Here is a 576,716-nt window from a genome sequence, read left to right as displayed (position 1 = left end):
AATACAGTAAGTCCCTGAGTTAAGAACATCTGACTTATGGGCAAATCATACTTAAGAATGGTCTGCCATAAAGCCTATTAATAATTTGAGTTAAATACAATGTTTCATAATAACTCTACTTTGTGATGCTCATGAGGTGTTTCTTAAGTGTTTTATGTGCATAGAAAGATAAAATATATGCTGTATACTAAGACAAACATTTGGCTAACTGATGCTAAATATGAACTATGTGTACCTGTCCCAACTAACCTACAAAGTTGTCTTAAAGGCGGACTTAGGAATGGATCTTGTTTATACTTAACCTAGGGACTACCTGTAATTCAGACCTGAAATCTGCTGAGAGTTGTTTTGAGTTATCTATATTTTCACCTGTGGAGAACTGGCTGCAAAAGGATCTCTTTACACAGTTACAAAATAATGCTACTCTGGGATAATATAAATCTCATGAAGCATAGAAATGAAGAAAACTCAAGGTGGACAAATTTTCAACATTGATTTATAAAGGCACTTGGGCAAAAACATTTGAAGGTTGAAAAAGGGAAGCCAAGATGTCAGATTAGTCAGACACACTGTACCATCCCTCTACAGCAAAGACCAGAAAAGCCAGTGAAACAGATGCAGACAACAATCCTGGAACCCTGAACATCCAAAAGAAATTATAAAGAATTGAGTCAAACACTGACTGGAAGAAAAAATTGAAATGCACTCAGCAAACAAAGAATAACACAGGGCAGAAGGGCTCTGCCAGCCATCCCAGCTTAACATGGCCATCTTGAGACAAATCTAGTAATGACCCCTGGTGAGAAGCACAGGAAAGCAACTTCATGACATTCCCATAAGAGACAGAGAAACTGTATAGACACACGTGGAGAGAAGAAAGACGAGCAACTCATAGTCCAGATCTAAGAAAGGAAAATACAGAAAGGAGGGCAAAAATTCCAGGGATCCTGCTGTCCACAAAGCAGGGAGAGAGCCAGGACCCAGAGTCAGATATATCCACAAGCAATGGTTCTGCACCTCTGGGATGAGTGGCATGCACAAAGTGGTGGAATTGTGGAGTAACGGAGGGATGTTCCCCATATGACCCACTCTTGGCTGCACCCTCTCCTTGTACTTGATCACACTGCTGGCTGTAGTGGACAGGAATTGCCAGGGCACTCCAGTCTGCTAGCTGAAGCAGCAATTACCTTTCCTCCCACCCTCATGATCAGAAGCAGTGGAGGGTCCCATACTCTGACCACGCACCCCATCAGAGACCATAATAGCAGCCCCTCTATCCCCCTTCACCAAGCCCCATCCACTACCCCCTTCTGCCCACTTGAAAAGCAGCAGTAAGTGCGCTCATCTGCCCATCACCCACCTCCCCTCACCTAGCAGGGGCAGCAACTCTGTGACCATATACATGCCTGCCTGCCACCTACCTACTGTCCCAGTCCCAAAGAGGGGTGGCGACTGTGTAACTGCACCCACCTGCCACCCACTCCCTGCCCCCGACTTGGCAAGTGGTGGTAACATGACCGCACACACCCCTGCCCACCACCCACTCTCATTTACTCATATCCCTGACCCAGTGAGTGGCAATGACTGCATGCCCTGGTGCTCACCCATTCATCATTCACCCCTCACCACCACCTCCCACTTGATGAATGGTGGTGACCGAGCTGCCTGCTCCCCCACCACACCACCACTCCTGCTACCCCACTCACCTGACAAATGCTACTGTCCACCTGGCACCACTGTATCAAGGACAGATGGCAGCCAAAGCCCACCCAACTAAAAACCAAAGGATGGAAAAAAAAATACATCGAGGAAACAGTAACCAAAAAAGAGCAGCAGTGGCAATATTAATCTCTGATAAAATAGACTTTAAGGCAAAATCCACCAAAAACAACAAGGAAGAAGGGCATTTTATAATGCTTAAAGGCTCAATTCACCAAAATAATGTAGCCATAATAATTATTTCTGGACCCAATGACAGAGCTCCAAAATATATAAAACAATCTCTAATAGCATTGAAAATAGAAACAGACAGTTCCACAATAATAGTAGGAGACTTTAACACCCCACTTTCAACCAAAGACAGAACAACTAGAAAGAAACTCAACACAGACACAGAAGATCTAAACATCTCAATCAACCAGTTGGACCTCATAGACATATACAGAACACTCCACCTAGCAGTAGCACAGTACACATTCTTATCCAACGTGCACAAATCATTCTCCTGAAGAGACTATACTTTAGGCCACAAAACAAGCATTGATAAATTCAAAGATATCAAAATAGTACAAAGCATCTCCTCTGATCACAACGCTATAAAATAAGAAAACAACAACGGGAAGAACAAAGAAAAAAATCAAACACATGGAAACTGAATAACACTTGGATGTAAAACCACTGGTGATAGATGAAATTAAAAAATTCCTAAATTTTTTTTTTTTTCCAAGAACAAAAGCACAACACACCAAAACCTTTGGGACACAGAAAAGCTGTACTCAGAGGTCAATTTATAGCAATAAATGCACACATCAAAAAAAAAAAAAAAAAAGAGCAAGCCAAAACCAAGACCATAACCATATGACTCCATCACATAAAAAAAAGAGCAGCAAAACAAGCCCACAGCTGCCGGAAGGAAACAATAAAGATTACGGCATTTTCGATCGCCTCATATGCATGTGAAAGTTGGTCAAAGAATAAGGGAGATCGTAGAGGAACTTCTGCCTTTGAATTATGGTGTTGGTGAAGAATACTGAATACACCATGGACTGCTGGAAGAGTGAACGAATCTGACTTAAAAGAACTATACCCAGAATGCTCCTTAGAAGCAAGGATGGCAAGACTTCATCCCATGTACTTTGGACATGTTATTAGAAGAGTCCAGTCCCTAGAGAAGGACATCATGCTTGGTAAAGTAGAGGGAAGTGAAAAAGAGGAAGACCCTCAACAAGATGAATTGACACAGTGGCTGCAACAATGGGCTCAAGCATAACAACGATTATGAGGATGACACATGACTGGGCAGTGTTTCGTTCTGTTGTACATAGGGTCACTGTGAGTCAGAATCAACTCGACAACACCTAACAACAACAACAACAGAGCAGAAACAAATGAATCAGAAAACAAAACAAAAAAATTTGAAAGAAACAGTAAGACTAGAAGTTGGTTCTTTGAAAAGATCAATAAAATTGACAAATCACTGGCCAAATTGACAAAAGAAAAGAAGAACATGCAAATAACCAAGTAAGAAATGAGATGTGTGACATTACAATAGAAACAACTGAAATGAAAAGGATCATAACAGATGATTATGAAAAATTATACTTCAACAAATTTGAAAACCTAGAAGAAATGGACAAATTTCTAGAAATACATTATGTACCCAAAATAACAGAACTAGGTAGAAAGTCTGAACAGATTCATAACAAAAGAAGAAACTGAAGAGGTCATAAACAAGCTCCCCTCCCACACATCAAAAAAAAAATAAAGCCCCAGCCTAGTTGGCTTCACTGGAGAATTCTACCAAACATTCAGAGAAGATATGACACCAATACTACTCAAACTATTCCAGAACATAGAAAAAAGAAGAAATACTCTTGAAGTCATTCTATACAGCCAGTATAATCTTGATACCAAAGCCAGGAAAAGGCCCCTAAAAAAGAAAATTACGGACCAATATCCCTCATGAATACAGACACAAAAATTCTAACAAAATTCTAGCCACTAGAATTCAGCAGCATATCAAAAAAAATAATACATGACTACTGTTTTTTTACTGTCTTAGTTACCTAGTGCTGCTATAACAGAAATACCACAAGTGGATGGCTTTAACAAAGAGAAATTCATTCTCTCACAGTCTAGGAGGCTAGAAGTCTGAACTCAGGGTGCCAGCTCGAGTGGAAGGCTTTCTCTCTCAGCTCTGGGGGAAGGTCCTTGTCATCAATCTTCCCCAGTGGAGAAGTTTCTCAGCACAGGGACTCTGGGTCCAAAGGATGCACTATTCTCCTGGCTCTTGTTTCTTGGTGGTATGAAGTCCCCCTGTCTCTCTGCTTGCTTCTCTCTTTTATATCTCAAAAGAGATTGACTTAAGACACAACCTAATCTTGTAGATTAAGTCCTGCCTCATTAACATAACTGCCTGTAATCCTGCCTCATTAACATCATAACCTACCCACTGCCGTCAAGTCAATTCTGACTCATAGCGACCCTACAGGACAGAGTAGAACTGCCCGGTAGAGTTCCCAAGGAGCACCTGGTGGATTTGAACTGCCGACCTCTTGGTTAGCATTAACATCATAGAGGTAAGATTTACAACACATAGAAAAATCACATCAGGTGACAAAATTGTGGACAATCACACAATACTGGGAATCTTGACCTCACCAAGTTGACACACATTTTGGGGGGATACAATTCAATCCATGACAACTACCAAGTGGGGTTCATACCAGGTATGCAAAAGTGATTTGACATTAGAAAAGCAAAGTAATTCACCGTATAAAGGACAAGAATCACGTGATTATCTCAATCAATGCAGAAAAGACAGTTGATAAAATCCAGCACCATTCCTGATCAAAACTCTCAGAAAAACAGGGATAGAAGGGAAATACTTCAACATAATTAAGGGCATACATACATAAAACCAACAGCCAACATTATTCTCTATAGAGAGACACTGAAAACATTGGAACTAGACAAGTATGCCCTCTAACACCACTCTTATTCAATACTGTACTGAAAGTCCTAGCTAAAGCAATAAAGCAAGAAAGGGAAATAAAGAGCATACGAATTGGTAAGGAAGAGGTAAAACTATCCCTATTTGCAGATGACATGACCATATACCTAAAAATCCCAGACACTCCACAGGAAAGCTACTAGGACTAATAGAAGGATTCAGCAAAGTGCCAGGGTATAAGATTATCATACAAAAATCAGTTGAATTCCTCTATACTAACAAAGAGAGCATCAAAAAGGAAAAAGGAAAAATAATACTGTTTACAAAGCCCCGTGTAGGGTAAAATACTTAGGAATAAATCTAACTAGGGACATAAAAGACTTACACAAAGAAAACTACAAAACGCTACTGCAATAAACCAAAAGAGACTTTCATGAATGGGAAAACATATCATGCTCATGGATGAGAAGACTTAACATTGTAAAAACGTCAATACTACCCAAAGCAATCTACAAATATAATGCAATCCCTAATCCAAATTCCAACAACATTCTTTAATGAGATAGAAAACCCAATTGCCAGCTTTATATGGAAAGGAACAAGGCCCTGGATATGCAAAGCATTATCGAAGGAGAAAAAAGTAGGAGGCCTCATGCTCCCTGATCTCAGAACCTACTATATAGCCACATTAGTGAAACAGCCTGGTACTGACACAATGACAGATAAAATACTTACAAATAAATCTAACAGAATTCTGTACCAATGGTTCAGAATTAAGAACCCAGAAGTAAATCTGTCTACCTATGGGCAGTTGATCTTCAACAAAGAGTCAAAGTCCATTAAATGGGGAAGAGAAAGTCCCTTTAACAAATGGTGCTGGCAAAACTGGATATCCATCTGCAGAAAAATGAAACAGGATCCATGCTTTACACCATAAGTAACTCAAAATGGATCAAAGACTTAAATTCAAAACCTAAAAGTATAAAGATCATGGGAGAAAAAATAGGGACAATGCTAGGGGCCCTAAAATATGGCATAATAAAATACCAAATATAACTAAAAATGCATAGATCCCAGTTATCTATAAGTTAGATAACTGGGATCTCCTAAAAGTTAAATACTTATGCTCACCAAAAGAGTAAAAAGAGAGCCTACAGACTGGGAATAAATTTTTGGCTACAACATACTCAACAAGGATCTAATCTCTGAAATTTATAGAAAACTTAAACACCTCAACGAAAAAAGACAAACAATCCAATTAAAAAATGGGCAAAGGACACAAACAGACACTTTACCAAAAAAGATATTCAGACGACTAATAAAAACATGAAGAGATACTTGTGATCATTAGCCATTACCAAAGGCCCGTTACCGTGGAGTCTATTCCGACTCGTAGCAACCCTATAGCCATTACCCAAAACCCAGTGCCATAGCCATTACAGAGGGATGAAAATCAAAACTACAATGAGATACAATCTCATCCTGGCAATAATGGCACTGATCAGAAACACAGAAAACAACAAATGCTGGTGAGGCTATGGGAGATTGGAACTCTTATACGCTTGGGAGCCCTGGTGGTGCAGTGGTTAAGAGCTATGGCTGTTAACAAAAAGGTCAGCAGTTTGAATTCACCAGTCACTCCTTGGAAACTCTATGTGGCAGGTCTACCCCGTCCCGTAGGATTGCTATGAGTCAGAATCAACTCGACAGCCATGGGTTTGGCTTTTTGGTATACATCGCTGGTGGGAATGTAAAATGGTAAACCACTATGGAAAACGGTACTGCATTTCCTTAAAAAGCTAGAAATAGAAATACTGTATGATCCAGCTATTCTACTCCTAGGTATATATCCTAGAGAAATATGAGCCATAACACAAATAAACATATGCATATCCATGTTCATTGCAGCATTATTCACAATAGCAAAAAGATGGAAACCACCTAAACGTCCATCAATGGATGAGTGAATAAAAAGACTGTGGTACATACACACAATGGAATACTACACAACAATAAAGAATAACAAAGAATCTGTGGAACACTTTACAACATGGATGAATCTGCATATTTCATTATGCTGAATGAAATAATTCAATCACAGAAGGGCAAATATTACATGATACCATTATAATAAAAAGTCAAGAACAGGTTTACACACAGAGACATTCTTTTACGGTTACCAGGGATGGAAGGGAGAATCACTAACTAGATAGTAAAAACAAGTATTAATTCTGGTGAAGGGAAAGGCAATACACCATACGGGGGAAGTAACCACAAGGAGACCAAGGCAAAGGCAGACTCTAAGAGGTACACAAGAATAAAGGGCAACCACAGTAAATGCTACAACATATATAATCCTGCAACAGCAGCAATAGCAAAAAATAATTGGTGAGTAGATACACAGGTAAATAGATACACTAAGTAGGTGAGAGAGGTCGTATAGGAGAGCACCTGTGTACATATATAGTTATGGTTGTGGCTATTTCTATATACGTGCTTATAAATGCTGCAAGTTTATGCTTATATATAATACAGCACATAGAGGCACAGTTAGAGAAACTACTTAGACATCAAGACTGAACCACTGAACTCGAAGGCTAAGGACCATAGTCCTGGGGGTCATCTAGGTCAACTGGCAAAACACAGTTCATAATGTTCTACATCCTAGTCTGGTGAGTAGTGTCTGGGGTCTTAAAACGTCGTGAGCAGCCATCTAAGAAGCAACTATTGGTCCATCACCGTCTGGAGCAAAAAATGAAAAAAGCCAAAGAGTTCAATGAAGCAATTAGTCCAAAGGACTAATGGCCCACATGAACCACAGCCTCGTCCAGTCTGAGACCAGAAGAACTAGATGGTGCCCAGCTACCAGTACCGACCACTCTAACCAGGCCCACAATAGAAGGCCCCAGTTAGAATGGGCAAAAAAATGTGGAACAAAATTCAAATTAAAAAAAAAAAAAAGATGAGATTTACTGTGCTGAAAGAGGCTGGAGGAACCCCTGAAAATATTGCCCTAAGACAACCTTCTGTCTTGAAATTGAAGACACTCCCGGAAGTCGCCTTTCAGCCAAATAATAGACTATAAAATAAACAATAACATCAATGAAAAATGTGGTCCTTAGAACAATCAACTATATGAGACCAAAAGGGCAACATTTGCCCAAAACCAAAGATGAGAAGGCAGGGAGGAACAGGGAAATAGGGTAAATGGAAACAGGGAACCCAGGGAGGTAAAGGGGAGAGTCTAACACCTTGTGGGGATTCCAATCAATGTCACAGAACAACTTGTGTATGAATTATTGACTGAAGAACTAATTTGCTACGGAAACCTTCATCTAAAGCACAATAAAATGTTTTAAAAAATAGTCAGAGGTTACATTTATTGTCATTATTGCTAGTGATAGGAGTAAGTCCACGTATCTGAAACAAGAGATTAAATAGGATGTTAAAAGAGATTAAATTAGATGTTAAATAGGATTTACCCAAATATGCTCTCAGTCACAAACATTTCATTGACTTTCGTTTGTTTATATTGGCTGGATTGTCAATATACTTTCCCAGTGATATGTATAACAATGCCGATAACATTCGGCTCATTTATGGAACATTTTTTCCCCTGGAAACATAAATGCTTTGTACATCTGAGAAGCCATGGTGGCGCAATGGTTAAGCACTTGGCTGCTAACTGAAAGGTAGGTGGTTCGAATCCACTCACAGGAGACAAGACCTGGTGATCTTTTCCCTAAAAGATTACAGTCTAGGAAATCCTGTAGGGCAGTTCTACTCTGTCACACTGGGTCACTGCGTCAAAATCCACTTGACAGCACTCAACAACAACATATTATTACTATGTGCCATTTACACATAACTCAGAAATCTTTTAGATAAATACACTTTTGATTGTTTGGAACCCAGTTCATTAATATGGATTTCTGGGTCCATAAAGAATGCTTGAAGTTTTAAAGTACTATTTTGGGAGATCATATTTCGGTGCCTCTGACTTATTTTCTCCTCATTTCTAAAAATTGTTTGTATCTATACATCTAAAAGGAAACCCTGGTGGTGTAGTAGCTAAGAGCTATGGCTACTAACCAAAAGGTTGGCAGTTTGAACCCACCAGGTGCTCCTTGGAAACCCTAAAGGGCAGTTCTACTCTGACCTATATAGGGTTGCTGTGAGTCAGAATTTACTCAATGGCAATGGGTTTTTTTTTTTTTTTTAATACAAGACCAACAAAACCAAACCCATGCCACCAAGTCGATTCTGACTCATAGCAACCCTACAGGACAGAGTAGAGCTGCCCTATAGAGTTTCCAAGGAGTGCCTGGCAAATTTGAACTGCCGACCCTTTCGTTAGCAGCCGTAGCACTTAACCACTATACTACCAGGGTTTTGTTTTTTAATACATCTAAAATAAATTCCCCTTTTTATGAAATACGAACATATCGAAAATAAAAGCAGATTTTTTTTTATTATGCTTTAAGTGAAAGTTTGCGGTTCAAATCAGTTTCTCATATAAAAGCTTATACACACATTGTTATGTGACCCTAGTTTCTGTCCCTACAATGTGACAGAGAGCACACTCCTTCTGTATTTCCCATGTCCATTCAACTAGCTCCTGTCCCCATCTGCCTTCTCATCTCACCTCCAGACAGGAGCTGCCCACGCAGTCTCATGAGTCTACTTGAGCTAAGAAGCACACTCCTCGCCAGTATCATTTTATGTCTTATAGTCCAGTCTAATCCTCGTCTGAAGAGTTGGCTTCGAGAAAGGTTTCAGTTTTGTGCTAACAGGGAGTCCAGGGGCCATGATCTCTGGAGTCCCTCCAGCCTCAGTCAGACCATTAAGTTTGGTCTTTTTATTAGAATTTGAGGTCTCAATCCCACTTTTCTCCTGCTCCATCAGGGATTCTCTGTTGTGTTCCCTGTCAGGGCAGTCATTGGTGGTAGTCAGACACCATCTAGTTCTTCTGGTCTCAGGTTGATGGAGTCTCTGGTTTATGCGGCCCTTTCTTTCTCTTGGGCTCATATTTTCCTTGTGTCTTTGGTGTTCTTCATTTTCCTTTGCCCCAAGTGGGTTGAGACCAACTGATGCATCTTAGATGGCCACTTGCTAGCTTTTAAGACCCCAGACACCACTCATCAAGGTGGGATGAAGAATGTTTTCTTAATACACTTTTTTATGGCAATTGACCTAGATGTCCCCTGAAACCATGGTCCCCAAACCCTCACCCCTAAAGGCAGATTTTTAAAAATACATATCTGAACTACTTAAAGTGTAATAATCTCTAAATCCTGATGACCATATTTACTATCAATAATATCCTTTAATTAATTTATAAAAATATCCAGGAAGACTGTTAAATTCACAAGGTAGTAAATGCTTTTGTTTTCAGTTTTCCAGACAAAGCAATATTTGTTTGCATAATTGAGTATTAAATTATATTCCCTGGCATTTACATCATATCTGAAAAGTAAGAAATGATTTAGAGTCAATATTTTTGTATATTTATTAAATCCAGTTTAGTGGGTATTGTTCCACTTACACAAAGTTATATTAATTTTGTTGTTGTTGTTGTATGCCATTGAGTGGTTTCCTACTCATAGCGATCCTATACAACAAAGTAGAACTTCTCCATAGGGTTTCCTAGGCTGTAATCTTTTCAGGAACAGATCACCAGGTCTTTTCTCCTGTGGAGCTGCTGAGTGTGTTTAAACCACAAACTTTTGGTTAGCAGCTGAGGGGTTAGCCATTGTGCCACCAGGGCTCATTATATTAATTTCACTGTTAATCAGTTAATATTTATAATGTAGCTACTAGGTGCCAAGCATTTTTCTAGGTGCTAGGGATACAGTGATAATCAAGACCCAATTATTTTCTCCCTTGAATTTTTGGTTGAAACTATGGGTTTTCACTAATGAGGGCATGCTGATTAAAGGACCAATTCAGAATTTTTATGTTATAGATTTTGATACCCATTATTTAGGATCACATGTGTCCCAGTGGACCCTGGATGATGTAAACCCTGTCAGTATAAGTCAATGATAAAATAAATCTTCTGTTGTTGTTGTTAATTTTTTTGAAAATTTGCAAAATGTGAGGTAAAACATGAAGGCACCTGACGGTGACTACACATACATCTCATTTTAGTCTCCTTCTTAGCCTTTTTATTATTTTTCATGAAACTTTTCAAAACTTGGTACAATGCATTCTTCCTTGCTGCCAAAGCAGTACTTACAGCCCAAATAAATAAAGCTGAGGGATTTTTTGTCTCAGAAAAATTACCATTGCAATGCATTTTTCATTACTGCAAAAGCAGTACTTAGGGGCAAAATGTAAAAAGTAAAGGAATTTGACTCTCAGGAAAATTACCACTCCTATGTATTCTTCATTATAACAAAAACAGTCTTAACAGCTAAGAAGCAGAAACAGCTGCCCTGGAATACTGCAGCACTGCTCACAGTGGTGCTACACATGGCAGCAGTGATTGGGCCCTAAGATTGAATGCAGTCTCTTGAAACGTACCACTGCAATGTATTATTCCTTATTGGAGCTCCAGTCTTTTGAAAAGGACCAGTCTCTTGAAAAGTACCACTGCAATGTATTATTTCTTATTGGAAAGGCATTATTTACCTTTCAGAAGCTAGAAAAGATGGAACCCAGTAACACCTGGAAACAATGAATGGCATAAGGGAAAAATGGCCACTATGACTGAATGAAGACTGGCAATAGGTCATTCTTGCAATAAGTACATTATCACAAGAACATAGTAACTGGGAAACATAGTGAGGAGGCTTATCTCACAGAAATAAAGGCAAGCCTGTCAAAAATTTAGAAAACTCCCACATATCTGGGAAGTATCACCTAAGACAATGCTCAGTCTACACAAAAATGGGGCTCCCACTCAGGATTTTTGAGTTTCACATATTTCAAAGGGCTCCCACCTAGAGGCTAAATGTGTTAATATTGGGCTACCTCCTTTCCAAAGAACTCCAGAGGCAGAAAAAGTGGGGGGGATGCCATATGTTCCATGGGTCTTAAAATAGTTGGAGTCTTATCAAATGCCTTTGAGAGGAAGAGGCAGTTGAGGTAAGAGAACAGAGTTTATACTAGTAGACTCGGTGAAACATTTTATTTCCATATATCTGCTTCAGCTGAGCCCTACAGCTTGATTAAAAACTATTTGTTTACTTAGGGTTAATTTGTTGGAGTTTAATCAGGACCCCTGGTCTACTTGAGAAAAGAGAAGAAAAACAATTGTACATAGGCTAGAGATAGGAAGAGAAATTTTCTTCAATTGGCTCCTTTTTTTTTGCTCCCTGTAACAGCTAATGCCATTCAAGTAACTCAATACACTACTTCTACTGATTTCAGTATAAACATTTTGGAGGGTTGGGAGCCAAGAACAAGCTATGCGTTTTTATAACTGCAAGAAGGACAGAGAAGAACACAATCTTTGAGAAAAGTCAGGGCCAGAGTTTTTTTAGTGAAGGTTTTCCCAAGTGAAAGGCAGAGCTGAGATAGAACTCCTTCTGTTAAACCAATAGATCAAGTAAGATTCTTAAAGTCTTTCAAATTCAGCTCTCTTAAGATCTCTTTTAAGAAAATCTTGAGTAGAGGCTCTGTAAAGCATATAACCTACAGGGCATACAAAAAGTTTCCTTGGAGTCACTATGAACATTTGTGACATCTTCCTAGAAATCTCCCACTAAAATGTTATCAAACAGTCAATTTCTATTGCTCCTAGGAAGGGTTGTTTTCATGCCTTAGTTTTGTTTTTGCTTTCCTACCCACCTGCTACTGGTGTACCCAACAAGTCTACCACCTATCCCTGCCTACAGCATGTCAGCTACTTTTATTTAACTTGCGTAACAGCAAATATATCAAATATATAACTTTAATCCACCTATGTCTTTCATCTTTCGGAACCAGATCAGAGTTAAAAATTTGAAAGAGGAATGTTTTGTGATGAAACACTTAAGTAGCCTCGAGGTATATATTGTACTTAAGGTAGCTTTCATTTATAATTACCTTCAATGATCAAGGAGCCCTGGTGGTGCAGTGGTTAAGAGTTCGGCTGCTAACCAAAAGATCAGCAGTTCAAACCCACCAGCCGCTCCTTGGAAACCCTATGGAACTGTTCTACCCTGTCCTGTAGGGTCCCTATGAGACGAAATCGGCTCAACAGCAATGAGTTTTTTTGTTTGTTATAATGATTAAATTGATAGTTCATTGAAAGTGAAAGCGGTCCTCTCTCTTTTATATATCTAGTAAGTTAAATAGTTTCATGTTTGTTAACTCTAGAAAGCTTCTAATGAGTCCCAGGAGAAAGTCTTCATTAGACAAGAAGTAATTCCCAAAGCTTTTATGAGGAATGAGCCTATTGCATGTGCAAATTTAAAATGAGATTTAGAGCTCACTGTAATTTGTTTCAGCCACTATTACAATTGGGGACGATGCTGGCTGGAAGGAGTGGTCAGCCATGTAGTCCAAGGGAAAAATCACAATAGAGAACGCTTCCTGAGAGGAGCTGATAAACCCAGCATTCTGGCAAGCTTTCCTCACAGCCAAACATGTAGAGTCCTATTTTCACTCCATTTTTGAAGTCTGAGGCAAATGAGTAACTATTTAAATCTGCCCTACCATAAGTAGCCTCTTCAGCTGATCTTCTTTCTCTAAGTGATCTCTAAGTATTGGGAGTCATCAGGGCTTAAGTTTCGACTCTCTTCTCTTTAATGTCTACTCCTAGTCTCCAGGTGATCTCATCCATCTCAATGGCTCTATCTGCTAATGACTCCTAAATTCATCTCTCTACTCTATCCCAGACTTCTACTGTAAGTTCTAGGCCCATATAACCAACTGCCTACTAATGTCTCTACTTGGATATCTCATAGGCTTCTCAAACATAGTATGTCCAAAACGGAACTCTTGAATTTCGTCACAAACCTATTGCCCCAGTTTTCCTTATTTCACTTAATGGCCAGCATCCACTTAGTTGCTCGAGACAGAAAGAAGTTATCTTTAATAAGGCTTTTTCTTACCCCCTTATGTTCAACTTATCCATATGCCCTATTAATTCTGTCACCTGAATCTACTTTTAATCTATCTTTGCTTGCCAAATTTGCTGCCCCACTCTTTCTTATCTGGATACCTCTAACCTTCCTAGAAGCCCTGCTGGTATGAAAGTTAAGCCACTACTGCCTGTTGGAACCCACCCAGCTGTTTTGTGGAAGAAAGACCTGGTAATCTGCTTCTATAAAGATTACTGCCAAGAAAACCCTATCAGGCAGTTCTACTCTGTCACATGGGGTTGCTATGAGTTGAAGTTGATTGATGGCACCCACAACAACAATAATCTTCTAACTTGTCTCCAGACTTTTCTATGGTCTCTCCTAGTCCATTTTCCATCCTAAGACAAGTTTACTTTTTGGTAAATAAAAATTTCAAACTTACAGGAAAGTTTCAAAAATAGTTCAAAGAAACCTTATTTTTCTGAACCAAGCTCCTTACATGATAACCCATTATCCCTGAATTCTTCAGTATTTTTTCTCCTACCATCAAAACCAGGAAATAAATATTAGCACATTATCATCTAATATAAAGATCCATTTCAAATTTTCTAATTATCTCAATATTGTCCTTTTGAACAAAGATTCAATCCAGGATCATGCACTGCATTTAGTTATTATGTCTCTTTGGGTTCCTTCAGTCTTGAACTGTTCCTCAATCTTTCTTGTATTATCATAGTCTTGACACATTTGGTGGAAACCCTGGTGGCATAGTGGTTAAGCGCTAGGGCTGCTAACCAAAAGGTTGGCAGTTCGAATCCACCAGATGCTCCTTGGAAACTCTATGGGGAAGTTCTACTCTGTCCTATAGGGTTGCTATGAGTCGGAATCGACTCGATGGCACTGGCTTTTTTTTTTTTTGACACATTTGAAGAATGCAGGCCAGTTATGTTACACAATGTTCCTCATATTGGTTTGTCTGGTATTTCCTAATGCATAAGTTCAGCTTATGTGTTTTTGGCATAAATACCACAGAAGTGATGCTATTTCGTTACATCGTATCAGGTTGTGTCAGCTCAAGTCTTTGAATAAGGCAGATGCCTAGAAGAATTAGGCATGAAAGAGATTTATTGGGGGAAATGGCTGTGCAGGACAAAGGGGAAGAAGAAGGAGTAGGCAGGAAGAGCCCTAGACCAAGATACAGGTCTGGCATCTGTGAAAGGAGAGAGAGAAGGAAAGGGAATTGAGTAGGAAGAACTTCAGACTGCAGTGCAATTCTGAGAAAACTTCAGCCAGAGTCATGGGGCATCCCCAAGCAAAAGTTGCCTGTTACAGAAACCCCACATTAGGGAGGAATGGACCAGCACTAGTACCCCCAGCACGCCCAGGGATTAGCTAGGAGCAGTCTAGGGGAAGCACGACCTCAGCATTCATGGGACAGCAGCTGGAAATGTCAGTCATCCATGCTCTCCACAGCACGTTCTCTTGAAGGAGCTCTCAGCAGGCCACTTCCATAGCTGCCACACAGGTGGTACACAAGTTTGAGTATACCATTTCTGGTGATGTTCCCTTCATTAAGGTGGTGTCAGCCCAGTTTCTCCACTGTAACTATGGTAGTTGTTGAGTGTTGGTTTTCTATTTCCATTATTCCTTCTGGGTTTATTAGCTGGCATTCTGCTATGAAGTGGAGCTTTCTCTTTTCCCTATTTATTATCAGTATGGGCTCATGTATTCCTATTAGCGAGTTTCAGTACCAGTTGCTGTTGAGTTGATTCCAACTCATGGCAGCTCCATGTGTGTCAGAGTAGAACTGTACTCTATAGGGTTTCCAATGGCTGAATTTTCAGACAAATTGCCAGGCCTTTCTTCTGGGGTGCTTCTGCATAGACTTGAACCAACCAACCTTTTGGTTATTATCATTATTTGTTTTGGTGTTCAAATTACCCAACAGTTGACCAGTAAGAGTCCCTTCAAGGTAACTCCTGTATTTTTTATGTGTCCTAACATTCTTTGAGCACTTTCTTACTTTTGGCACAAAAAAATAGTTCCAGGATCAGCTTGTACTTTCCCTGCTCAAGCCCTAGGGTTAGCCATTTCCCTAGGAGTAGTAGTTCCTTTTAGTAGAGAATGACATTTTGAAACCAAGATCTGAGCACTAGGTGTTATTATTGGTGTGTCATTGCTCAAAGATTCTCTCAGTGAACAAAGCAAGAAAAAAAACATGAATATTCTATCTACCTATATTTCTCTAGCTAGGTAAATAAGTAGCCATAGCAAATCATGAGATCAAAATTAAAATTCCAACCCAACACAAAGTTCATTCCAAATTTTCTGCTTTCCACATTTGCAACTCTTTTCTCTCACGGTGAGAAACATGGCTTCCATTAGTCTGCATATATTCATTTACTTCTCAATCCCCATGTATAAAACCAATCTCCTGACTTCATCAAGTCACCATCCCAATTTGTTCTCCTTGTTTGGGTGGCCCCTGGTCTTCCTCTGGGACACCGTTGCATCCCAATCCAAAATATTTTAGAAACACCAAGGTCTTTGAAACAATGCATATTGTTGTTGGAATACATAGTCCAACTAATACTACCAAAATTGGATTTAGTATAATAGGAGATAAACTTAAGGAATAAACACAAAATACAGGAAAAAACAAAAGAGAAGAAAAATGCCAGATAAGTTGAAAGACATGAAAGATATTCATTTATGTATTCATTTAGCTAATAATTATATGGCACCTACCATATGCCAAGTGCTGTTCTATGAACATAATATACAGCAATGAAAAAAAACAGATATATACCAATCTGTGAATAATAGAAGTGCTAAATAATTAGGAAAAAAATGAATCGATAATGAGGGGTACAACTAAAGATGTGTTTCAATTTGTATTTTAAATAAGATTAGAATTGAAAGACCTCATCCTGTCAAAAAGGAATAAACAAGCAGAAATCAAGATCAAAACATATCTTAGGAAAGTATTAAATGTCAAGGGAAAAAGAAACCTCAAAGCTTACAAACATCAGAGACAAGTTTCTTTTAAAGGGGTCATCATCAGGATTGTGACAGACATCAAAATTGTAACAATCAGTGTTATAAATGATACAAAAACAAACAAAAAAACGCCATGTATCACTCCTGCTTCTGGGAAGAGGGAGTAGATGCTCTTCTTCCTATTCATTCTTCTAAGTGCAAGTAAAAATCCTGGACATTATATATGAAACAAATACGGAAGTCTCTGCAAGGTGAAGAGAAGAAGGCAGACTGGCTAGGGTCCTCAGTATCTTTGGAATGACAATAGTGGTGAGTTTCCTGGGTGTTCTTGTTGCCACATATCCCAGACTTGATGCTAAAGATGCCAGCAACCCAGAAACACCAGTAAAAACAAAACAAAACATTGCTGTCAAGTCAAAACCCCAGTAGGCACTGACAAAGTCACAGCAAATACCTGCTTTCTTTAGCCAAACAACTGGGGCAGCGTACCAAGACAGAAAACTTTTAGACAATAACCACTCTTCTCCAGCCAAACACCACAGAAAAACTATGGTCCCATGTCCACCCTCTCAGCAAAGGCCGAGTGTAGATCCTGGACTCCCCACTTATCCAATATTCCTCATGAATATAGACATAAAAACTCCTTAGTAAAATATTAGCAAATAGAATTCAGCAATATATTAAAAAAAACTATACACTGTGATGAAGTGAAGTTTATTCCAGGGATATGAGGCAGTTCCAGTATTTGAAAATCAATCAGTGTAATATACCATATTAACAGGCTAAAGGAGAGAAATCACATGATCGACTGATGCAGAAAAAGCATTTGACAAAATTCAGTACCCATTCATGATAAAATATGCTCAGAAAAATAGGAATAGAAGGAAATTCCCTCAGTTGGAGAAAGAACATTCACACACACAAAAAAGCCCACAGTTAACTTTATACTAAGTGGTGAAAGACTGAATGCTTAACCCCTACAAGTAGGAACAAAGCAAGTATGTTCACTCTTACTACCATTATTCAACATAGTGCTGAAAGTTCTAGCCAGTGCAATAAGTCAAGAAAAGGAAATAAAACTCACACAGACTGGAAAGCAAGAAATAACCCTGTTCTTATTTACAGATGACAAGATAGAAATTCCCAAGGAATCTATAAATCTAGAATTAGTGAATTCAGCAAGGCTATTTTTTTTTATAGGATACAAGAAAAATGTACATGAATCAATTGTGTTTCTAAAAAGTTACATATTGTATGACTCCATTTTTATAACATTCTTGAAATGACAAAAATATATAAATGGAGAATAGATTAGTGGTTGCCAGGAATTAGGGGGAGGGAAGGAAGAGAGCAGGTGGGAAACGACTGGGCTATAAAAGGGAAACATGAGGGATCTTTGTGGTGAAAGAAATATTCTGTATCTTGACTGTACCAACATCAATATCCCATTTGTGATATTTTATTTTAGTTTTGCAAGGTGTTACTATTGGGGGAAACTGAGTAAAGAACACATGGGAATTCTATATTATTTGTTACAACTGCCTGTGAATTTATTATAATCATCTCAAAATAAAAAGTTGAATTAGAAAATAAAATGTGTAGCCCAGGATTATTATATTTAATCTAGCTATCCTATGTATGTAGAAGTACAGGAAAATATTTTTAGACCTGGAATATTTAGCACTCAAGTGTATGTTTTCTGTAAAAATCTCTGGAAGACTCAAGAGGACTCAGTGAACAAATATAAAAAGCATCCAAATAGAGGTAGTTAAGTATTTATGGTATTAAGAAGTTGAGAGATGAATAAACAACCTCACAACAAATATAAATTTATGTAATTACTGATATAACATAGTAACTATGGACTTTCTAGAAAGGCAAGGATTAGTGCTAATTATTATGAGTACTGAAATATTAGAATAAAACAAAACCAATAATGACAACAAAAAACACTGTCTTATTTAGCTAATGACGAAGAATGAAGGAATGGAAAAAATTACTAAAGAACATGAAAATAATCTTCTCCCATTAAAATAAAAGATGTAGGATGTTTGATTAACCCAAGAACCCACTGCCGTCGAGTCGATTCTGACTCATAGCGACCCTATAGGACAGAGTAGAACTGCCCAATAGAGTTTCCAAGGAGCATTAGAAAGCTATAAATTGATCATTGCAGTATTATATGAATTGCCTTAACTCTTTTATAAGTAACGTTAAAAACAGGTTGTTTACCTCCAAACACTCTTAAAATATTAACATAAACAGAATGCACATCGTATAAGTAACACCATAATAGAAAAGGAAAAAGAGAGAAATACAAGTTTTTTAATTCTGAACTAAAAATATAACAATATAAGCAAATGGCCGTAATTAATGCATCAAAATAAGTAGTCTCAGGTAAAAATAAAAATAATATATAACAACATATTCTTTAAAAGAAGTAAAGCAGCAAGGTTTTTTTTAAGCATGCAGCCTACAAATTAAGAAAAATTTCTTTTATTACAAATTGATTTCCAATGAAAATCATTGCAGAATTTTTTGTTTTGAATTTGAAAAAAGAGACTACATTATTCTAAAGGTTATCTTATTTCTAAAATATATTGTGTAGTGGAAAGAAATGAAAGACCACATAGTACATATAGTATGTTTCCATTTTTGTCAATGAGACAAAAGCATATGAATATACACATACTTGTATATAAAGAGAAAAAATCCCTAATGGTCTTACACTAAACTGCTAGCTCTAAATTATATACATTTGGGGAAAAAAGGTAAGGTTGTTAAAATAACCACTAAAATGAAAACTAAAAATATTATATAGACCTAATGAATAAGATTGTAATAATATAAATAAACTGGAATACAAAATAGGATAAATGTGCATTTCCCCATTAAACAATATGTATAAGATAATGATGAGAAAAAAATTTAAGTTTTTTAAAAAGGTGAAATTAAAGCTTGGATTGTTTTTCAAGTTAAAAATCTTAAATTTAGCTATACTCCATTCTGTTTGTCGTTGTTGTTAGGTGCTGTTGAGTTTGTTCTGACTCCTAGGGACCCCATGTACAACAGAACAGAACACTGTGCCATCCTCACAGTCGTTGCTATGTTTGAGCCCATTGTTGCAGCCACTGTGTCAATCCATCTCGTTAAAGGTCTTCCTCTTTTTCACTGAAACTCTACTTCGCAAAGGATAATGTCCTTCTCCAGGGACTGGTCCCTCCTGATAACATGTGCAAAGTACGTGAGATGAAGTCTCACCATCCTCACTTCTAAGGAGCATTCTGGCTGTACTTCTTCCAAGACAGACTTGTTCGTTCTTTTTGCAGCTCGTGGTATATATGTTCAATATTCTTCCCCAACACCATGATTCAAAGGCATCAATTCTTCAGTCTTCCTTAATCACTGTCCAGCTTTCGCATGTCTATGAGGTGATTGAAAATAGCATGGATTGGGTCACCTTAGTCCTCAAGGTGTCATCTTTGCTTTTGAACACTTTAAAGAGGTCTCTTTTAGCAGATTTGCCCAATGCAATACTTCGTTTGATTTCTTGACTGCTGTTTCCATGGGCATTGATTGTGGATCCAAGTAAAATGAAATCCTTGACAACTTCAATCTTTTCTCTGTTTGTTATCATGATGTTGCTTATTGGTCCAGTTGTGAGAATTTTTGTTTTCTTTATGTTGAGGTGTAATCCATGCTGAAGGCTGTAGTCTTTGATCTTCATTAGTAAGTGCTTCAAGTTCTCTTCAATTTCAGCAAGCAAGGTTTTTTCATCTGCATAACACAGGTTGTTAATGAGTCTTCCTCCAATCCTGATGCCACATTCTTCATATAGTCCAGTTCCTTGGATTATTTACTCAGCAGACAGACTGAATAAGTATGGTGAAAGGATACAACCCAGATGCCCATCTTTCCTGATTTTAAACCATGCAGAATCCCTTTGTTTTTTTCGAACAACCACCTGTTGGTTTATGGTCAGGTTCCACATGAGCACAATTAAGTGTTCTGGAGTTCCCACTCTTCCCAATGTTATCCATAACACTCTGTGTTCAATATTTCCATTTAAAATATTTAATCCACCTTTATTTTTTCCCAAAAGGTAACTTGTTTCACCAATGCTACTTTCTGATGTTACCTTTTTTACATAATATATTCTTATGTATGCATGGGTATGATCCTATACTTTTTCTTGTGTTCCATTAATCTATTTCTTCTGATATCAGCGACCTTATTAAATTTGGTACAGGCAATCTTCCTTTATCACTTTTATTTTTTAAGAATTTTCCTGGGTATTTTCATACATTTATTATTACAGATTATCTTTGTACCATTTTGTAAAATTTAAAAAAAAGAACAATGCTTTGGAGTATTTATTTTAAGGAGACTTTTTTCAGTTAATAGTACAGTTCGAAAGAACTTGACATGTGGTTCAAGAATGGGATAAAACTGGCCTCCTTCATCTTACAATAGCAGGCACAGTCCTGTTCACTCATTCCCAGCGAAAAGAACCAACATTTAAATATATAACAATCCCTATAAGAAAAACTAGATTATTTATTTCTTTTCATTCTGTGAGGTAATATAAAAGAGAATTTGTCATAATGAGAAAGGTAGTTCTAACTTGTATGTAGTTTTTAAATGCTTTATCAGTGCTGAGATTAAACTTTGCCTCAAATTAAATCACAATAAACAGTTTTCAGCTCATCTGTCAGAAGTATCAAGCCAAGAAATTTAATGTACCCATGAGATCCTAAATGGCAACAGCTGCACCTAAATGGGCTAATTCTTCATTTATGAGCCAAGAGTAACTGATACCCAACAGAGACATAATTTTAAATTACAATTTAAAGTATAATAATTTTAAATTATTTGGTCTAATTCGTAACTTCTGAGCCAAGAGAAACTTTGACACTCAACAGAGACATAATTTGAAATTGTAATTTAAATTATAATAATTTGAAATTATTTGGCCATATGTAGCTTAGCGAAAACATTTGGGCCTCCCTTTTTCGACTGGATCTTCCAGACAGTGCACCCTGCATTGTAAATAAATAAACGCTCCTAAAGTTTAAAGTAGGGGGTGTTGCTTTACATATGCCATCATGTCACAGAGCTTTTGGGGAGATCACAACACAAAAATTGGATCAGAATCCACTCTAAGGTTCATTTACACACCTTCAGAGTTAACCCATTTAACATCCCTTAAACCCAATTCAGAATTTTGGTTAAATGATTTGTAAAAAATAGTTTCTATAAAGATTTCAATTTTTCTGCAGTATCACAACTATAATTTTCCCTTTTGATCTGTTTGAACAAATCCTAATTTGGTTCTCATTTTGTCTATCAAATACTTAAGCACAAAAAGTTTAAAAGCTAAGTGTGAAAAGTTGAGTTGACAGTTTCTGCTTCAGGGTACTTGACGCACATTTTTAACCTTGAAAGCAGTTGATGATCATAAGCAATGCTAGTAACTTTCATTATCATTTCTTAAGATTGAGAACAAAGCTGGAGCAGAAATTATCTTAAAACTGACCTAATGCTCTATTTATACACCTAGGAGATATGACAATGTTTGTTCTGCTACTTAGGAATAATTTTCCTTTGCTTTTAAATTATTTCCTATAAATATCTCTGATTTCTAAGGACGACTTTGCTTCTTTTCCTGTGAGAAAATTATATCTAGTTTGACATATAACAAACTATTTTTCTGAGTGTAACTATCTAAACTAAGTGCCCTAAAATTTATTTTTCTTTGTATCGATGACAAAGATTTAAAACTAAGGGATTAGAATACACACACACGCACAAAAAAACAAAACCAAATCCGTTGCCCTTGAGTCAGTTCCAGGTTACAGTGACCTTACTGGCCAGAGTAGAACTGCCCCAAAGCGTTTCCAAGGAGCTGCCAGTGGATTCAAACTGCTGACCTTTTGCTTAGCAGCTGAACTTTTAACCACTGCATCACCAGGGCTCCACACACACACGTACATACACATATATATCTATTTTATAAGTCTTAAGCTTTATTTGTGGTTATTATAAATGCAATTGTGTAGGACTTGATATTTTCAAAGTGAGTTTAAAATTCAGCCTTAATCAAATTTCTATAAAGTTTAAGTGGATGTGAAATAAAACTTCCATTAAACCAGGGCACTGGTTCCTGGGCCTTGTGCTCTGAACCTTCTATACTGCCAAGGCAACAGGGCTTACGTAGGCCTCCCATCTACGATCGAGTTGACTAGTCTAGAAAGCACAGAATGAGGGATAAGGTACTCTACCACTAACTTTCTCTTTGATCCTAAGGAAATGTTCTCCTTTTTCAAAATGAGAAGTTTGACCTAGATGATTTTTGTCATTCTTTTTACCTTAAAGTATCTTTTTCAAAAATTGAAAAACTAATTTTAAAACAAATCTAACTGCAGAATAAGCATTGACGGTATAGGAGAACACAGAATAAGTTTTCTCTGAGCCCTGTAGTTCTCTAAGGATAGTATTGGATGTGTTTCATCCCATTAACCTTACCCGTTAAAACCCATTAACCTTAGATATTTCTATTTCAGAGGTGAAAGAAAAAGTTAAGGAATCATCCTAAGATTAGAGTTGGAATTATATTTAACTGCAGTTACAGATTAGATGTTTATTCTAGACAGCCGTGACTCTCTTCAAAAAGTAGATGACTTCTTTAAAAAAAAATTCGAAACAGACCTTCAGTGAAGGATCAGCCTCCATATTGTACCCATGTGGAAATTTTTTGACTTGCACAAAATTATATAACTAACTGGTAATAGAAATAAAATGCATTATGTCTCTTAATTCTAAGGCCAATGCTCTGTTTAGTTCTATAATATCAGTCTCTTTGGATATAAGTTAACGGTAATTCATATCAATACACTACTTGTGGTCCCTGGGTTACAGAGATCCGGTCCTGAGTCTTTTAAGTCAAATTTGTAGTTAAATCAGAACAGGTGCATACAGTTCTTATTTAGTGTGACATTAGTGCAGAAAGAGAGACTTGGCGGTACAGTGGTTAAGCGTTTCGCTGCTAAGCAAAAGCCTGGCAGTTTGAATCCACTAGTCACTACTTGGAAACCCTGTGAGGCAGTTCTACTCTGTCCTATAGGGTCCCTAGGAGTCGGAATTGAATCGACTACAATGGGGTTGGTTAGTGCAAGAAAAGACTTGAAGTCTTCTCAGTGATTTAAAAGCTGCTTGTGCAAGTGAACGTGATTGCGATGAAGAATTTGTTGTGAGTAAAAAAAAAAAAAAAATTTTTTTTTTTTTTTTAGGGATTGCTTTAATTCCTTCAAAGTGAGGGCAAATTTACCTAACGTTAAAGGGCAAGTATTAGTTGTCCATAATTCACATGTTCCTAACCCTGGGACTTACTGTAATATAAACTATAGCGGGCTCATTTCCCCCACTATTTAAACAGACTTCAGTCGCTCCCTTTTTAACAGAAAAATCCCTCAGTAGTTTTTCACCCTCACTATGCATCAGAATTACGTGGAGCTCTTAAAAAACATGTCAACACCCAGGCCCTACCTGTACAGATTCTGATTAATTGATGCTCATCTGGGCATCAGTATTTGGGGAAAGTTCCCTAGGTGACTGTAATATAAGAGACCCATAGCCCTACCTCCTATGTCTTCCCCCACTCCCCAGCTACTGCCTGTTCTCTTAAATTCACAGCCAAACTCAAACCAAAACCCATGGCTGTAGAGTCAATTCTGACTCATAGTGATCCTATAGGACAGGGTAGAACTGCCTCATAGAGTTTCCAAGGCTGTAAATCTTTATGGAAGCAGACTACCACATCTTTCTCCCACAGAGCAGCTGGTGGGTTTGAACAGCCAAACTTTCAGTTAGCAGCTGAGCGCTTTAACCACTGTGCCACCAGGGGTCAAATTCACAGCCCAACTTTTAAAAATTTTAAATGACAAAACATAACACTTAATGTACAATAGCTATAAAAGAGATGCAAAATTTAAAGAAAAGGGTAAAGAAATGCAAATCCCTTCGCTAAGCAAGTCCCTTCTTAACTAACCCTCCATGTTTATTGCAATCACTGCACTATTCCATGCTGCCACTTCCATGCTTATTGAGAACAGTTTACACTTAAGGTCTTATTTCCTCATCTCCCATCGCGACATCCTCTGGCATGGCTCTATGATTGCTCATGATTACTGCCACTAAGCCACCAACGACATGCTACTTGTCAAACTCAATAAACACTTTTAAGTCCTTCACTTACTTGGCCTCTCTAATATAAACAGCATCCTATTTCTCTAAACTTCCTCCTTCCACTGCTTATAATACCCTCTCTTAGTTGCTCTTCTCTGGTTTCTCCTTCTTAGTCTCCTTTGAAGGACTCTCTTTCCATGCCTGGTCCCATCTTAGTCACCATCTCTTCTCACTTCGTAAACAAATCCACTCCAAATAATAATATATAATATATATATTAATATAATTTCCAAACCTCAATCTCCATCCCAGGTCTCTTCTTGACTTTCACAAAATTTATCCGCTTGCTTACAGTGACTCTTGATCTCTATACCCCATCATCCACACCAGTAACTAAGGAACCATCACAGATTCTTCCTTTGGCACCTCACACTTAATTACTTACCAAATTTATTTTCTATGCCTCTCAAACATGCCTTTTCCTATATTTATTATTATGTCTTATTTCTGTTCCTCATCACTTTTCCCATGATTAATCTTTAGACTGGTAGTCCGGACCTTCAATTTCTCAAAACTGCTACAACTGTGATTTAAAATGCAGACCCAATTGTCACTTCAATGTCTTCCCATTCATAAATATAAAATCCAAACTTATTAGTATTTATAAACCCATGTTTTTTTTTCACATTATACATACATACATACATTCTCCAAGCTTAGTTCAATAGCACCCCCACACCCTGCAGTACAATGGGTTTCTCTTTAAATATAGCCTTTCTGGCACTGGGTTTATAATTCTGCCAAAAATGATTGGTTGGACCACAGTCTGCCCTGTGATTGGTTTATTTTATGAACCTTGCAGGGATTGGTCAATTTGCTATGCAAATAGTGGTGCATAAAATCACCCAATAGGATTGACTGACTTGTGGTTCACCTTGGGCATTGGTCAGTTTTGTCACCTTGCTAGGCTTACATAAGGGACAATCCCACAGAGGCCGGGAGGTGCGGCGGGACCTCAGTACCATCAAGAATAGTCTGGAGCAGAGTGCATCCTTTGGAGACAGAGTCGCTGAGCTGAGAACCTCCTTGACCCAGGAGAGCTGTAACATTGAGGACGGAGAGACAGTGGGCTGGTCAGCCCCTGGAGGGGTGGTGGCTGTGGTGGGCTTGCCAATCCAGAGAGAGAGCTGAGCACCTTCAGGCACTTGTTGGCAGAGCTAAAAGGAGCTGTAACACTTGACATAGTGAAGGCAGAGACCTAGAGGTACCCAGCAGCGTAACGGTCTGGAAGAGGGGCCTGGCAGTAGCACTGGCAGTTAACAGCGGAAGGCTGCTACTAAAAGGGCAGCAGCCAATAGGGCTGCTACACTGGCCATAAGTCGGGCCAGTCAGGAGTGGAGAGGCCGACAGCAGGGAGGCTAAAGGCAGAGAAGCTGAGAGCTGTCCTGGTTGGAAGCTTCCTGATTGTCAAAGCTGATCCTGTCTCCTGAGTTATATCCTGTTACTTCTAAATTGATCCTGATCCCAAGGTGTAGTCTGTTACTTCCTTAATCAACCACATAACTGTAAGGTCTGTGAGTTTTGTGTGGTCAGTGCAACAAATTATCCAACGCAGCAGAGAAGTAGAGAGAGCTGTTGAGGAGGGTGGGGGGAGGCAGCTATCAGAAACGGTGAAAAAGTTGGAGAGTAGAGGTATGTGTTTTTGTGTTGATCCTGATTCTCGTCCCTTCTTGTGAATCTACACCGGATCTGATGCTAGCTTACACCCCCATTTGTCCTCTATGCTCTAGCTGCCCTTTCATGCTTTTGCCTTTGGAAAGTCTTTCCTCTTCCTCTTCCCTTGGGCAATTGCATTTATCCTTCCAAACTCAACTCAGTTATGACTAATTGTGGGACACTTTCCAACCTGTTCTTTCCTTCCTTCTCCCCAGTCCCCCTCTGTCCCGGACACAACTCCTGTTTATACCTCACCCTCTATTTCTACAGGTTACCCTCATTCTGATCACACTTCGTTGCAACTGTTCCTTTACTTCTTACCTTCACCATTACAGAAGAGTTCCTCTAGTATTGTTCTTCCTCTGTAACCTCAAAGCCTGGAGTGTCTGCATGGTGCAAACGGTGAAGCCAATTGGCTGCTAACTGCAAGGATGGAGGCTCTAGTCCACCTAGAGACACCTCAAAAGAAAGGCCTGGCAATCCTATGGAGCATAGTTCTACTCTGATACACATGGGGTCATCATAAGTCAGAATCAACTCAACAGCAATTGGTTTTAACCCCAAAGCTTACCATAAGACCTAATATTTAGCTGGTTTTCTACTCAATAAATGTCTGACTGAATGGCAATTTAGAAAATACAAATCTTATTTTCTCACTAACTCATAATGTTAGCAGAGAACTATATTGATAAAAGAAAATTGGCATCATAAACTACAAGAATGAAATAATCATAAAATCAAAACTTTATGGGGGAAATAACTTGGATAATTCAGAGAATGCAAATTCAAATAACAGGTCTATTTTTTATGTTAGCTTAAAAAATTAAGAGACCCAGTAGTGGAAGTTGTAGTGAACTAATGGGGCGGGAGCTGGGGAGAAATTTACTAGACTGAAAAATTCATTTCCCCCAAATCCCCTCAGAGGCTAAAGTAGGATACATTCTACAGCTTTCCTTGGCCAAATTTGTTCTCCTAGCTTTTAGAAAGCCACTGGTCCAAAGACACGAACAGATTAAATGAGATTTAGAAATAGTGGAGTCCCAAACATAGCAATGCATCAACACATACTACATAAGGAAAGGAATAAAGTTCCTGTCTACACAACTTTCATCTATTACCTCAATGTTTGTTCATCCTTTTTTGGTCAGAGGTACAGACCTTACCTACAAAAACCACCACCACAAGAAGTTCCAAAACGAGTCTTCTTTAGAAAACTTTCCCTAAATCCCTCCAAATTCAATGATTTCTCTAAGTGCTCTTTTCAGCAGTTACTCAGTTTGTGCTATTGTAATTGATGCATCCTATTTTACCCTGTAAATAGTGTGCAGTTTTTATTTGTGTATATGTTGTCTCTCCAACTTCATTGTGTGCTCTGTAAAGCAAGGAGTTGGGTAAGTCTTTTAATATCCTCCCCCAGCTCTCCTACTACAACCCATAAATGATGTTCCCTAAGTAGTCTGCCAAATACACACTCAAATATTGAAAGTACTTCTCAAATCCTAAAAAAAGGTTGGCTCCCTGTAATAGTAGCTAATGCTTATTGAGAACTTATTCCCTACCAGGTATTACTCTACAACTTTAATTTGCAAAAACCTAATTCTTGCGATTACCCCATAAGATAGGCTAATATCATCCTTATTTTGCAGATGAGGAAACTAAAACACAGAGAGAAATTAAGTAACTGGTCTAAGAACATATACCCAGGATGGGGGAATGGAGGGGAGGTGAGGAGGCGCTGGGATTTGAAATTGGGAAGTTGGCCTCAAGGAGTCCCTGGGTGGTGCAAGCAGTTGAGCAGTTGGCTATTAATCAAAAAGTTGGTAGTTTGAACCCACCCAGAAGTGCCTCAGAAGACCTGGCTCTTTCCAAGAGGTCACAGCCTTGAAAATCCTATGGAGCACAGTTCTACTCTGTAACACATGGGGTTGCCACAAGTTGGACTCAGCGGCAACTGGTTTGGTTTTTTTTAATTGGCCTCAAGAAAGGATAGGCAATATACTGCATTGCATTGCCTCAGGCACTTGAGCTGAATGCCTATCAACTGGGATGTTTTAGTAAGAGGACCAATTCTACCACCTCAATGCAAGAAATGTTAAGTTCATTTTGTTTTTTCAATTTTAGTGTAATTTTCCTCCCTCTTTGGCTTTATTACCGTCACGTCACTCCCTCTCCTCCTCATTCTACCCACATCAGCCCCCACCCAGCTCTCTAGTACCACTAAGGTAAACCATCTAAAACGATTTAATCCTGTAGAGGGAGATACACATATTCACCGGCACACAAACTCATATACATACATGCATGTAAAAAGGAGATAGGGCATTTTCTCGAAAATGGACTGTTATATACTTTTCTGCATCTTCTTTTACAAAACAATAGTTCCTGGAAACCCCTCTAACTCACTGATAAATATCTAATTCATCATTCCTAATAGCTGCTGTCTTCCATGGTGTAGATGTATAATTTATTCAACCACCCCTCTCTAAACTGTGCTCACTTTGTTTCCAGTTGTTTGACACTAAGAACAATGCTGCAATGAATTCCTGGCATCAGAAAATGCCAGTGGGGGAATGAGAAACAGGCACTCTGAGTTTCTTGAAGTTTGCAGGAAGGTTCCTTGTATCTGGTCTTTCAGAATTGTCTCTTCCTCAGGCAGCAGTGAAAACTCAGGCCATTCAGCTCCTTCTCAGCCCCTTGGGGATCAGGGAAAACTGACATATTGTAGTGGGGCCAATACCAAACTTCCCATCAGAAGCCCACAGATTTAAGTCAAGTCTCCCCTAGATCTGCTGCTCTTGTCCTTCCCCCCAGGCTTCAATAGGAGTTTGAGATCATTTGCCAGGTTATGTACTGAAGCCCCTGCCTTGACTTTCTCTGCCAAGTCCCCCACCATAAAGCAACACCTCATCTGTGTGTCCAATAGCATGTAGATCCCAGTAGCCAAGTGGAGAAAGGTGATCTAACGTTCTCAGAATCTATTCCAAGTCCATGTAATAGACAGTTTAATGCACTGCTACGAAGCTTTTTTTTTTATGAAGCTTATCTAGAACACTGATTTCAAGCAAAGCCTGTTATACTGTATATTTAAAATAGAAAGGTGATGATGCAAAACCAGTTAATTAACTTAAAATCAGAGGAATGAACTGAAAAACTTAGTGGAAAACTACGCAGTTCCTGACTTCCCCTCCAAGGTCAACTTAGGACAGGATTCTAAGAGATAATCAGTATTAAATAGGCTCTCCAAAACATTTCTATTGAAAATGACTTCATAACTAACAAAAATTAAAGAATTTCCTCCTGGCTTCTATTACCGTCAGTTTCTAAGATTCCTTTTGGTGGCATGATTTCTACACATTCTAGGATAAATCTACCATTGATTCTAACTATGTAATTGTAAGAAATATTTTGTAATTTTCATTCTTGTTTAAATTCAATACATATTCTTCTCACTCTTTTCTATTCAACATCTCTGCATATTTTGTGAATTTAAAGTCTTTCATACAGCAGGCTACCTATAGAATACTGTCACTTTTAAGACAGTAAACCCCATTGCTGTTGAGTCGATTCCAACTCATAGCAACCCTATAGGATAGAGTAGAGCTGCCCCATCGGGTTTCTAAGGAGTGGCTGGTGGATTTGAGCTGCCGATCTTTTGGTTAGCAGCCGAGCTCTTAACCACTGCACCACCAGGTCTCCTTTAAGACAGTATCAGTAATTATTCAATTTGGATACTCAACTTTGTTGAAACTTGGCAGCATGATTAAATGTTAAATTTACCATATACACATGCCACTAGCATGCATATGATGCCATCCCTAAAAACGTTCAACTACACTTAGCTCACTGTAATACAATATACTATTAATGTATATATTCCCCATGCCGTGAGTGCCCTCAAGCACCCTCAGCCAAGGACAGGGAGCATGGCAGACATTACTGTACAATCCTGGGTAGTAACAAGCACACCATATTGTGATCTCGCTTACTGAAAGCAGTCTGCAGCATGAGGTTACTCCCTTGTGACCTATTTTGTGTTCTAGCAGGCAGTTTTGACCCAAACTGGCTAACAAAATGTGCACAAGCAAAAGTATTGGATCTGCTACAAATAAACAAGTAATATCCTGGGTGCTAAGATGAAAGTTTTATGGCAGCTGGAATGTGCCCTCAAGGAAACAGGGTACAGATCTGTAGGAAATTAGATTGGCCAAAGTCCCCTGACATTATCAAAGGCATCAAAAACATTAATGCAGCCTGAGAAAAATGACTAACCATTACTTGACTAGCAGGTGTATTTCATGTTTAGGATTATTAGGGGAAAAACAAAAACCACTGAAGAACTACTGCCAACATAAGACATCAGAATCATTTCTCCGTAAGGCCTCTGCTATAACCATAAAGCAGCCCACAAGGTTCTATGATCAGCCTTGCGATTTTTTAGGAGCACATCCCTCCTCCCCCAGAATCACTCCCTCCCATGGGACATGTCTATACATCCATTAAATTACAGAGGGAAAGAAAGAGAAATGGAAAATGAAACACTACCTTTTATTTTCTCAGGCACACAAGTGATCTGGGATACCAATTAAGAGATTTTACGAATTCACTTTTAGAATTATATATTTTAAATCTTCAGCCACCTTAGGAAATAGGTTACAGCAATCAGTTCACAATTCAGAAGTATCAGGTTATAATTTAATTTTGGAATAAGTTAAGAGTTTATGTTCAATATGTAAGGGTTATTGGAACTCCTGAGTTTTAAATATCTTGTGAAACAGGTGATTCCTCTCCCTTCTTTAATGGCTTTTAAGAGTGAAGCAGTCGCCTTAAAAAAAAAAAAAAAATCTATTCTAAGGAACATAACAGAAATTGGTAATGTCCAATATAAAAACCAGGCAGTGTTATGCTGACCATCTTTCTGGTACAGTGAGTGGCCTCTGCCTGGAACAAAACTCTTGGGCCAGTGCCATTATTCCTGAGGTCCACATAAACTTCACTGCAAATGCTGTTTGGTAGCAAATGGCATCATTTATCAAGCATCTAAGGATTTACCTGCACCAACGTGGCACATACCTAGTTGACTTTCTCAAGCATTGTAAAGACAGCCCCACGGCTAACAAATACGGACGTATGTGAGCTGTAGCACCTTTCAGAAGAACAGCCCAAATCAGCATTGCACAAACCCGGAAATGCTGGGGCTACGCCTGTAGTTACACCACTTAGTTCAGTTACAGCAAAGGTTAATGAGAGTACCTACCGAACATAACAGCTTCGTAAGGAGAAAAATGTTTTATAAGTCACATACTTGACCTGAAAAAGGGAAAGCCATCTTAGAAAAGTTTGAAGCTGGTTACAAAATGTATCAGAGGAGAGTATGGTTGGCTTCGAACAAACCCACACAGTCACTTCTGAACATAAACTCAACATACACATTCTAATGACAGCATCTTGGTTATATTATTTTCACAAACCAAAGAATACAGATTGCAAACTATTTCACAAAGCAGATGATCTAATGAAAATGAGCATGAAAGCATTTAGTAAATTATATACGTTTTTAGAAAGATGTGTTTTTAAATAATTCACATGATGAAATTTGGCAAAGAATAAACAAAATCATTAACGATAAACCAGAAAATGTGGAAAACGTGGAGAAAAGCCCAAAGCATAAAAATAGAACAGATCTTTCTTCAGATTTGAAAATTAGATGTATTTTACGCTTTTTTAAATGTGTATAAAGCAACTTTAGACTGCATTTAAACAGTTTGAGAAATCCAAAACATTTTATTTTATAAATATACACTGTATATATTTCCGTGGAGAAGGGCATCACGCTCAATAAAGTAGAAGGTCAGTGAAAAAGAGGAAAATCCTCAAGGAGATGGATTGACACAGTGGCTGCAACAATGGGCTTATGCATAACAATGATTGTGAGGGTGGCACAGGACCACGCAGCATAGAGTTTCATTCTGTTGTGCATAGGGTCGCTGTGAGTCGGAACCGACTCGATGGCACCTCACACCATCACCACACTATGTGGTTGGAGGGTAGCACAGAGGGATCTTGTAGAAAGTTGTTGCTACCCTAAAATCTGTGATGGATGGCTAATGATGGAGTGAATATGGCATGATAACACTTTGCACAACTTACAGTGAGCACAACGTAAGAACCGAGCAACCAAAGTCAGCTATCAAATAACATGAGTACAATGGATTGTTGTTTACTTGAGGCTGGAAGTGTTGAAGAAAAGGAAAGCTGCAGCTATAGATTAAGTATTTTAGAAACAGTCAATCCATACTATTTTTCTTTAAGAAAAAATGGATGATTTTATTATACAAAATTGCAGTTGGCAGAATACAGAAAAAATTATTTCATGTTTACCTTTAGGTATTTATTACAAGAACCAAGCAAAGTGTAACAAATGGAAGAACTTATTACAAACTACTAAAAATTATTCATTTGGTGAAATTATTTAAGTTATAAAATGCTAATAAATGCATGTCAAAATACATGAAGTATAAAGCAATATGAGAAAACTAATTATCTTAATGATTCCTTTAATAAAAACTAACCGACAAACAAAAAGCACAAAAAATGTAAAACCAGAAAAGAATAAATCAAATATATTGTTCGATTGGGGTTTTTAAACTAAAATCATTTTTTAAAAAGTACTTAGGACTCAAAAAAAAAAAAATTTCAATACTGTATTTTTTCTACCAATAATACAAGGAAGGGTTTGGAGGCCAATTATGTGCTGCAGACCCAGGTATCTCTCAAAGCGATTACACTGAGGTCTTCCTGATTAAAAAAAAAAAAAAATGCAAACTTCACTGTTACTCCAAGCTAGGAAAACTCACTCATTATGAAGGAAAGAAAACAACGAACAATTACACCTATAATAAGGCAAAGAAACTATACATTAAAATGATCAAATGCATCCCTAGTATAAGATGAGAAATAATCTGCTGCCAAAGAATTATTTTGTACTTTAGTAAATCAGGGCAGAAGTTTTACTCTAACGAAAAAGCAAATTGGGAAGTCTCTGATAAGTTGGAATATTCATAGGGGGAAAAAAACAACTAATCATTAAGTTCACAATTAAACAATTTTAAAAATATAAGGTGATAGGCAAATAAGATATATATGAATCAAATGCCAAATTATTGTATTCTGTACTTATGTACTTATAAGTGCTAGTAATAAATACACTCAATTCATGCTGTAAGAGCTAAAGAATTGAGACACTTAATTTCACATTTCAGAATTCCTGAGTCTTATCAGAGAAAAATAATACCGAAAGAACAAAATAAACCTACTTGATAGTAGGGCGAATAACACAAAGTTGGGCATTAATTAATATTACATTTAAAAAGCTGAAGGCTATGGGGACAAAAATATATGTACTTCAATAGAATTATAAATATGATTTTAAAGCTTGGTTTTTTAAAAAGGCGTTTTGATCAAACAAGGCCACCTGAGTGACATCTTCAAGGACAGTAAATCCACCATTTTAAAGGACTAACATCTTTATTCCAAAGCCTAATTATGAATATAAAAAGGAAGAAAAGCCCATTTTAATAAAAATGTTTTGTAAGATTGCAATGCGACAGCCCTTTGATGAAAGACCTAACGAGGGTAAAGCCAATGTAAAGATTAGAACATGAGTTCTAATTCGAGCTACCACCCATTAAATAATTTCCCTTTTGCTTTGCATATTACACAGTGAAAATAAAAAAGCATCTTAAGAGCACTTCAGTCCCACAATGTAGGATATAAGCCTATGTGAGTATGTGTAAATGGCCCTGCAACAACGTGATGACTTGCGAAAACACATTCAACCAAAAGTTAATGTGTTTTCTAACTAGAAAGGAAAAGGGAAGCAAAGTGGCCCCATGTAAAACAAAAAAACCACTGTTTACCCATCCCGAAAGACTACAAAGCAAAGAACATCCAATAATATTATATGCTTAAAACTGCATACTTTTACTCATATCAAGAAGTAGGAAAGATGCATACAACTATCCATGGATTTTATAAATAAAGATGCTAAGCAGAAAAATATTTGGGTTATTTCTCTGTTCATAAGTGCCCAGAAATAAAACAATTAAAAAACGCTAAAGTGCAGACCTATAGGCCATTACGGGCACAATAAATGATAAAGAGGTGCAGCCAAAATTGCATCGACATATACATTTACATATCCAGAAAATGACTCTTGCTTTACAAAAATTGTGCAATTTAAAAACTCGTCAGTTTTGTTTGTGCCGTAATACAATTAGAACTTTTCTCTCCGCCCACTTGTCAAGTGTCTGCTAGACCTGGGACAAGACACTAGGCTCTGGACAACCATACATTTCATTAGAATCATACAATATCGATGCCACCTCCAGAAAATGTTAGGGTCCTCTTGTTGTAGAATGAAGAGCCACTGGTATTTGGTTGACTGCCTTTAACCAGAGAGGTTTTCAGTTCCATTTCACAAGCTACAATAGCTGCATTCAATTCCACTTGAGCTCGATGAACTACATAAAACATGAGGCCTATGCTTATAATAATCTGTGAACAAAAACAAAACATTACAGTTACCGATATTTTATACAGAGAAAGGGAAGAAATAAACGTAATCAATACTTGACTTAGAAATGTTTTATACAAAAGATGTTTCTCAAACACCGCCAAGTAAATAGTCTATACGCAGTTACCACTTATCCTTTCCTTGGCTGTTTCTCCTGGAAGTGGAGGGCAAGATTCAATAGATGACCATTATCTGGTATCTGGTAACTTAAGGCAAACACATATCCCTTTTGGTCCATATAAATTATGCTTGCTTAAAACAAGTTGCCTCCTTATACCAAAAACTCTCCTTCAAGGAATAAGAAATGTCTACCACAAAAGTAACAGCTGGCGAAACTATTAGTATAATGAATGTAGTATTATATCTGTGCACATATAAACGTCTACAGGCATTTCTAAGCCCGCTCAGAGAAAAGAAAAGTGCTACCATTTGCAAATGAACTACCTGGAGTAGATCAATTGAAGATCGTAAGGACGGCTTAAAGAAATGAAGTGTCAATAAACTTCAAAAGGAAAATGAGTGAGTATGAACAGGAAATTGTACTTAGGAAAAACAAAAACAAATAAAAACATAATCATAAGAAAAGCCTCAAACTGAAACTCAGGCTCTAGTTCTGGTTTAGCCATTGATCAGTGATGTGATTTCCGGAGAATCTCTCAAACCGCTCGGGCCTCAGTTTCTGATCGTCCAGCAGGAAGCTGTGGTTCCTTTGTGCTTTAACATTCTGCAGAGAACTCATCAGAACAAGCAAGCAGTCCACATCTTATAAATGACTTTTACTCAAAGTTCATTTGTAAATCAGTTCTTCAGAGTTTTGAGCAAATACCCTCAGGGAAACAAGGTTGCAGCAAGTATTGGAAAGCTCAGAATAAAATCTTGGGGAACACCGGTTTAAAGGGATGAAAGAGGAGGAGGTGTTGGTAAATCAGACAGAAGCATAAGCCAGGCAAGTAGGAGAAATAAATCAAGACAGTGGTGTCAAAGAAGGTGAGGGAAGAATATGTTTTAATAATAAATGGTCAACAGTCTTTTGTTGCTAAGAGGTCAAGCTAGATGAGAACTGGAAAGTGCATCTGATTATGACAAAGTTAGTGAGGATCTTAAAAAGCATAGCTTGAAGGAAGGACAGGGCAGGGACAGAGAGAAGTTTAGCTCCAGTGAAAAACTTCTTTAGGCTTCCAAGCAAGTCTCTATTAGCTAAACATCTTTACGTGGATTTCACCCAAGCTGAAATCCTGGAGGCTAGTGGTTAAAAGCTACAGGTGCCAACTAAAAGGTCAGCAGTTCAAATCTACCAGGCGCTCCTTGGAAACCCTATGGAGCAGTTCTACTCTGTCCTATAGGGTAGCAATGGGTCGGAATTGACTTAGGTATTTTTTGTTTGTTGGTTTTATCCAAGCGGAACTTCTGGGCCCCAGGGCCTGGCAATTTATATTAGCCATCCCCCGCATATAGGAGGCCTGGAGGTGCAGCAGTCAGGTGCTCCGCTTCTAACTGAAAGGTCAATGGTTGGAACCCATCAGCCACTCTGCAGGAGAAAGACATGGCAATCTGCTTCTATAAAGATTTACAGCCTTAGAAACCCTATGGGGCAGTTCTACTGTGTCCGATAGTGTCGCTATGAGTCTGAATTGACTCGACGGCAATGGGTCCGGTTTTTTATCCCTCTCCTACATGCCTCTCCTTAGCCTAGTGAAGAACAAAAAAGAAAAGAAAATGAAAGAGAGAGGGGTGTTAAAAAAGTTGGAACAATGGAGCACAGGCGTAAGTCACTGTTGGGGCAGTGAAACTATTCTGTATGATACTCTAATGGTGGACACATGACATTATGCATTTGTAAAAACCAGCAGGACTGTAACAACACAAGGAGTGAACCCTGATGTAAACTAGGGGCTTCAGTCAATAACAATGTATCAGTATTGGCTCATCAACTGTAACAAATGTCCAAAAGAATGCAAAATGTTAATAATGGGAGAAACAGCGAGTAGGGGGCAGACAGGGTACATGGGAACTCTCTGTACTTTCTGCACAATTTTTCTGTAAACCTCCAACTGCTCTTAAAAAACAGTCTATTAAAAAAAAGAGGGAATAGTGAGTGTAGACATAGAGTTTTTAAAAATTTCCCTGTTAAAATGAAAATGAAAGAATTGAACACAGGCAGAAGAACATGCCTAAGCAGGCATCTCTTTCACTGTTAACTGGAAAGCAGGCCCAGAGCGAACAGTAGATCTTAGATGGAAACTGAGGGACTTCCATTTGAAGGCTTCTAATTTGTTAAGCAAGACGAGAAGAAATCTGTTAAGAACGAAGACAGAAGCAGAAGAAGGAATCTGAATTGTGAGAGAATGAAGACAGTTTGAGAAGGCAAGGGAAAAGATGGATCGGGGTCAATGTTCAGAAACCAGCTGAAGGTTTATAACCATCGGTGAAATAACATCAACAGGTTGGGTTGTAGGGCTTCCTCAAGAGAACACGCCCAAAGCAAACCAAAGCCTGGATTCACCCAGAAGTGGGGTTTTGGCTGGTGGTTACGTAAGAAAATATAGGGCATGGAAAAGAGTAACTGAATTAACAGATCATGGAACCTAAGTTGGATATCAGTACAAGAAATAATTGGGCTTCCTCTGAACATTTCGTATTGCTTTAATTTTATGGGCATTGTGGGTTCTCCTTGTGACAATTCTCTAACAAATCTAAGGAACCTTATGTATACATGCACTTTAACCTAAGCTTCATCCTTTTTCCCTATGCTGACTTTCCCCTTCACGATGACTTCTCTTCCCCCTCTTCTTCTTCTTCCATATACATTTGTAAGCTGCATTAAATCTTTCTGGAAACAAATGAATCTGGTATGTTGTTGGTGGTGCTGTGTGTCATCCAATCGATTCTAACATCAAACCTAGGCATAAATATCCCTTCATCTTTTTGTTTTTTGTAAATACCTAGGTTAAGAAATATTTGCCCTTTTCCATCTTGTCTTGTATCCTAAACTTAAGTTTGCCAACTCAAAGAAAGGGGTAAGAAATCACTGAAAAAAAAAGGTCCTATATTTTAAGAGGCACCACTGACAAAGGCATGCACTATTTCATTCTAACTCCATTAATTATAGTTGAATAACTTATTAAGACACATCAAAATATAAGGTTTGAAAGAGTAAAAAATCCTCTGAAAGCTACTAATAATGAGGAATGCTAATTACACAAACATAACGTCAAGGAAGAAAAAAGGAGGTTTCAAATGGATTACCTATTTTTAGAAAACTAGAAAAATATAAAACACGCTTATATTTAAACTAAAAAAAAATCTCAGAATGCAGAGGGTATGTCAGAATCTTACAGTACCTCAGGATTATATGTCATGCTGTAGATGTAATTCATAGAAAGCTTACTACTATGTCATTAGCATGCTACATTAAGTGAAAATAAATTAACTGCAACAGTAACTCTAAACCCAGATTCAAGTTTTCCTCTAAAGAAAATATAGCTCCGAAAAAGGCAGTAAAATAAAAAGCTAACTCCCCAAATGTCAAAAATATTAAAAAGTTTTCTTAATGTAAGCCCTTTAATTGACAAGCTTTATTTAAGTAATACCTCAATGTAAATACTCCTGGACTTTATTAAGCTCGTACAGCCTTAAAAAAAAAAAAAAAAATTTTTTTCTGGTTCTATTTTATCATTGTATCATTGAAACAGAGTAACTTCTGAACAATAATGCCTCAAAAACTTGCGAATAAAAGCCACTGACAATTAAAATTTTAATTACAGTACCACATATTCAATAACAAAAATTAAAACTAACAAGGTAAGCGACCAATAGGTAAATTCTGTATGGCTATCTCATTAGTATTATCTGCTCAGCACATTGTAGTATATTGGTTATGAGCATGGTTTCTAGAGCCAACCGCCTTGGTTCAAATACCAGCTCTACCACTTTGGATAAGTTACTGTCCAGTGGTGTCCTGGTAAACCAGCTTGTGAGAGCAGGGGTAGAGGAGCTTGATTTGTAGCACCTGCCAACTTCCATGGTGTAAATATTCCTGCCGTAGCCAATTTCAAGCTACCAGCATGATGTTGCCGAACAGAGTTGGGAAGAGAGGCATATCACTGTCTACCTTTTAGGTTTCCAGTAAGAATTAAATGAGCTTATGTATGTGGCGCATAAAGCACTCAATAAAGGTTAGCTATAAAAAAAAAAAATTTTTTTTTTTTTAATCATCATCATCGCCTTACTAATGCCTCAAAAATTATGGTGATTTGGGGTAAAACTCGGAAATAAGATGTAACACTATTAAACAATTTTTATTTAACTTTTCCTGTATGCAATTTAAAGGCAATGAGTAAATTTGTTCACATAGACGTATACTGCCCTTTTATCAATCTGTTATATGGAACTGTGTGCATCCCACACTATGTTACAATTATAGTAATAATCATCCTTTACATAATCTTACTTGAATTTGCAATGGGATGCTTTAGACATTTTTCATACTCTAAAACAAATTTTTGTACTACATCAAATTACACTAATACTCTAAAAATACTGTTAAAGAAACAAAGCTAAAAAAAAAGTTTTAATAATTTGAAGACAAATTCTCATGCTAAGATAAAAACCCAGTCCCATCAAATCTCACTAAAAATTATCTCAAGAAACTGTATACAACACATCACATAAAGTCGAAATAGGGTATTTAATTCAGCAATGACCTTAAAATGATCACTGGAAAAAGGACTCCGTTTTTGTCATTCCCTTTTTTGGGTTTCTTTGTTTTTGTTTAAGAAAATTTTCAATAAGAATTAGTTCAGCTCTGGACACTTTCATATATCCACACAATCATCTGTCAGGTTTAAAACAGCAATGCAATACCCTCCCCCCCCCCCAAAAAAAGACAACCCTTGGCCTTAAACTTACCTGTAAACAAAAAACAAAATATCCACTAACACTCTGTTCTGCAATGACATCTTCCATTGTCCGCAGGGTGGTACCCAAGTAAGAATTCAGAAGCTGGGTAGGAAGCAGTCCAGCTGAAGACGCCATCAGATAGTTGGGTAATGAGAGATCAGTAATCTAGGAGAGTAGATTAAAGGGAATGGTTCACTACACCAAGTACAATTTCAACTTAATGTAAAACTGTGTATAAGTCTTGCCTGTGGCTTTCCCTTGGGAGTGAAGGGAGCTGAAATACTTTACAAAACATTCTCATTTGTCAAAACAATTATAAATGATTCTACATGCAGAATGTACAATAGTTAGAAAAAAATAAAGAAAAATTCCAATACGGTCACTCTACAATTGAAAGATAATCTTTATGACCATCTTTTATTTTTCTTACATGTAAATAAACCACAGACACAACATAGAGTACAGTGCAAAAACAGTTTTGTAAGTTGTTCTCATGTCATTAAATATTCTTCACAAGCATACTTAAATGGCAAAGTGGTCACTGGGCTCTGAAGCCAGATAACCGTGGGATGACATGGTGAGAGCTCAATGAGCGTGAAAAAGCTACTCTATATCTCTGAGCATCAGGTTTGCCATCTGTAAAATGAGGATATATCCATCACCTTACAAGGTTGTTGTTAAAAACAAAAAACCAAACCCGTTGCCACTGAGTCGATTCTGACTCATAGTGACACTACCAGACGAGTACAACTGACCCATAGGGTTTAAAGGAGCGGCTGGTGGATTTGAACTGCTGACTTTTTGGTCAGCAGCCACAGCTCTTAACCACTGAAAACCAAAGGTTGTTGTTAGGATCAGAAATATTTGTAAAATAGCTAGCAAATGCCTAGATGACAAAAACTCAAAAAAAAGGTAGAAATTATCATTACTACACAAATATACCATGCTTTGGATGTAGCACAATTAAACTACTCCTCAGCTGTGGAATAGTTAAATTCCTTCCTCGTTTATTTCTTTGTGTATTTGTAATTATGTATTTATTTTTTGCTTTTATATTAAAAAAAGATGAAAATCTCTGTATCTTAATCTATAAGTAGGCAGCATCAAAAATATTCCTGATGACCCCACCGCCTGGTATTCATGGCCTTGTATAATCTTTTAGCCTTGAGTGTCGGCTGGACCTAGTGTTTGCCTCTAGCAAATAGAATACAGCAGAACTGAAAGAATGATTAGGTTACAAAAAGACTGAGTCTTCCATTTTACTCACCCCCTCTCAAGCACGCAAGCAAGCTGCCATGTTGTAACTGTGGAGAGGCCCATGTGGCAAGGAACTAAAATCTTTAGCCAACAGCCACACAAGTGAGCTTGGAAGTGGATTTTCCCCAACTCAAGCCTTAAGATGTAGAAGTAGGGGTCAAGGGGCAACTTTGTGGGAGAAAGAGACATTTAAAATGGACATGGAAAGCTAAACATGGGTTTGGCAGGCAAAGGTCTGTGGCAAGACGAAGGCAGGGTGTTCTAAGAAGGCAATGAACAAGGACAATGTGGTAGGGAAAATACAGGGTGTGTTAATGAAGTTGGCAGTCTGGTCTGTATTGTTTATAGGGCCCATGCAAGGGAGTCCTGTAAAACAAAGACAGGATGCAAAGCTTCAGTCCACAGCCTTTAAATGTAATCAAGGTTCCCTGGACAGAACATACATTTGATCTTCACAGATGACATCAGTAATATTCAAATGCTTTAAGAACACATTTCACAAATCTGAAATTACTCTGCTATGTAACTCTTCAAAAAGACAGTTACTGAAGTTTAGCAAACTTTTCACGACCAAATCTCTTCCTTGGTGAAACACCAAGTGTTATTATTTCTACGTTTCTTTTCTGAAAAACCGTGTATCTGAAGAAAGCAAATAATGAATTTCAACTAGTCATTGTAAATAGTTTTGCTGAAGTGTTGAATAATTTAATTAATGAAGCAACACAAGTTTTATAAAAGTATTAATAAACAGGTTCTGAATTATTCTAAAATGGCACTTCCTATAAACAAAGATCTCACTCAAAATTCCATTTAGCTTCTTTTGGTAGGCCTTGACTGGGTTACAGTAAAAGCTTTCTATTCAGACTCCCCCTGTACAGTCTCGTCACCTACACCTAGCCTTTACTCGCCACCTATAATAAATCCTTTTTTAATATTTTTAAAAATGCAAATCTAAACCTGCTGCAACTTCTTCCTACTGCCATGAGAATGGGGTTCAGCTTCTTCAACATGCAAAGGGCTACATAATCTGGCCTCTGTCTCATGCTTCACCTCACACTATGTTCCAGGCACATCAAAATTCCCTCAGTTTCCTGAGCCAAGAAGAACTAGATGGTGCCTGACTTCTACCACCAACAACTCTGACAGGGATCACAATAGAGGATGCCAGACTTGGCGGGAGAAAAACGCAGAACAAAATTCAAATTCACAAAAAAAGACCAGACCTACTGGTCTGACAGAAACTGGAGGAACCCACAAGACTACAGCCCCCAACATCCTGCTAATTTCTAATATGAAGCCACTTCTGAAGTCTACCTTTCAGCCAAAGATTAAAAAACCGTTCCCATCGAGCCGATTCCGACTCACAGCAACCCTATAAGACAGAGTAGAACTGCCCCATAGGGTTTCCAAGGAGCACCTGATGGTTAGACAGGCCTATAAAACAAACAATAACATATGTGAGGAACGCACTTCTTATTCTCAGTGCAATCAAGTACACAAGGCCAAATTGGCAACACCTGTCCATAACCAAAGACAAGAAGGCAGGAAGGGACAGGAAGACTGGACAAATGGACATGGGGAACCTGGGGTAGAAAGGGAGAGGGGGAAAGTGACGATGCATTGAAGGGACTGCAACCTATGTCACAATTCCTGTATAAATTTTTGAATGAGAAACTAATTTGCACTGTAAACATTTATCTAAAGCACGATAAAATTTTAAAAAGTTCAGAATCCAAAACTCCTGAATAATTTGTCATGCTAAATGAAAAAAAAAAAAAAAAATTCCCACCTGTCAGTCAGTTTGTCGTACTGTGGTGGCTTGTGTGTTGTTGTAATGCTGGAAGCTATGCCACCGGTATTCAGATATCAGCAGGGTCACTGATGACAGATTTCAGCTGAGCTTCCAGACTAAGAAAGATAAGGAAGAAGGACCCGGCAGTCTACTTCTGAAAAGCATTAGCCAGTGAAAACCTTACAAATAGCAGCAGAACATTGTCTGATAAAGTGCCAGAAGATGAGCCCCCCAGGTTGGAAGGCACTCAAAAGATGACTGGGGAAGAGCTGCCTTCTCAAAGTAGAGTTGACCTTAATGACGTGGATGGAGTCAAGTTTTGGGGACCTTCATTTGCTGACGTGGCATGACTCAAAATGAGAAGAAACAGCTGCAAACATCCATTAATAATTAGAGCCTAGAATGTAAGAAACATGAACCCAGGAAAATTGGAAGTTGTCAAAAATAAAATGGAATGCATAAAGATTGATACCCTAGGCATTAGTGAGCTGAAATGGATCAGTATTGGCCATTTTGAATCGGACAATCATATGGTCAACTATGCTGGGAACAACAACTTCAAGAGGAATGGCATTGCATTCATCGTCAAAAAGAACATTTCAAGATCTATCTTTAAGTACAACACTGTCAGTGATAGGATAATATCCATCCACCTCTCAAGGAAGACCAGTTAATATGACTATTATTCAAATTTACACACCAACCACTAAGGCCAAAGATGAAGAAACTGAAGATTATTACCAGCTTCTGTAGCCTGAAATTGACTGAACATGCAATCAGGATGCATTGATAATTACTGGTGACTGGAATGCGGAAGGAGCGCCTGGCGGATTCAAACTGCTGACCTTTGGTTAGCAGCCGTAGCACTTAACTATAGGGTCGCTATGAGTTGGAACTGACTCAACAGCACTGGGTTTGGTTTTTGGGTTTGGTTAGAATGTGGAAGTTGGAAACAAAGAAGGATCGGTAGTTGGAAAATATGGCCTTGGTGATAGAAACCAAGCCAGAGATCACATGATTGAATTTTGCAAGACCAATGACTTCTTCATTGCAAATACCTTTTTTCACCAACACAAATGGCGACTCTACACATGGACCTTGCCAGATGAAATACACAGGAATCAAATCGACTACATCTGAGGAAAGAGACAATGGAAAAGCTCAATATCATATCAATGAGAACAAGGCCAGGGGCCAACTGTAGAACTGACCATCAATTGCTCATATGCAAGTTCAGGCTGAAACTGGGGAAAATCAGAAAAAGTTCATGAGAGCCAAAGTATGACCCTGAATATATCCCACCTGAATTTAGAGACCACCTCAAGAACGGATTTGACGCATTGAACACAAATGACCGAAGATCAGACAAGTTGTGGAATGACATCTAGGATTTCATATGTGAAGAAAGCAAGACGTCATTAAAAAGACATGAAAGAAAGAAAAGACCAAAATGGATGTTAGAAGAGACTCTGAAATTGGCTCTTGAATGGCAAGTGGCTAAAGCAAAAGGAAGAAACGATGAAGTAAAAGAAATGAACAGAAGATTTCAAAGGGTGGCTTGAGAGGACAAAGCAAAGTATTATAATGACATGTGCAGGGAGCCGGAGATAGAAAACCAAAAGGGAAGAACACGCTCTGCATTTCTCAGGCTGAAAGAACTGAAAAAATTCAAGCCTCGAGTTGCAATAGTGAAGGATTCTGTAGGGAAAATATTGAACAACGCAGGAAGTATCAAAACAAGGTGGAAGGAATACACAGAGTCATTATACCAAAAATAATCGATTGACGTTCAACTGTTTCAGGAGGTAATACATGATCTGTAACAGATGGTAATGAAGGAAAAAGTCCAAGCCACACTGAAAGCACTGCCAAAAAACAAGGCTCCAGGAACTGACGGAATACCAGCTGAGATGTGTCAACAAAGAGACGCAGTGCTGGAAGTGCTCTCTCGTCTATGCCAAGAAACTTGGAGGACAGCTACCTAGCCTATCAACTGGGAAGATCCATATTTATGCCTACTCCCAAGAAAGGTGATCCAACCAAAGGCAGAAATTATCCAACAATATCATTAATATCACATGCAAGTAAAATTTTGCTGATCATTCAAAAGCAGCTGCAGCAGTATATCAACAGAAAACTGCCAGAAATTCCGGGCAGATTCAGAAGAGGACATGGAACTAGGGATATCATTGCTGATGTCAGATGGATCTTGGCTAAAAACAGAGAATACCAGAAAGATGTTTACCTGTGTTTTACTGACATGCAAAGGTATTTGACTTTGTGGATCATAACTAATTATGGATAACATTGCCAAAAAATGGGAATTCCAGAATACTTAACTGTGGTCATGAGGAACCTATACATAGATCAAGAGGCAGTTGTTTGGACAGAGGTTTAAAGTCAGGAAAGGTGTGTGTCAGAGTTGTATTCTTTCACCATACCTATTTAATCTGTATGCTGAGCAAATAGTCCAACAAGCTGGACTATATGAAGAAGAATGGGGCATCAGGATTGGAGGAAGACTCATTAACAACCTGCATTACACAGATGACACGACCTTGCTTGCCGAAAGTGAAGAGGGCTTGAGGCACCTACTGATGAAGATCAAAGACCACAGCCTTCGGTATGGATTATACCTCAACATAAAACAAACAAAAATCCTCACAACTGGACCAATAAGCAACATCATGATAAATTGAAAAAGACTGAAGCTGTCAGGGGTTTCATTTTACTTGGATCCACACTCAACACCCATGGTAGCAGCAGGTCAAGAAATCAAAAGATAAATTGCACTGGGCAAATGTGCAGGAAAAGACCTCTTTCAAGTGTTGAAAAGCAAAGATATCACCTGGAAGACTAAGGTGCACCTGAACCAAGCCAAGGTATTTTCAATCACCTCATTTCATATGCATGTGAATGCTGGACAGTGAATAAAGAAAGACACAAGAAGAACTGACGCCTTTAATTGTGGTGTTGACAAAGAACATTGAATATACCATGGACGGCCAAAAGAACGAACAAATTTGTCTTCGATACAGTACAACTGGAATGCTCCTTAGAACCAAGGATGGCGAGACTACGTCTTATATACTGTGGACATGCTGTCAGGAGAGATCGGTCTCTGGAGAAGGACATCATGCTTGGCAAAGTACAGGGTCACAGAAAAAGAGGAAGACCCTCAACGAGATACACTGACACAGTGGCTGCAACAATGGGCTCAAGCATAATGACGATTGTGGGCATGGCACAAGACTGCTCTGTGTTTCATTCTGTTTTACAGAGGGTTGCAATGAGTTGGGACCAACTCGACAGCAACCAACAACACAACAAATCAAAATAAAATTTCTGCTGAACTTAAAAGAAAATTCTCTCAGTTCCTAAAACACTTCTTGTTCTCATTTCCTCCTTGGCCTTTGTACATTGTTCCCTCTGGCAAGGACACACACTCCCTTCCTCCCACTCAGGACTCAGCCATCCATACCTCTAAGAAATCTTCCCTGACCCCTCAAGCCTGCATAAAAACACTATCTGCCCTGTCCTCTTTCACACTAGAGAGTAAATCAAGTTTTCATCATCTGCTGCGCCTCACTTCTTCCCCAGGCTTTAAGTCCTGTGAAGGAAAAGACCCTATCTGTCTTATTCTTCAGCACCTCTTGTTCTTACCATGATGACTACTATATATGAGGTGTGAAACACACGTTGGTTGGATTCTGAATGCATCAACATCAAAACTGAAGTTTTGTTTATAAATCTGAAGGCTAAAAATAGTTGTCAGTTTATAATTACAATTTGTAAGTGGTTGTTCAGAAATTGAACCTTTTCTTTCCCCACAGAAATGTTATAAATGGAAATAACTTTAATATCAGCAAAATTTAAACTGTGACATAGCTAGAATACTATTAGAATGTATTTCTCCAACAGACTGCAAATGCCTTGAGGTATCTCAACATCTAGAACAGCAGCAGGCACATAAAAGGCACACACCAGTTATCTCTAAGTGAATAGTGAATGAATACTAAAAGCATCCCTAGTAAGCTCTGACCTCAACCTCAGAGAAGTGATGCCAACTAAGGCTAGGACCCCCTGGTTAGGCAGCAGCCCTGAGAGTGCTGGGAAGCTCTGCTGTTTGGAGGTAGAAAAAGAGCAAGGCAGGCTCTGAGTGATCCCCTCTAACAATGTGTAAGGGCTTCAGTACAGGGAAGCTTCTACTGATAGAAATGGTACAGTCAGTAAGTCTGTCTTCAATGTAGAGGGGCAGCAGCAATTTTCATATACAGATTTTTTCATTAGTTCAGTGTTCCTAAGTTAGGAACTGCCACTAATGGCTCCTAAATAAATATTTGGGATCACAGGGCAATTTGCAAATTTGATTAAAACACACATATGCACAGAGTGAATATTCTTCCCAGATAAATATACATACTTTATTTTGCATAATTTCTGAAATAACAGTTGAAAAGAGCTCCCTTATACAGTTATGACAAACTATAGGTTTATGGTTTTCACTCAATAAACAAGGATTTATCAGATGCCTATTTTTTACTATATACATAAGGCTCAGCTCTAAGCAGGATCACTGTGTGGTTGGTAAAAATCATGTTGCAGAATAATTAATAACAAAAATTTTCATTATATCAAGTAAAAGAAGGTTACAAAGATCATTTGTAACATTTGCTCACAATGCTATAAAAGAAAAAGCATAAATCAACAAATGCAAACACTGGAAAAATAAATACTAAAGTGTTAACAATTGTTTTCTTCTTTGTATTTACTATACTTTTCAAAATGTTTACAATGAACACTTATTTTGTAGGCAGAAAAAAATATCGGTAAAAATTAGCTTTAATAATACCGTGTCTTGGTCATCTAGTGCTGTTATAACAGAAATACCGCAACTGGGTGGCTTTAACAAAAAGAAATTTATTTTCTCACAGTCTAGTAGGCTAGAAGTCCAAATTTAGGGAGTCAGCTCCGGGGGGAAGGCTTTCTCTCTTTGTTGGCTCTGGAGGAAGGTCCTTTTCATCAATCTTCCCCTGGACTAGAAGCTTCTCCGCACAAGCACACTGGTCCACAGGATGTGCTCTGCTCCCTGTGCTTCTTTCTTGGTGGTATGAGGTCCCCACTCTCTGCTTGCTTCCTTTCATCTCTTGTAAGATAAAAGGAGGTGCAGGCTAAACCCCAGGGAAATTCCCTTTACATTGGATCAGGAATGTGACCTGAGCCAAGGGTGTTACATCCCACCCTAATCCTCTTTCACCACAGGCATAAATTATGATTTATAATACACGGGAAAATCACAAAATGGAGGACAACCACACAATACAGGGAATCTTGGCCTAACCAAGCTGACATATTTTTGGGTGACACAATTCAATCCATGACATACCACTCAGCCTTTAAAGAAATGTTTTGTCTAGGAAGAGGGAACAGGACATTCTGTATATATGTTACTGTGATATAATGAGCTATAGATACAGCTTTCTGAATCATATGCCTGTACATGGCATATGAAAACTACAGAAGCTGATGAGATAAAAGGGCATGAGAAAGTAATGGTCAACTGTACTGGATGGTATTGTGAGGTCGTAGGATGTGGGCTGAGATCACATTCAACATGTCAACTTGGTCATGCTATTTGACCCTCCAGAGTTAGACTCCAAGCTCCTCCAAAGGACACATTGTGTCCCCATCTCTCTATTATGCCTGGGCTGCACTACTAGCAGTGAATCATCGTTAGAAAAAACGCTGGCAAAGTGACAAGTATTATGGCTCATCATCTATACCTAAATCTGTGGCTATATCCACAGCACAGAATAAGAACTTAAGAAGCAAACAATTATTTTTATAAAACACAGTATTGCTGAACTGTTAAAAATAAAAAGTAATGTTAAACTGTTAAGAACATTTGCCTTTTTAAAAGCAAACTCTGAGACCTTGTCCAACTCCCTCATTTTACAGATGAGAAAACCAGAGACAAGACACATTAAATAACATCACCTAGGTCATAAGGAGCTGAGACCCAACTATAAGTCCCCACAGATTCCCTGAGGCTGAGGCTATATAGTATTTGTGGCCCTACAGTCACTAGCCAGTCAAAACTTTTTACTTAGTTGTAACAGATTTCAATTCAATTGTGACCTAAATTTCTGAAAATAATTTCTCTTTCTCACAGTTTTATCTGCTTCAGATTTGTCATTCATCAGCCTTCACTGTCACTATTTCAGTCATGACACTTGTTTCACACCCCCTGCCTTTCCCCCAAACAAACAAAACATCTTTTTGTTGCTGCTTCTAACCTACTATGGGCTTAAAGATATAACCAAAGCAATGAAGAGTTTGGTAACATAATTTTTCAAAGTGGTTCCACTGAGACGTTATCCAGGGTGAGGGGTAAGGACCTGCGATTTTACATTTACTCATTTCTATTTTGATTCCTTTTACTCATGGTACCCATATATTGCTTTTGTTTAAGAAAAAGGAACTTTGTTAATTAACAAGATAAATACGATACACATGACAGCTTAAGGGTCTCAGGCTTTGTGCCTGCCACTCAGCTGCAGTGGCTGCTGGAGTTCTGAAGTAGTCGTCCGCAAACTTCTTCTGTGAAGAGCCAGGCAGTAAACATTTTAGGCTTTACAGGCCTTAGGGTCTCTGTCACAACTACTCAATTCTGCCAACGTTGCTTAAAAGCAGCCACAGACAATGCAAAAACAAATGAGCACTGCTGTGTTCCGATAACACTTTAATTATAGATGCTGGCGTTTGAATTTCATATAATTTTCACATCACAAAACACTTTTCTTCTTTTGATTCTTTTTCCAACTCTTTAAAAATGGAAAAGCAATTCTTTCCTCGTAGGCTATACAATATGAGGTGAGCCAGATCTGGTCCGGGAACCACAGTTTGCTGATTCCTCTTCTGATGTCCTGGGATGTTATCTAATGCAACTGTGTACTCCCAGAAACTCACACAGTGCCTCCACCCCATCTAATACGTGATATGTTCTCGGGCAAGGAGCTTATAACCAAAACCAGATCACTGTGAAATCCAGCTCTTCTTGGACCAACACTAGTACTGCGGGTAGGTTAATGACTCTAACATTCACTAACTGTGACTGTGATGTTGGGCAAGTTACTTCACTTCTCTGCAGCCCAATTGCCTCAGCTGTACAATGAGGATTAGGGTTGAGATGAGCATAAAATAAGTAACGTGTACATGTCAGGAGAACAGTACCTGGCCTGACACTTAGTAAATACCATGTGAGTATTTGTTGTTGTTGCTGGTAGGTGCTGTCAAGTCAATTTTGACTGACAGCAGCCCCATGTAACAAAGCAGAACTGCCCCTGTAGTTTTCTAGGCTGTAATCTTTATGGGAGCAGATCTCCAGGTCTTTCTCCCGTGGTGCTGCAGGATGTGTCTGAATTGCCAGCCTTCTGGTTAGCAGTTGAACACTTAACCATTGTGCCACTGAGTCTTTGTTAAATTAAAACAAAACAAAAAAACTCCTGAGCTTCAATATCCTCATCTTGAAACACAGAGGGTAGAGAGAACGAAAATAGTAAACAATGAGCAAACTATGTATTTTGTCATGCTTTGTGGAAGAAATTATTAAACACATTTTACACCAGAAAGTGTGGCTCCAAAGGCTAACTAACTCAAGATGACACAGTAAATGTCAGAGCCAAGTCTGACTTCAAGTCTGTGATTTTTGGCCTTTACGTAACTCTGCCCCTCAGTCACTGATACCTACTCAAAGGACTGCTGTGAGGATTAAGAGCTATCATGAATACGACAGTGTGCTTTGCAAACTATAAAGTGCCTTACTGCATATGAATGCCATGCTTTTTGCTTTTATTTTAGATTTCCAAGACTTAAGGATAATTGAAACAAAAATCTCCCATGTGGATTAATAAAAAGAAGAAATGCTACCAGTCATTTACTTTGTAACAGAGATTTTTAGGATCTTCTGTAAAACAGTAACAATAACAACAAAATCAGAGCCCTTTAGAAGTATCAAGCACCAATTTGAATACCGTTACTCATAACTACCAATGGTCATGTAAAAATTCTGGATTAAATGTTGCATTTCACAGGAGGTAACTAAACTCTGGAAACCCTGGTGGCGTAGAGGTTAAGAGCTACGGCTGCTAAGCTAACCAAACGGTCGGCAGTTCGAATCCGCCAGGTGCTCCTTGGAAACTCTATGGGGCAGTTCTACTCTGTCCTGTAGGGTCGCTGTAAGTCGGAATTGACTTGACGGCACTGGGTTTGGTTTTTGGTTTTGTTAACTAAACTCTAGAAATTAAGATGTCTCCAAGGGGGCATCTCAGAGCCCACCTTACAAGAATACTTTAATGCTCACTAAATACCGAATGTCATTCTTGTGAATGTTTTCAGTTTTCGACTCTATCAACAAGTTTTTTCTAGATTTCTTTAGAATTCCATCTCCTCCTGCACCTGCATCAACAGCCCTTTTTGATCCATCCTGACTTTCGTTTCCCAGCCGCTGCTGAAAAGGAGTATCTGAAGTTTCAAGATAAACAGACAAGATTTCTTTTGTTACGTCTGAGTTAGAAATATCACATCTACCTTGTAGAGTGCTGAGGATTAAATAAACTAACTCATCAAAGAACATAGTAACTGTGGAATGGCAAGAAAGAGGTTGTAGAGGTAAGCAGTAAAGATCTGAAATTTATCCCAAGGGAAAAGAAAACCCACTTAGAGGGTTTCATTCAGGAGACTATCAAGATTAGATCTGCGCATTAGAAAGATCTTTCTGGATAGAGAAAAGATCACAAGGTCAGAAATTCTAGGCCCAGAAGCAGGGAGACCAGGATGCCCAAACCAGCATAGTGGCAGTAGGTTGGAATGAAGCCCTTAGGGGACAGAATCCACAGGATGTGAGCAATGACTAGGTGAGAGAGAAAGGACAGTTCAGCACTGGAGTCCTTGCCTACCTGGCACACCAATCACTCCTTTGAAGTGAGCCGTGGTCATGTAAGTCATCTGGGCCAGAGAAAAGTGAAATTACTTCCATAAGTAAGATTACATAAAGTAAGAATACTGGATTACTGGCTTTAAAAGGCAGTGTGCAATTCACCAATGCCACAGTAAACAAAACCAAGAAGGTGGCTCTGTTAGCCTGGATCCCAGAATGAAAATGGCATAAGGCAGAGAAGTCCCTCACCCCAAACCAAGCTGGACCTGGACCTGTATCAAGCAGGACAAATAAACCTTTGCTTTCTAACCTGCTGAGATTTGAAGGTTGTTACTGCAGCGTAATTTCCCTATCTTAACTGATAGAGTGAGAAGGCATCTAGTGGTCATCCTAGATACGTGTCTGGATAATAACAGTGCTTAGAAACACATGAACTACAAGTTTAGAGATCTATCTTACTGAGCCACAATACCTATAGATACAAGATTACATAAAGGAAGAACACTGGAAAAGAAAAAAAATTTAAAGTCCTAGCTATTTCTCAACAGAAATGATAAGCACAGTTTTAAAAGAGGGAACCATTTAAATATGTACTTGAAAAATTATATTTCTAATGGCCTAAGAACTATATAAAGTGTTAAGTACATATTTTCAATTTCAGTAGTTTTAAAAGTGGAATATCAGGTTGCTGATCTTTTCTTGGCACACATGGGAGAAGAATTCTGGTTAAGGATAAGAAGCCGTGGAAAGCCCCTTTCTTCCTTCAATATATTCATCTTTTACAATCAGCTCCCGCCTCTAAAAATGCAAATACCACTACCTCCACCACTAATAATAATCATAAGAACAATTATTGAGAACTGACTATGTGCCAGGCAGAATACTTAATTATGCTTTCACAGCACTAGGTCATTTACCATAATCTTCATAAACTCTCTTCCATTTTAAAGAGGAGGGAACATGGAGAAGGCCACACAGCAGACTATTCAAGGACTGTCTGAAGCCAAGCCTGAGCCTCTCATGACCACTATACCTCACTTTCTCTTTGAAGTAAGCCCAGAAAAATGTTTTTAAACATGGGCATCAAGAAAATGATTTTTACCTGGAATGGAAAAAAAAAAAGGAAGTGAGGGGGATAATCTCAAAGATATGAAGGAAAGAAGAAAACACAAAAATATGCCTGGAAAAGGGAGGGCTTTGGACAATCAGAGGAGTGTCAGAATGAAGCTCTAGAAGGGAAAGCTCCTAAAACCAAGATCAGCCGAAACTAAACTTTTTCTCATTCCCTGCGTGAATTCAGAAAATTATTTTAGTTGAAATGGCTATTTATGTGAGCAGACAGATCAGAGTTACAGAAATAAACAAGAGAATAGACCACATCCAATGGCTTCGCAACCCACCCTGCTGATAGCTATTATTAACAATTTTATGGTAAGATGCACCATATCAGCTGAACCTGGGTTCAAGCCTCAGCTCTACCACTTGGTATTTGTATGACCCTAAACAAGTTCCTGAACCACTGAGCCTCTGTTTCTTCTTCGGTAAAATGGGGCCTATAACACCAATTTCAAGAAACCGTTTTTCTTTTTTTCCTTTTTGCTTGACTTTATGTCAGAGTTGCCCCTTGTCAAACTCATTTAACTACCCAAACTCACCCACTGCCATCCAGTCGATCCCACTCATAGTGGCCCTACCTTAAATTATTTCCAAGTACAAAGCACAACTTCTAGTCACGTATTTAACACGTAAAAGAGACATTATCAAAAGAAAGACCTATTTAAAAAAAAAAAATTGCTATACTAGGCACTAAACATACAATGCATAGAGAGCCATGTACTGTTGAGACCCTACCATCAGGCCACAGTTCAAAGTTTAGCATTACCATTTATTTACCACCTATGTGACCTTGGATAACAACAGTAAGGAAGATGAAAGCCAGCATCTGAGTGTTTATTAAACCAGACTCTGTTGCCTGTATTTATCTTACTTAATCCTCTTAATAACTCTATGAAGTAGGAACCACTACTTTCCCCATTTTACAAGTAAGAAACCAAAGCACAGATAAGCAACCTGCCCAAGGTCAGGCATATTCTAAGGCAGAGACAGCAGGACTGCAGAGCACTAGTCCTAGGTTCCTAACCATTTGACAAGGCTGGTTTAAGGATTAGGAAAAAATATGCATAGTAGCTGGCATGTAACAGGTGGAGAAAGGCACAAGGACACAACTATACAGGAGGGCAAAACAAACTAACAGGATCAAACTATGCAGGTTCTTTAGTCCCAAGCCTCTTCCAAAGTCTTGGGACACTTGATTTATTATTACCCAAGGCTGAGTCAAAGATCATGTTTATATTTCTTATGATGAGAGGCTGGGAAAAGGGAAAAACTTAAAGCTGAGACCATGCCAAATCACAGTAAACACCAAGCTTAATCTTTACAGAACATCCCTTATCTTACCTCACTCCTCTACCACCTCCACCAAACATCATTCTATAGTCACAGTTGCTGTTGAATAGAATCAATGGGAGATTTGCAAAAGGTTCTTTAAAAAGAAAAGAAGACACACAAAAAATCTTAATGTCATCACAAAGAGGGAGGCCAGTTAGAATTATTCTTAATGAAGAACAAAGTGAATTTCAAAAGACTAACAATAGTTTCCTGTTGACACACAATGTATCAGCATTGCCAATCATAACAAAACCTATGGTTTTAAACGCTGCATCTTTTCACTATACGGTTTTCTCGAAAGACTGAGTTCCTGGGAATCGTTGCTGATCTCTCTGTAGTTTACAATCACTTAATTCCGGAAACTCAGTAATCTAGTTCAACCCATTCATCTGTGCAAAGAGGAACGTTAAGGCCTAGGCCAGACAGGGTTCGTAATTTGATCCAAAGTCACGAAGACTAGACTTCTTCTAATTGGATGGTCTCCTCACTAGCAGCATTTTTATTCCTAAATCAGTTGCATGAAGATGCACACTAGCTATAGAAACCCAAGTGAAATAAACAGAACGTATCGATACAAGGATGGAAAAGATTCTAAAAAGTGTATATGAACAAGAAAAGTAAACGCTTATTGGGCAAAGAGTTGTATGTCCGATTTTGTTTTATTCACTACCCAATTATTCACTACCAGTAATGTCAAAATGAAATTCTTCCAAAGAAAGACAAACAGGAGTATTTTCTCTTTTGGATCACATTAAAGCAAATAATTGAAGAAGAAAAAGCCTATAACAAATTCCAGGAAACTAAAATCTGGAGTCTACAGATACCCTCTCCACTGATGACCCAAACGCTGCCTTCAGCACCATATAGCTAAAAACTTGGGTTAAAACGCTGTATGCATTTATGCAGGCAAGTGAGAAAACTAGGAATGCAAAGCTGTTATTCCCTGACTTTTGCCAGTAACAACAACTGCAAACCCACAGCCGTCCAGTCGACTCCGACCCTACAGGACAGAGAACTGTCTCAACGGGTTTCCCAGGAGCGGCTGGTGGATTCGAAGTGCCGACCTTTTGGTTAACAGCTGAGCTCTTAACCACTAAAACTCGTTGCCGTCGAGTCGAGGACTTAAACGACAAATGTTAAGAATGGCCATTTCCATTCACCCCCCAACCCCGTCTTTCTGATGAGTTAAAAGACTTCATTTTTAATCAAATTCACATCATCTCAAAAAGGAGGCGTTCTCCTCCGTATCTCCCCTATTGAGGCCCCGATTTAGATTTAGTAATATTTGTGTAATATTTCTCCGAAAGAGATGAAAAGGAATTTTAACTACTATTGTAGATGTCACTTGGGGGCTGGCAGTTATTTAATGGCGCGCCCTCCTAAGGCCGTCACAAGATCGCTCAAAAACAGACTTGTAGAGAGATGAGCCAGCTGGACACCACTTACCGAAAACACTGCATTCTGGAGCCCAAAAGGTATGGGAGTCAGTCTGGCCAGCGCTACCACTTTCAGGCCGCTTCCTCCCTCCACGACGCGAATAACGGCGCTCAGCTTCTCGCTGCTCTGGATCCTGGTGGCCACCCAGGCGGTGAGCAGCCGCTTGCAGACCACATGGGCGATGAAGGTGCCGATGAGGACGCCCACCACCATCAGTCCCATGCCCAGGACGAAGCCGTACAGGTAGCCGGCGGCCACGTTGAGCACGATGTAGCCCCAGCCGCAGGGGAAGGAGACCACGATGAAGCCCACGACGAAGAGCAGCACCCCCAGCAGCGAGTCGAGGGTCTCCACCCAGAGCAGCAGCTGCTGCAGGTAACGGCGGACCAGGGCCAGCGAAGCGAAGCACAGGGCGGCCAGCACGCAGACCAGCACGAGGCTCCGGCACCAACAGGTGCTGCCGAGGCAGCAGCAGCGCCAGCTTCTCACCTCGGCCACGCCGACCACCACGCCGCCGCCGCTCGCGGGGCCGCCAGCCAAGGCCCCGCCCGGCGCAGACAGCTCCGAGGCGGCGGGCGGACTGTGGCGCTCCAGATAGGCGCCGAGCAGGGCGCCCGAGGCAGCGGCCGCCGCCGCCGCCGCGCTCGCCCCGCCCCCGCGGGGGAGGCGGTCCGCCGGCGCGTCCCCGCCCGCCGCCCGTGGCAGGGCCCAGCGGGCCGGCAGCTCGGCGCGGCCCGGGAGGGAGGCGTGCTGCAGGAACCGGGGCAGCGCCTGGAGCAGGCTCCGGCCGGGGCTCCGCATACCTCGGCCCGGCGCAGCCCTCAGCCGGCCAGCCCCTCCACAGCGGCGCCCGAGAGGCGGCAGCCCTTCATGGCGCCCCGCACGCCTGCCTTAGTCCCAGCGTTCGCGCCGGCGGCAGGAGAGAGCCCCACAGAAGAGCCAGGACGCGGCGGCGGAGCGACGGTCCGGGGCGAGAGAGAAAACTCCGGACTCTGCACCGGCCGGGCCCACCCCTTTTCGGCTGGAGGGGGCGGGGCCGGGCGCGCGCGGCGTTCTGGCCCCGCCCCCACGACGCACGGCCTGGCTGGCGGCGGGCGGGGCTGCTGGCCGGGAGCTGGGGCTGGGGGCGGGGCTGAGGGAAGATGCTGTGAGCAGGGCCGGCAAGAGCGGGGAATACCGGCGCCAGGAGCGGGGAATACCGGCGCCGGGGTGGCAGGGGCCCGCAGTGTGGCGGCCACTCGGGCAACGGACGGGGCCCTGGCGCGCTCCCGGGCCCCCCTGGCGGGCGCGCGAGTACCGACACGTCAGTGCGCAAGCTCGCCCGCGCACCGAGGGGACCCTGTTCGCGAACTCCTTGGAGCCTCGCCGGATGCTCTTTGGTCGTTTTCACAGTTACCTCTGGTTGGAGCGGGCCCCTCTCGGTGGCGCTCGCATCCACAGCTTCCCTCACTTGGAGAAACTGGGAGAAGAGTTCTTGGTCTAACTGCTGTTTGTTCTCCACCCCACCTTCCGTTCCTTAGATTTCCCTCCCCGCTTGGTGAGGTCTTCTTGTGGGTTTCAGGAGATTGTTTGATCCATAAGGAGCTGGAGAAATTAAGTATAAAGAGAGGCCCACCCTTGACAAAATGCCCCTTCTAACCCCAGGCAGTGAGCTAGTAGGCTTCTCAAAAAGATTCCCTGAAGGCTGTTTCTTAAGGGTTCACACCACCAAATGGATCTTTCTTAATCTCTTTTGCAGTTTCTTTTCCTGTTTTTGCCTCTTTAAGGTTCGTACTCTCCAGGTCCACTATCCTCCTTCGTCTTGGAGTTCTCTGAGTCATTTCACCCAGGCTCACAGCTTTGATCCCCAGGTCTGTGTGTCTTTGTCCATACTTCTCTTGAGCCCCAGCCTATGGTCACAGCCAATTGGAGTTCTTGTAGACACTTCAAACTCAGCATCCCTTGATGTTAATCAACTTGGGCTCTGGAACAAATTAGTAGCTGTATAACTAGTCAAGTCATTTAATACCTGGATTTAAATAATCTGGTTTTTTTGTTTAACTGCAAGATGAAGATGATACAACTTTACCTCACAAAATTGTTTAGGATTAAATGAAATAATAAAGGTGCTTAGCACAATGCCTAGAATCAGTAAATGTTAACTTTGCAATTGTATCCATAATTAAAATTATCTTCTCCCATAAACCTGCTCTTATAAGTATCTTATCCCAATAGATAACCTTCCACTCAGTTGCCTGCCGAATAACTGACCAGGACTCTTCTGGACCTTACTATTGAGGCTGCTGCTTGCTCCTTCAAGCCGTTTCCCTCAATCCACCTTGAATTGCTGAGTCATGTAGTCACTCAAAGGTGATAGGTACATGCTGCTTCCTTTAACCCTTTCTCACGGCTTTCAGTTTCCTGGGGTTCACAAAGGAGCAGTGCCTACTGCTCCCTCAGAATTTAGCTGATGTTTCACTTCCTTTCTAGAACTTTCCTACGCTACCTTCCCATCACCACCACACCGAATTTCATACTTCCTTTCCATTACCACTCCACCATCTACATAGCTATTGTCACATTTGTTCCGTTGTGTTGTACTTTTTTGTTTACATCACTGTCCCTCCCTTTATACTTTGAATTTATTCAAGTTGTGCCCATTATTTATTTAATCTAAGAAGCAGTAAGCACTCTTCAAATGTTTAGTGAATGAACAAATGGTTGCAGTTTATGAGGAAAGAGATGAAGGCAGGAACACCAGACGGGGCTAATACAATTGTCTGCGTAAGAATCCATGAGGAGCTGAAGTAGAGCTATGGTGGTGGAGTTACTAAGATGGAGATAAATGACAGAGAAGCAACAACAGGCTTGGTAACTGATTAGGTGTTGGAAGAAAGATAGAAAGAGTCAAGGATAACACCAAGGTTTTTCACTTGAGGTAGTGAATAGATAATGGAGCCACTGACCAAAAGAGAGAATACAGGGTGTTCGTGGGAAAAATAATGGGTACAGTATTGGTACCTAAGGCTTGAAATGTCCATGATATGTCCAGGTATAACATTCCAGTTGTTAGTTGCCTTTGAGTTGATTCTGACCATGGTAACCCCATGTGTACAGTGTAGAACTGCTCCATAGGGTTTTTAAGGCTGTCACCTCTTGGAAGCAGATCACCAAGCTTGTCTTCTGAGGTGCTTCTGGGTGGGTTTGAACTGCCAGCCTTTTGGCTAGTAGTTGAGTGTTTAACCATTTGTGCCACTGAGGGACTCCTGGGCATTCCAGTAGGTGGTTAAAAATAGAAATTTTGATTTGAAAGGCATTTGTATATAAACAGAAGCCCTGCTGGCACAATAGTGAAGAACTTCAGCTGCTAACCAAAAGGTCAGCAGTTTGAATCCACCAGCTGCTCCTTGGAAACCCTATGGGGCAGAGCTGCTGTCGTATAGGGTCACTATAAGTTGGAATCAACTCAATGGCAACAGGTTTAGTTTGGTTTTGGTATACAGGCAATAGTTAAAGCCATTGTTATGGATAAGTGAATGGTAGTGGGTGTGACAAATATTTCCTATTTTTCAGATACGTAACAGGATTGTACTAGCCCCCTTGTGGGTGGGTTGGTCCACATGACACGTTTTGTCAATGAATTGTGAGCATAGCATTTAACTGCTGATGCAAGACCTTCCAAAACTCTTCTTCCCTTTGTCATGGCAGTCAACAATGTTCCAGAGAGTAGATGCTCTGTCAGTCTGGGTCTTAGAGAGAAGGTGATGCAGAATGGAGTTCTTAGCCACCTCATGATGGACATGTACTGTGAGTGAGAAGTACTGTGAGTTTTAAGTCACTGAGATTGAAGGGTTTTGTTACCAGAGCGTATCTTTGTCACTCCTGACTGATGTAAATGAGAAGAGAAAATGTCTAAGAATGAAAACTTGGGGACACCAGTGTGCTCATTAAACTCTTTTACTTAAAAAAAAAAAAAAAAAAAGACAGAAACTCAGACCATCTTAATTAAAAGAGCAAGGAGGGAGGAGTATTTATATGGATAAATGAATAGTTATTAAGGAACCTAGACACCTATAAGATTAAGTTAGTCTCATTTTTTTGTCATTGTGTCTTTTCTTCTCTACCTCTTTGATCTAGTCTCATACTACCAACTGGCTAATCTTCTTATCCTCTAGTCTGAATTTCAGAGGAATACAATCCAGTTGCAGAGCTCTTAGCTTTAAGCCACTTCCAGGGCTGCCAACCAGCCAACTATGGGCCATTCTTGGGTCAGGTGCCCATTCTGACCCAAACAGTGCTGTATTTACGCAGAACACCACCTGGCTCCCCTGAACATGGGAGCTGTGGTCAGGGCAATGCAACTTCAAATGGAATGTTACCACTCTTGTCCCTCTGCAATGTGTTTTCCACAGAATTAATGGAAGTTATATTTCACAAATGCAAATCAGATTGTTTCCTAACCCACAAACACACCAATCCCCCAACCCCAGCCTAAGACCTTTATATGGCAATAGGAAAAAACCCAACTCCTTGCCTGACTCACAAAGGCTTTTATGATCTAGCCTTTACCCACCATTCCTACATCATCTCCCCGCATCCTCCCTTTCACACTGCTCCAGCCACACTGGCCTCATGTCTCTCCCTTGGATGAACCAAACTGGTTGCCACTCGGGGTGTTTACACTCTGTCCCTTCTGATCACTCTTGTTTATCACTCTTACCCGGTTTCTTCTTATTCATTTTAATCTCTATCACCATCTTCTCAGAGGTGACTTCTCTGATTACCCTCGTCTAATGTACTGATCTGTCTGAGTTAGGGTTACCATCCTCCTATTTTCTTCATAGCACATGTCATCATCTGAAATAGCCTTGCATGTTTACTCCTTTACTGTCTGCCTTCCCCAGTTAGAATGAAAGCACCATGAATGTGAACATCTTTTCCATCTTGTGAACCCTTCTGCTGTAATTCCCTTGAATAGTCCCTAGCACAATAAATACTTTTTTAATGGATAAAGGAGATGGTGGGTAGTGTGCTCATGTACTGGCTATTTTCTGTTAGTCCTCCATCCAGGTAATTCTTGACCCTTCCCTGCCTTGCTGTGCATCTCAGGAGGTCGGCATCTGTAGACTGCATCACTGAGGTGCCATTGTGCTCTGGTTTGACCAATGAGAGGCACTGGCAGAAGATTAGAGGGTAGTAGGAATGAGAGATGGTCAGGGTAGTTGTCTCTTCTCAAGCTAGCTTTGCTGTGGTTTTGGCAGTGGCTGAATACTTCCATGGCAAAAGTTCCTGTTTAATGTCTCCTTTACTAAATTTCTAGCACTATCCAGGATCTAGTAATGGTTTCTTGATGCTTTGCCATCCCTTGATTAAACTTTCTTTAAAATGGCTTCCATTTCATGGGGTAGGTGAGAGGCTGACATGTTCAGCATAACTAGCAGTTAAGATTGTGTAACTTATCCAAGGCCACACAGAAAAGTGGAGGAATCAGGTTTCAAATTCAAAGTGAATTCAGGGATTAAGAGGAAACCAGGAGAAACTGTCAGGCTAGAAGGCCAAGGAAGAGAGAGCAACGACAAGGGAGGAAGAGTCAGCAGAGCCCAGCCTCAATGTAGCACAACTAAGAGAAGGGCCCACAAATGTCTCTTGGATTAAAGAAAAACCAAACCAGTTGCTGTTAAGTCAATTCCAATGCATAGTGACCTTAAAGGACAGAGTAAAACTGCCCCATAAGTGTTTCCAAGGAGCAGCTGGTAGATTCAAACTGCCAACCTTTTGGTTAACAGCCAAGCTCTTAACCACTGTGCCACCAGGGCTATCTCTTTCAAAATTAGCCAACAGGGCCTTATGGAAACCTAGTTCAGTAGAAGGCAAATTGCAGAAGATTGAGAGGTAATGAAAGGTGAGTATAAAAAATGTGAATTTATATACTCCTCTTGAGAATCTTGAACGTGAGGGATAGAGAGATGACAGCTAGAATGTAATACAGGATGAGGGAGAAGGGGTTATTGTGAGATATTCCAATGTGCTTATAAATTGAGGTCAAGAAGCTTGGGGAAAGGAAAGGGTTAAGGAACAGACGGGAAGGAAATAAGTGACAAAGCAAGGTTTTGAAGGAGATAAGGGAGAATTGGATTAAGACCTGGGGAGAGGATTAGACGCAGGGGAGGCAATGCTTCCTATGAGCTTCAAAGCAAAGATGTAGCTGTGAATGCAAATTTGCCAGTACTTCGGACATAGTTGTAACTGGAGTCTGTCCTTGAGAATTTATTGGAACACAGTTGAGGAGATGCAGATAGTTTTTCTCTGCTCTTTAATAACCTGGGATATGATTTCCATGAATTTCTATGATCAGAAATAAGGGCTGATCTCTCGTCTCAGTTCTTCAGGTGTCAATGACACAATGGGTAGAATTTGTCAGGCTCCTTGTTACAGACTTTCCACTATGCCTCTGCTTTGGTTACCTTACTTTGTTTATACCTCTGAGGACTGGGAATGAAGTACGAGGGGAAACTCAATCATATATTGTTAACTAATTGCATCTTAAATGCAAAATGGAACCAAAAAACCAAACAAACCCACTGTAGCTGAGTTGATTCTGACTCAGAGCAACCCTAAAGTAGAACTGCCCCATAGGCTTTCCAAGGCGAAAATCTTTATGGAAGCAGACTGCCACATCTTTCTCCCTTGGAGTAGCTGGTGGGTTCAAACCACTGACCTTCTGGTTAGCAGTCAAGTGCTTTAACCACTGCGCCACCAGGGCTCCTGCAAAATGGAAAGACACAATTAAATAATTCAGTGGTGAATTACTCTGTAATCTCCAAGTTATCTATTTTATAATTGCATATCCTCATGTACTGTAAAACATTAATATCACTTAAATTTAAGTACATCTGCAATGATAAATAAGTTTTGATATGTGGATATTGAAGCTAATGGTTAAAATTAGTTTGCTGTAATTTATTGTTATTCATCCAATTGTTCTCCACACAAAATTGTTGTTGTTGGTTGCTATTGAGTCAATTCCAACTCATGGCAACCCCATGTGGAATATCTTTTTCTTCTAGGTTTGGTGATCTGTAATTGTCTTTCCCTTTCTGGACTCCCACCTAAGCCTTTGACTGGTGTGTTTTGGGGGAGATTTTAGGGTTCTGAGATCAAAATTAGGAATCTAGCTTAATTTACTAATGGGGTTCCAAACCCAAAACCAAACTCATTGCTCTGGAGTCAATTCCAACTCATATTGATTCTATGTGACAAAGTAGAACTGTTCCATAGGGCTTCCAAGCCTGTAATCTTTATGGAAGAAAACTGCCACATCTTCATCCCATGGAGTGGCTGGTAGGTTTGGACTGCCTACATTTCGGTTAGCAGCTGAGTGCTTTAACCACTGTGCCACCAGGAATCCAATGTGGTTCCAGAAGCCTTGAATTTGTTGTGAAACTCTGTGCCAAATAAACATATATCTGGGCATGCTTCAAAGACTACTCCTGCAGTCAGAGGAAACCGAAGTGGAAGTATACTGCATCAAACGGTGGTATCAAGAGAATAATGCCATTCCTCAGAAGGCGCTCCAGCTGGCAAGGCAAAGAGTTTGGGCACCCTTTTTGAAACACTTTACAGATGAGAAAATGCCTTTTCTTTTCATACTTGCTTAAAATTTCTTTTTCAAATGAGGATATCTGGAGTCAGTATGAAATTTCTATCTCAGTGTTAAGCATCTAGTTCTTTCTAAATGATGTGTATTCATCTTATTTGTTCAACAAGAGTGTATTGATGGTATACACTTTGCTAGACTTCCCTGAGACTATAAAGCTGAATTAAAGTCACTCGTATCATCAAGGAGTACTGTCTAATTATGAAGAAAAGAACAATAACTCCGCTATGAAACATACATGATGTGTTCATCAGAGTAGTGCTAAGAGGTTTAAGATGGCAGAGGCACTGGGAGTGATTCCTGATGGGGTGGGCACATCCAGATAGTAGTTTTAGTTCGGTTTCTTGGCTGTATTTAACTTGACACTTCAAACTGCAGGCTTTCTTGCCACCTTGAGCAAACTGTGGAAGTAACCAGACTTCTTCCACAATTATCCCTATCACATTACAGTTGGGGTAGGGGGTGTTCTAATCTTATCCAGCCCTGATCTGCCATCATTATGCTTACCCACCTGCCCATACTTTACCAAGTACACATCTTCCTGAGGAATATTTCCCAATTCCCTCTCCTCATGCATTACTCTTTGCTACATATTTGACCCAGAAGAAGTGGGTCTTGACCAAAATGACAAGTAAGAATTAGTGGAGAAAGAAGAAGAACCCACTTACACCAGCTAAAGAATTGTTTAGCTAGGCCAGGAACCAATTTCTACTCACGTAAGAAAATAAAAATTAAAAGCTGTTGTTTAGACATATCTTCCTTTCCAGAACAGTCAGAATATTTGGTGTTTCCAGTTTTCATTCATCTTAATTCTGTGGAAAATGGAATTTCAATGTACTAACTATAAAACTGTTATCATCACAAAAAAACCAGTGTATGGCCACATATGTAGGTATATAGGCATATATATGTGTATATATATATATATACAGGTAGGTACAGGTGAGTACATACATGTGCACAGACAGAAGAGTCTACACGTGTACATATAGACGTATGTGTATGCATAGGTATTAGTGGAGGATACAGTATACTTCTCAGACATAATAAAACCCCTTGTGAAAATGGTTTTCTGGGTTTGAGGACTTAGGACCTTAGTCTTGTGGGACAAATCAGTCAACTGGCACCACAAAATTCATGTTTTACATACTAGTGAGGTGAGAAGCATCTGGGGTCTTAAAAGCTTGCAAGCAGCCATCTAAGATATAACTATTGGTCTCGACTTGTCCAGAGCAAAAGAGAAAGAAGAAAACCAAAAACTCAAAGAAGAATCTAGTCTATAGAGCTAATAGCCTACACGAGCCAGGGCCTCATCTACCTTGAGACCAGAAGAACTAGATGATGCCTGGCTACCACTACCAACTGTTCTGATCAGGGCCATAATAGATGGACCTTGATAGAATGGGAGAAAAACACAGAACAAAACTCAAATTCTTAGAAAGTCCAGACTTACTGGACCAGTCGAGACCAGAGAACTCCCTGAGATTATTGCCCTGAGATCCCATTTGAATCCTGAACTGAAACTATCCTCTGAGGTCACCTTTTAGTGAAATAACAGGTTGGCACACAAAGTAAAGGATATTACCTGTGAATACAGTGCTCCATTACAAAAACCACCTACATGAGACCAAAAGGTCAATAAGTACTCTAAGCAAAGATGAGAAGATAAGGGGACAGGGAAACTAGAGTACTGAAAACAGAACAACCATAATGCAATTAAAGAGAATGTTGACACATTGTGAAAAATGTGACTAATACTGCTGAAAATTTTGTGTAGAAATTGACAAAGGGGAAATGAATTTGCTGTGTAAACTTTCACTGAAAGAACACACAATCAAATGTTATTAACAAAACAAAACAAAAGCTGTTGTTCATTCATGACCAAAACCAAACCTATTGCTGCCGAGTCAATTCTGACTCATAGCAGAAGACAGAGTAGAACTGCCCCATAGGGTTTCCGAAGAGTGGCTAGTGGATTTGAATTGCTGACCTTTTTGGTTAACAGCCTGAGCTCTTGACCATTGCGCCTCATTCATAACAGTAGGTTAAAACGCCAAGCCTTGAAGTTATAATTGTTACTACCCATTAATGTACACTCATAGTGCTGCTCAGTGGAGTCACTACATTAATCTTAATATGTAGGATATTAGGGAGAAAAATGAGTATAAAATATTCCCTCTAAATTTTTAAAAAGTGAAAAAAAGAAAAATTCAGAATATTCTATTGCTGCCAGTGAACCCTGCTTTCTGGTAAAGAAAATATGATCAGGGACTGGTATTGATTATTTTCACAGAACAAATCTATTACTTTTTAGCCTCACAGATGTATACAGAATTATGTCTTCTAATATTTATTAAGTACTTATGGTTCTTAAACTCTTCTCACAAATCAAAAATCCATGATTAGAGAAATTTTTGAGAATCTGAATTTGAGTTTACATCAAAAATTATTGGTTTCATTTATTACATATGAGTTAGGGAGAAGAAATTCATTTTGCTGATCTCCAGGCTTAATGATACCAACCTGGTTGGCATTCTTTTCCTCAGCTCTGAATGATATTCCTCCTAAATCCCGTGCGCTCTGTCAAAGAGGAAGAAGAGGGAAACCCTCCCAGAAACAGGAGGATTTGTCCTCAGTTAAAAGAAGGACAAAAAGCACAGGAGTAGATTCGCTTGCCTGCTAAACCACCGAATAAGATCTTATTCAATCATTACCTATTTGGAACAACTACCATTTTCCCAGAAGCCCTGGTGGTACAATGTTTAAGCACTCTGCTGCTAACTGAACTGTTGGCGGTTCTAACCCACTCAGCTGCTCTGCAGGAGAAAGACCTGGGCACGTACTTCCGTAAATATTATAGCCTAGAAAACCCATATGGAGTAGTTCTACTGGGTCACTTGGGGTCTGTATTAGTTGTAATTGACTATACAGCACCCAACAATGATAACAGTATTATAAGGGATGTTCCCAGTATTATAAGGGATACACAGAGGCTGAGACTGCTCTCAAGGATCTGTCTTCCAGTGTGAGAAGGCATAAACAACTACAGCGTGGAGTGTTAAGTACAAGGACAGCACTAAAGAAGGAAACACTAAATCTGTCTGGGAGTTAGAGAAAGTTTTGCAGCAGAGATGATATTTGAGCCGGATCTCGAAGGATGAGTATACACTTATATATATCCCGCTCTTTCCAAAAGGCTTTAAGGTGCCTTGGAGGAGAATTAGGGTTTGATAAGACAGAGGAGGAGTAGAATAGCATTTCAGGAACAGGAAGCACCAAAGCACCCAAGTGTGATAGGGCATGATACGCTTGATACAATGTTCTGAGGGCAGGTGCATAGAGTACCTGCTGGAGCCTAGGGGAAGCAAGCCCAATAGTATCAACCATGTGCCTTGTCCTCTAACAGTGGTTTTCAAGCTAGAGGTGCATGAGGACTAAAAAGCCTTGGAGGGCTTTTCAAAGTACAGGTCACTGGGCCCCAAGAATTTCAGAAGATATTGAAAGAAACACATGAATCAGGCATAGGAAAATAAAAACTTTACCTCTATTACTGATAGAAGGAGAAATGTGGCACAATGGTTAAAGCACTCAGCTGCTAACTGAATGGTGTGTGGTTCGAACCCACAATCTGCCTTGCTCTGCAGGAGAAAAGCTCTCGTGATCTGCTCCCATAAAGATTACAGCCTAGGAAACCCTATGGCAGTTTTACTCTTATAGGGCTGCTGTGAGTCAGAATCCACTCAATGACACACAACACAACATTGCTAATGGAGTTCATAAAGAATGCATTTTATCTTAGTGTAAGACTGAATCAATAACCCTCTGCCTCCAGTCTAGTCCTTTGGACAGAGCCGATGGCCTAGGTTAGTGCAATTGCATTGCAGACTCAAACTTTCCTTCATTGGCTCTTACCCACCACCAGGTAGTTCATTCCACCATTGTGTGGAGGAGTAAGGGGTGGAAAGCACGAAGCCAAGACAAATACTTCCTCATGGAAACCACAGGATGAATTACTTGGGACAGATATGTTTTTATAATAGAGTTTTAAGGGGTTATAATAAAATAACAATGACTAACAATAACAGTCCCTAGGCATCTGTCAGTTTGTTGTACTGTTGGGGCTTGCATGTTGCTGTGATGCTGGAAGTTATGCCACCAGTATTCAAATACCAGCAGGGTCACCCAGGGCAGACAGGTTTCAGCTGAACTTCCAGCCTAAGACAGACCAGGAAGAAGGACCCAGAAGTCTACTTCTGAAAAGAATTAGCCAGTGAAAACCTTATGAATAGCAATGGGACACTATCTTATGCTGGAAGATGAGCCCCTCAGGTTGGAAGGCACTCAAAAGATGACTGGGGAAGAGCTGCCTCCTCAAAGTAGAGTTGACCTTAATGACATGGATGGAGTCAAACTTTTGGGACCTTCATTTGCTGATGTGGCATGACTCAAAATGAATAACAACAACAAAAAAAAAGCTGCAAATATCCATTAATAATCAAAATGTGGAATGTACAAAGTATGAATCTAGGAAAATTGGAAAGCATCAAAAATGAAATGGAACACATAAAGATTGATATCCTAGGCATTAATGAGCTGAAATGGACTGGTAGTAGCCATTTTGAATCGGACAATCATATGGTCTACTATGCAGGGAATAACAACTTGAAGAGGAATGCTGTTGCATTCACCATCAAAAAGAACATTTCAAGATCTATCCTGAAGGATAACACTGTCAGTGATCACACAATATCCATACACCTACAAGGAAGACCAGTTAATACAATTATTATTCAAATTTACAAACCAACCACTAAGGTCAAAGATGAAGAAAATGAAGATTTTTACCAACTTCTGCAGTCTGAAATTGATTGAACATGCAGTCAGGATGGTGACTACTGGTGATTAGAATGCAAAAGCTGGAAACAAGTTGGAAAATATGGCCTTGGTGATGGAAACGATGCTGGAGATCGCACGACAGAATTTAGCAAGAACAATGACTTCTTCATTGCAAATAACTTTTCTCACTAACACAAATGGTGACTATACCTGTGGACCTTGTGAGATGGAATACACAGGAATCAAACTGACTACATCTGTAGAAAGAGACGATGGAAACGTGTGATATCATCAGTCAGAACAAGACCAAGGGTCAACTGTGGAACAGACCATCTATTGCTTATTTGCAAGCTCAAAGTGAAACTGAAGAAAATTAGAACAAGTCTATGAGAGCCAAAGTATGAACTTGAGTATATCCCACCTGAATTTAGAGACCATTTCAAGGATAGATGTAATGCATTGAACACTAGTGACCGAAGACCAGACGAGTTGTGGAGTGACATCAAGGACAACATACATGAACAGTGCAAGAGATCATTAAAAAAGACAGAAAAGAAAGAAAAGACCAAAATAGAAGAGACTCTGAAACTTGCTTTTGAACTTAGAGTAGCTAAAGCAAAAGGAAGAAATGATGAGGTAAAAGAGCTGAAGAGAGGATTTCAAAGGGTGGCTCAAGAAGACAAAGTATTATAATGACATGTGCAAAGACCTGAAAGAACTGAAGAAAAAATTCAAGCCTCGAGTTGCAATAGTGAAGGATTCTATGGGCAAAATATTAAATGATGTAGGAAGCATCAAAAGAAGGTGGAAGGAATACACTGAGTCACTGTACCAAAAAGAATTGGTCGCCATTCAACCATTTCAGGAGGCAGCATATGATCAGGAACCTATGATACTGAAGGAAGAGGTCCAAGCTGGACTGAAGGCATTGACAAAAAACAAGGCTCCAGGAGTTTACGGAATACCAATTGAGATGTTTCAACAAATGGATGCAGTGCTGGAAGTGCTCACTCACCTATGTCAAGAAATTTGGGAAAAAGCTACCTGTCCAACCAACTGGAAGAGATCCATATTTATGCCTATTCCCCAGAAAGGGGATCCAATCGAAAGTGGAAATTATCCAACAATATCATTAGTATCATTTAAAAGCAGCGGCAGCAGTATATCAACAGGGAACTACCAGAAATTCAAGCCAGATTCAGAAGAGGACACGGAACCAAGGATTTCATAGCTGTTATCAGTTCGATCCTGGCTGAAAGCAGAGAATTCCCGAAGGATGTTTACCTGTGTTTTACTGACTATGCAAAGGCATTCAGCTGCGTGGATCATAGCAAATTATGGATACATTGCAAAGACTGGGAATTCCAGAATACTTAATTGTGCTCATGAGGAACCTGTACATCAAGAAGCAGTAGTTCGAACAAAATAAGGGGATACTGAGTGGTTTAAAGTCAGGAAAGCTGGGTGTCAGAGTTATATTCTTTTGCCATACCTATTCAATCTGTATGCTGAGCAAATAATCTGAGAAGCTGGACTATATGAAGAAGAATGGGGCATCAGGTTTGGAGGAAGACTCATTAACAACCTGCGTTATGCAGATGACACAACCTTGCTTGCTGAAAGTGAAGAGGACTTGAAGCACTTACTAATGAAGATCAAAGATCACAGCCTTCAGTATGGATTACACCTCAACATAAAGAAAACAAAAGTCCTCACAATTGGACGAATAAGCAACATAATGTATGATAAATGGAGAACAGACTGAACTTGTCAAGGATTTTATTTTACTTAGATTCACAATTAACACCCATGGGAGCAAGCCAAAAAAAAAAAAAAACCATCCCGTTGCTGTCGATTCTGGCTCATAGTGACCCTACAGGGCAAAGTAGAACTGCCCCATGGGGTTTCCAAGGAGCACTTGGTGAATTCAAAGTGCCGGCCTTTTGGTTAGCAGCCTTAGCTCTTTACCACTGTTCCACCAGGGTTTCCCATGTTGTACCAGAGACCCTTAAGGACCTAATGGAACAGAGCTGAAGTGCCAACCTGGCCTGGCCAGATTGTTAACTGAAAAATTAACTTTATTTAGGCTTCTGTAATTTTGAGGCCTATATCCATTTAACATTTATACTGATGAGTACACTTATTTATGTCTGTTACTAAAGATATTTGTTAAAATATTCAATACAATGTGTACGATGAACTACCTAATTAAAAAAAAAAAAGATTTGATAATGAAGACGAAGAAGCTGGACATGGAGAAATAAAAAGAACAATTTCTTGTTTTGTTATGAAATACTGATAGAAGCATAGATCACTGTTATAAAACTGGCCCTTTCATTCATTCCTCAGATATTTTTTGATCAAATCTGTCAGCCACTGGAAGGTACAGTGAATATAAAAATGAAAAAGACACTGTCCCAGCCCTCAATAGGTTCATAGTTTTCTTGCAGAGGAAAGATATACATAGATAACATTGTTTGATTCATTTTAAAAAGTAAACTAAAAGGAAAGAACCTTCATTTCAGAGTTATAGGTTATTCGGCAATGAGAACACCAGCCATTGAGGTTTGGCACAAATAAGTTTGAGCATCTAAGAAAATTAAATATACTACTTTCACCCATGGTGATAATTCTGTCTGGTGAATACGATAAAAAATTTTTTTCCCTTTTAATGATCACTTGTATTTCTATGGGAATTCACTTTATAAAGAATTTCTTTAAATAAAATATCCACTTGTTTAGTCAAATGCTTGTTAAGTCAGCTGATGAGAGAGATGCTAAAAAGAAAAAGGAATTTAAAGCTTAATTCTCAGGAAACTGCAACTTAATGATCACTCAAAATCGGGCTAGATTTTAATATGAGAATAGAAGACAATGACTTAGAAGGGCAAATACTTTGTTTATTCTAGTAACATCTATTCTATGGTTAAGTACCAAAAAAAAATCATACATTTTTAATATTATATTTATTAATTCATCTACAAATAAAAAAAATTTTTTTGCCCTATGAAAATTGGTAAAAAAGGATATGGCTTGAGTTAATTAATAAATAAGCATCAATAAATATAGGAAATATTACTGCTTTGTATAATGAAACTACTTTAATATTGGAAAAGAAATACTCGGTTTAAATATTTTTCCTTGGTTTAAAAAACAACAAAAAAACTGACCAGACTCCTTTTCAGATTTAACACCTGTGAATAAAAGTTAAGATTATTATGGATCTGAATTTCTGTTTTTATATCATTATTGCTTTCAAAGTAGGTTGATAAACTAACATTTACTTTCAACCAGTGAAAATCTCTGAATTTAGAGTAAGTTTTAAAAATCTATTTAATAAAGAGAATTATTCTAGGTGGACATTTTTGCATAATTCCTCCTCATATCCCCAGTTTATAAAATATACATTTTTAATAGTCTACACATTTTCAATAAACAAGGGATTTATTTCAAAATTACATTTGTACTAGAGCCATACCTCAGGTTAAACAAAAAAGAATTGGTTCAGTGAGGCACAGATAGGCTGCTTTGAGCATTATTCCTTGGGCTGCTTTTAGACTTCAGTATGAGTAATCAAAGATTCTCTCCTATATTAGTTTCATACTGGGGCTACAGTGGAAAGAGTACTCTAAAGAATGATTTCCTTCCTGGTATTACAGGCAGACTTTTAAGCAATGTGGTTTCTATTGTCTAAGTTGCCTCTAAACTTTATTTTGGAAACTGAGCTCCGTACCAGGTTTTCTCATAGAGAGGGGCATCTTCCCTAATTACTCCCACTGTCTCAGGATGATACAGATAATATGAAGACCTTACTGCATAAGAAATATATACTGAAAACACATGCATAAAAGTATTAGAAGGAAATACAGCAACATTCTTTCCTTTTGGTGTTAGATTTATGAGTGATTTTTTTTTTCAAAATCTTCTCAGTGTTTTCTATCCTTTCCAATTCTCTACCATAAAACTTTAATAGATTTTGATGTGTGTTTATTTGCAATTCTAAGAATCAGCTTTATTCTACAAAGGTAAATGGGTGAAAAAGAAATTGCAGTGGGGTTTCTATCTCCCCAGTGAAGACAGTTGGGCCCACAGGTGTCTTGCCCAGGATCAGGTAGAGAGGCTAGAGAATACCATCAATCCTTTCTAAGAAAGCCCTACCTTGGTGTGCTTACGAGGCTAAGTACTGGTGAAGAGCCCTCATGCTTCTTAGCAACCCATGATAAACACAGGTAAGGATGAGCCAATGCTCTAAATATTTTAGACAACCCAAATTCAATTTAAGTAAAAAATGTTTACAGTGATGTTGAAAAACTTTTCCCAATGGGAAAAAAATCAAATGGTGTATTGCTGACTTACTCAAAAAGAAATTGCATTTTTGTTTAAGAATGCCATATGGTGGTTACTAATTTATTAGATAGAGGCTTGGAATGCATTTATGTAAATTTGTAGATGCATGGCATTTTAATGAATTGTCTTTTTTTTTTTTTTGCCGTAGAATTCCAAGTATAGCTTATCTCAGTAGCATTGGTTTTTGGTAATGTTTGACAAATTTTTGGAATGGTTAACATGAGATCCATTGTTGTTCTACGACATCAAAGTAGCAAGGAAGCACTTTTTTATTTTAAATATTATTTGGTTAGTGAAAAAAGTAAAATCTGTTTTGTGTTGGTGTTGCTGTTTTTTTCCACTCTGAATCAGATTTTTGTTGGGCTAAAAGCCATTTTTCTTCTTTTCTTGGAGTAAAACTTTTGTATTTTTTCAGCCAAGTTTTTATTTGAGTACTTTCAGACAAAATATAAAGGTGGAGAAATATTAAACTGGTAAGACTGCTTTCTAGGTGTTCAGTTTTAACTTCAAAGCACACAGACACACACACACATACACACAATAAAATGAGGGAAAGAATAACGTTGCACTGAGTTGTTAAGACCTACAGCATTTGTTTTTAATAACACTCATATTCTCAGAACAAATAAAAAATGTTTCCCCTGGTGAAATAATGTTTGCTATTTATTATATGATACATAGTTCAATGAAACGAGAAATAAGGGCAAGAGTAGACAAATCCTAAAGAAAACCTTCATTATGCAAATTTTCTCAGTAATAACCTCAGAAAACATACCTCACCCAGTGTAACTATTTCAGCTGAGTTTACACAAAGATGGTGTTCTATCGAACTCTGCTGGAGTTGGGCATTCACACATTTCTGGCTAGAATAACGTTTCTAAAGATTGCTAAAGCCTCATCTAAAATTTTACATAATTTCTTATCTTAATTATCTTAAGCAGGATTTTCCCCTTTTCATATTCAGTGCTTCTGTTGATCAATGTTTTGAAACACCAATTTCCCCCAAAATAAGAAGATGATCATGGTTTCAATTGTCAGCTATCAGCAGTCATTTTTGCTTTTGCAAGCTGCTTTGAAATTGTTGTTAGCATAACAACAAGTAACCTCATGCCGAGTTTTGGTAATGTCCATATAGGCATTTCATCTGTGGGATGGACATTACATCACGGATGAACACAACAGTAAATTGTAATTATTTGAAGTCTTCTGGTTTTAGCATTTAACTGACTTTGGTGGGGTGGGGGTGAAGAGGGGACTCTTAAAGAACAAAAACAATTTGAAATTAAATACAATCTACATTACTTTTCACAAATTGGGAAAAGACTCCGTAGGGAGTAAACTAAAGCAGTTTTAACACATCAGGTTTGATGAATGTCATCTGTTACTGCCGCCTGCATAATTTGCCTTCTTTGGTTTACTATCTGCAGATCCTGGTGAAGGGCTCTGCCTCCAATACCAGTACAATATGGATCAAGGCGTTTTTTCCAAGGAGTTGCGCAACAAGCAAACGACTATACCATTCAGGACATGGGAGAGAGATTCAGCCTGGAGATATGCATTTAGAAAGCAGCAGCGTTTTAGCCAGTGACTAGCCACTGTTGAGTCAACTCCAACTCATGGTGACTCCATGTGTGTCAGAGTAGAACTGTGCTCAATAGGGCTTTCAGTGCCTGGCTTTTCTGAAGTAGATCACCTGGCCTTTCCTCCATGACAAGTCTGGGTAGACTGCAACCTCCAACCTTCAGTTACTAGCCAAGCCCATTAACCATTTGTACCACCCATTTCAGTAGTGGGTAAAGCCATAATAGGAAACCCTGGTGGTGTAGTGGTTAAGAGCTACAGCTGCTAACCAAAAGGTTGGCAGTTCGAATCCACCAAGTGCTCCTTGGAAACCCTATGGGGAAGTTCTACTCTGTCCTATAGCGTCACTATGAGTCAGAATCAACACGATGGCAACAGGTAACATGTAAAGCCATAACAAGGGATGGAGTCATGTAGGAATAATAAAAGATCAGTCCGTATCAACCCTCTAAAACCCATGTCTTTTTTTTTTTTGGATAAACACAATACCTTTTCACCCTACCCTCACTGAGAATCATAGCTTCAATGCTTAAATCGTTCCAGCTTCAGTTTTTGCAATCTGTATTACAAAACCAAGCTTAGTTTTCAAACTACTATAAAATTTAATATGCATTTTCAGACTCAACATGCAAAACCCCCAATGAATGAGAAGAGCAATGGGCTGAGCTTGGTAACTCTACTAAGAGAATAGCCACGGCTGCCCGGCCCACCTCACAGGGTGGCTGAGAGCAGCAAATGAAGCTAGATAGGGGCTGTTCTTTGAGACTCAGTATACAAAAGTTAGAATTTACACAGCACTCTTGATAGAAACAGATACTATCTATTTCTAAATATATGTGCATTGGGAAATCTTTGTTTTCATACTTGCTTCGGGAGCTCCAGCATGGTATATTACAGCGATTAATAGTTCTATTCATTGCACAATTTCAACCACATGGCTGCAATGTGACTCAGTAGATATATTTTATTACATGCTTTCACATCATTTGCTCCTGTCTTGACGTTTAATAGTTCTCTAAATCCAAACCTAGCAAGGCAAATGGAGTGGCTCATGAATAGGTGTGGGCAGTAGCATAGGTATCTTTTGTTCAACTTGGACAAGCTTGGGCTTACGGTCAAGATTTCGTGGAACTCCATGGATTGGTTTGTCAATACCTTATTGTTCTGTACACTATCCTGCTTACAGTGGTCAGAGTCTTTATTGGCACTAATATCAGTAAAATATATCCTGCAAACAAAAACAGCATTTTTACATTTAAAGAGATTTTTCATATTGATAACAGTTAGAAATTTGAGTGAGCTTGGGGTGTTACTTAATGGTGTTTTGTCAAAGAGAACCAGGAATATGCCTAATGTTGCCTCAACTAATCATTTTCTCCCCCGATTTCTCTGTGAGGCATCTTCTTATAAACCAGATGATTCCAGGAAGAAAATAACCAAACAAAAACAGTAAGAAACATTTTTATTATGGGAATTTGGCTCCAGGCCACAGTGCAAAGTTCTAGTAAACTTGGCTGCCTCTTGAAAGGCTCATTTTTCTTGAGCTAGTTAGGCCTAACTAGCCTCAGGCTAAAGCAGGCTGTTAGCACTGCTCTCCTTTAATGTTCCAAAGGCAGCAGTCCTAAGACTGCGGTGGCCACTAGTGGAAATGGAGTCTCAGAACCAAACAAGAAGACCCCGTTAGCTTTCCTGAGTGTTGCTAAAGTGACCTAGGCTGTGCTCCAGACGTTGGGAAGGGAGAAGGGGAAGAGGACAACACTTCCATTCCCCTATCCCCTTTCCATCTCATCAGCCAGGTGGCTGGGAGCAAGAGAGAGGAGAGAGGCCTGCGGAGACCTGCTATTAAGTGAACTCTGATTCATGGCATCCCCGTGTGTGTCAGGATAGAACTGTGCTCAATAGGGTTTTCAATGGATGATTTTTTCAGAAGTAGATCACCAGGCTTTTCTTCTGAGGTGTCTCTGGGCAGACTTGAATCCCCAGCATTTTGGTCAGCAGCCGGTGCTTTAACTATTTGAACCACCAAGAGTGGTTCACCCGTGGTGACCTGTAACCCTTTGGAAAACTTTGACCCTAGAAAACAGCATCTTAATCAATACGCTGTGATCTTACCAGTGCAATCAACCCTCCTCCCTAAAGTGGTACACAGCATGTGAATGTGAAGTAGAATTGTCCACCAAGGAGCAACACAAATATTTCAAGTATTTGAGTATATTTCCTAAATAAAGTAACATTTTGTAGTCTTCTTGTTTTCTGTGAGGTGGGTCTCTGATAGAAAGAGATTTTATTGGGACCCCAAGTCCCTGAAAAACACATCAGCTATCTTCTGATTCCACAGGGACCACTGAAAAAGTCTAAGCATGCACACATTCTTTATAGTAAGACTCTGGCATGGAACCAAAGCCCTAGTGAGCAAGACTGAGTCATGCAGTCTATAAGGCCTCCTTTTGTGCCATTGGCCTAAAGCCTAGATTAAAAGAAATCAAAGAGGGCTCTTTGGCTTCTTTGCCTGAGACCAGTTGTTGCTGTTGTTGTTATTGTGTGCCATGGAGTTAATTCTAACTCATAAAAAAAAATAATAATTCTAATTTTTGCTTTCAGAGTCTCACCACTTCAATAGTAAGGCAGGAGAGACAAGCTCAAGAAAAACAGCACCTACAGTAAAAGTGTGTTTCTCCTTCATGCTTAGAACTGACTTTACCTAAATAACCAAGTCCTAGCCCACTTGTGTTTTTTTAGCCCACTTGATGAGGCGATGAGACAGTGGTGCTTCAGTGATAGAAGTCTTGCCTTTCATGCAGGAGACCCGGGTTTGACTCCTGCCCAGTGCACCTCAAGCACAGCCACCACCTGTCTCTCAGTGGAGGCTTGAATGTTGCTATGACGAACAAATTTCAGTGGAACTTCCAGATAAAGATGGGCTATGAAGGAAGGCCTGGCAATCTACCTCGAAATTTCAGCCAATGAAAACCCTGTGGAACACAGTGGTCTTATCCACAACCCATCATGGGGATGGCATAGAACTGGGCTGCATTTTGTTCCATTGTGCATGAGGTCACCATAGGTCAGGGGCCCACAAGACAACTCAAGGCTGGTATTTGTGAGTGTGTGTGTGTGTTGGGAGTAAAGAGAATGTTAATACAAAAGGCACATGAAAAAACATACTATATATGATACAAAGAACAAGGAAATTGAGATTCACAATGAACCCTAAAGGTACCAAAGTCACAGCTGTTTACATATCTGTGAAAACCTTCACCCACTGGCTGACTGAATTAGCGCCTTCATTGTATCTACCCCTAGCTCCCTGGGCTTCTCCTGAGACACATCCGTTATTCTTCTATAGCCATTTTCTCCTTAGACTGGAAGCTCCTTGAGGGGCAAGATGTTTCTGTATGTTCTCTAGCATTTAGCAGGCACTCAGTACATTTTTTTCTCATTGAATGGCATTTAATCTTGTCCTTGGCTATAACTTCAATTCAGGGTAGCTATAACCTTGGGTATGGTATTTAAGATGAGGGCTTCTTCACCTTCCCACAAATACAGAGTGTTTAGCCAACATTAATCTTAGGTGTATTGACACTTCAATAACCAATTGTGATGGTTAAGGTTGTGTGTCAATTTAGCTGGGCCATGATTCTCATTGGTTTGGCAGTTATGATGTAGTTTGGCAGTTATGTAATGATGTAGTCATCCTCTATTTTGTGACCTGATGTAACTATCCTCCATTTGGTGATCTGATATAATTATTCTCCATTGTGCGATAGCTCATAATGTAATCACCTCCATGATGTGATCTGATGGGATTAGCCATTCAGTTGCAAGGCAAGTTTCCTCAGGAGTGTGGACTGCACTATATATATATATATATATATATATATATGGATGTTCTTGCAAAAGTTGCTTGCTTACTCTGGATCCTGCATCTGGCTCATCATCATCTGACCTCTGGTTCTTTTTCGTTTTTATTCTTTCACTAAATTTTGAAACCATGGTCCCCAAACCTCTGCCCCCCTACACTGGCCTTTGAAGGAGGGAGGGGTTTTTCACTAATTAGATAGTAGATAAGGACTATTTTAACCAAAGGGAAAGACAATATGCAATACAGGAGAGGTTAGCACAACTGGACTAAACCAAAAGCAAAGAAGTTTCCTGACCTTTGATTCTTGGGCCTTGTGTCAGCAATTTGTCATCTGACCTGCCAACATTGGAATTCGCCAGCTCCACAGCCCTGTGAGCCAGTGGCCTGCCATCTGACCTGCTGATCTTAAGTTTGTCAGCCCCAGCAGCTATGTGAGTCAGGAGCTGCCTCCAGACTGATAGCTCACCCATGGACTTGGGACTTGCCAGCCCCTACAACTGTATGAGCCATTTCCTTGGGATAAATCTCTCATCTCTCTCTCTCTTTCTATATATATATATATATATATATGTAGATGTATTTTTTTATATGCTTCTCTAGACAATGTTTTGCTTCTCCCATAAAGATTTACATCCTAGGAAACCCTGTGGGGCAGTTCTACTCTGTACTATAGGGTCGCTATGAGTCAGAATCAACTTGACAGCACCCAACAAATATATTAAATATGTTTTTAGTTGTTAATCACTCAGACTAGGTTATGGTCCCCTTGTTTAATGTGTTGGTAACCCAGGGGACATCTACCTTTTAAACCTTCCCTTGTAATGCTCTCATAAAACTCTGTATTCCAGTTTGATGATAAACTCCAGTGAGATAGGAGACTAGTTTGTTCACTGCTGGGTTCCCAGGACCCAACGCCCTGTTTAGTATATAAGAGGTGCTTAGTAAGCATTTGCTGAATATGGGAACAAAACACTCAGCAAATTTTTATGTAGACGCTAATAATTAAGTGTAAAGTCACTTTGCTTTACACCTCCAAGTTTTCCTTCAAAGAGTCATTAGAGGACCAATGTGTATGCTGCCTATTGTGATTACTCAGTCATTCATGTTGAAGACAGTTTGTTTCAGCAATTCTTACATTTCATTAGAAAGACAAAAGAAAATGTTACAACATTATAAGTGAAATCAATTTTAGAAGCTATCTGAAATTCAACTCCAAAACATATATCTCTAATCCCTGACATTCCAAAATGGTGCAAAGATCTATATAAATCTTGGCAATATAATACAGTTTTCACTGCACAAAATTTATATATATATGTTTATGTATAAATAACTTTTTAAGTATAAACCAAATTCATTTTTGTAGTTACACACGGCCACAAGTAACTTTTGATTCATGATGGTATTTCTACTCTAGATATTTTCCACAGTTTTGTTTATGTAAGACTCCTTACATAACGCACTTTTTAGTATTTAAATTTGATCTTAGCCAAAAGGCTGGGAAGAGATTTCAGTATTTAACCTAGACATAAAAAAAAACAAAAATTACTCTTAAATTTTTTATTACTGCATTTCCAACTGATTTTACCTAAGATAGCTAAGACTTGTAAAGTAATTATAAAAGCTAGTTGCTGCCTGACACTCTCATACAAAAGTCTCCATTTTTTTAAGGTGAAAGATTAGAGAGAGGGAAACATGGTAGTAAAATCTTCAGTATAGCCTATGTGATTTTTGTTTTTAACTTTTATACATCTTACTTAACATATTTCATGGTAAACACCTTTTAAATTAGCATTGTCAAATTAAGGTCCTCAGAAGTCAAAGCAATCAGAAAGTTTTTCGTTTTGAGAAAAAACTTGTTAATTTAAATACACTATTAATATTTAGGAAACCCTGGTGGCGTAGTGGTTAAGTGCTCTGGCTGCTAACCAAAAGGTCAGCAGTTCGAATCTGCCAGGGACTCCTTGGAAACTCTATGGGGCAGTTCTACTCTGTCCTATAGGGTCGCTATGAGTCGGAATCGACTCGACGGCAGTGGGTTTGGGTTTTTTTTTTTTTTTTTGGTTATTAATATTTAAAAAAAAAAATAGCTCAGGAAAACTCAACTTTATTCAATAAAAAATTTTTTTTAATATAATTTATTTCTATGATAGGAACAGCTGTTGGAGGAGGAATGACAAACAGAGGAGGAGAAAAGGGATAATATACACCAAAAAAAGGGTAAATTTTACACAGAAGTAGAGAAACAGAAGGTGAAAAGCTGAGATATGAGTACTCTTGTCACCTAGTTAGTGATTTGGGCTGTAAGATTTAGCATGTGACACAATTTCCCATGGTTTTGAAGTGGTAATTAAATGAGTAAGTAATCTTAACCTTGACCCTGGAAGCTCCTTGTGCCTCATTATTCACTACTCATTATTTGTACATGGGGCTAAGACTGTTCTACTCCGGAGATACAGAGATGACATGTTGCCTTCAAGAGGTACACAGCCAATTAGGGGAGACAGAGAAGTAGTCAGGAAATGCCAATATAGTTTGAAAAGTACTATGATACTGGAAATGGTATTGTGTGTGTGTGTGTGTGTGTGTGTGTGTGTGTGTGTGGGACAGAGAGAGTACATGCTAGGACAATGTTCCAAAAACTTACTCAGAATGTTATGTCAGGTGCTAGAGTGGTGTTTCAGAGCTTCACCCCCTCCCCCTATTTTTTTTTAAACTGAAGCACATTCTAGTTATAGTAAAATATGCATTCTACCAAACCCATCGTCCTCAAGTCATTAATGACTCATAGCAACCCTATAGGACCAAGTAGAACTGTCTCAGTGGTTTTCTTTATGTTGAGTTGTAATCCTAACAGAAGGCTATGGTCTTTGATATTCATCAGTAAGGGCTTCAAGTCCAGCAATAGTATGACTGAAAATTTATGAGGCTTAGGCCTATAAGGAATGGCAGCAAGATAAAGAATAAGAGGTTGATTTGAGTGTAATTTTTTATAAAGAATTTGATGAGAGGTTTGAAGAAGTGGGAAAAATGAGAAATATTCCCAGGTTCTTGCCTGGGGTGATTGGGAGATGTTAACATCCAAGTTTGCGGTAGAAGATGATGAAGTTAGCTTTGGACATGCCGAATTTGAGGTGCCTCCATAAGAAGCTATCTAGTTGTTGTTGTTGTTAGGTGCCCTCGAGTCAGTTCCGACTCATAGCGACCCTATGCACAACAGAACGAAACACCGCTGGGTCCTGCGCCATCCTTACAATCGTGGTTATGCTTGAGCTCATTGTTGCAGCCACTGTGTCAATCCACCTCGTTGAGGGTCTTCCTCTTTTCTGCTGACCCTGTACTCTGCCAAGCATGATGCGCTCCTCCAGGGACAAATCCCTCCTGACAACATGTCCAAAGTATGTAAGATGCAGTCTCGCCATCCTTGCCTCTAAGGAGCATTCTGGCCGCACTTCTTCCAAGACAGATTTGTTCGTTCTTTTGGCAGTCCACAGTATATTCAATATTCTTCGCCAACACCACAATTCAAAGGTGTCAACGCTTCTTCGGTCTTCTTTATTCATTGTCCAGCTTTCACATGCATATGATGCGATTGAAAATACCATGGCTTGGGTCAGGCGCACCTTAGTCTTCAGGGTGACATCTCTGCTCTTCAACACTTTGCAGAGGGCATTTGCAGCAGATTAACCCAATGCAACACGTCTTTTGATTTCTTGACTGTTGCTTCCATGGCTGTTGACTGTGGATCCAAGTAAAATGAAATCCTTGACCAATTCAATCTTTTCTCCATTTATCATGATGTTCCTCATTGGTCCAGTTGTGAGGATTTTTGTTTTCTTTATGTTGAGGTGTAAACCATACTGAAGGCTGTGGTCTTTGATTTTCATTAGTAAGTGCTTCAAGTCCTCTTCACTTTCAGCAAGCAAGGTTGTGTCATCTGCATAACGCAGGTTGTTAATGAGTCTTCCTCCTATCCTGATGCCCCATTCTTCTTCATATAGTCCAGCTTCCCGTATTATTTGTTCAGCATACAGATTAAATAGGCATGGTGAAAGAATACAACCCTGAAGCACACCTTTCCTGACTTTGAACAAATTAGTATCCCCTTGTTCTGTCTGAACAACTGCCTCTTGATCCATGTAAAGGTTCCTCATGAGCACAATTAAGTGTTCTGGAATTCCCATTCTTCACAGTGTTATCCATGGTTTGCTATGATCCACACAGTCGAATGCCTTTGCATAGTCAATAAAACACAGGTAAACATCCTTCTGGTGTTCTCTGTTTTCCGCCAGGATCCATCTGACATCAGCAATGATATCCCTGGTTCCACGTCCTCTTCTGAAACCAGCCTGAATTTCTGGTAGTTCCCTGTCAATATACTGCTGCAGCCATTTTTGAATGAGAAGAAACAGCTGCAAACATCCGTTAATAATTGGAACCAGGAATGTATGAAGTATGAATTTAGGAAAATTGGAAATTATCAAAAATGAAATGGAACGCATAAACATCAATATCCTAGGCATTAGTGAGCTGAAATGGACTGGTATTGGCCATTTTGAATCAGACAATCATATAGTCTACTATGCTGGGAATGATAACTTGAAGAGGAATGGTGTTGCACTTGTCAAAAAGAATGTTTCAAAATCTATCCTGAAGTACAACTCTGTCAGTGATAGGATAATATCCATATGCCTCCAAGGAAGACCAGTTAATAAAACTATTATTCAAATTTATGCACCAACCACTAGGGCCAAAAATGAGGAAATAGAAGATTTTTATCAGCTGCTATAGTCTGAAATTGATCGAACATGCAATCAAGATGCATTGATAATTGCTGGCGATTGGAATGCAAAAGTTGGAAACAAAGAAGGATCAGTAGTTGGAAAATGTGGCCTTGGTGATAGAAACAATGCCAGCGATCAAATGATAGAATTTTGCAAGACCAACGACTTCTTCATTGCAAATACCTTCTTTCACCAACATAAACGGCGACTATACACATGGACCTCGCCAGATGGAACACACAGAAATAAAATTGACTACATCTGTGGAAAGAGACGATGGAAAAGCTCAATATCATCGGTCAGAACAAGGCCAGGGGCCGACTGTGGAACAGACCATCAATTGCTTCACATGCAAGTTCAAGCCGAAACTGAAGAAAACCAGAGCAAGTCCACGAGAGCCAAAATATGACCTTGAGTATATCCCACCTGAATTTAGAGACCATCTGGAGAATAGATTTGACTCATTGAACACTAATGAACGCAGATCAGACGAGTTGTGGAATGACATCAAGGACATCATACATGAAGAAAGCAAGAGGCCATTGAAAAGACAGGAAAGAAAGAAAAGACCAAGATGGATGTCAGAGAAGACTCTGGAACTTGCTCTTGAGCATTGAGCAGCTAAAGCAAAAGGAAGAATTGCTGAAGTAAAAGAACTGAGCAGAAGATTTCAAAGGGCCTCTCAAAAAGACAAAGTAAAGTATTATAATGACACGTGCAAAGAGCTGGAGATGGACAACTAAAAGGGAAGAACATGCTCGGCGTTTCTCAAGCTGAAAGAACTGAAGAAAAAATTCAAGCCTCGAGTTGCAATAGTGAAGGATTCCATGGAGAAAATATTAAATGACGCAGGAAGCAACAAAAGAAGATGGAAGGAATGCACAGAGTCATTATACCAAAAAGAATTAGTCGATATTCAACCATTTCCAGAGGTGGCATATGACCAGGAACCGATGGTACTGAAGGAAGAAGTCCAAGCTGCTCTGAAGGCATTGGCAAAAAACAAGGCTCCAGGAATTGATGGACTATCAATTCAGATGTTTCAACAAACAGATGCAGTGCTGGAGGTGCTCACTCATCCCTGCCAAGAAATAGGGAAGACAGCTTCCTGGCCAGCTGACTGGAAGAGATCCATATTTATGCCTATTCCAAAGAAAGGTGATCCAACTGAATGTGGAAATTATAGAACAATATCATTAATATCACACGCAAGCAAAATTTTGCTGAAGATCATTTAAGCTATCTAGTAGGTAATTGAATATATAGATAAAGCTAGAATTATAAATCAGGAATCATCAGTATATTAATTTAAATGTTTATCCAAGGAAAATGTGTGTAATGCGGAAAGAGAAGGTTGAGGAGGAACTCCAGGGGAATACCAGTATTTATGGAATAAAACAACAACAACAAAAAAACTCTAATTTTCACGTAACGATCTAGTCTTTGGAACCTAACCATGTCGATAAGTGAGGAGTGACGAAGTGAATCTAGATTGTTCTTAGAAGAGGCTTGGTTATGAAGATAAGAGCAGAGATTACACTGTAACTAGAAGAGAGTTCAGGGTCAAAGAGAGGTTTTCTTTAAGGTGGGAATGATAAGAGCATGTTTATTCGTGGAGAGAAAATCAATGGAGAGGAAAAATTAAAGATCTGAGAGAGGACAAAATTTGCACCACAGAAATGAGTATGAGCAGAGACCCAACAGGGACGAGTGTTGAAGGAATTGCCTTTAGACTGAAGGAGAGGGGCAGTGAAGAATACAAGAGCTTTAGAAATGCATTGAGGGGAAGTGGTGGTACAGGGGTAGAATTCTCACCTCCCATGCAGGAGACCTGGGTTCCATTCCCGGCCAATGCACCTCATGTGCAGCCGCACCCGTCTGTCAGTGGAGGCTTGCGTGTTTCTATGATGCTGAGCTCCCAGACTAAGATGGACTAGGAAAAAAGAACTCCCAATCTATTCAATCTATTTCTGAAAATCAGCCAGTGGAAATCTTATGGCTCACAATGGCAGTGTTTCACTCCAATTTGCATGGGGTCACCACGAGCCTGGGCCAACTCAGCAACAGAATGCACTGATATCCAGTTAGGTTTGATTTCAGTCAGGTGATTGATTGCCTCCCTCTTACTTTTAGGAGAGAATGCACTCGGGCTGTCTACACCCCTTCACTCACACCACCTCAGGTCAGGTAGAGCTAATTTTATATTTAATAAATTTGAGAGGAATAAACTGAGCATGTTTGGCTGAGCTCTAGCCATCCTTCCTTTCGGGAGCAATCTGCCTGCAGAGAACATGTGTTCTCCTGCTCCTCCAAGGACAACCTATACTCCTCACCACAAAGGATGAGTCCCTTAGTCCAATGCTGTCTTGAATGTGGTCAAGTCTGCTTAATTCTGAGATTCAGCATTATCAGGCTCTCATGGCTGGCAGACCTAAAGCCATATCCTCCAAACTGGCCTCTATTAGTAAAGACGATGACATTTTTATATCTGTCTGCTATTCATTTTTTTCTTAATTAGATGAATATTGGGAGGTTATTATCCCAGGTGGCAATTAATCTTTTTCTTATCAAGGGTGCTTTGACTATATGACGTTGCAGACTATTAGTGGTCCCCCAAAATATATGCTCTTTTCTTTTTACTTGGAACATGGCTACCCAGCTAGAGAATATACTTCTCAGCCCCCTTGCAGCTAAGGATGGTCACAGGATTTAGTACTACCATGGAAAGTGATCAGAAATGATGAGAGCAACTTCCACCTTATTTGCTTAAGAGGAAGCTACTTTTCCTCTTTTTAGTTCCTGTGGACTAGACTTTAGATATGCTACAACCTAGTTTGACTAGGCAGAAAAGAACTGAGACTGGTGGGAAGCAGAGCAGCCAGATGGAGGGAATCTGGATCACTGAATAAGCTTGAGGAGTAGACTTGGTCTGCTGGACTAGGCTACACTGTACTATTTATTATGTGACAGAGAAATAAACATTTATCTCAGTTAAGCCATTGTATATTTGGAACTTTTCTTAAAAAAACGTAGTCCACATTTCAGGCAGAAAGGAAGGCAAGTAAAAAAGTCCTAAGCCAGGCATGGACTTGGCATGTTTGAGGGTACAGAAGAGCAGTGTGCTTGGCACAGTGGGTGAGGAAGAAAGCCATAGAAAATGAGCTTGGGCAGATAGACAGGGTCAGATCAGGATAAGGAATTTGGATTTTATTCTAGATGTGTTGGGAAGCCATTATAGACTGTTAAGCAGGTGAATGGCCTGAATAGAACTGCTTTTTGAACAACCGCTCTGTTGAGAATGTATGCAAGGAAAGACGCAGGGAAACTAAAACCAAAAACCAAACCCATTGCCATCAAATAGATTCCAACTCATAGCGACCTTGTAGGAGATAGTACAGTAGTCAAGGCAAGAGATGATTGTGACTGGGACAATGGTTCAAAACTTTCAGACAGTTTTGGGAATTTTGCAAACAAATACAACCATTGCAGCCCTCTTTATCAGTGGCAAAGGAATAAATTTATTATTTGGAACTAAAGAACTCAATAAAATATTGAAGGTTTTGTTTTGTCTGACACTCATGTGGCCAAGCATTCCTTCACTCTCAAGCTTCCATATGCTGCTGGCTGCTCCTGAGGTGCCTTTGCTGGTCAGGGAGTGAATGTCTTGGCTCAGCTCAGCCACCCCAAACAAGAGCCCTTGACTACAGCTGTTTGTTTATGGGAACAGTTCAGCAAAGTGGATGTCTAGATTTCTGTTAATCCAATCAAACACCAGCTAGTACTTTTGGTTTGGTGCTTCCAAAGTAAGCCACTGCCAAGCCCAGTAAGTATTCATTCTAAGCTGTTTTTTAAAGAGGCTTCTGCAGCTGCTTGTCCCTGGTGAGGCTTCTAATGGTAAGGCTATAGACAACTCACAGATGGGAGAGTGTTTGTGTTAGTTGATCCAATGTGCTGGAAGAAACAAAATAGCAAAATTGTCGAGAGATGGGTGCCTTCTGATTGGATACTACTGGCACAGAGATGAGGTGCCAGGAAATTGGAGCAGATGAAGCAGACCTAAAAGAGCATCCTAAAATGGATAGCAGATTGTTCCTTTTTCCCTGAAGAGCTAGTCCCTTCTCTAATCTTTATGTCTGTTGCAAGCTGGACTGATTCCTTTGGATACAGGAGGCTTTCTACTGAGTGGGTGCTCCTGCAGTGCCAGAGGCAGAGCAAGGAGGGAACTGGAGACCCTTCCCCCATGATTCCAAAAACAGATCCTTCCCAAACACAACCAGAAAACTTCAATCTAATGAAAAATAGTTTGTTTTATTTCTATTTTAATGCAGACATTCTTCCAAATGACAAATTGTGTTGGGTGTGTGTGTACAAGGAATTTTAATTTGGTGGTCCCTGTGTGTGTATAGGAAACCCTGGTGGCATAGTGGTTAAGCACTACAGCTGCTAACCAAAAGTTTGCCGGTTCAAATCCACCAGGCACTCCTTGGAAACTCTGTGGGGCAACTGTACTCTGTTCTATAGGGTCACCATGAGTTGGAAATGACTAGATGGCAACAGGTTTGGGGTTTTTTTGGTGTGTGTATGTGTGTGTGTATGACTGAGTGAAATTGGAAGCACAGTCAGCTGTTGAGCATGAGAATGGTAGAAAGGAGGCAAGGATCTGAAAAAAAAACAGTAGACGACTGGAATAGCTACCATAGGCATTCAGAGAGAGAGCTGGCCCAAACATGTGGAAGAATTGCTGAGAGGCCCTGAGGACCCAGGTGGAATGGAAAAAACTTAAGATGTGAGGACACTCCAAGGGCTAAATTCCTCTGGAAAAGTTAAAAACTGCTTGCTTTTATGGAGGATGGAGTTTCAATTTCTCAACTTGTTTTCTTGAAGAAAAATTTCCTTTCTTAATTTTGTTATAGACTGTACTTTCTCAGAGAAAAAAAAATATTTGTTCTTAGGAAAAGAGTTTTCATGTTCTTATTTAAGCACTCTCATCCTAGAGATGAAGAAAAGAGACATGAGAAGTACTGAGGGCAGTGCTTTGAGATATTATTTAATGTATTTTTTCCTTTTTATAATATCTTTTTAATCTGAAACCTCTTGCCCTTAAAACTGGACAGAATATTCACAACTTGTAACCCAAAGAAAGGAGACAAAGGGACATAGAGAAGCAAAAGTATTAGTTGAGTTTATAAATGGATTTTGAAATAGCTTATTGTGAACAGTAGTTTTGAAAGCCTGATTTTCAACTGCAAGATCCAATCCCTTAAATTTTTGGAATTGAAAACTTTTTTTTTTTTTTCACATACCAGGAATTTAGAGCATAGATCTGATGGCCTATGATAAATGCTGTATACTACTTTTTCTTTTTTAAATGAAGAATAGATTGAATGTAAGATGTTGTTGTTAAGAGCTGTTTTCTCACCATACAGAAAGGAGATAAAAACTCTGTATGTCAGCAATAAGCTTAGAGGAGATTCCTAAGAGATATGACCAGGGGAATGATGTTGACTGTGTCCCTGAAAAGAAGTCTAGGGCCCCTGCTCCTGGGTTGTTGCTGGGCAGGAGGTGGGAGGTGTGGTAGGATGACATATGTTGAGGAAATCTAAAAATAGATGTCCAGATTTCAGAAAGTAGTCCTGGAGACTTCAAGTTCAGGAGACAGGAAGCCTGAGTAAAAGGGAAGCAATGGAAAAGGGAATGTGTCTAGGTGAATGGGCCTGGGAATAGCGTCCCTGGGATGGGAGAGGAAAGGGCCTCCAGAATGGTTGAGGATACTGAGTATATAATTAAGATGCCCGGAAGTCATGGCAGAGACCACAGATGTCAGTGATGCTTACCCAGGCATGAAACCCAGAGAAGCAAACTACTCTCCCTTACAATCAGTCAGAGGGCAGAGGATAGTGCGTGAATCAGTCGCCCTTCCCTGTGCCAGGAAAACTCGTAAACCATCTAGGAATGTAAGTCACCTCTAGGGACAAGGCGAGAAGGAGAAAGAGAGGGGGAAGAAGCCTGGATGTGATGGAATATTCAGTCCGAAGACGCCGAGTTCTAATGTGGAAGTGACTAAGTTGCCTTGAATTGGCAAGTTCATTTTTTTTTTTTTTTTTCATAACTGCATAGTATGGGGAGCTCTTGAGTCAAGCTGAATTCATTTACAGGCAAAAAAAAAAAAAAAAGAAAGAAAGAAAATGTACATTTCTGCACGATGATGTTGGTGACTAAGTTTTAAACCTAATACAGTGATTTTCTACCTCAGCCAATCAGAGAATCAGCGGGCCAGACAAGATCTGCCGTCGGGCCCCGCGTATTAGAGTTCCTATATGTAATGACGTTCCAGATGGAATGACTGACTCAGCCTTTGGAAAATCTCTCTCTCAGGTGGTAGAAAGCAGAGAAGCGAATGAGAAGTGAGCACAATAGCAATTTGTCGGGGGACCCTGTGGAAGACATGGGGCTGTGGGTTCTGAGAACACCCATAGCTGGTACCCAATTTGAGTTTCTTTATTGTAATTCCCTCCTCAAACCTTCATTAAATTCTTGTTGCATATGAGGCCCAAATGCAGTGCAGTAATGAAAGAAGAGACCTGTGGTTATGTACAGATCAAAATGATAAAGGAAAAAGCAGTGCCATTCTTCCCCCTCCACTTGAGATCAGCTTTGGTTTAATGGAGGACAGTGGTCCTAACACTAACAAACAGCAAAATAAATGGGGTGGAAAGCAAATGGAATTCTGGCACTAAATGACACAGGAGATGTATGCTGAGGCATGGACGACTCCCTTCCTCTCTTCCCTAAACACTCCTTTCCAAGTCACATGCACTAGGGGAGCAGGAACCTTGAAAACGCAGAGGACTGAGGACCTGTGACAGGATTTGGGGCTGTTAAGTCAACACAATTGGATTTAAAAGATATGGTAAAGAATGACATGCTTATTTATTTCTTTTTTTTAACTTAACAAATTCATTAAGAGATTTTTTAACACACAAAAATGTATTTCTTTATGGTAATGTCATTTATTTTAATTAAACACAATGTCCATCTATCAATGAACACGTAAAGAACATATCTTACCCTTTCAAAATACCTACAACACATATTTTTTTACATCTTTGTATTTATCGAGTATAAACTTTCTTATGTTTTGCTAGTTTTATCTACCACTACATAACTAACAACTCTCAATATTCCTGCAGTCATCTTTTATTTCAGAAGGGTACGTGCTGTTCTGTTATGTTTATGTACCATAATTTATTAAACCACTACCTAATGGCAGACATTGTTTGTTTTTGACAGGGGGGAAAGGGGAGATGCTGCAGTGTAGGGATAGTGTATATAACCTTTTGTTTCTATTTAATGATTTCCCTTATGTTTATTTTACTTTGAACTTGAACTTACTCTGAAGTTGCAGGTGGTTGGCTTGCTTCCATTCCCCACATTCAGCTGACTATTAGAACAGCTGATATTTTAAATGAAAACAAAATATTGAGTCTCAATTTGGACAACAAAATTCTCTATACTCAACAATTTAAAAAATAAAAGAGAACAGAATTTAAGAATAGGACTGCAGCAATGCAAGTTTTGATGTTATTTTAAATGAACTTTCTATTTTAAAATACTTTTAGATTTGCAGAAAACATGTCAAAATAGTACAGAGAGCTCTCATTTACTCCACATCTTCTTTCCTCTATTGTTAACATCTGATGTTAGTATGGCAATCACAAGTAATGAACCAATAATGATGGTGGCACAATGGTTTAAGCACTCAGCTGCTAACAGAAAGGTTGGTTGTTCAAACCCACCAATGGCTTATTGGGAGAAAAGACCCGGCAATCTGCTCCCTTAAAGATTACAGCGTAGAAAAACCAATGAGGGGAGTTCTACTCTGTCACATAGGGTTGCTATGAGTCTGAATCGATACGACAATGACAACAACATACTTTATTCAGATTTCCTACATTTCAAAGTATTTGTTTTAACCATATTACAGCTTGCTTTATACAATAGGTATTTTAAGTGCGTGAAAAATTGATTTTTAAAAATCAATTCAGGCTGGTGCAAATGGACTCTCTGAATTACTCTGGAAGACGTAGAGGGAAAATCCATTCTAACCCATGGCACGGATATGTCTTGTGGATAAAAAAGAAAAGAGAAAACGCCATAACTTTCTCCAATTCCCTACTCCCTTCCTCTTCTACTGGTCCCAGGGCAGGACATTCCAACAGATGGGCATTCTCTGCAGGAATGCAGTGAAAGGCAATTGTTATAATAATAACGACCCTTTCTCAATGCTGCTGTGTTGTTGTTAGTCACCAATTTGACTCTGACTCATAGCTCAAGGCGAGCCCATGTACAACAGAATGAAATATGGCCCGGTTTTATGCCATCATCAAGGTCATTGGTGTGTTCGAGTCCACTGTTGTGGTCACTGTGTATTTTGAAAGCCTTCCAAACTAGGAAGCTAGTCTTCGAGCACTGTATTGGACAATATTCTGTTGTGATCCATGAGGTTTTCATTCGCTTATTTTCAGAAGTTGATTACCAGGCCCTTCTTCCCAATCTAAGTCTGGAAGCTCCACTCAAACTTATCCACCATGGGCATCCCTGCTGGTATTTGAAATACCAGTGACATGGCTTCCAGCATTATAGCAACACTCAATCCACCACAGTACAGCAAATGCTCCTTGGTCCCTTAAATTTCCACTGCATGCCCAAGAGTTTGAGTTAGATCTTAACATATCACTGGTAGAAACAAGCTATGCACACATGAGTGCCGTATGCCAACTGTGGCCAGATCTTCTCAAGTATTATAGCGTATCTCAAGTATTATTGTATTTTTACACAAATAACGTGCACCTTCTACATTTATTTGTCAACGGTGCCCTCCCCCCATGAGGTATTTTCACAAGCATCACAAAGCCATTTTTCTTTTACATGTTGCTAAAAAAAACTAGCATAGCAAGCATATGACAATGCCTTATAGGGGAAGGGCACCGTTGGCAAACAAACATAGAAGACACACGTCATTTGTGTAAAAACAAAGTATATAGTTTATCCTTATAGTTACCTCGCTAGGTTATTCAGGATAGACTTCCTGTAGAAATACAATTACATTATTGTGCAGTTTTGAGTTTTGAATAGGAATGGGAAAACTGACAAAATATATACAAGAGAAAATGATTATACAAAGAACAGTGTGAAAGAAGTCATAATAGAAATAAAAAAGGGGGAAAAAGAACTAAACATTTTGATTAACTTAAATATGCCACGTGAGAGTGGAAGAGGATTGAGTGCTTATTGTCTGGGTAGGTTTTTTGAATGTTGTAGAAAAGGCAATAAGGAATCAATTAAATTCAGTGAGAGGAGATAGAGTAGCCATTGTTGAATGTTTTTATTATTTGGCTACAACTTTTGCACTGATTAGGATGTAGAGAAAAACCAAAAGTAGGAAGCAGAAGATCCAAAGACTGAATAAATGATTTGCCATAGAAACAACGTGGAAAGAAGCCTTTGAGGGGGTATCCAGGGAGAGAAGGCATCATTCTCATTAGAAAACCATTTGGAATACGTAAAGAATAACATAATTAGTTTCTCTTCCTGACTTCTAAGATTTTTTTATATTTTTATTTTTTCCTTTTTGTTGTAAGTTAGAATTACATACTAATTCTTTCCAAATAAGTATGAGAGCTAAGAAATTTTAAATGTAAATATCAATAGCAGGGATAATAAAAAAATCGTGGTCTTTAAATGCATTCAGTGTATTAGGGTACAAGAGGGCAGATAATTCCTTCTATTTTGCTGAAGATAATAAAGAAGTAAGTTTACATTCTCACAAAACACAAAACAGGTAATCAATGATCTGAGAGGAGTTTCAGAAATCTTTGTGTGTCAGGGGGAGGCCAAGCAGAGATTTAAAAATTTCCCCGAAATATAGGAATATGAATTGAATGGCCAATTCTAATGTGGAAGTAAATTAATTTTTTAAAAATGTAGGAAACCTATTCCATTAATAATTACTACTCAAATACAAATTCTACTGGGTAACTTTGACTCCGGAAAATAAATTAAGCTCAAAATGGCTTAAAATGGCAAAAGTTAAAACTGTACAATATTAAAGATTGTAAAGCAAGAATGGATGTAGCAATGACTAAAAAGATTGAGTAAATACTTAACTTAGAAAAAACCTATGTGACTTAATACCAAATTTCTAACTCATGGTGACCCCCTGTGTGTCAGAATAGAACTGTGCTCCATAGCTTTTTTAATGGCTGCTCCCCAGGCCTTTCTTCCTAGGTGTCTCTGGGTGGACTCGAACCACTAACATTTGGGTTAGCAGCGAGTGCATTAACCATTTGCATTGCTGGATAATAGAAGTCTTAAATTAAGCTGCTTTATCTGAGCTGTGTAAATTTTTAATAACTATTGACAAAACTGGGTCACGGACCACAAAGTACTCCATGATTTTTTGTTTGTTTCTTTTATTGTACTTTAGATGAAGGTTTACAGAACAAGCTCGGTTCTCATTAAACAGTACACATATTGCTTTATGACACTGGTTAACAACCCCACGACATACCAACAATCTCCATTCTTGACCTTGGATTTCCTTTTACAGCTTTCCTGTCCCTTCTTGTCCTTGCCCTGGGCTGGCATGTCCTTTTAGTCTTGTTTTGTTGTATGGGCCTGTGTAATCTTTGGATGAAGGGTGAATCTCAGGAGTAACTTCATTACTGAGCTGAAATGATGTCTGAGGGCCATACTCTCATGTTTCTCCAGTTCTGTCAGGCCAGTAAGTCTGGTCTTTTTTTGTGAGTTAGAATTTTGTTCCACATTTTTCTCCAGCTCAGTCTGTGACCCTCTATTGTGATCCCTGTCAGAGCCGTCAGTGGTGGTAGCCAGGCTGGTTGTACTGGACCCAGTCTGGTGGAGGCCATGGTACTTGTGTTCCATTAGTCCTTTGAACTAATCTTTCCCTTGTGTCTTTAGTTTTCTTCCTTCTCCCTTGCACCCGAAGGGGTGAGACCAGTGAAGTATCTTAGATTGCCACTCACAGGCTTTTAAAACACCAATCACTACTCACCAAAGGAGGATGTAGAACATTTTCTTTATAAAATATGCTATGCCAATTGAGCTGGATGTTCCCCGAGTCCATGGTCCCCACAGTCCTCAGCCCAGTAATTTGGTTCCTCAGGGAGTTTGGATGTGTCTATGGAACACACAGAAATCAAATTGACTACATCTGTAGAAAGAGACGATGGAAAAGCTCAAGATCATCAGTCAGAACAAGGCCAGGGGCCGACCGTGGAACATACTATACCATCAATTGCTCATATGCAAGTTCAAGCTGAAACTGAAGAAAATCAGAGCAAGTCCATGAGAGCCAAAATATGACCTTGAGTATATCCCACCTGAATTTAGAGACCATCTGAAGAACAGATTTGACACATTGAACACTAGTGACCACAGACCAGACGAGTTGTGGAATGACATCAAGGACATCATACATGAAGAAAGCAAGAAGCCATTGAAAAGACAGGAAAGAAAGAAAAGACCAAGATGGATGTCAGAGAAGACTCTGGAACTTGCTCTTGAGCGTTGAGCAGCTAAAGCAAAAGGAAGAATTGATGAAGTAAAAGAACTGAACAGAAGATTTCAAAGGGCCTCTCGAGAAGGCAAAGTAAAGTATTGTAATGACATGTGCAAAGACCTGGAGATGGAAAACCAAAAGGGAAGAACATGCTCGGCATTTCTCAAACTGAAAGAACTGAAGAAAAAATTCAAGCCTCGAGTTGCAATAGTGAAGGATTCCATGGGGAAAATATTAAATGATGTAGGAAGCATCAAAAGAAGACGGAAGGAATGCACAGAGTCATTATACCAAAAAGAATTAGTCGATATTCAACCATTTCAAGAGGTGGCATATGATCAGTAACCCATGGTACTGAAGGAGTCCAAGCTTCTCCGAAGGCATTGGCAAAAAACAAGGCTGCAGGGACTGATGGAATATCAATTCAGATGTTTCAACAAACAGATGCAGCACTGGAGGTGCTCACTGGTCTATGCCAAGAAATATGGACGACAGCTTCCTGGCCAGCTGACTGGAAGAGATCCATATTTATGCCTATTCCCAAGAAAGGTGATCCAGCCGAATGTAGAAATTATAGAACAATATCATTAATATCACACGCAAGCAAAATTTTGCTGAAGATCACTCAAAAATGGCTGTAGCAGTATACCGACAGGGAACTGCCAGAAATTCAGGCTGGTTTCAGAAGAGGACATGGAACCAGGGATATCATTGCTGATGTCAGATGGATCCTGGCTGAAAGGGAATACCAGAAAGATGTTTACCTGTGTTTTACTGACTATGCAAAGGCATTCGACTGTGTGGATCATAACAAACTATGGCTAACATTGTGAAGAATGGGAATTCCAGAACACTTAGTTGTACTCATGAGGAACCTTTACATAGATCAAGAGGCAGTTGTTCGGACAGAACAAGGAGATACTTATTGGTTTAAAGTCAGGAAAGGTGTGCGTCTGGGTTGTATTCTTTCACCATACCTATTTAATCTGTATGTTGAGCAAATAATACGAGAAGCTGGACTATATAAAGAAGAACGGGGCATCAGGATTGGAGGAAGACTCGTTAACAACCTGCGTTATGCAGATGACACAACCTTGCTTGCTGAAAGTGAAGGGGACTTGAAGCACTTACTACTGAAGGTCAAAGATCACAGCCTTCAGTATAGATTGCACCTCAACATAAAGGAAACAAAAGTCCTCATAACTGAACCAATGAGCATGATCATGATAAACGGAGAAAAGATTGGAGTTATCAAGGATTTCATTTTACTTGGATTCACAGTCAACAGCCATGGAAGCAGCAGTCAAGAAATCAAAAGACGCATTGCATTGGGTAAATCTGCTGCAAAGGCCCTCTTCAAAGTGTTGAAGAGCAAAGATGTCACCCTGAAGACTAAGGTGCGCCTGGCCCAAGCCATGGCATTTTGCTTGCCTTATTATTCAGGCTAAGACTATCAGAACAATGTTAAATAGGAGTGGTGATAAAGGGCATTCTTATCTTGTTCCTGTTCTCAAGGGGAATGCTTTCAGCCTCTCTCCATTACGAATGATGTTGGCTGTTGCTTTTGCATAAAAAAAAAAAACCCAAAAGCAAACCCGCTGCCATCAAGTCTATTCCGACTCATAGCAACCCTATAGGACAGAGTAGAACTGCCTGATAGAGTTTCCATGGAGCGCCTGGCGGATTCGAACTGCCGACTTCTTGGTTAGTAGCTGTAGCACTTAACCACTAAGCCACTTTTGCGTAGACACCCTTTATTATGTTGGGGAATTTCCCTTTTATACCTACTTTACGGAGAGGTTTATTAAGAATGGGTGTTGGACTTTGTCAAATGCCTTTTTTACATTGATTGAGATGATGGCGTGATTTTTTTCTTTTATTTATGTGGTAGATTACTTTGATTGATTTTCTGATGTTGAACCCTCCTTGCATACTTGGTATGAATCCTACTTGGTCCTGGAGTGTTATTTTTTTGGTATGATGCTGAATTCTGTTGAGAATTTTTGCATCTATATTCATGAGAGATATTGGTCTGTAATTTCCTTTTTTTGTGGTATCTTTTTTCTTTTTTTTTTTTGCCTGGTTTTGGTATCAGGATTATGTTGGCTTCATTGAATGAATTCAGAAGTACGCCTTTCTTTTCTATGTTCTGGAATAGCTCGGATAGTGCTGGTGTAAGCTCTTCTATGAATGTTTGGTAGAATTCTCCACTGAAGCCATCTAGGCCAGGGCTTTTTTTTGTTGGAAGTTTGTTTTTTGTTTTTTACATTTTCAATCTCTTCTCTTGTTATGGGTCAATGAAGAATCCAGAAAACATTTCATAACATGGAGGAATCTGGAAGGCATTATGCTGAGTGAAATTGTCAGTTGCAAAAGGACAAATATTGTATAAGACCACTATTATAAGAAGTGGAGAAATAGTTTAAACAGAGAAGAAAATATTCTTTGATCATTATGAAAGGGGGTGGGAGGGCGGGAGGGAGAGGGGGATTCACCAATTAGATAGTAGACAAGAACTCATTTAGGTGAAGGGAAGGACAACGCACAATACAGGAGAGGTCAGCACAACTGGACTAAACCAAAAGCAAAGAACTTTCGTGAATAAACTGAATGCTTTGAAGGCCAGCGTAGCAGGGGCAGTGGTTTGGGGACCATGGTTTCAGGGGACATCTAAGTCAATTGGCATAATAAAAACTATTAAGAAAACATTCTGCATCCCATTTTGGAGAGTGGTGTCTGGGGTCTTAAACGCTAGCAAGGAGCCATCTAAGATGCAAGAACTGGTCTCAACCCACATGGAGCAAAGGAGAATGAAGAACCCCAAAGACACAAGGTAAGTATGAGCCCAAGAGACTGAATGGGCCACATAAATCAAAGACTACATCAGCATAAGACCAGAAAAATTAGATGGCTATGCCATGACAGGGAGCACAACAGAGAACCCCTGAGGCAGCAGGAGAGCAGTGGGATGCAGACCCCAAATTCTAGTAAAAAGACCAGACTTAATGGTCTCACTGAGACTAGGGGGACCCCCAAGGCCGTGATCCCCAGACCCTCTGTCACCCCAAGACAGGAACCATTCCTGAAGCCAACTCTTCAGACAGGGATTGGACTGGACTATAAGACAGAAAATAATGCTGGTGAGGAGTGGGTTTCTTGCATTAAGTAGACACACGAGACTTTGTGGGCAGCTCCTGTCTGGAGGGGAGATGTGAAAGCTGAGGAGGACAGAAGCGTGCTGAATAGACTTGGAAAAACAGTGTGGAGAGAAGGAGTGTGCTGTCTCATTAGAGGGAGAGCAAATAGGAGTACATAGCAAGGTGCATATAAGGTTTTGTATGAGAGACCAACTTGATTTGTAAACTTCCACTTAAAGCACAATTAAAAAAAAAAAAACCTATTATCACTTTAGCCATGTATTTGAGAGGGCTCAATTTATCACATCACATATTATATAAAAAATAAACTAGCCAAAAGTAAGGTTCATTTTCAAATGCAAGGGACAAGGTGAAGGATTCTCCTTCTTGGTCCTAGTCCTGTGCTGTAATTGCTATTCCTTTCCTAGTGATACTAGTTTCATTTTCAGGGTTTAGCCTTCATGGATATGCACAAGGTCACATACCAGTCCATCTGCAACATTTCTTGCATGGGAAAATATTACACCACCAGCTGAGTCATCTACACAAGAAACATTTTAACAGGTGTTAAGGAAAAACGAGACCCTAAATTTATAGGTCAGAGTTCTAAGTGCTAGTTTAACGAGAAGTCGATGTGTGTACATGCCAGCCTTTTTTATTATTATTTTAAATATTTTCTCAGCTGATACTGAGGAGATACCTCAGCAACACCTCTTAGCAAAGAGTTGAGGATGTTTTGGAAAACTTTGCAATGAGCGGAGTTGTTAGAAATGAAGGTTAGCAGTTCAAGTCCACCAGGCGCTCATTGGAAACTCTATGGGGCAGTTCTACTCTGTCCTATAGGGTCGCTATGAGTTGGAATCGACTCGACGGCAATGGGCTTTTTTTCTTTTTTAGAGGAGTAAAACCAGTGAAGCATACATAGATACATAAAGAGAGAATTTTACTTTAAGGAAATGACTCATGCAATTATGAAGAAGTGGCTGACACAATTGTGGGGGCTGGCAAGCCCCAAATCCATGGGCCAGGCTACAGGCTGAAGACCTCTGCTGACTCAGGTGGTTGCAGAGTCTGAGGAACCCAAAATCTGCAGGTCAGGCAGCAGGTCAGAGACTTCCGTAGGCTCAAGGCCCAAGAGGTGCCTAACATTAACCATTACTCAGGGCCAGCCAATCTGGTACCCATACACCATTATAAATATTGTACACGGTCCCCAAACCCAGGAGTGTGTGTTGGGGGTGGGGAGGACTTAGGCACTATATCTATCTTCCTCTCTGCTCTTCTTGCAGAGCGTTTTCACCTTTAGGTGATGTACATCAGAGGCAGGGGTGGGTTATCCAATAAGCAAGGTGAGCTACAGATTTCAGTACAGATTGGTGATTGTTTATCAAACAATTTCACTACAGATTAGTAAGTAAGCAAAGTAAGCCCAGGCTTACCTTGCTTATTGGGTCATTTGCCCTTGTCAGAGATTATAAATTGAAAAAGAGGCTTTGATTCTGCAGGAAGGTGCTGTGGGTTTGGAGGAGAGACAGATGCCAGCAATGCCTAGAAGCAGAATATTTGATGTGGTGAAAAATTGTGGACTTGTTCACTACAGGTGATCTAGTAATCAGGGAAAGCATTGTGCTTACCTTGTCTGTTGGATAATTCATCCCTGATCACAGGTATAAAAATATCGTTGCATCATATCGAATGCAAAATAAAGAGTTCAACTACAGTTATTATGTTAAGATGGGAAGTAGGATTTTTTTTATGACACTATCGGATGCACTTTACTTAAAAGATATTGTGGATGCTTTATTTTTCACAACAGAAACTTATGAATTTTAGTTAACACCAGTATGTCTGGGAAAATCCTTTCTTGCTCTGATGGTTTAAGATTTGGTCCTATGATAAGCCAACTTGTGCTAGATCTGTAAAGACAATGAAAACAGGAGCTTATTCGCCACATTTTCCACAGTGTCTGAAGAGTCTGGCATGCAACAGTCACAAAAATAAATTAAAAAAAAAAATGATTACATGAGGGTACATCAGAGTTCTAGATCATCCCTGGCCTGAAGGATCTTGTAATGATGTAATGATAACGATGATGATGATAAATTCTAGCTATGATTTATTGAATTCCTCTTTTGTTGTAGGATATGTACTATAAATTTACGTACATTATTTCGTATTTCATTGAATCCTAGGAAGTATGTATTATTATCACCATTTTACCAAAGGAAACACTGAGTTACAGAGTTGGGACTAAACCCCACCCACATCAGTCTCACATCAAAGCCCAATCTTTTTACTGCATTTCTTTGGACAAATACATTCTATCCACACATTTTGAACATAATATCAACTTAAGGACAATGGTTTGAAAGTAATATATCCTCTTGGCTCCTAAGGAGCCAGTAAAATGTATAGAAAAATACTGGAGATGTTGCAGGGCCAATTTACCAGATAATGGCTACAGGAAGTCAGCGCTACAATTTCAAAGAGGAAGAATTTACTATGTCCTGAAGAGCTCAGAAAATACTTCATGGGGAAAGAAAGGTCAGACCGGACTTAGAAAAAATTTCAATAGGGAGAAATGAGGGCCAGGGTTCCAGAGAATGGACACATGTGAACCAGGCTGAGAAGCAGGAATGCACTTCATGCGTGTTGCAGGCAATGAGGAGACTAAGGTAGCTGGAACAGGCTCAGGGGACCGTGTCCATTTAGAGAACAGTTGGTACATACAGTGTTGGACACTGGTGGTAGGTAACTCTAATGCCTACCTAAGAAGTTTGGATATTATCCCATGACAACCAAAATTATTTTGAGATAGTATCCTACTGAGAAACAATTCTTACTTTTTCACTTAAAAGTATTCTATCTCTGTTAATATTTTGATTATCATCCTTGCATCTTATGTGCATGAATATATCCTAGAAATGGAAATCATTTTCTATAAACAGTTTTCAATGGAATGCCTCAGTTAAAATCGAGTCCACAAACCTGGCTACAGAAGCGTCTTTTGTTGTCACACCAAAATGTGGGGGCTGGACACTGGAGCTGGGAGTCCTTGGGTTCACAAGAAAACTCAACATGTGACTCCATGAATTCACTGTCATCTTGGTTTTGGTGAACCTGTTCTCAGAACCCTGGGCCCCTCAGGCCTGGCTCATGGACAGTTGTAGGGTAAGAGGTGGGGCCAGTCAGGAAGGCTCAGAGCCTGCTGTGCTTCTTCCACTACTTCAGCAGCTCCTCTAAATGTTTACTAAACTGGAGTTATGCCTACACTTTCTTTTTTTAATTATGCTTTAAGTGAAAGTTTACAAATCAAGTCAGTCTGTCATACAAAAAGTTATACACATCTTGCTATGTACTCCTAGCTGCTCTCCCCCTAATGAGATGGCACATTCCTCCTCTCCACCCTGTATTCCCCATGTCCGTTCAACCAGCTAATGTCTCCCTCTTCCTTTTCATCTCACCTCCAGACAGGAGTTGCCCACATAGTCTCTTGTGTCTACTTGAGCCAAGAAGCTCACTCCTCACCAGTATCATTATCTATCTTATAGTTCAGTCCAATCCTTGTCTGAAGAGTTGGCTTTGGGAATGGTTCCAGTCTTGGGCTAACAATGGGTCCAGGCACCATGACCTCCAGGTTCCTCTTGTCTCAGTCAGACTATTAAGCCTGGTCTTTTTACAAGAATTTGAGATCTGCTTCCACTGTTCTCCTGTTCCTTCAGGGATTCTCTGTTGCGTTCCCCATCAGGGCAGTGATCGGTATTAGCTGGGCACCAACTAGTTCTTCCGGTCTCAGTCTGACGTAGTCTCTGGTTTATGTGGCCCTTTCCGTCTCTTGACCTCATCTTTACTATACGTCTTTGGTGTTCCCATGCTCCTTTGCTCCAGGTGGGTTGACACCAATTGATTATGCCTACACTTTTATTTGAAAAATAATTTCTGCTAGTAAAATGCATTTGCAATACTTCTGCTCCTTGACAAGCATAGACCCAGGTCATTCATTGTAGCATCTGTGGTGGGAGCATCATGTTTCGGATCACAAATAGAAAATACAGATTTTTTTTTTAATCTTTATTGGTGCATACACTGTATAGAGATTTTTTAAATGCTGTATTTATGCTACATGCTTTCAGTTTGTCATTTGATTTATAACTTCCTTATGATTTTTGCTATCTTGAAGTTTTTTAAATGTTATACAGTCAAATCCAATTCTTCCTTTGTGATTTTTTTTCCATAATTCTTATTTGGAGGAATCTCTCTCATCATCCAGGAGAAAAGCTGCCTGTATTTTTCCTAAGTTTTATATGGTTTCTTTATTTCAAATTTTAACTTTTTAATCCATCTGGAAAATTTTTAGTACATGAAGTAAGGATTTATTAGTTATTTAACAAACAACCATTTTATCAATTCCATTTTTGAACAAAGTTATTCCATTCCTATTAATGTAATTTTTGCACAAGAGAGTTGTTTATGAAGTATCTATTATGTTTCATTAACCTCTTTGTCATTGTTTAGTTTGTTCATGGGGGATATTTGCAGGATCCCACACTGTGCCTGACTCATAGGAAATATCTAGCTGTTCTAGTTTTTTTTTTTTTTTCCCCAGATGAATTTAAGAATAATTTTAGGCTCCTAAATCCCTATCTTTACCCCCACCCAACATCTGCCAAATTGTGTCTTAGAACGATAGTGAGTAGTTTTGGTAATTTCACATAGGATTGATGATTCCTTTCATTGAGGAAAGCCTACAGCAGTGTTCCTCACATTGTTTTCTTTGGGTCACCTTATCAGAATTGCTAAATCAGCACCTCTGTGAGTGGCACAGTGAGAACCCTGGTGGTGCAGTGGTTAAGCACTGGGCTGCTAATTGAAAGGCAGGCTGTTCAAACCTACGAGTTGTGCTGCAGAGAAAGACATGGCAGTCTGTTTGAGTAAAGATTACAGCCTTGGAAACCCTATAGTGGCCATTCTACTCTGTTCTATAGGGTTGCTATGAGTTGGAATTGACTTGAAGGTAACAGGTTATGGGTTGATGGGACCCAGGAATCTGCATTTCAACGGTGCTTTGCACATTTGAGTCACTGGTTACATTAAGGTACACATTAAGACGATAGCACAGTAGTCCAGGCATGAAGTGTCAGGGTCTAAATAAAGGTAGTGGTAGTAATATAAAGAAAACAGGTGTAATCTATTTCAAGGTAAGAGTTGATAGCATTTATTATTGAACCTCTGATTCTATTGATTTAGTTTAGGGCATTAGTAAACAGATATACCACTACTACCCCTTCAAGGGAAAAAGGATTAATCCATTTGTAGACATGTCAAATTTGACATGATGTCAAAATTTCCTGTTGAAAATGTCTAAAATGTAGATAAATGCTTGTAATTTGGCTCAGGTGACAGCACTCTCTGGGCAAGGATGCACAGGTGTGAAAGCATGGGCTTTGGCTGTGGTAACACATCCAGTTTTGCCACTTATTACTTACATAACCTTGGGCAGATTGCTTAACTTCTCCAAGCCTGGATTTTGTGACATACCACATGTTCATGAATGGGAGATAGATTCAGTGATTGTCTACAGAGAGGAGATGATTGTGAAGCTGTCAAACTGGATTGCTTTTCCAATGGGAAGGCTGTAAAAATGGGAAGCAGAGGACATAGGGTTGAATCCTGGGAAGCTACCACATTTAAAGGGTAGTAGGAAGAAAAACAACCAGCAGAGGGTTTGGGAAACTGCAGTTAGGATGAAAAAAAAAAAAAAAAATAGTCTCTACTCCTTAGTCTCCTCCTCACTGTCATCATATCTTTCCACCCCCTTGATCAGATTTCCTTGGCAAGGATTTCCATTTGGTTTTTGTTAGCAGCAGGATTCTTACTTTAAATGACATCTATGGACAAGGTCTAAGAGTTGCTTGTGGATACTAAGTGAAAGATTGGCTGTTCAAATCCACCCAGAGGGGCCTCTGAAGAAAAACCTGGTGACCTACTTCTGAAAGGCCACAGCCGTTGCAAACACTATGGAGCACTTCCGCTCTGTACACATGGGGGCGCCATTAGTTGGAATTGACTAGGCAACTGGTTTTGTTTTGTTTTTTGGACAATATCTGGTATGTAAAACAGGCAAGTGGAGCTGCTCTGGCTGATGCGTGTGTCTTCTCTCTTGGCCTCTTCTGGTCGAGCCCCCAGACACCTCCCTGGAAGCTTAAGGCTCAGACTCCAGGGTGTAGAATACTTGTAGGCTGGAGGACCACACTTCAGTGAACCCTAAAACTACAGGGGAAACCTGGTCTGTGGCATCTCAAAGCATGGGCTAAATACTGCCTGGGGCCTTGAAAAAGACAGGTTTTGGAGTCGTAGCTGTGTGCATTGCAGTGTTGCTGTCCTCTACTTGTACGTCACTGTAATCTCCCAGTAGCCCCAATATTAGTTTTACTTAGTGCATTTGTATCTTTCTTATTTTAAATCATTGTGGATATTTGTGCTATTTAATTAAAAATATTTATTATTCTTCTGCATCCCACTTTGGGGAGTGGTGTCTGCTGTCTTAAACGCTAACAAGCGGCCATCTAAGATGCATCAATGGGTCTCAACCCACCTGGAACAAGGATGAATGAAGAACACCAAAGGCACAAAATAATTATGAGCCTAAGAGACAAAAAGGACCACGTAAACCGGAAACTGCATCAGCCTGAGACCAGAAGAGCTAGATGGTACCTGGCCACAACCGATGACTACCCTGACAGGGAACTCAACAGAGAAACCCTGAGGGAGCAGGAGAGCAGTGGGATGCAGACCCCAAATTCTCATAAAAAGATCAGACTTAAGGGTCAGGCCGGGACCAGAAAAACCCCGGAGGCCATGTTCCCCAGACCTTCTGTTACCCCAGGGCAGGAACCATTCCCAAAGCCAACTTTTCAGACAGGGATTGGACTGGAATAGGGGATGGAAAACGAGACTGGTGAAGAACAAGCTTCTTGGATCAAGTCGACACATGAGACTGTGCTGGCTGGCATCTCCTGTCAGGAGGGGAGATGACAGTGCAGAGGTGTCCAGAAGCTACCCAAATGTTTACAAGGAGAGAGAGGAGAGGGAAGTACTGTGCTGTCTCATCGAAGGGAGAGCAATTGGGACTGTATAGCAAGGTGTATGTAAATATTTGTATGAGAGACTGACCTGATCTGTAAACTTTCACTTAAAGCACAATAAAAAAATAAACAAAATATTTATTATTCTTAATTCATCAGATAGACGATAATAAAGAGAGAGAAGTACAAGGAGAGCAAGTGACTATAGACAGGATACAGGAAGTTCCTGGGAGCTTATCTTTTACGACCCATTATATCTTTTTCCCCTTTATCTGTTGCCTTGCAAATAAATTCAGGATCTGTCTAATGTATATTTTAAACATCTGTCAACATAATATCGATACCCATTTTAAGCATTAAACTTGATTGTTACTTTGCCTCTCTTAAAATCTATTCAATAAACAATTTTCCCTCTGTTGAGAAAGATAACGCAGCCAACTAATTTCTGTTTTAGGAGTGATTCTAGCTGTTATTTTCTGGTCTTTGGGGAAGAGAAATTAGGCCACAAATTACTTTAAATGAGGGACACAAAATTATGCAAGGTAACAGCAACTTCCTGTAATTTCCTGAGATTTAGGGAGCACATCGTAAAGTTGATAATAGAAGTTCAAAGCTTTTTCTGGAAAAGTGAAAGCACTTACAACTTGTAACACTTGGGAAGTATTTTGCCTAAGCACCAAGTTGTAGTTCTCAAATTTTTGTTTGGTTACCAACCACTCAAGTTACTAGTTAAAACATAGCTTCACAGGTTCCAACCCCTGATATTTTGATTTCAGGTTTGGAGTACGGACCAGGGCTCTGCCTTTTAAAGAACAACTCTAGGTGTTTCTGATGCAGGTGATCCATAGGTCACAATTTAAGAAGTGATGGAGTACAGAGTAAATTCATATCCAGGAAATCTTTTGAGGGAAGCACTCGTTAGGCTTCACTGGAGTGGATAAACCATGAAAGAATTTCTTCTTCACCCAGCACCCTTTTATTTACATAGGTGAAGGGCTGAGAATGCCAGGTGGTGAAGAGGTGTAGGTAATCCCATTTAAACCTGGGGATGAGGAAGCAAATGGTCAGCAATGCCTTGATCCCACCATAATTATTCAGACTATACTGCTGCTTTTGTTTAGTCATTCCATAAGCTCCTCTAGTGGTTTCCTAAGTAACTTTGAAGGACACAATCATGTTTCATTTAGTTAGTTATTTATTTTCAAATGAATAACAAGCTCTGGAATCCACCTGTTCAGAAATTATCTTGATAACCACATTTCATATTTTAATCATAGAAATTTCTTTTCACTATCCATTCTTCTCTCAGTATGTTATCACATTAGAATTTCCGACCTAAAGACACCGAAGAAAACATAATCAAGGCATTTGAATTTGAAGCAGTTTCCTGAATTATAAACAAGTTGTCCTTGCATTAAGTCTATAGACTTAATTTGTGGAAAAGTTTCTTTTAAGTGAAATGTTATAAAGAGAATATAATTTTCCCAGGAAATTTGGTCTCAAAATTAGCTGGAAGAGAAAGAAGCCTTATCTTTTCTGTTGGTCTTAAAATGTTAGGGGCTTTAAAAGCTAGTTGTTGATACAAGCAGTGAAGTACTGCTTGAAGAGTAGCAGATGGTGTCAGAAGATGAGACTTGAGGTCTGACTTCAGGGCTTCCCACCCATAAGACCTTAGTGATTTAAATAAATTAAGTTCTGCTTTCTGTTTCCTTATCTATAAATACTTTCTTACCTTTATTAATTTACTCATTCAGTACATTTTACTTTATGTCTGTTGTTGTTGGGTGCAATCGAGTTGATTTTAACTCACAGTTACCCCGTGTGACAGAGTAGAACTGCCCTGTAAGGTTTTCTAGGCTGTAATATTTACCGGAGAAGATCACCAGGTCTTTCTCTCCTGGAGTTGCTGGGTGGGTGGGTTCAACTAGCAGCCCAGTGCTTAACCACTGCGCCACCAAAACTCCTTATTTTACAACTACCTTGTGCCATATTTTGTGTTATGCACTTAACAGGGATGGATTACCCAATAAGCAAGGTATGCATAGGCATAATTGTGCTTACTTACTAATTTGTTGTGTACAAATGTGTACAATTTCACCTGTTTTTCACCACATCTTTGAAACCATGTGAAATTGTGCATGACAGATTAGTAAGTGAGCACAATTAAGCCCAGGCATACCTTGCTTACAGTGAGCCAGTACATACCATGCTTTACTGGCTAATCTGCCCTGGGGCTTGGGATACACCAGTCGTGGTCTAGAAGGGTGATGATGGTTGGAAAGATAGAGAAGAATACATGGTGTCACTGTGTTGTTTTAAGTTTCAAACAAAATAATGGACGCAAACTTTTCAAGATATGAAGTGCTTTGCAAATGTAAATTATTAATATTTTATTTCTCATTTCCTGGTTATGTCTGCCCTTGTAACTCAAGTGTCCTAAGGCAATATTTGAAGAGCCCTGCACATGAACATATTCATTAAACGCTGTAATATTAAAAGACCGTAAATACCCTAAGTGTGAATTTATTATTACTATTATATATTCTATGTACATCCATACACAGGAATATATAACACTAATAACAATAAAATTTTGGGTTAATAACAATAAGTATATTGACTGCTTACTAGGTACCAGGAATGACTCTAAGTGCTTTGCTTATACATTAAATTATTTAAAACTTAATTCTCATAACACCCCTGTAAGAAGGTACAATTATCACCTCCCTTTCACAGACAAGGGAACTGGAGAAGAAAGAGGTTAACTATTTTGCCCAAGATTTCAGGGATAATAAGTGATGAATCTGTATTTTGAACACAAGAGTTTTGGTTCCTAGTCTCTGTACTTAACACTGGTGTTTTTCACAGTTAGAATGCATAAAGCATAAAAAAAAAAAAAAACCAAACCCACTGCCGTCGAGTCGATTCCGACTCATAGCGACCGTATAGGACAGAGTAGAACTGCCCCATAGAGTTTCCAAGGAGCGCCTGGAGGGTTCAAACTGCCAACCTCTTGGTTAGCAGCCCTGGCACTTAACCACTACGCTGCCAGGATAAAGCATATGTAGTGAAAAGAAAAGATCTCCGAGACATACTGGGAAGTGCAAAAGCAATACCATTTCCTGAAAAAAAGGAAATCCATTTAGAAAGCATGAATGTATGTGCATAGAACATCTCTAGAAGGATGCACAAGAAAATTTTAATTGTGAGTGCTTTCTGGAAGGGCTCTGGGCAGCTGGAGAATAGGGATAGAGGGCCTTAGTTTTCACTATAAACCTGCTCTGAGCCTTTTGATTTTTGTACCATGTGCATGTATTACCAATTTTATAAGAGTTTTTTTTTTTTTTTTTTTTTTTACTGTAAATCCATTATAATGAATTCTTGTAAGGCAAAAAACATCTCATAATGTACATTTCATCTCCCCGTTAATTTGTTCTGCAATCCAAGGTTCATATTTGGAGTATCCAGAGGCTCTTACTGGAATCCCTGAGTGGCCCAGACAGTTAAGCTGACCAAAAAGTTTGGCAGCTTGAATTCATCCAGAGATGCCTCAGAAGAAAGGTCTGGCAATCTGAGAATTCAGCCATGAAGACTCTATGGTGCACAGTTCTACACTGCAGCACACATGGGGTCATCATGAGTTGGAACTGGTTTGGGTTTAGAGGCCCTCACTGCAGGATAATGACCTTAGGTGGTGTCTCTACATAGTGCTCTGCCTCCTGCATCAGGGTGGGACTCAAAAGCAAGCAACACTCAAAGGAATTGGCCCCAGTCAGACTGCTTGCTGGCAGGATTTCCCCCAGCCACCCAACCCCAGCTAGTCCAGAAGGTCCTTTCCCTGGGGCCTCTTGCATAAGCCTGGAAAAGCAAAAAGGAAAGGCACATAGGAGCTGTCTCATATAACATTCATTTTTAAATGAATGACCCAAACAGCAAAAAAGAGAAGAATGAAAAAAAAAAAAAAAAAGTAGCTATGTGCCCCATGCCTATGCAATGGCGAGGCTGGTTTTTCACCTATGCTTAGTAACTGGCTCTAAACAGGTTTCAGAATGCTTTGAGAAAGAGCCGTTAGCTTGAAAGTCATCAGTGATATAAAAAGTTCTATTTAATCTTATTTTCCCCCCAGGGGTGAGTAGGTGGGTGTAGATAGGGGAACAGCATATTAACTTTCTGGTCATAACTTGTACCATTTATTCAGTTCATAATAATCTTTGAAAATGATCAAAGCAAAACACAATGTCCTTGTTCAGATTACAATCTTAGATTGGGGCTTGTAGGACCTGAAGTTGACACAGAGAGACTTTCGAGGTTGTGGTTTCAGAATCAGTTTGGCTGCCAGGCTAGACAAGGTTCTAAGGCTCTTTAGCTCATCAAAAGTTGGAAAACACAGAATATGTCAGAATTGCATTCATACATTAAAACTGTCAGAACACAAATTAATTTTCTCATCCTGATGAGATGGCCGTTCAAGAAATCAGAAAGACAACCTACTTTAAAACAGAAAGAATGCAACATAAATTGTATCATTGTTCCCAAATTTTCTCTGACGTCCCTGTAAAAGGATTATAATCCTGTGCATTGCCATTCAATTTGCACTGCATTCCTTATGGTAGGAGGAAACTTCCCATTTCATTTACACAAGATTTACTATGTGACTTGTTTTGGCCAGTGGAATATGATTGCAAGAGACATATGGGATGTCTGAGAGGGTGTTTTAAGGGCTATCATGTAATTCTGCCATAGTTCTCTTTTCCCTCTGTATCAAAAAGGGGCTGCCTCTTCAGCCTGGATCCTGGAATGAAGAAGGCGTTTGGAGCAGACCCTGAGCCAATCCATAGCTGCTTGTAACATAAGCAAAAAATTAAATCTTTGTTGTAAGCATTGAGGTTGGGAATGGGGGGCTCTTTGTTACTGCAGCATAACCTAATGAAAGCTGACTGATATAAAGTGATAACTTGAAAATCCATGCTTGCTGAAGGAAAATTTTAAATGAGAAAGAAAAGGTAATAAAACACAAATTCCTGCACCAGTAGCCCCACTCTCTATGAGTGAGTGCCTGGCAGTGGGACTGGGCCCCAGTGTGGCACGTCTAGGTCAGCAATGGATATATAGCCAACACAGGCATCTCAGCTCCAGGTCAGACTATACTCTTCCCTTGGCCTGTGGGCTTGCATAGATGAAGACCTGGAACTTGGATTATCCATAGCCATTGTGGGGCACGGTTTTGAAAACTGTTATGAGAAAATAACTCAAATTCCAGGAACTTCTGTGTACTAGAAGTAGATATATTAAAGTGGAATGTTAATAGACTTGGTGGGCTTCACAAGAACTGTCTTTCGAAGTACAGAACAGGGACTGCCCACTTTGTGAAAGTGGTGAGCCGTCTGACTTGGAGAACAATTAGGACATTGACATACACTAAAGATCATTCTGCTCTGGATCTAGAGCAGGGACCAGCAAACTTTTTTTGTGAAGTGCTAGAACCAATAAATACTGTAGGTCTTGTGGGCCATATATAGCATTTTTGTTGCAACTACTCACCTCTGGCATTGTAGCATGAAAGTAGCCATAGGCAATATGTAAACAAATAGGTGTGGCTGTGTTTCAATAAAACTTTATTTACAAAACCAGTTAACCAGATTTGGCACCAGCCATAGTTTGTTGACTCCTGATTTAGTGGAAAAGAAAATGGAACTTTGTTCTAGCAGTATCACTCAGAAATTTAGCATCACTTACAGAGGTTGTTGTCCACACCTCATCCAGAGAAACTTCAAATGACCATGCTCACTCAAGAAGCTATTGTTACCTTGAAGGGAATTACCCTGGGGAATGAATTAAAAAGTTTAATGGCATACACTGTATCATCGAACACAATGAAGGGTCCAGATTCCTTGGCGATCAGGAGACTTAATGCAGAGTTTGAGGACCCAGAAGCACCAACCTGTGAGAGAGAATGACGCATGCAGTACACATACATTCAGAAGGCTGAGAGCATGAAAAACATAGAGGTTGAGAAGCAAGTGTCTAAAGGAATTCATTATTCCACCCTGTATTGCTGTGGAATGTATACACTCGTTCTACATTCGGTTTGTCAGAAGGAACATTCCCTCATTGTACATGCCAGGAAGATAATTGTGACTTGATTTAATAAAGGAACACTAGAACAGGGAGTGATTTGCTGCACCTTGGCCTTTTTTGTTACAGTTTTAGGGAGGAAGAAATATTTATGTCCCAAAAAAGATTTTTCGTTTGTTTTCTAAACTAGAAATAAATTTAAATATTTGATATCCTTTCTCCAAAGTTCAAAATATTTAAATATGAATTTTTAGGGAGTTTGATCATTAAGTTTGTTGCAATTATGGATAGAAATATTCCCCTTGGCTTTTTCAGAAAGAATGCTATTCTCAGATGGTCAGAGCTGTGTTTTTCAACTTCAACGCGCTGTTGTCAAGTTGATTCCAACTCGTAGCCACCCGATAGGACAGAGTAGACCTGCTCTACAGGGTTTCCAAGACTATAATCTTCACAGAAGCAGACTGCCACATCTTTCTCCCGAACAGCAGCTCCTGGGTTCGAACACTGACCTTCCAGTTAGCAGCCAAGCCCTTAACCACTGCACCACTTTAGAAAGACTAAAAACGATCTGGAAAATTTTTAGCTTTTGAAAACTGCAAATTTCTGGGCTTCAGGAATTCCTTTAGGTCTGGGATGGGGCTCTGTTGTTTGCACTTTTAACCAATTAGTGCAGGTGATTGTGGCGCAAGTGGTCATCAGATTGCATGGTGGGAACACTGGGGTGCTGCTTCCTTGCGTCTGAATACTAAGTTCAGATGGATTCTTCATCGTGTTGCTGCTGCTGCCCAGTGCTTAAGTTTCCCGTGGCCATCGAGTTGAGAGTTGATTGCGACACATAGCGACCCTATAGGACAGAACAGAAGAACTGCCCCATATGGTTCCCAAGGAGCGGCTGGTGGCTTCAAGCTGCTGACCTTTTGGTTAGTAGCCAAGCTCTTAACCACTGCACCACCAGGGCTCCACGCTGAAGTTTAAGTTCTACAAATGCCACAACCACTTTATAGGTCTCCCTAATTTATGCACTGGATTTTATTATCAGTTACTGACCAGAAGTCTTAGATTAATTTAGGAGCTGTGTTTTTAATTATATAGTAACAAGAAACACAACATACACCTATTTTAGGTTGGTTTCTGAGTAGGAAATAGTATATATTTTTTTTAATTTGTGTTGCAAGCAAACTAAACATTTTTGTTGTTTCAGGGGAAATGCCGAGGACTCCTGAGGAAACAAGTTATTTGCAATGTCATGGCTTTGCCTGAGGTTTTATTTTATGCTTTAATTTTTTTCTTTTTGCCAAAAGCATAGAGATGAAGCAAATTCTGCTGCCCTTCCTTTTTTTTGTACTATTTTTATTTACTTTAATAATTTATATTGCTGTTGTTGAGAATCTGCTGCCTTTTCTTAAAGTTCTTAATTTCTAATGTTACCTCTTTGCTAGTGCCGCCTTGACTTTGAGTACAGCAAAAACAAAGAGTTTAGATAATGGAATATAATGCTCTAAATCTTAATAGATTACGAAAGAATGTGACCTGGGGGATCATATAATTCAAATAAAATTATGTTTAAGTTAAGAGTGATTTCTATATACATAAGAAAGCTGTATATGGTATGGTGTCCTAATACCTAATTTATAGTGAATTAATGATGCTGCAAGCTAGTTATATAAAAGTTGTATCTCTTGTTAAGGAATGTAAAATCCAGTTATACCAGTATTTCTAGGAGAATGTCGGTTATACTTGGAGGCATAGCAAAAAGGTTAGGAGGTTTGGAATTGGGTCTGCTTGTTAGTCACTGAATATGTAACTTTTCTCAGGTTCCCTGGCCTCTCTGAGCTTCCTCCTTTTTCATACAGTGGGAAGAAAAATATCCAGCTGAAAGTTGTAAGAATTAAATGAGGCGATGTTAATAAAATACCCAGCCCTCAGTGGGCACTGAGAAAATGTCAGTCCCAAGCTCCTTACACAATTTCACTGAGAGCATTCTTGAACCCTGAGCAGGAACATGTTGTTTTGTTTTTCTGTGAGGATTTAATTATTTTATATTCCTTTTACATTATTTTTCTCTGCAATGTGCATTTGTTTTCTGATAAAGTCATTTGTTTCTTATGGAGAAAGAAGAAAAGTCATATTCATTAAATAAGGTTTTCTTTCTAATTCAAGTCTTAATATTGTAATGATAAGCATTGCGTTTGCTTTGGGTCACCAAGCATTGAACCCAAATTAGTTTGTGTTTTCATATTATGTTTAAAAGTTCATTTTTAATGTCACTTTGCTTTCTTAAGCCCTGGAAACAAAAAAAGCAGGATTTCATCTTGTATCCTGCAGCATAAGCACCATCCAAGCACACACTTTTTTTTTTTTTAACTTTGATCATTTTCTGTTACATTAAGTACTGTGTGTTTATCGTAGACGAATTAGAAAATACAGATCAAAAAAAGGGAAAAAAAACTATTCATAAATCCATGAATCAGAGTGTAGAGCCTTTGAGATATTTTCTATCCATATTTAACATAATATACAGATTATAAGCCTTTTGTTACTCTAAATAAATTATGACCATCTTTCCAGGCAAATATACTTCTAGAATATAAAGTTTTGGCTGCAGTAACTTGAATATGCTGTACTATGCGTGACACGTCCAAATTTTTGAGCATTTAAATTATTTCAGTTGCTTTTCTTACTATACAACTACTGTTGTTAATACCAATCTTTGTAAAACGGTTTCTTTAGTTTAAATTCTTACACGTAGAATTATTGCCTGAATCCAAGCATGTTTAAAATTCATCATAAATTTTTCTATGGACTCAGATGTGCTATCTCCAACAGAGGTTTGTTTCTTTCTCTGCTCCCAGAAAGCCTCCTATTTAGGAAGTTAACCCACTGTAGCTAGCGTTGTGGAAACTCTGGTGGCCTAGTGGTTAAGAGCTACGGCTGTTACCCAAGAGGTCGGCAGTTCAAAGCCACCAGGCGCTCCTTGGAAACTCTGTGGAGCAGTTCTACTCTGTCCTATAGGGTTGCTAGGAGTCGGAATTGACTCCATGGCAATGGGTTTTTTTTTTTTTTTTTTTTAGAGCCAGCATTGCAGACATGCAGGCATAAAACTCTTTTATCTCTTGAGGTTTTATGACACCCTACCTCTAATTAATTCTATCAGGGTTCTTGTTTTTTTCTTTTTACAAGCAATAAAACTCTTGTTTTTGTTGTTAGTTCCCTTCGAGTCAGCCCCGACTGACCGTGACTCTATGCACAACAGACTGAAGAGCTGCCTGGTCCTGTGCCATCTCCATGACAGGTTGTGGGTTGGACTGTTGTGATTCACAGGGTTTTCACTGGCTGATTTTTGGAAGTAGGTCACCAGGGCTTTCTTTCTGGTCTGTCTTCAGCATCCTACTCTGTCTTCAGCATCAAGCCTTCGCTGACATACAGGTGGTGGCTGACTTGAGGTGTGTGGGTCAAGAATTGAACCTAGGTCTCCTACCTGGGTGAGAATCCTACCACTGAATCACCACTTCCTCCAGGGAGTGAATGTGTCAGTAGCAGATTTATGGAGTAAGATGACGGATTCAACCTTGGACACATTGAGTTTGGGGTGTTTGCAAGTTATCTAAGAAAAGATGTTCCATGGATGGTAGAAAATAAGGATTAAAGGTTGGTCATTGAAATTGTGTAAGAGGCTTTTAGGGTGACAGGAGAAAAGATGCTGGAACATAACTCTGAGGCATGAGCTAAGAAAGGAAGAATCAAAAGGAGACTACAGAGAATTATTTTGCTCTATAGGTTGGCTTGCAGATATTTTTTCTGATCTAAAAATGTAACAGAATGTCCATTAGGCCCTAACTTCTGAGGAATTGACATCAGTGATTTAAACTTTATCATCACTCAAGTTTCAAAAGGTATAGAAATTTACAGTTTTGCAGAGCTATGAATTTTGAATAACTTACACTTCTAGTGTGCACAAGTAGCTCCCCTGGGTAGTGAGTAGGGCTGATGTTCACTTTCCAGACAGGCTTTGTGGCTCTTTGTTTGCCATTAACTAGAGGGAGGTGGTAGAAATGTTCCTTTATGCAAAATAGTCCTGGAAAGGAAGCCTTCTGCTGGTGTGGCTAATACAAAAGAAGAAAGAATATATAGAGCTGTGAAATTTATGATTCATAGCCACATAATACAAATTGTGGCTAAATTAAGAGACAGATGTCAAATTTAGTTATATCTTTCATCTTTGATGTAAATGAATCATAGAAAGAGAATAAAAAGTGGTTCACAATATTATTTCTGTATCTAGTTCAGCAAGAAATCACATTAATATCTATACAAGACACCATGGTCTTATATTTATAGAATAGCCAGAGCTCTGAAGTGTCACTAGGTTTCAGTTATGTTTTATTGCATTTTTGTGAGACATATTGTGGTATAATCATAAATCCAGAAATTTTTGGAAGCATCTAAATGTATCTCTTGAGACAATTATCTGATACACAGAGTGGAGTATATTTGGCTATGAATTTTTTAATATACATATTCATGTTTACACGATTGTAATGCTAATTGCTGAATCACAGACCACTTACTATGTGTTAGGCACTTTATTGCTTCTCATGGGTAGAATGGTTTAATACACGTAGAACACTTAGAACAGTGCTTGACGCATATTAAGTACCAAATAAGTATTTGCTTTTGTTATTATCCCTATAACAAACCTGAGGTTTATAGGTGAGAGAACTGAGTCCTTGAAGTTAATTAACTAGCCTAAATAGTAGAGCTAGGATTTGAACTCAAGCAGATCCATTCTAGAGCCCCCTATTTTGTATCTACTTTAAACATTTTCACTTCGTGGTAAAAAAATTCGTGGTAGCTATATGAAAATTCTTTTGTCAGTTATGCTTCTTATCGCGAATGCTGGAAATGGAAATTTTCCATGAATCTTTATTAACTATGATTGGCGGTGAAAATCAAACAACTCAATATGAGATAATAAAATGAGAAAAATGATTAGTGCTGAAGTTTTCAAATAATATGTTATTTCAACTCATACTTTAAAATTGTGATTCCCAGACGCATCATGTCAGACATACCTTCTATCCGAAGTCATATAATCATGGAGCGTTGGAGCCTGATGGGTTTTTAGGAATCACTAAATTCAGTGGTTGCCAGATCTGGTTGATGGTTATTATCATACAGGAAGTTATTTTTTTAAATACAGATTCTAGTGCCCCACACCCAGAACTTTTTTCTAAAGAGCCAATGTGGGACATGGAATCTCTTTTTATAAAGCTCACAGATGATTTAGAAGTTCTGCTAAATTTGGAATTCATTAATCTAACTTCACTTTTTCATGTTGTAAACGAGAAAACTCAAATCTAGAGAGTATCAGTACTGTAATATGTATACTTTATTTTTAAAGGTGGGTTAATCTATTTAATTTGTAACACTGATATCTATGGCCCCAAATATGTAATATTAATGTGTTTACTGCAATATTGTTGTATTTACTGGTGTTTTTCTATGTGGTCTTCTCCTTGTTAATATCTCTTGATATTTAGAAGGTTTGCGTTTTTTTTTTCTAATTGTTATCTTTATACTAACACCTTATATGATGTTCTCAGTCTATCTTTCTTTACATAGGTTTCTACTGTCTTAGACGTGGCTTTAAATTTTATCCTCTGACTCTCCACATCTTTAAAAAAATTTTTTTTCTTTAAGCAGCAATAAATGTGCTTAATTTACATTTTCCTTTCTTTCTTCCTCTTCCCAATTTTTATTTATTTATTTCTACTTTGGAAGAACATATAACACTTATATACTATTTCTTCCACTCTTCTACCATCTTTGCTTTTGTCTTGGATCTGTAATTATATTGCTAACCAGCAGCCACAAGTTCCCTTGGGTCTTTTACTGAAGTTTCCCAGTTGCCTCTTCATTAGATGAAGCTTATCATCTAGTACTGGGGTTGGCACACTATGGCCTATGAGGCAAATTTGGCTAGCTACCTGCTTTTATAAATAAAGTTTTATTGGAACATAGTCACACTCATTCATTTACATATTGCCTATGGTTGTTTTTGCACTACAATGGCCAAGTTGAATAGTTGTGACAGATTCATACGGTCCACAAGGACTAAAATGTTCACTATCTGACACTTTATAGAAAAAATTTGTAGACCCCTGCTCTAGCACCTTACTCAGAAAGAAGGCATGAATTCTTAAAAGTTAAAAATATTTTTTTATAGTCATTATACTTGAAAAACAACTTGGCTGAATATAGAATAATTGGCTCATACCTTTTCCCCTTGAGTTTTTTTTTTTGCTTTTGTTTTTTAAGTTGCTCCATTGTTGTCTTGCTTTGTATTACTACATGATATCAATAAGATTTATTTCTATTGTAAGTTGGTTTCTGTTGCCTGGTGGCTCAGAGGATTTTATTTCTTATCATTTAAGTCTAATAGTTCTACTAGTATATGTCTCAAAGGTGACCATTCTGACTCAATTTGTCCATGTACCTGGTAAGATCTCTTTCTGTATATAGACTCAGGTATTTTTTATATCCAGAAAGTTTTCTTGGATTTCTTTTAAATACTAGGTCTGTTGTAATTTTTTCATCTTTAGAAGCTCTGCATACATTCAATTTTCTTGCCCATTTTGTATAGCAACATTTTTTGGAACTTTTTACTTCTTTATTTCTTTTCTTACTCTAGGCTATTTTTGTTACTCTCTTCATTGTCTTTTTAAAAATATTTTGGCGGGTTTTTCTTTTTTTGTTTTTGTAGTCCATTTGATTTCACTGGAACATTTTAAAGCAGAAATGAGGATGATCAATGTGAGAAGGTATACTTGGGTGTGAGGTATGATGATTTTCCAAATGGCATCTTGTAAGCTAGTCTTTTCTACCAAGGATCGTAGAGCAAATATATTATCCCTGCCATTTCACAAAGAGAAATCCAACCCTAAAAAAGTTGTTTCTTATTTAGACAAAAAGTGATGTTACTGCCAAAATGTAAGAAGATTTATGTTGTTATTCAGAGCCTTCCAATTCAACGTGAGTTGGGACATCCCTAAAGCTACCCACAGATCTGATGATTTGCTAGAACTCCACACAAGACTCAACATACAGTTGTACTGATGGCTATGATTTATTATAGCAAAGAATACAGAGTAAGACCAGCGTAGGGAATAACTGCATGGAGCAAAGGTGCAAACTTCCAAAGTTCTCTCCCAGTGGAGTCACACAAGACACATTTAATTCACTCAGCAATGAGTTATGACAACATGTATGAAATATTGTCAACCAGGGAAGCTCATTAGAGACGCAGTGTCAAGGGTTTTTATTGGTGGCTGATCATACAGGTTCCTCTTACCTACCACATACCCAAATTCCACACTCCCAGAAGGAAAGCATAAGTTTATAAGCCCAGGAGGTATCCAGTATAAATCATACTGTTTGTGCAAATAGTTTACAGACAGTGAGCCACTCTTTATCAGTTAACAGTGTGAATCCTTCCAAAATCTAAGCTCCCAGATGCCACCAAGGGTCAACCTCGTAAGGTTAGTTTGTTGACTTCTCTGAACACAATGAGAAAGAGGAAGAAATATAAAGCAAGATAGTAACTACAGCAGCAGCTGTAGGGATGAGTAATTCCCAGGCAAGGGTAGAAGTCTTTGTCCTACAATAATCAGTCACTGAATGATGCACCCATAATTTCTGAGTTTCTGAACCACATAAAGCTCAAAAGAGATGAGAAAAGCTCTGGAGAGAAGAGAACAATGCAAAATAGAACACTGAGAAGGGCTGGGAAGCCAATTAAAGTCACTCAGCTCTTGGGGGACATCACTTAGATATCCTGATGATTATCTAAAACATTGTTAACCAAACCTATATTGCTACCCAGTCTGACATTTGATTTTTTTTTTTTTCTGACACCTCAGTAAAAAACTCTATTCAGATATTGTGGAAAAGAAGTTACTAAATCTGAATGGTCTAGAGCCCTGGTACCATGTATGGCACATAAACCAGCAACATCGTCATCACTGGGGAGATTTTCAGTCCTGTCCCTTTCCATATCAACTAACTGAATCAGAATTGGCATTTTAACAAAATCTTCATATGTTTCATATGCACTTTAAAATTTGAGATGGACTGGCTAGAAATTATTGTTCTGGTGCCCTGTCAAGGACTTCATCTGTAGAACTGCCTATTATTTTAACTTCTATAAAGTGTTTGGGTCCATGTAATATTATTAGTTGATAATAACATCAACTAGTCTATCATCTATCTTCTGTATTTGCCTCTTAAAAATAACAAGCAGTACAAGAAATTTAAATGAATTAAGTCATTTTTTTTTACTGTTCAGCAAATCATTAATAAAGATCTATATCATTTTGGGGAATATAAATAACAAAGTAGTTCAAGGTATAATTGTATTTTTAAAAAAATCTAATTTAGAAATTATACCTTACAGGAAAACACTAGAAAACAAATGTGTGACATGAATGTTCAAACCATTTTCCGGCCTCTGGAGCCAGGACCACTGAATGGCCACAGAGGTATTTCATGGGGTCTTAACAATTTACTTATCAATGGGCACCGTTATTTTCTCAATCAAGGTATACTAGAATCACAGCTGTTATCATGTAGTTCCTAATAAGCTTTTCACTGTTAAAAAGCATTCATATTGGTAACAATTAGCTTAGGTTATACCCTGGTGGTGAAATGGTTAAGTGCCCAGCTAATAACTGAAAAATTGGAGGTTCAGACCCACCAGCTGCTCTGGGGGGGAAAAAAGACCTGGCAATCAGCTGCTGTAAGATTACAGCCTAGGAAACCTATTGGGCAGTTCTGCTCAGCCATATGTGGTCTCAATAAGTCATAAATGACTCAACGGCATACAACAGTAATGTACAAGTTGTTAACAAAGTGGAATTATGAGATGATAGAAAAGAGTTTAGAAGGATGTGAGTACCCTGGGAATTGAAGAAAATGAAAGATACTGAGTGTATGGAGGGCATTCCCAACAGGAGAAAACAACACACACAAATGTGTGAGTCAATGAAGTGAGTAGAGAATGGCAAGGAACATCATCTTGTAGAGGCGAAGGGTGTAAAATAAGTCAGGGAGTGATGAGGGACTAATCAGATAGATAAAGATAGGGTAAATAATTAAAAAATTTATGCTATTTTTATTTTTTATTTACCCTGTGCCTTACTCTCTTTTCTCCAAATATTGGCAGGACATCTCATAGCTGGAGCAACACACTTGCCAAGAGTCCTTAAATTAGAAGGTCACAGCTGTGATGTTCAATCTTGTAGAGGGACTTAAGTTTCAAAAAATATCTTCTTTCCGGGTGAAGTGATGGTTTCTTTTTAGAATTAGATTTCTTTTCTTATTTTTTCCTATGGCACAGCAGCTTTGTTTTGTGAACTTACAGTCTTTCAAAAATGGTTCTTTATGCAAGTAGAAAGTAAATTAAAGCCACAAGTTGCTGGCAATTCCTTTACATTTATTCTTGTCCAAATTTCGAAAGGGAAGCTGCGTTAGGATGTGGTAGATGAAACTGTCACATTTTTAAAAAGAAGGCTGTACATGCATGAAAGTTACATTGTGTTTCATGGTAATTATAAGTAATTTCTTCACTGTCTGTCTTAATTATGAATCCATACAAAGGCACCCTTATCTAACGATAACTTTAAACCGAAGAACACTTTGTTCTACCTTGATGTCAAAGAAAAATAAGTCGTTTTAACTTTCTTTTTATTTTAAAGAATCAAAGCAATTGCAAGAAGTCATAATATGTTGAAAATGTATTTAAAAATCTATGATTATTATGTAGGCTTTAATAAAATTGAAAGGTAATACCTTTATCTTAAATAAGTCCTACACTTAAAAAAAAATACAAAAAAAGGAATGACTATATCAGAAGTCAGTAAACTATGGCCAGATCTAGGCCACTGCCTATTTCTGTAAATAAAGTTTTATTGGAACACAATCATGCCCATTTTTTAATGAATTGTCTATGAATGCTGTCAACTACAATGGCATAATTGAAGAGTTATGAGAAACCATACAGCCCACAAAGCCTAAAATATTTACTACGAGTCCTTTTAAGAAAAAGGAATGAAAACTAAATCCGTTGACTTCTGAAGCAATTTGTTAGTGGTAGGAAATAAAATTAGCATTTCCAGCTACCATGTTAGTATTAGATTTTCAAGAAATACCCATGTCTTGGTCCCTGAATGAGTCTCCTTTGCAGGCCAGGATTAAGCTAATTCTTCAGCCTTCTTCTACTCATTGCTGGTTCACCTTCCCGCAGATGATTCAAAGAAGGCTGCTTGCCACCAGCTATTACACTACAGCTTTTAACTGTTTGTACTATTGCAAAATCAATATGGCCAAAATTTCCTGGGGTATGCATTGGCAGCCTTTGTGAAAAAGGTAAAATTAATGTCACTCCTAAAGAAGGGATCTTTGTCATGGAAGCTCAGCCGCTGGAATTTCACCAGCAACAGCAGTTGTCCAAGGGGGCTGCCTGTTTTCATCAGGGTGATTGAAAAGCATCAGATAAGCTTTAAAAAAAAAAAACAGTTTAATCTTCTCTGTTCTGCAGTTCAGAAGGTGGGAAGTTGGGCACATCTTTGTTGTAGAGTACATCATGAAGATTAAAAAAAAAAAAACTCTTTTGGGCCCAGCTATAATAATAATGGACAATATTTAGTAAGTGCTTACAAATATAATATACCAGAGCCTTGGTGGAACAGTGGTTAAGCCTTTGGCTGCCAACCAAAGGCCACCAGCCACACCTTGGAAACCCTATGGGGTAGTTCTTTGTGTAGTTTGAGGGGAAGGCATTCAAAATACACAAAGGCCTCAGCAGTGGATTTGAGCATAAAGGTGTAGAACCAGACATTTCATTCTGTTGTAAGTGGGATCACCATGAGTTGGAGCCAAGGCAACAACAACAAACAATAACAACAAGGATTAAAACCTGGGAAATCTTTCCTCAGAACCCACATTGTTACTTAACCTCTGTGCTATGCTCCCTTTCATCTGGGACATAAAGTAACACTAGTCTAAATCAACAGCTTACTGGATAAGATATTGGTCTTAACCATCTTCAATGACTCAGCATACTTTAATGGCTCCTATATGCCCACATGGGGCCCTAGTGGCCCAGTGGTTAAGAGAGCAGCTATTAAACAAAAGGTCAGCAGTTCCCAATCCACCAGCCACTCCTTGCAAACCCTATGGGACAGTTCTACTCTGTATAGGGTCTTGATGTGTAGAAATCGACTTGATGGCAACAGGTTTGGTTTTTGTGGTTTGATATATGCCCACATATCTCTTTTGCAACTCTTATTTAAATGACACTATAAAACCTGAGTGGCGTAAATGGTTAAGCTCTCAGCTACTAACCAAAATGTTGGTGGTTTGAATCCACCTGGAGGTGCCCTGGAAGAAAGTCCTGGGGATCTACTTCTGAAAGTTCTTAGCCATTGAAAACCCTATGGAGCGCAGTTCAACTCCGAAACACATGAGGTCATCATGAGTTGGAATTGACTCAACAGCAACTTCTTTTTTTCATAAACATGTTTAATTGTACTGAGCATCTGTGTTTAGCAAAGCGTTACTGTTCTTTTTCACTGATGCTATGAAGTGCTAAAATATTAATGTCATTCTCCACAACAGTTATTATTTTTTAAAAAATTCATATTATGATAATATTGCAGTTTTCATGAAGAAAAATATGCTACAAACCTAAAAGGTTCAGAAAATTGTTATAGATAGCATCACTGCCATTTCAGTAATTTTAAAAACTGTCACCCCATTTGGATAAATATTACTCTGTCTCTATCTTTTGATGTCTTTTTTATAGCAACTAAACTGAAATGCTGGGTACTGGTAAACTGAAATGAAAGGAATAAAAACTAAAAATAAAGACCTCAGCCTTGCTGTAAGTGACAAAAAACTAGCTGAAGATAAAACTCTTTAGTCTAATTTTTTCTTTCTTGCCTTCTCTCTATGAACCTTTCAAGTGAACCACTGACTCCACTTGCTAGTACTGCCTTTGATTCTTGCCTTGGGCTCTTTTATCAAGCTGCAACGGTACTCAGGTTCACTGAATAGCTTGCTGAATTGTTCTGCCAACTTGGTACTGGTACCTGGAAAGTTCTTGTGCCCCTGGCTCCCATTTCTTCCCAGCTTCTGGGCTTGCCTATATAAAATAAGACTGAGTAGTAGATACAGAAGGTCCTTTGCTCACTCACCTTTGAGATCCATGAAAGTTTTGTTTAGTCAGAATTGAAATGAAAGACTTAAAAGAATTAGGAAAAGGTTAACAACCACCAGAAACTAGAAACATTGTTTTGTACAACATCTTTGAGCTTCTCAGTCAGGAGGAAGAGGCTTTCTAGTTAGCAACATAGAAAATAAAAGTCAAAAAAGTCATCAGTGGTCTGGTATAATAATACTACCCTTTAAGTAGAGGGAATTTTAAAAGAGCATTCATTAAGTTATGAAAAAGGTTTCTATTTTTCTCTGCAAATAGAGATTATTAACTGTGAGGAACTAATACCACGAAGATTTGGTGTCTCTAAAATTTATTTGGGTGATGTAATTTTATAGACATTAAACAAACCTGAGCAGTGCATATAAACAACTGTCCAACTTGAGACTCCAAATACCTACTCCTAACCCTATTACCTAGGTGCTATACTTAGGAAAAGAATAGGCAGTCACCACTCAATAGCATGGGAATAGTCTTCAGAAAAATCTAAAACTAGAGCCAGACTCTTGCCCTATTCTTACCACACTTTCCTTCAGTGTCTTTCTTTCAGTATTCAGTTGAGTTCACGACTCCCAGTACACACGTCATGGGAGTGAGATTAGGAAGAATGATGAGAGCACATAGCAATCTAGGATATGTAGTTACCAAAATAAAAGTTATTAGCAAGAGCAGAGATAGGAAAATACTGGAAGGTATACTGGGAATGTAATCTGTCATGTACCCAACCATGCAAAGACAACAACATGGTAATGAAACAGAATGGACTGAGCTCGGCACTGCAATCTGAGGTAGGGCCATGCTGGTTTTCTCAACAATTAACCTCCGATGGAAGAGGGCAGAGCTGCCAGCACCCAACTGGGCAGCTAGGAAGACTAAAGACACTCCATCCCCTTTGCTTGTTGGCAACCAGGCTGAATGTATATATATATCAATCTAAAGATCAGTTAAAAAAAAAAAAAAAAGAACGTAACCACATACACTATGAGATATAGGAAAAGATGCTTCTTTTGATAAGTTTAAGACTAATACAGGTTACTTTCCAAAAGAAAGAAAACTTAGGAGATATTTTCAGGTTGGCTTCAAATTATTTCAAGAGAACATAGCATCTATAAAATAGGAACCTGGGACAATGAGATGAAAACAGCTTGAACAAAGACAGAAATGCAGGTAGAACTGGCTGGGGAAAAAAAAAACTCATGTTGAAAAAAAATTAAAATCTGCATCGCAGGCAATAGAAAAGCTTGCCTTTCTGTTAAAAAATTTTTAATTAATAAAAAGTCAATTAATCATGTGGAAGATAAACTTGAAACCCTGATAAAACGCAGAGAAAAAGGAGAAAGGGAAGAAAAAGGAAGAATGACCATCATCTCTCACCAAAGTTGACTGCAATGCCTGGTCTCCCACCTTCCAGTCTTATTCCTCGTTAAGTGTTCTCCCCACCCCATCCATTCTCCATTTAGTGGGCTGAGAGATATTTTTAAAATGTAAATCAGATTATGTACTACCCAGCTCGAAACCCTCCAAAGGCTTTCTTTACTTCACACTGAGAATAATCTCCAGGGTCTTTTCCTTGGTTCTTAGAGACTTCAAGATCTCTGTCCTTACTTGGTCTGGACCCCAGCTCATGCCACTGTTTCTCTTGTGCACAGCCTTCCGGCCCCACTGACCTTCTTTCATTTGCTCCACCACACCAAGCACCTCTGTTCCTTAGGGTTTTGCACCCACTGCTCCCTCTTTCCAGAAAGCTCTTCCCCAGAGCTGTGCTTATCATCTAGTTGTCACCTGAAAAGTTATCTCCCTGCAGAGTAATTCTCTGACCACCTAACCTAAATGAGCCACCCTGTCATCTCTAATGTATCACCGTATTTAAAGTCTCTGTGCCACATTTATCAGTAATTTGCTTTCCTTGTTTAATTATTTTGAAATTGTTTAATATTGTTCTCCATTTCCCAGCAGTAGGTGCTGGATAAATATGTGTGGAATGAATTAATCAAATTAATGAATGAATGAATAAATCTCCACGACAGGCTCTCAGTGAGTGACGATTTTCTTTCTACCTCATTGCAATTTAAAGGTATAGATGTCACCATGGTGACTATAGTGCTGGGTGGCCTTGTTTATTTGTGTGGCACCACCAGAGGTACACTGATGCCCACAGAGGCTGCTAAGCCTGTTAGACCTGTAGGTCACCCTTAGCATTCCAACACCACAGATTGGTGCTTTTTCTAACAGCAGCTAATAGTCTGTCAGGAACGGGACCATCAAAGTTGCATTTCTTTTCTCTATGAAATGCTGTGCTTCTCTAACTGGTGTTTCATTTTCTCTGCCCTGCTCACGGCCATCTGTCTTCACCGTTAGTGCTTACAGATGTCACTCACTCTCCAGTTCCATTTGATTTCAGCTTTGTGTGTGTCTCTTCGGTTCATTATCTTCTTCCCTATTCTTCTCAGATTTTTTTTCTCACTTGTTTTCCCTGCACTTTTTGTTTTTCTCCCTGGGGCTCTTGAGAGATGTTGGAGGTTCGGGTTAGTCTAGCTAATTGTCAGGTCAATATCTAGTGACTGAGAAGAGGGTTGAGCAGGGCCAGGTCTAGAGTGAGACAAGAGAGAAAAACTTTAAAGAGATGCCAAAAAAACTCAGTAATCAAGATAAATGATATTTAATATAAAATTTAGAAAATACAAATAAATGCAAAAAAAAAAATCCACGGCAAACAAAATATCAGAATTTTAAATAAAGACAGGACCAGGTTGGGTTGTAAGGAGAGGCTGGAGTGGAGCGTTTTCATTTGAGGCAATGGGGGATTCTAGAACAAGGGGTAAACAAAGCATACCACAGTCCACAGGTGAAAGCAGAGGCCTAGTTAGCAGCAGGAAGTAAATGCTACTGAACAGATAAACTAGGATTCTCTCGTTTGGAGCAGACACAGAGCTGGGTGCTGTCAGCTTTTGTACTTGCAGGGTGTGGCTTTGAAAGGCGTCTCCAGGAAAAGAGAAGGATCTTTTATTCCAATTAGTGAATCTAAGCACACATATTATGTCTTCTGAGGTATCCACATCCCTCTTTCAATAAACTTTAGCCCTCAGTCTGTGATTATTCATCATATGTGCTGGAGAAGAGCTGTTATTTTACTAACTCTCATCACTTGTTCCCCAGCCCATGCACCCCAAACCCAGTGCCGTCGAGTCGATTCCGACTCATAGCGACCCTATGGGACAGAGTAGAACTGTCTCATAGAGTTTCCAAGGAGGGCCTGGCGGATTTGAAGTACTGACCATTTGGTTAGCAGCTGTAGCACTTAACCACTACGCCACCAGGGTTTCCAGCCCATGCACAGAAGTAGCATATTATTATTTTTTTTCTAGAATATAAAATCTAGGATATTCTGCAATGCTGAACAGCTACTTTTTCCATCCTGGAAAGATAATGGTTTATCTTTTTCTGAAGCAAAAATCTCATTATATAATATGATACATCTCTTTCTTGAGTGCACAGCCAGCAATAATACTGATCTATAGGAAGTGAGTTAAAAAATAAAGAAGGGGAAAGTTTAGAGGCAGCTAAGAAAGGTAGCTTTATCTTCATTTAGCAGGAATGAAATTGAGTAAGCGAGGAGTTAAGTGAGTTTCTAAAGATTATGTAATAAGTCAGTGGTAGGGATGGTTTTCAAACCCAGGTGGGGTAGGGGTTTTTGTTTCATTTTCTTTTACTCCAAATTCTATGCTTTCTTGAAGTATCTAAATCAGTATTTAGAACTACATTAATATTGTATTTTAGGTTTACATACAAATGTATTTATTTTGATCTCTCTTTTAAGTCACGTTTTGACAGGGTTTTCTAATGTTCCCTTCCTGCTTCACTAAAACTTGCTTTCGTTTATTGTACATTTTTAAGTTGCTGACACAGTTTTATACCGATATACAAACAAATACGTGCTTAAATCACAAACTGAGTGAATAGTTTCTGAAATAGCGTTAAGATACTCCCAAATAGTTGAACTCCATTTAGGCCAGAAGATGGCATAATAGCTATAGCAATGGGAAACTGCACTTACCAGGCCGTGGACTGCCTTAAAAGATGGCATTATAAACCAGTTTCTACATATCACTTTCTTTTTTTCTGGTATAAGGAAGTATGCTTTTCCCTGTGCTAATTTCTCCTCCAGTTTTAACTTACACAATGATTGCAAAAAAATATGTAACAAACAAAGAATCAAAATTAAAATGAAAGCCACTTAAATCTCATCATCCAGAGACAACTTCACCAACATCTAGGTGCCTCGCACCCATCCTTCCTCCCACGGGTTCTCCTATGCAAACTGCTATACCAACTGCCACCGCCACTCACCAATGTGTAAGGAGCATTGTTTAGGCTGATATTGCTCTGAAGAATCGTTTCAATGGCTGCATACTCTTTCCTTGCATGTACCATAACGCATTGCACCACTTCTTTACTGTTAGATCAGTAAGTTTTTTCCAGTATTTTGCTAAAATGCCTAATTCTGTCATAAACATCCTTCATATGCATACATATTTGCTCACCTGTCTATTTCCTCAGCAAAAATACCTAGACTTTATACTCAAAGCAGAACTACTGGACAAAAGGTTGGAATTTTTAAAGGCTTTTCTACCCATTGTCAAATGGCCCTCTCAAAAGGCTGTACTAAATTTTACTCCTTGGAAGTGTAGAAAAGCCCCCTTTCCCTACACCTACATCAGCCATGCATGTTATCATGATGTCAATTTCTAAGAAGAATTTATCATAAAATTTCTTGTGAGTCATACCTATATATAAGATATATATATATATAAGAATACATACATATATATGGATAAATATGTTCTCATTAAAGCTTATTAAAAACTTCATTTGTACAAGTGAATTAAGGATTTTTACTGTTTAATAAAAAACAACAAAAATTTGCTGGAATTCCATGTATGTTAAATTAAACATTTTCTGAAGGAAGAAATAAATGAATGAAAGGAGTAGTAGCAGCAATGGTTCAGCGGCAGGATTCTTGCCTTCCATGTGGGACGCCTGGGTTCGGTTCCCAGCCAGTACATCTCAAGTGTGGCCACGACTTGTCTGTCAATGGAGGCTTGTGTGTTGCTATGATGCGGAAAAGGTTTCAGAGGAGCTGCCAGACTAAGGGAGTTTAGGAAGAAAGGCCTGAAGATCTACCGCCAAAAATAAGCCAGTGAAAGAAAACTCTATGGATGACATCAGTTTGATCCTGTCGTGCATGGGGTCGCATGAGCTAAAAAAAAAAAGGGGGTAATTAAATGGCAACTAACAACAACAGTATTGGCAATAACATTTTTCAAGTGTTTACTCTGGACCAGGCATTCTTCTAAAAGCATTATAAGAATTAACCTATTTAATTCTCATCAGGCACTTAGTAACAGAAAACATTTTCTAAAAAATACAAAATTTTACCGATTTATATTGTATATATCTATATGTATGCATATATGTATGCATCTATATATTTATTGATCTATTGATACCTTGTCTTTTCTCCTCTTACAACCACATCTCACCTTATATTTTATTTTATACTCCCCTGTCAGAATCCCTTCTCTTGTCAGTAAGAATCCAAAACGTACTTAGGTATTTTCCTTGCAATACATAATCTAATATAGATTTAGCCAATCATCACACCTGAAAGGTGAGGTTCCATGCCTGGAAGCTACTACTCATGGAAGGGACTTTTTAATATATCAGAGCCCTCTTCTCTTGCCTTTAAGGACAGACTTCAAACTTGGAAGACAATATTCTGTGCCTGAAGGGGCAGTATCCAATATTTAATGGGGAATTCTGTGACTGAAAAAACAGATTCCATGCATGGAGTGCAAGTTTCTGTGCCTGGAAGAGCATGGTCCAGCTCTTGGAGAGTCCATTTTAATGACTAAAATTCCAGGTTCCATGTTTGGAATGCCAGGTTCCACATTTGTAGGGCTAAGTTCCATGCCTGGAGGTTGAGAATCCACACATGAATTGCCAGTTTCCATGCCTGGAGGCATAGTTCTATAAGTGAAGGGCCAAGTTATTGCCTGGAGGAAAGCCAGGTTTTACTTATAGATGGTCAAGTTCCAGATGTGAAGAGCCAGATTCTACAGCTAAAGAGATGTAACTTGCAAGGCTTTGTTTCACGCTAGGAAGTCTACATTAAATACTTGGAAAGCCAGATATCAGGCCTATATGGCTAGGATTCAGATTTGTTGCAACAGATGACATGCCTTGAAGTTTAGGTTCAACACAAGAAGTCTAGGTTCCAAGCTTTGAGAGAGAGTCTTCACACAGCTAGTAACCCATGGCATGACTGAAAGGCCTAATTCAATGTCTAGAGTGACAGGAACTACACAAAGAAGCCAGGTTCCAAGCCTAGATGGACAGACTCTATACCTGGAGAGGGAAAGTTGACATCTGGGGAGACTTTCCAGATTTCATACTTGGATGGCCAGGATGCATATGAAGGGCCATATTCAACAGCTGGCAGACCACTGTTTATGCTTAGAGGGTTGGGTTTTATGGCTTGAGGTCCAATTTCCATGCCTATGTGGCCAAGTGTAAGGTGGAGGACCACATTTTTTGCCTTGTTGTTAGGTGTCGTTGAGTCAGCTCCGATTCACAGCAACCTTATGTATGATAAAATGAAACATTGCCAAGCCCTGCACCATCCTCACAATCATTGCTATGTTTGAGTCCATTGTTGTGTCAATTCATCTCATTGAGGGTCTCCCTCTTTTTCGCCAATCCTCTACTTTATCAAGCATAAAGTCTTTCTCCAGTGATTGGTATCTCCTGCTGATGTATCCAAAGTAAGCAAGACAAAGTCTTGCCATCCTCGCTTCTAAGGAGCATTCTGGCTAAACTTCCTCTAGGACAGATTTGTTTGTTCTTCTGGCAGTCCATGGTATATTCAATATTCTTTGCCAACACCACAATTCAAATGTGTCAAATATTTTACACTTACAAAGGCAGAATTTATACCTAGAAGATCTAAATCAGTGCTTAAAAGTCCAGAGTTCATATATGGAGTTCCAAGTTTGATGTCAGGAGGGCCAGCCAGGTTCCATGTTTAGAGATTGAGATCCCATACACGGCGTGCCTGGTTCTAAGCTTAGAGATTAAGATCCCACACATGAAAGTCTAGTTTCCATGCTTATGGGTCTTGTTCCAGGTTTGGAGATTGAGATTTCAGACATGAATTGCTTGGGACCATGCTTGTAGAAAGGAGGCCTGGATGCACATTTGTTAAGCACTCAACCGCTAACTGAAAGGTCCCCAGCTTGAACCCACCAGTGGCTCTACACTAGAAAAGACCTGGTCATCTGCACCCATAAAGATTATGGCCTAGAAAATCCTATGTGGAAGTTTTACTCTGTCATATAGGGTCGCTATGAGTCAGAATCAACTTGATGGCACACAATGACAATATGCTTGGAGAGCCATGTTCCATGTCTTCGAGCATCAAACTTTATGACTGAAATGCCAGATACTGTATCTGAACTGCCAGATCCCACACTTGTTAGACCATGATCCATACCTGGAGATTGAAATTACACAGATGAGATGCTAGGTTCCATGCCTGGAAGACCAGGCTCGATGTCTTGGAGACCCAGCTTCTATGATTGAAATGTCAGTTTCTTGTCTTGATTGCCACACTTATTAGGCCATATTCCTTGCTTGAAATCTGTGCTTCCACAAATGAAGTGCTATATTCCATGCTTGGGATAACTCATTCCATGAATGGAAAAGTCAGCTTCAATGACTGAAACACCAGGTTCTGTCCCTGGAGGGTCAGCTTGTAAAGCCATATTTCACACCTGGAGATTGTTTCCACACATATAGTGCCAGATTCCATTTATGCAAGACTAGGTTCTATGCTGGGAGAAAGAGTTTACACAATGAAGTCCCATGCTCCCTGCCTGTAGGGAAAGTTTACACGCTTGGAGAATGAAATTATGAACATGGGGTGCTAAATTCCATGCTCGAAGATTGAGATTACACATGTGGAATGTCATGCCCCATACTTGTATGCTCCCATAGTTTTAGACTGAGATTCCACACATAGAATGGCTGATTCCTAGACAGCCAGGTTCCATACCTGTTGCCCACATAATAAGCCTTAAGTTTCAAGATCCAACAGCAGGAGACCAGATTCTAAACTCGCAAAGAGAGATTTCACATAGTTAATAACTCATGGCATGCCTAGAAGTCTTAATTCTATGCCAAAGGGCCACAATTTAAACATGGTAGTCCAGGTTCCACACATAAAGAGCCAGAATCTATATCTGGAGATGCAAGATTCAGATGTCGGGGACTTTTCACTTCTGGAAAATCAGGTTCCGTAGCTGACAGACCAGATTCTAGATCTGAAGAGCAACACCTATAGGGCCCATTTCCATGTTTAGAGGGCTAAATTGCTCACAGGGTAGTACAATTCCAATCCTGCAGGCCAGTTCTAATGAGGAGAAAGAGATTTTATTTCTGGAAAGACAGAATTTACATATAGATGACCTAAATCAAAACTTGAGTGTCCTGATTTCATACAAGAATTTCTACTTTCCATGCTTGTAAATCTACCTTACATGCTTGGATATAGAGATTCCATACACTGAGTTCCAGGATCTATGCTTATATGGCAAGGTTCCATGACGGGAAACTGAGATGTCATATACAGAATGCCGGGTTCCATGCCTGGGAGGCCAGATTCCATGTTTTGGAAACCCAGCTTCTATGGCTGAAACACCAGGTCCCATGTCTGTAGTACCAGGTCCCACACTTAACAGCCATGCTTGTAGATTGAGATTCCACACAAGGAGCACCAGGGTATATTCTTATAGTGCCAGGTTCAAAACTTGGAAACTGAGATTCCATTCATGGAGTTCCAGGTTCTATGCTTACAGGTATTCATACTTTGGCATTGAAGTTACACACGTGGAGGGACAATTTATATGCCTATAGGCACAGTTCTATGAATGGAAATTCAAGTTCAGTCCTGAAGATTTACTTTTCCACACTGCGAAAGCAAAGTTTTACCCGTAGGTGTCCGACTTCCAAATATAGAGAGTCAGAATCCAATCCCCTGTGTCAGGTTTCATGGCTCCAGGACCTCCTTTCATGTCTAGAATTTCAGTTTTAAAACTTGGAAGGCCAATTCCAGGGCTATTTAATTGGGATCCATACTTGGTGGTCTAGGTTCCATCTCCAAAGCACCAGGTTCCATTCCCAGAGAGATTTCACACAAGAAGTAACATATGGCATTCCTGAAAAGCCTACTTCCATGTCTAGAAGGCAGGATCAACTCATAGGAGTCCATGTTCCAGCCTAGAGGAACAGGTTCTGTGTGTGAAAAGGTGGGATTTATATTTGGAAGCATTTTCTATGCCTAGAAAGTCAGAATCCACCTTGGATTGTTACATTAAATGTGTAAAAGGCCACATTCTATACATACAGTGTCTGTTATTTTAGATAAAAGATACATTTCCATGCCTGGAAGCCCAAGTTCCTTGTTTGTATCACTGAGTCTCATGTGGAGAAGATTATATACTTGTCATTGTTGTTGTTAGGTGTCGTCTAGTCAGTTCTGACTCATAGCGGCCCTATAGGACACAGTAGAAATTCCCCATAGGGTTTCTAAGTAGCGGCTGGTGGATTTGAACTGCTGACCTTTTGGTTAGCAGCCAAGCTCTTAACCACCATGCCACCAGGGTTCCATTGTATACCTAGAAAGGCAGTATTCAAATTTAGAAGGCCTAAATGAATTTATTTCTAAAAGTTCATTTTCATATATGAAATTCTAGGTTACACATTTGTTGGGCCAGTTCACATGAGTGGAAATTGATATTCAATCTGTAGAATATAATGTTCAATGCATACAGGGCCAGGTTTAATGTTTGGAGATTGCGATTCCATGCATGGAATGTCAGGTTCCATGCATTAGAACCAGCTTCCATGCATAAAGATTGAGATTCCACACATAACTTGCAAGTTTTCTTGCCTGGTAGACCAAGTTCCATGTCTTGGAGAGCCAACGTAACATCAGAGACTAGACTACCAGGTCTCATGTTGGGAATGCCAAGATCTAAACTTGTTAGGCCATGTTCCATGCTTGGAGATTGAGATTTAAAATATGAGATGAGAAGTTCCATCCTTGTAGGGCCAGATTCCATGCTTAAGGATTTAGACCTCTATGCATGGAATGTCAGGTTGCATGCGAGTAGGACCAGGCTCCATATCTTGGAGAGCCAAATTCTATGACTGAATCACCAATTCTCATGTATGTTTTCTAGGTTCCACACTTGTAAGGTCATGTTACACGGCTGGAGATGGAGATTCCACCCATGAATCTTCAATTTCCAACCATATAGGGCCAGTTTTGGATTAGACATATAGATTCAGCATACGGATTCCCATGTTCCAGGTCTTCAGGGTTCCATGGTTGGAAACTGCAATTCTACATGTGGTACTTCCATGCTTAGAAGCACTGTATGATAAATAGAGGGTCAAGGTCAATTCCTGTAGAGCTACATATCTAAAACTGGAAAGCCAAGTTTTAACCAGAGATGGCCATGTTGGTTTGCCAGGGGAGTTAGATTCTATGTCTACAAGTAATGTAACATGTAAAACCTTGTATCATGCATAGAAATCCAGATCTGATACTTGGAAGGCCAGATTATATGCCAAGATGGCCAGATTTCACAACTCTTTAGTCAGATAACATGCCTTGAAGTTCAGGTTCTACCCAAATACACCAGTTTTCAAGCTGAGAGGAAGAGATTTGACACAGTAGTAATTTGTGGCATGCCTGAAAGCCCTAATTCCAGTCCTAGAGGGCCATAATCTAGATGCCCAGTTTCAAAATCTAGGCTGGATTCTCTAGAGTTAAGCACATGTGTAGAGAGAGAGAGAAATCCATTTCGAGGAAATAGCTCATGCAGTTGTAGAGGCTGGCAAGTCCCAAATCCATGGGTCAGGCGTCAGGCTGGAGGTTTCTCCTGACTCATGTGGCTGTGGGGGCTGATGCACTCAAAATCAACAGGTAAGCTGCCAGGCTGCTGGCTTACAGGGCTGTAGTCCCTGTCTGAAGTGCTAGGCTCCACACTTGTGGGTTATGTTCCATCCTTGGAGATTGAAATTTCAAACACGGAGTGCCAGTTTCCATGCCTGGGGGGACCAGGTTCCACCTCTTAAAGATCCAACTTCTATGACATAAATATCCAGTCCCATATCTAGAGTACCAGGTTCCACACATATAATGCCATGTTTCATGGTTGGATATTGAGATATCGAACACGGAGTGCCAGCTTCTATGCTTGAACGGCCAGTATCCATGCATGGAAATTGAGTTCCCACACATGGAGTGCCTGGTTCTATTCCTGAGAGTGAAGGTTTAATGTCTTGGATAGCTGGATTAGATTTCTGGAGGCTCATATTCCACACCTGGAGTGCAAAATCCCTTGCTTGTAGGGGCAAATTCCATATTAAGCTGGTAGGTTCTATGCCTTAAGTGTGAGGTTCCATTCCTTGACAGCCATGATTCACAACATGATTATATGTGTGGAACCTGGTACCCTAGATATGGGACTGGATATTTATGTCATAGAAGTCGGATCTTTAAGAGATGGAACCTGGTCCCCCAGTCATGCTTCATGACTAGAAGGCTGAATTACCTGTCTGGAAATCCAGGCTTGATGGCTGTACTGCCAGGTTCCAGGCATGGAGTACTAGTTTCTATGTCTAAAGTACAGGTAGTCCCTGACTTACAACAGGGTCCTGTTCTGACGAGTCTGACTTAAGGCTGTTCTGACGTAAGTCAAATACTTTTTCTCTTTTTTAGTTTTCATTATTATTGCCTTTTTATTACCAGCATCTTCATAAATCTGGCAGCATTCTAAAAATAAATCATAAAATTGAATATCTGTGAGTGAATGTCTGAGAATGATAACATCAGCAAACTATGTGCTGCAACATATTACTAATGATAAAATGTGCCAAAAAAAGGAAAACAAGGACGATCCTAAGTGTGGTTTGTTGTAACTCAGGTACGTCATAAATCAGGGACTACTCGTATGAGTTTTATGCTTGGAGATAGATTTTGATTCCTTGAGTGCCAGCTTCCATGTCCAAAATCCAAGCTCTATGATAAGTGGTGTCCCAGGTTCTATATATGGCATACCAAATTCCACACTCAGAATGTGTTGTTGTTAAATGCCTTCCAGTGGATTCCGATTCATAGTGACCCTATGTACAAGAGAACAAAATTTTGCCTGGTCTACAGTGGCTGCAACAATGGGCTCAAACACAGTAACAATTGGGAGAGTGCTTAGAATATAAAGTTCCGTAAGTGGTGGTCCAATTTCCATGCCTGAAGTATCTGATTTCACATTGGAGGGTCACATTTCATTTATGGGGGTTCGGAGCAAGTTGCCTAAAGTGCCTCACTCCAAATTTGTAGGCCTGAATACATATTTGCACAGCCAGTTTCCAGGTTTGGAAAGCCAGGTTCAAATCCTGGAGGGTGAGGTTCCATATCTTAGGGGCTAATAATCTGCCTTCAGAGCAAGGGTTACACCTGAAGTACCAGATTTCAGACCTACATTGCCAGGATCCATGTTTGCTGAGCCAAGTTCTATGCCTACAAAACTAGGTCATGCTGGAAAAGCCAGGTTCCCTGGCTGGAGGCCTCAGCTCTGTGGTTGATGGCTTAGATTCTATGCTTAGAGTAGTGGTTCTCAACCAGGGACAATTACCACCCCCTTCCCCGGAGAACATCTGGAAATATCTGGAGACATTTTTTACTTTCATGATTGGGGGCTGCTTCTAGCATCTGGTGGCTAGAGACTAGGGCTACTGCTAAATATACTACAGCGCACCCGACGGCACCCTACAACAAAGAATTATCCAGCCCAAAATGTCAGCATTGCCACAGTTGAGAAAACCTGGCTTAGAGGGATAGTTTTAAAGTTTGAATGGCCATTCTGCACACCCTGAAGGTCAGGTTCCTACACAGGGAGCCATACTCCCTGTGTAGGCAACACCTTCCATGTCTGAAGGACTAAATCCCATACTTGAAGTCCTTGTTCTGTTCCTTGACGTACGCATTCCATTACTGAAGAACAAAGTTCCGTATGTGGGGACCTCCATGCCTAGAGGTCAAACTTCCATATCTAGAAAGACCAGTTTCTTGCATAAAGGGTCAGGTTCTAGGCCTGGACTACCAGATTCCACTTTTGGAGATCCAGGTTTTATGTTCAAGAAATCTATAAATCATTTGCACAGGCATCCCTTTCAGTCTCTGCTAATGGGGAGCTGGCCCTAAGACCCTAGGCACAAACCTCATTTTCAAAGAGTGTTACTACTTCAGTGCTGGACTAACATTAGAGGTGATCAGATACTAAACCTCAGATTTTTAGTCTAGGGATGCCTAATTCTTTTCAGACTGTAGTGGATATTAGTGCTATGAACTGTGATAAGGCTAAGGGTGATTGGGGAAGTGTGGCAGCGGGAAGTGTCACTAGCTATGATGAGAAGAGAAATGCAAAGACTGGGGGTTACACTACAAGTTGAAAGCTGTTACTGTTCTCTAGCCAAGCCAGAAATTACCTCTGAGGGTTAGAAAACATGAGCTGATGAAAAAAGAAGCCTCTGCACTTGGGGTGAGCTGCTCTCATGAGATCAATTCTGTATTTGGGCCAAAAAGTTCAAGTGGCAATGTTGTCTTATCCAAAGATATTATCCCACCTTCATAACCTCCACTGCATTCAGCCAGGCAGACAACATCATACCGCCTGAGGACATCAACCGTATGGTTATAGATTTCTAGTAATGACACTAAATAAACATTGGCTTTCTGAATGAATGAATCCTAATATTCTCAAAGTCAGCTTGTGTGTATCTGAAGTGCCTGGAGTCTGCTTATCACTATATATAATATTCATAAAGCATTTGGAGCCCCACGACAGAGGCTCTTTGCAGTCGGGGTACAGTTATCTCTCTCTAAAGGATACGGTGAAGATTAAGTAGTTAATCTCATAAAATGCTTCAAGGATGAAAATTGCTTTATGAGAACTAATCATGAATATCATACTGTGTGCATGCCATGAATTCATACCTCTGAAGTTGAATGGAATTTGCTTTCTTATTGCTGTAAGGAATATTTATTGCAGTTGATACACTATTTCTTTCTTACACTATTGAAGATTATTTTGCAGTTCAAAATCTGGGTTGCATGTATTACACCACAGAGGCGGCTGATTCTGGTTGCAGAGCCAGGAAATTGGCACTAACTATTGCTCATTCTGGGCTCATTCAAGACTTCAAGAACAACCTATCATCATTTAAAATGCATTAAATGCAGTAGAGCTCACGTTCTTCTCTACTCTATACGAGTTAGGAGACTTTGGGAAACTCAGTAAAATTGTCTGTGACACAGCTTTCTCATCTATCAAATAGTAGGATGTAGTCCATGGAACTAAATGATGCAGAGCAGACGCCCACTGAGTATAGCACCTGAATCAATGTTAGCACTCAGTAATCCCATGGAATATAGGGTCCCATGTTTTTTTTTTAGTCCATGGAACTAAATGATGCAGAGCAGACGCCCACTGAGTATAGCACCTGAATCAATGTTAGCACTCAGTAATCCCATGGAATATAGGGTCCCATGAAAAGAAATCTGGTACTCTGTGTACCCTTAGGTGATGGTACTGGTTGAGACAATTTGAGAAGGAAAGGTGATTTCTACCACTACCTCAAAATTAATTGCTGTTCTTATTGCGGTAGAAGGGATCACGTAATAAATTTGCCACCAAGTACGTGACTGATCTCCTTGAGGAAGGATACCATATCAGGGGTTCAGCATTGTTTTTTCCTACTGGAAGGTCAGATATTTAGCAGTAGTAGCAACTACATCAGTGAGTTGCACACACAGGTTGCCTTAAAGGCTGTCTCAGGATCTCAAGTAGCCATCAGACTACTAGGATGGTAATTCCACCCAGTGGCACCAACCATTCCATGGGTGTTACATCCATCTAGTCTGATCCAGCTGTACACATCAGACACTTGCACAGTGTTGGCAAAGTGAAATCCATTATCACTTATAGAAAGACTGGTTTACCCTTCTCAGGAACTGGTGCCATTCTTATGTCACTGAGTGGATATGCCCTGGTTCAGGTGTCAACAGGTGAAACGCAGTTCAGGTGGTGGGTTTATGTCACCATTTTAGGTATTGGTAGGTGCTGGTGGCTGCTCCCTCTCTTTTTTCTCTCTCTCTCTGTTTGTCTGTCTCTCTGCAACTCTTCTTGGCTAGCCTTGCCCCTCGCTGACTGATTCAGCTCTCAGCCAGTAGCCTTGGGACAGTCCTGGCCAGCCCCAGCTCTAGGTCAGCATTACAACACAATTCTCAAAGAGAACTACTCTGCAGGCAGATCCCTGCGTAGAATTTCCCAAGCCTCTGCGGGACTTACCACCTCCCTGCTCTGCTCTGCTCTGCTCTGCTCTGCTGTTGGGTGCCGCTGGGTCCGCTCTAGACTGTGGTGGTCTTCAGTGTTGTTGGCTCAGTGCTACAGCCTTTTACCCACACCTAGCTCTTTACTAGGTCTCGAACGTCTTTAGCACAGGGCCCTGTGTCTCAAAAGATGTGCTTCTCTCCTAGCTCTTGTCGAGTTCCCCAAAATCTTCTGTGGGATTGGCTGTTCATATAGAAAAACTTGCCAGTTTCAAGGTGGCACTTTCCTAGCAGGATCACAGCCCTCCAAATTCTCTTAGGTGGATTGCAAATCTATGAATCTTCTTAAGTAGATTGCAAAGCCAGGGCCAGGAAGGCCACATAAGGGAACCCATTATACCCCAGTTAACCTTGGTGAAAGAGATTCTATGCCTCTTGGCCTGTATATAGCCTCCATTTTTGTAACCATGGCTACTCTGTAGATGAGCCCATTGTGCAAGCACCAGGATGAACAAGGACTGAAGCCAACAGGCAAGTCATCCTCTCCACTAGGCTGTTTAGTGCTTCTTAGGCACAGGACTTTAATGTATAATACAAAGATACTCATATTTTGTGTCCTCTCCCTTAGGTACACCCCCATTTCTCTTTCCTTGACCTCCTTGTCCCCCGTCTTCTAATCTTACTCCTTTCAGGCCCATGATCAATCAGCCAAGCCAGTCACTACTGCCCACGAGTCTGTGTATATTCTTAAATCAGGCCATTTTTCTTTCCACACAAATGGATGCCAAGGTTGCCTGTCCAAAACTCTGCCCTTTGGAAGGATCTCACTTCACCACTTCTTTCAGTGCTACCTTGAGTGAAGGCGTAGTACAGAATAAGTCCACTTTCAACTTGCAGAACATACAGCAGAGCTAATCCATCTGTGAACCAAGCCTGGGTTTTTTCATTCTTCCATCAGCTGATCATAGGAAACCCCAGAGACCACAGTATGAGCTGAGACAGAGGTGCTGGTGTAACACTGCTGGGTAATATTGGGGGCTGAACTACCTGTTCTTGTAGATTACTCTTGCTTTCTGGAAATGCTTGAGAGCAGTCCCAGCTATTCCAATTACACTTTATGATAAACGGGTGCTAAGCCCTGCTGATCTTTTGACATAAGTCTGACAGAATTCAGCTCACAATGGTCAGTTCTGAATCCAGGTCACCTAACAGTTAGAAGCTCAGTCTTCAATAGGGTCCATGTAGCATGCTAGGAGATGCTTTTCAATTATTTATATAGTTCTCTGCTAGAGATAGCTTGGCCTGCCACCAGAACACTAAGTGTCTCTACTGTGATTCTCTCATTAGGGCTTGCTAGAAGCTCCACATAGATAGCTATAGTATATCTGTAGTATATACTATGCTATACATAACTATAGTGTCATGGAATACACTGGGTCGTACGGCCCAAAGGGAAGAGTTTCTTGTACTACAGCCTCGACCTACTGTGGAATCCTTTCTTGCTCTGAATCCGACTTAAAACTGATGTTTTCCACATAACCTGACGAATAGATTGAAGCAGTATTCCCAAAAGCAATATATGCTGCTTAAAAAACCCAAAGAGGCCTCCCTAGTATTGTAGTGTTGTCGTTTTCTCTTAGTAGTAGGAGGGGCAAGGTGCAATAACTGGTTCTTTACCTTAAAGGAGATAATAGCAAAACCCCAGAATACTTAACCTCTAAAAGTTATCCAAGGTACTCAAAATGACAGAGGGGGAATATTCTCTCCCTCTCTGAGCACATGTGTTTTACCTGGGCATCTAGACTATTTGCTGTTTCCTGCTCATTATAATTCAATTAAAATGATGTCAGCAATAAAATAGACCAACGGTTTGTTCTGGGGACTATCCAGATGACCCATGCTGCTTTGAGCAATATTGCAACAGATATCAGCAGAATTCACCAGCACTGGAGCAAAACCATGAATACATATTCATGTCCATCCCATGTGAATGTGAACAGTTTCTTCTCTTCCTTCTTAATGGCTGGAGAAGGATACATTCCTCAGATCCACAGCCACATACCACATACTAGAGGCTGTATTGATCTCTTTCAGTAAAGACAACATACCTGGTGCAGGAATTGCAATGGGGGGAGGGGGACTATCATTTGGCTAAATTTTCCATCTCCGTTGTTATCTACCATAATATATTCCATTCTTTCAGGGGGCAGAATAGCGAAATTTTTTTTTTAATGATGGAGTCCAGTCCACCATTCCCGCATCCTTTAAGTCTTTGAGGTTGCCACTAATTCCTACCATTCCATCCACAATGTGGTATTATTTTGGACTTATTATTTTGGCTCAAAAAAAGTAAGCTTCCAGGAATTCCACTTCTGACTCCAGTAGCTCTTCTTCCAGAGGTCAAGGAACTGATACCAAGATTCAACCGGCTGCTAAATATGATCCTTCATATTTTACATTTAGGAACCAGGGAAATGACCACTGTGTGGGCCTACGCACCCAGTGGAGCAACTGTGAGATCTACCCTAGATAATTCTTTACTAATTATCTTACTACCATGCACCATTGCTGTAATGGGAGGTCATTTTGACACTTTGAGCCTCCATATATCAGTGTCAGTTCAGACTCTGTATCCAACAACTTTCAAAAGATCTAGGTTTCCTTCAAAGCCATGAGCAACAGAACTTAGCCACAAAAACTTGAGTATGCTCTAAATATTTCAAAGGGCAACCATTATGTTATTTCATTATTCCTACATTACAAATTACATACACTGGGTTAAAAAAATAGACTTAAGAATCAATAGAAAAGAATAAGAACCTGACACTCCCCTAATTCATCATAGTTTAAAATCAATAGCAACTAAATCACAGATGAACACCCGAAAGTCTCCCCAGATAAAGAGAGATGTATCCTTTCTAGAAGTTGTAGGAAAGCACCCAACACAGAACCTCAGACCTGGTAAGAGAAGGCACTCCAATCACACTTCCCTTCTGCACATAACACTGTTACTAAAATCTAAGTAAAGGCACAGGCTATATTATTTGCATGACTCTTGACCAGATAAAAGAAGAAAATATTTAATATTTGTCTGATTTGGAAATACGTGGCTTACAAAAAGCAAGAGCTCATTATTCAAACCAAAAATACATCCACATCCAAATAAATTTGTATATTCAAACCCTGAGACGCTACGGCTGTCCAACAAGAGATGCAGTTAAAATCTAAAGGAACTTTGATAGAGGTAAGCTTTCTTTTTTTTTGGTATTACGTAGCTTTAGAAGTTTTTGCATGATTAATGACTACAGCCATAATTTTGCCCTAGAATATTTTGGGCAACAAAGAGTTTGTAGTTAAAATCCAAAGAAAACAAAGCTTAGGGGACTCTGAGCTTCTAAGGGTGATGGAAAAATTCAAGAACAGTTAATGGTGATGGTTGGACAACATGATGAACATAACTAATGTCACTGGACTGTATTTAAAAAAAAAATCTGGGTTTCCCTTTTCCCCAGTGTACCATTCCCCAGTAAATATCTGTAGGTCCCATTGGGAAGGACTGGGAGAATTACTACTGTGTACACTTGCTATGATTTTGCAGAGTTCTTCATTCAAGAGGACCTGGGCTCTCTTTTAACCGATAGACACGGGACTGAGTTGGCGGGTGTGAAACGTAAAGCTGAATTGGGGAGAATTTGTCAATATGAGGGAACCCTCTCATCAGTCAGGCAAAGGTCCCTGGCTAGGGTCCCTGGAGCTAGTCATAATATGCTTCTGGGATGCTCTTAGAAGCTTGGACAAAACAGCAGCCCACATGAAATCCAGTAGAGGTGGCACAGCCACGGTGGTTCCAGAGTCATCTATTTGGTATTAAGCCTACTGCAAGCTGTATGACCTTGAGCTTTCTTTCCTTCTGAGGCTCATTTTCCATGTACATAAAATGGGATATCAATAATATCTACCTCATAGAGTATGGCTATTAAATGAGTTAACTAGAGATGTTAGAATGGCATCTGGCACAGTAACCTCTTTTGGAAACATAAATTATTGTTGTTTTCTTCACTACTGCCTCTTCCCAGATTCCCCACTGCTTTGCTCAAGCTGCATATTGGATACCAATGCTCTCCTACTCTGACCATACTTGATATTGGTCCTCTCTGTCATGAGCTGCTTGTCATACTTCCTAGATACTAGGTTCTGCCTGTTGGCCTGGGTTTCCTCCCAGTCTTTACTCCCAGTAAGTGGGCAGGTCTAATTCTAAATCCCATCCCTTCTCATCTGCCTCTCACTTTGACTCAGTTTGCATTGGCAAGACGTGGCCCTGCTCTTGGGAGGAGAACAATGAAGTGTACTATGCTCTCTCTGTGCTTTAAAACTAGTAGCTTGATGAAACCAGAAATAGTCCCAGGTTGTAAAAATCTTCAAAACCCCTGTCATTTGATTTCTTCAACTTCAAAGCTTTCAGATATATTTTTATTGCTTGACTGTTTCATTTTGCAGCTGAGCATTGTTTTCAAGCATGATTGGTTCCTGCCATGTGAAATGAAAAATTTGTACATTTGGAATTGTAAATCTAGTTATTAATGCTTTTGGTAAGCAAATTAAAGTTTTTTCTCTGGGATTATTGAAAACATTGAATATTATGAAAGCTACTGAGATATTGAAGAAGGGACTTGGATTTTAAAAATTACAGAATGTTGCAAAATGGGTTTTACAGAAGCACTGGCACATGAGCTGGAACTTGAAGGATGATTTCAAGTGTCCCAGGTGGTATATGGGATGGAATGGGGTGGAAGACCATAGGATATACTGAAAAAAGATGGAGTGAGCAAGGGTGTGAAAATGGGAAAGGCTAATGGAAGGAATGTGGTCATCCAGTTTGACTGGAACACAGGCAAAATAAATGACTATAAAGGTAGCGTGTGGAAGGCAAGTTGATAGAAGCCTTTGAATGGTGAACTTCCGATATATCTATCCTTGGGCCTTGTTGCTTCTAGGTTAAATCTTCATTAAATAAACCCATGTACAATAACAATGCCATAGGTGATGTTTTAGGGACACACATACCAAACCTTTTGAACCTGGAGTCATAGTGGATTTACCAGAGCATGGCAGAACCAGAATGAAAATTTTTCTGTTCGCATTTATAATAAATGCCATGGTACCATTATTTAAACACTTCTTTTAATGTAAAATGTTTTAAAAGTATAGAAAACTTTACAATATTTTAATGATAAAAATAGTGCAAAACCATTGTAATTCTTTTTAAATACAGGAAAATGTTAATAAAAAACTAAAAAAAATCATTTGCAATATTATCATCCAGATAAAATGGTTACTAATATTTTGGCTACTTTTCTTCCCAATATCTCTGTAGGCTTACACACACACACACTTTACACAATTTCATGCATTATATCATGCTTGAAACATTCTTTTTAACTGGAAGTTGATGCAACTTGAATATATAAAAATTTATTAAATGAATCCCCATCTTAATCATCTAGTGCTGTTATAACAGAAATACCACAAATGGATGCCTTCAACAAAGAGAAATTCATTCTCTCACAGTCTGGGAGGCTACAAGTCCAAATTCAGGGTGTCAGCTCCAGGGGAAGGTCCCTGTCATCAATCCTCCCTCGGCCTAAGAGCTTCTGCATGCAGGAACCTCAGGTCCAAAGGACATGCACTGCTCCCGGTACTGCTTTCTTGGTGGTATGAGGGCCCCATGTCTCTCTGCTCACTTCTCTCTTTTATATCTCAAAAGATATTGACTCAAGACACTATCTAATCTTGTAGATCTCATCAATATAACTGTTGCTAATCCATCTCATTAACATCATAGTGATAGGATTTACAACACACAGGAAAATCACATCAGATGACAAAATGGTAGACAATCATAGAACACTGGGAATCATGACCTAGCCAAGTTGACAGATATTTTGGAGGGACACAGTTCAATCCACGACAATCCACTATTCATGCCAATTCGGGTTGTCTAAAAATTTGGGGGCTACAAACCATGTTACTGTGAATATAATGTACCTACATCTGTATTGGATTGAATTTATATTTACCCCCAAATTTACCTCATCTGGCCTGCTTGCCAGGCCCTCAGCTATTTGCTCCATGGAGTCACTTCTGCACTTGCCCCATCTCCTAAAGCTTGGGGGCTGTCTCAGTCTCCCCAAAGCTGAGAGTCACAGGGGGAAAGCCTTGGCAGTTGAGAGTGAGGTCAGATTCAGGGGCACCCATGCAGGTTCTGACTCCTCTCATCCATCAGTTCCCAACTTAGAGGAGCAGAGTGCTGGAGGGAGTGGCTGTAAAAGGGGTGGGGATAATTAAGGGTCTGGCTTCTTCAGGCTGCCTGGATAAACCAAGTAACACAATCTGGAAATAACACAATCTGGAAGTGTAGGAGTAGTTAATACTGTGGGTGAAAAACTGACTAGAGAAGAACAGGCAAGGGAAGGAGATGATGGATCAATTCTTCCCTCCTCCCAACCTTGGAGAGTGGCTAGGTGTAGTCTTTTTCACCCAACAGGACCAGAGAAGTCTGGCTTGACCCAGTGACCTGTTATATTTATTCGTGAAACTGTGGCCACCACGATGTGTTTTTTTTTTTTTTTTTTTTTTCTTCCCTGCCTGGCCTCCCTTTTCCATTACTTTCCTGTCCTAGGATCGTACCTCCCAGTAAAGCTTTACCACATGAACTTTGCCCCAGGCTCTATTTTCTAAGCAACCAAGGCTAAAACCTCGACTTTGTGATGCTGTCAGTTTATCCCCTTAGAGAGTAGAGCCTAGAACTAAAACTACTGGGCCAAAGGGCATAAACGTTTTAACTATAATACAAGATGCCACACTGCCTTCCATACGGGTTGAGTTAGTTTGCTTCTCTATCAACCAAATGCTAATTTTTTTTTTTTTGAGGCAGAAAATGATGAGCTGTGAAACGGATTGTTCTTTCTCACCTTTAGTCTTTTTTGTCTTTTGCTAAAATTAAGACTGAACTCATCCTGTTTCTGAAAAAGAAGTTCAAGAGCTCACTACAGCTCAGCCTAGGCAAAAGTGTTAAACGATACATCGTAACATTTTGTCTACAAGATTGTTCTCATGCTTTGTCCCTGTTAAACTAATATATAACTCTTTCATTTTAAATCATCCCTTTTTATATGAGATACTGAAATTTAAATTTCAAGAGAACAGTATGAACATGCAAATTAACTATATAACAGATTTTTATTTAACAATACTTATTAAGCCACTGGAGCCCTGGTGGCACAGTGGTTAAGAGCTCAGCTGCTAACCAAAATCTCGGCAGTTTGAATCCATCAGCTGCTCCTTAGAAACCCTACGAGGCAGTTGTACTTTGTCCTATAGGGTCGCTATAAATCGGAATTGACTCCACAACAACTGTTTTAGTTTTCTGGTTTTTTATTAAGCCACTGGGGGCCCTGGTGGCGCAGTGGTTAAGCACTCAGCTGCGAACCGAAAGGTCAGCAGTTCGAAACCACTAGGTGCTCCACAGGAGAAAGATGTGGCAATCTGCTTCCGTAAAGATTTACAGCCTTGGAAACCATATGAGGAAGTTCTACTCTGTTCTATAGGGTTGCTATGAGATGGAATCTACTCAACAGCTACGGGTTTATTAAGCCACTACCGCACACTAGGCATGGTGTTAGGTGCTTCACACAGAGCGGAAAAAAAGCAAGGTAGAGTAGACTGACCTTTTTGAATTTGCAGTGGACAGACACGTCAACAGGCAATTGCACAGTTTAAGTGTTTTGATTGCAAAAGTGAGAGCCATGGAAGTGAGCTTTAAACTGGGACCTGAAGAATGAATACGAGCTGGGGTGCAAAATCACAGAGGTGATAAACCAGAATAAATTCAGAAAGTCCGTAGTCCACAGTGAGTGTGGACGTGTGCATGCGTGTGTATGCCTGGAAGCTGGGCTTATGGAGAGACAAGGCTGGATTTTGCAGGGTCTTGAAACATTTGGAACAAATCTCAAGACCAGTGGTGGCCACTGAACATTTTTGAGTTCAGTGAAAAAACTGGCAATCAGGTTTTAAGTCAACTGCCAATATTTGAGCAGAGAAAAACAGAAACAAAACCCCCACAGAATCAGCCTGTATTTTCAGGATAATTGCTCTGAGTGTGGAGTGCAGCATTAATAGGGAAGGGAAGGTGAGAGGGAGAGAGGCCCAGGAAGAAGCTTTAGCAGTGCTCCAGGGGCAAGGTGGGGCAGAAATGCAGACAAGTGGATGGCTATGAGTTCCAGAGCTATTTATGTGTCGGAATTCCTAGACCTGGTAGAGCTGTGATGAGTGAGAGGAGTCAGGGTGATTCTTCCTGTTTTAAAAACAAAAGATTAAAATGTTCCATCAAAGCATGTTCTGTTCTCTGGCTCATATTCACAGGGAACAACGAAGTGATTTACGTAGCTGCTTGTTATATAAATTAATAACTTTTATTGGGCACTTTGAGTCAAACATGGAATATCTCATTTAATCCTCACAACAATCTATGAGTTAAGTACTATTATCAGCCCATCCCCCCACCCCCCATTTTTTAAAATATCACTTTAGGTGAAAGCTTGCTCTGTAAACTTAGTTTCTCAATCAATAATTTGTACAAAAAGTATTTCATGACCTTGGTTTGATTCCCCACAATGTGTCAGCACTCTCCCCATTTCCGCCTGGGTTTCCTCATTTCCTTTAGTCCTGATTTCTACCCCTTCCTGCCTTCTCAGCTTTGCTTTGGGGCAGATATTGCCCTTTTGATCTTTAGGTTAATTGTTCTAAGGAGTACATTCCTCTCGAGCGTTACTGCTTATCTTATGGGCTTGTCTGTTGTTTGACTAGGAGGTGGTCTCTGGGAATGGTTTCAGTTTTAGATCAGAAGGTGTTTTAGGGCCTTAGTCTCAAGGGTTCCTCCAGTCTCTGTCAGACCAGTAAGCCTTGTCTTTTTTGTGAATTTGAGTTTTTGTTCTGCAATTTTTCTCCCTCACTGTCCGGGACCCTCTGTTGTGATTCCAGCTGGAGCAATCGATAGTAGTATATGGACACCATCTAGTTCTCCTGGTCTCAGGGTCATGTAGGCTATGGCTATTGTGGTCCATTAGTCCTTTGGACTAATTTCTCCCTTGAATCTTTGGTTTTCTTAAATTTCCTTTGCTCTGGGCAGTAAGAGACCAACAGCTACATCTTAGATGGTCGCTTGCAAGCTTTTAAGAGCCTAGATGCTACTCACCAAAGTAGGGTATCATTCTCATTTTCATATGGAGAAACTGAGTCACAAATAGGTTAAAGGATTTACCTGAGTCACACAGTTCAAAAGTGCAATAGCCCTACTATACAGTCTCTCTTCTCTGACTTTTCTCTCTTTCTGTCTCTCAATATTTCACATTATCACGATGACGTTTGTTAGCAAAAATGAAAGCGAACCCCGTGAAGTTAGGGAATTCTTTTACATCTAAAGCATTGAAAGATGGCTAATTGATTTAAAAGAATAAACCAAAAAGGCCAACTTCTTAGAAATTAGCAGTCAGTTAAAGCTAGTAAGGCAGAACCTCACACTATTTATTATCAATTTTCATTTCCTGGCTTTTTAAAATTGGTTGTTAGATGATATGTCTTTAAATCAAAACCTCTCCCTTCCATTTTTTTCTAACAGACAAATTTGAAGCTGGGGAGGAAACTGGAAGGAGGAAGTCATTACTGTTGTTAAGCTGTGAGAATTTTCCCAAGTGTAATTCAGTCTGTAAACTGCTTTTGTAAATTAGACTCTTGAAAACTTCCTCTAAGATGTAGATAAAATGGTGTGTTTTATATTGTACTTACACAGGATTGAATCTCCTTACCTCAAGGGTATATTATGGCCCAAAAAGTTTTCTTCATAAAAAAATGTTAAAAGAGGTTTATGTTGAGGGTTCTAAAATGTCTACTGGAAGGACAGTTGTATGGTTAGAATTTGGTTTCCAACTTTTCTGCAGTGAAAAATAGCTTATAAGTCTAATAAAAAATACATCATTTTTGAACAATTGTTTCAAATAACCTTAGTTCACCTACAAACTAGGTAACATATTTCAGCTTTTGGGGGCTCTGGCTATGAGTCGGAATAGACTTGAAGGCAATGGGTTTCGTTTGGTTTTTTTTTTTGTTTTTGGGGAAAGTGCTAAATGGTCAGTCTGTTATATATTTTGTAATTAGAAGCTAATTTGCACTTGTAAAGTGAAATGGCAAATGCATGACTGAAGTAACTAAGGGGGGAAATGCTAAGCAGGGTGAACATGGGTATATTTTGCCCTCTACGTAATTGCTACGGAAGTGCTTGCTAAGGTGAAGAGTTAAGCACACTCACAACGTTCGTATTGCTGTGTATCTGCTCCTCTTCTCCCTATACCTCTTGGACGTTAGTAGTTTAGAATGTTGCACAGGTTACTGTGCGTGCTGGTTATTAATTTACTCCGTCAGTGTTCACTGAGAACTCGTTTCCCTTCTAGAGCAGCACTTAATGCCAGAGGCACAGTAATGAACAAAACAGAGCCTGTCTAGAAAGTGCTCACAGGCATCTTTACATCCATTCTCATCAATCCCAGGAAAACCTTAAAAAGTGGATTCTATTATCTCATCCTTAAAAACGAAGGCTCACACAGGTGAGGTGACTTGCTCACGTCTCCATTGCTGGTAAGTGGCAAATCTGGGTTTGTTTCCCAAGTCCCTTCTTTGCTGCTTTCCTTCCCCAGGTTCCCTGCATTTAGTGACACATCCACAGGAATTTATTGTTGATCCCTAAATTTCCACATTCCCATGAAGAGGCCAAGCCAGAAAGGAATAAAGCCTGTTTCCAGGGCCTGGTTAAGACTCTTGGGGATTCCACACACAATTGCCAGAGCTCCTCTCTCATCTCCCTGAAATCCTGAATTTTTAAAAATGTAGATGCATATTGAAATGATGATACCTATTTCCGGCAGTTTCTGAGGAGTTCCTGGGTAGTGTAAACGGTTAAACACCTGGCTGCTAACCGAAGCGCTGGAGGTTCAGGTCCACCCAGAGGTGTCTGAGAAGAAAGGCCCAGCTATCTACTTCCCCTAAATCCGCCACTGAAACCCTATGGAGCACAGTCCAACTCTAACACGTGTGAAGTTGCCGTGAGTCAGGATCGACTCGAAGGCAAGTGGCTCGGTTGGTATATTTTCTAAAAATGATATCTAAGTTCATCAAAGTCTTTTTCTCTTTTGGAGGGGATAAGGGTACCCCTGCCAAACTTCCATAAGCAGACACCGAGGCAGCCATCCGGTAACCCAGCTCTGCCCATCTCTAGCAGCCTATGCTTACAAATGTCACTTCAGATCGTGAGGAACCTCTACTTTGTATCTTTTGATTATCAATTCATGTGATTGGACATTATGACAAAGAAGCAGCTAATATAATATTCTCTTACTCTGATTCTTATATTCAGGATAACAGTTATTTAGTCTTTCCGTCTCATGTTTACTCATTCCACGCTTATTGAATGCCTACCACGTGTCCGGTGGTGCAATGGTGAAGAGCTCAGGCTGCTAGCCAAAAGGTCAGCAGTTCAAATCCACCAGCCACTCCTTGGAAACCCTATGGGGTAGTTCTACTCTGTCCTATAAGGTCACCATGAGTCGAGGTTGACTGTGGCAATGGGTTTGCTTTTTTGGTTGGACTATGTGTCTAGCAATTTACCAGGCACAAAATATAAATGAAAAAATATATTTCCTATGCGCTAGCATCTCAGAGTTTAGGCAGGCAGAGAAGATGCTAAAAAGTTTCATTTTTTTTTTGTTTTTTATATGATTAGGGACATGAAAGGAATATGCATACAGTGCTGTGGAAACAAGGAGGACGGGCAAACACCCAGTACTGGGGATTGGTGGCAGGGAGGTGCAGGGAAGGCTTTATGGGATAGGAAAAGACATCCGAGTTGATTCTTAGAACCCAGCTAAGTGCTGGGCAGGCTGATTAAGGAAGAACGTGAATTCTAGGCAAAGACTGCCAAGGGCAAGAGCCCAGGAGCCTGGGAGCCCAATGGATATCCAGGAATCTGCAAGTAATGATAAATAGCTCACGATTTGTGTGCCATTATTTTTGTTCAGGGTCTGTGTTATGTGTTTTGCATGCATTATTTAACTGAACCCTCATCTAAACCCTGTGCAGTAGGTGGCATTCTTATTTGTTTTTGAGAGTTGAGAAAAATAGAGGTTAAATAACATGCCCAAAGTCACCAAAATAATAAGAAGCTAGGCTGGGATTTGAGCCCAGGTCTTTGGAATATCAGAATCTGTCTGCTTGACCACTCCATTCCACTCCAGTGATACTGTATGGGTGGAGAGTAATAGGGTGGAACGTTTGAGGCTGGAAGGGTGGTGGGGGAGAGACTCCGCTGGCTTTGTAGCCACTGGACACTGTACTGCTTTTGCCACTGTCATTAATAAACTTTAAGTGTCCGCTTCTTTTTGTGTCCCTCGATCCAGAATAAATCCCAATGACACAACGGTAAAGGTGATTTTATTTTGAAGGCTCTGACGAACCTTTGAGGGGTTTTAAGTAGGTATGTGCTGTGCTTAGATGTACATATTGGAAGGTTTATGTTTCAGCCTGGCTGGCACACATCTGCTCATGGGCATTTCCTAGGCATGGAAAGTGCAAAGCATGGATTAGACAGGGCCAGAATACAGGCAAGGAAATCAGGCCAGAGACTGTGGCATAGATCCAGGTGAGAGGCGACAATGATCTGGTCTCCTGTACAGCAATGAGAATGGAGAGGAGACGATGGATTCAAAAATAGCTCTTTGAAATTGGCTGGATGGAACTCAGGATAGGATAGAGACAGGGTGGGGAACAGGCAGGGAAAGAATCTAAAATTATTCCTGGGTTTCTGTTCAGATGACTCATGGATGGTGACATTATTCACCAAGATATGGAATACAGGATACCTTAGGGAAAATGATGATGAATTCATTTTTAGACACGTTCAATTTGAGATGCCTAGGAAATATCCATGAGGACATGGGCACCAACCAGGCCGAAACTTAAATCTATAGGTGGGGTGAGGTGGGCTGGTTACACAGTCATCAGTCTATGGAAAAAAAAGTTGCCATTGAGTTGATTGTGATTCAAAGCAACCCCATGTGTGTCAGAGTAGAACTGTACTCCACAGGGTGTTTGATGGCTGATTTTTCTGGAGGTAGGTCATCCGGCCTCCCTTCTGAAGTGTGGCTGGGTGGGCTCAGACCAACCATTTGGTAGCAGTCTAGCACATTAACCATCTGCACTGCCCAGGGACTCCCATCAGCCTGTAGGCCACAGTGGAAACTGGAATTGGGTAATGTCATGGGAAGCTAGGGTCACCATTTAGGAAATATTAACATTTAAAAGGCCAGAAGAATTAGAAAATCCCATGAAGATTAAGGAAGAGCATGTGCAGAAGGCAACTTATTAGAAACCAGGATAAGAGGCTTAAGAAGGAGGGAACAATAATAATGCAGGGCTGTACAGCACCTCGCAGTGGTTAAGAGGTCTGTTCGGCTGCTAACCAAAAGGTCAGCAGTTCAAATCCACCAGCAGCTCCTTGGAAACACTATGGGGCAGTTCTACTCTGCTCTGTGGGTCACTATGAGTTGGAATTGGCTTGATGGCAATGGGTTTGGGTTTGGTTTAGTTTACACAGCAACTTTTTTTTGGCTCACAGTAGTAGTGGCCACACCTGCTTACAGAACTCTCACCTGCCAGACCCTGCACCATGGCTGCAAGGCCATGGTACTGGTGGGGATAACACCTACTAGCCTTTGTTGAGCATTCTCTCTGTGCCTAGCATTTGCTAAGCCCTCTGCACACCATACCTTATCTTTGTTTTTACAGATCAGAAAGCTTGCCCATGAGAAAGACAAAGATGGGGTACAGTACCTTAGCAAAGCACAGGGTTAAGAGAGGCTATAGGGTACTTGAGGTTTGCTTGCTTTTTCAAGATGGAAGAGCTTTAATTTGAACCAAGCCAGCAGACAGGAGTTTTATTTTACTCACACAGTGACATGACATAAAAATTTTATCTTCAGGGAAAAATACCTCATAGGAATATAGCCATTATTAGTTAAAAAAAAAAAAAAATGTAGCCCATGGCACTTACTATTCCTGAGTCCTAATTTTGCCATCTGCTGTTACATAAATGGTCATGCAGAGAAGACACTAATGGGGAGAAGTCCTCTGTCCTCCCTCAGCACTCACTGCAAATCTCAGGCATTACGATGTCTCCCTGTATTAAAATTGTCTATGAAAATAGTGTTTCCTTAAGTGGCGTGTGTTCCACCAGGCCAAGGACCAGTCTTTTCGTTATCCTCCAGCTCTGCCTTTCTGTTGCTTGAACACTCAACAAATATTTGAACAGAATTAACTTTTTTAACCAGTTATTTTTTTATCCTTTAACAAATGGCTCTCTTTAATAAGAGAAATTTTGACCACTGACTGAAAAATTGGCAGTTCTAGTCCACCCCGCAGTACTGCATAAGAAAGGCCTGGTAATCCACTTCTGTTACAACTGCAGCCATTGAAAACTCATGGGTTGCCATGAGCCAGAAGTGGCTGAACAGCAACATATTAATAGGGGAAATTTAAGTTGAAATTTTCAGTCAGAGTTCTCGGTTTGAGTAACAAAAACCAACTCTGACTAACATAAAATAGAGAAGTTACTGGAAGGATCCTGGGTCACTCAGGAAGTCCATAGGAAGGCTGAAGATGAAACTTGGAAGATGGGGCGACAGAAATCACAGCTAAGGATCACTTATCAGATGGGTTAAGCTGCTTCCAGTGGGAAAGTACCAGTGGCTTCACTGGCTTTTTAGCCACTGGGCACGATAATGCCTTTGCCCACTGCCATTAATAAACTTTAAGCGTTTCCCTCCTTGATCCAGAAGTCCCAAATGGAGCATCCTATTGTCTGGACCCCTAGCCATCCAGTTGATTTTGACTCATAGAGACCCTACAGAACAGAGTAGAATTGCCCCATAGGATTTCCAAGGCTGTAAATCTTTCTGGGAGCAGACTGCCTCATCTTTTTCCTAAACAGTTCATTCTGGTTCAACCCCTGCTGAGAATTTGCATTTCTAACAAATTCTCAGGCGATGCTAAAACTGCTGGGTAGGGACCAATTCTGAGAACCACTACTACAGCAGTGGTTCTCAAAATTTATTATACATAAGAATCACCTGGGAATCTTGTTAAAATATGTATTGTGATTCAGTATATCTGGGGTAGAAATGCAAATTCTCAGCAGAGGTTTGAACCGGAATGAACCTGTTTGAATCTCTGGTTCAAACCCACCTGCGGCTTCAAGGGAGAAAGGCGTGGCAGCCTGCTTCCTTAGAGATTACAGCCTTGGAGACCCTGTGGAGGCAGTTCTACTCTGTCGTATAGGGTCACTATGAGTTGAAATTTACTTGATGGCAACAGGTTTGTATTTTTTTTTTTTAATCTGGTCTGGACTACAGTTTCTGTCCCAGCCACCAGGGGGCGGGGAGAAAGATTATTTTTCTCCCAAGGAAGAGAGTTTGAACCCTGAGCAGCATTGACAATGTCTACTACACTGACTAAAAGCATTCTAAGTCACTGATCTAAAGAATAGCCTTCCCTAGAATTTTGAAAATATAAATAAGATGGATTCCTGGTTGTCTGAAATGGTTTAGATAATAGTTCCTCCATGAGGCAGAGACGGGTTGAAACGCAATACATTCCTACAAGGCTGTCATCTGCTGAAATGCTAGAAATACCATCATGTTAAAGTCTTATTATAAGAAGCCTGATAGCTGGAATTTAGAATTACATTTCTTTCTTTCTTTTTTAGGCTTTTGCAACAAAGAAGTTGGTGAGAAGATGTATTTCTTCCCTCAAGTCTGCTGTCTCACGTTTGTGACTGATATTAGGTAGAGCAGAGTGGCATCTGTGTTTCAGGAAAATAATGTGTGAAAACAGTTTTCAAAAAATGCACGCTGTCTACATAAAAAGAAAACTAAAAATGTGTCTGGTTACCACTTTGTAGAATCTATTGACTTTGGCTGTGAATGGGAACCTAATTGCTCCCCATTTCTGCCGAGCCATCCACTAATATTACATTTCCATTAAAAAGGGAAGTCAACTATAACATCATGGTTTTCAAACAGAAGTCAAAAAATAAAAAAAATAAAATCATGACCAGTTGGTTGTTTAATAATTTATATTTCTTCTTGCCACGGACTATATCAAGCCACAAGTACAGAAAATATCATTTGTCATTGGTAAAGTTAAAAGGAACATTTTTACTGAAGTGTTACAAACAGCTCCTTGATTTTGAATGCTGACTACTGATTATTTTCCTGTTCTTCATTTATAATCACAGAAAGTCTTCTTCATCACCTGCTCCTGTTACCATGGGATTGGCATAAAAATATTGCTTCTTGCAAGGCTGAATTTAAGGAATCAGGGAACCACAGAACGTGGGTTAGGGGGGCCGGACTTAAACCATGCACTTGTAGAAAAACCTACTCAATCCTCCATTCAATGGCAGGTACAAATAATATTTTATTTTTTGCAAACTTGGTAACTTTGATGTGTATGGTTAACATTCCTCCCCCTCCTTTTCATGTGTTTTTTTTTTTCTTTAGTGGTTTGAATTGTCACTATCCATTTAATGAGTTGGCCAGTCTATTATTTTGTTTCTGTTTGTTTTTTGAATGAACTACTGTTAAAGGAAAGGAGCTATTCTCGCATTTCAAATAACACCGTTTACAGTTAATATGGTAATAGGACACAAAGCTGCCAGAATAATCTTTCGAAAACACAGCTCCACCTCCAATCAATAACACCCCCTGATTAAGTCTAATGTCTCTTTAACTCCCTACATAATTGAGTCCAGGGTTCTGCCCCTGGAATTCAAGGGTCTTCAACCTATGAAGACCTATCTTCTTATATTTTATTCTGCTTTTTCTCTGTATGTACAGCACAGAGGAGTTCGTGGTTCTTAATTCCGGCTGCACATATAGAATCACATGGGAAGCTTTTAAAAAGAAAACAAGTTGTAAACAACACACTGATGCCCACGGCTCTCCCTATGCCAACTGAATATGAATCTCTGGGGATGGTGCCCAGGCATCAGTTTCTGTTTTTTTTTTTTTTTTTTAAGCTCTTTATTTTGGTTATCAATTGCTACAAAATGTATTTGTGTAAAACAGCAACCATTTTATTATGCTCCCCAACTCACAGCGCTGATAGCATGTTTCTGCTCTATGATGTCTGGAGACCCCATTGGGATAACTCAAATGGCTAGAGACATCTCGCACAGCTGGGGGCTGGAATCATCTGGAGGCTTCTTTAGTTACATGTCTGTTGCTGAGGCTGGAGTGACGCAAAGGATGGATTTAGCTGGGACTGTCAGCCAGGGTGCCTACACATGCCTCTCCATATAGCTTGGGCTTTCCAGAAGCAAGGCCGCTCAAGGTAGTCAAATTTCCTATATGGAGGTGCAGGGCTCCAGTAGCAAATACTTCACCAACTGCAAGGCCTTTTATGCACCTAGATTCAGAAGGCACATAGTATCACCTCTGCTGGGTTTACTGGCCGAAGCAGTCACAAGCCCGCAGATTCAAGGGAAGGAGACCCACTTTTTAGAGAGGTCAATTAGTGGCCACCTTGAAAAACTGCCACCCACCTCAGGTGATTCTAATGTACTGTCAGGGTTAACAACTGGGTTCATTTCTTTCAAACACGGATCTGCGGAGCAGGGCTGGGACTTGAGTGAGGTCAATGAGGGTACAAAATTTATGGAAGGTCCTGCAAGTGCAGGGTAGATCCGGACAGCAAGTGTCTCTTAGGTTTCTGTGCCCTAGCCTCACTTTGCCCGACTCTATTCCTGGCCCTGCTACAGAGTGACTGCATGTGAATCACTTGGGGAGCTCTGATTCTTGGCTTCACACTGCGATATTCCAGTTCACAAAGCCTGGGGTGGGGACCAGGACTCTGTATCCTTACAGAGATTCCCAGAAGACCAAGTACAGATTCCTTGCGATTCCCTGCTGCTGTGCCTTTGCTCACCTCTTCCTTCTGCCTGGAATGTTTCTTTTTCCTTCTTTCAACTGTGGACTATCTAGAAAGACCTGGCCGCCTACTTCTGAAAATCAGCCAATGAAATCCTCTGGATCACAACGGTCTGATCCACAACCACCTATGGGGATGGCACAGGCCCAGGCAGCAACTAGTTCTGTCGTGCATGGGGCCGCCATGAGTGTGTGTGGGGTAGCACTCCAGGGCAGCTAACAAAAACAAGGTGGACTATTGACCCATTTTAAGAACCACTTAAATATCACCTCTTTAATTTTATCCTGTCCCTCCTAAGTAATCCATAATATCTTTTACCTGCCTTGAGGTGCTCACAGTTTGTCCTGTATTCTGGTTGTTCAAGGACGTCTCTTATAGAAAGAACATGTCCTCTTTTCTTGGGAGACCACACAGTGGACATCTGGAACCACGCCATCAGTTGTCACAGGCAGTCTTCTTTGGACAAAGTGCTGTTCTCTCTGCCTCATCTTGATCACTGACTGTTCGACTCTGTAACCCACACAGCAACTAGCAAGTGCCTTACACATTTTAGATGCCCAATAAATAGTGCATATCTCTCCTATAAGAAGTGTAGTCAAATTACCATTTTTCACAACTCTCACTTAAGCCCTCAAGTACCCAGCGAATTATCCTACTGAATAATTAATTACCTTAGTTTAGTCTTAAACACAGGCAGGAATTGCATCTTCAGCTTAACTCTGACTTTCGGAAAACTTCCTGTTTGAACATCACCCAGCAACTCATTCCCTAAAATGAACGTTTTTGATGCTTACTCTGTGTCTGACCTTTGTCAGTGGCATTGTCACATTCAAGCCTTGGAACCCTTTGAGGTAAGTACCATCATTGTGACCGTTTTACTGATGAAGAAAATTGAGGCTTTAAGCCTCAATCTTTAAGATTTATGAACTTGCTAGATCGCACAATAACAAAATAAGAAAGGCTGGATTCAAACCTAGGTCTGAAAAACCAACCAAACCCATTGCGGTCAAATTGATTCCGACTCATAGTGACCCTGTCGAACAGAACAGAACTGCCCCATAGGGTTTCCGAGGAGCGCCTAGCTGGATTCGAACTGCTGACCTTTTTGTTTCGCAGCCCTAGCTCTTAACCACGACGCCACCAGTTTTTCCAACCTAGGCCTAGCAGACTTCAAAACCAGAATGGCTTAAGCCCTACACTGGTCTCTCATTGCTGGGCGGTATCCATAAACAGTCTTCAAGGAGGACGGGCAGAAGGGCCTGCTTGTGTGAAATGCAAAGGCCCTTTCGAATCCTTCCCGATTCCTTGACGGCTTCCACCACGGGAGGAGCTAGGGTCGTGCTTACTTCGCGCTAGGGATGCTCAGGACAAACGCCCTCCCGTTTGTTTCCATCTCCTCTGTCGGGGTTACCTCCTCCCTTCCCGGCACGTGGAGCCGTCGCGGGCTGGGCAGGGTCCCTCAGGGTCATCTCCGGCGGTGGCCAATGGCCGTGCCCGGGGGCAGAGCCCGTCCCCCGAGTGGGGAGCAGCGTGTTGCTAAGTGCAGGGAAGAGACCGATCCCGCGGCGTCAGCAAAGGGAGGGGGGAGGCGAGAGTTAGAGCGGGTGGGGCGGGGGCGGAGGGAGGGAGTGTGGGAAGCCCGAGCCCGCGCCGGAGGGAGGTGCGCCAGAGCGCACACCCACTCGGATCCCGAGCCTGGGCGGCGCGCGGAGCTCGGAGCCGCCGGCAGAGCTGCGGCCGCGCCCGAGCCCGAGCCCCAACCCGAGCCCGAGCCCGAGCTCCAACCCGAGCCCGAGCCCGAGCCCGAGCCCGAGCCCGAGCGCGCGCCTGCTTCCAGCCCGGCTCCTACTGCCGGTCGGCGGGACTCGGGGGGATGGAAGATTCCCAGGAGACGTCTCCGTCCTCCAACAACTCCTCGGAAGAGCTTAGCTCTGCCCTGCAGTTGTCTAAGGGGATGTCGATCTTCCTCGACGTAAGTAGCGATGGAATGAGTTCGGTTGGTGGGCCCCCGACACCTTCACCTGTCTTCTTCCCTCTGTGTGTATGTGTGAGTGTGTGTGTGTGTGTATGTGTGAGTGTGTGTGTGTGTGTGTGTGTGTGTGAGTTGAGGGGACTTCTGTCCAGGTGCTCATCAGCCGGGGTTTTGCTCCCAGAGCATGGGTGAAAACTACCTCCTATCCCCTCGCACCACCCCTCAAGTAAAAAACCCACAGAGGTAGATGCTGGAGAAAGACTGCCACTCAACTTGTAAAAAGGCTGTCTGTCCCAGATCTCCAACTTGGGACTAAAGAACCCTTAACGAAATCTCAAAAGTTAAATTAACCAACAGCCTGGGTTTCGATAGAGACTGGATTGTAAATACAACAGTCTCCATTTGAATGAATTGGACGTTTTAAGGGAACTAAGGGAGGAAAGGCGTTGTCTCAACTGACCTTTAATGTGCCCGATTTGCAAACCCCAGCCTCGCTAATGCTCTAAGGGGACAGGGAAGCAGCAGAGATTGCGATGACCCTATCCTCCGCCAGCCCCTTGGAAAACAATTACTTTGAACACATTTATTTTTCTTTTTGCAGACGTGGCCAAGATCTCTTTCATGATTGATTCTTTTTTTCAATGCCACCTCGTATTTTTCCTTTTTTCTTCATGCCTTTCACCTTTCCTGTATCTCTCCAAGTTGTAATTACTATTATTATCTTCATCAATCCTAGCTTTTGGACTAGACGTCTTCCCTTTGGTTCTATCCCTCGCATTTGGTATTGACTCCCTTCCTCCATTTCTCTGATGGAATGGTCTTTCTTTCCCCTTCTCAGCTATTTTTCTGCCCTCACGCTGTGGTTTTTATTTTTACAGTAGTTTTATTTATTTATTTCTCAGTTTTGCTTCGCTCTCCCTGTCTGCTGTTTTTGTATTCTATATTTTTCACCCCGTTGCCCAGCTCTTTTCTCTGCCCTTGGGTTTCGTGGTTTTCCTATGCCTCAGTTGCCTCCTGGGATTCTGACTCTCTAAGCCCCTCACTTGTCACGCTCACGCTGTCCCCCAGGTTGCCTCTGGCTCACTGGGGACAATTCCAGTCTCTTGTTTAGGCATGATAGAAAATGGACAGAGGGCATGGAGGTGGGCTGAGTGCTATTTGCTTTACTCTTCTCTGAGTTATCGTTTCTTATTAAAATCAAAACGAGTGGGAGATAGGTCAGATGCTAAATACATTTCTTTGTGCGAGGGATGAAAATATGAGGAAAGCCAATTATCAGTATCATAATGATGAGAGGCAGATAATGAAGATATTGGGGGAGAGGCTAGAAGCTGGCTCGAGTTTATTTTGAATGAATTAGCTGGACTTTATTTAATTGGGAGAGAAATTCCTATCAATAATTTAAGGTAATCTGCAGCAAATGATATAGATAAGTTCACTCATGTCTCCTAGCAGCCTTCCCCCGCCCCCCGCCCCCATTTCATGCTGTTCCAATCTGGGATCCAGGCATTCCCTACTGGCCATCTTCTTCCCACCAAAGCATGTATCTGATTCCTATTTATTTACTCAGTAAGCCCACTCATTGCGGTCTAGTTGATTCTGACTCGTAGTAACCCCATAGGACAGAGTAGAACTGCCCCATAGAGTTTCCAAGGAGCACCTGGTGGATTTGAACTGCCAGCCTTTTGGTTAGCAGATGTAGCTCTTAACCACTACGCCACCAGGGTTTCCCATTTACCCAGCAAGACTGTTTAAGTAGCTATTCTTCAAGAGCACTCAGCTCTGCTGGTTGGGGTCAACCATATGATGTTATTGATGCTAATGGTTTAACTGGCCGATGATATTCTTTCAGGTCCCGCCATTCAGGGCCATAAAGCTCTTGAGGAACTGAGCTGGGAGAAGGGGAGAGGGTACCCCAGCACAATTGTGAGGAAAATCTTCAGGCACAGGAGAAACTCAGGGCCCCTGAAAATCATGTTAGTTATGAAGCTGATGGCTAAATTACGATTAAGTTGATTTATAGAGGACAGGAGGGGCCTCCATTCATTCTGACCCAGTCTTCGTTCTGTCCCCCAAGAATATCAACTGCCTGATAAGTCACCCTGTCCCTTTTTTTTTTTTTTTTTGTTAAAAGCAGTTTATCAAGTCCTGGTGATAGGATGGAGATGAATTGGATTGAAGCTATATAAATGGAAAGTCATCCTCCCAGACATACAAACCAACCTTGGATGGAGCGCTCAATCTACTGCCTTTAAAATGAGAGAGAGAAAATTTAATCTTCTTTATCATTAAACATACATGATTATTTCCAAGTTCTATAAGTAAATAGTATCAGATCCTTGCCCTAAAGGAACTTGTGGTCTGTGAGTAGGGTACACCTGCCTTCTTCTATCTCTTATTTCTAGACATTTAGAAATAAAAACATAAAACTGATTTCATATGAGAGGTGTTGACATGCTTGTTTTCTAGTAAAATGGTAGAGTCTACAAGAAATAACTGCCTTTGGATTTTATCTCAAAAAGAAGAGATTTTGTTTATACTTTTTTATGAGATAGTTTGTGAAAAATCTGACACTCTGGTGAAATATGTCACATAAAAAAGGATTTGTTACTTAGGGAGTTTTGAATTATTCATTTCTGATCGTATTGCTTTTAGCAAAATAAAATATGAAATATAAATTCATCCATTCATTTGATTAGTTTTAAGATATTCTGCTAGCACTATTAGGAAGGGTTACATTTTGATGTAGATCGTAATAAATGGTAGACTTTTTGTATTTCAAAGAGGAACAAATGAAATTGATTGTAGGCTTCTGCATCACCCAGAATAATTTCCAAATTTAAGCAAAACTTTGATTTCAAGTCTTTACATTCTAGTGCCATTGGAGTAATCAATCTTCTAAGAAGTTATTTAAACTGCTTTTCAGAATATTGCAAAATAACTTGACATATTTAACTGATTAGAAACAAGAGACAGATGTTTAACAAGAAAATCAGAAAGAGATTTCCTTCACCTGTTGGTTTTTTGCTTCATTTTCTGATCACCAAATCAGAAATAATAATGAGTATGATACTTATCAAGGTGGTTGTATTAAATAAGAATCCATGGGATAGGAAACAGAAAAAAATGAAATATGCTGTATAAATTTGGAATATTATTGCTACATCAGTGTTCCATGTTGAATGCATAAAGAACAGTAGCTAAATCCACAAACTACAACGGTGATTTCTTTATGAATATGGTTTATATGATTTTCTTTCTAAAAAATTATGTAAATTAACTATTAGTTTATCATACGTATTCTTGAACACCTGTCAGGGCTTTGAAAACCTAGCACTGGTACCACCCTAAGCCAGCACACTAAGGCTGGTGCCATGCATTCCCACAGAGGGCATCTACCATCCAAAGGAGAAGAGTTGAACTGGGTCCAGTGTGCAACTCCACTGAAGGGCCAGGAGGATAACAATCATGTCCCTTCTTACACTAGAGCACTGTCCTTTCCCAGGTTGCTGCATTCCAGACCAGAAAATGAACTCTTTAATTTACAATCTAGCCCAAGTGTCTTGTGGACCCTCTTTTGAACCACTACATTAATCAATGCTACTGTACAATGACAGAAAAATAAACTTTCATTCATTCCCGAAAGGGAGATCAATCCCAAATGGAGTTGATTGCAACCCCACCCACTGGATGCTACTCTCCTCCCCAGCAGTTCTCTGATTTTTAACTGAGGGAAGGGCATGGCTTTTTTCTACTTCATTGGTGAGGTAGAAGTAGGCACTGAAGGTTGGGAAGAAGAGAGGTACCTTTACTGTTTGTCCTTCTACCACCTAAGCATACACACCCAGCTACACCCTGAACACAAGGCACAGTGTCTGGATAGTCAGGGACTTCATGGGAATGAGTATTCATTTTCCTCACAAATATACTTAAGTCCCAAACTCTGTTTGAGACGTGAGATGGATAGAGGCCTATAACCACTTTTCAGGTATGATAGTTCTGTGACTGAATTCTGTTACAACCACACACTTCCTGTTTGCCTAGTGACACAAGCACAGTTGACACAGTTGATTATTTCAGGGGGGCTCAGGGGTAGAATTCTCACCTTCCATGCAGAAAACCGGGGTTCGATTCCTAGCCAATGCACCTCCTCCTGTGCCCTACCACCTGTCCATCAGTGAGGGCTTGTGTGTTGCTATGGCGCTGTACAGGTTTCAGCAGAGCTTCTAGACCAAAATGGACTAGGAAGAAATTCAGCCAAAGAAAACTCTATGGATCACAGTGATTTGATCCTCAGCAGATCATGGGGCTAGCACAAGACTGGACAGTGCTTCGTTCCATTGTGCATGAGGTCACTATGAGTAGGGGCCAACTCGACAGCTAACAACAACAAAGTCCATTTGAGAGAATGGCAGTTAACTCCATCGTCTGCTCTCATTGGCAAGGTATATGTCATTCAACTAATTTTAGAAACTAGCAGAAAGAGCTCAGGTGCTAACTGAAAGTTCGGTAGTTCAAGTCCACCAGCAGCTCCGTAGAAGAAAGATGTGGCAGTCTACTCCTGTAAAGGTTACAGCCTTGGAAACTCATGGGCCAGTCTACTCTGTCCTGTAGGGTCGCTATGAGTTAGAATTGACTCAATGGCAATGGAATGGAATTTCACTGTTCGTATACACTAAATATTGTTTTCATACACAGGGCTTACCCTAAGCAAAATTGGGAATGTGCTCATTCCCTTTTCTCCATCCACCTTTCAGTGCCCACTTCCCTCCATTCTGTCTCATGGTGACTAGTGGCCTGGTAGCAACACTACCTTCTGGATGTCCAGGCCCACTCAGCATGATTCACCAACTAGGTCTTCTCTTCTAGGTGGTCCTCCATGTTCTGGGTGGGTCCAGAGCCCTTCTCTAAATCCACATTGCTCAGGAGTCCATTAAGTGACTGACTAGCTCATTTTATCTAATTTTAACCTGGATAGGGTAGGAAAGGACCGCTGGTGGTGCAGTGGTTAAAGTGATCATCTGCTAATCAAAAAGTCAGCGGTTCAAACCCACCAGCCACTCTGCAGGAGACAGATGTGGCAGTCTGCTTCTGTAAAGATTACAGCTTTGGAAACCCTGTGGGGCAGTTCTGTTCTGTTCTATAGGGTTGCTACCAGTCGTGATCCACTCTACAGCAGTGGGTTTGGGTATAGGGTAGGAACCACTTAAGAAATAGTAGTTCAGTGAATGACTGTTACTGTGTTAATTTGTTATGCCTCCAAGATAAGGTGCCTTTTAACACCTCCCTTCAATAATTTGAAGTGAGGATTGAGGAATTTTAGGTAAGGGCATCAAATAATGTATTTTTAAGATAAAGGATTCAATTTGATAATCCTTAAATTATAGCAAAAGCATAATAACACCTGCATTTAGACTTCAGTCTGACCTTAATATTCAAACTTATTTATCCTTCATCTAGTTTTATGAATCGGTGAGGTTAACTGGCCCAGATTACTGTAGTAACATACCATAATAAATTCAGTTCTTATCTGTGGTACATTTTTATTGGTCTGTGGGCTCAGGGGCAAAATTTGCAGCAGAGACAATTCTGTTCATATTTAATCACAAAGAACTGTCTTAATACCACAATCTACTGTCTTAATTTCATCCTCAAGAGGCTGAATCCTATTTACGATTGCTCTTTCTGAGATGAAATGACAGGGGTCTTAGGGTCCAGATCTTTGGTGTGTAGTTATTCCTCTCCAGGAGACAGTCTAGTCACTTGGAACCGGTGAGACACGATAGAGCATGAAGTAGAACCTTAGAGTGTATCAGAGGTAAGACATAGGCTGCTTTTTGCATTTCTCTAAACCTCAGCTGGGGTTCCCAGGTGCCAGGGGAGGGAGAGAAAAGTAAATTGTGATGGTGAGATGGGTCCTCAAAATCACTGTTGGAAATCGCCTCTGTGAAGTAAAGAGTTTGTGTCTCATTCAGCTGTAACTATAAAAGCTCCTATTATGGAAGCAGTCTTCCGGCAATAATTACATAAAAAAGAATTTTCGTACACTTAGCAAAAAGCACACACTTCTTAAAAACAGGGCGATGCATATCTGTTGCTAGAAAAGTTCCATGAGTGAGGTTATTTACTTAATAATGTTAATATTTGATAATAAAGCCCACTGTAGTAATGACTAGATTTATCTATACCTCATCTCCATGAAGTCAGCAGAAGGAAAGGAGGATAACGTTTCTTATAGTAAAAAAAAACCAAACCCAGTACCATCGAGTCGATTCCAACTCATAGTGGCCCTATAGGACAGAGTAGAACTGCCCCATAGAGTTTCCAAGGAGCACCTGGCAGATTCAAACTGTTGACCCTTTGGTTAGCAGCGGTAGCACTTAACCACTACGCCACGAGGGTTTCCACTTCTTACAGTAGAAGGCAGTAAAACAGACAACTTTGGGAATAAGAATAATTGTTCGTGCTTCATGCTGGCTACCCAGAAGTGATGATCTATTTAACCATAACTTCAAGTTTCCCAGAAAAAAAAAAATTCTCAAGTACCCCTTCTAAAATTTGTCTTTGCAATATGGTAGAGGAACTTTTGGGGGGCAGTATAACAGGTTATTGTTGTTGTGTGCCGTCAAGTGGATTTTGATTCATAGTGACTCTATATGACACAGTAGAACTGCCCCATAGGGTTCCCTAGGCTGTAATCTTTATAGGAGCCGATCACCAGGTCTTTTCTTTCACAGAGCAGCCTGCAGGTTTGAACTATCAACCAAGTGCTTAATCATTGCTCTACCAGGGATCCTTATATATAACATAGCTGTGTGTTATATGGATTTTCTTCTATAACTATACAGTATCAGTTAGGGCTAATTTGATTTCAGGTAACAGAAAAAAAAAAACAAAAAACTTTTAAGATTTAAAAAATCTGAGATCACCTGGTCAGGATGACTTGATCAGGGGCTGAGAGAGCGTTACTAGGGTTCAGTCTCTGTCAGCCTCTGGACTCTGCTTTTCTGAGTGTTGCTTATTTCCAGCTTATGTATGTTAACAAAATGACTAAGCAGCTCCTTATCTATGAACATTCCAGGTTCAAAGCCAACAGAAAGGAAAGTGTGTCTCCCAGAATCTCAAGCAAAACTGTGGCCTGTCATTCCCCGGCCCCAGTGTGATCATGCCTGAATAGTCATTGTGGCAGGAGGGATGTGACCCTCTGTTTTCCAGGCTTAAGTCCTTTGCCCAGCCATGCAAAAGACCGTAGTTGGAGCAAAGATTGGTTTTCCAGAAGAAAATTGAAAGTCATTATCAAAGAGTAGTATATACTGGGTGTCCAGAGTTTATATTCACTAAAGATATATCAGAATAGGTCCAAGATAATATAATTAACTCATAGAAGTAAAGAAAGATATACCTTAGATGTGAATTTCTATTTATTAACACTTAATTTCTTCTTAATTTTTTTCTCCTAGCTTTATTGATGTATAATTGACTTACCCTAAACTGCACATACTTGAAGTATAAATTTGAAGAGTTTTATATATACACGTGATGAAACCATTACTACGATTAAGATAATAAAGATATATGTCACCTCCAAAAGTTCCCTCATGCCCAATGTCATGGATTGAATTGTGTGTCCGCAAAATGTGTGTCAACTTGGCTAGGCTATGATTCCCAGTATTGTGTGGTTGTCCACCATTTTGTGATCTGATGTGACTATTCTATGTGTTGTAAATCCTAACCTCTATGATGTTAATGAGGCAGGATTAGAGGCAGTTATGTTAATGAGGCAGGATTCAATCTACAGAATTAAGTTATATCTTGAATCAATCTCTTTTGAGACATGAGACAGAAGTGAGCAGAGAGGATGGGGACCTGATGCCACCAAGAAAGAAGAGCCAAGAGCAGAGTTCTTCCTTTGGACCCAGGGTCCCTGTGCCAAGAAACTCCTAGATGAGGGAAAGATTGATGACAAGGTCTTTCCCTGAGAGCTGACACAGAGAGAAAGCCTTCCCCTGGAGCTGGTGCCTGAATCCAGACTTTTAGGCTCCTAGACTGTGAGAGAATAAATTTCTGTTTGTTAAGGCCATCTGCTTGTGCTATTTCTGTTACAGCAGCAGTAGATAACTAAAACACTCTCTTATAATCCATCCGTTCTTGCCCTACCCATTCCTGGGCTACCCTTAATCTACTTTCTGTCACTATAGATTGGTTTACATCTTCTAGAATTTTATAAAAATGGAATCATACAGTAAAAAAAAATTTTTTTTTTTTCATACAGTAGGTACTTCTTTTTGTCTAGGCTTTTTACTCAGCACAATTATTTTGAGACCCATCCACATTCTTGCATGTATCAATAGTTTATTCCTTCTTATTGCTCAGTAGTACTCCATTGTATTGATACACCATAGTTTGTTTATTCTTTTATCTGTTGATGAACATTTGGGTTGTTTTTGGTTTTTGGCTATTACAAATAAGATCTCAATTGGGAAGCCTTCGTTTAAAATTGAATTAGTTTTATTCAATAATGCTTGAATTGTATATGAGTATAATGTTCACTGCAATACTTTAAAAAAAAGGTGATACATTTTTTTTTCTTTTTTTCCATTCCAGATACTGAGGAGAGCAGATAAAAATGGTAAGACCAAAAATCTGTAGTTTTCTACTTATTAATCTCTTACCTTTTAGGCCACTTTATAAAGAATACTGTGGAAGAAAAGCACTAGAAATTGACAAAAAAAAGTGTCAATGTCTTGGACTAGTAACAGTTTTAGGCAAGTAAACAGTTCCATATATTCATGAGAAAGATTTACATTTGACTGGAAGATGGAATTTATGTCCTTGAGTGAGGGGCACTTTCATATTTGGGCTCTGGCTCTTTCCTTTTATGTTTTAAATTAGCTTTAAAGTAATAAAGACTTGTATTTATTGAGTGTCTACTGTGTGCCAGGTGTTATGCGGGCATTATGTCTTAGAGTTGTTAAGATACAGAGCTAGGACTCTGTCTGTGTGACATCAAAGTCTAGGCTGTCCACACTGACCTTAATAGTTGCCACAGGGCTGCTTCACTGTAAGAAGATTGCCTAGAAGTTGCATTGCCAGATTTATCTCCACCCCATACACTTTTCAGAGTGTGTTTACTGAGAGTGATAATTCAGAGAATTGGGCGATGGCGAGTCAGAAGGGAGAAAGTGCTATGTCAAAGGAACTAGAGTTTAAATGACACCTGCATGAAGTCTAATTATAAGTGGTCATAAGCAATATCTTTTGACTGCCTTTATTCCATTAGAAATTTTGTTTCATAGAATATCAAATTAGAGCTTATTAAGTTTATGCTGCTGCTATAGTATAAGTGCTATAATAGAGGTATATTCTTGACAAGAGTTTCTTGACAAATCTAGGATACAGAGGGTCCTTTCCCTTTCTTGAAATCCCGATTCTTCTCTGTGGGGAGAGATTACAGTCAGAGCCTAGATCTGACAGTTTAAAGACAGACCTTGTAGTCTAGTTACCCACTTAGTTACCATACAATATAAAAAATAATACCCTAAGGAGCAATAAAATAGTGTCCCAAGTCTTGCTAATATTTAACTGTGCTGTCCATCAAAGTGTTTTCTCTAATTATGTTGTGGTGCTTTATATATTATCAATTCAAAGAGGCTTCTCTTTTCACTTGAAGCTCTCAATTTTCAGGACAAGCAGTGATGCCATCTTCCCATCTTCTAGTTCCCGCCCTATGGCCTGGTACCAGATGTCCAGCCCCAGTGACGCCTAATGCACAATTGAATAGCCCATCAGGCTCCATGCCACCTGCATCTCATTTCAGCCACCATCTTCAGCTCAGAAATGCTTTATCTCCCTCTCTTCCCAAGGTCCTGGATCTCTCAGGCCATCTGTTCATTTCCTGGACTACAAGGCTCCAATTTAGGGAAATACTATTATCTGTGTATCTATCACTCTTCAATTTAGGGAAGTACTATTATCTTTGTATCTATCACTCTTCTTTCCATCAAAAGTTACTTCCTTGATGGGCCATTGTTATACTCCATTAAAAAAAAAAAAAGTTGCCATCAAATTCACTCTGACTCATGTTAACTCCAAATTGTGAGAGTAGAACTGCCCTCCATAGGATTTTCAATGGCAGATTTTTTGGAAGTAGATCACCAGACCTTTCTTTCAAGATCCCAACCTTTGTGTTAACAACTGAGCGTGTTAACATTTACACCACACAGGGACTCCTTATAATGCATAACCCGTTGCCGTCGAGCCAGTCTTGATTCATAGTGACCCTATTAAAAAAAATAGGACAGAGTAAAACTGACCTATTGTGTTTCCAAGTCTTTAAATCTTTATGGAAGCAGACTCCCCACATCTTTCTCCTGTGGAGCACCTGGTATGTTTGAACTGCTGACCTTTAGGCTAACAGCTGAGTATTTTAACCACTGCACCACAGAGCTCCTTTATTTAAAAGGCACTTAATAAACCAATTCACAAGACTTAATGGCTGATGATAACCTCATATGCTGTGCTGCACAGAGAGTGGTCATTTGTGCTGGCAGCCCCGTGTGATCCAGCTCAGTCCCATATTTCCTAACATGTGATACCTCTTCCCTCTTTGCTCCATTTCCTCATGCCAGATTCTAATGTGCTGTCACAGCTACCTGTTCTCGTGCTCTTATCCCCCACAATCCTCACCACGCATCCCCCTCTACAGCCCATGGAAGCACTCAGGATTCCCTGAGCACCCCTCGGTCTTCCAGGCCTCTGTGATGTGGCCTCCACTTTCACCTCTGCCTGCTCTAACCTTTCGACCCTTACCTGGCTATAGAACTCTCAGGTATTGTTAGGCTCCTGCTCTAAGGCCCTTTATCTGGGAAGCCTTCTCCAGTTGCCCTGGTAGAGCCCTGACGCCACTGTGCTCTTATGCTGGAGCCCTTATGGTGGAGGACTGCAGCTATTTTCTGGAGAATTCTCCTTCTCTATGCCCACTGTGCCTCTCTGGGAAAAGAACTTGTCTTATGACTAGACACTATGGCTGGCGAGTACTAGATGCTCACTGGATATTTGTTTAATCAATTAAAAATGACTGAGGATGCTGCACTCCATTACCCATCTCCCTTCTGACTGTTCACTCTTCCTCTGCCTTTCATCCCTCCTTCCTCTTTTCCCCTGTTCTCAGTAAAAGTCAGGGGAGGGTGGATCAGGCAGGCTTGGGTTTCAATCACGACTATGCCATCTAGTAGCTTTGTGGCTTTGGCTGACTTAAGCTCTGCACCATTAGCTTTGACATCTATAAAGTAGAGAAGATGACATCTACCTCTGTCATAGTGCTATTATAGAAAATAAATGAGGTATTGTGTGTAAATTCCCCGGTGCAGTACCTGGCACACAGTAAGAACTTAATACATGATTATTGTGTATTTATGGTTATGGTTACCATTATCACTTCTGCTATTGAATGCTTGAGTTGTTATCCGTGCTGTGGTGTCTTGGTTATCTGAAATACTTGGTGACATTCCAGTCATTTCTATTTCAGTGGAGTTTAGTGAAAAAAAGTAAAAAATAAGGCTATTTATCATGCATGTAGAATTGAAAAAGGGAAAAAGGATGGTGGATAATCTAACGTAAATGAGAAGATACTGGCACAAAAGTAACCATTTTTCTCTACCATGTGTTCGTCACATTCTGTATTTGCAAATAAACAGCTGTTAGATATATTTGATCCCTTGGTAACAGAACCTCGTATAATAGAGTCCCTTGCGGACGGCATAATTGGTGATGGAATAATGAAGGGAATGAGAAGTGGTAAGCACTATGATAGTTATCTAGCCAGAGTACAGATTTAGCTTTTGGAATGTATTTGACATAGAAGAGAAGCTGCTGAAGAAGTGGAAAAAACAAAAACAAAACTTGATTAGTGATTAGCTATAATAATAGGTCTTAGAGAGTTTTTTTTTTTTTTTTCTGGTCGTTGTTTTTAAATCATAGGCTAGGATCCTAGATATAAAGATAGGCTTCAAAATAGGATTGCTTTGGAAAGACACAAGGACTTTGGTCTAAAAAGATGAGGATTAAATTTAGAAATGCAAACCTCAAGAAAGCTTACTTATATGCAGGTTGAATGAAATGGAAATATGTGAGTATTTGTAAAACTTGAAAAAAAGATTCTTTTTAACCTTAGAAAAAGGCTAAAGAAAAAGGCTCATAGTAATGAATAATATCATCAAATTACTCTTGTTGGTTTGTACTTGCTAAGATTCTCTGCCATTTTTTAAATGTAGTTAATATATACATGTTTTTTTTCTTAAATAATATTTTATTGAGTTTTTGGTGTAAGTTTACACAGCAAGCCAGGTTCTCATTTAACAATTTTCATACAAATTGTTCAGTGACATTAGTTACATTTATCACAATGTGTCAATATGCTCTTTAATTGTGTTTTGTTTTTTTCCTTTCCAGTGCTTTAGTTTCCCTGCCCCTTTATCTAGTAGGGCACCGATCTTACGGGTAATATCCTTTATTTTGTATGCTACTCTGCTATCGTACTAAAAGGTGATCCCAGAGGGTAGGCTCAGTTCTAGGTTTAAAGAGTGTCTCAGGGTGATAGTCGCAGGGAGTCCTCTGTCCTCCACTGGTCCAGTTTGTCTGGATGATTAGTGGTGAGAGCCGGGTACCATCTAGTTACCCTGGTCCCAGGTGGTTGACCTTGTAGCTCCTGTAGATTTGATTCTACTGCAAACTTTTGTTTACCTACTTACTGTTTTGCTCCTGTTGAGCAGAGACCCACAGTTTTGTCTTAGATGGCTGCTCCCCAGCTTTTAAGACCCAGGTGCTACTCACTTCACTAGTATGCAATTGTGATTTTTCTGGATTATGTTATATCAGTTGACTAAGTTGTCCCATGAAGCTATAGTCCTAAGCCTTCAAACCCAGAAAACCAGTCTTGGAAGGTGTTTGGTTGTGTCTGAAGAGTATCTTTCTGTCTTCAGTGAATATATGTGCCTGCACCCACGTGTTTGTATTTACACACACTGAGAGAGAGTCACTGTAGGGTTACTATAGGGCGGAATTGACTCAACAGCAATGGGTTTGGCTTTTTTGGTTTAGATACTTCTGTCTTTCTCACCTATGTACACACCTGTATTTATCCACGTACCAGTTTGCCTATACTCATCCATATGTGCTCAAACACTCAATTTTACTTGGGTTGTGCTGTGCTAACTACATTCCCATTTGATACCACTTTTCTCATCACCCAAAATAACAAGTCTGTATGGTCTAAAGTGTACTTTCCCCTCCCCCCGGTAACCACCAATGAACATTAGTCTCTAATTATTTATCTATTCTTGTCTTCTTATAAAAGAGGGATTGTACAATGTTTGTCTTTATATGTTTGACTTATTTCATTTAGCATTATGCCCTCCAGGCATTATTTATATGTAAAACAAAATATTTGCCCTCTCAACATTTTCTTACAGGTACAATTCAGTGGCATAGTTATGTTTGTGGATCCATGCCATTCTTGATCAGCAAATAGATAGTTTGTATGGGTGGCACTTTTTATCCCAATTTAATGACAGCTACCTTTTAAAAAAAAAAAATTTTTTTTTTTTTTTATCTTTAAGAGCTGCTTATAGTTTTTCTCTATGACATTTTGACCAGTCCAGCAGCCTGTACATTTTAAATCTGCAAGGGCAGAGATGGTGACTGTTTTACACACCACCACTCCATAGTGGTGAGGAAAATGCCAGTTACATCATAAAAAAAAGAAAGAAAAATCTTTTTTTTTTTTGCTCAATAAATATTTGTGAATCGCTTTGTAAGGAGTGCTTAACCAACAGCTTGACCTTGAAAACTGAAGGAACACAACTAAATATGTCATTAAAAAAAATAATAATAAGACTAAATACTGTTGTCGCTTATGTGCTATTTATTAATTGACAGTATTAGCTACAATTTATTGGAGGTATATTTTGGGATGGGCACTATTTTAGGTGTTTTGTATACATTATCTTCAATCATTATGAAAAGTCCACAGAATAGTCAATAATATAGCAAGTGGTAGGAATATAGACTTTTAGGTCAGATGAACCCCAGTGTCCTGGTTCTGCCTCTTTCTGGCTTTATGACTGTGAGCAACTTTCTCAACTTCCTTATGTTTTAGTTGGCTCGTCTGAAAAAGGGGGATAATAATATTACTTCTCTCAGAAGTTTGGCTTGAGAATTAAACAAGAATATGCCTGTAAAACACGTAGTCCTGATCTCGCACATAGTAATTACTCAGTATTTTTAGCTATTTTTATTATTATCCCTATATTTTTTTTAAGGGAAGTAATGAAATTTGTTGTTAGTTGCTGTCATGTCAATTCTGACTCATGGTGATTCCATGTGTGCAGAATAGAATTGTTCCATAGAGTTTTTAAGGCTGTGACCTTTTGGAAGCAGATCACCAGGCCTGTCTTCTGAGGTGCCTCTGGGTGAGCTTGAACCACTAACTTTTTGGCTAGTAGTCAATCGCTTAACTGTTTGTGCCAGTCATGGAGGTTAAGTTACTTTCTCCAGGCTGCATAGCATGTAAACAGCAGAACCAAGATTCTTGAACTCAGGTCTCTCCAACTTCAAATTTGGTGATCTTCTCACTTTTTTATATATGGTTGTATTTCAGTCTGCACACATATGTGTAGTTATAACCCTGAATTTGCAAAGATCTTGACTATAATCCCTCATTTCTCCAATACACACTAGTTTAATTGATTTAATACCCTCAATGCTTCCTTGTGATCTGAAATAATTATGAATGGTCTTTCTGTGAAAGACTAATCCACTTCAAGAAAATAACTTTAGCAATAAAAAAAGAAAAAATCCAATCTAAGAACAGTTAATGTAGTACTTGTGTGTTGGGAATATTTTGAAGACTTTGTTAGATCATTATATAGCCAGTATTAATAGATTGTATGAGAATTGTTAACAGCCTTTCAATTTGGTCGCCCAAAGTTTGGTTTATTCAACTAACTAAAAAAAACTAACATCTAATAATATGACCCTAGATGGAGGGGTGAACCAAGGATTCATTGTTGTTGTTGTTGGTTTTTCTGTTGAGTCAGTTCCGACTCATATGACCACATATGACAACATAGAACTGCCCATAGGGTTGTCTTGACTATAGTCTTTTTTGCAAGCAGATTACTAGGTCTAAGTGGGAGTATTTTTTCTGTAGGCAGAGGCATGGACTAGCAAACTTTCAGAGTGCCACTCAGAGCTCTGTGATTCTGGGTCTCCTTCAACCTGACAACAAGGCATCCTGAGCCAACTTTGATGTCAACTTCTGAGTCAGGCATCTCCACCACCAGTGGGCTGTCTAGCCCCACACATCTCTTCATCAGGACACGTAATCCCAAATGAGATGGAAAGTTTAAGGACGGGGTCCTGGAAATAAAGATTATTGGTGTAAGGCTGATCTTGTTTTTACCATTCTTCACTGTTTTCTCCAACTGTTGAGTAAAATTAGTGAAACTCAAAATCAGATAGCTTTTTATAGACCAAATTTGCAGCAGAGTGCTGAGAGCCCGATATTCATGTTTACTCTCAGACATATGCAAACTCTTCAGCTACACTTCTCCTAGCTTGAAAGTCAAAGCAAAGTCTAGTAAGAATGAGTCATTAAAAAAATCTCATGCCCTAACAGTGACCCTATTGAAAGAAGTGGTTCATCAAGCAGTACAAAATATAGGAGAAATCCAACAGTACAAGTTTTGACTGTAATGATTTTTTTTAAACAAAATAAGGGAAAACAGATTTTTTATTTCCATAGTATGATTTTTTTTCTAAGCTGCAAAGGAGTTTCACACTCATAAATGTGTTGCTTTTCTGCCAAAAGCAGAAACTATGAAAATTCTTATCTTTACATAGCTGGGCTTATCAGCTGTCACAGAAACAAATGGAAAATTCAGATCCAAATTACTGAGCCCACGAGGATGTTCATGGGCTGCCAAAGTTTCAGAAGCCAGGCCCTGTTCCAATACTAGATCCTAGAGCATGTAGACAGTACACCTAATCGGAGCCCTGGTGGTACAATGGTTAAACACTCAGCTGCTAACCTACTGGTTGGTGTTTAAACCCATCCCGTGACTCTGTGGGAGAAATACCTGGTGATCTGCTCCTGTAAAGATTACACCCTAGAAAACCCTATGAGGCAGTTTTACTCTGTCACATGGGATTGCTGTGAGTTGAAAGTTGAATCTGTAGCACCTAACAACCTTCCCTACAATATGACTTCTACTGTAAGTGCTTCCTGTATTGGAGAGCTATAGGACGGCAGTCCACAATTCCTTTCCCTTTCCGTTCATGCAATTTAATCGTCTTTTCTACTTCATCTACATCTGAGAAGCATGTGGCTTTATGCTTATGACTTTGCCATCAGATTAAAAACAAAAAAACAAAAAACAGTTGCGGTGGAGCCAGTTCTGACTCATGGCAACCCCATGTGTTGCAGACTAGAACTGTTGTCCATAGGGTTTTCATGGCTGCGGCCTTTTGGAAACAGCTGCAGGCTTCCTTCCAACGCACCTCTGGGTGGGTTTGAACTACCAGCCTTTTGGTTAGCAGCCAAGTGCTTATCCATTTGCACAATCCAGGAAGCCACCATCAAATTACGTGAGTTTCAATCCCTGCTGCAGTTACTAATTGTGACCTGGGCAAACTACTTAAGTTCCTTATCTGTGAAAAAAAATGAAAACAGTGCATTTCTCTCAAACTTGTTGAAAGATTAAATGAGATAATATGCATGAACTTCTTAGAGCAATGCCTGGTCCAGGGGAGGTTCTTTATAAATGTTTCCAAATTTTGTTGTAATTCTTATTTTTATTTGGTGGAACTATCAATCACAATGGCCTTCCCACCCTCCTATTGGCTAAGAGATGTCCAAGCGATACACAGTGGAACAGCCATACTCTCTCTCCCAGTGGAAGGAAGTTGATTGGTGTTGAATTGTTCATGTGTCTGTGCCCAAAGGTTCTGCTCATGGTTACCTTACTAAGTAAGACCCCAGAGTTGTCCTGGTGCTTGTCCTGACCTTTCCCTGGTCATTCAGCTTTTCCTGCTTAAGCTACCTACAGCTGAGTCCTAATATAATTTCTTATGTGTCCTTAGAGTTGGCTCTTTATGCCGAAGACAAACTTTGGTTTCTTTGTACCACACTGAAAATTAAGGAACCTGAATTCATCGTATTCATGATTTCTAATTAAAAAGAATCAAAGAAATGCAAAAAAAAAAAAAAAGAAAGAAATGTGTGTGATATGTTTTATATTTGTCTCTCCTTGATTGTAGAAATATTGTGACACTGGCTTATGTTGGCTGTGTCTTCATGATGTCATAATAACCAGTGGATCAATGTAGTCCTCTAAAAGTAGCAATATTTTTATTTTTTTCACAACAATGATTCAATTGGTCATTAAACAGCTCCTTTTTAAGTATTTCATTAAGACTAATGAGAATTATGCATAGAAATGACAGTGTAAGGCTTTGAGATGGAAGATCTTAAGCTCTAGTCTCAACCTTCTCTTTCTTCCTCCATCCTTATTTACTTCATTCATTCAAGTGCTACTATGAATTGTTCCTATTTGCCAAACCCTGTGTTAGGCATTGAAGATACAAAAAATACACAGGGCTAAATTAAAGTTGGTATTCCATACACACACACACACACACACACACACACAGAGTAGATAATACGATGGAGGTTAATTAAATTAATGTTCACATTACAGTGGGGTATATACACATTAATTAGAAAATTATTATACACCATAACAAATACTGTGATAAAAATATACACTAGGTGGTTTATTGGAGTAATTTTTCTTAAATGTAAATCTGATCTTAACACTTTTCTGTTCAAAACCCTGCATTTGCTACTTATTGCCCATGGGATAAAATCCAGACTCCTTAGCATGGCTTTATCTTTCCAGCCTCCTCTCCACTCATAATCCCTTAAGGACACTGAGCTCCAGTCCTTCTAGCCTGCTGGGTATGACCGTCATCCTTCTGATTCTGAAGACTTCTGAACTTGGTGTGACATACAGCAGGCTTAGGAGTCAGAGGCTGAATTGTAAACTAGTTCTGTCATGTACAAGCTATGAAAATTTGAGTGTTACTTAAACCCTCAAGCTTGACTTATAGGTCTTCTGTGTTATGGTTGTTGTTTTAAGGTGCCATCGAGTCAGTTCCTACTCATAGCAATCCTACATACAACAGAACGAAACACTGCCTGGTCCTGCACCATCCTCACAACCATTGCCATATTTGAGCCCATTGTTACAGCCACTGTGTCAAATGAAATACCACAAGTAAAATACCATGCATGTAACATGGTAGACACTAAATAAATACTAGTGCCTTTGCCTGACTGTCCACCATTCTTTCCTCTATATTCTCATAGAATCTTGTATATTATATTGTATGCCTAGTGGTGGGTATACCTTTATACACTCAGTGATTGATACAATGCAGGATTCATGGTTAGTATTTCATAAATATACTAACTTGCTATGGAGCCATGGAGGTGGGCTTTCTTACCAGGGATGGCAAACCAACTCCGAGCATGCATCCTACCAGTGCAGCAAGTCAGAATAAAGAGAGTTTGATTTACTCTTGAAAAAAATCACCAGCCCTCTGAGTCCAAGTATTTTAGGTGGGACTTCATGCACCCCTATGAGCCCTGGTGGTGCAATGCAAAATGTTGACAGTTTGAATCCATCATCAATTCTACGGGAGAAAAATGTGGCAGTCTGCTTCCATTTACAGGTTTAAAAAAAAAAAAATTTTTTTTTTTTTTTTTATACAGGTTACAGCCCTGGAAACCATTTGGGGGCAATTCTACTCTGTCTTGCAGGGTTGCTATGCGTCAGAACCAACTTGACAGCAGTGGGTTTGGTTTTTTGGTTTCATACACCCCACCCCACTCCAGGGGTGGGTATGTACTCTATATTCTAAGTCTGGAAGTCAGTTCATTCAATCTCTGTTATTATTTCAAGGATAATCATGTGGCTCTATTGTGTTTTTACGCAAATAACACATGCCTTCTGCATTTGTTTGCAGGCCACACCCTCCCCCTGCCGAGGTATTTTCATAAATGTGCTAAGCTAATTTTATTATCTTGACATGTGGAAGAGGATTGGAATGGTAGTACTTATGAGGGTGTCTTGAAGAGGGTACATGTTATTTTCATAAAAATACAGTAGCTGGCCGATCAGAGAAAATCTTGAGATTCTTGCTAAAATTTTTATTTTGGGGGGGGGACACAATTCAATCCATAACACCTGGCAACCAGTTTCCCCTATTATGACCATGAATACATTAGTATATCTGTTAAAATTAATGAACCAATATCGATACATTATTACTAACCAAAGTTCATATTTTATTGAGGTTTCCTTCGTTTTTACCTAGTGTCCCTTCTCTGTTTCAGGATCCATCCACCATACCACATTATATTTAGTAGTCATGTCTCCTTAGGCTACTCTTGACAGTGACAGTTTCTCACACTTTCCTTGTTTTTGATGATCTTGACAGTTTTGAGGAATACTGGCCACATATTTATAGACTGTCACTCAGTTGGGATTTGTCTGATGTTTTTCTTTCTCATGATTAGATTGGGGTTATGGGCTTGGGGGAGGAAGCTCACACGGGTAGAGTGCCATCACATATTACTAAGGATTCATACTATCAACATGACTTATCTCTGTTGATGTTGTTCTTATTCATCTGGATGAGGTTGTGTTTGTCTGGTTTCTCCACTGTAAAGTTACTCTTTTTCCCCATTTCTATACTGTACTCTTTGGAAGGCAATCACTAGGCACAGCCCTCACTTCAGGAGGGGAGAGTTATGCTTCACCTTCTTGAAGACTGAGTATCTGCATGAATTATTTAGAATTCATCTGCTTGGGAGACTTTTCTGTTCTTTGTCATTTCTCTGGTGGGTCCAAGAAAAGTCACTGGTTTTCAGTTTGTTTAGCTTTTTCTTGGAAAAAAAAAATTTTTTTTTTTTTTTTTAAGGATGCGAGTGACAACTCGCAAGCTCTTTACATGCGAGAGTTGAAACTGGAAGAACTTCTTAAAAAAAAAAAAAACTTTTCTGTGGAGTTGATTATGGCTCATAGTGACCCTATAGGACAGATTAGAACTGCCCCATAGGGTTTCCAAGGAGCGGCTGGTGGATTCGAACTACTGACCTTTTGGTTAGCAGCCGAACGCTTAACCACTGTGCCAGCAGGGCTCCAGAAGAGCTTCTAGTATATTCTTATTTATATACTGTTAGTAAATTGTTTGGAAAAAAAGAAGTATATAACATTAGAAGGTTGGAAAAGGAGGGGATTTCATTTAGAGATAAGAAAGTTAATGCATAGTGATAGCACATGAGCTGTACAAGGTAAATTTATGTTTAAGATAAAGTGTTTAATCTATTAAATTTAACAATATATTATTTATTGTTTTTCTGATTTTATATGTGAGACCTTCATTTCAGAAACAAAGTTGCATTTTTAATTTCAGCCTCAAAAATGTGCATACATATGCAAAGTATATGCTGTCCTTTATTTATTAAACTCACTGATGCTTTCCAGGTGTTTGTTTTATACCAGGGGGCTGTTGTTATTATTTAAGATGATACCATTTTGATGTTTTGATCTCGAAAAGCTGCAATATTTAAAGTGTTCAAAAATGTTAAAGTAATACATGGAAAAAAAAAAAGGCAGTGTTTTGAAAGGCTTATCATTTAAAATGCTCACAAAAACTAGATTAAAATTGCCATGGAGGACTGAGAAGGGAAACACCAAGTTTAGAGCTCTAGCTGTAAATGAGTGTTTAAAGATCCTTATGGGGGGAAAAAAAAGCAGCACCAGTTTTGGGACGTACAAATCCTGATTACCCAAGAAAATTAATTTAAATTTTTATCATTAAGCAAGTCTATCAAATAGCCGCTTTTTGTCTGTACTCAGAAAGTATTTTTCAAGGAAGAGTTGAAAGTGGTAAGAAAAAACGTAAATGATCTTCATCTAGCACGACTGAACTAGTGAAAAAAAAACCTATCTGAAAATCCTGTCTACCATTTGTTGAATTCTTACTATGTGCTAGGTACTGGGCTAACTTCTTTCCATATATCCTCTCACTTAATCTGTGAAATAGCCCAACACTCAGTATCTGAAATTTAAAGAATTTGGTTGCCATTTCCATAGTCTGTCCTGAGCCCTTTTCTTTCTCATTGTAGACATCCTCTGGGAGAACTCATCCACTTCTAGGACCTCAATCACTGTGTGCTGATAGGTCCCATGCATACATCTCAAGCCCACCCTTCTCTCTTGAGCTTTCTGGACTCATGTGGTACTCCTGATTACTAGCTGCCTTCACTTATTCCACAGCCTCCTCTAATTTCAACATGTCAAAAGGAGCACTCTTCACACCATGCTTTTTTCCCATGTTCTCTCTTGCAGTGAATGGTGATACAATGCATCTGGTTGCTCAGTCCTGGAAAGCAAGTGTTGTCCTGGAATAATCACTCCTTCAAGAGCTACCATTGCTAACCAAAAGGTTGGCAGTTTGAATCCACCATCTGTTCCTTGGAAACTCTATGGGGCAATTCTACTCTTGCTATGAGTTGGAATCGACTCAATGGCAATGAGTTTGGGTTCTCACTCACCACTTCCAACTGATCACCAATTCCTGTTCAGTCTGTTTCTCAGATTATAAATCTATCTACTTCTCTTTGTTCTCACTGCCACCACCAAAATTCCCCCAGTGCAGTGGATTACTGCCCTGTCTTCTTAACAGGCCCTCTCGTCTAGCAGATACCTCACTACTCAATTCTACTTCTTGCAGCCACAGTAAGCTTTCTAAAATTTACATCTGATTCTGTCACTGCCTTGAGAAAATTACCAATGACTCCTGAGTTCTCTTAAGATAAAATCAAAACTCTTTACTGTGACTTTCAAGCTTTTTTTCATGATGTTGCCTCTGAGTATCTAATCCTCTGGCCTCTCTTCCTTTCCTCTCAAAACATGCTTTTCAAAACATGCTTTTGACTGGGCATTACTGATTTTTTATTTCAGCTCCCCAATTCATACTCACTCTTGCCTCTTGGCTTTGTAGTTGGCAATCCCTCTACCTGGAATACGCCTCTTTGCAGATATTTGTTCGTTAGCCTCTATTTTTCATTTGTGTCTCAGCTACAGTATCACTTCTTCTGGGAATCCTTCCCTTCACCCTTAAATTTGGCTTAGTTTTTGTTTCTGTGTGCTCCTATCACCACTGTCTCCTAGAATTACCCTTATCACATTGCACATGGCTGTTCATTTCCTATACCCAATCAAACCCACTGCTGTCCAGTTGATTCCGACTCATAGTGACCCCCAAAGGTTTCCAAAGCTGTAAATCTCTATGGAAGCAACTGCCACATCTTTCTCCTGTGGAGCCTTTGGTGGTTTCTAACCACAGACCTTCTGGTTAGCAGTTGATCACTTTAACCACTGCGCCACCACTGCTGCTTTCATTTCCTATATCCTCTATCATAATTGTAAGATCCATAGGGCTTGTCTACCTGTATTCTTAGCACAAAGCACAGTGTTTGGCACATAGCACCCAAAACCCATTGCCATCGAATTGATTCCGACTCATATTTTTTTCATAGTGACCCTACAGGGCAGAGTAGAACTGCCCCACGAGTTTCCAAGGAGCATCTGGTGGATTTGAACTGCTGAACTTTTGGTTAGCAGCCATAGCTCTTAATCAGTATGCCACCAGGGCTTCCATGGTACATATTAGGATCTTGATAAATATTTGATGAAAGAATTGATGAAAGTGCCGTACTAGCAAATGAAAAATCCATTTTCAAAAGTCAAATTTTTCTTTATTCTAAGACTGTTCTCTAAGCAACTGCATTTTTCTTTTGCCTTCATCTCAAAAAATTAGTAGCATTTGGAGTAGAAGGCCAGAAAATTTTAAAATAGAGTAGAGAGGGGCCAACTATGCTCAGGACAAACTCAGGCAAAGCATCAATTCAAACAAAAAAAGCTGAAAAACCTGTGCCCTTTGGTGGTGAAAGTTAAAATTTATTACCATAGGATATCAGACTTCACAAGATTCGACAATTCTGAGAGCCAAGCCAGTGTAAATCAAGGCTTAGCTCTGTTGTTCCATTTCAAAAGAAAAGATCCGCAGGAAAATTGAAGTTAAAATATTTTTAATAAAAAATTTACAATTGACTCATTAATGCAGAACCACCCTAGAGGGATATTTTTTCTCTCTTGAAATATTCTAGTAACTCCGTGCAACTGCTCATTTAAAAGCATGGCAGCCTGGAGTGAAAACTTTCAGGAGTCCTGCATGTGGTAAAAGTAGGCTTTCAAAACACGCTTTACATTCTCCCAGCCGGCAGGACTGTAATTCAATGCCTTCTTTTCTTTTTTTTTTTATTGAGAGCTTAAAAAAAAAAAAGCCTTCAGTCCCAGAGAATCAGGAGGGTGCTTGTTAGTCAATGCTTCTATTTAATAGTAGGTACATTGTTTATTTAAGATCACTTACTTACAATAATTATAAAGAGGTATTACAGAGGCCCACCCCATCCACAGGGTGCACAGGCAAGCAGCGTTCTCTAATACCCTGCTTCAGCTCACCTAAGAACCATTAAATGTTCACCAAAGAAAACATGTCATCGTGAATATGTATTTATTACATTCACTGCAGACCACAGAGGTAGAGATGGAAATGGTGGAATGGTTTCTCTTTTTCTGTCTTTGAAAAAAAAATAGATGAAAAAGTCTCTCTTTCTCTCTTTGACCTAGACCTAGACCTGATTTGTGTCCAGTTCCCTAACGTGGCAATATATTGTTCATCAGAGTAGAGGAGATGCACAGTAGAAATACTATACTAAGTCTAACCTGGGATATACATTTCCCACTAATGGGACGTGGAATCATGAGGTTACATGAGGCTAAATTTAAAAATAATCATTTGAAACATGACACTAAAATAACCCGTGCAAAAACAGAAATGCACAATTGGACAATTGGTGAGCTTGGTGGACTAAACTTTGTTTTGTGATAGGTCATCATGGTGTTGGAAAGGCTGGGCTGGGCCGGGGATCAGGAATTCATTCTATGCTTCATCAAGGTCTGGATTTGCTACCACCGCGAAGGCTGTGTCTGTCTGCCCAGTTAACTGTTGACAAGGTTAATTGGAAGATTGATTTAATGTACCTATTAAGTTAAAAAGCAGAATGAAACAAAATTTTAAAACTCTTAAGAATCAATTATGGTGGCTCAGTAGTTAAGAGTTCGGCGGCAAACCAAAAGTTTGGCAGTTCAAATCCACCAGCTTCTTGGAAACCCTATGGGGCAGTTCTACCCTGTCCCATAGGGTCGCTATGAGTCGGAATTGACTCTTTGGCAACAGGTCTTAGGGATTGTTATATTTGTATTTTGCAGTAAAGATTTTTTAAAATGTTACAGATTTTAGTGCCTTCTCTGAAAAAATTAAGTAATTCAGTGATTAGGCCTATCCTGTCCTCTGTAGTAATACTTCTCAAACCTTAGTGTAAGGAGGAAGTGCACCGGTTGTGAAAAATCCAGACTTTTTGCCTGCCTACCCTTCCTAACCCTCTATTATGAGATTCTGATTCGCTGGTGGTTGTGTGACATCAAGTCAATTTCGACTCAGCGTCCCCAAGTGACAGAGTAGAGCTGCCCCCAAAGGGTTTTCTAGTCTGTAATCTTTACAGGAGCGGGTCACCAGATCTTTCTCCCGTGGAGCCACTAGGTGGGTTCAAACTGCCAACCTTTTGGTTAGCAACTGAGCACTTAACTGTTGCACCACCAGGGCTTCTCGATTCTCTGGTAGGGCCCAGGAATCTGTATTTTTACAGAATTCTAGGTGGTCTGTGGGCTCTCTGATTTTTTTTAAATGCTGTAAATGAGGCTTGAAGAGTCAGTCCTGTTGAACAACACTTTCTTCTACTCAAAGGCAAACTCAGCTATGTTCAGTAGAGTGTTGTTGGGTAGAAACAGACTACAGGAGCTTTGTGATCCTGGGACTGTTCCTTCCTCCTTTAGACCTCAGTTTCCCCATTGTAAAGGAGACAGTTGTATCCAGCACTCCCAGTCATTGGGAAGCTCACTGAGATCACTGACAAACCGGCTCCTGGCACAGCGAGGGTGCTTTCTTCTGCCTCCTGTCCACTCATTCCTCTAGATTTGCTGGTTTGTGTCTTGAACCAAACTCTTTTGCCTGTTGTTAATATGTTTCTTCCATTTATACTTATCCAGATTACACCTATTATTCAAAGACTGGCTCAAATGCTACTAAAACCTCTCATACCCCAAATGAAAGGAATCTTGCCACAACCCCCATACATTTCAAGCTGTGCATCTTACTGCATTTACTGTGCTGCGCTGTGCAGCATACTTATGCCTGTGTCTGTACACCTTATCCTTTTTATTAAGACTCCCTGATTGTGTTTCAGTTTGCCATCCCATAATAAGTAGACTGTGTTTGGTTTAAAAAGTGCTTATTTGTTTAAAGAGTAAAGAAATGAATGCAGTTTGTTGGACTGTAATAACACTTCTGATATCCACACGTGAGCATTCTTTCAATCGATATATATATTTTAAACATCTAGTCTTTGTCCTTTAATTTGCTAGGTCCTGTATATGTCTGGCACCATGAAGGCAAAATATAATTGACTCTGTGTTGGGTTCTTTTTTGGTTGAGTGAATATCTTTTTGAGTTGACCAGTGCTTGTTAAATATTTTGTCTAGTAAATAAGTGAACACCTAAGTGCCTAAAACCGCATAGATTTATATTTCATCAGGGCGCATATGTCTGCATTCTGCATACTACAGAGATGTAATGGATTATTTCCTTTTTGCACCTTGTTCTTGCTTTCCGAGTATCTGTGTGTGCATGCACAGATACACAGGCACAAGCATTTGGGCAAGGTTTTACAATGGAAAGACCAATGTAAAAAGTTGAAATGATTTGCTTCTCTTCTGTTTCTTCTTACCATTTCAGATGATGGAAAATTGTCCTTTGAGGAATTCAAAGCGTATTTTGCAGATGGAGTGTTGAGTGGAGAAGAATTACATGAGCTCTTCCATACCATCGATACGCATAACACCAAGTAGGAATTTCTTTATCACTGGGTTCTGTAAATGAGGTAGAGAGTGAGCACACAAGAGTGCGTATGCTGAAGGAGAAAAGGAGGAAAGATACAGAGTGTACACCTTATAATGCTCAGCTATATTTAATTCTGACACCTTCTCTAATAAGTGAAATGCTCTGAAAAACTGAACTTTGAATTGGAAAACAATGATCTGTTTTTCCTCAAGTAGTTTTGGACTGTGCCTTTCTGCAGAATGTATAACAATTGTAGATTGTAAATAATTCAAATTCTATCATTAATAAGAAAGTAGATTGTTGACTTGTTGCTTAGGCATCATATGAATTTGCTTCATTTAAAAATTGTTCTTAGGCCATTCTTATATTGTTATTAGGTGCCGTTGAGTCAGTTCTGACTCAGAGCGACCCTATATAGAACAGAACAAAGTATATATTCTTATATTAGCAGAATGAGATGGGGAATTACAGCAGTTATCTGGACAATTCAGATGCGCTGAACTCCAAATCACTGTACCTGAGAGATACAGGTAATGCAGAAGGACACAGAATTTTACTCTGAATAATCAGGGTATGCAGCATCCATCTATTTTATTTAACCTACATAGATCTATCTTTTGCATTAGTATGGCATTTACGATGACTATTTATATTCTCGTGTGCTTGAAAATACAAAATAATGAGATATTTAGCATATAGAACAACAGAAATGTGCTGCTTGATTTGGGTAATTGAGCCAAATCCATTATTTGTGACAGTTGTGATTACAGAAAATATGATGTGAAAGCATCATTGTAACCATGCTCTAAGACCCATCTGTCAGTCTGCTGCTTGGAACAATTGCTATCTTGCTTTAGGCAAAGTGTTGCAATGTTTCAGGCAGTGAGTCGCGCCAAGTAAATGCTCTTGGGCTACGCCAATGTACAGATATTTTGTTAAGGCAAACTAATACGAAAAATTAAAAGATTAAATTTACTTTACTCAAGCAGCCGAATATTTTGAAAACAATTGGTTTTGTAAGTTTCTTGACTTCCATTGGAGTTTCAAATTCCCTTTGAAATGGCTTAAGTTTTTTGTTGTTAGAAAGAGTATTGGCGGGTCACTGGATCAGTTTGATTCTTTTCAACAAATACAGCATACTATCAAGCCCGTAGTACTTATTGGTGATACAACATAGAACCTGCTTGTAGTTTAGGGGACAAATAGACCTAGTCGCTGATAATTTCAATACAGTATCATACATGTTATGGTTGAGACATGTATGAAATACTCTGGAATCACAAGGGAGGGAATCTTCACTCAGTTTGCTGGGTTCAGGGAATGTTCTCATGATTGTGTGGCCAGGAGCTAAGTCTTTATGGGAGAGTAGAAAGGGATAGAATATTACAGTCAGAGGGAACAGTATGAGAAAAAGCCTGAAGGTACGGTGTACCATGAGTAAATAAGAGTGACAAATATTTTTGTGTGACCAAAGTGTCAACTGTAAGGTGGGGAGTAGGGAAGATGAAACTGGAGAAGAAAAATGGGACAAACAAGAAGGAATTTGCATTCTGAGATTTCAAAAGTGCCTCATCTTTACCCTGTAGGTTGGTGAGTATTATTAAAGAACTTTAGGGAGGAAATGACAGCTTTGTAGGTCATTGTGACTCCTGTGTGTCAGCAACAATACGTGTTTTCTGATCATAATGCTGTTTGACTTAATTTGGGGCTAAAGATAGAAACTTCTTAACGATATTCATAAAATTCCTGTCCGAAAAAAATTAAAAGGATGTCAATGGTCAATGAATTAAAAAAGGTTAATCCAATCATTGGAACAGAAATTTTCAAGCTATATCTCAAGCAAGTGATGACTTTTATATGATCCAAATTTTAATTATTTTAGCAATTGTCACTATATATGCCTATTAATTTTTCCCCTTCCACACACCTTCTAAGAACATCTACTCTTCTCCCAAATGCTGCCATGGCCCAACATCCCCAACCCCTTTAGTGCAGTCATAGGTAGAAGCTTGATTGCAGGAGCCAATCCATAGCCTGGACTAAGCCAGTCAGACTCACTGTCTTCAGTTAATAGCCGACCATGACAGTCAGAGTCCACAGACATCTGTTGTGGAGGCCCCTAGGGCTGCTTGGAAACCTGGCCATTCAACCTCATCTTGGATTCCATTAAATCAAAAACCAGTTGTCATTGAGTCAGTTCCCACTCATGGCGACCCCATATGTGTCAGAGGAGAACGTGCGCCACAGGGTTTTCAGTGGTTGATTTTTCTAAAGTAGACTGCCTTTCTTCCAAGGCACCTCTGGCTGGACTAACCAAACTTTTTGGTTAGCAGCCAAGTATGCTAATCTTCTGCACCACCCAGGGACTATTCCATTAAATAAGTGTTTGATTGTTACAGTGAATTTTCTGGAGCTGATTTGAGATTCTGTTTCTTGGGACAGAGTGTTCTAAGATAGTATTAACTCAGTTTATCCCTACTATTTCTTGAAATCCAAGTCTTTTTGCTACAAACATTATATTTTACTGTGTTTGAAAAGCGACATACATATTCACTTCAAAAATATTTAGAGAAAAAAGGAAAATACTGAAAACAGATCTTGCTGGTTAGATTTTCCCCTTTTGTCTCATGAAGAATATTCTTAAAATATCATGCTCTATCATAAGAAACAAATATCGTTTGGAAATTTAATTAGAGCTTGTGCCTTTAGTGAAACATAATTAAGATGGTTTTAAATGTAAAAATTAACTAAATTGTTCTTTGTGAAATGACCTAAAAAATTCAGAGAAACCTACAGACTTTCAGAAGTCATGTTTTATAGGCAGCTTTTAAATGAACAAACTATAAATGTAGAGCTGTGCAATGATTTAAAAAAAAAAGTTTCAACAAATAAAATATCAATCTATCTGTCTGTATATCTATGTACCTATCTTTCTACCTATCCAGCTTCCTACCTATCTGTCTATATCTAAGGAGCCCAGTGGTTAAGCGCTCAGCTGCTAACTGAAAGGTCAGCAGTTTGAAGGCACCAGTCACTCTGCGGGAGAAAAGATGTGGTAGTCCGCTTCTGCAAAGATTACAGCCTTGGAAACCCTGTGGAGCAGTTCTTCTCAGTCCTGTAGGGTCACTATGAGTTAGCATCAACTTGACAGCAGTAAATTTTGTTTGTTTCTTTGATCGCTCTCTCTCTCTCCGTCTATCTGTCTATCCCCATCTGTCTATCTATATCGACCCCTCCATGCACATTTAGGTAGAAGTCTTAATTTCCAAAACTAATATTCCTGCTTTTTTCCTTCATTTATTTCTTTTATTTTTCATTCATTCATTTATTTACTCTTTCATTTTTTAAAAAAATCAATATGTTCATTTCTTTCCCACTGAGAAATTATCTTGAGGACTTCACTGCAGTTCTTACTGTGCCCTGGAGTCACTTCGATCTTTACAGTCAAATGGCTTCTAATGGGTGCAGATGAACGCTAACAAATAAACAAATCCCAAAAACATCCAATTTCATAAGAATTTACACTTTTGAAACTATGCACAGGTTTCTGTCATGAATACTACTAAGGTTGGAAGTATTTCAGGTCTGAATCATAGAAAATATTTTTGTTGTATTTCTAACCTAAACCATTAACCACATCTCCCTCCACGTTAATGAAGAGATCTAAGGAGGTATGAGCGCCTGTCACTGCGCAGGCACAAGGTTAAAGTCAAAGCTAGGTATAATCTCATTCTAATGTTAATTTCATGAATCATTTTGCTTGTTGGATACCATGTGATAATTCTTTACAGCTGGAAGATTTCATTGGGTGCAAAGACTTTGAAAGTGAAAAGAACCCTGAGTAAGAGTAGTGGACATTTAAAGGCATAGGAAGCCTAACTTTCCATCACCCTTTTTTTTTTTTTTTTTAAATCTTTTCTCATTATATTTGGAAAGTTTTCATGAGTTCTTCTTTGATAGAGTAACTGATTGAGTGTGGAACAATTAATAGGTTTGTTTCTGTGGTGGGTACTTGGGGCATGGATATGGCGAAGAGAAGAAGACCAAAGTGAATTTTTTTTTTTTTTACAACAGAGCAAAATATTGTTGAAAAATTTCACACTCTGAAGCTTTAAGGGAAGTGCAAACAAACTCATAATCATTCTGAAGAATGTCATGTCCGCCTTACTAAGACTTTCCTGATTTCATAGATCTCTGTTAAGCCTCGTTTTAACTGTCTTCTTTCTGGGTCAAATATACCTAATCTTTGTTTTCCTTTTGTGCTGTTAATCTCTCAGTAATTTTAGCTCACCTTAATGCATCTCTTCCTGCTGCAGTAAAACTTTTTTAAGCACATTTTTCCCTCAAATTTTGTAAATGTTAATGTTCAAAACAGGATACTTAAATCCCTTAAAGATTAAACTTGGAAAAAATATATAAGCGAAAGCTAATCTGCAGCTTTGTTAGCTCACAAATTGGGACCACCACACCAATTAAAGAACAGGAATAGGTAGAAGAAAGATCACTAGGTCAAGAGGAAAGTTCCATGTTATTGAAAGTACTCTTCATTCATCAGAAATCCAGCTTGCCTGTGTTTCGTAGTCAGAGGAAAACATGAAAAGTTAGCATAAATCCTTGCAGTGCTGACCACAACACACAAACCAAATCCTTTGCCGTTGAGTTGATTTTGACTCATAGTGACCTATGTGTATAGAGTAGAACTGCATTCCACAGGGTTTCCAAGGCTGCCACCTTTTAGAAGCAAATTGCCAGGCATTTTTTCCAAGCTCCCCTGGGTGGGTTCAAAGGGCCCATCTTTTAGTTAGTAGACAAGCACTTAATCATTTGTGCCACCCAAGGACTTTTGAACCACAGCAGGCTCCTCTGGAGACCACAGACAGCTCTGCTAGTATACTGCACTTTGGAGTCTCAGACTGTCAGGGTAGACCAAATTGTACACTAGATGGAAGCTTGATTCCTGGGACAGAGAGTGAACATACAGAAAAGATTCTTAGGGCCCTCAGACAGGGACCTTTGACTAAGGATGAATGGCTCATGTCTTTAGAGCAAGTGTTTCCTATTACAGGCTCAGGGAATTTTTGGGCATCGAGCACTGGAACTTCCATACACACACACACACACACACACAAAATTGCCGTCGAGTTGATTCTGACTTGTTAAATCACTGAAGCACACCCAAAGTGACAGGACTATCACCACCCACTAAAAGAGCATGGTCCTGAGCTGAAATTTCTCCCTCTAATCTTCCACTGACTTTTCTTAGTTCTGCTCCTTAGGTCCATGGAGAATCAGAATATTTTTTTTATCTGTATGACAAGTCTTCCTAACATTTGAATACAGTTCTTGTGCAGTACTGATGAGCTAAACTTCCATAATAATTGGAGAGTAATGATATCAACAGGTCCGTTCCAGGTGGAAGAATTTTGCCACTTCTGGAACTGAAAAACTTGCTCATCCATTTTGTGCATGACAGTGAAATTCTAAAGCTGGATGAGGTGGTTGATGAAGCCACTTTCCCTGGGGTTATCATCACACTGCTTAAGCAGACACATTTTACAGGCAGTTGATAAAGAAGGGTGTCCCAGGGTGGTACAAACAGTTAACGCCCTACACTGCTAGGTGAAAGATTGGAGGTATGAGTCTACTTAGAGGTGCCTTGGAAGAGAGGCCTGGTGATCTACTTCTGAAAAATCAACGATTGAAAACCTTATGGAGCACAGTTCTACTCTGACACACATGGGTTCACCATGAGTTGGAGTCAACTGGACAGCAACTGATAAGGTCAAGAAGGCAAGATCAATACCCACGGAAAAACCAGGGTTTGATCTGAAGAGCATATAGCTCACCCTGAACTGCATTGTGACCTAGAAAGTTCATTGCAATTCCAGGAGTGGGCAAAAGTGATCTCACTCCCTATTATTAAAATATCCTGTATCATTTTCAACTAGAAGTGAAGGCTTAAAAAGCAGCAACAACTTAAGTGTCTGCAAAACAGGGCAAAAAACCCGGGTTTTAGGCTAAGCAATCATGGCATGACTGAGAGAGGTGCACAGGCGAGAGATTAGAGAAGAGAGAGATGGTATAGCTATATGTCAAGACAACAATGTGAAAGTCCAAGTCCAGAGAATATCAGGCTACAATGGAATAGGCAGCCTAGATGTGGCAGTGTTGGGGTTCAGCAAAACAGCTGGGGCAAAGGAACCCTGGCAGAAATTTTAGGGATTTATAAGGGAGGGAATTTCAAGGAGATTTTTTCCAAGAGTCATGGAAATGGCTTATCCTTAGTTACAATTTGTGAAAAATTTGGTTGCAATTTTCTTTGACAAAGACTGTATTCAAGTCATATTTTGTGTGAAGGCAGAAAGTGTTTAATTTCTAGATGAAATATTTAGTTCCTAAAGGAAACATTTAATTTCTAAAGGAAAAGGGAAATTCATCTATTGAATGACTGTGTACCAGGTACCTACTAGTAGCATCTTATTCATCTTCACAAAAGCTAAGTAAGAGAGTATTATTATTATTCATATCCTATGCTTAAGGAATCTGAGATACAGAAGGTTCAGTAACTTGCCCAAGGTTACACAGATAGTATGTGTCAGGGGCTGGGATTGTCTTAGCCTAAAAAACGAAAACTCAGATTTTCCATTCTGTCATGCCACCTCAGTAAATTTTCAGATTTTTAGCTGTCTATTTTGCATATTGCATATTTCAAGTCAGTTTTTCAGATCACGTTCAGGTATTTTATTCTTGATGGTTGATTCTCTCTAGCAGTGGAATATATTTGGATATAGAGTATCGTTGAGTTAATTGCTTTAATTGCTGCCTTTACCTCTTCCTTTTTTATATCCATTATGTTGGCTTTTTAGTGTGGGAGTTGCTACACTCTAGAAATGTTATTCTTTTATTCTGTGGGCGTTATTTCTATTCTTTGCGCAATTTCCCTCTCTCCATCCTACCCTGATATCTGGAATTCATCTCCTACTTTTGGACTTTACCTTACCTGTCTCCATTCCATCGCTTTGCACTTGCCTTATTTTCTCCATTGTTCTTCAGAGTGCCCACGCAACTTGACTGTTTCCTTTAATCATTTGTACGCAAGGCCTGTGCTTTCAAACCTTTTATAGATCTTTTAATTTTTTAAATCTTATCTGGCAAATTACTTTCCTCCCAATAAAGAGCTTGGATTCTCTTTTAATTTTAATGGTGCTCTCTTTTCCCATCAGCATGATACAGTTGCCAGTAGTTAAGTAAAATCAATTACTGCTCAAAATAAAAATTGTCTAGGAATGTATATGAATTATTTATTCATGTAACTGCAGTATTCTATTTTACCTCATCGTTATCCACCAAATGGATAAAATCTATTCAGTAAAACTATAACCCTAACATTTTTTAAATACTTGGTGCTCGCTCCTTGATAGTTTTCTCTCTCTCATTCTCCATACCCAAAACCTAAAAAAAAAAAAAAAACCAAACTATTGCGTCAAGTCGATTCCGACTCGTAGTGACTCTATAGGACAGAGTAGAACTGACTGATGGATTCAAACTGCTGATCTTTTGGTTAGCAGCCATAGCACTTAACCACTACGCCACCAGGGTTTCCCTCCATACCCAAAGCACCAACCAATTTGTCCTTCTTTTTTTTTTCTACTTTATATCCTATAAATCCATCTAGTTCTCTTCATCTTCACCACCACTACCCATGTACGAGCTTTCCTTCTTTTACAATGCCATTGTTCTTAAGAATGGTTGAATTGGTGGAATAGATACAATTGTTCTTTATGACCCCTCAAGATTTCAGAATTCCGAAGGTCAATGACCCGAAAGTCATTACTTCTTTTAAAGGAATCTGTTTCAAGAACAATTTCCTGAAGCAAATACTTCTCCCACAATAAAAATTATATAAATCATACATGCTTGTGATAAGAATTTAAACAATATAGAAAATAATAAGAATGAACGTAAAAATACCTGAAACCCTACCACCTTGAGATAACCACCAGTAGCATTTGATTACCATACTTGTAATATATATATTCTGTTTTAATCAGAGAACTTTTCTGCTTGTTTATTTTCTTTGCTTCCACTGTTCACCCCATCCCACCTCCCATAACAAATCTTAACCACCTAATGTGTGATCTGCTGTATTTTTTCCATGCTTATATAATAATTCCATGCTTACATAATCATGAAAGCCTTCCTTGACCTCCTTATTAGGTTGAATTTCCCATTATGTGTGCTCGCTCTAACATGCACCCCTTCTCTACAGCACTTATGTCAGCTAAAATTTTATATTTGTCATGTGTTTATTATTTATTATTATTATTATTAATGTTCTGCTCACCTGGTCTGAAGGAGTACCTGGATGGCACAATCGGTTAACTGCTCAACTGCTAGCAGAAACGTTGGCCATTCAAACCCACCCAGAGGTACCTGGAAAGGTAGGTCTACTGATCTGCTTCCAAAAGGTCACAGCCTTGAAAATTCTATGAAGTAGTTGTACTCTGCACACATGGACCCCCATGAGTCAAGATTGACTTGAAGGCAACTAACAACAACCCCTTCTCTGAACTTCATGCAGGCAGTGGCTATGGCTGTTGTGTTTTCCCTTGATTCAAAGGACCCAGCATATTCTCTAGCACATATTGCAAACTCCATAAATATTTGAGGAAAGAAGAGATAAATTCCTGCTTCCATATCTCTCCTCATGCTATGGTTTTTACCTGAATAGCTCTGCCCCTCTCTTCTGCCTAGTAAAGTCAGGGTCCACCCACCCCATGAAAGGCAGTGTTGAAGTGTAGAAAAAAACTCAGCAATAAAATCTTTCTGCTAGCTAGTTATGAGGATGTCAGATGTCAACGTCTCTTCATTGAACTTTAATTTGATAGGCTGTAAAATGAAGCCAATGTAAAAACCCATTTTGCAAAGTTTAGCAGTGATAAAAGTCTCAGCCACATAATAATAATACCTATTATTATTAAGATGTGCTCACTAACCTTTTCTTCTTTCTTGGATTGTCTTCTTTCTCCAGATTTCTATGATTATAGTTTATGGTTTTGTAAGGTACCATTTCATTATGTGGTATCTTTTGTTATTTTTTGCTAATTGTTTCATTAGCATGTTAATATTGTCTCCAAATATAAATTGTAAATTCCTTTGAGTCAAGGATCATTGTTCTCCACTACTTCCAGCAATTGCTGTAATACATTCAAAAGTACATGGTTAGTTGATGGATTGCTATAGAAAGGATGTATTGATTAGATGTAAGAAAGGCAATGCAAACAGGGATGGATTACCCAATAAGCAAGGTGGTGAAAAACAGGTAAATAGTGTACTACAGATTAGTTAGTAAACACAATTAAGCCCCTGTGTACCTTGCTTTACTGGTTAATGGTCCCCTGAACGCAAAGGTACATCATTGGTGACTTTGGGAGTCTAGACCCTGGCCGATTGACTTTAGAAAGGGTGATGCCAGCCATTGACTGGTCCTGTCAAATAAAGGAGAGTTGACTCTTTTTGCACAGGGACAGAGTAAATTAAAATTTGCCTTGGAATGTCAATTAAACTCAAGCAGTTTCAGAGGGTACTTTTCTAAAACAGTAATCTACTTCCATGAACTAGAATTCTTCAAATATAATTTTAATATGTAAATGTGGATTATTTCCATATTTTAACAAACACAAAACATATTCAAGTTAAAAATTTTTCTTTCTCCTCACATATTGGTTAATGGATCGCACTTAAATAAATTAAAAAAAAAAGTTTCCAATGCTTAAAATGAAGTTCCGACCACATACAGTATTATATTCTCTTTTCTGGTGTTCAAAGGGCTTCTCAGTGGGGAAAAAATAATCCAAATAGCAACAGCTTTTAGTAGTTAACTCAGAATATAATAGGGAAGAAAGCAAAGCATGACTATCAGCTGCAATTTATTGTTCTTGACTCAGTTGCTAATCATTATTGGGCTTTAATGGCTTGATTTTATTTTTAAGTTTTTCTGACAATCTATTTTTAATCAACTTTAGATTAAAAGCAATGATTCAGAATAATTAGAAATCTACCTGTGGAGGGCCATTGGGTTTTGATATTTGCATAACTAATTCTCTTTCCATCTTCCCATCCTTACTGCTGTCAGGATGAAATTAATGAATATAGACTTGAGACTGGCACAAAGAGGGTTTTTGTTTTTTTGTTTTTAAATTGTGAATAGTCTCCAAGTGAAAATTCAGATTGTCAAACTTGACAACAGTTATTCCAGATGAGTTTGCAGCTCCCAAGAAATTAGTCATTTATTTCTACTTATTTATTTATTTATTCAGCAAGTATTTATTAATCATCTACTTCATGGACCATGTATTATGCATAAATGAGCAAGTATTACTTCATATTTTGGGCAGCTGACTTATTGATGGATGGAAAATTGTTTTCCAGACATCTCATGGACGGCTAATTTTGGGGGGAAAGTGGGGTCAATGGCTCCTACTTATTATGATTTGAGGAGCAAGACACTTAATTTTTCCATCTCTGTGCCTGTCTTTAACCCAGAATCTTTACAGGAGCTAATGCTTGGTGATTAAACATAATTTCATATGCTTATGCTACTACTTTCTTACAAAGAATCATTAAGTTTGAACAGCCTATTTTAACAAAAGTTAGGCTGTCTGAGAGTTATTACTGGGATACTAACTTTAAAAATAGTTTCAAAAAGCCAGAGACTCCTGGGTAATATGCTAATAATCTCAGGGAAGTTGCCCGCCTTACTTTGGTCAAAGGTCACCCATTTAAGAAAAGAATATAGGCAAGGGAAATGAAATTGCATTACTTGAGAAAAATTGATCAGGCTTGTCCTGTGGGTTTGTCAAGAATCAAATAAGGAGAATTACTACTTAACTCTTATTTTAATAATATTAGTGGTGTTAATAGAATTGTGTCTAGTGTCTCTGAGTTCCTGCCCATCTGACCTCTCACTCGCTCTTACTCTTGCTCTGATCCTTCTCCAAGCTTAATGTTGAAAATTTACTATGTCTAAACACCAAAACAAAAACAAAAACCCAAACCCATTGCTTTTGAGCCAATTCTGACTCATAGCGACCCTATAGGACAGAGTAGAACTGCCCCATAGGGCTTCCAAGGCTGTAAATCTTTATGGAAGCAGACTACAACATCTTTCTCCAGTGGAACAGCTGGTGGGTTCAAACCACTGACCTTTTGGTTAGCAGCCAAGCACTTTAACAACTGTGCCACCAGGATGTCTTCTATATATCACTGAAATTAGAATCAACTCTAAGAGATCCCCAGTCTTTTGAATTTTTGTTTTGCTATTCATTCTAATTGTCTCTTTTCATCATATTTTGTGTTTTGTATTATCTTGTGTTTTGAATGCCTAATCCCAGATTTTTGCTCTTAATGTTTTACATTTCAAAATCTCTTTACTGTCCGTGGAACTACATGTGTTTATGTCTTGGTTGGTTCATGAAAATTCAAAGGGATTCTTTCTATAAAACAGAGTATATTTATATAGACATTTCAATAGAAGCATCAGAGTGTGCTTTTTTATTTTGTTGCATGTCTGAAAAATTATTATCTTCATTGTATTTGATTGATACTATTCTTTAGGATGAAAAAAAGCAATTTAAATTTCAAAGCCCATAACAAAAATGCCCCTTGCACAGTCACAGACTACAACAAGAAATTTCTGTCCTTGATGTATTATCTGAAGTCTTTGGTACAGATTTTCTTAACCTAGGGGACAAAAATTCCTGGAAATTTAATATAAAATGTTAGATGAATTGCATGTTTTGATTTTGGTGGAATGAGAGGAGGGATGATTGACACATTATATCAGATTTTTAACGTTCTGGGCCCAAACAGCAAAGAACAACGACTGGAAACTCATATTCCCTTGTAACGTCTAAATCAAGTAAGTCACCAGCCTTTTTTGAATAATTTTCTATCAACCTTGTTATAGAAAAAAAAAAAATTTAAATGTTTTAGGGGGTCACCGCAAAAGCCCATTTAGAGCTCCTGGGAATTCCAGGGGAGAGAATCCAGAACATCAGGGAGAAAATGAGGCTATTAGAACAGAATTCTGAAGTCAGCCCATTTCTAAGATTCTGGCTTGCCCATACAAACTTTTTCATCCATTCAACAATGACTTAGTATTTACTCTGGACCAGATGTTGTGTTAAGTACTGGGAATACAGTGGTGAACAAGGGCTTGATAGTTTAGTAGAGAAAGTAGACAAATAATAATAACCTGATTAATTATGGTAGAGGAATACAGAGTGTTTGCATGGGCAGAGAAGTGACTTTTAAGCTGAGTCATCAGGTATTATCGAGGAAAGGTGTGGGTGTGGGTAGGGTTAGATATGAGAGAAGTTTGCAGTCAGAGAGAATAACGTGGAAGCCTTTAGGTGTGAAAAAGGGTGGCAGGTTTGAGAAACTGAAAGATATTCAACATGTCCTGAGTATCGAGTTCAGGAAGGTGATAGTTAGAGAGGGTAGAGAGGCAGAGACCTCACTATGACAGGCCTTGTGAACCACTACAGGGTTTGGATTTCTATCCTCAGATCAGAGGGGAGTCATTAAAAGATTTTAAACACAGAAGAGACTGGATTAGTTTTTTGTTTTAGAAAAAAGAATCTCCCCAACATGAGGAAAGTTGATGGCAAGTGACAAGCCTAGAGACGGGAGGACCAGTTAAGAGGCTTTCGTAGCTGTGCTTGACTAAATATTGGTCTGGAGCATCATTTTGAAGCGTTTGTACCTCTAGTTGTTCTGAGTTGGCTTAAGTCTTTGTGATACAGAAAGCTTTTGGAAGATAATTACTCTGATATTGCAGAGTAATAAAAATAGCTAACATTTATGGATTATTAACCATGTGCCAGATTCTGATTTAAGCACTTTTCATTCATTAACTCACATAATCTTCACTATACAACTTTAATTGGCCTCATTTTGCACATGAGAAAATCAAGATACAGAGACATTGAGTTACTTTCCCAACGTCACACAGAGAATAAGTCATGCTGGACAGTCTGGCTTACAACCATTATTCTCTCAGTCTCCCATTAGCTCCATCTTTGCTCACTGCCTTGGAGTCTGGCAAGGCAGTAGTCTTCATTCTGTTTCTGAAGGCCCTGACCAAGGAAATTTTTCAGTGCTTTACTATCTTTGAATATTAAGTGGAGCTAATAATATTTTCTGGCAGGAAATTTGTGAAAACTTATGAAACAAATATGAAGAAACAGTTTAGTCTGCCAGGCAAGCAAGGCGCTGTATAAATATGTGATACTTGTTTGACTCAGATTAGCAGTGCGCGTGAGTGCAGAACCTTTTGGAGCACAAACCCATGGCTCCCTGCTGCTCCTGGGTTCAGAACAGGGGAAAGATAGCTGAGATTCTGAAGCCATCCCATTCGTTAAGATCTCTGCACGATGTTCTAGCTCTTATTTGGGGGCTGTTGCTAGGATTTGTGGTAGGGGTGCCAGCATCTTCAATCAATAGAAATCTAATATTTCAAGAGACGTTACCAAGGAAGAACAAAATGGTAGTGATGAACCTATCAATTTAGGGACCAAGTGTTGATTGGAAAATAGTGTGGAGGATGACCTTTCTTGGGCAGAGCACCCATGAGGTTAATGTCTCCTTACCTGAAGAGCCTTAGAATTGTGAACTCCAGTAGGCATGAATCGCTTTTTCCTAATCATGTCTTTAGGATGCAGTAGTGACTTGAAACATGAACTTTTTTTTGGAAAAAGAGATCAGCATAATATAGAGGTTATTAGGGGCCGAAAGGACCTTCACTTCAATAATAATAGGAGAATAGTGGATGCCATTTAAGCTTCTGGGTGTCACCTAAGAACTACAATGGATATTGAGTGTTCCCTCGCTCTCTAACTTCCCAGTATTTGGTTTAGCAACATCAAGGACAGTAAGGAAAGAGGGCAACTGAAATACTGGGTTTCAGCCTGCAGTAAACCTTGAGTGAAAAAAAAACCCTATTGGTGGATAATGGACTATAGGTGCTCAGAGGATTAAAGGAAAGCAAGCTGAATCCTGGCAGAAATTATTAGAGAAAAGGTTATGGGGCGGAAGCTCAGGCCTGGGAAGTAATTTAGGAGATTTAGCAGTAGTCCATTTAGTTCTCTTAAAGGTGACCAGTTGCCATTAAATCGATTCCAGCTCATTGTGACCCCATGTGTGTGAGAGTAGAACTGTGCTCCATAGGATTTTCAATGGCAGATTTTTTGGAGGTAGATCACCAGGCTTTTCTTCCAAGGTGCCTCTGGGTAGACTCGAAACTCCAACCTTTTGGCTAGCAGTCAAGCATGTTAACCATTTATACCACCCAGGGACTCCCTCTAAAAGGCAGAAACTAGAAAATTTCACAAGGTAGGCCACAATGAACACCCTAAAAGTTTTCCCTACCTCACAGATCAACTCATGTTCTTGGTCTGAAAGTTATAAAAATCTGTATGTCTAACAAATAAATGTGATGTTACTTTTTTTCCTGAATTTTTCCATTGTTTCTCACCCCTTGAAGTTAAGTGCTGGCTTATATGAAATATTTAGAAGAGACAAATGCATGTAGATAAAAGTAGACTAGTGGTTATTGGGCTGGGGGGAGGAGGAGGGGGAGTTATTGCATAAGGGGTCTGCGTTTCTGTTTGGGATGATGAAAACTGTTGGAAATATATAGTGATGATTGCATAATATGGTGGATGTAATTAATGTCACTCCATTGTATTCTTTAAAATGGCAATTTTTTTGTTTTATATATATATTTCTTTTTTTTTTTAACCACACATACACAGACAAAGATAAGTGCTGGGTAAGAGGGAGGGTTGTTAAGATGCATCTGACATTGTAGAAGCTGTGTGCAAAGGAAAATCCTTCTCGGCCCCCAAGGCCCTGGCTGTGTGGGTGGGCTTGGTGGCTGTTTGCTGTTTGCCTTATATGAGTTGGAATAGCTTGTTTGCTACAGCTCTTTGTTTTTCAAATGAGTCCTGGACCATCTAGCCCTGTACAATGCACCACCAGGGATTTTTAACCATACTCAGAGGCTTTTCCAACATAGGACATTCTCTCGAAGGCCACAGAGTGACAAGACACTACCACTGTTTAGATGGCTAGAGGATTTTTCCTTTGTTGTCTTTCTCGGTGGATCTCAGCACATTACACACAACTTTTTTGGTGTGTGCTTTGAATTTTTGCTCAAGTTGCTAAGACCTTTAGGGGCAGTGTAAATGGTATGTGATTGGAAGTACTAGAAAAGTTGCTTCAGAATAGGGCAGATGAAGATAGCTGGAAACGTGATAAAGTTTCTTCACCTGTTCTGTGGCTCTTCCAGCATTATCCCTTTGGTGGAATGGGTAATCACTGGTCTTTTTTCCCTTTCAAATCCAAGAGAGTTATGGATAAACATTTTACCTTGCAAAGGAAGGCTAGAAGAATATTCTTATCCTTTTTCCCTCTGTTCATTTTCTTTAATTATAAAGCTACTATGCTTTGCATTGTGTTGAGCAGGTCTTCAATGTTTGCATAACACATGTCAAAGAAATGAACCTGATGACTTCATTGGCCACATTTTTTATTGTAGAGAGAACTATTACAAGCCTACCAACCAGAAAAGCGAGACATAAGTGACAAGACCCCAAGGATAATTTCAACGTTGAACTCTGGGATTTGTTTCATTTCACGTAAACAGATATTAATGGAGCACTGGGTATGGGATAGACACTACACTAAATGCTAGCATAAAGTTTGGACAGCAGAACTTCCTGCTGAGTTAGATGTGCCCCTTTGTATTTTTAGAGCACTGACAATGTATATCCACGAAAAGGAAAAATCTTGCCTCTAACCTGTTGATTTTACATCTGAAGAAACCAAGGGCAAAGAGACTAAGTGACTTCCCAAAGTTATAGCGACTATTTAGGCTGGGCCTAGAACAAAGTCCTCTGAACCCATTCTGCTCTCTTTCCTCTATTCCTCACTGCCTCCCTATTTACAGGTATAGTAGACCATGAAACGCAGGTGGGTGAGTGGGAAATGTAACTTTGTTTATCTATAACTTAATTTCTCTTTTGAGCCTTCATTTTGCTGGGTGGTGGAAACTTGATCTCCATCAATCCAGGGTCATTCTTCTGTAATCTCCAGGGTTCTGTATAAGTCTGGACTCTTACCTAGTACAAAATCATAGAAGTCAGGTATTTCTTTCTCTGTGTTCAGCTCTTCATGATGCTTCTGCAGTGGGGTCTTCATTTCCACATGGTCTTTGGTCATTGGTCCAGGCAGATCTCTGGGTATCCTCCTTTGTTCGCAGTCTCTAACCGTATTCATGTCTGCCAGCTAGCTCCCTGTGACGTTCCTCTGGTACTCTCAGATCCTAGGCACTGTAGTGCTCCCAAATTAGTGTCTAGTGTAAGTGATCCTGTGATGTTATCTCAGGTCCTTCTACCCAGACATATCATGCAGATGTGTTTGCTGTACCCCACTACACCAATTAAGGGGAGCACAGAGCCTTGTCATCTGCAGATAGATCACAGATACTCTTTGTTGTCAGATCTCAGAACTTCCCTAGGGTAATACCAACACCACCGCCACCTCAACCACCATTTCCATCATGCAGAGTTTATCTTGAGGGGAAGACAGAGTAGATGACACCTTCTCAGGGAGGCACCTGAATCTAAGTTCTCTTCACTTTACTTTTTTCTTGTTTCCTTTTTTTCTCTAGGGAATCTCTAGTTGAGAGAGACTGGGCTATTAGTGACTGGTATTCTTCTAAATTTTTTTCCTTATACCTTGGTCTAGACTTTGGATGTGACCCCTCTCTTGGCTGTGCTTTACCTTATATTACTTCTCCAAAGCATTAGTAGATTAACCATGAGAAGGATCTAATGATGGGTGATGTGAAGGCAAAAGAGGTGAGAAGACTGTGCGTCATATTTTTTTTAAAAACTCACCATGCATAATTATAGTATTTATATATTTATTCTGTTATAAATTAGAAGTTTTCAATGAGCTGCTCCATAAGTACATCTGAGTTTTTGCAAGTATTTATCTTTGGTCTTCCAAAATAAATGAAGCTTCTTGAAACCAGGCATTGAATAAAGTGTTTTGTTCAAAGAGGTAATTGATAAATTCCACTAATGGAAAGGATTTATTTTTTTTAAACCACAAGGTACAGTACTACATATTTATGTAAATCTATGAGACTTTTAAATAGTATTTGTCACTAGGAAAACATTTGAAGTCTATAACTGCTTTTATTTGACTTGATTTTTAAAAACTTTTCTTGAGATCTGCTTTTTTTTTTTTTTTACTTTATACAAATTCAAAAGGCACTGGTCCGATAAAGTTTTAGACAAAATTTTCCAAAGTGAGCAACAGTTATTGCTCCAAACAGCAGGGTGGTTTTCTTTTTTGAGGGGCATCTATATTCTTAATTTTTTAAATAGATTTTCTCTGAGTGATTTTTGAAAGCCAGCGAAGTGATGCTTACATCTTCCTTTGAGTTGCTGGGAGACCACAGGTTTTCTAGCACAAAGTGCCACGTGGTATACCCTAAATTCTGTGAAGCACAGATCAAGCTGGGCTAAATGAACAAAAAGTGGCATATCGTTAATTACCACAAAATGATGCCAAATTACCTTCATGCCTACTTGGATCTAGCACTGAACATAGCTGAGATGATATTTAATTTTAATGAGAGTTAGATAACCTTTCAGAAGTGGAGCTACTCCACCAATTTTGCTGACTTGCAAAGATATCCCTTGATTATGGCTGTCCACATTTTTGGCCAATGACTTCTAATGTTTTTCTAGGCTTGTTATTATAATAAAAAGAGTTTTTGATTTAATATTGAAATTGCAGGAGCCGTTATTTCACTCTAAGTGTGCTTAAAATTGCTCTTTATACTTGAAAAAGAAATAGAAAATAACAGATATTTTATTGTCATCAAAATGGAAAGTGCAATAATCGTGTCATAATAGATTTAATCTGTGAACTTTGTTTGATCTCTGTTTAGCAGAAACCTGCTATAGTTCTAGAAGCCTCAAAATGCCTCAATAAGTGTTTTAGAGCTTTCTTTTTATAAGGCATAAGCTATGACTGGTCTTCCTGTCTTTTACAGCAAGCCTTAGACAGGAAATTTTAGTTTCGAGTATATTCAGTAATGGGAATGCGTCAATCAAGTATTTTTCTGTTTTTGTTCTTTTTTTTACTTATTAATTTATTCTGCAGTTATTTATTGAATACCTACTACAGGCCAGACTTTTCAGACTAGACTCGACCTTTGGTCTAAAATAATAGAAGATTTTGGATTGGTATTTTTCAGATTTAATATTTTTTATGGCAAAACATTTTAAAAAATAAGTTTTCTATTTAAAATAATTTCCAGTATTCTTAATTTTTGAGACAACTATCAGCAAAACATCTCTAGTTGAGCATTGCATTTCATTGTAATTTCCAGTTTTGCACTTTAATAAAATTATCTGCTTTTGCTTTTGTGCTTAAATTCTCTAAAGCACAGTGAGATGGGACACTGATCTAGCATTAATTTAATATGCCAAAAATTAAAAGAGGAAAGAATAATTTAATAACCTTGTCAAGCAAAGTAGTTGCCGATTAACTTCAAATCATTGAAATTTCCTCTACAAGCTATCAGCAAGGAACAGAGAGAGGAAGATCAAAATGGAGATGTGGAAAAAGAGAAATTAGAGAGGCAAACGATAAGTAAATAAAGCAGGAGTAGGAAAAGAAAATTACTTGTTTGATTTTGAGGTCCATTTTCTCGAATGCATAAATAATTTAATATGATCAATGAACTTACTCTGTAAGGAAAAAAAAGTTATCCTCTCTTATGGTAATTCCCCTTGATAGTCATTTCAATAACTTAAAATGGCTTTGTTCACAAAGCAGTACATTTCTCCAAAGAGCATATTATGTAAAGAATCAAGAAAATTAATGAAGAATGGAAAGAAGATTTATGCTTGGAGAGGTCTGGCATAATGTCAGAAAGGCCTGGCAAACTAGCAGGTGGAACGGAGAGCCAACCCAGGAGGGATGGGGGAGATGAATCATGTAATGCATGTTTGTCATAAATACAGAGAGCTGATAAATATGCAACACATAAGACATAAACACTGTAAAAATCCCAAACCATGCTCGATTGGACAGCTCAGAGAAAAGAGTGCTGGATTAGGAGATAAGAGATTTAGGGGTTTGGTACTTTGTTCTATACCCTATTAGTGGGGCTCAGGTCTCCTTTTCCCTATTGAAATTATTACATTACCATTTGTTTTTTAATTATGCTTATTTCTTTACTTTCTTAGTATGTAGGGTCCAGTGTCACCTATACTAAAATGAGTTAATGCTTTTTTGTTGTTTAGTTTTGTTGGGGCCGGGTATTGTTTTAGGAGAAATGCATCAATAACAATCTTTCCCTGATGTCTTAAAACTCACTCCCTTTGAGAAATACCTAATTTCACCTTAAAAGAATCTTCATCAAGAAGAGTGCAAGCTAAAGTCTGCTGAATTCCTCATTTGTACAAAGCACTGCTCTAAACATTTTATACGGGCTGCTAACCTAAAGGCTGGTGATTGGAATCCACCCAGGAGCTCTGTGGAAGAAAGGCCTGGCAATCTACTTCCGTACAGATTACAGCCAAGAAAACCCTATGGAGCGGTTCTACTCTGTAACAGATAGGCTTACCATGAGTTGGAATTGACTGTACGACAACAGGTTTGCCTTGGGTTTTGGTTACCAAGGCCTAGAAAATGTCATTAACTTACCCAAGTTCATATAATGAGTAAAGAATGGATCAGGGAATAAAAACGAGAACTCTGTGACTTCAGAGTTTGTATTTTTCCATCATAACATGCCGTCTACCCATGGAAGCTCCACTGGTACATCCAAACTCCCTGAGAGACCAGATTGCTGGGCTGAGGGCTGTGGAGACCATGGTTCCAGGGAAAATCTACCTCAATTGGCATAACAGAGTTTATAAAGAAAATGTTCTACGTTTTACTTTGGTGAGTAGTGTCTGGGGTCTTAAAAGCCTGTGAGCGACTGTCTAGGATACTCCACTGGTCTCCCCTCTTTGGGAGCAAGGAAGAATGAAGAAAACTAAAGACATAATGGAGATTAGTCCAAAGGACTAATGGACCACATCTACCATGGCCTCCATCAGAGTGAGTCCAGTACAACTAGATGATGCCTGGCTACCACCACTGACTGCTCTGACACAGATCACAAAAGAGGGTCCCAGACAGAGCTGGAGAAAAATATAGAACAAAATTCTAACTCAAAAAGAGAGACCAGACTCGCCAGCCTGACAGAAACTGGAGAAACTCTGATAGTATGGTCCTGGACACCCTTTCACCTCAGTAATGAAGTCACTCCTGAGGTTCACCCTTCAGCCAAAGATTGGACAGGCCCATAAAACAAAACAATACTAAAGGGGCACACCAGCCCTGGGACAAGGACTGGAAGGCAGGAGGGGACAGGAAAGCTGGTAATAGGGAGCCCAAAGCTGAGAAGGGAGTGTGTTGACGTGTTGTGGGGTTGTCATAAAACAATATGTATACTAACTGTTTAATGAGAAACTATTTTGTTCTTTAAACCTTTATCTAAAGTACAATAAAAAATAAATAACTTAAAAAAAATGCTGTCTACATACTGGTGTTGTACCAAAAAATAAGTGGAAGACAGACTGACTGGATTTGTAAACGTTCACTTGAAACTCAGTAAAAGTTAATAAAAAAAAAAATAAGTGGAACATTGGCTGGTTGCTGTGAATTGATTCTAATTCATGCAGCCCCATGTGTTTCAGAGTAAACTGTGCTCCATAGAGATTACAATGGCTGCAATCTTACGAAAGTAGATTGCCCGGCCTTTCTTCTGCAGCATTGCTGGATGGATTTGAACCATCAACCTTTGGGTTAATAGTAGAGTACAAACCATTTGCACCATGCAGGGACTTGAGTGGAATGTTAGAAAGTATATAATGCTTACTTATTTTGAGTGCTTTACATGTTTTTCCACCCGTCATAAACTTGTTGTTGTTAGGTGCTGTCCAGTAGGTTCCAACTCATAGTGACCCTGTTTACAACAGAATGAAGCACTGCCCAGTCCTGTACCATCCTCACAATCGTTGTTATGCTTGAGCCATTGTCGCACCACTGTGTCGGTCTATCTTATGGAGGATCTTCCTCTTTTCCGCTGACCCTGTGCTTTGCCAAGCATGATATCCTTCTCCTGGGATTGATCCCTATTGATAACATGTCCAAAGTATGTAAGACATAGTCTTGCCATCCTTGCTTCTAAGGAGCATTCTGTTTGTACTTCTTCCAAGACTAATTTGTTCTTTCCGCTATAGTATAGTGCTTTTGAGCTGCCATGGTATATTCAATATTCCTCTCCAGCACCACAATTCAAAGGCATTACTTCTTCTTCGGGCTTCCTTATTCACTGTCCAGCTTTCATATGCATGTGAGGTGATTGAAAACACCATGGCTTGGGTAAGGCTCATCTTAGTCTTCAAGGTGACATCTTTGCTTTTCAACACTTTAAAGAGGTCTTTTGCAGCAGATTTGCCCAATGCAACGCATCTTTTGATTTCTTGACTCCTGCTTCCATGAGTATTGATTGTGGATCCAAGTAAAGTGAAATCCTTGGCAGCTTCAGTCATTTCCCAGTTTATCATGATGTTGCTCATTGGTCCAGTTGTGAGGATTTTTGTTTTCTTTCTGTTGAGGTGTAATCCATACTGAAGGCTGTGGCCTTTGATCTTCATCAGTAAGTGCTTCAAGTCCTCTTCACTTTCAACAAACAAGATTGTGTCATCTGCATAACGCAGGTTGTTAATGAGTCTTCTTTCAATCCTGATGCCCCATTCTTCTTCATATAGTACAGATTGTTGGATTATTTGTTCAACATACAGATTGAATAGGTACGGTGAAAGGCTACAACCCTGATACACACCTTTCCTGACTTTAAACCACACACTATTCCCTGTTCTATTCAAATGACTGCCTCTTGATCTGTGTACAGGTTCCTCATGAGCAGGGTCACTCTAAGTCAGAATGCAACTCTACAACTATTTTTTTTTTTTTTATCATAAACTTAAATGTCTCCATTTTAAATAGAAGAACCTAAGATTGAGAATGATTAATTTGCCTAAGCCATTTTGTTTTGGCTATATCTGCTCACTGATACTTCTTAAGAGTATTTGTTTTTAGGCTTTTTTGAGGACGCAGGGATGGATTACACAATAAGCAAGGCATGCATGGGTTTACTAGTGCTTACTTACTAATCTATGGTGTATAACTTCACCTGTTTTTCACCATATCTTTGGTTTACCCATGTAAAGTTGTGCACTGCAGATTAGTTAAGTAAACACGATTAGGCTCATGCCGTACTTTGCTTACTGTAAGCCCGTGCATACCTTGCTTACTGGTTAATTCACTCCTGGGGGAGGGTACAGGATTAAAATCCAGATTTATTTTTTTTTCTTTCTATTTCATCTTTATAGAAAGTTATTAGGAAACTATTACTAGTCTCCCAATGGAAAGAGAGCTCTCGATTTTTTCTGATACTAAGCATATGTTTAATATAACATGACTTCCCCTTTTCAAATTTGTAAAGGAGACAATCTAAAATAAAGATAGAACTACGAGAGTAAGTCAGAAAGCATTGCTACTAGGGTTCCAGTTCATATATCCATGGGTTTATTCCAAACAAAACGTGTTTAAACATGTCTCTGTGATCAGTGGCTGGCTGTGGACAAGTTCTCTCATTAATAACACTTGTCTTTGTCTCGTTAGGGTGGTTTCAAAAAAAAAAAAAGGATACTTTTTGTGCTATGGGGGGATAAAAATTTTTTGAGGTCAGGGCTAATATCAAATTTTTTAGCAAAACTCAAGTGCACATCTTTCCATGTCATTGGAGCTTTGCAACAAGCTTATGGGAATGCTGCCCCACGTAAAATAACAGTTTTTAGATGGATCAAGTATCTTAAGGAAGATCAGGAAGACCTCAAAGATGAGCCAAGAGAGGGAAGACCACTCAGAAGGCAATGGTGACTGTTTCGGGGGATTCCAAAGGGTTAATGTTGATAGATTTTTCTCAAAGGACACAGGACAATCACAGGGGCTTATTATGAAGATATTTTTAAGAAAATTGAAAACTGCATTGGTGAGAAAGAGGTCAGAAAAGTTGCACCAAGGAAGTTTTTTCCATCACGACAATGCACCTGCTCATTCTTCGAGGGTAGCAAGGGCTGTCCTTTGGGAGTTTCATTGGGAAACCTTACCCCATCCACTCTACAGCCTTGGTCTTGACCCTTCAGACTTCTTTTTGTTCCCAAAGCTCAAAGACGTTTAAAAGGAACACTATTGGAGTCAGTTGAGGATGTCAAAACTGCCATTTTGACCTGGTGTAACTCAAAGAGTGAGAATTCTTTGGCAGAAGAGTTAGAGAGGTGGAAACACCGCCTTCAGAAGTGTATAGAGGGTGGACATGTCAAGAAACAATAGGTTCACATTTTGATATTTTTGTTTAATAAAGATTGCTATGATTTTTAGCAATACTTTTTGACATAGCCTCATATTTGAAGCTGAAAAAAATATTGTTATTACATGGATTATTATTGCACAAAAATGTTCCCAGGAAAATCATCTCCCCTGAAGCCAAACTCCCACAGCAAAACCTTTAAATAAAAATCTCAGAAGAGTGTTTGTGCTCTGTGAAATAGAACTGCCCCACAGAGTTTCCAAAGAGTGCCTGGTGGATTCAAACTGCTGACCTTTTGGTTACCAGCCGTAGCACTTAACTACACCACCAGGGTTTACATGTATTCATGGTCAAGTACATTTGGTAGTAACATGGAGTCAAGGATGTCAACCCATAGACACTGTATTACTATGCATATTTACACTTCCTTCACTTTGTATTATTGCCATTGGCTACACCTAGGAACGAGATCATATGAGCAGCTGGGCTATAGCACAAAAGCATGGCGACAACTCCCTGAGACTAATGGGAGAAGGTCATTGATAATGAAATGATACTCACATGTGTTGGTTTATGAGGACAAGGCATTTAGACATTTAGGGTCAGGATGGTATATCGTATTGCCTGTGCATGGGTGCATTTGTTACTTAAAGTAACAGTCGCAGCCAATATTTATTGAGTGCTTGCTTACTCTTTGCCCAGCATGTCAGTCGTTTCATGATTTAGCTCCTTTAATCCTCACAACAACGTATAAGATTAAATTTATCATTATCCTTAATTTACAGTCGAGGAAACTGAACCTCAGAGCAATTAAGAAATTTACATAAGTAAAAAGTGGCAGAGTTGAGAGTCCAACCTACTGTTAGACTCCTTTAGATACCCCACCACTGGTTTCTCAACCTTACCTGCATAATAGAATCACCTGGGGAGCTTTTTAAAAAAAAATTACAAAGCTCAGGATGCATCCCAGACCAACTAAATGAGAACTCTGAGGTGAGGCCCTGGCATCAGTATTTTTAAGCTCTCCAGCTGATTCTAATGGGCAACAAACGCTGAGAATCATGGCACAATGATGCACTGCTACTCTTGGTAAACCACTAACTCCTGAAGTGGCTTTATTTAAGAGATATTTAGAGCACTGAGAATGACACAAATAGATTATGCAAATTATTACTCCTGTGCTCGAGAATTTGCTAACCCAGAAGGAAGATAGCACATGTGCACATTTGTCAGGTAATTAGCAATACAAGGCACTGCCAAGCTAGTTGATTTGGACAAAAATACTCCAGAAGCTAGAATTTCAAGAATAAATAGCATTTATCTTGGCACCACACAATAACCTCCCTCCTCCTTCACTTAAAATGAATATTTTGCTTCTTTCTTCAATTTAGTCTAATGTTTGATTTTTTTTGCAGCCTCTGCCTTTTCCAGTAATGTCAATATATGTAAACCTTGGAAGAATTGATGTTCCCTTAATGTTCATCTCAAGTGCTTGAAAAGCACTTGAATGGATTTTGTTGAAAACACTATACTGATTTTTTTTTTTTTAAGAAAGAATTTATTTCTCAATCTAAAGCTATCTTTCATAATTGTATTGAACACTTTTCTGGAATGTTTCTATTTGCCTTTCCTGTACTGTCTGCCTGATGACAAAGATTGAATCCTCAAAGGTATAATTATGTTTGAAAGAAGCCCACAAAATTGAATTTTAGAAATATTAGTAAAAAGATTGAGTATTTTATGAGTAATGCCAGATTCAGAATTTTGCTTAACAGCTTTTCATCACATGAAAAGAAACATATAAAAACACTCCAAAACCCATTATCTTTTTCCTGCTCTCCATAGTAATCTTTTTATTTCTCTAAGTTCTTTTAATTTCTCGAAAAGATTTACACATTCCTAGACATGTCAAACTTTCTTAAATCAGAACAATTTCCTGATAAATAACACACAAAAATGTGTGTGAGTTTTTCTGAAACTTAACTCTTAATATTTTCCCCAAACTTACCCATCTTGTGGACCTACTTTATTAGTGAAGTCATTTTATATGCTGCCAAAACAGAACTATTCTATATAGAAATTTCATTAAATAACAGATAATAAATGAAAGAGTTTTAATATGTTCTATCCATTACCATTTAATAGTTTCTGGATATTATTTTCTAATCTTTAAGACTTAGAATGATAGATTCTTTTTGTGACTTAGGATTGAACTTTTCTAAAATCCAATTATTTAAAGAGATTAGACAACGAAGACCCAACTTACTCATGGCAGAGCTAGAAGTAGAACCCTGGTTTTCATTTCATGTTTTGCTGTTGCTTCTGATACAAATCTCATTTCTTAAAATAACTCCTGAAAATTAAAACAGAGGTATTAAAACAATTGGAACTATAACACTATCCAATTGGTGCTACTTAAAGTGAAGGCCATGGGCCAGTGCAGGTTCACAGATAGTTTTTTGTCTACATTGAGATAAGTAGAAAACTTGAGAGTATGTATAAACTTTTAAAGCAATTTGACATTGTCACATGATCTAGCAATCTAGTTCTACAAAAATCTCAGTTTGGTGGAGATGGGAAATTTGAAAATCTAATCCTTCATTGCAGAGACTTGGAGAAACACAGCTCTAGAGAACATTTCTGAGACTCCTTATAATCTTCAGCTGGACAATGAGCTAGATTAGAAAAAAACAGTCTGGTAGGAGAGAGAAAGGAAGAGAGGGAGGGACTTAGGCTACTCAGCAAATGACACCTTTGAGCAAAGCAAAAGACCCCAAAGTTACCTCATATGAAGGGAAGATTAATTTGCCCCTTGCTAGGAGTGTTCTCATTGGTGGTTAGCCACATGGGACGGAATCCCAGTTCGAACTATCTTGTCAAAAAAAGAGCCTTCATTGACTTGCATAACTGGACATTCCAGACATGAAGCTTGTCATGGGAGTTCTAGAGATCTGGGATCATCATTCTTATTTGTTCCTGCTGCCATACTCCTTTTCCCACCACATTTCTCTCTCAGGATTGTCCTTTTCTGTTCTACCACACATGGGATTCTACCATGTGATATGGGAGGAGAGACATATTAGCTTGAAATAACTCAAGGCTTATATTATCTTACCTTAGCCATTTCAGAGGTGAGAGGGAGCTCTCCTAGAGACCGAACATAAAACTCTGAGGAAGCACTCTGAATGGCCCCGCATTTGTGATGTGCCCAGTCTTGGACCATTTAACATCATCATCACCAAAGGGAGAGGAGAATACTCTGATGAACATCCTTGTGACCAGGATGGATTGGGGTGTGGTAGGGTGGAAATGGGTACTATGATTGGAAGCCACACCAGAAACACATAGCTGAAGGCAAGTTCCCCCAAAAAGGGGGTGGGGGAGGGTCAATGTTATGGAAGAATGAAAGAAGAGATGAGCAGAACAAACAAAAGATGTTCACTGCATTTTAAAGATTAGTCTTTTCATGTGAAAAACCCAAAGGTATGAGAAAAGTAGCTGGAGGTAGAAAGGTAAGAAAACAATCTGAAAGAAGAGATCCCAGTAGCTATTGGAAACTCTGATGGAGAGGAGAGTGGTTGAGCAGCAGTGAGACAAAACAGAAGGAGAAATTGGAGAGGTGGAGAGTCCTTATGTATTACATCGTCCTCTGAGGACATCAGCCACAGGACAGCTCCTCAGTTCTAGAAACAGTGGGACGTCAGTCAGCCAATTAGAACTCAGTTAATGTTAACAATTCAGTGCCAAACCACAGCAACTGTTTGACAGTTATGTTATGCTTAGGCAGTTATAAAACACAGTATAATTAAAACAGCGTCTGGTAATTGATTGTTTCTTCCTGCCCCCTCTCCAGCATTACCTTATTGATACAACTGTGAAGTCAGAGCAGTTTTGTTATTTTTTTTTTCTGAATATGAAATACAGCTACAAAACAATCTCAGTAAAGGAGAAATCCATTCTACTGGCCCCAGGCACAAGTTTCATACCTGATATAACATTCGAGATGCAATTTTAGCATTGTCTGTGGCGAGAAATGTATTCAAAATCAAAGCATTAGAGAAAATTGTGATTTGATCACGTGAAACTCTTCTAAGGGTCGGCTCTGGAGTCACTCTACTCACAAACACCTGAAGTAATCAGGGATGATCCTCTCTTACATGCCATGAACAAGTCGGTGGGAGTAAGGCAGGGGCAGTGCAGGCTGCTGGATGGTGCTTGTGGTCCGTGATGATGGACCAAGGAAGAAGAGGCTGAGCTCAGAACATAGTGAGGTCTCAGTCACTGCTATTTAAAATGTGGAGTCCCTGAACCAGCAGTGTCAGCATCACCTGGAAACTTAGAGAGGTGTAAATTCCTGGGGCTCACATCATGCTGGGGAATCTCACGGGGCAGGGGTCAGGAATCTGTAATAAGCTCTCCAGACAATTTCTTATGTACACTAACATTTGATGTAAATAGTAGCAGAATATTCAAGCAGAAAAGGCCAAAAAGTAGTTGCAGAAATCAGACTGAAGTTTTGGTAAGAAGACAGGGCTAGAGATAAAAGGAATGACAGTAGCAGCATTTGATAATTAAAGCTATGAGGATAATGAGGTCTGAGAGAAGAGATTCAAAGAGGCCTGAAATGTGACTCAGGAGAATTTTTACTAAAACCAGCCTTCTCTGTTAAGCATCACACTTTGCTTAAGAGAGAGCAATGTCAGATTTCTTTTTTCATGGGAGACTGACCTTTTGTATAAGCAGGATTTTTTTTTCTACAGTATGTAATTCAGATCTCTAAAGAGTCAAACACTTAACAGAGGATATTATTGTGTATGTAATTATTGAGATTAGTACTATTAACATTGAGTATATAATTACAATAAATTTAAGCTGCCACTTTACGATGCCGCTGATATTTCTTGCAGGTTACATTTCATTTCTAAGAAATATTTATTTAGTTGCTTTGAGAGAGAGTCTGTTGAGGGAGTATTGAGAGCGGTTGACTGTGAACATCACCCTGGGAACTTCTTTAAATAACAGATTCCTCTCTTATGCACTGCTGGTGGGAATGCAAAATGATACAGCCATTTTGGAAAATGATATGGCACTTCCTTAGAAAGCTAGAAATAGAAATACCATATGATCCAGCAATCCTACTCCTAGGAATATATCCTAGAGAAATAAGAGCCATCACATGAATAGACATAGCAGACCCATGTTCATTGCCAAAACCAAACCAAACCCAGTGCCATCGGGTAGATTCCGACTCATTGCAGCATTGATCAAAAAGATGGAAATGACCAAGGTGCCCTTCAACATATGAACGGGTAAACAAACTGTGCTACATACACACAATGGAGTATTACATACGCAACGATAAAGAAGAACGATGAATCTGTGAAGCATCTCATAACATGATGAATCCGGAGGGCATTATGCTGAGTGAAATAAGTCAGTCACAAAAGGACAAGTATTGTATGAGACCACTACTGTAAAAACTCATGAAAAGGTTTATACACAAAAAGAAACAGTCTTTGATGGTTATGAGGCAGTTCTACTCTGTCTTATATGGTTGTTCTGAGTCAGAATTGACTCAATGGCACACAACAACAATATTAGAGAGGTTCAGACACTTGCTGGTGGGCCCTGCTATAGACTGAAGCTTAGAGGAGACCCCAACTGTAGAGGCTATGCTGATCACTATACACTCTAGAGTCTACACTTCCAACCAGCTGGGTACCAAAATGCTGCTTGATACCAGTCTCTGTAATCCACATCTACATACATTTGGGCTATCAATCTTGTGATTACAAGCTCTGACGCACTCTGAGTTCTAGGAATAATTATGGTCTTTGACATAAGAAATTTAAAGGGCTCTTACCAGCCCCTAGGTGGTATAAACAACACGCTCAGCTACTGACCGAAAGGTTGGAGGTTCATGGCCACCCAGAGGCATCCTATGGAGCACAGCTCAATTCTGATACATACGGGGTCGTCATGAGTCATAATCAACTCGATAACAGGCAACTGGTTACCAGTGTTAACTGAATATTCTGGGACTCAACATCATGCCACTTATGTTGATAGCTTGGCCTTATGTAGTGCATTGCTTCTGAAAACTGAATATTTGTCTGGATTATAAGAACCAATCTCTACTTCCAACCTGGTTCTGGTTTTCTCGGCTCATTGGTTCAAGCCTCTGTTTGATAACCCATGTAGTATCCCCATTCCTGTAGGATCAGAGACCTGAGTTCATGCTAAGCCCTAGTGCTCTGCTACAGGCTCATGACTCCGGTGCCTAAAAAACTGGCTGCTGACTGCTAGAATATCTGAATAGCATCTGTCCCTGCAATTGCTTTGGTCATGATCTATTCTGTCACTCTTTCCTCTAGGTTGAACTCCGAGCTCACCTCAGCTTAGTTTGTCTTCTGTAGCATCTGTTCCATCCCAAGACGCACATCCATTTCTAGGTCACAGTCTTTCCCACAATCTGCTCTGTCCCCCTGCAGTTAACCAGACTCTTGTATGACCAAGTACAAATATAGTTCATGGGGTTAAATATTACCCAAAAATATTTGCAAGGTCAGGTACTTTGTCATTCTTCTGTCCTCCCAATATCATGTCTGTTCAATTTTGTTAATGCGATTTTGTTTGGCATGTTAGAGCTAGCTCAACAGATTTGCTCTGATGATAATGGAAAGATATTTTGCTCAGATAATCCTTAGTGAATTGGAAGATCATAACATTACTCTGTAAAATGAAAAACACAATGATGGCTGAGCATATTTGTTACTAAGCCAGTCTGCTATCTGCCAATAAACCAATGTGCGCTTCACTACACCACTTCCATCACGGAGTTACTAAGCGTGTTACTCATGGACTCAGATTCTCCTTGCCTCAAATACTTTATAGAAGTAAATAGCATTATAAGCCAAAATTAACTCCTTCAGTCTATTAAGGATTTTAACCGTGTTTAGCAAACCGTTTTGCCAAGTGGAAAAATAAATACGCCATTTGCACTGGTGATGTCTAGACTGGTGGGTGATTGAAAAGAAGCTTGGCACAGCGTGAGCTAGAATCCGAAATTTAAAGATTCCTCCTAAGATCCACAGTGTGTGGAAATTTTAGTTTCCAGGAAGAGGGAGCTAAAAATAACTTTGAACATAATCAGGAGAAGCAAAAGAGGAGTTTGGAATGGTGGCTTTCAGTAAGAGATTCACAATCCTTTATTCTTATTTATAATAATATGTTAAAACAATCAAGGAAGCTAAGTCTGTAGAAAAATGCTTCAGAGAGATAACGAAGAATATTAACCTGCATATGAAATTGTTTTGAGGTAGTACTCTCACACTGAGAGCTGACATATAAAAAGGAATATTAGAAAGATTCTGAATTCCAGGCAGAAATCACACTCTGCACATCCAAAATATTCTTTTTTTCCTGAGCAGTAAACACACCTTTCCTCAGGCAGTGTGTTAGTTGCCTAGGGGTGCCCTAACTAATTCCCACAAATTGGGTGATTTAAAGCAATGGAAATGTATTGTCTCCCAGTTCTGAAGGCTTGCTGTTGTTGTTAGTTGCTGTGAATTTGATGCTGACTCATGGTGATGCCATGCATGCAGTGTAAATCTGCTCCATAGGGTTTTCAAGGCTGTGACCTTTTGGAAGCAAATTGCCAGGCCTGTCTTCTGAGGCACGTCAAACAATTTGTGTCCAAAATCAAGATGATGACAGGATCATGCTCTCTTTGAAGGCTCTAGGGGAGAATCTGTTCCATCTGTCCTCTTAGCTTCTGGTGGTTGCTGGCAATCCTTGGCATCCCTTGGGTTGTAGAAGAATCACTCCAGTCTCTACCTTTGGTGCCACATGGCATTCTCCCTGTGTGTCTCTGTCTATAAGGACATCCTGATGGCGTAGTGGTTAAGTTCTGTGGCTGATAACTAAAAGATTGGCAGTTCAAATCTACCAGGCATTCCTTGGAAACTCTATGGGGCGGTTCTACTCTGCCCTATAGGGTTGCTATGAGTTGGAATCGACTCTATGGCAACGGGTGTAAGGACATCAGTTATATTGGATTTAGGGCCCATCTTACTCCAAGATGACCCCATCTTAACTTAATTACATCTGCAAAGACCTTATTTCCAAATAAGGTCACGTTCACAGGTTCCAGGTAGACATGAATTTTGAGTGGACACTATTCAACCCAGTACGGGCAGGGTAGCAGTTTGGCCGTCAGAATTCAGAGTGCTCAACAAAGATGGGTAAAGTCAAAACTGCCCCTAGGAATTGTAAGTGAATGGTGTTAAATTGTCTAGGTTGTGTCACTTTTATAGTTTAGGAATGTCAAAATGGTACATTTTGCTAAATTGAGTGACAAGTCCAAATTCATAGATCTAAGACAGTTTCTATAAAATTAGGTTCATAGGAAGGAGCCCTGGTGGCAAAATGGTTAAACGCTTGGCTGCTAATCGAAAGGTTGGAGGTTTGAACCCACCCAGCTGCTCCCCAGAGAAAGACCTGGGGATCCACTTTCATAAAGATTACTGCCTAGAAAACCCTAGGAGGCAGTTCTACTCTGTTACATGGGTTTGCTTTGAGTTGAAGTAGACTTGACGGTTAAATAATATGGACAGAATAACTGAGCCTTATCTTTGATGCTTAACACCTCTTACTTTTCCTATCTTCTGTTTTTAATTGTCAAGTTTATTTTTTCCATTATAGATGAAATCTACTAATGATTAAAGGAAACAAAAGTTTGAAAAATTATTAAAAAGGAAAATGCAAACCTACTCAGGGTCCTAAGAACCCAAAACAATCGGACCTACTGTTGACATTGTTGCTCATTTTCCTCCAAGCCTTTCACATATGCATTTTTTGATCATATAGTTTCATACGTGGTTTGATATTTTTACGTAACTTTTAATGTAAGTATTTGTCCAAGCTATTGAAAATCCTTAAATACATTTTTAATGATTGTATAATGATACGGAATATACTTAGTGATTCATCTAATGAACCACTAGGTTGTTTCCTTTTTTTTTTTTTCACTGTTAATGAAGCTGCAATAAACACCTCTGTTCTTCACCACTCTTTGATACCTAACTGAGAATGCATTCTTGTAGCAACAACCGCCAGGACTATTTCAATGCAAGTATGTTTACTTTGTAACTAGCCTTCATTCTCTCCATTTTGCCTTTTTTTTTTTTTTTTTTAATTTGATAGCATAGCTAAAAGATGATAGGGTTTCTTGCTAGAACATGAAAGGAAACAGGAAAATATTTCATGCTGCCAGACATACTTAAGGCTTGTCTATGGCTTAATATTCCTTTAAAATCCAGTGTCTCTACAAGATAGAGATATATCTCAGTAAGAAATCAGTTCTACCAGGATTCACCCATGTGAGCCTGTAAACAACACCCATGTAAACCTGTAAAAATCACAGTTTTATTTGCCACTATAAACAACATAGAACAAAAAGCAGTTGAATAAAGGAATCTATAAGGCCACACACAAAGAAGTGTTTTACAAAGTCTTTTATTAAAGAATATGGAGAGCTAATGTCATCCTAATTATTCTGAACTGCTATGTTTTATAATATATTCCAGGGAATTTATTTTTCAAGGGTGGATCAGGGCTGTTCATTCTTTTGGAAATTAAAAATAAATCTCTTTATGAACCTGTGAACAGTTCCGAAGAAAACAAATAAAAATCAAAATGACCTTTAAAGTCCTTTGTAAACCTGAAGTTATATGAAAACACTAAGGCTCTGAACCGTGGGTTTTAATGACCAAAATGTTTGAAATGGTATTATTAAAAATTTGTAACTATCCCGAATCCAATAAATTTCAAAATCTTACTGGGTTTACCTCAAAACCTTTCAGATCTCTTCTTTTTTCTCCCTTTCCCTGTCCCTGCCTATCATTGCTCCAAATTATTCTTGTTCAAGCTCCCTAATTGGGAAATGCTTTTTAGGCTGCAATTCCAATATAGATATTTAGATTTATTTGTTTATAACTTATGTCCATGTACCACTGTAGTCATAATCGTGCTGTTGTTGTTAGGTGCTGTAGTCAGTTCCACATAGCGACCCTATGCAGAACAGAAGGAAACACCGCCCGGTTCTGCACCATCCTCACAATCGTTGTTAGGCTTGAGCCCATTGTTGTGGCCACCATGTCGATCCATCTCATTGAGGGTGTTCTTTTTCCCTGACCCTCTACTTTACCAAGATTGATGTCCTTCTCCAGGGACTGCTTCCTCCTGATAACACGTTCAAAGTATATGAGACAAAGTCTCACTGTCCTCGCTTCCAAGGAGCACTCTGGCTGTACTGCTTCCAAGACAGGCTTGTTCATTCTTCTGGCAGTTCAAGGTGTATTCGATATTCTCTGCCAACACTTTAATTCAAAGGCATTGATTCTTCTTCCATCTTCCTTATTCATTGTCCAGCTTTCACATGCATATGAGGCAATTGAAAATATCATGGCTTGGGCCAGGCTCACCTTAGTCATCAAGGTGACGTCTTTGATTTTTCACTCTTTAAAGAGGTCTTTTGCAGCAGATTTGCCCAGTGCAATACATCATATGATTTCATGACTCCTGCTTCCATGGGTGTTGATTATGGATCCAATTAAAATAAAATTCTTTTACAACTTCAATATTTTCTCCATTTATCATGATATTACTTATTGGTCCAGTTGTGAGGATTTATTGTTTTCTTTATGCTGAGGTGTAATCCATACTGAAGCTGTCATTCTTGATCTTCATCAGGAAGCACTTCAAGTCCTTTTTGCTTTCAGCAAGCAAGGTTTTGTCATCTGCATATCACAGGTTGTTAATGAATCGCCCACCAACCCTGATGCCACATTCTTCTTCATATAGTCCAGCTTCTTGGATTATTTGCTCAGCATACAGATTGAGTAAGTATGGTAAAAAGATGCCACCCTGACACACACCTTTCCTGACTTTAAACTGCGCAGTATCCCCTTGTTCTGTTCGAATGACTGCTTTTTGGTCTATGTACAGGTTCTGTATTAGGACAATTAAGCATTCTGGAATTCCCATTCTTCAGACTGTTATCCATAATTTGTTGTGATACGCACAGTCAAATACCTTTACTTAGTCAATAAAACACAGGTCATCATTTTTCTGGTATTCTCTGCTTTCAGCCAAGATCCATCTGACATCAACGATGATATCCCCCATTTCACGTCCACTTCTGAATCCAGCTTGAATTTCTGGCAGTTCCCTGTCGATGTACTGCTGCAACCACTTTTTTTTTTTTTTTACGCTGAGTTTTTTCATTTATTTTATGTATCACACATGGTCATAAACTTTTAATACCTCCTGATACATTTTGCACTGAACATTATTTTAGCTGATCCCTCATGAACTATAAACTCTTTACAGTTTTTCTTCACACAGGCTTTTCTTCCCAGTGGGATTCTCGCAGATAATTTTTCACAATCAGCTCTTTTTCATTTGTTCTGTGTGACGTTATCTTGAATAATAAATAGCCACATGGACTCAAGGCACGTACATTTTAAAGACAATATTTCACCCTTTCTTAGCTTTGTAAAAATAAAATAAAAAGTCCCGAGCCCATAAACTTGTTTAGTATTGAAAATAATTTAAATGCAGTTGTTAAAACCACCAAGTAGGCAGATCAGTTTATACTTTTCTCAACATGGTATTCATTCACTTGTCATCTATTTTTTGGCTTTTGTCTTTGTGGCTCTTTTTACCCTTCTCCTCCCCAGTTTTCCCTCAACTCTTGGCAGCTGTAGGAACCAGCAACAAGACCTGGTGAGGGTGGTGTCAGTGGGTGGCAGGTCTCAGGAAATCCACCAAGGGTTAATATTGCCTTAGAAAAAGGCTGGGAAACCCTGGCTGCAACCACTTTTGAATGATCTTCAGCAAGATGTTACTTGTGTGTCATACTAATGATATTGTTCAGTAAAGTTGGTTTCTTTGCTTCCTTTTTCACTCCCCTTCTGTTCATTCTCACCCCATCTGTCAGTGCCCTTTTTAAAGGGAAATCTGACCATGTCAGTCACCTACTTAAAGTTTATCTGTAATTCCAAATTGACTGAAAGAGAAAGTGGAAACTTCTTACATTATAACATAAAGCCTTTCATTGTTTAGCCCCTTTATCATTTTTAGGAAGTTTACCTCTATTCTTATTTAACTTTTAAATTTTTAAAATTAGGAATGACTGCTGAATTTTATTAAAGTCCTTTTTGGCACTTGTAAATATGATGATTTTTCTCCTTCAGTTATGATATAATAAGTTATGTTGATTTATTTCCTGATATTGAACTATCCTTATATTCCTATACCATACATTCTTTGGTCAAAGACATTATTCTTCTGATAGTAATGTATTTGCTAACATTTTATCTACTTTTTTTTTCAGCTTTCTTAATAAGATTAATGGGTGTATCTATTGTTTACATGTAAATATTGAGCTGTGTAGCTCTTTATTACGTTTTCAAAATCATTTGAAAAAAGCAGTGATTCAAATTTTCCACAGAGTTTAATTTAGGTAACTTTGGAAGCTCTAGGAGTTCTAAGCCAGGAATCAAGATAGCTAACCTTTATTAAGAGCTTACTTTGTGCCAGTTAATCTTTTAAGTGCTTTATATATATTAACTCAGTTCAATCTCATGGCATCCTGATGAAGTAGAAATTATTATTATCCTCATTTTGATGCTGAGGACCTGAGACAGAGAAGGGACACGGTAGCATAAATGGGAAGTGGTAGAATCAGGATTTGAATTCAGATTTCTGGCACCGGCCCCTATATTCTTCACCATCGTGCTATGTTGCCAAGAAGATATACAGCGGAAGCATAAATCCCAAGAATTATTTGCTCAAAGACAGAACCTGACATAAGCATTGTTAATAACTTATGACTATTTATACATCATGGAAATTGCAGAAATACCATAGCTATATGGCGTCTATTGGTATAATGATATGGATTGGAGAATAATGGTATTTAACTATAAAAAAAATTTGAATTAAAAATACTGACATAGTAGTAATACTGTTTTCTTCATCTTTTCAGCAATCTTGACACAGAAGAACTATGTGGTAAGTTTCTTTAAGACCAACTAAACCCATTATTTATTTTAGAATGAAAAATATTGTCTGATATATTTCTGCATATTTTGGGGTGAATTTCATAGATAAGGAATTCTGGAATTCAGTAAAAGATAAATTGAGGTCTCAAGAAATTGATCTTTTACCCATGAATTTTTGCTCAAATATCTCATCTGTTCCACTGCCTCACTCCAGAAAGAATTGTGCCTCATTAATTTGTTCCTGGGAGGAGAATTGTTATTGAAATTGTAAATTAGTTTCACATGAGCAAATTCTCCATGAGTTTAGATATATTTTTAAATCAGTGTTTAATACAACTTTATTATTCTCTTCACAATATATCGTACAGCGCCTTTTGTTACTGTTGGGCAAAGCTGTCTCCTTGAATTGTAAAAATAGCTCTGTTCCATACCTGCCTACGCCATTTCAGAATTTTAAATGTCACTTGCAAAATGCATGATATGATGAGAAAAGATAAATCTCTATCTTTAATGCGATAAGATAAATGCCTGGTTTGATAATCCCTTTATTTATTTTCTTTGTCTTTGTGGTTGGAAACAAAAATCAAAGACTAGGAAAGTGAAAAGCTAAATATTTCTGAAATGTACTTTTTGATATAAAAAATATGGAGTAGTATGAGACTATTAAATTTGAAACAGCCATATTTCTCTAAATACTAGATGTGTAGAGATAATACATAGCTGTCATCAAGTCGACTGCAACTGCTGGCAACCTTACGTACAGCAGAACAAAACTTTACCCAGTCCTGCATCATCCTCATGATCACCAACCTGTTTGAATCCATCGTTGTGATTATTGTGCCAATCCATCTCACTGAGGGTCTCCCTCCCTTTTGCTGGCCCTCTAGTTCATCAAACATGATGTCTTCCTCCAGCAATTGATCCCTCCTGATGACATATCCAAAGCAAGCAATGTTTTCTTGTGATCCATAAGGTTTTCATTGGTTAATTTTCAGAAGTAGATCACCAGGCCTCTCTTCCTAGTTAGAAGCTCTGCTTAAAACTGTTCACCATGAATGACCCTACTGGTATTTGAAATACTGGTCACATAGCTTCCAGCATCACAGCAACACTCAAGCCACCACAGTACAACAAACTGACAGATACATGGTGGCTCTGTAGGTTTTAAGTTTTATGTTTTAAAGTAAAGTTTTAGGGTGTAGTAAGTTTTATTGTCTAGGCTTTTTCAAATAATTCTGATGGCAATCGGTATGCTGAGCAAATAATCCGAGAAGCTGGACTGTATGAAGAAGAATGGGGCATCAGGATTGGAGTAAGACTTATTAACAACCTGCGTTATGCAGATTATACCACCTTGCTTGCTGAAAGTGAAGAGGACTTGAAACACTTAGTGATGAAGATCAAAGACCACACCCTTCAATAGGGGTTACACCTCAACATAAAACAAAAATCCTCACAACTGGACCAATGAGCAACATCATAATAAACGGAGAAAAGATTGAAGTTGTCAAGGACTTCATTTTACTTGGATCCACAATCAACCCCCATGGAAGCAGCAGTCAAGAAATCAAAAGACACATTGCCTTGGGCAGATCTGCTGTACAGGACCTTGTTAAAGAGTTGAAAAGCAAAGATGTCACCTTGAAGACTAAGGTGCACCTGACCCAAGCCATGGTATTTTCAATCGTGTCACATGCATGTGAAAGCTGGATGATGAATAAGGAAGACCGAAGAAAAATTGAGACCTTCGAATTGTGGTGTTGGGGAAGAAGATTGAATATGCCGTGGACTGCCAAAAGAATGAACAAATCTGTCTTGGAAGCAGAACAACCAGAATGCTCCTTAGAAGCAAGGATGGCGAAACTGTGTCTTACATACTTTGGACATGTTGTCAGGAGGAATCAGTCCCTGGAGAAGGACATCATGCTTGGTAAAGTACGGGGTCCGCGGAAAAGAGGAAGACCCTCAGCAAGATGAACTGACACAGTGGCTGCAACAGTGGGGTCAAGCATAACAACGACTGTAAGGATGGCCCAGGACCAGGCAGTGTTTCGTTCTGTTGTGCGTAGGGTCGCTATGAGTTGGAACCAACTCGACAGAACCTAACAACAACAACAAAGGCGAGTTTCTCTGAAAACTCCTAATTAAAGCCACAAGCACTCACTGAATATCTTATAATTCTTACAGATTTCTAGTTTACCAAAGCTATCAAAAAGGCTATTTTATGATATGCAAGAATAGTTGTCTTCCATTTAATTAGAATGGTAGAACAACACCAAGAGATGTCATACAGGGCAAATATCTAAATAAAGGGTTTCAAGGCAATAACTCTGAACAAAACTAATACGATAATCATCAACCATGAGCCTTCAAATTCTCCGGTGGTTATAAATATACTTCTGTTCCTACATAGTGTCCATCCCAGGCTCAGGAAGAAGAATCCTACTGAAAAACAAGATTTTTTTAAATGCAGAAGCAAGGTGTTTTGATACCAAAGCAAATCATGCTTTTGTTATTTATAAAACACCAACAGAGAATCACGGGGAAAATCCTTACGTGCTTTCACATACAGTCAGGCCACAGCATCATGTAGGCATAGGTATTCAATCATACTAAGGGGCCAAAAGGGCCCATGTGGACCATGACCTCCAGGCTTGATGATGAATAAAGCTCAGGTCATGGTCCGCTACTACAATGCTGTGTGCCAACAGTCCCTGCCATGAAGTGGAGAGCTAGAGTGGAGACCTGAGAAGATTATTTTGATAATTCCAAGAGGGATAATTCCATTTACCTCAAAGGTATAAATATCTTAGTTCAGAGTAACATTTTCCTCAAATCACTCAGATAATTCTTTTTGTTCTCCACTGAACTTTGCCTGGGTAGGCATGGCTCACGAGAAAGCAATCTGTTATAAGGGCTTTTAAGAACAAAATATTCAGAAGCTCTACTTTATTTGCTTTATCTGCTACTGTTATTAAGGAATGTTGAGGTCCCTGGATGGCACAAGCGGTTTGTGATCGGCTGGTAACCTAAAGGTTGACGGTTTGAACCTATCCAGCAGCTCAGCTGAAGTAAGGCCCAACAAACTGCTTCCGTAAAGATTACACCCAAGAAAACCCTGTGGAGCAGTTCTACTCTGTGACACAAGGGCTGGCCATGAGTCAGAATTGACTCAGTGGTAACAGGTTTTTTTGTTTGTTTGTTTTTGGTATTAAGGAATATTATATTATCCTGTAGCCTGCCCTTAAAAATACTTTAAATTTTAAAGTGTGATAGTGTATCTCCATGGTATCCTCTACAAAAAAAAATTTTTTTGAGGCTGTTTTTCTCATATAATAAGCGAAATAGATTAGGAACCTACGCTAAGAGTAGGAACTTATAGAAAACATGTTGACTATGACTTTTCCCCCAATAGTTTTAGTTAGAGACTAGTATTTGGGGTTGTAATCCCACAGACTTGCTCTATATTCTTTAATCCAGTGATTGTACTCCCAATCATGTTCTATAATCCTTCCAGTCTCTATTCGAGAGTATGCGTTTTAATTTTCAGAGTGTAGTTTTATTTCTCATTATTTTGTGAATATAAAGTAAATATTTAATTTGGATTCTAATCAAAGCCACATGCTTCAGGGCTAGCAAGTGAATTATGTCAGTTCACACCCAATACACATTCTCTCTTGGGAGGGGCAGAGCTTGGTTGGTGTAGAAGGCAGATTTTGGATTTTCATGTACTCTCTGGTAAAAACTAATTAAAATTTTGAAGCATCTGAAAGTTTCCTTCTGTTGCTCTGACTTAACTCATTAGTTTACAGAATTATGGACCTAGAATTCAAATCTTTAAGTATTTTTTTTAAAAGATTATAATTTTAATTATGAAAGTAGTAGTTGTTGTCATTGTCGTTAGGCATCATTGAGTCAGTTCTGACTCATAGCATTCCTATGTACAACAGAACGAAACACTGCCTGGTCCCGCACCATCCTCACAATCATTGCTATACTTGAGCCCATCTTTGCAGCCACTGTGTCAATCCATCACATTGACCCTCTACTTTACCAAGCATGATGTCCTTCTCCAGGGGCTGGTCCTCCCTGATAACATGTCTAAAGTACATAAGAAATCTTGCAGTCCTCATGTCTGCTGACTACTCTGGCTGTGCTTCTTACAAGACAGATGAGTTTGTTCTTCTGGCAGTCATATATCCTTCGTCAACACAATAATTCAAAGGCATCAATTCTTCTTTGGTCTCCCTTATTCATTGTCCAGCTTTTGCATGCATATGAAGCGATTGAAAATATAGGCATACCTAATTTTATTGCACTTTGCTTTATTGTGCTTCACAGATATTGCTTTTTTTTTTTTTGCAAATTAAAGATTTGTCGCAGCCCTGCATCAAGCAAGCCTGTCAGTGCCATTTTTCCAACAGTGTGTGCTCACTTCATGTCATTTAGGTAATTCTTGCAGTATTTCAAAATTTTTATTATTATTTTATCTGTTATGGTGATCTGTGATTAGTGATCTTTAATGTTACTATTTGTTTTGAGGCACCACGAACCACGTCCACATAAGACAGTGAACTTAATTGATAAATGTGTATGTTCTGACTGCTCCACTGACTGACCATTCCCGATCTCTCTCCCTCTCCTCGGGCCTCTCTATTCCCTGAGACATGACAATATTGAAATTAAGCCAATTAATTACCCTACAATGGCCTCTAAGTGTTCAAGTGAAAGGAAGAGTCGCATGCCTCTTTAAAGCAAATGCTAGAAATAATTAAACTTAGTGATGAAGGCATGTCAAAAGCCAAGATAGACTGAAAGCTAGGCCTCTTGCACTAAACATTAAGCCAAGTTGTGAATGCAAAAGAAAAGTTCTGGAAGGAAATTAAAAGCGCTACTCCAGTGAACACATGAATCATAAGAAAGTGAAACAGCCTTTATTGCTGATACGGAGAAAGTTTTTGTGGTCTGGATAGAAGATCATACCAGCCACAACATTCCTTTAAGCCAAAACCTAATCCAGAGCAAGGCCCTAACTCTCTTCAAATCTATGAAAGCTGAGAGAGTTGAGGAAGCTAAGAGAGGTTGGTTCATGAGGTTTAAGAAGCCATCTCCATAACATAAAAGTGCAAGGTGAAGTAGCAGGTGCTGATGTAGAAGCTACAGCAAGTTCTCCAGAAGGTCTAGCTGAGATAACTGACGAAGGTGGCCACACTGAACGACAGATTTTCAGTGTAGACAAAACAGCCTTATCTGCGAAGAAGATGCCATCTAGGGCTTTCACAGCTAGAGAGAAGTCAATGCCTGGCTTCAAAGCTTCAAAGGACAGGCTGACTCTCTTCTTGTTAAGGGCTAATGCAGCTTGTGAAGCCAATGCTCATTTCCCATTCCAAAAATCCTAGGGCCCTTAAGAATTACGCTAAATCTACTCTGCCTGTTCTCTGTGTATGAAACAACAAAGCCTGGATGACAGCACATCTGTTTACAACATGGTTTACTGAATATTTTAAGCTCACCGTTGAGACCTACTGCTCAGAAAAAGATTCCTTTCAAGATATTACTGCTCATGGACAATGCACCTGGTCACTCAAGAGCTCTGATAGAGCTGTGCAAGGAGATTAATGCTGTTTTCACGCCTGTTCACGCCTGCTAACACAGCATCCATTCTGCAGCCCATGGATCAAGGAGTAATTTCAACTTTCAAGTCTTATTATTTAAGAAATATATTTCATAAGGCTATAACTGCCATAGGTGGTGATTCCACTGATGGGTCTGGACGGAGTAAATTGAAGACCTTCTGGAAAGGATTCAGCATTCTAGATACCATTAAGAACATTTGTGATTCATGGGAGGAGGTCAAAATATCAACATTAACAGTTTGGAAGAAGTTGATTCCAACCCTTATGGCTGACTTTGAGGGATTTAAGACTTCAGTGGAGGAAGTAGCTGTAGATGTGGTAGGAATAGCAAGAGAACTGGAATTAGAAATGGAGCCTGAAGATGTGACTGAATTGCTACAATCTCATGATAAAATTTTAACAGATGAGGAGTTGCTTCTTATGGATGAGCAAAGACAAGTGGTTTCTAGAGACAGTGTCTATGCCTGGTGAAGATGCTGTGAACATTGTTGAAACAACAACAAATGATTTAGAATATTATGTAAGCTTAGTTGATAAAGCATGGGCAGGGCTTGAGAGAACTGACTTCAATTTTGAAAGAAGTTATACTGTGGGTAAAATGCTATCAAACAGCATTGCATGCTACAGAGAAATCTTTCATGGAAGCCAGAAGCATCGGTGCGGCAAACTTCATCGTTGTCTTATTTTAAGAAATTGCCACAGCTGCCCCAGCCTTCAGCAACCACCACCCTAATCAGTCAGCAGCCATCAACATAGAGGCAAGACCTTCTGCCAACAAAAAGGTTATGATTCACTGAAGGCTGAGATGATGGTTAGCATATTTTAACAACAAAGTATTTTTTTTAGACAAATGCTATTGCACACTTAATAGACTATAGTATAGTGTAAACATAACTTTTATATGCACTGTGAAACCAAAAAAATTTGTGTGACTCCTTTTAATACAATATTCACTCTATTGAAGTGGTCTGGAACTAAACCCGCAATATGTTAGACATATGCCTGTACCATGGCTTGGGGTGAGGCACACCTTAGGCACATCTTTGCTCTTTAACACTTTAAAGAGGCCTTTCAAAGCAGACTTGCCCAATGCAATACGTTCTTTGACTTCATGACTGTTGCTTCCATGGGCGTTGATTGTGGATCCAAGTAAAATGAAATCCTCGACAACTTCAACCTCTTCTCTGCTTATCGTGGTGTTGCTTATTGGTCCACTTGTGAGAATTTTTGTTTTCTTTATGTTGAGGTGTAATCCATACTGAAAGCTGTAGTCTTTGATCTTTGTCAGTGTTTCGAGTCCTCTTTGCTTTCAGCAAGCAAGATTGTGTCATCTGCATATTGCAAGTTGTTCATGAGTCTTCGTCCAATCCTCATGCCACATTCTTCTTCATATAGTCTAACTTCTCTGATTATTTGCTGAGCATACAGATTGAATAAGTATGGTGAAAGAATACACACCTTTCCTGATTTTTAACTAATCCCCTTGTTCTGCTGGAACAACTGCCTCTTGATCTGTATACAAGTTCTGCATGAGCACAATTAAATGTTTTGGAATTCCCATTCTTTGCAATGTTATCCATAATTTGTTATGATCCACACCGTCGAATGCCTTTGGATAGTCAGTGTAACACAGGTAGGTAAACATCTTTCTGCTAGTCTCTACTTTCAACCAAGATCCATCTTATGTCAGCAGTGATATCTCTTGTGCTCTTCTGAATCCAACTTGAATTTCTGACAGTTCCCAGTTGATATATTGCTGCAACACTTTTTGAATGATTTTCAGCAAAATTTTACTTGCATGTGATATTAATGATAATGTTCAATAATTTCTGCATTCTGTTGGATCACCTTTCTTTGGAATGGGCACAAATATGTGTCTCTTCTAGTGGGTTGTCCCGGTAGCTATCTTCCTAGTTTCTTGCCACAGACAAGTGATTGTCTGATTCAAAATGGCCAATAACAGTCTATTTCTGCTCACTGTTGTTGTTCCAAAAAAAAAAAAAACAACACCAAGCCCATTGCCATCAAGTTGATTCCAACTTGTAGCAACCTTATATGACAGAGTAAAACTACCCTGTAGAGTCTCCAAGGAGCGCCTGATGGATTCCAACTGCCAACGTTTTGGTTAGCAGCCATAACTTTTAACCACCATGCCACCAGGGTTTCCCTGTTGTAGTTAGGTGCCATCAAGTTGGTTCTGACTCACAGCAACCCTATGTACAACAGAATGAAATACTGCCCAGTCCTGCATCATCCTCACAATCATTGTTATGCTTAAGCCCATTGTTGCAGCCACTGTGTCAATCCATCTCATTGAGGGCCTTCCTCTTTTTCACTGAATTTCTGTTAAGCATGATGTCCTTCAGGGACTGATCCCTCCTGATAACATGTCCAAAGTGTGTGAGATGTAGTCTTGCCATCCTTGGTTCTAAGGAGCATTCTGGTTGTACTTCTTCCAAGACAGATTTGTTCATTCTTTTGGCAGTCCATGGTATATTCAAATATTCTTCTCTAACACCACAATTGAAAGGCACCAATTCTTCTTCAGTCTTCTTTATTCATCACCCAGCTTTCACATGCATATGGGGTGATGGGAAACACCATGGCTTGGGTCAGGCGCACCTTAGCCTGCAAGGTGATATCTTTGCCTTTCAACACTTTCAAGAGGTCTTTTACAGCAGATTTGCCCAATGCAATGTGTCATTTGATTTTTTGACTGCTGCTTCCATAGGTATTGATTGTGGATCCAGGTAAAATGAAATCCTTGACAACTTTAATGTTTTCTCCATTTATCATGATATTGCTTATTGGTCCAGTTGTGAGGTTTTTTGTTTTCTTTATGCTGAGGTGTAATCCATACTGAAGGATGTGGTCTTTGAGGATATCGATCTTTACCCATTCCATTTCATTTTGACCACTTCCAGTTTTCTTAGATTCATACTTCGTACATTCCATGTTTTGGTTATTAATGGATTGTTGCAGCCATTTTTTCTCGTTTTGAGTTGTGCCACATCAGAATATGAAGGTCTGGAAAGCTTGACTCCATTCACATCATTCAGGTTGACTCTACTTTGAGGAGGCAGCTTTTCTCAAGTGGTATTTTCAATGCCATCCATCTTGAGGTGCTTATCTCCCAGCACTATACCAGAGAATGTTCCTCTGCTATTCATGAGGTTTTCACTGGCCAATTTTTTAAGAAGTAGATCACCTGGTCCTTCTTTGTAGTTTGTCTCAGTCTGGAATCTCTGCCAAAACCTGTCCACCATGGCTGACCCTCCTCATATTTGAAATACCGATGTCATTGCTTCCAGCATCACGACATGCAAGCCACCACAGTATGACAGACAAGTGATGGATGAAAGTAGCACTTACCTATTATTTTTAAAAATGTGGCAATACAGAAGTATGTTGACGTATCAAGTAAACTGTCAATGCCTGTCTCTCATTCACCTCTCTCTCCCCCGATACTCGCCTCCACTGTCACTGCTTGGAACATATCCTTCCAGACATTTTGTGCATATATTGATATATTTGAGCTTATATTGTTTTTTCCAACAATAAATCATACTATATATATTCTGGATATATTTCATCTAACTGCATACTATTATGCCTCATTTTCTTAATCTGTGTGATGTTCCATTGTACTTTAATTTATTCAACCAAGTCCCTTTTAATGGACTTAGGTTGCTTCTGACTTTCCATTAGGGCAAATAGGATGGAAGTAAATAATCTTGTAGGTATTATCTTTGCACTCTTAATACAAATATTTCTGTATGGTAGAGTCTTAAGAGAGTAATTACTGGGTCAGAAGTTCTTCCAGTGTACACATCTACCAGCAGCATATAAAAAAAAATATATATATATATAGGAGTGCCAAAACTATTCACTCTTCACAAAGAATTGTGAAGGCCTTCCTACTTAGCAGCATTAGGCCATATCTTTTTCCTAGCAGTCTATACATAATTCAATTTTAATTAATTAAACATGTTTGAACTCTAGCACTGAGGCTTTGGTTTTATATTTGAGTCATCTTTAGCTCTGATCTAAAACCCATTGGACTGTTATTATTACTTTCTTGACCCTACCCAAGTCTATAAGTGGTTTCATAACCTAACTAACAGAAACCTTTTGTAAATCTTGAACCTAGTACCTAAGTATTTTGAGATATTTTTAGATGGGTGAAGAATAATTGCAGTGAAAGCTCATGTATCTAAGTGCTTGATCTGAAAGCATATCTATAAGAAAGCTTTGTGAGCAAGGTTAAATATATTTAATAGTCTAAATTCTAATCTACTTAAATGTTGTCTGCCAATATTGAACTATTGTAAAAGATAAAGTCTCTAAGTAGGATTGATAAATATTTAGGGACAAAAAACTCCAAGAAAAAAAGGATTATTAGGGCCTTGCAAGGTTTCTTTTGGAAGCCCTGGTTGCATGGTGGCTAAGAGCTACAGCTGCTAACCAAAAGGTCAGCAATTCACATCCACCAGGCGCTCCTTGGAAACTCTATGGGGCAGTTCTACTCTGTCCTATAGGGTCACTATGGGTTGGAATCGACTCAATGGCAATGGGTTTGGTTTGTTTTTTTCTAGGCACCACTGGTCAGCCTGCAGGGCAGCACCAGCTTGCATTGCCAGAGCATGGGCAGTGCTGAGGGACAAGTCTGGATCCTAGAAAATCAGAGGATGATACCGTCCTCTTCCAGGCCATTGAAACTGTGGCTACCTGGCACGTGTCCCTTGGTGATTGCATTGTAGGACAACTGGAGTTACATTGATCTGCACCTCCTCTAATAACCCGTATTCTAATCTAATAGAAGAGTTCAGCAGAGTATCAGGATACAAGATAAACATAGAAAAATCAGTTGGATTCCTCTACATCAACAGAAAGAACATTGAAGAGGAAATCACCAGATCAGTACCATATACAGTAGCCCCCAAGAAGACAAAATACTTAGGAATAAATCTTACCAGAGATGTAAAAGACTTATACGAAGAAAACTACAAGGCACTACTGCAAGAAACCAAAAGACACCTACATGAGTGGAAAAACATACCTTGCTTGTGGAAGACTTAACATTGTAAAAATGTCTGTTCTACCAAAAGCCATCTGTAGATAGAATGCAATTCCAATCCAAATTCCAATGACATTTTTTAATGATATGGAGAAACAAATCACCAACTTCATATAGAAGAGAAAGAGGCCCCGGATAAGTAAAGCATTACTGAAAAAGAAGAACAAAGTGGGAGGCCACACTCTACCTGATTTTAGAACCTATTGTACCGCCACAGTAGTTAAAACAGCCTGGTACTGGTATAACAACAGATACATAGACCAATGGGACAGAGTTGAGAATCCAGACATAAATCCATGCACATAGGAGCAGCTGATACTTGACAAAGGCCCCAAAACAGTTAAAAGGGGGAAAGACAGTCTCTTTAACAAACGGTGCTGGCATAACTGGATATCCATTTGCAAAAAAATGAAACAAGACCCATACCTCACACCATGCAGAAAAATGAACTCAAAATGGATCAAAGACCTAAATATAAAATTTAAAACGATAAAGATCATGGAAGAAAAAATAGGGACAATGCTAGGAACCTTAATACATGGCATAAACAGTATACAAAACATTACTAATGATGCAGAAGAGGAACTAGATAGCTGGGAGCTCCTAAAATCAAACACCTATGCTCATCTAAAGACTTCACAAAAAGGGTAAAAAGACTGGAAAAAGTTTTTAGCTATGACATTTCCGATCAGCGTTTGATCTCTAAAACCTACATGATACTGCAAAAACTCAACAACAAAAAGACAAATAACCCAATTAAAAAATGGGCAAAGGATATGAACAGGCACTTTACTACAGAAGACATTCAGGTAGCTAACAGATACATGAAGAAATGCTCACGATCATTAGCCATTAGAGAAATGGAAATCAAAACTACAATGAGATTCCATCTCACTCCAACAAGGCTGGCATTAATCCAAAAAACACAAAATAATAAATGTTGGAGAGGTTGTGGAGAGACTGGAACTCTTATACACTGCTGGTGGGAATGTAAAATGGTACAAACACTGGAAATCTAACAACCATACGATCCAGCAATCCCACTTCTTGGAATATATCCTAGAGAAATAAGAGCCTTTACACGAACAGACTTATGCACACCCATGTTCATTGCAGCATTGTTTACAATAGCAAGAAGATGGAAGCAACCAAGGTGCCATCTAAGATGCATCAATTGGCCTCAACCCACCTGGACCGAAGGAGAATGAAGAACACTGAAGACACAAGGTAATTATGTGCCCAAGAGACAGAAAGGGCCAGCCACATAAACCAGAGACTACATTAGCCTGAGACTGGAAGAACTAGGTGTTTCCTGGCTACAACTGATGACTGCCCTGACAGGGAACACAATAGAGAACCCCTGAGGGAGCAGGAGAGCAGTGGGATGCAGACCCTGAATTCTTGTAAAAAGACCAGACTTAATAGTCTGACTGAGACTAGAAGGACCCCAGAGATCATGGTCCCCAGACCCTCTGTTAGCCCAAGATAGTAACCATGCCCAAAGCCAACTCTTCAGACAGGGATTGGACTGGACTATGGGATAGAAAATGATACTGGTGAAGAGTGAGCTTCTTGGATCAAGTAGACACATGAGACTATGTGGGCAGCTCCTGTCTGGAGAAGAGATAAGAGGGCAGAGGGGGTCAGAAGCTGGCCAAATGGACAAGAAAATAGATAGTGGAGGGATGGAGTGTGTTGTCTCGTTAGAGGGAGAGCAACTAGGAGTATATAGCAAGGAGTGTATAAGTTTTTGTATAAGAGACTGACTTGGTTTGTAAATTTTTACTTAAAGCACAATTAAAAAATTTTTAAAAACCTATGTCCTTAGATTCCCAACTGGTGCCCCTATTCAGAGTGTGGGTATTCTAACTCTCTTCCATCTCAGTTATTATCTCTCCTATTTAGAATACTCCCAAGGGGATTATAGCAAGGTACATACTGTGGGACTCACCTAAATTCAAGAGGTTGCTTTGTGAGGCCAGTGACCAAGTGCAGTCTTTGTGGCAGCTATGGGTCCTCTGGTTCTGACTTGGAATTCTTAGACCAGACCTTAAAACAACTTGGAGGACTGAGATGCAGAATAGAAAAAACTCGGTAGTTTATTGATGCTACAGTATCAATTAGGTGCAGTAGGAAAGGAAGAAACTGACCTCTGCTTAGCACTTTGTTAGAGATGTTGCCAGTATCTCTGTCACATTTGGTTAGTGGGTGGGATCCATGAGTAGATTGTTGCTTTCTGTTAGAAAACTTTTTTAATTCATCTGTTTTTAAGTCGTTTCCTATTCTTTTGTTAGACCCAATGTCCAACCTCTTTTTACTTCTCAAAGTTTCTCTTTTTTTAACAAATGTTAACAGTTTATTTCCTTCAGCTTTTTTCGCATGTTTTATTGTAAAATTATAGATAACACAAACATTTGCCAATTCAATATTTTTCATGTATATAATTCAGTCAAAGCTTCTTCACTTAAATTGATGAGGGTTGATTCTCTCCCATTTCCATGCCAACTGCACAACTCTGTTTTACATATGCCCAAGCAACCCGCAGGCAGATTTCAATAAAAGTAGATCTTTTCTCCAGGAAGTTACTCTCTTTGAAAAAATAAGGGTCTCGAGGAAGCAATATTTGATCTGAATCCTTCTCTCTCTCTCTCTCTAAGACAATTTAAGGACAAAACACACTTGCCCAGCTCACACTGGCATTGAGGTTCAAATGAGAAACATGAGTCACAGTAACAGGAATGAAGCAGTAGTCCCAGCTCAGTCACTACCAAGGGCATCACTGGCCTTCCTTCCCTTCTTGCCACATCTTGAGGCTTGCAGATATATATCATCAAAGATAGCTTAAATGCTAGGTCCCTATAAATATCGCCTTTAACCTCAAAGCTTTGGTATGACCTCCATCTTTTATACCGATGGGCTTAGCATGTTGCCCTTGTATCTGCAATTAAATCACCCCCAGCAATTGATGCTGTCTTTGTTTTTCCTCATTGCAATATTCCCCAAACTTTCCACCCTGCATCCAAGATCATCTTTGTAATAGACAAATTTGAGGATGTCAGTCTCCGTTTCAAAATCATCTCTGACTTTCCATTGCCCATAGTGGCTCTCAACATTTAATCCGTATCAGAATCTCCTAGGGAGCCTGTAAGAAATGATGACTCCTGGGCCTCATTCCCTCCTGGGAATCTCATTTAACAGGTCTGGAACTTTTTTAATAATGTGCATTTTTAACAAGTTCCCTAGAGAAATACTTCTCAATCTTTAATGTGCATACAAATCACCTGGGATCTTATTAAAATGCAGATTTTGATTCAGTAAGTCTGGTGGGCCCGAGCTGCTATGTTCTAGCAAGTTCCTAGGTGATGGTGATACTGCTGGTCCACAGACCACATGTTGAGTGGTGGGACCTGAGAGGATTCTGATGCAGATGGAGAAAAAAACACTGACCTGGACACAAGTATAAAATTGAGAGATCCTAGAAAGGAATGCTTCCAATGCACCCAGCATCTCTTACCACTGAAATCAGCATCCTGCTTCCTTGCTGCCTCCTGTCCTCAATTATCTTTAATTCCTGTCCTTTATGCCCTAGCAGAGCTGAGTTACACATATTCTCCAGCCATGACAAGATATTGCCTTCTCCATGACTTTATTCACAGGGGTTATCCTCCCTTTGGTTAAGGCTATTCATCAGGTAAGTCAGCCCTCGTTGGGGACCCCTCTATGAAGTTCTCCCTGACTTGCCCTAGGCCTGCTCGGGCATTCCTTGCCCGGAATTTTAGTTGCACCTTGTCTGTCATAACAATGATCTTGTGTATTGCAGTTGCTTGCTGGAATATCTATATCTTCTTCATGATGTGTTGCTGGTAGGTGCTGTTGGGTTGATTCCAACTCATAGTGACCCCATATGACAGAGTAGAACTGCCCCAAAGAGTTTCCTAGGCTGTAATCTTTATGGACCTCTTTAAAGTGCTGAAAAGCAAAGATGTCAGCTTGAAGATTAAGGTGTGCCTGACCCAAGCCATGGTATTTTCAATCGCATCACATGCATGTGAAAGCTGGACGATGAATAAGGAAGACCGAAGAAGAATTGACGCCTTTGACTCGCGGTGTTGGCAAAGAATATTGAATATACCATGGACTGCCAAAAGAATGAACAAATCTGTCTTAGAAGTACAACCAGAACGCTCCTTAGAAGCAAAGATGGGGAGACTGCATCTTACATTCTTTGGACATGTTGTCAGGAGGGATCAGTCTCTGGAGAAGGACATCATGCTTGGCAAAGTGCCGTGTGAGCAGAAAAGAGGAAGACCCTCAACGAGGTGGACTGACACAGTGGTTGCAACAATGAGCTCAAGCATAACAACGATTGTAAGGATGGCTCAGGACCGGGCAGTGTTTCGTTCTGTTGTGCATAGGATTGTTATGAGTCAGAACCAACTCGATGGCACCTAACAACAACAACAATCTTTATGGGAGTAGATTTCTAGGTCTTTTCTCCTGTGGAGCCACCGAGTCAATTCCATGTTTGTCGGAGTTGACCTGTGCATCATAGGGTTTTCAGTGGCTGATTTTTCCGAAGTAGATTGCCAGGCCTTTCTTTGAAGCACCTCTGGCTTGACTGGAACCACGAAGCTTTTGGTTAACAGCCAAGCATGTTCACCTTTTGCACCACCCGGAGACTCCTACCTGGCACATAAACCCACTGCCATCAAGTTGATTCCGACTCATAGTGACTCTACAGGACAGAGTAGACCTGTCCCATAGGGTTTCCAAGTAGCAGCTGGTGGATTTGAACCACTGACCTTTTGGTTAGCAGCTGAACTCTTAACCAGTGCGCCACTAAATAAACATGCGTTAAGTAGTGGAATGAGTAAATGGATACTGACCATGACAAAGTAGAGGGGAATTATCTTCTTTTATATGCCTTATATGTCTCTGGCTCTTTCATCTAACTTCCATTGCCTGGCTTCCAGACATATGTCCCTTGTTGATTAAGTTTTATAACAATTTGAGTGACAGTGAACTGCACCGCTTTAAAATAAGCCTTACCCTTATAATCTCAACTTAACTTCCTATCAAGGACTTATAATTCTCTCTTTTCTCAGAGTAATTTCCTTTACCGTCTAGTATAATACTAGGGGAGTGGTTGTTTTTTCCTAACTACTTGGACAGTTGGAATGGACAAATGGATGAGTGAATGAATGAAGGCTAGATAGGTGTCAGCTCCAAAGCCTGTATTACTGTCTTTCTCATATGCTTCATTCAGCATGTGCCTACATGTGTATGCTTACATCCACTTCAGGGTAGAAAGTTTGCTTAAATTCTCTCCAGGGACCCTCACTGATTGAGCAATATATAAATATTTTATTAAAAGGTGGCTTTAATTGTCCATTTGAACCCACAGTCTCCATGCCTCCCCGTTTGTCTTTGGCTCAGCCTAAGCTCCTGAATACTACTTTCCCAGTAGTTTTTATTTAAATAAATAACTCTTGAAGTGTGTTGAGACTTGGGAAAAAAAAAAGGTGGCTTTACTTCTTGTTTTGTTTTTTCATAACCCTGCTTTTTAGCACCATTTTTTTTTCTGTCTGCTTGCATTTAAAACCCCCATCACAGTCTTCCTTAAGGCTTTTGTATGTATTAAAATAAAAATGCTTAATTATGCATGACTTCAGATTTGTGCATTTTTTTATACTTTCTGCTTGTTTCAACTTAGTATGAACTGTATTCTCATATTTATTATTTTCCTAACTTAAGAACATTTTACAGTCCTGTCAACTGCTTCCTGGTTCATGAACTTTTGTTTTTTTTTTTCTTAACTGAGACTGTTTACTACAAGTAATTGCATAGACCAGGTCAGACATCTTTGTCAGCACTATCAGAAAGTCAACATGGTAACCAAGAGCTAAAATGTTATTTTGAAGCATTCATCAATGTTATTTGAAGCATTTCTTATTTATCTTTCAACTAATCCCTTCCTATAAAAACCTTTATATGATGTGATTCACACCACACAGTATTGTTAAGGAATGCATAACCAGGAATACATTTTGCTTTTTTTCACAAACATGTTGTTTGTATTTAATCTATGTGGAAGCAGACTGTATTTTGATAGCCTTAGTCTAGAACTGATTTATTGCTCACCTGTGTTTTCTTTCTTCTCTAAAGAAGTCTGTTCATTACCTAATAAATCAGACAATGGCACTTTACATTTGTCATTAATATCAATGTGAACAAATAGTTCCATATGGAGAATTATATAAATTAATCAAGGCAGTTTCAGTCAAACATGCTGAAATTTATCCCAGTGATTTTAAGGGGCTTATATGTGATTAAAAGGAGCCCTGGTGACAGCTAACCAAAAGGTCAGCCCTTCCAGTCCATCAGCTACTTCACAGAAGAAAGATGTGGCAGTCGACTTCCATAAAGATTTACAACCTTGGAAACCCTATGAGGCTGTTGTACTCTGTCCTACAGGGTCACTAGGAGTCAAAATCGACTCAACAGCATTGGGTTATATGTGATTATATTTACCATTTTAATTTAATTCCACAAGTACTTATGGCACCTTAACAAAGGACAGTTTGTCTCTTCACGAGGTCTCAGTAATGGTGAGGGCTATTGATTTTCTAGTAACTGAAAGCTATAGATCTTTTCAATGTATGGATTTCTGTTATGCCAGATTTTTCGTATTTTAGGAACATATAATTGATTTTTGTAAGTAAATTCAAGCTTTTGCATTTATCTGTATTATATTTCAACTTAACTAATTTGGAATCAGTGTGTGTTTCCATCCTTTCCATTTTGTTTGGGACATCTAGTATATTACTTATTCCTACCTACTGAAAAATGGGATGAACGTATTTTTTTCTCCACTAAAATTGTTGAAAAAAATTAGATCATGACAGGGACAGTTGCATAGAAGGTGCCACAGGAGACTTCCCTCTTGCTTTTTACAGTATCACTGATTCTTCGACTTGAAAAGAGCTTACCTGCCTGAAATGTCTCCCAGGAGAAAAAATAAAATGCAGCTGATTTTTTTTTTTTTTCTAAAATTGCTATCCCGGTGAGATCTATAATAACATGCTATTGAGAACTGTTTTTTTTTTTTTTCTTATTGAAACTGTCTTGTCAATACATCTGGATTCATTTTTTTCCTAGTTGTAGGAAAGAATATAATGGTAACCTCCTGGTTTGTTTTCATTGAATAAAATGAGTGCATTGGCTCCTCAGTTAGTCTTATTTTAAACCTTCCAGTTTTCATTTATAGCTGACTTTTTAAATTTGTTTTAGTCTTCATGGAGTAAATCATCAGTTGATTTTTTTGTTTGATGATTACTTAAATTCAAGACATGTATTTATTTCAATATTTTCACTTTTCAGAATATTTTTCTCAGCACTTGGGTGAATATGAGAATGTACTAGCAGCCCTTGAAGACCTAAATCTTTCCATCCTGAAGGCAATGGGCAAAACAAAGAAAGTAAGGAAATGTTGAAGTTTATTTTCTATAACATCTTTTCTTTGAAAAATATTTTTCTTGAAGATTACATCTGTTTCCTGATTTATCATAAAAGCATTGATGTCTTTCATTACTGATAATTTGTTTTTTCTTGCTATTAAATGAGCTGTTTTATTTATTTGCGATATAATTACAAAGCACTTACTCTGTGTCAGATACTGTGTTTTGTCTGGAGGATACAAAGATAAATTTCCCTTGCTCTAAGCAGCTCATGGTCTGGTGAGGAGACAAGTGTATAAATAAGTAATTACAGTATATCATGACAGAGAGAAAAACATGATGCAGCACCTGTTTCATACTGGAGGAGATAGCACCCGAGCACTTAGAGAGAAAAGGAAGTGGTTATACAGAACAGGGGAGAAATAGACACAGGGAAGATCATGTGCAAAGGCCCTGTGCCAGGAGGGCCATGGGGCATTCAAGGAAATGAAAACTAACAATGAGGCTGAAGTGCAGAGAGACAGAGGGTGCCATGATGTGAGATGAAACTGGCATGGTGGGGAGGGGCCATACCTTTCATGACATTGTCAGCAAAGCTAAAGGTTTAGTCCTATATCCTAAAAGCAAATAAATCAGGGACTGTTTTAAGCAGAGGTATGAAGACTCATGCAGTTTTTTTAAAAAAGGCAATACTAGAATTAGCTTGAGATAGGGGTAGAGAATATGGGAGGATAGAATCAGGAAGATGTGTACTTGCATAGTGACCCTACCAAGATAGAAAACATTAGAAGAGGACCTGGTTTGAGGGAGTAGCATCACAGGTTCTCTTTAGATGTATTGAATCTAAGCTTCTTTTGGGACATCTAAGGAGAGTTGAATAAGCCATTGGACATACAGGATACACAGGTCTAGATCTCAGAGGCAAGGTCCAGACTGGAATTATCTGCATGAAGCAAAGAAGAAAATGAAGAAATGCCTTCAAAATTCTGAAGTAAAGTGATTTTCACTCTAAAATTCATTCTATTCAAGGTCAAAGCATCAATTCAATGTGAGGGTAAAGACATTTTCTGACACACGTGCATGTGGTTTCTCAGGAAACTACCTGAACAAGGTAATAAGCTAAGGAAGACTTGGGACCCAGAACAAAGGGAATCAAATTTAGGAGAGAGGCAAAGGGAGTCCCGTGAATGATTGTGAGGCAACAGTCCAGGCTGACATCCGTGCACCAAATGGAGAGAACAACCAGCCCAGATTGGAGCAGGTCAGAGGACTCAGAGATTCTCCAAAAGGCGTAATTGATGAGATTCCTGATGTGTTTAAATGTTCTAAAGAAATTTAAAGAAAGTTATATCGCCATCATCCATAGTGGAAAATCAACAGATTATATCTACAGTGCAAATCCAGGAAGCGGCACTATTGACATGATTTTAAAAACAGATCCGGAGGTAATTACCAAAAGAGGTGCTCTAAAGAATTGACAAGAATCGCCTCTAGAGAACAGAATATAGGAAGTGAATGGGCAAAAGGCTGCTGTCTTCATAAGGGCTCTTTAAGCTGTGTACCTTTGTGGCTTTGATAATTTAAAAAAACAAATTATGAAGCATATTAAAACAAACAGTTGCCTTGAAGTCCATTCCAACTCATGGCGACCTCATGTGTGTCACAGTAGAACTGTGCTCCATAGGGTTTTCAATGGCTGATTTTTTGGAAGTAGGTCACCAGCCCTTTTTTCCAGGGTGCCTTTGGGTGCACTCTAACCTCCAGCCATGCGGTTAGCAGCTGATCTCTTAAACATTTGCAACACCCAGGGACTCACTCTGTAAAGGATATACATAACAGGAAAATTTTTATTTAATATTGACATACCATGCCAGTTAAATGGATGTTATATCTTGGCTTTGATCAAAAACATCTTGGATTATCTGAAAATAATGTTACATGAACTGTAAGTATTTAATAACATAAGCACAATAACCGTATTTTGCCTATTAATTCTTACACCAAAAATCAGAATTTCTATAGTCATTCATTTCTTTAAAAATGAAACAAATTCAATAATCAAAATAATATTTCTATTTACCAAGAAATTCCCATTGTTCTACAGATGTGATAGAACACGATCAGTTATTATCAAGATTGTTAAAACATCTGCAGGAAATTATGGGCTGAATATCACAATCATACTTCAGAAAAAATCTGTCAGTATCATCTGCTTGTTCTTGCTATACATCTCTTTCAGTTTTCTGTTTCAGTCTATGTATGTGAAATATCTCCTGCTTAGTAGCTCAGTAATCAATGACCTGTGTTCAAATATATGTATGTGTTCAATATTTAAAAACAGGTCCATATGTATGTACATATATATGTGTATATATGGAGCCCTGGTGGCATAGTCATTAAGAGCTCAGCTGTTAACCAAATGTTGGCAGTTTGAATCCACCAGCTGCTCCTTGGAAACCCTATGGGGCAGTTCTACTCTGTCCTGTACGGTCACTATGAGTTGGAATCAACTCAACCGCAACAAGTTTTTTTTGGTTTATGTGTATATACACACACACATATATATATACATTATAAAAATACATGTATTTCACTTATATGCATGTGTGTAATTTTTAACAATATGAAAGAGTATCTGACAGATTCATTTTATTCTTTCCATTATAATCAGAGCTACCCTGTATATGGATTGGGTTTCTCTCAATAGGTCATATGTGTTCGCTACATGCTTGCCACAGCAAAGATTTCATTAGTTGTAATAAACTGACTTCTTAATGGATCATCATTGTTGAAAATCCCCTTACAACAATTCTATTGTTCAAATTCTGTGGGTACTTAACCTTGTAAATAAACAAACTTTGGCTGTGTTTATTTAATGAATTTGTCTATTAAATAAGTTTTTGGACTTATTCTAAAATCAAAATAAGATCATTAGTTTAGCTAGTTGGATTTCAGTTTTTTTTAGTATGGTATGGTATGGGGGGAAGACAATTAATAGAAATAAAATCTTTTGGGAATAATTGTTCTGACACAATTTATTGTTCTTCAACCGCTGTTAGCAAAGTTCTCTGGGCAACCCCCTTTTGACAGAGACAGCCACGGCAACTTTTCAGTGGTAAAATTGTACTCCAAGTTTTAGAACTGTAGCTATTGGATGCTTGTCTCAAGCAACTAGAATCTGAAAACATTTTCTCTTGACTTTCTCGGGTGTTATTTGGAAACTGCATAATAACTTTGTCACTTGGAGACTTTCCTTCAGAAATGGTAGTTTTTAAAGCACCCACTTGATGTGGCTGGCTTCCCTTCTTATTCATTAGGTCTCATCCTAAATGCTATATAGCCTCAGAAAGATCTCTGACCACTCTCTCTAAAGTAGGTCATCTCTATTACAGCTTCTCTTTTGTTTCTTGCTGGCAATCAGAATGAATAGCTATAAATTTTGTTCGTTTGCTTATTTATTGTCTATGAGGAGGGAGGAGACTCAGGTCTGTTTTGTTCACCACTGTATATGCAGAGCCTAGCATAAAAAATAGGGCTTTACAAATAAAATACACCCAATAAATATTTGTTGATTCAATGGGTATTCATACCCCTCTAAAAGCTAAATACTTTCGCTCCTGAAAGGAAAATTGCTCCAAGTCCATTTAAGAAGCATTCAGATTTTCTTTAATAGTGAGGGAAAACAACTAGACGATCTCCTTATTTTCTCACAGTCATGCACGAAAATCGTGTTCTTTTCTTTGCATTAATACAATGAAGCTTTGTGGGGTTTAAATCGAGGTCAGTCTTTTACTTTGGTCTCTTGGGTACAAAATGTTTTCCTTGGCAGTGACCATTAAAAATATTTGGTCCATATCATCTTACTGCTTCATTAATCGAGGATAAATACATGTCCTTGTTTAAAAAAAAGAAATGAAGAAACTGTCAAAAATAAAATTAGAAGCTCCTTTATGCGGCAGCTGAAAGATGAGTGAAAGGCAGGGGTTTCAGCGTTTTTCCTGCCACTGTTGAACTGACATCTTCTCCATACTGTCTGGCATGGTGAAACCTTCTCAGTGAGGAATCTTTTGAAAATCTCAATATATATTTTTACCCTGCTGAAAAGTCCTGTCTCAGTAGGAAGAGCTGACTATTTTCGACTTTTTTGAAAAATGAAATGCAAGCCGTTTGTGGTCTATCTTGAGTGGCATATACATCTGTTTGCTGTGTCAGAGAATGGCTAAAATGGATTTTAACCACTTACCTGAAGCTCTGGGAGGTGCCTTGGGACAGATATAGTCTGTCATCGCTATTTCCCTGTCCTCCTGCTTGCCCCTTATCCCTAGACCTTTGACAGATCCCCAAGGGCTACACGGATTGTTTTATTTTGCTTATTTTTCTAGAACAAAACATCAAATTCCAAATGGTCAGTTGAATGCCCTGAAGGTACCTAAAACCAGAACTTTCTAGCTGACTTTGGAATTTCCTCACAAAGCATTATGTTTGTTCATTATTTTGTCTTCCCTCTACAAGTAGTTGATAAGGTAACTTATATCCTATTTATGTGATGTGGTTGTTACCGCAAAGCAAAAGTAGAATTTTGATGCTGAAGTTAAAATCCATAGTGTGCTTCATTATGTAAACATAAATGACATTCTGTGTTTCTTGGTAAGGATTAACAGGAGATTATGATAAGCTAAAGTGAAGAACAGTGTTCTTAGAATAGTGTATTTTTACTCAAATAATTCGTGCCTTCTACATTTGTTTGCCAACCACACCTTCCCTCCCCTACCCCAGAGGTATTTTCATAAGTGCCACTATGCCATTTTTTTTACATGTTTCTGTAAAAGATTAGCATAGTGCACTTACAGATGGGCGATTAATTCAGTCAAAATTCATCCATAAGCTGGAGGCTACGAAGATAAAACACAGAAGCTCGTCGTGAAATCTGGGCAGACTCAGGATTTGGACAGGCACCCACCTGGCAACTGTGTCATTAGCTTTGTTCTAGCCGTTGCTGCAGCCCTGCCAAACTCCTGGTAGTCCCTGAGCCAAGTTACCAGGCAAAACCCAGTGACTCTCCTTTCCTACAAGCTTAGAGCTTGAGTGGCTGTGAAGAAAAAAAGGATGAGGAATAACAATAAATGCCAGCCACATTTATATAGTGCCTTAAAAGTTTTCAACCTCCTTTTTTTAAAAAATAATATTTTATTGTGGTTTCAATGAAAGTCTACACAGTGAGATTTAAACCAAATTATTCTCATTTGAATTTTTTAATTTAAGGTTTACGTGGCTCCATATCAAACGTATTACCAATATGCAATCCTAGGTTGTATCACAACATAAAAAATTTCTAGTGTTTGATACATTTGGTCTTTAAACCAATTAAACTCTTCAGAGTTCAGCTGTAGACCAGAAAGGGTATGAATACTTCCAATTTCTGTAATAGGGTTTTTTCAGTTTTGTTTTAGACAAGAAGAAATAAGGCAAATGAACAAATAGATATCCAGAGCTCAGTGTAGCATGTGAACACCATGAGAAAGAAATTATAAGCAGAAGCAGATAATAATTAAATGGTAAAATTATAGTTAATGAAGAGTATGCAAAGTTCTAGGCAAGGAAGTTCAAACATTTTTAAATACATAGTTTGTTATCCTTAGAGAGATAGAAAAAAAAAGGGAGGGGGCCTTTAATTAGAAAACAAGGAGAGTTATATGCCATACCAAACAAAAGGGGCTCTTACTTACGAAGACAAAACCAAACCAGTTGCCATTGAGTAGATTCCAGCTCATGGTGACCCTATATGTGTGAGGGTAGAACTGCAATAGGATTTCTAATGCCCCCACCCCTTTTTTAAATAAATTACCAGGACTTCCGTCAGAAGCCCCTCTGATGTACTTGAACCAGACTTTTTGGTTAGCAGCGGAAGGCATTAATCATTTGCACCCCCCAGAGACTCCTTTTTACTTACTAGAAGAGTGAAACATATCGAAAAGAAAAGCTAATATTCTTCGGAGCAATAAGCAAAAATATTGGTGGCCTTCTTACCTGTGGGTGAAATGATAAGGGGTTGAAAAGAATCCAACTTAATTTTTTCCAAATAGCTAACTCTTCCAGCACTATTTCTTGAGTAATGCATTCTTTATCTGTTCACTTAAGAGGCCACATTTACGATTTGCTAAATACTTATAATGTGGTTTTTGTTGGGGGCCATCAAGTCAGTTCCGACTCATAGCTACCCTGTGCACAACAGAACAAAACACTGCCTGGTCCTGTGCCATCCTCACAATCTTTGTTATGTCTGAGCCCATTGTTGTAGTCACTGTGTCAGTGCATCTCATTGAGGGCCTTTCTCTTTTTCACTGACCCTCTACTTTACCAAGCATGATGTCCTTTTTCATAGACTGGTCCCTCCTGATAACATGTCCAAGGTACATGAGACGACCTCTTGCCATCTTCGCTTCCAAAGAGCACTCTGACTGTACTTCTTCCAAGACAAACCTATTTGCTTTTCTGGCAGTCCATGGTATATTCAATATTTTCCATCAACACTATAATTTAAATGCACCAGTTCTTCTTCAGTCTCCCTTATTCATTGTCCAGCTTTTTCTCACATATGAGGTGATTGAAAATACCATGGCTTGGGGTCAGGCTCACCGTAGTCCTCAAGGTGACGTCTTTGCTTTTTAGCACTTAAAAGAGCTCATTTGCAGCAGATTTGCCCAATGCAATACCTTGTTTGCTTTCCTGACTACTGCTTCCATGGGTGTTGATTGTGAATTCAGGTAAAATCCTTGATGTTGCTTATTGGTCCAGTTGTGAAGACTTTTGTTTTCTTTATGTTGAAGTGTAATCCATACTGAATGCTGTAATCTTTGATCTTCATCATTAAGTGCTTCAAGTTGTCTTTGCTTTCAGCAAGCAAGATTGTGTCCTCTGCGTATGACAGGTTGTTAATGAGCCTTCCTCCAGTGCTGATGCGGAGTTCTTCTTCATGTAGTCCAGCTTCTTTGATTATTTGCTCAGCGTAAAGACTGAATAAATATAGTGAAAAGATACAACCCTGACACACACCTTTCCTTATTTCAAACCATGCAGTATCCCCTTGTTCTGTTTGAATGACTGCCTCTTGATCTATGTATGGGTTCCTCATGAGCACAATGAAGTGTTCTGGAATTCCAATTCTTTGCAAGGTTATCCATAATTTCTTATGATCCACACAGTTGAATGCCTTTGCGTAGTCAATAAAACACAAGCAAACATCTTTCTGGTATTCTCTGCTCTCAACCAAGATCCATCTGACTTCATCAGTGATATCATTCATTCTACTTATAACATGCTTGCCTATACTTCAGAACCTACTACCCTGTTCCACTGATAGAGCTGTCTTTTCTAGTATCATTAACAAATTGTTTTAATTATTGAATACTTAGATATAATTGGAAACGTGAAAGTACACATCTATCCTGATTGCTCTTCTTTTCCAAAAAGGTTTCTTTTTTTTTTCCTACTTTGACAGTTTTAGATGAATTTTTAATTTTTTTCCACTTCTAAAGAAAAATTCCATTGGGATTTTTATTAGATTTGTATTAAATTTGTGAAGCAGCTTTGGAGAAATTGTCATCTTAGTAATACTATGCCTTCTCTTGAGGTGCATACGTATTTCTCCACTTTTTCTCTTTTTAGTCAAGTTTTCTTTAAGTCCCATTAAACTGCTTTTAGGTACTTCATATATTCTAAACATTTCTTGTTTAATCAATTTCTAGATATTTCATATTTTTATTGCTTTTAAAAATGGCCTCCCTCTTCGTATCCCTAACTTAATATCAGTGGTATACTCAAAAATGATTGATTTTTGTATATAGGTTTGGTAACTAGGTTAGCTACCACCTTGAGTAGCTGCTCTTATCTATGACATGCCATTTATCTTTCTTTGCTGGTAATACAGGCTTGGACATTTAGATCCATTTCCACTTACTGTAAGAACTGACCCATCTCATCTCTCTTCCAGAAAAATCCATCTAAACATAATCTTTAGCTACCTGGCCCACTATCTACCATTTTTCTGACCTGAGCTTTGAAACAGTATTTTATGCCTTTTGTTGTTACATAAGGTTTAAATGCTACTTCATTGCCACAAGGCAAAAACAAATTGTGACTTTACATTTTATAATCTGATATCTTAGAGGAATAAGATTATTTTGCCACAATACCAAATATAGCTTTTAAACGGTTAATTCACAAAATACTACAATCAGAAGCGTGCCAAATCACAAACTTTACGTGTTTTTATCAGAAGAAAAAAGACACAAAAACAATCGAATAGTGAATAAACTAATGTATTTAAGTAATTGCCAATACATTGATATAGACCATAGCTAAACCTGGTATTCAAAAAATGGAGAGACCCATATTAACTGAATAAAAAAAAAAAAAAAAAAAATTTTTTTTTGCCTGGTAAAATTAAAGAAGGGGAAACCCAAAAGCAAGCCTCAGAGAATGGTTAGGACTTTATTAGGAAAAGAAGATGATACAAGAGCCAGCAGGTCATGACCCTTCTTTGACCTTTTAAGCAAGTATATCTGAGGCCTCATTCTGCCAGAGGCTCTCCTGGTATAGGAGAGGCTGTGGTTGATGGATGGACGGGGTCAGGGCGTGCTGACTGTGGATTACCACACATCACCTGTTTACTGTTTCTTGAGTTAGTGTTTAAACCCCGAGCAGGGACCTTGTAAGTCTTGCAAATAGCCTTGAGTAGAGAAGACTTAAACACTCAACAGATTTCTAGAGCCATGATAGTACCAGGCTCAGGTGAATCCCTGGTATTCCCCGAAGCCACAGGGGATCATATTAATATTTTTTTCCCATGTTCAGTTTCTGTTTTCAGACAATCATACCAATTCTCCAAACCTTACATTCCCTCTACCACAACCAGAAATAAGATAAGATGAGAAATTATTTTTATTTGCTGCCATGTACCTTTGATTTTGGATAACTGTTTCTGTCCTTTGTAGGAATTTGTTACAATTTCTCTTCCTTTATTCAGTGGTTGGAACACTTCTGTTCTTGGTAGAAATTGGGAGCTAATTTTCTGCCTAATGAAGTGATGGATACAAAGTACATTACTTTTGTTAAACAAAAAGCTGGTTTCTTTTGCCTAAGACTATCATTCTGAACTAAAGTTGCCTTGATGAAGTTTATTTTCCTTTTGTAGCCCTATTTCTGAAGAACTGATCTTTGAAACGTTAAAAGCTAGATAAGGGAGAAAGATGTGAATATGAACATTTATGGGGGGGATACACAGTGCAACATATGATTATTTCTATCATAAGAATCAAATTTAATGTGACTTATTTCTTATTGCCATAGGAAACAAGAAATACTAAGTATTATTTGAGGATTCATTAGTTTTGCCAGAGTTCTTCTTTTAATAGTATAGAATGAAAAAAAAGAAAATGAATATATGCGAAAATCTATTCTAGGTGCTTCCTGCATGGCTACAGAACAAAAGAGCACATGGCCACTTAATGCTGAGTGATGTTTGTTCCCTTTGGAATGACTTATTCAGTGATCCGATGTGTATGCAGTAGCATGTGGCCGAAGCTGTAACAGGGTTATTGTTGATCTGGGACCTCTGGCATTGTTCAAAAGTGACAGAGACTCTTCGAGTTTCTTTGAGTTTTAATGAACTTCAGCTTGGGTTTCTGTTTTGGATCATCTTTACTTTTTAAGACTACTAACTGCCCTATGGGGCCCTGGTGGCGCCGTGGTTAAGAGCTTGGTTGCCAACTAAAAGGTCAGCAGTTTGGACCCATCAGCTACTCCTTGGAAACCCTAAGGGGCAGTTCTGCTCTGTCCTATGAGATCACTATGAGTCAGAATCGACTCGATGGCAATCGGTTTGGTTTTTGGTAATTGCCCTACAGTTGGCTGCCTTCTGATGGTATGAGAAGGAGATGTTTTCATTAGTTGTTTTTTAGGTGTCAGAATACTAGCTGTATACAGTTACTCTGTGAGCCTGAATTTCTACCCAGGCGAACACTTACCTTTTTTTTTTTTAACCATAATAATATTGTAATAATATAGCTCTCACATTTATTGGCACCCTGGTGGTACAATAGTTAAGTGCGCAGCTGCTAACCAAAAGGTTGAAGGTTTGTGGCTCCAGTCTACCCTGCAGCTCTGCGTGAGAAAGACCTGGGAATCTGCTCCTTTAAATATTACAGCCCAGAAAACCCTACTCTACTCTGTCACATGGACTTGATAGAAGTCAAAAACTGATATATTGCATTGGGCAAATCTGCTGCAAAAAAAAAAAAAAAAAAAAAAACCTTTTTAAAATATTAAAAAGGGCTAATATAAATAATACAAATAATATAAATGTAAATAATATAAATATTAAGGACTAAGGTACGCCTGACCCAAACCATGGTATTTTCAATCACCTCATATGCATGTGAAAGCTGGACAATGAGTAAGAAACACCAAAGAAGAATTGATACCTTCGAATTGTGTTGGCAAAGAATATTGAATATACCATGGACTGCCAAAAGAACGAACAAATCTGTCTAGGAAGAAATACGGCCAGAATGCTCCTTAGAAGCAAGGATGGTAAGACATCATATCATGTACTTTGTACGTGTTATCAGGAGGGACCAGTCCCTGAAGAAGGACATCATGCTTGGTAGAGGGTCATCGAAAAAGAGGAAGACCCTCAATGAGATGGATTGACGTAGTGACCGCAACAATGGGCTCAAACATAGCAACCATTGTGAGGATGGCGCAGGACCAGGCAATGTTTCCTTCTGTTGTGCATAGGGTCACTATGAGTAGGAACCTACTCAATGGCACCTAACAACAACCATTTACCAAACACTATGCTAGACACTTTTCTTTTGGTATTTTATTTAACCTTAATAGTGTATTAGATAAATTCTGTTAATATTCCTATTAGTCTATAAAGAAACTGAAACAAAAGCATTAGGTAACTCATTGAAGGTCACACAGCTAAGATCTAAGATGTGGAAGAGCCAGGATTCGAAACCATGCCATCTGTTGCCAAAGCCCATGCTCTTAATCACAACACTCAGCTATCTAACAAGTTGATCTCTCTGTCATCATCATCACAACAAGAGGGAGTGGGCAGCAATCTCAAACTGATCTTCGTGAATTGATTCCTGGCCCTTCTTGGCTTGAAGCTACCACAGTTTCTAGTTAATTTCTTGAAAGGATAATAAAAATGATGGCTAGGTAGACAGAATAGAAAAAATATTTTAGGACTTGTTAGTTGTATTCGTTATCTATTGCTGCACAACCAATTTTCCCCCAAATGTAACAGCTTCAAACAACAAACATTTATTATCTCCTGCAGTTTCTGAGGGTCAGGGATCCAGGAGTGGCTTAGCTGGGTGTCCCGGCCTCAGGGTTTATTTTGAGGTTGCAGTCAAGTTGTGAGTTGGGGCTGCAGTCATCTGAATGGGATAGAGGATCCACTTCCAGGCTCACTCATGTGGCTATTGGCAGGAGGAGCTTAGCCTCTCAACATGTGGGAAAGCTGCTCCATAAGGCTGCTCACGTAATGTGGCAGCTGGCTTTCTCCAGAGATATAAAAAGAAAGAGAGGCAGTCAGAGACAGAGAGACTAATATGAATGTAATTTTTTTAAATATAATTTTGGTGGGAAGATTAGCGGGCAGTGAGTTTAAGGTAATGGTGGTAGAATAATTTGGAAAAGGATAACAAGGATGGTAGCACAACTTGAAGAATGTAATTGATGCCACTGAATTGGACATGTGGAGATTGTTGAAATGGTGTATCTTTGGCTATGCATACTTCCACCAAAATTAAAAAAAAATTATAAATAAAAAAGGAGATTAGGCACAGAAGCAAGGAAGCACAAAGTGGGAAAGACTGATGCCATGTGGCGATTACCAAGGAACTGAGAAAGAGAAGCTGAAAGAGACAAGGATTTTCCCCCAGAGCAAAAAGAGAGAGAATTCTCCTAGAGCTTGTGCCCTGAATTTGGATGTCTAACCTCCTAAACTGGGAAAAAATAAATTTCTGTTTGCTAAAGCCACCCACTTGTGGTATTTCTGTTACAGCAGCATTAAGAAACTAAGACAGAATTTGGTACCAGAGTTTGGGGAGCTGCTATAACGAAAAAAAAAAAAAAAAAAATTTTTTTTTTTACAGATACCCAAAATGTGGAAGTGGGTTTGCATTTGAGACATGGTTCGATTCTGGAGTAATTCTGGGGGGGTGGGGGGACATATATATGAACCCATTGCTGTCGAGTCTATTCTGATCCATTGGGACCCTATAGGACACAGTAGAACTGCTCTATAGGGTTTACAAGGAGCAGCTAGTGGATTTGAACTGCTGACTTTTTGGTTAGCAACTGTATCATTTAAACATATATAAAATCTTGGAAGTAATATCCCACTGCTTCTGGCATATTCTGTTTATTAAGAGCAAGTCAGTAAGTCTAGCCCACACTCAAGAGGAGGGAAATCAAGCACTATTTCTTGAGGGGAAAAGCATCAAATGATCTGTGGACATTTCTTTAAAACTACCATACTAGTCAACTTCTAACTGCCATCTGTGTGTGTGTTGATATGGAATGGTGGAAGGGAATCTTTATTTTGTTTTGTTTTGCTTTTCCTCCTGTAATATCTGTTTCTATTAAAGGAAATTAATTGAATTTTAAAAATCTAAGATGCGTATCTGTTCCTGCATTAGTTGAATATTACTAATGCTGAAAGATAGTGATAATGAACTATATGTTTTATCTTTAGAACTATGCCTGAAGCCACATATATGAATGTATGTATGATGACATGTCAATAGAGCCAAAACATGTATAACAAAAATAAATTTTTCTGTATTTGAGCTAAATTAATATTAAAGAAAACTATTCTAAAACCACCTTTTAAAGAAGTTCTTCCAAGTATTCGGCTTTCAAAGAGGGTTCCAGTATTTTAATGGCTGAAAACTCATGTCATCTAAGAATGTCTCAGTTCACTCCTTGATTCAGCAGAAATTCTATGTTTGGAACTGGAGAAGAGTCTAAGTGTAACACAGTACCCTCGAGAGGCTCACCAAGGAGTAGGATGGATAATGCAGGACCATCTGCAATACAAGGTTTTAAGTATATGTAATATGAATGACTCAAATAATGTGTGAATCATAATGTATGATTTTGACTCACAGCAACCCTGTAGGACAGGCTAGAACTGTCCCATAGAGTTTCTGACCAGTGCCTGGTGGATTCGAACTGCTGACCTTTTGGTTAGCTTAACCACTACGCCACCAGGGTTTCCTGGTGTGTGATAGGAGTATAAAATAGGAAAGCATCACCTTGTCTAACTAATCTGAAAAGTTATCGTGGAGTAGATGATGTTTAAGCTGAACTTCCGAGGATGAAGAGGAAGTCCATAGGTAAAGATTACAGGGATGCGGTGGGAATAAAAATCACTTTAAGGAAAAGAAGTAACAAGCAAAAATATGAGAAACACAGTCATTTTTGTGGAAATTCCAAGAATACAGTGTGTTTCGAGAACGGAGTTATTTTGGACAGTAGTGGGTGTTCAGGCTGAAGAGTAAATTAGCTGAGAAATTTGGATTTTAGTCATTAAGCAGTGGATGAACATTGAAAATTCTTGAACAGAGGGAATAGAGAGAGTCATGTGAGGGTAAGTTAAGTAAGCTCTTACTTCTCTCGTGTTGGGTTTATTTGCTTCCCTGACTAAAAAAAAAAAGACTGTCACCTACAAAATGAGGATAGTGTTTACTCTGGTAATACCATGGATCTGTATTCTTTGAAAGAAAAGGTTTTGTGCATATTTATGGGCATGCTATTCTAGGTAATTTTTTATGAATTCTAGAAAGTTTTACATGATTTTCAATAAGTATTTCTTATTACCACATAGAAACAATATAATGGAATTATGGTTTGTTTGTTTTTTTTTTTTCTCATTTTAAAAAATGTCATTCTTGATCTGATCCTTTTTTGGTTGTTAATAGTCACAATTGAATTACCAAACACAAAGCCAAGGTTGCCAGTACTGAATGTGTTCCTATCTGAGTATATTTTTACTTTATCCAAATGTAGTAGGTGAGGTCAAGAAATTTTGACTTGTACCAACCTACAAAAAAGCAGTTATGAAAAATATTCAGAAAATATTTATGAAGGCTTTTTCTTGGTTTTCTCAGAAGCATCAAAATAGATAGCTTGTCACGCTTTCTTCCTCACATCATCGTTTAGTTCTATATTAAATGAAGTTGGGTAAATGAGAGAGTTAGCTCACAGGTGTTTTATCTGTTGTGGGCGAGAAACGTGTTTTGATTTACCTTGAAAGCAATAATTATAGTAAACATTTGACGGCATCATTATTTCTATCTTTAAAAAAAAATTAGATCACTAAATGTTACATTTATCAGATTTTATTTGTAATATGTACACTATTTTTAAAATATTACAACAATAAAGAAATATTTTAAATGAAAAAAAAAAATCCATATGGCCATCACCCAAATAAAAGGCCATTTTCATGTTCATTTCCCTTTTAGATCTTTGTCATCTTCTGTTGCTGTTGCTGTTGTTGGGTGTTGTCGAGTCGATTCCAACTCATAGCCACCCCATGTGACAGAGTAGAACTGTCCAATAGGGTTTTCTTTTCTGTAACTTTTATGGGGGCAGATTGCCAGGTCTTTCTCCTGCAGAGGTGCTGGGTGAGTTCGAACCACAAACCTTTCTACTCTTCCCTTTATACCTCACCGTCTAATCTGTCACCCAATCCTAAAGATTTCAGCTCTTTAATATTGCTCATATCCATTCTCTTTTCTCTCAGTTCCCCACCTGGGCCATGTTAGGCAGACTCGCTGTGACTCTTACTGGAATTCCAGCCACAGACACCTAACTCATTATTCTGCTTCTAGTGTTGCCTACAGACCATTCTCCGATCTGCAGCTGAGGAATCTGTCCAAAAATAAGACTTTCCTTCATCTGCCTAAAACGTGTCAATGGCTCCCCATTGCCTTTAGAAAAGAGTGCAAACTCTTTGACCAGGGCATACAAGGCCCAGAAAAATCTGGTCCCTTCCTGCTGTCTTGTACCACTGCCCATTTCTTTTAGTCCCACCGGAAGAAAAAAAAAAAAAAAAATTTCATCTGAACCTTGCCATATAGCAGTCCTTCTGTATGGATTTCATGCCTCTCTCTGCCACAGGTCCTTCCTTAATTCTCCAGTTATCCACTTGCTCTTTATCTTGCTAGTTCAGTAATATTCCTGGTGATGCTACAAGACTCAGCTAAACTGTACCTTCCTGTGGGAATCCATCCTTGACCCCCAAGGAGGGTTGGATGCTCTCAAAGCGCCTTGTGCATATTCTCATGATAGCTCTTACCACTGTTTACTTCTCTGTCGTTTCACCTGTCTTTGGTATCTTGTATAACATTGCGCCACAAGAACCACTGCTAGGGCTAGCGAGTTAAACCTCTCAGTATTTATTTTTTTTTTAGCATATATTGGCTCCCTGGAGAGCTGAGGATATACTGCCAATCTCTGCTGATCATGGATCAGCCTGAAGTGAAGAAGGGCTCAGTGACTGCATTCCAATTCTGGACAGTCTTGGGAGCCAAGGCAGGTGTCCCTTCCAAGGAAACTAGGCAGAAGGTGAGAAGGAAGCAGAGTCACAGAATTTCCACCCAAAACTGTTACTAAAATTTGAAATGATTGCTTACCCAGAGCAGTAAAATTCTCTTTCTGAATTCCCAAATTCCTGGGGAGAGAGCTGCCTATCTCTAGCTCAGCAGGGTTCCAAAGATGCTGGAGGCAGTCAGGGCCCCCTGCAAGGGGCCAGATGTATTTCGTGTTCAGCTGGGAATGTCTGGAAAGAAGGAAGGGATTAGAAGTTCTAATCATTGTGTTCATGCAATTTTGTGTTTTGTAAAACATGCTATTTACAAAAAATCTAGTTCAGCATCAAGTTTTCTCACAGTTGGGTTTTTCCCTTAGTTCATTATGTTGAACTTGCCTTTAAAACGGTTTCTCAATGACACATCTTCAGTTCATGATCTTCTTTTCTGACATTTCGACAACTGTAACCAAGATTATAATGTGGCAGAACATGGTAGGTGCAGGTGAATAAATTTTAGAATTTCTTAGAAACTGAAGCCTCATTTTCATGCTAACAATTAAAAGAGCAAGAAGGAGAAAGAAAGATATAAGCATAAATATCGCATACATTGGGCTGACAACATATTTCGTTGTATGCTCTTAACAGTTCTGAACATTTTTTTTCCCCCATATAAGTATTTTAATAATGATGACGATAAGCAGTCTGGTTGTCTCTTATTATGTAAGGAAATGTGTGCTTCTAGAAAAGAAACCTACTTCTATTTCCTTATCAGTTCTGCCTTTGAGTTCTACATAGGCCACTCCTAACAAAAATACGGAAACCATCTCCTGCCTCCCAGCTGTGAAAGTTGGGATATGTGCAGAAATGTCTCTGGAAAGAAAAATTTCAGAACTAGCTAAACCCTGAATCCCAGTTCTACCGCCTACTGGCATATGCCCAAATTAACCTCTGAGCCTCCGTTTTTTCATTTGTCAGATGTGAATAACTGTACTTCCTTTTCAAGGATGTTGGGAGGGTGAAATGAGATTATACAGGAGTCTAGCACTGTCCCTGACCTATGTAGGGAATTAAGAGAGACCAGTTATCTAATGACCAGGGTCATTCCCAAGTTTCATCCCTTGTTGTTCACAAAAATCCTCATACATGTGGCTTGGTGCTTTATGCAAATATGATGCATTATTTCTTAGAACAACCACCAAAACATTTTTCTTACCACGTAGAAAGAAAATTCAACACTGCAGCTAACTAATAATCTAAATAAGAGTTTGGAATTTTGATGCTGCAGAGAAAAATTTTAACTTTAAGTCAGAAACATACCATCCTGGTTGTTAAAATATATATATATATAATAAATGTGAGTGCTTCCTGAACATTCTCTCCTTGTAAGGATCCACATTTCAGCTGACCTATGAAAATCAATCAGCAGTTGAAGCAAAATGGGCTTGTTCTTGGGAGAACTTCAGCATGTCTGATGGATGGGTAGAAATGCGGGTATACCCAGTCCCCCAGTGCTCTGAATAATTGACCAAGCTTCCACCTACGGGTAGAGACACGTAAGGTGATGTAGAGGTACAAATGTAATTAATTCATAAAAATATGGAGCAACAAGGAAAAAGAAAGCGCAGCTCTTAGTCAGCCATCTCCTCATTAATATGATCAAAACAGATCGTCTGCAGTGACAGCACATAGACTCCTACGGCCTCCTTGGAAGCACAGAGGAGGTATGTGGGATCTGACTACCCAGGAGCGGAATCCAACGCCTCAGAATCCCAGAGAGAAAACAGAAGAGGTAGCCTCAAGACAGAGGAAGCACAGGCTTCTTTTGAAAAGCAATAAAAGAGCAAATACAAGGTGTGTGGGGCATTTTCAATCCAATTTACGAAACACATGTGGAGCACCTCCCACGTTCAAGATATTGCCAGATGCTAGGCACCAAGAGGAATGCAATAGGGAACAACAAGCTGGCCCCTGTCTCCCAATGAAAAGATAATAAAAATGTTTTTATTAGTGGCTACTCTAAGGTCTTCCTCATTTTGTTGCAGGTTTTGCTTTAAGATGATAGAAACTTATCAATTTGATACAGAGAAACAGAAAAGGCAATTATGTGAGCCTCGTTCCCCAGCACACACGTGAAATAGTCATATTTTTCATCCAGCTTGCTGAGTCCCTGGGTGGTGCAAATGGTTAATGTACTCGGCTGCTGACCAGAAGTTTGGAGATTTGAGGCACCTTGGAAGAAAGGCCTGGAGATTACCTTCTTCCAAAAAAGCAGCCATTGAAAACTCTGTGGAGCACAGTTCTGCCCACACATGAGGTCGCCATGAATCGGAGTCAACTAGAAGGCAACTGGTTTTCACCCTCCTTGCAAGGAGAGGTCCACTGTGTGGGAATGACCTGGAACATGCCTTGTGATGGTGGGGAAAGAGCAGTAGCTGGAAAGGGCCATTTTTCTTCCTTTAATTCTTACTTACTCTCCACTCCATTTTATATTTTCTCATGCAAATCAGAGGCACATTTAAGGCTCAAGGAGTTAATAACCAGTAAAGGGACAACTCCTCCAAGTTATTCATTTTAGACAAAGCATTAGATAGAACATCTGTCTTTTATACAGCATAAGAGGCATTTGGAACCCCCGGTGGTATAGTGGTTAAGAGCTATGGCTGCTAACCAAAAGGTTGGCAGTTCAAACCCACCACGTACTTCTTGGAAACCATATGGGGCAGTTCAACTCTGTGCTATAGGGTCGCTGTGAGTCAGAATCAGAATCGACTCATTGGCAACAGGTTTGGTTTAAGACGCATTTTGTAAATGAGTCTTGTTATGGATTGAATTATTTCCCCCCCAAATATGTGCTATAAATCCTAACCTCCATGCCTGTGGTTATAATCCTATTTGGAAATGGGTTGTCTTTGTTATGTTAATGAGGAAGGATTAGTGTAGGGAGTGTGTAGAGTTAATCTCTTTTGAGATTTAAAGGAGATAAAACAAGCAAGCGAAAGAAGGAGAGATGAGGTAAGATAGATGCCAAGATACATGGAGATCCCTGAGGAACCAGGAAGCTGAAGCTGAAGAGACAAGGACCTTCCTCCAGATAGAGGAAACCTTCCCCTGGAGCCAGTGCTCTGAATTTGGACTTCTAGCCTCTTAAACTGAGAGAAAATCAATTTGTTTGTTAAAGGCATCCACTTCTGGTATTTCTGTTGTAGCAGCACTAGATGACTAAGACAAGTCTTAAGGAACAGCAGGTAGAAAGCAGCAGTAGAACTCCCCTATTTCAAATTCAACCTGAATTCCAGGCAAGTCTTTCTTTTCTGTTTCCACAGTTCTTGTGAGGATTGTTTAGGGAGTAAAAGGGGAGATGGGATGTAAATTAACTGTAGGTCTACCTACCACTCCTTATGTGTAATTATAAACTCTGAAATTCTGAAAACTGAAAGGGTTTTTTGTTTGTTTTTGTGGGGAGAGGAGGGATGGGGGTTGGAAGAGGTAAGCTTAGCACCAGAATCCATTGGTAGCAAACCTAATTTAATATTCACAGTTTTGCTACAGAAATGTCAGTATGTTCATGACAGGGTGCTTCCCCAGGCCTTGCTGGGAGTATTACATAGTATATAGTATCTGTTGGGGATTACCCCTCTAGATTCTGAAAACTTCTGGATTTCAAAACATGTCTAGCCCCAAGGGTCCTCTTAAAACATTGTGTTAAGATGGCTATCTCCTTGTATGTAGCTTCATAATAGATCTTTTAATTACTCTTTCAGAACATCAGATTATATGACTGATTAAGGCTGAAATGCAATACTCTCAAGTTAAAGTAAGAGCGAAACTACCAATTCTTTGAAAAGTTCATTGGATTTCAAAGAGCAGCAGAACTGCATCTACAAATGAAAATTGACCCTTAGTCAGTGGGGGAAAATGTGGACAGATTTATTGACCTTTCAAAACTCTTAGGAGATTGGCTTAAACATGTTTGTGGCCAGTGTACTGGCATGTAATGCTTTAGGAGCCCTTTGATGTGTAGACTTAATTTCCTAACAGGAATCAGTCTCTGCCTCCTGTCAGCCACTGCTGAAAAATGGTTTATTTGTGGACTTTGAGAATAACCAGTTGGTTTAAAGAATAATTCTTTTTTATACTTATTATTCTACAGAATGAGATGAATTATTTCTGACTACAAGCTCTCTATCCTATGTGATTTTTCTGGGGGAGGTTTTCTGGTTACAGTTTACATCTATCTTAGGAGGTAAAGAGTGTGGCTTCCAAATTGTGTGTCTTCTATATATTGGGAAAGTCTCTTTAATCAAAGTACAGTTAAGAAAAACCCATAATTGCTTACTATGGGCTTGCATTTTGAGCAGATGGAAAGGTAACTGCCAGGCCTGGGTGCTGATCTCTGTGAAAATACGTACAGATTTGAAGGAAGTCGCCTCACCCCAAGAGCCCTGTCTTTTTTCACCTCGCCTCTCCCAGCCCACCTCCACTCAGTTTCCTAAGTCCAAATTTAAAGATGTAGCCTTGTCTTCTGGCGTGGAATATGACAAGTTATGGATCACTATTAATATTCCCCCATTTCACTGAGATCAGACGTTATAAAAACCATATGGGACCCTTTAAAACCACATAGCCCCCCAAAAAGGACCAATTAACTCTTTAGGGGCCATCTCAGGCTGAAAGTCCTCAGAAGGCCTAAAACCTCAACGGAAGAAGCAGCTGCCAAGGAGTTCGTCTTATTTGAACCAAGATGACTGAGCCCAACTTAACTGCTTGGACCATGCTTGGACTTTCTGACTTCTCTTGCTTGGTTCTTTGCATTTTCTGTGACTTTCAGTTTCTTATGCCCACCTGACCTTTTCATACACACCCGTTGCCGTCAAGCGATTCCGACTCATAGCGACCCTATAGGACAGAGTAAAACTGCCCCATAGGGCTTCCAAGGAGCATCTGGTGGATTTGAATTGCCTACCTTTTTACCTTTTGGTTAGCAGCCTCAGCTTTTAAGCACTGCACTACCAGGGCTCCTTTCTTGCATTAAAAAAAAAAAAATTGTTTTAAATAGGAATAAGTAAAAAAAAAGCCCAAACCTGTTGCCATCAAGTCAATTCTGGCTCATGGCAAACCCATGTGCTACAGAATGGAACTGTTTATAGGTTTTTCTTGGTTGTAATCTCTGTGAAGGAAAATTGCCAGGCCTTTCTACAGCACCACTGGGTAGATTTGAATCACCAGCCTTTATGTTAAAAGCAAACCATTTGTGCCACCCAGGAATAACTACTGTTTACTGAGCATTTAATATGTATTAGTCATTTTTTTTTTTAAGTCATTTCAGAAGCCCTGGTGGTATAGTGGTTAAGCACTGGACTGCTAACCAAAAGGTCGATAATTCGAACCCACCAGCCACTGTACAGGAAAAAGATGTAGCAGTCTACTTCCATAAAGATCACAGTCTTGGAAACCCTATGGGGCAGTTCTACTCTGTCCTGTAGGGTCACTATGAGTCAGAATTAACTCTACAGCAGTGGGTTTAGTCATTTCAGATATCAGTTTTATAATGAGATTAAAAATTTAGGGTGCCTAGAATGTTCTGAAAACATCCTGAAACCCACAATGGAGAGTGCATGAGAAGGGAATCCTCCATTCTGCCCTAGAGTCAGATACACTAAGTGAGAATAATCAGCGTGCTAAAGAAACACTTAGTACCCAACGGGGAGCTTTGAAGACTACATTAGTGTTTACCGCAGTGCTGGAAAGGCACCCTCCCTGATCAGAAGAACCAAAGCTTCCTCCTGCCAGTTCTCTGCGAATCTATTTGGTGTTTCCATTATTAGAATCATTTTTGTCTTTTCATTAAGGAGTAAATAGGTGCCGAACTGTGAAGCAGCTGACCTCAGTCCTTGTATGCTGCAATGGGAAGGTGGAAGGATCCTGTGATTTGTCAGGATGTATGTACCCAATCTCCATAATTCTGTGTGCACTATACCTTCCCACACAGATCTTTTTTGAAGTCATATAGCAAGAAGAGAGGGTTAGAGTGGACATGACAGAATCGCTTCACCTATGGAAAGAACAGGGAAAAAGTATTCTTTTCTTTGCCCCCACCTCTAGGTGACCCCCCAAAAAACCAAATCCATTGCTATCAAATGGATTCCAACCCACAGTGATGCTAGATGACCCAGTGAACATGTATTTTAGTCTATTCTGGAATGGATGCTGAGTCCAATGTTCTTATTTCATGCATTTGAGGAAACAAGCATAAGGAGGTTAATGACTTGCTTCAAGTCACCTATAAGTTAATGGCCAAGCCTGTCACCCAGCATAGAATCTTACCCTTCAGGAGGGTCAAAAAATAATATGCAGAATTGAGTAGAAATAGCTAATTAGTTCCTTTCAGTCTAATCACTAAACTATTAATACAAGACCTTCTCAAGCCCTTCTCTGAGCATAAAGAAGATTATCACTATAACCTTCCAGGAACAGGATTCTATGTTGCCATGGCAAAGGAGCAAATCTAAGTCTCTGATTAAAAGGAATCCATTTGTAAGAAATCATCAAGCTCCCTAACAGGGTTTCATCACTGTCTTAAGAGTTTTTTTTGTTTTCCGTAGTACCCCAAGCCTGGAGCTCAAAGTAGAAAAAAAAACTTTTTTTTTTTTTCTACTTTAGCTACTTGAAATTCGCTTTTTGTGGTTTATATCATAACTAAATTAATTTTGCTCCGTCAGTTTCTTGATTTTTTTTTGCAGTAACATAAATGGACTTTAATCATTCTAAATATTTGAATGTTTTGATTTCAGTGGTAAAAAATAGATTGATGGATATTGAAGCCGTAACATATTTGCTTCTGCTAGAATCTGAATTCTACCTTTCAACCTCAGTGTTGGAAAGGGCGTCACTTAATACAGAAGACAGCAAATCCATCTCAAATATGAACGAGAGATATAAAACAATAAATGAAATAACTGGCAGCCTGGAAATATTCAGTCCGGAATAGACTTTGTGTAAATCTTTACCTGAATGCAGTAAACTCTGCCAAGAAAAACCTTCTGAGGCTGATACGATTTAAAGTCTCTTTGCTCAAGAAACACTGGTTTTTAGAAATGATGCCACATTTTTGATCCTCTCAGCCTACATAGAAATTCACCTACAATTTAGGAGACTTTTCTTTCCCCCTTTTTGACTTGCTGGCGTTTGGGCACTGAAAAGCTTTCCTTGCAAGGCTAGCTTGCAGCAGTGCCCTCAAGGGTATGGTTTTATAATCAATGGAGGGTCTCTGCCCCTTGTAGCCTCAGAGGCTTTGTGACTGGAGCCTACTGCTTCTCTCCGGGAACGCTTAACACAGACACAGGAAAGATGAAGTTGCTTTTTGTATTTTAGACACTTCTGCTAGGAAGCAGCAGGCGGAGAACTCCTGTTTTCTGGTCTAGTCTAAGAGAGCTGTGTGGTCTTGAGCAAGTATTCTTAAACTATCCAGACCTCATTTTGGAAATGAGAAGCTTGGATTCAATAGTTCTTCCAGTCCTGTAATGCGTGGTCTTCGTTGATTTGCTAATTGCCTGTGAAATTCATTGATTTTCTCACACCGCATTTTTTTTCCAGTTTATATATACTTTGTTCTTGTCGTAAACTAAACAAATTTCTCTCCCACACCCACTTTTTTTTTTTTTGCAAGTTTAATGTAGGAATGATAATGTTCACTAGTTAGTAAACCTTTTCTGTATTCAGTGTTGGGCTAAAACTTCATTTGCACTCCCTTATATGTGTGTGTTAATATGTTTGTTGAATGACAACATTTTAATCTATACAACTGCAAAGATAGGCTGTGTTACTTTGTTTCCCTCTTTAATGAGACTTGCACAGTTAAATTTACAAAAGGACATTCATAATAGAGATATTAATCTATACATTTTATTCTTTCTCTTAAGAATAAGAAAATAGAGGCTCTGATTGATTCCACAGCTTATCCTCTTCCCAGAATACCACAATCCCTATTTCTTGAAGCTCCCCAGGCTGTTCTCCTACAAAACATTACCGTGGATTTACATATGTTGAAAAGGAGTAAATTTAACTATGTTATGCTTACAAAATCAAAGGGGATCTCTTTCTGTCCATGTGTGATATATATATGTGTACAGATATACATATAAATATCGATATAGATATATATCATGCACACATATTACAGTTTATATCCTAAAAATGTGTAAGTTTATAAGTAGTCAAATAAATATAAAATGAAATTGGCAGTAAAATATACTTTTTTCCATAAAAGACAATTATTTTAAAATAGTAATGCCCATTGTTCTTAAAAACAGAGGAAAATGAAGACTCTCAAACATGATAATGGGTCTTTAAATTAGCACTATCTATTGGAGGGCAAATTTAGTGGAATGCATCTAACACTTTTCAAGTGTACATATCATTCCACCTATTACTTCCACTTCTAGAAATTTACTTAAAGCAATAATTTAGTATGTGTGCAAGGATTGTTTATCATATAATTGTTTAATGCAGAAAAATTAGAAACTATAAATGTCTAGCAATATGGGACTGGATAAATAAATTATGAATGCAATAGAATATAATGTTCAACCATATGGAAAGATGCGTGGGTTTTTAAATGCAAATAGCTGATTTAAAATGTATGTAGTTGTTTTGGGAAAACAAACAAGCTTAAACATAGAGCAGCTAAAGTCAGTGGAAGAAATAGTGAAGTAAAAGAGCTGAACAGAAGTTTTCAAAGGGCGACTCGAGAAGATAAAGTAAAGTATTATAATGAAATATGCAAAGATTTAGAGTTAGAAAACCAAAATGGAAGAACACTCAAGCCAAAAGAACTGAAGAAAAATTAAGTCTTGAGTTGCAATATTGAAAGATTCTATGGGCAAGATATTGAACTACACATGAAGCATCAAAAGAGGATGGAAGGAATATACAGAGTCACTGTACCAAATAGAATTGGTCGATGTTCAACCATTTCAGGAGGTAGCATAGGATCAAGAACTGAAGGTACTGAAGGAAGAAATCCAAGCTGCACTGAAGGCATTGGCAAAAAACAAGGCTCCAGGAATTGACGGAATACCAATTGAGATGTATCAACAAACAGATGCAGTGCTCACTCGTCTATACCAAGAAATTTGGAAGTCAGCTACCTGGCATTATTTATGCCTGTTCCCAAGAAAGGTGATAAAACCGAATGTGAAAATTATCGAACAACATCATTGATATCACGTGAAAGCAAAATTTTGCAGAAGATTATTCAAAAGCAGCTGCAGCAGTATATTGACGGGGAACTGCCAGAAATTCAAGCTGGATTTAGGAGAGGATGTGGAACCAGGGATATCATTCCTGATGTCAGATGGATCCTGGCTGAAAACAGAGACTACCAAAAAGATGTTTACCTGTGTTTTATTGACTATGCAAAGGCATTTGACTGTGTGGATCACAACCAATTATGGATAACATTGGGGAGAATGGGAATTCCAGAACACTTAGTTGTGCTTATAAGGGATCCGTACATGGATGAAGAGGCAGGATAAGGGAATAATGCATGGTTTAAAGTCAGGAAAGGTGTGCGTCAGGGGTGTATCCTTTCACCGTACCTATTCAATCTGTATGCTGAGCAAATAATCTGAGAAGCTAGACTATATGAAGAAGAACGTGGCATCAGGATTGGAAGAAGACTCATTACAACCTGGAATACGCAGATGACACAACCTTGCTTGCTGAAAGCAAAGTTGAAACACTTACTGATAAAGTTCAAAGACTACAGCCTTCGTTATGGATTACATACACTTCAACATAAAGAAAACTGAAATCCTCACAAGTGGAAAATAATCAACATCCTGATAAATGGAGAAAATATTCAAGTTGTCAAGGATTTCATTTTATTTGAATTCACAATCAACACCCATGGAAACAGTTGTCAAGAAATCAAACGGGCAAATCTGCTCCAAAAGACCTCTTTAAAGTGTTCAAAAAGAAAGATGTCACCTTGAAGACTAAGGTGAGTCTGAACCCAGCCATGGTATTTTCAGTTGCCTCATATGCATGTGAAAGCTGGATAATAAATAAGGAAGACCAAAGAAGAATCGATGCCTTTGGATTGTGGTGTTGATGAAGAATATTGAATTTACTGCCTGAAGAAAGAGTAAATCTGTCTTGTAAGAAGTCAAAGTGCCCCCCAGAAGTGAGGATGGTCAGACTTCATTTCATGTACTCTGTACATGTTATCAGGAGGGACCGGTCCCTGGAGAAGGACATCATGCTTGGTAAATAGAGGGTCAGCAAAAGAGAGGAGGACCCTCAATGAGATGAATTGACCCAGTGGCTACAAGGATGGACTCATGCATAGCAACAATTGTGAGGATGGTGCAGGTCCTGGCAGTGTTTCGTTCTGTTTTACTTAGGGTTGCTATGAATTGGAACCAATTTGATGGCATCTAGCAACAATTTTTTTTTTTTTTAGCAACAAATAGGTGTTAATGGCTGTATTGAAGAAAATCTACATACCATAAAACTCACTCATTGTAAGTGTACAATTAAATGATATCAGTAAATTTATACACCCACCACCACAACCTAGTATTGTACTTTTTATATTTTATGTTTGCTCCTCTGTATTTTCTATTGTATAATGACCAAATCATTAGTTTTAGAGTAAAAGTTACTTTTTATTTTAAAATTTTAATTTAGGTGTATATGCAGAAAACTATAACATATCTTTTCAGTTCCTTTAGTCTGTAGCTCTTTCATGATAAAAATCAGCAAAGTTGTTAGTTTCTAAAAACAAGGTTGGTTTTTATTTATTAATTTTTTCTGTGGCTCCTTTATTCCTGACTCATGAACAAAAATGTCAAAACTTGTCTATTGGCTTTATGACCTTAGGCAAGTTACTTAATCTTTTATGCCAAGGTTTTGAGTCTCAAATAAAGTGATCCATGACAAACACAGCAATCTCTGTTTTCAGCCACTTGAGGGAATAGATTCCTTGACAATCCTCTTGTTGAAACCAACTAAAAATTATGGATAAAATATATTTTAAAAATCCATAAGTGCTTAAGTTACCTGGCAAGAAATTAGAGACTCCTCAGAGGCCAAACTGTAAGTGAATGAGGAAACCCAAAGGAATAAGGATTGCATGGAAGCTGGCTTCAATCCAGTGACCTTGAACTGTAGTTTTTAAGTCTTTTAGGACACCAGAGACAAGAGCAAAAGCCTAACCATTACTCCTTAATGTAAGGAGTCTTTAAGAGATCTCCTACATCAACTTTGCACCAAAGTTCTTTTTATTTCAGAGAACAGCAAGGAAAATTATCCCTAGTGATCCTGAGAATCAAATAAATGAAAAGGGAAAAAGAGTCGGCCCTGACAATTTGTAAATACAAGTTGGCTCTCATTAATTTGCAAGTCAAATTTGAACTTCCTGGGTGGTTGGGAAAGCCTCAAAATTATTCTGCACAGCAATGACACCAGGCACCTGACAAAAGCAAAACCACATTTTTAAATCTAGATCTGAAATAATTCTCACAGACTAATCTTGCAAGGAATATCAGGTAATATTTAAAAAATAGCAAAAAGTCTCAAAACACACATGGAAACAAGGTGCCATGAGTTAGAATCAAGAGAAACAACAGAATGTACAATCAAACATTCAAAGACTTTATATTGGAATTATCAGCTAGAGAATAAGTATGTTAATAGGTTTCAGTAACCACATGACAGAATTAAAAACATGAGAAAGGGGCAAGAAAATATAAAAAAGACCTAGCAAATCTGAGAAAGAATCAGAAAAAAATTTTTTTTTTTTTTTTGTAAATGAAAAAAAAATGAGTAATTCATGTTAAAACCTCAGGAGACCAGATTAACAGTATTACATGCAGCCAAAGAGAGAATAAGTAAACTGGAAGATATCTCACCTCTGAAGGTATTATACAGAATGCAGCTCAGAGAGACAAAGTTCTAGAAAATATAAAAGAGGTTAAGAAACATAGAGGATTGAGTGAGAAGATCCAACCTACCTTTAATCAATGATCAAGAAGATGGCACTGGACCGGGCAATGTTTAGTACTGTTAAACATAAGGTTGCCATGAGTCAGAGCCAACTCAACAGTAACTAACAAGAGCAACAACACTTTCATAGAAGCCCTACTGTGCATAATAAAATAATATTTGTCAAATTTTATGTATCATTTCTAGGGCATTTTGTAGAAGTATCATTTTTTAGGATTTTTAACTAACCCTATTGCCAAAAGTGAAACTTCCAGGAATCTTAATGTGAATATTACCTTCCAATTTATCTATTTGCTAGTAAGATATTCAGAATGTTAAATAGTATGTATAATCATCCAGATGACTTTTTTAAGAAAGATATAGACAGTTTTTTTATTATCTATTTTTAATTGTAATAAAAATTTTATATGAAATATATAGTATACAAAATTTGACGTTTTACCTTTTTAAGTGTACATTTCACTGATATTAGTTACACACATAGACTTTAATAATCCATTTTTCTCTCACATATTTTCCATATGTATTTTTAATCATCTGGGACATTGGTGGCCTTTACTTCTTGAAATCCACCCAGGTGTGTGTGTTGTGTGTGTGTGTGTGTGTGTGTGTGTCAGCAGCCTGCATTATTGTAGCTAGGCAACACAATAGGATCCTTTCCTTCATAAACCCTTGACTGCTTCTTAAGAATTCTCTTGAAGTCTTCAAGTAGCTTCTAAGCCTAGGCTTATCTATATATTCCTAAAGCAAGCAAGAACACCTGACACAGACCCAATTTTAAGAAAGGCAAGCCCATTATGTAATTTCAGTCTAGAGCCAGTCTCTTCTTATGCTGACCAGTCGTTTTCTTGGTCATTTGGGGAAATGGTGAGTTCCATCTCTCAGTATAAAATTCCAGACTTTCAAATGTGGGAGTCAGAACTCTATGAAATTAAAGACACAAAGAGATTATACAGACCCCTTGCTATCTGATATGACCATATTGAAATGTGGCAATCTACCATATTTCATCAATTCTATAATGTGTATTTTTTCCCCTTTTAACATTTATGAAATTGGTATGCATCTTGTCATTGATGTTGTTGTTGTTGTTAGGTGTTGTCCAGTCAGTTCCAACTCAGAGCGACCCTGTGTACAATAGAACAAAACACTGCCCAGTCCTGTGCCATCCTCACAGTGCTTGCTATGTTTGAGCCCATCGCTGAAGCCTCTGTGTCAATCCATCTCATAGAGGGCCTTCCTTTTTTTCGCCGACCCCCGCCCCCTCCCTTTACCAAGCATGATGTCCTTTTCCAGGGACTGGTCTCTCCTCATGACATGTACAAAGTACGTGAGGTGAAGTTTCACTATTCTTACTTCCCAGGAGCATTCTGGCTGTAGTTCTTTCAAGACAGACTTGTTTGTTCTTCCTGGCAGTCCGTGGTATATTCAGTACTCTTCATCAACACCATAATTCAAATGCATCAATTCTTATTTGTTTTTCCTTATTTGTTGTCCAACTTTCTCATGCTTATGAGGAAATTAAAAATACCATGGCTTGGGTCAGGCACACCTTAGTCCTTAAAGTGACATCTTTGCTTTTGAACACTTCACAGAGGCCTTTTGCAGCACATTTGCCCAGTGCAATACATCGTTTGCTTTCCTGATTGCTGCTTCCATGGGTGTTTATTGTGGATCTGAATAAAACTAAATCCTTGAGAACTTCAGTATTTTCTCCATTTATCATGATGTTGCTTTATCTATCCAGGTGTGGGAATTTCTGTTTTCTTTGTGTTGAGGTATAATCCATAATGAGGGCTGCAGTCTTTGATCTTCGTCAGTAAGTGCTTCAAGTTTTCTTCACTTTCAGCAAGCATGGTTGTATCATCTGCATATCACAGATTGTAATTAGTCTTCCACCAATCCTGAAGCCACGTTCTTCTTCATGTAATCCAGTTTCTCAGCATACAGATTGAATAATTATGGTGTAAGGATACAGCTCTGACAAACACCTTTCCTGATTTGGAACCAACCAGTGTCCCATTGCACTGTTGGAACCACTGCTTCTTGGTTTATGTACAGGTTCCCAATGAGCACCATTAAGTATTCCGGAATTCCCGTTCTTTGCAATGTTTATCCATAATTTGTTATGATTCACACAGTCGAATGTCTTTGCACAGTCAATAAAACACAGGTGAACATCTTTCTGGTATTCTCTGTCTTCAGCCAGGATCCATCTGACATCAGTGATGATATTCCTTGTTCCACTTCCTGTTCTGAATCTGGCTTTAATTTCTGGCAGTTTCCTGTCGATGTACTGCTACAACCGCTTTTGAATTATCTTTAGCAAAATTTTACTTTTATGTGATATTAATGATATTGTTGGATAATGTCCTCATTATCTTGGGTTACCTTTCTTTGGAATTGTCACAATTACAGATCTCTTGCAGCTGATTGGCAAGGTAGCTGTCTTTCAAATTTCTCGGCATAGACAAGTGAGCACCTCCTGGGCTGCATCTGTTTGCTGAAACATCCCAATTGGTATTCCATCAATTCCTACAGCCTTGTTTTTTGCCAATGCCTTCAGTGCAGCTTGGACCCCTTCCTTCAGCACCATCAGTTCTTGATCATATGCTACCTCCTGAAATAGTTGAACATCGACCAATTCTTTTTGATACAGTGACTCTGTGTATTCCTTCCATCTGCTTTTGATGCTTCCTGGGTCATCCAATACTTTGCCCATAGAATCTTTCAAAATTGCAACTCGAGGCTTGAATTTTTTCATCAGTTCCTTCAGCTTGAGAAATCTGAACGTGTTCTATTCTTTTGTTTTTCTAACTCCAGGTCTTTGCACATTTCATTATAATACTTTACTTTGTCTTCTCGAACCGCCCATTGGTATATTCTGCTCAGCTATTTTACTCTATCATTTCTTCCATTTATTCTGCATTCAAGAGCAAGTTTCAGAGTCTTTTCTGACATCCATTTTGGTCTTTCCTTTTTTTTCCTGTCTTTTTAATGACCTTTGGCTTTATTCATGTGTGATGTCCTTGATGTCATCCCACAACTCATCTGGTCTTTGGTCATTAGTGTTCAATGTATCCTGATTGCATGTTTGATTAATTTCAAACTGCAGGAATTGATAAAAATCTTCGATTTCCTCTTCTTTGGCATTCATGGTTGGTGGGTAAATTTGAATAATAGTCATATTAATTGGTCTTCCTTGTAGGTGTATGGATATACTCATATCATTGAAAGTGTTGCACTTCAGGATAGATGTTGAAATGTTCTTTTTGATGATGACTGTGACCCCATTCCTCTTTAATTTGTCATTCCTGGCATAGTAGGCCATATGATTATCTGATTCAGAACGGCCAATACCAGTCCATTGCAGCTCACTGATGCCTAGGATATCAACCTTTATGCATCCCGTTTCAATTTTGATGACTTCCAATTTTTCTGGATTCCTATTTCATACATTCCATGTTCCAATTATTAATGGATGTTTGCAGCTGTTGCTTCTCATTTTGAGTAGTGCCACATCAGCAAATGAAGGTACCAAAAGCTCTACTTCTTTCATGTCATTAAGTTTGACTCTACTTTGAGGAGGCAGCTCTTCCCCAGTTATATTTTTAGTATCTTTGAACCTAAGGGAGCCATTTTCTGGTACTATATCAGGCAGTGTTCCACTGCCATTCAAAAAGTTTTCACTGGCCATTTTTTTTCAGAAGTATACCAACCACTAGTTCCTTCTTCCTAGTCTGTCTTAGTCTAGAAGTCCCACTGAAACCTGTCCACCATGGGTGACCCTGCTTGTGTTTGAAATACTGATGACACAGCTTCCAGCATCACAGCAGCAAGCAAACCACCATAGTACAACAAACTGACAGATGTGTGGAGTGTAATTGATGGTATATAGTAATTTAATTGGCAGTATTTTTATTTTTAAAAGTATGCAAAATACCAAAATAAAGGTACATCTTACAATAAATAACATGTTATATTTTATAGAGTGTTTTGAGGCTTTTCAACAGTTTTATAGGAAAACAATTCTTTGCCTATTATTCTGAAGAAGTTATCTACTCTTAGAGTTATTTTTTCCTGAATAAAAAATTACAGGAATATATTGGCATTCTATTCATAAATGGGTCACAAAGGCAAATTAAATCCAAAAATGTGTCAGGGAACATATATTTATTAAGCTATCTACTATTTTTCATGCACTATATTGTTTGGAAATGCTTATGATATTTTAATACCCAATTACTCCTATTGTACCAGCGTTTTTTTATACCAAAGACAAGGATAATCTATCTTTGAAAGGAGAGAGATCTTATATGACATTTTGAGACTGTGTTTGTCCCTGACAAATTCAGTAACTTAAGGCATATTAACATATTATAGAGCTGTGGTTAAAATAGAACTGTCCCTCTGACACTATTTAACTCTGACACTATTTGACACTATTTAGGAGGAGTCAAATTACAAGTGACTGCTACCCTTGGGATAGCATTTACTTCAACTCTTGTTTTTTTTATCTATTCCATGAGCTTAAAATGATATTCAAAGAAAAGTGTGTGATATTTGATAAGGTGGAAGGCAGCGTATTTATGGGGAAGAAATTTTGTGATTTTTTTATCAACATCAACAAACATAAATTGAGCCCAATTTGGATAAATATAGTTCTGTGCTCTTCAGACTGAAAAGTGTAACAGTTGGTTCTGTGTTACACTCAAGAGAAATGCAGGCTAGCAGCTGAGGAGATAGCATATGGGAGGTGATAAAAATTACTAATTTGGAAGCGTTTACAGATTTTCTTTTCCTACTCCCTGCCAAAGACTCCCGTATTTTATAGCTCATATCTCTCTACTAGCACAACTTCTTAACATATGAGGAGAGTATATATCCCCCAGGCTGGTTCCTACATGTATCTTAATCTTTTCATTGTAAAATAAAACACAGATTAAGAAAGCTGCCTGTTATGGATTGAATTTGTCCCCCCAAAATGTGTGAATTTGGCTAGTCCATGATTCCCAGTATTGTGTGATTGTCCACATTTTGTCATCTAATGTGATTTTCCTATGTATTATATATCCTACCTCTATAATGTTAATGAGATAGGATTAGTGGCAGTTGTGTTAATGAGGCAGGACTCAATATACAAGATTAGGTTGTGTTTTAAGTCAATCTCTTTTGGAATAGCAAAGAGAGAAGCGAGCAGGGAGACATGGGGACCTCTTACCACCAAGAAACAAGAGCCAGGAAAGTAGTGTGTCCTTTAGACCTGGGGTCCCTGCACTGAGAAGCCACTCCACCAGGCAAGACTGATGACAAGGACATTCTCCCAGAGGCAACAGAGAGAAGAAAGCCTTCCCCTGGAGCTGGCACCCAGAATTCAGATTTCTAGCCTCCTAGACTATGAGAGAATAAATTTCTCTTTGTTAAAGCCATCCACTTGAGGTATTTCTGTTATAGCAGCACTATATAACTAAGACACCACTCAAATAAAATATTATAAGGCAAATACTCTTGAAACCACCACCCAAATAAGAAACCAAACTTGCCAGTCCCTCTAGAAGTCCCTCTGTGTGCCCCGTCTCAATCATAATCCCATCCTTCCCTGGAAAACAACCACTGAACTGACCCCTCTACTAGTCACCTCCTTGCATTTCTGTATGGTTTTATCATCCACATGTGTAACTCTACAGACTGTAGTTTAGTTCTACCCATTTTTATATGTTGTTATATCTCTTACTTTACAGATTCTTTTGCAATCTTCTTATTTACTTATTTTTACGATTTATCTGTTGCAGAATCCAGAGTTACCCACTGTCTAGACTTTGCCTATTTTCCTACTTACGGTACAGTTCAGCATATTCTTCTAAACTCTGTTTTTACTGCAAATTGTAAACTGAGGCCAGAGGCTTGTTTGAAAGACTATACTAATGGTGCATTCTCTCACAGGAAGCACATAATATCTGGTTGTCTCTCTTTTTATGATGCTGGCAGCTATTGATGGTCGACGCCTAGATCAGGGGTGAGCAGCTCCAGGCAAGGGCCAAACGCTGCCAACCACCTGTTTGATATGGCCTGTGAACACAGCCAGGCATATTTGTTTAAGGATTTCCTATTTTTTTTTTTTATGGCTGCTTTCATGCTACAATGGCAGGATATGTGACTGCACCTCACAAAGTCTAAAATATTTATTCTCTTGGCCTCTAAAGTAACGTGTGCCAGTATCTGATCAAGATCATCAATCTTTATGTCAAAGTCTCTGTAGTCATTTTGGTTGTCAGAAGCTCATCCGCTCATAGATTCCTTAGGAAGAGCTTATGGAAACAATATTACCTGAGTTTTTTGCATGTTGATAACAGTTCTTTGTGCACTTTATGCTTAAAAGTCAATTTTTACTGATATAAAATCCTTGGATCCATTTTCTTACTTTGCACATCTTAAATATGTTGCTTTATTTTCTTCTGGGATGAAAATGTTGCTGTTGGCAAGTCTCATGATAGTATAATTTTCTTGCCTTTCCAAGTCATTGCTCTTTATATCTAGGTGCACAAAGGATTTTTGCTTTGTCTTTTAAAGTCCAATAATTTTACCAAAATATACCTTGATATTGTTTGTTCTGAGTTGATATTCTCAGATATGTGATGTACTTTTAAAATATAATTTCAAATGTTTTTATTTCAGAAAAGCATTTTTGAATGATACATTTCAGTATTTTATTCCTTTGCTATGGTTTTCATCCTCAGGAATTCCTACTGTCAGTATATTAGATATTCTTTGCCTAACTCCAATATTTGTCACTTCCTCTTTAATCCCACTATATGCCAAATACCAGCCACACATTTATCCAAGCAATAATTCTGAGATGAACTATTACCTCAGAGTTCAAACACAGGTACTTTGAATTTTGAGCCAATAATCTATCCATTGCACTTTGTAATATCCTTCTTACAAAAGATTAATAACAATAATGAACATTTGTCAAAAACTATGAGCTACACACTGCATGATGTGCTTTACGTGCTATATTTTATTTAATCCTCACAACAAGCTTGTGAGATTTAGATTTTATCCACAGATAAGGAAATAGAGACTTAGAAAGGCTGAATACTTTCCCAAGTTTCCTCAAGTGTTGAGGGACACCAGAATGGATTAGAATTTAAGTGTGAGTTATCTTCAGACCCAGATTCTTAACCAGCACTCTATCTTGTTATATAAATATGAATGTGACCTTTGTCTTCCTCTGTTAGCTATGAATCTCCAGGTTTAGTCTGACTCTGTAAATGTCCCTGTGTTCATGTACATTTTCCTAAAATTCCACTTGGATGAAGAGGACTACTCCCCAGAATAATGGGATTGTTCTTTCGGCAGACCGCGAGGGGACATGTGTTCTTGTTAGGGTCACCCGGTGTGAGACAGGGAAATAGAACAAGAAGAAAGAAGCCTGAAGAAAATAAGCACTTGACAGCTCCAGGATGAGCCCTTGGCAAACAAACGGGGTTTGCCAAGGGAAGATCTTAAACAATACAACTTGTCTCTAAAATATTTTCTGATTTTAAGTTATAGAACATCTAGTTAAGATAAGGCTTAGAAATTGTGTCAATGTTTTGATTGTTTAGCAGTATTTTTTCCCAAAATTTGATCCTGGTACCCCCTCTTTTACTAACTTGCAAATCTATAATTTCCTAATCCTTGGGAATCTACAGTTTGAAAATGTTTTCATTTCTTGTTTTGCCATCTAAGATTTCCAAAGACCATCCTGCAATTAATCTCATTAATCTCATTCCATATTTAAGGCTCTTAATTAAGAACCAGTGCTTTTTTTTTTTTTTAAGGCTTAAATTTGATTTCAAAAACGGCATCACTTAAAAGCCTAGGGATTTTTAAAAGAAATTGGACATAGATGATGTAGTATAAGCCAGTTAGTATGAAAAAGCTAACGTTTTTGGGAAAGTGGAAAAAGAGAAAAAGGCAACCTTATCTTGGTAAGAGTGATTTCTTTTTCTGTTATAGAAAGCTGGCGCAGACGTTTCACACAAGAATGAGAAGAGCTACAGGGGCTTAGCTCAAAAGGCAGACGGAACAGTACCCCCTGCTAAATGTGATTGTATCTGGCCTCATAAGCAAGGAGACGCTGAGACTGGATGCCACTGACGTGATTAATTTTCAAATAGGACAAATACAAACAGGGCAGACTGATGCTCTGATTTTCCTAATTAACTCAGATGATTCATAGTGGGTTAATAGCTAAGATTTCCACTCTCCCATCATACAGCTGGACAAGGGCTTCTTAGTGAGAAATGATCTGACAATTAAGAGGCACAGGCAAACCCCTAAGAAACCTGAATTTCAAAGCACTATGCTTTTAACGCTAGGATTATACTGTTAAATGAATGCTAGCCCTGTTCTAGCTCCACACATAGGAAGTACACAATTGAAATATTTATGTTCCTGCTTTCCAAAGGCAAAAATGGAAATGTTAATTCTGTTTTGTTAACAACTTCCACTTAATTATTCACTTAACTGACAATTATCGATGACCTGAACGTTACTGGGATCTGAGAAATATAAATATACTATTAGCTTTCATTTGTCCATATCCTGTCTAACAGACATGAAGGATTAAACTGTGTTTGAAAAAAAAAAAAAGAAAGGCAGCATCTGGATATCAGGTATCATCTGTACATTTTTTTTTTTTTTTTCATTCCTTTATCAGATCAGTAGAAGTTCTTTCTGCTAACCGCTCAAATACTGGATTTTGTTCAGAAGAACATGTGCCTGAAACCAGCATATCTGTCTTCTGGGGAGCTAGGAATGCAAAGATCCCTTTTCGTACCTTCAGAACTAACACTTTTGTTGAGAAGAAAAAGGGCCAGGCTTTGACATTTTCCAGCTTGTTATCTATTTAATTTTCCATCTGCCTCTTTGCTACTGCCTTCCAAAGGAACATCTGCTGCATATCTGAGAGAAGGGAAGGAAGATTGGATCTATGCCACCTGGGTCTGCAGTCCCCAACCTGGGCATCCAGAATAAGGGAAGGGAAGAAGATAAGCAAATGATACAAAAAATGAAATGAGGGCAGTCTGTTGAGAACAATGCTGTGTTTCCCTTTGTTGCAAAGCCCACCCTGACCTGGTAAGCTGGACGGCAGTGTTCCAACCACAAGTCTAGTATTTCCTAATTTAGACTTAATAGAGGCAGAGAGTATTTTTGAGTTGCAATGTATGCTAGAGTTTCTCTGCCTGATTTGTAAGTGAGAAAGCTGAGACCAAAGTAAACAGTTAAATAACTAAGTCTTGAAATGGACACGAAAAGAGAGAGTGGAGGGAGAAAGCAGACTGTCTTATTAGGCGGAGAGTAATTGGGAGTGTGTAGCAAGGTGTATATGGGTTTTTGTGTGAGAGACTTACTTGATTCGTAAGCTTTCACTTAAAGCACAATAAAAATTATATAAAAAAAATAACTAAATCTAGTTTGTTTGGGTTTACTGCCACATTCTAAGATTCCCTAGTGCACCTTGACTATGGCATTATCTCGTCACCATCATTCCTCTCAGTTTTGTACAACCATAAAAAAAAATTTGGGGGACAGAGCCAAATAAATCCTTTCCTTGGATGAACTTGTATCCACTACTCTTGCCTAAGACTCTAGAAAATTGGATATAGCTGGCTAGTCCCACGACCTGAAACAGTAGGTTGGCACCATTTCATTTCGTGGTAATCTGATTTTCTTTCTTAGTTCTTCCTGAGATGTTAGAGGACAAGGGCAGTAAGTAGTACCATCCATAGCCCACTAGCCTACCTAGATTAAGCTTCACAAGTACATCTGTGATGTGTGCATTGCCCTCTGTGTACATGGGTCTGTCTGAATGAATGTGCTTTTGTGGCTGAGGTGTGCTAGAGGTTAAACGCAAATGAGTTTCAGGTAAAGTAACTGTGGGAGGGGCATACACAGAGTTAGTAAACTGTTTATATATTCCAGGCCTAACCTTTTCTGTAATTCGAGACAACTACACATAATTTCCTTTGGCTTCAGAATAATACAGACATCAGGCATAATAAATACATCAAGAGGGAACTAAGCCAATTGCTGAAACGTGACTGCATTTAGGTGGTAAGGGAGAAACTACATGGTGGCATGGTCATCCATTCAAATGAAACACAACAAACCCTGAGTTAGTCACTTTCCAATTTTTTTGTCTCAGATAATTTTTTTTCCTTTCATACATATGTCTATTCAATAATTCTGCTGGGTTTTGTCTTTTTTTTTTTTAAATCTTGAGGTAGGATATTCCAGTCTTTTCTGCAGAACTTTCATTCAGCTTCTTCAGGTTGGTGGATACAGCAGTGCTGCCAGCTCCGGGGTTTCAACATGGTAGAGAACTCATCTCTTTGTTCTTCTTGTCTCTCCCTCTCTAGGATCAACCTGAGAATGACAGGCACATGGGGAAAATGATCCCTTAGTATTTTTCCAAGCCCTATTTCTAATTGCTTTATTTTTTCACCCTTAGGACTACCAAGATGCCTCTAATTTGGAACAATTTGTAACTCGATTTTTATTGAAGGAGACCTTAAATCAGCTGCAGTCTCTACAAAATTCCCTTGAATGTGCTATGGAAACTACTGAGGAGCAAACCCGTCAAGAAAGGCAAGTTACATATTTTCATATGATGTCTCTTTAGTGACTCTGTGTGTATGAACAGCCAGTTGATATACTTGGTACTTAAACTAGTGAAAACTAAAAATGAGAATTAATAGATTTCAAAAGAGTGGTACTGACCTACACTGGTACTTGAAATTATATTTGCCTCTGGAAAGACCATTCCGCTTTTTCTGTTATTGTCCATCATTCATTCAACACATTTTAATTGAGAATTCAGTAGATAGAAAAGACTTTAAAAGACACAGGGGATGGTATAAATATATTTTACATAATCTCTATTCTTAAAGAGGCTAAAACCCATTACACAAATAAGACATGAACACTAAAACTATAAAGCAAGGCGAAAAGTGATAAATACCATAGAAAAAGGGAAATAAATTTCCAAGAGATTTTTTCAGAAGAGTAAAAGATTACATATGGATAGAGAGATGAAAGTTGCTTTTATGGAGTTTCCCTATAACATTTGAGCTCATCTTGCAAACGGGTATACTTCGAAAATGTGTAAATGATGGGAAAGAGCCTTGCAGGCTAAGTGAATCTGAATATATTGGGGAGACTTGAGAATTAAGTAAGCCTAATTATTTAAGATAATAAAGAAAAACGAATGATGGGGAAAGATTTCAAAATTCAATTAGTACCCTTGAGAAGACAAGTAATAATATTATAATAGCTATTTTTTTATATATAACTAAAGGTACTATTGCCAGAGGGAAACCTAAATTAGAAATGTGTAAAGGAAACATCAAAATAATTCCAACCAACAGTTGACACTTTCTTGAGTTATCATTGTTTATACTTTGCAAACTAGAGAAGGGCTTGGCAAAACTCTTGCTTGTGCTACCAGGTTTTGTTGGCTGATTCATATATATCTATTAACCTAGAGATACGACTTATTATCTCTTCCATATAAAATTAAGGAGAACCACACAGTAAGTTTTCTGAACAGGCTAATAATAGACTACTCTGTAGGCCAATTTTTCTAAACAAACATACGGATACATTAGTCTAATGCCATCTCAAGAAAATTAGTATAAGGACATCTCAGCCGTGTGTTTACAATGTCAAAATGAGTGAGCGCCATCAAACTCTAACAAAAAAGCCAGTAATTCCAGGGCTAATGAGCTCGTGCAGCCAATGCACACAGGGGTGCATTCTTCAATAGATTTACGCATCATTCTTCACATTATAGACTTCCTATTTCCCCTGCATTGTGTGATTCCATATCAAACGGCAAAGCGTAACAATTATCTTTAGAAAAGCAACAGCCCAGCTCCTCAAATTTGAGCAGAGAAAAGTAGAATGTCTTGAAACACAATGAAATTGATTTCACGTTCTTAATGAGAAAATAAGGCCTGTTGTTTCTTTTCATTAGGTTTTCTGGAACTAAAGTGGATTCTCCCTTTTTAGAATCCGTCATTTGCCACCTAAGAGGCTGTGGGAGGGCTCTGTTCAGCTTCTTCACGCGTGCTTTTGTTTCTTTCTCTAGTGGCCTCCTGCAAACTTGTGTTCCTCATTCACCACCACATAGTGAATTTTTAATGAAAAACTGTTCTTTGGTTAGGTCACCAGCTGGCCCTGAACTCTTGTGATTGCTGCCAACAACTGCCACAGCTGTGTTTTTTGGGAAGGAGCATGATAATACAGAGTGTAAGGAAAGTGGGAGGCACCAGAGGATTGCTGAATCTTCTATTCCCAGGCTTCTGGCTCAAAAATAGTTTGGAAAAATGGGAAATATTACATGTCTCAGGTCAGTTTGGGGAATGCTATTGTGTAGCACCCAGGGAGGCCCCAATATTGCCCCAAATCACTGATACAACTCCCTGAAAGCTTTCTGAAGAAAATACACAGACAAGGACATAGAACATAAGGTAGCACTATGGGTTTATACCCTTAATGTCCAGTGTGGAGTCTCTAGCAAGCAGACTGACACACGTGACATAGGCCCAAACCTAAAGAGGCTGCGTCTCCTCTCCCAAGGCTTGTCTTACCATCAGGTGGACTCCAGAACCCAAGTCAGGAGAGCTCCAGGCCCCTCACCAGTGGAGAAAAGTCAGGGAGAAAAAAAAATGGCTGAACTTGCTTTCACCAGGCTTACCCTTGAATCAGGCCCTGAGTCAGCCATTCCTTTGCTCAACTGGAGAAAGAAAGAAGAACTTAGAGTGTATTACAGATTCCTAGAGCTGCTGTAACAAATTACCTCAAACCTCGTGACTTAAAACAACAGAAATTTATTTTCTCACAGTTCTGGAAGCTGGGCATCCTAATTCAGGGTGTTGGGTGGAGGCAGGGGGAGGCATGTTCTCTCTGCAGGCTTTAGTGAAGGATCCCTCCTTGCCTGTTCTAGCTTCTGGTGGTCCTAGGCGTTCCTTGGCTTGTGGCTCATAGCAGCATTATTCAAAAACTAAAAACTACCCGAATTCCTGTCAATGAGAAAATGGATAAATATGTCATGACATATTCAAGCACTGGAGTACTATTCAGCAGTGACAATAAGCCTTCTACAGTTGCACACAACTAGATGAATGAATGTCATACCCCAAAAACATATTGAGTAAAAGAAGCCAGACACGTAATAAAATGTATTGTTTGTATCCATTTACTATAAAGCACAAAAATAGGCAAAACTAATCTATGCTGTTCTAAGCAGGATAAAGATGATCCTCAGTGAATAATGACTAGAAGGGAGCACGAGGGGAGTGCCTAGAGTGACCCCTCATGGTGTTCTTTTTCTTGACCTGGGTGCTGGCTGCCTTGGTGTGTGTTGTTTATAAACATTCATTGAGCAGTGCAATTCTGATATGTGTATATGTATGTTCATATACAGTGATTACTATAAGTCTGTACAAATTGTTAAAGATATCATTTGCTTAAAAACATCCCACTGAAGTAAACCACAGAGGTTGTATCCCCATTTTACAGATGAAACGGAAAAGTTAAATTTCAGTACTTGCCCTGGGTCACTCAGCCACTCAGTAAAAGACATTCTGTAAAAGCAAATCTTCTAACCATAACTACAGTCTCTTTCTCATGACATTAAACAAGAGATCAGTGAGGAAGCCTCATGGAGGACAAGACTTGAACTGAACCTTTAGAGCGGATTCGGATAGCAGAAGGATATTCTCTGGAAGGAGAGAATATCCTTTCAGATATATATCCTGACTCACCCTACATACTCATGCCTTCTTATCTGGCTAACTCCCTTTAGTTAATTTGGTCACCGTTTGGACATTACTTTCTCTGGGAAGCTTTCCCTGCTCCCAAAACAGGATTAGATACCTCTGACTCCATCACCACATATTCCTATAGTAAACCAGTTGCCATCAAGTCAGCTCCAACTTGTGGCAACCTCATGTGTGTCAGAGTAAAACTGTGCTCCATAAAGTTGTCAATGGCTGATTTTTCAGAAATAGATCCCGAGGACTTTCTTCCAAGGCACCTCTGGGGACTTCCATCCTTTTGGTTGTCAGCTGAGCACATTAACTATTTGAACTCCATAGGAACTCCAACTCCTATACTAAAAAAAAAAAAAAAACTACCCTCTACTTAATATCTATTTACAATTTCAGCCCTTTTTTATAACCTCATTAGACTTTGAATTCTTGATGACAGGAACTTTGCTTTATTCGCTTCTACATGGCACAACTACATATTAAAAATATAAGATTGAATGAATGAAAGGGAATTCCAGGAATCCCTATCAGGGAGCTGGGGGTGAGGACTTGGGATAGTGAGGAGAACAGCCTAACTGACATCTGGAATTGTGAAAGGTCTTAAAACCTGCACAGATGGCTTTAGACTTAAACCTATCAAAGTTTTTCATTGGTGGTTGCAAATAGGGGAGCAACATAAAGCAAAGAAAGTTTAAGGAAAATTAGCCAAACAAAGGTATGCAGTACAGATTTAGGGAAGGGGAGAGTAAGCTCAGCAAGGAAAGGTCAAATCAGTGTATCCAAAAATCTCATCAGATTTTTATAAAGAAAGAGTACATGATGCCGTACATAGTCAAGAGTTACAACCCACAGATATCATTAAAATTCCCAGGCTTGTAATAATTTACTTCTCCTTTGGCATCAACATTACTTTGGAGTTTAATATTCGTGAAACCTGGGGATACAGAAGTTCCTCAGAATGTAACAAATTTTCAGAAGTCATCTATTCCATTTATCAACCCCAGGGTAGAATTGCACAGTGTCATTCATCCTGCAGTAATGAATTAGACACGCCATGTTGGGCAAAATGTCTGTGTTTATTCATGTGAAAATGGCCATTTCAGAGAGAAGGGATGCATACAACTGGAGTGCCACACAGGTGAGATTTTCAGATGGCATCCTACAACACTCTGTATCTGCCCCGGCAAACTGGCTGAATGGAAGCCACTTTAATTCCATGTCTAATGAAAGTACCTAATAGCCAATGACAAGAATAATCATTTCTTTATACTAAAGACTCCTTCTCTAGGACCCATGTCCTCTTACATAAACCTCTTTTCCTCACAAACCAGATTTCAGGGAATGTAGTTTAATTATACATGGATTTCATTTTTATAATGGAGTCTTCAAATTTGCTGTTATTTTGCAATGTTCTTCTATATCCAGGGATATGACTGATTCCTCCTGGGCTTAAAACTTACTTTCTTGTTTTCATAATTGTTCATTATAGCAGTAAGGAAAAGCTTTAATTTTGCCTACAAGTGATTATAAAAGTTCAGACAGTTTATAATTCCTTAGCTTAAACATAGAGAAGGATAGCTTTAATGACCTAGACCTGTGACCACCAAAGCTTCTTGAAAGTTAATTTTTTTTAAAATGTGTATTTTGTCGATATCGGTGAAAATATACACAGCAAAAATCACCAAGGCAGCTGTTTTACATGTACAATTCAGTTACATTGATTACATTCTTCGAGTTGTGCAACCATTCTCACCCTCCTTTTCTGAGTTTTCCCTCCTTAATAGACTCACTGCCCGCTAAGGTTCCTATCTAATCTTTCGAGTTGCTGTTGTCACTTTGATCCCACATAGATAGTTCTTAAAAAAGCATAATGCTCAAGGTAGACATTTTTTACTAGTCAAGCTACACTATTATTTGGGTTTAAGAAGACTCGAGGGGATATTTTTGGTTTAAGGTTTAAAGATTCTCTTAGGGCAGTAGTTTCAGGGGTTCATCCAGCCTCCATTGCTTCAGAAAGTCTGGAATCAGTGAGAATTGGAAATTCTGTTCTGCATTTTCCCCTTTTTGATCAGGATTCTTCTGTAGAATCTTTGATCAAAATGTTCAGTATGTAAAGTTAACTTTTTGATACTATAAGAAAATTCCTGGGGAGGTCTAATTAAAGATTGGAGATTAAACCTGTGATTTCTTCTGCTGTCTCCCTAAACCCTTCAAAACTGACAATACAAGTGCCTAAGTAAAAGAAAGCACAAACTCACAAAGATAAGAAGGATGGAGGAAGACTCAACAGGAACAAAAACTTGGAACCTGGAAAGAATGTGGATCTAGTGGCATTTAGAAGATCTAAGAAAGATTTGATTTAGACGATCTAAGAAAACTAAAACTTAAGCAGGCAATGTAGGAAGCCAAGGCACAATCTATTTGGTATCATACAGATCTCAAAAAGGGTCAGGAAATTGCCTGTACAATGTGTAACTGATAGTGGGAATGAAGGTAATTGAAAGATGTTTAGAAAGTGTTAAGTCCCCAGAGCCCCTGGCCCGCCCAATGCAGCATTGTGACTGCCCCTCCTCTATACTTGGGGAGGTCTACAGTATACTCTCTGGAGAAAATGAACAGAGGTACTATGGCTGGGGTATACCTGGCATAACTGGGGTGAGGGTGCCATACTGAAAAAGGAGAAGTTAAATGAAGGTCACTATATGTGACAGTGAGATTTGATACACCCTTTGCAACAGTCTAAGGAGCCCTGGTGATAGAGCAGTTAAGCACTCACCTGCTAACTGGAAGGTCAGCAGTTTGAACCCACCAGCCGTTTCATGGGAGAAAGATATGGTAGTCTGCCTTCGTAAAGATCACAGCCTTGGAAACCCTATGGGCCAGCCCTAATCTGTCCTATGGGGTTTCTAGGAGTCGGAATCAACTCAATGGCAATGGGTTTTGGTTTTGCAGCACTCTGCTCCCAGAGCACTGGCAGCCAGCCTTATACCATAGTGTTGGGCGATGCTTCTCTGAGGGATATTATAAGGCCAAGAGAAAAGACTTAAAGATACCAATAGTTGAGGTCCCCCAGTGATCAGGCCCAGCTATTCCACTCTACAATGGAGGCTGTGAGTTGACAATCCCCACCATACACACAGAGGTTTGATTCAGCTTTGTACTTCCTCCCTCTGAAATACAAGGGCCAAACAAAGACCACCAGGTATTTGAGAAAAGCCTCTAACGTGAGAGGCAGAGAACAAATCACACAGAACAAAAGAAATAAATGACCCAGGGAGTAGAAGAAAGTTTCCAAAAGAAAATCATCAGTAACTTCAGAAAGCTAAGAAAAGGTATTGCATTTATGAATAAAGCACAGGGTGCTATTTAAAAATTCAAAGCACACAAAAAGCTCTTAGAGATTACAAGCATGACTGCAGAAATAAAAACTTCTGATAAAAATTTGGAGATAAAAGCATGATGAAATTGTCACAAACAGATAAAGATGAAAAATAGGGAAGAAAAAATAAGAAAACTAGAGGATCAGTTCCAGGGATTCAATAATTGAAAAAACAGCTCTGAAAAGAGAAAAAAGGGGATAATTATAAAAGCAATAATTCAAGAAAATTGAAGGACATGGATTTCCAGATTTATAGAACAGACCAAGAGCCCATTGCAATGAATAATGAAAGCCCAACACCAAGGCATGCCAGCATAAAATTAAAAAATACTGGTGACGAAGAGAAGTAACTAAAATCTTCCAGCAAGAAGATACAAAGGATCAAGAAAAAACACTGGATTTTTTCAATAGCGACACTGAAAGCTAGAAGTCAATGGTGGAATTCCTTCAAAATTCTGAAAGAAAATGATTTGCAACCTAGAATTCTTTACAAAACCATCAGTTGAGATAGGAGGATAAAATAAAGATGTGTTGATACGGCTTCGATATCTCACGAATTTTAAACTTCTCATGGTGCACCATTTCTTATGAAGCAATTAGTCCCTGGGTGGCACAAATGGCTAAGCACTCAGCTGCTAATCAAAAGGTTGGAGGTTCAATATCACCCAGAGGCACCTTGTGAGAAAGTCCTGGTGACATATTTCCAAAAGATCACAGCCACTGAAAACCCTATGGAACACAGTTCTCCTCTGCTATACATGGCGACCCCATGAGTCAAAGTCAACTCAATGGCAACTGATTTGGTTTTCCACCAAGACAAAGGAGTAAGCTAAGAGAAAAATGGAATCCAGTTAAAAAGAAGAGATCCAACACAGGCGGGAATGCTGATAATAAAGGAAGTTTTTTGATAAGTAAATTAATACTAGATTCAGCTGCGTATAAGAAAAAACAAGTAACAATGGATTAAACACATAAGGGTTTATTATCTCCTACTAAAGAAGTCTGGTGGTGGCCAGTCTAAAGCAAGTATGACTGCTCTACAAATTTATCATGGACCTTTTGTCTTCTTCACATCTTAAGTGCATGTGTCTATTCTCAAGGTAACTTCATAGTCCAAGATGGTTATTGGAATTCCAGCTATCAGGTTCGCTTTCCAACCAAGAAAAAATAAATAAATAGAGACAAAGGACTTGGCTCCAGCTGAATCAGGTCATTTTGAACAGCCTTCCTGGGCCTTCTTTATAGCACACACTTTTATCATTGGCCTGAGCTTTCCATATTGGGAAGTTAATAGACAAGGCATAGAACTGAAAAGTAAAGAAATAGCAATTTCAGCATGTTATAACAAATATGAACGTAAATACCAAAATAAATACCTGTTAAAAAGTGTTTTCTCTACTCAAATTCTTAGAAAGTCCAGACTTACTGGACCGGTTGAGACTGGAGTATGCACTGAGATACCCTTTAAACCTTGAACCAAAACTATACCCTGCGGCCACTTTTTAGCTAGATAACAGATTGGCTCATAAAATAAAGAATATCACCCATGAGTATTCTGCTCCATTTAAAAAACCATCTTGATGAGACCAAACAATCAATTACTGTAAAGCAAAGATGGAAGGGTAAGGAGGCAGGGAAACTAGATTATTGGAAATGCAACAGCCAGAACAAAAATAATGAGAGCATTGACACATTGTGAAAAATGTAACCAACGGCAGGAGATCAGTGGGATGCAGACCCCAAGTTCTCATAAAAAGACCAGACTTAATGGTCTGACTGAGACTAGAGGAATCCCGGCGGTCATGGTCCCCAAACCTTCTGTTGGCCCAGGACAGGAACCATTCCCAAAGACAACTCATCAGACATGGAAGGGACTGGACAATGGGTAGGAGAGAGATGCTGATGAAGAGTGAGCTACTTGTATCAGATGGACACTTGAGACTGTGTTGGCATCTCCTGTCTGGAGGGGAGATAGGAGGGTAGAGAGGGTTAGAAACTGGCAAAATTGTCACGAAAGGAGAGACTGGAAGGAGGGAGCGGGCTGACTCGTTAGGGGGAGAGTAAGTGGGAGTATGGAGTAAGGTGTATATAAGCTTATATGTGACAGACTGACTAGATTTGTAAACGTTCACTTAAGGCTCAGTAAAAAATATTTAAAAAAATGTAACCAATGTCACTGAACAATTTGTGTAGAAATTGTTAAATGGGAATCTAATATACTGTGTGAACTTTCACCAAAAACACAGTAAAATATTATTAAAAAAAAAAAAGTATTCCCTATGTGGGTGATGGGAGGGAGGCATGGCATGGTATGGGGGTAGAGGGGAGGGATTCCCTGTTTGTTGAAATAAACTTTCTGTAAATATTATTTTTAGAATTTTAAAAAAATATATGAATGTATAGCTTTGATTTTTCAAATTGAATTAAAAAGAAAACTTCACAGGTGTTCTCAAACTAAACAAAACAGCGGCATACACATAAATGTTTTTTCCATTGGTAGTTTCCAACAAAAGGAGGATGTTTTCCTTATAATACAGGCTAAGGTACAGTTTTTAGTCTGACTTGTTAATTTTAAGAAAAAAGAAAGCCCACGATTCTCTTCCTCATATTCACAGAGTTCCCAATTCACTAAGGGCTTTGGGGCATATTTGCAAGCAGCTGTAACTCCCATAGTTTTCTTTCCACTGCACTAGAAAATATTTGTGACTGAAGCTTGAAGAGCTGTTCCTTAAGGCAATAGACTGAAGCCCTGACATTGAGGTTAAATGCTATCTCTTTTGTTCAAGGCAAGGGCCAACCAAGCCGGAAGTCCTGTCTATTCAATGGCCTGGAAAACGATCGAGCCGCCGAGTCCAGAGACACAACAGCTTCTCCCCCAACAGCCCTCAGTTTAATATCAGTGGTCCAGGTAATTTGTATTTTCATTCTGATTTATTTAAAAACAAAAAAAAAGCATAGCACCTAAAGCAGCAGTAGTAACAGAATGAAACTGAAGCTGTAAAGAACACAAGGTCTTAAGTGCTGGGGTGATAATCCTGTCCGTCAGTTCTGCCAGAACCCTTGCAGTTGTGCAGGGTGAAGAGGAAGAAAGTGTCTCTATTAGCAAATACGTGAAAGATAGGCCGTGTGGAAATCCCGTTCTTAGGAAAGCAAAAGCTTTACCTTATTATGCTCTAGATCCCTAGTTCTATTTAGGAAAAGAATCCCTGTTTCCTTTCACGATTGGATTAAAGTCATAGCTGAGGTTTTTAAAGTATGTCATGAAACATAGAGGAGCCCGTTCGGCGCAGTGGGTAAGCACTGGACTGCTAACCTAGAGGTTGGTGGTTCAAACCCACCAGCCACCAGAGAGAAAGATGTGGCAATCTGCTTCCGTAAAGATTACAGCTTGGAGAGCCTATGGGGCAGTTCTGTTCTGTCCTATAGGGGTCGCTATGTGTTGGAATCAACTCTGTAACCACAGGTTTGGTTTTCTGGTTAATGTAACATAAGATATGTTGAACTTAACCTTTACTAATAATTCTTAGGTTATTAAATTTTTAACCATTATCACTTATAATAATTATTTTAAAATAAATTTGAAATATGCAAACTCATATTGCTAAATATCAGTCTCTTTATAAAGTATACATATATATGTGCATGCATATATATAGCTATATCACTTGAGCATGTCATTTTAGCACAAATGAATCTTTAAATATGCAACATTTAAGAATATCAAAATACTAACTATAGCCTGTATTTACATAGACTGTACTTGCAAGATTTCAAAGTACTTTCTTGAACACTGTCTTATTTTATCACAACAGCTGATAAAATGGTGGCATAGTGCTTAAGAGCTACTAACCAAAAGATCAGCAGTTCCAATCCACCGGCTGTTCTTTAAAAACCCTATGGGGCAGTTCTGCTCTGTCCTGTAGGGTCACTATGAGTCAGAATTGACTTAACAGCAACAAGTTTTTTTTTTTTTTTCATGTCCCACTGAAGACCAGAACAGTGATTTGTCCACACTATTTGTCCACTTTTATTGTGAAACACATAACCTCAGATCTTAGAGGCTTAAAACTACAAACATTCTCTCTATCTCTCTCGTGGGTCTATGGTTGATTGCGATTGAGTGATCTCAGCTAAACTTGGTTCAGGCTGTTGGTTGGGTTCAGATCTACTCCTGCATATCCTGCTTGTGGGATCACTGACCACAGAAGCATTTACTCCTCCTAGCGGGGTAGTGGGTGTCAGAAGCACAACCCAAATCACACAAGCACGTTTAAATCCACTGCATGCATCTCCTCTGCTCACTTTCTAATGGCCAGATGAGTCACATGGTCAAACCCAGTAACAATGGGGAGAGGAAATGTACTCCACCCTCTGTAGTAGGGGGTACTGCAAAGTCACAGGGGAAGAAGCGTCTACATATGATTCTATAACAGGAAGAAAGTGAAGAATTGGGAACAATAATACAGTCTACCACATGTGACTAGAAAATGACAATGCTAGGCTCCTGAAGCAAAATCTAGAGTGTTCTTTCTACTCTAATCAGTTAGAAACAATATTCAATCCCAAATATCCTTCCAAGGGCCTTTGATGTGACCAAAACAAACAAAAAACCCACTGCCATCAAGTTGAGTATGACTCATAGCAACCCTGTAGGACAGAGTAGAACTGCCCCAGAGGGTTTCCAAGGAGTGCCTGGTGGATTCCAACTACTGACCTTTTTTGGTTAACAGTTGTAGCTCTTAACCACTGCACCGCCAGGGCTGCTTTGATGTGTCTTTGATGTGATCCTTTGATCCTTTGATAGCCACCTTAAATCCTTTAAGGAACAACCAGAATCAAAATATGTTAACTAATTTGTGAATTAAAAAATGTGCATAAATTTGTTTATACAGGTAGCCCAGACTTAGGATGGGCTTCTGTTCCAAGGACTAGTCATAAATTGGTTTTTTTAATTTTCATTATTACTGCCTTTTATTATCAGTATCTTTATACATCTGATCTTTGTTTTCTGTGGTTGGAAACATTACATATAAATATCACTAGTTACATGCCACAGCATTGTATGTAATACATATTACTGATAAACCCAAACCCACTGCCATCGAGTCAATCTCAACTCATAGTGACCCTATAGGAAAGAGTAGAATTGCCCCATAGGGTTTCCAAGGAGCACCTAGTAGATTCGAACTGCTGGCCTTTTGGTTAGCAGCCAAACTCTTAACTACTATACCATCAGGGTTTCCTATATTACTAATAATAAATGTAAAAAAAAAAAACTACGGCCCTAAGTGTGGTTTGTCGTAACTCAAATATTTTGTACATCAGGGACTACCTGTACATTTATAATATATTTTCCTAAAGCAGCCCGTTTCTCCTTTTTTGCAGTCACTTCTTTGTGGCTGTTTGCATCATAATTCATTTGGTGAGTTTTGAGAGGTGCTTGCCCCCAAAAGGCAGGTGGAGAAGTGAATTCTGATGTAAAGCACTACTCACTGTGATTTAAGTTTTGCCTTCATTGCACTGAAAGGTAAAGCAAGGCTTTGTAGTCTTGAATTCAATCACATCACCATAACAAGAAATATTAAGTCATATTATTTCAGCGAATGCCTGTTGAAAGCATTTTGGGTAAGCTGCAGTGAGGATTCACAAGGATGCCAGGATGTTTGTTCAGGGGCTCAGCCCACAACTCTTCTGTTTGCACTTTTGCCTGATAATAACACCGACAATAATAGCAGGAGAATTTATATAGCGTTTAATATGGTGGTAGGCACCGCTGTGTGTCTATATATATTTATGTTTACACTTGTATTTATATTCTCATTTAATTTATATTTGTTTTATATATAAATGTATGTTGTTGTTATTGTGTGCCATTGATCAATTCTGACTCATAATGGCCCTATAGGACAGAGTAGAACTGCCTCATAGGGTTCCCTAGGCTGTAATCTTTACAGAAGCAGATCTCTGGGTTTTTTCTCCCTTGGAGCAGCTGGGTGGGTTCCAAACTTTCAGTTAGCAGCCTAGTGATTAACCATTCCGTCACCAGGGCTCCTTTATACACATGTACCACCCTCAAGGGGTGGTAAAAATAGCTCAGCAGAATCTGTTCTTTTGAATAGCAAAGGCCAGTACAGGCAACAGCATAAAACACAGGCTTGTGAAAATGAACCTGCTGGGATGGGTGTATGGAAATCAGTACTTAGAAAGTATTCATGTGAATATGTTTTAAAAAATGTGTGAACTAGACAATGACACTGTACTCTTCCTTCAGGGTAAGAGGAGAGCTCTGAGATATCTAACATGTCTGCTCTGTCTAGAGTTAACATATCACCCTCATAATTTTCTGTCCTACAAGGTTTATTAGAAGAAGACAACCAGTGGATGACCCAGATAAATAGACTCCAGAAATTAATTGATAGGCTGGAGAAGAAGGTGGGTGCTTCCTTTTCTTTTCTCTCTGATGTTTCAACAGTTTCTGGCCCTATATTCCTCATTGCCCCAATATCCATGAATGTTGCATGGATACAGTAACAGCCAGGATCCCAGCTATCCTGCAGATGGCTGCTTGGCAGTTATGTGATTTTGTTTGTTAAAGTGCATATAGAAAGAAGCTCATGTTAGTTCTCCCCTCCCCTCTCAGTTATGTTTAAAATAAGATGTGGGATTGAAAGTTAAACACATCTACTGTGCTGCCTGACCCTTAGGTTGTCAGTGGCCTAGGTGGCAGTGTGCTTGAATGATGCTAATGACAGCTCTTAGGGACAACCTGGTTGAAGTCTTGGAAATACTCCAAACTGTTTCTGGGAAGTGGCTGTGTGATATTCTAAAATATGAGATTGCATTCTCAACTTTTAGAAATTAGCATATTAACATGATTTTTGCCATTAAAGCTCCTCGGTGAATGAGCATGTTGGGATGTGAAGAAAAGTTCTTCAAAACTCTATTTTATGTTTCTAGTCATTTTCTGTGTATTTTTATTGAGTAAATCAATCAGTAGCAAATACTCCTGTTATTATAGTGATATTCCCCCTGTACAGCTTTGATATTAGGGGCAGCCTTTGCCAATCAACAAAAAATATGTTTTTTCTACATGCCAAGGAAGGCACATTTATGTTTGAGATGGTGTCACTGACTTTGTAGAACTTAGAGTCTACCTTTAAAGATAAAGTATATTTCTTTTTTTTTTTTTTAATTTATTAACATATTTTTGAAAATGTGGTCTCATGGAACCGGGTTCATTCTTTATGCTCTGTAAATCCTTGCTGACTGACTGAGACATGCCAAAGGAGTGGAACAGGTGCTAGAATCTATAGATGTTCACTTGAGGGAGTGATCACTGTGAGCAGGGGTGCTCAGTAAGGACCTCATGTGAGCAGGGGTGGTCAGTAAGGACCTCATGTGAGCAAGGGTGCTCAGTAAGGACCTCATGTGGCAGGAAAAGCATAAGCTGAGCCTTAAAAATGATGACTTAATTAGAAATTTTCAATGTGCAAGCAACCAAAATTATCTCTATAATTTAATCAAAAAAGAGTCTCTCTCTGGAAGAATATGGGAGTGTTTACAGTATCATCAGACAGTCTGGAGAACTGGATTAAGGAATGGGAAGAAGATAGATAACTCCAGAGATCTAGGTAGCAAGAAATACTTGGCCATCTCTCAGGTTGCCTCGCCTGGAGTAAATGAGTTCCAACCATTTCCAGTGTATTGGCATTCTGCTGAAAATTCTACTTCCCAGGAGGGAGAGCCTGGTTAGACTAGCTAGGGTCACAGCTAGGGGAGGAGAAAACACCTTGATTAATAATTCCAGAGGACTGTATCAAAAGGAGAAGAGACACTTCCCGGAAAGGAAAATGTAATGTCATGAACATTGAAATAAATGCTGGTCAGGTAATGAACGAATATATGCCATGGAAAAGTAAAATTTGAGTATGCAAAGAGCAGCTGGAGAGGACTTTGGCTGGAGTAAAGGTTAAGTAGACCAGCCTGGTGAGAAGCTCTTATTTAGGGAAGTACCAAAAAATAAGATTATACAGACAGATGGGGGCCAGGTTAAGGGACAAAGGGATTTGGACTTGTCTTCAGAGACAACAAGAGGCATTTATTATTTTTCAACAGGTAAGTGACATAATTAAAGAGATCTATTTTTTTTTATTAAACAGGGCAGCAGGAATGCAAAATGGATCCAAATAAGAGTAGGCTCAGAGTCACCAAAGCCAGTTCAGAAAAAGGCATTAAAAGATCATATTTATAGACCTGAACCTACTGGGATCAGGTATTGCAACCGATGGGCCTGGACTAATGAGTGAGAAGAAAATGGCTGATTTGAAAAGACTTGAAGCAAAAGTCAACAGGCCCACTGAATTGGTATAGTGGGTGAAGGACAAGGGAAACTCACATAGGAGTTGAATTATATATAGTATACATACAGGAAAGAGAGTGACGATTTGTGAGGTGAGGTGAGAAAATGAACTGCTGTTGTAGATGTCTGAGTTTCAAGGTACAATAGGACCCTTAGGCAGCAATATCCAGTCAGATTTTAGCAGAAGAGATGCCTGGCCAACCAATTAAGGTCTTAAGAGCCATCTTCAGAAAGATAAAACCTCAGGTCCGGAGAATGGGTAAGGTCTCTGAAAAGGAGATTCTGTAGAAAGAAGAACCAAGTCCAAAGGAAGCAACCTTGAAGAGTTTCGGTTCCTCTGCCATCGAGACTTCATTTGTTAAATTTACGCTGACCACATGCAGGGGCAAATACTTAACAAAAAGCTTGCTGAAAATCAGCTTTCCTCCTTCCTTATTTTATTAATACATAATCTGAGACTAGAAAGATTTTGCATAGGCAAAATTGTGGCTATGGAAATTAGTTTTTCAGTGTTGGAAGGCCTCAAAATGAAAATCTATATGAAAATCAAACTTTGTTAAAACATAAGGATTTAGTCATTAAGTTTAGATTGAACCTCTTTTAAAAATGGTTTTGGAGCTCTTGGCAGACCTGTCTTTATTTGGTGTCTTAAATTTATATAGTTATTTTTAAAGGAATGGCTCAAACTTAGGTGAAACATTTTTTCCAACTTCACATCAAATAAAGCATCATCATGTCTCTTTATTTCCTAGACTTTTTTCTCCCTTCCTATGAAAGGGTTTAATTTTGAGGACAGTGTCTAAGGGGTTTGCTGAAAGCACAATGTGATGGTTTTCAGCATGAGCTCCAGCTGTGTGTGGCTCAGCATGAACTGTCTAAATGAATGGAAGAACAGTGCAAGTTCAGTTTTCTTCTACAACTTATTCTATATTGTGCTGAATTGGGTTTTTAGAGAAAAACTACCCAATTACTAAACAGTGGCTAAGTGCGTGTCATCTCACCGCTTACTACCTTGTCTCCTGCAGTTGTTAGCACTGGATTTGATCTTCCCATTAAAAGGAAGTGCACCTGGGGTGAAACATATGTTATCCTTGCTCTCCATTAAGTATGTATGCTAAATCCTGGCTGCACTGTAAATCAAAGCCCAATATTAGTCATGTGGGGTGGGGGGAGATTACATGTGCAATTTCTGCAAGTTTCTTCAGGCATTCTTTTTTTTCTAGGTGTGTATTGAGGTTACATCTCATGTTTTCCTTGACCTCTGCAGAAAAAACCTTAATTTTTAAAACAAAACAACAACAACATGAAAAACCTCTTCATTCTTCACCAAGCTCTCAGTGTGTCATCAGCTCATAGAACATCCTCACTCCAAGGAATGTAATTAAGGACATCACACTCCTACAATTTGTTTTATATTTTCTCACCTTAGATCAGAGAAGGTAGGACTGAGAGTGTACCTGAGTTGGTGTCAGGGAAGGAATAGTCAAGGGGGTTACTACTGTTAACAGTTTTTATTTGTGGAGTACCTTTTGATTTTCAATTTACATCTGTAAGCATTGTATCATTTTGCCTCTACAGAAAAGCTGTTATTTAGATGGGGCATTCACCCAGCTGTTCATTTACTCAGTTAACATTTATTGTGTATTTCTGTGCCAGGTACTATTCTGGCAGTGGGAATACAGCAGTTGGCTTTTGGAGAGACAGACCAAAAAAAAAAAAAAAAAAAAAAATCCATGAAACAAGATAATTTCAGGTAGTGAAAACTGCTATGAAGAAAAAGTAGAGTAATATGATATAGGGGTATGGATAGATAGGTGGTTGGTCTGGGAAGGTCTCTTTAACAAGATTCTTTAAGGAGGTGATATTTGAGTTGATGTGTGAAAGACAAGAAAGAGCCAGCAAAGTAAAGACCTGGGGACAGAGAACTTAAAGCAAGAGAACACTGACTTTGAAGCCCAGAGAAGTTCCACCACAAGAGGACAGCACAATAGATCTATATAGATCTGTTATTAGCAGCTTGAAGTTGTTTCAGATAGTCTGACTTTCTCTGACTCTCAATTTATTATCTATTTGAAGGAATTATTGTAAATATTCCTCACCTAGCAGAAATGCTAGGATTTATATTCACAGAATGGAGTCCTTGGAGATTACGTAATTGATTTCACTGGGGACATTAGAATTATCTGTTGGTCATCACAGAAAGTTCTAGGGACTGTTTAAGAGCCCTTCATATTTTCTGAATATCAGTAGTGGAGTTTTCAGTTACTTTCTAATTCATGTTCTTTTGGCTATACATTATGGCAGTGTCACTAATGTCTGTCATAATCTCCCAAGAAATGTAGACTTGTGGCAATACCCACAGCAAAGAAAATCAACCTGTTAAGCCTAGTTGTTCTAACTTTTATTTTTACCTCCCTTTCCTTCCCCTCTGTGCTTTGGTATGAGCCTTTCTTCACTTGACTTTGCTCTGTTTTAATGGTACCAGTGAAGTAAATGTAAAGCAATAACAAATAGAACACATCTGAAATGGCTTCTTACAACTGATAAATGGGTACCAAGAGTCTCTAGTGGGAGAGCACCATGAGAAAAATCAGAATTCTTTCATCTCCTTTTAAATAATGACATTCCTTTGGTTCAAAGTGTGCCATAAAAGAGCTACCATTCAAATATGCAGTGTTTCTTTTAATTAGCTAATTTCTGGTTTTCCCCACATTTCTTCTTCTAAACAAAGGATCTCAAACTTGAACCACTGGAAGAAGAAGTTATTGAAGGGAATACTAAATCTGTAAGTACTTTTTCTAGGTCAAATTTTTAGAAATATACTTTAAAAACATGATTTCATTTTTTCACATGAATTACAATCTCAATGAGAAAAATGAAACAGTGAGTAATACATGGCATGATTCATTTTTGCATGGGTAAGTAGGATTTTCTAAATTGTGATTTGTGGAAACTGAGTACCCATTTCACAGGGTTTTTGTGAAGGCACCTAGCATGTAATGGGAAAAAAATGAAAAGTTTATACATGTGTAAATCAGTGAGTTTTAGAATAGTTGAACAAATATGACTGGCAGAGAAGAGCAGCATTCCAAATGTATCATAAACACACCTTGTAGACCCCACTGGGCTGAAGGTTGCACCTGAGCTGAAAGCATTCAGCCCAGAGCCAGGCACCATGTAGATACTCAGAAATCATTTTTCAAAGAATAAATTGATGTCTAGAGAAAAGGGAATATTTACATCCCTATGGAAAAAAAGTTCATCCAGAGCAGTGCTGATGTACAGAGATTGAAAACAAGATGGACAGAGTGATCCTAATAGGTACCTCAAGATGCAGCAAGTTGAACCTAGTGAAAAAATTAACTAATTGAAAAACAGTACACACTTTATTATTTTACTTTATTTATAGTGTCTTCTGTAAATTGGATGTTTGCAATTACATTTAGGTGAATTTGGACTTAAAAATCTTAAAAATTTAGATTTAAAAATCTATGGAAACTCATTTTTTTCTTAATATTTTAATACCTTAACTGTGTATTTCATAGATTGTGGAGGATCACTCACATTGGCATGAAACAAAAATAGGAAATAACTTTTATTTCTGTATCGAGCACATACTTCACAGGCACTGACTATATGATAGGAGGTGAGACCTGCCCTGTGTGTCAGGCCCTGCCCACCTGTCCAAACTCGAAGCACAAAGGAGTCTTAGAGAGGAAGCTGTGGGAGATTCTTGGATAAAGCTTAGTAAGGGCCGTTAAAATTAGAATTCTATAAATACGATATAAGCCATATTTTCACTACATGTTCAGTGCTTTTATTCCTCCAAAGACAAGGATGTGGTCTGTGTTAATTCATCAGAATTCCAGAATTTTAAAGTGGTAGATTTTGGTAGGAAGGTGGAGGAGGGGGTTGTGGAGCATACTGTGATCTTGCATCTGTGTCATCTCCTGTGCCAAAACCAAACCCCTTGCCGTTGAGTGGATTTGGATTCCTGGCAACCCTATAGGACAGAGTAGAACTGCCCCATGTGGTTTCCAAGGAATGCCTGGTGGATTTGAACTGCAGACCTTTTGGTTAGCAGCTGTAGCTCTTAATCACTACACCACCAGGGTTTCTATATCATCTCCTAGGTTTATGTTAACGGGAAAATTGTACTACAGCCCAGAAAAGTGATCATAGCTTCTCTAATATTGGGATCCAATTGTCTGCCCTTACGTAATTTCCTAACGTAAGACTATTATCTTCCTCCAGCCATGAGGGAGAAAAACTATCTAAGGATTGTTTATGAAAGGTGGCAAACAGCTCCATTCTCTGGTCCCAGACAGGGGAGAGTAACCAGTGTCAATTTTCAAAGATCTATCAACACACACAAAATTACTAATTCCGGAGCACGTAGAAGTACTAACTAGGAGTGGGCAAGGTGCTTTAGTGGTCAATATTATTTTAAAACACGAATCAGGAAAGGATATTCCTTAAGTATTTTTAACCATGAGTAAAAGTAAAATAATTATGCTCTTTGGAAATAGACATATGGTAATAAATTTGAACTATTTTATTTCTTCAGATATACCAATAAAATATTTGTCATTAAAAGTAGTATTTTTTCATTAGTGGTAGTACATGCATTCCTAGAAAACATCCTACATTCAGAATAACCAAAACAATATTCCACTGTCATTTCATAGCACTCATACAAGCTAGCACTTGACACCCCTCTCCTCTCACCTTCCCACCAAAATCTACTACTTTAAAATGCTGGATTCCTGATGAATTAACACAGACCACATTCCTGTCTTTAGAGGAATACTATGTGTTCAGTGATTTATCCTGGTAACCAAAACCAGTTTCAGAATCCATTGACTCTAGAGGCATTTTTCTTTTCCTATTTCCATTAGTGACTGCATAATAGATTTGAAAAATAAATTCCATAGCAAGAAGCAAAGAATATATTTTGATTATTTCTGTTTTTCAAAAGTTAACCTTTACTGAGCCCTTGGTATATGCCAAGCGTTGTGCTAAGCACACATACATATAACTCATTTGATCCTTACAATAGCCCCAGAGGTGGTACCATCATTAGCTCCATTTTACAGGTGAATAAAAAAGTCCTGAATTCTGGAGGCTGCCATACCTAGATTTTTCTGGGCCATGAGCCATTGCATAATGATGAAATGATGAGTCTAGGATGTGATTTCTTTTTCTTTCTTTTTTTTATTTAATCTTTTTTTTTCCCAGACTGGAGTAAGAGAAGTAGTATTTATTGAGTACTTATCACACAAGATCTTTACATACATTATTCCATTTAGTTCCCCCAGCTCTATCATATAAATAGTGGTTAAGAGCTCGGCTGCTAACCAAAAAGTCAGCAGTTTGAATCCACCAGCCACTCCGTGGAAACCCTATGGGGCAGTTCTACTCTATCCTATAGGATTGCCAAGAGTTGGAATTGACTCGATGTCCACAGGTTTGGTTTCATTCTAATTTTATGTATCAAAAGACTTAAGATGAGAAAGATTAAGTAACTTGTTCAGGGCCACATATATGGTAAGAGTGAAGTCAATTATTTTTCATTTATACCCCTTGATATTGAAGGAGATGCTTGGTAAATTAGAGGATCATTGAAAAAGAGGAAGACCTTCAAAGAGATGGATTGACACAGTGGCTGCAAAAATGGGCTCAAACAACGATTGAGAGGATGGTGTAGGACCAGGTTGTGTTTTGTCCTGCTGTATATAGGATCACTTTGAGTTCAGAACAACTCAGTAACACCTAAAAACAACAAATTGAAGGAGAAAGAAGGAAGGAAAGGACAGGATGGATGATGGAGATAGATAAAAGAACATCTAACAATTGTGCAGCACTGTAGAGATTTGCAAAGCCATCTCAAATCCTTTTCAGGAATAAACAGAATATAAATAAATTTTACTAAAGGGAGTTTAAGTAGAGCCAATAGCTAAAAACAGAAACGTCTTTCATTTGTTTGCTTTACAAGTAACTCCTGATCACCTACTATGGGCTAGGGCCTGAGAGAGGAGCTGGAGATAAAGTGGTGAACATGACAGGCTAGAAGACAGACTAGAAGAAAACACGGGCAACAAAACAAAGTTTACAATAAAATGTGATGAGGATTATAATAAGGGAAGTACAAATTTGCATGGTAAAGAGAAAAAAAATTTTTTTTTTTTTAAAGAGATTGAGCCTAATTTAGGGGTCCAGGGAAGGCTTGCAGAAGGACAAAATATTTAAGCTGAAACCAGAAAAAATAAGTAGGAGTTTTAAAAAATAATATTTATCTATATTTTAATATATTGAATTGTTCTAACTCTATACTGAAAGAACAGTTATAAATAAGGAGCTACGATGAATATTAAAATGTTCCAAATGATTTATAACAAGCAACTATAAAGACATAGCAGGCTGAGGAATCCCCGGTTTGATCTTGCTAAAATAAAATGGAAGATAAATGTACACCAGAGATAAGCCAGAGCTAAAGTCCAACACTCATGAACACAGTATTTGGGGGATAATTTGTTGTCTTCCAGCTGTCAAATACCACAAAGTGGATATGAAATATGAAAGGCCAATCTGATTTTTTAAAGGAATTGCCGCAACCAGACCACACATTGGATCCGGCCAGGTATATCGATCCACTCAAATCCTTTTTGCCTGGAGCCATTGTATGCCTTGTGTGGCGCTTCTTATCACAAGACTGCTGGAAAAAGATGATCATTTTCCAGATATGTTCTGCAGTCAGAAGGGGTTTTTTAAAAGTCAAGGTAATTTTAAAAGGTTTGAGCACATTCTTCAGCTTTTCAAAAACGGAACTTTTTTTCACCACGTTATTTTGCATAGAGTAGAATTGCTTATCATACAATTACAATCTGTAAATCTAATACTGCTTTCTGCCTCTCCTCTCCCCACCACCCGCCGCCAAACCTATGAATAACATTTTATGAAGTAAGTCAGTTCTTCCATACGCTCTTAAGAGTTTTGGGGGCTGTTGCCAACTACTATGTCAGGGACTATTAAAACATAATATTGCTTTGCAGTAACTTTTCAGAGATTTAATTAGAGCACACCAGAAATGCTTATGATGTCTCTGAAGATATACTTGGAACACGGTTATAAATGTAGTAAATAGAACCAGATAACATGAAAAAAATATGTTGCATTTAAAACATGTCTCTGAGGTTAAAAAAAGTGAACCGTATATTAGAAATATTCTATGACAAATGTAACCCCAGGTAATGTTGCCGGCCAATATTATTCTGTAAACCTGGATTAGCTCTTCACAGTTACACAGCACTTTCCGCCTAAGAAATTCTGAATATTACACTATAATTCCATTATAACAACATTTCAACCAGAGAAACAAAAACAGAGCACTATGACCTTCTACCATGAAAGAATACTCTGGGCTGGCTATCCAGATTTCAGGCTGTATACCTGACACAAGAGACATATAGAAATTTCATTAAGATGTGAGGACTCCTTCACCTCTTCTCCAAAATCCCAAACTCATGACTTGCCTTCACTTGGGCAGCACAGAAAATTGAAGGATTTTCTCTGCATCTCAAAAGGTCTATCTTCAATTACCCATGATTCTAAAAGCTCCACTTGTCAGAAGAGTCATCAAATTTAGGCAGAATATCTGGGCCTCATAAACTGATTTCTTTGTGTAATGCCTGAGGAAAAGAGGGGAAAGACATGTTTTGTTTGGATTGCAAAGTAAAATCTGGAAGCCAAGAGTTTAATTTTTCCAAATCAATTCACATCTCGGTATATAAGTGGATGAATCAGTTAGCTATTGCTGTGTAACAAACCTCCCCAAAATTTCTGGTTTAAAACAATAACCACAATTCTGCAGGTAGCCACTTCAGGCTGGGATCAACTAGGAGGTTCTTCTGGTCTCAGCTGGCCTCTCTTAGGCATCTCTATTCAGCTTCACGTCAGCCTTGCTGATCCTGGCTGTTCTTGTAAGGTGCCATCTAGTCTGTTCTGACTCATAGCTACCATATGCACAACAGAATGAAACACTGCCCGATCCTGTGCCATCCTCATGATCATTGTTATGTTTGAACCCATTGTTGCAGCCACTGTGTCACTCCATCTAGTTGAGGGTCTTCCTCTTTTTCGCTGACCCTCTACTTCACCAAGCATGATGTCCTTCTCCAGGGACTGGTCTCTCCTGATAACATGTCCAAAGTATGTGTGACGAAGTCTCACCATTAAGGAGCACTCGGGCTATACTTCTTGCAAAACAGATTTGTTCATTCTTTTGGCAGTTCACAGTATATTCAATGCTCTTTGCCAACACCACAATTCAAAGGCATCAATTCCTTTTCAGTCTTCCTTATTCACTGTCCACCTTTCGTATGCATATGAGATGATTGAAAACACTATGGTTTACATTATTTAATTTCTTGACTGCTGCTTCCATGGGTGTTGATTTTGAATCCAAGTAAAATGAAATCCTTGACAATTTCTATATTTTCTGTGTTTATCATGATTTTGCTTATTGGTCCAATTGTGAGGATATTTGTTTTCTTTATGTTGAGGTGAAATCCATACTGAAGGCTGTAGTCTTTGATCTTTGTCAGCAAGTGCTTCAAGTCCTCTTCACTTTCAGCAAGCAAGGTCGTGTCATCTGCATATTGCAGGTTGTTAATGAGTCTTCCTCCAATCCTGATGCACCCATGCATCTGTCAGTTTGTCATACCGTGGGGGCTTGCGTGTTGCTGTGATGCTGGATACTATGCCATCGGTATTCAAATACCAGCAGGGTCACCCACAGTGGACAAGTTTCAGTTGAGCTTCCAGACAAAGACAGACTAGGAAGAAGGATCTGGCAGTCTACTTCTAAAAAAATCAGCCAGTGAAAACCTTATGAATAGCAGCAGATCTTGGCTGGACTTACTTATATGTCTGGGGCCTCAACTGGGCTGAATCTGCTGATTCAGCTCTGCACTCTGTGGTCTTTCATCCTCTAGCACCAGGAAAGGAAAACTACAGCCTGCTGCTTGTTTTTGTATATAAAGATATTTTGGAATATGGCCACACCCGTTTGTTATGTATTGTCTATGGCTGCTTTCACATTGTGACAGCAAAGTTGAGGACTGACAGGAACCTTATAGCTCACAAAGCCTAAAATATTTACTATCGTACTCTTTACAGAAAAAGTTTACTGATCCCTTATGGTCATTGTTGAAGTCTATAGTATTGAATCACATAAGAATGACCTTCAGACTAAAGAATTATGGTGGCAAAATAAAACAAAACCAGAATTCATGGGGTCAATTCCAACTCATGGCAACTCCATGAGTGTCAGAGTAGAATTGTGCTCCATAGGGTTTTTAATGGCTGATTTTTTCTGGAAGTAGATTTCCAGGCCTTTCTTCGAAGGCATTTCTGGATGGACTGAAACCACCAACTTTTCAGTTAGCAGCCAAGTATGTACCCCCTAGAAACTCCATGGAGCCCTGGTGGCACAGTGGTTAAGAGCTTATCTGCTAATCAAAAGAACAGCTGTTTGAATCCACCAGCAACTCCTTAGAAACCCAATGGGGCGGTTCTCCTCTGTCCTATAGGGTTGGTGTCAGAATCGACTCCAAGGCAAAGAGTTTAAGGGACACCATGGTGGAATGCTGTTGTTGTTAGGTGCTGTCGAGTTGGTTCTGAGTCACAGTGACCCTATGTACAACAGAACAAAACATTGCCCGGTCCTGTGCCATCTTACAATCGTTGCTATGTTTGAGCCCATTGTTGCAGCCACTGTGTCAATCCATCTCATTGAGGGTCATCTTCTTTTTCGCTGACCCTCTACCAAGCATAAGGTCCTTCTGCAGGGACTGGTCCCTCTTGATAATATGTCCAGAGTTTGTGAGATGAAGTCTCGCCATGCTTGCCTAAGGAGGATTCTGCTTGTACTTCTTCCAAGACAGATTTGTTCATTCCTCTAGCAGTCCATGGCAAATTCAATATTCTTTGCTAACACAAAAATTCAAATGCATCAATTCATCTTTGATCTTCCTTATTCATTGTCCAGCTTTTTTATGCATAAGAGGTGATTGAAAATACCGTGGCTTGGTTCAGGTGCACCTTAGTCCTCAAAGTGACATCTTTGCTTTTTAACACTTTAAGGAGGTATTATGCAACAGATTTGTCCAATGCAATACTTCATTTGATTTCTTGACTGCTGCTTCTGTGGACATTGATTGTGGATCCAAGTGAACTGAAATTCTTGACAATTTCAATACTTTCTCCATTTATCATGATGTTGCTTATTGGTCCAGTTGTGAGGATTTGTGTTTTCTTTATGTTGATGTATAATCCACACTGAAGGCTGTAGTCCTTGATCTTCATCAGTAAGTACTTCAAATCCTCTTCACTTTCAGTAAGCAAGGTTGTGTCATCTGCATAACACAGGCTATTAATGAGTCTTCCACCAATCCTGATACCCCGTTCTTCTTCATATAGTCCAGTTTCTTGGATTATTTGCTCAGCATACAGATTGAATAAGTATGGTGAAAGGATACAACCCTGATGCACACCTTTCATGATTTTAAACCACTCAGTATCCCCTTGTTCTATTCAAACAACTGCCTCTTGGTCTATGTACAGCTTCCGCATGAGCACAATGAAGTGTTCTGGAATTCCCATTTTTTGCAGTGTTACCTATAATTTGTTATGATCCACACAGTCAAATGCCTTTGCATAGTCAATAAAACACAGGTAAACATCTTTCTGGTATTCTCTGCTTTCAGCTAAGATCCATCTGACATCAGCAATGATATTCCTTGTTCCATCTCCTCTTCTGAATCTAGCTTGAATTTCTGGCAGTTCCCTGTCAACTTACTGCTGCAACTGTTTTTGAAATATCTTCAGCAAAACTTAACTTGTGTGTGATATTAATGATATTGTTTGATAATTTCCACATTCTATTGGATCACCTTTCTCTGGAATGGGCACAAATATGGATCTCTTCTGTCCATTGGCCAGGTATCTCTCTTCCAATTTTTTTGGCATAGATGATGAGTGCTTCTGGTCTTACCTCCATTGGTTGAAATCTCAATTGGTATTCCATCAATTCCAGGGGCCTTGTTTTTCACCAGTGCCTTCAGTGCAGCTTGGACTTCTTGCTTCAATACCATCAGTTCTTGATCATATGCTACCTGCTGAAATGGCTGAATGTCGACCAATCCTTTTTGATACGGTGACACTGCATATTTCTTCCATCTTCTTTTGATGCTTCCTGGGTCGTTCAATATTTTGCCTGTAGAATCCTTCAGTATTGCAACTTGAGACTTGGATTTTTTCATCAGTTCTTTCAGCTTGTAAAGTGCTGAGCATGTTCTTCCCTTTTGATTTTCTAACTCCAGGCCTTTGCACATTTCATTGTAAGACTTTACTTTGTCTTCTCAAGCCACCCTTTGAAATCTGTTCAATTCTTTTACTTCATCATTTCTTCCATTTGCTTTAGCTACTCTATGTTCAAGAGAAAGTTTCAGAGTCTCTTCTGACATCCATTTTGGTCTTTTCTTGCTTTCCTGTCTTTTTAATGACCTTTTGCTTTCTTCATGTATGATGTCTTTGATGTCATCCCACAACTTCTCTGATCTTTGGTCATTAGTATTCAGTGCATCAAATCTGTTCTTGAGATGGTTTGTAAATTCAGGCAGGATATACTCAGTGTTGTACTTTGGCTCATGTGGACTTGTTTTAATTTTCTTCAGCGTCAACTTGAACTTGCATTTGAAAATTAATGGTCTGTTCCAAAGTGGGCCCCTGGCCTTGTTTTGACTTATGATATTGGGCTTCTCCATGTCTCTTTCCACAAATATAGTCAGTTTGATTCCTGTGTATTCCATCTAATGAGGTCCATATGTATAGTCACTGTTTATGTTGTTGAAAAAAAGTATTTACAACGGATAAGTTGTTGGTCTTGCAAAATTCTATCGTGTGATTCTGGAGTCATTTTTATCACTAAGGCCATGTTTTCCAACTACCAATCTTTCTCCTTTGTTTCCACCTTTCACATTCTAATTGGCAGTAATTATCAATGGTGGAATAGGTTAATATATTTATATATCTCATCATGAAAAACCATGAGAATCGTATGAGTCATTGTTAGTTATATATACCTGACCAAGTAATCTCTGCAGATTGTGAAAAGAACATGTCTACAGTTATTTCAGCAGAAATTAAATTTAATTCTACTTAGTTTTTAGTTATTGATATTAGAACCAGGACTCTAGGAGAGCCACAAAGGAGGTTGATTGTTCTGTCACAGAACCTTAGAATAACAGTTATGGGCTTGTATCTACTGACTCTTGATCTCTGGCCTGAAGGGAAATAAAAGAACTCTCAGTTAAAATTGTTGAGCTCATTAGGGTATGTAGGCTATACCCAAAATGTATAGTAATTCTAACACAATGAATTATGTCCCTTGCCTAGTAAACAGTTCACGTAGTTATTCAGGGACACAGGATCCTGTCATCTTGTAGCTCTGCCAATCCTAATGGAGGTCTTCATCCTACCAACAGAATAGGAAGTGAAAGAGAATGTGGAAGCTAACCTCCTTTTTTAGTCTTGACTTAAAAGTGTTACAGAGCACTTCTGCTCATATTCTACTGGTAAGAACTTATCAATACACAGTTAGCTGTGTACCTAAAAGAAGAGAGAATGATTTTGGTGAACACATTGGAGTCTCTGCCACAGTCCACTTTCTGGTCATCAAGTATTCATTGGTACCCCTTCTTCCATATATAAAATACACTTAGACTCTTCTACCAGGGAAACCACCCAAAGATTCCTTCAATTACTGCTTGTTGCTCAAAATCCAGGTGATGCTCAGTCCTTTTTGTAAGGTCAGGCTGTAGTCCCTTGAGATGTGACAAACATATGAACAAAAAGTTCAGTTATCTGCCTCATCTCACTATACACACACACATACTGCAAGTATACAGTGATAAAACTGGGCCAGGATAACTGCCATAAAGACTGCTATTCAGAAAAGGGACTAATGGGAAACACACAGCATTCACGGGTCCACTGCAGTGATGAATTCATGCTGAGAAGGTATTTTTCAAAGGAGAAAGTTCCTTGATTAGACACTGGATCTCCATTCCAGAAGGAACTCTGCTGTCCACTGTTCTTTTGAAAGGTTCTTCCTGGTGCATTATCCCCTATGGCCACATCTGAAATAGCCCATTCGGGAGTATTACCTTCCTTGGGTGCTACATAGTAGTCACTGTTTCCTGCTCATATAAATTTGGAGTGCTAAATATTATCTTAAGGCTTAAACAATCAAAGAATTTTAAGACTGGGCTCAAGATTTCTTTGGCAGTACAGTTCCCTATAATATTTAGTAGATTTTTTTTTACATATATAGTCAGTTTTACATGTCAGTAACCATACCCAAAGTTACTTCCTAGACATAGTTCTCATGCCTGATTTATTTCCTCACTAAAACCCATGAGGGCAAGAATTCTGTCTTGATCCATCACTATACCCAGAACCTAGTACCTAGTGTTTACCTGGCACAAAGTAGGAGTGTTTGTTAAATACATACAAAGTGCCTAAAGTAAAAAAAAATAGTGCCCGCAAAATAATTGGTATTTAACAAACAGTAATTTTTCACATGAAATGGGAAATTCATTGGAATAGGAGCCAGCAGATCAGAATTTTAATTTAATTCTAGCTCTACTAGCTGGGAAATATTGTCCAAGTTATTTTTCTCACATTCTAGATGGTCCTTACTTTGTTTTTCTGCACTTTCATGATCCACTCCCAATCCTGGCTTTTTTTTTTTTTTTTTTTGACTTGTGTAATTCACTCCCAATCCTTGAAGAGAAAAGGACTAATCTTGAGATAACAAATCCATGAGAAGCCTACAGGAAGCTCTTTATGAGAGTCTTCAAACTATAGCATTAATCCACAATGGTAATAGGATTTTTTACAGGAAGCAATTGGTGTCCAACCTGATGTGATCCATTAAACATAGGCTCCATCTAATACCATAAGATTTTGAAAGTGACCAGTTGTAAGTGATTAATGTGTTTGAAAACCCTGTAATGACTAATGTAACTTTGGAAATGCATCAACGAATACACACTTTTTGAAATTTGGATGTTTGTAATGAGTCTTACGCTACATATTAGATGGAATATACAAGGAAGTATTTGGAGATCACAAAATGCCCAAGGAGCAGTTGGAGGTGTGCACAGAGCAGAATAGAGCTATAAACTTCTCTTTAAAATGTAGTAAATTACTTCAAGGCATTGATCGCAACCCTGGCTGCACATTATAATCACTTTGTGAGGTTTTAAAAACACCGGTGATTAAGCCCTACTCCCAGAGATTCTAATATAAAAGATCTTGGAATTTTACAGCCCCCCAGTGATTCTAATGAAAAATTCTAATTCAGAATCACTGCTTTAAAGGGGGGAAACTCATTGTAAAAGACACCTTCCTTGCCCTTCTGGTACCAGAAAATTACCCTGTCTATATTACTGCATCATACAATTTCATTGCTTGGAATAGCCATGGTTTTCACTGTCATATTTTTAAACAAGAATCATTTGTTTGTGCGGAGGGGTGGAACGAGCGGTAGATGCTCTGGCTCGGGTGAGGTTCCGTGGCCGCCGGTGCAGTAACGCTGGCCCCTTTCTCACCAGCACATCATGCTCGTGCAGCGTCAGATGTCTGTGATAGAAGAGGACTTGGAGGAATTCCAACTTGCTCTGAAACACTATGTGGAGAGCGCTTCCTCCCAAAATGGATGCTTGCGGTAAGTGGCCCTGTGTACACGGCTCAGCTGGGGCAGGTGGGGGAGAAGGCATTTCCTACCATCTCAGGTGAGGGTGAGGTCTGAAAGACTGACATTTTGAGAATGCTCATGTTAAATCACACCCACCACTCCAGCCCTGTGTGTCATGCAGTTTGCAGAGTTTAACTGGATGTTTTCTTTTTTGTACTTGGACTCTGTGTCAATTTCATCATTAGGGTCACTGAGGGAAATAAAATGGAGAGAACAATTTGGATGAGAAGAGGCGTTTGAAACAGACTGAAATTCCCCTTTGGCATCCAGGCAGGTCCACAGACTGATTTAAAATCATCTCTTGTAGATGAGGCCCTGACTCCATCCAGTGCATCTCGTTCTGATTGCTCCCTTGGCAGGCTACCCTGTGGCATAATAACCATTTCAACCATTATGAACTTGCACAGATCTCTGAAGTCATGATTTCAGAATTCAAACATAAAAGAAAAATCAACAGCTCTTTCCTTTCCTCATTCCACGGCCACTCCAGCTGAGGCTTCTATTGTTGCAGTCTACTAAAATACACCATTCCTCATCTTTAATTTCTTCACTACAACCCTCCTGATAAACAGCTCCTGGAAAAATCTTCCAGAAACAATTATCAAAGAATTCCCTTAGTTAGGAACCTATGGCACACTCTAATAAGTATCATACCAAGTGCTAGATGCATAAACTGTTAAGGGCTCAACTACTAGACAACAGATGAGTGGCTCCAACTCACCCGGAAGCGCCTTGGAAGGCAGGCCTGGCTATCTGCTTCTGAAAGGTCACAGCCTGGAAAACCCTACAGAGCACAGTTCTACGCAGCGCACATGGGGTTGCCGTGAGTTAGAGTCGACTGGACGGCAAACTAAGAACATTTATCTTACCAACAGACCTCAGGAATCCATATCATTGTTACCATTTGTTCCCCCTCACCTGAACACTCTGCCCCAGCATTGCACCGCTGCCTATTGACTTTCCAGCAAGATCTGTTAACTCCTATCATTGTGCTTTAGACCTGGCCGTTCTCCCCTCCAGAAACGTGTGTTCAGCTGCAGGTCTCTGGCAGCCCATACCTTGCCCCAAGTCCAAAGCCCAGCTTCAAATTCACCTGCTTCTGGAAAACTTCCACAACCAATTATCTCCCTACCTTGTGTGCTTGTTTAAACTGCATTTCATAATACTGTCCAAATATTGTTTTGGGAAAGTGTTTTAGTAGGGGCACGTGTGTGTGTGTGTGTGTGTGTGTGTGTGTGTGTGTGTGTGGGAACACTTTATGTCTCTGATTGCTTTGGTGTTCCTTCCAGTAATTAATTTCATTTTATTCAGCAGAATGCCTCCCCAGCTGAGAAGTCTGGTTCTAGAATTTAGCATGGGATTTTACTAGTTTTGTGCCTTTGGGAAAGGCTCTCACTGGCCTGAGGCCTCTGAAATAATCCTTGTGAAGTGCTTAGTGCAGGGCCTCACATCCACTGAGGGCCCATCGCAGGTGAACTGGGGTTACTATTGTATTTAGATACCTTCCTCATTGTCCGGCGGCTGATCTCCTCTCTGGAGTGCCAGAGTACTTGCTCAGAGCCAGTGATGCCGAACAGCTCGTGATCTTCCTAGTGCAGCCTTTGTAACAGAAAGACAGGAACTACCGTGTTTCCATTATTTTTTTATTCTCCTTCATACCAGACTGAGAAGAATGCAAATTAGAACCCCATTTTAGTGCTTTTAATTCAGTGACTCAAGAGAGAATGAGGAGCAGCATATATTTGCCAAAGTGGAGTATCTGTAGTTTAAAAAAATATACTCATTTAAAAATAAAAAATTTAGGCCCATAAAACAAAATGAGACTAAAAGGCACTCCAGCCCAGGGGCAGGGACCAAGAAGTAGGAGGGAATAGGAAAGCTGGTAATAGGGAACCCAAGGTTGAAAAGGGAGAGTGTTAACATGTCCTGGGGTCGTTAACCAATGTCATAGAACAATGTGTGTACTGACTGTTTAATGAGAAACTAGTTTGTTCTGTAAACCTTCATCTAAAGTACAATAAAAAATTTAAATAAATAAAATTTAATTTTTAGAATATACAAAAAACATATATATACTTTCTATAGTATATGCTGTAGAAAGTAGAGTTCAGTAAAATCTTTTTTTGATCAGTGAGCAGATAAAGAGGATACAGTCTGTTTTGGTGTATCATAGCCTCCAGGGATGTGTTAGATCTTTTACATTTATTAAGGGACAACAAAGTTTTTTGTTTTGTTTCGTTTTGTTTAAGGTTCAGAAACACCGCTTTAGTGTGTATTGGGAAAATAGCCTGAAGTGACTAGAACAGCTCCAGGAAGCAGGAAGTAGGCAGTAGGAGAGTAAAAGAAGCCAGTGGGTAGGATGGTGCTGCCTGCTGCAAACTCTGCTCTGTCAGTAACCCTGGCAGATTGCCCCTCAGCTCCTGCTGAGAGGCAGAGGGGAAGAGAGCATACTTGGCCTGTAATTTAAGCGTCTTTTCCTTTCCAAGACTGGCCTGTTTCTTAAGGGTTCTTCACTCACTTCTTGTTGCTGATTTTTCAGCGATTTTCTTTCTTGTACTGAAATGATCAAAAAGCAGACTTTATGAAATGGGATGAGCATCAGAGAATGACTACACACGGATGGGCTATATGTGGAAGAGATGTTGTGCTAGAGTGCCTGTCTAAATTCAATTTTTCACTTACACCAGTTAATTAATCAAACTCAATTTTCTATCCATACCAATTGATGAATAATGAAATGGGCCACTCATGCCATCAGCTGTAATTCGATACAATTGCTGACTGCTTGATGGCGACATAGGGTTCTATGAATTATCCAACTTTTGCAGTTTATTTTTCGCAATTCCTTTTTGGCTCAGCATGCATAGGTAGTCAGGAAATGCTACCGTAAAATAAAATAAAAATTGTTGAGAACTTACTGGATAAGGCATTTTGTAGCCATTTTCTTACTTAACCTTTATAGCAATCATCTAAAGCATGTATGGTACCTGGTTTAGGAGGAAATTGAAGCTCAGATGAATTCAATAACTTGCCCAAGTGACTCTAAAGCCCATGTATAATCCTTGAATTAGATTTTCCTGGACTTTATGTGATTAACCCAGGGTAGAATAGACAAGATCCTTCCTATTCCAATTACGAGGTCCTACTTTCTTCAATTCAGGCTACTGAATTAGAGAAGCTTTGTCCTCTAGGTTTTTTGACTAGGAGACTCAGAGGGTTGGGGACTGACAAAGGCTTTGTCATAGCAGTCAGTCAATTGAGTTTTAAAAATGAGTTACTGAAAAACTTAGGCATATGAATTGTGTGGACCCATGAATAAAACACACACACACACAGTGTGGTACTGTTGTTCACTTATTATAATCATGAAGGTTCATTAACTCCTATGTTTGCAGAGGGTAAGAACTGAATATATGTGGTGTACATAGTGTGTTCTCAGCCGTGGTGGCCACCAGAGAAAGAGTTTCTGCCTTCAAGGAACTTAGAATCTAGTTGTGAGAATAGAATACACATTCATGAAGATAGAGAGCAATTAAAGCCATATTCTTGAACTAAGGTTTCACAGCTGTTAAGATAGAAATGGTTTCTGACGTGATTCTCAGATATAAAATTCTAGAATTTCAATGTGTTCTAAACTCCATGTCAAAGGCCAAGGGAACATGATAGGTTTTTATTATAAAAAGCAACCTCGAGGCTGGCTCATGGCCAGAGAAACCTCCTTAAGAACTAATGGTGCCCTGTGTCACACTGAACTATTAATCATTTATCAGTGTTTTTATATAAATTAAATAAATTGGTGGCCAGAGCTTGATATGAAGAAACGTGGGGACTGTCCCTTCTGTTGTGCCTTGTCTCTCATAGCGAGGCTCTTTGGCTTAAAGTAGGGGATGTGGGGAAAGAAGGAAGCTTAGAGGAAGAGGGAGTCCTGTCCATTATGGGCTGCTTGCCTCTGCTAAGATCTTTAACCCCAGCTTTCCCTGAGCTACATCCTTTTCTCTGAGAAGTCATTTCACTGACTCACTTTCTAACTATTCAAGGTCTCCTGAAGGTCAGTGCTGAAGCTCTTAGTGACTACACCCAGGGACAGCTTAGCCAGAGAACTCTTGCGTCAGCAAGTAGGTGTTAAGTGTCACAGGACATATATAAACACATCAAGGAGGAAGACAATGAACATTCTAGGTTAGTAAAATCATATAAGGGACAGCTCAGATATGGGCCATATGATTTCGCTTGCCAGTAATTGAAAGCTAATCATTTAATTCCTAAACCTTTTTATTTTAACAGATGCTAGTAGAAATCTTTCCCAAAATTATTTCATAATTAGTCTTTTCCTGCTGTCTCCATGCCATCATCACATACATGTCATTATCTGTATTGTATAGTCTCAAGTAGCAATGTCTTTAAATGTCATTGCCATCTAGTGGTCAGTTTGGCCCTTTAAGACAGCACCCAGTCTGTAGAGGAATTCTGGTTAGTTTTTAACCCAAGTCCCGTTGAGACAAAATCTGTATTTGGTTGTTACTTCATCTGCTTCTTATCACCCTTTTTAGGTTTCCTACTTTTTTTTCCTGTACCGTAGAGTGGCTAAGAGGCAGCCCTTGGAGTAGAAATGTCTAGATTCCAACCCGTTTCATCACTACTAACTGTATGACCTCGGTTATTTAATCCTTCTGTACCTCAGTTTCCTTATCTGTAAAATGGAGAAAACAATTGCACCTACCTGTATCAGATAGGAGTGTTTTCAACTACAATTTAGAGAAAGCACAACAATAGTAGGTTAGATCCTAAATACTTTTTTTTTTTTCCTCAATAAGAAGTCTGGAGGTAGAAGCCTCAAGGCTACATCTACAGCTTAATGCTACCTTTAAAGATTCAAAGTATTTCTTTCAGCACCATCATCCTTCTTTCAGTTCTACCATATGGCTCTCAACCAGATGGCCTACAAGGCAGAAAGAAGGGAGCAATAATAGCAAACTCTCAAAGTCTGGTCCTAAGGATGCAGGTGTTTTCCATAGGAGCCCCTGCCTCTCAGCATTCTTCCCTTTGCAACTTATTGGCCAGAACTCAAACCGCATGGCCACTCCTGGCTACTGGGGAGGCTAAAGCAAGTATCTAGCAAAGAAGAGTGAGATTCGTGACTGTCTCAGTCCAGTACTGACTGGTGTAACCTGAACAATGTCAGGGTTCTGTTAGCAAGAGGAGAGTAATGGTTGGGTAGGCAGCTGACAGTGCCTGCCATATGATCCCAGTGTGACTGTGAAGGCAAAATGACTTAATCCATGCAAAATGCTTAGGGTCTGGAACAGAGCAATTCATGTAAGCAATCATCGACATCGCCATTATTATTAATACTTAGACTACTACTATTATTATGATTATTATTATTGACTAGAGCTTCTCATTGTCACGTTTTCCTGTTTACTTTGTGGTCTGTTTTTCTCCATCCTTTTTACTTCTGACCTTCTCAGCTTTGACACCACTAAGGCTTAGCTTTCATAGGCACTTTCTTTTTTGGCTATTGAGCTAACAACTAATTAAACACACACACACATACTGTATGCCAAGAACTAGGCTAAGCATTCTACATGAAGCACCTTATTTAATCATCATAGTGCTATAGTTGTCAACATTTTAAAGATGAGAAAACTGAGGTTAAGAAATGGGCCCAAGGTCACCTTGCTAATAAGTGACTGGGCCATACTTCAAACTACTACTTTATCACACTGTATGCTCTTCAGTCCTCGGAAAGAGTCAGTATTATTCTAAGATTTTGCAAATTTTATATAATCTTGTGCCTAGTCTGGAAAATGGAAAGTTCAAACAGCAGTATAAGTGGGTTTTTTAGTGTAAATAAGTAATATGAATGAATGAGTTTGCAGGAAGTTGTTCATGAAGAGCCTGAAATGCTAGGCTAAGTATTTTAAAGCTTCCCCAAAAGAAAGTAGACTTGAATTGAAATTTGCCCATTATGTTGTCAGGTTCCCTGTGCAGATTTTTGATTTGGAAAACATCTTCACCAGACATATAAATACAAAGATATTTAACAGGAAATGAAACCTGTAATCATATGAGACATGCACTTTTTTGAACACAAATAAGTATTCTGGAGTAGAGTTAGAATTTACCAGAATTCTTAAACTTATGGATCACAGTCCTATGATCACCAATGAGAGAATTAAGGAAAATTGAAAGCAGTCTTCCTCTAAATGTGGTCTCTAAGTGGATTAGCCACATCAGAATTACCTAGGGGCTTGTAAAACTGCAGATTCCAGGCTGACACTAGACAATGCATCTGTGAGGGTGGATCCAGGGAATCTGCATTTTTTATAAGCATCCTAGGTTTTTCTTATGCACACAAAATGTAGAATCATTATCTTTAGAGGAAAGAGGTTTCTTTTTCAAAAAGAAAAATGGAGAACAAAGCTTAGTCACTCTTCAACAAAAAGTTTTATTTAAAAAACAAAAAGAACTTGAACTAGAAGTCAGGAAACGTGTGCTCTGCAACTAATTTATTATATGATCTTGTGTAACCCATTTAGTTATTCTAGGCCTTGGCTTCCCTGCCCACGGTTGAACTACCCTTTAGCCCATTCATAAACATTTGAGGATTGTAAACCTAGAAAATCTCCAATTTCATTTCTCAATGCCTTTGATTCTATGATAAACCTTTCCCCAGAAAATATGAATTTGAATAATAATATACTTGCCTCTTTATATCTTAACGAACCAAGCTAGATAACAACCTATGAAAAACACTGAACTATTTACACAAAAACCCAGAGATTAAAAAAAAAAGAAAACTTTTTTAAATTTCTGTGTTTAGCTACTGCCACCTGCAGGTCACATTTAGGTAAATACAAAATCTACATTAATCTTTATTTTCTGAGTCAGAGTCGACTAGATGGCAATGGATTTGAGTTTTTGTTTTCATATTTTCCTAATATGTTCTGTTATGTTTATTCAATCTTTGTTTCTCTAGCCTCAAATTTGGCTTTATAGTCTGAATATTTTGTGAAACATTAGGCTGAACAAACTAGACTTGTGGAATTAATTTTTTTTAAGGCATCTTTATTTTTGTCTCCCATTCTCCTTTGAGTTTATGGATCTGTCCCTTCCTTTTTATTGCTTTGTTTCTACCTTAGATTTCAGGAAGGGTTATAGAGGTGAAAGCTGACCTACCAAAAATGAGTTCGAACCCATGTGGGTACTAGCCCATTGGATCTTAAATCTAGCACCTTAACCACTTGGCCAGCCCGGTAGTGTCTTAGTTTCAGTCTTTACCATCTCCCACCTAACTACCTCACTAGTCTCTAGGTTCTCTTCAAGCTTTGTATGACTGCCCTCCGTACCATACCCCATACTGCCATCAGAAGGATCTTTTAAAACATAGCCTTAACCATGTCGTTCTCACTGCTTTAGCCCCTGCAGTGGCAAGGAGCCCTGGTGGCACAATGTTCAGTGCTTGGCTGCCAACTAAAAGGTTGGCAGTTTGAACACACCCGGAGACTCTGTGGGAGAAGGACCCAGTGATCTGCTTCCGTAGAGATTACAGCCAAGAAAACCCTATGAGACAGTTTCTCCTCTGTCACATGGGGTTGCTATGAGTTGGAATCCACTCACCGCACCCAACAACAATAGAGTGAAGATAAAAATAATAACTATATCTTTAGGAATTAAAAAGCACCAGATTAAAAAAAGTAAAAAAAAAAACCTTTAATGGCTCTTCATTGCTACTGGGTTAAATACACAAGTCTTTTTAGCCACCCCTCTCTTCACTTCTTCAAAACATATCATATAGGCTTTTAGCCACATTCAGGCTAGTTGGAGAAGCAGAAGTAACAAGTCTGTCTTCCCCAATTAGAAAAGGAATAAAAGGTAAAAATTATGGCAGGAACATGGACTCTCAAACTTAATCTGGACTGAGACAGAGTCGAGGGGATAGTGCGCGCGCGTGTGTGTGTGTGTAAAAGTTGTATAGCAGCAGTGTGGTCCAGGTGACTCAAATGGCTTAGAGCCGGACCCCAGACAAAAGCTGTCCATGCAGGGACATAAGGGTAAGGCCAAGAGTTATGGAAGTTGACAGGACTCAATACAAAGAACTACCCTTGAGGACAAGGACAATGGCATGCACTCATATGTTTCTGAACCCTGGTACAACAGATGCTCAATAAATGCTTTTAAATGAATGAAATTTTACAAAAGTTGTATATCTATACTCTACTGAGATAGTTGTGATGCCACACAAGAAAAGTGAAAAATTTTTATGCCAAACAAAGATATATTGAATTAATCAATTCTGGACCAAACTGTTCAGTTCTCACGCAGGTACCCTAAATCGTTCCCTATACCAAAGGATAAGATTTGTGTCATGCCACATATAGAGACAATTACCAAAATTAGCTTGCTTCTTGTCTTTAAATTTCCTGTGGCTAATTATGCTTTTTTTTTCCCCCCCAGTATTTCTATTCAGAAGCTTTCAAATGAATCTCGCTACATCATTTATGAGTTCTGGGAGAATAGCAGTGTATGGAATAGGTAAGTTATGAGTTAGATGATTTTTTGTGAAGCCACATAGGTAATGATATACATGATGTAATTTTTTAACTTGTAGGGAAAACTCTATTCCCTTTACCTCCCCTTAATACCTGTCCCATTTACTCATTATCCTGAATCACACATGTTTAGGAATTTCTTTCATGGATTAGAAACCACTTACTTCTTGAAGGACAAATACTTTTGGTCATATCCCACTTCAAATCGTAACCATTTCACTGATGTTTTTAGGTGAGGTTTAGGTAGAGGCCATGGGTGTCTAAAGCAAGGGGTGAGACAAAGGATGTATGTAGAAAAGGAAGAGCCAGAAAAAAAATCTTTACCTACTAAATTCCCGAAGGATAAGCTCTGTGGTTTTTATTTTACAAATAAAGCTAGATATGATGGTTAAGATCATCAAGACCTAACAACTTTGCTAAGTGTCTTTAACCACTGCAAATAAAGAGGAAATTTAGGACCTTGCTTGGCAAAGATAAAATGAATCAATTTCCCTAAAATTAAAATAATTACTAATAAATAACAAAATAAATAATTAGAAAAATGGGATGAAGGACATTTTATGCTATCTTAAAATTATAGAAAACAGTTCCAGTTGGTTTTAAATAGCACAAATATAGCTCTTCAATAAATCCATGTTTAGGTGGGTGTTAAATATGGTGACGGATGTGAAGAATGCCTGAAAATTCAGTTGATACATATTTCACCAAAAAAGTTTGATTTTTGTGACTATTTTGAAGGCACTTTGTTGTATCATTAAGGCATATTGAGTCTACAGAGTTTCAGGCACGGAAGAGAACATTAAAGTTATTTAATTCAGTGTTTCCAGGCCTATACTTCAAGATGGGTGATTTTTATTTCTTTTTATTTTCTAGAGATGTAGGTTATCTACAGTCCCTTTCTTAGCTATCCGAGTTTTTAAAACACTGTGACAGCCAAGATAGTCTATTTTGTGTTTATATATCCTGCTGCAATTAAAGTCTACCTCCGATTGTTTTATCTTCTGTGGAGAATTAATGTCCTTTTTTAAAAATCTTGTTTCTGATGACAGTTGTTAAATTAGCCTCTGAATCTTTTTTTAGGCTGTATAACCATTTTTAAAAAGACTATATTTGGGCACTTAATCCAAACCATTCAAAACCTTGCCATCTTGATTGAATTTGATCCCTGCTTCATTCTACTTAGAAAGACTGTAAATAAAAATCACAGCCTTAACCTGTAATTATTTATACAGCCATCTTCAGACGAATTACAGCAAGACATTCCAAAGAAGTAACGTCGATTTCTTGGAAACTCCAGAACTCACATCCACTATGCTTGTTCCTGGTAATTATAGCTTCTATGCGCTTTTGTATTATCTTTTTCCTTTTAAAAGGTAACCCTGGTGGTGTAGTGGTTAAGTGCTACGGCTGCTAACCAAAGGGTCGGCAGTTTGAATCCACCAGGCGCTCCTTGGAAACTCTACGGGGCAGTTCTACTCTGTCTTATAGGGTTGCTATGAGTCGGAATTGACTTGATGGCACTGGGTTTGGTTTGGCTTCGGTATGTCGTTTCCCCCTCACATTTTATAAATGGTGCTCTTTTTTTTTTTTGTATTTTAGATGAGGGTTTACAGAGCAAATTAGCTCTCATTAAACAATTAACACACATATTGTTTTGTGACATTACTTGCATCCCCTGGACATGTCAACAGTCTCCCCTTCTCAACCTTGAGTTCCCTATTACCAGCTTTTCTGTCCCCTCCTCCTGCCTTCTCATCCTTGCACCTGAGCTGGTGTGCCCATTTAGTCTTGTTTTGTTTCATGGACCTGTCTAATCTTTGGCTGAAGGGTGAACCTTAGGAGTGATTTCAGTACCGAGTTAAAAGGGAGTCCAGGGGCCATACTCTTGGGGGTTTCTCCAGTCTCTGTCAGACCAGTAAGTCTGGTCTTTCTTTGTGAGTTTGGATTTTGTTCTACATTTTTGTCCAGCTCTGTCTGGAACCCTTTATTGGGATCCCTGTCAGAGCAGTAAGTGGTGGTAGCCCACCACCATCAAGTTGTGCTGGACTTAGTTTTTTCATTCTCTCTTGCTCTAGATGGGGTGAGACCAGTGGAGTATCTTAGATGGCCACTCAAGCTTTTAAGACCCCAGAAACTAGTCACCAAAGTATAATGTAGAACATTTTCTTTATAAACTATGTTGTGCCAACTGAGCTAGATGTTCCCAGAGACCATGGTCCCCAGGACTCAGCCCAATAATTCGGTCCCTCAGGGAGTTTGGACGTGGCTGTGGAGCTTCCATGACCTTGCCTTGGACAAGTTGTGCTGGTTCCCCCAGTATTGTGTACTGTCTTACCCTTCACCATAGTTATCACTTATCTATTGTCTACTTAGTGTTTTTCCTTCCCCACCTCTCCCCTCCCTCATAACTATGAAAGATTGATTCTTTTTGTGTGTAAACCTGTTCATGAGTTCTTATAGTGGTCTCATACAGTTTGTCTTTTTGTGATTGACTTATTTCACTCAACATAATGCTCTCCAGATTCATCCATGTTGTGAGATGTTTCACAGATTCACCATTGTTCTTTATTGTTGTGTAGTGTTCCATTGTGTGTATATATCAGTTTGTTTATCCATTCATCTATCAGTGGGCATCTAGGTTGTTTCTATTTTTCTGCTATTGTGAATAATGCTGCAGTGAACACGGGTGTGCATATGTGTATTCGTTTGACAGCTCCTGTTTCTCTAGAATATATTCCTAGAAGTGGAATTGCTGGATCATATGGTATTTCTATTTCTAGCTTTTTAAGGAAGTGCCATATCATTTTCCAAAATGGTTGTACCATTTTGCATTCCCACCAGCAGTGCATAACAGTTCCAATCTCCCTGCAGCCTCTCTAACATTTGTTATTTTCTGTTTTTTTTTTTTTTGATTCTTGCCAGTAATGTCAGGGTGAGATTGTATCTCATTGTAGTTTTGATTTCCATTTCTCTAATGGCTCGTTGTCTCAAGCATTCCCTCATGTGCCTGTTAGCCGCCTGAATGTCTTCTTTGGTGAAGTGTCTGTTCATATCCTTTGCCCATTTTTTAAATTTGATTATTTGTCTTTTTGTTGTAGAGGTGCTGGATTTTCCTTTAGATTTTAGAGTTTAGCCCTTTGTCAGATATGCCATAGCCAAAAATTTTTTCCAAGTCTGTAGGTTCTCTTTTTACTCTTTTGGTGAAGTATTTTGATGAGCCAAAACCAAACCCACTGCCTTCAAGTTGATTCCAACTCATAGCAACTCTATAGGACAGAGCAGAACTGCCCCATAGTTTCCATGAAGCACCTGGTGGATTTGAACTGACGTCCTTTCAGTTAGCAGCCATAGCACTTAACCACTACGCCACCAGGGTTTCCCTTTTTTGATGAGCGTGTTTTAATTTTTAGAAGATTCCAGTTATCTAGATCATCTTCTCGTGTTTGTATATTGTTATGGTTTGTATCCTGTTTATGCTGCTGTGTATTAGGGCCTCTAGCATTGACCCTGTTTTTCTTCTATGATCTTTATTGTTTTTGGTTTTATATTTAGGTCTTTGATCCATTTTCAATTTGTGTATGGTGTGATGTATGGGTCCTGTTTCATTTTTTTGCAGATAGCCAGCCAGTTTTGCTAGTACCATTTGTTACAAAGACTGTCTTATCCCCATTTGATGGACTTTGGGCCTTCACTGAAGATCAGGTGACCAGAGGTGGATGGATTTACGTCTAGGTTCTCAACTCTGTTCCATTGGTCAATATGTCTGTCGTTGTACCAGTACCAGGCTGTTTTAACTACTGTACCTGTATAGTAGGTTCTGAGGTCAGGTAGTGCAAGTCCTCCTACTTTATTCTTCAATAGTGCTTTACTTATCTGGGGCCTCTTCCCTTTCCATATCAAGTTATCCAGCACCTACTGGTACTAGATATATTAAAAACTACAATATGATTTTATTTTTAGGGCATTTATAATCTTATTGCCAAAACAAGTTCTATTCAAATAAAACAGAATTTTAGTTAGATTACAACCAAGTGCCAAAAGAAATGGTACTACTAACAATCAAATAGGAAGGGCTCAATCTTGGTTCAGATAGTCAGGAAATGGTGACTAGAAAGATAAGCAATTATGTAGACAAAAGGTGGGGGGAAATGGTCTCTTTAAGAATGGTACGTTCCTTGAATTTACTTGGCTCTGAATTTCTATGTCAAAAAAAGAGGGGAGGGCATATTAGCAGAGAAAAAAATTTAAATGAACATGTAGGTTGCAGTTATTTTCATTATTTAAAAAAATATGTTTTTCTCTTTGCAGCTTCATGGTGGATCCTGAACAACAACTAGATGTTCGTAGACATTTTCTTTATGGTTCCAAGTATAAAACAATTGTTCTTAAAATGTGAATTAGAAAATTCTCCATGGTGGTTAATCTACTGTATACTTTTGTTTGATAAATTTACTCTGAGATGTGACTTGTAAAATGTATCCTGTAATTTTATTATTTGTGTGAATTTTAGCTCAATTTTCAATGTTCACTATTATCCTCAGTATTTGATGCTAATTGTTTTGCTACTTAAAACACTTTAATGGCAAAATCTAATATGTAGGGGAAAAAAGTACTGGTAAAGGAATAAAATTTTGCAAAAGAAATTCTTATAATGAAGGAAAAACACTTAAAGTGGGAATTTTTGGAGGATTAATTTATAAGACAGATTTTGTAGACTGTCAGCTATTAAAAAAAATTATAAAGGGTTAATAGGTGTTTTGTGATTTTATGTAGCTGATTTTCTGTGAGTGAAGTTTATTCTGCAATAATGCCTGTTCCATTCCGAATACTCCTAATCCCATGAGTATTCACTTTATATTACTTAAGAAGATAATGCATAGGCATAAAAAAAAAAAAAAAACCCTTGAATATAAAGAATCTCTATCCATTTGTCAGGTTATAAACTAGTTTTTCACAGTAAGTGAACAATTTTGTGGTAAGTTAGGATACCATTTAGTAACACTGTATCATTTATTAGCACCATAATTACCAGAATATGAGTTAGACATAACAAGAGAAAAGTTTTATTTTGGGAGAATCTGGCTCAAATTTTATGGCACATAGGTTTGGTATGTGATCTAGAAAGTTAACTTTTCTTATGAAAAATTGACATTTTCATGAAGGGTAAGACAGTACACAGTACTGGGGAAGCCAACACAACTTGTCCAAGGCAAGGTCAACGGAAGCTCCAGACACATCCAAACTCCCTGAAGGACCGAATTATTGGGCTGAAGGCTGTGGGGACCATGGTCTCGGGGAACATGTAGCTCAGTTGATATAACACAGTTTATACAGAAAATGTTCTACATTTGACTTTCGTGAGTAGCGTCTAGTGTCTTAAAAGCTTGTGAGCGGCCATCTATGATACTCCACTGGTCTCACCCCTTTAGGAGCAAGGGAGAATGCAAGAAAACCAAAGACACATGGGAAAGATTTGTCCAAAGGACTAATGGATCACAACTATGACAGCCTCCAGCAGACAGTCCAGCACACCTAGATGGTGCCTGGCTACCACCACTGACTGCTTTGACAGGGATCATAATAAAGGGTTCCAGACAGAGCTGGAGAAAAATGTAGAACAAAATTCTAACTCACAGAAAAAGACCAGACTTACTGACCTGACAGAGACTGGAGAAACCCCAAGAGTATGGTCCCCAGATACCCTTTTAGCTCAGTAATGAAGTTACTCCCTGAAGTTCATCCTTCAGCCAATGATTAGAGAGGCCCATAAAACAAAAGAGACTAAATAGGCACACCAGCCTAAGGGCATGGACTAGAAGGCAGGAAGGGACAGGAAAGCTTGTAATAGGGAACCCAAGGTCGAGAAGGGGAGAGTGTTGACATGTTGTGGGATTGGTAACCAATGTCACAGAACAGTATGTGTACTAATTGTTTAATGAGAAGCTAGTTTGTTCTGTTAACCTTCATATAAAGTACGATTTTAAAAAATTGTTTTAAAAAAATTGGCATTTTCACTTAAATAAGGATTTAAAAATACTTTAAAAACATTTTTTAGCCTAACTGAATAAAGAAGAAATATAAAGTACATACAAAGCTTTAGGGAAGTCATACAATAGACTGGACAGAAGATATATGTTTTCCAGTTACAACACTAGAATAACTAGAGCTCTAAAACTAGATATACTCTGCTATCAAAACTCATAAATTAAATATCTTAAGTAATAAAATCTCTTCTGATTATAAACCCTCCTAATGAAAACATAAAGCACATAGAAATTAATCGCCATGCTATTCTTTAGTCCAAATTCCTTTGAGACCACAACTCTTGTGGGAAAAAATAATAAGTAATTTTTTTTTTTTTTTACTGTTGGAAAACTCTGAGGGGAAAAAAAAGGTTGAACTAAAATTTTATTTTTCAATTATAAAATTGATGCTAAAATATTTTCTCAAATTAATCTGAAGAGTAGTAACTTTTACCATATACTATTGCATGATCTTAGTCCTCTCATCTGATCTAATTTTTTTTTCTTGTAGAATTTTTTCTACTAGACAGAGACAGTAAAATTTGACATATGCATGTATCTGTCTCTAATTTTTTTTTCAGAGACAGATACATGCATATGTCAAATCTAAAAGATAACAAATACTATGAAACAAGATATAGTGCAACTCTTTATATTCAAAGCAAAGAACATTAATGAAGATGTACAATGATTATTCAAACAAGCTATACATATGTACAAAGGCAAATAGCAGTCTTTGCAGTCTCACTCCGATTATATACAGTAAGAAAGGATCAACTTACTTTGAAACCTAGGAAACATTTAACATACAACCTCTTCTTAAAAACATTGGTTATAAATGCTTACAATAAACACGAACAAATCATAACCAATCAAAACATTGCTCTGGCTGGTCCAATTCAGTGTCAGATTCGGAAAAGCACATCAAGTCTTTGGAGTACTAGGTAGTTTCCAAAGTAACATGGGAGCATGATTTTAAAGGATTCTGCCTTCAGTAACAGTGGTGATTAAGTGGAAGGGCTCTCTAGTTTTCAAACTGGAATAGGTTCTGTCATATTTTTTTAAGCTAGAATCAAAAGATCCTAAGAATAGGTAAATTATAGAGCAAACCAATTTAATTATATGTAATTCTGACCTAAGCTCTCATACAAATTATACATGTATTTGTGTGTATATGTGTATGAAAGAGTATGTATGAATGTGTGTGTGTATTAATATGCACATATGTATATTTGGACCTACAGTAGAAAGAGAGTCATAAAAAAAGCAAATAAAAAAAAACTTGGCCCTATGTACAAATGTCTCATTTTAAATTAACCAATAAACCTATAGTTAATGAAGACTTTTCTTTTACAAAAGGATCCATTTTTCTGGGAAAGAAAGTAATATAAAAATGAGGTAGTGAAAGACCAAGATGGGAAACCTACCTGGACTAAAGCATGAATCTGGGTAACAAGCTCAAAATCCAGTGAGAGAAAGGTACTGGTTTTAGGAGTTCAGGATTCAGTGCAAGATAAAACATTCCATCAAATGATGGCCTTTCACTCCTTGCCAATAGACCTTGGATCTGAGAGATCAGATAGGCAAAGAATTTATACTTACCTTTTTAACAGCCTTTTTTTTTTTTTTTTTGGTGACACGGTGTTGGAAGAAACTTTTTTTTTTTTCTAACAATGATAACATGCAGAGTGACAAACTGCAGGAAATTTAATGTATAACCTAAGAGTTAAAAGTTGAAAGCCAAAAATTCTTCATCCATTTATGTCCTTGACATAGCAATTACCAAATTGAAATGTAATGCACCTGAACTGTTTGCAAATATCAATTTTTTTTCCTTTTTGGCAATAAAGTATCAGTTCTATTTTTGCAGTTGCTCAACTTCTACCCTTCATATGGTCTGATTATAGTGACATGAGTAGTAGTTATTTTTCAATGTCACTTTCATTCACTGCTACAGCTCCCAAACTGTAAATCTCTGCTAGTAATCATGACTCTAAGACAATGTTACTGTGAAAAACTACAGATCAATCACATATTTGATCAGAAATGGCTATTAAAAAATTCTCCTTCCCACCACCAATGATAATTATGTATTGAACATTTTAAATCATTCTAAGTCTCTGGAGAGATTAACATTATTTCAAGCCCTGGTATGAAATGAGTGGGAAACAGAACAAAGACAACTTTCAAAGCGACAAAAAATTATATACCACATACATACATCGTAGCAAATACTTTATATTTGAGAATCTTTACAGCTTGCATTTCCATTCCATTATTACAAGTGATGAAAAACAAAAAACTGCAAGTAGCATGCAAATTACAGTCTTCCCACTTCACTAACCAGATTTCTACTTTCCAGTGTCACTTGCCAATTTATGCAGGTAACTGCCTGCAAAGCTGAACTGATTAGAAAATTCTTTATAGTTTAAAATATCTTTCTCATTTTTGGAAAAACCAAATAGCCAACCATCAAAATTAAAAATAAATTGAATTGTCAGTCCATTGCAGTTATCTGTTACTAAATCCACTTCATTTTTAGGTGTCCAAAATATAAAACAAATAATTCTTTATCTTCAAATTCATCTGTTCTTAAAATGCTACTTAAAACTTTGGTTGTTTTCCTGTAATATAGAAGAGAAAGTATTTTATCAATTAGATTGAATAAATATGGTTTTTACTAGTTTATCAAACCAGATACTGTGAACCTACTGTTTACTCATCTAAATGCATGTTACTAGAGAAACTATTAAAGTAACTGTAATTTGTAAAATAACAAAACAGTTCTTCTGTGTTTAATACGGCATATGTAATTCATTTCAAATATATTAAATTCTATTTCAAACTTGTTATTAATGCATAAATCAAAAGCAAAGTCAATATACAAGGTTTGTTCAAAACAATGTGTATGTCAAACTTTTAATTACAAAATAAAATGTTATTTAAGATGTGAAGTCTACAAATGGAAAAGTGATTTTTATATTGCATTAAAGTTTAAATTTGTTCTTACAGACTAAGGATTGTATGTCCCTAGAAACAGGTCTTGACTTTGAACAGCTGGGAAAATTCAAACATCAAATATTCCTGCTTTCATGAATTAAAAAAAAAAAGATGACTGGAGGTCTGTAAATTAGGGAGTTTAAATTTAGAAACATATACATTATGAACAAGATAAATTTCAAAAAAACTATAAGGGGAAAAAAAAAAAAGCTACAGACACCAAAAGAGTTAGAATCCCCAAAACACAGGAGGTAATCTATATTTCACATTTGAGCCATTCCCAGCATACCTATATTTGCTGAGTCTTATACCATCTGACTTGCTTTTGCCTATATAAAATAGTGTATGAAGACTCTAAATACAAAACAAATTCTGGTCAAAATGGAAGTAGAGACCATGCCAAAAATAAAAGCCAAACCCGTTGTCAAGCTCTTAACCACTGTACCACCAGAGCTCCTAACCACTGTACCTCCAGAGCTCCTAAAAGGTGGAAATTAACATTTACTGAGTACATAATAAAAGACAGGTACCATATTAAGCATTTTCATACATTATTTCATTTACTCCTAACAACCAAGTCTATGAGAAAGAGTTTATCACTTATTGTATGCAGTTGCAAAAGCTGAGACTAAAGGAGGGTAAGTGACTTGTCCAAGTTTGAACTAACAGTATATAGAGTGGAGATCCAATTTGAACCCATCTGATACTAAAAACCATGTGCTTTCCAATCAATATCCTAAAAGATTATGAATTTATTTATTGTATTTATTTTGATGGAATTTTATGAGCTGATCCAGAAATATCAAGGGCTGAAAATAGCAAAAACACTTTGAAGAATTTATGGGATGACTTCTTTTACCATTCTGAATTATATATTACAGGGAGAACAGTTAAAAAATCTAAAATAGACTCAAATGAAAATGTTAAAGACAATTATTTCAGATTTACAATAATATAAAATTAGAAAACTCCTTACTGGTTTTTGAAGTACAATGGGATGATCAGGCAGAAAGTCTGGTTTTTTCCTGCAGATGGAAACACTTGAAAGCTTCAACAGGAAATCTCTGCTGTATTTAATTCTTTCTGTAGATATTGAACATCAATTGTAATGTTATAAAACATATTACTCTCCTACATCACTTTTTGGCTCATTTCTTTCTGAATGTACCTTAACTGTCCATTGTTTCATAAAATGATGAGTACTTCCCATGCAAAAGAGTAGGGGAGGGGAAGCTTTGGAAAACTGGAAGAAAGACAGCTGTTGAAGAAAATAGGTACTTCATGGCTTCTTTCATCTGGTTATTCAAGTCTAGTAAAGTCATCTGGTATTATATATACCAGAATATAAAAACAGTAACATCTATTCAGCAATTCAGATCCTACCAAAATGGAACTTTGATGAGCCTATTTGTTTTTATATTAAGTTACTAAACATTTGATACAATCAAATTAAAATAAATTTGATTCAAGAAACATTTATTGTATGCTCAGTATACTATGCTAGGTACTGGATGAGCAAGATCCAGGATAGGGCTTCTATCTTCAAAGGGAACAATGATTCAAATATCTGCAGATTTCTCATCAGAAACCACACCAGAAACTACCACCAAGATAGACTATATGTTGGGCTAGAAGACAATGAAACAATGTCTTTAAAGTGCTAAAAGGAAGGAACCAGCAACTCAATTTCATATCCAGTGAAAATATCTTTTAGGAATGAACACTAGGCAAAGACCTTTTCAGATGAGGGAGAAAAATTTGTAGCAAAAAACTTGCTCTCTGAGAAATGCTAATAGAATTTCTTCATGCTGGAGGGTAATAATAATTTAAAATTTCATCTTCAGGAATAAAGAACGAGCAACAGAAATGGTAAATAGCTGGGTAAATAGACTACTATTTTTTCTCTAAGTTTTGTAAAAATATGTGTAATTGTTTAAAGCAAAAATTCTAACATTGGTGGGGTTTTCAAGGTATGGAGATATCATGCATATAATAACTAAAGCAAAAAGGTCAATGCAGTGGTGGGGAGGAGGACCTACAAGTGGTTGCGAGGTTTCACTATAACCATTCATTACAGACAAACTGGGAACAACCCAACTGTCCATCAAGTGATGAGTGGATAAACAAATCTGGTATACCTATACAATGAAATACTAGTCATCCATAAAAAGGAATTAAGTATTGATACATGCTACAAAGTGGATGGACCTCAAAAATATTATGCAAAATGAAAGAAGCAAAATACTAAAGGCCACATATTGTATGATTCAATTTATATCAAATATCCAAAATAGGCAAATCCATAGAGACAGAAAGCAGATTAGTGGTTGCCAAGGGCTGGCTGGAGGAGGGAATGGGGAGTGACTGTTTTATGGGTACAGAGTTTCCTTTTGAGGTGATGAGAATGTTCTTGAAATAGATACTGGTGATGTTGCACATCAGAAATAAAAAGAATTATAAGGCAATACTAGAAACAGTTGTACACCAAAAAATTAGATAACTTCGAGGAAATGGACAAATTTTTAAACATACAAACTCTCTACATTGACTCGACAAGAAATAGTGGGTATCAACAGACACATAACAAGTGAAGAGCTTGAATCAGTAATCAAAAACCTCCCAACAACGAAAAGCCCTGGACCAGACACCTTCACTGGGGAATTCTATCATTTATAGAAGAAGTAACTCTAATCCTGTTCAAATTTTTCTAAAAAAAAAATAGAAGAGGAGGAAACACTACCCAACTCATTCTATGAGACCAACATTACCTTTATACCAAAACCAGACACAGGAAAACTACAGACCAATATCCCTAACGAATATAGGCACAAAAATAATCAACAAAATACTAGCAAACCAAATCCAAAAATATACTAAAAGGATTATACACCATTATCAAGTGGGATTTACCCAGGAATGTGAGGGTGGTTCAACATCAGAAAATCAATCAATATTATATAACGCATTACTACAACAAAAGAAAAGAACCACACAAGTATCTCAATCAATGCAAAAAAGGTTATTTGACAAAATCCAACCTTCTTTAATCATAAAAAACATTCAACAAGCTGGGAATAGAATGGAAATTCCTCAATAAAATAAAGGGCATTTATGAAAAACCCACAGCTAATCTCATACTCAATGGAGCAAGGCTAAGAGGTTTCTCATTAAGATCAGGAATAACTCTTACCTTTGCTATTCCACTTTTTTTTTCTTTTTTTTTGCTATTCCACATTGTTCTGGAAGTCCTAGCCAGAACAATTAGGCTAGAAAAAAATTAAATAAATAAAAGGTATCCAAATTGGCAAGGAGGAAGTAAAACTATCCCTTTTTGCAGGTGACATGATCCTATACATAGAAAACCTCAAGGAGTCCACAAGAAAGCTATTAGAATTTAATTTTGAATTCTAATTTTTTTATTAGAATTTAATTTTGCCATGTAATTGAGGAAAGTGGCAGCTACAAGGTCAACATACACACAATAAAAACTTCTATTTTGTTTAAGCCATTGTTATTCTGGTCTCCGCCTTAAAAGTAGTAAAACCTGTAGCCTGACCAGCATAGGCAGAAATCAACCTAAAAGAAAATAATAAAATTTCTTACATACATTTACATTCATAAAGTTTTCAACCAAGCAGCAAATATTAACGTTTACATGAATGCTAAGACATTCGCTAATGAAATTAGGGAATTGTGGTAAAAGTTTACCTTTTTTAACTGGAGACTGATGCTGCTGTTTTTCATTAAGACCTTGAGGAAAAGCTTGCATTCCATTTGTCTTACACTGTTGAACAAAAAGAAAATACACTTTTTATCTCAAGTTTAAAATTTTACATAACACAGAGGAGGGCCAAGATGGTGGCTTAAGCAGTTCCACACTCCCATCCCCTCACAGAAACACCATAAAGGCAAGAAGAAACTGGTAGAACCAACTTTGTCAGAACTATGGAAGCTAGTCAAAGGATTACAACAAGTAAGAAAACAATGAATCAAGAAAAATGTGACTTGAAAATGGAAGATTTGGTTTTTTATGAGTCTATGCCGTACCCTTCCAGCCCACCCCCAGGCTCAGAGACTGTCTTAAAGCTGGGACAGCCTGTATTCCGAGGACCCTAGTCTCTAGCTCTAGAGGGAGAAGAACAGGTTTTATTTGCAAATTATTATGTGTGTCTAAGTCAAGGGGCTGAGAGACTGAAGCCAGGTGCCTGTCTCTGGCCTACCTTCAACAAAATACTAGCAAACCAAATTCAAAAGCATATTAAAAGGATTATACCTCATAATCAAGTGGGATTTATTCCAGGAATGCAACAGCTGTTCAACATTAGCAAATCAATATAACATACCACAGGAACAGAACAAAGGAAAAGAACCACATGATCATCTCAATCAATAGAGTGAAGGCTCTTGATAAAATCCAACACCCTTTCATGATAAAAACACTCAACAAACTAGGAATGAAGGGAAATTAATCAAGCTATTTATGAAAAACCCACAGCTAAGCTAATATACAATAAAGAAAGACTGAGAGCTTCCCCCTTAAGATCAGAAACAGTACAAGGATGCCCACTCTCATCATAGCTATTCAATATAGTACTCTTAAGTTCTAGCCAGAAAATTAGGCAAGAAAAATAAAAGGTATCCAAATTGGGAAGGGAGAAATAAAACTATCCCTTTTAGAAGATAACATAATCTTATACATAACCCATTGCCGTGGAGTCAATTCCAACTCATAGCGACCCTATAGGACACAGTAGAACGACCCCATAGAGTTTCCAAGGAGCGCCTGGTGGATTCGAACTGCTGACTTTTTGGTTAGCAGCCATAGCTCTTAATCACTACGCCACCAGGGTTTCATCCTATACACAGAGGATCCCAAAGAGTCCACAAGAAAACTCTGAGAGCTAATAAATTAACTCAGAAAAGTGGCAGGATACAAGGTCAGCACATTAAAAAGTCAGGTTTTTTATATACTAGCAATGAGCAATCTGAAAAGGATATTAAGGCAACAATTCCATTTGGAACGTCATCTAAAAGAATAGTCTACCTAGGAATCAATGTAACCAGGAAAGTGAAAGACTTATACACTGAAAACTATAAGATACAATGAAAGAAATTAAAGATCTAAATAAATGGGTTTAAAAAAGTGACAGGATACAAGGTCAGCACATAAAAAAGTCAGGTTTTTATACACTAGCAATGAGCAATCTAAAAAGGAAATTAAGGCAACAATTCCATTTATAATATCATCTAAAAGAATAGTCTACCTAGGAATCAATGTAACCAGGAAGGTAAAAGACCCGTACACTGAGAACTGTAAAATACTACTGAAAGAAATTAAAGATCTAAATAAATGGAAGGAAATTCCATGCTCCTAAATCAAAAGGCTTACTATTGTTATCACCACTACCTAAAGAAATCTATAAATTCAATGCAATACTCATCCTTGTTGAAGAACAATTGACCATAGATAATATGACCTATTATGAAAACCTGACTTTTTTATGTGCTGACCTTGTATCCTGTCACTTTTTTAAACCCATTTATTTAGATCTTTAATTTCTTTCATTGTATCTTATAGTTTTCAGTGTATAAGTCTTTCACCTTCCTGGTTACATTGATTCCTAGGTAGACTATTCTTTTAGATGATGTTCCAAATGGAATTGTTGCCTTAATATCCTTTTCAGAAATGGAAAAGCCAATCCTCAAACTTATATGGAACTGAAAGGCACCCTAAATAGCCAAAGGAACCTTGAAAATGAAGAACAAAGTAGGATGACTCACACTTCCCAAACATACCATCAACCTACAGCAATCAAAACAGTGTGGTACTGGTAATAATACAGACATATAGACCAATGGAATAGAATTGAGAGTCCAGAAATAAAACCATATTATCTATGGTCAATTGTTCTTCAACAAGGATGTTAAATCCATCCAATAGGGAATGAAAAGTCTCTTTAATAAATGATTCTAGAACAACTGGATTTCCACAAACAGAAGGAACATGGACCCATACCTCCCACCATATAAAAAACTAACTCAAAATGGATCAAAGATCAAAAGATAGAAAACTCTTAGAAGAAAACAAAAGGGATAATACTTTAGGATCTAGCTTTTAACAATAGATTCTTGGATATGGCACCAAAAGCATATGCAACAGATGACAAAATAGATAATGGAACCCCATCAAAATTTAAGAATATATATGTATTTTTTTAATCAAAAGACTTTATCAACAAAGTGAAGAGACAATTTACAGATTGGAAGAAAATCTGGGGGAGCCACACCTCTGTTACAGGCTTGATATCCAGAATATATAATGAACTTTTACAACTTAACAACAAAAAAGAGCAATAACTGGAATCCAGACTATAGTACTCTCAAAGTCATACAAGTCAAGAAGAATATTACAAGTCCCCCCAAAATGCACAAGGATGTGAACTGGCAATTCACAGAAGAGGAAATCCAAATGGCCAAGTTAAAGACACGAAATGCTGCTCTACTTCACAAGTAACGGAAAATTGGGAATTAAAAACAACAAAAAGATATGTGTTCTCACTTACTGGACAACAAAAAAAATGTTAAAGTCTGACAATAACAAGGTAAGGACGTGGAAAAATCAGAGTCTTCGCGCACTATTATTTTTCTGTATCAGCACACACAGAACTACTTTATTCACTGTAACAGTTGTCTAGTATTCAATTTATTAATATACTTACGATTATTCATGCATAGTCTCTACAAGTATCTAGCTAAGATACAATGATTACTTTTGGTGAAAAGAAATGGGTGATGGGGGGTCAGAGATTGGAGGGGAATTTTTCTCTAGATACCATTTTGTATATTTTAAATTTCAAACTTTGTGGCTATTTAGTCAAAAAATTTAAAATTATAAACAATGAGAAAGGGAAAAATTACAGAAACATGTGGGTATGATACTATTTATATAAAATTATAAAACACTTAAAGCAATTTCTATTATTGTAGCTAAAGTTCAAATACATTCAGAGAAAAAAATAAATTGAGGATAGTTTTTTCTAAGAAAGTTGGGAAGGAAAAGGGATTATATAGGAATATACAAGGGATTTTCAACTATATCTGTCACATTTTTCTTTAAATTTTTAAAAACAAATATGAAAAAATGTTTAGATTTGAAAATGCTGTGTGATAGGTATATAAATATTATGTTCTCTTTAATATATGCTTGAAATATGTCTTTAAAAACAAAAAGCGTACAAAGCATTTAGTATAGTGCCTGGTACACAACAGCCATCTAACAAATATTACTTTCCAGTCTGTAAATAAATGCTTCATCTTATTATAATTTCTAAGACTTACTCTGCCAACTCCACTTTGTAAGCACTGAGTGTTGTACGAATATTCATTTTGAAAGTTGAAGGGAAACACTACTCCTATAAAGAGAGAAAAGAGGAAACGATTTTAGATATCCATGACTTCGGTAAATGATATGGTACCACCTATAAAACTTAAGTGTCCAGAATATTCTAGGTACTATCTTGAAATTTTCTGATAGTTCTATTATTCAACAGACATTTATTCCACCCTATTAAATGTAAGCCACTGTGTCAGCAGATGGGTATACAAACATGAAGACAGTTCAGAGATAAAAGAGTTCATAGTCTCTTTTTAAAAATAATTTATTTTATTCTGTTGTTAATATACACAGCAGAACATACACCAATTCAACAGCTTCTACAAGTACAATTCAGTGACTCTGATTACAGTTGTCAAGTTGTGCAACCATTCTCACTCTCCTTTTCTGAGTTGTTCCTCCCTTGTTAACACAAACTCACTGCTCCCTAAGGTTCTTATCTAATCTTTCCAGTTGCTGTTGCCAAATTAATTGAATATAGACAGATCTTAAAAAACCATAACGCGCAAGGCAGGTATCCTTTACTAGTGAAGCTAAACAAACTACTGTTTGGTTTTAAGAGTATTTCAGGCGATGTTTTTGGCTTAAATTTAAAGATTATCTCAGGGCAATAGTTTCCAGAGTTTATTCAGCCTCCAGGGATTCATGGATTCCACGAAAATTTGAAATTCTGTTTTGCATTTCATCATCTATTTTAAAAGACAAGCTCATAAATTATTGTGATAAAATTTGATGTGTAAGCGAGAGGTGTGTATATGTGTATATGAGAGGTATGTTGATGTGTATGTAAAAGGTACAGAAAAGATGCTAGGGGAGAGATCAATAGGTTTTGGCATTTCAAGGAAAGCTCTACAAGAGGAAGTAATCCAATCTGAATCTTGAAGAAAAAACTAGAAGATTCCTTTGGGAATTTGAATTGGGCAAGGGTATATGTGGGAGGAGCCCTGCTGGCGCAGTGGTTAAAGCAATTGACTGCTAATCAAAAGGTCGGCAGTTCGAAACCACCAGTGGCTCTGAGGTAGAAAGATGTGGCAATTGATTTCCACAGAGATTTACAGCCTTTGGAAATCCTATGGGGTCGCTATGACTCAGCACTGACTCGATAGTAATGGTTTTGTTTTTGTTTTTTTTGGTTATTGGAGGAGGAGCTTGAAAAAGGCCAAAATTACATGTTTTTATACACTAAATTTTCTGCCTAAAACCAAAAAACCCAATCCCTCTGTCTGGATCTTAGGAAGGTGTAAGCAAATGAGAGAGAAGGGCTACCTGCCCACCCCATTTGCCCATGGAATAACCCTGGAATAAAGTGATCAGTGAAAAACTGGGTCTGCACAGATGAAGGGAAGGAAGGGCACTGTAAAAGCGTTAGTCACAGAATGAAGCTGCTGCCAATGGCTTTATAACTTTCCTTTAGGATAAAATCTGAGGCTTGACACTATACAACTTCTCCAGTACACCAAAGGATATGGGATCAGTGTTGCTAAGTTATGGTCCAGGGGGAGCCATTAATTTCATTTGTCTGTCCTGAGTCACATCCAACTTCAGACGAATCATGACAAAACTAAGAACCAAGCATGGGAGAGTGGAAGGCTGAGGAATTAGTACCACCGCTATCTTGTCTGCTTCATCTTTGCACCTTTTAAAAGGGCTTTTTCTTCCCTTGTATAATTAACAAGTATAAAGAGCTCTTAATTCAAGTAAACACATAGGCTAAAAAGAATTTAACAGGTTATACATATATCACCAAAACAACAATAAGTAGAATAAAAATGTTAATATTCCAATTTAGGAGTTAAATATGAATTACTCCAAGAAGGTGTTCAAAAGAATAGTCTTATGGACTAAAATAATCATTTAATTTTAGAATTTATCTATTATTGTTGTTTAAATTTCCAGAAGTTAGATTCTATGTTCTAACTTAAGTATAGCCTTAATCTCTATGGGAGTAAAACTGTAATATCACAACTACTACAGAATCTCCAACTGTTGTTTTGTGCAATCACTTTTTTTTTAATTACTGCATTTAGGTATGTTTTTTAAAAGGCGAATTCTCTCTCTAGCATGGTTGTTCTATAGTGATCATAATCACAGGGCACAATTTGCACTGGAGGTACTACTCTGAGCAAGAACCAGTTAACTATTAAAATAAGATATGAAAACTATAAAGTTACTTTTCCTTGAGGACCATATCTTCCTACCTTTGCTGGTCTGGGAGACTATGGACTGATAGATTATTAAGAAATCTTGTCTTTTGGTAATACTTTCAAACTCTTCAGAGAAGGACATTAGTTTTCGTTATTTCTTTAAATATCCACCACAAACAATTACTTTATGAATTATTTAGCCTTTCAAACACCAATTCCAAAACCAAACCAGTTGCTGTCAAGTCAATTCCAACTTATGGTGACCCCATGTTTGTCAGAGTAGAACTGTGCTCCATAGGGTTTCCAATGGCTGATTTTCAAAAGCTGATCAAAATACTAATTAGCCACAAATTAATATCTAAAGATATGTACCCTAGATTACTCACCAGGAGGAGAAGTCAGATGACGAACAGGTCTTGCTGGTTGAAGCGGTTTACCAATTAATTTTTTGGTTTCCATTATCACAAAGACCTTGAGGTTCCATACTTTAGGAGGGAAAAAATACATTTTTATTTTTTGGACAAAATAACCATAACATTCATTTAAGGATACCTATTTTGTAAGTTCAGGTAGAAAACACAAACACAAAAGAAGCATTTAAAATAAATACAATAACCTTATCAAAGTAAAACCAAACCTATTGCTGTCGAGTTGATTCTGACTCACAGCGACCCTATAGGACAGAGGAAAACTGCCCCATAGGTTTTCCAAGGCTGTAAATCTTTACAGAAGCAGACTGCAACATCCTTCTCCCGAGGAGCAGGTGGTGGTTTTGAATGGTTAACCTTTCAGTTAGCAGCCGAGCACCAGGACTCCTAACAATAACCTTAGACCTCTTTATATAAGTTATGACTGTTGGCCACTTCCTCTTTAAAACATTTTCTTCCCTGATTCTATTCTTTTGGTTTGTTTCCTATTTCTTTGATTACTAACTTCCTTAGCTGATTGTTCTGCCTCTGTTCTCCAATTAAATGTAGAGATTCTGCCAAACATGACTTTGGCCCTCTTAGCCAACCTCATCAACTCTCAAGCTGCAACTATCCATCTATATGATAAATATGCCCTAATTTGTACTCCCACTATCCACCTCTCTTTTAAATTCCCATTCTATTTTTTAATTGCCTAAAGATATTTTAATTTATATAATATCACCAAACTCGTTGCCATCAAGTTGATTCCGATTCATAGCAACCCCACAGGACAGGGTAGAACTGCCCCACAGGATTTCCAATGAGTGGCTGGTTGATTTGAATTGCCAACCTTTTGGTTAGCAGCCAAGCTCTTAACTGCTGTACCACCAGGGCTCCATATAATATCACCCACCCAAAAACCACTGCCGTTGGGTTGATTCCGACTCATAGCAACCTTACAGAACAGAGTGGAACTCCCCCACAGAGTCTCCAAGGAGCACCTGGTGGATTCAACTGCTGACCTTTTGGTCAGCAGCTGTAGCTCTTAACCACTATGCCACCAGGATTTCCATATACTATAACACGCAAGTCAGGCACCTTAAATTCACCATGTCCAAAATTAAATTAATTACTTTGACCCCACAGGCACCTTTCCTTCAATATTCCTTAAAGCTATCATCAACTCCCTTGTACCAGCCTTGATCAAAGGCTCCTTCAATTCAATGGTCTAAATTAGAACCTCCCATTCCATAATCAGTCTCTAAATCCTGTCCATTCTACTTCCAAAATCTCTCTCAAATCTTTTTTCTTCATTCCCACTACCACTCTCTCAGTTCCACACCAGTTCTTAGTTCATCTCCCTGATCACCCAGTCTGATTTAAATGCCTTCCTCTATGCTCCTGGGACAGTGTAAATAAACCTGTCACATCATTGCATTTAGAGAACACCATCTATCATTCTAGACAAAAGTGAAGAAAAGATTCTCCTTAAAGGAAGGGCCAATATCTTTAATCACTTTTGGGTCTCCTGCAACTAACACAGAACCTGGACTGGATTCCAAGTAGGTGTAAAACAAGCATTCTGAACATATGAATGAACACAATTTCTTTTCTCTGTATACTATGAGAATCGGCTGACCACAAAGAGAAACACTTTCTGTTGAAGTACCCTGATTCTTCCACCTCATGTCCCCCTCCCCCACAGAGTTACCGCTAGTTCTTCTTACCCATCTCCAAAGTCTAAAAAGAGGCAGTGGTGGTCCAGTGGTAGAACTCTCACCTTCCACGTGAGAGACCTGAGTTTAATTCCTGACCAGTGCAATTCAGGCACAGCCACCACCTGTATGTCAGTGGAGGCTTACGTGTTGCCATTATGCTGAACAGGTTTCAATGGAGCTTCCAGACTAAGACAAACTCGAAAGGAAGATGTGGCAATCTACTTCCGAAAATCAGCCACCAAAAACCCTACAAACCACAACGGTATTATCTGCAACCAATCATGGGGATGGCGCAGGAACAAGCAGTACTTCATTTTTTTGTGCATGGGGTCGCCATGAGTCAGGGGCCAACTTAAAGGCAGCTTACAACAATAACAATGAAGAAAAACTTTCTTCTATTTTGAGGTGCTTTAAGATTTCTGAGATCAGAGTATTCTCCCTATTGCAACAGTCCTTTAGAATAATCTCTCCTTATCAAAATTTGAAATTGTTATTATTCGTTACCCTCTATACATTCTCTCCACCAATTGTCTGTTAGTTTGTCATACTGTGGTGGCTTGTGTGTTGTTACCATGCTGGTAGCTATGTCACTGGTATTTCAAATGCCAGCACAATTTTCCAAATTGTGATGCCTATCAAACAGACTCAAAAGTATAACCACACCGAACTGTTAATTCATAACAAGGAAACCCTGGTGGCGTAGTGGTTAAGAGCTACGGCTGCTAACCAAAAGGTTGGCAGAACAGGTAGAAACAGCTTCCAGGCTAAAACAGACTTGGAAGAAAGACCTGGTGATCTACTTCCAAAAATTAACCAATGAAAACCCTAGAGATCACAACAGAATATTCTTGAATTTAGTGCTAAAAGATGAGCTCCTTAGGTCGAAGGCATCCAAAATACACACTGACTGCAAAAATGGACTCGAGCATGCCAATGATCCCGAAGATGGCACAGGACTGGGCGATGTTTCATTCTGTTGTACATGGGGCCACCATGAGTCAGAACCAACTCAACTGCAGCTAAAAACAATACACACTCCTGCTTTAAAAACTTCAGTTCCCCATCATCTCCAGAATTATTAATAATAGAAACAGGAGCCAGTATCCATGTGTCATGCATAATAAACCATTTACCTATACATTTATATTATGTAATATTCATAGCAATTCTATAAATTAGGTACTATTTGTAGTTAGACTTCAGGTCTCAGGTCAGCCTACCTGGGTTTATCTCATGGCTCCACTATCTAGTTATATAACTGTACAGTTAACAATAGCAAATATCTCACAGGTTTGATGTGAAATCTAAATAATCTATATAAAGCACTTAGCACAATGCCTGGTACATAGTAACTGTTCACTAAATGTTAGCTATTATTATCCTGTCTGTTTTATAGACGAGGCTTAGAGAAATTAGGTTAACTTTCCCAAGGTCATGAGCCTAGAAAATGATGGGTATACCCACGCATCTGGGCTACACTCTACAATCTAACTAGCCCCAACTTCTCTTTCCACCTCACAGCCAGACAGAATTGCCCAATTTGTGGCTAAGTATCCTTCTTATGTGATCACAAAGCACCTCTCTATCCTTCTCCAAAGTGGTACTTATTGCACTAGTTCCAATTACCTGCTTTCTGTCTGTATTCTTAACCAGACTATTAAATTACAGCTCTATCACTCAGGTGTCTCTCCAATGTTTAGCACTGTTATCTAGTACACAGTGGCTGTTCACTAAAAGTTGTTGAATTGTGATTTTGTTTCACCGTATATCCATATATTTAGGTGCTCTGTCCGGAGTTCCCTCATTCTCCTCATTGCTCCCTTTCCAAATTTCTATTCATCTTTCAACACTAAGACCAAGCTCTTGATAAAAATACTTCCTTGAAAATATCCTTGTCTCAACAGGTGAAGTTAAATGAACTGGCTCACATAAAGTTCTCTAGCTCCTAAAAAATAGATGCTATTAAAAAAAATAATCATTATTCCTTTTTTATTTTTCTTCTCCACTGGTATCTACTGTACTATGTCTATTCATTTTTCTAAAATGTATCATAGTAAATATATTACATGCCTATTTGATTAGATTATAAGCTGAGGTTAAAATAAAAAGTAGACCTTATTTATCTTTGTACCCTAGTATCTACAACGCAATTATTCTTATATAAACTCTATAAATTTAAATACTAAAGACATAACTAAAATCTTTTGAAACCTGCATGGGACATAATCTTTCCAAATTGTGATGCCTATCAAGAAAAAGTCAAAAGTAAAACCACACCTGACTTTAAGCCTGCTCATTCAGAAACAATATGATCTTAACCGTATGATCTTAAATAAATCATAAATTTAAGTGACTGTTTCCCTAACTATAAAACAGAATTAATAACTCCTTTTTAGGTCCAAAGAAATGCTCTGGTCTATTTTAAAACGTCTTTGGACATATACCATATTTCTACGTAAATAACGCATGTGTTACATGCTCTTTTGCCAGCTGTGCAACCTCTTTACACATTATTTTCCTAGGTGTGTTATGTGCATTGTATGTCTGTGTGCGTTATTAATGTACATGTCTTATTTGTGAAAAATACAGTATAATTCAAATGTTAAAATTATAAACAATCCCTCAAAATTAGCTATTATAATTCAGGACAAAAAAGTTACTTTTTCCTGAAATTTGGAGAAAAGCCAGGCAGTACTCCAAATTAACAAGTACCTACGTTTGTAATGCTATCTCTTTGCCAGTATTTCAACATAGTTATTAACAACCTTCTAAACAAAACTAATCCTGTCTGTAATTGTTGGCAATACAACTTTGATATAAAAGGAAGCAAAAAAAAAAAAAGGATATAAACACAAGAAGCAAAAAAAAAAAAAACTATATATATATATATTTCAAAGAAATATTTGTTGAATATTTTTTACATGGAAGAGAATATTTAAAATAAGAACCAAAAAAGCAATCTAGTATGCATTGCTTTATTTTATCTTTATACTAGCCATTTTAATGGGGACTCTAATACTAGTATGCAGTAGCTTTCCATCCTGCTTCCCATTTGAAACTAGTGAATCCGAATACAATAGAATACTTTGGCACACATTTCCTTGTTTTCCATTGCTCAGCTGAAACTGAGCTGGTAGGTTGTAAAGTGTTTTCCAGTTGCTAAGCAAAGCAAATCCACAGTATTCAAACTAGGGAATTTCAAGAGTTTGGGAGTTAATACTATATTATATAACTTTGCGATACAAGCAAATAAACAAAAAAATAAAAGCTTTTTTAGTGCCACCTACCCTTTCAATTTGTAGTAGTAAAGATAGAGCAAGGGCTCCAGATACATAAATTCCCATTAATGAAGGAGATTAGAAAAGATAGTGTCATAACAGTACTGTTTACTACTGATTTTTTTCAAGCGTAGACTATGCCTGCACACATAAACTGATATTATGAGGAATGAATTTTGAATTATTATGCATATTATTCTGTGTACTGCCATCATGTCTTCAACAGTGTTATTAACGGAAAAAGTATTTGCAAGAAGTAATCATTCCTATATAACTGATGCACAAGATCATAATTGAAACAAGACATCACAAATCAAAACCTAACTCTCAGTCGAGATTAAAAAAAGAATAAGGACTTAACTACAGTTAGATACAAAATAACTTCTAATAAAAACAAATTGTAATGCCTGCTTCATTCACTGAATATAAAGATGAAAAAGTTTCCTTGAAGCAAATGGCATTTCCTAGAGTAGGCTTCACCATGTCAATAGTTACAAAGGACAACAGCTGGGAAGGAAATAGAATTCTATCTACAACATCGGGTAGCAAGTTGTAGGCCTATTATAAAGCTATATTTTAAAACCTAAATACATAGTTTTGTGGCATAAGTGTTTTTTAAAGAAAATTTTGATTCAATATTCATTTTATTAATTAAAAAAAAAAAAAAAACCCAAACCTGTTGCTGTTGAGTCGATTCTGACTCACAGCGACCCTATGGGACAGAGTAGAACTGCCCCACAGGGTTTCCAAGGAGTGGCTGGTGGATTTGAACTACCGACCTTTTGGTTAGTAAACAAGTTCTTAACATACATGTTGTGACATTGTTGCTGAGTAAAGCATTTGTTTTTCATACTCACACATATTTAACAAATCATCTTTGAAAAGGCCAATGATATGAGTAAGTACTGGTCTGGAAATCAAGAAATTTAAGTTGTAGTTGCAATTCTATACCTAGCAATACTAACTATATCTTAGCTTCCTTTTCTGCTAAACAAAGAAGGGAGGAAGGGATGGGGGGAAGTAAAGGAAGCGGAAGGCAAAGTGGGGCAGGGAAAGGGGAAAGAAAGGGATAAAGATGAATTCTAGGGACCCACTGGATGATCAGGGGTTGTTCTCTCTAGCAAATTCCATGTTCTACTGACATTAATTTGTGCCAAACCAGTCCAGAGAAATCTCAGCTTCACTTCCCTGGTCAGTTCAGACCCGATGCTCCTTCATCCCCATTCACCCAGGGTTAGGTCAGCGGGCACCAGCCCCTTCTCTGTTTCTTAGGTCCTATAATCTGTTGCAAGACTCACAACCCTGGCAAAGCTTCCAAGTTCCTAGGGGATGTTCCACGTGGATGTTTCATGTTCCCAAGAGGAGCTAAAGCTCCCTTAAGCCTCCGTCTTCCAAAGTCTTTATTGGCCTCACCAAGCAGCCATGATAGATTACCTAATGCCTCCTGAGGCTTAGGCTACATCAGGCCTTCAGGTGCTCCCTCTTGGTTGAGTAGACCCCCCCACTCATTGGCTTCAGGTGTGGTCCTGCTCTCAGGAACCAGGACAAAATGCCAATATTGTTTACTGCAAAGGAGTTCCACACCTCACACCTACCAGCTCTGAAATTTTAATCAACCTAGAATTTTCTAAGATTCACTTATTACAGAGATAATAAGTACATATACTGACCAATTTGGGTACAATCTTATTACCCAGATATCTATTCTTTTACTTTTAAAAATTCCAGTTTTTGAGGTCTTAGTTATTGTTGTCAGTTGCTGTCAAGTCAATGCCAACTGATGGTGACCCAATATACTACAGAGCAGAACTGCTCCATGGAGTTTTATTGGCTGGAATCTTAACAAAAGCAAACGACCAGGCCTTTTCTTCCGTGGTACTGTGGGTGAGTTCAAACCACCAACAGTTAGGGTAGCAGTCAAGTGCAAACTGTTTTCACTACCTAGGGACCTTTTGAGGTCTCACCTCATGCTAAATATTTTACAGATCTCATTTAATTTTTGTGCCATATATTAAATGTTGAAGAAAATTATTAGTCCCATTTTACAGAAAAGAAACCTAAGGTTCAGAAAAAAAGAGATGTGCTGAAGTTCACACAGCAAATAAGTGCTAGAAATGAGGATTTGAGTACAAAATTCAGGTACTAACTCTCAATTCATCTTTTTAGTAATTTTAAAGAATATTGGAAAAAAATTGCCCACTATTCCAATTCTTTCCATTAATCAGATGGGAATGCTGTAGGTTTGCATGCATATATGAATAAAGAAATTAATTATGAGAAGGCACATTTATGGAAAGAAAGCCTTGCTGAACAACTCGGAATATGCCAGTAATTTTCATTTCCTCAGGTTATAATCTTTCCTAGCATACTAACTAAATTATGGGATTACTATGCTTTCCTCATTTTGTAGACATGATACACTGTCATATGAATCACAGATCACAGCATATTAAACGTATTTACGTACTGTTTTTAGAAGCTGGGAATTTCCCATTTAAATTATAGACTTCTTTAGTAAGTGCTGATGGTTGTGCTGTAATTAAGACATGATTATATAAAAAACAGTGAAACCTGTGAGAGCCAGAACTCAACAAGACTGCCTTGTCTTTCCAGGTCTCAAAAAATTTCCACCTTTGACAGGGTACAGCCTTACAACTTTTCTAGCACCCTTTACAAGTAGAAAATATTAGAGTTTTTCTTTTCTGACAGGTTTCTGCCTTACATGGGTTCCAGGCTTTACTGTATCATGAAAGAAATAGCTGAGTGAAGAAATGATAAGACCACATTTTCATCTACCTTGTCTATATTTTCCATATGATAACCAGATGAGATTTAATATCAATTTCCAACTTCAAAATATTACTTTTACAAAGTTAGTATTTCTGGAAGCTAAATGCAACTTGCCTGTAAGTAAACACTAGGTACTGATAAACTGATAGATGAGAAGTAACATAAAGGAAGTACAGGGGAGTAAGAGAAAAGCCAGTTATGACTCTGGGAATGAGTCATTTTACATTTCACAAATCTGGTTGCACTATTCAAACGAAAAAAGCCAAAATAAATAACACAAAGTTATAAACCATCATATCTTTCATTTCATGTCTTCTTGTTACAACTGACTAAAAAGAAAAGAGTCTATTTGACATGTTTTTCAATACAAACACCATTTAATATTTACATGGGATAAAACTGCCCAGGTTATAGGTGTTTCTAATTCTCCTAACATAAGTGCCCTTCCTGTAGCTTTGATAAAACACCAGCAAAGAAAAACTTTTGCCATAAATTTGGCAAAGATGGTGCCAGGGCATGGGGAAGTCTTCACACCATCTCAGCACCCAGCACCGGCTCCGGGGCACCGAGGGCGCCCTGTATTTACTTACTTTTTTTTTTTTTTTTCCCCAGCAGTTTCACTCTCCCTGGTCCACCTGTCCCTCTGCCCGCTGTTTCCTCAACAGCCACAACCCCTTCCTTCTTTCTAGCCGATTTGCTCGCTCCCATCCCAGGCTATAACCCGCCTTGGGGACCCTATGGAGGCCCTGAAGTAATCTGTCCCGATCGACCCCAGAGCTTCTCTCCTTCGCCTCAACTTTCCGGGTGTCCGTTCCCTGAGACGAAGCCCCACCTGCCTCCTCCCCGCCTCGGGCCCCGACTTTTGCCCCCCAAAGTTGCTTACCCTGCCCTGACACCTACCGCCTCAAGATCCAGGAGGATTTCGGGCAGCAGCGTCGCCGCGCTCAGCACAGACGCGAAGGCCGAGCGCCCCGCTGCCCGTCGGGGAACGGCTTCTGCCGCGCGTCTGCTGGCGGCCCCGGGTGGCGACGGCTGGGGGCGGGGGCCGGAGCGGGCCGGGGGCGGCTCCCCAGGGCGCGAGGCGGGGCCTCGGACGCCGGGGCCCCGAGGACGGCCGCGCCCCGGCTATGCCAGAACCGTTATAGCCGCTGCAGGCGCCTCCGGGAGCCTCGGGTCCTGCGGGGAAGCCGCTAGTGGCCTCTCCGAGGTGCTGACAGGCTCGTCCTGGACAGAGCGCGCCCGCATGCACAGCCTTCGCAGAGGCGCGAGGCGAGCCCCCCACGCCAGGCCGGGCGGCGGGCTCCAGGCAGCCACTGTGAGGGAGGCTGTTTCCCCTTCTGTGAGGGAGGCTGCCTCTGTGAGGGAGGCTCCTTCGCCTTCTGTGAGGGAGGCCGCCTCTGTGAGGGAGGCTCCTTCGCCTTCTGTGAGGGAGGCCGCCTCTGTGAGGGAAGCTGCTTCCCCTTCTGTGAGGGAGGCCGCTTCCCCTTCTGTGAGGGAGGCCGCCTCTGTGAGGGAGGCCGCCTCTGTGAGGGAGGGAGGCCGCCCGCGCTGATGACAGAGGCCAGCTCCAGCCCTCAGGTTGCTAGCCGCTTTCTTCCTGATGAGTCTAGTCCGTGCTACAGTTGGGGTTGTCAGGGCGTAACATGCTTAAGAAATGGTTTACAACAGGCACATTATCTCACACGGATTGCTGTCCTAGATGGAGGCACCCAGTGCCGTCGAGTCTATTCCGACAAGACAAGTTAAAACCAAAATTTTCTCCACCCAGATCCAAATCTTTCATTTTCAGTGTTCACCTGTATTCTTTCATTCGTATTTTCATCCAGTTATCTTTTGAATTTCTCTGGATGCCAAGCACTGTGCTGGGGGGTGAGGGGTGGGGGCGGGGGGTAATAGGACAGTTATCTGGGGGTTCACAGGAGCCCTGGTAGCACAGTGGTTAAGAGCTCAGGCTACTAACCAAAAGGTCTGCAACTGAAATTCACCAGCCTCTCCTTGGAAACCCTATGGGGCAGTTGTACTCTGTTCCACAGAGTCACTATGAGTCGGCTGGCCATGGTTTTTTTGGTTTTCTGGGGGTTCCTGGTCTGGTGCCGCACATGGGCTAGTGCTAAGTGCTGTGATGAAGGAACCCAAGAGTTAGGTTGGGAGCACAATACAAGGAATATCTAACTTGATCCTTAAACCTTAACCAAAAAACAAACTCTTGCTATGGAGTCTATTTCAACTAATAGTAAAATCATGTGTTAAAGGGCAAAACCGCTCCATACGGTTTTCTTGACTGTAATCTTTACAGATCGCCAAGACTTTCTTCCAGGTGAGCTGGTTGGGTTTGAACCGCCAAACTTTAGGTTAGCAGTTAAGTGCAAACCATTTGCTCCACCCAGGGATCTTTTCCTTAGACCTAGGAGGTCAGAAAAGTTTTTAGAGCAGCTGATGTTTAGTTTGTTACAGTTAACTGCAGGAAAGGAGAGGAACGGTGCAAAGAAAGAATGGCTAGTATGAGGTAGCTGGGGTTAGGGAAACAATAGTGGGGAAATGAAACAGGAGAGGTGACATGAATCAGATTCTGAATCTTTTAGTTTGTCTTTTAAATGAGGCAACTTCTTTGAAGGATTTTAGACAAGTTTTTGACTTGGTCAAAAGTGAATATCTGAAAGATCATTCTGACAGGTGTGAGGAGGGTGAGTCTTCTTTAGGGGGTGGAATAAGTAGGAAAATTAAACTAGTAACAGGGAGACTTCTTTGAAGGTGTTTGCAATAACTCCAGTAAGAAATGATGTCTGAACTCAGATACTAGTGAAGAAGGGATAGATCTGAGGGATGTTGCTGAGGTGAAATCAACAGAGTTTAGCAACAAACTGGATGTGAGGGGTGAAGGAAAAGAGAATCTAGTGTGACTCTTGGGTTTCTGATTTGGGTGGACAGGTGAGTGGGTACTGGTGACAAGGCAGGGAATATAAGAGGCAGAGCGGATCTGAGGAAGGAAATAATGAGTTAAGATTGGGACTTATAAATATTATAATGGATTATTTAAGTTGAGGTTTCCAAAAAGCTATTTTGTATATACACACATTCCTGGTGGTGCAGTGGTTAAGAGCTTGGCTGCTAGCCAAAAGGTTGGCAGTTCGAATCCACCAGCCACTCCTTGGAAACTCCATGGGGCAGCACTACTTTGTCCTATAGGGTCACTATGAGTTGGAATCAACACCAACAGGTTTGGTTTGGTTTGTTCTTATACACACAAAATATAACTCATTTAACAAAGACATACTCATTACTCATAGTATATATATGCATATATAACATGTCAAAGAATGGGAATTCCAGAACACTTAATTGTGCTCATGAGGAACCTTTACATAGATCAAGAGGCAGTTGTTCGGACAGAACAAGGGGATACTGATTGGTTTAAAGTCAGGAAAGGTGTGCATCAGGGTTGTATTCTTTCATCCTACCTATTCAATCTATATGCTGAGCAAATAATCCAAGAAACTGGACTATATGAAGAAGAACGGGACATCAGGATTGGAGAAAGACTTATTAACAACCTGTGTTATGCAGATGACACAACCTTGCTTGCTGAAAGTGAAGAGGACTTGAAGCACTTACTAATGAAGATCAAAGACCACAGCCTTCAATATGGATTCAGTATATATTTTATCACAATAAAAAAATTTTTTTTAAAGATATTTGAGTTCTCTGAGGAGGAATGAGGGAATGGCATCTAGAATGTAGGTGGAGGGAAGAGACAAAAAAGTAGGTGAAATAAGAAATCATCTGCTATAAGAGAAAGGCAGTCTACTGCAGAAAGGGTGATAAAGGGCTTTAGGACTTTGAAGTGTAGCACAAAAGTTTGCGATCAACTGTTAACCTAAAGGTTGGCAGTTCGAAACCATCCAGTGGTATTATGGAAGAAAAGACCTGACAATCTGCTTCCATTAAGATTACAGCTCCCCCCACCCCCCCTCAGAAAAGAAAAAAACCTATGGAGCAATTCTACTCTGTAACACGTGGCGTCACTATGAGTTGGAATCAATTCGACGGCAACCAACAAGCGAATTTGCAGAGAGAGCTGAAGACGATTAAGCAATGTTGAGGAGCCAGTTGAAGGTGAAGATCAGGAATTCAGAATGGCATCAATCTGTGTGGTCGTGGGATTCACTGGTAAGTACAGAAAGGATGATAGGTTGGGAGAATAATGAAGAAACTAGAAGTCTTGAAGCTGATATTCAGGAATATGGGTACAGACAAAGAATGTTTTAAGGATAGAGGACTTACGTGTTCTGAAAGTGGGACACCTGAGTTTGTTTAGAGATGGAGCAGTTCTCTGTACAACCACCAGCGTGCAGCTTCAGAGATGAATTGTAGGAGTGGAATGGAGATAAATTTCATTACAGTGAAGGGAATCAAAGGACTTGAAGTTCAGACTAGAGTGTTAGATAGTCATTCTTTCACATTGACAAATCAATGGTATCTGATAAGAATGGAAACTAGGAGCTGAAGTCTACACTGATTATGGGGGAGAAAAAGGACACTTGAAGGGTGACAGACAGTAGGTAGAGAAGAACTTTTAAAGGTAGGTATAACGTAGGCATGTAGGAAGAACCAGAAAAAAAAAAAAAATGGCATTACCTAAGCCAAAGAATTCTCCACAAATCTTATAAATTTACTCTTGCTAAAAGCTTAATAACTAATAAAAAAGGTAATGCAAGATTATTTAAATATTTAATATCTTTAGCCAAAGGACAATTGATGTGGAAATACCAGACACTGTGGCAGAGTATTTCAGAAAAACTTATTTGAACACTGGGAACTTTCGGTAGCTCTCTACACACAACCGTTAGCACCTGCGCATATGGATATGTGCCACTTGGGATATTAAAAATACCTGAGTAGAGCAATGTGTGTGATCACTTCCTATTTAGGAAGTTATTTTAAATCACTTTTAGTTAAAATGACAAAAGTATAAAGATTACTTCTTGGGTATTTCAAAGACTCTCACTTGTTAAATTATAAACCATAATCACCTCTTAGACTTTTGGCCTTATCTGATAACTTATTCTGTGAGGCATTCCCCAAAAGAACATAAGATCTTTATTTTTCTGCTTTTCACATAATATTTCACCTCAAGTCAAACAGAGGCACATTTACCAAAACATAAAGAGCCTAGCACAGTAATATCTATGTAAGGTAGAAACCTGTCAGAGAAGGAAAACGCAAAAATATTTTCCACTCAATAGACAGTGTCAAAGGAGGAAAACTTGTGAGGCCCAGAAAAAAACAAGGTAATCCTGTTAAGTTCCAGCTCTCACAGGTTTCACTGTATTTTTTTAAATTTGTAACTGAGCATCTAAAATGAGTTAAACAATTAAAAGCCTTACAAAAATTTTTAGCATTGTGTACTATTTATTAATCATTTAAATAAATATTGATACAACTTTAAAAAGAAAATGAAGCAAATTATTATATTAATTAAATAAAACTCATTGCCCATTTCTTCATATTTGATATGTGATATTGCTACTCAGTCTTCCTCTGGTTTTTGTAATTATGAATAGATGCATGTAATAAGATTTTGTGAACATAAGTTAAAATGCTCTAAAATCAGTGTTGTAGGATACACTATCAAATTCATAAAAATATTCTTTTAAATGTATTCTTATTCTATTCTTTGTGAAACAAATACTTAGGCCAAAGGTTTTTCCATTATCTTTCCACAGATGAGCTACAGGGAATGAACAGCAGGGGGCACAAAAACTCAAAAGTTATAAAGCAGAGCACGGTAAAATCCTATGTAGTATTGGAAAGCAGATAAATTTTAGAGGTAGATTGGATTTTATGTCAGCTGACTCAGTCACATATAAGCTGGATGACTTTTATCTAGTTATTTAACTTCTCTGAGCTTCCACAATGGTAGAATCATGATAACCATGTTAAAAGGTAAGGCAGCTTAATAACATTAGGATTTTTTTTTTTTGATTGATATACATACGTGTGTGTGCGGGCGTGTGTAGGCACTGAAAGCATTATTTAATAATAAATGCAAACTTAGATTTTATAGCAATGTGTGCAGACCATGAACATGGAAATGGCTGTGAAGTTTTATGATGACATATAAGCACAAATACGTTGTTGTTAGGTGCTGTCGAGTTGGTTCCGACTCACAGTGAGGCGATGTACAACAGCACAAATATAGCTTTATTAAAACAAAACAAACGCTAAACAAAATAAAGGTGTTATTCACCCAAATGCAATCAAAGCTTTTTCTATATAAGAAAATGTGAATGTCAGAGTAACTGGATTTGAACACGTGTGTGTATATTTTCATCATTTCATAGTGCAGTGTTTATATCAGAATATGACCCAGGAAATGATCTCCAACAGAACCATCAACAAGTGCTTGTTCTGAAGGTAGATCCTATCCAACTTTTTCTGATCAATATATGGGTGTGGAACCTCAATTTTCTCTAGTAAAACAGAAACAAGAATACTTGCTTAGTAGGGTTCCTGTGAACATTGAACAGCACTGCTGTGAAGGTAGCGTAGTACCTGACATATGTAATTATTAGGGCTTTTTCTTCTAAAATCACATTGATATTCTGTATGTGTAATTGAAAGCAAAGGAGCCCTGGTGGTGCAGTGGTTAAGGGCTCAGGTCCTAACTGAAAGGTTGATAGAACCCAGCAGCGGCTCTGCAGGGGTGAAAAGACTTGGAGATCTGCTCCTGTAAAGACCGTAGCCTAGGAAACCCTCTGGGGCAGTTCTACTCTGTCCTACAGGGTCACTATGAGTTGGAATCGACTTGAAGGCACACAACAACAATTAAAAACAGGAACTCAAACAGATTATTTCTACTCTTAGTATTCATAGCAGCACTATTCACAATAGCCAAAGGGTAGAAACAATCCAAGTGTCTGTCAACAGATGAATGGATAAACAAATTATAATACATATATACAATGGAATATTTTTCAGCCATAAAAAAGGAATAAAGTTCTGATGTATACTATAACACAGATGAACCTTAAAAACATTATGCCAGGTGAAATAACCCAGACACAAAAGAACAAATATTGTATGATTCCATTTATATTAAATATCTAGAATAGGCAAAGTCATAGAGACAGAAAGGAGATTAGCGGTTACCAGGACCTGGAAAGAGAGACTGGGGAGTTATTGCTTAATGGGTACAGAGCTTCTGTTTTGGGTGATGAATAGTTTCAGAAATAGAAAGTGGTGATAGTTATAAAACACTGTGAATATAATTAATGCCACTGAATTGTATGCTTAAAAATGGTTAAAATGGAAATTTTATGTTTTAACACAATAAAAAACAGTAAATAAAACCACGAAAATACTAGAAAAAATAAATGAATATTATATAATTCTTAAAGATGAGAACATTCCTTTAGAATAAGATATCTAGGTAATTTTTGAAATGATATTTAAAAAATGGACTAGAACAAGGTAATTTTTGAACAATAATCTTTATTAGTGTATTTTCAAAGGTACATATAATCCTGAGCTACTGCATTTTTACATTTATCATTCTTTGAAGTTTACATTTATTTTGTTACAAACTCTCTGATAAGTATATTTTTTATACAAACCAGGAACATAAATAATTTAATTATTCTTAGCCCTGGAATAGCCAATTAATTTACTCAGAGTATCTCATTATCTAATTCTATTACATTATAGACTTTAGAGCATTATTTCTCAATTAAGCAATTTCTTTTTCAAAACGGCAAAGATGGGCAGTGCGAGAGCTGAGTCCTTAAGTCCTAGTGAAATCTTAGAAAACTAGGTTGCTTTTTGTTTCTGATCTGTTTTTTTTCTTTTCTTTTTTAATAAAGAGGGTAATTATCTGACCAGCTATATTTGAGAAGAATGGTCAAAAACCTCTAGTCTCAACATTTTAGCTAATGTAAACGGTCATAAGCTCCCATCACACATAAGGAGTACATAATTATCCCAATAAGAAACATGTATCATAGTCTAATGAAAAGAAGACAACCCAATATAAGTATACCTTTGTTTAAATGGTCGAGTATTATAAAACATGTTGTATGAAATACCTCTCCCAGGTTTTATAAAGGAATACATACAGTTGATCAACATTAAATTCCATGACTCCAGACCAGAACTTTATAACTGGTGAGTAAAACAGACAAAAACGAAAGACAAAAAGTTCTGTGATCTTTGAAAAAAGACATTTATCCAACATCTCTAACTGTGGACAAATAAATATTTTCACTCTTTTATTTTAACTTACTACCAAAATATTTATCTCTCTACAAACAACAAAAAGCAAGTATACAGTGTCTAGAAATGGTTTTTCTCTAACAACAGTGTCAAGTCTTTGAAGATACACTCAAAGCTTCTTCCTGAATAAGGTCACTATGATCTTAGGATAAAGTTACAGTAAGCAGTTTAAGCAAAATGCATATTGCTTAGATTTTAAAGCAAGCAATTTTGATATTGTCTAATTAAAATGTAAGTCTAAATGTTAAGCTATTATAGAAACATTTATAAATACTTTTTGGGAATACTCACAAATTAGCAAGTAATGGAGCAACTGATTTTAAAATGATAAACGGGTGAGGTTACACGCAATGATGGGAGGAAAATCAAAAAATACTTTTAAGAAATGTAAAAGAACATGAAAACACAGCTTTATTATTATTCAGAGCTTGAAAACCTAGCAGCAAAATGAACTATTTGCATATAATGTAGTGCAATCAACATTTGTTCATAAAGGACTAAGTCTCAAAACTATTATACACAAACAGAATGGAATCCATTGGGATACATGATTTAAAGATGTCCAGAGTATCTTATCAAGAGCTGCTAGACACTCTCACCTTCATCGCTGGAGCATAAATAAGCAAGCTTATGCAAAACTGTGTTCTGGATAACTGACTCTAATGGCTCCCCAATAACAAGCTCGGATAAGGCAGATCAAACCTAAGAGATAAGCAATTGCCCAAGAAACATAGGTTGCATGAAATCGCCTGGAAAAATCTTGGGTGCCAACCTAAAATACAAAGCAATATAAAACAAAGGTTAGAAATTTTAAGAAGGTATCTGCTTAGAGAACTTCTGTTGGGTTACATATGAGTTTTATGAAATATATCCCTAGACCGTATCTGTTGACTGTAATGGCAGACTAAAATTTAATAAGACAGTGCTGCTACTTAAGTATGAATTTTATGAAGTAAACAAACAAATCCACTAAAAATATGTTATCTCCAAAAGGAATTTAATCAACATACCTCCTTAGTCTCGTGTGACAAAGTAGAATATTGTTACAATTATGGGACCAGGTATACTAACTGAGGAACAAAGAAGCATGGAAACCAAGTGGCAGAAAAACAGATCAGTTTCTTCCTCTTCTGGCGTAATCCCCTTGCCAACTGCTTAGCTTCAGTCTCCTCTAAAAATAAACCATCCTATATTGGTACTAAATCTCTGCTTAGCTTGGATTGAAGGAAGAATGGTTTTTTAGACTACAGCTAAATAAGGACTGGCTCAGATACAAGAAACCCCACGGCAACACAAAATTGGTCCTGGCACCAAACAGACTTTAGCTAAATGCACGATAAACTCCCCAATATCAGAACTTTCAGAGGGGTCCCTGATACCACTACACCTGGCTGAGCAAGCTCTGCTGAAAATTGGACCATGAATTTGGCTTCAGATTGCCCACAGTCATTTAGAAGTATCTGGGCCTGGCATGCAAGGGAGGCAGGCCTCCAAGGATCATCCCTGGCTGTCCCAGGCCTCACCATTTATTACAGAGCTAAAACTGAGAGGAGAGAATTCTAACAGTTCAGCAATACTTACAGTTAATCCAATGCCGATGAAAATACATATCATTCCAATGGTAATATATGCACAGCAGCGTCTTCGTGGAAGCGCACTACCCACTGAGGAGCTGCAAGTTCATGACAGCAAAAGAGAACATTAAATATTTCATGAAGATGATCCATTTCATCTTTGTGAGCACTCATCTATAGTTCTAGCAGAATTGTTTATATATTTTTATTTATTCACCTTGATATATTAGAACACACATAAAATAATAATTTTCAATGAGTAACTATTATGGATTGAACTGTGTCCCCCCAGAATGTATGTCAACTTGACTAGGCTATGATTCCTAGTAATGTCTGGTTGTTCTCCATTTTGTGATCTGATGTATTTATGGTATGTGTTGTAAATCCTAACTTCTATGATGTTAATGAGGCAGGATTAGGGGCAGTTAGGTTAATGAGGCAAGACAATCTACAAGATTAGGTTGCATCTTGGGTCAATCTCTTTTGAGATATAAAAGAAGAGAACAGAGAGAAGAGGGACCTCCTATCATCATGAGCCAGGAGCAGAGTGCATCCTTTGGACCCGCGGTCCCTGCACTGAGAAGTTCCTAGACCAGGGGAAGATTGGTGATGAGGACCTTTCCCCAGAGACCAACAGAGAGAAAAAGCCTTCCCCTACAGCTGGCATCCTGAATTTGGACTTCTAGCCTCCTAAACTGTGGGAGAATGAATTTTTGTTTGTTAAAGCCATCCACTTGTGGTATTTCTGTTACAGCAGCACTAAATAACTAAGACTGTAACCAAAATAAGAAATGGTGAATTTGTGATATTTTAATATGGATTTAAATAAACTGCAAGCCTTGGTCATTCACAATATCTACAAATAACCATAAAATCATAAAACTCACTAATGATTTTACTCGACAAAAATCTATTTCCAAAAAATCTATTCCAGAATGGAAAATCAGTGCTATCTTGTAAACATTTGATTTTTTTCTGGTTTTAACAATTAACCTATGTTTACTGTAGAATATTTGGAAAATAGAGTAAAATATAAAGAGGAAAGGAATATTATCTATAATTCCATTACCATAACATAGTCACTCAACATTATGGCATATTTCTCTCCAGTTGTTTCTTTTTCTTTTTTTGAATTTACCAACATATCATGAATATTTTCCTAAGTCATTAAGTATTCTCAAACTGAAATTCTGGTAGATGAATATAAAACCCAAGTATCTGATTATAACATAACCAATTCCCTACTACTGGACACAAAGTATTTTTGTTATTCTAAATAATGCCAGATAAACAACACTTAAAAGCACTGAACTTTTTTTCATCATTTTCTTAAAATAAATTCCTAGAATTAGGATGATAAATTTAAAGTGATTAAACTTTTTAAAGTCTTTTAATAAGACTTTAAATACATACTGTAAAGAGGCAGCTAAGAAATTCATAAAAGTATATAATGCTACCGTTGCTACTTGCTATTATGTCAATTTCAAATCCTGGTGACCCCACGTATACAGGGTAGAGCTGCTCCATGGGGTTTCAAGGCTGTGACTTAAAAAAAAATTTATTGGTAAAGACAGCACATGGGTTCCATTATGCTGGATTCTGATGTCTTTTACAGTTATGGTACCCAAAAAGTTAATCCAGTTTAAATAAATTTGAGAGAGGAGTTCCAAGTCAGCTTTCTTGTGAACCCCTCCTTTTTCTCCTCCCTTCAACAAGCCTGATTACACATACATAATAATTACATGTACCCCCCTCCAACAAAAAAAAAAATCAAACATGTTGCCATCGCCGTCGAGTCAATTCTGACTCATAGTAACCCTATAGGACAGAGTAGAACTACTCCATAGGATTTCCAAAGAGCAGCTGTGGATTCAAACTGCTGACCTTTTGGTTAGCAGCCGAGTTTTTAACCACTGTGCCACCAAAACAAAACCTGTCATCTAATTAAAAGAAAAACAAAACTCATCATCTTCAAGCTGATTCCTACTCATGGTGACCCATGTGTGTCAGAGTACAAGTGTGTTCCACAGGATTTTCTTATTTTTTATTGTACTTTAGATGAAGGTTTACAGAGCAAATTAGTTTCTCATCAAACAATACACATATTGGTTTGTGTCACCGTTTGCCAAACCACAACTCATCAACATTGTCCCCTTCTCAGCTTTGGGTTCCCTGTTATCAGGTTTCCTGTCCCCTTCTGCCTTCTTGTCCTTGCCCTTGGGCTGGTGTGCCCTTTTAGTCGCCTTTTGTTTTATGGACCTGTCAAATCATTGGCTGAAGGGTGAACCTCAGAAGTGACTTCAATACTGAGATAAAAGGATGTCCAGGGGGCCATACTCTTGGAGTTTCTCCAGTGTATGTCAGACCAGTAAATCTGGTGTTTTTTTGTGAGTTAGAATTTTGTTCTACATTTCTTTCCAACTCTGTCCAGGACCCTTTATTGTGATCCTTGTCAGAGCAGTCAGTGGTGGTAGCTGGGCACCATCTAGTTGTGCTGGACTCAGTCTGGTGGAGGCTGTGGTAGTTATGGTCCATTAGTCCTTGGGACTAATCTTTCCCTTGCGTCTTTGGTTTTCATTTTCCCTTGAGCCAGATGGGGTGAGACCAGTGGAGTATCTTAGATGGCCACTTGTAAGCTTTTAAGATCCCAGATGCTACTCATCAAAGTAGGATGTAGAACATTTCCTTTATGAACTGTTATGACAATTCAGGTACATGTCCCCCGAGACCATGGTTGCCATAGCCCTCAGCCCAGTAATTCAGTCCCTCAGGGAATTTGAATATGTCTATGAAGCTTCCACGACCTTACCTTGGGGCTGTGACCTTTTGGAAGCAAATCACCAGGCCTGGCTTCTGGGTAGGTTCAAACTACCAACCTTTTGGCTAGTAGTCAAGTGCTTAACTGTTTACACCATCCAGAGATGGCTAGCACTTCTCAATTAAAATTTCAAGTCCAATAGTACTTAGCTCTCTCCACTTCTAATTTTGATAATTTTCAAAAATGAAAAGTATAGCTGAGATCAAACAGCCAATTTAGGACTTTCTTCTCAGGCTAATCATACATGTATTTATTAACACACACTGTATGCCAAACACTGTGTTAGTGAATGACATAATGAAGTGTTTTTATTACCTTTGTGTGCCCAATTTCAAGATCATCATGCCTAGCACACAGTAATTGCTCAAGAAATGTTTGCTGAATAAGTGAAATACAGACATGCACCACCAGGCATTATTTAGAATTGTGCCATTCCACAGAGGCTAATTTTTTTAATTATAGAAAAATTATTTCCTTTAAGTCCAAATCTTTTAAAAAATGGATGAGTATTGTAAATATATATCATAAACTTTCCTATATACGTGAGTCCAGACAAACTGTTTGAATGGCCTGAGGGTTATCATTAACCACTATAGTGTGCCATATTCCAACTTGCTACCAGGAGTTCACTGCCCTTATGCTATATTTAGCCTTAATATATATGGTTTTAATTCCTATGTGTGCATTTAGTGGTTTTTCCTGCCTTATACCTCACATCTGGCTGATGTTTCCCTTTATTACCTGTGTATCTTCCTCTAGCAGTCCCTAATCTATCATGGAAACCAACTAAGCTTATTAGAATTATTTACTGAAAAAAGCAAAAAAGTTCTAGGTAAATATTAGAGCTGCTTTTCTGTGATCCAAGAGAATATACTCTAGTACGTTAATTTCAGCGTGTGAACTCTATTTAGACTATTCATGCCCATTTTTTATCATTCAGTTACTACACCTCTGGAAAATATTTCCAGAGAAGAAATAACTTATTACTACCCCACAACCCAAGTGTCATCTTATCATAGCAATAAGGCAATGACCAAAAAGCACCCGTTGCATGGATAATAATGTCTTCTTATACATTTTTTTTTTATACATTTAATACATATGTGGTCCCTGTATGGAGTCCTGGTAGCACAGAGGTTAAGGGGTTGGGTGTTAACCAGAAGGTTGGTGGTTTGAACCTACCAGCTGTTCAACAGAAGAAAGATGTGGCAATTGGCTTCCATAAAGATTTTTAGCCTTAGAAACCCTATGTGGCAGTTCTACTCTGTCCTATAGGGTTGCTTAGAATTGGAATCAACTCAATGGCAATGGGTTTTTGGGTGATATCTGTATGCAATATATGATATTCTTTGCATGTGTTAAAACTTTATGTGCAGGCGTGTTAAATGGTATGCTTCCATGACTTGCTTTTTTTGCTCAATACTCTACAAAAGGCTCTTTGATACTGACATACTGAGATCTAATTCATTCATTTTCACAACTATGTTCCATTACATGAACATACGAATGGAACATATCTGTTCTCCCTGTGGATGGGCATTCAGGGCTTTTTTTCTCCCTAATTTTGATGTTATAACAATGTTGCTTTGAATACTTCTGTATGTTTCCTTATGTACATATACAGTAATCTCTCAAACGTACAACTAGGAATAGAATTGCTGGGTTGTATTGTGCACATATTTTCAACTTTAATGGATACCAAATTTCCATCCTCACTAACACTGAGCACCCCGCCTCTGCCCCGTGGATACCAAAATCCAAGAATGCTCAAGTCCTTTATATAAAACGATGCAGTATTTACATATAACCCTCCCACAGCCTCCTGTATCCTTTAAATTGTCTCCAGATTACTAACACCTGATGCAACACTAATACTATGTTAATAGTTGTTAATGTTTACACTTAATGCTTTCTCAGTCTTTGCAAGCACTTTATCACAAATCAGGGAGACCATTTTTGATGCAGTAGGGGCAGCATTAACACAAATTTCAGCTTCTTTCTGCTTTATTGTTCAAATGTTCAATTTCTTTCTTACCAACCTTACGGCCCACTTCAGCAAGCCACAGGCCACTTTTCAAAAGGCCTAAGATTTTTATTTTCTCTTCAAGAGATAGCACTTTACACTCCCTTTTAGCCTTTGAGGGATTGGTTTGACCATTTCATTGGTTTTTAGCATCCACTGTTTCACAGAAACAAAGGGTGCACACAACACAAGCCTAACCAAGGAGACGCCTGGTGAACAATGTTCAAACAAGGAATGCTGAAGAGAGACTGAGGATCTGTGGATCTGAGAGGCTACAGCAGAGGGTGCCCACACATCACTTCATTTACATGGACTCAACGTAGTGCATGTTTTGCTTTCTGGAACTTTTTCTTTTTCCCTGAATATTTTCAATCTAGGGTTGGTTGAATCCAAGGATACACGCAGATACAGAAGGCCAACTATGTATATCTCCTTGATTTCCAGCAAGGTTGAACATCTTTTCAAATGTTAGTGGCTATTGGTTTACTTTTGCCTATTTATTGCTTGTTCATGTTTATTGCCCCTTTGTACTGAGCTGTCTTTTGCTTACTGATTCACAGATATTTACATAATCTGGATACTATTTCAGGCAGCTATCTACACTGCATATATCTTCTTATATCTTTTCAGCATACTTAATCTGTATGCTGAGCAAATAATCTGAATAGCTGGGGTATATGAAGAACAGTGAATCAGGATTGGAGGAAGACCCATTAACAACCTGCATTATGCAGATGACACAACCTTGCTTGCTGAAAGTAAAGAGGACTTGAAGCACTTACTGTTGAAGATCAAAGATTACAGCCTTCAGTATGGAGTACAACTCAACATAAAGAAAACACAAATCCTCACAACTGGACGAATAAACAATATCATGAAAAGCGGAGAAAAATTAAAGTTGTCAAGGATGGCATTTTACTTGGATCCATAATCAACACCGATGGAAGCAGCTATCAAGAAATCAAAGGACGTATCACATTGGGCAAATCAGCTGCCAAAGACTTCTTTAAAGTGTTAAACAGCAATGATGTCACTTTGAAGACTAAGATGTGCCTGAACCAAGCCAAGGTGTTTTCAATTGCCTTATATGTATGTGAAGGCTGGACAATGAATAAGGTGGGCAAAAGAAAAACTGATGCCTCTGAATTACAGTGTTGGTGAAGAATATTGAATATACCATGAACTGCCAGGAGAATGAACAAATCTGTCTTGGAAGAAGTACAGCCAGAATGCTCCTTAGAGGCAAAGGTGGCAAGACTCACATACTTCAGACTTGTTATTAGGAAGGATCAGTCCCTGGAGAGAGACATCAAGCATGGTAAAGTAGAAGGTCAGTGAAAAAGAGGAAGACCCTCGAGATGGAATGACACGGTGGCTACAACAATGGGCTCAAGCATAGCAATGATTGTGAGGATGGTGCAGGATCGGGCAGTGTTTCGTTCTGTTGTGCATAGGGTCACTATGAGTAGGTACCGACTCGATGGCACCTAACAATAACAGAAACTATTTTTTAATTCATTTTAAAAAACATCTTTTTTTTTTATTAACTTTTATTGAGCTTCAAGTGAACGTTTACAAATCAAGTCAGACTGTCACATATAAGTTTATATACACCTTACTCCGTTCTGCTACTTGCTCTCCCCCTAATGAGTCAGCCCTTCCAGTCTCTCCTTTCGTGACAATTTTGCCAGCTTCCAACTCACTCTATCCTCCCATCCCCCCTCCAGACAGGAGATGCCAACACAGTCTCAAGTGTCCACCTGATATCATTAGCTCACTCTTCATCAGCATCTCTCTCCTACCCACTGTCCAGTCCCTTTCATGTCTGCTGAGTTGTCTTCGGGAATAGTTCCTGTCCTGGGCCAACAGAAGGTTTGGGGACCATGACCGCCGGGATTCCTCTAGTCTCAGTCAGACCATTAAGTATGGTCTTTTTGTGAGAAATTTGGGATCTGCATCCCACTGATCTCCTGCTCCCTCAGGGGTTCTCTGATGTGCTCCCTGCCAGGGCAGTCATCGGTTGTAGCCGGGCACCATGTAGTTCTGGTCTCAGGATGATGTAAGTCTCTAGTTCATGTGGCCTTTCTGTCTCTTGGGCTCTTAGTTATCGTGTGACCTTGGTGTTCTTCTTTCTCCTTTGATCCAGGAGGGTTGAGACCAATTGATGTATCTTAGATGGCCGCTTGTTAGCATTTAAGACCCCAGACGCCACATTTCAAAGTGGGATGCAGAATGTTTTCATAATAGAATTATTTTGCCAATTGACTTAGAAGTCCCCTTAAGCCATAGTCCCCAAACCCCCGCCCTTGCTCCGCTGACCTTTGAAGTGTTCAGTTTATCCCGGAAACTTCTTTGCTTTTGGTCCAGTCCAGTCCAGTTGAGCTGACCTTCCACGTATTGAGTATTGTCCTTCCCTTCACATAAAGCAGTTCTTATCTACTAATTAATCAATAAAAAACCCTCTCCCACCCTCCCTCCCTCCCCACCTCGTAACCACAAAAGTATGTGTTCTTCTCAGTTTATACTATTTCTCAAGATCTTATAATAGTGGTCTTATACAATATTTGTCCTTTTGCCTCTGACTCATTTCGCTCAGCATAATGCCTTCCAGGTTCCTCCATGTTATGAAATGTTTCACAGATTCGTCACTGTTCTTTATCGATGCGCAGTATTCCATTGTGTGAATATACCACAATTTATTTAACCATTCATCCGTTGATGGACACCTTGGTTGCTTTCAGCTTTTTGCTATTGTAAACAGAGCTGCAATAAACATGGGTGCGCATATATCTGTTCGTGTGAAGGCTCTTATTTCTCTAGGGTATATTCCGAGGAGTGGGATTTCTGGGTTGTATGGTAGTTCTATTTCTAACTGTTTAAGATAACGCCAAATAGATTTCCTAAAAAACATCTTTTGATGAAAAGTTTTTACTACTGAAATCAACGTAATGTAATGTAATCCTTATACGGTCAAAATTATCAGTCTTTTAAGCTTTGTGCTTTATGACTTGTCTAGAAAATTCTCACCTACCTCTATATAATAAAAACAACATTCTATCTTTTCTTCTAAGGTATTAGTTTTGATTTTTTATTTATGTCATGTGTCCACCACCAGTCAACATACAGAACAGGTCCATCACCACAGGATCATGTTATAACCACTTACCTCCCTCCTGCTTCCCCACTGCCCTCACCACACTATCCGTAACCCCTGGCAATCACTAATATGTCCGTTGCTTTTAAAATATTACATGAATGAAATCATAGTGTAGGTAACATTTTGACATTAACTTTTTTTCACTCAGCATAAGCCCCTCAAGATTTATCTAAGTGGTTGTATCAGTAGCTCATTCCTTTTTATTGCTATTTCATGGCGTAGTTATATTATAATTTGTTGACCATTCATCCACTTTGAAGGAGTGGTGTTGGTGAAGAATACTGAGTATACCATGGACTGCCAAAAGAACGAACAAATCTGTCTTGGAAGAAGTACACCCAGAATGCTCCTTACAGGCAAGGGTGTTTTCAGTTTTTGGCTATTATGAATAAAGTTGCTGTGAACATTAGTATCCTGGTTTTTGTGCGTGTGTTGTCATTTTTTATAGTCTCTTATCTCTTACTTTTAAAAACATTTTTACGTGATTACAACATATTCTTATCTAATAATTTTAGTATCTGAAGCCCTTGGAGTCTATTTCTGCTGCTTTTTATCCATGCTGATTCTAGCTCATGATATCTTATTTCCACATGTGTTTGGTTCACTTTTTATTGAAAATTTATTTTGGCAGATCTTAGTCTAAGAAATTCTGGCAGGCATGGTTTAGCATTGCCTTTATTCACTGAGAATTGTAATTTGATTCTTCCAGGCTCGGAAAACCTATGGGACAGTTCTAGTCTACCCTATAGGGTCACTATGAGTCGGAATTGACTCAATGGCAATGGGTTTGGTTTTGGGTTTAGACTCAACTATATGAAGAAGAATGGGGCATCAGGATTGGAGGAAGACCCATTAACAACCAGTGATATGCAGACGACACAATCTTGCTTGCTGAAAGTGAAGAGGACTTGAAGTACTTACTGATGAAGATCAAAGATTACAGCCTTCAGTATGGAGTACAATTCAACATAAAGAAAACAAAAACCCTCACAACTAGACCAACAGGCAACATCATGATAAACAGAGAAAAGATTGCGGTTGTCAAGGATTTCATTTTACTGGGATGCACAATCAATGCTCATGGAAACAGCAGTCAAGAAATCTAATAATGTATTGCATTGGGCAAATGTGCTGCAAAAGATCTCTTTAAAGTGTTAAAAAGCAAAGATGTCACCTTGAGCACTAAGGTGTGCCTGACCCAAGCCATGGTATTTTCAATCATTTCATATGCGTGTGCAAACTGGACAATGAATAAGGAAGACCGAAGAAGAATTGATGCATTTGAATTATAGTGTTGTTGAAGAATACTGAATATACCATGGACTGCCAGAAGAACGAACAAATCTGTCTTGCAAGAAATACAACCAGAATGCTCCTTAGAAGCAAGGACAGCAAGACTTTGTCTCACATACTTTGGACGTGTTATCAGGAGGGACCAGTCCCTGGAGAGGAACTTCATGCTTGGTAAAGCAGAACCCAAACCAAACCCAGTGCTGTAGAGTTGATTCCAACTCACAGCGACCCTATAGGACAGGGTAGAACTGCCCCATAGAGTTTCCAAGGAGCACCTGGTGGATTCAAACTGCCGACCCTTTAGGTTAGCAGCTGTAGCACTTAACCACTATGCCACCAGGGTTTCCAGAGGGTCAGTGAAAAAGAGGAAGACTGTTAATGATATAGATTGACACGGTGGCTGCAACAATGGGCTCAAACATGCAGCAATCATTAGGATGACACAGGACCAGGCAGTGTATCATCCTGTAGGCTCGCTGTGAGTTGGAAACAACTGGACGACACCTAACAACAAACAACAGGCTCCCTTGAATAATACCAACCTTCAACCACTTTAATTTCCAGACTGTGTTTTCCTCCACGATACAAACGATAAATAAATACAAGCCTCAAACTCACTATTCTTATAAACTCTCAGGAGAGACCTTCTATCCCCTCCATTTTGTAACCTTTACTGATGAATTATTTTTCCCCTGACTCTCCTCATGGAAGATAGCCCTTTGAGTACTTTTTGCGGGGAGAGAGGGCTTTATTCCAACTCTTTCCTCTTCTGCAGGGTGAAGGCTTCTCTCCTGTTCTTCACATGAATAAACATTGAAATCCAAGGCTCGTGTCTCTAGTATTGACAAACATCCTCAGGATACTCCTGGGTATCAGTTCCTCATGAATTTCTCAACTTTCATATGAGCCGAGCTATGCATTTCAAAGGATGTTCGTTATAGTTAACTAATCTTCCATATTCCTCGATGTGAAAGTCAAGAGTCCGTAACGTACAAAAATGTGGTTATTGAATCTTCAAGAGGAGAGAGTCATGCAATGTTTCTCAACTACCTAACTACTCAACCTTTGATTTATTCACCTTGTCCTTTAGAACTATGAACATCCTTTAGAACTCTTGGATTGTGTGGGACACCTGGGAAATGCTAGTGTAGTTAGAGCTACGGAAATTCAGAGGGGAAAAAAGAACCCAAAAAACCAAACTCATTGCTCTTGAGTAGCTTCTGACTCATAGTTATCCTACAGGAACAGAGCAGAACTGCCCCCAAAGAGTTTCCAAGGCTGTAATCTTTACGGAAGCAGGCTGCCACATCTTTTTCCCATGGAGCAGTTGGTAGTTCGAACCACCAACCTTTCAGTTAGCAGCTGAGCACTAAACCACAGTACCACCAGAGCTAAAAAAGGAACCAACCAAAACTAAACAAACCCAGTGCCGTCGAGTCGATTCTGACTCATAGCGACCAGGCAATGTTATTTACAATAACATTTCCAGTGGTGACCAGAGAAGACTTTATTAAGTAGTGCTTAAGAATAGGATAAGATTAGAACAGGAGAGTGAGTAAGTAAATCACTGTAGCAGATGACAGCAGCATTGCTCAGGTATGGAAAAATAAGAATTTTGTTCCAGGAACAAGATAGCAGAATAAAATTGACTTTCCCAATAGTCTAGGTCCATTATAACATTTGTATGGAAACACATTATAAATTCTATTTCAGAATACTAGGACCACATCTCCTGCCCTATGGTGGTCACAAGTGGCCCAAATAAAAGAGAAACTTCATCTTCAGCTACAACAGCCCCAGTTACTGCATGAAAAAAAAAGTGAGTTAAGAAAATGCTTCTAGGCAGCTTTCCCCATGTGGTTTGTGAGATAAACACATGATAGGCTTTGTTTTACAGTAATGATTTAGTAATTCTTCTAATGTAAAAATAATTTTAGGATATTTGGGATTTGTGTTTAAAGAAATAAAATTGTACCTAAGAATTTTATTTCACCAGATGATCCATAATTTTGTTATGAAGAATATTCAAAAGGAAAAGAGATCTAGACACCAGCCATGAATGTTCATGTGGTAACAGCATCCTTGCTCAAATAAGTAATGGACGCCCTGAGAAGTAATGAATGCCCTGAGCGCTCCCACATTTACCACGTGGATTCAGTTCTATAGACATTCTTCGTATAATGGTGTTTAAGCTGACTGATTCCATGTGAATTTCTATGCAAGCTGTTCCCTAAGTAATTCGTGCAGATTCTTATTCACAGGAAATACACTGTCTTGTGATAGTTTAACAAATCATAGACTATCTAGAATTCAATACTTCTTTATTATTATAAAATATCACCATTGTTCTAAAATAATTAACCAAGTAAGTCACTTGAGAAAAATTCTTAGCCTCCCTAACAGTTCCTCATCTATAAGATGAATATTCTCTGGATTCCAAGTTGTTGTAAAGATTACAGCTAGAATATGTGTTTAATATAAAGCAACTATTACCCTGCCTAGCACATAGCTTGCTTTGCTAATAAGTCTCTGCTTTTTATTTTCCACAAGATTTTTTAAATCCAATTTATTGTTATCAGTGAAGATATTTACAATTTAATTTCATTCACTTTTATGGAAATACATATAATACATAGAAGTATGTATCATTCACACACACACACAGACACACATACTTTTAATAATTTCATTTTCTTAGAAACCGATTTCCTTCAGAGAATGATAATCAAGCCCAATCGTTTTAATTTCAAAATGGAATATATGAATTAATGTAAAGATGTCTTTTTTTTAAAGTCTTGAACAGCATAAATATATTTAGCATGCATTCATCCCACAGAATGTCTTAAAATCAGAACTGCCTTAAATGAGAATTCTGAATTCTTTAAATTGGTCTCAAGTGCTTCTAAAAAGTATCTGCAATGGTAAACAACTTACATTTTTTTGCAGTGTGGGCATTTTGCCAGAGTGTTGAACCTCAATTCCATCCACTGTAAAATAAATAAAGAGAGGAATTGAAAAGAAAAACAACTGAAAAATGTCCAATCTGATAAGATGTTTCTTTTAGTTTAAATATCATTAGGGTTCACAGCAGAAACCATCACTTTCTCATGGTTACAGAGCTTTTGGCCACCAACTCTTCTTCCCCTCCTTAAATTAAAAAAGGTTAGGATTCGCCTCTGAAATGTTCCCATGACTTTTCCAAGGCTCTGACGCAACCCAGGTTTGCTTGCAAAGAAGGCTGAATGTCATGCCATAATTAGGGTCATTTCTTTCAGCTTTATGTCTCAGTTCACTCTCAGGGAATAAACACATATTTCATGAGCAACTTGAAAGATCAGATAGGAAACTTAGAGGGATGTGAGTTTACATTAATGGAGGAGGAGCAATTCAGAGAAGGAGGGTGAGAATGGTTGCACGACTTGAATAATGTAATCAATGTCACTGAATTGTACGTGTAAAAACTAATGAATTGGTGTATGTTCTGCTGTGTACATTCTCAACAACAAAATATTTTTTAAAATTTCAAGTACTTTCAAAGTTGTTTTTCCTTTTAATCTTGAGGGTCAGCCTTTTAAATACATGACTATTTAGACAAAAGACTAAACTACAACTATTCATTCTGCAAATCTGCAAAGAAAATAAAGAAATGAGATAGAGGCAGAACTAAAGCCAGGACATTTTTCTTCCTGTTATGTCATTGCTTACACTATGTAACAAAAACACACTACTTCTATCACACAAATTTCTCTTTCAATTTTCATCCTTGTAAATAAATGTAGATTAAAAAAATGTGCCACCTACCTCATATGAAAGTTATTCAGATACTTGAAATGACTTAACAGTAGTAGGTTAATGTCTTTGAGGGAATGTGCACTATAAATTCAAGGTAAATCTTTAGCACATATATTAAAAAAAATACATTTCTCACTTTCTATCTCCTCTACCTTTATATATAACTTCTTGTAAAGGGTTAACTTCCTTTATACTTTTTGGGGTAATTCTTTAATTACTTCAGCAGTTTTATCTTCAAAGCAACTTTTTCTTTATTAAAATTAATCTTTGTTTACTCATTCCCCTTTTCATTGTTAGATACTGTTGTGGATTGAATTCTGCCCCCTAAAAATGTATGTCAACTTGGCTAGGCCATGACTTCCAGTATTGTGTGACTGTCCACCATTTTGTGATCTAATGTGATTACCCTACGTGCTGTAAATTCTAACCTCTATGATGTAATAAGGCAGGATTAGAGGAAGTTATGTTAAGGAGGCAGGACTCAATCTATAGGATTAGGTTTTATCTTCAGCCAATCTCTTTTGAGTTATAAAAGAGAGAAGTGAGCAGAGAATATTGGGACCTCACACTATGAATGAAGAACCAGGAGAGGAGTGCGACCTTTGGACTCGGCATACCTGTGCTGAGAAGCTCGTAGACCAGGGCAATATCGATGACGAGGACCTTCCCCCAGAGGTGACACAGAGAGAAAGCCTTCTCCTAGAGCTTGCACCCTGAATTAGAACTTCTAGCCTCCTAAACTATGAGTGAATAAATTTTTCTTTGCTAAAGCCATCCACTTGTGGTATTTCTGTTATAGCAGCCCTAGATGACTAAGACAGGTACCATCAAGTCAATTCTGACTCACAGCAACCCCACGTGACAGAGCAGAACTGCCCCACAGGGTTTTCTAAGCTGTAATCTGTACAGAAGCAGATCACCAGATCTTTCCTCCATGGAGCAATTCGGTGGGTTTGAACTCCCAACATCTTTGTTAGCAGCTGAGCACTTAACCATTGTGTCATCGGGGCTCCATATTAAAAGAAAAAAAAAAATTTTTTTTTTTGGAACTCTCAAATTCTAAGTTTGGTGGGGCTTTAATAAGCTATGCGTATTCAGGTTTTCCACACAATGGAAGATAATTTTTACAAAGTATTTAATGCATTTTTGTTTTTGGCCTTCATTTAGCTTTAGAAAAAGAAGCAAACAAAACTAGATCTACCTGGACTCCTTTTTCTTCATTTTTATTTCAAACCTTATTAAAGCTAGTTAACCCTGATATGATCTCTTTCAGTCACCGTAGGAACACATAGTCCCAAGATAAATAAACTAAAAAAAAAAAAAAAACTTTACATAAGTGTTCATTCTCTTTTCAAAATTATTATTTTTTAATATCCAAGAATGCCAAAATAAGGCTGTATTTTTTCAGGTACCATTAAACCTTTTTCTCATAATACATAAGAAAAAGTAATTTATTCCAAATTTTACTCTTAATAGTAAAAATTCTAGAATATGCTAGAAGGAGTTATATAGATTTCTACAGAAATTTATACAACACATTAAAAAGAGTACAAAAATCATATTGAGTACTTTATCTTTTTGTTATTAATTTTAGGATAGTTTCTGAACTTGTAATGCCACATCAAATTTTATTTATAAATAATAAATTTAAGGAGCAGAAGAGGCAATTAAGGAAGACTTGAGTTGAGAGTGACTCAAAATTCAAACCTGACAGCTAACATGCTGGTATCGTTATCTTTTGACACCACCCAGTAGGTTCCACCTCATAGGCACAATAGAACAAAACAATACCCAGTCCTGTGCCATCCTCTCAATCGTTGCTGTGTTTGAGCCCACTGCTGCAGACACTGTCTCAATCCATCTCATTGAGGGCCTTCCTTTTTTTCACTGACCCTCTACTTTACCAACCACGATGTCCTTCTCCAGGGCCTGGTCCCTCCTAATAAAATGTCCAAAGTATAAGAGATGAAGTTTTGCCATCCTTGCTTCTAAAGAGCATTCTGGCTGTACTTCTTGCAAGACACATTTGTTTGTTCTTCTGGCAGTCCATGGTACATTCAATATTCATTGCCAACATCATAGTTCAAAGGCATCAATTCTTCATCGGTCTTCCTTATTCATTGTACCGCTTTTGCATGCATATGAGACCACTGTAAATTCCAATGCTTGGGTCAGGCAGATCTTAGTCCTTAAGGTGACATCATTGCTGTTTATCACTTTAAAGAGGTCTTTTGCAGCAGATTTGCCCAATGCAATACATCTTTTGATTACTGCTGATTCTATGGGCATTGATTGTGGATTCAAGTAGAAAGAAATCTTTGACAATTACAATATTTTCTCCCCTTATCATCATGTTGGAGCCCTGGTAGCACAGTGGTTAAGAGCTCAACTGCCGGGAGTTTGAATCCACCAGCTGCTCCTTGGAAACCCTATGTGGCAGTTCTACTCTGTCCTATAGGGTCACTATGAGCTGGAATCAACTCGAGGGCAATGGGTTATCGTGATGTTGCTTATTGATCCAGTTGTGAGGACTTTTGTTTTCTTTACATTGAGATGTAATCCATACCGAAGGCTGTAGTCTTTGATTTTCATCAGTAAGTGCTTCAAGTCCTTTTCACTTTAAGCAAGAAAGGTTGTGTCATCTGCATATCACAGGTTGTTAATGAGTCTTCCTCTAATCCTGAAGCCATGCTCTTCTTCATATACTCCAGCTTCTTAGATTATTTGCTCAGCATATAGATTGAATAAGTACGGTGAAATGATACAACCCTGATGCACATTTTTCCCAATTTTAAACCTCAAGGTATCCTCTTGTTCTATTTGAATGACTGCCTCTTTGTCTACAGGTTCCACATGAGCACAGTTAAGTGTTCTGGAATTCCTTCTGTAATGTTATCCATAATCAGTTACGATGCACACAGCTGACTGTCATTGCATAGTCAATAAAACACAAGTAAACATCTTTTTGGTATTCCCTGCTTTCAGCCAAGATCCATCTGACATCGGCAATAATGACTCTTTTCCACATCCTTTTCTAAATTCAGCTTGAATTTCTGGCAGTTCCTCGTTGGTGTACTGCTGCAACTATTTTTGAATTGTCTTCTACAAAATTTTTCTTGTCTGTGATATTAATGCTCTCGTTCGATAATTTCCACATTCTTTTGGATCGCCTTTCTTTGGAATGGGCACAAATATGGATCCCCTCCAGTTGGTTGGCTCAATAGCTGTCTTCCAAATTTCTTGGCATCGATGAGTGAGAACTTCCAGCATGCATGTTTGTTGAATCATCTTAATTGATATTCCATCAATTCCTGGAGCCTTGTTTTGTGACAATGCCTTCAGTGCAGCTTGGACTTCTATTCCTTCAATACCATCGGTTCTTGATCATGTCTACCTCCTGAAATGTTTGAACATCAACCAATTCTTTTTGGTACAGTGACTCTATTCCTTCCATCTTCTTTTGATGTTTCCTGTATCATTCAATATTATATCTGTAGAATCCTTCAATATTGCAACTCAAGGCTTGAATTTTTTCTTCAGTTCTTTCAGTTTGAGAAATACTAGATGTGTCCTTTCCTTCTGGTTTTCTAACTCCAGGTATTTGCACATATCATTATAATAACTTATTTTGTCTTCTTGAGCCCCCTTTGAAATCTTCTGTTTAGCTCTTTTACTTCATTGTTTCTTCCATTCACTTTAGCTACTCTGCATTCAAGAGCAAACTTCAGAGTCTCTTCTGACATCCATTTTGGTCTTTTCTTTCTTTCCTGTCTTTTTGATGACCTCTTGCTTTCTTAATGCATGATGTCCTTGATGGCATTCCAAACTTGTCTGGTCTTTGGCCATTAGTGTTCAATGCATAAAATCTATTCTTGTAATGGTTTCTAAATTCAGGTGGGATATACTCAAGGTCATACTTTGGACTTGTGTTAATTTTCTTCAGTTTCAACTTGAACTTGCATATGAGTAACTGATGGTCTGTTCCGCAGTCGGCCGCTGGCCTTGTCTTGACTGATGATATTGAGCTTTTCCATCATCTCTTTCCACAGATGTAGTTTATTTGATTCCTGTGTATTCCATCTGGCAAGGTCCACATGTACAGTCACTGTTTATGTTGTTGAAAAAAGGTATTTGCAATGGATAAGTTGTTGTTACTACAAAATTCTATCCTGTGATCTCCAATGTCGTTTCAATCACCAAGGTCATATTGTCCAACTACTGCTTCTTCTTTTTTTCTAATTTTTGAATTCTAATCACCAGCAATTATCAATGCATCTTGAATGCATGTTTGATCATTTTCACACTGCGAAGTTGGTAAAAATGCTTGATTTCTTCATTTACAGCGTTGGTGGTTGGTGCATAAATTTGATAATATTTTCATTAACTGGTCTTCTCTGTAGGCATATGGATATTATTCTATCACTGACAGCGTTATGCTTCAGGATAGATCTTGAAATACTCTTTTTGAAGATGAAAGGTACACCATTCCTTTTCAATTTCTCATTCTTACCATAGTACACCATCTCATTGTCCAATTCTAAATGGCCAATACCAATCCATTTCATCTCACTAATGCCTCACTAATTTCAACTAACTGAGAGAGTCATATTTGTGCCCATTCCAAAGAAAGGTGATCCAACAGAATGGGAAAACTATAGCGCAATATCATTAATATCACATGCAAGTAAAATTTACCGAAGATTATTCAAAAGCAGTTGCAGCAGTACAACAGGGAACTGCCAGAAATTCAAGCCAGATTCAGAAGAGGATGTGGAACTAGAGATATCACTGTTGATATCAGATGGGTCTTGGTTGAAAGCAGAGAACATCAGAAAGATATTTACCTGTGTTTTATTGACTATGCAATGGCAGTCAATTTGTTAACCATAACAAATTATGGACAACATTTTGAAGAATGGGAATTCCAGAACACTTAATCATGCTCGTACAGAACTTATACATAGACTAAGAGGCATTTGTTCAAACAGAACAAGGGGGTATCATGTGGTTTAAAAACAGGAAATGTGTGCGTCAGGGTTATATCCTTTCACCATACTTTTTCAATCTGTATGTTTAGCAAATAATCTGAGACACTGGGTTACATGATGAGCGGGGCATCAGGATTGGAGGAAGACTCATTATCAATCTGTGATGTGCCGATGCTTGCTGAAAGCAAAGAGGACTTAAAGCACTTACTGACAAAGATCAAAGACTACAGCCTTCAGTATCAATTACACCTCAACATGAAGAAAACAAAAATCCTCACAAATGGACCAATAAGCAACATTATGATAAATGGAGAAAAGATTGAAGTTGTCAAGGATTTCATCTTCTTGAATCCACAATCAATGCCAATGGAAGCAGCAGTCAAGAAATCAAAAGACATATTGCATTGGGCAAATCTGTGCAAAAGACCTTTTTAAAGGGTTGAAGAGCAACAATGTCACTTTGAAGACTAACTCCATGATATTTTCAATGGCCTCATATGCATACAAAGGCTGAAACTGAATAAGGAAGACCAAAGAAAAATTGATGCTTTTGAATTATGGTGTTGGTGAAGAATATTGAATAAACCATGGACTGCCAGAAGAACAAACAAGTCAGCACGAATTGAGGATAGTGAGACTTTGCCTCACGTACTTTGGACATATTATCAGGAGGGGCCAGTTCCTGGAGAAGGACACCATGCTTCGTAAAATAGAGGGTAAGCAAAAAAGAGGAAAACACTCTAAGAGATGAACTGACAGTGGCTGCAACAATAAGCTTAATCATAACGATTGTGAGGATGGCACAGGACCAGGAAGTGTTTCATTCTGTGGTACACACAGTTGCTATGAGTTGCAACCAACTTGATGACACCTAACAACAATAACAGTGTCTATTTTTTATCTATGATAGCAATCTTTATTTGTTTCATTTCATTTTTCAAGATTTCCAATTTTCCTAGATTTATACTTCGTATATTCAATTTTTTGATTATTAATGAATGTTTCCAACTTTTCTCGTTTTGAGTCATGCCAAATCAGCAAATGAAGGTCCTGAAAGCCTTACTTCCTCCAAGTCATTAAGGTCGACTCTACTTTGAGGAGGCAGCTCTTTCCCAGTTGTATTTGAGAGCATTCCCACCTGAGGGGCTCATCTTCTGGCACTATGTCAGACAGTGTACTGTTGCTATTCATAAGTTTTCACTGGTCAGTTTGTTTAGAAGTAGATCGCAGGTCCTCCTTCCTAGTCTGTCTTAGTCTTGAAGCTCTGCTGAAGCCTGTACACTATGGGTGACCCTGCTGATATTTGAAATACCAATGGCATAGCTACCAGAATCATAGCAATGCACAAGCCACCACACTACAACAAGCTGACAGACGATGATATATAGGAATTTTAGAATTTTAGATAACCAACCTAAGGATATTATTTAGTCAAATATTATCATTTCATAACATTCTTCCTCTTAACATAGATTAAACGAAAAAACCTGTTGCTGTGGAGTTGATTCCAACTCACAGCTGATTCCAACTGATAGTGACCCTATAGGTCAGAGCAGAACTGCCCCATGGGGTTTCCAAGGAGCAGCTGGTGGATTTGAACTGAGGATTTTTTGGTTAGCAGATGAGCTCTTAACTACTGTGCCACCAGGGCTCCTGGCATAGATTATGCATGGTAAATACAATTATAATTGACAAACAGCTGAGAATTTGTGAAATTAGTAAGTTACACAGCCAGCAACCTAACACATCTGATTTTGTTGCTGTCCCGAAGTACTCACTTAAAGGCAGCAAACTAAGAACTGAAAAACATCTATTTTTAGAAATAATTTCAGCATAATTTATTGAAACAAATGCAAATATCTGTGCTTTTAAATGAAGGCAACTTACTACTGTTCTGTTACCTAAAATGCAGCCTCTGTGCTCTTAAAATTTTACTGCCAGAACCTGGAAGTTTCAACAGATAAATAATCTTATCTAATTGCTATCAGAAAGATTAAGAGCAATTGCTCTAAAATCCAGTAATTTTTAGGTGAGATCTTCCAATATCTAATTGACTTACTTTTCACCATTCTAGGTGACAGATGAACTTATTTTCCCCAAGATATATTTTGCAACCTATCTTAGAAGGTTGATAAGAAAATTATACTTAAAGAAATTATACAGTTATTACTAAAACTGGTAACTCTATTGCACTTTATTGTAATTTTTTAAAAATAGATATGATAGGCAATTGGTAACTCTTACTCTGAAGTATGTCCAAGTTAAAACTAGTATCACTCTTGGCCATGGCTCCAAACCATTTGTGCCACTGTCCAGGTGAAGAAAATCTGACCCTACGTGAAAATACCATATTGGCCCACTTCAGGGCAAAGTTTGAACCATTTTCTCTGATTCCAGCACATATTGTGGGTTGTGTTAGTTTTTGTTGGAGAAGATCAATCTTGCAGTCTGTTTATCAATTAGAAAAGCATCTGGATCTGCCTTTCATCAATAACAGAGAACACCTTCCCCCATAGAATGTACTATCAAACTCTCTGATACATGGTTGTCTTAAGAAACATCTTTATATTCACGGATAATTAGCTGAAAGCTATATATATTGTCTCTATTCTTCTATAAAATTGTTTTCTAACAATGCCCCTCAAAACACTACTGTGGTTATATGATTCCCTCAAAAAGAGTCTGGAGGCTAAAAAATACCTGGAAATGTTACATAAAGCTTCTAGTAGCTGCCATAATCCTTGGTGCCCTGGGCTTGTAGATGCATCTGTCCTGGGTGTTGTCTTCGGATGGCATCTTCCCCCTGTGTGTCTCTATTTTGCTCTTTTAACTCAGAAATGATTAGATTTAGGACCCACCCTATTATGGTATTACCTTATTAGCCTAACAAAAGAAAAGCCGTATTTCTAAACAGTATCACATCCATAGGTTCAGGGACGAGGATGTTAATACATAGTTGGGGGGGACACAATTCAATCCATGAGAGATGTCTATACGTAGACAGAGATTTATTTTGAGGTATTGGCTCATGTGATCATGGCAGTGGATCGGTTCAAACTCCATCTGTCAGGTGATACAATGAAGATTCTGGCAGCCTATGCCCCAAAATCAGTAGGGCAGGCACTGGAGGTGAGAGGGAATTCCGGCAAGACATCTATTTGTGGTCTGGAGGAAACCTCTTTTTTGCTCTTAAGGCCTTCAACTGATTGGATGAGGTCCACCCACTTTATGGATGGTAATTTGCTTTACTTAGACCAATGTTCAACTTTTTTTATCCTAGAAATTCCCAATGACCATGCAACTCTTTACTCACACAAACCAAAAACCAAACCACTTGCCATCGAGTTAATTCTGACTCATGGCAACACCATATGTGCAGAGTAGAAGTGCTCCATAGGGTTTTCAAGGCTGTGAGACCTTTCAGAAGTTGAAGGCCAGCCCTTCCTTCTGAGCTGCCTCTGAGTGGGTTCAAATTGGCAATCTTTCAGTTAGTGGTCGAGTGCTTAATCATTTGCACCATCCAGGGATTCATTACTCATACAGTACCTATTATTATCCTATGAAATGAGTGTTCCATTGAATACACTTCAGGAAAAACGAGCTAGCTACTCTAAATTGTGTTCACAGTTCCAGCTAGGCTGTCAAAATTAATAAAATGAGTAATGTGAATTACTAGCAAATTTAACTTAAGCATTATAATACTAATATATTAAAAAGTGTTATTATAAACAGACAGATGATGTTGAGAACACTGTCCATTACACTGTTTTTTGTTGTTGTTGGTTTGGTTTTTTTGTTTTGTTTTTTAATCTTAATCCACGGGAAATAGCTCTCTGAGGTCTCAGTATTCTAATATTCTCCTAAGTAACCTTTAAAAAAAAAATCATAAATATCTTATATCAAGATTTCCTGTTTTCATTGACTGCTGGAAACCACAGCACTAAAATTCACCCCAATTTTATCAACTGTGCATGACTAAACCCTATATGCGTGCTTATATTTTTATCTTATCCATGACTTCATCACATTTTTCTGGCCTGTTTTTCATTCTTCTTGATTTTCTCAAATTTATCTTTTAATCCTATTGAATTTAATGTGTCTTTGTGACTCAGTTGCTTTTGGACCTTTAAACCAAGGCTGAAACAAGGTAAGGAATAAATAAATGAATTGCCCTAATAATAAAAAGTCTGAAGGGCAAAGAACATACTACAAAGGATATAAGATTATTCATGATAGCATAATAATAAGGATAAGGCTGAGTTCTCAAGCCAGAATCAAGAGCTTTGCAGTCAGTGTATTCTTCATGGTACTGAGTATCTCTCATTAATCCGAAACTCTTAAAACAATACCCATCCTACAGGCATGGAACCCAAGGAACCAAAGTATTGTTTTCCAGGAACTTTAAAATCCTGTACTTATCTTTACATACCATATATGAATTCAAAACACCCTTTCCTGCTAAAGAATTAAGGTTCTAATCATAATTATTATGTTAATGTATTATTATTTACTAATATGATGTTATTATTTACAATGAATATTAAGTAAGAAAGAGCCAGTTTTTAAAATAAATTGTTAAGTATTAAATTATAAGCATTAAATATTAATTAAGAAAAAGCATATTATCTTAGCAATTTTAAGCTGGGAAGTAAAAGTATCTAAATGCATAAATTATTTTTAAAAATAGTAAAAGACCATGTCACATACATATCTACCTAACCTCTCAATTTGCATCATTCCCTAGAATTCACTGCCAGATTCCAAAAAACTAAATACAAACCTTTGAACAGGTATCTGATTCTTCTTTTCTCACTCCCTTATCCATCCTAGTACTGTCAATTCTCTCAAATTCTTTATGCTATTCCCAACCACAGTCATCATTTTTTTTTGCTTATGTATTTTTTTAACCTTTTTTAAATTGTGTTTTAAGTGAAAGTTTACAAACCAAGTCAGTCTCTTATACAAAAACTTATATACACCTTGCTACATAGTCCTAGTTGCTCTCCCTCTAATGAGACAGCACACTCCTCCCCTCTACTCTCTCTTTTCATGTCCATTTCGCCAGCTTCTAAGCCCCTCTACCTGCTCATCTCCCCTCCAGGAAGAAAATGCCAACATAGTCTCAAGTGTCCACCTGATCTAAGAAGCTCACTCCTCACCAGTATCCCTCTCCATCCCATTGCTCAGTTCAATCCCTATCTGAAGAGTTGGCTTTGGGAATGGTTCTGTCTTGGGCTAACAGAAGGTCTGAGGACCATGACCTCTGGGGTCCTTCTAGTCTCAATCAGAACATTAAGTCTGGTCTTTTTACAAGAATTTGGGGTCTGCATCCCACTGCTCTCCTACTCTCTAAGGGGTTCTCTGTTGTGTTCTCTGTCAGGGCAGTCATTGACTGTAGCCAGGCACCATCTAGTTTTTCTGGTCTCAGGCTGATGTAGTCTCTGCTTTATATGGCCCTTTCCATCTTTTGGGCTAATAATTACTTTGCATCTTTGGTGTTCCTCACTCTCCTTCGCTCCAGGTGGGTTGAGACCAATTGATGCATCTTGGATGGCCGCTTGCTATCGTTTAAGACAGTCATCATTTTTTGAATGATAAAAGCCAAACATCTAGTCTCCTTGCCCCTCCAAGTTTGTTTCTCTGCAATCCAATCCAGTCTATACAAAGCAACCACGTGTACACAATTAAGCATAAAGCTCTACTATGATTCTCCATTACTCTTTGGATAATGTCACTTCCTCCAGGAAAAAGAAGTCTAGGCAAGGAGCTACTATCCACATGCTAAGAGCACTCCACACTTTCCCTACTGTAGTCCAAATGCATTTCATTATAATTGCTCATTTTAATTGTCTTTGCTCTCCTATTAGATTAGAAAACTCCATGAGGGCAGGGACCGTGTCTTCCTGTGCATCACTGTTTGCCCAGCACTAGACCAGTGCCTTGTACACATTCAACATACATTGTTGAATAAATAAAATTATCTCATTTGTTATGTGGCTACAATGATTATCAATGGCAAAGATTTGGAATATAAAACATAGCTGCTCAAAATGCAAGGCAATTGTGGAAAAGGGGATCCTCCCTGTAGTAGGTTGAAAGGAAATCTATTTGGAAGATTTTTAAATGGTATCTCTTTCAAGATACAATTTGTTTACATAAAAGGATAATAAATATGTTTAATATATATTTAGTCAATTCTTTTATTATTTATCAGTCACTAGAGTGTATTGTCTTATATTAAATAGTATATAGTTTTTTTTTTAAAGAAATTGGGTACCTAGCCTCTTCAAGTATATTTTTTAATTTATGCATTTGATCACAGATTTACTCAACATGAATACAAATGCAAGGGAGGTAATTTACCTTGCCTTACTATTGCATCAGAAAAATCCTAGCACTTCTGGTTGCATGTGTTAAATTGAGTAGATGAATGTATTTCCATTTCCTCCCTCAAATACTAATATTACACTAAATGAAGTTAAAAATATATAATGCAATAAGGACAAAGAGACCAGAAAGGAGACAGCATCTAATTTTTGGACAATGGAAAGCTGGTAGAGACTTTGTAATTGACTTAATGAAAGGGAGAATGCTAAAACTTACCTGCCTGCAAAGGGATATGCCAAAGAAAAGCAGGTGGCTCATGCTGAAGAATCTCAAAATGGCTCAGATATTGAAGCCCCCAGGTATTTCCAAATGTGGGGTTTGGGGTACAGATAAAAACAGGAGTATGGATTCTAAACATTCCCTCCACAGCCCACAAACAGAAAACCACCCCTCCCAACATATGCAAGAGAAAAGTAATTTATTCTGAAGAGGAACTGGACTTAAAGCCTGTAGACTAGGAACACCAGGCACAGCAGAAGGCAAGAATAAAAACTATTCTAAAAACAAAAGAATTAGGTTATAGTCTACAGTCTGAACAGTAGATGAGAGCTTCATTCCAGTTACCTTTCTCAACTCCTAAAACGCTGCCCCCCAGGCTCACCCCTCCCAACTGTTCTTCTCCAGAGAAAATGGCTCTAAAAAAAAACTTATGGGTACTAATACATAAAAAGTCTTAAAAAAAAGAAAAAGTAGATGGAAAAAAAAATTCTACCTCTTGCCTGTATGCATACAGATTCTAATCAGTGACTTACTCTCAAATATAAATGAACTTATAAAAAAGCTTTTATTATAAAAGAAAAACAAACAGAAAAGAAGTAGGGGAGAAAACAGAGACAAAGTGGGGAGAAAACAGATATGAGGCATAGAGAAGATTATAACTTCAGAAAAAATATAATTAATAGCTTCAGAAAGATGCCATGAAGAGGATGCTATAAAAATGGAAAACTCAATCAGAGGATAAAGGAAAGCTCTTGATAATTAAGCTAAAATTTTTCATTTCAGGTGATCTAAATAATTAAGTTCCAAGTTAGATCACCTGAAATGAAAAATTTTAGTGCAGTTTAGAAGATAAAGTTGACTACCTAGAAAGTAAAACAAAAAGAGACAGAGAAATAGAAAGAATGTTCAACTGGTCTAATAGAAGGAGTTCTAGAAAAACAGAACTAAGAAAACTGAGCAGAGAAATAACCAAAGAAATAGTATAAGAAAATTTACCAAAACTTAAGTTTATGAATACACTTTAAGAGGGCCCACTGACTAAGCAGACAAAGACCATAAAAAACCCCGAACAAAGCATAACCTCATGAAATTTCAGAATACTGGAGAAAATAAAAGCACAAAAAGAAATACAACGGAGAATAAAGAGGAAAAAGTAAAACCACATAGAAAGGATCAGAGTCCGATTAGCAGTTGAACTTCGCATCAGCAATGGAGCAAAGTCTTCAAATTTCTGAGAGGAAACAACTAGCAACGTAGGATTCTACATTTGAACAAATTATAAAGTGAATATGAGATTAGGTTAAGAACATTTTCGGAAATAAAAATGTTCAAATTTATTTTCCCTTCATCTTTTCTCAGAAAGTAAACGAGAAGGTGCTCCACCAAAATAATGGAGTAAACCAAGAACCATGAGGATGGTATGGGATCCAACACTAGAAAGTGGTAAAAGGAATTCCTAGGATGATGGTGAAGGGAAATCTCAGGATGGCAGATATGTAGCAGAATGCCTGAATAAAAGATTCCCTGATGTGTTTGACTATAATGACAGAGCTTCTATAAAATAATATGGGGAGAACTACTGATTTGTGCATAGAAGATTAAATAAATCCAAAAGGAAGAGGGGCAATTATTTTAAAATTCAAGAAAATTTAAAGTTATACAGGAGAGAAAATGTAGTATATTACTTGGCTTAGCTATGAACATTATTTGACTAATCATAAAAAATGTAAACACTAAGAGTTTTTGTTGCCAATTCTGTTTTTGTTGTTGATTTGTGACTTTAGAGAGACCCCATCTACTACAGAGTAGAACTGTCCCACAAGATTTTCTTGGTTGTAATCTTTACAGAAGCAGATTGCCAGGCCTTTTTTTCCATGGTATGTGGGCGAGTTTGAACTATCAACCTTTTGGTTACCAGCCGAGTGCACAGCATTTATGCCACTCAGGGACCTTAAAAATGTAAACACTAAGTACTAACTGAACAAAAAATTATAATTATATTGGGAGTATCGGAATGGGAAAGGAAGATGGGTGGTACGAGTGCTAAATCATGACTTGCGTTTTACAAGTTAGTGGGTAATGTCTAAAAGTGATTACTCTATTCTTAAGCAAATGAGGTGCATGTTCTATGTTTGTTTGCCAACCACGCCCTCCCACCTTGAGGTATTCTCCTAAACTGGCACCTTGCTTGGGGAGGGTGCAGTTGGCAAACAAACATAGATTACCGTAAAAATACAGTAATTAAAAGGAAAGAGTATGAGCAAATAATTTAAACACATGGACATAAATACCAGAAGAGCAGCTTAAAGTTGAAAGTATTTGGGGGATGAGAATTTGGGTGGAGATAGATAAGGAGATGACCACCATTTTTCCCTATAAGCTTTATAGTTCTATTGGATATTTGAAACTATGCATATGAATTGATGTAATAAAAATAAAAAATTAGAAGAAAAAAATAAAAAGGCAAATCACTACTCTTTCTTAATTTGTTCATCCCTTAGTGACAGAAGGTGGTTTTAGACCACTGCTAGCTCAGCCTTTCCCATTCCTACAGCTTGGAAGTTTCCTTTAATATTCAGATTTTATGGAAAATCTCTTTTCCCCTATGAAGTTTGGGCAACAAAAGAAAATCTGTTCTTAGCATTCCTGATGGAGTCAGTTATTATACATTTCACTTTTTAAAAATCAAACTTTAGGTTGAAGTTAGAAGTAGTAAAAAAAAAAAAAAAAAACTATAACTCTTGCTGATATCAAATTACTTAGGCCTTTTTACTTTCTATGCAATGGTTTAGTTAACTATCGACGTCAGAATTTATCTTTACTCCAAGTACAGTTTAAAAAAAAATCAGAAAATACTGGATAAATTACAATAAGAATTTTTCCTGAATCTAAAAGCCATAAAACAGTGACATTGTATGAGATTGTGCAACCTGTGCTCTGCTGAGGAGGTGAGAGTGAGGCTAAGATTCAGTTGCTCACCAAGCCAACGCAGCCCCGGCCTACGCCTGGATAAAAGGATGGCTTCTCATTGGTTCACCCAAAGAGGCTCCTTTTTGCAATTGGACGAACCAGAGGAGGCACCTATTTAATTCACAAAACATGCTGTATATACCAACTGCAGCTCTGATTCACTGCCTTCTCCTAAAAAGGCTGTATTTTAATCTTTTGACCAATTTTTACTTGGACGACACTATGGGAATAAAAGCAGTTGTCAGTTCCATGTGATCATGACTTATATTTACAGGTTGATGTCTCTACTTACCAGGAATGTGTTTCCACAGTGCCCGCACACGACTCTTGTACCTTCTGGTTGCACTGGCAATGCAGGTTGAGCTGGTTGTTCTTCAGAAACAAGCATTACTGGACCAAGGTTAATTATGCGTCTACTATGGAAAGAGACAGGAAATAATTTCATTATCCCACAGATAAACTGAGGGCAAAACCTACAATATATGGCCTAAGACATGGAATATATCATTGAAAACACATCATACTTGTTTTATAAATCAAATGTCAAGCTCTGGAGTCAAGATAATGCAAAGTGGTAATATCCAGTTTTTCAAAAGCGAAAACATGAGGGTATTTTTATACTTGGGATAAAAAAACAAAAACCAAACCCAGTGGCGTCAAGTTGATTCTGACTCATAGCGATCCTATAGAACAGAGTAGAACTGCCCCACAGAGTTTTCAAGGAGCGCCTGGCAGATTCGAACTGCCAGCTCTTTGGTTAGCAGCCCTGGCACTTAACCACTACACCACCAGGGTTTCCATACCTGGGATAGGAACCATATATTAAGATGTCCTAATCAATGCCCTTGGGAACCATTTAACTGCCATTTCCAAGCTTTAATATGTTTAAATCAGAAAACAATTCCAGTATGATAATTTGTACTTGATAGAAGACTAAATAAAAATATACTAATCAAAAAGAAAGAGGATAAGCAAATAATTTAAACACATGGACAAAAATACCAAAACAGCAAAGAAAGTTGTAATATTTTATGTTAAAATATTACAACATAAACATATATGTATGTGCCATGAAGGTACCAGGATGCTGAGTTATCAAATTTCTCTGAGTTGTCTGGTATTCCTTGACGCCTATTTAATCAAGGTCTGAAAGAAAACAAAATGGGAACTTCTTTTCCTTCCTATTCTCCAGTCCACCATGAAATGTAAAGGTCGAAAAGAAATAAATCACAGAAGAAAAGCATAGTTAAGGACCTGGTATACTTGTATCTGTGCATATCCATAATGGTACCTGGCATTTGCAAATTATTCAAGAATTTATTAGATACATTCAGTAGAGACTAGTTAGCATACAATGAGGTATATAATGACAAAACACTAATTGATTATTTTTAAATAAGTTCAATGAGTCACTAAAAACGCACTGCTCATTTGAGAATATTATGTTTTACGAATACCTACGACCATTAAGTTCAAACTAAGCATATCATTCCTTGAATAAAGAAAAAAAATTATGTAGATCCTGTAATTAATTTGAGGACAAAGATTCTGTGTAGAATAAAGCCTGGCACATAATAAGCCTTTAATAAATACTTGTTGAGTGAACAAATGGATGAATGGATTAATGAATGAATCTGCCTCTTACCAGTTAGGTCTTGGACATCCTATTCGCCGAGATGTGTCCTTACAAATGAGGAGACAATTACAAGGGCATCTAACATATTTCTTCCCTGTTGGAGGGTTTTTGATTGGCTAGATAAGGAAAGAAAATCCAAACATAGCATATTAACCCAAGTATGGATTGCCAAAGCTTTTTTATGCTTAAAAATGAAACGATTCCTTTAAAACTAAGGTTTCTCATAGTGCCACTAAAGCACAGTTTAAGGAAAAGTGGTTTCAGACAGCACAAACATTGGCAAGCAGTCTGTGATGTTTTGGGGACTATAGAGATTTAATTACCAAGGGGACATTTCAAAACTAGTTCTTACCAGCCTTTCAATATGGGAGGAATAATGAGTGCACACAAAAAGTTGTTTTCTCTTTAAAGTTAACAAGACATCTCTCCAGCCAGATGCAAACATTTACGGAAGGTGAGCAAGTGCCATAAAAATAGTCTTAAACTATATTATTATTATTAGAATGCAAGACATGATTAATTTTACGGCATCTTGGAGCCCTGGTGGCCCAAAGGTTAAGAGCTCGGCTGCTAACCAAAAGGTTGCAATTTGAATCCATTAGCGGCTCCTTGGAAACCCTATGGGGCAGTTCTACCCTGTCCTATAGTGTCTCTATGATTCAAAATTGACTCTACAGCGAAGGTTTTTTTTTTTTCTCTTTTTTTAGCTTTAAAAAAAAGAAAAACTTGTCATAGTTCTTAACACTAACATTTTTTTAAAACTTAAAAGCAAGTCCACCACCAAAAACACCTTTCAATGCTATGATTTAAGCTTGTACTCAGAGGAACAGAATGTCACCCCTGTTCCAACTCTGCCAAAAATGTGTAACTTGAGACTCATCATGAGGGACCATCAGACAAACTCAAACTGAGGCACATTCTACAAACTTTCTTGCCTGCAGTCTTCAAAAATGCCAGGGTAATAAAAGACAAAAACAGACCAAGTTTCATTTGAAGGGAGGCTAAAATAACATGCCAACCAAATGTCTCACGTGATTTTTTTTTTCTTTTGCATAGAGGACATTAGTGAGACAATTGGGAAACATGAATTAGGTCAGCAGATTTGATAACAGTATTATATCAATGTTAATAGCTTCCTGCTTTTGGTAACTGTGCTGTGATTGTGTAAGTCAATGTCCTTGTTTTTAGGAAACCCACTCTGAAGTATATAGGGGTATAAGAACACCACATCAGCAATTACCCTCAAGTGGCTCAGAAAAAAACAGAAGGCACTTTTTTAGAGAAAGTAAATGTGATAAAATATTAACATTTGAAGAATCTGGGTGAAGGGCATATGGGGATTCTTTGTACTATTATTTTTATAACTTTTCTGTATGTCTACAATTATTTTGAGATAAAAAGATAAAAACATTTTAAGTAATAATTGTAGAAATATATAAAAATTGTCATCTAACTTTTTATTAATCTGCAAGTATTAATTTATTAAGCTATATCTCTGAAAATGTGAATATTTAAGATTTACAGACATCAAGCTGGATAGCTATAGCATCTAAAGTATCAAGAAAAATAAAATTTGAGTTAAGTTTTATCATTCTGAACTTCACCAGTAACTAAATATCTGTTTGGCAAATAACAAAATTTTTTTTGTAATTTGTTCCCACCTTGCTTCTAGACCCTAGTCCCCTCATGAAACAAGATGGCTGAACTAGATCTCAAGCACTGGTCCTCAGTGCCAGTCCATGTTGTTCCTGGTCTGCAGCGAAATGATAGGAAAAAACAAAAAAGGATATTGTCCTTATGCATATGTTTTAATAGTCTTATTTGAAAAAGTATACTTGCATGTGCCAGGCACTGTGCTGGGCACTCTACGCCTGTAATTCCAACAGTAACCCTCTGAGGTAGGTATTATCATTATATCTTTTTTTTTTTTTAATTTTTATTGTGCTTTAAGTGAAAGTTTACAGATCAAGTCAGTCTCTCACACAAAAACTTACATACACCTTGCTACATACTCCCAATTGCTCTCCCCCTAACGAGACAGCCTGTTCCCTCCCTCCACTCTCTCTTTTCGCGTCCATTTTGCCAGCTTCTAACCCCCTCTACCCTCTCATTATATCATTTTGTATGAGCAAATTGCAGTTTAAGACAAGTCCTGTCCTCAAGGAAATATTGCTACTAAACGACAGAACTGGGACTTGAAGCCCAGCCTATCACCCTCCAAAACATAGTCTCATAATCAGTTACACAGCCAAGCACTCTTTCTCCAGAACTTTTTAAGTTTTCCATTATCTTGTCTGAGAAATTCTTCTCCCTTAATCTTAAATTCTGTATTCTCAAAACCTTCCTGACATTTCCATCTTTTCTGACAACAACAAAACAAAACACAAATCTTAGCTTTCCTCCCAATTCTACCTATTAAAATAAAGACAACTTTTATTGGCCTTTTTTTTTTTTTTCCCTTAATTAATTTCCACAGAGATATCAGATTCCTATTGAAGGTGGCTGCTCAGGAGGGTAGACACACTGATACCCTGGTTTCGGTGACATGAGGAGAGTGAATCACAGTAAAACTGAACGGGGTACAATGATAGTGAAAACAGGGACCCTGGTCCATTATACCAGTTCTTTCCTATCTAGAACTTTCCCAGAGACTGTCCTAGTTGTCTAACACCTCTTAAATAGATAACTTTAAGATTATATTTTAAACATTAGCCAGTCATTATCTGTTAAACCAAACCAAAACCAAACCCAGTGCCGTGGAGTCAATTCCGACTCATAGTGGCCCTATAAAGCCCTCCTCAAATAATTTTTCATTGTTCTCCTCTTCTGTAACGTTATCAATTCCACACATGGCAATATGATTAGATACTATTCACTTTCTGTAGAATCCTCACAGTTATTTATATTTCTTTATTCTTCACAAAAGCAGTAATATGAAAATTTCAGCATAACTTGGAAATAGTTTATTTGTAGCCAAACCCCTGTATGAACACGTACATTAACCCTACATGAACTCATCACTTCTAAGTAGTCAGATTGACCCTGTTGACTAAATCCACAGGGATTTTGAGACTACTGCATAAAAGTCCTAGTCTGTCCCCACTGAATTGCTCAAATGGTTAAGCACTCAACTACAAACCGAAGGGCTGGTGGTTCGGATGCACCCAGAGGCACCTCAGCAGAAAGGAAGATCATAGTCATCGAAAATCCTGTGGTACACAGTTGTACTCTGAAACATATGGGGTTGCCATGAGTTGGAATCAACTCAACGACAACTGGCCTTTTGTCTCGGCTTACTTCCAAGTGTAAACATAAAGCCTTAAAATTCCTTTTTTTTCTATTCATTGAAGAACAGAAGTTGCTATGGGTAGAGGAATATGTGAAGAAATTAGCACCACTATGAAACTCAAAGAAACCTTTAAGGTATTGGTATTTTTTTAATTGCTATTTATGTCTAACAACTCTTTATCTCTTGCCAATTGTGCAAAGAGCACTGAGAGAGTTAATGCTAACTGAATTTACTAGAGAGCGTTCAACTTAAAAATAGCTGATCTTGTGGGGATCACCTATTTATACAATAAAGTTCTTCTATAAATGATGTCCTTTAAGGAAGAAAATATTCATAATGAAATACATTGTTTGACGACTTAAGGTTTTAATTTATGACTTTCCTGTAAAACACATAAAGCCCATATCTAGAATAGGCAAATGTATAGAGATCAAAGTTTATTAGTGGTTACCAGGAGTGGGAGAGAGGGTGAAAAGGGGCATCATTGTTTAAGGGGCAGTGAGTTTCTATCAGTGGTGGTGGAATAATTTGGAAACAGAGCGGTGATGCTGCACAACATAATGAATGTAATCAATGTTACTGAACCGTACATCAAAAAATGTTGAATTGGCAAATGTTTTGTTATACTTTTATCACAATAAAACAATTAAAAAATATATAAAGCCCAATATTCACATTAATGATTCTTAAAAAAACCCACTGCCATTGAGTCGATTCCAACTCATAGCGATCCTACAGGACAGAGTAGAACTGCCCCAAAGAGCTTCCAAGGAGCGCCTGGTGAATTTGAACTGCTGACCTTTTGGTTAGCAGCTGTAGCACTTAACCACTACGGCACCAGGGCTTCCTTATGGTTCTTAGAGATATAACAATTGCTAGCTGTTTTTTAGATTTTCTAAAGAAAAGAAAATACAAATGCCAAAAATTAAATCACCGTATAATTGCAGAATTTGAGAGGGACTGAAATTTTAAAAATAAAGCGTAACCATGAAAGTAGAAATGTATTTCATCTTACACAGTCCATTCTTGACCAGTTTATTACTTGAAATGTAAACAGTTGGTTTAAAATTTAATTTCTCTTTCCAAGGTGTTATGGTATAAGGTCGGTAGAAAATGTGCCCTTTAAATTTTTTTGAACATTTTAGTAAATTATTACAAAGTAATTGGAATCAAATAGCAAGCTATTTGTGAATAGCCTACCACAGATATCAGTAATAAATGCATAAATCACAAAAGCCAGAAAAAACAAAATGACATTCTAAAAGTGTAAAAAACTTTAAATAATGTTCCACATACTAAGGACAAAGTCTACATTTTTACTGAAATGTGATACATTTTTATTTTAGTGAGAATCAGAATAAACTTATTTATGATGTGGACAGACACTGAAGATAACTATAAATAACTGCCCATTATCAGTTGTCCCATTTTAGAAAATAAAGAACCAAACAACATTATGTTTAAATTCACCATGAAATTTTTCTTAAAGACAAAAAGAGAGAGAGAAGAAGGAAAGGATAAAAAAAGACCTCTACATTTGTATCCAGCCCACATCTACTTTTAAGTAACATTATTGAAGTACTTTGGATAAGGGATAAGACATTGAATAACAATTTATGCTTTTATTAATGGAAAACTCCACTTACTGTAGCTTCATTGCACACCGTGCACTTAACCACATGCTGGTGAAGCTTGCCATCCAAATTGATTAGAGACTGGCACACACGGCAGTTTATTACTGGAATACCACCGGCATCTGGACTGGCAATGGCTGTATATGGAGGTGGGAGTTCCGCTGAAAAGACATTAGTTACTGAGTCAGACTCTCAGAGATATTATAGTTATATTATGTGACATATAAACAATAAAGGTAAAGTAGAAACCATCAAAGTTTTCTCATGTTCTTTTGTTTATATTTTTTAAATTAGCCAATTTATCCCAGTTTTTCAGCATAAACAAACTTGAGACCGTCTTGTGCTTGTGAAGTAAGATAATTCTTTTTTTTTTTTTTTTAAACGTTTTATTGTGTTTTTGGCAAAGGTTTCCACAGCAGTTTAGGTTCCCATTCAACAATTTCTAAGCAAGTTGTTAAGGACATTGGTTATATTCTTCACAAAATGTGAGCTTCTCATTGTTTCCATTCTGGTTATTTCGTTCCCATTAATCTAGTTTCTTTTCTTTGTTTTAAAGAAGTTGTTGACTTTTTGGTCTCAGGTGATTTTTTAAAGGAGCACAGTACTCATGGGTAGTATCATTTTTTGAGCCAATTTATTACTTAGCTACAAGGTGACCTCAGGCGTTAGTTTCAAGGTTTGAAGAGTATCTCAGGACAATAGTCTTGAGAGTCCTCTAGTCTCAACCAATCCCGTAAGTCTGGGGTTTTTTGTTTGTTCGTTTTTAGGAATTTGAGGTTAGTGAAGTAATTCTTAATTCTGACAAAATCTAAATCATGTTGGCCTAGGCCTACCTCAAGGACCCAGTTACCTTTTACTAACCCAATTACTAATTTATTATTATTAATCAATTGATTATTAATACTCAAAATATTAATACTCCACTACAATGTAGAAATTCATAAAGCCTATATTAGGAAAGTGGTGATTTATGCCCAACGTAATAACCTTGCACTAATGCTCTGACTATCAAGAACTAAAAATAATGAATGTAAAATTTTAAAATTATTTACACGTACTATGGATTGTGTAGCTGTCATATTCTCTGTTAATACTGGAATCAGTATAATGACTGCTGCTATGGCAGAAACAAAATAGACTTTTGGGGGCAGTCAAGGAAAGACGAGATTGAGCATGGGGAAACAAAATTTATCTGTGTATTACAAAGATGGGACTCATGCTACTTTCAGCTACAGAAGAGAAAAAAATTAATTTAACATTTTTTAGTTTCATGTTTTACTTAAAATTCAAAATCTAAGAAATGCATTAAAATACTTGTGGGTGAAAAACATGATGTCTGGGATTTACTTTAAATACTCCAAGGGGGAAAAAAAAGTGGGAAACAGATGAGACAAGAGTAGGAAAATGTTAATAACCGATGAATATAATGACATGGAAGTTCATATTAGTCTTACAACTTTTGTATATGTTTAATAATTCTCATAATACAAAGATAAACATATACACACTGGTTTTTGAGTTCATTTGTCAACTAATGCAGTAGGTAAAGGGTAGAGGCCCAGTTTCAGAATCATGGGTATACCCAGTGCCGTCAAGTCGATTCTGACTCATAGGGACCCTACAGGACAGAGTAGAACTGCCCCATAGAGTTTCCAAGGAGCACCTGGCGGATTTAAGTGCTGACCTTTTGGTTAGCAGTCGTAGCACTTAACCACTACGCCACCAGGGTTTCCAGTGTGTGTGTCTGTGTGTGTGTCTGTGTGTGTGTGTGTGTGTGTGTGTGTGTGTGTATATCTAGTTCCTAAGTTTGAGAAATGAATTCCGATATAATGCTCTGGAATGGGATTTCTAAAGGAGACTGCGTATTGCCTTTGGAAGCTATTTCAATTATAGGCCTAGAAGGCCTTTTCAAGATAAAGTATTGTTTTAGGATATCTAGAAAAGGCTATATCCCAACACATGACCTAAGCACTAATCAAAAGAACTGATATCTCAAGGATTTTTGTGACACTATAAAATTTTTTTTTTATACAATCACAATAGCTAATCATGACAGGAGCTATTTTTGGAATAGAGATTTTCTGTCAACTAGATTAGATTCTGAACTCTAACATTTTAAAATGACTTAGAGTACAGCACATTATGGTATGTTTAGAATCCATATACTACCACTTGGCATCCTCAGGGTTAATCGTGTAGATTTTTTTTTTTTTTTTCAGACGATATAGAACAAGTACTATTCATTCAAATGACTCATAATAAGATGAATTTCTGCAGCAGTCAAGGCTCTGAAAAAGGCAAAATTGAAATCACAATACGCTCGCATTTCTGGGAGGCTTATACCAGAACAAGGAGCCTGGGTGTGCAGTGGTTAAGCGACTGGCTAACAGAAAGTTTGGCGGTTGGAACCCACCAGCTGCTCTGCAGTAGAAAGAAGTGCCAGCCTGCTTCCGTAAAGATTTACAGACTTGGAAATTCTGTGGCACGGTTCTACTCTGCCCTGTAGGGTCGCTATGAGTCAGAATTGACCCCACGGCAGCGGGTTTGGTTTTGGGTTTGGTATACCAGAACACTGACAAACAGTGAGCTTGAAAAAAAGTTAGAGATGTCTTAAGTTATAAAAATAGCTTTAAATCCTTGAAAGAATTTGAAGCTGATCCAGACTGGACTGTAGAGCATTAATCAAAGACAAGGACAAGTTAAAGGAACATGGAGTCAACAATATATTTTGAGTGCTTGCAATTTTCAGATTACCTTATCAGATCTCAATTGCAGTATCCTGGAAACTAATATACCTCACTAGAAATTTAACACATCTCAAGAGGAATAAACAAGCTACCTGCAGAGAAGCTAGCACACTGCTTGATATATAATAATACAGTGAAACCTGTGAGAGCTGGAACTAGTCAAGACTCCCTTGTTTTTCCAGGTCTCACAAATTTCCTGCCTTTGACAGGGTACCATCTTAATCACTTTTCTATAGCTTGTTCTAGTGGCAAATATTTGTGCTTTCCTTCTGTGACAGGTTTCTGCCTTACATTCGTTCCAACTTTCACAGGTTTTACTATAAATAGTTTTGAATAATTGTTAGCAAAGCATTATTAATAAATGTTAGTTTCCTCTCTTGCCTTTTGTGTTATAAAGTAACTTGAAGTATTTCTCCTATAAGCCTAGGTCTCCACCTTACTCTATAATAGAAAAGAAACTGAAAGGCGAGACAACTTCATAAATAAAGAAAATATATTGGTGGTGAGGGGAGGTGGCAATACACTGCAAACACATAAAAAAGACAGTGAAACTTTCCTACTCTAACAAGCAAAAGTTTTATGCAAAGGAACCGCCTAAGAAAATGTCAATGGGTGGTCTTAAGAAGCATTTGAAGTGTAGCAGAGCCAACAATACCCTGTGAAATTTTCCTCTAATATTTATACCACATAATTTTTGAGTCTGTCAAAAAAGAAAAGCCTCTGATGACAAAAACATGTTTTAATCTACTCTTTTAGGGGCTAGGGAAGTGTAGGGCAGGCAGAAGAACTTCTATGGATAGAACTCGAAGATGAGAGAGGTCATAAACTCCATAAAGCCAGGGTTATGTCTGGTTTGTTCATGACTGATTCATTAGCACTTGATGTAGTGTCTGGTCCATTAAAGATGCTCAATAAATACTGACGGACTGAATGAATGAATGAATTTGTAAATCACTAAAATTTATCAAATACATCTGTCTCTCTTGCAAAAATAACACTAAGTATATTATCTCTACTCTCCTCCCAGGGATGCTAGGTCCCAGCAGGCGAGTACAACTTAACTGAAAAAAAGGCTCTCTTCTATCTAGAAGAACGTCCTCTCCAAATCGTGCCTGGAGGGAGACGACGTAGTCAGGGGACACCAGATAAATGGAATCAATCCAAGAGATCAATAGAACGACAGATGCTGTAGCCTAATTACTCCAAGAAACAGTGCTTTCAGGTCCTTCATTTCCATTTTCTGCCCATTACTTCGGCCCTATGCTGAGTTAGAAATATTTCTTGTACTTTTGACCTCTCCCTATCGCTCAGATTGGGAAACCCTCGTGGCGTAGTGGTCAAGTGCTATGGCTGCTGACCAAAAGGTCTGCAGTTGAAATCCACCAGGCGCTCCTTGGAAACTCTATGGGGAAGTTCTACTCTGTCCTACAGGGTTGCTTTGAGTTGGAATCGACTTGACAGCAATGGGTTTGGTTTTTTTTTTAATCACTCACATTTACCTCAAGGAAACCTTCACTATAGCTTCATCTCCTCTTGCAAGAGACTTGTAATTCTGGACACTTGTTCCACAGTTAGTAAAACTAGAGTAAGTAGTAACTGAGATTTGTTCACTTTATCTCTTTTAACTTTAAAATATTCAGCAGCTCACTGCTATCATATCATACATATTTTAAATGTCTGCCTTGGATAAAGGCATACCATAATCTAACATAATCTTGGAACTCAGGAACATTAGATATTAAGAGTAAGAATAACAAAAATTCTTTTGTGTAAGAGTCTTAGATTACTCGTCATTAAATAATGGCCATTTTCTCTATGGGTTTAGCCTAAATGAAAAATCTTTTTACCTCCACGTGAGCCAGTAGTGTTTAATTCTGAAAAACTGTCTCAAAGTTTCAGAATTGCCGAATGTGTTTGAAATTCAACCAGTCTTAAAAATCATACAGTCTAATTTCTTCATTTTACAGAGAAGAAAACCAAAGCCCAAAGATTCTGACATTTTAAGGGTTTTTTTTTTTTTTTTTTTTTTATAGCCCTGGTGGTGAAGTGGTTAAGCATTCGGCTGCCAACCAAAAGGTCCGCAGTTCAAATCCACCAGCCGCTCCTTGGAGACCCTATGGGGCAGTTCTACTCTGTCCTATAGGGTTGCTATGTGTAGGAATAGACTCGATAGTAATGGGTTTGGTTTGGGATTTACAGAATTTCTTCAGTAATCACGGGAACTAACTTCTGTCCCAGAGACCTCTCCACAATACCGGCTCCCTCCCTTAGTGAATGATGACTCAATATAGGAAAGAGAGGTAAGGACCAATGAGGACATTCTATACAAACATCTAAGCAAGAATCTGACAATGAAGATTTCTGGAGAATCGGATCTGGGTTGAAGGGGATTGGGAGGAAAAGGAAGAGTTGGGAAAATAAAGAATAGAAGAGAGTATGAAAAAAAGTCACTTCATGATAATTAAAACGTCATAGACAAACTGAGTAATAAAAGACACAGGATAAAAGCAAATGGATCAAAGATATACATAATCCTCTCTCTAAAACACTCAAAGAGAGCCATTATTATTCTGTTAAGCCTACAAGTCACCAAATTGCATTTTCCCATCACAAACATCGGCCTAATTTATCTATTTCATGCCAAAGAACCCCTCTGTCCTGCTAATTCATTCTGGTGTATTAATACATACTTTTTTTTTTTTTTTTCAGATACATTCTCCAGGACTTTAAAGGTTGAAATTATTTTGCTGTGTTGTGCTAACCTTTATTATCTCAGTTATGCCTTTATAAATATCTTCAATGGCAATATTTTTCAGTTTAATTCACTTACTTCACTAACATACTCTATATTCAGCCCTTCAGGCCCTGGACAAAGATGCCAATCAAATTTGAAAAGTGACATCATTAAAATTAAAGATATTTTAGGATATTATGAATTTAGGATGAATAAGAAAAGTATAAAGGAGGAGTCTGTGAGGAAAGCCCTGGCTTTTTCTCCCCCTGCTTTTACTGGAGGGGCTTGTTTTCTCTTAGGATCTTTGTGGGAAGTGTGGGTTATGAACAGAGTGACCTTGGCTGCTATGGAACACCTGCTTGTAGTGTAAAAGTTCTCCAGTCTAATGTAACCCAGAGAAAGGGCAAACCACTTCCTGTTCCTCCCCTTCTTTGAAGCCAAGGGAATAAAACTATTCCAGGAAACTCTTGGGTTCTTCCAGAATTATGTCACCCTCATTAAGGATCCCTCTGGCTCAAGTCAGATTGTCAGGTAAATGTCATAGGTATTAGGTTACAGAGTCTCAGCTCCAAATCCAACCTCTTCTACACTGCTTTGTGATGCTGGAACTGGCACTCTGCCAATCTCATTTCTGCTTTGCCAGCTTGCTCCAGGTTATGTTTGGTTAAGAGGAGGTGATAGAGGGAGCCTGCAGGGTTGAAGGAGGAAGAAGAGGCTTGCTCCTTCTTGTTTGTCACCTGTTTGCTTTCTGCAGGCTCCCTACCTGCTTGTTGTCTCTCAGAGCATCACCCCAGGAATGCTTCTTCACTGTGGCCGCAGTTTCTTCTCATAGCAACAAGTGAATCCAGTTTGCAGTTTTCAACACTTGCCAGAGCCAGCTTTATTGTGTTTCCCCTCACAGAAGACCTGAGCACTAGCTAGCCAGTGCCTCTCTCTCCCCAGGTGGACAGGAGCCTTCCCCCAAGCTCAGAGAAACCAGCACCAGCTGGCTGCTACCTCTTTCTCAGATACCGTGTTTCAGCTCTGCATAACACTTCCTCTCAGTTTCTAAGTTTTAATAACTCCAACCCCCTCCCTTTTTTCCCTCAACCCTACAGGCCATAGTTGCTTCCTTCATTGTTGTTGTTGTTAGGTGCTGTCGAGTCAGTTCCGACTCATAGTGACCTTATGTACAACAGAATGAAACACTGCCTGGTCCTGCACCATCCTCACAATCATTGTTATGCTTGAGCCCACTGTTGCAGTCACTGTGTCAATCCATCTCATTGAGGGTCTTCCTCTTTTTCACTGGCCCTCTACTTTACCAAGCATGAAGTCCTTCTCCAGGGACTGGTCCCTCCTGCTTTCTGCATTACAGTTATATATATATAAACTATATATATATAACCTAGTTAACAACTTTATACCTAGATAACAATTTTTTTATACTAAGTTCTATTGTGTGATTTTGTCTTCTGTTCAGGCCCTGATTGAAACAGAAACTCATATCAGGAATAGTCCTAGGAAACAGACCCTCAAAGATGGGATTGGAGGATTAATTTGGTCATGTGTTGGGCTTGAATGCAGTGCTGAGCTCCTTACCAACAGGAAATGGGATAAAAGTAATCGATGGCATGCAACGGCATCCTGATGAATCAAATAATCACCTGTAGTTGATTGTGATATTTGTGGCTCCTTTACCTGATCATTACGGCAGGAATAATTACGATATGAACTGTGGTATGGGATGGATACTTCTGAATGTACTGGAGCACTTATAGAAAGAAAATGAGAAGTTCAGGTCTTTAAACTCTTAGCTCATGAACAGGGTCAGAAAATCAGAGCTTCCATGGCAGCCCCAAAGTATCACTTATTTCTAATTGTCACAGGGTTTATATTGGTAGAAATCAAACACAAAGTTTGTGTGGACTGCAAAATTATAATGTCAGCTAAATCCACAGTCTTACCAAATCTCTCATGTGAAAGTTAGGGCAAAAGAGTGGGACTTTGAAACTTAGAATGGGTCATCTGGTTGTACTCAAACAGAGCTGAGAATCTTAAACCCCTGAGTCACTCTGAGCCTCCCTTGACAGTGGGAAGCAGTTTGTGTTTGAGTAGACTTGCCTTCTTGAAAGCCCTGTAATAACCTCAGCCTTAGAACCCCTGGTTAACACTAGACCCATAACCAGGGTGGACCTTAGCAGGCTCTCAGGAGGATAAGAACAAAATCTCACCCAGGAAGAAGCAGCTTATACACTAAAATATTGCAAACTTTTGAGAATATATATAGTCAGAAACCTGGACAATATGTATAGGAGTGGATGTTGTGGGTGTTAAGCCAAAGAGGATGGAATATAACATTGGATTGAATCAAATTTAATGATATGGAGGCACTTGTCAAATCTAGATGCAATATGTTTGATTATAAAGATGGAAGTGGTTCTAACAGATTACTTGTTGGCTGATGTAACTTGGCCTTACATTTAATGAGGTTGAGATACCAGAACATCCTAGCATAACATAGAGGAAGCAATCTAAAATCTTCAGGAGTTAGGAATGTTGGAGTGGATTTATCATGGAAGACCTGTATACCCACAGCCCCCTACATCCCCTGAGAGGGCTCAGAGGACACTCCCTTCACTCAGGCATCAATAAACACATTATTTAAAGGAGCACATGCATTCTGCACTGACAGCTCTTCTATGAAGGCCGAGCATCCCAGTGTGAGATGACTCCATTGAGATGAGCAGCCTGATTTCAGTGGGAGTGATGTGATTCCAGAGTAACAGAGACCAACAGCAGCACTTAATGTCCAAGACAAGGCAGATTCATTACTGTAAAGAGAAGTAGTGGCTATTAGAATATTTTGATCCATAAGGATCTTTGGCAATGGCTAATTTAAATTAGCCTGGGATTGAAACAGATGTGTAACCTGCAAAAATATTACTTGATGCATATAAATAAAAAACTCCCAGGAGGTGGAGCCAAGATGGCGGAATAGACAAACGCTTCCGGTGAGCCCTCTTTACAACAAAGACCCAAAAAAACAAGTGAAACGAGTATATTTGTGACAAGCTGGGAGCTCTGAGCATCAAAGGCACTCTTAGACAACGAACTGAGGGGCAGAGGGAGGAAGAAACTGTTCAGAAGTGGAGAGGAGTTACCAGACCTGAATCGCAGGGAGCCCTCAGGGACCACTCCCGGAGCGGTGGTGGCAGTGGGCTGGTACTAGCGTTCGGCCGCAGTTTCCTCAGGGAGAAGTAGCCAGCCACACAGCCTACTCACACCTCCGGAACCTGAGGAGAATGGTGCTTTCAGCAAAAGCTAAGTACTTGCGTGTATTTTACCTTGCCCCCCGCCCCCCACCTCCAAGCTGGCTTCAGCGGCTGAATCCCTGGGCCTGAGATATGCCCTTTTGAGCACCTATGGCCATCCTCCCAGCCTTGGAGAAGGAAAAAATTTGCAACTGGGGGGAAAAGATAATTTTTTTTTTTTATTATTAACCGGGGGAGCTCAGGACAGTAGCGGCTCCTGTCCAGGCATAAACTGTCCGTGGACCTTGAGCACCTTTCCCTTCTCCATGGACCTGTGTGGGCCTATTTCAGGAGAATAGGCCCTTGTTGGCAAACTCCAACCATTTCAGCTGTGCAGTGGAGAGGTGGGTATTTGACGTTTGACATTGCTTTGCCTATTAAACAAGGTCCTCACCTACCCACGTCAGGGACCTAAGGACTGGTAGCTACACTCAGGTCACCCAGCCACCCATGACAGGGGTCCAAAGATAACTGGTACCTCCCAGTCCTTACAACCAAAAACTTTGGGTGCCCATGGTCTCTCTGTAGAACCCACCCACCTGCATGCTCTAGGGAACAGGGACGCGTATTCCTCAGAGACACTCAGGGGTTGGTTCTCAGCCTCCTGCCTTCTTTAGAGCATGACTCCCTGCTGCAATCAGATACCGGTATGTATGCCAATCACCCCTGCCCCTCTAAGACTGTAGGACAGAGTCTGTACCACACACTTGATGATCAGCTACCTGGAAACCTGAGCTGAGTTCATACAAGAAAACAGAATGGGCTCCTAGACTGATATACCCGATATCAGCTCTAGCCAGCTGGGGACAGGACATCAGAGCTCCAAAGGTGAAAATAATCAAACTAGCTCACTCAAGCAACCCATAAGGGTATAACAAAACAAAGCAAGCAGCTACAACACAGTAATGAAGCATAAACTAATACAATAACTTATAGATGGCTCGGAGACAATAGTCACTATCAAGTCACATAAAGAAACAGACCATGATCACCTCAACAGACTCTCAAAACAAAGAACCCAGGGATCTTCTAGATGAAAGCGCATTCCTGGAATTACCAGAGCAAGAATACAAAAGTTTAATATACAGAACCGTTCAAGACATCATGAAGGAAATGAGGCAATATGCAGAACAAGCCAAGGAACACACAGGTAAAGCAATTGAAGAAATTAAAAAGATTAATCAGAAACATAACGAAAAATTTAATAAGTTGGAAAAATCCATAGACAGACAGCAATCAGAAATTCAGAAGATCAACAATAAAATTACAGAATTAGACAACTCCGTAGAAAGTCAGAGGAGCAGAACTGAGCAAATAGAAGCTAGAATTTCTGAACTCAAAGATAAATCACTTGGCACTAATATATTTGAAGAAAAATCAGATAAAAGAATTAAAAAAAAATGAAGAAATCTTAAGAATCATGTGGGACTCTATCAAGAGAAATAACCTACGAGTGATTGGAGTACCAGAACAGGGAGGGATAACAGAAAATACACAGAAAATTGTTGAAGATTTGTTGGCAGAAAACTTCCCTGATATTGTGAAAGATGAGAAGATATCTATCCAAGATGCTCATTGAACTCCACATAAGGTAGACGTAAAAGAAAGTCACCAAGACATATTATAATCAAACTTCCCAAAACCAAAGATAAAGAGAGAATTATAAGAGCAGTGAGGGATAAACGAAAAGTCATCTACAAAGGAAAGCCAATAATAATAAGCTCGGACTACTCTGCAGAAACCATGCAGGCGAGAAGGCAATGGGATGACATATCTAAAAAACTGAAGGAAAAAAATTGCCTACCAAGAATCATATATCCAACAAAACTGCCTTTTAAATATGAAGGTGAAATTAAGACATTTCCAGATAAACACAAGCTGAGGGAATTCGTGAAAACCAAACCAAAACTACAAGAAATACTAAAGGGAGTTCTTTGGTTAAAAAATCAATAATATCAGGTATCGACCCAAGACTAGAACACTGGGCAGGGCAACCAGAGGTCAACCCAGACAGGGAAATCCAAAAAAACAAAGCAAGATTGTAAAAAAAAAAAAAAAAACCTCAAAACAGGGTAACAGTGGTGTTATTATATAAAAGAAGACAACATTAAAATAATAAAGAGGGACTAAGAAAGGTAATCATACACCTTCCATATGGAGAGGAAGATACTGTGATACAAAGAAATAAAAGTTAGTTTTAAATTTAGAAAAACGGGGGTAAATAATAACGTAACCACAAAGGAGACAAACTATCCTACTCATCAAAATAAAATACAAGGGAAAAATACAGATTCAGCAGAAACAAAATCAACAACAACAAATATGAGGAAAGGACAAAATATAAAGGAAATCTACTCAGCACATAAAATTAAGTGGGAAAAAGAAAGTGTCAATAACACACAAAAAAAGACATCAAAATGATAGCACTAAATTCATACCTATCCATAATCGTGCTGAATGTAAATGGACTAAATGCACCAATAAAGAGACAGAGTGGCATAATGGATTAAAAAACAAGCTCTGTTTATATGCTGCCTACAAGAGACACACCTTAGACTTACAGATACAAACAAACTAAAACTCAAAGGATGGAAAAAATGTATATCAAGCAAACAACAATCAAAAAAGAGCAGGAGTGGCAATATTAATTTCTGACAAAATAGACTTTAAAGTTAAATCCATCATAAAGGATAAGGAAGGACACTATATAATGATTAAAAGGACAATACATCCAGAAGATATAACCATATTAAATATTTATGCACCCAATGACAGGGCTGCAAGATACATAAAATAAACTCTATCAGCATTGAAAAGTGAGATAGCTCCACAATCACACCAGGAGACTTCAACACACCACTTTCGGTGAAGGACAGGAAATCCAGAAAGAAGCTCAATAAAGACACGGAAGATCTAAATGCCACAATCAACCACCTTGACCTTGTAGACATATACAGTACCCCTCACCCAACAGCAATCAACTATACTTTCTTTTCTAGAGCACGTGGAACATTCTCTAGAATAGACCACATATTAGGTCATAAAGCAAGCCTTAGCAGAATTCAAAACACTGAAATATTACAAAGCATCTTCTCTGACCATAATGCCATAAAAGTGGAAATCAATAACAGAAAAAGCAGGAAAAAGAAATCAAACACTTGGAAACTGAACAATGCCCTGCTCAAAAAAGACTGGATTATAGAAGACATTAAGGATGGAATAAAGAAATTCATAGAATCCAATGAGAATCAAAACACTTCCTATCAGAACCTTTGGGACACGGCAAAAGTGGTGCTCAGAGGCCAATTTATAGCAATAAATGCACACATCCAAAAAGAAGAAAGGGCCAAAATCAAAGAATTATCCCTACAACTTGAACAAATAGAAAGAGAGCAACAAAAGAAACCCACAGGCATCAAAAGAAAACAAATAATAAAAATGAGAGCTGAACTAAATGAAACAGAAAAACAAGTGAAAGAATTAACAAGACCAAAAGCTGGTTTTTTGAAAAATCAACAAAATTGATAAACCACTGGCCAAACGGACAAAAGAAAAAGAGGAGAGGGAGCAAATAACCCCAATAAGAAATGAGACTACCTACAGATTGGGAAAAAGTTTTTAGCTATGACATTTCTGATCAGCACTTGATCTCTTAAATCTACATAAACTATAAAAAGACAAATAACCCAATTGAAAAACAGGCAAAAGATATGAACAGACACTTCACTAAAGAAGACATTCAGGTAGCTAACACATACATGAGGTAATGTTCACGATCATTAGCCATTAGAGAAATGCAGATCAAAACTACAATGAGATTTCATCTCACTCCAACAAGGCTGGCATTAATCCAAAAAACACAAAATAATAAATGCTGGAGAGGTTGTGGAGAGATTGGAACACTTACACACTGCTGGTGGGAATCCCAAATGGTACAACCACTTTGGAAATCGATTTGGTGCTTCCTTAAAAAGCTAGAAATAGAACTACCACATGATCCAGCAATCCCACTCCTTGGAATATATCCTAGAGAAATAAGAGCCTTTACACAAACAGATATATGCACACCCATGTTTACTGCAGCACTGTTTACAACAGCAAAAAGATGGAAGCAACCAAGGTGCCCCTCAACTGATGAATGGATACATAAATTATGGTATATTCACACAATGGAATACTACGCATCGATATAGAACAGTGAGGAATCTGTGAAACATTTCATAACATGGAGGAACCTGGAAGACATTATGCTGAGTGAAGTTAGTCAGTTGCAAAAGGACAAATATTGTATAAGACCACTATTATAAGAACTTGAGAAATAGTTTAAACTGAGAAGAAAACATTCTTTTGTGGTTATGAGAGCGGGGAGGGAGGGAAAGTGGGAGAGTGGCATTCACTAATTAGATAGTAGATAAGAACTACTTTAGGTGAAGGGAAAGACAGCACACAATACAGGCGAGGTCAGCACAATTAGACTAAACCAAAAGCAAAGAAGTTTCCTGAATAAACTGAATACTTTGAAGGCCAGCGTAGCAGGGGCAGGGGTCTGGGGACCATGGTTTCAGGGGACATCTAAGTCAACTGGCATAATAAAATCTATTAAGAAAACATCCTGCATCCCAATTTGAAGAGTGGCACCTGGGGTCTTAAACGCGAGCAAGCAGCCGTCTTAGATGCATCAATTGGTCTCAACCCACCTGGATCAAAGGAGAATGAAGGACACCAAGGACACAAGGAGATTACAAGCCCAAGAGACAGAAAGGGCCACATGAACCAGAGACTATATCAGCCTGAGACCAGAAGAACTAGATGGTACCTGGCTACAACCGGTGACTGCCCTGACAGGGAACACAACAGAGAACCCCTGAGGGAGCAGGAGAGCAATGGGATGCAGACCCCAAATTCTCATAAGGCCAGACTTAATGTCTGACTGTGACTAGAAGGACCACGGTGGTCATGGCACCCAGACCTTCTGTTGGCCCAGTTCAGGAACCATTCCCAAAGCCAACTCTTCAGACAGGGATTGGACTGGACAATGGATTGGTGAGGGATGCTGGTAAGGAGTGAGCTTCTTGGATCAGGTGGACACTTGACACTATGCTGGCATCTCCTGCCTGGAGGGGAGATGAGAGGGTGGAGGGGTTAGAAGCTGGCGAAATGGACATGAAAAGAGAGAGTGGAAGGAGGTAGTGGTTGTCTCTTTGGGGGGAGAGTAATTGGGAGTGTGTAGCAAGGTGTATATGGGTATTTGTGTTAGACTGACTTGATTCATAAACTTTCACTTAAAGCACAATAAAAATTATAAAAAAAATAAAAATAAAAAACTCCCAGCCTTGTGACCAGCATCTAGACTTCAGTAGCCACAGTGGAGAGTCACAGCATTTCCAACCTGTTCTAACAAACGGCAGTTTACAGACTCAGAGCCCCTTGACTGAAGAGGGGTCCTTGCAGAAGGATCCAGCAGCACTGCCACAAGTATATGCTGTGAATCCTCCTCCAAGCCTTCCCCAAAGACACCTGAGGCCATTCACGAGAGTGATTGTTCACTGGGGAAAAGGAAATACACGGGGCCTAGAAACTGGCTCTGAAATGGTGCTAATTCCAGAGGACTCAAAATTCCACTGTGGTCTACCAGTCAAGGAAAAGGCTTATGACCATCAGGTGACTGATGGAGTCTTGGCCCGGGTTCAACTCACAGTTGATCTGTGGACCTGCCCTGTAGTTATTTTTCCAGTTCCTGAATATATAATTGGAATAGACATTCTTAGCAACAGCAAAATATCCAAATCGGCTCTCCGGTCCACAGATTAAGGGCCATTTGGCAAGAAGGGCCAAGTAGAGGCCCCTACAACTTCTCTTTCCAAAAGCAACATCACATTCCTGGGGGGTACTGCAGAGATTAGTGCCACTATCAAAGTCTCGAAAGATGCAGGGGTGGTGATACCTGTTACATCTTCATTTAACTTGCCTGTTTTCTAAGTATGACTGCCGCTCCAGGGCAATTTTAGTTTCTTAATTGAAGAGGTGAGATAAGGCCTCTTTATGAGCTCTGATGCCAGAGAGGGTTGAGGCCTTTAGCTATAGTTATGTGAAAAGCAGCACTCTGCCAGGCACTCTATGGATGCTCAGGAGTTAGCATTTGGTCAGTCACAGGTATTGAGCAACTACTCTGTACCAGGCGCTGTGCTAGTGCCTGTCAGGGATGCCATGGAGAATGAGGTGTGCTCCCATGGTTCAAAACCTCACGTCCATAAAATGTAGAAGTGCGATAAAACTGCCAGTGTGGTAAGCGCTCTGATAGGGACATGCACACAGTAGACAGCATCTACTTCTGTGGTCTACTAGATTTGACTTGAAGGTAGGGTGTGTGTGTGGGGGGGGGGCACTGCGGGGGAGGGGGGTGACACAAAGTTATCTAGCAAAATCCTGCATTTCCTCTAGTGCTATAACCTTTCTACATATTTTTATCATTAATGCCTTTCTCCAAACAGAAGCTCTAGAAAAACAACCATACCTTATCCAGTGTCATTGTAATATTGGCTGAGAACCAATTATCAACCTACACTCTGGCACCATACTTCTAGTGGGAGCTTATGTGGGTCCACAGCAGGCTCTGAGGCAACAAACAAGCAGGTATTCTTACACAGCAGGTGATGATGAATACTGAATTCCACTACGAGCTATTCAATGACTACCTTTCCCCAGGCATTTGAGTTCTGCCAAGAAGCTGCCATATAACTGGAGATAACCCGACCCAGTGCCGTAGAGTCGATTCCGACTCATAGCGACCCTATAGGACAGAGTAGAACTACCCCATAGAGCTTCCAAGGAGCGCCTGGCGGATTCGAACTGCCGACGCTTTGGTTAGCAGCCATAGCACTTGACCACTACACCACTAGGGTTTCCAATACTGGAGATGCTGGCTGGAAATACTCCATGACCTGGCAATAACAATTTCTAGATAACAATGGCTCCTGCTCTCACTTCCATATTTCTCATATAATACCTCTACCTCATTCTAATAGTGCATTTTACCTGTGGCATTAATGCCATTTCCAATTATTGACAGTAAGTTATATATTCTCTCACTTTATAAACTTCTGTGTATATTTCTATTTCAAAAAATGCAAATTTTTCTATCATGATTTGTATGAAATCATATCACTTATCTGCACGGCTCCATTCTTAGTTTGCTGTTTACAACATTGTTTTCCAGAAAGCATGTGTTTCAAGATAGATAGAGAGATCCTCATTATTTTTATAGAAAAAAAAATTCTTCCAGAACAAAAAATTTATTAGTCTATAAATGAAGAAGCTCCTGCCGTAGTCTGAGTAAGTAAAGAACACCTATTCTGTCACTCTTACTGGACAGCTCGTTTTCACAAAGTATCACAGGCTGTGTGCATTTTCTAAGAGAAAGCAAGAAACTTCTCTATACGTAACTAGATGTACTCATTAACTGATAACTTACAGCTTACGAGTATTCTTAAATCACAGTTATAATATGTACTTAAATATAACTGGACAGAAAACATTTAAGATAAGAGAAATATGAGGGAGGAAAAGTGATCTGAGTATATGGGGGTGGGGGATTCAAACTGGGTTTGTAGGGTTTCATTTGCTTAAATATATGAACCAGTATGTAACAACACTACGGTCCAACAGGGTTAGATGGTAAAACCAGTTGCCATTGGGTTGGCTGACTCACGGCAACCCCACGTGTGTCAGAGTAGAACTGTGCTCCACAGGGTTTTTCAACGGCTGATTTTTAAAAAGTAGATCCCCAGGACTTTCTTCTGAGGCAGCTCCGGGTAGACTCGAACCTCCGATCTTTTGGTTAGCAGCCAAGTGCATTACCCATTTGCACCTCAGGGGCTCCACTATGTGAATAATTATACCCTGTACTTCTCCACATTTGAAATATTTCACCTGGCTTTTAAAATGGCCTAGACATTAATAGATTCTGAGTAAAAGTCAACAATATAGTAATTTTGGAATTTGGAACATATTCACTACAAATCTAAGCAAAAATTAGGTACATACATGTGGTCTGGTGAACCTCTTGGAACCAATATTTTTATGCATACCAAAAAAACCAAACCAAATCCATCGCCATTGAGTCAACTCGGACTCATAATGACCCTATAAGACAGAGCAGAACAGCCCCACAGAGTTTCCAAGGCTGTAAATGTTACAGAAGTAGACATCTTTTTCTAGTGGAGTGATTGGTGGGTTTGAATCACTGACCTTTTGGTTAGCAGATGAGTGCTAAACTACTGTGCCACCATGGCTCTTTCAGGTAATAACACATACACATATTCTCATTTTTCTCCATCTTTCTTCAAAATTGAGTATGCCTTATACACTGTTTTTATCTTGCTCTTTTCACTTTACAAAATATTCTGGAAATCCTTCCAGAAAGTTTCCTCATTTTTTCCCCAGCTGCCTAGTATTCCATTTCATATCTATGTCATTGCTTACTATAGTGGCTTTATGACATGGCCACAGATTCTTTGACACCTCTCCTATCAAAAGGTGAATTTGATGTTCCCACACCTTCAATCTGGATGGTTTGTAACTGCTTTGGCCAACAGTTCATGGCAGAAATGACTAGTATCTGACTTTTATCTGACTTTTTAGACTATGTCATAAAAAAACTACACGGTTTCCACCTTGTTCTATAAGAACATTTGCTTTTAGTACCCTGAACTGCCATACAAGAAGCCCAATTACTCTGGGGCCTCAATGCTGGTAAGGCTACATGGAGAAATTACATGGAGAGGCCCTAAGGCTACATGGTGAGAGAAAAATGCCTGGCGAACTGCAGCGGTTCCAGCCTCCAGTCATCTGAGTCCTCCTAGCTGAGGCCCCTGACATTTACAGCAGAGATAAGTCCTCACCAAGCCCTGCCTAAATATTAGATTTGTAAGCAAAATAAATGGTTGTTGTTGTTTTAAGCTACTGAATTCAGGATAATTTTTTACATAACAATAGATAAGCACAATACTTATCAATTGTGTCCATTCTTTTGTTATTACAGTGTAGCAATAAATAACCTTGTACAAACATCAATCCATTCTTGTACATATATATCTGAAGGAATAAATTCTTAGAACTTGATAAATGAGTAAAGGCATTAATAAGTTTAACATACTGAAATCATTTTAGATTGTAGTAATAAGAATATTGTACCTTCATTGTGGGAGGTGATAATGGTAGTGATATTTAGAGAATAGTGACAGTACTGATAAAGTCAAAACCAGGTTGAAAGGAGGATGGGTTTAAAGAACTATTGGTATTTAGACTAAAAAGAAGAAACTTCGGAAAAAGGATGAGAGCTGTCCTCAAATACCTGAAGGGCTGTCATGTGGAAGAGAAATCAGACTGTAATAGGTAACACTAATAGATACTGGCATCTGAAACTTAAAAAAAAAAAAAGCCAAACCCATTGCTGTCAGGTTGATTTCAACTCATAGCAATCCTATAGAGCAAAACCTAGAACTGCCTCACAGGGTTTCCAAGGCTGTAATCTTTATAGGAGCAGACTGCCACATCTTTTCTCCCACAGAGCCACTGGTGGGTTTAAATGGCTGACCTTTCAGTTAGCGGCCAAGTGCTTAACTGCTGCACCACCAGGGCTCCTCGAAACTTAAAATATCCTTACTATATCCGAGAACTCACACATATACACAAATTCACATACCAAAACACCATCAGCAATACTATGAGTTAGGTTGATGATTATTATTATCATCCCCATTTTACGACAGGCAAACATGCATAGGGAGATTTTATAACTTTTCCAAAGCCACAAAGTTCATAGGAGACAGAACCAGGATTCAAACTTAGGCAGTTGGGGCCCGAATTCCATGCGCTTAACCTTTGTACTGTTTTCTTCCCTAGATTCAAGGAGCTGAATTTTAACTCAACAGCATAGATAAATCTCTAGAAAAAAGAGGTATACAAAGACATAATGAGTAGTCCCAGGAAGAAGTAAGGTGCCATTTACGAAAAGCAGTTATATATACAATAGGCAGTCATTCAGATGGAGTGCTACAGAGACTATTCAACCATTAGGAGTAAGGTTGGACCGGATGATCTGTGGGGCCATTTGTAATCCTGAAATTCTATTACTCTAAAACTGCTAAGTATAAAAGATGAAATTCAGCCAATTATTACAGTAATCTCCAAAAGCTTTACCAACTTTAATAAGATTTTTGTTTCAGAGCATCCCCTAAAGCATTTAGCTTTTTATTTTCTTTTGTAACAATCTTTTTTTTTTTTTTAATCTTCTGAATCACTCAAACTAACTGGCCTCTTTTCTCTAAAAGATTTTCAGAGTTTGTTATTCTACCTTAGTCTGAAGGAGCCACCATAATTTACAGAAATAATTCAGAGGTAGAACTGAGAGCCATTTTCTAGTCCCGGCCCTGAAAGTAACCAGCTTGTGGTTTGGGGCAAATAACTCATTCTCTCTAGTCCTCTCATTGCTCCTTCTTAAACTGACCATTCCCTCTTCCTTTGGTGTTCCTGATACCTCTGTTACAAGCTGCTATGCATAGTCATCTAAGTTGCTGCTCTTACTGCAAATTCCTTGAAAGCAAAGACCTTCCATGTCAGACACATCTTAGATCCCCCAAGCCCTTGGTACAACGTCTTAGTAAGCAATCGGTGAATTTGACCTCAGTTTTCTTGCCTGTTAAACAGGGAGGCTAGATCTAAAAATTATTCCTCGCTCTGCCATGAATAGCTGAATACCCTTGCCCACGTTACTTAGCCCTTTTGCTAGAGATTGCCTCAACTATAAAGATAGCTGATCTCTATGACCCGTTTTAGCATAATAGTCTATAATTCTATAGACAATGAAAGCAAAAAGTCCAATAAGTTGGACATGTAGTAACTTGGAAAGATTTTCCCCAATGCTTATTTTTCAAAAGAATTACCTTATATATTAGCTTTACGACATATCTCATATTAGGAGATGCTGGCTCAGTTAAAAAAAAAAAAGACTCCCTGGGTGGTACAAATGGTTAGCATACTTAGCTGCTAACCCAGACGTTGGAGGTTCAAGTCCACCTGGAGGCACCTCAGAAGAAAGGTCTGGTGGTCTGCTTCCAAAAAATCAGTCACTAAAAACCCTATGGAGTACAGTGCACTCTGACGCACCTGTGGTCACCATGCGCTAGAGTTGACTTAATGGGAACTGGAAAAAAGAAAGATATATTAACCTGAAACAAGCTCAATCAATTCATGTTTTAGATGCTTATAAAAAGACAACCTGACAGAATTAAAAACAAAACAAAAAAGAGAAGAAATTGAATACATATGTAGCACTTTCCACTAGAGATATGACCCCACAATTTAATTATGTGTTATCAACAAGTCTTAAAAAAACAAAACAAAACAAAACTTAATACTATATCAGTTATGAATAACACCTATGGGATGAAATTTAAGTGATGTCATAAAGTTATGCAACTGGGCACTTCTACCTTAAGACAAAATTATTACTGATTATACTATACACAGATTTTAAAAGTGACTTATCTCTAATTTAATAAGAAAAAAGGGACTGTGCTATGCCTCAGAAAACTAGTTGAGACTTAGAAATTAACTTTACCGATAATAGAGACAGAAATATCATTGATACATATGAAGAGTTTGAATAAATTTTCATAAAATGTGAGGGGGAAGAAAAGCAACATTTTGTTTTACTTAATTGATTTTTGCTTATGTATAACTATATTGGAAACCCTGGTGGTGTCATGGTTAAGTGCTATGCCTGATAACCAAAGGGTTGGCAGTTCAAATCTACCAGGCGCTCCCTGGAAAGTCTATGGCGCAGTTCTGCTCTGTCCTATAGGGTCACTATGAGTCGGAATCGACTCGACGGCACTGGGTTTGGTTTTTGGTTTTATAACTACATTAATAAATTAAAATTTTAAGGAGGTAATTAATACCTTAATGTATATCACCAAAAGTATACTAATTCAAACTGGCAAAAAAAATCTCTTGGGAACTGGGGAACCTCTTTATATTTTGGCTCATCTTACATGCAGGCATATATGATAGTTTGGAAACCCTGGTGGCGTAGTGGTGAAGAGCTATGGCTGCTAACCAAAAGGCTGGCAGTTCGAATCCAGCAGGTGCTCCTTGGAAACCGTATGGAGCAGTGCTACTCTGTCCTATAGGGTCACTATGAGTTGGAATCGACTCGAAGGCAACGGTTTTTTGGTATGTCATCATTAAGGGTGGGTAGCAAATCCAAATATTACTTTCATTGAGCCTGGAAAAGCATTCTACATAGGGAATCAGAATCACATGCCTGAATTAGGTATATTTGGAAAACGCTTTTTTAATAAACTGTTAAAGTAATGTTTTGCTAGTTGGTAGAATCTATATTGTTGTTGTTTGTCATTGAGTCAGTGCCAACATGCGGTGACTCGTGTGCAGAGCAGAAGTGCTCCATAGGTTTTCAAGGCTGTGAGCTTTCAGAAGCAGATCTCCAGATCTGTCTTCTAAGGTGCCTCTGGGTGGGTTCTTTTCAGCTAGTAGTTGAGTGCTTAAACGTTTATGGCACCCAGAAATGCAGGTCAGTAGAAATCAATGTTTATTTGGGAAATAACCTAATATCTAACATTAATAACAACTCAGTGGTCTGTGAAAGTCTTCTCACCTTAAATTTGCTTACTATCACCAATGGAAACCTTGGTGGCATAGTGGTTAAGAGCCATGGCTGCTAACCAAAAAGCTGGCAGTTTGAATCCACCAGGCACTCCTTGGAAACCCAATGGGACAGTTCTACTCTGTCCTATAGGGTTGCTATGAGTTGGAATTGACTCAATGGCAACAGTTTTGTTTTGTTTTTTGTTTGTTTGTTTATCACCAATACCATGTATTGCTTCTCCTCAAGCTGGTGAATCTCATCACTTAATCTCTGAACCCATAAACTTTTACCTTGTAACATACCTTCACCCAAAGTCTCCCTCAGTAAAAATTTACATATTTTAACATTAACAATTAAGGACTTTCTTGTACAGTATTTTAAAATCCATATTATAAATCTACTAAGCTTAAATATTTCAAATTCACAAAATATGGGAGGGAGAAAGATTTTGCCATTACCTTTACAAATACATGCTCAGACCTCAGCCTCAAAACATACTATACAGCTACAGTAATCAAAGCAGTCTGGTACTGGTTCAATGATAGACACATAGACCAGTGGAATAGAATTGAGAACCCAGAAATAAATGCTTCCGTCTACAGATAACTGATTTCAACAAGGGGTCAAAGTCCATTCAACAGGGAAGGAACAGTCTCTTCAACAAACGGTGCTGGCAAAATTGGGTATCTGCATGCAGTGAAATGAAACAGGACCCATACCTCACACTATACACAAAACTAACTAAAAATGGATCAAGGACCTAAACATTAAAGCTAAAACCACAAAGTTCTTGGAAGAAAACATAAGGGCAAAACTATGGGACCTAGTTTTTTTCTTAATGATAGATTATCAAACACAACTATAGATGTGAGAGCAGCAGAAGACAAAATAGATAACTGGGGCCTCATAAAAATTAAATATTTATGTTCATCAAAAGACTTTATCAAAGAGTAAAAAACCTACAGACTTGGAAAAAAATGCCATATCCTATGAGAGTCTAATCCCTAAAATATACAGAAAACTTAAACAACTCAACAACAAAAAGACAAACAACCCAATTAAAAAATAGGCAAAGAAGGAGGGAGCGGGCTGACTCATTAGGGGGAGAGTAAATGGGAGTATGTACTAAGGTATATAGAAGCTTATATGTGACAGACTGACTTGATTTGTAAACTTTCACTTAAAGCACAATAAAAATTATTAAAAAAAAAATAGGCAAAGGACATGAACAGACAGTTCACCAAAGAGGACATTCAACCAGCCAACAAAAACATGAAAAGATGTTTGTGATCAATAGCCATTAGAGAGATGCAAATCAAAACTACAAAGAGATATCATCTCACTCCTCTAAAATGGCACCGATCAGAAAAACAGAAAACAACAAATGTTTCAAGGATGTGGGGAGATTTGAACCCTTATCCAATGCTGATGGAATTGTATAATGGTACAACCACTATGGAAAAGAATACAGTGATTCCTCAAAAAACTGGAAATAGAACTACCTTATTATCCAGCGATCCCACTTCTAGGTACGTATACTAGAGATCTAATAGTAAAGACACAAACAGACATATGCACACCTATGTTCATTGCAGCATGATTCACAATAGCAAAAAGATGGAAACAACCTAAGTGCCCAACAATGGATGAATGGATAAACAAAATAGAGTGGAATACTACACAGCCATAAAGAATAATGATGTTTTGAAATATATACCATGGATGAATCTAGAGGATATTATGCTGAGTGAAATAAGGACAAATATTGTGTGATCTCACTTTTATAAGAAGACAAGAATAGGTATAAAACAGAGACCAACATTCATTGGTAGTTATCAGTTATGGGGTGGGGGGAATCATTCTCCTGATAGTAGACACCTGTTATATATTCACACACACACACACACACATATATATATATATATGTCTTGGGCTGTTCTCTGGAGAAGCAAATCCAGTGAAGCATGTACATATAGAGAGAGAGACACAGAGGTTTATCTCAAGGAGAGGGATCATGCAGTTGTAGAGGTTAGCAAGTCCCAAGTCCATGGGCCCAGTGTCAGGCTGGAGGCTTCTCCTGACTCACGTAGCTGCGTGGGGTGACGAACCCAATATTGGTAGGCCCACCGGCTCAAGTCCCAAGAACTGAAGATGAGATGACGATGAGCCAAATGCAGGATTCAAAGCAAGCAAGCAAACTCTGCCAGAACGCCCATAAATATATTGGACACAGGCTACACCCTTGAGGAAACTCCCCTTATAACTGACTGGTTGATCCCATCAGGTCACATCATGGAGGATGACTACATCATCTGATACCTGCCAAATAACATCATTACATAACTGTGAAACCATTAAGAATCATGACCCAGCCAAGCTGACACACAACCTTAACCATCAATATATATGTATATATATTTTTTGGTAATTGGACAAGTAGCACCAAATGTGGGTGAAGAGCACAGAGCTTGACCAAAGTAAATGATATCACTAAGAAGCACACAAGAGAAAAGGGCATTTTTGATAAAGGATATGACATATGTACTGGTACAACACCAGCAACAACAACCAAAAAATATGTGTGGTTACATACGTACGTACATATGAATATATCGGTATGGGTATGTATGCTTTTTAACATGTGTGCACATATAGATGTATCTGTATGTATGTGTATATACTTCTATGTGTGTGCATGTATGTACATCCATATATATAATAAACACAGTTTGGATACTTCTTAGACAAAACCAAACACCTCATGAGATTGGTTTTCTGCATTTGAAGGCTTAGGACCACAGTCTTGTGGGACAACTCACTCAGTTGGCATAATACAGTTCATAAAGTTTATGTTGTACATTCGAGTTTGATGAATAGTATCTGGGGTCTTAAAAGCTTTCAAGCACCCATCTAAGACACAAGTGTCGATCTTTACTCATCCAGATCATAAAAGAAAGAAAGAAACCAAAGGCTCAAAGAAGATAGTCTACAGGACTAACAGTTTGCATGAACAACAGCCTCATCTATCCTAAGACCAGAAGAACAAGATGGTGCTCAGTTACCACTGATGATTGCTCTTAGCAGGGTCACAATAGATGGATCCAGACAAAACAGAAGAAAAATGTGCAACAGAACTCAAATTCTTAAAAAATCCACACCTACTGAACTAGTTGAGAATAGAGGACTCCCTGAGACTATCGCCCTGAGATGCTCTAAATCTTGAACTGAAAGTATCCCTTGAGGTCACCTTTTAGCTAAATAACAGATTGGCTCATAAGATAAAGAATATCACCAGTGAGTACTGCACACCTTTAAAAAATCTATATGAGACCAAAGGGTTAACAATTACTCTACAGCAAAGATGGAAGGGTAAGGGGACAAGAAAACCAGATTTCCGGAAACGGGAATACCCAGAACAGAATTAATGAGAATGTTGATACACTGAAAAATGTATCAATGTCACCGAACAATTTTTGTAGTGATTGTTAAATGGGAACCTAATTTGCTATGTAAACTTTCACCAAAAATACAGCATTATTTAAAAAAAGAAGTGATTAAATTTTTAGAATTTAACCGACTTGAATATGATCTAATTAACATAACAAAGAAAACCCTATTTCCTAAAAGGATTCTATCCACAGGTATAGGGGTTAGGATTCCAACACATTTGGGGAGGGGGCACAATTTAATCCATAACATTTTGTTTTGTTTATTGCTGCTGGTTAGTATTTAAGCAAGAATAAACTGTAAAGAGACACAAAAAAAAAAAGAAATGCAAGCTCAGAACAAAATTCCATATCTAGCCATGAGGTACAAGCAAATATATTATTCTATAGGGGGAAAAAACATTATGTGCTAATTGGGCTTCTGATGTGTAACATTCTCTGATGGTAAATAAGAGTTTTTCCCCAAGATACTGCAAGAAATAGGAATTTAAGTGAAAGAGGGACATTGGAAGTAAAAGAATGATGTAAGCCAGAATAATAAACATGCACATTTTAAAGTGATAGATACATTCTCATAGGTGTGTCTTCACAAAGAACAACTGTTACAGAAGATAAAAGCAAAAGGAGACATAATAGATAGTTGAGTTCAAGCCACTTCTTCTATAAATGTGGAAACTGAGGCCCAGAGATATAAAGTAACTATTCCAAGATCAAATAGCTAGTAGCTGTCAGAGATGAGAAAGACCTCAAGCCTCAAGTCTTCCAGGCCAACATTCTTTACACTGACCAAACCACAAGCTGGTGGCAGATGATCTCTGAGACCACAAAGGAATTAGCCGCATAGTGCTTGGGAAACGCACCTGAAGTCCAAGAAAAGAAGCCATGCTTTCCACTTATTATTCACTTTTTTTTTAATTCTAACAGAAAAAAAGAAACTCACTTTCCAACGGCAGTTAGGCAAAAGAAAAAGTCTAGAAATATGTCAAAGCAACACAAAGTCCTATGGGGGAAAAAAAGCAGAGAAGCCCTCTCTAAAGAACAGAAAGCAGCAGAAATAATTTATTCCTCTTTAGGAGGCATTGAAGGGATATCATTCTCAGTTTATTCAATACCTCGTAGTCATTATAAAAATGAAACAAAAACAGCTGAGCACAAAACTGTATGCACAGGATTGTCTGCCTTTCTCCAAAGTGGAAGGATTAGGTTTCCAACTGGATCATTTCCCACACAGTTACTTACTACCCTCAAAGACAGTTATAAACATCCATCCTCCTAACTCCTCTTTAACATCTGCATCCATCTGGCACATCTGCCAAGTTTTTATCAGAATGCTCTGCCTTAAAAGTTTGGTATTCTGAAAAGAGTTCATATACTCCTTGGAAATAAATGGGTGTTGGTATCTTCATCTCTCAACACGATGAAGTATTATTATGCATTTAATAAATAACTGTTGAATGAAATTTGCTCTCCAGCCCCAATGCCTCCTTAGACTTCATATTTATACATTCAGCGGCCTAATAGACATCTCAACTGAATAATGACTAATAGATATTTTAAACTCAACATGTCTAAACTCAACACGGATTTCCACTGTCCTTCCCCCCGCCCCCACATACACGCCCAACCAACTACTCTACCTATTTCTCCTTCTCAGATAATTTTTAAAAAACAACAACAAAAAACAGTTGCCATTGAGTCGATTCCAACTCACGGCAACCCTGTGTGTTACAGAGTAGGGCTGTGCTCTCAAGAGTTTTCAAGGCTGTAAACTTTCGGGAGCAGAACAGATCACCAGGTCTTTCTTCCGAAGCACCTCTGGGTGAGTTTGAACCGCCAATCTTTTGATTAGTAGTCAAGTGCTTAACCATTTGCACCATGCAGGGGCTCCTCACAGATAACTGCGCAACCTTAAACCTAGTTGGTTAGGTCATTTTTGGAGACTTTTTTACTCCTTTCTTTCCACTGATCCAATACATCAACAAATCCTGCTGTTCCATTTTCAAAATATGTCCTGCTTGTCCCACTACTTCCATCACCTCTACCGTAGTCCAGACAGCCATCACTTTTTGCCTATTCTGTTCTAATAGCCTCCTTATTAGTCTTAATGTTTTCTTTTTCCTCTAATAATTCATTCTCCACACACCAACTACAATGATCTTCTTAAAAAGTAAAACATTTCACATTTCTTCTTTGCTCCAAACCCTTCATGGCTTCCTATCATTCTTAGAATGCAACTTCATCTCCTTATTGTGACCTGCAAAGCTCTCTTGGTCTTTCCTGGTTTAGTTCTTTTACGTCTTCTACACATGCCCCTTAAGTCACTATGCTCTAACCCACTGTCCTCCTTGCTGTCTGAACAACAGTCTTTCCACTTGGTGTTCCTGCTACCTGGCACGTTCTTCCCCTAAATCTTCAAATCGTTGACTCTTCCTAATTTTTCAGGTCTCTGAGCAATTGTTCAGGTCTCTGAGATGCCTTTCCTGAACATTCCCCACCCCAGGCAGTTTCTCTCTATCATCACACCCTGTTTTGTTTTCTTCACCCTCTGAAATTACTAGTGTATGCATCTTTTACTGGAATGTATAAATTTTATTTATTTAAGCTCTCCAATATCTGCAACAATATAATGGGCACTTACATATATGAAAGAACAACTGAATGAATGAACTATTTCTTGAATAATGATTCTAAAGATGATGGGTCTAGAAGGAGGAAAAGTGGGCACTATAAAATAGAATAAGAGAATCACAGAAGGCTTGTAGAATAATGGAAAAGAATTATAACAGGAGGTAGATACACTTCGGTGGGCTCTTTTTTCCCTTCATGAGGATGTGGTCTCAGAGAAGCAGATTTTGATTCAAGAACCACTTTGAACACATTCCCTTAAATGGAGCATTAATAAGCACAAAATCAAGTTTCTCATCTTCAGCAAGCCCCTGCCTTATTCAATATCACAGCAGGTATGCACCCCTACTAGGGCTTGGGGGGAGCCTCAGGAAGCTACTCTCAAATGTGCTGCATCTTTTCAGCATATTGTGACAATGTGACTTCCAGGATCTTTGGGAAATAAAGTTAGAATTTAATCTAATCTTACAGTGACATGTGTAGTACGAGTCTGTGGGTCTGTATTATCCTTTCCTGCTAATCCACAGCCAACCTTAAACTCTGCAAGGATATTCAGAAATAAAAAAGACCACCAAAATGTATTCAAGGACTCTAATTCAGTAAAAGTCTAGTCTAGTGTAGGATATAGTTCTAAATAACCTAATTTATCCTACTTTTAACAAAGGCACAATCTCTAAACTGAGATTTCTCCAGGTATAGAACATAAGAGGGTCGTTAAAAATATACCTTATTTTGATGAAAAATTTAGCAATGGTTATGGGCGATGGTTGTGTAAAAAAAAAAAATTTTTTTTTTTTTTTTACAATATGGTTAATATAATTGACATCACTAAATTGTACACATAAAATAATGTTGAATTAGCAAATGTTGTGTTTTATATATATATATATATATATATATATTTAATTGTACTTTAGATTAAAGTTTACAGAACAAACTAGCTTGCCATTAAACAGTACACATTGTTTTCTGACACTGGTTACCCACTCCATGACATGTCAACATTCTCCCCTTCCTGACCTTGGGTTCCCTATTACCAGCTTTCCTGTCTTCTCCTGCGTTCTAGTCCTTGCCCCCGGGCTGGTGAGCCCCTTTAGTCTCATTTTGTTTTATGGGCCTGTCATATCTTTGGCTGAAGGGTGAACCTCAGAAGTGACTTCATTACTGAGCTAAAGAGGGTGTCTGGAGGTCTTACTCTTGGGGTTTCTCTAGTCTCTGTCAGACCTGTAAGTCTGGTCTTTTTTTGTGAGTTAGAACTTTGCTGTACATTTTTCCCCAGCTCTGTCTGGGACCCTCTATTGTGATCCCTATCAGAGCCGTTGGTGGTGGTAGTTGTGTTATACATTTTTATAAAAAGTATATACATACCTTATTTACTGAAAGATTTCTAAGTAAGAAGAGTACATATTATTTACCAAACAGTAGTTGATTTATTCTGTTATTGTTTTAATTTATTTTTCTAGTCATTGGAAATATTTCCTCAAGCAATTTCAAATTTACACGTTTTTAAAAAGTGAAACAAAGGTGAAAACGAAATGGTAATGCTTTCTAAAACCTGAAAGTGTTTCAGAACAAAGGAATATTAATATCTTACTACAGTTGAGTTGCTTCAAGGTAATTTTGCAATTAAAATAAAAGTACATTAAAATAGTGCATTTGATGGAAATGAACAATTCTTCAATTCTTTAAAAAGAACCTCAATATAAGCATATATAAACAACTGTCACTAATGTCACCAGTGACCTCCATGATACTAAGTTCAATAGACATTTATAAGTCTTTATCTTATTTGCTCTTTCTTATAGCTTTTTACATGTTTGACCACTCCCTATTTTTTTAAGTATTTTCTTCCCCTTGATTCTGTGATATTTTACTTTCCTAGTTTTCCTTCTACTTTGCTGGCAACTACTTATCAGTCTTTTTGTAGGTTCGTCTTCCTCTAATTCTTCATTAGATGTGGGAATATCTCAAAGCTTTGTCCTAAGCTCCCTTCTCTTCTTACTTTATTCTACCTGTCTAGGTGATCTCATATGAAGCAACTCAAACTTGCTCACATTGTGGTACACAAGGAAAATGACAATATTTGTATGACTCCTCAGTGTTGGAGGCTACTGGCTTAGGGGCTTCAGCTGCCCCAAGGGCTGAAGGCAGTCAATATCTGGTTGTTGTTGTTGCTGTGTGCCATTGAATCAGTATCTTAGCACACATGTATTCCATTCTTGGCACATCCCATGGTACATCGGTGGGGCATTGGGAAGATCTGAATCCACACTCACGTATTTAGCTACCATCTGTATGCAAAAAATTCACAATTTTATATTTTCAGCGCAGGCCTCATTTCTTAGCCTGATATCTATAGACGGAGTCCCTGGGTGGCACAAATGGTTAAGGGCTGAATCACTAACCAAAATGTTGGCAGCTCAAACCAACCCAGAGATGCCTCAGAAGTGAGGCCTGGCGATATGCTTCTGAAAGGTCACAGCCTTGAAAACCCAGTGGAGTAGCTCCACTCTGTAACACATGGAGTCACCATGAGTCGGAATCATCTCGATGTAACTAACAATACCACCACTGTAGATCAACTTGTGTACTAACATCTCTGATATCTGAAAAGCATCTTAAATATATCATGTCTAAAACTAAGCTAATGATCTCATCTTCTGCTGTTTTGTATCTCATTGTAGGCAATCACACCATTTAGTTGTGCAAGCTAGAATTCTAAAGATATCCTCATCACCTCCTTCTCACTCCCATGTCCATGCCCTGTTAAATTTACCTCCTTAACATCATCTCATTTCCTTCTATCTCCACTACCACCTGAGTCCAAGCTACCATCACAGTTCACCAGATTTATCTGAATTATTACAGTAGCTACTCAAATCATCTATCCTCACCTACTCTAGTCTCCCCTCTAAATCATTATCTAATCTATAAATAGAGTGATATATATATATATATATTTTTTTTTGTAACACAGATCTAATAAGGTCATACCTTTGCTTAAGGCAAAATTCCTTAATGTGACTGTCATGGATTGAGTTATGTCCCCCCAAAAAATGTGTGTATCAATTTGGTTGGGTCATGATTCACGTTACTGTGTGATTTTCCTATGTTGTAAATCCTGGCTCTATGATGTTAATGAGGGAGGATGAGTGGCAGTTGTGTTAGTGAGGCAGGACTCAATCTACAAGATTGGATTGTGCCTTGAGGCAATCTCTTGAGATATAAAAGAGAGAAGAGAGCAGAGAGACGGGGGACCTCATACCACCAAGAATGCAGTGCCAGGAGCAGGGTGCATCCTTTGGACCTGGGGTCCCTGCGGGAGAAGCTCTTAATCCAGGGGAAGACTGATGAGAAGGTCAACAGCGAGAGAAAGCCTTCCTCTGGAGGTGACACCCTGAATTTGGGCTTTTAGCCTACTTTAGTATGAAGAAAATAAATTTCTCTTTGTTAAAGCCATCCACTCGTGGTATTTCTGTTATAGCAGCACTAGATAACCAAGACAGTGACCAACAACTACCTGAGTCAAATCTATTGTTCTGTTCATTTGGGTCAAATCATCAAAAACTTAGTAGCTTAGAACAACAATTTAATATTATCTCTCATGAGTCTGGAAACCCTGGTGGCATAGTGGTTAAGTGCTACAGCTGTTAACCAAAAGGTTGGCAGTTCGAATCCTCCAGGCGCTCCTTGGAAACTCTATAGGGCAGTTCTACCCTGTCCTATAGGGTCACTATGAGTCGGGATCGACTCGACGGCACTGGGTTTGGTTTTTTTGGTCTCACGAGTCTGTGGATTAACCAGCTTCAGCTGGGTGGTTTTGACACAGAGACTCTTATGCAGTTGCAATAAGAAGTTGGTGAGGGCCTGAATGATCTGAAGGTTCAACTGGGCTGGGCATTCAAGATGGCTTTTCACTCCTATCTCTGAATAACTCTCTTTCCATGTAGTCTCTCCTCGTGGATAGTTGGGGATTCCTCAAAAGCATGGCAGTCTCAGATATGCAGATTCTTACATGGCAAGTGATGTTCTCCAGAGTGCACTTTACAAGAGACCAGGGCAGAAGCTGTAAGATCTCTTCTGACCTAGCCTCAAAAGTCATTCTGCATCTCTTCTACTTTATTCTATAGGTCAAAAGAGAGACAAAGGTCAGCCTAGATTCAAGTTGGGGGGAGGTACCTAAGGACTCGAATATCAGGAAGCATTGCTGGTGGAGGGGGATGATATTTGGAGACTATCAACCATACTACCTCTTCAATCCCATTTTCCAGCACTTTCCCTATTGCTGTTTCCACTTTAGCCACATTGCCCTTCTTTCTGTTCCTTGTACCTGTCATGCTCTATCCTGCTAAAGAAAATACAGTTTTCTTTGCCTAGAATGTTCTAGCAATCCCCCTGCCCCCACCCCAGCCTTTGTCATGTTAATGCCTGTTCAACTTTCAGACCTCAGTCAAGCCTCGTTCCTTCAGGAAAGCTTCTCTGACTTCCCGAACCGCATTAAGTCTTCCCACTACATATTCTCATGTCATTGGATACATTTCCAGCACTGTCCTCATCCCCACTGCATTTTGCATTTTTTTGTGTGATTATTTGATTTATATCTCTAGTTTCTCCAACAGACTAGAATAAGAGTCGTGTCTGTTTGTACCCTCCTACCAAGTAAATGAAATTATCTGCCACCTTACAACAAATGACTTTTTTCCCTTTATGAAATATAGTGAAGTATATAATCTCAAAATACATTGCTATATTTAATACCGACAATTAAAGGATCCAAAGTATAAACCATTTTTCACAGATAAAATCTCATAAAGGTCATTTTTTTTTGCTAGATTCTACCTATAAAACCAGCAAATGTATAAATCAATTAATTAAATACATCCAAATTATGTGAGTGTTGTGGTATTTTTTTCCAATCTCCTTTGAAATGAGCCTAGAACTGTCCTCGATTTCAATTTCTAAGCCTTGGCAGAAGCTGACAAGTGTACCAAACGGAGCATTGTAACTGCAGTCCAGTACTGACAGTAGCGACTACCAGAAGCATTCCACTTAAAAACCCAGGCGGACTGTCACACAGACACCGCATGACCCCCCTCGTGCTCAAACCAGATGCTAAATACAGCTAGGGAGGCAGCGGTAGTTCAACGGCAGAGTCCTCTTCTTCGCGAAACCCAAGTTTCGTTCCCAGTCAATGCACTGCAGGTGCAGCCCCAGCCCGTCTGTCACTGGAGGCTTGAGTGCGGCAGTGACACTGAACAGGTTCCAACAGAGCTTCCACACTAAGACTGAGAAGAAGGGCCTGGAGCCAATGAAAACCCTGTGGATCACAATGTTGTGCCTGGGGGTCACATGAGTTGGGGGGCTAACTCGATGGCAGCTACCAACAACTATTGCTAATAATACTGCTTCCCACTAAATTATTAATAACCTATCTAGAAAAAACATTCCACTAACTTTCAACCTGACATGGAATGTTGTATTTTGGGATGGGTGCTCACGTTGCTGTTCTTAGATGGTGACACAAAGAGCAAAGGGTTGGAATGGAGAAAATATTCCCTAGTTACGGCTCTTCCTTAAAAAAAAAAAAAAAAATTCTGGGTAATTATAAATGGTATCATAAACCAAAGTTCATTATCAAAAAGTACATTCTATTTCTGTTCTTTTGAATCTCAACATTCAGCTCTAATTGCTTTCAACTACTAAAAACATCTGCTGTAGTGACAGAATTTCTCTTACTACCTGAAATAACTAAGTCATATATATATATATTTTTTATATATTTACTTCTTCTCCCTCCCCCCTCCCCCGTCCCCACCCCCACTACAACATCTGCTCCACCAGGGCCTGGGTCTGGTCAATCTTTAATTTTTTTTTTTGTTCATCTAGAGCAGCGCCTGGCACATTGTGGTGTCCAATAAATTACTAAATGAATGAACAGCACCAGTCTTCTAAAGTTAAACCTTCGATATGAACTAAGACTATTTTGATTCAATCAATATGAAACAGTATTAAAAAATAAACTTTATGAAGATGCTTATTTGTTATTTATTATGAAAAGATATTCTGCCCAAATGCAAAATACTTGTCTAGGATTTATAACCCTCATTTATAGGTCTTGCCTCATAGGTACTACACCATAGGAAAATCACCTCCCTGATGATCTAATCTCACACGTTAGAAAAATTCTATTTTACCTTAAGGCAGAATGGCCTTTTTGCTAAATCATTAAATTTCTATGGTTGCTAAAAATTTTCTAGAATGAAACTAATTTTCCTCCACTGCCAAACTGGAACTTGTACCTTATTGTATAGTTTGAGGAATTTTATCAGCTTCAATCAATGTATGGTAAATGATACAATCAGGTCAATGACTATGATCATTTTTTGGAATAATTTAGCTACTAGGTAGCTAAAAATACAACAACAGCAACAAAAAGAATCAAAGACAAAGGATAGTCTATAGGACAGTGACTTATATCCAAACTCTCTCTCTTAATAAATTGTGAAATATTTTGTCTTAAAAGAGTGACTTGATGAAGTTGAAACATTCACTGATGAATATTTAAACCTATTCTAGACAATATAACTTAAATAACAGTAAAATCCCAGTATTATTATTATTATTATTAATATCAAATTTTCCATTAAAGGAAATTCCTCCATTTGGAGTCCTCTAACAGAAGTTTAATGTTGACCAACCAACATGACTTCTGGGTTTTCTGTGAGTTGAGTCTCGGTTCCATTTTGCGCTTTATTTCATACTCATCCATCACACCGAATTATTCCCAGGTAAACTTTTCTTTTTTCTTTGTCCTGCTTCTTTTAAGTATGGATAAAGATTTAGGTTGCTGCTTTTCAAGTTATAATGTGTTGAATGGGAATTTTAAATGCTAGACAAGTTGAACCTGCTCTACAGCTGCTCCAATTCCAGGCTTGAACTCAGAAGAAGTTTTGTTACAAGAAACATGACCTGCTCGTATTTTTAAAAGCATTAACTTTTTGTCTCCTTGGGTTTTTAAACTTTCTTCACAACCAGCTAAAAAGGAGAGAGATGTTCTTAAAGCTAAATTTCCAAGGGCCATATGTGGCCAACCTTTTCACAACCCTACCTGGGGCCCTGGTGGTGCAATGGTTAAGTGTTTCGCTACTAACCAAAGGTCCGCAGTTGGAACCCACCAGCCACTCCCTGAAAACCCTGCGGGGCAATTCTGTTCTGTCCTATAGGGTTGCTATGAGTCAGAATCGACTCAATGGCAACGGGTTTGGATTTTGGTTTTTCACTACCCTAAGTGGTTTCTTAAAGTCTTGTCCTCCATTTTCTGTAACTCCCTGACCCCTCTTTATTTCTACTATAGGAATCAGCTGAAAGGCTTAGAACAAAGATAGATCTTTGAATAGGTTGAACAGTTTGTTAAATAGATTACCTTTTCTTTCTCTAGACCCCAATGCCATCAAATCCTTTTTAATTCTATCTTGAGAAGAACAATAAATAGAAACGTATGCTGTATTATTTTGGATTACTTTTTAGAAGTTCATTTCAACCTCACCCAGATACGCATCAAAAATATCCCATTTTTCTTTCTATCAAAAGTTAGATTCTTCCTCCCCATTCACAACTAAAAGCCAACACATACTCCCTACAAATAGGAGCAATAAGGAAGGGTGAGATTTTCACACACAATAGGAATGTTGTTCAACTAAATTCATTGTGGTAAATAAAGTACTTCCCTGACTGAACAGAGCCCTGGTGGATGAACGTTAGGGGATGCATATTCTACAAGCTGAAGCCCTTTCAAGGACAGATACCAAGGTGAGCAATATTCCCAGTTTCTCAGGAACCCGAAAGGATTTGTGAATGATTGTGAAAGATTTGCACCACCTCCCAGCTGCACTTACGGGTTGCTCTAAAAAGAGGAGCAAAGCCCAGCTCGTGAAATTCATGGCACATCCTTTACCCCTGGTCAAGAAGTAATGAAACACACACACCATACAATACACACACAACACACACACACACACACACACACGCACGCACAGAGAGAAGCCCTGCGGAGAAGCTATTAGGCAGGAAGGTTCTCCTTCAGAAGGCAGTCGGCATTCCCTCTCCCCCAGTCCAAGTGAGATTCTCGCCTTCGCCTCTGAGCTTGAGCATCCCTGGTCTTTTAGATTCTAGGCTTTTCCTTGCAAAAGTAGAAAGGTCTAGGCTGGCCTTACCTCTGGGGCTGCTTTCTTGTAAGTACGGTGGGGCCGTGGGAGTGACATTGCCCGAGTGAGATGCTGACAGCAGGGGCGAGCGTTCGTCCACCCCATCAGCAGCCATGACTGCAGCAGCAGCGAGGCCAGAGGGAGGCTGAGCCGGGGTTGCGGCTTTGGTGGAGGTGGCGTCTAATGCTAATACTGCCGCTGCTGCCGCTGCCGCTGCTGCCGCCTCCAAGAGGGCCCAGGATGTGTCACAAGGCAGAAGGCTGGGGGATGGGAAGATGCGGGAACAGGAGGCGGGGGAGGGGAAGCGCGCCGGGAAGCATGACTAGAGGAGGTGGAGAGAAGAAAGAAAGGGACTGGGAGAGGAGGAGGGGAAGAAAGGGAGGAGCAGGAGCCAAGCCCCACAGAGAAAAAAGGAACACATTAGGACGGACTGGGAAATGTGGGAAAAGGAAGGTGCGAAGTAACCAAAAAAGGGGCGGAGTAGATGGAGAGGGGGCTATACAACTCTTCTTTTCTTTGTATTTTGCATTTTCTTAAGTAAGGAAAAGGAGGGGAAAGGGCAACCTGAAAACGGGCTGTGACTTGATTACAGGAAAACTAGAGCAAACACAGATATCAAGTTTAGTCCCTCTGGGGAGGAAGAGGGACTCTTTGCTATCAAACTTTGCAGCAATTATATGAAAAAAGTTTATTCCTAGGGTTGTCAATTCTTTTTTGAGAGGTTCATCTTTTGTCATGCAAAAGCTTTTCAACATCTCCAGTCTAAGAGGAAGTATACATTTTTGAATGTGTTGGCATACCCTGCTTTCTCTTACTGCATTTTTTAATACCTGTTTGGCACTCTAGTAATAAGTACCTAATTAAAGCCGTACATAGTGCGTTGGCTTCTTTAAGTCTCATTTTACGAAATAGGTTGCTATCTTACACACACAGGCAGCCCCAGGTTACGAATGTCCGACTTTCATACAACTCACTACAACTAACCAACATCCCCCCCACCCCCCGCAAAGCCTAGTATATTAAAATTTTGTGGTACATACAATGGTTCCTAAAAACAAATGGGTGCCTCACATCAAGCATTATTATTAGTGGGGAGGGTTGGGGAGGGGGAAATCACTAATTAGATAATAGACAAGTGTCAATTTTGGTGCTGAGAAAGACAACACACAATATATGGGAAGTCAGCACAACTTGACCAAGGCAAAGTCATAGAAGCTTCTAGACATACCCAAATACCATGAGGGACTGAGTTGCTGGGGCTGGGAACTGTACTGTCATGGGACTTCTAGATCAATAATTCATAAAGAAAATGTTCTACATCCTACTTTGATGAGTAGTGCCTGGGGCCTTAAAAGCTCGTGAGCAGCCACCTATTGGTCCCATCCCAGCTGGAGCAAATGAGAATGAAGAAAGCCAAAGACACAAGGAAAATATTAGCCCAAAGGACTAAAGAACCACATGAATCAGAGCCTCTACCAGCCTGAGCCCAGAAGAACTACATGGTGCCCAGCTACCACCACTGACCTTAGATAAAGATATTTGAGTATCTGGAAGTGTTTCTTTAATTTTTTTTATGCATAGAAAGATGCACTATATAAATAAAAAATAAAAAAAAAATACTATATACTAAAACAAACATTTGACTAACTGACAGTTAGATATCAACCATAACTAACTATTCCAACTTACCACAATTTGACTTTTAATGACAGATTAGGAACAGAACCCATTCCTAATCCGGAGACTGCCTGTACAGTAATGAAGTTTAAAAATAACGTAGGACAATTAAAAACAAGTTTCTTGAGATAATTAATATTTTAAAATAAACTTTTACATGTAAATGAGTAAACAAATATAAGTACATTTCTTGCTTTCTGTGTATATTTTTATTTTTTGATTGCCATATTATCCTAGGGAGTGATTTGCATAAAATACAAAAACAAATCAAAGTTTTGAACATGCCCAGATAATAATATTACAGGAAAATAGTAACGGTCTCCAATGATAATTTTCCTGCAATGAGTCTTTGAGTCATTCAACAAACATTTATTGCATTTACTGGGTCTACAGAGATGATGAATAGGGCATGGTCCCTGTCCTCAAGATGCCTAAAAGATCACACAGTCAGAAAAGAAACCAAAGATGAAGCTGGTAGTCCTAGATGTAGTTTTAAAGGAGCATGAGGAAAAGCAGACTTTAGACATTTGAAACTACTTTTCACATTACATTAAGAATGGTCTTGGTTTTGCTCTCTGAAGACACACTGTACTCTTTCTTCCAGAAAATCCACTTAGGCATCAGCTAGAAATCCTAAGGGGAAATAAAAGAATGGTATTTTCTATTTTGTGGCAGCTTTTGTGGGTCAGTAAAATCAGGATACAATATAAGGATCCCCATGTAATATAATCCAAGGACATTTATTGGTGCAGTGATTAAGCGTTCAGGTGCAAACCACAAGGTCAGCAGTTCAAAACCACCAGCCGCTCCTTGGAAACCCTATGGGGCAGTTCTACTCTGTCCTATAGGATCACTAAGAGTCAGAATCTACTTGATGGCAATGAGTTTGGTTTGGTTTTTTGGAGGAACCTGGAAGGGGAGGGGTCAAGATGTAGCCCTCCCTGCCAAAGTGCCTGACATTTACAAAACAAACAGCCTTGTTACAATAGCAGTCTGGGTGCTATCAAGTTAAAGAAAACTTTTTAATAAGAGTCACTAAAATCCTGTTACTATGTTTTTTTTTTTTTATTTATAGTGTCCTATCATGTCACTTGGAGGAGCCCTGGTGGTGCAGTGGTTAAGCACACTGCTGCTAACTAAAAGGACAGCAGTTGGAACCCACCAGGTGCTCCTCAGAAGGATGTAGTAGCAATCTGCTTCTCTTCTGTAAACATTTACAACATTGAAAACACTGTGGGGCAGTTCTACTCTGTCCTATATGGTCACTATGAGTCAGAATCAGCATGATGGCAACAGGTTATCGTATCACTTAGCACATTCTTTTGTTTACTTCCCATTACCCACCCTCCACTCCCAACTGATTTTGTGAGGTCAGAAGCCATATATATCTCATTCACTATTATATCTCCGGTATCTAGCACAGTTCCTGGCATGTAGTAAAATAGGCACTCAATATTTGCCAGAGAGAGGAATGAGTGAAAAAATAAATTCTCCACAGTCCCAGAAGCTTACTAGAACAAATTATTTCACAAGAAAATTAGGAGAAATTCTCAGCTTTTTGATGATGACAGTTTTGCCATCTGACTGCCCAGTGTTTTTGTTTTCTAGTATATCTCTATAACTAGGGTTTCTATATTGCCCACATCATGTTCAGTAGAAGAGGTTTTTTTTTGTTGTTGTTGCCTTCTTCCATTACATAGATTCTCAAAAATTCATTTGAGAGTGACAGCTAATGACAATTACTCTTCTTGCAATATTTAAAAAGGTAGTAGGTATACTGAGATTTTATTTGCAGCAATGTTGTTTCACAGAAAGCAAAAAAACTTGTATTAGATGAGTATCATTTCATTCTAGTTTAAAGAGAATACAGAATTTTAGGGTTGCTCAGTAAATGTTAACTAATATTCATCAGTCAAAGGCATTTTTATGATTGTGGCACTTTGCCATTTCTACTGATGAGATGAACTGATGTGTATGTTGGAATAAAAGGTGCTATATAAACAGATAATTTATGAGGGAGTAGGAAATGTACTGTGCTTAAGCTAGTGTTCCAGTTACCTACCGCTGAGTAACAAATCACACCAAAGACCAGTGCCTTAAAACAATGTGATTTATTATTTCTTATGATTCTGTAGGTTGATTGGGTGGTTATTCTGTCAACCTCGCTTGGGCTTACTCATGCAGGTATGTTCAGCTGGCAGGTGGGCTGGGAGCTGGGCTTGGTTGCAACAGCTGGGATGGCCGGGTATAGTCTTTCATTACAGGCTTCTTCATGTCTGTTAGTCTCAAAGCAGTTTCTATGAGGGCAAGGTGGAAGCCATGAGGCCTCTTAAGGTCTAGGCTCTGGTTCTCAAACAAATTCACTTCCACCACATTCTATTGGTCAAAGGAAGTCTCTTCATCTGCAATGTCACATTGCAAAGGGGCATGGAACACATGAAGTCGTGATTCATCGAAAACCATTATATAACTATGTATCAATCTTCCCTCTGCCTACAATGATTCATGTCTGTCCTACAAGCAAACTACACTTTTCTATTCCCAAGACCCCAACATTTCATTTAATCACCGAAGTCCAGGATTATGTCATCCAAATTAAGTCCAGATGCAGACAAGGCTCCATGTGTTTGGTTCCACAGGTACATTATCTGTTGATTCACAGGCCTGTAAACTAAAAAAACAAATTGTAAGCCCTCCTTATTGCTCTTACCCCAACATATAACAATGAAACTGGGTCAGAATAATAGCAATAAACTCTCCCATAAGGATGGGGGAGGGGAAGGAGAAGATGGGGTTTGGACTGGAAGGTACATAAGCATGTTTTTGTTGTTAAAAACCCACAAACCCACTGCTCGGACTCATAGCGACCCTATAGCACAGAGTAGAACTGCCCCCATAGAGTTTCCAAGGAGTGCCTGGCAGATTCAAACTGCCAGCCTTTTGGTTAGCAGCCATAGCACTTAACCACTACGCCACCAGGGTTTTTGTTGTTAGGTGCCATCAAGTCACTTCTGACTCATAGTGACTCTCTGTACAACAGAATGAAACACTGTCAGGTCCTGCACCATCCTCACAATTGTTGCTATGTTTGAGCCCATTGTTGCAGCCACTGGACCATATAATTCTGAAATCCAGGTCAGTTCCTTTGATCCCAGAGGCAGGAAATTCCCATTTATTCAGGCATAGTTCCGCTCCTGGTTCTATTCAGCTTCTTCGTCTATTACTGTCCTTGGCTCTTGGCTCTGTCCGCTGAGTTCTCCTTTCTTTTCCTGGTTGCAGCTGAGTTGCTTTCTCAGCCTGTCTCCTGCTCAAAGACTGTTGGGAGCCCAGAAGCCTCTTTTCATTTTGAACAGTCTCTGCCTCTTTTAATCCAAGTTGATACAAATCCTTTAAATGTTTTGTGGGATTCCTATGAGTTTGATTTGGATTTATATCCTTTCCCAAACCACAATCATAATCCTTTTTGAGACATGTATCTCTCTATGTTGGGCCTCATTTGAGGCTCTTCGGATTCTTAGATGCCCCATTTGTCTAAGGCATCTCCTAGCCATTGCACTGAATTAGAGGTCTTAACAAGGGGTTACAGCTACACTCTTGATTTGAATTTTATCCTGAGGGCATTTCTTAGAGAATCTTTTGCCAGATGGAAAAATCGTCCTGGGCCCTCTATTGTTATTAGTTGCCACTGAGTTGATTCCAACTCACAGGGACCCCGACCCCATGTGTGCAGAGTAGAACTGCTCCATAGGATTTTCAAGACTGTGACCTTTTGGAAGCAGATTGTCAGCCCTGTCCTCTGAGGCCCCTCTGGGTGGGTTTGAACCACTACCTTTCAGCTAGTAGTCAAGTGCGTAACTGTTTGTGCCACCCAGGGACTCATATAATTCCTCTAAATTGTGTTGCAAACTGAAAGCTCCTTCTTTAGTTTGCTTGTGTAGTAGGCTCCTTCTATAGTTCACATGGTCCCCCAAAGATGTCCACACCCTAATTCCCAGAACCTGTAAATGTGTTACCTCACATGGCAAATTTGCACTTGTGATAAAGGGTAAGGATCTTGAAATGCGGAGAGTAGCCTAGATTATCCAGGTGAACTCAATCTAATCATACGGCCAGACAGCCACGGTCAGATTCATGGGAGAAGGAGGAGGAATTCAAAGCAAAAGAGGGGCTCCACTTGCCATTGCTGGCTTTGAAGATGGAGGAATGGGGCTATGACCCAAGGAGTGTGGATGGCCTCTAGATGCTGGGAATGACCCTCACCTAACAGTAGCAAGGAATCAGGGATCTCAGTCTTGCTATAACAAGGAACTGGATTCTGCATGCAACTTGAATGTGCAAGGAAATGGATCTTCCTCTATAGCCTACAGGAAGGAACACAGTCCTGTTGACACCTCTATTTTAGGCTGGGGAGGCCATGTTGAAATTCTAACCCACAAATCTGTAAGATAATAAATTTGGGTTGTTTAAGCCACAAAAATTGTGGTAATTTTTTATGGCAGCAATAGAAAATGCAACCTCTCTTGCAATACCTTATCAAACACAGTTAAAAATGTTCATTGCCATTCTCAACATTCTGCATGGAAATTATTTTGGTGAAATCAACAAGTTCATTAAGTATATTTTCTACATTCAGAATTACCACAGACAACAGTTAATTGTTCCATCTCTGTTCTCTAGTCTCCAATAACAATTTCCTTCCTGCTCTTCTAGTTTCCATTAAGTCTCCACCCGTTTTAGCATCCACCTGCTGCCTGACCCTAAGACCAATGCCACATATTTTGGGTTTTGTTAGAGCAGTACCAATTTCTGTTACATTTATCTGTGCTTTCAGCATCAATTTCTGTTGGATTTATCTGTTGCTTTGTACTTCCCGTAGCACTTTCTGTTACATTTATTGACGGCTTTGCAAAAATCTCCATCGTACTCTAATGTAAAATTGAGAGATTTGTTGAAAGAAAAGAGACTGCTTGAGCTGGGAATAGAGTGAACTCCATGCAGTCCAATCCAGTAATTCAAAATGTCAACTTGCAGAGATGTTTTATAGGAGGAGAACAATGGATATGAAACATGTTACCTGATTGGTATTTACAAGCTTAGATCACCACTACTCGATAGGTACAGATAGCAGAGCTTCTGGTGGCAGGAACTCATTAAGACAAAGCTTTCTGAGTCGGGAACTCATTAAACATGGATTTCTGTAGGGGAACTTGTAAGGAGGACTTCCTGTGCCAAGCTCTGTAAGGCGATTGGCTTAAAAGGGTATATGTCTTTTTCTTAGATTGGTTACAATATGGCAATCACAGGGGTTGAGACACGGAGGGGCTGCAGTGTAGTTAAATCATCATTACCAGATATTTCTGTCTTAGAAACAGTACAGAACATGGCTGCTGCTAGGGTGAAAACAGAACCAGCAAACAAGGAATCACACCCAATTCTCAAACTGGCCATTTCAGATCTTATTAGGTACCTCAATTTTAATTTTTAAATTCCTTTACTCATCCTAAAACTTTCCTTACAGTTATTACACTATTTGGTAGTACTTCAGTGCGTAGTCTACGTGCTTATCACAAAAATTCTTAGGTGCTTCAGCATGCCAGAGAGGGTTATATTTAAGCATAAGGGTTGCTAGGTCTTTTCGGAATGCCCATTAAGGGGACACTGAGGCACACTGTCAGGTCCAAGGAAACAGGGATGTAGATGTCACATTACAGACAAAATATGAATGCCTCTTCATTATATTCACATCCTGGAAAGGCAGGAAGCTGGTTCTTTGGTAAGGGAAACTTGAAGGATGGGTGCTCTACTTTTAAAAAAAGAGCCCAGGGTAAATAGCTTAATCCTCAGCTCCAAGGGATTTTGTTTACTTCTCTAGCAGACAGTTATAATCTTGAGAATTTTTTGATGATGTGGTATCTGCTACATACAGGAGGCAAGTGGGAAGGAATTTAAAGTGGTCCTGTTAGGGGCAGTATTTGGGGAAAACTTTTAACTATTTCATATTCATACTTTGCCAAGTTGAGTTTGTTTAATAACATGTTGAAATAGATAAATGGATGGATAGATAGGAATATATATATATATATTTAATTGTTGCCTGAGAATTCATACTTTCATTGATTCAAACATTTTAAACTAATAAATGTAAGTTTTTGGTATTAAATGCTGGGGTTACCACAATGAGAAGACAATATCGACACTATTCCTTGCTATGATGGAGGTAAATACAACTGCAAGAGGATGGGAAGATTGCCGATGTGTTAAAAATGTGACCCCTTGTGCTAGTCACCAATGTAACAAGTTATTTTGCTCAAAAATACTTTTGCCTTAGGTATGGATAAAGTCATCTTAACATGGTAATATCATGGCATTTTAATTTATAATGATTTTTCAGTACTTTGAACTGCTTGATCTGTTGTGGAATTAGGTATTATAACTGCTGCCTTGAAGAACTCCTATCAACTACATTTCATTCTCTCAAACAAATTTATCTGAGATATTAGTGTGTTTGTGTCTTAGGTTTAAAAGAGGGCTTCCAACTGGTTCATTCTGGTTCAACCCCCTGCTGAGAATTTGCATTTCTGCCCCAGATATACTGAATCAGAATCTACAAATTAACAAGATCCCCAGGCAATTTGCATCTCCACCCCAGAAATACTGAATCACAGTCTACATTTTCAGAGATCCTCAAGTGACTTGGAAATGCAAATTCTCAGCAGGGGGTGGAACTGGAATGAATCAGTTGAAAGCCTTGGTTTAACAGGGTTTTTCTTTTTTTTTTAATGTAATCTTATTCTTTGTTGAAGCATTTTACTTTACTATGAAAACTGCATTTTCTTACTAACAAAATTTAGTTTTGATGTATTATTAACAGTTAGACTCTACTAGAATTGTTTCTAAATTAATGATTCTCAAATAGAATAATATGCAATAAATAATTTTATCCTCAGAATCCTTAGCAAAATCTTGAGAAGACAGCCCAGAAAAATGCAACATTAAAGTGATGGAATGCAGGTTTTTGTTTTTTTTTTACAAGAAGGGTAAATGCATCTTCAAAGAATAAGATTACTTTGTAAAAATCCTTTTAACCCCGGAGTCACACACACATACACACATGTTACAGAGAAACTTATTTGAGACCATGGAAGCAGTTGGTAAATGTAAAAACTGCATTTTAGGATAAGAAACTTCCTTTTTCTATGGTTTTGGAGACAACTTGTATAAGAATATGACTGTTAACCTCTTTAGAAATTGGTACTCCCAGTACTTCCTCCTGTGAGATACAGAACCACATTCTATTTTCTGCACCTCTAGGCTTTTGGCTGATGGTCTGTTCCACAACTGGTCCCTGGCCTTGTTCTGACAGATGATATTGAGCTCTTTCCTCGTCTCTTTCTACAGATGTAGTCGATTTGACTCCTGTGTATTCCATCTGGTGAGGTCCACGTGTATAGTCGTGTTTATGTTGGTGAAAAAGGTATTTGCAATGAAGAAGTCATTGGTCTTGCAAAATTCTATCATTTGATCTCTAGCATCATTCCTATCACCAAGGCCATATTCTCCAACTACTGATACTTCGTTTTCAGCTTTCAATTCCAGTCACCAGTAAGACCAAAGACCAGATGAGTCGTGGAATGACATCAAGGACATCATACATGAAGGAAGCAAGAGGTCATTAAAAAGACAAGAAAGAAAAGAGCAAAATGGATGTCAGAAGAGACTCTGAAACTTGCTCTTGAACATCAAGTAGCTAAAGCAAAAGGAAGAAATGATGAAGTAAAAGAACTGAACAGATGATTTCAAAGGGCTGATTGAAAGACAAAATAAGGTATTATAATGACATGTGCGAAGAGCTGGGGATAGAAAACCAAAAGGGAAGAATGTGCTTGGCATTTCTCAAGTTGAAAGAACTGAAGAAAAAATTCAAACCTTGAGTTGCAATAGTGAAGGATTCCATGGGGAAAATATTAAACAACACAGGAAGCATCAAAAGAAGATGGAAAGAATAGAGTCATTATACCAAAAAGAGTTGGTCAATGTTCAACCATTTCAAGAGGTAGCATACGATCAGGAACTGATGGTACTGAAAGAAGTCCAAGCTGCACTCAAGGCACTGATGAAAAACAAGGCTCCAGGAATCGACGGAATATCAATTGAGATGTTTCAACAAATTTAGCGCCGGAAGTACTCACTCGCCTATGCCAGGAGATTTGGAAGACAGCTACCGGCCAACTGACTGGGAGAGATCCATATTTATTCCTGTTCCCAAGAAAGGTGATCCAAGCAAATGCAGAAATTATCAAACAATATCATTAATATCACACGCGAGCAAAATTTTGCTACAGATCATTCAAAAGCAGCTGCTGCAGTATATCCACAGGCAACTGCTAGAAATCCAGGCCGGACTGAAAAGAGGATGTGGAACCAGGGATATCATTGCTGATGTCAGATGGATCCTGGCTGAAAGCAGAGAATACAAGAAAGATGCTTACCTGTGTTTTAGTGACTATGCAAAGGTATTTGACTTTGTGGATCATAACAAATTATGGATAACATTGTGAAGAATGGGAATTCCAGAACACATAATTGTGCTCATGAGGAACCTGTGCATAGATCAAGAGGCAGTTGTTTGAACAGAACAAAGGGATACTGCATAGTTTAAAGGCAGGAAAGGTGTGTGTCAGGGTTGTATCCTTTCACTATACCTATTCAATGTGTATGTTGAGCAATAATTGCAGAAGCTGGACAGTACAAAGAAGAAGGGGGCATCAGGATTGGAGAAAGACTCATTAACAACCTGCGTTATACAGATAATACAACCTTACTTGCTGAAAGTGGACTTGAAGCACATACTGATACCTTAAGATTGAAGTTGTCAAGGATTTCATTTTACTTGGATCCACAATCAATACCCATGGAAGCAGCAGTCAGAAAATCAAGAGTTGCATCGTGTTGGGCAAATCTGCTGTGAAAGACCGCTTTAAAGTATTGAAAAACAAAAATGCCACCTTGAAGACTAAGGTGCACCTGACCCAAGCCATGGTATTTTCAATCACATCATATGCATGTGAAAACTGGACAATAAGGAAGACAGAAGAAGAAATCAATGCCTTTGAATTGTAGTATTGGTGAAGAATATTGAATATACCACGGACTGCCAAAAGAATGAACAAATCTGTCTCGGAAAAAGTACAACCAGAATGCTCCTTAGAAGCAAGGATGGTGAGACTAAGTCTTACATATCTGGACACGTTATCAGGAGGGATCAGTTCCTGGAGAAGGACATCCTGCTTGGCAAAGTACAGGGTCAGTGCAAAAGGCGAAGAACTTCAACAAGATGGATTGACACAGTGGCTGCAACAATGGGCTCAACCATAATGATTGTGCGCATGGCACAGGACCCGGCAGTGTTTCATTCTGTAGTACATACAGTTGCTATGAGTTGGAACCGACTCAACAGCACCGAACAATAACAGGCTTTTGATACCATCTTGTCTGACCATCTGGGCCCTTAAGGACATCATTCCAGTTTATTTAGTTATTTATTTCTGAGTGATTCAGGGTATTTGCAGAATTTTACTCTTCATTCATTCATCAAATATATTGAGTAATTTCTACGTGCTAGGTATTGTTCTAAGTGACACAAAATCCCTGACCTCATTGTAACAAAGGAAACAGTCAACACTCAGTTTAACAAGGATATGTATCAGATGGTGATAAATGTTATGTAGAGAAATAAAGTAGAGTAAGAAATAAAGCAGAGGGAGCAATTAGGGCAGGCTTCACTGAAATTTGAGTGGAAACATAGACAAGGCGAACAAGGCCCAGAGGAAAGAATGTGCTTGATATACACAGAACGGAAAGGAAGCCTGTGTAGCCTGAGCAAAGTGAGCTAGAGGATGGGGTGTGCAAAATGAGGAGAGGTTTGCTGCGGGGTGGGGTGAAGTAGATCATATGGAGCCTTGCGGGCCAGTAAAAGGATTTTGTTTTTTCCTTTGAGAATCCCTTGGAGACTTTTGAGTACAGAAATGACTTAAATAGGACTTTTTATATATATATATATACATATATATATAGGTAAGTTCAGCAGCAGTGAATGTCGAAAGAAGGGGTCAGATTCTAGATATACTGTGAAGATCCAATATGATTTGCTAATGGATTTGATAATATGAAAGACAAAAATCAAGAAAAACTCGTCTTTACACACTTTTATTTATTCCTTTTTGAATTGGAAGCTGGGTCAAAGACTATGCACATTTTAAAATCTTTGGATTTATATTACCAAATTGCCCTCTAGATCATGGGAACCATTTCTTACTTTCACTTGTGGTACCTTGGAAAATAACATGATAATCTTTATTAATATCCAACAGTTTAATAGGAAGTGTTTTTGTTTTATTGGCGGGACAACATGTACTTTATTGATGGTACATGACAAGGTATGACTCTCTAAGTCCTTCCCCTTCTTCAGAGGGTCTGAGATAGAAATTGTGTTAACGGTGAGACTTCTTAGTGTGTTGGGGGATCGAGTTGGGTAAGTACTCACTCCTCAGCAGCTGAGGACTTCTCTATTCCTCTCGTGCTATTACTGGGGCTGGTTGTCCAGGGGCTTTTACTCCTTTGAGGCCTTGTGGACCATAAGGTCTACCACCCTGTTGCTGTAGCCAAATTCACTGTCATACCAGGAAAAGACATTGACAAAGTGGTCGTTGAAGGCAATGCCAACATCGGCACCAAAGGTAGAAGAGTGGGTGTCACTGTTAAAATTCTAGGAGACAACCTGGTCCTCAGTATAGCCCAGGATGCTCTTTAGGTTTTTTTTTTTTTAAAAACGCCTGATTCACCACCTTCTTGATGTTACCATATTTGGCAGCTTTCTCTAGTTGGCAGATAAGATTCAAGACTGACACGCTGGGGATGGGGATATGGAAGGCCATGCCAGTGAGATTCCCATTCAGCTACGGGATGACTTTGCCCACTTTGCCTACGGGCCTTGGCAGTGCCAGTAGATGCAGAAATAATGTTTCGGTAAGCCCCAAGACTGTCACACCAGTTTCCCAGAAGGGCCATCCAGTCTTCTGGGTGACACTGATGGCATGGATCGTGGGCATGAGTCCCTCCACGATGCCAAAGTTGTCATGGACCGCCTTGGCCAGGGAGGCTAGGCAGCAGGACACACTGCTGACAATCTTGAGGGATTTGTCATACTTCTCCCATGCCCATCACAGGCACGGGGTATCAGTAGAAGGGCAGAGATAATTACTCTTCTGGCAACCACCTTTCAAGTGAGCCCCAGCCTTCTCTGAGGCAGTAAAGACACCAGTGGACTACACATGTTCGGCATCGCCATCACCCCATTTGATGGTGGCAGGATCTCATTCATTCCTGGAAGTTAGAGATGGGCTTCCCATGGATGACAAGCTTTCTATTCTCAGCCTTGATGGTGCCATTGAACTTGGCATGAATGGACTCATACTAGAACATGTCGAGCATGTAGTTTAGGTCAATGAAGAGGTTATTAATGGTGACAATTTCTACTTTACCAGAGTTAAAAGCAGCCCAGGTGGCCAGGTGCCCAATATAGCCAAATCCATTTACTCTGGGCTTTACCACCATGTCTAAGGGATACAGCTAAAGTGTACGAGAAGAAGCGGCTATCTGTGGAATGGGGAAGAGCAGAGAGTAGAAAAAAGTGTTTTTTGTAGTATGTTGTCGTTAATGATAATAAATACTAGTTAATATTTCCACCAGTCATTACTATTATTTCCTTTGTGAATTGCTTGTTCTCATCCTTTGGCCATTTTTCCACTGGGGAGTTCATATTTTGTAAATTTAAAATTTTGATAAAGATATTGTGGCTGAGAATAATCAATATAAACACATTCTATTTTCTTCCTGGGAACCCAACTAAACTAATTCCCCAGCTACCCCTGCAGTTAAGTATGATCATGTGACCAAACTGTGGCTAATAGAAGGTAGGTGGAAGTGATGTAAACTTCTATGCCTGGCCATAAAAACTTCCTTCAGATGATCCTCCATGCTCTTTTTCCTTCTAAGATAGATGGCAGGAGACAATACCCAGGAAGCTATGGGAGCTACACAATAAAATGACATAAGAGGGAAAGATTTTGGGACCCTAAATCACTACTTATACAAGAGTTGCCCAATTGGTTTGGTAGTGTTTTGTGAGCAAGAAATATACTTTATTGTGTTAAGCTACTGAGATTTCAAGGTTTATCTATTAGAGCAGGAGGTGCTTTCTCTACTAATAAAGACATATACAGTTATAATTTCGTATACTAAGTATATTGACCCTTTTCCTGTGTGGAGAAATGTAAAAATTTCTTCTCTAAATTTACTCTGACCCCCTTGCTCCCCTTATACCAAGAGACTAACCCACTTTCTCTAAATTCCTTCTTTAACTATTCCAAGAACAGGACATAATAGGCTGAGACAGGCTGAAACACACACACATCCACACACACACAATTTTCTGAATGACTGCAATGCTTGCCTGAACAAAGCCAACTAAGCTTGTATCTGGCACTCAGCCACTTTTGTTTCTTTACCTCTTTTTTTCCCGTTTTTAAAGGAGACACACTCCCTTTGGACATTTCCCATTTCAATAGCCTAAATAAAGTATCCATTCCCTTAAATCTCTGAGAATTTTTGGAAGTTAGACACCTGTAATAAGTAAAGCAATTATTTGTCTTTCAATTTTGCTGTGGTGAAAATATTTTTAATGGCTGTCTATAATTTTTCACTATATGCTGTCTCTTTACATGATTTTTCTTTATATTCTCTGTCACTCATAGCCCATGGAAGATTAAACTATCTTCCATGGCTGACAGAACTCCTGTCCTTTTCTCATTTCATGGTAAGCCCAGTATACGCGGTATAATAGTGAGTGGAGTACCATTTTCCACCTGGCCCCCTCTCGTGCTTTATTGAGCATCCACTCTCAGGGATTCTCTTTTGTTCATCTGACTCTTAAGGATACGCCTCAGGTCACTCAGTCTTTCTAAGACATCTCACCTTGCTCACCTGGTCAGTTTGTCACTGGTTTCACTGATCACCCTGGCTACACTAGTCAACACTACACAGTCAGACTAGCTAAACTGATCACATACACTGGTCTGCATGATGGGCGGGGCTCTTCTATTTACCAATATTACAGGTAGAACAACCCAAAGAAAGTATATTGGTTTCCTGTTGTGGCTGTAATGAATTACCACAAACTTAGAGACTTGAAACAGCCTAAGTTTATTATATAGTTCTGGAAGTCAGAAACCTGAAATGGGTCTCACTAGGCTAAAATCAAGTTATTCTCTAGGGGAAAATCCCTTTTCTGACCTTCCCAAGCTTCAAGAGGCTATCTATATTCCTTGGCTCATGGTCCCTTCTTCCATCTTGAAAGCCAGGAATGCAGCATCATCAAACCTCTGACTCTGACACTCCTGCCTCCCTCTTTCACTTATAAGGATCCTTATTACTGCTATATCTCAAGACACTTAAACTAATCGTATCTGCAAAGTCCTTTTTGACAAGTAAGGTAGCATAAACACTGGTTCTGGGGATTAGGATATGGACATATTTGGGGGACATTATCCTGCCTATTGAAAGACTTTCACACAACATGTTTGTGTGTCCCTTGGTGGTACAAACAGTTTGTGCTTGGCTGCTAATCTAAAAGGTGGCAGTTAAAACCCATGCAGTGGTGCCATGGAAGAAAGGCCTGGGGATCTGCTTCCATAAAGATTACAGCCAGGAAAACTCTGCAGTGCAGTTCTACTCTGTAACACACTGGGTCATTACGAGCAGGGATCAACTTGAAGGCAACTAGTGCAACTAGTTTGGGTTTTTCTTGGATGTATATATAAATATTTTTGTTTTCTTTCCCCTCTTATGCCATTACTTATCATAAAACATAACATGTATTAACTTTGCATCCTCTTTGGAAAAGGGTGTTTTCATTTAGTGCCATTTTGGTTGTATGCAGGATAGTTACATCATGTTAGGCAGAAATATGACTTTTATTTTCTTTACTTGGAGATTAAGTATGGCTTAAAGAGACATGTATGGCTGCCATGTTCAGAAAGGGTATACTGTGATGGTTAATTTTATGTCAACTTGGCTAGGCTATGGTGCCCAGCTGCTTGGTCAAACACTAGTTAGACTCATGGGATTAAGTCAGTTAGTCGGTTTTAAGTAGATTATGCTCCATAACATAGGTGGGCGTCATCCAACCAGTTAAGGCCTTAAAAGTAAAGAAAGGAATTACGTGCTAAGCTGCTAACCTGAAGGCTGGTGATTCAACACCATCCAGTGGCTCTGTGGGAGAAAGACCTGGCAATCTGCTCTAGCAAAGATTACAGCATAGGAAGCCCTATGAGGCAGTTCTACTGTCACATGGAGTTGGTATGAGTCGAAATTGCCTAGATGGCACCTAACAACAATAACAAGAGCAAAGACAAGTTTTTCCCTATGGGATATTCTGCCTCCAGACTACAGACACTTTGCCAGAACTCCCTCACTCTTCATAATCAGACCTACAGATTTTGGCACATAAGGCAAAAGGAACTCCAGCCTATGGCCTGACCTACAGATTTCAGGATGAGACTATAGAAATCTCCAGCCTGTCATCTGGTTGTGTTTCTCTAGAGAACCCTAAGACAATGATAAAGGATATTTATGAAAAAAGTTAACATCACACTCAATCAAGAAAGACTGAGAGCTTTCCCCTTAAAAGAACAAAACAGGGATGCCTGCTCTCACCACTGTTATTCAATATCGTACTAGAAGTCCTAGTCACAGCAATTAGGCAAGAAAAAGATATAAAAGGCATCCAAATCAAAAGGAAGAAGTAAAACTATCTCTGTTCACAGCTAACATGATCCTATACAGAGAAAATCTCAAAGAATCTACAAGAAAGCTACTAGAGCTAAGAAATGAATTCAGCAGAGTTGCAGGGTACACGGTCAACACACAAAAATCAGTTAGGATTCTATACACCAGCAATGAGCAGCAATCTGAAAAGGAAATAAGGAAAACAATTCAAATTACAATAGCATCTAGAAGAATAAAATACCTCAGAATAAATTCAACCAAAGAAGTGAAAGATTTGTATACTGAAAACCATAAAACACTGCTGAAAGAAATTAAAGACCTAAATAAATAGGAAAACATTCTATGTTTATGATTGGAAGACTTAATATTGTTAATATATCAATACTACTTAAAATGATCTAGAGTCAACATAATCCCTATCACAATTCCAACAACTTTCTTTGCAGAACTAGAAAGGCCAATCCTCAAATTTATAAAGAATTGCAACGGGCCCCAGACAGCCAAAGCAATCTTGAGAAAGAAGAAAAAAGTAGGAGTACTCACACTTTCTGATTTCACAATATACCCATTGCTTTCAAGTTGGTTCAGGCTCGTGGAAACCCCAGGAGCTATAGAGTAGAACTGCTCCATAGAGTTTTTGGGCTGTAATCTTTATGGAAGCAGATTATCAGGCCTTTCTTTCACAGTGCAGGTGGGTGGGCTCAAACCACCAACCTTTAGGTTAGTAGATGAGCACAAGCCATTTGTGCCACCCAAAACCTTATGAATTATTAAAACCAAAAAAACCCAAACCCACTGCAGTTGAGTCGATTCCAACTCATAGCGACCCTACAGGACAGAGAACTGCCCGAAAGAGTTTCCAAGGAGCGCCTGGCGGATTTGAACTGCCCATCTCTTGGTTAGCTGCTGTAGCACTTAACCGCTACACCACCAGGGTTTCCTATGAATTATTAAGCTACCATTAAAAAAAAAAAAAAAAAACAACCTTGTATCAGTTTATGCTTCTACTGGCTATGAGAAAATCCATTTTGCCACAGGTTTTTTTTTTTTTTTTCCCATCTTCAAAATAATTAATCTCATTGGTATTTACGCCTTTGATTAATATTATACCCGTGATGCCTTTTGGGGATTCTTTGCCCTCAGAGAGCTAAGTATAAATTGCTTTAGGACTTCATCATAAGCAGGGGTAATGCTTTTCTGGGCCAAGCCTACTCTGGCTTTTTAAACATTGAGCAATATATTCATAATTTCTGAATTCCAAGAAACAGAAACCAACTATGAAGCTATTGTCTTTGCATTTTATTCAAGGTAATGCTAAGTAACATTACACAGTACTCACAGTGCTTCGCAGCCCCTTCAAAGAATTTACTTAAAGTCCAAATAATCTAACCCTATCTCCCCCTACCCATCCCCACACCAATCTGGGTATCTCACTTCATTTAGGGGTCACAGATATTCCTTTGTAACCTTCAATCTAATTTTGCTGGTTTACCTATACGACTACTTGAAAAGGGAAACTATAGTTTTTTTTGTTTGTTTGTTTAATATTACCTTTTTTTTTAGGGCAGAAATGATGGGTGATGGTAACTTTCAATACAATTCCATTATATTACTTGATACAGCTCTCTTTCGTTCTTTCATAGCATCATTAAAACAAAAAGCATAATTTCTGGACAAAGATGTCTTATATTAATTTTGAAAACACTATATATTTGTTGCAATACGTAAACCCTAAACGTTACTTAGAAGGCTGTGGACGTTTAGAACCTTCTCTCTGGATTTTCAACCAAATCCCAAGAACCTTTTTTTCTCAAGGGCCTCTCTGCTGCTACTTTGTGATTCAGTGTATGCTGCTGTTACATTTCATCACACGAATCCAGACATGAAATTCAACCCCAGGCTGCTAACTGAAAGGTGCTAAATGAAAGGCCAGTGGTTCCAACCCACCAGAAGCAACTAGGAAGAAGAGACCTGGTGATCTGCTTCTATATAGATTACAGTTTAGGAAACCCTACTTTGGAAACCCTGGTGGTGTAGTGCTTAAGAGCTACGTCTGCTAACTAAAAAGTCAGCAGTTCGAATCTACCAGGCACTGCTTAGAAACTCTATGGGGCTGTTGTACTTTGTCTATAGGGTTGCTATGAGTTGGAATTGACTCAATGGCAACAGGTTTGGTTTTTTTGGTTTTTATGGGGCAGTCCCACTGTCACATGGGGTCTCTGAGTCAGAACTGACTCGGTAGCACACAATAGAGTTCTCCAAAAAGATTCCACCATATAAAACATCAATCAGAGTGTTATTGTATTGAGGATTTCATAGTGGAGGCAGAATTTACGTCACAGCAATACTGGCTACAGATAAAATAGATAAAACCCATATGATATAATAGATATCATTCATAAAATAACCATTTGCTTCTCCACCACTGTGTCAGTCACCGAAGTCTACAACAAATCTCAGCCTCCCCTTGAAGGCTACTCTTGCCTTCCACTCTACCTCCTCCTCTTTATTCCTTGAAGCCCCCAAACTCCTTACCTCATGTGGAGCAACTTGGAATTTCTAATATATCCCTTTGGGGCAGTTCTACTCTGTCCTAAGGGTCACTATGTGTCGGAATTGATTCGATGGCAGTGGGTTTGGTTTTTTTGTTTCTTTCTTTTTTTTTTACTATTTTCTTCACCTCATCATACTATTTAGGTAAGACATTTTATACATGTCTTGATTATTTATATGGTGCATATCAATATTTTTGCCAATCTGCTGTCTCTAAATGGCAAAATAAATCATTATTTTTTTCCTTTGTGGTATTTTATCTATCTTTTATAATAAGAAAAAACTATACAACATTTATCTAGCATGCAGTTCTTTAAATAAAACATGAAGTTTTCTACACAAAGAACAGAGGTTAAATTTTATAAAATGAAGTTGACTCCTGTCTCTGAATACATGAAAAGTGTAACTTTAAGCCAGGGGTAAGTAAATTGCTGGTACAGTCTGCCAGCTAAAATTGGTTTTAACATTTTTAAAAGGCTGTTTAAAAAAATAATATGTGACAGAGTCTGTTCACGGCCTGCAAACCCTAAAATATTTACTACCTAGGTCTTTCTGTACAGAAAAGTTTGCCAAACCCTTACTTAAGCCATTCTCCAGATTAATTTCATATAACTTTTTGTTTTTTTAAAAAATGTACCCTCTAGAACTGTTCCCTATACTTAGCATAAATGGTCAATAAGTTATTCACACTAAATTGAATTTATTGATCATTTCTTAGATGCTATACTGTTTGCTCCTAAGAAAAAGTACTAAACAATCACTGAACAAACGCATACATATCCTACAGATGTGCAGTAATGAACTAGATTAGAACCTACAAAGAAATAATGTATGCGCCATAATGTGTAAGTTTGCTAATTATAAATTTAAAAAAAAAAAAAAAAAACTTGCTCCAAGGTAAGTATCCCACGCTCCTTATAACCCACTCATAGCACAGAGTTGATTGCAATGCGTTATTTCTGATGTTTAATTCAACTGGGACTATAAACCTAGATCTTTTATTCACCTTTAATGCCTGCCCATTAAGTATAGGTGCTTCTTAATGCTTATATTCCTTCCCTATTTTCTTCTATTTCCTATCATACTTTTCAGGGTGGTTTCTCATGGTCTCAAGTACTACCTTTAATGAGAAAACTCAAACTTAAATTACTAATTACTAATCTCAACATCAAAGAAGCCCTGATGGTGTAATGGTTAAGCTAACGGCTGCCAACCGAAAGTTTGGCTGTTCGAGCATACTCAGTAGCTCTGTGGGAGGAAAGACTTGGTGATCTGCTCCCATAAAGATTACAGCCTAGAAAACCCTATGGGGCAATTCTGCTCTATCACATGGGGTCATTATGAGTCAAAACTGACTCAAAAGCACCTAACAATAACAATTTTGACATCAGGAGTTCAAGTTGCACAAGTGGTTTGTGATCAGTTGCTACCCTCAAAGTTGGCAGCTTTGTGGAAGAAAAGGCCTGGCGATCTGATTCTGTCAAGATTACAGTCAGCATTCTGCATCCCACTTGGTGAGTGGCGTCTGGGGTCTTAAAAGTTTGTGCGCGGCCATGTAAGATGCATCAATTGTCCCAACCCACTGGGAGCAAAGGAGAATGAAGAACACCAAAGACACAAGGAAAATATTAGCCCAAGAGACTAAAGGTCCACATAAACCAGACCCTCCGCCAGCCTGATGGTGCCCAGCTACCACCAATGTCCGCCCGGACAGTGAACACAATGAAGAGACCAGATGGAGCTGGGAGAAAGGACAGAGCAGAACTCAACTTCACAAAAAAAGTCCAGACTTAATAGTCTGACAGACACTGGAGGAACCCCTGAAACTATGGGACCCAGACACTCTGTTAACCCAGAATTGAAACCATTCCCAAAGCCCACTCTTCAGACATAGACAGGACTATAAAACAAAAATTACACATGTGAGAAGTGTGCTTCTTAGTTCAGATACCTGAGACCACATAGGCAGCTCCTGTCCGGAGGCAGGATGAGATGGCAGGAAGGGACAGGAACTGGCTGAACGGACACAGGGAATCTGGGGCGGAAAGGGGGAGTGTGTTGTCACATTGTAGGCATTACAATTAATGTCACAAAACAATGTGTAAAATTTTTGTATGAGAAATTAACTTGAGCTGTAAATGTTCATCTAAAGCACACACATAAGAAGAGATGACCGCCAAGAAAATCCTATGGAGCAGTTCTGCTCTGTCACACATGGGGTCGTCATAAGTTGGGGGCTGACTTAAAGACAGCTAACAACAATCTCGACATGTCTTCTGGCTCTGGACTTGAATTTCCAAATACCTCTCTGACTTATCTATAGATGTCTCCTTCACAAATCATGTTGAACATGTTACAAATAAAATTCATCTTTCCCCTCTATGACACAGTCTTTTTGCTTATGTACCTTATCTGATGTAATGAGCTTTCTGCCTTGGCATACAAATAAGAAATTACTTCACTTTGTCCTTACAATGAAGGCGTTAAGAGTTCAGAGGTAGAATTCTCACCTTCCGTCGGGGAGACCAGCTTGTTTCTTGGCCAGTGCACATCATGTGCAGCCACCGCTTGTCTGTCAGTGGAGGCTTGAGTGTTGTTATGATGCTGAACATGTTTCAGCAGACCTTCCAGACTAGGAAGAAAGACCTGGTGATCTACTTCTGAAACCCAACCAGTGAAAACCCTCTGGCTCTGTAATCCACCATGGGGATGGCGCAGGACCAGGCAGCATTCTGTTCTGTTACGTATGGCGTCACCGTGAGTTGGGAATGACATGACACCAGCTAACAACTACTACCTCTGAACTTATCATTTACTTGATTTATCAAAGACCACATGTGCTGAAGTCAGAATGTCTTCTCTTTTGTTGAAGGATTATTCAATGAATTTTAAGTGCAAAAAATGCACTGATTTTAAGTATACAACGATTTATCTTTACTTCAGTAAAACCAACTCCCAAATCAAGATATGGAACATATATTTTATATATGAATGTCATGTTATTTACCATAAAGTCTCTTAAACGTTACACCCTGTACCTTTTTATGAATATAACTTATTAAATCCTTCAATTTTGTCTAATAAAAGTGTTGTTCCTCAGATATATGCACACTCATGTTCACTGCAGCACTGTTTACAACAGCAAAAAGATGAAAGCAACCAAGGTACCCATCAATGGATGAATGGATAAATAAATTACAGTACAGTCTCACAATGGAATACTGTGTATCGACAGAGCAGTGCTAAATCTGTGAAACATTTCATAACACAGAGGAATCTGGAAGGCATTATGCTGAGTGTAATTAGTCAGTTGCAAAAGGACAAATATTGTATAAGACCACTATTATAAGAACTTGAGAAATATTTTAAACAGAGAAGAAAATATTCTTTATCGGTTACGAGAGGGGGTAGAGAAGGAGGATGGCAGAGGGGTATTCACTGGATAGTGCATAAGAACTACTTTAGGTGATGGGAAAGACAACACACAATACAGGCAAGGTCAGCACAACTGGACTAAACCAAAAGCAAAGAAGTTTCCTGAATAAACTGAATGCTTCGAAGGCCAGCGTAGCAGGGGCGGGGGTTTGTGGACCATGGTTTCAGGGGACATCTAAGTCAATTGACATAACAAAGTCTATTAAGAAAACACTCTGCATCCCACTTTGGAGAGTGGTGTCTGGGGTCTTAAATGGTAGCAAGTGGCCATCTAAGATGCATCAACTGGTCTCAACCCACCTGGATCAAAGGAGAATGAAGAACACCAAGGACACAAGGCGATTACAAGCCCAAGAGACAGAAAGGGCCACATGAACCAGAGACTACATCAGCCTGAGACCAGAAGAACTAGATGGTGCCCAGATAACAACTGATGACTGCCCTTACAGGCAACACAGCAGAGAACCCCTGAGGGAGCAGGAGAGCAGTGGGATGCAGACCTCAAATTCTCATAAAAAGACCAGACTTAACGGTCTGACTGAAACTAGAAGGACCCAGGTGGTCATCGCCCCCAGACCTTCTGTTGGCCCAGGACAGGAACCATTCCCAAAGCCAACTCTTCAGACAGGGATTGGACTGGACAAGGGGATGTAGAGGGATGTTAGTGAGGAGTGAGCTTCTTGTATCAGGTGGACACTTGCGACTATGTTGGCATCTCCTGCCTGGAGGGGAGATGAGAGGGTAGAGGTGGTTAGAAGCTGGCAAAATGGACATGAAAAGAGAGAGTGGAGGGAGGGAGTGGGCTGTCTCATTAGGGGGAGAGCAATTGGGAGTATGTAGCAAGGTGCATGTAAGTTTTTGTGTGAGAGACTAACTTGATTAGTAAACTTTCACTTAAAGCACAATAATAATAATAATAATAATAATAAAAAAGTTGTTCCCTATTTCTATTTCTCTAGTTTATGGTCTCCGTTACTTTAAAATTCTTATATACTTTGTTTAATACAAATGTGTGTATCTGGGGTTCAAGACTGATTTTTGACCTAAGTGGAATTTTTTTAATGTAGGTATTTAATCAATTCATGAGTGTGACGACTCATCTGTTTTCTGTCAGTTTATTTTATGCTAATTTTAATGCTTCTTTGTTTTTCTTGTGCTGTTTCCTTCATTTGAAAAATTAGAATGTATAGATTCTATTTTTGTCTGTAACACTTACCTGTAAAATTTACTTATAAGGAACTCCCAAATGGAGCAGTAACTGTTGAATTCTCATAGGCAAGATGTACACAAAACAAGATTTTTCTACCCGTCCCCAACCAGTGGTTTGGAAAGTTTTTACACTATCAGTTTTAACATAAAGGCAAACTTATTTTTCTGTATAATTAAAAATAGGGAAATGAAACTATATCTAAAACTACTGCTGTCTTATTGTTAAATTAATATTTTTATGTTACTTGTCCTGTCTATAATGACAAAGCCCATTTATTTTACTTATGTTTAGCTCAAGAACTTGTATATCTTTATCTACAGTATTACATACTAAAAACAAACCCTATTTATTTGTCCTATATACTGAACATTTAGCATGCCCCTTTCACAGCTTAAAATGATATAAACTGAAATTTTAGACCCAGCTTACATATCTGATTGCACTATTTTAAATCTTACATATAACAATTTAAAGGCCTGGTGATCTGCTTCTATAAAGATTACAGCCAAAAAAACCCTACGGAGTAGTGCTACTCAGTAATAATGGGGTCGCCCTAAGTCTGAACTGACTCCACTACAACAGACAGACTTAACGGCACTTAACTAGTTTTAATGCTTACCGTTAATTCTTTCATACAATTGTCTCTCTACTCTTGAGTTATTTTAATTCATGCTCTCTCCTGGCTGCAGTATATCTTCCAGCAAATTTTTCAGGGACAGTACCTGAGTGGTAAACTTTCTTCACCGCTGCTTATCTGAAATGTCTTCCTGTTGCCTTTGTACAGAAATAATTTTGCAGGGTCACATAATTCCTGGCTAAAAATCATTTTCCCTTAAAACTCTGTAGCTTTTATTCCATTATCTTCAACATTTGGTGTGGCCTGAGGAAACTCTAAGGTCAGCCTGATTTTTGCTCCTTTACAGGTAATGTGTTTTCTCTGCATACATAACATTTTTTCTTTATCCTTCAAATTTAAAAACGTCACCAGAATATTTTTGCATGCTTTCTTTTCATTAACTCTAAAGGTATCCCGTGAGTTTTTTCCATTTGCATGTTTAGTTCGTTTTTCAACTCGGGAAAATTTTCTTCCATCACTTCCTTAATTAGTGCAGCAGTTCCATTTGCTTTGTCTTGTTTCAGGTATTCCTACTGTGCACAGATTGCATCTCCTGAATCGGCCCTCCAGGTCTCTCTTCTGTTTCCTTATCTAAATTTCTTATCCCTTTTTCTCCGCATTCTGTGAGAATTTGTTTCATGTCCACTTTAGTAATTAAATTTTGCGCCCCAGCCAACTTGCTCATTCTTATAGTCTCCTTCATAATTTTCATTTCAAGAATCTTATCAGTTATAACTTTCAACTTCATGACATTTTTCGTGTGCTTTGTTTCCTCTGTATCACTGCCCATTCCTCTTTAAGGTCGTATACTGCAAGAAACATTCTTAAAACCTCGGTTTTCAGTGCTATATCCATTTCATGAGACGGTATTTTCTCAATTACTTAGCTTTGTTCGTTTCTTCAGAACTGTGGTATTACGACCTTGAAAACAGTAATAACCAGAACTTAATTTGCTGCAGTTTGATTAATTGTATTTTTGTCTGTAACACTTATCTCTATGTAAAACTTACTGATAACGAGCTGCTATTAATAATTATAGACAGTTTTATTAAAATGTTTTTTTTTCTTTCTTACCTTTTCAATAGGTCTACGTAGCAACGGGGGCCCAGCACCAAGATTAAACTAACTCTTCTAAAGCACGGAAGGAAATACAGCGGACTTCAAAAAGGATTCCTTTTACGTCATCTCTACGCGCCCCGCTTCAGGGCCAATAGCTTGGCGTGTAGCTTTATTGCTCAGGGGACTCTAGCGCGCCAGGCAATCGCGAGGCTGCGAACTCCAGCCTGCCGAGTCCGTACCCACACGCGGCGTCGCGCTCCTTTCCCGCCACCCCGCCCCACCAGAGCTCGGGGGCAGGGTCACGGTATTGCGCATGCACAGCAGCCTGCTCTCCTTTCTACTCCTTCCCAATGGCGCGGTTTAGATCGGTACCGCCTTAAAGGCGGGACTGGGTCAAGCCGTGGCCAATGGTACCCAGGGTGAGGGTTGAGGGGGTGGGGTGAAAGGTGCCTCCTAATTCGTGGTGCAGGTTTCTTCCAGCGCGTGTACTGGGCTATCTGGTCGTCATGGAGGCAGTCTTGACGGAGGAGCTTGATGAGGAGGAGCAGCTGGTGAGAAGGCATCGCAAAGAGAAGAAGGAGTTGCAAGGTGAAGGGGAAGTGGGGACCTAGAAGTTGCCGGGTCCAGGGAAAGCGCGTGGCGGGTCGGTTCTGGGCAATCTTGAAGGGCGACTGGTCTGGATCCTCCTAGATATCCCCGGAGTAGCACGTGGCTTTTCTTCTGCCTTCCCTGCCCGGGCAGCCCTTTAATCCCCACTCATTCAGAGGCTCCCTCTCCTCAGGCCCGCCCCGCACCCCTATCTACGGCCCCGCCCGAAATTACCATCTTGGACCCAGATCTTCCTCCCTCTCCCAGCCCCCGTGCGTTTCCAGCCCCAGTTACCGACGCTTGACCCTAAAGGGGTGCTTTTAAGATGACTCACCTTGGTTTGGGGGGTTCAGAAGAGATACGTCAAAGATTGGAAACTTGTTTCAGTTAGGTTTTCCTCTTGACACTGGTGGCGAATTGGTTAAGAGCTTGGCTGCTGTCCAAAAAGGTCAGCAGTTTGACTCCACCAGCCGCTCCTTGGAAACCCTGTGGGACAGTTCTCTGTCTTATAGGGTCGCTGTGAGTAGTAATCGACTCGAAGGCAATGGGTTTGGTTTTTTGGTCTTGACCTACCAGACGATTCAAACAAACTCACAGTTATGTCAATGAGATTTTTTTTTCTCTGTCTTAGCTTTATCTGGGCGCTTCTCTGTAGCTGTCTAACGAGTCTAATATAAGGACTCTTCTTGCTTCCATAAATACCTTTTTTATACCTTTTCCCCCTACCATTGCTTTATTCTTATTTCTCATTTTTTCTTACTCCTGGGTCTTTGATTTGAATTTGGTGGCTTTTCAGCTAAAATTCAGGGTATGAAGAATGCTGTTCCCAAGAATGATAAAAAGAGGAGGAAGCAACTGATAGAAGATGTGGCCAAGTTGGAAGCAGAAATGGAACAGAAACAGAGAGAGGAACTGGAGCAATTGAAGCTGACTTCTAAGGAAAATAAGGTATGTGAAATAATCTTTGTCTGGCTTGGCCTACAGCATTTGAAAACTATTATGCACTTCTATGAAATGGTTTACTGCATAAAACCATAAAATTGGTAGGGAAATGAAATCAGTTATGTTTAGGCATCACATTTCATTAATATTTTTGACTAGGTGTACATGGTAGTGTGTTTTTGCAAAGAATGTACACTTCTTTACCTACTTACTTGCCCAAAAGAGGAACAGATTAGTAAAGGGGACTGGGGGAATCATCACCAAATGAAATTTGGAAGAGCAGACTTTTACTCCCAGAATTGCCACAGAGCAGGATTGTAACCCTGGCAAAGTTACTTATCTTCCTGAGTACAAACATCCTTACATATAATATGATGATACAAATATTGCGGCACAGATTCTTGGAGGTATCAAATGAGACAGCAAATGTGAAATCTTTTTTAAATTATAAAAGCACAAATGGTTATAATGAATGAATTTTTCCCTCATGTTTCTTGGGTAAATTGGAGCATGGGAACTACTAGCTATTTTATCTTTGTAGCTAATATGCGTTACGTGCTAGGCATTTTAACATGTCGCATGTTTTATCTCATTTAATCCTGAGTACCTCACTTATGAGATATTCTTTATGATGTTTAAGTGTAGGTAATTCCATTTTTCAAATGAGAAAATAGGCTTAGAAAGATTAAAAAGTTTGTCCCAAAGTTAAACTATTAAGTGCCAAAGCCAGAATTCAGAATTGAAGCTGGATTCTGCTTTATCTTTATAGCGTGGTGGTTTATTGTGTGAGTTTTGGATGTCTAGGACCATAGACTCTATAGCCTCACTCCACTTTGGATAGAAAGTTCTTAAGGCTATGCCAAATCTTAGCTACTATAATTACATTTTATTTATTTGGTTGTTGGTTCATTGTTGACAAGGAAAAAACTAGTCTATACTGATACACAGTTTTACATAGTTGAAATTGACTTGACAGCAATGAGTTTGGTTTGGCTGTAGGGGAAGGCTTTCTCTCTCTGTTGGCTCAGGAGGAATGTTCTTGTCTCTTCGGCTTCCTGGTTCCTTGGAGATTTCCATATGTCTTCGCATCTGTCTTACCCCATCTCTCCTCTGCTAGCTTGTTTAATCTCTTTAATATCTCAAAAGAGATTGGCTGAAGATACTCCCTACACTAATCCTGCCTCATTAACATAAGACAGCCCATTCCGAAATGAGATTAAAGTCACAATCTGATTTTCATGTTTTGATGATTAGGGACACAGCCTTGAAGACTTCTTACTGTTGTGTTAGAGGCCTTAAAATGCTTTACATGTAACCACTGCCCTTGAGTTGATTCTGACTCAGTGACTGATTCCGACTCAGTGATGCTATAGAACAGAATGGAACTGCCCCGTAAGGCTTCCAAGGAGTGGCTGGTAGATTTCAACTGCTGACCTCTTGGTTAGCAGCTGTACTCTTAACCACTGTGCCACCAGGGCTCCACTTTATATCTGTATCATACTAAAAACAAGCTTAATTTTATATCAGTAATTGTAGTGATAAAAGACTAGTTAAACCTGTAAAACCCATTGTCGTCAAGTCAATTCCGACTCATAGCGACCCTATAGAACAGAGTAGAACTGTCCCATAGAGTTTCCAAGGAGCACCTGGTAGTTTCGAACTCCTGACCTTTTGGTTAGCAGCCATAGCACTTAACCACTACACCACCAGGGTTTCCTAAAAGGCTAATTACTACTACAGTTATAAATTTATAATAGTTATAGATTTATAAGACTACAACTATGACTACTAAAAGATTAGTTACAAGTCTTTATGCCAGACAGTTATAAATCTGGCATCTTTTGTTTTCTTACTTGGCAAACACATGATAACCATTTGAATATTAGGATCAGTTGTAATTTCTAATGGGATTATAAATTAAATACATTTTCAGCCTATAATTATCATTTTGTAGAGGGGAAAGGATAGGAAAAGTTTAACTTCCTAAAGTCAAGGAACAGTGTTCATCAGGTTCTGACTAAACAGAAGGGAGACAGGGTTATGGTGCTACATTTGAGGTTAGGAAGGTAGTACAGAACTGGCCAGCACAGGATCTTATACATCCTCTAAACATTATCAACATTCAGGGAAGGGAAGAGTATGATGGTAATATGTATTGTGTGCTAAGCACTTCAGCACGTTGCATGAGTTATTTAATCCTCATAGTGGTACAGTATAAGGTATTTTTCATGAGGTAAGTGTATATAATCCCATTTTTCAAATGAGAAAACAGGCTTAGAACTAGATTAAGAATTTCTCCCAAAGTCAAACTATTAAGTGCCAAAGCCAGAATTCAAAATCAGAGCTGCATTACTGAAGACGTGAATACCGAATTCTGCTGTGTCTTACAGGAAACCTGTGGGAAACACAGTATTTAGATTAATGGAGCAGGCAAAGAAAGAAAGCATGAGTGTATCTCTTTGAAGAGCTGTCAGGAAACTGCTTGGAAATCTGAAAACTCTCTGAAAAATGGGAAAAGAATACAAAACTATGTTATCTAATATGGTGTCTTATTTCTGTTACTCAAATTTGAAATTTTGCATTAGACATATTTGTGATTTTCAATAATAATATAATAATTTCAATATTAATTTAAAAGTATTTTTCATTAACTTGGTAATTTTTTTTTTTTTTTTTCTTCAGATAGATTCTGTCACCGTTAACATTTCAAACTTGGTTCTTGAGAATCAGCAGCCTCGGATATCAAAAGCACAAAAAAGACGGGTATGAAAGTCATGTCACCAAGTATTTTAGTTAGTGACGTGTGTGCAATACTATGTTAGGTTGTATTGGAAGGTAATAGGGAAAAAAAATGATTGAGTTCATGTACAGGCACCCAAACTAATCTGCATTAAGCAGCTGCTATTGCCAAATATTATGCCAGGTTGCTTATGTGAATCATCATTTAGTCCTGGCAATAATTCTATGAAATAGGATCTCTTATCCCTATTTTTTGGTAGGAAAATAGCCCTAAGGCAATACAATAACATACCCAGGTTGCAGTTCTCACTGTAGGGTCAGACTGGGAAGAGGTGTTCAAAGGTTATTTTTTACAAATATATTTGTCTAGGCTTCTATAACCTGGACAACCTATGGAGCTCAGTTCTAGTTTGTAACACGTGGGGTCACCGTGAGTTGGAATCAACTTGATGGCAGTGGGTTTGTTTTTTTTTTTATTTTTGGTTTTCATCCCAGGTTAAAAATTCAGAATTTTCAGTGTGTAGAATCTGGTGCACAGCCATGGTTAAGAAACCATGGTATTAAGTGGTGAAACAAGTCAAGTGTTGAGGTAGTTTGGAAAACAAGATATATAGGCATACAAATTTCTAAGAGAATTGTGTACCTAAATGATGGTTAATTACTATGAAAATTCAGAGCACAGAAAGTTATACTTTATGCTAAATATTAAATAGTGGGTTGGAGTTTGAAGGAAGTGTAGTTATATTTAGATAGGACATTCCAAATAGGAGAAACAGCGTGCACAAAAACAAATGTAAGAATGAAGTTTGGAGTCAGACAGATGTGGATTTTAATCCCCCTGACTGTTGTGACTTTTGGGTAAGATTATAAACCTTCTTCAAGCCTCAGTATCATATTTTTAAAATGCGGGAAGATGATACCTACTTCATAGAGTTGTGAATATTAAATAATATACTGTTTCCAAAGCCCTCATATGAGGCCTGGAGAATTAATGACTCAACAAATCAGTTTACTTTATTAAATACTGCATAGTGTGCCTCTTAAAAATTTCAACCTAAGAGCAATGTCATTTTTGTCTGAAAAAATTTTTTTGTCTGAAGGTAGATTAAATTATAAATATCTAAACATTTCTCATACTTGTATAAAATTTCATTCTTGAGTAAACATTATGGTTGTGAATTTCATAGAATCTTGAAATTTAGGTTTCAAGGTATCTTGGAGGTATCTAGTTCAGCTCGCTACTTAAGATATACATTCTTTTTGTGACAGTCTTACAATTTGTCATCTAGTTTCTGTAGATCAAAAGTGAAGGACAGAATCTTTGCTTGACAGTGGTTTAAAAAAATATTTGTTAGAATTGCCTGTACTTAGGAATTGACTTGACGGCAATGGGTTTTATAGTAGCTTATATAATTCTGGAAAACACTCAAAGGTACACCTCCTTCCTGTCTTCATTAAAACTTGTTCATTCCCATTTGGACCCTTAGTCAACAAAACAAACTCCCCTACTTTTCTCAAAATTTTGGTATTTTTCTCTTAAAATACCACATAGCCAAAGTTAATAGCTTCTTCAGATATACCCTCAGAAGATGTAGTGTATTCCCTGCTTAGCTGCTTAAACACTGGGCAGACAAAATACCTGGAAATTAATGTCCATAGTTTCTTATTACCTTGTTATGTAAAAGGAATTCTGAAACAGAAAAACACTGAAAGTTTATAATACTTAAAATAATGGAACCTGAAATCAGGGTGGGCAGTTGAGTATTAGACTATTTTTTGGATCTCTTTTTGTCAAAAGCGCCAAGAAGTAAAAAGGCAACTATAATGGTGTTTATGTTTGGGAAAGGTACAACTCTCTGGGTGAAAATTTAATGTGGAAGAGTTTTTCTTGTGAAATAACATACGCACATATTTTTAATCTAGAAAAGCATAGGAGTATTGAATTTAATTCAGAGAACTTTAGTAGAAGCTCTTTGGTATGGTAGAAAGAGCCCGAAGTAGAACTTACAAGAACTGGTCTCCAAAAATATGAAATTTGAGAGTTGGAATGGAATCTAGTTCGTTTCATTATTTTACAAATGAGAAAGCTGAGTCCCAGATCAGTTCAATGGCATACTGAAAGTGGCATACAAATCCAGGACTAGCACCCAGCTCTCTAAAGATTCTTCTTCAGAATTATTTTTGTTATATTACCCTGACTCTAGTTTTACCGACAATGTATTTGTTATGTGCTATTTTCATCTTGCATATGTTTTCATTAAACTTTATTGGTGTCATTCCATCTTCAGTACTGTGGTTGTAGAAGTGACGGTGGTCTAGTGCCACTGGGAAACTATACCTTGCTGGGAAAAGAATCTTAGGGATTTTCCACCTAGTGCCCTAAAGACAAAACTCATTTGCTTCATAATATTGAAGCAAAGCCTGAGGAAAACGGAAAGGATTAGATTAGGATTTAGAGGCTTAAACTGTTTTACAGTTAGAATAAAGTTCCACTCTTCCAGTAAGTAGTACATGACATCATTAACTCTAGCTCCCATCTGCCCCAACTTTTATTCTGATTCAGGTGCCTGGATAGAAGGAGCTCTCTGTGTTGTCCTTGGTCCCTGCTCTGCTTCTAACCAGCTGTATGACCTTTGGAAATCTTTCTGCGTGCTGTTTCCTCAGAAGAGGAAAATGAGGGGTTTTGGATTAGATGATATCTAAGGTGCTTATCTTCCCTCTCCCCTCTAAAATGGTTTTTAGTTTTCCTTTACAAAGTTTTTTTTTTTTTTTTTTTACAAAGTAATAGTGCCATCTCGTGTTTTAAGATTTTGTGCCTCTGTGATTCCCAGTTGCAGGTATGCCGTGAAATAAATACACTCATGGAATTGGCAGGAAAAAAACTTAAATAGGCTTATGTTTTATTTTGGTTTTGGTTCAGATAAACCCACTCCTCACTTACTGATATGGTTAGGTTCCAAAGACCAGGTCATTAAGCGAATATCGGCATTATGTGAAAATAGAGGATGGCCACATCGGATCACAAAATGCAGGATGACTACATCATTACATAACTGCCAAATTACATCATTATGTAACTGCCAAACCATTGAAAATCATGGCCCGGCCAAGTTGACACATAACCTTAACCTCCATAGCCGGTGTTATTCTTGCCTCACACCTTGGCATTCGTTACTGCTAGATGTATGTCATTAATGCACAAAATAGTAGGGTAGTAGATTTTTTACTATTGTTATAAATGCAAAATGTCCGATAACAAAATAGTTGATAAGTGAGGAGTAGGTGTAACTTAGAAATCACTTTGGGTTTATTTAGCATGGCACATAAGAAGGCATGTAGTACAAGTATGTGTCATTAAATTTAATTGAAACCTGCCTTCCCATTCACTTCTCTTGCTCCAAGGAGAAGTTGGAGGTGGGACATGAAAAATCTTTACCTTTCCCACCCTTTTTCTTGGTTTACCAAATCCTTTACTGTAATTTGCTACTGATAGCAAGGCTTGTAGAATTTAGTTTAACTATTTTCATTCTCTGACATTAAAAAGCAACTCCCCTCAAAAGAAAAGAAATCCCCCCCCTCGCCCAAGTATACAAGTAAAATGTGCTCATGGTAGAGAATTAGAAAGATGCAAAAAAGCACAAAGAAAAAAAAATTATCCATAATCCTACCGTCCAGAGAAAAGCACTATGAATATTTTAAATGTATCCTTCTAGTTTTTTTTTTTAAATTATGCCTAGACTTCATACATACTAACTATATACCTTTCTTTTTTATCCCCAATCTCATCTCTAGACACTTTTCTCTGGTTTTCTAGTTATGTGAACGATTTCAGCTATGAAATACATCATACTTTCTGGCTTTTGAGTATTGCTAGTTCAATTTTTTTTTTTTTTTTTAATTCTTTCTTTCCCAGCCTTCCCACATCCTATCCATCCTTTCGGTTCAAATCTACCCAGCAGCTCCACAGGAGAAAGACCTTGCAGTCTACTCATAAAGATTATAGCCTAGAAAACCTTAGGGGGCAGTTCTACTGTGTCCTATAGGGTTGCTCTGAGTTTGAATTGACTCAATTGGCACCTAACCACAACATCCATCCTTTATGCCACAGATCTCTCCTTTACCTTTCTCCACCCCATCCCTACATATGTTGCTGTAGGAATATCTCTTAAGACATTTGAATAAGGAAAGCAAGTTGCACAATGTAATGTATGATATGATTTTTGTTAAAAAAAAAGATTTTCTATGAGTATATCTAATTTATGAAAATGTATAGAAAAAAAAAATCTAGAAGGATATAGATACGAAAATGCCCTCTGGAGAGGGCACTGGAATTGGCAGTAGTCTTTAAGGGGAACTTTAGCCTATATTTAATATTTAATTTTTTATTAGGGAGAATGTTTTCATGTATTTCATTAAATGAGTGTGTGTGTATACTTTTATTTTTAAGCAGGTAAAAGGTGTGTCTCTTGCCTCATAAGAGCTTTAGCATAGTAATGCCTCATAGGTAGAGTGATGAGTTAAGAAGCTTGGGTTAGCCTGAGTTTGAATATGGTGATGATATGCTTTAAGGCTTAGGACAATGCAGTCTTAAGATGGTAATTTAAAATGAGTAAGTAAAGTTTTTTTAAAAGCTTAGCATGTAGCTTTTAAATAGACTTCGGAGAAAATTTTAAGGGCTTTCTTGCATCTCAGTACAATGCTAGGTGCTGGGAACATACAGAAGAGTAAGATGGTTTGCCCTTAAAGGAATTCACAGTGTAAAACTTTGTATAGCGTTCAGATGATCAATATGATAGTCCTTGTGGGAGAATGGAGAAAAATAGCCAAAACATTTGAGAGTCCTAAACATCTCTATTCCTTTAATAAATGAGAATCAGTCCTAATTATCTGAATTCACTTTCCTACATTCTCAATCTTTTCTTAGGACAAAAAAGCTGCCTTGGAAAAGGAGCGGGAAGAAAGGATAGCTGAAGCGGAAATTGAGAACTTATCTGGAGCCAGACACATAGAAAGTCAAAAACTTGCTCAGATATTGGCAGCCAGACAGTTGGAAATTAAACAGATTCCATCGGATGGCCACTGCATGTATCGAGCCATTGAAGACCAACTGCAGGAACAGGATTGCCCTGTTACTGTGTCTGCGTTAAGAAGACAGACTGCTGAATATATGCAAAGCCACGTGGAAGACTTTCTGCCATTTTTAACAAACCCTAATACAGGAAATACATATACTCTAGGTAATTTATTTTTCTTTACTATGTTTTGTTGCTTTTAAATAAAGTGTTTCCTGGGATCAAGCGTGAGAAAAACTCATATGGTCCTATGAAGAAAAAACATCACAGCATTTAGGCAGAATTATTTTCTATACAGGTAGTCCCCGATTTATAATGTTACGATGTATTCCAGTTAAGGAGAACCGCAGTACTTAAAACCATCCTCCCCCCCTTTTTTGGTACATCTTCTCCAAAGTAATATGTTGCAGTCCATAATTTGCTGATGTTACTCTCAGATATTCACTTGCAAATGTTCAGTTTTATGATTTACTGTTCAAAACACTGCCAGACTTATAAAGATATTGATAATAAAAAGCAGTAATAATGAAAACGTAAAAAAAAAGGATTTAACTTATGTCAGAATGACTTACAGCAGAGTTGTCAGAACAAAACCCTGTTGTAAGTCAGGGACTACCTATAATTTTAATAGATACTGGCACTTGGTTAGTATATGTTGGGAAGCCCCGGTGGCGTAGTAGTTAAGTGCTACGTCTGCTAACCAAAAGGTAGGCAGTTCGAATCCACCAGGCGCTCCTTGGAAAATCAGTGGGAGAGTTCTCTGTCCTGTAGGGTCACTATGAGTTAGAATCGACTCGATGGCAATGGGTTTTTTTTTTTTTTTTTTAGTATATGTTGTTTTATTAAATCAGTTGCCTTCAAGTTGACTTTGACTCATGGTGATCCCATCTGTGTCTAAGTAGAATTGTGTTGTGCTTTGTAGGGTTTTCAGTGGCTGATTTCTCAGAAGTAGATCTCCAGGTCTTTCTTCCATAGTGCCTCTGGGTAGACCTTCTAACCATTTGCACTACCCAGGGACTCCAGCTGGTTTATTAAGATGCTTTAATTTTAAGTACTTAACCATTTTACAGGTAAACTATATTAATCATTTTATCTAAGAAAAAAATAGGAATAGGATTCATCGTTATTACAAAAAATGTGTTGATTAGTGAATATTTAACAAAATGCTAAGCATAGAGGGGGTTAAGCTTTGACTAGTCTCTGGAAATAAAGGGCCTAAAGATCATAAGCAGAGAATGATTAGGAAAACTAATTCCTTCTTTTGTAGTGTATTTTGGAAGAAGATTTAGTATAAAATAGCAAAAAAGGAGATATTGTCCCCTTAGACATGGAGATTAGAGTCTCTATAGTTAATCACAATTTCATCTTTTAGTTCACGTTCCTCTTTTCACTTTAGACCAGTGGTTCTCGGTGGCTGCACTTTGGAATCCTTGGGAAGCTTTTAAACATACTAATTCTTGGGTTCCTGAAAATTCTGATTTTTTTATCAATTTTTTTTCTTTATGTTACAGTTTGCAGCCAGATTTAAGAACCACTTCTCAATGGTCCCAGACCAGCAGCCTAAGTGTCACCTGGGAACTTGTAGAAATGCAAATTTTGGGGCCCCACCTCAGACCTACTAAATAGGAAATTTCAGAGGTTAGTCTAAGGGTCTGTGTCTTCATTACAAGCCTCCTAAGTGCTTCTGTTGCTTGCTGGAGTTTGAGGACCACTGTTTAAGATAGACTCTGTAGCTGATCTCATTTCTTCCCTCAAACCTGTATCTTCTGTATTGCTTAGGCTTGGTTCTTATACCTGCTAGAAACCTCTTGTAGAATGAAACTATACTCATTTCAAATTTAGCTTGTCTCAAGTTGAAGGAATATACTTCAGGTAGTTCAAAAACAAACACTCGAAATACAATCCAGTTTCTTCTTTATATTATTCTCTCTCATGGCCTGTGGTACCTACCCAGTCCCCTAAGGTAAAAGCTTTCAGCAGCATTATTTCTTACCCTCAACCTTAGTCCCTATATTCAGTTAATCTCCAGTCCATTTCCTCCCTACTTTGCTTTCTTGAGGGATAATATAGCCATTGCTGTTGAGTTGAATCTGACTTGCAGTGACCCCAGAGGACAGAATAGAGCTGCCCCATAGGGTTTCCAAGGCTAGAATCCTTACAAAAGCAGACTACCACATCTTTTTCCCACGGAGTGGCTAGTGGATTTGAACCACCAACTTTCCATTAGCAGCCGAGCACTTAAACATTGCGCCACAAAGACTCCTTGAGTAATATAGTATAACATAATAATGAAGAGCACAGACTTTGGAGTTCAAATTATGGCTTTAATAATTATGTGACAAACTATTTCCTGATATTCTTTGTGCCTGTTATATCTTCTTGCTAAAGCTAATGATTCTTGGCCTCAAAAAATGTTTACGAGGATTAAATGAGAAGATATACAGAACATACACTAGTATACTATCTCTATGGTATAAGCATTATTAAGATGGAAGGTTTTGTTATTATGAAAGTAATATCCTGATAAAAAGGGGATAATATAATTGTCAAGAAAATATAAACCACTTCTAATCTTAGAGAGGACCATATTTTTTTTTTCTTAACACAAATTTGGGAGTATATTGTGTGGTTTTACATTTTTACTTTATTTTATTGCATATACATTTCCAGTGTCATTAACATTACTATTTTTAATAATTATATAATTTTCACCTTACAACTGTACCATAATTTAACTATTTTTCTGTTATTTCTAGCTATTGCTTTTTATTTTTATAAATTGTGCTTTAGAGATTAGTTCTGAAAATCTCTGACAATACCTTTAATTACTTCTGTTATGTTTCTAGGAGTGGAATTACTGGTCCAAAATGAACTTCAGAAGATTTGACCCTTTTTACCAAATAATACCCCAGGGAATTTTACCAATTTATACTCATTTTTCTTCTTTTTTTAAAATAATATTGTGCTTTTGGTGAATATTTACCCAGCAAATTAGCTTCCCTTATACATATTGTTCAGTGACACTGGTTACATTTTTTATAGCGTGTCAATGTTCTCACTATTTTCGTTCTGGTTCCATTTTCATTAATCTAGTTTTCCTACCCCACTACCCTCCCCCCGCCCCGGTCTCTTTGCTGTTGACCATTTGATCTCACATAGGTGATTTTTTTTAATAGGATCACAGTACTCATGGATGATATTGTTTATTTCATGAGCCAATCTGTGACTTAAATCAAATGACCTTTGGTGGTGGTTTCGGTTCAAAATTTAGAGAGTATCTCAGGAAGATAGTCTTGGGGGTTCCTCTAGTCTCAACCAGTCCAGTCAGTCTGGGCTTTTAAAGATTTATTCATTTTTCTTAATTTTTTTTCTGAATAATATCTTCAATGTCATTGCTCTAGTCTAAGATTAGGCCCTTATCTGTTACCTGAAGAATTACATTCAGTTTTGGAAAACATTTTTTTCTCTCTACTTTTCTGTAATATAATCTACCTCAGACGTCATTCTGTGGATATATCTAAGCTTTTTTTTTTTTTTTTTAATTGTAATCATGCTATATGTGTAGTTTTATATTCTGCATTTTTCACTTCCCGTGATATCATAAGCATTTTTCGTGTTATGATTTGCTTCTTTGATGGTATTGTATGATTGCATAAGTTTCCATGAAATGACTGTATTCCATGGTTTACTAACTATATGTTAACATTCAGTGTTTTAGGTTATTGCCTGTTTTTTACCATTATCTAAAAGTTTTTGACACTTAAATGTAAGCTGGTTATACATTTGCCATTGAGTCATGGCGACCCCGTGTGTGTCACAGTAGAATTGTGCTCCAGAGGATTTTCAGTAGATGACTTTTTGGTAGTAGATCCTCAGGCCTTTCTTCTGAGGTGTGTCTGGGTGGAGTCGAACCTATAACCTTTCAGATAGCAGGTGAGCGCATTAACCATTTGTACCGTACGCATGTATATATACTTGACACTTGTTATCAAATGCTTTTCTCAAAAAATAGTTAACAGCGCAAGAGGGTGCCTGATTTATTACACTTACCAGTATTGAATTTTATCATTAAAAAATGCAGAAGTGATTTAATTATTTCATTTGTAATTTCTTTTACTTTTCGTTAGGTAGAAAATTTCACTAGGTGTTTGCTAACTGCAGACCTGTTTTCCATTTTGTGAACTGTACTTTTGTGGCGTTTATTTTATTTATCTTTTAAATCATAGCATAATGAGCTTATTTAAAATAATGAACTCATTTTAAAAGCAAAAAATTAAATTTACAAATTAAATATCAACAAAACAGCAAACCAGTAAAATAAAAAATTAACCATAATGTAACCAATTATACTTAACTGAAACTAAATAACATTTAAAATAGGAATAGTGTTGACAGCTACAGAGTAGGTTTTTTTTTTTTTTTAATTTCTACTGTGCTTTAAGTGAAAGTTTATAAACCAAGTCAGTCTCTCATATATTACATACACTTTGCTGTATACTCCTAGTTGCTCTTCCTCTAATGAGACAGCACACTCCTTCCCTCCACTCCATATTTTTGTGTCCATTTGCCCAGCTTCTGGCCCCCACTGCCCTCTTATCTCTTCTCCATATAGGAGCTGCCTGCATAGTCTCATGTGTCTACTTGATCCAAGGAGCTCAGTCTTCACCAGTATCATTTTCTATCCCATAGTCCAGTCCAATCCCTGTCTGAAGAGTTGGCTTTGGAAATCGTTCCTGTCTCGGGCTAACAGAAGGTCTGGGGACCATGACCTCTGGGGTCCTTCTAGTCTCAGTCAGACCATTAAGTCTGGTCTTTTTACAAGAGTTTGGGGTCTGCATCCCACTGCTCTCCTGCTCCCTCAGGGATTCTCTGTTGTGTTCTCTGTCAGGGCAGTCATTGATTATAGCCAGGCACCATCTAGTTCTTCTGGTCTCAGGCTGATGTAGTTTCTACTTTATGTGGCCCTTTCTGTCTCTTGGGTTCATAATTACCTTGTATCTTTGGTGTTCTTCATTCTCCTTTGCTCCAGGTGGGTTGAGACCAATTGATGCATCTTAGATGGCCTCTTGCTAGCATTTAAGACCCCAGATACCACTCTCCAAAGTGGGAGGCAGAATGTTTTCTTAATAGATTTTACTGTACCAATTGACTTAGATATCTCCTGAAACCATGGTCCCCAAACCCCTGCCATTCAGTTTTTTCAGGAAACTTCTTTGCTTTTGGTTTAGTCCAGTTGTGCTGACCTCTCCTATATTGTGTGTTGTCTTTCCTTTCACCTAAAATAGTTCTTATCTGCTATCTGAGTAGTGAAAACCCCTCTTCCTCCTCCCTCCCCACTCTCGTAACTATCAAAGAATATTTTCTTCTCTGTTTAAACTATGTTTCGAGTTCTTATAATAGTGATCTCATACAATATTTGTCCTTTTTCCACTAATTTCAATCAGCATAATGCCTTCCAGATTCCTTCGTGTTATGAAATGTTTCACGGATTCATCATTGTTCTTTATCGATGGGTAGTATTCTATTGTGTGAATATACCATAATATATTTATGCATTCATCTCTTGATGGGCACCTTGGTTGCATCCATCTTTTTGCTATTGTAAACAATGCTGCAGTGAATATGGGTGTACAGATATCTATTAGTGTAAAGGCCCTTATTTCTCTACGGAGTGGGATTGCTGGATCATATGATAGTTCTATTTCTAGCTTTTTAAGGAAGCGCCAAATTGATTTCCAAAGTGGTTGTATGATTTTACATTCCCACCAGCAGTGTGTAAGTGTTCTAGTTTCTCCACAACCTCTCCAACATTTATTATTTTGTGTTTTTTGGATTAATTCCAGCCTTGTTGGGGTGAAGTGGAATCTCATTGTAGTTTTGATTTGCATTTCTCCAATGGCTAATGATCATTAGCATTTCCTCATATATCTGTTAGCTACCTGAATGTCTTCTTTAGTGAAGTATCTGTTCATATCCTTTGCCCATTTTTTAACTGGGTTATTTGTCTTTTTATAGTTGAGTTTTTGCAGTTTCATGTAGCTTTTAGAGATCAGACACTGATCAGAAATGTCATAGCTAAAAACTTTTTCCCAGTCTATAGGTAACCTTTTTACTCTCTTGGTGAAGTCTTTGGATAAGCATAGGTATTTGATTTTTAGGAGCTCCCAGTTATCTAGTTTCTATTCTGCATTGTTAGTAATATTTTATACACTGTTTATGCCATGTATTAGGGCTCCTAATGTTGTTTCTATTTTTTATTCCATGATCTTTATCATTTTAGGTTTTATATTTAGGTCTTTGATCCATTTTGAGTTAGTTTTTGTACATGGTGTGAAGTATAGGTCTTGTTTCATTTTTTTTTGCAGATGGATATCCAGTTATGCCTGCACCATTTGTTAAAAAGACTGTCTTTTCCCTATTTAACTGTTTTGGGGCCTTTGTCAAATATCAATTGCTCATATGTAGATGGCTTTATGTCTGTATTCTCAATTCTGTTCCATTGGTCCATGTATCTGTTGTTGTACCAGTACCAGGCTGTTTTGACTACTGTGGCGGTATAATAGGTTCTAAAGTCAGGTAGAGTGAGGCCTCCCACTTTGTTCTTCTTTTTCAGTAATGCTTTACTTACCCGGGGCCTCTTTCCCTTCTTTATGAAATTGGTGATTTGTTTCTCATCTCATTAAAAAATGTTGGAATTTACATCGAAATTGCATTGTATCTATAGATCGTTTTTGGTCAAATAGACATTTTTACAGTGTTAAGTCTTCCTATCCATGAGCAAGACATGTTTTTCCACTTACGCAAGTCTCTTTTAGTTTCTCGCAGTAGTGTCTTGTAGTTTTCTATGTATAGGTCTTTTACATCTCTGGTAAGATTTATTCATAAGTATTTATCTTCTTGGGGGCTACTGTAAATGGTATTGATTTGGTGATTTCCTCCTCAATGTTCTTTTTGTTGGTGTAAAGAAATCCAACTGATTTTTGTATGCTTATCTTGTATCCTGATGCTCTGCTGAACTCTTCTGTTAGTTTCAGTGGTTTTCTTGAGGATTGTTTAGGATGGAGTAGGGTTTTTTTGAGTTCTTCATTTTTATATTATTTTGTGCTGTCTGCTACTAATCTTTTGCCATTAGCCAAAACCATTAAAGAAATGTTACTTAGCACCAATGAAACTGATTGTAAACACTGGCATAGATTTAAAATGACGTATAGTATGTTTATGCAGAAACCGTGGTGGCATAGTGGTTAAGCGCTATGGCTGCTAACCAAAGGATCGGCATTTCGAATCTGCCAGGCACTCCTTGGAAACTCTATAGGGCAGTTCTACTCTGTCCTCAAGGGTTTGCTATGAGTCGGAATCAACTCGATGACACTGGGTTTGGTTTTTGGTTTTATAGTATGTTCATATGTATTAGTCTTTTAGACTTTGATATGAAAACTAGTATATAATTATTCTAGAGTACTTGCAGAATCCTCAAGCTTGTTTCCAAAACTGCATTTGAATAAACAATCACCCTAACAGCCCAAGCACATTCATACCTTTTGTCCTTGCTGGTATTATTCATGGTACCTGGATTTTGTCTATATCTTGTAAAGCTGGTCAGTTCCTAGTCACCTTTCAAAGTTGGGTGCTAACGTAACATCTGTGAAATCTTGGCAAACTTGAAATACTGTCGTAACTACCACCTCTTAGCTCTCATTCCTAGCTCTTTCTGTGGTGTTTGCCACATGTGTTTGAATATTTGTTACAGATTGTCATGCTTATATTTGACCTACCCAGACTAAGTTAAACGTAGTCTTCTGACACCTAGTGCTGAATGACGTGAATGAGCTCAGTAGGATAAGTACTTTTAGAGTGCCCGGTTCCTAAAAGGAATTGATATAGTTATTGGCTAAATGAATAAAGAGTATAAAAGTAATTAATATAGTTATTGGCTAAATGAATAAAGAGCAAAGAGAAAAAATTTTTTTCAGGTTGTTCAACAAAATAAATAGGTTCAAGGGAGTGAAGTATGTCTTCTTTTATTAGATAAGATCTCTATGAATTATTTTCATTTTTACTAGGTTAACATGTTTAGTGTTAAATTTCATGTTCAGTAGTTTCCCTTAAAATGACTCGTTTTAATGGCCTTTAATTATAACATAGATCTCCTTTTACCCTTTTTTCTCTCTTCTCAGAACACAAAAATAGACCAACATGTAAAATCATTAAGAAAAAAAAAATAGCTACTATTGATTGGCTGTTGATCATGTCCCAGGCAGGCTCTTGTTTAAAACATATCTGTATTTCTCTAGCTGAATTGGGAAGGTAGCTTTAATTTCCATTTTTCAGTAAGAAAACTAAGGTACACAGATTTAAAACACAAAATCAGGACTCTGACAGCTGCAAACCTCTGGCACTTTTCACTGTGCTTCTCAGTAGAAAGAAAAGCATGCCTCCTCTTAGTTCTTATTATCCCCAGACCATGAATGTTTTATGTTCTTGAGTAGAGGAATTGATTTACTAATTCGTGTGGATCTTTTGTTCCAGAATGGAACATAAGTTTGCTTTGGGAAAAAGTATGTACGTACTGTAATACCATAGTGATACAAACTAACACATTTATATCACATTTACTGACATTTTTATAAATATCTTTTGTTGTTATCCCTCAATTTCTTTTCTGAAAGTAGGCACAGTACAGTAAATGTGTGGGATTAAAGTACTATATTATAGAAAGAGATTTCCAACTTGGATGGATGGATGAGCTTTATTTGGCTGGCTTCAGTCTGAACTTCTGGAAATTGTATGGAAAATTGTGTGTGTGTGTGTGTTATAGTTTGATCATGGGTGGGTGGAGAAGAAAGGGGGAGAATATCCACAGCTTTCATAAAAGACTTCAAAAGCATTCATGGGCACCTTTAAGTCACTGCTCAAATTGTATTTATGAATATCGGAATTCTCTTCCAAAAGTATCAAACAGATGTATTTCTCAAAAAATGCAAGTGTTCATAAAAAGGTTCAACGTATTGTAATATGAGCATCACACATAAATTTGATAGAGGCAGATAGCCTGGGCTTAATGTAATGAATGAGCAAATGAAAATCTGAAAGGGTTTTGAGGGAGTGCGGGATAGAGTAAAGTTAATACTAGAGAGAAGATGGCAGGTACAGCCAGGATGAGCTGAGGAGAGGAAGGTTAAGGTTGACTTTTCCTTTAATGGAGTCTGCGCTCAGTGGAAGATTGGTAAAGCACGATACAGAATGGATAAGAATGAGCACTGTCAGTGAGTTAGGTCACCTTAGGCCATAGCCTAAGCTATCTGTTGATCTCAGGTATGACTGTGGACCTGTCTAATTCTGGAGCCAACTAACTTCCCATTTATGTCATATAAGACAGGTTAACGCATCTTTGCTGTTTAAATTTCATTGTCATTTTCTAAATAGGCAGAATTTGTTATGGCACATGAAACATTTTTCTATATACCTTATACATGTAGAAGTAACATGATAAATTAATCTTCTGTGTCTCTAGGAGGAAGTATTAAATCTTTGAAACTTTCCAACTCTGCTAATTGTAGAACAGTCAAGTGGAGGTGGCAGCTCAGCACGCTGAGTCAGAGTAAGATAAGAATTACCTTCATTGAGTCAGTCAGTGTTTATTGAAGGTGACTGTGCCAGGGAAGATTCTAGCCACTGTTCTGATCACTGGAGATATATCAGTGAGTGAGACAAACACAGTTCATACTCTCATGGGTCATTTTTTCTCATAAATGCCCATAATTCCTCCTCCTTCTCTAAATCGGAGCCCCTGGGTGGCACAAATGGTTAAGCAGTCAACCATCACCTGAAAGGTTAGTGGTTCAAACTCACCCAGAGGTGCCTCAGAAGACAGGCTCACAATCTGCTTCCTGAAGGTCACAGCCTTGAAAACCCTGTGGAGTAGTTCTGCTCTGCACACGTATTGCCATGAGTGAGAATCAACTCAATGGCAACTAACAACAGCCCCTAAACAAGAATGCTGTTTGTTGCTTATTTTAACTTGCTATACAAAAATACGTATACACAAGATATGCCCATTGTCAACTCCATGATTAGGTCTTCAGCCTCTTGTCTCAGGCATGGTCTAGGAAGCCCTTTCCAAGCCTAGAACTAACTGATGCAAATGAGGTAAATGCTTCCAAAATAACAGGTAAAGGCACTGATGCTGTCTCTGGGGCAGAAGTTTAGACTCATATGCACTTTTGCCTTGATTGTCCTCTCACATGTCTTACAGGGTCTTAAAATGAACCTTATAATGAGTCACCTTTTTTAGTCTTTTACTGTATTCTTTGGGAAACATATGGCAAGACAGTGAAGTATAGTGGCAATTTTGGGGATGATTACTCGGGATAAAGAGAGGGAAGCAGGTTTGTTTTGTAGTTAAGATCCCTGGATGTCAGGCTGAGGGAGAAGCAGAAGGGGATTCTTTTGCTTTTGACTGGAAAGGTAATGGAAAGTTGGGATAAGTTAAGCTTGAATCTGGGAAATGGATTGAATTCTGCAAGGTACTGGTAGAGGAGGAGGACGTTCATAACTTGGGCAGTTTCATCAGAAATTGCAGAAGTTACAAAAGGAATATTGTAACATGATTTATGAAAATTAAGTGCTATATTCTGATCTATTCGCTTTACAGAAGAGTTTGGAAAGTACTGTGATGATGTTGTAAACACAGCTGCATGGGGAGGTCAGCTTGAGGTAAGTTTGTAGTTATTCATAATGGCTGTGGATTATTAAATTACTTCTAAATCCAATCTGTAGTTTTCAGACATTTTTTAAATGATCCCAATTACTTTTTTTTTTTAATGTATTTGCTATGTATTTACCGACAAAGCATTGAGATAGGGAGTTAACATTCTTAGGCTGTTGAATAAAGTATGTACTTTCCAGAAGTGAAGCACTATTCCATTTTAAATAGTGCAGTGGTAGATCCTTGTGTTGGCTAGACTGGTATTGCAGCTGTGTAAATCTTTCCATTTATGATGCTGCTCCTGGCAATATGTTTGATTTTCTAGATCTGTGAAAGTGAAGATTTTACTCAAGTACAGCAAAATCTACTCCAGTGGCTCAAGCTGCTGAAGATTACTACTGAAAAAGGAACTTCTCCGTTATGTCAGAAATAGAGAACAGTGTTTTTTTGAAAATACAAGTCAAATCGTACTACAACACATCTATTAGAATTGTGTTTTGAATTCCTAGTTTATAGTGACTGACTGACTTGAAAGCAGTATTTGACAAATTAAAATTCAAATGCAAGAAAACAGTATGTTCAGCCACTTGTAAGGGCTTAGGAATTTCTCTTTAGCTCTAAATATTTATCTTACTGTTATATTTATTTTATTAAAACAAAATAAACAAACCACCTAGATAGTCCAGGTGGTGATGACACAGCCTGATGATGTATGGAAAGACAAAGGATAAGAGAGAGAGGGCAAGTCTCAGGTTTACATCCTAGCTTTTGTGTCAACTTCTTAGTTTTGTGACCTTGGGAAAGTCAGTAAACCTCTTAATTATTGAATGGGGCCAGTAAAACATCTGTGTGCACTCTGTAGGGTGTTTGTGAACCTTAAATAAGGCAGGGAGTACATTCATGGGAGTTTGTAAGCTAAGGAGGTGCCAGATGGATGAATCGATCATGATTATTACTATTAATGGTATTGTATAGTAATGATTGGTCATCTTGAATAGTTTTTGGCTCTGAGTATTTCATTTCAACAACTGTTTTTTGAAGCTGCAACATGAATGCTTTCTTAGAAATTTTTTTTCTCAGAAGTGCTCTATCTGTACCTCTTCTGAGCCACCAGGGGGGACTGTGTCCATATATTTTTGTATGTCTCTCCTGGGTCTTTCAAACTGTCAGGAAGTTTTCATAGTAGCTTTATCACTGAGTACGTTAGGAGTGAAGATACTTGAACTTTTTTGTAAGTATCACAAATTAATATAAATGTTAGCAACGTAAGCAATTTTTTTTTTTAAGACAAGGCTTTTAAAACATCTTTTGAAGGACATTTACTCAAATTGCTCAAATGTGAATTCAGTTGAAATAAAAGTTGCTGTCTTTACAATTATTTAAATTGTTTATTAAAGAGAAGGTCTTCATATAATTTCTGAAGGCTTAGAAGGGCTATTAAGATTCCCAGAGCTCGCTTAACAGCCTACATACCATGCTAGCTTTTTAAAAATGTTCTTCAGGTCTAAAAAAAAAGGTGCCACTTTTTCTTCTTTCTCTATTGTTTCTTCTCCAAAGGAACATTTTACGAGAGGGAGTGTGGAATTAACTTGCTGTCACGTCGTGTAGAACTTTTTACAAGAGAAAGTGTGGAATTAACTTGCTGTCACGTCGTGTAGAACTTTTTACGAGAGAGAGTGTGGAATTAAACTTGCTGTCACGTCGTGTAGAACTCTTTCAATATGCCTGATGTAATTTCTTATGTTCTTTTAAGACTTCCTAAAAGAATCATTGTCTAGACAAAATGTTCTTATAATGGGGCAAATACATAGATCAGGGCACTATGATTAAAGACTGATAGTGATTAATTCGGTTATGAACTTGGGCTCTAGAGTCAGATTTCCTCAATTCAGATGTGGGTCATTTTATCTCCTACTGCTTGACTCTGGGCAAGCCTCTTAAGCCTTCTCTGCTTCAGATTCTGGATCTTTGAAATGATCAAACAGTAGTACTTATCCCATAGAGTTACTGTGAAGATTGAATGAATTCATAAAGTGCTTAGAGTGCTTGGTCATAAATGTAAACTATGTTATTATCAGCATTATTAAACATTCATTAGGCTTTAAGCTCTGGTTTTATATTGTGTGAAATTACTTGAAATTATGTTAATCAGATAGAACTTCTTGGAGGTATCGTACATTTCATGTGCATACCTATTCTGCTAATGCTTGGAAAATTTTAGAGCAGAGGTTTTCAGCCTTGACTGTACATAAGAGTTATTTAAAAAGCTTTTTTTTTGAAAAGTCAATACCTTCTGTTGTACACTCTCCTTCCCCTCCAAATTGTAATTTATTTGGTGTGGTGCTTGATTAATGGTATATATAAAAACTTTTTATTATGGAAAATTTCAAGCATATTTATAAGTAGAAAGACTATTATAATGAACCCACTCTGTCGATCACCCCACTTCAATAATAACGGCACTGATATTTCTTAAAAGCTGTTGTGCAGTCTGTGCTTGAGAAACATGCGATCTAATAAACATTTTATTTATTTGTTTATTCAACCAAAAAACAAAACCCATTGCCGTCGGGTTGATTCCAACTCATAGCGACCCTATAGGACAGAGTAGAACTGCCCCATAGAGTTTCCAAGGAGCACCTGGTGGGTTTGAACTGCCAACCTAATGGTTAGCAGCCATAGCTTTTAACCACTCTGCCACCAGGGTTTCAGGTATTTATAAGTGCCCACTGCATGCCAGGCTCTCGGTGTTCGGTGATGAACAGAGCACAGCTCTTGCTGACTGGTTGCCCTGTCGATGCTTGCTTAAATAGTTTGTGAGTGAATAAGAGAAACGTTTTTCTTTTCCTTACTAATACATTTTTCTTTTCCCTGAAGCTAAGAGCACTATCTCACATTTTAGAAACACCAATAGAAGTAATACAAGCAGATGCTCCTCCTATTGTAGTTGGTGAAGAGTATCCAAAAAACCCATTAATACTAGTGTAAGTACCTAGAAATCTTATTTTATTTTTCATAATTAATGCACAAAAGAATAGAAAAAATACGTTGATTAATCAAAAAACTGTCTTTAACTTAGTTATGCTTATTTTAAAGGTAACTCTAGAACTAGAAAAAAAGTAAAAAAACTTAAGCATTGTCAAAATATGTGGTTTAGATGTTTGAACATCAAGTGATTTATTCTTAAATATGAATAAAGAATAAATTCATTTTAAAGATAACAGAATTTTAGGGCTCGTGTGCATGTTGTCGAAGTTTGATACTAATAATGCTAGTTTGATACTAATAATGCTAAAAGCTTCAATAAGTTTAAAAGTTGAAATGTGTTTATGTTCCTTGATTCTTTATTATCCTTAGAGATTATTTTCTTCATATTGTGAAAATACTTTATATGATCAGAGCTCTTCTCTGAAATACAGTATGGAGGGCTTGCTACCTGCTTTAGTGTTTATTAGTTAAACCAAAAAAAAAAAAAAAAAGGAGGTGTTAATGGCTTGGATTTAGGTAAAAATGTAAGCTTATTGAGCATTTAGCATCTCAGCCTTTCCTAATTTCCCTACAATGAGTGTGTCTTACCTGATTTAAATTCAACAGACATGATTATTAGAATCAGTTATTGCCAACTGCTGGTACTTTTCCAGTGGTGGTGATATTTTAAAGAATATGTTGATGTAGTCTATTGAATGATAACCCTGTGGAGTGATTTATTCAGAGTGCTTGGTGTTATATACATTATAAATACTTATATACATTTTAAACATTTATATACAATGAATTACTTTTCACCAAAACAGTTCATTTCTGCTCTTTTCATTTCAGGTATATGAGACACGCATATGGCTTAGGAGAACATTACAATTCTGTTACACCGTTGATGAATGCAGCTACTGAAAATTGCAGCTAGTTTACAAAATGTTGTGCAATTATGTTTAAATACAGTGTATGCATCTGAGTATTCATACCAAGTGCTGAATTGTTCTAAATGTTACTGAAAAACACAACTACCTTAAATGAGCTTTATGGCAAAGCTACTAACAAGTTTTTCAGAAATGTGTCAGAGATAAACCAATATCCCTTTGGTGATATTTTAAAAACTGTAAAATCCATTGTGAAGAACATCGTTCATAGACCAAGATAGCACCCTGTTCACTGATATTTTCATTGATATAAGACCTTGGACAATCTGTTCTGTGTTGGAGTAAATTTTAAGTATTTTTCATGTTGCTAAAAGCTTTCAGTAACTATTTCATTGTAACTTTTCTTGAAGAAGTGAATTGACTCAGTCTCTTTGTCCTTCCAATATATGGAGGATGATGATAGCAGATTTAACTAATGCTTATAAATGAACTTGATTATTATAGTAACCTTGGTATTAATGGAGCTAATGCCTTGAAACTTTTTATTTAACCCCATCAAGGTGCAACTTAAGAAGCTTGTTTTAATATTTAAGAATTTCTAAATACTCAGTTGGGAATCAGTTGTCGAGTTGAAAGAAGTAAGAAAAATTCAAAGGCAACTAGGTTTCTGTATCAGATAAAAACCTCTAAAGAACTAGAGATTAGCTTTTTATTTTTATGTAACTTAAAAAACAAAACAAGAACACAGCAGATTACTGTATCTTTCTAATTTATTATTTATTCCTTGCTGCTCCTTAAACTCTGGAATTAGTACCATCATCTCTTATTATCTTCATGACTACACATTTTTATATTCTCTCTGTGTTTTCCTGTCACTACTTAGCTGGTTTGCTTTCCTTGCAGTCTTTTCTACTAAGAAACAGTTGAGGTGTCTCTCATCCTCTACCTTGTACAAGTTGAGGGAGTAGCAATGTTAGAGGATCCAAGGTCAGTCACGTTTGCTTCATATTCTTCTTTTCCAGTTTGCCTTACAAGCTCTCATCTTTTTTGCTTCATTCTCTAGGATTTGAAGAAAATCTTTGTTCTTTGTTATTTTGTTAGGCTTACTAATATCACCTTCCCTTTAATTCAGATATTTGAGAATGTTTATATTGCATGTATGGATAAAGTTGAAAGCCGCGGTCTGGAAGTCAAGATTTGTATAGTAAAATCAGTACGCAGTAGTGTTAGGGGTCAGAGATTTATCTAGCTCCAGTTTCAGGTTACTCACAACGGTATTCCTTCTGTAAAGATAGTAGCCATATGTACAAACGTGTCTGGTCATTTGCTATGTAAGGAAGTATTTGTGAAAATGAGCCCTTTTTGGTTTGATCTATTTTTCCCAGATTAGAAATACTAAGTAGGTAGATTTATCATCAAATTTATAATATTTCATTTTTGTTTCTCCATAAGTGCAACTCCTTTTTGTAAGTAAACATTGTGTCTATAATATTTAAAACGGGACGTCAGTCTCACATGCCCTGCAGGTAACAGATGTGAGACTCCAGCAGAGACTGGTAATCTAGTGCAAGTAAGGCTACCCTTAAGGCATCCTGATTGCAAAGTTTAAAAAGCATTCTGCCTGCCAAACAAAATATATTCTGAAGGCTGCTTGTCTTGTAATCTTGATTTGAATGTTTTTGGGTCTCAAATTTATAAAAGAATGAAATGGTAAAATACTAAACATCTTGGCTTTATTTTAAAGTAATATGTTACTTTAAAATTAAAATACAAACAAGATATTATGAAACCTAGGTACTACGAATTCCATCTACATCTGAAGTATTCTAAAATAACTTATTGGTACTTTTTTTTCTTTTAACAACAAGCTAAGTAGTTTTCTTGATTATAGATTTTTTTTAATTTTTATTATTATTAAAAAGATTAAATAGCCAATATGGTTATAAACGGAAACTCTGGTGGCGTAATGGTTAAGAGCTATGGCTACTAATCAAAAGGTCAGCAGTTTGAATCTACCAGGTGCTCCTTAGAAACCATAGGGGGCAGTTCTACTCTGTCTTACAGGGTCTCTATGAGTTGAAATCAACTTGATGGTAACAGGTTTTTTATGGTTATAAACAAAGTGGGTATGACTGGCTTCTGTTTTGTGATAAGACTTCAGGTAAACATCATTTTAGCTGTAGCCTAAACGTGAAATCTTTGAAAATGGAAGATGTTAATTTAAAAGCTGCATATAGTAATTTAGTTTGCTAAATGGTGATGGTCTAATGAAAGGTTTATGAGCTTTCTTTTGTCCTAACTCAGAAAAGTATATTTCAGAGTTCTGTAGTATGTCTTTAGCCAAAAATTTTATCCACTGTAATGTTTACAATTTGTACAAAGCAAAAAAAGTGTGTAATTATAGTGAGCAATATAGTTTTGCTGGTGTTATCTGATGTTTGCCAAAAAAGAATAAAAGATGAATGAATTAAATCAACACGTTTGTTCAAATTGTCATTCTTTAATGATTTTAAAACTTAGAAACGGAAAACTTATTTTGCTTCAGAATTTTGTCTAGCCTTTGTTTTGTCCTGACACACAATTGAGAATAATACAATCACAAATTCTTGCATTTAAGGGCTTTAAAATAAATATAAGAGCCTTGCATTATGCCCAGATAAAATAGAGGGAGATAGTAAAATAATAGCTGTTTAAACCATGGCTCTTAAATATCGGGTAGAAGCTTTAGAACCTTTTAGAATAACGAAGGTTAATTTAGAGAAAACGTATTGGAAGAATATTCTAAGACTTGTAGGTATTAAAAAAGAAACGTTTGCAAAAATGTGAAACAGAAAGGAAGTTTGTGCAAATTAATATCATAGAATTGTTAACATATCATCTTGGCGTAGTGTGGGTTGTGATGAACTAGCTAAAGGGCAGTTCAACTGATTCCTTAAAGGTTTAATTGGTAACTTAATACTGTTTAATACTTTCATTGAACAAATGAGTTGTTTTTTTTCACTGTCTCCTATGTCTTCTGATACGTTGATTCTTCTATCTTAAATCTTGTTTAAAATAACCTTTCTCCATCTTGCAGGCCAAAGGGGCGGGAAACAAAAACAAGCCTCATGGGGTTTCTAATTCTTTTAAAAAATTAAGAGTAGATTTTCAGAAACATCAATTCTTGTCCATTAACCCTCCATTGTTTTCGTGTATATCAGAACCTTCGAATTACCATGCTTGGTAGTTGGAATACGTAGTACTTGGTTGGAATGCTTCATTCAGCCTACTTTACCCAGCTTACTTCTGGCTTCAGCTAAAATAGCACCTACCTAGGCAAACCTCCCTTGACCCCCCTGACCTGGGCTGTGTGGAGTACTCTGGTTAATGAATTTCTTTGTAGTACCTACACATTTGTAATTAGTTATATTTAGTTGTTTATTATCTATTTTTCACCTAGTCTTTAAGTGCGAAGCAGGAATTAAATGTGGACTATTCTCACAGTATCTCACACGTTGCCTGGCTTATTTTAGGTGCTTAGTAAATGTATGTTGGCAGTCTCAAAATGCCAATTGAAATGATAGGATATATGACCAGGGAGTTGCAGTTAGGCTATGAGACCACTGGGAACAGAGAGACTTAGAATTATGCTTGCTCACAAAAGGCCTGTTTTGCAGTTTACCTTCTCCATGGGTGAATTCTTCAGGTCTTTTTGTTGATTGAAGAGAAGAAGTAAGCCTAATCTAAAATAAGGAAAATCAGTTCAGGGAAATATTAAAAACTTAGTATACTGACCAGAGGGGTGTTTATAGTTGTCTTATTTCAGTATGATCAGTATGGCTATTATACCTTACTGAAACAAATTACTGCCTTTCTACAAGGCTGCTGAATTTATCAGGTCTCTGATCTTTTTTTTTTTTCTGATCAGGGATGGTTGGTAATCTATCTCCTGATTTTTCTTTTCTGGGTCACCCTTGTCTTGACAAAAGGAAAGTTCTATATATTGTATATAATTTCAACCAATCCACTGTTAGCATGGGAATTATACCAAAAACTTCAATGCTAGAGTGATGAGCAAAATTAATGACCTCATTAAAAAATAAATAAATTGCTATTTTTGAATTGGGCATACTTTTTTTTTTCTTTCTTGAAATTGGAAAGGTTATATACCAGATCAGGATTTCCCGACTGTGGCACTATTAATATTTTCAGCTGGATAATTATTTATTGAGAGGGACTGGCCTTTGCATTGTGAGATGTTTAGGAGCATCCCTGATTTCTACTTACTAAATGCCAATTACATCTCAACATAAAGAAATAAAAAATCCTCACAACTGGACTAAGAGCATTGAGGTTGTCAAGAATTTCATTGTACTTGGATCCACAGTCAACATCCATGGAAGCAGCAGTCCAGAAATCAAAAGATGCATTGCATTGGGCAAATCTGCAGCAAAAGACCTCTTTAAAGTATTGAAAAGCAAAGATGTCACCCTGAGGACTAAGGTGAGCCTGACCCAAGCCATGGTGTTTTTAATTGCCTCATATGCATGTGAAAGCTGAACAATGAATAAGGAAGACTGAAGAATTGACACCTTTGAATTGTGGTGTTGGTGAAGAGTATTAAATATACCATGAACTGCCAAAAGAATGAGCAAATCTATCTTGGAAGAAGTACAACCAGGATGCTCCTTAGAAGCAAGGATGGCGAGACTACGTCTCACATACTTTGGGCATCTTATCAGGAGGGATCAGTCCCTGGAGAAGGACATCATGCTTGGTAAAGTAGATGGTCAGCAAAAAAGAGGGAGACCCTCAACGAGATGGATTGATACAGTGGCTGCAACAATGGGCTCAAGCATAGCAACGATTGTGAGGGTGGCACAGGACCGGGCAGTGTTTCATTCTGTTGTGCACATGGTCACTACAAGTTGGAACCGACTTAATGGCACCTAACAACAACAAATGGCAGTAGTACCCCCCTCTTGAGTTGTGACAACAAAAAATGTTTTGAGGCATTGCTAAATGTCTCTTTGGGGACAAAATTGTCCCCAGCTGAAAATTAGTTGAGAACTTGAGAAGTTCCAATGAAACCTTTTAGAACAAAAATTAGGCACTAGGTAGGGTTATCATCCGCCTTTTGTGACCATGGCAGCTGCCGAATGCCAGACTTTACGTGAACTCTCTTTGGAAGTCGGTGAACCTTAACTCTCTTTTTCCTTCTCTCTTCATGTTGTATCCATACCTACTGAGATGTGTTTATTTGACTTGTGGTAGTAGTCATAAGAGACTTGGTTATCCTGTGGTAATGAAGATTTTGGTGGCTCCCAAAAAAGGAATATTTCTTGTATGTGCTACTTTTCTATTGCAAGTTGACTGGGGGCTCTGCTCCATGTCTACACTCTGAAATCAACATTATTGGAGTTATCACCTTCTTAAATTTTGCTAGGAGAGAGCAATCTAGAGGGTCTCCCTCCAGCAAATGAACACTATGGCCTGGAAGAGACACATCTCATTTCAATTCATTGGCCAGATTTAGTCACGTGGCCTCCCATATTACCCAAAGAGGAGAGTGGCCAGAGTGCAGTCCTACCAGGTGTCCTGATGGCAGGGAGCTAGGATATTTGGTGAAGACAATTAAGGATCGCTGCACGCGAACTGCAAATACTGACATTTGAGGTTAGACCTAGACTTGAAAACTTGACCCCTAGCACTTATTTGCTATTTAAACTCATTACCCCCAAGTCAATTCAGACTCAGAGCAACCCTGTAGGACAGAGTAGAACTGCCCCATAGGGTTTCCAAGGAGCGGCTGGTGGAGTCGAACTGCCAACCTTTGGTTAGCAGCTGAGCTCTTAACCATTGCACCACCAGGGCTCCTACTGGCTATTTAAGTTCATGCAATTATATTTAACCTCTCAGAGCTCCCGTTTGTTCCTTATAAAATAGGAATAATAATAATTACCTTATAATAGAACTGTAAAGATAAACGGGAAGGTTTAGATAATGCATCTCTCATTTTAGCATATGCCATATAATTTATGGTGAATATGAGATTAATGGTTATTATTTTGCTGTTTTGTCATCTACGTGTGACCTGGAGGCAGAGCCATGATGGAAAGGGTATTGATCTCCTTTGGAAAAGTAAGATTGTCAAGGTGGTTCACACGCAGAGCTTCGGGATGATAGAATGAGTGGAGGTTTCACCGTTGCCCTTGCTGCTCAGCGTACAGGAATTTTAAGTAGCTTGTAGGCCATTTAGAGAGAAGGGAAACTTCTGAGATAAGTTAAAAATCCTTCTAGTATTTCTGTCTTGCTTCCTGCCTGATATCTCCAAATTTGACATTTATATTCTGTTTAGAATTTAGCTCTTGAGATTTTGATCATCACAGAGCTCATCACGTTTGGTTCTTGCACGTATCCTTAACCTTATTTGATATTGTGGGTGAATTAAAAAAACGTATCTTTCCTCAGTTCCACAAAGAATACCCAAGAGCTTTTTAGAAATATTTTGTGTGTGTTGTAATATATCTATAAATCTTTTAAAAATTATTGCTGAATAATGACATCACTTGGCTGGTGAATTCAAACTGCAGACCTTTTGGTTAGCAGCCTGAGCACTTAACTGCTGCGCCACCAGGACTCCAGTGATACCACTTGACTTTGTGAGTTCGAATTATAAATATATATTAATATTTTGGGATTTTTTTTAAACCAATACTGTGCTTAATGGTATTTCTCATATTCTTCAGCCCACAACAGCCTGAGTTTAGCCTCTTCTGTTCCTCTGAAAACCACTCCCTCCTGAATTCTCTTTCCTTAACACTGTTCTTTCCTGGTTCCTTCTTCTGGGCTCTTTTATGTGCTGCATCTGTTTCTCTGATCATCCTTTGGAGTGTTATGCCTAACCCTCTTTATCTCATGCTACCCATAAGCTTTCAAACTGGTAGACTGAATGGGGCTCAGAGATGTATTTTGTTTGGCCTGTGTAGTGATTTAAAAAAAGTGAATTAGTTGGTAGCATTTAAAAACCAAAAAAATCACTTAAAATCCATATTTTCAGCTCCTCAAAAAATTAACTAGAGGAGGTGGCTACACTGAGACAGCATTTCCTCAGGGCAGTGGTCCGTGGAAGCTGAGTAGTGGCTGTCAGCTTTTGACAGGGCATTTATTATTTCAGTTTGCCCATCACCGTCCCTGCCTGGTCTGCCAACTTATAGTTCTTGTTTCAAGCAAGAATACCAGTTCCCAGTTGGCATAACATAGTTCCTAAAGAAAATATTCTACACCCTACTTTGGTGAGTAGCGTCTGGGGTCTTAAAAGCTTGCAAGAGGCCACCTAAGTTATGGAGCCCTGGTGGCACAGTGGTTAAGAGCTCAGCTGCTAACCGAAAGGTTGGCAGTTTGAATCTGCCGGCTGCTCCTTGGAAACCCTATGGGACAGTTCTACTCTGTCCTGTAGGGTTACTATGAGTCACAATCAACTCGAAGGCAACAGGTAGGTATGTGTATGTATCTAAGATATATCTATTGGTCCCAACCTGTCTGGAACAAAGGAGAATGAAGAAGAACCAAAGATACAAGGAAAATATATTAGTCGAAAAGACTAATGGACCACATGACCAGAGCCTCCACCAGCCTGAGCCCAGAACTAGATGGTGCCTAGCTACCACCACCAACTGCTCTGACAGGGATTGCAACAGAAGGTCCTGGACAGAGCGGGAGAAAAATATAGGACAAAATTCAAATTCACAAAAGACCAGACTTACTGGTCTGACAGAGACTGGAAGAACCCCCAAGACTATGGCCCACGCACACCCTGCTAACTCAGAACTGAAGCCACTCCTGAAGCCCACTTTTCAGCCAAAGATTAGATGGGCCTATAAAACAAACAATAACACACGTGAGAAATGTGCTTCTTAGTTCAATCAAGTATATGAGACCAAATGGGTAGCATCTGCCCAAAAGCAAAGACGAGAGGGCAGGAAGGGACAGGAAATCTGGATGAATGGACAGGGGGAACCTGGGGTAGAAAAGTGGAGACTGCTGATACATTGCAGAGATTGCAGCCAATGTCACAAAACAACTTGTGTATAAATTTTTGAATGAGAAAGTAATTTGCTCTATAAACTTTCACCTAAAACACAATAAAATTAAAAAAGAATGCCCAGTTCCCAAGCCAAAAGTCTGAGCATTAAAACATTCCCTTTTATGTTTCCCTTTTTGGTTCTTTTATTCCCTCCTTGGTTAGATTTGTAGGTGTTTAGATATTTTATTGGGTTTGGTTTTATTTCAGTGTTCTCTTTTCGAATCTGCTTTTTATTTTGATTGGTTACTTTATTCTGTTTTTGCATGTTTAATTTTTCATAGAGGGTTCTGTGTGTGTGTTTAGTAGAATCCAACTTAGTGGTAATTCAATGTTGGCATGTAAGCTGATGCCATTAGCAAAATAAAATTTAGTATAAGAGATTGAGTTTTTCATAAAACAAATTTATTCAATTTAAGGAAATTTATAGATTCTTTTAGAAGAGGGGTTCCTGTCCCTTCCTGCCCTCTTGTCCTTGCTTTTGGGCTGATGTTGCCAATTTGATCACGTATACTTGACTGAACAAAGAAGCACATTCCTTATGTGTATTATTGTTTGTTTTATAGGCCTATCTAATCTTTGGCTGAAAGGTGGGCTTCAGGACTGGCTTCAGTTTTGAGTTAGGGTGTTCGGGGGCCATAGCCTTGGGGGTTCTTCTAGTCTCTATCAGACCAGTAATTCTGGTCTTTTTTTGTGAATTTGAATTTTGTTCTACATTTTTCTCCTGCTCTGTCTGGGACCTTCTATTGCAATCTCTGTCAGAGTGGTCAGTTGTGGTAGCAAAGCACCATCTAGTTCTGGGCCCAGGCTGGTGAAGGCTTTGGCTCATGTGATCCTTTAGTCCTTTGCACCAATACTTTCCTTGTATCTTTGGTTTCCTCCATTCTCCCTTGCTCCAGATGAGTTGGGATTGATAGATGAATCTTAGATGTCCACTTGCAAGCTTTTAAGACCCCAGATGCTACTACCAAAGTAGAATGTAGGACATTTTTTTTATGAAATATGTTATGCGTTTGACCTAGATGTCCTCTAAGACTATGGTCCCTAGCCCTCAGCCCCAGTAAGTCCCTTAAAGTGTCTGGATGTGCCCAGAAGCTTCCATGACTTTGCCTTGGTCAAGTTGTGCTGAGTTCCCCAATATTGTATATTGTTTTTTCCTTCACCAGAGTTAACATTTGTCTACTATCTAGTTAGTGATTTCCCCTCCTTTGTAACCATCAAAGATTTTTTTTTCTGTATATAAACTTTTTCTAGAGTTTTCTTAATAGTGACCTCATACAATATTTGTCATTTTGTGATTGACTTATTTCACTCAACATAATGCCCTCCAGATTCATCCATGTGAGGTGTTTTGCAAATTCATTATTGATCTTTATTATGAGAATGAATTTTTTAAAAAGTGACCTTACTTGGCATATTAAGAGTTGATAACTCTATATTACTCATAACTCATTTCCTCTTTTAAAGTCCGTGAATCACTAATGCATTCCCAGCCTCATAACCAATGTGAGAGTTATTTGCACAGCCTCTCTGACAGAACCTCACCTTGTCCCTTATTTGAACCCTTCTAATGAGAGCATGCTCAGATATGTAAGTGAGAAGTTGAAGTAGTGATGGGTAAAGAAGAAGGTACTAGAGCACAGGTGGCAGCAGGGAGACAGGTCCTTGGTACAATAGGCATATGTCAGCACCTCATATCAGTTCTGAGAGTGGTGGTTTGCACATTTGAGATTTGTTAACTAAAAGATGGAGAACTTGATTTGAATGTGCAAGCTGTGAGGTTGTACAAAACAAAACATAGCTATCTTTTTTTGAGTACTTACTATGTGCCAATCAGTGTATAAATATATACGTGAGCTTATTTAATTCTCACAGGAAGACGGGTTGGTTTTTTGTTCCTATTTTTTAGATAATGGAAATAAGACTTGAAGAGTTGGACAATGAATAACTTGCTTAAGCCACACAGCTAGTAAGTGGCAAGGCTGACCCTAGAAGGCAAGTCTTTGAGACTCCAAAGCCCTTTTAATCAAAACTTCCATTTCCATATTTAAAAAGAAAATGAAATCAAGAGAAACCCAATACCTTTTGTTATTACAGGAGAGCAGGAATTTCTGCAGCGGATCTAGAGTACATGAAGCATCTACTCATGTTAGAAAACTTTGCTCCTGAACATGTTTTGTTCACAAAATAAACTCGCCAAAACAAACCAAGTAAGGGCATGGGCTTCTGCCATAACCTGTGTTTAAAAACTCCTGCTTTTCATGAATTTTTCCAGCTTTCACAATTTTTGAAATTGTCATGGGGGCCCCTGTCATAGTAGGAATTAGGTATGTTCATTTGTGTTATGGAGTGTTAAAAAATGCAACAAACTCTGTGTCATAAAATTAATGATTGTTTTTACTTTAAGGTCCTTGGAAGGATCTTGAAGAGGCTATTAGCAGAAGCCTGATATCCCCCCAAGAGGCTGTTGATGAAGGTTTAAACGAAGGTGAGAAAAGTATTATTTGAAGCTGGAAGAGAGGTGGCTTCTGTTACACAGTGGCAAAAAGTTTAGCAACACTACCAGCAGCATTAAAGAGGAAAATAAAAATATCTTGTAAATGAATGCTCTAATTAAGGAAATTTCTAGTCAGCCTGTTGAAGGTGCTGTCTGGATTCTTCTAGCTGCCTGTAGTAAAATCCAAGAGGAGAAAGACAAGCAAAAAGAAGAACTGTTCGATATAAAGGAGCCAGGACTTTCCGGGTTTGAAAAATAAAACCATTTCTCATTCTTCACCTCTCCAGATAAGAAATGATGCTTAATTAATGGGCTTCCAACACAGAGCAAATCCAGGGAACTGTCAAGAAAATGTGGTCTAAAGATGAAGCCAAGAGCACGGCTATAAAGCCCTTTCCAAAACTTGAGGAGAGTTTAACATATTGTCACACAGATCCTTTCAATAGATGTTATGGCTTCTAAAAATATTAAGGTTATTGTCCACAGCAGTTTCACGTGGCAACCCAAGTTAGAGAAGGGCTATCTCAGAGACTTGTGGGTGTGGCCTTTGTCCGATAAAGTGAATTATAAACTGATTCAAAAGAAACCCACAAGATTTTTAAAGGGATTATATTAGCTTGGACTGAAAGGAACTAAAAAAAAATGAAAAGATGAACCCCCATACACTGTTCTTAGGAATGTAAAATGGAATGTGAAAAACAAAAGGTTACACAGAGAGTTACCAAATGACCCAGCAATTTGACTCTTAGCTGTATGCCCAAAAGAAATAAAAACATATGTTCACACAAAAATTGTAACAGCATTACAATAGCCAAAATGTAAAAATAAACTAAATGTCCTTCAACTGATGAATGGATAAATAAAATGTGATATAGCCATATGATGGATTTTTTTTTTTTTTTACAGTAAAAAAGAATGAAGTACTGGTACATAGTACAACACGGATGGACTGTAAAAACATTATACTAAGTGGAAGAAGCCAGTCACATAAAACCAAATACTATATGATTCCATCTGTATAAAATGTCTGAAATAGGCAAATCTATAGACATGGAAATGGGTTATGTGCTGCCTATGGCTGGGGTGGAGGATAGGTAACTGCTAAAAGGTATGAGGTTTCTTTTGAGGGTAATAAAAGTGTTCTAAAATTTATTGTGATGATTGCATAAGTCTGTAAAAAAATGAGGATACTAAAAACAATGAAGTAGTTTAAATGGGTTTGTGAATTATATAGAAAAACTGTGGGGTATGAGTATTATAACTCAACTGTTACCAAAAAAAAAAAAAAAATGGTGGGTGTGTGGGGGGCTTTTGGGCCATTTGACTTCTATGGATAGGACGCAGGCTAAGAAAAGCACTCAGCTGTCATAGGCTGTATTTTATAGAAAGGAAAGATAATTTAGACCGAGGAGCCAAGGACCTGTCCCACGAGGTTGAACTGAACCCTATCAAGCAACTGGTGGCATGTGCTTAGCTGGATTTTGAAATTGCTATGAACCAGTGACTACTTTGTGTCTCTCATTTTCCCCTTTTTTGAATTGGAAAATCTATTGTATTGGGTCCCATCATCATATTTTGGGTAATTGGGGACAGGAAATTTGTGTCTTTAGTTCATAGGTCTTCAGATCGATATGAGCTGTACTTGATCTGGACTCAAGGAACTAACTGCCACTGAGGAGCTACATCTACCCTTGGACCTAATCTAGATGGCAAGAATCTTGTATCTCAAGCCTGAGCCTGGTGCTGTAAATAGGTGATGAGACTTTTGGGAAATGAAGGGTTTTGGGAGAGGTTCTGTGTTCTGTGTGGGAAGAATATAAATAACTCATGGCTAGAAGGCAGACTGTGGTGAGTTTTGAAATATCCACAGTTTAAATTTTTTTTTTTTAATTTTGTCACCATTAAGAGGCAAAGCCTAATTCCTCTACTTTTGATCATGGGCTGGCCCCAGTGACTTGTGTTTCTAATGACTAGAATGTGGCAGAAGTGAAGCTGCATGAATTCTGAAGCTAAGTCATAAAAGACAACATGGTTTCCACTCTGCTTTCTGTCTTAGAACACTCACCCTTAGAACCACACCACCATGCTCAGAGGAAGCTCAAGCCACACTGAGAGGCTACATGTAGATGTTATGACTGACTTCCCCAACTAAGGTCCCAGCCGACAACCATTATTTACCAGCCAACATGGAAGAGTGAGCCTTTCCATGATTTTTGCCCCCATCACCACACGTGATGACGAGAGGAATGTAGACAAACTGTCCCCACTGAGCCCTGCTTAAATTGTAGACTTATTAACAACCTGGAATATGCAGATGACACAACCTTGCTTGCTGCAAATGAAGAGGACTTGAAGCACTTACTGATGAAAATCAAAGACTACAGCCTTCACTGTAGATTACATTTTCAACATAAAGAAAACAGAGATCCTCACAAGTGGACCAATAAGCAACATTATAATAAATGGAGAAAATATTGAAGTTGTAAAGGATCTCATTTTAATTGGATCCATAATCAACGCCCATAGAAGCAGCAGTCAAGAAATCAAGTGATGCATTGCATTGGGCAAATCTGCTGTGAAAGATCTCTTTAAAGTCTTAAAAAGCAAAGATGTCACTTTAAAGACTAAGGTGTGCCTGACCAAAGCCATAGTGTTTTCAATCACCTCACATGCATGTGAAAGCTGGGCAATGAATAAGGAAGACTGAAGAATTGATGCCTTTGGATTATGGTGCTGGTGAAGAATATGGAATATACCACAAGCTGCCAGAAGAATGAATATGTCTTCTAAGAAGTACAGCCCAAATGCTTCTTAGAAGCAATGTTGGTGAGACTTCATCTCACATACTTTGTACATGTTATTAGGAGGAACCAGTCCCTGAAAAGGACATCATACTTCGTAAAGTAGAGGATTAGTGAAAAAGAGGAAGACCCTCAACGAGATGGATTGACACAGTGGCTGGAACAATGTGCTTAAGCATAACAATGATTGCGAGGATGGTGCAGGACCAGGCAGTGTTTTGTACTTTGTACACAGGGTCGGGATGAGTCGGAACTGACTTGATGGCACCTAACAATAACAACATATAGTAGAGTACACAGGAGGGACAGTTATGAAAACTTCCTAGCCATAACCAAATACCTCAAGGGACAGAGTCACTGGGCTTGAGGGCTTAGGACCATAGTCTCAGGGGACATCTACGTCAATTGGTGTAACGTAGTCCAGAAAGGCAATGTTCTACATCCTACTTTGGTGAGTAGTGACTGGGGTCTTAAAAGCTTGCATGCAACCACCTAATATACAACTATTGGTCTCTTTTCATCTAGAACAAAGAAGAGCGAAGGAATTCACAGTCTGAAAGAGACAATCCAAAGGAGTAATGAACCACAGGAACATTATACTCCAGTAGCTTGAGATCAGAAGAACTAAACGGTACCCAGCTACCAATACTGACTGCCCTGATCAGGATCACAGTAGAAGGTCCTGAACAGAGGGGGAGAAAAATGTAGAACAAAATTCCAAATTATAAAAAAGACCAGACTTACTGGTCTGATAGAGAATGGTGGAGCCCCTGAGACTATGGCCTTTAAGACACCCTTCAAACCTGGAACTGAACCTATTCCCGGAGAACAATAACACCTGTGAGGAAAGCGCTCCTTAGAACAACCAACTGTACCAGACCAAAAGGCAGCATTGCTCAAAAACTAAGTTCAGAAGGCAGGAAGGAGCAGGAAAGATGGGCAAACGTAGAGAACTCAGGGAGTGGGTAGAGTCCTGTCACATTGAGAGGATTACAGTTGATGTCACAAAACAAAATGTATGTAAATTGTGGAATGGGAAACTAATTTGCTCTGTAAACTTTCACACAAACCGCAATAAAAAATTAAAAAAAAAAACAAACACAGAAAAACCCCACTGCCACTGTGCTCTTATCACACATAACAGAATTATCAATAATTCCTAACTAATATCTATTCCGTGAGCACATTTCCAGTTACCTCCAAGACATTTTTATTCAAATCAGAATCCAAGCAAGGTCTACCCATTGTGTTTGGTTATTTGGTTGTTTCATTTATTCCATAACAGTCTTTTTTTAATCTCTCTCTCCTCCATTGATTTGTTGGTGAAACTTTGTGTCATGTGCTCTGTAAAATGCCCACATTCTAGATTTGGTTGACTTCTTCCCAGAGATTAATTTAACTTGCTCTCTATTCCTGATATTTTCTGTAAACTGTACTTAGATCTACAAACATGATTAGATTGATTCCATTTTTAGGCAAGAATATTTCATAGGTGGTGCTATGCACTTTTTATTGCATTACATCTTGAGGTTTATAGCATGTGATTGTCTCATTTTTTTAAAAATTTTTATTGTGCTTTAAGTGAAAGTTTACAAATCAAGTTAGTCTCTCACACAAAAATTTATATACACATTGCTACATACTCCCAATTGCTCTCCCCCTAATGAGACAGCCTGCTTCCTCCATCCACTCTCTCTTTTCATGTCCATTCTGCCAGCTTCTAACTCCCTCTACCCTATCATCTCCCCTCCAGGCAGGAGATGCCAGCATAGTCTAAAGTGTCCACCTGATCCAAGAAGCTCACTCCTCACCAGCATCCCTCTCCATCCCATTGTCCAGTCCAATCCCTGTCTGAAGAATTGGCTTTAGAAATGGTTCCAGCCTTGGGCCAACAGAAGGCCTGGAGGCCATGATCACCGGGGTCCTTCTAGTCTCAGTCAGACCATTAAGTCTGGTCTTTTTATGAGAATTTAGAGTCTGCATCCCACTGCTCTCCTGCTCCCTCAGGGGTTCTCTGTTGTGTTACCTGTCAGGGCAGTCATCAGTTGTAGCTGGGTACCATCTAGTTCTGGTCTCAGGCTGTTGTAGTCTCTGCTTTATGTGGCCCTTTCTGTCTCTTGGGCTCGTAATTACCTTGTGTCCTTCATTTTCCTTTGGTCCAGGTGGGTTGAGACCAGTTGATGCATCTTGGATGGCCACTTGCTAGCGTTTAAGACCCCAGGATTGTCTCAATTTTAATGATACTAAAATTGATTAGCAGGTTATTAGCCTGATCCTTTACTGATAGTTTCTCATCAGCCTTTCACCTCATGGTTTTGCCAATCCAATTATGCTCTTTGTGAAGATCTATTATTTTATTAAAAAAAAAAAAAAAAAACCCACTGTCATCACATTGATTCTGACTGATAGTGACCCTGTAGGACAAAGTAAAACTGCCCCATACGGTTTCCAAGGCTGGAATTTTTGTGGAAACAGACTGCCACATCTTTCTCCCTGGTGGATTTGAACCACTGACCTTTCAGTTAGCAGCTGAGTGCTTAACCATTGTGCCATCAGGGCTCCTATTTGCATTAGAATTTGCAAAAATCGTGATTTTTCTAAATCTATTTCTCCTTCCTCATTTATCAGTTTCACTTCTGTAAGAACTTCATTGACTATGTGATTTCTCTGAGTTGTAGAACTGAACTCGTTGCTGTTGAGTAAATTCCAACTCATAGCGACCCTATAGGAGAGAGCAGAACTGCCCCCTAGGGTTTCCAAGGGTGTAAATCTTTTTGGAAACTGACTGCCACATCTTTCTCCCACAGAGTGGCTGGGAGGTTCAAACAGCCAACCTTTTGGTTAGCAACTGAGTGCTTAACCATTGTGCTACCAGGGCCCCTTTTAACACTGAATTGTAGTTTGTACTGGAAAGGCAGAACAAACGCTTGGTTTTTTCCCTTTATCGATTTTCAGATTAATGAACTGGTGCCTTAGCAACCTCCAATGTGATCAAATTGGTTTATTTCTGTAAGAAAATGCTATTAAGAACTTTTAGATTTTACTATCTTTTGATATGTTTCAGTGCATTATAAGTAAGTTTTTTTTTTTTTTTTTCTAATCCTCAAAATTTCCCATCCTAGACCAGTGGGAGCCCCTAGAGGTTGGCTTCTGTATCCTTTTGATGCGACCTCATTAGCCTTTGATATTTTTCATGCCTCTGGAACAAGATATCCTAGGCTCATCTTGTACATTTCCTGCCCCAAACCTGGAATCACCTACCTTCTTACACCAAAAGCCATCTCATGCTGCCTACCTTCAACATCATAGATCTCAGAATGTTTTTGCTTCCATGACACACCAGTTCTAAGAACTCTAATCCCTAATGGTTACCCTCTCTATTATCTACTTTCTTTGAAGCCCATGGCTGAGAGATTATTAGTAGGAGCATTGAAGGGTGGTAAAAACACTAAAATTGTTACCCTGAATGGAAAGAAAATTACAAAGATGCCCTCAGCATTAGAAAAACTGTCTGGCCTTAAAATTCTAGCCTTGCAAAATAACCTAATCCCCAAAGTGTGCCCAGAGATAAGCGCCTTGACCCAGGTGAGAAACAGCGTATGTTTATGAATTGAGGATGGAGAATAGGAAAAGAGGAGGTAAGAGACCGAACAAGTAATACATAGGTGCTTAGCTCTATGGAGACTTAATGTCAAGTGCAGTGGGAGAGGTATCAGAAGGCTTTCTCCCCTAGGGAATTACATCTGGTAGAAGGAGAAGATGTTTCAACTTATTCCTGTGCCCTTTGGCCCCTGTCTGGAGTCAGAGGATTAGGTCTCTGCCACACTCATCTTTCTGGAGGCTATCATCTGGAAAAGGATCAGATGTCTGGACCTTCTTGTCTACCTTGGAGGCTTACATCTGGAAGTGGGTTTGAGGATCCCGGATATGCCTGTCACTCTGGGGACTGTCCTGAAGCTTTTTCATATGAAATGCAGAGAAGTTTCTGGTGTAGGGAGGAGATTCTTTTTCAATTTCCTAGAACAGGCTGAACTTTGAAATAGAGTATTGGCAGGGAATGGGAAGGAGGGAACATTCATTTCTTCTGAAGTAGGCTTTAAATGAAGGTTAATATTTTAAATAAAGAATATCCTTCTTAAAGAGCAACAGTTGACATGAATGAATCCCAGATGCTTGTGTTAAACATTTCTGCCTAACAATATGAAACTCCAGCTGCTAAAAATCTTGAGGTTGAGAGAAGGCAAGGGATATTAATTTAGTAATTTTCTCTTTTGTTCACTTCTAAACTGTCATTAGCATGAAAAGAAACTAAGTGGCTCAGTCATTGTAGCTCACTAGTTTTTAGTTGAGTTATAAAAAAAATAAAGTCTCTATTTTCTTATCCTGACCTACCTTTTTTCCTTTCAGGGTTAAGAAATTATTTGAGCTTGCAATCTGTATCCCCGTCTTTGCAAGAAATAGGATAATACTCTCAAATTCCTCCCTTTAACAAAACCTACTGTCATCAAACCGATTCTGACTCACAGCGACCCCATAGGGTTTCCGAGGCTATAAATCTCTGTGGAAGCAGACTGTCACATCTTTCTCCCACAGAGCTGCTGGTGGTTTTGAACCGCCAACCTTTCGATTAGCAGCTATGTGCTTAACCATTTGTACTGCTAGGGCTCTTTATATCAAACATAAATATCCAAATCCTTGCCTGCTTCTGTAAAGATTACTGCTAAGAAAATCCTGAGCTAGTTCTACTCTGTCACACAGCGTCACCATGAGTTGGAGTTGACTCGATGGAACCTAACAAGGACAATTTGACATAGAAGATAATATGCCAAATAATTTAGGATTTGGCTGAGCCATGAGCCCATTCTCTCCCTCTATTTTTACAGTTTTTTTTTCCATCAAAGTATTAGAGCACATTGTTTTTTAGAAAATGAAGTTACAAGATCCTTATGATAAAAAGTAATTATCTCCTGCCACACTTGCTGTCACCCCCAATGCTGATCTCCATGTATAACCACTTCTAAGTCTTGTTTCCTTGATTTGTTCATTTTAGACGCGACTCCCGTTCATTCTCCCGATAATTACATCACTATGTTTAGCTTCTCTATCTTTTAAACTTAACAATATCACACTTTTTTTTCTTCTTTATCAACTACAGACTGTTTTTACCCACCACTTTGTAAAATGACAATATTAGCATCTGTAGTCCACTTTCAACTCTCTTCTCCTATTCCATCTCACAGATGCCAAACTGCTTACTTTTACAAGATTTTTAACATTTACATTCTGGTCATTTATAACCATGATTAAGCCTTATTTGCTTTGCCTGTTGGAAAATTCTAACATTGATATAGTTAATAAATAAATATATTCACACAGTGTCAATTAATGTACTGTAATTATATTTTCTTCTTTATGTAGCTTTTTTGTCCCCTTTGAGTTTCATATTGCCCTTCTTTATGTAGCTTTTTTGTCCCCTTTGAGTTTCATATTGCTTTTTGCTTTTATTACAGCCTAATTTTCTTTCAAATTCAACCTTATTCTGTCAAATGTGTGTCTTTTGTTTTTTTCTTGAGAGACTTCCCTCCAGGGGACTCCCATCCTCTTGCCCAATCTAAGCTGATTGCTATCAAGGTTTCCTGGATACTGTCATCCTAGGACATCCTTTTGCAGCTCTCCTGAAATGGATTCACTATTTTTGGCATCTCATATTATCCCCCTTTTTAGTTTACTCCTTTATTTTGCGGGAGTATGTCTCCAGATATCAGCCTAGTCAGGGTATGTGGCAGAGAAGTTTTTTGAGCCCTTGCAGGTTTGAAAAATGTCTATATTCTTTCCTCAAAGATTATCAAGTGTATGTCCTGGGGGAGGGGAGTGTCTGAGACTCTATCACCCCTTTGTCTTCTTGTGGTATCTTCCCTTACTTTCCTCCTCACTCTACTTATTCAAGGGTGGTCCTAAATTTTGACTTCTGTTTGCTGTCTCTCAACATTCTTAATAGGGAGCTGGCTCAACTCAGCTCTTATTTCTAAAGAAGAAATCACACTACCAGGAATTCAACTGTTTGAAACTAGGTTTCTTGTGGTTTGTTGCTAAAGCACTTTATGAGTTGGATGCAGGCCACTGGCATGATGTTGTTTAGCTGTTCGTGAAGTAGCAATTTTTCTCTTATATAGTCTCCAAGGTTGTGGAATTAAAAAAAAAAAAAACAAAAACTATTTCTCCCATATAATAGTGAAAGTTCTAGAATCAGCTCCAATAAATGTACTCGAAACCTTCAAAGAATGGATTTAGTTTCCTCACACAGTTCAGAAATACTGCTCAGTCATTCTTATAGTTGCTAATAGAAAGATCTAACAAAGGTTTCAGAAAACAGAGAGAGCTGAAAAGAACCCTAGAAGACAATTTGGAGGTCCTGATGCCCTACATGGATCAGGCACTTGCCAGCTAAATGAAGTTTTAACCTCTCTAGGCCTCCATTTCTGCCTTCATTCATTCAATCCACAAATAAATATTGAGCACCATCTATGTTACTGATGGTTGGACGGTGAACAGGACAGGTGAAAATCCCTGTCTTCATGGAGTTTGCATTCTAGTCAGAAGAAATGTAAGAAACAAATTAACAAAATAAACAACATTAGGTGATGATTAGTGCAAAGATAAAAAATAAAGCAGAGAAAGGAGACAGGACATGTGGCATTCAGTTGAAATGTCGATGAAGGACTTATGCTATACAGTGCTTGTGGCCTTTATACTTTGGCACTGTGTATTTCATGGAGCCTGGTGGCACAGTAGTTAAGAGCTCGGCTGCTAACCCAAAAGTCTGCAGTTCGAATCCACCAGCTGCTCGTTGGAAACCATATGGGGCAGTTCCACTCTGTCCTATAGGGTTGCTATGAGTCAAAATTGACTCGACAGCAATGGGTCTTTCTTCTGAGTATATGTCATAGTTCAAAGATAATTCTTATTCTAACAGCTTTCTATAAAATTTCCAAATGTATTTCTCAAGAGTTAGCTTGAACTTTTTCTTATGTTGCTATACTTTATATCCTTTACTAATAATGAGGATACAGGTGTGAACAAAATGTGACCCTTGCCTTCGTATTTGGAGATTTAATTTAATATTTATATATATATAAAGTTTCAATCCTGGCACATAAAAATTTTTCAATAAATTGTATTTGCTATTATGGTTAGTATTACCATTATTGTGTAACTGGCAACAATGACAAAATAGGGGGAGGGAGATTTCTTCAGAGAATACAGATCTCTCTTCTCTCTCTCCTTGCTAATTTGACTACTGAAGCTCTGGAATATTTAATTTCTAATGACATGAAAAGAAATGGGTAAATGTCCTGTAATTTATGGTGACTGCATTTGGCCTGTGATTGATGACGTGCTGGCACGTCAACAATTTTCAAAGAAGCACTTTAAAACTCTTGAGGGCAGAGACCATATCTTGTCCCTAGGACCTGGTACCTAGTAAGCCATTTAATATAGGCTTTAGTGGAATGTGAAGGAAGCAGTTGTCAAAGCCCAGCTTAACCAAATACAATGCTGTGATTATGGAGTCATAGGTCCCTCATAGGTAGAGCAGCCACAGTTTTGGAATCCCAAAAGAAACAAAAATCCATCATCTCTAATTATGTGTGGCATTGTTGACATGCATCACAAGGTTCAATGACAGTGCGGCAATGCTCCTCTTAAGCTGCTCATGTGGGTGGTTGCCAAGACGAATATATGTTCTGACATAGTTTTTTTATTTGACCATAAACAATTGACAGTAAATAAGGCCCACTCTACGCAGAGTTTGTAAATCTGTTACTGTATCCCTAGTTTCTCCTTTTTATGCTTTTCCTGTCCTTGTTGATGACCCCTAACACAATCAACTCCCTTTATTGATTGATTGATTGATTCATTCATATATTCAGCAGGTAGTTAATATGTGCCTGAAATGGACTAGGCACTCCATCATTTGCTCATACAAAAAGGAACAAAAATAACCATGTGTCTCACTTCTCAGGTTTACTGGGTGATGTTAAACACGCAAATAGATGTAAAATTATAATTGTGAAAAGGTGCTACAAAGGAGAATTATATTGTGCTGAGTTGGAATTGACTTGATGGCAGTGGGTTTGGTTTTGGTATGTGAGCCTCTAGTCGGAGAAGTCAGAGAGAGCGTTCCTGAGGAAGTACAAGTGAGCCAAGATCTGAAGGATAAGAGTTACCTAGAGGCACACAAGAGGAACAAGCATGAGCTGAATCTACCCCAGTCTCCCTCCTTGTGCATTCTGGGTCTTACTCTCTACCTCTAGCAGCTCAGAAAGGATCTAATGTCATCTGTACTGGTCGTCAAGCCTTTCCTTTCTCCTGTCTCCACCTATTGGGAATCTGTTTTTCCTCTATCAAGTAGGAAATACCCCCTCTTTTGTAAGCCTGTGTTTTTTTTTTTTTTTCAATCAAAACAAAGATTCTTTATCCATTCTTATTTATCTCATGCTGTCTTGGCACAGGGACACCTAGCATGTTCCCTCTCTCCAAGCTCGCTTCACTTCTCTTTTGCCCCCCCGTCTTTTCCCAAGCCTGAATTAAGACTCCTGCACCTCCACTGGAACTTCAGCTTCCTCAGCAGTCTGGTCTAGAATATACCCAACCTTCCTCTTTCACTTGCCATCTGGATAATGTGAAATAACTTACATAATGGGCTCATCTGCAAAAAGGTCCTAATTGTTCTTAGCTCTTAAGGTTGCTGTCAGCATTAACTCATATAGAATGCCTTATCCATATTAGTTACTCAGAAAGTTTTAGCCCTTACCCTCATTCAAAAGGAGCCCCTGGAGTGCAATGGGTAAGCACTGGGTTGCTAACTGAAAGGATGGCTGTTCAAACCCACCCAGTGGCTCTGCAAGAGAAAGACCTGTTGATCTGCTCCTGTACAGATTACAGCCTAATCAATTAATTACAGCAGTTCTACTCTGTCACATGGGATCACTGAATTGAAACAGACTCGGCGGCACCTAACAACAATACTCACCCACACATGCAAATGCTTAGTTCTTCCAAACACGTAAGGTTTTGCAGTCTAGCTGAATGTCAATTTTGTGTTGTAATTCCCCTTTTCTGGCAGTTTTGAACTCTTGTCCTTGCTTCTTGTTTATTCTTTATTTATGAAGCTTCTGACAGGAAGATAAAAGGAAATGCATTGTTATTGACTTAGCCTGTGCGTGGCCAAGATACGTGTGAGAGGTCAGCATTATGGCTTTTGGAGGTCACAATTAATGCTTTTACTATGAATGCCAATCACAGATTCCCTGTTAGATTGAATGAGCAGGATGTGCCAATTCCACGACACCGAGTTTAACTTTGGACTCTACGTGGCCAGAGTTTAGAGGTTGTATGGGTTTCAGTAAAATGCCTAGTGATTAGACGCCATGCTGGGCCTTGGCAATGTCCCCTCAAATTCCAGTGAAGTTGTAATTGTTTCGAGGGTGAGAAATTTGACACTATTTGTTAGGAAGTGACTGAAAAATTAAATGATAATTTTAAAATTGGCCTAAGTTGTTCAAATAAACAAATTCCTTCTGGGACAGTGGGACTCAGAAGCAACATTTGGAATATGTATTGAACTGTGGTATTAAATATGCCACAGACTCCTAACAAACACCATTTGTAAGAACTAGCAGAGTGAGCCATAATGCTGAGCTCCCATATACACCTTGCCATAGAATTGCTAATCCAGAAATGTAAACACTATGTTATTCTTCTCTCATTAATTTAATTCAATTATTTTTATTAAATAGTTTATAGAACCTGACACTATATTCTGTACTATTTGGGTATAAACAACAACAACAAAACACTTTGGTGACTCATAAGGAATGGGAATATTCACTATCTTTAAGAAATTTAAAGATTAATACTTCAAATACTAGCTCAAGCACATTTATACATATTATAAGCAAATGATCTAGTAGTTTGCTTCAAAACCATATCGCCAGGCCGTGATTTAAATCCAGACAGAAAAATGTGAACATTTGGGCAGTTTTCTCTCTTCACACTTAAAAAAAAAAAAAAAGTCCACAAAAGTCAGGGTATAGTTTAAAAAAAAAAAAAAATTAATTGGAAGCCTTATAGTAAATAGAATGGAGTTTTTGGGTAGTAATTAACAGTAGCACAGCAAATTTAAATGTTAGGAGAGGTGTCTGGTTCAAGTTCTAGGTTTTCATATGATAGGTACTATCACTGAATAGAATGCAGGGGTTAGTGAGGATGAGCAGAAGACTAAAATAAAGAGAACAGAATAGAAGGATCTGGATCAAGCTGCACAGTTTGAAACAGACTGAGGTCAATAAATACTTGATTTTGAAATAATTGCTGTGGAGCCATAATGAGTATTTCACAATTTTTTTTTTTTTTTAAAGAAGGTAGCATTCAACAAACATTTATTGAGCATCTATTATATTCCAGACACTGTTCTTTGAATGCAAGATTAACCACATAGAGACCCTATCACTGCAAAATTTCCAACATAATAGTGTAGATAGAATATGTACATGAATCTTTGTAATACAAAGAAGGTAATAATTGGTCATAGGAAGTACATGAGTATGCAAATACAAAAGGAGGATATAAAGCAAGGGAGAGCATTAAACGTGGAAATCCTTTATCATAATTGGAGAACCAAGGCATAATGATTTTTTAATGGAAATGGAATCCCAAAACACATTATCATTGTGGAAACAATAATTTTTTCCCCAGAAAAATTAATAAATTAACAGAAAGTGGCTAACTATTTTTTTTTATGGCTAACATTTTCATTTTTCCTGAAAATATTATTCAAATGTGGCTGTAAATTTAGAAATCACTGAAAAAATGATTTAGAAATCATTAAGAAAACAAGCAGATTTCAAATCTGAAAACCAACGAGTGTGGGGAGCTAGGGAGAGGGGTATTCACTAATTAGATAGTAGACAAGAACTATTTTAGGTGAAGGAAAAGACAACACACAATACAGGAGAGGTCAGCACAACTGGACTAAACCAAAGAGCAAAGAAGCTTCCTAAATACAACCGAACACTTTGAAGGCTAGAGTAGCAGAGGTAGACGTCTGGGGATCATGATTTCAGGGGACATCTAGGTAAATTGGCATAACAAAATGTGTTAAGAAAATGTTCTGCATCCCACTTTGGTGAGTGGCATCTGGGGTCTTAAACACTAGCAAATGGCCATCTAAGATGCATCAATTGATCTCAAACCACCTGGATCAAAGGAGAATGAAGAACACCAAAGACAGAAGTTAAATATGAGCCCAAGAGACAGAAAGGGCCATATAACCAGAGACTACCTCAGCCTGAGACAAGAAGAACTAGATGGTGCCCGTCTACAACCAATGACTGCCCTGACAGGGAACACAACAGAGAATCCCTGATGGAGCCGGAGAACAGTGAGATGCAGACCTCAAATTCTCATAAAAAGACCAGACTTAATGGTCTGACTGAGACTAGAGGGACCTCGGAGGTCATGGTCCCTGGACCTTCAGTTAGCCCAAGACTGGAACCATTCCCAAAGCCAACTCTTCAGACAGGGATAGAAAATGATATTGGTGAGGAGTGAGCTTTTTGGCTCAAGTAGACGCATGAGACTATGTGGGCAGCTCCTGTCTGGAGGGGAGACGAGAAGGCAGAGGGGGACAGGAGCTGGCAGAGGGGAATACAGGGTGGCGAGGAAGAGTGTGCTGTCTCATTAGAGGGAGAGCAGCCAGGAGTACATAGCAAGGTATATATAAATTTTTATATGAGAGACTGACTTGATATGTAAACTTTCACTTAAAGCACAATTAAAAAAAAAAAAATCTGAAAGCCAGGCAGAATTGTCAACATATATATATAAAGCACCTACTGTATCTCTAGCACTTTGTAAGTCTAACATTTTATCCCATGAACTTCTCCTGGGCCCAAATTACAGTTACCATTACATAACAGCTGCTGTTTGCCAGGTACTTTATTGTATTGTCTCTGATTCTTCAGATAGCCCTGAGAAGTCAATGCTAGTATCCTCATTTTAAGAAAGGAAACAGACTCTTAGGAATTTAAGTGACTTGTCTGAGATCACATAGCTAGTAAATTACATAACAGATGGACTAAAAAGTCTGTGCACAATACTGACTAAAGTGTGCACAACAACAGAACAAGGATAGTTAACATGGATTCTATGTCTTACATGCAAGACAATTCTGCATATATATAATGTACATATATATGGTAATTCTTGTTGTTGTTGTTAGGTGCTTTCAAGTTGGTTCCAACACACAGTGACCTCATGTATAACAGAAAAAAATGTCCCCTGGTTCGCACTGTACTTAAAATCGTTGCTATGTTTGAGCCTATGTTGCAGCCACTGTATCAATCCATCTCCTTGAGGGTCTTCATCCCTTCTGTTCACCCTCTACTTTACAAAGCATGATGTCCTTCTCCAGGGACTGGTCTCCCCTGATAACATGTCTAAAGTAAGTCTTGCCATCCTTGCTTTAAGGAGCATTCCAGCTGCTTCTTCCAAGACAGATTTCTTCGTTCTTCTGGCAGTCCATGGTATGGACTTCATGAACACTATAATTCAAATGTAATTCTTCTTTGATCTTCTTTTTTATTGTCCAGCTTTCCTGTGCATATGAGGCGATTGAAAATACCATGGCTTGGGTCAGGCAAACCTTAGTCCTCAAAGTGATGTCTTTGCTTTTTAACATTCTAAAGAGGTCTTTTGCAGCAGATTTGTCCAATACAATATGTTGTTTGAGTTCTTGATTGCGGCTTCTGTGGGTGCTGATTATTGATCCAAGATGAATGAAATCTTTGACAACTTCAATTTCTTTGCCATTTATCATGTTCTAAGATTTTCTTTTTCTTTATGTTGAGGTGTAAACCCATACTGAAGTCTTTTACCTTCATCAGTAAGTGCTTCAAGTTGTCTTCACTTTCAGCAAACAAGCTAGTGTCAACTGCATATCGCAGGTTGTTAATGAAACTTCCTCCAGTCCTGATGCCTTGTTCTTCATATAGTCCAGGTTCTCAGATTATTTGTTCAGCATATAGATTGAATAAGTAAAAGAATGCAACCCTGAACACACCTTTTCCAATTTTGAACCATGCAGTATCTCCTTGTTAGCCATAGTCAATTTAAAAAAGAAGTAGGTAACATATTATGTAGACAGTGTAGTGCAAAGTTAGGAGTATAGGCCATAGAGTTTCATTATAAATCATAGCCTGGATCACAGAACCTTTTCTGTAAAATTGGGTTTATTGTGAGGTCTATGTGAGGCAATGTACAAGATGGTTTAGTATAGTGTTTGGCACATATTAAATTCTATTTAAATGGCAGCCACTTATATTGTCATTAATACATTAATCATTATATTCTCTACTCAAGTTCCTTATTCACTTCTCTCCTACATAGGCAAAGACTGCCTATATATAATCCAAAGTCATCAATGGACATTGAGATGCTTATCTCATATCCAAGATATAAGAGGAAACACAAACATCTATTTCAAGACAGGCCACAGATAAGTTATCACTGAGAAGTGCGAGTGGGCCAATGTGATCAAATAAATCAAATCAAATTTAGAAAGAATTGAGTTAGACAAATGTTTGGGGTGCGTGTACAAAGATATAGGAAAAATGATAGGAAGTTTGCAAACATTTAGGACTTATTGGGTAGGAAATTCCTCAAGGATTGATTATTTGGGCAATGAGTTTAGATGTAATCTAGTAGGATTGGATGAAAAAAACTTAGGCAGTAACGCATCCCATTTTTACATCCTTTTACTAATTAACGATATGTTGTTGTTAGTTGCCATCAAGTCAGCTTGGGTTCATGGCAACCTAATGTATAACTGAACAAAACTTTGCCCAGTCTTGTGCCATCTTCATGATCATTGATACGTTTGAGTTCATTTTTGTGGCTATTGTGTCATTCCGTCTCATTGAGGGTTTCCCTCTTTTACCAAATATAATGGCCTTTTCTAGCAGTTGGTCTTTCCTGATCACATGTTCAAGAAAGAGAGCTGAAGTCTTGCCATCATCATTTTAAGGAGCATTCTGGTTGTATTCTAAGACTGATTTGTTCATTCTTTTGGGAGTCCATGGTAATGATATAGGCAGGCGGTAATGAAGACTAGTACTAGGGTGATTGCAATTGGAATAGAGGTTAAAAAAAAAAAAAAGATACATCTGAAAGGAATTTTGAGAATATGACTTAGCAATATTGAATTTAGGTGGTGGGTGAGAAAGAAGTTCTAGGTGACTTCAAAATTTGGCCACCCTATGATTTTATGATTATGAGAATGAAGAGTACATTACCAAAATGGGCAAGGTGAAAAAATAAACCTGGTTTTTTTCAGTGACATCGTTCAGTTTTACACTTAGAATTTAGAGGAGCAACATCACATCCACTGGAGATGTCTGAGCCAAGACCAACAAGATGCAATTTTTACAGGGATAAATGTAAATTCCTACATTTAGGTTAAGAAAAGAATTCAGTTGCACAAGCCCAGGATGTGGGTTATCTGCTTGTCAGTTAACTTAGGAGTTTTCTTTGGCCACAAACAAAATTAATTATGCACCAAAAATGTGCCCTGCTGCGGAAAGAGTGAATGCTATGTTAGGCTGCATTAGTAGAAGTGTAGTGATCTGCCCAAGGGAGATCCAGTGGTCCCACCAGCATATCTGCTAGTCAGCTCACATTTCTTGTCTCACCCTAGGCACCGTGGTTTTAGAGAGGTACTCACAAAAATTAGAGAGTGACCAGGAGAGCTGAGGGCTCTGGAAATTATATCCTAAGGGAAGTGGGTAAGGAAAAAAATGGAGTAAATTCAAGGGGAATATGATAGCAGCCTTCAAGAATTTGAAAGATGGTTATATGAGAGAGGGGAGAGGGAATAAAACTATTTTTTATAATTGCTGTGGGAAGAATTGAGTAGAAGTTACAGAAAGCCTATAAATACAGAACTTTCCAAAAAGATAAAAGAGCTCGTCGTTACTAGGTGTGTTCTTGAGGAAGGTATATAATTGCCCACCTGCATCTTATAAGACTTAAAAAAAAACAAAAAAACCTGTTGCCACTGAGTAGACTCCAACTTGTAGCGATTCTATAGGACAGAGTCGTACCGTCCCATAGGGTTTCCAAGGAGCAGCTGGTGGATTCAAACTGCCAACCTTTAGGTTAACAGCTGAACGCTTAACCACTGCACCATTAGGGCTCCTGCATATATTAGGCTATGTGACTTATAAAAATTCTAATTGTAATTCTCTGGGTCATGGATCCACAAAAAACCAGTTAGTAGCAATGGCATTTTTGAATCTATGGCAACATGCCAATTTCCAAGGTTCGGGCAGAGTTACTCTCTGAGAAGGTCAAGAAAACTTCATTCGATATATAATTATTGAGGAATGCAAGTTTTATAATTAACAAGTAGTTGTTTCTTGTATGACTAAAGCCTTCCTTCAGGAATTACCCAGAACCATGGAGAGTGTCAGCAAAAACCAGCGAAACCCTCAATGAGATGGACTGACATTGACAATGAATTCAGGCAAGCTAATGACCACGAAGACGGCCCAGAACTAGGCAATGTTTCTTTTTGTTATACATAAGGTTTCTATGATTTGGAGTTGACTTGATGGCAACCAACAATAACATGGAGAATGTTGCTAACAAAACGCTGCTTGCACTCCTTCTGAAAGCCTTTGCTGTTAAAACATCATTTGGAACAAGCTTGTCAAGGTATCTCAGATACTTTGTCTTTATAATACAACAAGACAACCAAAACTGTAGATACATTGTCCTTTTTTTAATAAAAAAAATAGGATAATGGTAATTCTCACAAGATGAGCTCGTATGGATGCGAAATCTTCAGCATAAATTCTAAGGATGAGGAACTTAATAGTAAATATATCTATGTCTACTTCTTTATATTGATTTAAAGCATTAACATACCTGCATACCAAATACATACAATTGAAGCCAGCAAGATATTTAACTATAAATCCTAAATTGCCTAAATTTAATCTTTAATTATTTTTCTTTTATGTAATTTCATTAGTTGGTCAAAACTCCCATTATTCCTTTTCTTTTACCTTTAATGTTAAAATTCTGAAATATGGAATTGGTAATGAAATCCGAATGATAAATGATGTTGGGGAATAAAAGAAAAGACCCCCCCCCCGCTTTTGTTTAATCTTGGAAGGTACAATTAGATTTCAAAAGAAAGAAAAACACTGAGATTTAGGGAACAATACCACATCATTGACAGAACGGATTAGAGTTAGAAGATCAAGAAGGAATTTCTAATTCCTCTTATGTGCCGTTCTTCTTATATCTGATGAATCATTAGTAGGACAGGCATACATAGGACAGATCTTTCCTACTCTACCATTTCAGTAGTCTCATTTGTGAGCAGCAGACATAGAGTGACATCAAAGTTAAAGTTCCCCCAACTGTATCTGTGGTATATAGCAGTTTTATTGGCCTAAACAGGATAGCTCAGTTAGGAGTAATATGACTTGAGGACCTCAGATCTTTGGCTCAATTTCTGTCTTCTGGAAATTAGCCCCTTTGATGAATTCTAATGGTTTTGATTTTATAGGTTGAAATGTTGGGAGATGCTTGGGTTTCTCAAGTGAGCTATTAACAGATTATTAATTGTGCTTTTAAATAACCCTGGAAAGGTTTTTAGTACAATATTAATGACATTTAATTGAAAATTAAATTGTGCTTTAATTAACAAAGTGTTTGAGTATGAAACTCACATGAACTATATTAAAGAGAATTTTAGGTGCCTGTGAAATAACTATTTAAGGTTATGTTAAAATTTTCTTAAACCACGTAGATCCGAGCAAAGGTGCTTCATTTTTCTTTTTCTTATTCAAAGTAGATAATTGTGAGTCCATTAAACACCTATATGCTTGCAGTTGACCACACTAAATCTGGGAAACAATCTTTTAGAAGAAGTTCCAGAAGAGCTGAAATACCTTACATCCCTGAAGAAACTGCATTTATTTAGAAATAGGATTCGTAGATTTGTACCAGAAGCATGTGGTAAGTTAGTCAAAGGAATGCAGCATTGTAGTTTCAAATTTAATTTCCCGTATTTAATAATATAGGACTAAAGTAAGAAAAGAATCTTACATGGTTTAATCTTTTTTGTTGGAGATATTTATACACTACTCTTGAAATTAAGAAATATTAAAAGTAACACTTTTTTTTTCCAACTATTATATCATGTATTTCTTTACATGTAGAATTATAAAAATAAGCAAGCGTAGTATTAGTGAATTTTCCCCTTTTCAGAATCAGTGTACTTTCAGGCTTTTGAATCTGAGGCCCATTTTTCTGAGCCAAAGAGAAAACTAGTTGAAAAATCAAATCGAGTGAAGTTCTCCACACCTTTCATTGTTCTTTTCAATTTTTACTCTGTCTGAGGTACAAAATCACAATCTTTAATCTAGATGAAAAAAAAAAAATTTTTTTTTTTTATCTGAGTTTAAATCAGTTTGTTGAAATTTTTTTTGGGGGGGGAGAATGTAAAGATGCCTTTATTTCGTTGTGCAAGGAAGGAAGTAATTGGGGCTGTTGCCACCAATAATGCTTCAAGAGGAATTTGTGGAGAATTTTAAAGAAAAGATATTAAATCCAGTAAATGAAATCCTTGTCTTTGTGTTTCTCCTAAACTAATAATTCCTCCAATCAAAATGACAATTTCCTATTGTAATATAGGCAGAGTTGGCTTAAGGACAGAATTTATGACAAAGAGATCCAGGTGATTTTTATAGTTTAACTGACTTGCGTAAGGCACCTCACCACTTTATGCTTTGGTTCTTGATAGTAGAAATAGGGATATATTATGGAAATTATACAATTCTGTGAGCTTTTGAGTCATGGGTGATATATATATAGTCATTTTCAAGCATAATCTTCATTATTAAAAGCATGATTACTTATGACACTAAATTAGAGGTTATATTTGGCAAATAGAGGCCTGGTGGTACAGTGGTTAAAGAGCTTGGCTGCTAACTAAATGGTTGGAAGTTCAAATCCACCAGCTGCTTCTTGGAAACACTATAGGGCAGTTCTACTCTGTCTTGTAGGGTTACTATGAGGCAGAATCAACTTGATGGCAATGGGTATGGTTTTTGGTTTGTATTATTTGGCAAATAGCACAAATAGGCTCTAGTACCATCTCTTCAAATTTAAAATCACTGACCGTGTATCTTGGAGAAATACCCTTTCTCAAGTTGATCATTGTAACAAAGACTTACTGATGTTTATGCACAATATATATACAAAGCCATAGATTCAGGGCCCAATTGTAGTTTATTTAGGCTTAGGAAAAAAATAGTTTACATATGAGAAATAATTAAGAGCATTTGAACAAATAGATAATATTGTATGAACTACATTAAATATGAATGAATTAAACATTAATATGTTAAAATACATAACAAATATATTTTAAAATATAGAAATATATGGTATATATGTAATCTGTGTATAAAAAAATATAGAAATATATGGTATATATGTAATCTGTGTATAGCACCCCTTAATGTCTTTAATTTCTACATGTCTTGATTTTGGGGTGTTGATCTCTGAAAAGCTGATATCATTGATATGAATTATGTTCTATGTCAGGTCCTGATTAACTAGGGGCAGAAAGTAGCTTGGTGTCAGGGTGCTGAACACCTTAGTCAGCATGAATCTAGATAGTTTCATTGTATTAGGTTACCCTGTCCCTTGAGCAGAGAGGATAGGACGAGGGCTAGACATGTGTCCCAAGCCAGGTCTGTCAGATTCTCTTTTTAGGGGATTGTAATAGAGTCCAAAACAATTTCATTGGTTTAAGCTAATCACATGAACTAAGGCAGAGGTTGCATAGGCCAAATCTGGCTCACAGATAGATTGGTTCTGTTTTTTGTCTGCCTTTTTAAATGCTGGAATTAGGTGCCAGTATTTGAAAATGAGGAGAGTTCACATGAAAATCTGGATCTTTGGCTCTTTTTGTTTGTTTTAAAAATGAAAGATTGGCCAACAGTGAGTCGCATTCCATGACACAATGAACAGGAGCTGGCTGAAACAAGGCACGTGCTCTCCAGTTCAACACAGCTCTCACCAGACTCACTGCATCTATCTGGGTTATCTGCTTGATTCTCGTAGGCATTTGAGTTTGAGAACGCTATGTTTCCAGTCTGTGAACATTCAGACTCAGAAGCCATGATTGCATGGGAAAATGGAGAAATTCTGCTCAACAGAAACAGAATAAGGGAGGAAGGAAAGGAGATCGTGAGACAGAGAGAATGAAAATGAAGTTGTGGGAGAAGCTGTGAGGAGACATTAAACTGCATGTTCTGCAGAGTTATCCAGAGGATAAACTTCTCGGTTCTGGGTGTCTTTTAGCTTCCAGTTCCAATTCGTGGTGAGCCTGCCTGTACCCTTTGCTGAATGTACCATGGCGTAGTGATAAGCCATGACTTTGTGATAAATTTCCCATTTTTGCTTAAGCTAGTTTAAGAGGATATCTATTACCTGCAACCAAAGAGCCATGGCCAAGGCAAGAAACCAGAAGGAAAACAAAGGTGTATAGAAAGGTGACTGAAAATTATCATTTAACAGATGGCTGAAGTGACTAAAATTATTTTCTAACAGATGGTTTACAAAATTTGGTCCTGCTTAATCTGAACAACAATCTGCTGACAAGCCTTCCTCAAGAAATCGGCAGGTAATTTTGTTTATAGTGAGATATGGAGACTCACTACAGGAGTCTCCACCTCCTCCTGCTCCCTGACCCACCCTGGTCATCTGAACACATTATGCCTACCATCTAGTATGTGCAGGGATTATACATAGCACAGAGGAGTCTGAAGGGCTGAGGCCAGCCACTAATATTAAACAGATGATTTCTTAAGCGCTTCAGAGAAACGAAACACAGCGTGCGTGATCTGGTAGTCAGAGGGTTGAAACAAAGTTCTAGAGCTGATTGTGTTATTGGTTTCTCAACTCTGGGGTTCTTGGAGCTTGCTCTGCTACAGATTTGGAGACATTAAATTTTATTTCTCATGAGTGTTGCAAACCACGTTGAACTTGATGGAAAAGGTAGTATAAAAGCAAAGGATTTTAAAACCAAGTTGTCATTTTCTTTAAAAAAAAAAAAAAAACACCCCATTTTATTATCATTAACAATAGTAAAGAGTGTCATTTTCCCTTATCCTGCATAGCTGCACAGACAGGCTGCCATTACAGTGCCTTTCTGGAACCAGCTGAGGGCCTTGTCCTTCTGCAGGCAAAACGCCCTCTTGGGCTTTTCCTCTGACAGATGGAAAGAGAGCCCTGCTCAGGTTTACTTTGGAGACTTTCTTTATTGCCTGTTGAACAGAAACAGATGTATTACACAGTAAGAACGTCCAGACTTTTAAAAGAGGATTCAGAACTATGAACAGAGCTTTCTACAGCACCGAAAATCAATTCCAATTCGCTTGTCTATACCCCTAGCCAATGTATTATGTTTCCTCAAAAGATTTTTACAGGGAAAGTAATATTTTAAGTCTGAGCAACTAGAAAAGAATATGAACCAATCTAATTTCTGTAGAGGAGGGATATTTATAGCAACAAAAATGCCAATAGTTTTCTTTTGTATGTTTGCTTTTTCACTTATTCAACTCGCTTATCAGTTGACTTATGTATATAAATGATGCTATAATGAGAAAACCACACTTGGGAAGATCTGAAGAACTAGGTTTAGGTCATATATTTCTGTAGCTAGTTTTACGACCTTGGGCAAGTAATTTAATTGCTCTGGACTTCAGCTTTCTCATCTCTAAAGGAAAAATTTTGAGTAGATGAACTTCAAAGGCCTTATAGCTGTAACACGTCATTATTTCACAATTTAGTTAGCTTATCTCTTCTTGGAGTCCAAAGGAATTGTATAATTATATAATCTAAGGCATTCAATTGTCAAAATATGTCAGAAAAATGAACGAAAGCTTTCACCAAAAAAATAGGATTGCAGAGTATGTAGGTCCAAGCTGTTACACAGCTGATTCTAGTTGCCCCTGTTCTGGCTGTGTGAACTGACACTCTATTACAGTTTCAGCAAACCAATAAAACTTCTCCTGTTGCCTGAATTTTACAAGTTCTATTATTATTAAGGATTAGGTTTAAAATGTCAGCTTTTCAAAAAAGCTTTTATATACTTCAGGTATTTTCTGCTACTGTATCTGCAATTGTTGTTTTTGTTATTAGGTGCCATCAAGACAGTTCCTACTCATAGTAACCCTTTGCACAATACTGCCCAGTCCTGTACCATCCTCACAATTGTTGCTGTGTTTGAGCCCCTTGCTGCAGCCACTGTGTCAGTCCATCTCATTGAGGGTCTTCCTCTGTTTGCTGATCCTCTACTTTACCAAGTATGATGTCCTTCTCCAGGGACTGGTCCTTCCTGATAACCTGTCCAAAGTATGGGAGACAATGTCTTGCCATTGTCCCTTCTAAGGAGCGTTTTGCAATACACAACTCCAATATCTTTAATCTTTCTCTCTCTATTTATGGCATTTTCTGTCTTAATTTTGTGGTTGTATCTAATACCTCCTTGTAGACTAAGATATCCATAAGGGTAGAATTTGTGGCTGATCCATTTTTTCATCTTTCACAGCAACTAAGTGATATTCACATGTATTTGTTACTGGGTAAATATAAGTATAGATAGAGATGGAGACAGAGATATGCATGCACTCACACATGTATATGTTTATAGAATGAAAATAAAATTTTCTTAATTTTAATACTAGGTTTTGATTACATAAAATATTCTTAAAATAAGCTATCTGATTATAGATCCATTGAAACCCATTGCTGACTCAGAGCGACCCTATAGGACAGACTAGAACTGCCGCATATGGTTTCCAAGGAGTGGCTGGTGGGTTCGAACTGCTAACCTTTTGATTAGCAGCCAAACTCTTAACCACTACGCCACCAGGCTCAGGTCTTAAGAAATTAAATTTTAATTTGTATGGTCACAGTAGTTGTGACACTTGATTTAGATGAGCTTCAAAAAAATGAATTGATACATGGCTTCTGATAAGTGGTGTCTTCTGTACAATGGACTTATTCTTGTGTTTCATTCATATATTTTGTTTTTTAGATTACGTAGTCTTTTGTATTTGACCATGAATTATAACCAACTAGCCAGCATTCCTAAAGAACTTTGTTTACTTGAGAATCTCTCTGAACTTCACCTTAACTACAATCAGCTCATTTGCATACCTGGAGAGATTAAGTTCTTGAAGAAGCTCCAGAAGCTCCTTCTGGCCAGGAACAACATTGAAGGTTTGCCAGAGGTAAGCAAAACATAGACCCAAAGTTTCTTTTGTTGGGGAGAAACTGATTAAAAAATGATGGGCATAGTTGTAGAATAGATTCGGGTGCCTGAGTTAAAGCCTTTGAGTACCCAGGACTTGATTTCCCTCAGATTATATGTAGTCAATTCCCAAATTCTTTTGAGAAAGGAGGATTATAACTTGTATTGTTCTACATAGCTAGGCCTGCCAGGTTTAGCAAATAAAAGTACAGGATACTCACTTAAATATGAATTTCAGATAACAATTATATCCCAAATATTAATTGGGACATACTTCTACAAAAGAGTATTTATCGTTTATCTGAAATCTAAATTTGAGTGTCTTGTATTTTATCTGACAACTCTTTATACAGCATAAAATAGATGTGCATTTTGGCTTTGGAATATGTGCTAGATATTTTCCATTTTTCCTCCGTATCTACTCTCCATCTTACTCCAACTTGCTCTGTGCCCAGGAGACTGACATCAGTGAGTTCCTCTGTCCTCTGACTTCCTCTTTGACATGGTCAATGGAAGGCACTAGCAGGAAGTGAAAGGGCAAGAGAGGAGTCATTATCAGATGGTGTTCCCTGATACCCTCCCTGGCAGGATGTTGAGGGATGGCTGCATGTCTTTCTTAAAGGCCACAACTAATGTCAGGTGGTTCTCTTATGGACAATTCCTCCCTCCCCTTGCCTTTTTAGACCAAGGCAGAAACAACATCCTGCTGTTCCTAGCTTCTAGTAACCTAGTGGATTTAGGGAATCTTACCCTGCCACACTTTTATAAATAGTGCCTTTATTAAACTCTCCTCAAATTTTCTAGTTTGAGTATACTGTTTCCTGCTCAGAACCTGTCTGGTTTAACTTCCTTCTTCATGCAAATTAAATTCATTAGATAGAAGGGAAAGCATGTGTCTTAGTTATCTAATGCTGCTATAACAGAAATACCACAAGTGCGTGGCTTTAACAAAGAGAAATTTATTCTCTCACAGTCTAGTAGGTCACAAGTCCAAATTCAGGGTGTCAGATCCAGGGGAAGGCTTCCTGTCCCTGTTGGCTCTGGAGGAAGGTCCTTGTCCTCAATCTTCCCATGGTCAAGGAGCTTCTTAGGCACAGGGACCCCAGGTCCAAAGGACAGTCTCTGTTCCCAGTGCTGCTTTCTTGGTGGTATGAGGTCCCTAACTCTCTGCTTGCTTCCGTTTTATCTCGTGAGAGACAAAAGATGGTGCAGACCACACCCCAGAGAGGTGACCTGAGTAACGGTGGTGTTACAATCCCACCTTAATCCTCTCAGCATAAAATTACATTCACAAAATGGAGGACAGCCACACAATACTGGGAATCATGGCCTAACCAAGTTGATACACACATTTTTGGGGGGGCATAATTCAATCCATGACAGCATGCCATAAAGTAAATTGAGGAATAAAAAAAGAAGCAAACTGATATTAGTAGCCATACGAATGGGGGAAAAATGACTTGGAATATCTCTAGTGTTTCATTTTTCTCTCAAAAAAATGTCTTAATATCTGGATACTGTGAGAAGAAAATGTACTGGGAGTCTGAAAGTCTCTGTAGCTGACTCAATACTAGGAAGAGTCAGTAAAAGACCACATGGGTTATAAGAAGAGGATACATGTGTAAGTCCCCTTCAAGGACTTACTGCCTGGTTGTAGGGAATGCTGGAGGCAGTCAGCCTCCACTGTTAGCTCTTTTAGGGTCTGCCTCAGCTGTCAATAGCCTCCTTCCTTGCCCAAGGTCACACTTTCCCTAGAGCATTCCATATCCTGTGACTGAACAAGGCAAGGATATAAAGGACTGGCCATTTCTCTGTAATGCAAGACAACCTGGATGGGCAAGTCCCATTCCAGAGCTCCCCACTCTACTGGGTCTGCATCACATGTCAAATTTACCTTCTGCCCAATCCTGCTTCATGGCTCTCCCTTTCATAGGATTGGATCTCTTATTAACGTCCAGTACCCCAATTAGATAAAGGCAGCCTTGGTAGGTTTTATCTCTTTTACAAGGAAAGGATTTTGTTAGCACAGTGCTAAGTATGAGATAGATGAATAATAAATGCTCATGGAATTGTCAATACAGACAACTTTTCAGGGTTACATCTGTTTTCTGTTGCTGAAAGTTCTTACTATTTTAGATAGTGCAGTGGTTAAGCACTGGGCTGCTAACCAAAATGTTGGGTGTTCAAACCTACCAGCGCATCATGGAAGAAAGATGTGACAGTCTGCTTCCCAAAAGATTACAGCCTTGGAAACAGTATGGGGCAGTTCCACTCTGTTCTATAGGGTTGCTATGAGTAGGAATCAACTCGAAGGCGAAGGATTTTTAATATCTATTGAGTGCTCACTAAGTATTAGCTCCTAGTAAGCACTTTCCAGTTAGTAACTCGTTTAATCTATTCAACAACCTTATGAAGTAGGGGCTTCTATTAACAATTCATTTTACAAATGGGGAAATTAAAGTAGAAAGAGATAAAGAAATTTTCCCATAACTACATAGCTCACGTCAGAAGTGGGATTTGAGCCCAGAAGTAGTCTAACTCTGAGCCATCATATTATATGGGAGTGGTCAGAGGAAATGTAGAATTCAAAGAATCTGATAATCCTGGATATAGCAATCTCCTTGGGGAAGATGCATTGAGGATGATCAGGTAATTAAAAAAGCTGGTCGCCTCCATCAAGTTTGCACTTAAAAGGAACATTTATGATTCTAAGTATTAGATTTTAAAAAATACCTCTGTTTCTTTTGTTTTCTGACATAGGGAATTTGTGATCTTACAAGTCTAAGAATCCTAGACATAGCTGGAAATATTGTTCAGATTTTTCCACCTCAAGTAAGTAGAGTCAATTTTCTCTTACAATTGAAAAATAATTTTGTTTATGCCATTGGGAATAGAAATATGGGAAACCAGAAAAACCCGTAATAATTGAAACCTTGAATTATAGAAATGGCTAAAAAATTTGCTTTGTTCTGGAATTCCAAAACCTGCTCTTCCCCATTTGTCCCCTTGTGTTCTTGTTTGAACTAAGTGAACTCTGATTTGCTATCACAATACTTTAATATAGCAGTTATGATTAATTTTTTTTTGTTACACGCTGCTTTTGGTCACCTCAGACTTCTGGCAAATACTATTTTCCAGAGCACAAAATTTTATTCCTTGTAATGAATGCAAAGATAACACTTCTGTTAGTTGTTTTTAAGCCATAAGCATTGAAAAACATACTTCTTTGACTTTGCTTAATTTCAAATAACTGAGAAGCAGCTGGTCTTGGCAAAGTCTGATTTTTTGGGAAAGACATGACAGTTTTTCATGTTGGATCTTAAAATCTGAGCGAGTATGTTTGTACCAGGGCTTTGACCTGGTTAGTGTGGTTTGAACCCCTGCTGAGAATTTGCATTTCTAACAAGTTCCCAGGTGATGCTAATGCTGCTGGGAAGGGACCAATTCTGAGAACCACTAGTACAGCCCAAGCAAAAAAACCAAACCCGTTGCCTTTGAGTTGATTCTGACTCATAGTGACTCCATAGGACAGAGCAGAACTACCCCATAGGGTTTCCAAGGAGAGGCTGATGGACCTGAACTGCTGACCTTTTCGTTAGCAGCTGAGCTGTTAACCACTGTGCCATCAAGGCTCCACTAGTAAAGCAGTGATTTTCAAAATTTATTATACATAAGAATCACCTGGGAATCTTGTGAAAGTGTAGATTCAGTATATCTGGGGGTGGAAATGCAATTTCTCAGCAGGGGTTTGAACCAGAATGAAGTCTGTTTTGTACATGCGAAGTGGTAATTAAAAGCCTATCAATCCAGAAGATAATAAATGGTTGCTGATACATTATTTTTTTCTGTTCTGTGACTTCTAAATTAAGGTTTCAGATATTTTGATCCACTAGAACAAGATTTTATATCGATGATGGTTCAAACATGAAAGCTGAGTGTAATGTCTGTGTTTTAGAAAAAGTATATCATTTTGAAAATTTAGTAACAATTGGGTGTTGTTAATACTGGCCTGGTAAACTCTACAAGATTATAGTCATCTTGTACATCTTAGTTTAACCCTTTTTGCCTGGTGATTCCTTCCCTGACCTTCAAAGCAGCCTTCAGATCCCACCTCTTCCATGATAACATTGTGCCAAACACTGGAGTAATTCTTTCCACATTTGTCTTGTCACTGGACTGCAAGATTCCAAAGACAAGGAATATTCTTTTTGCCCCCATTCCTGAAGTATCTTGAATTTCAACTCAATAAACACTTGTTAAAATGAATAAATCTAAATAATGCTTTTCAATTACATTTAATATCCACGTTGGCAGCACCATTAATAAACTGTGTCTTCTACAAAGTGATCCTGTACTTACAATTTTGATAAAACACCATTACTTCAGGTATATGAATTTAGGTTAACTTTGACAGGATCTGAAGTAGTTTGCCTTTGTAGTATTTATTTCAAAAGTCTCTAATAAACAGCCTGACATAGCATATTCTATGAACTCATCATAGCTTTAGTCCAGTTGGTTCAATTAATTTTTTTGCATGTTTGATAGTTGGGGCAACTGATGGGGCAAGTGATGAGCATAGAGAATAAAACTCTGACCCCAGGTCATGCTCAGATTATCAGTAATAGAGAGTAAGTTTCAAAGTAATGGTAGTGAACTTTAAAACCAACCAACTAGGCCATGCTTTCTAGGAAGAAGAATAGCATAGAAATGAAAAACATGAACTTCAGGGTTATAGACACATAAATTTAAAATCCTCGTTTTCTTGTTTACTAACTTTGTAATCTCGAGTAAGTTTCTTAACTTTTCAGTCTCTGTTTCCTCATCTGTAAATAGGGGACATTACTGCCATTAACCTCATAAGGTTGTTAAATCAGATAATGATTATAAAGCAATTTGTATAGTCAATGTTCAGTGAATGGAAACTATTATTATTATATGTTTTTATATAGTATATGTCAATAAAAACCAAGCCCACTGTCATCCAGTTGATTCTGACTCACAGCAACCCTATAGGACAGAGTAGAACTGCCCCATAGGGTTTCCAGGGAGAGCCTGGTGGACCCAAACTGGAACTGCCAGTCCTTTGGTTAGCAGCCACGCTCTTGACCACTGAGCCACCAGAGCTCCGATATACTAACAGCACTACATAATTATAGTGATCATCCACTGTCTACTGGGGTTACATGTTTTCAAAACTTCTTATGAAAAATTTCAATCATATATAAAAATAAAGGACAGACTAAAATGCAACTGTATGTACCCATTATCCAGAAGTATACTCTTAATCAAATATTTTAAATTGTATTCTGTGAAAGTATCTTGAATTAGTTTATTTTATTGCCTCATGGGTACTCTTTTTTTTTTTTTTTAGTAGTCTTTATTTAAGAGTGTGTTGTTATTTTATGGCCTGCAATTTTGTGTGCTATTTGGAAAATGCAGTATTTCACAGTAGTATATTTTTTATTATTCACGTAGATTTTGAATATTTTTAACTGAAATTTTGCCAGGATTTTTGTTTAATAATATACATTAAGTGGAAATGTGCAGTAAGACAATGGAATTATTATAAATATTTGTCATATGCATTGAATCAGAAGAGTTTCTGAATTATTTGATTAGTAAGAAAAATGTCATGATGATTATAAAGTGAATTAGTTGTTTTAGAAATGCATTGATTCTTTTATTATCATGTAGTCAGATCTTAAATTGGGATTTTACTGTCTTATGTATTTTTTTCCTTGAACTTAAACTTTTAATTTATAAAAAATATACAAATTATACATTCTGCTTGCAATTTCAAGCAATATAGAAATGCAGAATAAAAGTAAAGTCGCCATTCAAAAGCTTCTCCATCTGTGTCTTTTAAAAATGTCTATTAAAACATTTTTCACACTGTATCTAGATTGGTTTCATTTCCTTCATTCTATTTAACTTCCCAGTAAGAGGTTTTTAAAAATTTTCTTTAAGGAATTATTATCCAGGTATTCAGGAAGTGTCATCAATAGTAGAAAGATTAGTAGAGAGGAAGCAAAATCCTGGGGCTGACCTCTTGATCTGATATATCTTTACACAATTCTAGTACATTCTCAGTGCCTCAGATAAAATTATTTGGAATCAAATTTCTAAGACATGCCTTTTTTTTTTTTTTCATTTTAACAGCTTGCAAAATGTCCTGTGCTTCTTGGATGAGTAGTTAAAATTTATTTTAAGATAACTTTTAACTTTCCATTCATTTAACTCTCTTGTCTTTATATATCCTTTTGTAAATGCCATTTTTCTGATTATAGAAGTAAATCATTCATTGTGGAGAATCTTGGAAATAAGTCAATATTTTGCTGTTGTTAGGTGCCATTGAGTCCGTTCGACTCATTAAAAAAAAAACAGAACGAAACACTGCCCGGTCCTGTGTCATCCTCATAATCGTTGCAGCCTCTGTGTCAATCCTTCTCTTTGTGGGTCTTCCTCTTTTTTGCTGACCCTCTGCTTTACCAAACAATAATATCCTTCTCCAGGGATTGATCTCTCCTGATAACATGTCCAAATTATGTGAAACATAGCCTCGCCATCCTTGCTTCTAAGGAGCACTCTGACTTACTTCTTCTGAGACAGATTTGTTTGTTCTTTTGGCAGTCCATGGTATGTATAATCAATATTCTTCTCCAACACCACAATTCAAGGGCATCAATTCTTCTTCTGTCTTCCTTATTCATCGCCCAGCTTTCACATGCATATGAGGGATTGAAAACACCATGGCTTTGGTCAGGTGCACCTTAGTCTTCAAGGTGACATCTTTGCTTTTGAACACTTTAAAGAGACCTTTTGCAGCGGATTTGCCCAATGCAATGTGTCTTTTGATTTCTTGACTGCTGTTCCGTTGGGTGTTGTTTGTAGATCCAACTAAAATGAAATCCTTGACAACTTCAATCTTTTCTCCATTTATCATGATGTTGCTTATTGATCCAGTTGAGAGGATTTTTCTTTCTTTATGTTGAGGTGCAATCCATACTGAAGGCTGTGGTCTTTGATCTTCATCAGTGAGTGCTTCAAGTCCTCTTCACTTTCAGCAAGCAAGATTGTGTCATCTGCATAACGCATGTTGTTAATGAGCCTTCCTGTAATCCTGATGCCCCGTTCTTCTTCATATAGTCTAGCTTCTCTTATTATTTGCTCAACATACAGATTGAATAGGTATATGAAGGAATACAATCCTGATGCACATCTTTCTTGACTTTAAATCACCTAGTATTCCTTTGTTCTGTTTGAATGACTGCCTCTTGATCTATGTACAGATTCCTTATGAGCACTCTTCCCATTCTTCGAAATGTTATTCATAATATGTTATGCTCCATACAGTCAAATGCCTTTGCATAGTCAACAAAACACAGGTAAACATCTTTCAGGTATTCTCTGCTTTCAGCCAGGGTCCATCTGACTTCAGCAATGATATCCCTTGTTCCATGTTGTCTTCTGAATCTGGCTTGAATTTCTGGCAGTTCCCTGTCCATATACTGCTGCAGCCACTTTTGAATGACCTTCTGCAAAATTTTACTTGCGTGTGATATTAATGATATTGTTCGATAATTTCTGCATTGGGTTGAATCGACTTTCTCTGGAATAGGCATAAATATGCATCTCTTCCAGTCAGTTGGCCAGGTAGCTGTCTTCCAAATTTCTTGGCATAGACAAGTGAGCCCTTCCAGTGCTGCATCCATTTGTTGAAAACTCTCAATTGATATTCCATTAAAAAAAAATAGTGTTTGTCTCTGGATAGTAAACTTAAAGGCGTCTTACATTTTGCTAAGTCAATATAGACAAAACAAAATGTAAGGCGCCTTTAAGTTTACTACCCAGAGATGAACACCATCTTTTTTTTTCTTTAAACATCTCATATTTATATTCACACTTTCAAAATGACAAAATTGATAGTGTACAGTATATAGAAGTATGAATCTTTTCTTTTAACATTATATTTTGAACATTATTCGTTAAACAAATACTCTTCAAACAGGTAATTTTTTAAAAAATTATTTATTGTGCTTTAGGTGAAAGTTTACAGCTCAAATTAATTTCTCCTACCAAAATGTGTACATACATTGTTATGTGACCCTAGTTGCAATACCTATAATGTGACAGCACACTCCCCCTTTCCACCCCGGGTTTCCTGTGTCCATCCAAGAACTCCTGTCCCTTTCTGCCTTCTCATCTTGCCTCCAGACAGGAGCTGCCCATTTAGTCTCATGTATCTACTTGAACTAAGAAGGACACTCTTCACGGATATTACTTTATCAAATGTAATTTTTAATGACTGGATGTTCTTCTACCTTTTCTTTATCATCTGTTTACTTTTTCTTACATTTTTGTTTATTGCTGCCATTGAACTTGGGTTTTTGAATAAATAAGTCTCTGAGGAAAAGGATGATCTGAAATGAAATGACTTTTATTTGAATCTTTTTGGGAGAGTTACCATTTTTGAAATATCCCCTGTGGTAGACAGTGGACAATGTATGGAAACACTGCCAGCTGTTCAGGTAGTACAGAAAATCATGAGACTTGAGTAGAACAATGAGCTTTAGTACCTCCCTGTAAAATAAATGTAATTTTTTATGTGATGCATACATCACATTTAAATTCAATAAACATTTATCGAGTGCCTTCTCTGTGCCAAGTTCTCTTCTAAGTGCTGGGCATGAAGATTTGAAGAATTCCTTCCCTCAGGGAATACTGAGAAGGCAGTTAAACAAATATAGATACTGCCCTGCAGAAACTTCGGAGTTCCTGTTTGGAGAGAGCTGTAGAAATTGAAATGGACCCTGCAGAGATCATAAGAAAGATAAATAAAGATATTTAAATTTAAGAAATATAAAGAAACTCATTAATTAGATTGGAAAGAGAAGGGAAGGGTCTGATAGATGGTAATTTTATTGTCACATTTTAAATATGAAGGGGGAAAGTGACCAGTTGCTTTCATAACCTTTGATGATGAGAAAACAACATGTTGGTGTTATTTGCTACAGAAGAGCTTTAGATAAGATAACATAGCGGGCTTTTAGGTGGGAAAAGTTTACCGACATTTTTCGGTAGATTCTAAAAGAAACAGTAGAAAACTCAGCCTCTGAAGTAGTTATGACTCAGTTGTTTTAACAGGGAGAGAAGTAAATTATGAATTTTTTAGTTCCCTTGAAAAAAAATTTTTTTTTTTTTTAACTTTTAAGCAGCAGTCTTCTTTCTCTTGTTCCTCTTTCCCTCAGGCATCCAGTTATTTTTCAAAGTGTAATCATTTGAAGAAAGAGTTGAGTTGACAAAAGTGAGAAAAAGTTTTAATGATTATCACCAGGGGGCATCATGAGGTTTGTCTTTGATGTGAAATTTATAACAAAATACCATATATAAGACATTGCAGCTGTAACAGAAAACTTCATGTTTCTGTAACACTCTTGGTCAGAATCCTTCATTAGAAATACACCTAACAACCTGAACTATCACGACTGCTTTACAGATTGAGAAATGTTATTAAAAGTTAGCTTTCTGAAGTAATACTTTGCGGTTATTTAGTAATTTTCAAGCTTGCAAAGCAATTTTGTGTGTTATGAAATTTGTTTAATATTCAATAGTCCTTTGAAGAAGACAGACTGGGTATCATTATTCCTGTTTTGAGCTGAGGCTACTGAGACTCTGGGGAAGTTATTTGCCTAAAGCAGCTGTTCTCAAACTTGAGTGTGCATCAGAATCACATGGAGGGCTTGTTAAAGCCCAGGCTGTTGAATCCCACACCGAGAATTTCAGATGCGGAGGTTGGGAAGCACAGAAATTTGCATTTCTGTTACAACCTCAAGTGATGCTATTCCTGTATGTCCAGGGTCCACGTTTGTAAGAGCCACTGGCCTGAAGTATCAAGCAGGGCTAGAGCTTGAACTTGCACTCAAGGCTTTTGGCTACAAGTCCAGGCTTCCTCCCATATTATCACACTGCTTCTGAGAGAAAAAATAACTAAAGAATCCATTCTTTGTCTCCAGAGTGATAGGCAGGGGCAGTCACTGTTATGCTATACAAATAAGTAAGATTTCATTTATCTTACTGGGAGTTTGGGTTCTGAGAATTTAACTGTGTCCTTGACAAAAAATGATACTCAAGGAACATTCCTTGAACAATAGAGTTCTTGTGTACTCTGAAAAATACTTCACACAGAAACTAGGATTATGGTATACATACACAAGGGCTACCTATAAAGTTGCAGTCTGAGTTTTGTATGTGGCTTAACCAAGTTAGTCTTAATTTTCTTTGGTCATGTTCTGTATGTACCTGATGCAATAAGCCATTGGTATAACTTCTTAAACATGTATTCAACAGCCAATGTACACACTGGAGACATTTTTAGCATTTTATTTTGGAGAAAGTTTGTGGAGGACAAATCTTCGCCATATTGCTTCTTATTGTGTCTGAGCTTTGTCTTCATAAAACTCCTCATTTACGTTGAGCAGTTGTAGTTTGGATGTGAAACCGAAATTTTGTTAAAACATTTCCAAGGACACAAATAAGAGAATGTAACTGGAATAAATGTGATAGCATGTGGGAAAGTGCTTTGCTGAGAGTAGGCACTCAAAAGAAGTGTGCTTAAAAAGATGTAAATCATAGCCAATGCTACATTTTCCACAGTTGCTGCTTTCTTTCAGTTTCAAATTCACTCATTTGAGTCTGTAGACTCCATAAACAGATTCTGTGTCAGAGTTAAGAATCCTAAGTATTTGTATCTCCCTAAGGTTTGTAGGCATATAATGTTTTCATAAGAAAAAAAATAGAAGGGAAAATAGCCTCATGCAATAGTAGAGTCATGAGAAAATTTATGCTTGGATTATTTATGGAGGGATAATAGTTATAGCACCTATTCTATCTCATCAATGTCCCCTTTTTTTCCTTCAGAAATTCTCGAGATTTATCATAATTCAGATTTGAGAAAAGTGAAAGCACTTTCCCTTTTTACAGTATCGGAAACATAGGAGAAACCTCCCCCCCACACACAAGTGACTTTCTCAGAGGCACACATCATTTGTATAGTGAAGAGAAGCTTTGAATCCACTGTTGCCCCCCTTCCAAAAAAAAAATTAATTTGCCTAGTTAATAATTTACCAGTTGTGTGACCTGGGTCACGTAACTTAATTACTCTATGCCTTTTTTTTTTTCCCTTCTGTAATTTGGGGATATTAATAACACTTTGTTCATAATATTGTTGGGAAAGTATCTAACACAAAAGTTGGTGCTTAGCAATTATACAGTAAACCAAAGATTAAATGAGATAATGTTTACAATCCTTTACTAGCGCTCGGCTGCAACAATCGGCTCAAACATACCAGTGATCGTGAGGACGGCACAGAACAGGGCAATGTTTTGTGCTGTTAAACATAAAGTTGCTATGAGCTGGAGCCAACTCTACGGCAACTAACGACAACAACTAGTGCTTTGGAATGATTGATATTAAACGTTATTTTCTGTTTATTTTAAAGTTTGGTTGGATTTACCTGCCACTCAATCCATCCCAAATGTAGGGAGGTCTTTGCAGGCTTTCAAAGTCTTTAGAGCCCCTGAGTGATTCTGTCAGCCATCAGGGTAATACTCAACTGTGTCCATGTGTGTCCAAGGGTAGCATGGTCTCTGTTAGGGGCATACTGTTTCCTGTTCCCACATACTCTTTGCTCTAATAGCTGTTCAAAGTTATTTCCCTCTGTAGTCTCACTTACATTCTCCTGGCCTGCTTCGGTCAAGCAATAAAGCAAAACGAACAAACTGTCTCCCTGAATCTTTCCCTAATCTATTTCTGTCTCCTCCTTTCCCCCACCTCTTGGATCACCTAGTTTATGAAAATAGGACCCCTTGTTACTGAACTCCCGTTTTCTTAGACCCTGTACTCGATTCGTTGCCCACTACTTATCCTGATGTCCCTTCTTTATGTTTTTAGTTTTAAATGACTTCTGTATTCACAGCCAGGCTGACTATGGGTATTCATATTTTGGGTATTCATAGCCAGGCTGCCTGACTTTGATCCACTGCAGCCTAAGCATGTTTTGCTATGATGTCCTTGGCTTCAGCTACTTGACATTTAGCAGGGTATAGACCCTGGCTTGTTGTCACTGTGTTCTTATACTTGTCAAATTCATAAAGCCTAAATATTTCACAAATGATGCCAGTGTTTTTTCATTATTTTGAAGAAAGATGTGTTTTTTTTTTTTATGACACCATTTCCAAATGAGCTCACCTGTCTTCAATAGAATGATTTCCATATATAAGCAATTACACACAAATATGTATACATGTACACATGTAATCCTTGGGAGATTATTAAATTTTGGGTTAAGAAATATTTCTGTAAAATTGATTGAACACTTGGAGAACAGTTATTTCAAATTTCAACATGTCCATTATCAAAATATCCTTATGTGATCTAGAAAGTGCAATACAATTGTGGGAAAGGAACTCCTTGGGAAAGTAAAAATGTGATGTTTGCTTTGTAGCAGTATCAAAACTTCTATCAAAACTTTTGAAACTCTTTTGTAAGACGGTTAGAAAATAGCATAAAATTTAAAATGATAGGCAGGGATATTTCCATAAAGCAAGGACATGCTCAAATATTGCTACAATCTAGTGATTTGTTTTGAAGTATCCACTTTACTCAAATATCCATGAGAAATCCTAGTTGTCTACCTCCTTCCTTTGCTTCTTTGCCTTTTTTGAATAGCAACAGTAGGGACCCCCTTTGTTCTTGTCTCCATATCTATATTTTCTGTCTCTGTTGACTATAAAGGAAAACTATCCTTGAAGTTCATTAAACACCACTCCAAAATTTGGCCTTGACTTAAAAGTAGTACATTTTTCTTTGGTTGTCAAAGCTGCCTTCAGTGGCTCAGTTTATTAGAAGACATACATTTAAAACAACATTCAGTGACCTTTAAAAAAATGGGACACAAGCCAATGCTTTTCTAATGGAAACCCCCTGGTGGGCTCTGTGGTTTTATGTAAGTGATGTAAACTTAGGCAATATAGAATTAGTGAGTTCCAAAACTTGACTAAATGCCTAGCCTGTCACTACTTTTATGAGAATGAGATCATGTTTTCTGCTGTTTCTTTTATGGGGGGTGGACAAGGAGGAGGGTGTTGAATTATATGTTATTGATTCTTTCACCACTCTAATTCTAAAATTTCATTTTGAAATGAAAAGCACAGAGAAAATTCATAAAATATTACCTTGAATGCAATTATGTTTTGTTAAAACTCTGGTTCAAAAATTGAGATCCTGATTAACTGAGGGGGTATAACTTTTCCCTGGTTAGTTAAATGAAATAATCTGAGTTCTGACTTTCGGCTTTTATGTGTGCTCTTATCAGAATGAAAGATGGACTGGTTCTAGATGCATGAAAAATTTAAGTGCTGCAAAGGACTCTATTCCACATGGTATGGGAATTGATGAACAGTGTTTGTCTATCACTAGTTACCCTTAGAGATTTTATTCTTTTAGCCAAATAGCTAAAGAGTATGGTTTGGGAGATAAAGAGGGTGCCTTGCTTACCTTCAAAACAGAGATTCTAGAATTTAAGTAACATCCACCTCACTCCTTGAGAGGTAAGAAGGATAAGGCTATTTGCTCATGAAGTCAGAGAGTCAATGCTGCTGTTTTTTTCTGTCCTGTGATAGAAGCTTAGATGATTTCAAAATCAGAACTAGTATTTTCCAGGGAGTAAATCTAATTAAAAAAAAAAAAAATGAAGATTTTAAAGAGAGGCTTTGAGTGAAATTCAGTAATGTAGTCCTTGTGCAGCATCTTCAGGCATTAATTTTCATTAGATGACCAGTCCTCTGCCATGCCCCCTTCCTTCCCATTTAAGCTCTCTGAAGGCAGAGATTTTTGTTTCTTCTTCACTGATGTATTCCAAACACCTGGCACAAAGCAGGCACCCATAAATACTTGTTGGATGGATGGATGGATGGATGGATGGATGGATGGATGGATGGATGGATGGATGGATGGATGGATGGATGGATGGATGGATGGATGGATGGATGGGTGGGTGGGCGGGTGGATGAATGGATGAATATGGATTTTACCTAACAAAGATGGTTGCTTAGCTCTGCCTGAAAAGTCAAAACTTATTTGAAAGATTAATAATAAAAAATTAGTCTAAGGCAGAGGTTTTCAACCAAGGAGGATTTTGTCCCCCCGCCCCCCGCCCCAGGACATTTGGCAATGTCTGGACACATTTTTAGTTGTCACACTGAGGAGTGGAGGTGACACTACTGGCATCTAGTGTGTATCTATTAAACATTCTGCAATGCACAGGACAGTCCCGCATAACAAAGTATTATCTGGATCAAAATGTCAATAGTGTCAAGGTCAAGAAACCCTGATCTAAGAGATTTGCTAACTGTTTATTCCCCTATGTTTTTCAGGCCTTCATCCTTATAAAATATATCCTTAGAGTGAATAAGAATCAGTAGTGGGCTTGTTAAAATTTTGATGTCTTGGCCTTATGTCCAGATTTTCTGAATTACTCCTAACAATGATTTTGCTTTAATGTTTAATTTTTCTGGTATTAATTTAGCTATATCAACTTTATTTTGTTTACTGCTTATGTGGTATATCTATTTCCATCCCTTACTTTTGGCCTCTCTATATACTTATGGTTTATACATATTTCTTATAAAAATCATGGGACTATTGATTTTTGAAAATCCAATGTGATAATCTTTCTTTTAATTGCAGCATTTAGTTCATGTAAATTTAATATAATTGCAGTTTAATTGGGGTGAAATCTAACATCTTACCATGTATTTTTTGTTTCACTTGTTCTATGTTTTTTTCTTGCTTTCCTTTGAAATGAGTAGATATTTTTATGATTCTGTTTTGTAAGTCTTAGGAAGTTTTATATAATTTTACTATTTCTAGCTGGTTACATTAAAAATCAAAAATATTGCTTGTTTTATGAAAGTATAATAATAATTAGTACTTATTCCCTCTTCTTGGACAATGCGCAAATGTTAAGACATTTAAAATCTATTCACCCATCTCCATTTTTAGATGACATTTTTGTATTTTAAACAGTTTTATTATTATTTTACACAGATAGTGTTATTTTAAATTTATCTGCATGTTTGCTATTTTTGTTGCTGTTAGTTTGTTCTTTTCTCTCTGACCCTGCATTTGGGATTACATATTTGCTCCTGCTCAAAAGACTTTCTTTAGTGTGAGTCTGTTTGTTATTCATTGTCCTGGAGTCTGTTTGATATAAACTAGACTTGTTTTTTTTTTATACTTGTTTTAGCATTATTCTTGAAGAATATTTTTTTACTGAGTGTAGAATGCTAGGATGGCAATATTATATTTCAACACATTCTGAATTTCATTCCACTGTCTTACTGCCTTCCATTGTTTCTATCTTGAGGTCTGCTGACACAATCACTGTTGGTCCTTTTCAGGTAATGTGTTTTCTTTTGCTGGCAGGTTTTAAGATTTTTTTCTCATTGTCTTTGACTTTCTGCATTTTAATTATGATGTGTTTAGATGTACATTTTATTTTATTTATACTTCCTTGAATTTTCTGGGCTTTCTTAAATATATGAGTTGATGCCTTTCACTATTTTGGAAAATGTTTTAGCCCTTTTCTTTTCCAATCCAAAAAAAAAAAAAAAAAAAAAGGCCAGTGAAAACCTTACGAATAGTAGTGGAACATTGTCTGATATAGTGTCAGAAGATGAGTCTCTCAGGTTGGAAGGTACCCCAAATTCAACTGAGGAAGAGCTGCCTCCTCAAAGTAGAGTTGGCCTTAATGATGTGGATGGAGTCAAACTTTTGGGACCTTCATTTGCTGATGTGGTATGACTGAGAATGAGAGCAAAGACCTGAAAATATCCATTAACAACTGGAACAAGGAACGTACAAAGTATGGATCTAGGAAAATTGGAAGTCTTCAAAAATGAAATGGAAAGTATAAAGATTGATATCCTAGGCATTAGTGAGCTGGAATGGACTGGTAATAGAGCCTGGAATGGACTGGTAATGGCCATTTTTAATTGGAGGGTCTTATGATCTATTTTGCCAGGAGTGACAAATTGAAGAGGAGTGGTGTCACGTTCATCATTAAGACGAATATTTCAGGATCTACTCTGAAGTACAACACTGTCACCAATAGGATAATATCCATATGCCTACAAGGAAGAACAGTTACTATGACTATTATTCTAATTTATGTACCAACCACTAATACCAAAGATGAAGAAATTGAAGCTTTTACCAAGTTATGCAGTCTGGAATTGATCAAACATGCAATGAAGATTTTGATTATTGGGGATTAGAATGTGAAAGTTAGAAACAAAGAAGGATAGGTAGCTGGAAAATATGGCCTTGGTGATAGGAATGACACTGGAGATTGCATGACAGAATTTTGCAAGACCAATGACTTATTCATTACAAATAGTTTTTTTCAACAACATACACAGTAACTATACACGTGGACCTCACCGGTTGGAATACACAGGAACCTGTGGAAAGAGATGATGGAGAAGCTCAATATCATCAGTCAGAACAAGGCCAGGAGCCGACTGTGGACAAAACCATCAATTGCTCATATGCAAGTTCAAATTGAAGCTGAAGAAAATTAAAACAAGTCCATAAAAACCAAAGTAAGACCTTGAGTATATCCCACCTGAATTTAGAGACCATCTTAAGAATAGACTTGACGCATTCAACACTAATGACTGAGACCAGACAAGTTGTGGAATGACATCGAGGACATCATACATGAAGAAAGCAAAAGGTCATTAAAGACAGGAAAGCAAAAAAGATGAAAATGGATGTCAGAAGACACTCTGAAACTTGCTCTTGAATGTAGAGTGGCTAAAGAGAACAGAAGAAATGATCAAGTAAAAAAGCTGAGCAGAAGATTTCAAAGGGTGGCTCAAAAAGAAAAAATAAAGTATTAAAATGAAATGTACAAAGACCTGGAGTTAGAAAACCAAAAGAGAAGAACACATTTGGTATTACTCAAGCTGAAAGAACTGAAGAAAAAAATTCAAGCCTCGAGTTGCAATACTGAAGGATTCCATGGGCAAAATATTGAATGATGCAGGAAGCATCAAAAGAAGATGGAAGGAATACACAGAGACACTGTACCAAAAAGATTTGGTCAAAGTTCAACCATTTTAGCAGGTACCATATGATCAAGAACTGATGGTATTGAAGGAAGGAGGCCAAACTGCATTGAAGGCATTAGGGAAAAACAAGGCTTCAGGAACTGACAGAATATCAATTGAGATGTTTCAACAAATGGACGCAGCACTGGAAGCGCTCGGTCATCGATGCCAAGAAATTTGGCAACTTACTATAAGATATGGGTGTATTTGTACCTATTCCAAAAAAAAAAAAAAAGTGATCCAACGGAATGCAGAAATTATTGAACAATGTCATTAATACCACACTTAAGTAAAATTTTGCTGAAGATAATTAAAAAATGGTTGCAGCAGTACATTGACAGGAAACTGCCAGATATTCAAGCTGGATTCAGAGAGGACATGGAACAAGGGATATCATTGCTGATGTAAGATGGATCTTGGCTAAAAGCAGAACTACCAGAAAGATTTTTACCTGTGTTTTATTGACTATGCAAAGGCATTTGACTGTGTAGATTATAACAAATTATGGGTAACATTGCAAAGAATGGGAATTCCAGAACACTTAATTGTGCTCATGTGGTACTTGTACATAGACCTAGAGGAAGTCATTTGAATAGAACAAAGGGATACTGCATGATTTAAAATCAGGAGAGGTGTGCATCAGGGCTGTATCATTTCACCATACCTATTCAATCTGTATGCTGAACAAATAATCCAAGAAGCTGACTGTATGAAGAAGCACACCACATCAGGATTAGAGAGAGACTCATTAACAGCCTGAGATATACAGGTGATACAATCTTGCTTGCTGAAAGCAAAGAGGACTTGAAGCACTTACTGATTAAGATCAAAGACTACAGCCTTCAGTGTGGATTATGCCTCAACACAAAGAAAACAAAAGTCCTCACAACTGGACCAATGAGCAACATCATAAACGGCAAAAAGATTGAGGTTATCAAGGATTTCATTTTACTTGGATCCACAATATCCATGGAAGCAGCAGTCAAAAAAATCAAAGGACGTATTTGCATTGGGCAAATCTGCAGCAAAAGATCTCTTTAAAGTATTAAAAAGCAACAATGTCACTTTGAGGATTAAGATGTGCCCGACTCAAGGCATGGTATTTTCAATAACCTCATACACATACAGAAGCTGGACAACGAATAAGGAAGACTGAAGGAGAATTGATGCCTTTGAATTATGAGGTTCATGAAGGATATTGAATATACCATGGACTACCAGAAGAATGAACAAATCTTTCTTGGAAGAAGTACAGCCAGCATGCGCCTTAGAAGTGAGAATGGAGAGACTGCCTCACGTACTTTGGACACATTATCAGGAGGGACCAGCCTGGAGAAGGGTATCATGCTTGGTAAAGTAGATAACTATCAGAAAAGAGAAAGGCCCTCAAGGAGATGGATTGAAACAGTGACTGCAACCATGGGCTCCAGCATAGCAATTGTTGTGAGAACGGCGCAGGGCAGTGTTCATTCTGCTGAACATATGATCTCTATGAATCGGAACTCACTGGATGGCACCTTAATAACTACAACCTAGGTGAAAACTCCTTCTTGATCTCAGCACAGAGCATGAAGTCGTTTAATCCTTTTTCAGATAACCAAAAGTGGCAAAAACGGTTCCAAATGCAGGCTCAAAAAGACAAAGTAAAGCATTGTAATGAAATGTGCAAAGACCTGGAGTTAGAAAACCAAAAGAGAAGAACAGATCTGGTATTTCTCCTGGTGATTCCTGAGTGTCTTATTAGCTCTTGCATTCCTTTATGAAGGTTTTTATGTCTTTTTGCTTATGATCAGTATAAGACTTTTCTCTGAATCACATCATTTTCCATGTGATTTTTTTATTAATTTCATTAAGATGCTACGAAAATTTGACTTCATTCTGAAAAACCTGCTTACCTCAACTCAGACATAAATTTCTTAGAAAAGCCTTCCTTTACTATTCAATAAATGTAAAAATTAAATTTTAATTTACTGTCCAATAAATGTAGCCCCGTCTTAATTCTATTACATTATTTTATTTTCGTCATTGTACTTGCAACTGTTATAAAATATTTGTTTGTTTCCTTGCTTATTGTTTATCTTTATCCATCCTCCCTCCTTCTATCCACAACAGAATGGAAGTTCCCATGAGAGCAGGTCACTGGACTGTGTATTTATTGCTACATTCTCAGTGCTTAGAGCAGTTCTTAACAGATAGTAAACACACAGTATATATTTGTTGAATGAATGAAAGTATGATTGAGTGGCCTGACCAGATTCATTGCCTGCCTGATTTGTTCTTCTTCTGATGCCCACGTTTCACAAGCATTGCGAGGGGCTCAAGAATCTTCTTTGATCTTGATGTTGATGTGAAAACTTGTCTCCATCTTGTGCCTACCGCTCCCAACTTTTACTCTATTTGCTTGATCATATATTGCTTCTGTGCTTTACTGGTCCTTCAGAGAACTTTATTTCTCTCAACCTTCCAAGTCCACTCTAAGTTAAATCTCTTACAATAGCTGCATTACATTTTTTTTATAGCTATGTTTCATTTTGAATGTTATCACACAATTAAAATTATATATGGACACTTTAATTTTATTTTTGCCTTGCCTGCCAAGAAGTTAAGAACAATATTAAGAGCTTACAGTTTTAGAATCATCATCTTTTCCTATGTATGATTTTAATCTCTAATTTTATTGGTCACAATTTATATGTCTTCTATTATAAACCATCTAAATTCCTTCTTGGAAGAAAATAGAGTATATATTAAAATTCATACCAAACCAAAACAGAGCAAAAAATCTAGGCCCTGACTGAGAAAGCATCCCAGGAGACTTTGAAAACCTTCTATATAAAATTATAGGGTATTTCAGAACATTTGATTTGTAATCAGCAATAAGGGTGTGAGGAAGAGGAATCAATTTTCTCATTATTCCTAGGATCTTTATGACGTGAGGATCAAATAGTTCATAGCAAACTTCCTGCTATTTTATAAATGTTAGCTTTCTCTTCATTTTTACCTCTAAGTGCCCAGATGTAGAAAATTAGACTGTAGCTTGTGGATAATGTAAGTGGTGTGATGGATGCGGTAATTAGTGCCGGTAAAGACTGAAGGTTCTAACCAGTTGACACACCCTAGGAGCCCCGGTTGCATAGTGGTTAAGACCTCAACTGCTAACCAAAATCTTGGCAGTTCAAATCCACCAGCTGATCCTTGGAAACCCAATGGGGCAGTTCTACTCTGCCCTATAAGGTCTCTATGAGTCAGAATCCACTCAAAGGCAATGGGTTTGGTTTTTGGTTTTAGAACATACTGAAGGGAAAAAAAATCACCTCTGTGTCAGAAAGACAACTACTCAGATGTGATCAGGAATTAGGCCCAGCAATCATCCTTTCTCCTGTTAGAGCCAGGGCAACTTTCCCTTAGGAAATTCCAGGCAGAAAATTCTCTGAATTAGGAGTCTGATGATTAGGAGTAGAACCATTAAGTGATGGCCAAAGGCCATAGTAGGAGGAATGCTCTTCAGTCTGTAATTTATTCAGGATGCTTAGTGAGGGTTTCATCTATCAGGTCTCGGATGCCTGCTGAAAACAGTAATATGTCAAGAGAGGTTAGGTAAAAGTTACTATCTAATAGCAAAAATGGCGACTAACATTCTTTGAAAACTGTGTGGTTAATTCTAGCAGATCACAGCACATTGCAAAAGATCCTTGAGTTGAACATAGCAGAAGGCAGGTTTTTCTTGGTGGATGTACAAATTAGCTTCCCAAGGGAAATCTGGTGAGACAAGATTCTGGTAGTGACTTCTTTTTTAAGTCTTAATAGAATGAAGAAAAGCTGGTGTGCTATCTTCATGGGAGGCAGCCTTGTATAACCGAAGGCACAGGGAAGTTCATGGACGGTATATGAATTTCAGTTTTGCAACTAGTTGTGTAACTATGGTTTTGGTTTTAGAACAAAAGAACTTCAGTTTCTTTAAGGAAAAAAAAGAGTAATAATGCAAACTAGCTGCTGTGAGAATGGACTGAGCTAACAAATATAAATCATCAGAAATATAGTAAGAGCTTTATATGTTATGTGGTAGTCCCTAAGTAGTGCAAACAGTTAACGTCCTTAGCTGCTAGCTGAAAGCCTGAAGGGTCAAGTCTTCCCAGAGGTGTCTCAGAAGAAAGGCCTGAGAACCTTCTTCCAAAAAATCAACCATTGAAAACCCTATGGAGAACAGCTCTACTCTGACACACCTGGGGTCTCCATGAGTTGGAACTGACTTGACGACAACTGGTTTTAACTGGTTTTGTGTATTGTGTTAGTCTGAATTTCTATCTTTCCCTATCACCATTAAAGCACAAACATGCTCCTTTACCCGCTACACACAATTACAGAGGCATGGGAATGCCACCTATGATGTCAGGACCTTAGATAAGTTGTACTAGAACGTCTAGTTACTGCATCCTGCCTCCTGTTTTCTTTTCTTTAGGTTCTATCTTGCATGGCATGTCTGGAGCCCCCTGGGGTAACCTGAAAAAGACTCTGAGAGGATGAATTGGAGGGATAAGAAATGGAAAAAAAAAATTGTGCATATCTGAGGAGATCCATTTGTTGTAAATCTAATTAATTTTGGTATGGTTTAATTTTTTTTAACTTTATGACAGGAGAGGCATTATAATTTCTGTTCCTGTGTCAAAGATATACTCTGTAAAGCAAGAACATAACAAAGTAAAATGAGCATATAGCTTGTGTTTAATATTATGGTGGAAGAGGTGGTTTTATGAAGTTATTGCAGAACACTCCATGTAATTTGTATTCAGGTATTCACTATTTTAGTGTACAAGGTCCACTGAATGTCCCCTGGGGAATAACCAGTAGAGCCTGTCCAGCACTACCTGTCCTCATATAAAAAAGAACAAGGGGATTTATGCCTCCATGGGGTAAGACAAGGACTGCCAACCAAGTGCTGTCTTTCAATAAAGGTTCAGTACTGCCCATTTTCATAGAAACACAGCTGGTTGTAAATTCTGTTGTTCCCTTTCCCCACCTACAGCCTTATGATGTTGCCTGATTTGCTTGCTAAAAAGTCACAGTGGTTTTTTCTGTTTGTTTGTTTGTTACTGTTTTGCCCCACACTTTCTTCCCCATTAAGCTGTGATACTTGTTCAAAGATTTAGAGAGTAGAGAAAGGAAGAGGAGGACACCAGGCTGAAAACTCAGTGAGTCCCACAGAAGCAGCAAAATAAGACCTGCTTCCAGGGTGCCTGGATATCTCATGTAAGTGCTTTTGGCATTAATATAGGCAAGGAAGTGGGGATGGGAAATGCTCAGCGCTTTCCTGGTAAATGTTTGACAAACAGCACTCTGTGGTGGAAAGCTCTGATTTGTAGCATTTGCTGGCTTCCATGACTTTGTTTTCCACCATGACTTTTTTCAAGCTACCAAGGTGATGGCTCTGAAAGTGATGTTGGAAAGCAATAGTCAGAATCGGTTTTTCTGAGCCAGTACCAGTCAGCTCCAGCCCACCAGCAGAGGTATCCTTTTTGAGCTGACATAGATTAAGCAATAAATAAATAAATAAATAAATAAATAATTCCATGGAGTCAATTCCAACTCATAGTGACCCTATAGGGCAGAGTAGAACTGCCCCACAGGGTTTCCAAGGAGTGACTGGTGGATTCGAACTCCCAGTCTTTTGGGTAGCAGCCAAATGTTTAACCACTTGTGCCACCAGGGCTCCTGAGATAGATTACCTCTTATATTCATAAGGGATAATATCTTAGACGGCTTCAGATTTTTGAAATATTAGCCCTGCCAGTTACTAGCTGTATGCCCTTGGGTAACCAAAAATAAACCAGTTGTCAAATCATTTCCAACTCATCGCCAACCTCACGTGTTGGGTAAAGGCAAAAACCAAGCCTGCTGCTGTGGAGTCAATTCTGACTCATAGCGCCCTATAGGACAGAGTAGAATTGCCCCATAGGGTTTCCAAGGAGTGCCTGGTGGTTTCGAACTGCCGACCTTTTGGTTAGCAGCCATAGCACTTAACCACTACACCATCAGGTTTTCCTTAAATTCCCCAAGTTTTGATTTCTTTATTTATTAATTCATTTCTTCAATATAATTTTATTGAATGTCTTTTGTATGACAAGAACTGTTCTAGGCATTCTGGAAAAAAAAAAAAAAAAACAGGCAAGCTCCTACCCTCTTGGAGTTTATGTTTTAGTGGGGAAAACTAGTAATAAGCAAATAAAAAATACATAATTTTTGATAGTGCTGTGATGAAAACAAATAGGGCACTATAATCCCTGGAGGGGAGATTTTGTCTGTTTTAAGGAGCCTTGGTGGTGCAGTAGTTAAGTGCTCAGCTGCTAACTGAAAGGTTGGCGGTTTGAACCCACCAGCTACTTCAAGGGAGAAGGATGTGACAGTCTGCTTCTGTAAATATTACAGCGTAGGAAAACCTATGGGGGCAGTTCTCTGTACTATAAAGTCGCTATGAGTTGAAGTCAACTTGTGCACAACCTCGGAAGGGAGATATTGTCTGTTTTTTGTACTGCTCTATCCTCAGTGCTTACAACAGTGCAATGAAGGAATCATAGTATAAGGGAGGGGTCTGCTCCCTGAAGTAGCGCGGTCAAGAAAGGATCTCTAGGGGCCAGCACGTGATCAGAGATACTTGAATGATACCAAAGAGCAAATGCAGCAGGCCCTGTTGTGTCACTAACTTAAGCCCCTCTCTGCAGCCCTCCTTTTCTGAGCTACTTTATGTGGGAGCGATTATGTGTCTCAGTTCTGATTAGAGAAAAATAAGTGGAAAAATTTTGGGTGGGATTTCTAGGAAAACTTGTTTTCCCGATAAAATTGTGCATTATCTGGCTCCTCGCAATGCCTTTACCTCTTACCCCTTGGTCCTTCCTTCATTTTGTTGTCTGGACTTGATTGAGGATTGGCGGCCATTTTGAGATCATGACCAACATGCAAAGCACAATGGACTGAAAGCTGAGTGTCTGGCAGGATTATTGCATGGCGGTACTACCCCCTGGACTGCTTATCCCTAGACACATATTGCATGAGATAAATGATACTATGTGTTGTCTGTTACTTTTCAACTAATACAGCAAGCCAGGCAAATGTATGAAAGAAGAAAGTTATAAGCAGAATGATGATTAAATAAATCATATAATACACTTGGCAGAATTTAAGAAACAGTGGTAAAAAAAATGTTGCTCTTAATATTTTAAAGGATTTGATAATAAAGAATAGTTAACAAATATTTTTTGAGCTTCTAGTCTGTGCTTTGTAAAGGACTCATAATGTAAGTGACTCCAGAGTCAAATAAAAAAAGCTGTGAGTCTAAAATCTTGGGCCTAATGTTAGTAGCTATCAGTGCCCACTTTACCAAAGCACTCAACATGTATATTTGAAAATGAGAAGTATCACTTTAGAAGAAATTCAGGACTTTACACAATACACTTTTTGATATAGAAATTTCACTATAGAAGCAAGTTATTGAAGAATTAGCTGGTAGAGTTTTCTGAGGCAAAGGAACATATATAAGTGTGTATACGTGTGTGTGTTTCTAAGTAAAGTTGTGAATGCCGGAGCTCTGAGTAAACTAACCAAAAGACAGGATTCTGGTTTTATGTTCCTAAAGATGGACCAGAATTTCTCACCCTTCTTTTTATTATTTTCCACCCAATCCAGGAGCCTCTTTAGACATTTTCTCCCTAGTAACATCTTTCCCCAAGAAATTTTAGTACCATAGATACACTGTATATCTGTTTATATGATAAGATAGGGTTGAATGAGCTTTGAGGGGGCCACAAACCATTACAATATCTGAGACTTTTTTTTTCTATATCCTGCATAAACCAATTTTTACCTCCTTGAGGGTGATATCACCCCTCCCCAGACTGAAATGTATGAGTTGAACCAGCACAGAGCATGAAAAACATTTTTTACATTTATACCTCATGGGCTAGATACGTGGGAGAGTTTTCAGACTCCTGAGAAAACCTTAGACTCAGACAGATGTTGATATAGCTTTCCTGAAACCTTTGAAATATTTTTAGCCCTGGGAAAATTTTGTCTACTTTGGGAAGCTGTATTTTCAGTCTTTCAACCCCGTACAAGAGGAATTACCTCTTATTGCTCCTATTCCCAAATTTGTCTTCTGGAAGTTTGCAGGTTGGTAATCAGAATGAGGGTGATATAAATTTAATCATTCCCAAAAAAAAAAAAAAAAAACTTTATCTCCGCTGTGGATTGTTTGAAAAGAAGAAATGCAAAATTACCTACGGTCTGACCACGCAGGGAAAAAAAAACCCAACATTGTCAACATATTTTTTAAACATATGTGTATATGAGTGTGTACATATAGCATTTTTTAAAAAAATGGAATATTCACCCATGTTAATGTGTTAGTATTATTCGTGCACATTAGTGTATTATTAATACATACATGTTTTATAAGACACCTTTAAAAATATTTTTATTACAACTATTTCCTAATGACTTAAAGTACTTTACTACATCACTTTATTTCATGGCTGCATAGCATTGATATATGCATATATTTAACCAGTCCCTACTTTTTTCGCAGATGGGATATTTCAAACCTTTTGCCATTAAAAAAAGGCCTCAATTATAGCTAATTTTTGTACATACCATTAATTATTCCATTAGAATAAATGTCTAGAAATGTAATTCCTGGATCAAAAACTATGTATATGTTTACTGATTACGTAAATGTAAGTTTTGCTTCAGAAAGGTTATATGAATTGACATTCCTAAGATTTTAATTGGTTTTTTTAATCTCACTTCTTATTCTTGCTTTGTGAAAGCGACATTTAACGTATCTCTCTGAAATCATTAACTATATTAAGTGTTTTAGAGTCTTGTTCTATTACCTCTATTTCCTCTGGTATAAATTCTTCCATATGTTGCCTCTCAGTGTTGGTACTTAATGATTATCAGATTATTTCATTTTTAAACTTTAAGTTAATTTTTCATTGAGATACTTGAGATTTCCTCAAAGACTGGCAGCTATCTTTGCAGTTTATGGGAGAGTAAAAAGTGCTGACAGCAGCTTGTGTTGGTCAGTGAGAGTGCGGAAATTGTTCAAATACACCAGCAGGTATAATGTATTCTGACAGCTACTCATTCTTCCTAATGTTGCCAGCCACCCAGGACTCCATCCTACTTTCTCTATTTAAAGCTTTTCCCTGCCAGACTATAGGTATGTGGGATTTATGTGGGATTTGGGGAGGTGGAGGTGTAGAGATAAAAGATAGGGTGTGGCTGTGAGGATAAAGAGTAGGTGGGTGGGCACACAATGTCTGCCTGCTCCTGGGAGGATCCCGTTGCCATCAAGTCTATTTCAACACATAGCAACCTTATAGGACAGAGTAGAATTGCCCCCATAGTGTTCCCAAGGTTCTAAATCTTTACGGAAGCAGCGCAGAGTGGTTGGTGGGGCCAAACCACCAAGTCGAGCGCTTAACTACTGCTGCACCAGGGCTCCTTCCTGAGAGAGTGCCGTAAGTAATCTCCTTGTCTGTTGCCCCTTGATTCTGTTCTTCTCTGGAGACTCCTACTGTCTCTAGGTACTGAGTTCCCTCAGTTTTATGTCCGTTATTTGTGGGAGCTCTTCTTTGGGCTTCAGTATTCATCCTGGTTTGATGCTTTCCTCTTTGTTCTAATGCTGTCTACTCATGGTCTCTGTTTCTGTGAGAATTTATCTTCCTATTTTTAAGTGGCTATTTGTTATTATTTTAATATCCTTCTAATGTTTCTAGGACTTGACATGGGAGAGCAAGACTGTTAAATGTGCCTAGTTTACCTTCTTGAAACTGAAAGTACTTGTATCAATTTGCTTACACACTTTCATTACATGAAAGCATCATCCTTGTCTGGTAGAGCTTAACTGAAGCAAAATAATGAAATAAAAAGGAAGAAAAAATGATGGCTGATCCTAATAAGGCTTTTCTATTCAAACAAAAATACAAAATATGACTTGCCTACTTTAGTTAAACAATGGGCTACATGGTGGTATGGTACCTTATTTTTCCAGAATGCGTAAAGTTTACCAAGTGTTTTCAACAACCTTCATTTAATCTTCACAATTCAGTGAGATGGATATTATTACTTCTGTTTATAGATGAGAAATAGGCTCCAAAACTTCAAATGACCTGTATCTAAAGCTTGTGTGGAAGAACTGGGATTTGACCCTGTCCCCTGACTTTAAATCTAGTGCTTTCTCTATTCTACTTTTGAATATAGATAGCTTTAAAAAGTGTGTTGTGGTTAAAACATAAGCGAGGAACTTAAGAGAAAAGTAAAGAAAAGCATGCAGAATCATTGAAATATTGATATCTTGTCTGAATAAAGAAGAACAAAGGCATACTAAGTGGAAATAAAAATGTTGTGCCATCGTGAGGCTTTATTTAAAATCGCATTGGGACTTGTGTGGAAACCAAGGCAGAAGCTAAAAGCTGACATTCTTTCTGCGGTTCCCACCATGAAGCTGGCCACTCAAGTTTTAATTTCCTGTCAGGATAAGAAAAATGGAAGACTGCAGATCCCACAATTAGTTTTCAAACCATAAACAGCCTTCATCACAAAATCTTTGAATATCTTTCTTAGAGTTCACTGCTCTGAATTGTTGCCTCATCTGAATAAATTTTAAAATGGAAATTTCTAGCTTACATTGTAGAGTATCACAGGTAGAGGTTGAGAACTTTCATTTTTTTGGTATTCCCTGAGGAAAATGCCTTTTATAGAATTTGGTTATTGTTTATTCCTGGTTTTCCTTGTGACCAGGTCCGTGAGGTTTAGAAACATGGATAAAAGAGCATCTTTAGGTATACGACTCACCTACTAAGCACTTATTATCTCACGGGGGTCCCTGGGTGGTGGAAATGGTTAATGGACTCGACTGCTAACCAAAAGGGAAAAGGTTTGAGTCCACCCAGGAGTTCCTCAGAAGAAAGGCGTGGTGATCTACTTCTGAAAAATCAGCCATTAAAAATCCTAAGGAGCACAGTTCTACTCTTACCCACGGAGGGTTGCCATAAGTTGAAGTTGACTTGATGGCAACTGGTTTTTAAATTATCTAACTGGTTTTCAACCTGAAAAGAAGACTGTTCCTGAAAAGTGAGTGACTAAGGACTGAGATGTTTAGCTAGATCTAGAAAAGGAAGAGGTAAACGTTTTACATTTTTGGAAGGAGGATTTGCAAAAAAGCACCCATAAAGATTAGTTGGAGCAGTTCAGGGACATTAGAGAGACTTGCCTATCTGCTGAAGGTAGGGTGAGAGAATTACATGACATGCAGGAATTGGTGTGCATAGCTTTGCTTGGTTTTTGGTTTCAACACAAATGGAGTTTAGTTAAAGTTACCTAGGGAGGAGTAAGGAGGATCTCACAAGGATTCAAAGAAGAGATAAGGTATAAGACTGGATAGAGCTCAAGAGTACTGGAGCAAGTGTGGGTTCTAGGAACCTCAGTTGCATGAATGTGTAGGTCAACACACTTGCTACATTATTGCTATGCCTTAGCCATATTCCATATGTTCCTCTGCTTGTACCTTGTTCCTGCTTCCTGGTAAGTTCAACATACACATGGTCTACTGTGGACTTTCTAGCCCTTTGACATAAAAACTGTTCTATTTCAGCTTCCAGAACTAAATGTTAAAATTTTTTCCACCTTTCTTGGCTGAAATTCCCAGAAGAGTTTCTGGTTAGGCCAGGCTTTCTGATTCTGGATGACTGTATCAAAGCTTGTGGTCAGCTTATGATTGACTTTCTTTAGTTCAAGGTCAGGCTTTTGTTCAATCAGATCAATGTCTAAGTGGTAGAATCATAAAACATGTAGGTGGCAGGGGTCCCGAGTGGGTGATTTTACTTAGAAGGGGTGTAATCAGCAGAATAGGAAAGGTTTGGCAGCTCTGGTACCAATACTATCATTGAATAATGTTATCCTAATGAAATTTTTAAGCATCTTGAGAGTCAGGGCTCTTTTTCAAATGAAATGTGAAGCCACTGGAGTCTTTTGAGCTGAGGAGCAACATCACCTGACTTGTGAGCATCCAGTCTAGAGGCTGTCTGGAGATGGCCACTATTCACTCATTGACGTATTTCCTTCTTGGTTAGCTCAGTGACATCTTTCACGATATCGTCTCTGATCCCTTACATGTGATTACTTATACCTCTTTTACAACATTTATCTCATCATATACATATGTTTTTTAATCTGCCAGCTGCCATCACCTTTGTACTACCTCTTTCCTCAGTGGTTTCTTTGGCTACCAGTTTCAGACACCATCCTTCTCCATCATATCTCCTAAATAATAGATAAGTTTAAATATATTTGATATATTATTATTTGCTTTATTTAACTGGTTTACTTATGTTTATAGTTAGCTAACTATATGGTCACTTTAATAAAACTTGGGTACTGTATCCTTGGTTAGAAACCTACTCTTTCATTTTTTGGGAAAAATCAGATCTGAATTACTTTGTTTCCAATTATAATATCTTTTAATTAAGCACTGACTGACTTGCACACAGAATGTACAGTTGAGTAGCATGGATGGCAATTTTCAATGGATAGTATGAAAACTGACACGGTACATGTTTATGTACAATATGGCCATTAATTTATCCAGGAATAGCCTTAATTCTAAAAAGGGTAAATTTTAGCAGATTTTTAAAGGAAGCTTTTGATAACCTTTATTATTTGTGAAGGTAGTATATGAAATGGCTGATAATTAATTCTTCTTCTTTTCCATTTCATCTGATCCTTAGATATGTTCTTGGGCAAATACTATACTTTACAGTACTAAAAAAAAAAAAAAAAAATTTTTTTTTTATAGTACTAGAAGGTGTAATCTTTGATTATAATAAATTTATTTCATTTTATTTGCATTGAATTATAACAAGAACCAACCACATTTATCTAAATACAGACAGTCCCCGGGTTATGAAAGTCTGACTTATGGACAACTCGTACTTGCCTTTTAATATTACTTGAATTTGCCCTCACTTTGAAATGATTGAACCAACTCCTAAAAAAAAAAAAAAAAAAAAAACCGTTGCCGTCGAGTTGATTCCAACTCGTAGCCAACCTACAGGAGAGTAGAACTGCCCCATAGGGTTTCCAAGGAACAGCTGGTGGATGGAACTGCCGACCTTTTGGTTAACAGCTGTAGCTTGCCATAGCTCTTAACCACTGTGCCACCAGGGCTCCAAACCAACCCCTACTCGCAATAAATTCTTCATCACGGTCACCTTCACTTGCTGCAAGTACAGCTTTTAAATTATTGAAAAGTCTTTGAGCCTTTTCTCCACTAAAAAACCCAAACCCATTGCCGTTGAATCGATTACGCCTCATAGTGACCCTGTAGGGCGGAGTAGAATTACCCCGTAGGGTTTCCAAGGCTGTAATCTTTGTGAAAGCAGACTGCCATATTTTTCTCCCATGCAGCGGCTGGTGAGTTTGAACCACTGACCTGGTTAGCAGCCATAGCTCTCAACCATTGTGCCACCAGGGCTCCAGTACTCCTAAAATAAGGCTAAATAAGAACCGACTTACCTACAAAATGTACTAAAAGACACAGGAACTGATCTTGTTTGTAACTGGGGAGCTGCCTGTACACTTAATAAGAATCAGGGTTCAAGATATTTACTTAAGGATTATTATGTTACATTCATTTTAGCACAATAAGCAAAAATAGCTCTTTTAATGCCAGTAGTATCAGTCCCCTGTACAGATTTGTATAATCACTGTTTGAAACATCACAGGGCATATTACTCAACAAACAATAAATAATCCAGTTGGAATGTGGAAAATTGGTTTTCAAAAGCCAACTGTAAGGGAAGAATGAGGAATGGAACTGATCTGTGACTTTGGAGGAGCAAGGGGCTGTAATATCTAGCAGACGAATTGTAGGGTTAAAAATCTATATTGCTATCTCTTTCAATCTTTGCCTCTCTCCAATTTTCCTAGGTTATAATAACTTATAACACACAGGATTTTTGTCTTCCCACTTCCTATTCTTGTACCATGGGTTCACCAAGTTTCTCTGATGCATAAGGCGGAATGGGCTGGAAACAGCTCAGGATTGGAGGCTTATTTCATTTCTTTTTGTAATAGCCGAAAGGTTGTGTGGTACAATTGACATGACCCCTCCTCTTCCTGGTTCACTTGGAGCAACAGCCTTGACAATCACTAAGTAGTTGCATCTGAATAATATTTTATTCTTGGTAATTAATTTAGATGACTCCCTCTGTAATGGGAGTTGGGGGAGATGGAACAATTCAACAAGAAGGCAAGTGTTCCTGAACTTCCAGACTCTGTATAATTGATATATGAAAGTGAGGCGAATATTTTGGTAAGCAAGGAAATACCTTTTTGTTTTTATCTTCCCGTTTCTCTCTATTACTTATGAGCAAATATTAGGACTCTATAAGCCAGGGTTAGGAATTTACCTTTTGTTTTGAGATAGGAAAGCATTGAAGGGTTTTGATCATAGGAATAAATATGATCTGATTTACATTGTAAAAAGATCACACTGTAGTGGGTAGGAGATGCAAGGTAGAGTAGAAGTAGAGACATTTTCAGCCTACTAGTTCTTAGGTAGTTCAAATCAGACATGAGGCCTAAAGCTGGTGTGGGAGGGCAAGCCCTCCCAGATCAGCTGTTCTTTCAACCAAACTAGTTGCTGTTGACTCCAATTCGTGGTGACCCCATGTATGTCAAAATAGAAGTATACTCCATAGGGTTTTCAATGGCTGATTTTTCAGAAACAGATCACCAGGACTTTCTTCTAAGGTCTGTTTGGGTGGATTCAAACCTCCAATGGAATGCGTTAACCATTTGGAGTATCCAGGGACTCCTATTCTTTCTTCCAAAAGATCCCTGCCGTTGAGCCAATTTCGATTCATAGCGACCCTATAGGATAGAGTAGAACTGTCCCACAGGGCTTTCAAGGCTGTAAATTTTTAAGGAGACAGACTGCCACATCTTTCTCCCATGGAGTGGTTGAAGGCATTAACCACTGTGCCACCAGGGCTCTTTCTACTGAAAAAACAAACCCATTGCTGTTGAGTCGATTACAACTCATAGCAACCCTATAGGACAGAGCAGAACTGCCCCATAGGGTTTCCAAGGAGCAGCTGGTGGATTTGATCTGCCAACATTTTGGTTAGCAACCAAGCTCTTAACCACTGCATCACCAGGGCTCCATTCTTTCTGTAAACAAAAAACCCAAACACATTGCTGTCAAGTTGATTCCAACTCATAGCTGTCAAGTTGATTCCAACTCATAGCGACCCTATAGGACAGAGTAGAACTGCGCCACAGGGTTTCCGAGGAGCACCTGGTGAATTCAAACTTTTAACCACTATACCACCAGGATTTCCATTCTTTCTATACCAAAAACAAAAAAAAGAAAAGAAAACCAAACCCATTGCTGTCGAGTTGATTCTGACTCATAGAGACCCTATAGGACAGAGTAGAACTGCCCCATAGACTTTCCTAGGAGCGCCTGGTGGATTCAAACTGCCAACCTTTTGGTTAGCAGCCATAGCACTTAACCACTACGCCACCAGGGTTTATCAAGAGGTCTGAAGAGGGTGGCAGAGCCACTCTCCCTTCAGCTGTAAGGCCCAGGGTTTGAGGGCAGGAAGGGCTTGGACTTTGGGTCCTTCAGCTCCTTCTCACCCATCAGAACGAGGAAGGTGGTGTGTGTGTGTGTGTTTACAGCCTGGGAGTTTAAAGTTCAGTTATCTCCTTCCATCCTTGCTTCATTCTTTGCCTCCTCTCTTCAACTCCCTCGAGAGGTCCTCTTTTGGGAAAAGTGTTCAGCAGGATTCTGATTCTAATCACTTTCTCCCTTTTTTCCCTACCACTCAGGCAGGGTATGTTAAAATGAGCTCTCAGCGCAGTTTTTTTTTTTGGCTTTCATGTGTTCAAATGATGTAATCAGCCTGATTACGCCACAATTTTGATTAAATATGGAGGTTTATCATACATTTTCTTGGATTTCCTAGTGGTCACAAGTCATCCCTACCCTTTTTAGAATTGTTAGTTTACCGTATTTTATGGATGCCATAGCTCTCACGCTTAAATCTTATTCTCTTTGCAAGTCAGTCTTCGGTTCATTTAAAAATCCCAATTCTTTGTAAAGGGTGACCCTGTGAGCTTTGAGGTGGTCTGAAGGATACCCAGTAATTTACTGCAACCTACTTATCAGTTGTATTTTTGCATCCAGGTGAAACTTTGTCCTCCTTTTCCCCTGTTTACAGTTACACCGCTCTGGCTAAACTAGCCACCTTCCTAATTACTTCAGGTTAGTCTGAAGCATTTTTTCCCAACTTGCTGATCTCTTATCTTGCAAAGTAGAATGGCTCCACAGGGGTATCAAGGCTGTAAACTTTCAGAAGCAAGTTGCCAGGCCTGTCTTCTGTTGGAATCACCAATCTCTGGCTGGTAGCCAAGCATGTAACAATTTCCCTCACCCAAGAATCTGGAAGAAAGGATAGATTCCAGAAATTTTAAGAAGGTACAATTGACAGGACATATGGAGCTCTGGTGGCACAGGGGTTAAGCACTCGGCTGCTAACCTACAGGTTAGCTGTGTGAACCCTCCAGCCACTTCATGAGAGAAAGATGTGGCAGCCTGTCTGTAAAGATTACAGGTTGGGAAACCTATGGGCAATTCTACTCTGTCCTGTAGGGTTGCTATGTTTTAGACTTGACCCGATGGTGACAGATTTGTGAGAGATTCGATATGCGTAATGAGGAAAAGGGTAGAGCAAAATTTGGGGAGGACATAGAGGGTTCCATTTTGGAATGTTAGAGTTCAAGATACTCGTGGGGCTTCCAGCTGGAGGTGTTCAGTAGGCAGCCAGATATTAGAGACCAGAGCTCAGGAAGTTGGTTTGTAAAGTTGGTCCATATAAACAATTTAGCCTCAAACTTCCTTGAACTGTTGATTTTAATGAGCTTCCCAGACTTTTCTTCAGCCAACCATCTCCACAGTCATGTCCAGGATCTTGACATCATCTTCACCTGCTCCAAACTTGAAGAATTAGAGTGTTGTATAGCAATCTGTGGACTCAGACATACCAATGATCATGAAGATGACACAGGACTGGGCAACATTTTTGTTATTATACATAAGGTCACCAACTCAACGGCAACTAACAGCAACAACAACGTAGCACTCTCCTGTATTCCAGCTCTCATACTGTTTATATCCATGATTATCTTTTTCTTTACTTCCTTGAGACTTCATATCCTGTACTTCTACTTTTGCTCCTAGTCTATCAGAGCTTTGTACCATTTATTTCTCTACCCAGACTAGACCACGAAGGGCCAGTCCAACCATTCACTTTTTTTTTAAATAATTTTTATTGTGCTTTAAGAGAAAGTTTACAAATCAAGTCAGTCTCTCATACAAAAACCCATATACACCTTGCTGCACACTCCCAATTACCACCCCCAATGAGACAGCCCGCTCTCTCCCTCCGCTCTCTCTTTCCGTGTCCTTTTTGCCAGCTTCTAAACCCCTCCACCCTCTCATCTTCCCTCCAGGCAGGAGATGCAAACATAGTCTCAAGTGTCCACCAGATCCAAGAAGCTCACTCCTCACCAGCATTCCTGTCCAACACATTGTCCAGTCCAATCCATGTCTGAAGAGTTGGCTTCGGGAATGGTTCCTGTCCTGGGGCATCAGAAGGTCTGGGGGCCATGATCACCGGGGTCCTTCCAGTCTCAGTCAGACCATTAAGTCTGGTCTTATGAGAATTTGGGGTCTGCATCCCACTGCTCTCCTGCTCCCTCCGGGATTCTCTGTTGTGTTCCCTGTCAGGGCCGTCATCAGTTGTAGCCAGGCACCGTCTAGTTCTTCTGGTCGCAGGATGATGTAGTAGCTGGTTCATGTGGCCTTTTCTGAACCATTCACTTTTGAGTACATACAGCATGCTTATTCCCTTACTTTCTGACATACCTATTGTGCAGATTCTCAGTCTTGGATTTGGGCTGCTGAGCGCTAAAGGGAAGCATAGCATTATGGTGGATGGGGCCACCATAAATGTGTGGATTCCAGTGAGTCCCTCAGATCTTCTGTATAATATTTGCTATCACTGATCAAGTTCCTTTCCCAAAAACTATAGCATATTCCAAACCGTCTTCACTTTCTTTGTGCCTTCTTTCACACTGATGCCTTTTTCATAACTCATTTGGCAAATGGTCTTATTGTTTATGTCAAAGATACAGTTGGAGGGATCATGTCCAACTCCTTCAGCCATCCACTTCCACACCTGAGGGCTTACCCAAGGGTGAAACTACATATCCTTTCCTCCTGCCACAAAGGAGAAAATAATTCAAAGATATTAACATTCAAGGATCATTCTGTGTTCTTCACATGATCATTACTTTTTCAATTGTTTATTTTTTCCACCTCTGTATTAAATCGCTCCATATTGGCTCCTACCTTCTACATGTTCAAGTCTCCTTCATCTGAAAAAAAAAAAAAACCCGCACCTGAACTTTCATCTCCCTCCAGCTGCCAACCCCTCTTCCAGATAAGAGGGCTCAGTGCCTTTTTATGCTCTTGTGCCGTTAAACCTGGATTTCACAACCTCAGCTTTATCGACATTTTGGGCTTTGTTGTGGAGGCTATTCTATATGCCGTAGGATGTTTAGTAGCATCCTGGCCTCTATCCCTTAGATGCCAGTAGCACCTCGTTTCTAATTGAGAAAGCCAAAAATGTCTCCAGACATTGCCAAATGTCTCCGTGGGTGGGTAGGCATAATTGTCCCAGTTGAGAACCACTGCTCTAAGCCCATAGCACTGGTTGTTTGAATAGGTATGGCAAAGTGACTCAAAAAAGACCCTAGCAATATTTTATTATTACAGGAGAACGTAGCTGATCATACTGCAGGAGTGATCATGTTAGCAAAGAATGCTCTTCTCTTGGAGCCACGGGAAACCCAGTAGTGCATGTAGAAACAGGGTGTGCAAAGGTGTTGCCCTGGGGAATACTCAGAAGACAGAGATTGTGAGACTTTAGGTTATTGAAATTTACCTGCTACAAAACACGTGGTATTGAATTTTCTTTCCGTTTAAGATAATGTATTTCTGATATATTATGGGTAACGAGTTAGCATGCTGGGGAATGTTTTACCATGTTTAATGTAAGAATACTGACAGGATTGTGGTATCGACTTGACACATAAGAAACATGACTCCTGAAATGAAATGCATCTCCTTTTAGCGATGGTCATTTTGTTTTCTTTTTTAATAATTCTTTATTTTTTAGAGCAGTTTTAGGTGTGCATAAAAATTGTGCAGGAAGTACAGATAACTCCCACATACCCCCTTTCCCTCCTGTGCTCTGGTTCTCCTATTATTAACTTTTCTTTTATTATTAACATCTCCTATTCTGTGGTATATTTGTTACAACTGCTAAACCAATATTGATACATTATTATTTACTAAAGCCCATTTTTTTTTTTTATAGTTTATAGTACATTTGTGTTCTACAGTCCTATGGGTTTTGAAGAATGCGTAAGGGCATATATCCACCATTACAATATTGTCTAGGCTAGTTTCACTGTCCTAAAAATGCCCTGTGCTTCACCTGTTTATCCCTCTACTCCTCCCTCTGAAGCCTTGACAATCACTGATCTTTTTATTGTATCTATGGTTTCGCCTTTTCAAGAATGTCATGTAGTTGGAATCATACAATTTGTAGCCTTTTCAGGAATGTCATATACTACATTTTTATGCAAAATAGCACACCCCCTCACACATTATTTTCCTATGTGCATCATGTGTGGGAGTGTTATTTATGTGGGCATGTTATTTGGAATCATACAGTTTGTAGCCTTTTTCGGACTGGCTTCTTTCACTTAGAAATATGTATTTAAGGTTCCTCCTTGTCTCGGTTCTCCAACAAATACAGTATTTGCAAAATGTTCCCAGCATTTGAGTAATTAACTCCTGTTATTTTACTAACCAGTTCAATGACCCTAAACAGGTTTTCTTAGCTGTCCAGTGTTTGGGATGCCATTGCCATTCATGCCAGCATGAAGATTGTTAAGTGTCTAATACTACAGTGTGCCCTACTCCTAAAATATTTGATGTGGAATGTAAGTCCTAATGGAAGTAATTTTACTCTAATTTTTATTGAAGACGTAGCCTTGGGATAAAGTTTGTTATTTTGTCAGGAAATAAAGTTTTCCTTTTGTTTTAAAAGTTTCAGAACCTGAAGCTGAAAGAATTCTACTGTGAAGAGAACCCACTGCTCCTGAGGCAGCCAGTTCATGCTGTGATACAGGATGAGGTCTGGAGTTTACAGGTGAAGGCTGAGATCATCCTCACAACTCTTCAGATTCAAGCCACAGTTTCAGTTTTCAAGAGATTTCTATTTAAAGCACTTCAGCCAAGCCAGCAAATGATTGAGGAAACCCCAGTCCGCTGGCAATATGGATCCCAGACATAACCTTTTTGTCTTGCTTATAAAATTCAATTTAATCCTATCTGATTTCCACAGTGACTAAATTCGGAGATATAGAAACTTTTTTTGGATGAAAGGAAAAGACAGGAATGTGTTTTCTCTTTAGCCTTCCAAGTATTTTTTAGTATTTTCTAAGGATGTATTTGCTTTGTTACTAGTGGGGCCCTTGCCTCCTGCATTTCCTCTTCACTTGTTCCCTTCTCTGGCGGATGAATGATTAGGATCCAGAAATCAGGTTCACAAGTTGATGATATTAAAAGAAGTAACAGGAAAGAATATTAGAGGACCCTCCTTGTGTGCCTTCTCATGGTGCAGGAATCAAAAATTGCAGATCATTTCACAACCAAGTATGATTGTACATCGTAAATTTGGACTTTACAGATCCATTTGGGTCTATAGCTGAACATGAAGGATTGCCTTAAGAATTTCTGAAATTGTGTAAGGATTTGGGTTTCCTGGCTAGAGGAAACAACTAACCTTGGTCAATGGTTTAGTGTATTTTAAAATAAATTTCCCCCCTTTTAACAAGTAATACATGTTCATTATAAAAAATTAGAAAACTAGCAAGGAAGAAAAGAAAATAGTTAGAGTACCATACTGAATTTTAAAAACTTTCTAAACTCATTCAGAGAAATTAGAAAATAAAAGTAAGCTAAGTTACTAAATTCTCAGAAATCCAGTACCCAGAGATAGAATCACTATTCTCTCCTTGACATTTATTCTTCCAGAACTTTCTATGTGTCCATAATATTTTCAAATTAAAGATGAGTTCAAACTATATACGCTCCGTAGGAACTTGTTTTTCACTCAAAATATTGTTATTGTATTTCTATGTGTGAAAATCAGTATACGTCTTTTTAAATGAATATATGATATTCTATTACATGATTACACCACAATTTGGTTAACTATTTCCCTACCGTTGGACGTTAGATAAGTAACAATTTTCTGACCATTTAGCCTTTATAAACAAGGCTACCATGACCATCCTCGTAGTGAATTTCTGGCTCACACCCATGTTATTCCTACAAAAACTGGCATTTTTAAGAAACTACTGTTAAATACCCTTTCAGAGAATCAATCTATATTTCCAGAAACAGCAATATTTGCTACTCTTGTGTGGAAAAAAAAAAATTCATTTGAAATTGAATTGTAAATTATTTAAAAACTGCAGTATTTAATTTTTTTAATCCATTATAATTTATTTGTTCTTGCAGCAACCATTTCAGAATAACAAAAATAGCTAGCACTTATTTCTAAGCTTACTATGGGCAAAGTTACATTCTAAGCACTTAATAAGAATTAACTAATCTAGTCCTCCAATGCCCCTAAAAAAGGTAATGTCTTAGCTTCCTAGTGCTGCCCTAACAAAAGATACCACAAAGCAGGTGGCTTTAAAGAATGAGAATTTATTGTCTCACAGATTTGGGGGCTAGAAGTCCAAATCAGGGCATCAGTTTTCATGGAGGGTTCTTCCTTGTTGTGGCCTCAGGATCTTTGGCGTTCCTTTGCTGCTTGCAGATGTATCTTCACACGACATCTGTCTCTCCCACCCATTTGTTTGCGTGTATTCTGCTCTTTTTATAAGACACCACTCAGAAGGGATTAGATTTAGGACCTACTGAAACCCTGGTGGCATAGTGATTAAGAGTTCAGCTGCTAACCAAAAGGTTGGCAGTCAGAATCCACTAGGAGCTCCCTGGAAATTCTGTGGGGCAGTTCTACTCTGCCCTATAGGTTTACTATGAGTTGGAATCGACTTGATGGCAACGAGTTTGGTTTTTATTATTTTAGTTCTACTTTGGTATGACCTAATTAGCATAACAAAAGAAAAGCCCTATTTCCAAACAGGGTCATATTTTCAGGTACAGGGATCAGGACTTCAACATAAATTTTAGAGTGGAGGGGGGAGCACAATTCAATCCATAACAGTTAGGCAGTATTGTTGTTAACTTCTTATAGATAAAGAAATGGAGACCCAGAGAAAGGCAAAGTTCACAGAGCTGGTAAGAGTTGAGGCAATAAAGCCAACCTAAGCCAGATTTCGGAAACACTGGTGGCGTAGTGGTTAAGTGCTATGGCTGCTAACCAAAGGGTTGGCAGTTCGAATCCGCCAGGAGCTTCTTGGAAACTCTATGGGACAGTTCTACTCTGTCCTATAGGGTCGCTATGAGTCAGAATTGACTTGATGGCACTGGGTTTGGTTTTTTTGGGTTAAGCCAGATTTCATGCTGCAATATTACCTCAGAAAGGGGGTGCTAGAAGGTGGGGGGGAATGGAGACAGAGGTACTCCCAGATGGAAGAGGTTCTGGTTTGTGGAGGAGGTTGGATGAGCAGTTAACTCAATGTGGTGGCAGGGGGCTGAGTTGAGTATTTTTTGAAAGTATCTCCATGAATTTTTTCTTAGAGAGGTAACTTAAATTGATTATGCGTTTCATATTTGTACTTAAAGAAAAAGTCATTTGCACTAGACCTTTGGTCAAAATTACTGGTTAAACTACTTGAAGTGTCAAAGAATTATAGGGTTTTAATTTAGGCTGTTGTTGTGTTAGATGCTGTCAAGTCAGTTCCAACTCATAACAACCCTATGTACAATAGAATGAAACACTGCCCAGTCCTGTGCTACCATCACAATCATTGTTATGTTTGAGACCATTGTTAAACCACTGTGTCAATCCATCTCATCCAGGTCTTCATTTTTTTCATTGACCCTCTATTTTACCAAGCATGATGTCCTTCTTCAAGGACTGGTTCCTCCTGATAACGTGTCTAAAGTACATGAGACGAAGTTTTGCAGCCCTTGCTTCTAAGGAACACTCTGGCTGTATTTCTTCCAAGACAAACTTGTTCATTCTTCTGGCAGTCCATGGTATATTCAATTATTCTTTGTCAACACCATAATTCAAAGGCATCAATTCTTCTTTAGTCTTCCTTATCATTGTCCAGCTTTTGCATGCCTATGAGGTGATTCAAATATCATGGCTTGGGTCAGGCACACCTTAGCTCTCAAAGTGACACCTTTACTTTTTAACACTTTAAAGAGGTCTTTTGCAGCAGATTTGCCCAGTGCAATACATTTTTTGATTTCTTGACTGCTGCTTCCATGGATATTGACTATGGGATCCAAGGAAAATGAAATCCTTGACAGTGTCAATCTTTTCTCCATTTTCATGATGTGGCTTATTGGTTCAGTTGTGAGGATTTTTTTTTCATGTTCAGGTATAATCCACACTGAAGGCTATAGTCTTTGATCTTCAACAGTAAGTGCTTCAAGTCCTCTTCATTTTCTGCAAGCAAGGTTGTCTCATCTGCATACTGCAGGTTGTTAATGAGTCTTCCACCAATCCTGATGCCATGTTCTTCTTCATATAGCCCAGCTTCTCAAATTTATTTGTTCAGCATAGAGATTGAATAAGTATGGTGAAAGGATGCAACCGTCACGCACACATTTCTTGATTTGAAACCATGCAGTATCCCTTTGTTCTGTTCAAACAGCTGCCTCTTGGTCTATGTACAGGTTCCTCATGAGCACAATTAAGTGTTCTGGAATCCCCATTCATCGCAATATTATCCATAATCTGTTATGATCCACACAGTCAAAGGCCTTTGCATAGTCAATAAAACACAGGTAAATATCTTTCTGGTATTTGCTGCTTTCAGCCAAGATCCATCTAACACCAGCAATGATATCCCTCATTCCAAGTCTTCTTCTGAATCTGTCTTGGATTTTTGGCAGTTCCCTGTTGATGCACTGCTGCAACCACTTTTGAATGATCTTCAGCAAAATTTTACTTGCGTGTGATATCAATGATATTATTCAATAATTTCCACATTTGGTTGCATCATTTTTCTTTGGAATGGGCACAACTGTAGATCTCTTCCAGTCGATTGGCCAGGTAGCTGTCTTCCAAATTTCTTGGCATAAACAAATGAGCACTTCCAGTGCTGCATCTGTTTGTTGAAACATCTCAATTGGTAGTCTATCAATTCCTGGAGCCTTGTTTTTCACCAATGTCTTCAGTGTAGCTTGGACTTCTTCCTTCAGTACTGTTGGTTCTTGATCATATGCTACCTCCTGAAATGGCTGAATATCCACCAGTTCTTTTTGGTACAGTGACTCTGTATTCCTTCTACCTGCTTTTGATGCTTCCTGCCTCATTCTATATTTTGCCCATAGAACACTTCAAAACCACAACTCGAGGCTTGACTTTTTTCTTTAGTTCTTTCAGCTTAAGAAATGCCAAACATGTTATTCTCTTTTGGTTTTCTAACTCCAGGTCTTTGCAGATGTCATTATAATATCTTACTCGGTCTTCTCAAGCTGCCCTTTGAAATCTTCTGTTCAGTTCACTTTAGATATTCTACATTTAAGAACAAGCTTCAGTCTCTTCTAGCATCATTTTGGTCTTTTCTTTCTTTCCTGTCTTTTTAATGACATTTTTCTTTCTTCATATGTGATGTCCTTGATGTCTTCCCACAACTTGTCTGGTCTTTGGTCATTAGTGTCAATGAGTCAAATCTATTCTTGAGATAGTCTCCAAATTCAGGTAGGATATACTCGAGGTTGTATTTTGGCTCTCATGGATTCGTTTTAATTTTCTTCATCTTCAAATTAAATTTGCATTTGAGGAACTGATGGTCTGTTCCCCACTTGGCCCCTGGCCTTGTTCTGACTGATAATGTTGAGCTTTTTCGTAGTTTCTTTCCACAGATGTAGTTGATTTGATTCCTCTGTTTTCCATCTTGTGAAGTCCATGTGCATAATCACTGTTTATATTGTTGAAAAAAGGTATTTGCAATGAAGAAGTCATTCGTCTTGCAAAATTCTATCATGTGATCTCCGGTGTCATTTCTATCACCAAGACCATATTTTCCAATTACCAGCCCCTTCTTTGTTTCTGATTTTCACATTCTAATCACCAGCAATTATCAGTGCATCCTGATTGCATGTTTGATCAATTTCAGACTGCAGAAGTTGATAAAAATCTTCAGTTTTCTCATCTTTGGCATTAGTGGTTGGTACGTAAATTTGAATAATAGTTGTGTTAACTGGTCTTCCTTGTAGGTGTGTGGATATTATCCTATCACTGACAGCCTTGTACTTCAGGATAGATCTTGAAATGTTCTCTTTGTCAATGAGTGCAGTGTCATTCCTCTTCAATTTGTCATTCCCAGCATAGTAGACCGTATGATTGTCTGATTCAAAATGGCCAATAACAGTCAACTTCAGCTGACTAATGCCTAGGATATCGATCTTCATGTGTTTCATTTCATTTTTGACTTCTAATTTTCTTAGATTCATACTTCCTACATTCCATGTTCTGATTATTAATGGATGCTTGCTGCTGTTTTTTCTCATTTTGAGTCATGCAACATCAGCAAATAAAGGTCTCAAAAGCTTGACTCCACCCATGTCATTAAGGCCAACTCTACTTTGAGGAGGCAGCTCTGCCTCTGTCATCTTTCAAGTGCCTTCCAACCTGAGGGGCTCATCTTCTGGCACTATATCAGACAGTGTTCTGCTGCTATTCATAAGGTTTTCACTGCTAATTTTTTCAGAAGTAGACTTCCAGGTCCTTTATTCTAGTCTGTCTTAGTCTGGAAGCTCTGCTTACACAGGTCCACCAAGGTGACCCTACTGGTATTTGATATATCGGTTTCAAAACTTCTAGTATCACAGCAATATGCAAGCCACCACAGTGTGACAAACTGACAGACGCATGGTAGTAATTTAGGCTATACCTAGGTAAAGATGTTTTTTAAACTTTTTTCCACTTCAGGGACTTATGGGATAAAATTGAATATTATTGCCTGAGTTACAAAAAAAATAATAGGTACTAAAAAACAACAGTTACCAATCTGCATTAGTAGATGCCAGGCTCAGTGTTCTACCACACACACACACACACACACACACACACACACACCAGTTGCTGTCGAGTCGATTCTGACTCTTAGCCACCCTATAGGACAGAGCAGAACTGCCCCATAGGGTTTCCAAGGAGCAGCTGGTGGATTCGAACTGCCAACCTTTTGGTTAGAGGCTGAGCTCTTTACCGTTCTGCCACCAGGGCTCCTGGTGTTTTACCAATGTTATCTAATTTAATTCTGTGTCATAGTATTGGCCAAAATCTTCATTTTACAGATAAGATATTCGAGTTCAGATAGTTTTAAGTGACTTGTCTAAACAAGATCACATAGCTAATAAGTCATGGAGCCAAGAGTGAACTTAGGCGTCTATGTAGGTATCTATTGGGTGGATGTCTTTGAACTTGATGCTGTGTTTTACTGTGTTTCGCACACGTAGTAATAATTCACTATGCAATGTTTTTGAAGTGTATACATCCTTCTAAGGATTTATGTTGGTTTGACATTTTATAATTCAAATAATATAAATTAAATAATCATATGCAAGGAAAAATAAAAAAATACACCTGAAACATTTCATTTTATGATGGATTAAAAATAGAAATAATCTTTGACCTATTTCTCATTGCCTAACAAATATTCCAACATAATTTAATATGAACTCTTCAAAAGGAACAATTAATTTTTCCATAAATGATTTATTGACTTATATAACAGTGGAATTAGACCATCATTACATTGTATATCTTCAAGAATTGGGAGGGATATTCTAAAAGAATGGTCACACTATTGCTTTATATATATACACACGTTTCAAAGTAATAACTTCACTTTATATTTTAGTGGTATATGTTACCCTTCCAAAGTAACACATTGGCAGCAAGTAAGTGAAGAATATAAATAATGGGTGATGTAAATGTAGTCAAGAGACACACTGAGTGCAGCAAATACGTTTGATTCCAGCAATCACAAATAGAAAAAGTGAACTGTATGTAACTGTGACCTATTTATTGGTCCCATGTAATTGAGCAAATTCTTCCACCATCTGTTATTTCAGGGACTGAATCTTTGTATGTGAGTGTTCTGCAGCTTTATAGGGGGACTTAATAGGGGGACTTAACCATTGAATTCATGTAGCTAAAAAAGTACCTCTAAAATCAGTATCTGATTCAGAATCACAAGCTATGCTCTGCATGGGTAGTCAGAAAAAATGTGACCGTAGACACACAACTTAGAAGTAGCGGTAATATTAGTGTGAAAGGGCAATTCTTTCAGAAAGGATGACCTCAGTTTTGTAACCGTCCTGGAGAATGAGCTTAAGTGGGTAGGAGGTTGTGCTGTTGAAGGATCAGGCATTTAAGGAACCCACGCCCAGGATGGTTTGCTGGATAAAGGCCATTTTCCCAGACTTATGTTAACTGGGAGGGTTAGAGTAATAGGGAACAGGGATGCAGCAATCTACAGGATTTTGTTGTTATTTTTAAAATTCTTTAAGATTTTAACTGGAGTGAATGAGTGAAAGATTATATATGTACATGTTTATCCCCGAAGTTTCCTAGCAGAGCCTGATGTGGAATACTTTAATACCACTGGGAAACCTTTAACATTGGCAAGGAAAAAGTCCCCAGCACATCAACCCTACACACTATTAAAATTTCATGCAGTATTTGTGTAACATTTATACAGGACTTCTATGCCACTGGCATAAAAAATGGAGGGCATTCAGTGAAGTGAGGCTAATGTTTATTTTGTTTGCTTCGTCAGTGAAGACTTAATTTTATATACTGCATTTTTTTTCCACTTTAAGATAATGTTGTTGATGGTCATGGTGAAAGGCATGTTCCATGTCCTCACTTTCCCTTTTATTTTTAATATGGGATTATAAAGGTATTATTGCACAGAGTCAAGATTCTGGACATATCTGTTTGGATAGGGTTAATAAGAATTGAGTTAAAAACTTTGGTTCATAGAAGTCATTAATTTTTACAAAGATAGCTGTATTCAGGTACTCAGTGCAGCAAATAATTTAGACCAGCACTTATCAAATTTTAAGGTGTACAGTTTACCTGGGAACCTCATTAAATTACAAATTCTAATTCAGTAGGTCTGAGGTGGGTGTGAAAGTCTGCATTTCTGAAAAGCTACAGGTGATGCAGATTCTATCGGTCCACGAACCACACTCTAAGTAGCGAGGATTTAGATCCTAGTCAATATGACGGACTCAATTTTCGAGTCCTCCAGTCTAAACTTTTGCAGGACCCTTGCTTATTGTAATGATAGGAACCAAATTTGAACCTAAACATAACTAATTTTATAAAATATGTGGTATAAATGTATTACGACTTGGGTTTCTATATGTAAGAGGCACAGATATAATGTAAGTAGCTTGCTTTCCTTATATTAATGAAAACTGAACTTATAACGTCAATCATTTATAATATAATGTATTATATATAATATATACTTCAGAATCTTAATTTGACAGAAACTCTGAAGAATAAGCCAAAAATATGAATTTGGGAAATGTGAATCAATTAATGTCAAAGAGTTATTTTGAAAACAATCCGAGGAGTCATATTCTTCTTTTTTAATCTAGGAAATAGCATCAAGATTTGTAATGAATCAGCTAGCAGAAAATAATCCTTTACTAATGCAAGCCGTGGAACACTACCCACAGATCAAGGATATAATCTCGCGTGGAAAAGAATGTGCGATATGTGGAAAGTCCTTTGTAACCACATGGCTGGAATGTGTTGAGTTTGTTCCTCCATCAAAGGTAAATGGTGCTTTTTGTGTGAATATGAGTATAAGACCTCCTCCTATCCTTTGTCTTTATCAAAATCAACCAATCCTAACTAGACTGGTATCCAAGAATTGACTTCTATGATAGTATGATGTTAAGTTTTGATAGATAAATTTGGATGAGTGTCTGTAATAATCATCGTCACCCACACCATTTACATTTATCAGGACACGTATATTGTAGCAAAATTCCATGGACATTGAAAGTTTTAAATAAGAAAATTGAATATTTTCATCAACCTTATCAATCAAACAAGAGCTATGTTCCACTAGAAAGAATTGTTCGGTAGTGTGATGTGAAACTTTTGCTCTCACAATGATTGTTCTAGCACACTGAGCATGCACTGAGGTACACCCACAACATTATGTCTCCCAGGAGTTTTGCACCCCGGGCGGTTCACATAGACCATGAAGCCTGTTCCAAGCCAGGGGTCAACAAATTTTCCTGTAAAGAGGCAGATAGTAAATAGTTTAGGCTTTGTGGACCATAGGAGTTCCTGGGTGGTGCAAATGGTTAAGCGCTTGACTGCTAACTGAAAGGTTGGTGGTTCAAACCCACCTACAGGCACTTCAGAAGAAATTCCTGGTAATCTGCTTCTGAAAGGTCATAGCCTTGAACACCCTATGGAGCACAGTTCTACTTTGTAACATAAGGGGTAGCTATGAATTGAAATCGACCTGACTCCAAGGCAACTGGTTTTTTGTTTTTGGTTTTGTGGACCATAAGGTTACTGTTGCGACTACTAGGCTCTGCCTTTGTCACCTAATAGTAGCCTTAGACAATATGAATGAGCATAACTGTGTTCCCGAAAAATGTATTTGTGGACTCTGGTATTTGAATTTCCTATAATGTTCACGTCATGAAATATTTTTATTTTGAGTTTTTTCCAACGATTTAAAAGTGTGAAAATCATTCTTAGCCTTCAAGCCATATGAAATAGGGCAACAATTTGCTTACTCCTGTTCTAGATCATCCATCATTAGTTCCTGGCACCAGAACTTCCTTTCTCCTCTTGGTGAGCACTTAGCCTCTTTTGGGTCTGCAGTGCCTCGTCCACACCTGAGCCATCTGCTAAAGTCATACCTGCTGCACACAGATCCCTTGTTTCCATGACTCTGGGAATTGAAACCCTACTGGCCTGCAATATCATGGCTTCCCTGATAATTCTTTTCAGGACTTCAAACAGGTTCATCCTGGCTCAGACAGAGAAACTGGCATTTCTCAGCAGGGGCTTGAGTCGGAATGAACCTGTTTGAAGTTCTGATTCTTTTGCATCAAGCTTTTGGTCAGTAAAGCATTTTCATTTTCTTCTTAGTCAATGCCATGTATATGTGGTTTTCTTAAAATGAAGACAACTGGTGGGAATGTAAAATGGTATAACCACTTTGGAAACCAATTTGGCGCTTCATTAAAAAGCTAGAAATAGAACTACCATACGATCCAGCAATCCCACTGCTTGGTATATATCCTAGAGAAAGAAGAACCTTTACACTAACAGATACACACACACCCATGTTCATTGCAACACTGTTTACAATAGCAAAAAGATGGAAGCAACCAAGGTGTCCATCAACAGATGAATGGATAAATAAATTATGGTATATTCACATGATGGAATACTACGCATTGATAAAGAACAATGATGAATCCGTGAAACACTTCATAACATGGAGGAATCTGGAAGGCATTATGCTGAGTGAAATTAGTCAGTTGCTAAAAGGCAACTATTGTATAATATCACTATTATAAGAACTCGAGAAACAGTTTAAACAGAGAAGAATATATTCTTTGACGGTAACAAGAGGGAGGGAGGGATGGAGAGGGATATTCACTAATTAGATAGTAGATAAGAACTACTTTAGGTGAAACGAAAGACAACACACAATACAGGGGAGGTCAGCACAACTGGACCAAACCAAAAGCAAAGAAGTTTCCTGAATAAACTGAATGCTTCAAAGGTCAGTGTAGCAGGGGCAGGGGTTTGGGGACCATGGTCTTAGGGGACGTCTAAGTCAATTGGCATAACAAAATCTATTAAGAAAACATTCTGCATCCCACTTTGGACAGTGGCATCTGGGGTCTTAAATGCTAGCAAGTGGCCATCCAAGATGCATCAATTGGTTTCAACCTACCGGGAGCAAAGAAGAATGAAGAACACCAAAGACACAAAGTAATTATGAGCCCAAGAGACAGAAAGGGCCACATAAAGCAGAGACTACATCAGCCTGAGACCAGAAGAACTAGATGGTGCCCGGCTATAACTGATGACTGCCCTGACAGGGATCACAACAGAGAACCCCTGAGGGAGCAGGAGAGCAGTGGGATGCAGACCCTAAATTCTCGTAAAAAGACCAGACTTAATGGTCCGACTGAGATTAGAAGGACCCCAGTGGTGATGGCCCCCAGACCTTCTGTTAGCCTGAGACAGGAACCATTCTCAAAGCCAACTCTACAGACAGAGATTGAACTGGACAGTGGGATAGAAAATGATGCTGGTGAAGAATGAGCTTCTTGGATCAACTAGACACATGAGACTGTGCTGGCATCTCCTATCTGGAGGGGAGAGGAGAGGGCAGAGGGGGTCAGAAGCTGGTGGAATGGACACAAAAAGAGAGAGTGGAGGGAAGGAGTGTGCTGTCTCATTGGGGGAGAGCAATTAGGAGTATAGTGTAAGGTGTATATAAATTTTTGTGTGAGAGACTGACTTGATTTGTAAACTTTTCACTTGAAGCACAACAAAAATTAAAAAAAAGAAAATGAAGATGACTAACCATACACTGTGTTGTTTTAGGGTAGATTCCTACCTAGTTTCTTAGATAATGCTGGAGAATCTAGGATTTAGTGCTAGGGGTGAGTATGTGTCTTACAAATTTTGATAGGGAGCTAGATCTATAACCTCTAAAGTCATATGTATCTGTAGAGAGTCTCTGGTTCTAACTCCTGTAGTTAAAGTGATTTAAGGTGTCATTAGACCAGAGTAGTTTTGTGTCAATAAGGGACCTGAGTCAAAGAGTCTATAGACACTTATCTCAGTGACCACTCACCAAATTTACCTATACCAAAACCAAATAAAACCCGTTGCTGTCGAGTTGATTCCTACTCATAGAGACCCTATAGGGCAGAGTAGAACTGCCCCATAGGGTTTCCAAGGAGTGGCTGGTGGATAACTCACATCAGACCTCCTAAGCCAGAATCCATGGGTATAGGGTCTGGAGTATCCAAAGTTTATAAATTTTCCCAGTTGACTTTTACATGCAGTCAAGACTGGGAATCTCTGCACTATCTGTTTAGGGCTGTCCCAGTACCATAGGATGTGACACCTTAGTAAGCAAGGCCTAGCTTGGTGGCTTTCACATAGCGAAAAGTAAGACTCATTGCTTGAATATATGAATTAATAATTTGTCTTTAGTGATAGGAATGTAGTTCTTTTATAATGAGATATATATGGATAATAGTAAAAAACAAAGCAGGAGGGTAAATCACCATGAAGTACTACTGGCAAACACTTTAATGTGGCCTCCACTCGGGGACCTGAGTGAGTCCTTTAGATGGCTGCTTTAGGGCACATTGTGCAGCTTACTCCCAGTTAGTCTGCTTCTTGGAATCTGTATGCGGAAAAGCTTTGAATTTATCCTGCCTGAAGCAGAACAAAGGCTCCTGAACACAAATATGCTGTGTTCCTCATTATCTGTGGAGCCCTGACTAGGCCTCTCACAGTCTTGTCTTCCCTAAGGGCAGTTGATGACCTTATGTGATTGCGGATAACATATTAGTTGTTGTTTCATAGGCTTATATTTCATAAATTTCATCAACAGCTGGATGAGATCAGCACTATTTATATTTCAGAACTACATTATCTTTCTCCAAGTACAGTTGTGGAAGTTTCTTCTGTATATGTGGATTTCATGAACAAGTCCAGTATGAACCACTTTTTTTCCACCAACTTTTTATTTTGAACAATTTAAAAACAAAAGACTTGAAAAAATAGTACAATGAACATACATATACCCTTTATCTATAGTCACCAATTTTTAATATTTTCTCCAGTTGGCATTATCCTTTATTATTTTTTGGTTTTAAGGACATATGTTCTCCAAAACAAATTTGATATTCACATGAACCAAGAAAATGAGAGAGTATATCTCTTTCTAAGCGAAAAATAAAAGAGTAGTTTCTAATTACAAAAAATATAAATAAATAAACTAAAAATATGTCCTTGATACCAGGTAGAAAGTTTTTGCCAAGGGTGTTTATGGGTCAGAAAATATGTAAGCTATTTTAGATATGGTGGCACAATGGTTAAGCACTCAGCTGCTAAGCAAAAGTTTGGTGGTTTGAACCCACCCAGCGGCTCTGTGGGGCAAAGATCTGGTGATCTGCTTCTGTAAAGAGTACAGCCAAAAACCCTATGGGTCAGTTCTGCTCTGTCACGTGGGGTCACTATGAGTCGGAATTGACTCCACAGCACCCAACAACAACAACAACAACTTATGCTTAGGAAAAAAAAAAAAATGCTTAGAAGGTCTCATTAATGCTCTGTTTGTAACTTCTAGGAAACAGAGCACAGTTTTAATAAGAGCCATTTAGAGTAGGTAATTTATAATCATGCAAAATGAAATCAGGGAACTACAACTGGAGTTCATATTAGCTGGTATCAGCTGTTTACACAAGAGTATTTACTCTCCAGGAGACTATGAAGATCCCCAGAGCAAGTAATGAGTAAAAGATGTAAGTTTGTTATAGTTGTGATATAGAACCACTAATTATTTTCTCACAATACCCTTTGCCAAAGTTTTTGAGATCATCAAGCATTTTTAATTGTTATATGTGATGACCTAGCTGGTGTCACTTCTTCATGGATAAACTTGCACTCTTCACAAAGTAATGATGCTAAAATAATTAAGAAAGAATATGGCTCTCACTCCTGATGTGAATTATTTCCAAGAAATTCATACCATCAACATAATCCAGCTGTAGATGGCTGGCATAAGATTTGCAAAATATTTTTGGAGGCATTGGAAAACTAAAGGATAAGCTGGACATTTTTGTCTCTTGATCTAGTCATGTAAAAATCGTAGTTGCACTAGATATTTCTTCTTTGTGCTTATAAAAACAATTAAAAAAAGGAGCCATCTAATCAGAGAAAGCGTCCTGAACAGGACACATGTGTATGGCGGGCTCCACTATAAGGGCTGCATATAAAAGTCATCTGTGAATAAGAAGCAGCTTTCCTGTTGTTCAGTCTTTCATAACTTGATGCTCTTGTTATGGAAACATCATTGTAATAGTTGAGCCAGTATTTCTATCCGAGAGATTAGGAGTCTTCATGTAACTCAGCACAATTTGAAATTACTTACTTACCTGGTGTTGCATTTGTTTGATGTCCATCTCTACCATTGAACCCCAAGCTCAAGAAATTCAAGAACCATTTGATTTTGTTCCCCATTGTATATGTAGAGCCTAGCACAGTGCCTGATACATATTTTATTTCCGTGGAATTGCTGACGAATCAGAAGATCTGGATTTGAATACCAGCTTCTCTGTTTTTTTTTTTAGATTACTAACATATTACATCAAATGTATCATAGTGAGAAACTGACAGAGCTGCTGCCAAGGACAGCTCTTGTCAAGGTGTAAAAAAAACCCTTGGGACTAGAGTTAGCCATGTAGCCCAAGAGAACTTTCACATAATAGTTGGGGAGAAATTTAAAAACAAAAACAAAAAAAGTTTGATATAAAATACCAAGAAAAAAAAAGAGATTGTAAGTGGGAAAACAAGGATAGAAATGTCCATTGTTCCTCCAGCTGGGAGTATGTACAATCTTGGTCACATGTGTAGCATATCTGTGAATTGCTCACATTATCTTCTGGAGTGGGTCGTTATATTCAAGAGACATTCAATGAGTATAGCACGTGCCAGATTATGTGGCAAAACTTGCCACAATTTCCTGTTTTCTGCTGGGTAGGATCTGAACACTTTGAACAAGTTGCCATGTTCATTTTTAAAAAATGATCCCAGGAAAGACTCTCACAGATTCCCTCCCAAAATCACCTGATGAGCTGATAGTCTCATTTCATTTCTGCCCGGCAGAAATTGCAGCCTAGTGATATTAATCATAGCCAATACTTACTTGATACTAAGTGTGTGCCTGGCATCATATTAAGCATATCACCTGGAATACTTCACTTAATTTTCACAATAGCCCAGTGACACACATAAGAAAACCAAGGTACAGAGAAGTCAAGTAATTTGACTAAGATCACAAAGCTGCCAAGTAGAGGCTCCAGGGAGGAAACCACACATGGGAGTATCTTCCTCTTAATCAGACATGCTGGACCATCTCCTATGCTTTCCAACCAGTTATCCTTCATTTGCTTCAGCTCAAGGCATTTATGGTAAAAAGCCTTATACTTACATAATTTATTTATTTATTTTTAATAGGCTTTATGTTTTAGAGCACTTTTAGGTTTACGGAAAAATTGTGCAGAAAGTATAGAGAGTTCCCACATGCCTTTTCTGCCCCTTGCACTCTGTTTCTCCAAGTATTAACATCTTGCATTCCTCATTTATCTTTTTCCTACTATGTATCAGGCCTTTTGCCAGGGACTGGGAATACAGAGCTCTGGCTCTCAAGGAACTCACATGCTCCCAGAGGAAGCAGTAAATAAGGTAATTGGAATCAGACAAGTTAGGCTTGATGACCAGCCTGCAACTTTCCACATGTATTACCTTAACTTCCTCTTGGAAGCTAAGCCTCCTCATTGTAAAACGGTAAAATAGGGCTATGGTGAGAAATAAATGAGGTAATGCATAGAAAGTGAAAGTATTTAACCCAGCAGATGTTTAATAAAGGTTGTTGTTGTTAGGCGCTGTCGGGCTGGTTCTGACTCACAGCAACCCTATGTACAACAGAACAAAACACTGCCCGGTCCTGAGCCATTCTCACAAAGGTTGTTATGTTACAGCCCATTGTAGCAGCCACGGTGTCAATCCACCTCCTTGAAGGTTTTACTCTTTTTTGATGATACTTTACCAAGCATGATGTCCTTTTCCAGGGACTGGTCCCTCTTGATAACATGTCCAAAGTATGTGAGACAAAGTCCCACCATCCTTGCTTCTAACGAGCATTCTGGCTGTATTTCTTCTAAGACGGATTTGTTTGCTCTTCTGGTAGTCCACGCTATATGCGGTGTTCTTCTCCAACACATAATTAAAATGCATCAATCCTTCTTCTGTTTTCCTTATGCATTGTCCAGCTTTTGTATGCATATGAAGAGATTGAAAATACCATGGCTTGGGCCAGGTGCTCCTTAGTCCTAAAAGTAACATCTTTGTTTTTTAACACTTTAAAGAGGTCTTTTGCAGTAGATTTTCCCAATGCAGTACGTTGTTAGATTTCTTGACTGCCCTTTCCGTGGTTGTTGAATGTGGATCTAAGTAAAATGAAATCCTTTACAACTTCAATATTTGCTCTGTTTATCATGATGTTGCTTATTGGTTCGGTTGTGAGGATTTTTGTTTTCTTTATGTTGAGATGTAATCCATACTGAAGGCTGTAGTCTTTGATCTTCACCAGTAAGTGCTTCAAATCCTTTTCACTTTAAGCAAGCAAGTTGTGTCATCTGCACATTGCAGGTTGTAAATGAGTTGTAACAACCTCCACTCCTGATACCATGTTCGTCTTCATATTGTCCAGGTTCTCAGATCATTTGCTCAGCATACAGATTGAGTAAGTATGGTAAAAGGATATAATCCTGACACATACCTTTTATGATTTTAAACCACACAGTATCCCCTCGTTCTGTTCGAATGACTGCCTCTTGATCTATGTACACAGTACATGAGCACAAATAGGTGTTCTGAAATTCCATTCTTGGCATTGGTACCCGTAATTTGTTATGATTTATGCAGTCGAATGCCTTTACATAGTCAATTAAACACAGGTAAACATATTTCTGGTATTCTCTGCTATCAGAAAGATCCATCTGACATCAGCAATGATATCCCTCGTTCCACGTGCTCTTCTGAATCCGGCTCAAATTTCTGGCAGTTCCCTGTCAATGTACCGCTGCAACCGTTTTTGAATTGTCTTCATCAAAATTTTACTTCTGTATAATATTAGTGATATTGTTCGATAATTTTCAAATTCTTTTGGATCACCTTTCTTTGAAATGGGCACAAATATGGATTCCTTCTAGCTGGTTGGCCAGATAGCTCTTTTCCAAGTTTCTTGGCATAGGTGAATGAGCACCTCCAGTGCAGCATCCATTTGTTGAAACATCTCACTTGGTATTCTGTCAGTTCCTGGAGACTTGTTTTTTGTCAGTGCCTTCAAAGCAGCTTAAACGTCTTCCTTCAATACCATTGGTTCTTGATCATATGCTACTTCCTGAAGTAGTTGAACATTGACCAAATCTTTTTGGTACAGTGACTCTGTGTATCCTTTCTATCTCCTTTTGATGCTTCCTGCATCTTTCAATATTCTGCCCATAGAATCCTTCAATATTGCAGCTCGAGGTTTGAATTTTTTCTTCAGTTCTTTTGACTTGAGAAATCCCGAGCACATTCTTCCTTTTTGGTTTTCCAACTCCAGACCTTTGCACATTTCATTATACTTTGTCTTCTTGAGCTATCCTTTGAAATCTTCTGTTCAGCTCTTTTACTTCATCATTTCTTCCATTCACTTTAGCTAATCTACATTTAAGAGCAAGTTTCAGAGTGTCTTCTGGCATCCATTTTGGTCTTTTCTGTCTTTCCTGCCTTTTTAACGAGCTTTCGCTTTCTTCATGTATAATGTCTTTGATGTCATCCCACAACTCAGCTTGTCTTCGGTCATCAGTGTTCAGTGCATCCAATCTATTCTTAAGATGGTGTCTGAATTCAGGTGGGATTTACTTAAGGTCATCTTTTGGCTCTCATAGAATTATTTTAATTTTCCTCAGCTTCAACTTGAACTTGCATAGGAGCAATTGGTGGTCTGTTCTGCAGTCGGCCCTTGACCTTGTTCTGATTGATGATATTGAACTTTTCCATCATCTCATTCCATAGATGTAGCTGATGTGATTCCTGTATATTCCATCTGGTGAGGTCCATGTGTGTGTCGCCGTATCAAAAAAAAGCATATATGTTGTTGAAGAAAAGATATTTAATAAAAGGTATTTATTTATTTGAATAAATAAAGGTGCTTTGTGAAGATAAATTTTTTTTTTTTTTTTAATTAAGGTCTTCCAACAAGAAGGTCCCTGAGTGGCACATGTGATTTGCACTCAACTGTTAACAAAAAAGTTTGTGGTTTGAACCCACCCAGTGTCACCATGGAAGAAAGGCCTGGTGATCTGCTTCCATATATTCTTTCTGCTCTGTAACATGGGGGTCGCCATGAGTCAGAATTGTCACAACAGCAATGAGAATTCAGAAGACAAAGACTGATTACATTCTGGTGATAAATACTATGATGGAGGTGTGCACAGGGGGCTACTAGAGGAAGACATCTCAATTAATTGGGCACAGTTTCCTGGTCTATCCACAAGTGCTTGTGCGTGATACTTGCAGAATATATAATACAGTTAAAAAATATCTTAAGAGGCATTGCTTGGCAATGTGCTTTGAAGGATGAGTTGGAGTTAGATTAGAAAATAATTCAGGTGAGGAAACTGCCCATACAAATGTAACATGATGCAAATAAATTGCACAGTAAGTATAGAGAACTCACTAAGGGGAAGGGTGGAAGACGAGGTCAGAGAGGATTGCAGGTGTGAGATCAGGGTGACTGTCATGTGTGAAGTTGGAATTGAATTTTCAAAGATATGGACAGTTGTTGAAGCAATGGAATGATGAGATGAGATTTTTGTTTGACGAAGAGAAGCTGGAATTGGTGATATGGATTTAAGAATTGTTTATACAAATGTGACACTTGAAGCCACGGAATTGAAGACTGCCTAAGGAGACTTACACAGTGAACTGAGAAGACCAAACTACTGAATGGCTGAGGACAGCAATATTAAAGGGGTGGGCAAAGGTAGGAATTAGCAAAAGGAGAATGACTAAGAGCAATCAAAGAATGAGCGGCAAAATGAGGCAGAGTGAACAGAAATTTTCCAGCCATAAAATATAAATATGCAAGAAAGAGAACTTTCTTACTTTTTCTTCTACTAAATTAGTTTCTACCTTAGCTTCCATTGTACTGGAAAATGTTTTCTAGAAGGTTCCAGGTTCATGTGAGTATTTTAGGAAGTTCTCAGTCATTTCAGATTTAACCTTGGATGTTTCATATTTCCTTTTTCTCCTTTCCCCCCCTTTTCTCCCTATAACGTCCAACTTTTGGAGCCATTAAGTAGTGTTACAGCATTATGAAGTGGGAGCAACGGTTCTGTCATGTTCTATGTTCTATGTATGCATCCTCTGGGGTGTACAGTTGTCCTGCCTAGGCCTCACATGTGCTCATATCTTTGTGTTGGTGTCTGTTAGATGTCCACTTCCCATGATCTCTGTTTATCTGCCCGGCAACCCAGCGTCTTCTTGTTCTGACCTTGAAGTCCCTTTGGTCTACTGGTCCTTTTTATAACCATGTCCACATCATATTCTGGGCATGAGAAAATTTGGATTCTCTCTCACCCCAACATACATTCAAGAATGAGCTGATTAAAGATGCCAATTTGAGAGATATAAGGCTGAGAAGAAGAAGCTGGGCTGCAAAATTGGAGGAAAAGATGGTGACTTTTGTGTCATTAGGGTGGCAGGGCTGGAAGCAGGCTGCTTCAATCAGAAGTCTTGTTTGATCTTCTGAAATGTGGAGGCAAAATGTGGGAGAACTATAGGATGTTATTTGGAGGCTGAAATAGGTCTTCGGGAAGTGTTTTAAGGATGTGGAAATATGTTTGTGATTGTAGGCTGTGGAATGAGCTAGTAGAGGAGGAAGTTTAAAATTACTCCATGCTGTATGCCACTTCAGGAAGGTTTTAATGTTCTGATTATGTTATTGTCTACTTTTAGTAATTAATAGAGCTAGAATTTGGTTACAATGTGATGATCCCTGTCTATTACATCACCTGAAGGGGTTGAATAGACCAAAAAGAAAAGATAGGAATGTTTTTAAATAACTAGAAAATGGGTAATAAGCATTATAATATGAAGTTACTTATCCACGCTAAGGAATCACAGATGGAGTAAACAAGTGCTTAGGAAGCTTCAGAGAAACTTTTCTGATGAGGTGAAATTCAAACAACCTGAGTTCACGATCCTCATATTAATCTTGTAACTTCGTTTTCAGTGCAATAATCGATGCCAGAAAACGATGGTATAGTATCTTCAAAGCACTAAGGGGAAATAACTGAAAATCCAGAATTTCGCGCTTAGTTACATTGCAAAAGAAATGCGAGTGTTGGAAAATTGTGAGGAGAAACAATTTGAAGGGGAAAAACGTTTTGCTTTGAACAACCTAATCTTATTAAAATAATAGAAGAAGTAAAACTAGTAACATTTAGTAAGTATATTACAGTGAATAAAGTATATGACATTGGATTACGATAAGTGTAGAGTGTGAATTCATAAATCATGGTAAACAAATTAGAAGCTATTTAAAATGGTTAAAATTTGGATCAAGAAAATTTATATTTGGATATATATTACCAGGTTGGCACTTGAAACATGTTATGATAGACTGTTTAAATCCCTGTTTCTAGAGAGAAAACAGAATTTCAGACCAGTTGCCGTTGAATTGGAAACCCTGGTGGCGTACCAAAGGGTCGGCAGTTCAAATCTGCCAGATGCTCCCTGGAAACTCTATGGGGCAGTTCTACTCTGTCCTGTAGGGTCGCTATGAGTCAGAATCGACTTGACAGCACTGTTTTTTTTAGAGCCGTTTAATTGACTTCAACTCATGGTAACTCCAGGCATGCCACAGTAGAACTATGCTCCACAGGCTTTTCAATGGCTGACGTTTTCAGAAGTAGATCATCAGGCCTTTCTTCCAAGGCACTTCTGAATGAACTCTAGCCTCCGACCTTTTGGTTAGCAGCTGAGCGCATTAATCATTTGCACCCCCTGGGAACTCTGAAAACAGAATTACATGCACAAAATTCATGGAAATGATAATCAAATTAATCACATCGGTAAACAGTTCCTTCTATATTTATTCAGAGTTTTATGCTACTTTATTGTAGAGAAGAGATTATACAAGCAAAAACTAGTTTGCCTAGAATCCTCCCTTCTGCTTCACAAAATACCTCAATATCTCAAGTATCTCTTCAGGAACTAAGTTTAGTGATTGCTGACTTTTACAGTAAATATTGTAAAGGGAGAATCCCACTTAATACTGCCAACACCTGGTTGCCCTTGTTTTGTTTACAGAGTGTTCTATCCGTAATGTGGTTTGCCATCTGAAGGCACTGTTGCAGGAGCGAAACACTTGACAATAAATGGGTCTTTATTCTCAACATAAAACAACTAGAAACAACCAAATATCAAATTGTATTTGCTTCTATTCAAGTGGATGTGAAATTACGTCATAGTTATTTTATGAAATAGTGAGATGAGGATTGGAAAATTGCCCATGAAAAATTTTATTCATCTCTCAAATATTAACCTTTACCATAAGTTATCCAGATGCTTTACCTTTTTCCAGATGTTATAGCCTTTGCCATCTGAGTTCAGTTATTCCTTAGCAATTACAGAATTATCAGTAATTCCAACATAATAGATATTTCAGCATTATCTACTAATAACATAAACCTTTGAAACAGCAACAAAAATTAATCCTTTTTAGTCACTACCAGCATGGGCCGGCCATATTTGAACTAGTGACTTAGAGGCAACCTAAATAGTCTCATAAAATCCTTTCCAAACTCTTGAGTGATTCTGTGCCCAAGATATGCATTTGATAGTTTTCATTTCTTATAGTTACGTTAGTTGAACTTAACGTTTCCCCAGATTCCTTTAAAGTTGAGGAGTTTAGGGAGGGAACGGTTTGGAACATAAACTTTCAACCCTGTATTGAATGATGTAATGTAATTAAAACTACCCTCAAAAGAGATTAGGCTGAGTAGGTTTCACGACAAATGAGTGAAAACACTGATCTACTCTGTGAAAATAAATGAAAATTTGTAACCTTAATTCCTTTTTTATGACAAGCTGCCAGTAATGAAACATAAGATTACATTTTAATAATTTTACTCATTACGTACAGAGCAAAATCTTACTTTGCAGTAAAAGTTCTTGCTGTTTAGATACCACTGACATTCATTAATGAAACTGATCATTTCGACCAGTCAACTGGGAAAATGAATGTAGGTTTTAAAACATTTATGCGGTGGTTAGTCAATTTAATGCACATTAAGAACATCAGAAGACATTGCATTTCTAATTCTAAACAGTTATGAGAGTAATATGTACTTCTTGTTCAGAAGAATTGAAATGGTATCTAGTGTTCCTTGTTATTTTATTTAGAATATAGTACAACAATTACCGTATAAATGAATACCAGTACGCATACTGTGTCTTGATTAATTCTTCTCCCATGGGAACTCATGAAATCTGCTTTTCCCTTCAGAGAACTTTCCCCTTTGTTCTTAAACTTCTCGATAGAGTTGCTGATGTATCCAGTATCTATTATTATTTTTCTTCTTCTAAAGAATCTTGAATTATACTCAACTTCATTTATCTGGAAGTGTGCATCACCAAAATGTTCTGAACTCCTACAAGAAATTCAAAGAGCATTGATTATGCAAGGGGTATTTGGACATGTTATCAGGAGGGGCCGGTCCCTGGAGGACATCAAACCTGGTAAAGCAGAGGGTTGTCGGAAAAGAGGAAGACCCTCAACGAGATGGAATTGACACAGTGGCTGCCACAGTGAGCTCAAGCATAACAATTGTGAGTAAGGCACAGGACCAGACAGTGTTTCGTTCTGTTGTACATAAGTTTGCTATGAGTCAGAATGAACTCAATGGCCGCTAACAACAACAGCAACAACAGTGTTGGGGTGTAGGATCACTCTGTAGAGAGGAGGAAGCCACTTAGCTGGATGGCTAGCTGGAACATAAGCAGGATTTTCTTTCTGGTTTCTGTCCTTGCCGTAGTCCAAAATGCCCTAAGGGTAGAATGACCATATAATCTATTATGCAAGCCAAGATGCTTTTAAGAGTGAAAGGGGGCATTATTAATAGCTGGGAAAACTGCAGGAAACCAGCACTGTGCTGAGCAAATCAGGATGTGTTACTGCCCTTCCTAAATGGAGCAGTTAACTTCAGATCAGTTACCTTCATTGCTGGTGCTGATAGCTAACCGGCTTGGAGGAGTTGTCCTCCTGAATGTTCAATTTGGATTTTTAAAATTATTTTTAGTCGTTCCATTAATATTTGAGGTCCTTCTTTAAGCAGGAAACTGGGTGCTAAGTCAATGCAAATAAGTAGGGGAACTAGTCTCTTTGAAATGGTTTCAAGTCTAAGAGTTTAAAATCTAAAGATGTGAAATGCACTAGGGATAAGAGCTAAATGCTAAATAAGTCCTGTTGTTGTTGTTGTCATCTAGTCTATTCCGACTCATAGTGACTCTATAGGACAGAGTAGAACTGACCAAAGGGTTTTTAAGGCTGGAAACCTTTTACGGGGCCTAGACATAGGTAGAAATCAGATACATGGAGAAGGGAGCAGAAAGGATATTTCAGGAGAAGAGATTGGTATGGAGGAGAATGAGTTATGCTCCTAGGGCAGTGAATGAATTAAGTTGATTTGTGAATGGGAATAGGAGGAGGAGAAATTATTTTAAAAAACTGAGATCAAGCTCTATGAACCTCAAATGATAGACTAAGGAGTTTGTACTTGATCCTGTTTGGAAATGGAGCCCTACTGAATGTGCAGGTGCAAGTCAATGATATAAAGAAAGCAGTGATTTAGAAAAAGTCATTTGACAGTAGTTTGCTGGGTTAATTGAAGGTTGAAGAGAAGAGAAACTGCAAAAAAAGAGAAAGATAAGAAGTAGTTATCTAGCTGTCTAGTGCAGGTGTAAAGTGCAGCAGCGGAAGTGCAAAGAAGAGAGGCAACATAAGGAAGGAATAAAACAGAGCTTATTGATCGAGTATAGGAAACCTCTGGGAGGTATGAAGGAGAAAAACAGGAAAATCCAGAGAGAAAATGACTTGGAAGGCAAGACCCCAAGCTTTATTTTAGACTTGTTGAGTTTCAGCACAGCTAACTAATGTACTTCTCTACATTATTTGAAATCACGTGTACTTTTACAAAAATTCTTCGTTCTTCCCCACAGTTCTTCAATGATTATCAAACTGTAATCAAAGCCTCAGATTAGTGAAAGAGGCTGGAAGCATGCTAGAACTAACTGATCTAGAATTTAGTCAGCTGGAATTCTAGTTTTGTATCTTTCTTTAATAATGAGGCCTGAGGTAAGTCACCGACTTCCTCACTATATATGAACTTAGTGTCCTCATCTAGAAAAGGAAGGATTGGACCAAAGTCTCTCCAGGATTGAAAGAGGGAGGAGCTGTGGTAGTCATACTTTTTCACGTTCCTGCTGATTTGGAAAATGATACCTGTATTAGTTTTTTATTGCCACAGGTTTACCAGATAGAATAGATGCCAGAGATCATATGACTGAATTTTGCACAAGACCAATGATTTACTGGTTGCACATACCTTTTTTTCAACAACATAAATGGTGACTATACAAGTGGTCCTCACCCGATGGAAAACACAGGAATCAAATCAACTACATCTATGGAAAGAGACAATGGGGAAGCTCAATATCATCAGCCAGGACAAGGCCAGGGACCGAAAAAACCATTAATTGCTCATATGAAAGTTCAAATTGAGCTGAAGAAAATGAAAACAAGTCTATAAGAACCAAAGTACGATCTTGAGTATATCCCATCTTAAGACTAGATTTGATGCATTGAACACTAATGACTGAAGACCAGATGAGTTGTGAGATGACATCAAGGACATGATACATGAAGAAAGAAAAAGGTCATTAAAAAGACAGTAAAAAGACCAAAATGGATGTCAGAAGAGGCTCTAAAACATGCTCTTGAACATAGGGTAGCTAAAGCAAGTGGAAGAAATGAGAAAGTGAAAGAGCTGAACAGAAGATTTTAAAGGGGATCCCAAGACGACAAAGTAAAGTATTATAATAAAATGTGCAAAGATCCGGAGTTAGAAAACCAAGAGGGAAGAACACACCTGGCGTTTCTCAAGTTAAAAGAACTAAAGAAAAAATTAAAGCCTCGAATTGTAATATTGAAGGAGTCTGTGGGCAAAATACTGAACGATGCAGGAAGCATCAAAAGAAGGTGAAAGGAATACAGAGTCATTGTACCAAAAACAATTGGTTGATGTTCAACCATGTCAGGAGGTAGCATATGATCAAGAACTGACGGTATTGAAGAAAGAAGTCCAAGTTGCACTGAAGGCATTGGTTAAAAAAACAGGGCTCCAGGAATTGATGGAATACCAATTGAAATATTTCAACAAATGAATGAAATACTAGAAGTGCTCACTCGTCTATGCTAAGAAATTTGGAAGACAGCTACCCAGCCAAATGACCATAATATACGGGCATATTTTTGCCCATTCCAAGAAGAGGTGATCCAACAGAATGCAGAAATTATCGAACAATGTCATTAATATCACACAAAGTAAAATTTTGCTGAAGATAATTCAAAAATGGTTGCAGCAGTACACTGACAGGAAACTGCCAGATATTCAAGCCAGATTCAGAAGAGAATGGGCAACGAGGAATATCATTGGTGATGTCAGATGGATCTTGGGTAAAAGCAGAGAATACCAGAAAGATGTTTACCTGTGTTTTTTTGACTATGCAAAGACATTTGACTGAGTGGATCATAACAAATTGTGGGTAACATTGCAAAGAATGGGAATTCCAAGAACACTTAATTGTGCTTACCCAGTACCTGTACATAGACCAAGAGGCAGTCATTGGGGTAGAAGAAGGGGTTACTGCATGGTTTAAAATCAGGAAAGGTGTGCATCAGGGTTGTATCCGTTCACCATACTTATTCAATCTGTATGCTGAGCACATAATCCAAGAAGCTGGACTATATGAAAAAGCACACTGCATCAGGATTGGAGGAAGACTCGTTAACAACCTGCAATTTGCAGAAGACACAACCTTGCTTTCTAAAAGTGAAGAAAGCTTGGAGCACTTACTGATGAAGAACAAAGACTACAGCCTTCAGTATGGATACTCAACATAGTGAAAACAAAATCCTCACAACTGGACCAATAAGCAACATCATGATGTTGTTGTTGTTAGATGCCGTCCAGTTAGTTCAAACTTATAGTGACCCTGTGTACAACAGAACAAAACACTGCCTAGTCCTGTGCCATCCTCACAATCATTGCTATGTTTGAGCCTATTGTTGCAGCCACTGTGTCATTCCATCTCATTGAAGGTCTTCCTCTTTTTTGCTGAAGTTGTCAAGGATTTCACTTTACTTGGGTCCATGATCAATGCCCACGGAAGCAGCAGTCAAGAAATCAAATGACATATCGCATGGGCAAATCTGCTGCAAAAGACCTCCTTAAAGTGTTAAACAGCAAAGATGTCACTTGAGGACCAAGGTGCACTGGACCTAAGCCATGGTATACTCAATCACCTCATGTATGTAAAAGCTGGACAATGAATAAGGAAAACTGAAGAAGAATCGATGGCTTTGAAGTATGTGTTGGTGAAGAATATTGAATATACCATGGGCTGTCAGAAGAACGAACAAATCTGTCTTGGAAGAAATACAGCCAGAATGCTTCATATAAGTGAGGATGGCAAGACTGTCTCTCGTACTTTGGACTTGTAATCAGGAGGGACCAGTCCCTGAAGAAGGGCATTGTGTTTGGTAAACTAATGGGTCAGTAAAAAAAAAGGAAGACCCTCAACGGGATGGACTGACAGAGTGGCTGCAACAATGGGCTCAAACATAGCAATGATTGTGAGGGTGGTACAGGACTGGGCAATGTTTTGTTACATCATACAGAGTTGCTATGAGACAGAACTGACTTGATAGTACCAACTAACAACATGATATTTTACTTTTTAGAGCTTTTAGCTAAAATGGTATTTTAAAAAAATAAAAACCTGTGCAATCATAGACTGAATCCTGTTTTTCTGACTTGAAAAAAAAAAGTATATTTCTTTCAATGTTTGTATTTCTAACTGTAAACAAGATTCAAAGCAGTAATTATCTTTGACAGGATCATGAAGTTTGGTTAATTGATGTTCATGAAGACATGTCCTCCGTAACAGGAGTGTCATTATTCCTTTGTAATATGCTCATCATTTCAAATGAACTTGTATGTCACACCAGTAGCAATTGCGATGTCACAAATGGAAACAGCAATTTAAAGGAAAATTTCTTCTGTCATGTAACCATTACTGAGGATAATGACTTTAGATGGAAATGTGTGTTATCAAGGAATTTTGTAGGGTCAATTTTTTCCCAGTAAAATTTCTAAGAAACAATTCAAAGCATCAAGAAATATTTTATCAGAAGTAGAAATTAATAAGCTAGAGAATAATTACCAGCAAAGCTTGGTATTCCATACAAAACTGATAATGGCCTTTGGCAAAATAATCTCCTAAAAAGTGAAACAAAACATTTATTTTAGCTAACTAAACAATAATACCCCCAAGAAGGGGAAAGAGGGACACAAACACTTTGCATTCCTGCTTGCAACAAGGGCCAATCCAAACTCTGCGTGTGCAATTTCTTAGTGACACAGGGGAAATGGCTAAAACCACAGTGGAAGTAGAAAATGCCTTTAATAGTTTCTATTATAAACTTTTTTCCTTACGAAGAAACTGGCAAAAGCAAATCATATAACTGTATGACCCCAGTTGCTTCCTTGGTTTATGTTTGTCTTTTTTCCTTTAACCTCTTTCTCTCACTTCACAGCACTGCTCTCTGTCCTGGTTTCTTAAACAGGAGCTGAGTGGACTGCATGTACTGTGGTTTATTTCTGTTAGCCCTTTAGATTAGTTGAGATATGTTCCAAAAGCAGGCAGGAAGAGCTGGTTGGACGAGAGGGGTGTCTACTACATGGAAACGGAAAAGATCATTAAATGTGATCTTTTGACATTTGTCATTTTCTCAAAGCACAATTTCAACATTTAGCCACTATAATCTACTTAGATAATCAACATTATCTTATATAAGGTAGATTTTAAATATTATTCAAAATATGACTGATTAGAGAAACACAGATTCTTTTTTTTATTGTACTTCAGATGAAGGTTTACAGAGCAAATTAGTTTCTTGTTAAACAATCAATACACATATTGTTCTGTGATATGAGTTGCCAACCTCAGGACATGTTAACATTCTCCCCCTCTTGACCTTGGTTTCCCCATTACCAGCTTTCCTGTCCCCTCCTGCCTTCTTGTCCTTGCCCCTGAGCTGGTGTGCCCATTTAGTCTCGTTTTATTTTATAGGTCTGTCTAATCTTTGGCTGAAGAGTGAATCTCAGGAGTGACTTCAGTAACTGAGTTAAAAGGGTGTTGAGGGGCCATACTCTGGGTTCTCTCCAGTCTGTCAGACCAGTAAGTCTGGTCTTTTTTGTTCGTTAGAATTTTGTTATACACTTTTCTCCAGCTCTGTCTGCGACCCTCTATTGTGATCCCTGTCAGAGCAGTCAGTTGTGGTAGCTGGGCACCATCTAGTTGTGCTGGACTCAGTCTGGTAGAGTCCTTTGGACTAATCTTTCCCACGTGTCTTTGGTTTTCTTCATCCTCCCTTGCTCCAGACAGGGTGGGACCAGTGGAGTATCTTAGGTGGCAGCCCACAAACTTTTAAGACCCCAGACACTACTCACCAAAGTAGGATGCAGAACATTTACTCTGTAAACTATGTTATGCCAGTTGAGCTAGATGTCCCTCGAGACCATGGTCTCCAGCCCTCAGCCCAGTAATTCGGTCCCTCAGGAAGTTTGGATGTGTCTATGAAGCTTCCATGACCTTGACTTGGTCAAGTTGTGCTGACTTCCCCAATATTGAGTACTGTCTTACTCTTCGCCAAAGTTACTACTCACCTATTGCCTAGTTGGTGTTTTTCCCTCTTCACTCCTCCCTTTCTTAGTAACCATTAAAGATTGTTTCTTTCTGTGTATAAACCTATTCATGAGTTTTTGTATAGTCTCTAACAGTGTTTGTTATTTTTTATTTATGATTTATTTCACTCAGCATAAAGCCCTCCAGACTCATCCATGTTGTGAGATGTTTCTCAGATTCATCATTGTTCTTCATCATTGTGTAGTATTTCATTGTGTGTATGTACCATAGTTTGTTTATCCATTCATCTGTAGATGGGCACTTAAGTTGTTTCCATCTTTTTGTTGCGGTGAACGTAAGTTTCAACCCATTTGGGTAAATACCTAGGAGCGTGATACTAGATCATATGGTAAGCCTATGTTTAGCTTTATAAGAAGCTACCAGACTGTCAATTCTGTGCCATTTTTTTACCTTCATTCCAAATACTTCATGGTTAGACTACATAATAATAAATACCTTTGGTTGTAGATAGTCGTTTATCATTTGAATTTTGGTTAGTGATGAGTATGCCTTCCTCGGCTAGTTAAATTTATTTGTGTTGTGGAAAAAGAGCAACTCAAGCATAAATAGAATTTGTGTCTTTTACAAATCAGTCTTCTGAAATCTCTGAGAGAGCTAATATTTATTTGATACAAAAATATACATTGAACACTGCCTTGTTAATTTTATTTTTAAACTTTACTTCTTAGAACTGGAAGATAAGCAGAAATTTACAGCTGATACCTCTTCAAATGTTAATTTGTTCTTACAAATGTTTCAATCACCGTGGCCCTGACCTCTTTGGAATTGCTCAGGTGTAGAGCAGGTAAGAAGCTCATTCAGAGCCTCACTTGATTTTCCCGGTCTGCTCTGTGTACTGTCAGGTTATGCCCCACTTATGCCACCGTGCTCTGTTTGTTCTCTTTGTAAATGAATTGAGCAAAGGAAGAAAATTAATTTCATCATAATACCCCCTGCTTATACACTACAATCTACTTATAAACTGTTTAGATTCTGCATGTGCTGCCCTGTGGCTTAAAAATAAAATAAATGGAAAAAAGATACATATGTGAAAAATGAGTGTTATTTTTTAATCTCTCGTTTAATGACTGCCACCTTCCTGTTGTAAATATTAAGAGGCTTTGTCTGAGAAAAGCATTTATTTTATGAATGTTTTGTAACTGAAAGAGAATTACTTTTCAGTGTTAGAAGTTGTGTTACACTTGTATGATTCCAGTTGAGCTTTTATTTTTAACAGGCACTAACATATTAATAACTAAGATAAACCCCTCATTCCACTTAAAAATGAATTGTCGTTAATTAGCCGTTGTCAAGTCAGCCCCCAACCTGATGTGTTACAGAATAGAACTGCTCAGTAGAGTTTTCTTGGCTGTAATCTTTACAGAAAAGCAGTTTGCTGGGCTGCTGGGTAGGTTTGAACTGTCAACCTTTAGGTTAGCAGTTGATTGCAAACTGCTTGCAAATGAGTAAAAGGCTGGAATCCTAGGCTTGACTACTCCTAACATCACCTTGTTACTGCTTTTAAAATTTAATTTTTTTTTTTACACAAGAGAATCTGACAGAAGCCTGGACAGTAATGCTAAAATGAGAATTGGGCTCATTTTCTCTCAAGGACATCAGAAAACCAGGGAAAGAAGTAGGGTCACTTTGAGCTGAAATCGACTCATGGCAATGGGTTTGGTTTTTGGTTGTATAGACCAGTGGTTCTTGGCAGTGTAGTGTTGAGCGGCACCCACATTACTAGAGAACTTGTTGGATATGCAAACTATCTGGCTCCATCCCAGATCTACTGACTCAGCAATGGGAGCAGAGGCAGGTACAGCAAGCCTGCAGGCGATTTTGATGCACATTCTAGTGTGAGAGCCACAGGGATAGACTAAGATGAATAAAGTTGCTGTGGGTTCAGAAAAGCAAGCAATTACCCATATTTTTATATTTACACCCCATTAGAAATATATTTCTTCACATATCTATTTGGTGGCCCTTCTGCTGGAAAACAGAGTTGATTCTCAACTTCCATATAGTTTATTATCACGTTACCTTCCTAACTAGGCTTTTTAGGAGTTCACATTAGGACATATTCCTTTATGCGTCAGTGTTGCCTGTGACATACCTGGGAAGCAAGATCAATGGAGCATAGCTGAGAGGCCCTCGATTCTGAGAATACTAGGTCCAGGCACCACTGAGACAGATATGGGGCCTCAAGGTAACTTTCTAAAGGCACTGTTAACCAGGAATGTATTTTAAACAAAAATAAAAACAAAGTACAAATGAAAGACATTGGAACTTATTTAAAATGAGTTACAGGAAAAACTATGCATATTTATTGAGGGACAACTGCTCACTACATTGATTTTAATTAGTGAAATAATTTTATACACTTATGCTGTTGAAAAAATGTTTGCTTTGCCATTTTTAATCCCATATCCTCAGCAACAATTCATGTGCCCTCTTGGTTGGGAGGGGGGCTTAATCTATTCATGTAGCTATTCACCTTTCTATCCACTCACTGAGTCAACAAATATTTCAGGTAGTCAGTCCCTTTAAGATCAGGAAACACAAGAGACTCTTGTCTCTCTACTTCCACCCCCAGCTCCATCACCTTCGTATTTCAAAGTACTGCAAGCTGGT

General features: G+C 38.5%; 6 protein-coding genes and 1 pseudogene across 10 annotated transcripts; 3 read left to right on the top strand and 4 right to left on the bottom strand.

Moving 5' to 3' along the window:
• Window positions 1–32,274: 32,274 nt before the first annotated feature.
• Window positions 32,275–56,727, bottom strand: TMEM64 (transmembrane protein 64). The gene is made up of 3 exons (XM_049854507.1): window positions 55,936–56,727; window positions 40,064–40,219; window positions 32,275–35,136 (listed from the first exon to the last, which is right to left on the bottom strand). Exons 1-3 carry the CDS (start codon window positions 56,725–56,727, stop codon window positions 34,945–34,947), a joined length of 1,140 nt encoding a protein of 379 aa, XP_049710464.1. The 3' UTR covers window positions 32,275–34,944.
• Window positions 56,728–158,436: 101,709 nt separating this feature from the next.
• On the top strand, window positions 158,437–320,505 carry NECAB1 (N-terminal EF-hand calcium binding protein 1). Its single transcript, XM_049854509.1, has 13 exons — window positions 158,437–158,637; window positions 167,242–167,266; window positions 184,684–184,792; window positions 221,355–221,380; window positions 239,464–239,561; window positions 277,664–277,800; window positions 287,151–287,272; window positions 290,720–290,796; window positions 295,455–295,508; window positions 307,402–307,514; window positions 316,002–316,079; window positions 317,329–317,420; window positions 320,405–320,505. Exons 1-13 carry the CDS (start codon window positions 158,539–158,541, stop codon window positions 320,431–320,433), a joined length of 1,059 nt encoding a protein of 352 aa, XP_049710466.1. The 5' UTR covers window positions 158,437–158,538; the 3' UTR covers window positions 320,434–320,505.
• A 2,912-nt stretch (window positions 320,506–323,417) lies between these two features.
• Window positions 323,418–343,858, bottom strand: C15H8orf88 (chromosome 15 C8orf88 homolog). Its single transcript, XM_049854519.1, has 6 exons — window positions 343,753–343,858; window positions 335,043–335,141; window positions 332,458–332,531; window positions 328,828–328,903; window positions 326,096–326,202; window positions 323,418–324,743 (listed from the first exon to the last, which is right to left on the bottom strand). Exons 2-6 carry the CDS (start codon window positions 335,113–335,115, stop codon window positions 324,720–324,722), a joined length of 354 nt encoding a protein of 117 aa, XP_049710476.1. The 5' UTR covers window positions 335,116–335,141; window positions 343,753–343,858; the 3' UTR covers window positions 323,418–324,719.
• Window positions 343,859–351,623: 7,765 nt separating this feature from the next.
• On the bottom strand, window positions 351,624–422,921 carry PIP4P2 (phosphatidylinositol-4,5-bisphosphate 4-phosphatase 2). Its single transcript, XM_049854510.1, has 7 exons — window positions 422,626–422,921; window positions 386,913–387,061; window positions 381,987–382,093; window positions 380,634–380,757; window positions 364,920–364,972; window positions 352,702–352,792; window positions 351,624–351,892 (listed from the first exon to the last, which is right to left on the bottom strand). Exons 1-7 carry the CDS (start codon window positions 422,729–422,731, stop codon window positions 351,749–351,751), a joined length of 774 nt encoding a protein of 257 aa, XP_049710467.1. The 5' UTR covers window positions 422,732–422,921; the 3' UTR covers window positions 351,624–351,748.
• Window positions 422,922–434,440: 11,519 nt separating this feature from the next.
• Window positions 434,441–439,486, bottom strand: LOC126059013 (glyceraldehyde-3-phosphate dehydrogenase-like; annotated as a pseudogene).
• Window positions 439,487–448,441: 8,955 nt separating this feature from the next.
• OTUD6B (OTU deubiquitinase 6B) lies at window positions 448,442–474,359 on the top strand. 4 transcript variants are annotated; one of them, XM_049854511.1, is made up of 7 exons: window positions 448,442–448,598; window positions 449,395–449,546; window positions 452,223–452,303; window positions 457,204–457,516; window positions 468,006–468,067; window positions 470,937–471,043; window positions 471,879–474,352. In XM_049854511.1, the coding sequence occupies exons 1-7, from the start codon at window positions 448,517–448,519 to the stop codon at window positions 471,961–471,963; spliced, it is 882 nt and encodes a 293-aa protein (XP_049710468.1). In that variant the 5' UTR covers window positions 448,442–448,516; the 3' UTR covers window positions 471,964–474,352. The 4 variants fall into 4 exon arrangements, with proteins under 4 accessions (XP_049710468.1, XP_049710470.1, XP_049710469.1 ...); XM_049854513.1 differs by lacking the exons at window positions 470,937–471,043; window positions 471,879–474,352 and adding an exon at window positions 469,617–470,264 and having other exon boundaries at window positions 448,456–448,598; XM_049854512.1 differs by lacking the exons at window positions 470,937–471,043; window positions 471,879–474,352 and adding an exon at window positions 468,385–469,609 and having other exon boundaries at window positions 448,456–448,598.
• Window positions 474,360–488,678: 14,319 nt separating this feature from the next.
• On the top strand, window positions 488,679–574,885 carry LRRC69 (leucine rich repeat containing 69). Of its 2 annotated transcripts, XM_049854515.1 has the most exons (8): window positions 488,679–488,861; window positions 502,235–502,361; window positions 504,966–505,038; window positions 507,457–507,652; window positions 510,433–510,504; window positions 545,085–545,186; window positions 553,811–553,990; window positions 574,775–574,885. In XM_049854515.1, the coding sequence occupies exons 1-8, from the start codon at window positions 488,679–488,681 to the stop codon at window positions 574,883–574,885; spliced, it is 1,044 nt and encodes a 347-aa protein (XP_049710472.1). The 2 variants fall into 2 exon arrangements, with proteins under 2 accessions (XP_049710472.1, XP_049710473.1); XM_049854516.1 differs by lacking the exons at window positions 502,235–502,361; window positions 504,966–505,038; window positions 507,457–507,652; window positions 510,433–510,504.
• The last annotated feature ends 1,831 nt before the right edge of the window (window positions 574,886–576,716 follow it).

Source organism: Elephas maximus, chromosome 15, assembly GCF_024166365.1.
Source record: "Elephas maximus indicus isolate mEleMax1 chromosome 15, mEleMax1 primary haplotype, whole genome shotgun sequence".
Taxonomy (NCBI): domain Eukaryota; kingdom Metazoa; phylum Chordata; class Mammalia; order Proboscidea; family Elephantidae; genus Elephas; species Elephas maximus.
The sequence above is the reverse complement of the archived record's forward strand: the minus strand, read 5'-3'. Positions and strand labels throughout refer to the sequence as shown.

Excerpts from the sequence above, each read along its gene's own strand:
- TMEM64 (XM_049854507.1), bottom strand. The coding sequence starts at position 56,727 with ATGCGGAGCCCCGGCCGGAGCCTGCTCCAGGCGCTGCCCCGGTTCCTG. Across the intron at positions 40,220-55,935 it reads TCCAGAATGCAGTGTTTTCG|ATTACTGATCTCTCATTACC; the intron begins GTAAGTGGTGTC and ends CTACTCTCCTAG. Across the intron at positions 35,137-40,063 it reads ATTTTGTTTTTTGTTTACAG|ATTATTATAAGCATAGGCCT; the intron begins GTAAGTTTAAGG and ends TTTTGTTCACAG.
- NECAB1 (XM_049854509.1), top strand. The coding sequence starts at position 158,539 with ATGGAAGATTCCCAGGAGACGTCTCCGTCCTCCAACAACTCCTCGGAA. Across the intron at positions 307,515-316,001 it reads TCCCAAAATGGATGCTTGCG|TATTTCTATTCAGAAGCTTT; the intron begins GTAAGTGGCCCT and ends TTTCCCCCCCAG. Across the intron at positions 317,421-320,404 it reads ATCCACTATGCTTGTTCCTG|CTTCATGGTGGATCCTGAAC; the intron begins GTAATTATAGCT and ends TTCTCTTTGCAG.
- C15H8orf88 (XM_049854519.1), bottom strand. The coding sequence starts at position 335,115 with ATGGAAACCAAAAAATTAATTGGTAAACCGCTTCAACCAGCAAGACCT. Across the intron at positions 332,532-335,042 it reads TCATCTGACTTCTCCTCCTG|GAGTAGTGTTTCCCTTCAAC; the intron begins GTGAGTAATCTA and ends CTCTCTTTATAG. Across the intron at positions 328,904-332,457 it reads TACAAAGTGGAGTTGGCAGA|TGTAAGACAAATGGAATGCA; the intron begins GTAAGTCTTAGA and ends TTTGTTCAACAG.
- PIP4P2 (XM_049854510.1), bottom strand. The coding sequence starts at position 422,731 with ATGGCTGCTGATGGGGTGGACGAACGCTCGCCCCTGCTGTCAGCATCT. Across the intron at positions 352,793-364,919 it reads TGCCCACACTGCAAAAAAAT|CTCCTCAGTGGGTAGTGCGC; the intron begins GTAAGTTGTTTA and ends ATGAACTTGCAG. Across the intron at positions 351,893-352,701 it reads TCATCGGCATTGGATTAACT|GTTGGCACCCAAGATTTTTC; the intron begins GTAAGTATTGCT and ends TTTGTATTTTAG.
- OTUD6B (XM_049854511.1), top strand. The coding sequence starts at position 448,517 with ATGGAGGCAGTCTTGACGGAGGAGCTTGATGAGGAGGAGCAGCTGGTG. Across the intron at positions 448,599-449,394 it reads AGAGAAGAAGGAGTTGCAAG|CTAAAATTCAGGGTATGAAG; the intron begins GTGAAGGGGAAG and ends GTGGCTTTTCAG. Across the intron at positions 457,517-468,005 it reads AGGAAATACATATACTCTAG|AAGAGTTTGGAAAGTACTGT; the intron begins GTAATTTATTTT and ends TTCGCTTTACAG.
- LRRC69 (XM_049854515.1), top strand. The coding sequence starts at position 488,679 with ATGGCTGAGAGATTATTAGTAGGAGCATTGAAGGGTGGTAAAAACACT. Across the intron at positions 502,362-504,965 it reads ATTTGTACCAGAAGCATGTG|ATGGTTTACAAAATTTGGTC; the intron begins GTAAGTTAGTCA and ends ATTTTCTAACAG. Across the intron at positions 510,505-545,084 it reads TTCAGATTTTTCCACCTCAA|TTTCAGAACCTGAAGCTGAA; the intron begins GTAAGTAGAGTC and ends TTGTTTTAAAAG.